Genomic DNA, 566,592 nt, shown 5'->3' on the forward strand with positions numbered 1-566,592 from the left:
TATCATAGTTGACTCCAAAAGACGTCATATTCATTTCAATATGCGACGTCAATATGACGTCTATTACTAGTCAGCAATATGTTGCAAAGTCGTCATTCAGACGTCGTAGATGACTTATAAAGACGTCATAATTACATCAATATGACGTCTGAAACTGGTCAGGAATACGTTACAAAGTTGTCATTAAGACGTCGTAGATGACTTTTAAAGACGTCATAATTACATCAATATGACGTCTAAAACCGGTCAGGAACACGTTGCACGGATGTCATTAAGACGTCGTGGTTGACTTTCGAAGACGTCATAATCACGTCAATACACGACGTCAATCTGACCCTTGATACTGGTCAGGAAAACGTCGTAAAAACGTTGCAAAGACGTCATTAAGACGTCGTAGTCACTCTTGGAGACGTCATAATGACGTCAATATACGACGTCATAATGACGTTATTCGCGGGTGCAAGATCCCGTGATTAAGACGTCATGTTACGACGTCAATATGACGTGAGACTCGTCGTAAAAATGACGTAAATATAACGTCATTTTTACCAGTTTCTGCTATCAGGGTCTATCTTGAAATATTCAAACATTTTCCCAATTGAAATTAATGGAAGTGATTGAGCTGAGACAACCATTTGTAAACCAGAACTGCATTTGCCAGAATTAAAGTAATTCACAGCTAGGGGCCGCCGGCGGAACGGTTTTCAAAGTGGGCGGGGGGGGGGCTGACCATGTAAAAAATCACAATCCTATGGTCATTTTTACGATTTTGTACACGGTTTTGGAAAAAAGTGGGGGGCTGAAGCCCAGCCCCCAGAACCCCCCCCCCCCGCTTCCGCGGCCTCTTATTCATTATACGAAATGTCTAATCACCGAACGCTTCTGTAACTCATGGCCTAATCGCCGGGGCCTAATTGACGGCGACCATGACGGGATGACAATAGATAAATTCGAAGAGAAATTTATTTACATGTCAATGACAGTCACATGTTAGTGAATTCATAAACTTACCGATGAATGTCCAGCTTTCATATAGGTCCATGATCAAATAAATCATAAATACGAGGAGGGAGTTCTAACATCAATCACATTTTTTCTTCGTTTTTTATTTAGGCTTTTTAATATCCGAAATATACCAAAAATATTCCTCTACCGTATACAGTTTTTACGTCAGTTAATTTCTGATCTTTGTATGATAATGTAGATTAACATAATTATAAATGTCTCATTATATAATTATATTGCAGTGTTATATATGCTCTCATTTTTTTTATATTTTTCAATTTATTGAAAATCCATGAAAGCCGTACTATTTGGATAAAATTATTTGATATATTTGTGTTGTATAATTATTTAATGCCAACATTGTATATTATAAAACAAAATGTTCATGTCGTCGAGTGAGTGAAGTTTATCAATAAATTCAAATTCATAATTACAAAAACTGCTCAGAATATATGCTCAATGCCCCCCCCCCCAGTAAATCAATCAATCATAACTTCGAAAAAGCGAAGCGAAAGAGCAAAGATTTCGATCTTTTACCATGTTTAATACAACGAAGTAGATTTTGACAAAATATCTAAAAGAAAAAAATAGTACTGTCATTTACCCCTTTTCTTTTTTCCTTTCTTCCTCACTTTCTTACTTTTGTCCTTAAACTTTTGGCGGGTCCTTGGTCCCCAGTCTGAACACTGGATGGGGGGGGGGGGGGTCATTAAGACTGAAATTTCAAGTACATGTTAGCCTTTCATTTTACAAGAAGACTACAGACCTTCATAAGGTGGAGATCAATAATGCAAGCACGATGCGCGAGCTGATTTATTTTTTAATATATACCTGACCTGAAAATGTCAGTTTTAACACCACAGTTTTTACAGTGTACCTGACCTGAAAATGGGCTATTTCGATTGACTGATTGATTGACAGATTATATTTCTCACGATAAAAATATATATATATACATTCAAACAATAAACACTTATTAATTGAATTAATGACATAGTGTATGAACAGCCATATGAATTTTAAATTGTAAAACTTATAAGAGAAATGTGGGAAAACCATAAAGCTACAAGGGTCTTGAAAGTTGTTACCCCCGTTGCAGAATACGATTGCGGAATACATACATAAATTAAAATAAGTTTGAAGAACTCTTATCGGCTTTCATGTTTCATTAGAAGTTACATTACATTACATTTTTTTGCCTTTTATACCCTCTTTTGGATTGAAATTATCTTTTCCTTTGTTTCTTCTCCACGTTTTTTTTATACATTATGAACCCTCATAATGTGGAGCGTTGTGGCCCAGTGGATTAGTCTTCGGACTTTGAAACAGAGGGTCGTGGGTTCGAATCCCAGCCATGGCGTAATTTCCTTCAGCAAGAAACTGATCCACAATGTGCTGCACTCAACCCAGGTGAGGTAAATGGGTACCGGTAGGAAGTTATTCCTCAAGAAGCTGTGTGCGCTATGAACGCCTAGCTTAGCCGGGTAATATAGGAGCGCCTTGAGCACCTAACAAGGTGGATATGTGCGCAATATAAATACCCTATATTATTATCATTATTATCATAAGAAAGTTTATAATATGAAGTGATATTCCAAAATGAGTTTAAAAACGGGGCACATTTGCACCCCATGTCCCCATGTGCTTCGTTGTGGAGAGGGATAAGAATTGAAAAGAATATGCCATTCATAAAAAACATAAACAAGAACATTTTCATTCTATTTCATCTTGGATTTTCGTTTTTTCTCTCTATTCTTCATTTTCTTACAGTTTCCGAAAGGTATGGTTTCATTCAACGACTAAAAACATAACAAAATTAATGAAAAAGTAATCGAAGGTCATCTTGCGTTTGTACGATAATCATCTCCATGCATCTTGTACTCTATCCTTATTATCATGATCATACTTGTAATATGAATATGAGGTTCTACCGTTGATAATTGGGGTTGATAATACAGGTCACTCCACCTGAATTATTGGGGGAGATATAACTTCATCCACCCCGGGGATCGACACCTAGGCTATGGGATAGTATATTGTCTCCAGAGAAGAGGAGTTTGAGACATTGACTTCACTGGCTGCTGTTTTCATGTTTTCAAAGATAAGATTGGACACGCCTCCTCAAATAACAATGGGGATTTCCCTGCTGTAAAGATGCATTCAAGACGTCTTTTAAACATTTTTCTTCTTTAAATGTTCACTTTCTTTCCTATATACCAAAATAAATATTTCTAGACTATAAAAATATCTTCAGAACAATAGATGATTTGTTATCTAAGCCTCTAATTGATTAATTATTGAGTGATTTATGTTTTTTGTTTGTTTTGTTGTATTTTGTCTGATTTTAATGACTGCCTGTAATCACGATCACAAGACTAGCATAAGGCACGTGATGCTGTGACAATCTACTTCTCGATCTAACTTTTGTTCGTGGATCCCCGGCGGCCTCTTGAACCTTTTCTCTGATCTTTTTGGCGACAAAATGGCTTTGAGTAGTAGTAGTAAAGCGCTTTACAACGTGACCATCCTAGGGGTTGCGTTCTTGTTAGTTTTTACAGCATTTCAAACATGTGGAATGATACAGGTAAGTGAGAAATAAGTTAATTTGTTCGAAACGCGAAAATTTAGCCGACCGGTATTCCTTCACTCCTGGCTCGGAGTCGGACCTGTAATGATAGGTTTGTCGTCGGCTCAAGCCGGCGGTGGCCTATGTCGGATCTCCGCTGCATTGTGAATTGTAGAGATAGAGCTGCGGCGCGGCTAGACCAAAAGCTTCGGTCTCTGTTATGTTGGTTGTTCAGCTGAACTCCGTTGGCTTCACTCACCAAATACAGAGACCGAAGTTCTAGCGCGATCTGTACAGGGGACTCAATGGCCATATGTTTATGTACTTAAGATCGGATAAAACGGGGAAGTGAATTTGCGCGACAGCCGAGGTAAGTCACTGTTTTTGTTCCTTTTAACTTGATTTTTCTCCGTTTTTGGGCAATTAATGCCAAGAGGGAATATTAATTTGCATTTTGGTCGCGTTAATTTTCAAAATTTTTATTCATTAAAGACAAAAATTGAAGAGCCCCGACGGGGGGATTTCGCATTGCAAGTCCCCTAATGGTGGCTGCACGCTAGCGAGCCGTCTGTGTACGAGGAGAATAAAAATAAAAAAAATGTTAAAAAACTCCTCGAAACAGACGGCTGCCAGCTGTCTACGGCGCGGCGAATGCCCACTCATTACTTTAAAACAAGTTTATAACTAAAAGCCAAAGCTAAGCTTAGACAGCTGGCAGCTGTCTGTTTTGAGGATTTTTTAAACATTTTTAAATTTTATTTTTTTTAAATTTCTCCTCGTACACAGACGGCTCGCTATCGTGCAGCCACCATTATGATTAGGGGGTTAACAATGCAAAATCCCCCCGACGGGGCTCATCGATTTTTGTCTTTATATCATAAAAATAACTGTACCAAAATAAAGATTATTATTCCGTTTTGGCCTGAAATGCACCAAAACAGGGAAAAATATACTCAAAAGGGGTATAAAAACAGTGACTTACTTCGGCTGTCGCGCAACTTCACTTCCCTGTTTTGTCCGAAATACATAAACATATGGCCATTGAGTCCCCTGTACAGATCAAGGTAGAACTTTGGTCTCTGTATTTTGGTGAGTGGAGCCAATGGAGTTAACGGAACAACCAACAAAACAGAGACCGAAGCTTTTGGTCTAGGCTAAGCTTAGACAGCTGGCAGCCGTCTGTTTCGAGGAGTTTTTTAACATTTTTTAATTTTTTTAATTTCTCCTCATACACAGACGGCTCGCTATCATGCAGCCACCATTAGGGGACTTACAATGCAAAATCCCCCTGTCGGGGCTCTTCAATTTTTGTCTTTAATGAATCAAACTTTTGAAAATTAACGCGACCGAAATGCAAATTAATATTCCCTCTTGGCATTAATTGCCAAAAAACGGGGAAAATCAAGTTAAAAGAAACAAAAACAGTGACTTACCACGGCTGTCGCGCAACTTCACTGCCCTGTTTTATCCGAACTTAATACACATAAACATATGGCCATTGAGTCCCCTGTACAGATCGCGCTAGAACTTCGGTCTCTGTATTTGGTGAGTGAAGCCAACGGAGTTCAGCTGAACAACCAACATAACAGAGACCGAAGCTTTTGGTCTAGGCTAAGCTTAGCTAACTTATGTTTAACATTTATGCGTTATGGATACAATCATGACAATGCCGATTTGAAATTGATTTACTTTTCAACTGATGCATATCAAGAAGTAGACAGGAATAACCATTGTTTCTGGGGATCACTTATTTCACAATTTCTGACATTTTAACACCAACCCCATTCGCCGGTGGTAGTTAGTTCGTGCGAGCCCGCATGTGTTATCATGTCGCCTAATTCGGGCCTAAAGTGTTTTGTCTAGATTTCTATTTTTTTTTAGGTCTAAATGACATAAAATTATCTTGAACGATGGCCCACTAATTTCGTTAGACTCTAAATGGCGAATTGCGCATGACCCATCCGAATTGGGCGACATGCGGGCTCGCACTAAGGTAGTACTGTCGGTCAATGATAATAATTTAGTAAAATGTCAGAAATTGTTAAATAAATCCCCAGAAACTACGGTTATTCCTGTCTAATCAAGAAGTTGTTAATTGATTTAATTAGATCAGCATTGAGCAATCAGACACTTTTTAACGTAAGTTGAATGAATTATATGCAGTAGAAATAATAGATTTCTAAAAATTCTAACTTGGTCTCAGACTCAGAGTCCAGCCTCTACTCAGCAAGACTTCCATATCTCCCCTCCAGTAAAATTGAAAAAAAATATATGGAAAATGTTTATCAAGTCATAATCTAACCAAGAAGATTCTATGACTGGAGTTCCAACAGTTAACAAATTTATTCAAGCAGCTGTTCATTTCTAAAGAAGCACAAAAGAAAGAACGGCAATTAGGACCCTTTTGATGTCCAGCTTCGAAGCCGCCAGTTTCATTGAAGAAATCCGAGGGGTGAAATTTTACGAATATTCATTTGTATCGATTTTCCATCTTTCATATTAATAACCAAACTGAAATTGAATGCATGACAAAGTATCAATAACCAAGCACTATTATGATGAGATATTTGCCCAGATTATATCAATTAACCTTTAATTAGTGAAAAAAGAAAGAATTTGACCTTTACTGAAACCAGATTTTAACACTTTTCCGATCGTTTGCGGCGAATGAAAATTTCAAATGTGGTCGGTGGAATATTGTTATTCATTACTGTATATGCCAGATTATTGCCCGCACGTGCCCAGTCGAGCAAATTTGAGTCATATTTCAGGACATATTGCATAGTTTATTTTTGCATGCCTCCGAATTATGTACTACACATATAACCAGACCAAGATGCGGCGAAAAAGTAATTATCATCACAAAAGCATATTTCCCTTTCTGTATGACCTATAGCTGCGGAGTCATGCGGGAATCATTTTTCTACACAATTGCAAGAGATGTTGAGCAAAGTGCATGCCTGACATACTTCCTGCTGGCGGCTTTGAAGCTTGTTCAAAGGGATTTTGTTTGCTGTTACTCCATCTCATTTAAACCTTGATCTAACATATATCCTGTATATCTAAGAGAAATATGGCTTTATTCCGTCAAATTATAGAGTGTGCACAATTCCCAATGGCATCGGTTTATTTAGTCAGAAAAATGAATTCCCTGTACTCTTGGAGACTAGACTAGTCGTTATATTGGCTTTTTTTTTTTCTTTCTTTTTTTTGCACTTTCATCCCATACTTTAGTTTTCGGTGTCCCGAAACCTGAAGTTTTATCAGGCCACAAGTCCAGTTTACTTTTGTTATTCTCTATTGCAGCTTACTGTAGCAGAAGAAAATACAACGTGCTGCAAGAAACAGAATGCATAAAAAAAAGAAAAAAAGGAAAATTATTATTTTAAAAGGACAAAAATACAATATGTCTATATAAGAAGAAAAGAAAAGAAGAAAAGAGAAAAAATGAAACAAGAAAAGAAAAAAGAGAACAAAAGAAAAGAAAAAAAAGAAATGAAAAGAAAAAAGAGAAAAGAAAAGAAAAAGAATAGGAAAAAAAGAGAAAAAAGAAAGAAAAAATAAGATGAAAAAAGAAAAAAAAAGAAAAATAACAAGAAAAGAAAAGAAAACAGAAGAAAAGAAAAGAAAAATAACAAGAATAACAAGCTGTTGAAAATGAACAAAAGCTGTGGCAAAAATAGTCAATCCTGACTGGTTGCCAACCAAGGAAAGAAGAAGAAGAAGAAATATCCAACTTGATAGCGCCCTCTGTCGTTGCTCTGCTTGGTGCCAGATGGTCCATGCTAGCGAGTGCTCTTGTGTACACTTGGTTTAGTCAAATTGACTGGTTGCCAAATAAAAAGAAGAACCCCCCCTTATGTGAGCGTTGTGGCATGCGCCTGTAATCCAAGCTATGTGGGAAGTTACAAATTGATGCAAAGGTTGAAGCCCTGGTCACGTCTTTTGGATGGTGACGTTAAAGGTCGGTCTCATACGTAAATAATTACATCTGATTGATACAGGTCTGTAAAAAACTTAAACACACACATTATAATCACTGCGAAACCCATCATGACTTTCAGCAATTCCTGCTGGCTCAGTGATTTTACTTCTTCCAATCAAATTGCTTCTCGGTATTTAGTTTTGTTTGATTAAAGCCAATTTTATGTGTTCATTGTTTTCCCATCATTATTATAAATCTCATCCATTCTTCCACAGACCGTTGTATTACGAGACGATGTTGACTTCCGTGGAAGCGGCTATGACAGTCTGGCCATCATCTATGCAGTCTTTGCTGCAGCCAACTGGATAGCGCCCTCTGTCGTTGCTCTGCTTGGTGCCAGATGGTCCATGCTAGCGAGTGCTGTTGTGTACACAGGGTTTATTGCTAGCTTTCTACATCCGATAGCAGGGGTACTCTACTCTCTATCTGCACTCCTGGGTTTGGCTGCTGCAGGTAAACTTGATGAATCACTTTCTTGAAGGGGAATGAAACCCTGAGGAATAGTTTGTTGTAAAAATACCAGAAAAAAAATAATTCAAAAATATTTGTGGAGGTTTGAGGAAAATCCATCAAAGATTAAGAAAGTTTTTGTTTTGTGATGCTATATGCAATCAATTCAGTTGTAATTTTTTCAAATATTAGATAACTGTAGTTTCTATATTATCATTATTTAGCAATTAGCATCAAACTACAAAGGACCGCTTTAGAATGATAAGTAATAGTTTTCTCAATTTAAAGCATAAGACATCTAGTTTTCATTGTCATTATCATCATTAGGGCATTTCACCACAGATGGACACAGAGGCAAAAAAATCAAGTTGATATTCATGTCAAATGCTTTATGTTTTTTAATAATACAAGACCTGAAGTTTCTGGGACACAATTTTTTTCCCACTCTGGCAGCCATTTTTTATTTCAAAATGGCTGCCAAAGTATGGATCCAAATTAGTGTTGAAAATAGTATATTGATACATATTTCGTGTTGACATATTTTTAAAGAACAGGTTTGATCATGATGTTTTTGCCTGTGATTTAGCTTGCTATTATAACACTTTATAAAATCCCATAGAAAGAAACACCAGTAATTCATTTATCTGATAAAACATATTGATGAAGTATGTGATATGGTATGTAATGTCACTTACCAAAAACATGAACTTTTTTTTCTCATTTCCCGGAAAAGAGGATATATTGTATGTAACTTGGTAGATATCCTCTCTAGGTAACACCCCTCCCTTCTCCACCAAAATGACAGATTACCAATTAACAATCATGCCATAGGGGACCATTGAATATGTGTAACGTCAGTTACCAAGTGGAAAATGTAATGTCAGTTTACCAAGATGTAATGTCAGTTACCATTATAAAATGTTGGTTACCAATAGTGAAATGCAAATGTGTGGTCAATTTTATGGTGAAGAAATATTGTATACTTGTTATTTAAGTCTTTCACTTAGCTTACATGTAAAAGTCACACCAGAAGGAGCTTGCTATTGACTTTTAAAAGGTATACTTCACAAGGAATACTATATAAAATTATGAAGGAAGTTGCATTCCCATCGTGCAAAAAAAAATACACATGCACTTACCAAGTACCTAATTGTTTGTATCAGACAATTTTTGTTTTCGGTTTTCGGGGGGGGGGGGGGGAGGGGGTACTTTTCCTCACCTATTGCCTAAATCTGCAACATTTGATAAGCTTAACATTGCAATGAAGGGGGGTTTCCAGGGCCCCTTTTTTAGTTTCTAGGATTCTTTTGAGCATTGCCGGGTTAAAAGTAAATTCCTCGTTTTTATACCTGTTAGTAGTGTAGATGTGTGATACAATTTTTGTTTTACGAGTATAGATGAAAAGTGAAATTTGACAGTTCTGATCAAAGTTGCATGGATCTACTAAAACTGTTTTTTTCCTTCTAATTTACAAATAGTTCAGATTCAGTTTAGAAGGTGGAGTTTATTGTTTGTTGACAGCTTAAAAAAGAAATTAGCAAAGAGAATGAATAAACAAATTATGAAGAGAATTGAAATCCGACAGATATGAACAAGCATTGCTTGCACTGACCAGAATAGAAATCAATAAAACTGCATGGCTGCATGAGATTCGGGGGAGGGGTACGTGTAGCCTAGGGGAGCAGACCCTTATTCATTTTGCCTTTTTTGAGGGGAGGTTGGAGAAGGAAAAGGTTTAAAAAGTCAATATAAAACTGATGAATATAAATGGGTATATAGTCAGAAAATCCATGTGTACAGTCAATGCAATATTAAATTACTATAGGAATACATCATAACATGTAGTTGCTATGACCTGCCCACCCCCCCCCCCCCCCGAGTAAGTAAAACATAAATTTCTTATCTTTTAATAATTAAAAATGTGAAGTATTATGATTTCAAAAAGCCTTACATGTACATGTAAGTACCAAGAAAATTATGCCTTTGAAAATCATATAGCACTGGTAGATGTTCATGTGTAATGTCAGATACCGACAAGTAATAAAAAAAATGTTCAAATCAAAGAAAATAAATTAAGAAAAAAAAAAATTTAATTGAAATGTTCCTAGAAACTCAGGTATACTTCCACGTCAAGCTCACTTTCATGTGAAGCCCTGCACAGAAGATACAATGCAATGATCCCACACATTTGACTTCCATGTGTTATCTCTATGGCAAATTAAGTGTAATGTCAGTTACTGTAATGTCAGTTACCAGCATGGTCGTGGAAAAATTATCATAGCCCCCAAAAGACAAAAACAAATTAATTAATATTTTGACACATCTTAACCTAGTAATGAAGGTATATTGACATATTCAAATTATTACTCTATCTACTCGGGGACATGAGATATTTCAATTTTACTGAACACCCTGAAATTGCATGTCCTTTTTGTGTAACGTCAGTTACCGACACATTTTTGCTTGCTGATGCGTAGTAAATGTGGTTACATTGAAAAACTTAGTATCAGAGTATACAGCAAGGTTCACTTTATTAACTCTATCAAAAGCAAACTCCCATCATTTGTTGTTTTAGAGATACACACAATGAAAGGTGTTTAAAATTGTGCCGTGTAACGTCAGTTACCGTGAATATGCCCATTATCATTATTATTGCTCTTTTTGTTATTATCATTATGGTTATCATTATCTTAATAATAACCAATATCAGCCTTGTCATGTACATTAATATTCCTCTCACATTAAGTATATATATATATATACATGTATATGCATACCAGTATTTATTTTTGTCTCACCTGAACAAAGTTCAGCAGAGACCTAGTGATCACTATTCCTGTTATATCTCAGTCAAATTTGCTCTATGGCGGCCGTGTGACGAGTCGAAAACAATCGTTTTCTTAATTTTTTTTATTCCAACCACCTATGTAGCTATTACAAAAATGTTAAAATGGCTGTTTTGACATGCTGTATGGCCGCCGTAAAGCAAATGTGACTGAGGTACATGTCTGTTGGTCTGTTAGTCTGTTACAAAATGATAAAGTTTTTTGCTTAACCTCATCTCATTTCTTTATTTCTGCATCGATTGCGTTCATACTTCGTACAAATGATCCTTGGGTAACAAGAAATTAGTGGTGATGAAGATGGTGAGGTCAAAGGTCATCTAGGGGTCTAAAGGTCAAATGATTGGGTCATGTGCAATACTTTCCTTGTTACGAAAATGTTTAAGTATGAGTTTAACTTCCTCTCATTTTTTTCATTTCTGCATCAATTGTCTTTATCCATTCTACAAATGATCCTTGGGTAACCGTAATATCATATTTGTGTGATGAAGATGGTTAGGTCAAAGGTCATCTAGGGGTCAAAAGGTCACATGATGAGAGGCCATGTGCATCCCTTTTCTTTTAACTTAGTCTCATTTCTTTATTTCTGCATCAATTGTGTTCATAATAGTAGTTGGTACAATGATCCTTGATGAATACCATATTTGTGGTGATGAAGTTTGTGAGGTCAAAGGTCATCAAGGCGTAAAAAAAAGTAATTTTGCATGTTTTATTGATCGCGAAATCAAGTGAGACTTGTGGTTTGTGAACCACCTTGTTTTGATATTTTGCAAAAGTTTGCAACATTGTGTACATATATCTGATGTGTACTTACAATACATTTCATCAGTGAGAAGCAATAGGGGACAAGATATGCTCAATTTAACTTATTTGTGTGTGCATACGTAAGTTATAATGTGTGATATATTCTGAATATTACAGTCATATGGACAGCACAGGGGAACTACCTAACAGAGAACTCCAATGAGCAGACGATGGGAAGAAACAGTGGTTTATTCTGGGCAATGCTTCAGTGCAGTCTACTATTTGGAAACCTTTTCTTTTTTCTTGAACTTGAAGGGAAGACATCGATCACCAGTAAGATATCAAAACACTTGATAATTTTTTGTTTAGTTTAAGGCTATCATTAGTCAGCTTGTTATATATGAGGTTTATATTCAGTTGGTTTACAAGCAGTCGGTCTACATGTACTTTTAATTTAATAGTGGGCGCGTCGTGGTCTAGTGGTTCTGACTCTCACTTTTCAAACAGAGGGTTCTGGGTTCAAATCCTAGCCGTGGCGTGTTTTCCTTCAGCAAGAAATTTATCCACACTGTGCTGCACTCAACCCAGGTGAGGTAAATGGGTACCGGCAGGAAATAATTCCTCAAAAGCTGTGTGCACCTGAATCGGTAGCCTAGGTTAGCTGGGTAATAATAATAGCAGGGCCCGCTGGGAGATCAGTTTTCGGAACTGAAGTGGCTACCCTGGGTAAATATGCCGTTATTTTTATTATTAGACAGTCTTCTACTACATGGGCTAAAAAAAAAATCCCATTTGGTCTACTCTTATTTTGGTCTGATTACCATTTGATCCACACTAAACTTGGTCTTATACTGACTGAGTCTAATTCTCATTTAGTCTAATGCCGTATTGGTCTTATTTCCACTTTTAATACTTATTTATTATTGTAGGCCTATTTTTTTCGAAAGAAAATTTAGTTCATACACAGTTCATCTAACTATATAGAATAGGAATCTCAAAGTAGACAAAGTGATAAATGGGCTAAATGACAATAAGACCGAATTATGACGATCTAGGATTAGAACACGTTGGATGAGACTGATCAGAAAGTAGATAAAATCCGAGTAGGAAGTAATCCATAGAATACCTCATAATGAGACAATTACAGGTAGCTATAACTTTGCACAAGCCATTTCTATTTAAGAGGAATGATTTATGAATTTACTCTTTAATCTTTGATCCAATGTGTGAATAAAATATTTATCTCATATTTCTCTCTCGAAGGGTAATGAAACCCTAGGAAATAGCCAATTCTACCCCTGAAAATAACAACTATAATTAAATGGAGGATAGAGTCTTGTAATAAAATGAAAAAGAGAATAGTGAAACATAGTTTTAACCTGTAAACAGCTTTGGTAAAGGATATTTAGTGTGAATTGTTCTTGAATATCATATTTCAATCTTACAAAAGTTTAGTGGCCACAGAATTTTCTCAAACATCTGATTTTTTTAAATGAAAGTTTGAAATTTGATTATTTTATCTAGGGCCTCTATTCGCATACTCAATGTATACATTTGTGAGGGCAAAGTATGTTTTTGACCTTAAAGGAGAATGAAACTCTTGGGGCAAGTTAGCTTTTGTGAAAGCAGAAAAATCAAAGAATAAGATCAACAAAACTTTGAGTAAAATAGGACTAGCAATAAAAGAGTTATGAGCATTTGAATGTCGAGATCACTAATGCTATGGAGATCCTCCCATTGGCAATGCGACCAAGATCTGTGATGTCACACACGTACAACTCTCCCATTTGGACACTGAAAATATACCCCAAAACATCTCTTTTTGCTCATTCTAATCATATGACAAACGATTCATCAATGATATAATGTTGTGAAACCTCTGTACTTGTCATCTCATAAAGAGAACACCTCACCTTGTGATAGACTCTATAAAAGTGAGAATATAAGTGAAATAAGTACTAAAGTAATGAGGGAGTTGTACGTGTGTGATATCACAGATATTGGTCGCATTGCCGTTGGGAGGATCTACATGGCACTAGTGATCTCAATATTCGAATGCTCATAACTTTCTTATTATTCATTCAATCTTCCTCAAACTTTCAACAATATTTTTCTTTGATTTTTCTCTTTGATATGGATTCAGCTGGTTTCAAGGGTTTCATTCTCCTTTAAGTTGAAATTCAGTCATGATTTCATAAAATGTCATTAATACTATTGGATTAAATGTTTTGCACATGATACTCCAGTCTTTCTTATGACCATTTATACTTGAAGAAAAGCTGGATGAAACACCACCCAGACATACTTATAGTTTGTCATTGATCTTGACATTGACCATGACCTTGGCTGTGACCTTCACCCTTTTCTTCATAGCTCACCTGAGGACAATTATCTTTATCGTTCTGACCGTCATCAGTGGAATAGGAGTTCTTACATTTCTCTTTCTCACCAAACCACCTGAGGAATTCAGCTCACTCTCAGTTCAAGAAGGGTAAATTTACTTTTATCATAAATTCCTCATTTCGACGTGTTTGTTATCTATTAATGTTGCATGTAGGTTTGGGAGTGAACCTCAGAACAATTGATGCATTCAATCATTTTACCAACAAACGGCAACCAAACACTACTTTTTACACTAATTGAATTTTTCGCCAGATGTTGATTACTGATTTGCGACATTTAATTATCACATGTAGATGGCTATAATCTGTGATAGTTGACAACAAAGTGCAAGATAACAAATTCATTAAATTCCAAACATTGTAACAACGATTGCCGCGCCGGCGACCATGTGTCATTCATCTGTGTTGATGTGCATGTCATAGTCGACTGAGTCAGCTCACTCATATGCCCGAATTTACAAAGGTGGTTTTGAAAACCCATGGTTTATGCAGATTTCCTGTATAAATTACGCTTAATTTAGTGCGTATCGGGCGCATTTATAAAAAATTTCCAATGCTGATGCGTGCTTTTGTCACAGTGCGCCAAATTGACGTCTGTTACCATGGTGAGATACGCTATTGTATTCATGAGTCCACTGTTTGAAGAGTGGACTCATTAATTCAAAACAGTGGACTCATGAATAAAATAGCGTGGATAACCGCGGCAATAGGTGTCGATTTGGCGCACCTTGACAATAGCGCGCATCAGCATTGGACATTTTTAATATACACGGTAAAATAAGCGTAATTTATACAGGAAATCTGCATAAACCATGGATTCAACCGTGGGTTTTCAAAACCACCTTTGTGAATTTGGGCCATTATGTGTGACCACTTGTTGGTCATGTACATGTATTTGAGTCATTTTTGTGATTTCTGATAATCCAGGAATCTCAATTACCTTGGTGAACAATCGAATGGCAAAAAGGGTATTTGTCCCAGAACTACCTACATGTATAACATAAATTCAACATTTCAAAGTATTTGTATAGTTACATGTATGTGCCTAATGATTCTAATAGAAAATGATTAAGTTAATTAAGATAATAATTTAGGATTTGCAAGGTTGTAATTTAAAATTGAATGTGTAAGTCAAACTCAAATGATAAATTCATTGGTACAAAATCATTAACACTGCATACATGTTATATAGGAATGTTTTTTTTTAATAGAATCACTGTTGGGGAGCTGAGAGCAAGACAAAAGTCAAGTGGGGCTAGCTTTCTGTGCTCATCATATTTTCATCCCTATTTTGAAACTTTTTTTTTCTTATGAACAAACAGAGAAGAAACAAGCGGATTTTTCAAGACAGCAGTAACAGCATTTGGTGAGTTTATACAAAAGAACTTTCAAAGAGAATCCTGTTTCACAAAAAAAGAATGATTATATGAAGTTAAATGATATTCAGCAATGTGATTAGCCCTTGATATGTTTTGTAAATTCAGTATTTATAATCGATTACAAGTTTTCTTGACATAACCCCCTGATACAAGCAATAATAATGTCACTGCCTTGGCAATGATATGTGTGGAGGTGTGAAAGCTTAGTAGGTAGTTTCGGATGGTATCTTGAATTTTTTTTTTCCTCACTATTCTATTTTTTCTCAGAGATATGACAGTATTTTGATGGTTGTCATAACTTTTTTATACGCCGTCCTAGACAGGACGTTTTATGGTAACACGCTCAGTGTCCGTCCGTCTGTCCGTCTGTTAACTTTTCCTTGTAAATGCGATAACTTCAGTTTGACGTAACCTAGGCTCATATAATTTGGTGTGTATGATACAAGCATGTATCCCAGGAAGCCTATCGATTTTGAGGTCAAAAGGTCAAAGTTCAAGGTTACAGTGACATATTTTCATCTTAATACCCTTTTGCAGTCCTTGTAAACGCGATAACTTCAGTTTAACTTAATCTAGGCTCATATAATTTGGTGTGTATGATACTAGCATGGATCCCAGGAAGCCTATCGATTTTGAGGTCAAAAGATCAAAGGTCAAGGTAACAGTGACATGTTTTAATCTTACCCTTCTGAAGTCCTTGTAACGCGATAACTTTAGTTTAACTTAACCTAGGCTTATATAATTTTGTGTGTATGATACTAGCATGGATCCCAGGAAGCCTATCGATTTTGAGGTAAAAAAATCAAAGGTCAAGGTAACAGTGACATGTTTTAATCTTACCCTTCTGAAGTCCTTGTAACGCGATAACTTTAGTTTAACTTAACCTAGGCTTATATAATTTTGTGTGTATGATACTAGCATGAATCCCAGGAAGCCTATCGATTTTGAGGTCAAATGATCAAAGGTCAAGGTAACAGTGACATGTTTTAATCTTACCCTTCTGAAGTCCTTGTAACGCGATAACCTTAGTTTAACTTAACCTAGGCTCATATAATTTGGTGTGTATGATACTAGCATAGATCCCAACAATGCTATTGAATTTGAGGTAAGTCACCACCTTCCACTTTTCTTGCTTGACCAGTAACTCCATTTTACGCGTTACAGGCGGGCGTATTATGTGCTCGCTTGTTTTTTCTAATTAACTTTGTCGGGGACCCTTTTCCGATCATAATACTAAAATAGCATAAAATAAATCCATTTGAACCAACAAAAGTAAAAAATAATCATACATTTATGATTTTTGGTTGAATAACACAATTTGCATTGACTTTGTACATGGAATCACATTTTTGAGCAATTTTTGGGTCCGACACGCACTTACAAAATGTTGCATACATTAATTTCGGATCCGCGCAATTGGTCTCAAATGATGCGCAAGACTTGTAAGTAAAAAGTCAGCGAGCGGCAGCGGTCAAAAATTTCGCGGGACGGCGTAGTGACAAAATTTGTCGAGGGGGGTTCAAATTGTTTAGGGGCCTACAATAGGCCTTTAATAGGCAGTATTGCATAAATTTATTGAAAATTACAACGTTTCAACTTACCCCATTTTCCAACTAACCCCAATCTCCCCTACATGTACACAATTTTGCATAACAATTGCCTCTTTTCAAATTCAAGCTTGAAAGTGCTCTATTTTCTTTGTTTAGGCCATGCGTCTTCAACTTGCCCCATTTGAGTTACGTCGCCCAAATCTAATGATAGCGCACCTGTCCGTATAAAAATAATCATTAATAGTTCTTTGAAAATGTTCACCCTATCCATACAAAAGTATTCTTTTTCTGAAAGGAAATTTCATGAGCATTCCAAAAATGACATTGAAATTGAGGTAGGGTGAACTGCTCACATTTTACAAATGAAAATGTTCAAATTTTTAGGACCCCCAATATACTTTATTTCAGACATCCATATTTATTTTTTCTTCGCCCATACCATTAATTAGTTTACCAGATTCGTATTGCTCAAGAAATTCCCTTTCAAATATTATACAACTATAAGGAGATTCATTTTGTAATTTAAATTTTGATATGCAAATTTATGCTAATTTCAAATATCGAAAATCAACATTTTTAAACGGTTTTTACCTTAAATTCCTAATAGATCACAATTAATTCATAATTGTATGATGTGTATAGAGGTGTATTATTATACCTGTTATATTTAGCTGTAAAATGAGACCAAAATCAAAGGTCTAGCCCCTTGGAATCCAAAGTTACGCATGTGTAATTACTAGCTATACAACAATCCCATAGAGTTGCATGCTAATGTGTACCCCTTCCACCACCCTTCATCTACCCTTGTTTTATTTAATTTATCAAGCAAAATGGCTCAAATTGATATGCATTTGCTTATACTACACCCCTAATACAGCTTATACTCAGCTTTCAAATGCCACCAATTTCATAATGATATGTCTCCATTCTGCCGAAAAATCATGTCATAAATTGTTCCTATGCGAGAAGTTTGGGTGTTTTTTACATAGCATTTTAGGCTTTAAAAAATTGATTGTCGCTAATTAAAATTAATTAATTGGAATGAATTGTAAAGAGTGTTGGATTATTATACTACTACTTCAAGCTTTAAAATGAGACCAAACTTAAATATCTAGCCCCCTGTATACCAAAGTTACATGTATTCATGTTTAAAATATGAAACGTGACTTTCCCATAGACTTTGTACCTTTTACCCCCCCCCTCCTCTTCCCCCCTCAAATACCCTCCCCATTTTTTGTTCTATCAATAGTGGTGTCACGAATTTACGTGCTATTACGCTCATTTTTTTAGACATGATAGAGTACATGTATATATTTAGCTTTGAAATTATACCGATTTCATGACAATATCTCTCTGTTCAACCGAGATATCATATGTTAAACCGAATGAAAATTGAAAAAGCGTAACAAAACCACCTTTTTGTGGGGCGAGTTCAAGACGCATGGTTTTTAGTGCCTCATTTATATGATAATGGTAGACCATGCTCGAAATTTAAGTTTTGAAAATATTTGTTAAAAGTTTTATATCCATATATTGTTAAAACTTCACCCAGCCTGATCACATTTATGTAAATATTATCTTTTCATCACTTTATTAATCGACTATCCATACTATAATAGATTTGTTAAGATTTAATTTTGTGCTTGCATGCTCAAATGAAATAATGAACAATGTGACCACCACCATGCACATAGCTACAAATTATGATCCTTGTAGTTTTCATTACTTACATTTATCTATTATTTGGAATTCCGTCAACTAAATTTGTATCAACATTCAGATTTAAAATGTTGATGTGTATTTTGGATGTTGATGTGTAGAAAATAATCCTTTCATTGTATTTATCTGATTGTCACAGTATTTATATTGTGACTGTACTACACTACTACTACTTCTTCTTCTTCTTCTTCTTCTTCTTCTTCTACTACTCCTACTTCTACTACTACTACTACTACTTCTTCTTCTTCTACTACTACTACTAGTACTACTAATACTACTTCTTCTTCTTCTTCTTCTTCTTCATCTTCTTCTTCTTCTTCTTCTTCTTCTTCTACAACTACTACTACTACTACTACTACTGCTACTACTACTACTACTAATGCTACTAATGCTACTACATGTACTACTACTCCTCCTCCTCCTTCTTCTCCTCCTACTGCTACTACTACTAATGATAATAATTCTGCTACTACAAATACAGTAGTAGCAGCAGAGGCGTCGATCCTGGGGGGGGGGGCGATCGCCCAACCAATGAAAATATTGGGGGGGGGCAAACATATCGTTTTGCCCCCCCAATAATTCCGCATGTGCAAAAAGAAAAAATAAGATTGTACACAACTCGTTCTTTATTTAAAATCGTGCTCAAAATGTCCGCTTTTCAGATTGGAATATCAAAATTTTCAGCTCGCGCTTTGTGCTCGCATCATTTCTGTAGCAAAAACCCATACTTTTCATGATTAAATAGGTGAATAGAATGTCCTGTTTTCAGTTCTAAACCTCAAAAGAACTCCCGTTTCAATTTGCAATAATCTTTTGTTGGATTGGATATATATCTTGTTCTTTATTAAAAACGTCCATTAGATTGTCAATTTTTTCAGATCGAAATATTAAGATTTTCAGCTTACGCATCGCGCTCACATCTATTGTTGTTTTAGATAACCATCTTAATCATTGATACCAAAAATGCTTAGAATATCAAGCTTTCAGGTCAGAATATAAAGAAATTTATTCGGCACTCACATTATCTGTGTAGTGAGATATGTATCCTCCTGAGTTACTACAAACAGTCCTAAACAGGTGCCTCTTTCCGGATTTCAGGTCAGTATACTAAAAAATTTCAGCTCGCGCTTCGCGCTCGCATGAATTTGTTGATTTATTTGTTGGTGAGATATGTGTCTCTTTCTCATGAGTCATATATATATATGTATATGTATATATCTAGGTCTATGTGTGTGTTTGTTTGTTTTGTGTGATCAAGCGCCTTTGGAACGTTGATTCATGATTTTGCCCCCCCCCCCATCTGAAAAATGGATCGACGCCCCTGAGTAGCAGTAGTAGTACATGTAGTAGTAGTAGTAGTAGTAGTAGTAGTAGTAAATCAATAGCAGCAGTAGTAACAATAGAGGTGCTAGAAGTTCAACGAAGTAAAAAATTACCTTGAATATTATTAGATTAGATATAATCAATATCATTATCAATTCATTTGTTTTTTTTATTATTATTTTGATAAGTCAGATACAAAAAGGGAGAGCATTGAAATGAAACCAAGTATTGCAAGTTTGGAAGGTTCCTGCGGTATTGAAGCACAAGATCAAGGAGAAACGCTGTTGTACCACCAGCAGCGTTATGACACTCAGAATACACAATTAGAATCAAAGGGCTCCAAATGTGTAGGTGGGCTGGCCAGTTGCCTCAGAGCAAAATTGTAGTTTGGAAAAATGCAAATGCTTCCCCACATTTTGCCATGCATCCCTTTTCATGCCATCCATAATTTGTAATAAACCCTCAAAAGATCACAATTGCTTTGTAAAAAATGCTCAAATGTCAAATTATGAAATGACAATTGCTCCAATAGCAGCACGTAGACCTGATGTCTAATTTGATTGAGATTCCATACAGATTCAAATTCACACACATACCATTTAATATTGAGATATAGTACATGTATACACGTAGATCTACATGTAATCTATTCAAATTTATAAATGTTTCCTTCATGTGAACATAGTTGTAGGAGGAGGGTATAATGTTTTATTACTGAATTATGAAACTAAAATGCATAGAACTAATATCTGAACTTACTTGTTGCTTTGTAAGGAAATTCTGGCAAGTTTTCAGGTTTTTGAGAACAAACTTTGTGTTGAGCATTGAGATGCAAGTTGAATATGCAGTGGCGGATCCAGCATTTTGAGATAGTTGGGGGCGCATATGTTTTTAGCAAATTCGAAAATAGAAGGGGTGCAGACAACAGTCTTCTTAAATTTAGCTAATCAACGTGTATGTCAACGTGGAGCGTTGTGGCCCAGTGGATTAGTCTTCGAACTTTGAAACAGAGGGTCATGGGTTCGAATCCCAGCCATGGCGTAATTTCCTTCGGCAAGAAATTTATCCACATTGTGCTGCACTCGACCCAGGTGAGGTGAATGGGTACCCGGTAGGATTTATTCCTTTAATGCTTTAGCGCCTATATGGCCGCTCAGCTACAGCCGGGGTCATAATAATATACCAAGTATATTTCAGCGCCTTGAGCACATAATCAATGTGGATTTGGCGCTTTAGAAACACTCTATATTATTATTATTATTATTATGTAAGAGCAATTCTCAAATAAAGAGGGGGATGTATGCCACTTGCATCCCTACCTTGATCCGGCCTTGTTAGTAAACAGGTTTGTTCTTGACAATTTTGAATCCTGTCAGAGGCTTGTCTGTCGCAAAGAAGAGTAATATTATAAGTGCAGACCAGTGTTTATGTAAATGCAGTTGGTTCCTTGACTAATTAATTAATTCATTCATTCATTTATTTATTTATTTATTCATTCATTTATTCACGTTTAATTTCAACAGGGTAGCCCTTCAACTAATTTACAAAGTGGCCCTGCAACACAATAAAAACAACACAGATTAATATTACAACATATACATAAAATATGAAGTAGAAATAGAATGAAGATAATACATACAATAAAATGTACTAGTATGCAAATATGAAAAAAGCTTAAAAAGGAAGAAAAAAAAAGAATTAAAAAAGAGAAAAGAGCCTCCAAACTATTACAAAATGTACACACCCACACACAAATTAAGGATTAATTTTTGTTGTGGATCCTAAGGTAAGATCATCCTTGCACTAAAAGTTACACAGGTCTATTGAATTTTGGGGAGCAATTATCACCAGACCATCAATCACTCTCAGCCAGCTTTGTGTCAACTCCTTGATCATGTGTATTCATCCCCTCATATTTGTCGTGAAACCGGGTCTGTGTTTCATATCTTGCTGTTTTTATACACCTGTCCTAGACGGGATGTATTGTGGTATCACGCTCGGTGTCCGTCTGTCCGTTCGTCTTTTAACATCACGCTCGGTGTCCGTCTGTCCGTCCGTCTTTTAACTTTTCCTTGTAAACACTATAACTTCAGTTCAGCCTAGGCCCATATAATTTGGTGTGTATGATACTTGCATGATTCCCAGGAAGCCTATTGATTTTGAGGTCAAAAGGTCAAGGTCACAGTGACATGTTTTCATCTTACCCTTCTGCAGTCCGTGTAAACGAGATAACTTTAGTTTAACTTTATAACCAAGGCTCATATAATTTGGTGTGTATGATACTAGCATAGATCCCAGAAAGCCTATTAATTTTTGTCTCACCTGCATAGCAGAGTGAGACTATAGGCGCCGCTTTTCCGACGGCGACGGCGGCGGCGGCGGCGGCGGCGGCGGCGGCGGCGGCGGCGGCGGCGGCGGCGACGGCGGCGTCAACACCAAATCTTAACCTGAGGTTAAGTTTTTGAAATGACAGCATAACTTAGAAAGTATATGGACCTAGTTCATGAAACTTGGCCATAAGGTTAATCAAGTATTACTGAACATCCTGCCTGAGTTTCATGTCACATGACCAAGGTCAAAGGTCATTTAGGGTCAATGAACTTAGACCATGTTGGGGGAATCAACATCAAAATCTTAACCTAAGGTTAAGTTTTTGAAATGTCATCATAACTTAGAAAATATATGGACCTAGTTCATGAAACTTATACATAAGGTTAATCAAGTATCACTGAACATCCTGCATGAGTTTCACATCACATGACCAAGGTCAAAGGTCATTTAGGGTCAATGAACTTTGGCCGAATTGGGGGTATCTGTTGAATTACCATCATAACTTTGAAAGTTTATGGATCTGATTCATGAAACTTGGACATAATAGTAATCAAGTATTACTGAACATCCTGTGCAAGTTTCAGGTCACATGATCAAGGTCAAAGGTCATTTAGGGTCAATGAACTTTGGCCAAATTGGGGTATTTGTTGAATTACAGCCATAAATTTGAAAGTGTGTTGGTCTAGTTCATAAAACTTGGACATAATAGTAATCAAGTATCACTGAACATCCTGTGCGAGTTTCAGGTCACATGATCAAGGTCAAAGGTCATGTAAGGTCAAAGAACTTTGGCCACGTTGGGGGTATTTGTTGAATTGCCATCATATCTCTATAAGTGTATTGGTCTAGTTCATAAAACGTGGAAATAAGAGTAACCAAGTATCACTGAACATCTTGTGCGAGTTATAGTAGTTTTCAAAATCAGCACTGCTGCTATATTGAATCGCGTGATGCAGGTGAGACGGCCAGAGGCATTCCACTTGTTAGGTCAAAAGGTCAAAGATCAAGGTCACAGTGACCTCTTACCCTTCTGCAGTCCTTGTAAACACGATAACTTTAACTTAACCTAGTCTCATATAATTTGGTGTGTATGATACTAGCATAGATCCCAGAAAGCCTATTAATTTTTAGGTCAAAAGGTCAAAGATCAAGGTCACAGTGACATGTTTTCCTCTTACCCTTCTGCAGTCCTTGTAAACACGATAACTTTAACTTAACCTAGTCTCATATAATTTGGTGTGTATGATACGAACATGGATCCCAGGAAGCCTAGTGATTTTGAGGTCAAAAGGTCAAGGTCACAGTGACATGTTTTCATCTTACCCTTTTGAAGTCCTTGTAAATGCTATAAATTCAGTTTAACTTAACCTAGGCTCATATAATTTGGTGTGTATGATACTAGCATGGATCCCTGGAATTATATTGATTTTGTGGTCCAAAGGTCAAGTCGCCACCTTCCAATAACTCAATTTTCCACTATAGGCGGACGTATTATGTGCTCACCCAGCGACACTCTTGTTTAATTTGTATTCATGTTATGTATATAACAATCTTTGATTTTAGAATGTTTCTCTTGAATTTTTCTTAATTTAAGGTTACTCATGTTTAGCTTGTATGTTTGCACCTTTATATTCCATTGTCTTTCAACTCTTTTTTTTAAGCAAATCATTGCTTACATTAACCGCTCAGTGGCGTACGCAGGGGGGGGGGGGTTGCAGGGGTTCAAAACCACCCCCTAAGATTTCAACACCCCCCTAAATTTTTTTTGAAAACTTTATTTTTTATTTATTTTTTTGCTTGTCAAATTGTTTTGAGGTAGTAAACGACGTAAACATTTGTGGTGAAGACCTTTTTTTTTTTGCTTGTCAATTTTTTTGGGGGAGTAGAAAACAACCTAAAATTGATTAATGTGAAGACCTTTTTTTTGGGGGGGTTGTCAACATTTCATTCAGCTTGAACCCCCCCCCCCCTTTACAAAATCTGCGTACACTGCTGCAACGGTTACCGCTTATTACATTATTTCACATGCTGTAACACTTAATGCAGAGTTCTGTAAATTGAAGATGTTTTTCATGTAAAATAAGATCTAAGAAAAAAAGGAGAACCAGTTGAACCTGAAGATTTGTATATTTTGTTTGAGAATGTAGGAATTATTGAATTAATGAAAAAAGCTTCCATGTTAACATAAATTTTGTTTGTAAAAATCTAAATATATAAGACTTAATGATAGCACATAGTTAGAATTATGAACCAGATTGAGATCTACGATGGTATAATGACTTTTTCTGGGTTGAAGTAATTATTTGCTGCAAGTGCATGTACTTAGCTTTTATTCAATAGGCAGTTCCAATGCAAACAATGAAGACAATGTACTTGTATACAATTATATCATGATGTGGCTGCTATTGCTTCAAGCAGTTTTGTGCATATAATAGCTGATGGGTGTTTCATAAAGCTCTTCGTAAGTTAAGGGCGACTATAAGAACGACTGGTGATCCTTTCTTGTGGCGAACGGTAAATTCATTGGCGATGGTTTAGCGCGTAGGATAGGATCACCAGTCGTTCTTGAAGTCGCTCTTAACTTATGAACAGCTTTATGAAACGGCCCCCTGATCCTTGTATTTTACCAATAATGCTTTATGTATTATATAGTTATCAGTCAGTATTATCTCTTTGACTGCCACTGCATTCATTTGTCTTTGTTAGTATATGAAGATGTTAATTTATCATTGATTTATGAATAAAATGCAGAAAATCCTGTTAAAAATGAAAATATGAGGGTACCTGAAGAGAAATTATTCCCTGTGATTAATTGTGCAAGATGTATTCTTCCTACTTGTATATAAAAGGCTAGACAGTTACCTGGAAATTAACTCATGATGATTTTTTTTTATCTTGACAGTGCGGTCAGCCAAGTTGATGCTTAAGAAGGAAATGTTAATCATCAGCATTACTAATTTCTATACAGGTATTTATTGTTTCATTATCTATCCCTATGTAATTGATTTAGGACCGGAGAACATATTCTAGTCATGCGTAAAGTCTTACGGAGAGTTATTTGTAACTTTGCTTCATGAAAAAACCAATCGAGATTAGAGATTGAAATTTTGACAATAGCAGGCAGGTTCTTAGCCCATCAGGGAAAATTATTTTACTTTTTCCAGTCAAGGAAAAATCTTGGAATTCAGGGAAAAATGCCTCAAATGAGGGAAAAATCAGGGAATTTTTATCATCCCAAAAGTCGAAAGCACGGTAGTCAGCCAGACTCTGTTATATTTTGTTGCATATCAAAACAACTTCCATTGAAAGACTGGTTATGGTGGTATTTATTAGTTTTACAATATTGTTTTTATACTGAAAATACCTGTAATTTACTGCAACAACTTAGAAAACATGCGAAACTGGGAATGGGTTTAAATAATTATCCGGGAATTTTTAAACTTCATCAGGGAAAAATCAGGGAATTTTGTTTTCTTGAAAAGCTGGGAACCCTGGCAGGTGAGTTTGCCTTCATCAAATTTAATCGGACCCCTGGAAGTTTCCGCAAAGTGAAATTTGATTTACCAGAGGTAAATAAGACACCCAATAGAATGAATTTTCGTTATTTAGACTAAGAATATGGAAGATAGACTTGTACAGAATTAAATGAATAGTTATGCACCGCCATAAACTTCATATTTTTTCTGATTTATTGTTGATACAGGTCTGGAGTTGACTTTTTTCAGCGGTGTATACGGGACTGCAATCAGTAATACCAAAATGTTTGGTGTAGATTCAAACAGTTTCATTGGTATTAGTGGTATGCTTATTGGTGCAGGAGAGATCACTGGTAATTCTTGCTTTTATTGGCATTCCTTTTTATTAGTTCTGATTTTCATCTCTTAATAAGAAGAACCTATGTTATTATTATTATTTGTTTGGTGTCACCTGTGCCTGGGAGGCGAAAAGCGAACTGAATCACTATGACCCGCAGGTCTGTCCTCCCGAAATAACTGATGGGGGAGTGCAGGTGGACCACTACACCGGGGATTCCCCCTACTCTTAAACGAATAGTGCAGTGGGCCCTTAATGCGCAAAGGTGGTGACTCCTCTACATGGGGCCTCCATTTAACATCCTATTCAAAGGATGGAGTTTTTGTCAACTTTTTGCACAGTAACATAGCCTGCATCTATTGAACAGGGGAGAGACGTTTACATACAACGCAGGCTTCATTCATTCGCCTGAGTTCAAATCCTACTTCAGGCGTAAATTTCTTTCAGCAAGAAATTGCTCCGTGTTGTGCTGCACTCAACCCAGGGTAAGGTATATGGGGACCTAGCAGGACTTAGTTCCTTGAAATGCAGTGCGCATAAAAGCTGCTCTTCTCTGCAAGGATAATTATGTTACATTTCTGTAAAGTGCATAGAGACTTCTAATAATGTTTGAATTAAGAGCTTTGTAAGCAAGTTTTTTTTTAATTAATAATTCTGGTTGACTTGACAGTTGCAAAACAAATGGTAACAGAATGAGACAAAACACTTTTGAAACTTTTTTCTTTTGTAAATGTCTGTATTTTTGATACACCAGTTTTCAAAACACTGAATTTCCTGTATAGGGGTGATACTGTTTACAATTCAAATAAATTCAATAAAAAAGAATGCAGTTATCTCAAATAAATCTAAAATGAGAAAAGGGAAATGTAGTAGAAGTGTGGTGGTGGTGGTGATTTTTTTACCTGATTGCTAAGTAAGCATAAATGCTTGTAAGCAAGCAATCAGAGGACCGACGGCTTAAGGTCCTCTCCGAAGGACCTGGTACTGAGGATTAATGCCTTACCAAAGGGCACTAGCGCACCAAGTGGGAATCGAACCCGGGTCACCGGAATACGAATCCCCCGCTCTACCGACTGAGCTACCGCGCCTGTGGGAGCATGCAAGAAGTTGATGTTTTGGGGTGATGCTTATTACACATATAAAACATCTATGGAAGTGTAATCTATGTTATGATTGTTTGTTTTAGGTGGTTTGCTCTTTGGTATTCTTGGCAAGAAAACTATCAAGTTTGGTCGAGATCCCATCATTCTTCTGGGTTATGTGGTCCACATGATTTGCTTCTATCTTATCTTTCTCAACCTACCTGCTGAATCGCCTATACAATCATCACATGAGGGCTCCTACATAGGACCATAGTAAGTGATAGTAGTACTTGAAGTGACTGTGGTAGTAGTAGTGGTAGTAGTAGTAGTAATAGTAGAAGTAGTAGTAGTAGTAGTAGTAGTAGTAGTAGTAGTAGTAGTAGTAGTAGTAGTAGTAGTAGTAGTAGTAGTGAAGTAGTAGTAGTAGTAGTGGTAGTAGTAGCAGTAGTAGTAGTATTAGTAGTAGTAGTAATAGTAGTAGTAGTAGTAGTAGTAGTAGTAGTAGTAGTGGTAGTAGTAGCAGTAGTAGTAGTATTAGTAGTAGTAGTAATAGTAATAAAAGGAGTAGTAATGATTATTATTACCATTATCATCATCATAGTCTCCATCATCAGTAGAAGTAGTAGTACTCGAAGTAGTAATTGATGTTGTAGAAGTTAAACAAGAAGTAGTGTTGTAGTAGAAGTGGTGTCTTGAGCAGCAGCACTCAGAATATTTGTAGTAATTGTAGCACAAGTATTGTTGTTGCTACTTTAGAAGTAGCGGAAGTACATGTACAATGTAGCAGCAATGAGTTAGTAATATAAGTAGCACTATTTTGTGGAGATCAAGTCACACCAGTTATAGAAGCAATGATTTAAATTGGTACATATTAATCATATCTTATTGTCTCTTTCTTTCAGTATTGAATTAGCATTTGCTTGCTCATATATGCTTGGATTTGCTGATGCTTGTTTCAACACACAAATATACTCACTCCTCGGAAGCTACTTTAAGTCAGATAGTGCCTCAGCCTTTGCCCTCTTCAAGTTTATTCAGGTAATTGGATTGGATAACATTAGCCAAATCAATATTATAATGAGCCAAAACTTTTGAGGGACTGAATTTTTCCCCTCATGATATGAAAATCAAACTATTTGATGGATTTAGACAATTTATTTAGAAAATAACACCATATTTCACCCTGTTATTCCTTTCCTTAATTTTCTTTTTTTTTCTTGGGGCAAAACTTTTGTGGGGGCCATAGCCCCTCCATCTGTGCGCTAATGACCCAAATGTCTTAACCCTAATTCTCCCGGGGGGGGGGGGGGGGGGGCCATAATGGCCCCCCCCCTCGACAATTTTCGCGATATATCTGCTGCGCAAATTTTTTTTACCTCGCCGCTCACTGAATTTTTACTTTCAAGTCTCGCGCAAATTTTGAGACCAAATTTGTGACGCCCGGGTACGCGGTTACGACATTACGCAACATTATGTAAGAGCATGTCAGACCAAAAATTGCTCATAAACGTGATTTCATGTACAAATCCAATGCAAATTGTGTATTCAGCCAAAATTCATAAATGTATCATTATTTCTACTTTCGCTGATTAAACTTAATTAATTTTGCCTTGTTTATGATCAGAATTAAGTCTGGAACAATTTCCATTGAAAAAACAATAAAAAAACAAAAAGTTAAAAAAAACAAAGAAATACATAAGAAATTAAAAAACAATAAAATACATAAGAAATCGTTCTTTGTCCCAGAATTTTTTTATTCACAATTGTTAGAAATGCTATAAAGAATATTTTCACCAAAAAATAGCATTCTAGGAGCTTTATTTAGTGAATCAGAGCAAAAAGTATGATTTCATGAATAAATTAGCATAATTAATTCATATAAAATAAAAATATATGAATTCAGTGAAATTTACCAATGCAACTGCATAGATTACGTCATTCTCTACCATCATGCAAATTTTCGTTGTGATCGCGCAATCCGCGGCTGAGATCTTAAGGGGGGCCATAATGGCCCCCCCCCCCCCCCCCCCGGGAATGACAAGAATAAAAATACCCCGGGAGATTTAGGGTTAAAGACCTAATCTCTATCTGTTCTACCTATTCTGCCAGATCCCTCTGTTCACCCTTTTTTTGTAACTTAAATCATGGCCCTGGCATGAAAGCCCAATATGGTGATCGTGTCTTTTCTTTAAGTGCTCATTTGATGCTGAAAAAAAGGGAATAGGCATTACGATGGAAAATTCAAAACCAGTGTTAATCAAGCTAACTTGCAACTTGACCACCAAACACGGTTTCAGTCTGCTCCTATATAAAGTTCAATTAACTTTTATATGAAAAATTTGAAAGATTTATATGGAAAATCTGTGTTGTCAATTTAATGACAAAATTCTGATCAAATTAGCCTGTAAATGTCTCCTGTCTATTCTTAATTTTTCAGTCCGCTGCTGCTGCCATAGCCTTTGCCTATAGTCTTGTGCTCGTACTTCACTGGCAACTCCTAATCCTGGTCGTCTGCGGAACATTTGGGGCGCTGTCATTTTTCTACGTTGAGCACCATCCACCTAGGAACGAGATCTGATATCAAGCGCTCCAGCTTAGTGATATGGAAGATGCCCACTATAGCAACGGAGAGGAAGAGGAAGTGGAGGATAGGGGCATTAACCAGATACCATATAACAACAAAACATGATCTGGATATAAAGTCATCCAGAGTTAGTTTTCAATTCAATTCAATACAACCTGAAGTCAGAAAAATTACTATTTTACTCAAATCTTTGAGAGCTTTATTGATATGTTATAACATAATAACCATTAAAACAGTGTTCATCATCAAATGGTAGATCACTTAAACCATAGATGTTTATATACGTTTTGCCATTGAAGTATATATGTATATATATATATATATATATATATATATATATTCAACAAGACTGAATTTTACATTTTTAAAGAACATTCTACTACGGTAATTGAATCACTAAGTTGGAGATCAGTTTTGAGTATAGACCTAACAGTTGTATTGGCTAAATTTACTATATGTGATGCTGCGTTTTCAAATTTATTTTGTAGATTAGGTTGAAATGGAAACTGAAATTGAAGGGATTTGTAATCAGATTTATCATATTGAATTGAAATATGCATATTGAGAGGAATAGTTTATATTATACCAGGGTCCCGTAACACAAAGGTTGGCGATTAATTGTAGGTGCGAATTTTACGATTGATTGTTCATTGTAGTCAATGCAATCAATCGTAGAAAAATGTTCGCCGATCATCGCCAAGCTTTGTGTTACAGGCCCCAGGACCCATAACTTGAAACTTTGCAATCGATTGCGAGGCTGATTTCTACAATTGATTGCATAATAGGTTATTATGTACGATCAATCGTGAGAATTAGCCCCACGATTGATTGCTAGGCTTTGTGTAACAGGGCCCTAGATAGTATACAAATAATTAATGTTAATGAGTGCAATGGACAGAATACTTCATGAGGTGAAAGATGAAATGATCCAATCTTTCACCAAGTGAAATATTCTGTCCATTGCACGAATGAAGTACATTCATTATTTGGTTTACATGACACCTAAAAATAGATCCTTGTCATTTGAAATTTATGAATTTTGATGCAAAATAAATTATGCCCATGCAGTGCGAGCTCGGTCTGTTGATTGTCGCGTACATAATACACGCACGCTGCAAACACAAGTGTTTTTACTTGTGGTGCCTGGGGTCTTGGTGCGCTCGTGCAATGGACAAAATCGCATGGATCCAAAATTGCACGATGAATGGATCCAAAATTGCATGGTTGATGACGTCATTGTAAATGGGCTGAATGATCAACATCAAACAACCAATCAAATGACAAGGATCTATTTACTAGGTGTCATATACATGTAACGCTTCATGATACCTTTGTAAGTTATGTATGACTCTACCGTGACTTGATAACACGTTTCATAAAGCAAATAGTGATTTTCACCAACTAATTTGTTCTGAGCCAATCAGATGCAAGGATTTCAGTAGCTTATAACAGTTGTCAGTGAAAATCACTATTTGTTTCTTGAAAGGCTCCCCAGTTCTTTGGCGTACAATCATGATTTCCATCAGATGCTCAAGGATGAAATACATTCTTGTTAGAATGGTTTTTCCCCTCTATAATACGAAGCATCTGATTGCAACTCGTAGCGTTGTCTGATTGTAATAAAGGGTCAAAAGACATTTTGTTGTGTCAGTGCAAGAATGCCCTTAGCAAAACGTTTTCGCGCACCACATCAGAGCAGATATGCCCTTACGCAATGCACTTTTGCGCTGCCAAGAGCGTTTTTGCACGCATGCGATGTATGAAAATATGGTGTTAAGCACTTGTCAGACGTTATATCAGCAGATATGCCAATTTTCAGATAATATTCTGAATTCAGACTATATCAACTTATTTTCAGTGATACCATGCGCATTTTCCATGCATGAAATGGCTCATTCTCGATGATTTTCAGACTCATTTTATCATTTCTAAGTGGCATCTGTTTCAAACAAGTCCTGGTGGGTGTTTTGTAAAGCGGTTCGTAAGATACGAATGACTTTACGCATGACTGGTGATCCTTTCTTGTGCTATGTGATATCCCTATGTAAGAGATTTATGACCTAAGAACATGTTCCAGCTTTATGAAACACCCGCCAGATTTATCCAGCATAGGAACAGTACCCATCGGCCAGCCAGAATCAAGGATAGTTGTCAGGTCTGACTTCTTGTCAGAGGACAGATCTTGTGTTGGTGCAAGAACACTCTTACCATAACATGCGATGCCCAAAAGTGTGGTGTTAAGGGCGTTCTTGCACTGACACAACGAAATGCCGATGAGACATTCCATCACCAGTTGTAAAGTCATGCATAAAGTTTAATGATGTATGTAGATTTGTGTGCAATTTACAAAGGGTTTCATGAAACAGCCTCTTGAATGATAAAATAAGGAGTTGGAACAATGCACATGGTTCCAATGTGTTATAAATTTTTATCTATCGGTTGCATGTCAAAGTAGGTGGATTGTATTTTGGTACCGCTGTATGTATCATGAGAGAGATTGAAGGAATATTATATTGGATGGCTTAGAATAGGAAACCAAAAATATTCCAGGAGTTAAGGAATATTGCACATATCATTGATGAATGCAATGCTGCGTATCATGGATGAGTGTAATATTGCCTTAAGAAGCTAAATATTTCTGGTCTCATACGTAAAGACCATTCATTAATCTATAATGATTGTTCATGATATTGTGCAATATAGCCTGAAATTGCACTCCTACCTGTAGTTTTATACATATCACATCTGTATCAGGTTTAAGGCTTATGATATGTTTTATCAGGCTACATGTTAACATGTCAAAAAAAAATTCGAAAAATTATTTTGTTCAACCAATTAAGGGTTTGTACAAAAGTTATAATTGATTGTTAATATCAATTGCATCTCTTATGTTACAACCCCCCCTGAGTCCCATCTCAAAAAGAGATGTGATCAATCTAAAATTCCTATCTCTTAACTACAAAACTTTGATCGATCGCAGTTTGGGTTTGAATTTAATCCATCATAATTCTTTGTAAGACAGGCCCCAGATTAAGAAAGTCACTGGCATAGCCTGTTGTGGTCGAATGTGTGTACAGTATACAAGTCTTTCAAATGAATTCTTTTTTAATAATGGTGTACCTCTGAACGTGCTCTGATTCGCTTGACACATGGCGTAACTTCTGTTTTATGGATAATTGGCAGAAAGTTTAACTTTGGCTTTGGCTAAATTTCGATAGGTGCAAAAGATTCATCAATAAATCTTATGTGTCATGGGTATACAATGTACATTGTGATTTATTATTATATTGTTTTTATTATTATTAATTTTTTTGAGGCGGGGGGGGGGGGGGGGGGCACTAGACTTAATGCACAACATGATGCATATCATTTATCTTTACCAAGTATAAATATATACAACTCTAATCTTTAAACTTGTTTTTGTATGTATGTAACGTTTGTACCGGTATATAATTTATATTTTTTGTATTCATTGTTATGTTTGCTGAGATTTCTTTTGGGATGATTACAGATTACGGTATGCAATCATGTATGGCAATGGTGTTACGATCAGTGTGTATCCAAAAGTGTTCTGTTCTTGCAAGGTATCAAGAATCGATTAAATCGATGGAATATTCCAAGACCGAATGCCAACTTAAAATTCATAATGCAGGTTGTGATTCTCCTTATCGCGTATAGCTTATACTCCGCAATATCAACCATTGGTGTTGAAGAGGGTGTCCTCTGAAAAGTCTTTGAGGTACCTGGATGTGTAGTGAGGGGGTACTTTCCATTCAAACAGCTGATAAGCGTTTTTGTGCATTCGGAACACACGACTGTTGAAAAATCCTTTCAGTTCTTGAACTATCAACCGTTGAAACGATCCATAATTGTGGAAACAAACACTGAAATTGAAATTTTCACAATCAGCTCAGGTTCCTAGCTGTAAATGGTAGCGTTGATCATCAGGGCACCTGTCTTACAAAGAGTTGCGATTGATCCGATCAACCACAACTATGGACGGCCAGCAATGTCAACATCCAAAATGCAAATTTGTTCAATATGTTAATTTGTTCAAAATTTTTTCTAGATATGTATATATTCATTCATTCATCATTCTCTTGAAGATAAATTTCCTGTATAAAAATCATGGTATGAATGGATTTCCATACAGTTGAGATTGATTGGATCGATCGTCACTCTTTGTAAGACGGAGCCCTGCTGAGCTAAATACTACCAGGAAGTGCGTGTCCCAACAAAATTACCCTGGATATTGATATCACGGAGTAACGGCTATACATGTATGCGATAAGGAGAATTTATTTCATCCACTGAGTTAGGTTTGCGTGCAAACTAGTCGGAGTATGCTATCAAAGACAAATGATTGCAACTGCATGCAATTTCATTCCAAGTTACAGAAGAATTCCATCAGTGTATAATTGCATATCAGAGCACCATAGCAATGATTACATTTGCATGGATACTGTTTTTCAAGAACAATAATTTCCTTTTAAGAAATATAAATATTTATCAGGATGTCTTGCCGTTTGAATCTGATTGTGCTCGTATTTGTGAGTTTGTTTTGTTACCAATAATTTGTCTCTAAATGTTTCAGAAAAAATCCTTATCAAACATCAAAGGTCATTTTGTAACATCATAATTGTCAAATGTAATGACATTTTCTCTTGAAATATTACCTGGATGACTGAGTACCATTCCATTAATACTTGGTAACTGTGCCTGTTACCAAATAAGCCTTTCACAGTTGTAACTGTGCATGAGCAGTAAAAGATCATTCGAGATATACCATCAAGATGCATTTCAAATTCGCCGACACAAGCATTTGTGATTTGATAGTTATTCACATATTCGTTTTAAAACATTCTTGTTCATTGCATCCGCTTAAGAGTAACAGTGTTCACAATCATTGGTGTTTGACAGTAGCCCAAATAACAATGTGCCAGAAGCGGCCGTTACCCCAATTTCCAAACTTGGTCACTGAGACGTACTATTCTAGTCACTGGGGTTCTGTAACACAAAGGTTAGCGATTAATCGTACGCTTGATTCTCACCATTGATTGTACATTGTAGTCAATGGAATCATTCGTAGAAAACTATTCTACGATCATTGCTAAGCTTTGTGTTACGGGCCCCTGGTCTTTAAAGGAATTTGAATGCCACAGGATGCTATGTCTAGGAAGCTTAGCATCTTCATTGCTCATTGTTGTAATGAAATATGGAAAAAGTCATTTGAGAAAAGCTGACAATGCGCTAACTGTGAACTGGATTATCAATAACTAATATAACTATTAGTAATGTTTTATGCATCAGTATCCAGAAATGGAATTTTGTGTGATATTATGTGTACATGGTCATTAATATGACCTACATATTAGTGTTCAGATTATTGGTCTTTGATATATATGTAAAAATAAAGGAGAATAAATCAGATGGAATATATTGCTAATTTGTTGTTTTCTGCATTATTATGTAATGTACTCATAATGCTAAGAGAATTAAATGAAAGTATACTTGGTGAAAGATGAGAAATATGGGGGAGTATAATCTTATGGAGAATGGTGTTTTTCACAAAATGGTTGAAAAAATCTGAAAGAACGACATTAAAATAATCTTCAGGGAATAATTTGATATTTTTTTACAATTGTGCTTTCGGTTATCTCAAATGATGGTAATAATAATTACTTTTTATAAAACACTTTTTCAAGTTACAAGAGCTATACAAATGACAAAAACAAATACAACAATGGGAAAAAACTAAAAATAAAACTACATGAAATGAAATACAACTTGCAATATATATAAAAACAAATGAGATATGAGCATCTTCTTGAGCGCACTTATAGAAGGGCACTGTTGAAATTTATCAGGTAATGCATAAACATATTTTGGGGGGCAATTGGAAATGACCTACATGTATCATCTATCGATTTGAATGTTCTTTGGATATGTAATGATGACAGTGTTTACGTGGATTGATATTGCAAAAAGTTTGCTACTGGTAATGTTTGTATCAACAGTGATAAGGAATTCTGATATTCTGACAGGTTACAGAATAAACAAACAGACTTCTAAGTTTATTTTTTTAATAATAATAAAATATGTAAAGCTTACAAATTCATATATTGTACAAAATAACACAATAATCAAAGCACACATTAACTTGGCATTTTGGCAAATAACGTAACATATAAGTAAATTACAATTCCAACAAACACTTGTAATTATTCATTAATATTCTGAGTTGTTCCTCTGCAAATCACAATTAAATAATGGTATATCACCCCTTTAAATGCATCACTTAATTCACTTTCATTATTAAAGAGGGGCTGTTACACAAATGAAGTTTGAATAACTGGTATGATTATAGAAGTGGAATGACTGTAATGGCTATTCCACAGGTATCAGATTTATCTGAAGCAATCAAATATGCCTGGTAAAAACAAACAACAACAACGTAAGTCAGAGCTCTATCACTGGTAGTGGTAACATATTTCAGAAACTGCATGTGAATAAAGGGTGTACATATTAATGTTTCAGCCATGCGAAATTGTAAATATTCCATGACTGACAAAATAAAGGAATCAAATACATTTGCAACATTAAAAAAAAACTGCTTGAATGTTGCATGGATCCAAAACTATGCACAAGTGATCCCATTATAAAATACTGGCATATAGAATATCATAGCTTATTTCTTCGCAACATAAATGAAAGAACAAAACCAGGTTAAATTCAAATATCTTTATCAACCTGATAAAATATTTGCATCATAACGTGTCACTGTACGATGAACCCAGCATGTACAGTACAATGTACATACAAATTTATGTATGTACACTGTTCTTTAGTTGCATCATATTCACAGTTTACACACACACACACATGTGCGCGCAGCAGACATGAGTGCACATATCTTTCATCTATTTGAAGTCAAGCTCACTGAGGTTTTTTTATCCCCCCCCAAAAAAAAAAATATCTGGTAAAGGTAAAAATATATTTTGTACTTGTTTATCCTACCAGCTTTGTTTTGAAAAAAAAAATCATCACTGACAACATTCTTCAGTATGGCTTATTGACTTTGCATAATTTCATATTTTAGGCATGCCAAATGTTTAGATGTCTGTTAACACTTTTTAACACCATCATCTTTACTAAAAAAATAGCTGTATTAAAGAAGAATACAATTGGATAATTTGTATTGGTTTTTTTCAGATTAATGACCCCATTTTCCACTAGTGTTCACTCCATGAACTAATTACTGAGATTTTACTTGTTTTGCTTGGTTTGAGAGTTGGATTGATTCTTTGAAACTTGGGGGAAACCCAAACAGAGAAGAAACATTCAACAAGAACATAGCTTTTGAACAGGTAAATGCAAAATATTCTGACAGTGTTAAATGGGTTTCATCCATTTCAATGGAAAAAGAAGAATACTGGATGTACAATATCCCTGCATACGGGTAGCCTACACTCTACTACCACATTTTCTTATACTTATTCATATAATCAGTCATCAACAATTAGTACAGGATTATCATTTTTCTTTCATATGTAGCAATGATATTTTATATAACACTGCAGGGACTTTGTGATTTCTAAAAATATAATGCCATATCATTGTGTCAAATGGAAGACTATTACATTTTATATGTCTCCATATGTACTTTCATCAAAGAGTTACTTGCGCTCTGCAGTGACAATTTGCATAATCAATACAGAAGACCCATGACATTCCCAAAACATAAGCATAAAAACACCCCATAAACCTATTTTATAAAACCTATTAATGCAAACATATTTGCATTAATAGTCCAGAAATGTACATTCCTAGGATTCCAACAGCTGCAGTGTGAAAAGGGTCCATGTCAGCACCAACTAGCTCTGCAGAGCAGGATCAAACATCTTCCACAGCCTATCAAACTCTTGAACGTATGGATCAACTATCTGCGGATTGTCTGTGATGATCATGTTCTCGTTGTTGGCTGTGGTCGCATGGCTCGTCCAGTTAAAGGATCCGGTGATGACCTTCTTTCTGTCCACCACTACAAACTTGTGATGCATGAGGTAGTTGATGTTTGTTCTCACTTGTATCCCTGAGGAGGAAAATATTGTAGAAATATCATTCTGTAAAATATTTTCAACCCATAGAGATAAAAAGGTTTGGGTTGATTTTGTAGACCTTCAGTATGTTTCAACAGTACAGATTAGTGAATTCAAAGCTGCAACAATCTAAATAATAATAATATAATAGCTTGTGTCATACATCAATTTTTTTCAGAAAGCACAACTACTATTATCCCGACTTAAGCTCAAGCTTCCACTTCATGTACATGTACATTCAAGGAATTAATACCATCGGATACCCATTTACCTCACCTGGGTCAAGTGCAGTACAGTTTGGATCAATTTCTTCCTAAGGAAATTATGCCATGACTGGGATCAAACCCACGATCCTCTGTTTCAAAGTCCTGAGACTAATCCACTGGGCCACAACACTCCACATATTCATGAATCAATACATGTTATTTCATGATTTTCATAATTGTCTCAGTGTAAAATTTTAGAATCATCATTATACAACTTAACACTTTGATGAACATCATGGCCAAATTTTCATTCAAACTGCTAAACATAATAAGTCTTATTAGCATGTAAGTAGAAATTGCATTCAAATTCATAAAGCCACATGGATAAATCTGCTGATAAATAAGGACACCTATATTAAAAATATTCTTTTTAAACCCCCCCCCCCCACAGGAATGCAAATGTACCTCTGGATCTTAATTTGCCGACTTGAGTGCCTGTGTAATTCTGAGCTTCCTGATTGGTGATGACCCTCACAAGAACACCCCTTCCTTTCATGCTGATCACAAAATTGACAAGCTCTGCATCGGTCATGACATAGACGCACACGTCCAGGGTCGTCTCCGCCGAACGAATGTGGGACAGGAACTGGTACATGGAGTTATTGTCATCATGGGAGAACCAGCACCTCTCAACCCGGCACCCGTCTCCCCAGAAGTGAGGCTTGCATGCCCTAACCCTGTCAGGGAATATGAGGACCTTGTAGATGTGAGGATCTTTGAAGGTCTTTGAATCCTCTGCAGGGGTGGCGGTGGTGTCAATCGCTTCGGTCTGGGAATCACTGAACTTGCTGATGAAGTAAGTGCCAAGCCTGGACACCAGCCTGCGTCTCCAAATGTAATAGACGACCTCTGAGGCTAATCCCACGACCAGAGTGAGACCCAGCACTTGTTTAACAGTTACCATGGTAATGTAGCTTTCACCCTGCATCTAATCTTGTTTTTCATAGAACCAGCGTTTTGAGACAGAGATGGGGATGTTCTGCTGATAACAACAAAAATACAAGATGAATCAAGGAGACTTACTTGAGAATTACTTAGAATTGAAGATCAATACGTAATGTTTGATAAAATTTAAACTGTTGACTACAGAAAAATTTGAAAAATTTGAAAAAAAAATAAGGCAGTTATGAATTTTATCTTTTTAAAGTTCTAAAATCAGAAATAGCTATACTTTAGAAGAAAAATGGCGACGTATGTGATGTCATTAATGCAGGGTATACATGTAGATCAAGTCCACATGCTTCAATACACAAAATTAATACGAAGTTTGTAAAAATGTAGTTTGTTTCCTTAAAATTACAGAATCTTATATTCAGACATCAGAAAAATGTTCTTACATAATGACCTGCAACATGCTTGTTATTATGGTCTTCAGGAAAAGGGGTTCCAATGCAACTTCAAATCCTGATTATTAATAACATGACAAATGGAAGAGTTTTACTTGCAACCTGTCACAATCTATTATCTATGCATTTATAATTTTTACATATTTCTTACTTCTACGGATCTAATTTTTCTGAGTAACTTTACAATCCAATAGTCATTAAAAAAATTGATTGAGAGCATGGATACTGTTAGAACGAGGCATCACACATATTCTTGGTGTTCCTCTCATTTTCCTCATTCCAAACATAGTTTATTATAGGTTGGATTCCCCTTTAACATGTTTAACTTAAATTGAAATTGTCATCATGGATGGATATAATCTGTGACAATTTTGTCACAATATGAAATTGATAATATTTATGTTTGTACATTTATCCTACATGATAACTGCAACTGTAGAATAAATGCAAAAAAAGAAATTAAATTAGTAAATTACAGATATTCTACAGATTATACCTGTTCACAGCTAAACTGTAACAGCGCCCTGCGCGCAGGAGCCAGCTGCAGCTAGCAGCAGATCCGAGCATGCCCGCCCCGCCGACACGGCTGGGTCCTCATCAAGATCACACCCTCGCACCCACCCCGCCCCCAGCCTCGTCCTCGAGCTCGCGGACAGTGCTTGCAACAAACAATGTTTTGCCACTGAATTGCAGCCGCCTCACAAAGCCATAGCAGTCAGATTTACACTCACCTGAAATGAAATCGGCAAAAACGATTGAAGTCCTTACATCACCAACAATATTCTTTCAAAGTGAAATTTCCGCAATACGTTGGCGCGGTGGGTACTGGGAAGTGGTAATACGGGTAATACTGTACTAGCGCTAGCACGTGTATTTACAATAGGATGTAAATATAACCTTTGACCTGAAACTGGCGGACGGTTATTGAATGGGTAAAGAATGTGATTAGGCTATTGTATACAGATATAAAATGGTGATGATTTCGTTAGTAATCTCTTTTGAAAGTAATTCTATTCCTTTATGATTACTGTATATAGTTTGAAAAATAGGGTAAAAAGACGTTTGTTGAACTATACTCTGGGGTAATTTAGAACTTATTTTCTTCAGTGTAGATGTATGTTACAACGTTGTGATTTGGCGTTGCCAAGCATTCGCTCAATACGTGTGGTAAGCAAAGCATGGGGAGATGCCAGTTACACGATCTCTGGGAGCGTAGCTGCGACAGCACAGCAAGAGACCTTCACTCGCGGGGAGCGCTGGGCATGATTTCAACAAGGTCACCGTTGCTTACTTGGATTTCAGCTGCTTTTTCCGCGGATTCGTTCCTCTCCATCAACAACTGTTAACAACAAACTAGATTGCATCTGCGATGTTATATCTCTACTGAGAAGAAATCAACAACTATTCAAGTGCAAAAATGGCGACCATGACTGAAATAAATTTTGCAGAATTGATTGATTTGTCGCTGGGAACACCCGAAGTCGTGAATTACAAAGGTTTGCGAGTGCTTCTTGCTGCAATTGTAAGCAAACTGGGAGTGACTAGTGTTAACTTGGAATTAAATGAAGGAGATAAAAAAGAAATAAATGAAGTGAGGGATGCTCAATCTAAAGGCAAAGCAAGAGAACATGATGGGACAACTCCGACAAGGCCTTCCACGGGCACGGGCACCGGGCGATTGGAAACCAATTTTACTGACATTGACAAGAGCAAGAGCATCGCCATTGCGGATTCATCCAGAGACGGAACTGTGCCCAGCAAAGACAAAGTTATTCAGGATATTGAACAAAAAATGTCAAAGATTGAGGGACAGTTGAGTGCACTGAATGCCTTGCCATCAAATCAGAGTTTGATGTCAAGATCAGGAAGCAGCGATGATGGAACGAAGAAGACTCCTGTTTCAGACATGTGGCAACTGATGCAATGTCAGAAGACGGCTGCAGCAAATGAAGAAGGTGTTTCAAAGGTAGATCGGTAGAAATTTTTTGGGGTCTTCAAGCTAACTCAGAGATCCCTTTGCAGTTCAACAATTTTTCTTTCCATTTTCACAGGGGGTCTTTGAGAGAATAAAGAGTTTTTCTGTTAACAAATTTAAAGCTTGGTAAACTTGTAACAAAAACACTTAAGTCTAACATTAGATTTAATAATATATGCACTGTAGATCTACATGTAGTTCATACTTGTATTTAGTATTTGTAGGTCGAAATGTATGTAGAAGACTATGATCAGCCAGAGCTTTGACAGCAGTTGTAGTTTGACTACATTAATTATAATCTGATGAAATTCTTGCCAGGATTGGAAGACCTGTGGATTATTACTGTACGGTAGGGTAACACATAATTCTTTTTTGTAAAACAATGTTTGAAATATATATCTTTTTGCATTGCATTCTCAAACTATTATTGATTGGTATGGTAATAATCAACTCTGATTGTGGGCATCGCCAGTATTAGTGAAGACCACCTTGAGCCGATACCCTATTGTTTTCTTTTTGAAGCGTACAGTGGTGCTAGAAAGTTAGTGAACTCCACCAGAAAACGAACATATTTCATGTGTTTAAGTTCTGTCATGTTTTAAATATTTAATTGAGAAGTCAGGTGATGAATTATTACATTCAATAAAGTTTGTTTCTCTGGGCTCGCCGAACATTGTAGTGTAATTGTCTCCATTCAACACTCGGCATGAAGGAGTGCATTTTCAAGGTGGGGCTCACTAACTTTTGAGCACAACTGTATGTTCTGAGAAAAAAAGCCTAAGTTCCAGTTTGTTTTATTCTTACATTTTTATACAATAAATTCAACTTTCATTTGTACTGGTAATTGATATCACTATGGAAAATCAGGATCATCTCTGACATTCCATAGTACATAATTATAATGGAAAGCTTGAACACCTTCATTGGTAATTTTTCACTAAGTACTAAGGATTGAAAGAAAATACATCCAATCTAGTTATCAAATAGGAAGGGGTGGATGTCCGGACACATGAGCAAAGAAACCTTTGTACTTTTTAACCCTTGTACTGGTATGTATGAGAAAGGTGATTTTCCCTTTAAAATCAAACTCTTGAACTTTCATGTTAAAATGATCTCTATCTCTTAATTCTTACTCATATGACAGAAAGCTATTTAAATATGAAATTAGTTCTATTTTTATTCCTAGAAATTCTATTTCTTCTTGATTTCATAAGGTAATAATGCAACATTGCAAAAGTAAATATTGTTCCCTCCAACCATTTCCTTCCAACTATAATACCCTTGATCAGGGACGGATCCAAGATTTTCAAAAAGGGGGAGGGGCACATTTTCCCCGAGAAAAATTTGAAAAGGAAGAGAAAAAAAGGTCCTCATTTATGAGCGGCATATTCCTTAAAAACATATTGTGATTTCCAAAGCGGGGGGCACAGCCGGATGTGCCCTCCCCCTGGATCCACCAGTGCCCTCGATGTGAATGAATTACAACTTTGGATGGTTATGCTGGATACAATCTTCAGATTAGTATATAGGTCTACTGCATGTGAATGAGAATCTAGTCATTTCAATTTCTGACTGATTTTGGATTTGTAAAATAATTACAGATTATACACTGTACATGTAGGTCTATACTTTTTTCTTTTTTTTTACAAGTTTGGATTCATCAAAAGCAGACTAAGGGCATTCCACTCTTCACCTTTTCCATTCTAGTTTCTTTGTGTATTGTATAAGTGCTTTAAAAAAACAGCAACTGCCTAAGATTGCACCTGCTCTCTCTTTATTGGAATTCCAACAGTTGTGATATTACCTTGACATCAGAGAGTAAATAATAGATGTCATTGCAGTGACATCAGTATCTCGAGCATAGATTTTATAGCCTACACATGATGAAATTTTCAGAATTACTGAGGTCTGAGCAGTCTTCCCGCATGAAGCAATATTTTGTTGAAATATGTCGGGTGGGTCATTTATTTAGTATTTTTATAATTGTTATTATCTCATTATTTATTTATTTATTAGTAATTTATTTATTATTTGTTACTATTTTTTATCTGGGGGTTCTGCTGAAATTTTAGTGAAAAAGTCTTGAATAGTATTTGAATGTACCTACACAGTCATACAAAATTATTTTATGTTCTCATTAATTGGTGTTGTTTTGCACTGAGAATCCTTATTTATTTATATTTCTAAAATTTCATGTACATATACATGTAAGAAAAGCTTAAAGGCTGATATTTAATAATGAATTTGATGAGTTTAATAATATTTCATTAACAATGAATCTTAATAATTTTAGTCAGATATCATTGTACAGTAAACTGCCGATTTGTTTATTGCCAACTTGTCCACTCATCACATAGTCTACCTTCATTTTAAGTCTAATGCCATTCCGTCCATCAACATTTCGTCTAGCAGTCAAGTGGGCATTAGACCAACATAGACAAAGTGATTATTGGACCGAATGACAGTCATTTGGTCCAATAATCACTTCGTCTACATGTATGTTGGTCTAATGCCCACTTTCTTATAATTCATTTTGCCCAATTAACACTTAGTCCAATTTGGTATATGGACTAAATGGCTATTGGACCAACTGGTCATTAGATGAAATGGCAATTAAACCGTGTGGATAGTGGGCGAACTGATGGTAGACCAAATGATAGTAGACGAGTTTGTAATTGGACGAATAGCAATGACCACTGTACATGTACATCTATGGTAATTGTGGGTCTGTAGTCTGTTATTGTAAGGTCTTTATACCAAATGGGAAGATTATCCCTTTTATTTCTTTTTGAGGTGAAATATAAATTTATACTTTTCATAATTAAGAAAGGTCAAGTTTATAATTCACTACTTATTATCTCCATGAAGTACAGACATGTACATGTGTGTCATCATCAAGTTATTGATGGACATTAATACTTGTGGTTTATTTTTCTGTGACAAACCGAACATATGTGACCCTTAGCACCCCTCACAAGCTGTCAGACAATGCCCATTCAATATGCTAATCAATATGAAAGGACATGAATACAAAGTGGATTACAATACCAAGTAATGTCATATAACACTAGGAGCAGACACTTTTTGCCCAAGGCTATACTGTATGTCAATCACTTAACAAAGGACTTTGCTGGTAGGCAAATGGATTCCTTCTCAAACAACAATAACAATGGCTACAAGGAAAGGGTAAAATGGAAACAAAAAGTCTGCAAAGTCCCTTAATAATTTTGCATGCTTGACTTGATAATGAAAAATTATAATCTAAATCGTAATCAATTATGGATGCTGATGAACAACGGGGAGTCTTGCGCAGTCAGTTTGTTACCATGGAAACATGAGATGTATACGTCGTTCAGGTACTTACATATGTACTTGTAGCATCGGAGAATAAAGGGTGAAAATATTAATGCTGTCAATATACATTGACAGTATGTATTTTGAACACGGTGTCATTTTTTTAGGTTTTATGCGACTGTCAATCATTTCATTATTATTACATATATTCTGCCACTGTAGTTCTAATTTGTTTTATTTAAACAGAAAATATTTTAATCTGTATCATAGTTTGAAGTGGCAATTGATTGTGGAAGAATGATATTTGCTTCTTTCTCTGAACTATAGTGAATTATTTATACAGAGTATATTCAAAAGTCAAGTCCAGCTCAGGAAAATGTTGATTTGAATCAATAGAGAAAAATCAGACAAGCATAATGTTGAAAATTTCATCAAAATCGGATGTAAAATAAGAAAGTTATGACATTTTAATGTTTTGCTTATTTTTCACAAAATAGTTATATGCACAATTTAGTCACATGCAAATGAGAGAATCAGTGATATCCCTCACTCACTATTTCTTTTGTTTTTTATTGTTTGAATTATGAATACAATATTTCAATTTTTACAGATTTGACAACAAGGACCAACTTGAATGAACCATAAAAATGTTAAAGTTGAATTAAGAAGGGGGTGGGTTCCATAAATATGGGTTCCACACACAATATATAGTATATGTCAGTTGTTCAAACAGATAGCACGTCACAAAAATCCTCTGCCTTCTCGATATTTTGCTTTGAAAGTTCAGGGAGAAATAAAACTTTGTTTTACAGAACAATGAGGAGAAATTAGAATATTTGATATAATAAAATTAATAAAAAATAGTGAGGGATGTCATCAGTTCCCTCACTTGCATACCAACCGGGATATGCATATTTATAACTGTTGTGAAATTTAGTGAAACTTAAAAATGTCATAACTTTCTTATTTTACATCTGATTTTGATGAAATTTTCAGTGTTATGCTTGTTGGTGTTCTCTTTTTATTCAAGTCAACTTTTTGCTGGGGTGGACTTGTCCTTTAAAGTGAGTAAAATGGTTTTTGTTTCCAATCAACTAGTCTACAATTAACATTAAAGATGATAACATATTCTAAAGGTTATGAAGAATGTTTTCACCACATACACCATACAGTCAAGAATACAGTTTTCTTTTCTATTTTGTTTTACATACTACTTCATGTGAAGATTTTGTTTATTGATATAGATTTACAATGTATCTCCATGATTAGTTTTTACTCAAATATTTTTTTTTCTTGTTCCTTTTTATTTCTTTTTACAGCTTATGAGTATGGTGGAAGATATAATGAGAGAATTATCTAATATGAATCGGCAATTACAAGACCACACCAAAAATCTGTCCAATCTACAGGACAAACACGCCAACCTAGCCAGTGATATTGAAAAGGTAAGTTGAAGTGTTTTTTCCAAATGCCAACTATTCTATACAAAATGTACAAAACAACAAAGCAGACTGATTTTCTCAAGACCTATTTTTTAATTTCTTTCTTTTTATGTGTCTAGATTGTCTACCCTTTTTCTCTCCCTTCTTTTGTCTTTCTTCATTCTTTGCTTCTTTGCTTTCTATCTCTTTTTTTAATTCTATCTTTGTTTCTATCCTGTTTTGCCCCTTTCACTTTTTTTTACTTTCTTTCTTATTAATTTTTCTTTGATTTTTCTTGCTTTTCTTCATTCCTTTTTCCATCTTTCTCTCCAGATTTTTCTTTTGGAATATATATTTATTACTTTTTCCATTTTTTTTCCTTTATAGTACATGTAGTCTATGAAGTGTTCCTGTGAATACCATTTTTTATGAATTTCTTTGAAGCACCATGTTAGAAAGTACATTTATTACAGTTTAATCATTAATAATGAACTATACAAAGTTTTTATTTTGAGCCAATATTACATGTAAGTTTCAGCAGTTATCAGCATATACATGTACTGAACCCTTATTCATTAACCAGCCCATCCATTTTTTCTATATTGATTTGTATTTAACAATATCCTTCACTTGATTTGCATTGTAAATCATATTGTATTTCTTATTTTTGAGAAGTTTATTATCAGTATTAATTGAATCATTCTACATATTGACCCTTTGTATGTAAGTCACATATTTTCTGATAATTTCTTATTCTAGTAATTATGTTTTGACTTTCATATTCAGTGTTTTTTTATCTTCGTAAATGCCTTATACTAAGTTGTCCTTCAATCCTTTGTTCTTTGCGCCTTGAAACCTACATATAAAGTGCTTTATAAATGTTGTGTATTATTATTATTAATTTATTATCTTATAATACCATTTTTGCAACAAATTAATACAGACCCTAATTTTGTTATGCCATTTTGTTCACAGATTAATAAATACAACAAGACTGTAGAAACAAGACTAAGCTCATTAGAAGCTTCATCAGGACAACAGGATAAAATTGATGATCTCAACAAACTCATAGTAAGTTGATATCTAATGTAGATATGTCATTTCATTTGTTAATGATGATAATGATAATGATGATAATAATAACAACAACAATAATAATGATAATGATAATAATAACAATGATAATGATAATAATAGTTATAATGATAATGATAATGATGATGATAATAATAATAGTAATAATAATAATAATGATGATATGATGATGATGATAATAATAATAATGATGATAATAATAATAATGAAAATAACGATAATAATAATATCAATGATATCAATAATAATAATGATAATAAATTGGACTTGTATTGCACCAAATCCACATCATAGAGTGTTCGAGCCACTTTTAAATATGTGATTTTTGAACAGAAATGTTTTTAGGTGTAGTTTGAAAGATTTTGATGTTAATAATTTCATGTTCTTCAGGAAAGGCTGTTCCATAACTTACAAGATGAGTGAACAAATGATCTTTCTTTTTGGAATCTTTGATTAGTTTTGAGTTGGTTTTGTTGGTTTAATTTTAGCATGAAACCTTACTGTAAACCAGGGGAAAATAACAGGAGTGCTTGGGTTGATTTCACCCCCAAAATGCTCAAAAGATCCATGGAAACTTTAAAAGAACCCCTGGAATATCTCCATTCACTGCAATATAAAAGCTTAACCAATGTTTTGCAGAATTAGGCAGTGGGTTATTAAAAGCAGCCCCTGTAAATATGATGTTTTTTAATAGCCTGGTGTAATTGTAACCTGCATAAATATTGTTAAATATAAATCCCGACTGTTTTTATACAACTACAATGTGCTGCTCTGCCATTCAAAATCAAGGATTTCTCTTTTATGATCATTGAAAGATAACTTGTTATTAATTACAAGTGTGCTTAAAAACAATGTTTATTGATTCTTATATCTTGAACCTAAATTTTATGAAATATTTCATATAGTTTGAGATACTCGGTGAATGCATATGACTGTTTATTTTGGGGTATTATTAGTATTAAACCAAGTTAATCCTTGCAATTGAAAAACAGAAATCATGATCTTGAAAAAGGTAGTGTCCATGACATTTCAAACCTTAATATAGGGAATCCATTCTCATGGGGCTCGAGTCTTTAGCTCCAAGGCCTAATTATAATGCATCACTGATTTTTACAAAAGTACATGTACATTAAAAAGCTAGGGTGACCTGGGGGCACTTCATGAAAGGATTTGTCAGATGTTTTATCCAACATTTAGTTAACAGTGCCTTTCAGCCAATCAGAACCAAGGAAAGTTGTCAGAATCTAACAACTTGTCGGACAAAAATGTTGATGAAACGCTCCTCTGAGAATATCAATATCATTACAAAATGGCCATGTATTTTATTAATGTATGATCACTTTGCCTAATTTATAGAGTGAGACGGATGTTCAGAAAGTGAGTGCTTTATACCTCAGTCATATTTGCTCTACGGCGGCTGTACGGCGAGTCGAAAACAGCTGATTTATTAATTTTTATTCAAACCATCTATATGTAGCTATTACAAATAAATGTTGACACTGCTGTTTTCGACTCGCCGTGCTGCCGCCGTAGAGCGATTGTGACTGCATGTATTAATGACTGCGTGTACAGTAGTTTGATATGTTACATTAAGCATTGCCATTTGCATGCATTGACATGTACTGAAAACCTGTTTTGTTACGAACATGATCAGAATTGAATTAAATTGAATTAGAAAACCTTTATTTCTACATTGTATGTGATGCACTTTATCATTTTGATAGCTATGGAAAAGTTGAGAATAACTGTAATATACATGTATACAGCATATCTTAACCACCAACAGTCAACCTTTTCAGTTCATTTTCTGGTTAAGCAACCTCTTCACTCTCTGGTTACATTTCACAAATATTTCATTTTGTTCTTTTTTATCAACTGTTCAAATGAAAAACATATAGTTTAGGATATCGTTAGGGATATCTCCCTACATTAGGTAAATTTACGACATGTAGCCGTATTAACTGTTGTTAGAAAGTCATGTTATCTTGTCCTATGCAACGTGTCATGTACACCTGTCATTTCATCCAAGACAACACACAGTCTTTTGTTTCCTAATATAAACAGCTGGAAATTCGAATGCAGGGGTGCTGATTTTAGCTTTAAAACTGAAAGGATCTTTGCATAAAATAAAAGGACCTTTGTCCATAATCACAAAAGTATCATGTTGCCTTTGAACAGACAATAACCATTGTTCACAAGTTAATATTTATCAGAAAGTGTGTATTCAAGTATCATGTTGCTTTTGAAGTCTAGACAAATAGCTTGAACACAAGTCAATGTTTATCAACAAAGACTATTTGATATTGCTTCTTGTTGAAAGTAATATAAGAGATTTTATTACAATGTCAGGTACGCTTTACAGTAGCCTTGGCCCTAGGTATTAATATAACAGTGCTGCACAAGTTATTTTCAACTTTCATTAGACCTTTAGATGACCCATATCAGTGCATGACTTTTAATGTACAAGTTTAAATCTTCATTGAATTTGACTTCTCAAAGGGCCTTTTCACATGTGAATCTTGAATCATCATTGTAATGATGATTGCAATTCATCTTCAGAATCATCCTACCTTTCACACGGAAAATTTGTACTTTAATTGAGTGAAACTTAAACTGGAATTCACCTCCTGAGTAGAATTTGAATTCGTGATTTTAATAGCGTTCATGATTTTAGCTTGGTTTCAAACGTGCTAAAAATTCGTCATTAGCCTTATTTTTCACTAGAATCATTCAACGTACAATTTTTTTACCCTGTATGTGAAAGGGCGGAATGTCTGTGTACATTGTACTGTACATGGATGTTTTGTTTCAGAATTCCAGACTTTTTATTTATACAGTATGTATCTTGAAAATTCTTGATAGATAGTTACAAAGCCTTTTCTCACCTATCATGTGTAATTATCCGAGCACTGCTTTTCTTTTTAAAAATCTTGTCCACAATAGATTTGCTTAATCACAGATAAGGTAATCTTTACAAATGTATTTACATGTACCGGTAGTCGTATTCTAAATTGACCTTTGTAATGATCCATAGCTATGCATATGGAATTATTTGCACAGCTCACGTACATGTAATTATCAATTTTGATTTTGATATTTGACAAATGAATGCATGTTCTGACTGATCAATTCTTCCAAATTGTATTTCCCTTTTGAGTCATAGAGAGATAACCTTCGACACTGTGTATACACACAGCATATACACAGATTTGAATTATTCAATGTTTTGTTTTAAAAGAAATCTATTCCTAAAGATTTGCACTCTCAAGCTAACATGCACACCGCATTATTTTATCATCATTTGAAGTACATGTACCTGCATGGGAAATACTTCTCTGTATATTAGAAAAAAAATGATTGTCCAAATATTGTAAATTTTTATCATCAATGGTTTTCGGTGAGGGCTTGCATGCCTCTGCACAAAGGTTTTGAATTTTAATAACATTTTGCGAGCCCCGGCCCATGGATGATAACATCCTTTTTTTTCTGTCATACTTTTATGTAATTATTTGAATTATATCTTTGTGCATTGTACAATTTCTTTGTTGAGGAAATAGAAGATAATTCTTAGAATAAATTAACATGACCATCCATTCAAAATAGTGGAATGATTTTCCTTTTTATTAGAGACGTCGGTCTCCATCACTAAATTATATTCAGAAAAGCATTAAAAACCCATTTTTGGTAGTTTGTAGTTCTATAGTCACACAGCCTATATTGGGAAAAATGCAGTATAATAGAAATGATTACTAATAAATGCTTTTGTGTTGAATATTCAATAGGAGGAACTAAGGAACCAGTTAGCATTGTTGCCTCAAGTGGAAGAGATCGTGACATGGCCTGACTTTGAAGCAGCCCTGAAAGGAGCGTATAGAGAACCGATTGATCATTCAGACTCAGCGATGCAAACTGTACCTTCAGATGTAAGTAAAGCCTACAGCAACGAGGCCCTCGGATGGTCAAAACAAAATCCCAGAAGGAAAAACCAGTTCCACTGGACCAGTAAGACCAGTAGAATTTTAACTGGTAACTCTGGAAATTGGAACATCGGTTTACTTGTCTAACTGGTCATACTGGTCCAGTTAAAAATTAAACTGGTCTTGAATTACTGGAATTTTATACTGGTCTTATTTCTGGTGGTTGTTACTGGTCTCACTGGTCTTCATACTGGTCTTCAAGCTGGTCTTCAAGCTGGTCTTTACTGGTATTTTCTACTGATCTGACTGATCCTCGAACTGGTCGAACTGGTCTTACTGGATCTCTTTATTACATGCATTTGGTTTGTTATATACTATGGTAAGTGAAATGTGATGGAAAAGATGGTTAGTAAATTAATCTTTCTGCTGTTATTCTAAATGTGATATATGAAATTACACACTTTCATTGTGAAGTAGTTCACACACTTATTTGGAAAGTTTTTAAACAACTATGAGTGCCATTGCAAGGATATTCCATTCTAAATCCTGATTTTTCTTTTTAAAATAGGAAATATGCAAATGAGGTAAACCACGTGATCAGCATCATCAGAATAACTGGTATTACTGGTCTTGACCAGTTCAATTTCAAACAATGAATTACTTTAGACCAGTTGACTATATCAGAGGAATATATCTTGCATTGATCTTAATCATAATTAAAGGAAATAATTATTTTAATGATAATGTTAATACTTGATAATTATGATAATATTAATAACAATAATTACAATATCGATAACAATGATAACAGTAATAAGAATGATAACAACAATGATCATAATAATCATAATAATAATAATTATGATAATTATAAGAAAAAATGATGATAACAATGATAACGATAGTAACTTTCTCTGAATTGCAAGATTCATTTTCCATAATTCGTCAAATGATTTGACTCGAGATAAAGTCATTATTTATTGGACCAGTAACACCAGTTTGATGAATAACAATTTAACTGGTATTACTACTTTACTTCATTTGGAATGCAATTGTTTGAACTGGTCTAGTTGATTTTTACTGGTCCAGTTAAAAATCAACTGGTCCAGTAAACATATACTGGAAACCAATATAAATCTACTGGAAACCATTTATTGGACCAGAAACACCAGTTTGATGAAAAACAATTTAACTGGTATTACTAATTGAGCTTCAACTGGAATGCAATTGTTGGAACTGGGGGGGCTCCATGCAGTTGATTTTTACTGGTCCAGTTAAAAATCAACTGGCCCAGTAAAAATATACTGGAAACCAGTAAAATTCTACTGGAAACCAGTAAAAATTCTTACTGGTCTTACTGGTTTTTCCTTCTGGGATGGTCTGAATATCAAGCCTACCGGGGGGCTGAATTGAAGTGTGTGTTGTGAGGCAGTGCCACAAGACCCATACAAAACCTCTCTTGATCAATGTGGAATTAAACATGCTTTTCATATTTGCTTTAGAACTTACTGGTACATTTAGTAGGATGGTTTGCCTTTTCTGTTTATTTTTTTTTATTAGAATAACACATTTTTCTAAACATATTCTCAAACAAATTTGCAGAGCCAGTCATTATGACAAATCCCTCACTACTTTATTTGAATTGACTTGTGTATCCTTTTTCTCTATTTGATTATTGCTTTGAGATTGTAAAATTTGTGGTTTTTCATTTTGTTATAGCCTATTTCAAGTTTTGAGGAATCCCACAAAAGTGCATGTGACTTTTCCATTTCATATTATATGAATGCGTATGCCCTAAGGCAAAATGATTGAAAGTTGGATTATACTCTAGTACATGTACTACATGTAAATATTCAAAATTTATCAATTGACCCTTTACCAAATCATAATTAGGCCAGGCTGTAGAATGGTCCATAAGACCTTTCTTGGTTTTTGATACACTGGGCATTGTAATGATTGGCTGTACAACAATAGCACATTTTCATATTTCTGTTTTTTTTTTTCATTTTATAACCTCCATGGAAAGAGAAGATAATATATTCAACAAATATACTGTACTTAGAAATAAATTGATAAATTTTTGGTGATATTATTTTATTACTCAGCCTAGTAGTCTGCAGTCTCATGCATAGCAATTTGCATTATGTTTCATATTGATGCAATCTGTTCAGTGTATATATACCCCAGCAGTGGCGGACCGTGACCCTGAGGAGACAAAGCATTGGAGGGGCACAGCATTGTTCACAAATAATACAGTGCCCCTCCAATGCTTTGTCTCATCCGGGTCACGTTACGCCACTGTACCCCAGATAGATGTGTGTTCTATGATTTTATGTGAATACACATGTATAGGATCTAAATATTCAATGCATATGCAACCCATCACTCATATAGCATAGCGACATTTCTTTCTCGTTATTTCCACCACTCTGTATTTGAATGGTATTGTGTTAAAGAAGAACTGTCCAAGATTTTTAGACCATGTACACATATTTTACAGAAAGTATTTTTGTAGTCATATACTGATGAAACTGGTTTTATTCTATCACATCGTTTTGTTCTTCGAAGAAGATATTTGTGTATTTTGTAGAGCTGTATGGGGTAGCTGAATGTGTCAAGTTATTTGTGTATCACATTGTTTTTGTTCTTCTAGCACTCAAGAGTCCAGACAGCACCTTTAAATCATGCCTCTGCTCAGACCACTGTAAGTTTTTTCCTCTTCGTGTTCTACAAAAATGTGACTTTATTGCTCATCCCCAGAAATGTTTTTAATATTGGATTTGTAAAAGGTCAACAGTCATTGTGGCTTCAAAAATTGAAATTTAAAAATGGTTTGATAGAGTATATCTTCCTCAACCTACTCTTTTAAAAATAAGATGTCATAGAATTCAACCAAGTGTAAGATACACAAGCATCAAGCTTTTCCCACAACTACCGAGAATTTTTTGCAAACTTTGCACATTTTATTCTTCGATGAACCGCAACCTCAGACTATTTTTTTTCCTTCTCCATGTATGAATCTGTCTCTAAAACTTGATAAAAGAAATACATGTACCTGCAGATTTCATTCTGGCTGGTGCCAGTTTTGAGCAAGGAGGGTCACAAATGTAAAAATGTGCTAGTTTTAAAAAGCTATCGCTTAACAAACTGGCACAATATGTCTGTAATTACAAATTTTGTCAACCTCTGTCTTTTACCTTTGTCAAAAGTTTAACAAACAACATGTCATACAGATGACTGTTATCTGTAATTATACTGTAGTATCCCTTAGCAACCAGTATCCCATCGTGCCTTTCAGCTCCCTGCCACCCTAACATCGTCCAATTATCTGTTTGCTTAAGTCTCCCAGCAGAACCATTAATGGCATTTTAACTACTTATCACCACGTTGAGTCCCATGTGGCATGTCAAAGTAAAGTGGCTTTTGACTGTGTCAATATTGGCCTTTTGCTTCATTTTTTTAAATTGTGGAAATGTCATGATCCTTAAAACAGAAGTTCTAAGGAAGATAATTGATTATTCTGTAATGTTGAGTTCCTTTAATTTTTGTTGTTCTTGATTTTTAAAAATATACATATTGATCTGTGTATGTTCAGAAATGATTTCCAGTGTCCTGAATTTGTATTTCCCCAAGGTAACATATTAGGTCCATGCTTCTTTTTTTTCCAGACCCCCATTCCTCCCACACCTTCACCACCGCCCTCCCGTCCAGTATCAAGTAGGTCCATGCGTTCAGCAGTGTCTTCTGCCTCTCTACACCCAACCCAAGAGATCCAGAGGGTCTTGAGACAGCTCGGGGAACTTACCGGAAAACACGATTCCCTTGAAGGAAGGGTCCAAATACTTGAGGTAAGTTCAACTTTAAAAGGTTGTCTAAATGATTGTATGTTTCAGAATTATTGGTTCCTTTTTTTTTGTTGAATAGAATTTGGAGCCTTGTTTTATAGGATGTTCTAGGTTTCTTCTGATCCCATGCATGGAAAATTTACATTGGGGTTTGGGCTATTAGCCCCGAAATGCTCAACAAGAGCCCTGGTAAATCCCCATTCACTTCAATGTTTAATAACTTTTATTCAGTGTTTCAAGTTTAGGCAGTAGGTTGTGAAATGTAGCTCAAAAAAATTTAAAAATGTATATTTTTTGCCTGATACGAAGGCATTATTTTGGCAAGAAATCAAGTTTTGTTTGCTTCACCCTTCTGTCTCTCTCTTTTTTTTAAATACAGGAAAATCAAATTGATAGTACTTAGTAACACTCTTTTTAAAAACTTGTGAAGACTATGTTTTAAATAATGTACATTTAAAAAGTAGAATTTTTCTGGTATTTACACCTAATATAGGCTACTAATTCCTCATCATTTCTTTGCAGACTTACCATTTATCGTCAGGGAATTAATTCACCAAACATGAAAATTGAGTTTCAACAGATGGAATTTTTTTTTTTTCTATAATGTTTATTTTTCTTACCGACATCAACTTCAAATAACTGTATTGCTGTTCCTTAAAAATCTAGGACCTCATGTCCAAGAAGGCTGACATGTCAGAAGTTGAAGCCCTATTATCACAATCAAACGTTCCAGGAGACTTGGCTAATAAGCTGGCTGAATTAGAGGAAGGACTGAACCATCTTAGAGACAGCAAAGCAAAGGTAGGAACACTGCTTGAGGGACTGTCAACTTTTTTTTATTATACAAGCTATTTATGCTTGCTAAAAGTGCTATTGAAAATATGCTGCTATCATCTCACAAAGGATTTATAAACCTATAATCTCGCAAAAAGCAATATGAAGGCCATAACATTTACATTCATTATGACCTTTGAATTAGTTATAAAATCTGTGTCTAGATGGAACTTGTATAGTATTGAATTGGATTTTGAAATCAATTTCTTTGATTAATCAGAACATTTGCCTGATCTCTTCATGGCTTTTATTCTGTGTTATAATCATATTGTTACGCATTTTTCATCTGCTTGTTACAGGAATATTCTGTGTTTCTATATATCAGCAATTTAAAAAATGTGATCAAATGCATTTGATGGGACTTCTCCAGTTGATATTAAAACTGATTAATGTGTGTGACTAATTAGACTTTATTAGATGTAGCTTCTTCACAGAAAAATATCAATATGGTGCTTATAGCAATTCTAATTTTCTTAATAATAATTGCAAATCTTTCTATATATCTCCTAATCCTGAGATTGACCTTGTATCCCCTTAATTAATTTTCAAGATGCACTTAACATTCTTAAAATACTAATCTTGAAAGCAGTCTGATTCTTTACTTCCTAATTAAACTCTAATGATCCCTATATATAAATGTGCTCATTTTGAGATTTAAAAATGTATTTCCTCTAGAAAAAAGTTTTAAAATGACTCCATACTAGGCATAGAAGCACTGCTCTGTTTTCTTTTGAAGTTCTTCATTTAAAGAATTTCGTTAGAGAAATATTAAAGTTCTGGTAATTGCAGAATACATTTAAGAAAAGAAGAAATTAAAAAAAAAATTTGATTAATGACTTGAGTGCCTGAAAATGAAGGGTAATTTATAATTTGATGTGACTTAGCTGGATGCCTTAGAAGAGCGGCTACGAAGCCAAAGCGACAGTTGTGCCGTGACGTTTGAAGATTTGGCAGCTCTGCGTCAAGAATTAGAGCAGGCCATATCGGACCTTGCCGAGGCGCAGGATGCCCTTGCTAGGGATGTCTCCAACATTGGCACAGTCGAACCATCTTCACAGGGGGATAACGGCCGGGTTAGTTTTTTGTTTTAAGAGTGGGCTTTCTATCTGAAAAAGGTTATCGTGTATTTTGACACATTTATATGTTTTTATGAAAACATTCCCTAGAAAAATCAGTATTTGAATTCATTTGTAGATATTCTATCACCATAATACCCTCAAATATTCCACTAGATGATTTTTTTGTGGTTTTGATAGTTTTCACGTTATTTTCCCATGAAAAAAAAAAGTTATTACATCATATTTTTGACAAATTTCAGAAGTTATGACACTACTTTCTGACATGCTATAAAGGCAATGAGGTTGTCTTGTTTTCTTTTGAAATGGTGGTTTTGATATCCGCTTCTTAAATCTGTTTTTATGCACATTGTCAGAATCACAGACAGGCCAAATGAAATTTGTTATTAGTGTGCTGTTCTGTACGTTTGCAGTTCTGTACGGTTGGCTACGAGATGGGACATGATTGTATGCATACATGTATAATGTAGACCCCAGAAAAAAGACGAAAAAAACATGTTTTTAGATTGAGATATCACAGTCAAATATGCTTTGCTTTAATAAATCTAACAAAATTCTATGAAAGAAATATTCTCTTTGATTTGACACCAAATACTCATATTCAGTTATTCACACAAACTACTGAAGAATATGAGAAAAACAATTTGCAGAGCAATTCACATGATAGTGAGATCTAGCAACAAAAACATGACAAGTTTTTCTGCGTAAGTTAATTTTCACCATGAAACTTCATGTCATATTAGGTATCAAAATATAGAAGAAAAGTAGAATTTTATGATGATTCAAATGAAAAAAAAAATTATTATTAACCTATGTTGAATAAAAACGTCCTGGAGCCCATAACACAAAGCTTAGCAATGATTGATTTCATGATTGATTGCAATGACTACAATGTACAATCAATCGTAAAAATCAAGCGTACGATCAATCGTTTTGGAACATTCTGAACTGACAAGGTTTAGAGGGGCAAAACATCATCCACACATAATGGATCATCTCTCCATATTTTTTTCTTATCTTAGAATTTCTGATTCCACTCTGAAGCGATTTCTAATTTCAACCATGTTCGATAATACTTCTTTTTTTCACTCATACAATATTTTATTAATGATCCTTCATTCACACTAGACCCTTTCTCAATCTGTTTACATACATGCAATTGATAAGAGTGAAGTTATACAGATCTTTCAGATATTTTCCCTCTTTATATCAATATAATAATTTGAAATTACAATGGGGTAGTAGTATTGTGTGTTTACCATAGTAAAAAAAAAATTAATCAAGAGACGCTCATACATGTACATTGTGTGAATACTTTAATGTGAATACTTTCTGTATTTGAATCTGTTGCTGTGATACTAATTATTTGTGTGTTACTAACGAGTCGTTCTCATTTCCATTTCTCCTTTTCTCCTCAATTCATTTCCCCTATCTCTCTCCTTCAATGCCTACTCTTCTCCTCTTCATCCTCCAATTTTATTTATGAATTATCTATCATTTTAATTTCCTTATGACCATACCGCCTTTCACATCCTACCTTTTGAAACCTCACAACATACTTCCTGTGCCTTAAACATCCTGCATTTCAAAACTCACCGACATACTTTCATGTCTGCTTCGTAATTTCCTGACAACCCATTGAACGTATCCTAATGAATCTCTCCATAATTTTTAACTGAAAAATATCTGCCACCTGCACCTTTCTTTTACTTTGTTGTTTTTGTTTAAATGTATTTCTTGTTATTGGATTTCTTCTGTAAAATTTCTGCCACCCTCTCCCAATTTTCCCCCCACTTGAAATTAATTTTTGTTCATATTAACGTACATGTACCAATTGAACTTTATCTTATACGCAATTTCTGTTGACGCCTCGCATGTTCTGACCCGTTTCTCTCACACATGCGTGTGTGTGTTATATTGATTTGCTCCTTCATCACACGCAATCTGTGACCCAATTTGCCCGATACCCTACACAATAGTTGCTGGATGAATTAGAGAGTAGACTAGAAACCAGTCTCCAGGGACTGTCTGGTGATGTAAAAGCACAGATAGGTGATATAGGTAGTAGGATCGGCAGCCTGGAAAAGAGTCTAAAGGAGAAGTTTGGGGATTTGGCAGGCATGATGAACTCGCGGCCGACAAAGGTCAAGTCTGCCAAGTCACAGCCAAAGGTCAAAGAAACCTTGGTCATGACATCATCTTTGGTACGATTGTTTAATACTTGTTCCTCTTTAAAGTTGAAAATGCTGCATGCCCGCTTTAAATTTACATCTTTATTTATTCATAGTATCAGTTGAACACAGATTTTGTATTTTTGTTCAAGATTATGTGCAAACAGTGGGGTTACAAGACTACATATATTGCATAAACTGATGAGAATATTAGGATTCAATGAAATGCTTTCATATGGAGTGCCATATGTACGTGTCCTTCATGCAATTTAGTGATTAATGTTAATTGCATGAATCCATAAAGTTCTTCCATTTCTGACATTAAATCTTTGTATTAATGAACTAGTATAGTAAACACAAGATTTTTTTTGTGTTTATATCCAACCATCTTAACAGCATTTTCACTTTTAAGTTCAAAAGTTCTTTATTGCATGCACATCCAATGCAGTGAGATCTATACATTAAATTTTTTTTTGGAACTATCTCCAAATCATTATAGTGAGTTGTTCATTTTTAAATTGCACAGCTTTTCAAATAGATTTACATTAAACTTTAAGGTACTCAAATTTTCCCTTTCACCTTTATAGACACTACATGTAGCTCCTTTAATATTTTGGTTTCACTAATTTTTTTTATCCTTTGTTTTCTATAATTTTTGGAGGTATTTGGACATTACATTTGTATTCATCAATCACACCTTATAACTTTAATATTTTGGAACATTTTTATTGTGTTTTCTTGTTTAATTTTTCTTTTGGTTTGATTTTGACAAATCACTTGGTATGCAAGTTACTTCTTTTTTTCAGTTTGTGTATACATGTACATGTAGGAGGTTGCTCCATGTTGATGTCAATCATTTTCCAATATCGAATTCCACTGGCGTACCTAGGATTTTTCAGAAGGGGGGCAAATTTTTTGGAGGATATTTCGTCTGCGAAAAATTTTGACAAGCAAAAAAAAAAAAAAGGTCTTCAAACCACAAATAAAGGATTTCTTAGCACAAAAAAAATTGACAAGCAAAAAAAAAAAAAAAAGGTCTTCAACCACAAATAAAAAAAGGATTTCTTACCACAAAAAATTTGACAAGCAAAATGATCCCCATTTACAAATCTTACTTCACAATGATTGCTAATGATGTATTCTGCAAAAGATTATCTCTGATTTTGTTTTGATTTCATTATCTCTGAATTTTCTTTTTATTTCATTCAAATTTTGTTAATAGCAAATTGCTGACATTGTGATTTATTATTGATTAATTTTGTTGATTGTCCTGGCCAAATGCAGCCAGTTCTCCGACTAGATTATGTGAGAACCCACTTTAAAATCATAAAAAGCGTGTTGTTTTTAATTATTTCTTTTTTATATTTAATACCATCTCAGAATCTGTACACAGAATAATGCAAGTTTTGAGAATATATTGCCCATTAACTTTATTAATTGCCCAAGTATTGAGGAAAAAACATTACTAAAATTTTAACATCAAAGGTGGCTGCTGGTGATGCTTTATCGTATTCTACTTGAAAGTTATTGACTTAGTTTTGTAGCCGTAAAGACTTTATTTTCATTTTCATTCTATTCTTTCATCATTGCTGTGTCAATATGAAGACCTACAGGTAATTGGCCAAATCAAAGGAAAGAAATTGTAGGAGTTTCAAGAAAATCTAAGTGATTTTGAAATGTTTTGTGATGTTGTAACTTGGCCATGAATTCCTTTGCTAGTTCATGCATATTTAATGCATTTAGAGTGTCATTCTATCACTAGGCTGTTTGATTTTTAATTACAATTATCATCTATTTAAAATTTTAACAATAAGTCCGAATGAGAATCGAACCTCTAAAATCATACAAGGAATCGCATTTGTTAATATGCATTCTCTACCTTTATGTCAGGTGCATTCACACCGGGAACGGTTTACAAACATTGTCCTTTGTCATTGGATATCTTATTTACAGGATAATGAAAGTCATCAGAAACTACAGGACGCCCTCGCACAACTCCAGGCAGAGGTAGTTAAACTCAATACATCCTATATACATCTTGTGGATGAACACAACGTTAAACAGAAACATATTGATGTAAGTAACTTCCTGTTTTTAAAACATAATAAAGATAAAATAATAATAATGGTATTTTATAAAGCCCAGCAACAGTTCCTTTGTTGAAGATTAATACAGTTATGATATTTTCATGTTGTGTCTATGAGAAGAAAAGCTGCAAAACATATGTCATATGATTATGTTTTCCATTTTAGTAAGTGTGAGATCTGTCATATGTTTTTTGTATTGTCAGTGCATATGTACATGCATGACATCTTTGTATAAGTCCTTGTAATTTTAATCTACCCTACATTATTTAAACCATTTATGACTGAATTTTATTCTTGTTTCAGGCTCTTTACACCTTTGTTGATCGTCTGCAAGAAAACAAAGCCGACAAGGAGCATGTTATCATGGAGATTGATGTGGTGAGATAAATATATATAGATGAGTAACTATTATTTGATTAAGCCATGGAGGTGCACAGCTTTCATGAGTTAGTCTGCACTGGATCTCCAAATTGGCAACAATTATTAAATTTCTATTCATTTTCATACTTTGAAAAATAAAACATGGATATGATATCAGTCACAATGTATGGTAATAGCCAAATTTAAACAAAGAGTTGCCCATTTGCAATTTTAAAGAGATATTTTTTTATAGATTGACCATAGAGTTACACAGCTTTCTTTTTAAATCTTCTTTTCTCCTCAAATTGGTAAAAATCGTAAATTTCTGTCCAATTAAAGATATATATATAACATCAGTCACAATGTATGGTAGTAGCAATATTTGAACCAAACATTGCCAATTTGCAATTTCAGACAGTGATTTTTGTTGTTTTCATTGCTCTATGTTAAAACAAGTTTGGCAAAATATTGATATCTGTCATATAACTCTATCACTTCCAGAAAGCGGACAAGCGTGCTTTGGATAACAAGGTGAGCCGGTCTCACTTTGACGGTGCGGTGGATGAGCTTTCGAAAAATCTCAGTGAAGTCATGGACAAACTCAGCGGCCATGTAAGTCTAAATTTCACCTCTAATATTAGTTTCATCCCAATCCTTTGATAAATATTCTTCAGAGAACTCTTGGAGTGGTGGCTCAGTGGTAGAGCATCTGCCTCAGAATTAAAAAGTTGTGGGTTCAATCCAAGGCTTAGTGATGCCAAGGATTTGCATTATTAAACTTTCTGCCTTCTTGGCAGGCAGTCAGTGTACATAAGAATGAAGAGGGTTAATGAAATCATTATGCTAAGCAAGAAGATTAGTTATGAAAAGCTAAAGCGCCCTAACCTGGGTCAAATAAACTTGATATGGAAGTAAAATAAAAAAAATCACAGTAACTGCAGATTTATAAGAATGTGGTTGATGTTGAAGTGCACAGAGATATAGCATTAACAAAAATAGAACTATTCAGAAAAGAAAGGGAACTGACCCAAGTAACGGGAGTGTTGCAGAGACCATGGTGGTTAATTCATGATAATCTGAATGATTTTACAACAACAAAAAATATTGCCCAAAGAGCAAATGTCATTCATAGTTCTTGTCATACAATGTAGAATTTGGTGTTTAATCTTTTTTTATGACATTAATCCTGTAGCTACCATGACTCTTCATAATCTTGTAACGTTTTTCAAACATTATTCTAGCCGAGACTTTATTGCTTGAATGCAGCCAAACCATACTCGTCTTTCATGAAGCATTGTGGAAGCGGAGGGTTGTGGTCCAGTGGATTAGTCCCTGGACTTTGAAACAGAGGGTTGTGGGTTCAAATCCCAGCCAAGGCGTAATTTCCTTCTGCAAGATATTTATCCGCATTGTGCTGCACTCAACCCAAGTCAGGTCATTGTGTACCCTGCAGGAATTTGTTCATTGAAACGCAGTGTGCGTAACAGCTGCTCTGCTAAAGCCAGGTTGATTATGCTGCATTAGAGTGCATAGAGAAAAGATAAATGTTAGACACTATATTTAAGAGCAAGTATGATTATTATTATTTATCATTTCATTTTCTAGAGAACTGCTTGGGACTCTGCTGTTGGTGAGTTGAAACTGGACATCGACAACAAGCTTGACCGGATGGAGCTTGACCCACTCAAGTCGTACCTTGATAACCGCATCAAATCGGTCAGCTCAAAATACGTCAAGAAAGAGGTCGAGACCGGAGAAGATGCTGCCGGCTTCAGGAGGTGAGTTTATTTGAAATTCATTTTCTCCACCACTCCTGGGCCCTGTCTTACAAAGAGTTACGATTGATCCAATCAATTACAACTATGGAAAGCCAGCAACGTCAACATCTAAAATACATGTTTGTTCAAAATATTTTCTAGATATAATGTATATTCATACATTCACTGTTTTCTTGACAATTCAGTGTGCTTCTCTTTGTTTTTTAAGGACATTGTGCAAATTTCCTTAAAAAAATAATTATGACATTGATGGATTTCCAATTAGTTGAGGTTGATCAGATCAATCACAACTCTTTGTAAGACGTGGCCCAGTTATATTATCTTCTTTGTAAGTACATTGGAATACAATTTTGTACATTATTTCCTGTGTTTAAAGAACTCCACTAGTCACTGGTCCAAAAGAGATTTAGAATATTATGATGTTGCTTCATTTAAATCTCCATAAATATCCCGACTCTACACTGTACTTTAAGCTTTTTCACCAGTCCAACAAATTTTAATATTTATAATGATCAAGAACAGATTGTAATTTTTACAGATTCCCCCAAAACCAATGTCAACAAAGTGTAATTTTTCCTGGTTCATGTATATATAAAAATCTTCCCATCAGCATCTGTTTGTGTATTTCAGTGACATCTCTCAAAAAGAATATCAAAACCTTTGATTCCCTTTTAATATCCGAAATGCAGAATTATTTTTTTTTCATTTTATTTTATACACTGTAAAATACTTTGAAAATGATGTGAATGTAAGGTGCTATTTAAAATGCCAAAATGTATGTTTTTTCCTTGTTTCATCACCCCTGCTTCACTCCATGTTATAATGTCGCTGTTTTCTCTCCATTATTACTGGTTCTCATTTCTATTTCTTATCTCACATACCTATACCGCCTTCATCTCTCTCTCTCTTTTTTTGAAGGAGGAAATTATTGCTTGTTTCTCTTAATTTGTCAAAACTGCTCTTTTTCTTCTTTTTCAGGCCTCTTCAAAAGTTTCACTGTATTTCGTGCGACAGGCCGCTTGACATGGCCCCACAGGCGTAAGTATCATTTGGCGGTGGTTTATCATCCAATATAGAAAAATAATGGACTGATATAGACATTGTGATATTGATGCAACAATTGAACTACAGTATATCATCAAATACATATGCAGGGAAATCATGATCAATTGGTAATTTGATAAGATAAACTTTTGAAGTTGACCATTCTACATTCGCTTATTAGACATCAGACTTTGTGGTCCAAAATGACCATGTGAGACATCTAATCCTTTAAGAATTGAATTGAAGTTACTTTCCATCAATTTCATTTTATACTTTGGTGTATTCTTTTTCTTGTTGTAAGCGCTTTGGGCCATTTTGGGAAAAGTGCAGTACATAAATAATAATAGTAATAATTCTAAATTCATCTTTAATGAATTATCTTTGTCAACTGTTATAACTTTGCATACTGTAATTTTGTTTTGGATTATTTACTTTGTAATCAGCTTGTAATACACTAATTAATAAATTGACCGTATTAGCCTGTGCTGTTGGTCAATATTTACATGTATCTATCCATGAATGAATAAATAAATGAATAGATAGTTAGATAGATAGATAGATAGATGATGGATGGATGGATGGATGGATGGGTGGGTGGGTGGATGGATGGGTGGATGGATGGATGTGGATGGATGGATGGATGGATGGAAAGATAGATAGATAGATAGATGATGGATGGATGGGTGGATGGATTGATGGATGGATGGATGGATGGATGGATGGATGGGTGGGTGGATGGATGGATGGAAGATAGATAGATAGATAGACAAGTGTTGAACCAAAAGGTAAACTTTAAAGGATTGTTCTAGGTCTATACAATCTAAATTTATGTAGGAGTGAATTGTCATTACATCAAACTCTTAGTAGAATCACTGCGTATATCTATTTGAATCAATGGAGATCCGGAGACATATTTTGAATGTTGTTGTTGCTATCTCAAACCATAAAGAATGGTGACTCAATTCTCCAATGTTCGTCTCCATGCAGACCTATTGCATCATTACCGGAGGGTAGAGGTCTCCCAAGCAACAGAACAGGACGGCCGTATACAACCTTTGAACTTGAACAGATACGAGCAGCACAGAAAAAGTTAGTAAATCATAACTTCTCGCAAATTATACTTACGGTATATGAAATATTTAATGGATTTCATAATAGAGTATCTTCATCGCAGTGCACGCAATGCTTACAGTTGGATGATATACTCCTGCTTGCCCATTCAAAATTCATTTCTTTCATTCAAAATTATCTCTAACAAATATTTCCCACATTGCTATTTTACTAACCTTAAATACCTTCTGAGCAATATGTGTTTTGCTTTGGTTTTTCTGTCATGTCTTATTTCAACTCTAAGTTTTGAAACTTTCTTAGTTGCATGATAGTCTCATGTGCATTTCTTAATGCTTTTCTATTAAAGTTTCTTTTTCTTCCTAAATCTTTAATTTTCAAAATTGTACTTTTGCCTGTAAGTGAACTTTATTGAAAGCTTTCTAGATAAATTACCTGTTTCCATCAGATTTTTATTTCATCCTCTATATGTTGTATGTGCTTGAACACTACTCTGCTTTTTCCACTACTGTTACATGTACATATTTTTTGCTCTTTTTAATAATTCCTTTTCTATCTCGTTTTGATACATGTCCATTCATTTAACATTTTCATTGTGTTTTAAGTCTTTCTCTTTGTTTCACCAATTGATATCTTCTCTTTCTTCGTTAATCTTTCTCTCTCTCTTTCTTTCTCTCTTATTCTGACTTGGTTTCATTCGGTATTTTCTCCCCCTATTTCTCCACTTTCTCTTTTTCTCTCTTGCTCTCTTTCTTTGTCTCATTTCCGTCTGGCTCACTTTTTTTCTCCTCTATCCCCCTCTCTTTCTCTTTTGCGTTTCTTTGTCTCTCTCATTCTGTCTGGCTCACTGTCTTCTCTTTCTTTTTTTTTCTCTCTCTCTTTCTTTCCCTCTTTATCTCTTTCCTTCTCTTGCTTGTTTGTGCTTGCACCCCTCTCTCTCTCTCTTTCTCTAACCAGCATAAGACCGGGTAAAAATGTGCAGCATTACGAGCGGGCCCTGTTCCGCCAGGAGTTGGCCCGGCGGCGTAGGCACGATATCATGGCCTACCTAGTCCACTTTGACCGGGGGTCCATCCCTCACAGACACACTCTTGGGCCACAAACCCAGACCAAACGGGAAGATATACCTCCATTAAGGAATCTCCAAAATTTGCGATCACATGAGTACAAGATACTGGATAGGTGGGTCTATGCAAGTAAAAATTGGAGCTTGTGCAACTGTGCATGGAATAGGTGGCAATATTAAAAATATTTTTGCATTTCTCTTAAAGATGCACTATTAAGTTACTCCATTGAGTGAAAGAATTTGCAGTCAAAAGTGGTAATTTTGTTCAATTCAGAATATGAAGTATCTGTAGTCACCAAAAATGATCTATATATACATGTAGGCATAGTTAGATCTGACTGCATTTGGTAAAAATATATCAGATCAAACTTTTTTTTTTACAACAAGGTAGATAGATATTTGGAGGATTCACTTTTTTTTAAATTGGTAAGAATTGTATTCTACAATTGCGAAGGTAGACATATTGATGAAATAGTTACCAATGCTTGAACATTTGAAGAAAAAAATATAATTCATGAATGTTTTTTTACACTTTGGAAAGTAATGAATAGATAAGAATAGGCTTCTTGAATTTTGTGATACTTACCCTCTGAACTTGGTTTAAATTACATACAAGACTTATCAGAATAAAATGTGAATGTAGTGATACATACAAATGGGGGGTGAAAGTACAATCTATGGTGCATAAAATAACTACTCAAAAGTGGATAGAAAGGGCTACAGCAATACAAAGAGGTTTTCATACACAAGTGAGTTGCTATTGCAATGCAACATGGTTTATCTTGCTTAGATGTGAACCCATTGCACATTAATCTGTGAGAAATTTATAAAGCAAAAATATGGTATGTAAAATGATTACTCAAAAAATGATAGAACGGGCTACAGCAATACACAGAGGTTTTCACACACAAGTGAGTTGCTATTTCAACGCAACATGGGTTATCTTACTTAGATGTGAACCCATTGCACATTAATCTGTGAGAAATTTATAAAGCAAAAATATGCAATGATAACTCACAAGTGTATACATGTAGATGGGGCTACAGCAATACACAAAGGTTTTCACACAAGTGAAATGCTATTTCAACACAACATGGGTTATCTTACTTCGATGTGAACTTGTAATAATAATAATAATAGCTGGATTTATAAAGCGCTTTTTGCCTGAGGATACAAAGCGCTGCTATTATTACTCCGGCTTTAGCTCGAGCTACCATCACCGGCGCTCAGTGCATTCAAGGAAATAATCCTGCTGGGTACGCATTCACCTCACCTGGGTCGAGTGCAGCAAATTATGGATAAATTCCTTGCTGTAGGAAAACACGCCATGGCTAGGATTCGAACCCACGACCCTCTGTTTGAAAGGCGAGAGTCAGAACCACTAGACCACGGCGCGCCCACAAGAGTTGATAAAAAGAACATTGGGCATTAATATTTGAGTAATTTACAATGCGCAAGTATGTTGTATAAAATGATAACTCAAAAGTGGATAGGTGGGGCTACATTAGTACACAGACGTTTCACACAAGTGAAATTTTATTTCAATGCAACACGGGTTATCTCACTTAGATGTCATTTTTTCTGTGATTTGGGTTAAAAGACAAATGCTCATAATTTGCAAATAATTTATTAAGCCAAATTATGGTACTCAAAATTGGCTAGATGGAGCTACAGCAATACACAAAGAGAATTTCAGATAAGTGAGAGGCTACTTCAACCTTGGTTCAAACGTGGGTTATCTCGCTAAGATGTGAACTTTTCTTGGGGCAATTGCACATTAATATGTGAGTAATTTCTAAAAGAATTGTATGGTATATAAAATGAGTACTCAAAAGTGGATAGATGGGGCTACATAAATACACAGCAATTTTCACATGAGTAAGATGCTGCTTCAACATAATATGGGTTATCTCGGTTAGATGTGAACCCATTTCTTAGAGATGAAAAGACCATTGGGCATCCACATGCGAGTGATCTATAAAGCTATTTATATATATAAGTTAAACATGATTCTATGAATGACTTGAAATGTGAGCCCTTTGTATATCTTGGAATTTATATGGAGAAAAAGAGAAAGACCGTCGGATAAGATCTGCATATTTCAACTTCACATGATTGGTGATTGGTGGTGATTTTTTTATCTGATTGCTAACAAAGCATGAATGCTTGTAAGCAAGCAACCAGAGGACGGACGGCTTAAGGTCCTCTCCGAAGGACCTGGTACTGAGGATTAATGCCTTACCAAAGGGCACTAGCGCACTAAGTGGGAATCGTACCCGTGTCACCGGAATACGAATCCCCCGCTCTACCGACTGAGCTTTCGCGCCTCCTGCAACATTATGTGATTGAAGTGAGATTCCTATTTGCAAGTGGCTACATTTGCTCATAAAGCCATGTGTAACGTGACAAACTGTTTTATGAAATCATGAAGCAAAGTAATCGCCATCATGGTGAAAAAAAATGATGCATTTGCTTCCATTACTATTCTGTCATCACCATTTATTCATTGTGTACTACATTTGTTTTCATACACTTATGCATGATTTTGTTAGGTGTTGGTATCATTTTTCCATTTGAACTTGTCATTTGTAATTGCATGCCTCATTTTTTTTCTTTGTCTTCCATTGTTTTGCATGCTTCATGGCTATTATCATATCTTCATTTCAAACCATTCCTTTCATCTCCTTATTCCCTGCCCCACATTTTCCATTTATTCCACACCCATTTCCTACTCCTGCCCCACCCGAAAAAAAATGAAATTCCATCCTAAAATCACCATCCCCCTATCTAAAAAACTTGTATAAATAATCAATTTAATTAATAATACATCCTAAAATCCCAATTGTATATTATCCTCACCCCCCCCCCCCCATTAAAAAACCCCTTTTCATTGTGTTATTTGGTATATTTTCAAAATTGAAAACAATTAAAAACTTGTTTCTCTAAAAAAATTGTGTAAATTATTTTTTTAATTGTCAATTCTTCTTTATTTTTATTATGGTTAATGAATTCTTGTTCAATCATTGCCCATTTGCAATCTGAAATGTATGCAATCCTTTGCCATCAAAAACATTATTTTCCCATTCGTAATGCCCCCTCCCCCTTACCTACCCCACCCCCCCACCTTCATCCGTCCTTCCACCTGCTACTCCTCCCCCTGTAGAATTGCCTTGTCCATTCCCCCTGAGAATGACCTACCCCTGATTGAGGGGACCCAATCCCTGGTCCCAGGGGAGTTGATGAGATTGAGACACACCCGTCAGATGAGCGAGTATCTTCGGGGGTGCAGTCCCCATGTCCAAAGGTAGCGAGAGTGCCCCACCCACATTTGGAGTGATATATTATTAAAACTCTATTGTCTTTGCTGTGTATTTGTTCTATAAAGTGCATTTTTTACAAGACGCAAAGTTGATATACAGATGTGTCCATATATTGAATTTAATCTGGATTATTTAACCATTTTTGCACAATGCAACAATAATACACATAGTGGGTCTCCATGAAGTACATCATATACATGCTAACACATGTTTTAACTTGTATCCAAAATGGTATTCACACAGATTTGCTAAATTTTGTTTTGATTTGGAAGTGACCATAATTTTTGTCTTAATAGGAGGAAGACAGGAGAGGGAATTGTATTGGAAATTATCATAAATCAACCTGATAATTGAAATTTCATTACTTCATAAAATAAAGTTTTATTGCAAATTGATTTCAGAATAAAGTTTTATCTCTGATTTGCATTAACCACAATTTACAATTTGTCATGATGTACTAGTAAGTAACAATGCATCGAAATTTGAAAAAAAAGATATGCTTTTTCTAGTATTTAACTTGCTAATATATATTAATTTACAAATTTGCTGTGGATTTATTTTTGATATATTGCATATTATTGTAAATAATATTTGTTTTTCTAATTTTGAATATAAGCATCTCATTGCTTTGCACATTTTTACTTTATTTTTGCTTTTGCTAATGTTTTATTAACATATTTTATCTTTTGACGCATGGATATATTTATTTTTTCAAGATGGCGGTAAGTGTATGATTGATGGGTGACGGCAAAAATATCACTCTGATGTGCTTGCATTCTGCTTCGTGCATGCTTTCTTAGTTTCACTGTTTCTCTTCATCATCATTTTGCTTATCATACATCTATATAGGTTTATATATTCATTCATGGGAATGTGAGATATGTTTTTTGTCTCTTCATGGAAAAAAAATTTATTTGAAGTATACCACCTACCAAGCTTACAAGTATGAAATCCATTTTAATGAGCTTTATCCATAACAATGTACTTGATGTTTTTGCGATCATCAACTGAACTTTGGATTGGGATGAAGCATGTATTGATGAGTGTGTACTGGGGCATTGAGTTGTTGGGAAATACCTTACATGTACATGTACAATGAATAGAGAATTTTTCTTATGCTGAAGTATCTCTTTATAGAATTAAGTGTAACTTAAACCCATCAGTTGAATATTACATTTAAGTCATCATTAAAACACAGAGCAAACCATTTTCGAAGTGATTGGTAATAGCACAGCACATTTTTTGTTCTGATTTTTTTTCTATTGACATCAAGCCTATTTTGAAAGTCACATAAAGTGTTTTGTTACCAGTGCACACAGATAAATGCATATCTACAGGTATGTCTGGGAATAATGGAAGGTTATGAAAATTTTTGATAGTTTTTAATTATAAAGTTTGGAAATCTGATGGTACTCCAATTGTGTGTGTGTGTGTGTGTGTGATTTTCATTGCATCTATGGCATATGAACATTACAATTTAGACATCCACCTTCACCTATCCATTATCACTCCTAGATTAATAATTAGATACATTTGTAGATCTACATGTAGGTTTTCCCCTATAGAAACCACGCTACTTGTTAGAAATATATTAGTTAACATATAATAGACTTCATACAGTGTGTTCTTTTTGAGCTAGACTATCAATTTTATAGAATGAGATTGGAAGTGAAATCTGAAATTTCAATTTATAATGCTGTTTATGGAAGCTTAATATTTTTCCGGAAAAACACGCATGTAATACTTAGACATATTGTTTTGTAAACAACCCTCCCCCTTCAACACTCACTCACACACACACACCCTTTGTGAAATGAGTGAAGAAGGAAAAATGAAATAGTATATTTTATTGATTGAAGACTAGAATTATGAATTGCTTTCTTGTAAAATAACACATGCATGTATACAAGATGTTAATAAGTCATAGTAGTTTCCAAACATTCAATTAACTATTTGACAATATCTCTATAAAATTATAATCTCTTTAATTGAAAGCTGCATCTAAACTCCATGAAAGTACCTCAAAAAATTAGATTATCATTCCACTCTTGCCAGGGAATAATTTGCTCCACATTTTTGAAAGACTGCTATGCATGAAGTCTTTTGTATAGCATATTTTTACATAGGACTGTACATTACTTAGTTAAGAGCTTTTCTCTTATGACCAAAAATGCTATTCAAATTTGTGAAGCAAAATTATTCCCTGGTAAGAGTGGAATGATAATCTAATTTTTTGAGGTACTTTCATGGAGTTTAGATGCAGCTTTCAATTAAAGAGATTATAATTGTATAGAGATATTGTCAGATAGTTAATTGAATGTTTGGAAACTACTATGACTTATTAACCTCTTGTATACATGCATGTGTTATTTTACAAGAAAGCAATTCATAATTCTAGTCTTCAATCAATAAAATATGCTATTTCATTTTTCCTTCTTCACTCATTACATACATATATTTAAAGGAAATATTCAAAAGTAATCATGCATGGAGAAGATACATGTACTATTAGGATCATACAGTATATCAAGCATGGACCTTCACTAACCCAATAATGCATGGCAATAGATGGCATAGTATATGCACAAAGGATGTATCATCACCATTTCATGAGTTTCCCAACTGGCCAAATTCGATAAAAACAAATTAAAATCAATAGTATTTCCCTATATATTCCAACCAGAGTGTTGAATGTCTAAAATTTCAGATTCCCATTTTTTTGAGAAATAATTCAATCAAACACATACTTTTCATAGCCACGAATGAAAAGCTAAAGATTTATCTCAAAATTAGCTTTTGCCTGCTGAAATCCTTTAGATATGATTTGTGAAAATAGTGATGATATTATGCATTCCTGATAAAGATGTGTCTACTCATTATATGCTCATTTAGAGTAGATAATATTCTTTATTTCTTAACATATCTACATCAAGATATCAATTGTAATTTTTGTCTCACCTGCATAGCAGAGTGAGACTATAGGCGCCGCTTTTCCGACGGCGGCGGCGACGGTGGCGGCGGCGGCGGCGGCGTCAACACCAAATCTTAACCTGAGGTTAAGTTTTTGAAATGACAGCATAACTTAGAAAGTATATGGACCTAGTTCATGAAACTTGGCCATAAGGTTAATCAAGTATTACTAAACATCCTGCCTGAGTTTCATGTCACATGACCAAGGTCAAAGGTCATTTAGGGTCAATGAACTTAGACCATGTTGGGGGAATCAACATCAAAATCTTAACCTAAGGTTAAGTTTTTGAAATGTCATCATAACTTAGAAAATATATGGACCTAGTTCATGAAACTTATACATAAGGTTAATCAAGTATCACTGAACATCCTGCATGAGTTTCACGTCACATGACCAAGGTCAAAGGTCATTTAGGGTCAATGAACTTTGGCCGAATTGGGGGTATCTGTCGAATTACCATCATAACTTTGAAAGTTTATGGATCTGATTCATGAAACTTGGACATAATAGTAATCAAGTATTACTGAACATCCTGTGCAAGTTTCAGGTCACATGATCAAGGTCAAAGGTCATTTAGGGTCAATGAACTTTGGCCAAATTGGGGTATTTGTTGAATTACAGCCATAAATTTGAAAGTGTGTTGGTCTAGTTCATAAAACTTGGACATAATAGTAATCAAGTATCACTGAACATCCTGTGCGAGTTTCAGGTCACATGATCAAGGTCAAAGGTCATGTAAGGTCAAAGAACTTTGGCCACGTTGGGGGTATTTGTTGAATTGCCATCATACATGTATCTCTATAAGTGTATTGGTCTAGTTCATAAAACGTGGAAATAAGAGTAACCAAGTATCACTGAACATCTTGTGCGAGTTATAGTAGTTTTCAAAATCAGCACTGCTGCTATATTGAATCGCGTGATGCAGGTGAGACGGCCAGAGGCATTCCACTTGTTTAAAAGAAAAATAAAAAAATTAATACACAAAACATTGATTGTGATTTGAATTGCAGTATACATGTTTCTTATATAAATCCTTTCTGCCATAGCATAGCACAGTGTATAGTCAGATCAATATGCTCAGCGATATTACTCATTAGTAATTACACATGGTTACGTAATCACCTGGTGGAGAAAATCTTATGGCTTCTCTTTCTCTTTCTATATCTCTCCCTCTCTCTCTCTCTGTAGTCTTCACTCTCCTTTTTAAATCATAGTCTGGGAGTATATTGAATACAGACTATCCAAATATTGAGATATAACTGCAAAAAAAATATATATACAGTACACACCTGTATATCATATTAAGCAACAGAATTTTTTATGCTTATTTGATAAAATTGGATTTTAGAAATTCAGTTTCTTCTGTTTTGCTGTTCCATTGATTCTGAAATATCACCCCTGCCCCTATTCCCTTGTACTCTTGGAAGAGTTGTCCTCACAGAAGCTTTCCTACAGGGGAGCCATTCCGCCTGATGGTTCTTCCCAAAGATTCAAGTCTGATTAAAAATTGTGCTTCCCCCAAATATGTGTGTGGTGAGGAACAATTTATCACATTGGTCAGATCAAGTTTTACTGCGTATTAATGAGATTGTGTTGAATATGTAATTTGTAATTGAAATTGGTAATAGTATGCAGAAACATTTGTATTAAGCGCCAGATAAATGTTGCATATTTTTATTATTATTTCAGGAGCACATTAGCTTTTTTTTGCACTACACCCCTTCAGAGTTTTTCTCATGCAAATTACATTATGAGGGGTTGCCCTCTAATAGCGGAGTTGTCGGGGGAATTTCAATTAACAAATACATGCACGTGGTGATTTTCACTGACTATTTGTTACAAGCTACTGAAACCCTTGCATCTGATTGGCTCAGAGCAAGTTTGTCGGTGAAAATCACCTAAGAGATGCCTCATGAAACACTACATTAATCAAGATCTCTCTCTTTCTCTTGATTATAGCGGTACTTACCAGGACGTTCCCGATTACTTTGTAGCGAGCCGTAGCTGCGGGGGAAGTCATACAATGACCTTTCCCCATCGGAGAATAACCAGGGTCGCTCAGACAACGTAAGTCACTAATCCCTTGAGCCTTCAATCAATCAACCAGTAGTCACATATACATGTATCTTAGAAAGCATGAATGCTTGTTAGCAAGCAACCAGAGGACCGACGGCTTAAGGTCCTCTCCGTGGACCTTAAGACTTAGTTTATCGTTAAATAACACAGAAAATGGAGTGTTATTCTTCTTGAAGATGATTTTAATGTCATTAAAACATGCATTGTCCATTGACCCTGGTTTGGGTTATTTCGGGCATACTGTAAGACTCAATATACATAACGCTTCCATAGCTCATCATTGAAAGTTTATTTAAAAGTTGCATTTACTTTTTGTTTGAATACTGTAAAAAGTAAATTAGTGTTGATTTCCTCATGACAAGAATTTTTTTCACTTTTTTTAATGCATGATAGAAATCATGATAAATTAAAGATGGCTAAATGAAAAAAAAAGGAGACCTCATTTTTATTCACTGGGAAAGGCGCTAGCCAGCCTATAGCAAGATTCTTGCTAACAGACATGGTACTGACTTTTGTTACAGTGTAATATTTTCTTGGTTTTCAGGATTGTTCTGGTATGGTAACTTAAATTTAATGTCAATTTCTTAATTTGAATGTTTGTTGAACAGGAATATGGTTACAACAACAGAGGATATAGCTCCTGTTATCAATGGAAGGTAAGAAGATAACCAACCAAAATTCATTCTAGTTCAATCCATTTTTTCATTAAAAAGACAGATCAAGTGCATTATTTGTTTTATGAAATAGCGACAGAGTATCACAAATGTTTAAAAGGTATTCATTTTTGTTGCTCTTCTACTCTGTCAGGATAGAGCTGGTCTGCTGAAGCATGCAATGTCAATTTTTGTTTCACACTTGTTTGCACTGCAGTGTAATGCAAGAAATAAGTTGAATATCATGTGATAAGTGTTTTAACCAATCACGATGATACATCTATTGAATAATTTAAGATTGCATGCAAAGAACTAAAAAACTCATAATGAATGATGTCACATTTACCTGAAAAGAGTTCCCCCCCCTTTTTTTTTTAATGCAGGATGGAAGAGTCAATTCAGTGTTTTTTTGTTTTTTTTTAATGTAGGATTGAAGCAGACATACAGGGTCAAGATGGTCATATATACAAAGCTCGGTTGGACACTGGTCACATGACTGAGAGGTTACCAACCCTAACACAATCAAAGGTAAAACATCTAACGACTTTAACAATATTAGTACTGAGGCTTGATTTCGTGTAGACCAAGCCAAAACAGTAATTACTAAGAGAGTACATCGCAGGTGTTGTATAATGAATTCAAATTCATTTATTTCATGCTTGATCTATATACAGTATGTATCCAATATAATCATGCATTGAACCACAAGGTCAGGGGTTTGAATTCAACCGTGGCACCCGCATCTTTTGGCAAGGCGTTTATCTAAATTTGCCACTCTGCACCCAAGGGTACCCGGTAGGAAGGAATTGCTTGTATGCTCGCGCACCTGATCAGTGTAGCTGTGCTAAAGTGGGGGTGATAGTATGCAGAGCTTAGAAACATTGTATTCAAGTGCTATATAATTGTTGCATATTAATATTATTTCCTTCACAGGGGAACATGAGAGCTAAATCACCCCGGGTCAGCAGTGCAAGGGGACGTCGCAGTCACCCACCCTCCAGACAAGCCCCCGAACCCCTAGACACCACCGCCCTCCAACCAAACGGAATAATGGTCCCCCATTCCAGCGCTGCAGCTAGGGCACCCAACCGCCCCACTTCGGCTAGACCAGGATCCGGCAACAAACCCCCCTCTACCTCATCAGGCGGGCGGGGTTCCCCCGTCACCGCCCCCGCAAACACGGAGGTGGAAGCTGGACAGCCACCTCCCCCAACCCCAAGGGATGCCCCACCAGAGACGATCTCCGTCCCCCAACCTATAGAAGCAACGTCAGACCAGTCATAACATTCCTAGGATATCTTTGCCTTCATTTTTAAAAACTTTCCAAGCTCAGTCGAAATTGCATACAGTCTTTCGTTCTACCGTCCAGTTTGGTTCTAGCAGGATTTTAAGACTGTTTTCCGTCCAGGGACTGGCAATAGTTTCAAATTTCTTCTTTATTTATATACTCAATAGGATTGTACATATATTTTGAAAATTTCAGATTGCATTGTTTCATAAAATTTTTTGAAGTACATACAACAAAAACAATCACATTGTATTTGAAACATGGACAATCATGTGGTAAACTCTTGGAAATTAATTTGCACAAGAGGTGATATTGCACTTTGTATTTTTGGATTGCTTTTCTACGCATATCTGAAGTCTTCTTTATTATAAATCATAGATGAGTAACTAGATGTTTTCTTGTCTTTCCAAAGAATAATGTGATTTCGTGTAATAGGGAAAATATATTGTGCAAACGATTGGGGCATTTTACACCTTGTATATAAAAAAAATTATCACAATATGACAAATTTATTATTCTGTCAGCAAATTTAGTACCTTGGTCAGTTTTTAATTTTTCTCTATGATACCGTCCAGTGTATTCCAAGTGTATTTTTTTGTGCCTGTTTTTCACCAAATGCCTATCATGTAAATACAAACTGCCAAATTATATATCTATATATTTTATCAAAAGTATTTTTGATGAAATACCGCAATTCCATCCTTACGCCTTATAGATAGCTATGAGAAAAGAGAGTGAAAGAGAGAGTGAGAGAGATAGGAAGAAAGAGAGAGAGCAAAAGAGAAAATGTAAAAGAGATAGATGTTGAGAGAAAAAGAAAGAGAGGAGAGAGATAAAACTATAGAAACTATAAACAATTATGTGTTTTCAATCGAGTCTTTGTTTTTAAAAAACATCTTAACAGATTCTCTCATCTGGAACAATTTTTTTTAAAGGGTATGAAGTTGATTTTAAAGATTATATACCAACATTTACACATGCAGTAATTTTTCCTTTAATGCATCGCTATATATTTCATAATTGCATCAACTTTTTTCCCCATTGTAATGCAAATTTCCTACCTTTTTATAAACTTGACCATATTTTTTACATTCCAGGGTGTGTGGTGTATTTTCTAGAGATTAATATGTATTTCTTCAAAAGGTGATAGCTTACAACTCTCTGCACATCTCTATCAATTTTTTTAGAAACAAATTTGTTGAATTTACTTCTGATCTCTGAACTCTGCTCAATTTTCGAAGACGTATTGTTAGTAAATAATGAAAATTCTTCAAATTTTTTTTTAATCATTATAAGTATGCTAGTTTACTATAATTACTTCAGATATGGAATCATCAGGCCTACTTTCATAAAATTGATCAAGTACAAATTCTTTTATAAGCTACTGAAAGTAAACAATTTGATTGGCCTAAAGCAACTTTGTCTTGAGAGTTGTAGCATTTTTTAAATATTCCTAACGAGTTCATTAAAACAGGACGTAGAGTCATTCATAAGTCCAGTATGATAAACCGGATTAAAGTTGCACACACTATTGTTGATTCTGCAATGTGTATGTAAGGCAAGCAATTTGTGTTTATCAATTGCAACCCATTAGATATCATTTGTTTGAGAATGCTCTCCATTAGATTCGTACATGAAAACTGCTATTCTTCTAGAATATGTTCTATTCTCACTGTATGTTGACAGCAATGTCCCATAATGCACCATGAGCTATGTGTATGACATGAAATGTTTGATAATTACTGGCTTGTCAGTATCACTTTGAATTAATGCTGGTTTTGAAAGTAGACAAGTTTGAAGTTTAATTCTTGGGAGTGATGTGGAAATATTTCATTTTTTGAAGAACTGTTTTTGTTTTAGAGTTTCATAATCACCTAAATTATGTTTATACTTCATCTGAAGTCATTTTGTGTGTATGATTCATGTCTGTTTTTCAACAACTCTTTTAAGTCACTGTCCATTGATTTCTGATATTGTCAATGCCTCAAGTGGATTTTGAATTTGTGAATTTTTAGTCATGGATATATCAGTAGTCTTGATATCATGCCTGGTGCATCAAATCAATAGATTTACTTTTCTTGCAGTTCTAATGGCAATATATTGCATTTTCTTGGTAGGAAACTCTGATTGGCATATGTTACTTGTTGCTAGAACTGGCAAGCTATCAGAGTATCAAGAACATTTGACAAATTTGCTCACATTTGGACTGTGTTTGATAGTAAACCGATTGATTTAATGATTTTTTCATGTCAGTATGACATTTCCTTTGGACACCAAGGGGCCATGTTTTCATAAATTTTGTTATGATAACAAATTTGCAATAATAGCTTAAAGCGACTGAAATCATTCGATCTGGGGCCCATTACATCAAGGACTTGCAACTGTTGTAACTTTGTCATTATGTCAACTACCATGGTAACAGGTCTCAGCAGCCAATCATAGTCAAGGTTTCCATGGTAGTTGCCATAATGACAAAGTTACAACAGTTGTAAGTCCTTTATGAAACGGGCCCCTGATTGGCTAGTTGTAAATTTGTTATAGATATTGTGCATTTGTTATCATAAGACTTTATGACATGGCACCTAGTATTTGAATTGAATTACATTTATTTATTACCGGTATTGCATATCATGAGTGATGATGTTTTGTGTTCATTTGAGCTTAAATCATGATGACGTACCTTTGATATAATAATAAGATTATTGCATACGGTTCTAAAGATGAATATATTATGTTTCAAAGATTAATTTACTAGGCTGTGATGTGATAGAATCAGCTGCAATTTCAAATCCTACAGGGTTAGTTTTGAAGTGCCTTGAATGTTATTTTCAGATTAAGTGGTTTTGAACCAGTTTATAGAAGACAGCAGCTGTTTTAGTACTTATTCATGCCTTTAATAACCAATGATTCATGCTTATGCTATGAATGTTAACCCATGTTTTAGGGTATGAAATGGTATAGGTCAGCCCAATTTAAAATTTTTGGATATGTGACTATTGTTTTCATACCAAGTTAGGCCGATGGTTTTGTAAAAAAAAAAAGCATAAAATTTGTTGGGTTACACAAACCATCATTGCTAGCAATTACCTACACAGATGATTTAATGACTGATTTATTAATTGTTGTGGTTTTGTTCCATTGTGATCTCACACTTAAATCTATTTTCACAAAGCAAGCATTAATCAATAATTGAACACATAGGTCCCTATATAAGTATGTTAGTTTATTGTAAAGTATATTACATAATTTGAATTGTCTATTATCATGTACTTATTTCTAGTTTTTATAAAAACTAAATCTGAATACTAAAATTGTCATTATTTTCTGTATTACACACCAATGTTTTCTTTATGCGAGCCTGTGCGCGACTTATTTTCATGTTAAAATAAAAAACTTGTCAAGAAAGTAAATGTTTGTGAACCCATACCTTGTCTCCTCTTGTACCAAATGAGCTGATCATTAGCGAAATGGAGTATATCCGGAGGGCCGAAGAGGCCGCGTCCCCTGTTGGTGGTGCAAAAAGGGACAAAAAAGAAGGAAGAAATAAAAGAAGAAAAGGAAGGAAGGGACAAAAAAAAAGAAAATGAAGGAAATATGAAAGGAAGAAGAAAAGTAAAGAAAATGAGAGGAGGGGGGGGGGTGAGAGAGTAAGAACGAACACTTACTGAAGTGGCGAGGTCCCCGGGGCTACATACATGAATCTTGCTTGTCCGTTTGTTTTCCTGGCGTCCAAGAGGCATATTTCTAAAGGCATCCCGTCTTTTATCTTAATTTTTTTTGCTTAGGAAATGAAAGATAATACTATCATTGGCATAAGAAAATCAAATTTTGTGATAGATTTTGTCATAATATTCCAATAAAAGTTATAGATAATGGGCCTTTATCATATTCCTTTTCCTTTTTTTTCTATAACAAGTGCGTATATAGCCAGGGGGTTGTGGGGGTGGTCTCCACCCAAACGTCCCCAAAATGAAAAAAAGAGAGGAGAAAAGGGGTGAGAGCGTAGGAAGAAAACAGAAGAAAGGTACCTTTGTGGGGTTTATTTCTCAAAGAATAAAAACCTAAACGGAACATTTTTTTTCTCTCTCTAAATTCATATATAAACTTTGCTTCCGCGCTTTTAATTGCGAGGAAAATAATATTGATTTTCTCTTTTGTTTCCCTTACTCTACCCCGTTTTCCCCACCTCAGCTATATAATATTGGACTGGTGTGTTTCGTGGCGGAAAGTTTGTAAAAATACATATTCGGGAACGGAATTAGTAAGAAGATTTGGCCATAGTATATGAAGTCGTATTTTTCTCAAATTGATCACACAACATTCCCGATCCTTAGGTCAGGGCGGGTAAACTCTATGCCGTCACTGCCCACATAATTATAGGCTACTTCTTCGCTTTTCAGCTCTTTACAAGTCAATCATAATTTATTTGGGGACCGCGGCCGGCTGGTTCCTCATTCAAAAAGAGACAGTTTTAAAATTCAGGGAGTACTAAATTTATATAAAAAAGGAAGTACAATATTTCTATAAAATTAGATTAAACTTCATGTCATCAATCTCCGATTGTTTTGCGCCATTAATTCAATATTTTGGATGTCACTTAAGTTTATTAATCATTCAAACAGAAGCAAGCGCTTCATATTAATGAGTTCAATGCGTTTTATTTTCCTTGTAATCGAACTTAATATTCTTTTTAAAAAAATAGATCAAATTAGCTAGAGCCTAGAGCGGTGACATGTTATAGAGATATCTGCATTTTTGTTGAAACATTCGCCCTTTGAAACTCCACAATTTCGAGGTTATGCGCAAGAAGGAATATTTTCTCCCGTTATAACCGTTTTCTCCTCCTGTTTTGCGATTGAAATGTTTACAATCAAATTTGATCATAGCGAGGGAGGCATTTAATATGACTCAAAGAATTCCCTTTTCTTTGCCAGTATGACAAAACCTTTCAGCTTCGCGCGGGAAAGGATCATTTAATCACTTTTTTAGCTTTTAAAATTACTTTCGAAAAGAAGGTTCAGAATCACAATAAAGTTAATTGTATTGGAGCTGATAAACTGAGGTACTGGAGATGAGAGAGACATCTTCTTTTGATTTTAATTTCGCCACATACGCTGCACTTACCGCCTCACCAAAATGAAATCCTGGCTATATGGTTGTAAGAGTGAATCTTTTGAGGTTCTTACCTATAGATACCTATGGATGCTTCTGAACGCAGTCTAAGACTCTATATTCAGTTCCAAATTCTGTCTCCTCGGATCATGTCCTGGTGGGTCAGCATCAAACTTGTACTTCACAGGTTCACATCTCCAATACTTATCCAGTCCATTCTCGAAGCTGTGGACACTGGGTGTATTTACTAATTCATTACTTAGGCTCATTGTTCCGAGGTTTCCTCATTCTTATGTAAAAAGAATTCTTACGTTTCTCAGTTACTGACCTCGGAATGTACAATTTTTTATCATGACCTCTGGTAGGCCCATGCACCTGACCCAAATCTGGCACTACCTCTTGGTCATACCTGTGAAATAACTTGGATGTTTCGATCATAATTATCTCCTCGCGCACGGCGATGCTAATGTAGGAAATTTTAGTTGAATCAATCTTTGTTCATAATAAGGTTCTTACTTCAGGTACCAACTTAGTGGCCCTTTCTTTGTACATTTTCTATTGCTTGAATATGTTTCTTTAAGTATGGACTCCATACTGCATGAGCATACTCCAAATGAGGTCTACTTTATGCTTTGTATAGGAGTAAGAAGTTCTCCTTGTGAAGATAATGAATGTTCTCGATCCTAATTAGATTCATTAGCCTATTGGCTTTACTTAGTTTGACTGAAAGTGCTGGTCAAAACTAAGCTTTGTGTCGACAATCACTCCTAAATCCTTACTAGTTTCAACTTGTGATAGATTATGTGAGGCATTATCATGTGTCATTGTATCATAGTCATTGAATTCATCATTCTTGATAATATGAGAACCCATCTCCCATCTGCCCCCCTCCCCAGTGGATTTCACCGGGAAAATATCTTATTTAAAAAACTGGAAAAGGAAAATAATGGAAAAACAGAAAAGGGAAAGAGAGAGAGAAAGAAAGAAAGAAAGAAAGGATTAAGGAAGGAAGAAAGAAAGAAAGAAAGAAAGAAGGAAAGAAAGAATTTCGAATATCGCCAATATTATTATAAAATCCCCTAACCTAAATCCTGAGACCTCACGTTATTCGTAACCCCGGTTCGTAACTAGTATTATCAAAGATTGTCACAAGAGGGCAGCAAATAAAATCCACGAAGACTAGATCGACTGGACTCCCTGTATATTCTAGCAAAGCCAAAGAAGCGAGAGCCGATGCGATGGTAAGGTATTAGATTTTGGCTGTTAAATTACGCTTTTACGATAGACCGTGAGAAAATGTAGTGAGAGAGTGTTCTATGATATTTTCTGCTTAACTTGAGGTATAATTTTCAACATATTTCGTTAAATATGTCTTTTAAATATCTAGGCCTACTAGAATAATCAAAATGTTAAGTCGCCGAAGTTTGGACACCCAAACTCCACTCCTAGTACCAATGAGGTCCAACATTACATGTATGGACCTCATAGGCGACATCAGTAGTATTTTTGGTTAGAAATCTCTGAGAACAGGATATTTATATATTATATCACAAGTACAAGCTATATTCCTGTCTCTTATTTAAATTATAATTTTATAGTGTAAATGCATCGTTAGCAACAAAAAAAATGAAAGAAATGAAGGGGAACTTACATTTTCACGGCTTTTTCCTGATTTTCTGGGCAGCTGCTCTTCTCTTCTGACTCGCGATCGAAGCTGATATGAAGATCACGTGATTCGCGTTCTCGTCAGCTGATCGGTTGGTTATTCTTTTTGTCAGACGTTGATAATATATATTTTATAATGCTAGCATTCATCGCTAATTTAGGTGAAAGAGATTGAAGTTAAACAGCGCCAGGTCGGAATCATAATTATTTTGGAAGAGTTTATTTATACACTCGATCTCATACCTGACGTAGACGGCGCTATTCAACAAATGCACAATCTTCAATATAAAAAATAAAACAGAAAGAACGCCTTGAACACAGGCCAAAATGCCTAACGATTTCTCCGCGGCATTAACAACTATCGTAAAGGGCGCTCCATTTATCAATAAAGATGGATGCTAAGCTGTCTATGGCGACAAAATTTGCCGCAAATATTTACGAAGAATTGTGAGAAATGGTCTGAAAATGCAACAAAAGAACCGGTGAGTACCGATTAAACATTATCAATTTATTTAATAGAACATATTTAATGACTACAATGTAACAATTTCTAGATAATATTGCTTAGTTCTAAGCTAGGGCGGCCCAAATGCGCGTGAGTGGAGTCCCAGTTTATTAGCACGGGTAAGTATTGGGGTGTCGCCTAGAGTGCCCAAACTCAACTAACTAGCCACTAGTCTAGGGAAAATTGTGTCATTTGATTGTTAAAGGTAAAGTCCACCCCAGAAAAATGTTTATTTGTACAAATAGAAAAATCTAACTAGCGCAACTGAAAATTTCATCGGAATCGGATATGAAAAACAGTTTTTAAAGTTTCGCTTATTTTTCACAAAATCAGTGACGCGCGCTAATCTAAAGGGCACTAGTATTCAACCCGTTTGGAGAGTTTCCTCAAATATATAGAAATATATAATTTACCTGAATTTCAGACCCGTCTTATTTCCAAGAGCAAATGCTGGTTATTCTTTTTCCGTTATTTTTTTCTTCAACCAGTTGACTGTGTGCGCGGGCGATCGAATTATACGGCGACGGATTTTGGTACTAGTATTCAACCCGTCGGTACTAGTATTCAACCTAGCGATGAAAGATGGCCCTGTCTCTCAATCTGCCCTTGTCCCATCCGACTATGGACTAGACCATTTGAGATGAGATCATGAGACCAAACAGGGAATTAATCAAAGCCAGAGACTTAGGATGGGGGATCGGGTGTCCGGACACTTTATATTTTTGAAGCCTTCTTTTTTGTCTTAAGATTACACTAAAAATATGAATTCAATAGTTGTAATCATCTTCTATTTTGTTCTCTATAATATTTTCTAAAATTTTGTACTAAAATTTGATGAAACTTCGCTTGTAATTTTTTCCAAATGACTTTCTAAAATTGTTCGTCCGGACACACAACAACTGGGTATACATAGATCTAGATCTAATTTAGCAATCTAAACCCTTTTGAGATTTGCTATCAATCCTCACTAGGTTGAATACTAGTACCATTCAGTGCAAAACGCCATCGCCGCATAATTCGATCCTCCGCGCATACAGTCGACAGATTGACAAAGAAAATATTGACAACAGATTACCCTGGAAATAACAAAGGTATGAAAGTAAGATAAATTCCCTATTTCTAAATATTTTGGGGAATATGTCAAAATCTTTGAATTATGCCGGGTTGAATACTAGTACCCATACGGTAATATGAGACAGTCGACTCTGTCACCTTCAGCACTAGGTCTAGGAGCTATTTCTTTTGTTTTTTATTGTTTCAATTAAGCCTAGATATCTAGGCCTATAGGATGGGGGGTCGGGTGTCCGGATATTTTATATTTTTGAAGCCTTCTTTTTTGTCTTTGGATTAGGGCCTACACTAAAATATTAATTCAAACAATACTTGTAACTTAATCATCTTCTATTTTGTTCTTTATAATATTTCCTAACATTTAATTTGTAGGATGGGGGGTCGGGTGTCCGGACACTTTATATTTCTGAAGCCTTCTTTTTTGTCTTTGGATTACACTAAAATGTGAATTCAATAGTTGTAATCATCTGCTATTTTGTTCTCTATATAGCCTATTTCCTAACATTTTGTACTAAAAATTGATGAAACTTTATTCGCTTGTAATTTTTTCTGAATGAATTTCTAAATTGATCGTCCGGACACACAACAACTGGGTATACTAAAAATTTATGAAACTTCGCTTGTAAATTTTTCAAAATGACCTTCTGAAATTGATCGTCTGGACACACAACCTGCCCGGACACACAACAACTGGGTATACGATATTTATTTTTTTACAGATTTGACAATGAGGACCAACTTGACTGAAATCACTGAACCACAAAGTATCAAACAATAAACTAGTATACCCAGTTGTTGTGTGTCCGGACGATCAATTTTAGAAAGTCATTTGGAAAAATTTACAAGCGAAGTTTCATCAATTTTTAGTACAAAATGTAAGTAAATATTATAGAGAACAAAATGGAAGATGATTACAACTATTGAAATCATATTTTTAGTGTAATCCAAAGACAAAAAAGAAGGCTTCAAAAATATAAAGTGTCCGGACACCCGACCCCCCCATCCTACATGTTAAGAGAGGAATTCATTGATGTTCCACAGAACTTCCACTTAAAAATGAGAATATTTCATTTATCTCTAGGCCTAATGTTAATTAATAAAATACAAAAGAAATAGTGGATGACGTCATCAATCTCATTTGCATACTGACCACTTTGACCAGGATGTTTTGTGAAATTAAACGAAACTTGAAAATATCATAATTTTCTTATTTTCATCCGATTTTGATGAAGTTTTTAGTGCTATGCTTGTTGGATTTTTCCATTTTTATTTAAATCAACTTTCTTTTGGGGTGAACTTGTCCTTTAAAATGTTTTTAGACACTGAAAATGCATGTTTGCCTGTTTTGTAGGCCTGTGAAGCTGTATGGAGCATAAAGGTGGCCCAGCTAGCTAGAGAGAGATGGAAAAAAGATGAAGAACAACGGACAGCGATTTCTACGAAGGCACTTGAAGACAGAGCAGACATGAAATCAGCAGCAATGGGTAAGATTGATTCAGTAATATCAATAAAACTTAATGCAGGATTCTTCTGTTAAAGTGCTGATTTGACTCATTCTGTGTACTGTAAGAACTTTTTACTTATCTGCATAGTCAATATTTTATTGGTAGAAAGGAGCATTTTTGTCTCACCTGCATAGCAGAGTGAGACTATAGGCGCCGCTTTTCCGACGGCGGCGGCGGCGTCAACACCAAATCTTAACCTGAGGTTAAGTTTTTGAAATGACAGCATAACTTATAAAGTATATGGACCTAGTTCATGAAACTTGGTCATAAGGTTAATCAAGTATTACTGAACATCCTGCCCGAGTTTCATGTCACATGACCAAGGTCAAAGGTCATTTACGGTCAATGAACTTAGACCATGTTGGGGAATCAACATCAAAATCTTAACCTAAGGTTAAGTTTTTGAAATGTCATCATAACTTAGAAAATATATGGACCTAGTTCATGAAACTTATACATAAGGTTAATCAAGTATCACTGAACATCCTGCATGAGTTTCACGTCACATGACCAAGGTCAAAGGTCATTTAGGGTCAATGAACTTTGGCCGAATTGGGGGTATCTGTTGAATTACCATCATAACTTTGTATGTTTATGGATCTGATTCATGAAACTTGGTCATAATAGTAATCAATTATTACTGAACATCCTGTGCAAGTTTCAGGTCACATGATCAAGGTCAAAGGTCATTTAGGGTCAATGAACTTTGGCCAAATTGGGGTATTTGTTGAATTACAGCCATAAATTTGAAAGTGTGTTGGTCTAGTTCCTAAAACTTGGACATAAGAGTAATCAAGTATCACTGAACATCCTGTGCACATTTTAGGTCACATGACCAAGGTCAAAGGTCAATGAACTTTGGCCATAATGGGGGTATCTGTTGAATTACCATCATAACTTTGAAAGTTGATGGATCTGACTCTTGAAACTTGGACATAAGACTAATCAAGTATCACTGAACATCCTGTACGAGTTTCAGGTCACATGATCAAGGTCAAAGAACTTTGGCCACGTTGGGGGTATTTGTTGAATTGCCATCATATCTCTATAAGTGTATTGGTCTAGTTCATAACACGTGGAAATAAGAGTAACCAAGTATCACTGAACATCTTGTGCGAGTTATAGTAGTTTTCAAAATCAGCACTGCTGCTATATTGAATCGCGTGATGCAGGTGAGACGGCCAGAGGCATTCCACTTGTTTCAAATACCGGTACTGATGAAAGCAGTGACTAAATTTAAAATCAAAGTTGAAAAGGTTTACTGAGATTTAAATGTGCAGAACTTTTTTTTGCTTTCAGTGACAAAAAGATTTGGCCATGTGTCATGAGGTCACCCAACAAAAATAGTGGTGCTGTTAGTTCCATATCTTGGTTAATTTGTACAGTTATTCCTACATATTTTCAATTTCAAAGGAATTATGCCAGCAAGTTTGGTATCATTTTGAAGCTGAATTCATTGGCTAATAATATAGAAAGTTTCATTGATCTAGGATAAATATAACTTAGTTACGTGTCTTTAAAGACATAGCAACAGGGGTGGTGCCGGAAGCGGTGCCACCTGTACAAAATCAATGGGGATTCTCAATATTTTTTGTTATTTTGGGTAAAACGTTAATATTTTTATGAAAACTTGACTTCCGACTACATATTTGGTATCAAATTAAAGCCCGAACATTCCTTTTTACTGTTAATTAATTGAAAAATAGGTTTGGCAATGTCATTGCCATGTAAAACAAAAAACAAGGTAAAATTATTGAAAGAGAATAGAAATTGTCAAAATTTTTCCCTTTTCACCAATATTCTTCCATATTGACACATATTTTCTTCACAGTTATTCTTAATTTGAATGTAGCTTTTGTGTAAAAACAGAAAATGTGATTTCTAATATTCTTTAGGATGAAAGTGATACTTTGTTTTGTTACAGATCTTAAGGTCAAATGACACAGGCCAGAGGCATTCAGACCAACAATATGTGAAGAATTTGGTCTAATGCTAATTGCAATTTCCTTTAAATTGTTTTATACCTAAATTATTAATCAGATGAACACAGCAGATATACCCACCATGTAATGGTAATGCAGGCAAAATATCACACACAATATATTAATTTCTTTATATTAAAAAAATGCGTTCTGGTTGATTTTTAAGTAACCATAAACCCAATAAAATTATACATTGTTAGAAAGGTTTGACTCTGTACTGTACAGAAATGATATGATTGTTTTGGTCAAAGGGAGACTATACAAATTAATATGATCATAAACATGAGATTTAAAAATATATCAATATGTTTCTAATTAACACAATATAACACTTATGTTTTACACCTAATGCTATTTCTGAGTTCATATTTAGATTTCCTTTCAGACAATATGTACTTTTATATTAGTTTATAGTTTATAGTTAGTTATATAGTTTGAAAGGAAAAATCACTATGTAACACAGAAGTAGGCGACCTCATGACACATGACCATTATTGACAGGTGATATTGATAATTTGCGCTGTTGCTGCCCTCGATGATACTGATATAGATGATGATGTTAATTAATAAGGATGTATACCAGATGATGAAGATGATGATGGATGATAACATGGTGAAATGATGATGATGACGATGATGATGATGATGATGATAATGATGATATTGATGAGATGATGATGGGCTATTCCACGGTTAGTCACGTTACATTTGGAGACACCTTGACTCATACTTGGAGCTGTAACTCCATTATTATTGATAGGAACTAAAGATCTCTTTATCACAATATAGTACGCAGTCTGACTATCCTTTGTATATCATTATGCTCCTGGCAAATCTTTGAAATGTGTCGGTTACTCATGTTACATGATTTGGACATGCATAAAATGAAAAGTGGACATAAGTGAAAAGTGTCCTCATGCAAGGCTTTTATGAAAGTTTATTACATCCATTTCAAAGAAGTATATTAGGGAGACAAATTTGTATATATTTCAAAAAATAAAGAACACATGGTTTTTACTAGGGGTGCAGATAAAGTGGTTACTCACGTTACGGTTCAGATGGGCTATATGTACAAAGACACATTGAGCTCATGTCCACCAACATATGGAATTGCCCTGATGATGATGATGATAATGATGATGATGATGAGATGATGATGGTGATGATGTTGGTGAAGAGAATTATGAAAGTGATGGATGGTGAATTGGTGATGGTAATGATGATGATGGTGATGAAGATGATGATGATGATGATGATAATGATGTTGAATTGGTGATGGTGATGATGATGATGTTGAATTGGTGATGATGATGGTGATAATGATGATGATGATTATGATGAAGATAATGATGAAGGTTATGATGATGATGAAGGTTATGATGATGGTGATGATGATGATAATGGTCGATGCTGATATTGACAATTACTCTAATCTTCCATCCATCTAAATTAATCTCCAGACAATGATGATGATGTGAAAGAGCACGACAAGATCTGGGGCCTGTTTCATAAAAGACTTTCAACTGTTGCAACTTTGCCATTATTGTAACTACCATGGTAACATGGCTCAAAAGCCAATCAACATCGAGGTCTCAGTTACAATAATGGCATGGTTACCATAATTGTAATTCTTTATGAAACGGGACCCATGGAGGAACGCCATCATGACAGTCAGAGGGAGAGGATCTTTTCCAGTACAGCTCCTGATAAACGATCTTGCTTGGAGAAACAGAGAGAACAGGATGTGAGTGAGAAGATTGCTCTTCATCTTCCTAATGCTGAAGGAGGCAGATCAGATATTACAGTTTGATCAGAGGTTATTCAATCTGTCAAAGGTAAGAATCCTTTGAGGGTTGACAAATCAAAGGTCTTAACAGTTATGGTCGATGATTTTTTTATCAGTTGTAACTCAGAGTGATGGCTTTCTGTAAGAAGTGCTTCACAGAGTGTGTGCAATATGAAGTTAAATTGTGTCAATTCTCCAAGGTTTTCAGAATGCGTTTAGCCCGAATTCACAAAGGTGGTTTTGAAAACCCACGGTTGAGTCCATGCTTTATGCAGATTTCCTTTATAAATTACACTTAATTTAGCTCGTATCGGGCGTGTGTATAAAAAAATGTCCAATGCTAATGCGCGCTTTTGTCACAGTGCACCAAATTGACGCCTGTTACCATGGTTAGATACGCTATTATATTCATGAGTCCACTGTTTGAAGAGTGGACTCGTTAATTCAAAACCGTGGACTCATGAATAACATAGCGTGGATAACCACGGTAAGAGGCGTCGATTTGGCGCACTGTGACAAGAGCACGCATCAGCATTGGACATTGTTTGATATACGCGGTAAAATAAGCGTAATTTATACAGGAAATCTGCATAAGCCATGGACTCAACCTTGGGTTTTCAAAACCACCTTTGTGAATTAGGGCCTTTGTGTTTGTTGTGATTTTGGTCATATAGAGAGAGAAAATATAGTTCAATATCACATATGATGTACATACACAATGAAATTCCTGGTATGTACATGTAATATACAGACGAGCGTTAAGGTGTCATTTGAACATATTTAGATCCCTGCTGGTTGAGAAGAACTCTATTGGTTTCAGAGGTCCATCTCTTGAAGGTGCAGGTCAGGTTCGAATTATGAGTTGAATTTGATTAAAGGAGAAATGTATTGAAAATCGTAAAAATGGAGAATCATATATCAAATCAAAGGAGAAAATAAGGAGAACACGGTGGTGTACATCATTTATCATGGAGACCGATGGAACTCAGTTAATTGATAGTTTAAAGTTCTCTCTCTGAATGCTTCAAACACGCAGAATTACGTCCGCGAAATTGGGGATTTTTTATGACGTCACTTTCTGTACGAGAGGCGTGATTGGCTCTCCCACGTGAAGCTCCACTTGCATGCAAAACCTGTTGTGAGGGTACGTTTTCTCCACATTGTCACTGAATACTTCGATCACGAAATGAAAGAAAACCCAGAATTTTAGATTTGGATTTTCAAATTGATGATTTTGAAGATGAAGAGAATGATGATGAAGTGAACAGCAATTAAAGTGACGTAGTTGGGGGTAAATTGGGGGAATCGATGATGAGGAGTCGGACAATTCAACTTGCAACACGATCACATGCCGATTCGCTAACTCATGCAGCTGCTAAGTGCTAGCTACACCGCGCGTGCCAAATTGAATTCACGAAAATGACTTACCACACTGTCCAGACAGAGTCTCTTACTTTTGTGACTATGAAGAAGGAAAATAATGATAAAACTGTACTTACAAATAATTGAATGTAATCCGAACCTGAAGGCAAATCAACTCAACGAATAGCAGCAGACGATATGCACCGATGATAAACTTCATGTGGCTGGGATAGATTGTCACTCGTTCTGTTAGATGTAATTTTTATCTCATTAATTTGACAAAATTACGAAACTCGGGGAATTATTTATCTATATAAAAATATAGTAACATCTCGTATAATTTTTAAATTACGATAAAACGTTTTTTGAAGGAAAACGTTGAGGTAAATTAAAATTAGATGTAAAAGATCCCCAACATGCGTAGCTTGATTGAGAGCTGTGCAACACGTACATAGATCTACTCTCTCAGCCAAGGCGAGCAAGTAATACGGCATGTTTGTGATTTTGATTACGATCACATATACGAGCTTTTAAAAGGTTTTATCGTAATTAAAAAAATAATACGAGATGTTACTATATTTTTATATAGATAAATAATTCCCCGAGTTTCGTAATTTTGTCAAATTAATGAGATAAAAATTACATCTAACAGAACGAGTGACAATCTATCCCAGCCACATGAAGTTTATCGTCGGTGCATATCGTCTGCTGCTATTCGTTGAGTTGCCTTCAGGTTCGGATTACATTCACTTGTTTGTAAGTACAGTTTTATCATTATTTTCCTTCTTCATAGTCACAGAGGTAAGAGACTCTGTCTGGACAGTGTGGTAATTCATTTTCATGAATTCAATTTGGCCCGCGCGGTGTAGCTAGCACTTAGCAGCTGCATGAGTTAAGTAGCGAATCGGCATGTGATCATGTTGCAAGTTGAATTGTCCGACTCATCATCATCGGCGTAATTCCCCCAATTTACCTCCAACTACGTCACTTTAATTGCTGTTCACTTCATCATCATTCTCTTCATCTTCAAAATCATCAATTTGAAAATCCAAATCTAGATAAAATTCTGGGTTTTCTTTCATTTCGTGATCGAAGTATTCAGTGACAGCGTGGAGAAAACGTACCCTCGCAACAGGTTTTGCATGCTAGTGGAGCTTCACGTGGGAGAGCCAATCACGCATCTCGTACAGAAAGTGACGTCATCAAATTCAAGTCAATTCAGAGACCGATGCGAGGCATATTTCGGAGAGGCATTTTGAGCGTTTTTTAATCGGCGATTTTCACCTTATGTATTATTTTCGTTATTTTTGAATGACCCACTGATAATCCCCACATCATTACCTTTCCATTGACATATAATAAGACCACATTCATAATCAATATAGTTCTCCTTTAAGGTCAAAGGTCAATGAACTTTCACACTACTTTGTTCCTCTAGTAACATGAAGTTTATTATTTTATACTTTTTAACACTAACATTTTACTTCAGAACTCAGTACTCTCTATACCTGAACCAGATTTTGTATTTTACTTGTTTATTCTTTAAAAACTGTTGTTATTTATTTAATGAGCTATAGTTCTTGGCACCATTTATAATATTCACACAAATTTGCCAATGGTACAATAGAAAAGCTGTCAAAGTTTCTTAAAGGAGAAATATATTGAAAATCGTAAAAATGGAGAATCATATATCAAATCAAAGGAGAAAATAAGGAGAACACGATGGTGTACATCATTTATCATGGAGACCGATGGAACTCAGTTAATTGATAATTTAAAGTTCTCTCTCTGAATGCTACAAACACGCAGAATTACGTCCGCGAAATTGGGGATTTTTTATGACGTCACTTTCTGTACGAGAGGCGTGATTGGCTCTCCCACGTGAAGCTCCACTTGCATGCAAAACCTGTTGCGAGGGTACGTTTTCTCCACATTGTCACTGAATACATCGATCACGAAATGAAAGAAAACCCAGAATTTTATCTAGATTTGGATTTTCAAATTGATGATTTTGAAGATGAAGAGAATGATGATGAAGTGAATTACAACAAAGTGACGTAGTTGGGGGTAAATTGGGGGAATCGATGATGAGGAGTCGGACAATTCAACTTGCAACACGATCACATGCCGATTCGCTACCAACTCATGCAGCTGCTAAGTGCTAGCTACACCGCGCGTGCCAAATTGAATTCAAGAAAATGACTTACCACACTGTCCAGACAGAATCTCTTACTTCTGTGACTATGAAGAAGGAAAATAATGATAAAACTGTACTTACAAATAAGTGAATGTAATCCGAACCTGAAGGCAAATCAACTCGACGAATAGCAGCAGACGATATGCACCGTGCCGATGATAAACTTCATGTGGCTGGGATAGATTGTCACTCGTTCTGTTAGATGTAATTTTTATCTCATTAATTTGACAAAATTACGAAACTCGGGGAATTATTTATCTATATAAAAATATAGTAACATCTCGTATAATTTTTAAATTACGATAAAACGTTTTTTGAAGGAAAACGTTGAGGTAAATTAAAATTAGATGTAAAAGATCCCCAACATGCGTAGCTTGATTGAGAGCTGTGCAACACGTGCATAGATCTACTCTCTCAGCCAAGGCGAGCAAGCAATATACGGCATGTTTGTGATTTTGATTACGATCACATACACGAGCTTTTAAAGGGATGGTCCGGGCTGAAAATATTTATATCTTAATACATAAAGTAGAATTCACTGAGCAAAATGCCAAAAATTTCATCAAAATCGGATATCAAATAATAAAGTTATTGAAGTTTAAAGTTTAGCAATATTTTGTGAAAACAGTCATCATGAATATTCATTAGGTGGGCTGATGATGTCACATCTCCACTTTCCGTTTTCTTATGTTATTACATAAAATCATAATTTTTTCATTATTCCATACTTGTGTAAATAATATGTCTCCCTTATAATGAAATAAGTTGCAGCAATAAATATCTAATTCACTAAATCAGTTGTCAATCCAATTTTTCTAGTTCTTGGAGGAAAAAATTTGAATAAACCTAATTTCATATAATAAAATACAAAAGAACAAGTGGGGATGTGACATCATCAGCCCACGTAATGAATATTCATGACGACTGTTTTCACAAAATATTGCTAAACTTTAAATTCAATAACTTTGTTATTTGTTATCCGATTTTGATGAAATTTTCAGCATTTTGCTCAGTGAATTCTACTATATTTATTAAGCTATAAATACTTTCAGCCCGGACCATCCCTTTAAAAGGTTTTATCGTAATTTAAAAAATAATACGAGATGTTACTATATTTTTATATAGATAAATAATTCCCCGAGTTTCGTAATTTTGTCAAATTAATGAGATAAAAATTACATCTAACAGAACGAGTGACAATCTATCCCAGCCACATGAAGTTTATCGTCGGTGCATATCGTCTGCTGCTATTCGTTGAGTTGCCTTCAGGTTCGGATTACATTCACTTGTTTGTAAGTACAGTTTTAATCATTATTTTCCTTCTTCATAGTCACAGAGGTAAGATACTCTGTCTGGACAGTGTGGTAATTCATTTTCATGAATTCAATTTGGCCCGCGCGGTGTAGCTAGCACTTAGAAGCTGCATGAGTTAGGTAGCGAATCGGCATGTGATCGTGTTGCAGGTTGAATTGTCCGACTCATCATCATCGGCGTAATTCCCCCAATTTACCTCCAACTACGTCACTTTGTTGTTCATTTCATCATCATTCTCTTCATCTTCAAAATTATCAATTTGAAAATCCAAATCTAGATAAAATTCTGGGTTTTCTTTCATTTCGTGATCGAAGTATTCAGTGACAGTGTGGAGAAAACGTACCCTCGCAACAGGTTTTGCATGCAAGTGGAGCTTCACGTGGGAGAGCCAATCACGCATCTCGTACAGAAAGTGACGTCATCAAATTCAAGTCAATTCAGAGACCGATGCGAGGCATATTTCGGAGAGGCATTTTGAGCGTTTTTTAATCGGCGATTTTCACCTAATGTATTATTTTCGTTATTTTTGAATGACCCACCGATAATCCCCACATCATTACCTTTCCATTGACATATAATAAGACCACATTCATAATCAATATAGTTCTCCTTTAAATGTTACCCTTCAGATTTGACATGCAGTCTCTTCATGACTGCAATATGCAGGCGAGACAACGCTTGGCGTTTGCCTTGTCTTAAATGAAAAAAAAAAGCCAATCACACTGAGTCTTCAAGAGACAATGAATGTATGAATATACATCATATCTAGAAAATATTTTGAAGAAATTTGCATGTTAGATGTTGCTGGTCGTCCATAGCTGTGATTGATCGGATCAGCGCAACTCTTAAGGGCCCTGTTGTAATGTTTTGAGTCTTATTACATCCTTTTATTTGCTTCAATAATAATAACAATTGGCATTTATATACATGTAGCTCTTTATCAATCAACGACCGTTCAAAGCGCTTCACAATTATTATTACCCGGTCACTGGATTCATAGCATTTCAAGCAGCCTGTTAGGTGCACACTTGCTAATCCAACCACAATGACGGTTGTTTCCTACCGGTACCCAATTAGCACCTGGGTGAGAGTGGCAATGTGTGGATTGACGCCTCGCCAAAGGACGCTAGGCCATGGTGGGATTCGAACACACAACCCTCTTATTACAAGGCGAGAGTAAGAACCGCTACACCACTGCGCTTCCACGGCACTACAGACATCGTAATTGATGAATGCCAATTTTAAATTATGCTCATAATATTTGTGATATGATGAACAATCACTTCTATTTTTCTCCATTAGGATTGGGTTGATTTTTGTGACATACCAGAACTATTACTGTATCACTGTGTTTTCAGCAAAAATGGTGTCTGCAAAGATTCACTATAGGTTTTCCTGTCCAATTTCGTCAAAATTTCAACCTATTTAATGATGTAATAATTCAATTTACAACTAATTTGAATGACCTATGAGATCAGCATTTATATTGCCAAATACTTCATTTAATTTTATTCTATTGGCACGCGATTTCATGGTTATCTCATTTAAACATGTATAAAGAACGATCAAATTAAAATAGCTGAAGAAGTGTTTTCAAATTTGCACCGGTACCCTCCTTGCGATTGTTTAGGAATTCCACCCAAGAAAAATGTTGATTTGAATAAATAGAGAAAAATCTAATTAGCAAGACACTACTGTAATTAAACATCATGATGTGTTGCAACTTCAGGCCTGTTAATCTATTGCTGATGATATATGAATGTGATGTCCATGTAATGTTGGTAAAAACGTTGATTTGTACTTCAACAAATCCAGAAATGATTTCAAGATTAAACATGAATTACTATGGTAGGAGACCGTCCTCACATTGACACTACAATCTGAGCCATATCGGAATAAATCTCCATGTAAAATACATGTAGATAGTTGACTTGATACCTACGTTATATGGACATCTTGTAATTTTTTTTACCCAACCTGATGGACTGGGATAAAGTCAATAATAATTTGCTTGCAATTTTCTATGAATAAGCACAGCAAAGTGTTCAATCGCCAACTTTAAAATTTATGTCACATTTATTACATTCCTCTCACGTGGGTATGAAGCCTTTCTGCCAAAAGGAAGAACCCCTTCCCTCGCAATGTATTTTTGGCAATAGGAAACACCCTTTCTAATGAGGGCACCATTACACAAAACTTAGCGACTGATTGTAGGGCTGTTTTCACTCTTGATTCCATTGATCATTATGTGCAATCAAGCATTCAAATCAATTTTTACGAGCGTTCAAATCAACTTTACAAGCGTTCAAATTAACTTTACAAGCGTTTAAATCAACTTAAGATGCGTTCAAATCAACTTTACAATCGATCATAAAGCTTTGTATTACGAGACCCGTGGCTAAGAGGCATTCTTGCTATTTTGGTTAATTAGTGACTGAATATTGTGTAAGTGTTGAGTATATCATTGACTATTAATGATCATTTCACTAATATTACTCTTCATTTTTGTGTCATTTTGCTGTAGCCATTATAACAAGGGAGAGAGAACCTGAGAAGAGTATGGACGGATTCACTTTCCGGTTTGTCTTGTCGAAACTAAAGGACCTATCGACTTTTAAGCGGAGGCTAAGGAGACAGTGAAGGCACTGGTTTAATGTAAGTCAAGAACATGCATCTGGTGACAATACACACTTCCTGCTGTACTGCCAGCTGGTTGATTACCATGCATTCATCTCAATTCTTATATAAATACAGTAAGTCAATATTGTCACCATAAAACCAAAGTATGCTATGATAAAGCTGATGTTCCTTTTTTATGTCATCCAACAGAATTCAGGAAGAAAATACATCTTTTTGTAAAAGTACACATGTCAAAATATCTTATTTTTATCTTGCTTGAAATTAATGTCTGTAAATGATTCAGATGCATACATAAGTTTTTATAGCAGAGTGTCCAAGTTTATTTTAAATTCAAATGCACAGATAAAATGTGATATCATACAAGATATCCAGGTGGTTAATTTCGACATCCATTATTCATTGAAGGAAGGGTTATGGACATTACGTCACCGTTGCATGGATATTACACATTTGTAGCACAAAGACAACGATCCTCAAATGTCTTTGTGTACAGGGAAGGATAAGGGTCAGTTGTGGAACATAGCCAAATCACATCACTGCTACCCACTCCTATGGATAACATAAATCATATCTACAGTACTTCCAAACTGATGTGGGAGCAGAATCAATGACATGTCTGAACAGACTTTTCTAACACTTGTCAAGGTTGCATGTGTACAAGACTGTGTAAATCGCTATAGATGATCCACGCTCTACAAGCAATGCTTTTTAGTGGATCCCCTCATTTCCATACATGCTTAATAGTAAAAAATACTATTTTTTTTATACAAGCTTTTATTATATAATTATGCTGAGGTAAAATTGATCTTGTACTCATACTTTGATTTGTATCTGTATTTGATTTATATTTGTCATGGAAATTAAATAAACTTATTGAATCTTGAATCTAATTACAGCAAACTTTGAAAAGGGAAAGGAACAACATTCACCGGTAGTACATCTGTCCCGATTCAAACTTTGATTAATTTCCTGTGAACATGTGTCACAGTACAATGAATGTTTTCGAAAAGGAAATGTTGTTTATGATATTTTATTCTTTCACTTTACACTTGCAGTCGTGCAACACAGTGTTTGCAGCATGGATACGCCCCTTATCTGGTGTTAAACATCTTCCAAGTATAAAAGAGAGAGATAGTCTACCAGAAACAAGGACGTGACACAAATCTTGAAATCTTCATCTACATGGAATATCTGGTTTGAGAAAATTTGGTGTTTTCGGGAAGTATGACACAAAACAGACAATGGATTTGACACCATACTCTTTGTAGACACCCTTCACCTTGTGTATTATAATCTTAGTATCAAATATGTGACTCGCATATACATGTATATGCATTCACTACTCATAAACCCATTTTTGTTATGTATTTTATGATGATTTTTTATGTAGTGCCAAGGAGCAGGTCCAAGCTGTTATTTCCAGGGGTTTGAGAGTTAAGCTTTTTAGCTGATATTTAGCTTGTTTTCTTTTTGGTTTTGATTATCAGCTAAATGTGAGCTCATTTTACTTTTTTTCTGTACAAAAATGTGGTAGCTCTTTCAAATTCAGCTTATTTTCATTACTTTTCAGATCTTTTTATTTGTCATCACTCAGACCCCTGTATTTCTTTGCTGATAATATACATGTATTTTATATTCGTTTCATTTAAATGCGTGCTTTGTAATATGATATTTAATATATAAAGAATAGTTTCTTGGAATAATTTTGCTTAACCCTAATAAGACTGGCCAGGGTATTTTTGAGATTTCGTCCGGTGATGGCTCAATCACAAAAAAAATTGCATCACCCCATGATGTAATCTACAATTTTATTTTTCAAAATTATTCTAATTTACTTTTAATTCATTTTGCTTATTTATGCATGAAAGTATAATTTGGTCAAGGGAGGCCTTTAATGTCCCCACCCCCAGTCTTTTTAGGGTCAAAGTTGGAAATATTTGCAAGTATTGTGAGGCTTATGCTTCATTAGAAATAAGATGGTGTTGTAATTTTTGGATTTAACTTTGGGCCACCGCACACCTTACGATTGGTACAAATATGTGACCATTCTACCATCCCTATTATAATAAAAGCGAATTGAATAGTGATGACGTCATAGTAACCGTACGATTGTCTACAATTTGAAACCAATTTTGCCTTTACTCCAAAATTACGGCTTGCAATCATCCACAATTGCTTTATTAGTATTCTTACAGTTAAATTGACCCTCAAATAAAATAATCAAAATGCCATTTTTCCAAATTTGGTTTGTGGACCAGTCATAAGATGTGCGGAGGCCTTACAACTTTATCACAATGAAATTTGTATTTTTTTGTGCTGACTATTCTGCAAAAGTGGAACCAAAGGTTTTCCAGAGTTTTTCCCAATTGTGTTTTATCTCTGGTTTTTTACCCTCGATCTACTTGTCGTAGAATTTTCAGCACAAAATCCCCCCCCCCCTCCCCCCGAAATTTGTGTATAATACCTACATGTATATAATGTTTATTTTTCCTTGAAAATTACTATCATTAACAGATTCTGTCCAGTTTTTGGTCAATTATTACATCAAGAACGTTTATAATATGAACATTTTCAATTTCAGTATTATCTATTTCAATTGCTAAATTAGAGAAATGGAGTATCACAGAATACCATGTATTCAGTGTTTGTTTTGGCCGCTCAGCAGCAAACAAAGTTCATTTTAATCCAATTAAATTAAAAACAACAAATAACCAAGTATATTTCCGTACTGGACATGTTAAGGGCAGAAATATGAGGATTTAACATTGATTTGAAAAAAAAGGTAAACTGTTTGCGTTCAAAGAGCTAATTAACCAGTCAAATGCAACACCCCTGTCACCATAGCTCCTGAGCTTGAAAAGTAGTATCACATTTTTAGGGGAATCAAAAGCTTTGCTTTGGTCAACGAATCAATTTTTTTTTCTCAAATTTTCACAGTCCCAGTTATTCATGGTGCCAATCGTGTGAGGGTTTCTTTTATTATAAAAAAAACCCTACTGTATATAGTGTTCAAATAAAATGATTTTAGGTTTATATGTGATCTTAAATTCATGAAAAGTTTATATGACAGTAACATAAATATTCTGGGGAGTGTTTCACAAATGGATTAAAACTAACCATAAACAAAGTCATGCTTCAGTTTTCATACGTGTGCACATGATAGTTGATGGTTAGATTAATTGATTAATACGCCGTAGAGCGCATCTGATCCAACCAATATAGGGATCTGTTTTTGTTTTTTTTTCACATGAAAATGGAAATTTAAGAGCAATTTTTAGTCACACTTAGTCTTTGTGAAACACCCTTCAGATTTCTCTTATATATAAGATGTACTTGTATGTCAGATAGCTTGGACCTGCTCTATTGTGTACGATTGTCTGTACTGTAGTCTGTATACTTGCTTTGATTCATGATTTTATTTTTCTTTCTTGAAAAAAAATGTAAGACCAGCAGTCCAGAAGATTCATTCAAGTTGGAGGACCATAGCAGTTGACCTCTTTGATGGGGTAGGCCCTTGACCCTCACAAACATGGCTTCCAGTCTGGTTTGAGCCGGGATCGTCCTGCCAGAATCACACAATTAGTGACGTCACTACCGAGAGATCTATTTTTCAGTGTGCAGAGAAGGGCACTGGACACTGCTGTGCATAGTATACAACGCTGATAATGTAAGTGCTTTATTCTTGATTTTAATGATATTCTGCGTAGCCAAGAGTATGCGAGACAATGCAATCAGTTATTGGGCAATTATTACTCTGAATTATTGTGGAAATATTGGGGAGCAGTGTCACCCAGACTGATTTTTATCCATATTGTACCTTAATTGCAATTTTTAATTCTTTACACTTTCAACAATCTTAAGAATAAAATTCTTTAAAAAAAATCCATTAAAACAATCCCAATCCCAAGGCAAGTTTGATAAATTTTTAGGGACCTATACAAAATCCTCATTCTGCATACAAAATCCTCACTCTTCAAAATTATTATTTTTTAACAACTGTAGCCCCTGCTTTTTACCATTACTGTTAATTCCTCATTCCTGTTTTCCTCTGTGGGCTATGTGTGTCAATCTGTTTTATCTTTATTGTAGTCTCTCTATTCTCCCTTGTTTCTGGCCGTTCCCTTTCTTATTCCTCAATCCTCTCTCATTCTCATTACTCCACCCTCCTCCCCTCACTTTTCCCTCTTCTCTCACCTCGACAATATTTTAATTATCTGTTGATCCATTCATTGCAGTATCTTCTGTACTTCCCTGTACTATCTGCTCTAGCTGTTGCTCTAAATCATCTTTGTTTCACACCGTTGCAACATGCTATTATCCATGACTGATATAAGAAATGTGCTAAGAAGACACACCAATTTTTTTTAAAGGCAATTATGATATTCACTTACTTTGATCTCATTTTTACATCAATTGCAAAGCCATATGAAAAAGTTAGTATAAATTATTTTGCAATAGTTACTCCCTTTTTCTGTACATGTTTATTTTTTAGACAGACCAATTTGAATTGATATTTAAACTTTACCCTAACTCACTCCCCATTCACCATGAACGCTGAGGTGTATCCATCACATAATCACAGAACTTGTAGAGATTTAACGGCTTGCGGCGGAATGACATACGATACTGTGATGAAGGTAGATTCTCAATATCGGTTTGTCTTCCAAAAAACTGTATTCACTCAAAAGTATAAAGTTTTCATCCATTTTATGAGGATTGTGTGCTTTAATGGTTTTTTCACAATGTGTAAAAAAAAAATGCTCCATCAATCACAGCAATACATGTTAGTCATGAATCTGGTTTCAGAAGTGCAATGTCAAGTTTTATCTCTATCTTGCTGGCAGTTGTCATTTTCTTTTCTAGTCATTTTACAAGAGCCTTGCCATTTAAGTCTTTTTAAGTTGACCCTTATCAGTATTTTTAATGGGCCTTTGCATGTTTGTCAAATTTCTTCAATGGGAGTGGTTTGGCCAAGAAGACTTTGGGGCTTGATGGCATTGATCAAGATCATGCAAGGATTTGTTTGAATGCTGAATAGACCCGGGCTTGTGATAACCATTAGTGTCAAGGAAGGGAATGTTGAGCAGTTTTTGAGGTGACTACTGCCGAGTGCTGATTGATCAGGAAATTTGCTGACTGCATGTGAAATCTTTGTATTTTTGGGGTGCTTGGAAATATTAGTTTAATGTGCTTTCGGTACCTCTGTATACCCTTGTCAGTGATTCAGGAAGAAAGGACCTATGGCTTCCACACGATAGATTCAATTTGATTGTATCTTAGCTGATGCCAAATTTCTAGGTGATTGATTGCTCATTAAGACATTGTCCTCCCATGGAAATGATCCAGTGCGACAACATCTGCATCCCTTGATCTTGTACCGTCTACAGATATTTCATGGGAACTTCTATTTCACCACCTTCCTGATGACATCCAATCCAGAACACATTGCAGACCTTCATAGAATTGGTTCCTTCTTGTTCATGGCCTTTCTGATCATGTCTCGGAGGTATTGGAATTTCTCAACCAAGGTTCCGTTTCATAAAGACTTGTTATGATAACAAATGAACAGTTTCTATACAAAGTTACTATCAGCCAATCAGATTAGAGGATTTCAGTAGCTTTTAACTGTTATTGCAAATGTGTTATTATAACAAGTTTTGTGAAACGGACCCTCTGTCCTTGGCTTTATGTGAGGAGGTAATGGGCCGCTCATCCAACTTCTGATCTATGGGCGGGAGAGTGATCCACCAGATTGTCAACCATCTGAATTCTCTCATGTCCATTTTTACCTTTTTCAATAATTTAGTCATACCCCATGTGAACAAGGATTTCATTTATTCACTTGGCTGAATTTCTGTGAGAGGGATTGCTTTATTTGGGAATGCATCTGATGGAACTTGGCGTATCTGATTTAATAGGTTCATCCAGTTGTCTTTCAAATTCACATTAGCTCTCTTCTGTGGTTAAAAACTTACTTGGTCCATACCTGAGCTGCTTTCATGACATTCACCCACTAAAGTCATAAAGGATGGTGACATGGTCTACGAGGAGGAAATGCCTGTAACTCTTTGAGGAGCCTCATCATCGTCTACACATGGATGGCAGGGACTAAGGGATACTCTGGCCTGTTAATTACCCAGCTTTGACATTTCCTATTTGAAGATAGAGGAGTTTGATTGGATAAATCCTTCTGGTAGATTGTGCCGGTGGCTGAAGAATGGTTTCCTACCTCCAATCTGGAAAGAGTTCTGGAAAGGTTTTTGGGTACTGTCTGTGAAACTTGACATTGCTTCTTAATGACCCTTTGGCTTAAAAAAAATGTTTCCTACATCCCAGTCTTAAAAACATTTCTTTTGGATGCTGTTTGACATTGCTTATTCTGGTGGATTGTTTCAGCCGTCAGTGACCCCTTTGGTTTCTACGTCCCAGTCTGGAACAAGGTTTAGAGATGTTTATGGGGTTGCTGTCTCTTTAAATTTGACATTGCACTTTGTAACTTGGATACATGCATTGTACTGCATTGATTGATGAGCTTTTTTTTTAAATAACCATTGTGGGATATAAAGTGCACTTCCTCAGGACGAGCCTATATTGAGGGTTTAACCTAATTAGATCCAGATTCACATATCTTGTTGTCCCGTCTGATCTGGCCTCATCTCTTAGAGTTTTGTGGAGATAGTGATGGATACATTATGCAAGTCCAAAACATTTGGTGGTGAATAAATAAAATGAAATGGGAAACAAAGAAAACAATAAAAACCAGACATAACAAAACAAAAGTATACTTTTTCCTGTTGGTTTAATTAAAAATATTGACCAACATACTGTTTACATTGAAGTTCTTAGAAATAGGATTGCATCATGTACAGAAAAGGGTGTAATTATTTGCAAAATTGCTTTAATATTAATATTTCCATTTGAAAACTGCATGTTTTTTATCTTGGATATAGGTAAAACCACAATAGGCCAATCAATTATCCCCCCCCAAAAAAAAAGATTGAAAAGCGATTAAATGATCCAAATGCATGCATGAACAAAATTGTAAAAGATAATGAAAGTGATTAAGTAATGATACCAAAAACCTCATACACTGTACAACTCCCCCCCCCCAAAAAAAAAAAAAAAAAAAAAAAACAGGTGCAAGGAAAAATATCAGTCATGGATGATAAATGTTGTATGTGAAATGAAGGAAGATTGGCAGATATTTGGAGCATTTAATGAAGAGCTTTTGTCAGCGATTTTCACAAAATTGCTCTGAGCCAATCAGATGCAAGGATTTACAGTAGCTTATAACATCTGTGTGTGAAAATTACTGACAAAAACCTTCATGAAATGCTTCACATGGTGGATAGTACAGGGAGGTATGGAGAGAGATCGCAAGAAGTGGATTAACTGGTAAGCTAGAGAGGAGAGGGGGAACAGAGGGGGGGGGGGAGGGGTGGTAATGAGGAAGGGAGCAGATTAAAGGTAATAGGGTAGTGGTTTTGTTCAAGGGTGAATAAAGAGACTAGAAAGGAGATTAACAGACTGATTCATATGGTAGCGGAGAAAAAAGGGGGAGGTGTTTGGGTCAATCCTTGGCAACACAATAGCTTGGGAAATCAGTGCATTGTCTGCGTAGTCTTGGCTACACAAAGTATCATTAAACTTGAAAATAAAGCACCTACATTTAAAGACGTGGTATATCATGCATGACAGTGTCCAGTGCCCCGCCCTGCACACTTGAAAATTGGACTTTTGGTAGTGGTGTCACATTGTGTGATTGTGGCAGGAAGACCCTGACTTGGATCAGGCTGGTGGTCATTTTGTGAGGGTTAGGGTTTGCCCCATTGAATCAAGAGATCAGCTGCTGTGGTATCTTCTATACTTGAATGAATCTCCTGGGCTGCTGGTCATTTTTTTTAAATCAATTTTTTTTAAACAAAACAATTACATAATAAATGATCCCTTGGAAAATGAAAAAAAAAATTGATTTTCAGTCATGTTGTGTGCATTGTGTATCTGTATTTGTCCAGAAACAAGACTTGCCCTACCCCTTGTGAGTCTCCAACCACCCCCCCTTACATTTTGCAAGCCAAAAGTGACATTGTTCCTGAAAACCCCTATCTTTATAGATTTGTCATGGGGCAATTCCATAAGATATGTACGTCCAATACCCTAGACGTGGGACATTCCTGATTTTCTGTCCATTTAATTATGAAAATTAGTATAGCTCTCAAACAATAACTATTTTGGTATTATAGGTCGGACGTATGATATATTATGTAATTGCCCCATTGGTATTGTACAATGAAGGAAGCGAAGACACATAGGGAAGACTAGACAGTCAATGGAGCATGAATAGCGCCCACTAGTGTTGGGTAGGTATACATTCGCATATCGTTGTAGGAGGTTGTGTATAAAATATATAGGGGAAATGGTCCAGGGGTGAAGGAGGGGGAGATTTACCCCCATGGGCCATTCCTGTGCCCTCCTCCTCACACCCCCTTTGCCATTCCCCCCATATATTTTGTACACAACCATGCCGACAAATGAAAGTTTTACTCAATGCTGTTGGGCACCCTACCCCCATGAACAAAATTAAAGTGTCCAGTCTTCCCTTTGTAGTGTCTTTGTAGAAGGTAATCCAAATTAAGAGGGCTTATGTGTATGTATTAATGTCCATTTTCGGAGATTGTATATTCAATACCTTTAATAATCAAGTGATTTGTCGCTGAATGACTTCTATATCAATTTATTTAGTGATGCAATTGTAATCAGTAGAAAGCCAACGATTCTTTTTAATTTTTATAAACCCTCATAATTTGGAATACCTTTTTGGCACTGCATAAGCTGAATATTTGAGCACAAAGGTATTTTCAAGACTATAGTAGCAATTGATCGACTTCCAAAATTGGTGAAATGCAAATCCGCGAGGGGGGGTTGAAAGATAACCTAAATGACATTTTTTTTTTCAATTTGATAAAAGGGATAGTGTAGTGTTGTACAACCCTGATATCTTGTTATACACTTCCTTCTATAGTTTTTTTTGCTTCTTGAAAAATAATAGGGGATCCCAAGAGGGGTTGCCCCTACCATGATTATTCAGCTTACAGTGCCCTTTTTGACAATGTCACATTTTGGCTTGCAATGTGTCCGTCCCTCCCCCCCCCCCCCCCCCGTTAACTCCCATCCAGATTCTTTTCCAAGTAAAATGTTGCAAAATGGATTGAAATTGAGGTGAACATTTTTTCCTTTAAAAAAATGACAACTTGTAATACCATGGAAGCCATTACTGCGTTATCCCGTTCCATGAATTCTGAGATGAAATATTCAATATCTTTACAAATAAAAGCAAGATTGGTCAACCCCAAAGTTTATTCATGATGAAAGATGATACAAAAGAATCGTGAAAAGTAAAATGCTTATTTCAGAGTGAATACCTCAATAACAATGCAGTTTGCAACATTCCAGGATGGTATAACTATTCAAAATAACGGGATTTATTTCATCTTGTTATAAGAGTGAACTTCGATAATAATTTTGTTTGAATATAGATTGATTTCGATAACATTTATATTTGTTTAGAGTATTTTCTCTCAATGTGCTTTTCACACATTTTATTTGTATTCTTGAATAGTGATTAAAATAATAGAAGCGACGCAACACATAAAAAACATAATGAAATATTAAGCATAAATATATATTCATAATGGCAATTGCCAAAGGATATTCATCTACGTTGGATAAAGTTTTTTACATTATTAGATGTTTTGGATCCGAGGTTAATAAGATTTGAAGTTTACTTTGTTCTTTTGCGGAAGTAATTTGTAAATCAAATTTGAACATTATTTCACGAAGTCCACTCTATGGCCCTTATTCTGTAGTCAGGTTTAACTTAGACCATGGTCTTACTCTGTGCTAAAATTAAGGAAAGCCAATTATGTCAAAATTTTCCGTACATTGCATGTTTCTTATGCTTACTGTGCTCTTTCCTAACTCGTGAATGGTGAAGAAAATTATCTCATTTATCTTTCCGAAACAGTTAAGAATGATTTGAGCGAAAAATGACCTGATACATTTATATCATATTGTTAGAGATTTATGCAACTATTGGCTGTCCATAGTTAAACCACAACTTTAAACCAGAGCTTAAATTAAACCCAACTTCAGAATACAGGCCTATATGTCCAAGATGTGTAAAAATAGACCAAGGTTGTAGGACGGCATTAAAAGGGCTTTCACGGGTTGTTTGGTCCAGGGATGCTGTTGTCATACTTTTAGAAACTTATTTCTAGCCAGAAAAAACATTTTGTGTACAAAATGGTGCATTCTAGATGATTTTCAGACCTTTTTCACCAATTTTAACTGGCATATCCCTGTTGGTCTGATATAGTCCCATTGTGAAAGCCCCTTCAGATGGCCGTAATCAGAATCACAGAAAGAGAGAGAGAGGGGGGGGGGGGAGATATGGGAGGGAGGGAGAGGGGAGGGGGTGGTGAGAACGGAGAGAGACAGAGGGAAGGAGAGAAAGATACGGTAGATTGATGGGAGACCGAGGGAGAGGCAGATGGAAAGGAAAAGGAGAATAGACAGAAGAAAAGGTGAAAGAGGAATTGATAAAATTAAAAGTTCAAGATAGAGAAAAATAATGACTGGTAAATATTTAAGAAGGTTGAGAGAAGGTCAAAGAAAAAGGGAAAGTTGTAATAGGTCGGAGAAAAAAAGCTTTACAAAAAATAGAAAAATAATAAATGCACATTAGCAGAGACGTAGAAGCAGAAAGAAAAATAGAGAAAGAGAATGTTTGGTTAATGATGGAATATAAGGAAATAAAGAATTACTTAGTTTCTGGTGAAAAAGGGTAATGAAGGGTGGGGGGGGGGGGGGCTAGAGAATGAAGGGTATGAGAATCAATACAAGTAGCCAAAGGAAGGTGCAACAAGATCATTTAATAATGTGTTTCATAAAGCAGTTCGTAAAGTTACGTAAGACTACGCACGATTGGAACATGTTCTTAGGTGCTAAGTCTGCTATATGGAGCTATATCATGTACCTTAAGAAATGATCACTAGCCGTGCGTAAAGTCATTCATAACTTACGAAAAGCTTTATGAAACACTAATCGAATAAAATCACAAATTAAAAAAGTAGCTAGTTTTACTTGCAGAGGAACTTATAGTTCGTATTTTCTAAGCACATTTCCGACAATAGACAAATCATATCTTTGGTTTGTGGAGATGCTAGCAAAAACTGCTCTAGAAAGCATTACAGGCCCTACATTTTACTTTTCAAATTATATGCGTAATTATAATAAAACTCATTTTGACGACTTAAAGCTTATCGAATGATAATAATTACCAACACTGTGGAAGAAGAAATGTAGGCAAACTTGGCTTCAAGCATAGTAATCGATTTCTTAAAGGGAAAGTTCACTTTTAAGAAAGGTTTTTTTTAAAAATAATTAAAAAAATTAATGAAAAATTATTTTCTAAAAAAAGAAAGAAAGAATATGGTTTCATTGTAACTTTGATATATTTTTTAACAGACAAATCATTTTTCACCCGCTCCTGAAAGAAAAAAAAATAGTTACCACAAACCATTATTTCATAGGTGGTGCTGCTTGCTCTGCATGAAGTCCCCAAAACCACATAAAGTTGTAGTAGCTTTTTAATCGTTAATTGATTTTCCTCAAACCTTCACCGATATTTTTACTATTTTTTTCCAAGTATTTTTATTACAAATTTTTCGTCAGGATGAACTTCCCATTTAAGAACAAGTTTAAAAAAGACATTAGTACAGTCACACCAACGATAGGGACTCCATTCTGACCGATGGTATGTTCTTGTATGTGACGTATGTTTTTCCATCTAGATTCAGTAATGTCGATGTGACTGAGGCTTAACTTCGTTCCCAGGAAAGAAATATCCATAAATTTAACTCACTTAGCAAACAGGTTAATTGAAGTCTTGGTCTAATTATCACGTCAATTTCTAACCCGACTTTGCATTAAAAAGGGGAAAGGGATGAGCCCACTTATGTTCCATACTTCTATACATTTTAATTGTAAAGCAACCTTACCGAAATGCATAGTGAATGGTGATAATGATACCTGAACAGTAAATACACTAATGCACTATGTAATATATATTGTTGTATTGGTCTAATAGAGCAATAACTTTATGCTAACCTATAGGCCTATATGATATCAATTCTACATCAATTGATTTGTTTCATTCAGTTATCAATATATTTTTATCTAACTTTATATCTATTATTTCTCTATATCTATCCATCTATCTATCTATATCTCTCTCTCTCTATCTATCTATCTATCTATCTATCTATCTATCTATCTATCTATCTATCTATCTATCTATCTATCTATCTATCTATCTATCTATCTATCCATCCATCCATCCATCCATCTATCTATTTATCAATTCATGTATTTATTTATTCATGCATTCTTACCTTCGTTAATTTTACCTCTGCCATTTTTTATAGCAGGTACTGGTTCCAGTACACATTCTTTGACTAACTGGCTCCCTTTTTGGTCTTTCAGCATCTCCTCTAGTCTGAGAATAATTATTTTTCAGTGGGTGACTCTCTTCAATTCTTGAATCAGTGCCATTTTCTGCCTAAATTGGTACTCCGGGCTGAAAATAATGTATGACGTCATCAGTGTGCTCATTATACATTCATGAAGACATAATGCAAAGTGTCATAATTTTCTTATTCCTTGTCCGATTTTGATAAAACTTTCATTCTTTTGTTTATCTTATCTTACTTTATCTGTTCAAACCGCATTAGTTTCAGCCTGGAGTGCACCTTTAACACAGTGTCACAATGAACATCCCTGTTGTTTGATTCACTGCTCTGTAGTTTGTTATTCTCTGTGCTCTAAATGGGTGTTTAAGCAGCGAGGGGTACGCTCTAGACATCCAGAAATGCTTAGGTGATGGCGACGAACTTCCTGGTTCACACTTGTTGAGTTCTTAAAAGTAGGGCCCACGTATTGGCTGAAGGAAATGGAATCTGCAATCAATTTAATATACATAAGAAGACATTTAAAACAAAGTCAACATTTTTTTCATAAATTTCAAACAAAGAAGAATAAAAAAAAAAATGCAAAAGTCAGTATGTATCTACATTGTCTTAATTTCAATTTCTTGATTAAAAAAATAATTTTAATATCATTCATAAAAAAAACCTTTATCATAAATCAATAACCATCCGGAAAAAAGGAGAGGCCCAAAAAAGTATGTTTTGGGAAGCGGAGTGCTGGAAGATGAGAAAAAAAGAAAATGTAACCAATTTGACATCCATTTTGTTGTGAAAACCTTTTTTCCCACCCTGGGTCCACCCATGTCTCCGCTTCAATTTCTTTATCCAAAAAAAATTGAATATTTATTCATTTATTTTAATTTCTATTTATTTTCAGTTTTATTGTGACAGTCTCGTCTGATTAGCAGATAGGCGCCGCTTTTCTGACGGCGGCGGCCGCGGCGTCAACGTCAAACCGATCGAAGGAGAATTTTTTTTAATGACATCATCATCATAACTTTAAAAGTTTATGGATCTAGTCCATAATACTTGGACATAAGAGTAATCAAGTATCACTGAACATACCGTGCAAAATGGCATTATCTTAAAAAAAGAAAAAAAATACAGTGGCGTAATGGGCCAAATTTTTTTGGGGGGCGTAAAAAGGCAACTTTTTCAAGGCTTCAAAAAGTGTGTGTGGGGGGGGGGCACAGTGCCCCATGCCCCAACCCCCCCCCCCCCCGGATCGCCGCCCCTGGATTTTTGGTTGAGTAATGAGTAATAAGTAGAATTTGAGTAATTTTGCTAAATAAGAATCAACCACGCAATGTTGCACCTCTTGCATTGCAAGGCTTATACATTTTTCATTCGTTATTAATGAATATCATTATAGCAGCTCGATCAACAAGGTATAAAGAGAATTCATGATAAACAGGAAACCATCAGGAAACATAGAAGCAAAAGTTAAGATATCTTTTGAAAGGAATTCTTACCAGTCTGACACTAATAAACCACTGCATAGGATTTCAGGGGCTCTGCTTCGATCGGCATCAAATGTCCACTTACATCAATCTACACATCCTTCCTGGTGATAATTAAAAGGATATATTGTGATGAGTCCACATTTCATCCCACAAATTTTCAGTAATACTCAATTAAGCTATTTTCACCCGTTTCATAAAGACTTGTTATAAAAACAAAATAATGCAAGATTTCTATAACAAATTTATTATCAGTCAGATTGAATGATTTCAGTGGATTATAACTGTTATTGTAAACTTGTTACTGTACAAAAAGTTTTATGATATCAATTTTCATTTGATTATTTATTTCATTTATTTTTCTACTTATTTCATTTCAATGCAAGATGCAACAAACATGACAGATACGAAATAAGATATTGAGTACCAGCCAAGTTCGGCAAGAATCTTCAGGATTTGTTTGTTAGTCTTATTTTCATCTCTGTATCTAAAATCGATGTGGACCCATTGGATCCATAATATACCTCAAAGCCCTTCCATGACATGTGCTCTGCAACATAAGAGGCCGTCGAAATGCAACCCCCTTCAGACAAAATTCGGCGGGGGCTTTGACTGGCGACATGTTCTTAGTGTCAGTATTGCTAAGTTCATAACTACTGTAGATATGTTGTACATACTAGCAGTCTATCGTAAATGTAGGCCTACACCCACCCCCCCTTGAAAAATGCTGGTGATGGTACCGCAGAGACTCCAACCCCCTTCAGACAATTTTTTTTTAAGGCGTCGGCGGGGGGCGGGCGCTTTGAGACTGGCGACATGTTCTTAGGGTGAGTATTGATAAGTTCATAACTACTGTAGATATGTTGTACATACTAGCAGTCTATCGTAAATGTAGGCCTACACCCACCCCCCTTGAAAAATGCTGGTGATGGTACGCAGAGACTCCAACCCCCTTCAGACATTTTTTTTTAAAGCGTCGGCGGGGGGGGGGGGCGCTTTGAGACTGGCTACATGTTCTTAGTGTCAGTATTGCTAAGTTCATAACTACTGTAGATATGTTGTACATACTAGCAGTCTATCGTAAATGTAGGCCTACACCCACCCCCCCTTGAAAAATGCTGGTGATGGTACCGCAGAGACTCCAACCCCCTTCAGACCATGGGTGTCGATCGGTATTCTTGGTTGGGGGGGATGATTGACACAAATATTCTTGTGGATGTGGATCTTTCAATATTACCCCCACTAATATCACAAAATTCAATTTGTGTTACAAGTAAGCCCAGTGGCGTACCGTGGGTCATGGCATTGGGGGGCACCAGCAAAAATATTGAGTCACTTAGTGAGCGCGCGAAGCGCGCTCAGTTGCCAGGTATACTGACCTAATAGACACACTTTAAGGACAGTGCCATATATTAAACAGATATGTATCTCACTGATGAAATAATGCAAGTACGAAGCGCGAGCTTAAAATTTTTGATATTCGGACGTAAAAAGGGACATTATAATCAACTTTTTGTAATCATGATACTTACCTGTCTCGCTAAACAATGCAAGCGCGAAGCGCTAGCTGAAATTTTTGTATATATTGACCCCAAACAGGGAGATTTTAAGGACTATATTTAAGGAATCCACTACATATCTCACCACAGTCATCTAATGCGAGTGCTAAGCGCTTTCTGATTTTGTTAGAATTACACATGAAGCACTTGAAGTCATTGTTATCATGATTATTAACATACGCATCTCAATAATCAAATATTGCGAGCGCGAAGCGCGAGCTGAAAATTTAGGAAATTCAGACCTGAAAAGGGGCATTCTAAAGCTTGTTTGTAGGAATTCACTAAGACCATACGTATTTCATTAACCAAATGATGCGAACGCGAAGCGCGATCTGAAAAGTTTTGATATTGAGATCAGAAAAAGGGACATTTTAAGGACTGATTTTAGGAATTCATGGAGAGCAGACATATCTCACTAATGCGAACATAAGCACGGACAAGAAATGTTTTATATTAAGACCTTAAAATGTGGCAATCACTTTGAGTAGTCATGAAAAGAAGCATACTATTGCACATAAAATAATAATTCGAAGTGCGAGGAAGTATATTGAAAACAGGAGGTTTTAGTGCCACAGGATTATATATCTCGTTAAAGTTAAACAGACAATGTGAGCACCAGGAACAATGAAGACATGGGCCCTAATAAAATTATGTTTCATAAAGTTATGAAAAATGCGTCTTATGTAATATAACAGAATTATAGTATAATCTAACATCATCATGAACAATAATTTCTTCTTTCCCATTACATTCCCTTCCTCTCTCCCTCTTTTTCTCCTTTTCCTCGTTTTTTTTTGTCAGCCGATTGGATGGGCATTGTAAAAATATGATCATATTATATTGAGCTCACTGAACCTCAATATTTTCATGAGAGGTATCTGATGGGGTCAAATGATAAAATGTTTAATATTCAAAAGGGTTGTAGATTAAATGGGACAAACATCATGCACTTGGATGTGGGGAGGGGTAAATCTGAGAAAAGTTTTTTGTACTTTTTCAAGATCTACCCCTCTAGGATTTACGTCCATGAAGGTTTCCCTGTTTATCTTGCCACCCTGTTCCACCCGTTTATTTTTCCACCCTTTTGAATTAATTGATTTCTTAAAAATAATTTATTCACCACTGGTGGGATGGAACACCCAATCAACAAAAGTTTTTTTTCGTCGGGGTCCTTTTATGTCATGTGTTTAAAAAATATAATATACCGGTACATAAACATTTCATTCTTTTTCATCTTGAACCTCCACCCATCTGTTTAAAAGCCCTGGAAAAGAATGTTTTTATTTAATAACAATATTGCGAGGGAAACAAACTGATTGATGGCATACTATAATCATCATTATCAAACTTTTCATTTTTTCATCATCATTATTACAATTTTTCTACCCTGAATTATTGGGGGGATGATAATACAGGCCATCCCCCCCACTTGAAATATTGGGGGGGATATATCCCCCCCATCCCCCCCCCCCCGTGATCGACACCCATGCTTCAGACAATTTTTTTTAAGGCTTCGGCGGGGGGGGGGGCGCTTTGAGACTGGCGACATGTTCTTAGTGTCAGTATTGCTAAGTTCATAACTACTGTAGATATGTTGTACATACTAGCAGTCTATCGTAAATGTAGGCCTACACCCACCCCCCTTGAAAAATGCTGGTGATGGTACCGCAGAGACTCCAACCCTCTTCAGACAATTTTTTTTTTAAAGCGTCGGCGGGGGGGGGGGGCGCTTTGAGACTGGCGACATGTTCTTAGTGTCAGTATTGCTAAGTTCATAACTACTGTAGATATGTTGTACATACTAGCAGTCTATCGTAAATGTAGGCCTACACCCACCCCCCTTGAAAAATGCTGGTGATGGTACCGCAGAGACTCCAACCCTCTTCAGACAATTTTTTTTTTAAAGCGTCGGCGGGGGGGGGGGGGGCGCTTTGAGACTGGCGACATGTTCTTAGTGTCAGTATTGCTAAGTTCATAACTACTGTAGATATGTTGTACATACTAGCAGTCTATCGTAAATGTAGGCCTACACCCACCCCCTTGAAAAATGCTGGTGATGGTACCGCAGAGACTCCAACCCCTAGCACCTTCTGATCTGGAGATTCTCCCGCCTGGATCCCCTAGCAAACTGGAGACTCCAACTTGATTTGCGCGAAGCGCACATCACGAGCGCGAAGTCCCTTGTGGCCGAGGTGTAGGGCCCACTTAAGGGCCCTGGAAGCTCTAGGGTCCTAGATGCTCTACCGAGCTATCTCAGGCTAATTTTCAATTTATGATGGCTCTAAGTAAATAACAATTAAATTTATCAAATCATACATTTTGGTTTTATAAAACTTCTTTTCATATATCATTATTCATGCATGCATATGAAACTGATAAGCATCTATAAAACCATACATTTTTGCGTTATCATTATTCGTATCAACCAGTAAAGACATAATAAATACTACCTCACCTTAAATTGACATTTCCATATCCATCTTGTCTCACCTGGGGCCTGTTTTTTAAGGACTTACATGTAACTTTGCCACAATGGCAACTACCATGGTAAAGGGATCATCCACCAATCATAATCAAGGTTTCCATGGTAGTTGCCATAATCATGATAATGGCAAAGTTACAACAGTTGCAAGTCCTTTATGAAACGGACCCATGATGATGATCTCTGGAGTAAGATTGCTTAAAGTTGGTTATCAGCAATTTTACTGATTCTCTGATTATTTCACTTGGTATTCCTATAAACCAAAATGAAGGAATTTCCTCACTTATTCTAATGATATATAGTCATCAATTCATGTCATGTCATGTTATCAATTCTTTAATTGGTATAATATATGCAACGTAGGAGGGCCTATAGGAGGGATGATGCTATCTAGATAGCTCGCGCCCGCTAAATAACGAGATTGCGCACAGCTTTGACGCTCTAGTTACCTTGAAATCTGCTTGGATATGAACATTCAATTGTAGTTTTTTAAAAGGCGTTTGGGCGGGAGAAAGGTCATTTTTAGGGGAAGAAAATACATCTTAAGCGGGAGAAACAGAGCCTGGGCGGGAGATATTAAATCTCAAGCGGGAGAACGGGAGATTTGGGGAAAATGGGCTTTCGGCGGGAGATCTCCCGCCGAAAGCGGGAGAGTTGGAGTCTCTGGTACCGGTTTGATTGAGTTGGGATTGTAAGAGTTTTTGGTTCAAAATAATGTTTAAGGTTTATTTGGTTGTGGAGGTTAGGTTTTAATTTTGGCCTAACGTGCCGATTTCCCGTCCAAACAATTGTCGCCAGAGCAAATGTCATGGAACCCTTTCAACTAAGTACTCTTGATACATCTTCACATTTAAAGAGTTACTATGGGCTGAAAATAATCATATCTAAATAAATAGAGCATAATTCACAGAGAAAAACGCTGAAAATTTCATCAAAATCTGTGGTGTAGCTGGGATTTACTCAGCAGGGGCATACGGGGGGGGGGGGAGGGCTTGAACTTTTGAAGGGGGCACCTCGATTTTTTTTCTCGGAGGGGGGGGGTACAGACCAAGGGACAGACCAAAGCTAAAGAAAATATGAGATTTATTCTTAAGAACACAATAAGGTATCTCACAAGGTGATCTGATTTTTTTTATTCTCAAAGCGTAAGAAGTTGTTATCTAATTTAAAAGAAAATCAAAATGAAATAAAAAGGACATTTTCTGTTATCAGTTTAGAATATCAAAAATTTTCAGCTCGTGCTTCTCGTTCGCATCCAAAACTGTCAGGATAGGGTGCGTATATGCTCGCTCGTCCCCAGACACCCTCCTGTCTTTCGTTTTTGTTACCTGCTTAAAACTAAGTTTTTATTGTTTGAATTAAGATGTTTATCAATAAGCATCCTTCCACCACCACCACCTTTCAGTGTTTGTATTTTTTTTTACTTCATCTTTTCCTTTTAGTATACATAATATACACAACAAAAAAAGTAAGTCCCCCCTAGATCAAATTGCTGTAACCTTTGAACGGAATTATTTTGAGATATGATATTCTGTAGGTGGTTTTCTACACTCATTAAGCAACTCCTGGAGAAAAATAAGATTGATCGGTTGAGTCATGCATGAGTAATTAAAGATTGAATTAAAAATGACCATTTTTGAAAGTCACAACAGTCGTTTTTCAGATTGTGCAAATACAAAGTTGGGCAAATGTTGTCTTTAGGTGAATTTTATGGTGTTATGGTGTTTTACTATCGATCATTTAGCAACTCCACACACAATTTTGATATCATATGTTCATGGTTGAGTGAGCACAATGTATTGCAGGGGCCGCGGGGGGGGGGGGGGCGGGGCAGAGAGCTTCAGTCCCCCCCACTTTTTTCCAAAAGCATGTACAAAAATGTAAAAATGACCATACGATTGTGATTTTTTGCATGGTCAACCCCCCCCCCACTTTGAAAACCCCTTCCCCGGCCCCTGTATTGTGACGTATCATCATAGGGGTTTATGGTAGTATCCTCTACAACTTGTTAGATCATGTTAAAATTTGAAAATGTTGGTGGTTCCCCCGATTATAGGCCCCTCCCCCATTTTAAAATTCTGGACCCACCACTGATTTGTCCATGAATTAAACTGATCATGTGAAATTGTTAGGAAAAGAATACATTTATGCAGTATAAAGAGTATTCATTCCTAAGTTTTCGAATGTGCTCGCTCAACCATGAAAATGATTAAAGTTCGGAAAATGTGTGGTGATAGAAATGATGGATGATAAAAACAATAGCAATTAAAGTCTTATTTGAAACCGAATTTGCCCCCAATATTCACTTTATTACCCTTTAAAATGAGTCTGTGACATTGAAAATACAAATTTTCCCACTTTGATGCGTGCTCACTCATCCATAAATAAACAAATCGATTTCATTTTTGCACAGAATCATGCCCATAGGTTGATAATCATTACTGCCAAATGACATTGCTAAAGACAGCCGTGAAAAAAGTTCCACCATATTGAATAAGGGGTTACTTATTCTTAAACATGTGCACCCATAATGTACACAAGTCTATGAGAGATAAAGTCAAAATTTTAACAAATATGAAATGAGGGTTTGTTTCATGGACGGTTTTTGTTACTTCTGCCAATAGTTATTTCATGAAACTTCGTACATGGCTTCAGAGTAACACTATCCAAAAGGCGCGCACACCAATATAACCATTCGATACGACACAGAGTGGGGCCAAGGCCTTGAACTTTCTTCTCATTTGCATAATTTTCGAATATTGTGTGCTCACTGATGCATTAAACATCGGGATTTTCATAAAAATCAAATCGAATGAACTATGCAAGGAGGTTTGTGACAGATATCCATAGTAACAAATTGCATTTTTTCCAATAACGTAAAAAAGAGCTAATCGCATTCCACATGTTCATTCAAGCGTGGATATTTAATTAAACGCCTTTGAATCATTGAAGCATGTTAATTGGTCATGAACATAACGAAAAAGTTGAGAAAAGATAATTTTCAGCTCCCAAAATGAACCAATACTTGCCTATGATATTTAAAAAATGTATTTTTTGTTTTCAATAAATGTTCCTTTAACCGTGAAACGATGAATATTGTTGAAGAAACTCTTCCAAAAATAACTGTCATCATATTCTATCATTTTTATTGATATAAATGTGTAAAAAATCCAATTATAGCAAATTTGGACTTGTGTTTATTCAACCGTAAAATTTAGCCAAAAAGGTTGTATCGTCTTTTAGAGAGTACCTTTTACAAGCCTTCTGACTATTTTTTATGATGAGAATGTGGAATAAGTTCCAATAAAATGGAATCAAAGTCATGATATTTGGCTTGTGACTTTTGAAAAGTGACAATTTTTGCCTTCTGACGGTGCTCACTGAAGCATGAAGTGAAATACGTCCATAACGTTTACTCAGAGGGTAGCTTATAAAATTACCTACACGCTCATATAAAAATATATTAAAAACTCGCATTGGTTCGGAAATGATTGATGCTTGTTTAAGGGGGGACTTACTTTTTTTGTTGTGTATATATTAAGTTGCATTATATTTTCGTCATCATTTCAAGTTTGATGTTTTTAAATCTGAACACTCTATGTATATATACACCTGTAAATTGTACGCAATTTAGCTTTTTGTCTGCAAAGTACAATAATTTTAATAAAACCTTTTCAAATTCAATTTCAATTTCAATTAGAATGTCCCATTATGTGGTAAAAAATGACTCGCGCTCGCGCAAACTGTTAATTATCAGTCTCGTAAAAAGTGCTCAGAATGTCCGCTTTTCAGGTCTTGAAATTATAAAGAAAAATAAATCATTTCACCCTTCATTTCAATCTTTTGATCAGATTCCCATTGTCTTTATGGTTACAAAAAGTAGGCCTACTCATAGAACGTCAACTTTTCTAGTCGGAGGATGGAAATTTTCAGCTCGCGCTTCGCGCTCTCATCACTTGTTTAGTTGATACCTATTCTACTGTTCTGCAAATGGTTAAAAAGTGTTAAGAATTTCCAGTTTAAAAGTGGAAAAAAAAAATTCAGTTCGTACTTTTCGCTCGCATTAATTGTTTAGTGAGATAATTATTCTGTTCATAGTTACAAAATGTGCTAAAAAAGTATTAAATTAAAAGTTGGAAAATCAAAGATTTTCAGCTCGCACTTCGCGCTCGCATCAGTTGTTTAGTTAGATACTATTCTGTTCATGGATACAAAAAGCGCTAAAAAGTTGCAGTTTAAAAGTCGGAATATCAAAAATTTAAGCTCGTGCTTCGCGTTTGCATAAATTATTAAGATACCTTGATCCTCTTAATGATTACGAAAAGTACATTTCCGGTTTTCTAGTCGGAAAATGAAAATTTTACGCTCGCGCTTCGCGAGTTCAGTTGTTTAGTTAGATACCCATTTTGTTTATAGTTACAAAAAGAGCTAAAATTTCCTGTTTAAAATTCGGAAAGATTTTCAGCTCGCGTTTCGCGCTCGACTCAGTTGTTTAGTAAAATACTTATTTTGTTCATGGTTACAAAAAGTGCCAACATTTTCGGGTTTAAAAGTCTGAACATCAAAAATTTTAAGCTTGCGCTTTGCGCTCGCATCAATTGTTTAGTGAGATTCCTATTCTTTTCATGTTTACAAAAAGTGCTAAAAAATTTTCAGCTCTCGTATCATTGTTTGGTTAGATACCCATTATGTTCATTTGTCAAAAAAGTGCTTAAATCTGTTATACTTCTCGCACTTCGCGCTCGCGTTATATGATTGGTGACATGTATCATTTTCATGAGTCACTAGAAAGCGTCATTAACAAGGCGCTTTTTAAATAAGTATATTAACATTTTCTGCCCACGCTCCCAATATCCTCTTCATGAATCACTGAAAACTGTCATTACCAGGTCCCGTTCCAGATCAGTTTATTTTTTTTAGCTCGCGCTTCGCGCTCGCATTAACTATTTAGTTACATACGCATCTTGTTCATGATTGTTCATGAAAGTGAAACGCATCAAATGAGGTTAAATATCTAGAAGCTGTTGTAAACCAGCATATTGACTGGTCTCCTCATGTCAACGAAGTTATTAGAAAAATTACATATTCTATCCATTCTATTCGAAGAATTAAACATTGCCTGAATGAAGTATCTTTAAAACAATTGTATTATACATTAATCCTTCCCCACATTGATTATTGCAGTACAGTCTGGACGTCGTCGACCAAGAAAACCCCCTTAAAGGGATACTCCGGGCTAAAGATACTTATATCTAACTAAATTCACAGAGCAAAATGATGAAAATTTCATCAAAATCGGATAACCAATAACAAAGTTATTGCATTTTGAATTATCGTTTTAAATATCGTTAGTAAAATATTCTGTTCAGGATAAAAAAAAATATTTAGCTCTTACTTTGAATTCTCATCATTCATATAATGCAATCCTAGTACCAGTGAGGTCCAAACATTAGATTTTATGAGATACGTATCCTCTTAACAATTGGTAAAAAGTGTTCAAAAGCTTCCCACTTCTGGTCAGTATAAAAGTGTTTCAGCTTGCGTTTGGGGCTCGTATCAAACATTCATTGAGATACACAAAGTGTTCTTATCTAAAATGTCAAATTTTCAGATGGAAATACGAAAAAAAATTCCAGCTCGTATTTACTTGATTCTTGAAATACACAGCTATTTCTTAATTTAAAACATGTTTAAAGTTTCCACTAGTCAGGTTAGAATATAAAATATATTTTCAGCTCGTGCTCGCATCAATTGTTTAGTTATAGTGCACCTAATTTATGACGACGTACATATAACTGTTTTCACAAAATATTACTTAAAGGACAAGTCCAACCAGGCGCGGATCCATGGGGGCCGAAAGGGGCCTTGCCCCCCCCCCCCCCGCCGGCTCAAAATAAGAGAGAGAAAGAGGGGGAAAGAAAGAGAAGGGAAAAAAGAGGGGAAAGGAAGAGAAGATTTAAAAAAAAAGATAGAGGAAGAGGGGGAAAGAAAGAGAAGAAAAAAAAAAGGGGGAGGAAGAGAAGAAAAAAGAGAGAGGAAGAGAAAAAGACAGAGGAAGAGGCGGAAAGGAAGAGAAGAAGAAGAGAGAGAGAGATGAAGAGGGGAAAAGAAAAGATAAAAGAGAGAGAGAGAGAGAGGGGGGGGGGGGAAGGAAGAGAAGCAAAAGAGAGAGAGGAAAATAAAGAGAGAAGGGGAGAAAATGATATTGACCGGGGTACCGATTTGATGTTTGATCTAGGGGGCGCCAAACTGATGTTCAAACTAGGGGCGCCAAATTGATGTTAAACTAGAATGGCACCGAATTGATGTTAGATCGCGAACCAGGGGGGCGGGGGGGCGCCGAATTGATAATTGAACTGGGGGGACGCCAAATTGATGTTCAATCTAGGGGGCGCCGAATAGATGTTCAAACTAGGGGGCGCCGAATAGATGTTCGAAATAGCGGAGCGCCATCAAATTCAAGTTTCAGAGGGGGAAGGCAAATTCATATTTCACATTGGGGCGCCAAATTCATGTTCATCCGACGGCGCCAAATTGACCTTAAACTTATGGGAACGCCATGCAAATTGATGTTCGACCGGGGTGCAAAATTGTTCGTATTGCCTGGTTGTAGTGAGATACATACTCTGCCCTAAAAGGTTAAATGCGGTTGAATTAAAATATCCCTTTTTACAAAAAATATTGTGCTCGCTTTTCAAGTCTGTTTTGGCGAGATAGGTTTTCCTGTTCAGTATTACAAAAAAGGGCTGAATATAAAACCCAGTCCCTAAAATGTTAGTTTTTGTCAGGTCAGTATACAAAGGCAGATCCAGGGGGCAAAGCCACTGCCACCCAGGGGGTTAAAAAACAGGGAAAGAAAAATAAAAAAGAAGAAGAGGAAAAAGGAAAAACAATTAGAAGAGGAATCAGAGTTTAAAAGTGTCCTTCTTTAGTCAGTATATAAAAATTTCTGCTCGCGCTTCGCACTCACACTTATTAATTGTTGGGGGTTACGCAGTGCACATGACCTTTATAGAAAAGACGTCTTTATAAAAAAGAAGTCAAACAGACATCAAAAAGATGTCTTTTTTTTAGATTGGAATATCAAAAATTTTGGCTCGCTCTTCGCGCTCGCCTCATTTATTTAGTGAAGATACCCATCCTTTCAATTGTTACAGAAAAAGTGAACTTGACTATGGGCTAATGATATCATGTCCCCATTTTTCTTTCTCTTATGCCATTACATGAAATCACAATTATTTCATATTCAATAATGATTATCTAAAACGAAAACAATATAAAGCAGTAGTCGATTGGAGGACAAAATTAGAATACAAAATACAAAATGAACAAGTTGGGTATATCATCATCTTGATCAGTGCATGATAATGCAGAACTATTTCACCAAAATAATGCAAAAGTTTAAAATTTTTATAACGTTATTTCTTGGTGGATTTTAATGAAATATAAGTGTTTTGTTTGTCTGATTTTAATATTTTTTGTTCAAATCATATTATTTTTCATTCATATCAATATTTCATTTATTGTTCATAAAAGGAAATTCGTCTTATTTACATGCATGTCGTGCAAAAAACATAATAAAATTGTATAAATTCATGGACATGTAACAAAACAATCTACATTTGATAAATGCCAATAAACATATGCACAATCTTTATATTTACACCAGTATTTTTAAATAACAGAAGGCATTATAGGTAAGAGTTCTATTGCAATGGTAGATTTGAAAAGTAATAAAGAAATGCGTTATTAGATTGAATTATTTATAATGAAAATAGTAAACATGCCCCACCATACAAAAACTTTTCACGGAGTTCCTATATCGTATAAGGTTTAGATTATGATATCATCAATTTGGATTTGCAAATTCAGTCATTATAATTTCTCTAGTTTCAGCAAAGGTTATCATACTTATGTATATAGGTATATCGAATGGAGGACATATTCTGGCGATGTCAATTACGAGGCTATTCAAACATTTATAAACCTTGATAATTACAAGTTCAGATATTTGTAAAGACCAATTAATATACAGTGAAACGCCAACGACATTGAATCGCTGTTTTTTGGAAAGTAAAAAAAAAGCAAAACGGTAAACAAAAATGATATTAATTTCCAGACATCAGTTGCAGCTCGGTCGACCGGTACACTCATTGCTTTATAATTATATTACGTTCGATGCTTATATTGCCTTAGGTTTTAATCTACACGTGCGCATAGTTAACTGATAAAAAAACCCAGAAATTTAAATTGACAAATTCTCTTACCTGTCCATAGTCCGCCTGTAGCTGCATGTATCTTGCATTCTGAAATGTAGACTGCACAGTGCAGACAATAAACATATAATGAGAAAAAAAGAATTTAATATCTGTAGTTTTTATTCCTTTTCAAAGTTTTGTTTACAGGCGAGGGAGTCGTTCTTGACGCATACATGTATAAGCTTTAACATGCTCATTGCTTGTATATAATTATGTTGAACGAAAACACGTGCGAATGTCGCCCATTCATGAGCTGCCTCCATTATTCTGAGGAATTTATTCAGATTTTCCCGCCATTGTGCGCTCGTGTCGCCCCAGTGCGCATTACGTAATCGCCAAGTTCACCTTTCAACGGCACCAACAAACTTGCAAGCCCTGTGAATAAAGGCCTGATTTGGAAAATTTACAGCTTTTAGTAAATTTATGACAAACCATTCATATTTTAGTAGATGTCATATTATTCAATTCACTCTTTATGTTGCTTGCATCTGTATTTTTGCCAGATTTCAAACATAATAGTGGAAAACCGATAAATGTTAAATTACATATATGACATCTGGAAAAAAATGAGTATTTGAAGTGAAATTGGGTGTTGAATATGCAAATAATGTTTTTCATAAGAAATAATTGTTTTCTGAAAATTATTTTTTACTGGCTTGTGGTTTATGTGGTAAAGAATGTGCGCGCTAAATTTCGGTGCAATCACACGAACGGCGGCCGAGATCAGAAGGGGGGGGGGGGGGGCATCATGCCCCTCGTCATCAATACATCTTTAACAGCCCAGTCTTTTAGGGGGTTAGTCCAAGGTGCATTATTTAAGGTGCTTTATTTAAAATTGAACTGAATGAGCAGTGCCTCGATGAATCACGTACATGCTTGAAATTTTATTATAAACAATAACTCTAGTATCTGTCGCAATTGCAAAAACAGTGCTCTCCGCTAGATGCTTGCCGCCCTTTCACACGATAAGAAAACCGTAATTTGAATGATGATTCCAGTGAAAATTAAGGCTAATGACGAATATTTAGCACGTGTGAAACCAAAATAGAACATGATTAGAATCACAGTCACGATTACAATTGCAATCATCATTACAATGGGCCTTTTCACACGTGAATCTTGAATCATCATTGTATAAATGATGATTGCTATTGTAATCGTGACTGTGAATAGCGTTCAGTTATCAATCAAATGATCAATGACTATACCTCTCCCTCTAACTCTTCCTTCTTCTCCCTCTCTTTCTTTATTCCTCCTTTCTTTCTTTCTTTCTTTCTTTCTTTCTTTCTTTCTTTCTTTCTTTCTTTCTTCCTCCCTCCTTTCTTCTTTAATTTCTTCCTTCCTTCCTCCCTCCCTCCCTTGGTCCCGCTCCTGCTCTTTCTCTACTTTCTTTAAAAAAAAATAAATAACGCTACAAATTTTTCCATTCTTTGTTTTTATCATCGCTTTGATGAATATCAATAATTTAATTATATGCATACTTTCAAAAGAAAAATTGGTGCTTTGTGACAAGGTAATCATCATTGAATGAATGTTTCTCTATACACACAGGAATTACATCATATATTGGCAGATAGTTTTAACTATACACATATGTTTTGGCATTTTGTATTACCTCTCCATACCAATCTCTAACATCTACAAATATAATAATTCCTATCATGATTCTCTCTCAAAGTATGAAGTTGCTATTACAAGGTACTTTTCAGATTCTATAAAAATTTGTCTTTCTAAAATCTCTTTGGTGGCACTCTTTCGAACCACAAACCTGCAATATTCTGGCCAATCTGGCAGCCGTGCAACTGCCTGTAGAAGACGACAGTAGTGTAGTAGACGAAATTTCAAGAGGTAAATGCCCAATATGTTCTTGATGACAAAAAGGATTTGAAATTGTAATAATTTTCATAATTCCATACTACTATGGTGCATTAAGCTCATAGGAAACTTGATTTTCAAGTTGTAATTTGATCAGGGCCCCATCTTACAAAGAGTTACGATTGATCCGATCAATCACAACTATGGACGGCCAGCAACGTCAACATCTATTATGCATGTTTGTTCAAATTATTTCCAACTATCATGTATATTCAGACATTCATTGTTTTCTTGAAAATGCCCTGTGCTTCTCTTTGAATACAAAGGACATTGTGCAAATTTTTTGTTGAAAAAATTATGACATTGATGGATTTCCATAGAGGTACGATTGATCGGATCAATCGTAACTCTTTGTAAGACGGGGCCCTGGTATACCACTAGGTGACACGACATTTGCTCCTGCGACATTTGCTCCGATCTTAATATCTCAGAAGGCATAGGGGTAGAGTTAAGATTGTAATAAAAGTTTTTGATTTAGAGCTATGTAGAGATAAGGATTAGTGTATATTTAGGGCCTATTCACACATGAATCTTGAATCATCATTGTAATGGTGATTGCTATTGTAATCGTGACTGTGATTAGCGATCATGATTCTAATCATGTTCTAGTTTGGTTTCACAAGTGCTAAATATTCGTCACTAGCCTTATTTTTCACTGGCATCATCATTCAAATAAAAAAAAAATTGTGAAAGGGTGGTTAGTTTCGGAGGCTAGGTTTCATGTTTGGCATGACGTGCATATTTTCCATAGGAGCAATTGTTACCAGAGCAAATGTCATGGAACCATGTCAATATGACAGTCGAGTAATAGTTCAATCGACCTGATTTGTTATGGTGCGTATGAAGTGCTTAATATAATTATTTTAGGAAAAGAAGTATTCACTCTTAATTCGGTGGATTCACAATATGGTGCCCCATCTATCGGTTGCAGTGAACAGGCCAAATTTCTAACTTCTGGGTTGACATCGTGCGCAGGCAGCGCAGTGCTCGTGTAATGTGATTGTGATGCTTCAAAAATGAAAACGACTGTGATGCTTCAAAAATGAAAACCATATGGCAAGAATAAAGAATTCACCAAAAATGGTCTAAATTTCGCAAAGAAATATGCGGGCAAATTTCTCTCTCATCTCCTGGACCCTAGTGAACAGCATATCTGGTCGAGCCGCGTCGGCCAGCGCTGAATAATCGCATGCATGCACTTTAGTACTGGGGCGTGCCCATAGTATACATCTCTATGGGCGTGCCACAGATGACCTTTTCCCATGAGGCACTGCAAATTTTAGCCTGTCTCGGCTGCAAGCGATAGATGGTGCACTGTATTGTGAATCCATCAAATTCCATTTCATTTCGTGATAAAATCAGCCATCACAATTATAACCGTCATTATATTGTATAAATGATGAGGTAATATTGATTGTATTTACAAGAAAATACTAAATGTGTTAAGAAGAGTTTAAAGGTGTTGTTTTTGTACTACACGTGCATCAAATATTAATTTTGTTCATTTCTTACACTCTTTATCATTCCCTTCTATCATTTCCTTAGTTCACTTTGTACCATGTCTATTTAGTCACTCAAACAACTTAAATAGTTTCTTGAAGTTCATACAAAAACCAGATTAAATTCAAATGATCTCTTAATCTACAGATACTCTGAACCACGTTACATCTATGCAATAGAAAAATAAATGAATTTGCTCTCAGGCTTAAAGGGAAAGTTCACCCTGACAAAAAAGTTTATTGTAAAAATAGCAGAAAAATAATAAAGAATATTGCCAAAGGTTTGAGAAAAATCCATCAAAGAATAAAAAAAGTCATTAGAATTTTAATTATTAGATTTGTAACGTCATATGTGAGCAGCTTTCCTACATTTCGGATGGTAAAAATCAATGAAATGTCATTTTCTAAAAAAATTGATTTTTTTTTTACTCTACCTCCAGTATAACAAAATACAAATCATTTTACACAAATTCCGAAAAAGAAAACAAAAACAAGTCATCACAAACCATTTAAAAAAGTGAAATTTATGCATTTTATATTACATTACTTATGGGGCAGCTGCTCATTCATGACGTCACATATCCAAACTTAAAATTCTAATAACTTTCTTAATCTTTAATGGATTTTAACTAAACCTTCATCAGTAATTTTTATCATTATTCAGCTATTTTTTACATCAAACTTTTTCGTCAGGGTGAACTTCCTCTTTAAATGTAAAAATCTGTACTGTATAGCACTGTAAACAAACATAAATGAAAAAAAAAACACTGAATATCCATGCAGATAGTACAGGAAGCCAGTTTTCATAGATTTTGATATCAAACATCAATGCATGTTTTGCATATAATGTCAATACCTGAAATTCCCTTTTTGACGGGTGCAATAAAAAAGACTATTGCCCACTAACGACTGTAAGGGTGAATAATCATTACTATTACATATAAATCAAGAACTTGGTGCTCTGAAACCCCCCCCCCCCATTTGCTTTATTATTTAGATATTTCTGAACGTAGGAAACATGAGATAGGTATCTTATAACATACAAAGTTATAATCAATCTTAAAATCAATTGCATCATTTTAATGTACAGTTTTCCATGAATTTATGACTGATACTAAATATAATTGATTGTATTTTCTCTGCTACAAGAGGTTGCCTTTAAAAAAAAAATACCTTGTAATGGTTAAACTTACAGACATTTATTCAAACTTTCTAAAACTTTTCGCTGAAATAAACCCCATATTCTTTTGGGAGGTTACAAAATACCTTAAAATTAGACTCACATTCCCTTATACATGTATTAAACGTCCTTACAAATTAAACAACGTCAATATACATGTAGAGGTAATACTGAAAATACAAAATAAGTGCAGCTTTGTACAAGCTACCAAGTAGAAACAACTGTAATTGCTTAAGAAATCTTTGATTGCAATAAAGGATTAAACGAAAGAAAATACTTTCTTGGTCCAGAAAATCATAGAAAGACAAGTGACAGATTAGATTTACAGGATTGTGAAGCAATATGTATACAGAAATGACAAAGCTTAAATAGTCATTTCTTTTATTTTTTGTACAATTTGAAAGGATTTCGACAAGTGTCAACATTGTTAAATTTTTGCAATTTATCAACCACTTGGGCCAGATTACGATAAAATCCTCAAGAACACGCACATAAAATTTCTCTGATTTTTAATATCTTAATAGAGAATCAAATACACATTTAAACATCTTAATTTTCAAATTTACAATTGCTGATTTGTAAGATTATTTATTGAATAACTTAACAACACACACCGAGATTTTAAAGTACTGTTTATTCTTCTTCAAGATTATTTTTTCTTCTTTTACATTACATTCCGTTGAGTCTTCAATGTGAAAAAGATAATCATTCAATCAATTCTTATTCTCATAGATTGATTAATTGATAAAAATTTACATTTCTTTTTTTTTTTTACATTGGCAAGAGGGAATCTGAACTGCACTACAGAGTTTAATACAAAAAGCTAAATGAGTTGCCATGGAAACTGGAATATTCTGTTTCCATGGCAACTTATAGAATGGGAAAACTCTCCAAACACAACAGAGTACTTATGATGGAACAAATAGCAAATGAAATATTTTTTATCTGGAAAAAATGACTAGCAACTAATGGCTAAGATAAATATGGAATCACTATGAAGTAACATGACAAATATTCATCATGAAAAAAAAAATCATATTCAGAACCTTCAAATAAACACATTGTGACATTCTCTTCATTTAACATGTCAGCATGTTATACATAATTGCACTTGGATCATTCATAAAGACATCTACTAGATATAATTTACTGTTTCTATGTTCATTAACATCAAAGAACTAGAAATTATTGAATTAATTTTGATCAACAGCAAAGAAACAGATTTTTTAAAATTTGAATATTGATTCACATCACAATTTCAGAAATAACTTCCAAGCAGCTCAATCAACATTTAAGGCTATCGCACACCTTACAACCCAACTGGTCTGCAACTGATTGAAGGGAAATGTGATGTCATAGCTTTTGTTCAGCTTGAATGTTGCAGACCGGTTAGAGACAAATCCCAAGGAAAATCATAAAGGATTTAACATACTCAGTCCTTACAACTGGATTGCAAGCTTAATCCAACTTCCAGCCAATCAAACAGCAGAGTCGCACTTAAATACTGATGCATACATGATATGCAACGCGCATACGCAGTAGTACGCTTCATTATCTCAGGTGATATGGCAAAAAGCAAAAAGTGCATGCATGAGTCGCAGATTAGCATAGTCAGATTGCAAGGTGTGCGGTGTTGAGGATTATGACTACCTTACGATTTATCCCCCCTCACTCAGTCGCAGATCAGTCATAGATCAGTCAGGTCGTAAGGTGTGCGGTGGCCTTTATGCATATTTTTCTTCAAAATAGGTATTGCCTGATGAACACATAAGCTTGCAAGACATACTTATAATGACAAATAAAATGTCCCAACAATATTGTAGTGCATACATTGTGCGTAGGCATGCAAGTGTCCATAAACTAGGATCATGAAGACTGCCCTAAAGCATATGGGCCCATATGTTAGGATGTCCTATGTGTGATTTCATCTGGAGGCCTGTTCACCTGAAATGGTTAGGACAATATTTCACATTGACAACCCTAAATTTCAGAATATTCAAATGCTTCATTTTGTGGCTATGGGAACTTCTATAAGCAGAATCTACACCTGAATAGATTCATTCTAAATGCATGATATGAAATTGAAAGAGAAAATAAACCGAGGAATTACCATTTTACCACTACAACCCGATCAAATCTAATCTTCAATTACATGACGACTTTGATTCTTCAGAAACACAGACAACAGGGCTGTAAATACACAAAAACTATTGCAAAAATACAATTTCGAATACAAAACCTACATAATTATAATGAAGCAATTAAAGAAACCATTCATTTTCTTGGCTGTGGAATACAATATTGCTTGCACATGTGAACGATATTTAACAATGTATCTTTGGCACAATAAAAAAGAGATGCATTACTTTGAAATTTTGTTCCTTATCTGTAATTACAATCACATACAAATGTCTTTCTCTAGCATTTATCTAACAAAGATTGAATGTTTCTGTAATACTCTCAATTTAAATGTGGCAAGAAATATCCTATGCATTCACAATGATTGATCGATTCTAATAATGGCAGTCATGACCATCTTTTTGGACTTTTACTTCGACATAAGATTAAATTATATAGACCTTATGCATATGACATCATATTGGACTTTTACTTCGACATAAGATTAAAATATATTGACCTTATGCAAATGGCATCATTTTGGACTTTTACTTCGACATAAGATTAAAATATATTGGCCTTATGCAAATGGCATCATTTTGGACTTTTACTTCGACATAAGATTAAAATATATTGACCTTATGCAAATGGCATCATTTTGGACTTTTACTTCGACATAAGATTAAAATATATAGACCTAATGCATATGGCATCATAATTTCATAGCGCCCTCCCTCAGATGATATAGGAATATGCATGAACACAGTTGTCAGAGATGCGCCAGCTGCAGATCACCAATGCATGCAAGGCAATGGCCTCAGCCTCTAAGATGGTGGCGCGATGACATCATGCATATAAGGTCTATTGAGAGTTTAGACTGGCTCTCCGTATTTCCAGCTGGTGTAAAGCCATGCATTACTGCATTGTCATATATCTTTGCATGTTTACAGATCATCCCAACACATACTTTTTCTGCTTGAAATCAATTGTTACATGTATTTAACTGAACAGATAAAATGTGGAACATTTGTCATAGAGGATGACATAGTGATGCCACAACATTTAAAAGGGATACTCTGTGCTGAAAATTATTATATATATATAGTAAAGCAAAGGTCAAACATGTATTAAATGTAAGTTGATTTTTTATCTTTTTTTTCCCTTTATCTGGTCAAATTATATCATTTTTATCCTGGAGAACACCTTAAATCAATGAATGAAACCTGAATAACCCCTGGCTTTATACCACAGTTTCAAAAGCAACTTTGATGGAGGACTGATATGGAAAAAGCTCTGCCCCTCTAATGGAAAGTCTTCAATCCACACACTGCTAACGTGAAGGAAAACCACATAATTAAGTGGCAAAAATCTCCTAATGAACAATAAATCAAACTTGTCTAAATCACATTATCATCCAAATAGTGCAAGATACACATTAATCCTTGTTTGACAAGTGAACTTCCTATTGAAAACCCTTTTATCACAAACCTCATGCCCGATAGATACTACCCTAGCCATGGTAGACAGCATGGATGAGACCCTATGTCATTCACATGATTCAGTGAGTATTGTCACTAGTCATCCAAAGTCTATGTAAAGACTTTTGTCTTGGCATAAAGAGGATGCCATCTTGTTTCTACTTTACACTGAAAACCCCATTATCAAAAACCTTATGCCTGCCCTATGCTAGGCAGATCCTATGCTCATGAAACCCTATGTCATAGACATGATTCAGTGTGCATACTGCCATACTGCCATTGTCACTCTCACTGGTCTCGCATGGTGTATGTAAAGACCTTTATCCTGACATAAAGAGGATGCCATCTTGTTTCTACTTCACTGAAAACCCCATTATCAAAAACCTTATGCCTGCCCTATGCTAGGCAGATCCTATGCTCATGAAACCCTGTGTCATACACATGATTCATTGTGCACACTGTTTTTTTTTAACCCTAACTGGTCTGCCATGGTTTATACAAAGGCCTTTATAAAGAGGATACCATTTGATTTATACACTATTGAAAACCGCATTATCAAAAACCTTATGCCTGATATTTACTGCCCTATGCTAGGCAGATCCTATGCTCATGAAGCCCTACGTCGTAAACATGATTCCATCAGCAAACTGTCATTGTCACTCTTACTAGTGAAGACCAATGTCTTGCCATAGAGAGGATGCAATCTTGTTTCCACTTCATTGAAAAACCCATTATAAAAAACCTTATGTCTGGGGAGCGTTTCATGAAAGGACTTGTCGGACGTTTTATCCGACAGGTCCCATTTTATCCAACAGTTACCATAGTAACAGTACCTCTCAGCCAATCAACATCAGAGAAAGATGTCAGATCTGACTACTTGTCAGATAAAAATGTTGATGAAACACTCCCCTGATACATACTGCCCTATGCTAGACAGATCCTATGCTTATGAAACCCTACGTCATACACATGATTCAGTGAGCACACTGTCATTGTCACTCTCACTGGTCTCCCATGGTTTATGTAAAGCCCTTTGTCTCTGTGGCCCTGCAACGCCTCGGACAAATGGTCTGGAGTTTGTTGAAAAGCCTGCACTCTCATCTACATATATCAAGAGGAAAAAAACATATAACGAGTAAAAATCACAATGGAATAGAGAATGTAAATGTGTTTAGGAGCAAATCAACAAATAAAAAGTATCAATTTAGATATACCAGATGAGAGACATTATCATAGATTCATTCCATCAACATCATTATGTGTTATCTCAGAACAAAATCATGATCTAAAAAAGGAAGGGGAACTCATCTCGTCTTCAGTGGCGACCAAACAGTACACAATGAAGATCATAAAAGTTTTTTAAATACCTTTCACGTAAGCTTCTTGTATACACATGCAAGTTCATATGAAAGGGGTATTAATGGTATTAATTAATGACGGTGTGAACTTAATTATTATTTTTTCCGAGATCTCTTGACTCATGCCATGAGCTTTGACGTGTGATCAGCCCACACTACTGTTCATCCTGATAATGACACTTACTGTTGATAACACATGTTATTACCTAAAGCTAAATCAATGGGAAAAAAATACTGCTTTGGAGTAGCCATCACTTACCATCTTCTAAGAGGTCTCTTGACCCATGCCACGACCTTTGACCTGGGGTCAACCTCCCATTGTTCTTTGCCCTAGTACTGACACTGTCCACAGCTTCCACTCCATTGTGGTTATACCACTCCGGTAGGTCAACCCTCTGAGGGTCTGGCCTGCCTAATTGGCCAGTGGGGGCAGGGTGGGGTGTAGGACCAGATCCCCATGCGCTTGAGGGCGGGGTCTCTGTCATAGGTGAGCTCCCATCGTGGGACGAAGCACCCGATGAGAAGACACTGTCCTGGAGGAGAAAGAAGCAAACAAAGTTCAAGAACATGTGGAATATTTTACTTAACTCATTGACTACTGAATTCTGTCAATTCAGATGTGGTACATGGACCACACACTTCCAGAATGCAATGAATTAAATATTGTTTGCATTTAATAATAACAATGATAATATTAATAATAATAATAATGATGATAATGATAGTAATCATGACAATGATAATAATAACAATGATGACAATAATAATAATAATAAATAATGTAGGATTTGTATAGCGCACATATCCACCTTGCTAGGTGCTCAAGGCACTCCTATATTACCCCGGCTAAGCTAGTCTACCGATTCTGGTGCACAGCTTTTTGAGGAATTACTTCCTGCCAGTACCCATTTACCTCACCTGGGTTGAGTGCAGTACAATGTGGGTAAATTTCTTGCTGAAGGAAAACAAGCCATGGCTTGGAATCGAACCCACGTCCTTCAGATTGAAATACAAGAGTCTTAACCACTTTTAGACCACGACACCTCCACACAATACAGGTAATACTACTGCTGCTACTACTACTTGTACTACGTGTACTACAACTACCACTAATATCAATGATAATGATAATTTATAATGTTTCCTTCATGCGAGGTAGCCACTTCTGTTACTTCCAAGTTTCATGAAATAGGACAAAATTATAAAGGTATGATGATATAAAAACAACTCTAGGTAAAGATTTGAAGTTGACGATGCTACTTCTGTAGCTGCCAACAGCCAAAAGCAGTAAAAAGCAGTGCCTCTCTCACTTTTTCGATGGAGGCAAAACTCGTATACAAGTAAACATGTATTATTCAATACCGAATGTGACACACAAGGCAATTTCTGTTAGTGTGAGCTTTGTTTAATCCAAGGATTCGAATATTCAGGATTACATCTATCAACATAATTGTTCTCCCTATAAATCTGAAGTGAATTAATTGTTTTCCTAATGTAGACAGGGCCAGGAAGTGTTTCACAGAGTTTTAAGTCCGACTAAAAATGCACTTCAATTCCAAGTTCTATGTGGTATACAACAAATCATCTCATCGGTCAGATAAGGAAACTGCTCTATCACATATTAATTTCTGAGATTACAAGTAAAGTATCATGTGCGTGTTGGCACAGTGCCTGGCATAAGTGGGAAGCATGATTTTCAGTCACTTATTCTGAACTCTGGTTTAACTATGGTCTAAAGTTGTGGTTTGTTTATGGGAAGCAAAATGTGGCATCAATCTCAAGAACTGGTTGATCAATTTATCATCACATTTGGCGTCCAAATCATTAACACAATAGTTTTCTACTGTTCTTCCTCATTAAACCATTGGAAGGAACCTAGTAAATACGAGAAGCATTTAAAGTGTTAAGAAATCGCCACTCATAGCTTCTGATAATTTTAGCCCAGACTTAGACCATGGCCTAAGTTAAACCCGACTTCAGAATGAGCGACTTTGTGAGCTCACTACCCCCCCTCTCTCCCTGAAGTTTACCGTTAACCTACCTGTCCTGACGACGTATTACTACACTGTCTGGCGTACGCTGGTAACTTGTAAACCCAATGATCCGAGCTGGTGGACGACATGGAGCAATCTGTGCTGGTACTACCGGTGGTCTGGGTGCGCCGACGGTAGAAGAGCATGTACGCCCCCTTGTTTACCAAGCGTTCTTCCGGTACAGGCACCACCTTGGCATCGTCAAAATGGTACCACTGGCCATCCAGGGAGTTCTTGCAGTATGCTACAAAAATTGTGATGTAGTAAGGAATAGTATGATCAAAGAAGTCTCTACATGTGTTTAATATGCGAAGGATTTTGATTTTTCATTAATAATAATACGAATGACAATATAAGTAATAGGCATTTACATATAGTGACAATTACTCTTGGTTTTATAGATTTTCTCATGAAATTGGTGTTTACTGCAACTATATGAAAGAAGCAATACAAACAAACTTCAAAATTAAATTTTAAAATGAAATTTATACAAGACAAAATTCAGTTGAAGTCAAAATATAAAATTCATGAGTACAAATGCCTGTATCCCATCTAAGCCAATTAAACAAATAAACCAATTAATCAATTTAATCATTCATTGTTGCAAATGTGATCAAGTTAGGGTTTTCATCTTGAAAGGGGGACCTGATAAAAACACACACCTGTATAATGTCCACCTGTTAAACTGCCAGAATGGTTGCACACTGCATAGAGATCATATACATTATCACCCATCAATGTAGATGACCTCCGCCGACCTCCTTGCTGTTTCCATGGTGACCAAGCTGTCAATGAGTTCAGAAGTGCTGCCTAAAAGGGGAAGGATATTGGATTGCCATTGTCAAATATTTGGAATGTGATTTTGAAGATTTAGAAGGGTATTGCTATCTTCATCATCAGGATCACTATAATAACCTCCATCACCACCATGACCACTACCACCACCATCATCATCATCATCATCATCACCATCATCATCATCATCATCATCATCATCATCATCATCACCATCATCATCATCATCATCATCATCATCACCATCATCATCATCATCATCATCATCATCATCATCACCGCCACCACCATCATCATCATCATCATCATCATCATCATCATCATCATCATCATCATCACCGCCACCATCATCATCATCATCATCACCATCATCATCATCATCACCACCACCATCATCATCATCATCATCATCATCATCACCACCATGACCACTACCACCACCACCATCATCATCATCATCATCATCATCATCACCATCACCATCATCATCATCATCATCACCGCCACCATCATCATCATCATCATCATCATCATCATCATCATCATCATCATCATCATCATCATCATCACCACCACCATCATCATCATCCTGCCCAGTGTCATCTTTTTCATAATCATTATCCTCTTCCTTCTTCGTCCTCTCCTCCTCCTCCTATTCTTCACCTACCTCATCATCATCCTCATTGTCATTTTTGTTATCATCATCATCATCATCATCATCACCATCATCATCCCAGTTGGACTTATCAAAATCTTCACCATCAAAATTGTCTTCATTAGCAGCACCACCACTGCCCTCACTACCACTAAATACCATCGACATCATCATAACCCCCACCACCACCACCACCACCACCATCATCATCGTCATCGTCATCGTCATCATCATCATCATCATTACTGACATGCCAACATCATTTATCATTATGGATTGGATTTTGTGACCTACCTGTGAGTTGCCATTGGTTGGTAGACCCTGAGACATTCTCCTATAATCTATATATTGACCCATGTTCAGATTATGAATAGGAAAATCCACCTGAGTTGATAATTTGGTTCTTGCTGCTCCAACCTAAAGAAGAAAAAAAAAATCAATTTCATTTTACATGTAGTTGCTCATAAAAAAATCGATAAATTCAAACAAATGTCATAAGTAAACATATACAAAGAGTCATACTCAGTAAAATATTAACAATAAAATGGACATTGGAAGTACATGGATGAGAGGAACAGCAATATTGGAACAATGTTTGTAATTAGCTGATCCTGTAACATTATACATATAATGCATAATACCCTCCCCCCCCAAAAAAAAAAAGCAACTTAAGAGCAATATGAAAATTGTATCTATGGTGATCAAAATTGATAGAAAATCATGTTTTCTGTATCTCAATAAAAATTTACCAGTCTGATTAAAAAAGGCGGTTCTCAAGAGACATTACACAGATGAACTGCTATGACGAAGAAAAAAAAAAGAAAAGAAAAGAAGGAGGAGTATGTTTGACAGAATCAAGTTGTGTGCTCTCCATTTTCAAGCTACCAAATGGTAAACTCATTATAAAGATGGGGATTTGTAAAAAAAAAATCTGAATTAATAAAAGACCTCAGCCATAATTCACTGACCCTCACTGACTTCTTTGCTATTTTGTTATATGTCTGTATTATGAATACAGACCACATAATCAAAGTGCAAATGCAGTTGATATACAAAATGGGGACCAATTTCTCTGGTTCAAGTATGTTATTTAAACTAGAGTCTACCAAATAAATCCTTCACTAATGACAGTAGTTGCTTGTCAAGGGGAGATTTTTATTGAACATTAATTATTCATCTCTCCTACACATAAGACATTTAAAAAAGCATTAAATACAGTATTTCTACGAGTGCTTCTACCTATTATACCAGCTTTAGCAAGAAATTTCTTCTGACAAGGTACTCGTTTACTACAGCTGTGCAGAGAGTGGCAAATGGAGATAAATGCCTCACCAAATGACATGACCACTGGGTGATTTCAAGTACGGTGTTGGCCTTGGTGTTGAAATTTGGATTGCTTCCCCTAGCTCCGAAACTTATTCAGAGTTTGTAAAACTGATCCAGATCACATTATTGACATCTCAACAACTCGTGAGTGACTTTTCAAGACCATCTTCATTTTACGTTTGGTGTTATAATCGTGTAAAAATTGACCTAACACCAACACCAAAAGGTCAACACCGTACTTGAAATCACCCACTGTGTTGGGTTTTGAACTCTGAACCCTGTGACACGCAGTCCAGAGACTTATCCACTCAACAATAACCCATCTCCATCTTATCAATGCCAGATAAAATATTGATATTACCTGTTTGAATCTCTTGAGATGAAGAATGAGAACCTCCGGTAAAGACCATAGAGTGAGTTTCTTTGTTCCTTGTTGAAGGCGTTTACAATGAGGGCAGTGCCAGGCATTATCCTCACCAAGCTGTATGATACATTGAACAAAAATAATCAGTAATTTACAGAAAAGGATGATGACATGATTGATATCCTAAAAAAAAGAATAATGGTTTGTCAGAACAGAGAGGATATGAACTACTTGCTTTGAAAAATTGATTTCTATCTTAATACTACTACAAATTATGAAATACAAATAAAGTTCTATTTTGGCTTGAAAAGTTGCAAATGTCTGTTTGAATTACCACATTTGGCATTATCACATCATCTTCATCATTGTACATGTACTTGCCATTTCCTTCCTCTACATCACCACCACCAACACCACCAAACTATCACTAATACCATGACCATTACCATCATTGCATCATTAAAAACCACCACAATCGTCATCATCAACATCACCATCATAATCATCATCATCACCACCTCCACCACATATCATCATCATCATCATCAACACACCAGCCACCATAATCATCATCATCATCATTACTATCTTCACCCTCATTATTATTATCAACATCATCATCTTCATCATCATCATCATCATCACTACCATCACTGTCTTCACCATCATCATCATCATTGTCACCGCCACCACCAATACCAACATCATCACGAGAACTAACCCAATATATCCTTACTTTTTCTTCCTGTGTATAGAGGTCGATACAATCAAACAGTGATGCCCTGACCGGCTGCTGATGGGATGTTCTCTCCCTCTGAACGCTCTCATGTTCCTCAATGAAGATACTCATCGCTCTTGGACAAAACCTATCAAAATAAATTTTTGAAAATAAAGAAATAAAAGTAAAAATTAGGGTTATCTCAACAAGCCTATCACTAATTCTTCTTGTATTTTTTGCATAAATCATTGAACTGAATATTTGATTAAGAAGCAGAGAATGTTTAAAATTCAATCATCTATAAATCAAAATTACCTGGTGCTTCTTTCTTTCCTTTTCCTCCTACATACAAGTATATGATATTTGAAGAAATAGATCACTAGAAATCTAACACATTTTGCTCCTTTAATACAATCAAAGCTTTAAAAAAATTCAGATGACACAGGTTTTTTTTTTGCATTTATGAAAATAATCAAAGATAAATAAACCAAACAAAGATAAATAAATCATGTTTTAAATATAGCTTACTATAAAGATCTAGGGCCCATATTACAAAGAGATTTGCTATTGATCTGATCAATCGCAACCATGGATGGCCAGCAACGTCAACATATAAAATGCTTGTTTGTTCAAAAAAATTTCTAGATATGATGTATACTTATAAATTCATTGATTTCTTGACAATATGCTGTGTTCTCCCTTGTTTATAAAGGACATTTTGCAAATTACCTGTAGAAAGTTATGACACTGTTTGATTTCCATAGTTACGATTGATAGGATCAATTGTATCTCTTTGTAAGACTGGGCCCAGGAATCCTGCTATTACTGCAAGGTGCATTGCACCTTTATTTTATAGCAGTTTTTCTGTATTTTGTCTGGGATGAAATTTGACAATTGGTTATGGTTATGAACATCTGCCTGAAGGATTCCTGCGGGAAAGATGTGCCTCTGACTTTTGATAAGGTGCCCACGTTTCCTTTATCATCACTTTTAATTCGCACTAGGGTTAATTGTCATCATAAATGCTTGTGATATCAATTTAAAATGCCTCGAGTCAAAATGAAAAAAAAATGCCAAAGATGATATTATGTTTCTGTAACATAAATGTTATTCAACAGTCAACATAACAGTCACATACATCTCCAGTGAGAAATACCCGTCTCATTCTTAAATAATCTTTAGAAAACGCAAAGTGAAATGACTTCTCGTCTCATCCAAGAGTTGTATTCAGAAATCAATCTTTAGAATTTGATAATCTCATGTCTATCACACCAAGGCCAATAATACTTCCTGATTGACTGCCATTTTCTTTTCATTTCCATCAAGATTTTCCAATGCTTAATGCTGCTATCAATTCATTATTGTGATACACCTGATTTCATTAACCCAGTGAGTGCCGGATAGCAATAACTCTATATGCTAATACTTTACTATTTTCTAGTCTGAACACCTTTCAAAAAATAGTGTCAATACTGTACATGCCAAAACATTACATCAAAATACTTTTGAACTGTGAATTCCTGTACTGTACATACATTATAATACCAAACACAGATTTTCAATATATTAAAAGGACAGGGATTAAGTTTTGTGTCATTTTAAAATATAGCATTACACTTTATCCCAAAATTGTAATTGTTTAAGGAAAAACTATAATTTAGGCTTGTCGTAGAGAAAAACCAACTTTATTTCCAGAATTGTTTAAAGGGCCTTATTATTATGAAAACATACCGAAGGCTGATTCACACTAGCAAATTTCTCTACAGATTTTGTTTCACTTCTGCATATTGTATACAAAATTTCCTTTCATCTGAAGAGGGCATGACATTCACTGGCAGGATAATAAGCAAACAAGAAACCATAAAATACATTTCAATGATATTTCATTTCAATGTCTTTCTCAAGTATCAACAAATGAAGAAATACTTGGAGAGCAAAGCTTGAAGTAAAATGCAGACAAATCATACCTACTAGGCACTCCAATTACTTTGGGATGATGCACATGAATATAACTTTCCAAAGAATGTTTGCAAAGACCATCAAAATTATTTGTGTATAAAATTTTTTCATCCTCTGTGCTCATTTCTATATTTATCGATGCAAGTTTAGAAAAGAAAAGCCTAACTTTCATTCCCATCTTTCCTTCATTAAGGTGAAGTATAAATCTTAATATCTTATTGCTGCAAAACATGATCAAATTATACAGCACTTGTTTGTTTTTATCTAACTTGTATTTAAGCCGTAATTTGTACATAATAAGTTTTGATTACCCTATAAAAAAAGGATGAATATTATAAAATCATATCAGCCATCACAAAATTTATCATTCTCCTCTGCATCTTTCCTCATTTCATCGAAATCACCTTTGTAAAATGCATTTCAATTTCCTCTCTTGGGTTCTCTACCCGGTGCCAAAAAAAATTCAAAAGATTTTTTATTTGAGACTTTAAACACTTGTTTAAAATGTTTAAACAACTACTGTCTGTGCAATTCACATGGTAAACAGCGTTGTTTGAATTATTTTTAACAGTGTATAGATGCAAAACTTTTTATTCATAATATTTTTATAGTATGAGTTAGTGCTACTTGGAAACAAAATCTTTAATACATGTTACTATTTTCAGAATTCTTAATTTAGGTTTGTTTATCAAATCCTATTTACATCTACAATGACCAGTGAAAACTAAAGAAGTAAACCCTTACAACTGAGTGCCATAGCATAGGAATATATACAGAGTATACCTGAAAAAGGAAAATGGGATTCTTAGTCATTTTTCAAAGTTACAGCATAGGCAAATGATTCATAATAATCCATAGATAAAAATAGATTGAAAATAATATAGCTATAAAGTATATATATTTAATTATAAAAAAACCAGCCAATAATATTTTTTTTAAAATATGAAACAACCATTCAGTGAAATAAAGTTCAATCAATCATTGTTCCGTGAATATTCACGACGTATCTCAAGCCTAAAATTACGCTGATAAAAAACACATATATTGTTCTTAGTACTTACTGCAGATTGGTGCTATAATCTGTAGCTCCAACAGATTAGCACAATGTCTCGAAAGATCTACTTGCGACTTTGTTGTTTGTCAAGTGTATTTACAGACACACTCAAGTTTTACCTACATGTAAAGGTAATGACTGCTCAAAGACCTGACTCTTCAGAATGTAGGTTTGTTTTGTTCGCTAATCATACAAATGTTAGAAATGCCATTGCTACCTTAAAAGCTTTCAAAGTAATAACTACAGCATTCTAACTTACATTTTAAGCATATGAAAATTGCCAAAGGTACATTTACTCATACTGTAAAATGCAAAGTCTCTCTTTGTAAAAATGGGATTACGGTCTCAAGAAATTCGACCCAACTTTTTTTTTAAAGATAACATAAATTTTAGGGTTTCTTACTAGCATAAGATCAAGGTCACTAGTGATAACTGTAGCAGAAGCAATACCAACAGTGGTTTACCAAAATTATACATATGATTTAATATGGACAGGACAAGGTGGCACAGTGGTAGAGCACCGGCCCCATGAACAGGAAGTTATAGGTTTGATCCCTGGCTGAGCCATACTAAAAACTTTAAAATGGAACCTTCTACCTTCTAGTCTGGCGCTCAATGGTTTAGAACAGAAAAAAAGTAATACATTATGGCTGTATGTTGTGCAGAGCTCCCTGGGGGAAGAGTCCTGGGGGTGTTTCACAAAGATTTAAGTATGACTTAGAGTCGCACTTAAATGCCTAGTTGCGTGCGGTAAAAACGGCATAACCGCATTGGTCAGATTACGCAAAGAGGACGTGCACTACTGCGCATTGATCAATTAGATTGCGCATTGCATTTCAGATATGCGTCGGCATTTAAGTGCGATTTTAGTCATACTTAAATCTTTGTGAAACACACCCCGGAAGTGGCTACCCCGGGGTAAGTGAGAATTATCATCAATATTACAAATAAATGACTGGATACTTGCATGGATCTGAGATCTCGCTCCCATTCTACGATCGCTTTCACATGAGGGGGTCCTCCTTCTTCGCCGGTTCCTTGTAACATTCTGCGATACAAAGAAAAGCAATAACAACAACAATAGCAATAATAATAATATGCAACATTCGTATAGTGCTTAATACAGCGTTTCTAAGTGCTGCATACTATCACCCTTGCTACCCTGAATGGGCGCTCATGTATTCAAGGAATTCATCCCTTAAAAAACAAAGGAGATGCAAGTAAAACTTTGGAGAACGTGAAAAGTGATAAGTTCATCTTCCTGGATTGATCCATGTGCATAAAAGATTCAACAACCCATGATATTTTAATTTTCACATCCTGACATGAACTGAATAGACAAGACATGGATGGCTTCCAACACATATGCATAATTCATAATATCCAGTTAAAAAAAAAAAAATCTCTCTCCGTGTGCATCTTTGCCAATGTCTATGTCTCCTTCTCAAGTGTTTGTCTCTTTTGCGGTCTTTTCTTCTGTTTGCTTTTCTCTCTCTCTCTCTCTTTCATCTGAAGTAAGGACCTATTTTTCCCAGCAATTTAGCGAATAATTTGTGACACACCATTGAGGTCAGCATCTTTGAATGATTTTTTTTTACAGATAAATGGCGCTATACTTGTACAAATGCTGTGCATCATCATCTTTCTTCTTTCCCCCTCTCTGTCTATCTATCGAAACCTCCCCCTCTCTATATCTAACTCTCTAACCAATTACGCAAAATTTCATCAACAGAAACATTCAAGCCCCAACTGAGAACTTATTTGTTCCTCTCTCATTAACAGATTAATAGTGTGTGTTATTCAGGGGAATTCCAATTTCTATTCTTTTTTGTTTTCCATTTTATTTCAGTTATTGTTTGTGTGTATGTTTAATTTTCTTGAAGCGCCATGGGCACCGAAAGGTGGACCTGTGCGCTTTATCAGAGCTACCACCATTATCATTATTAGTATGTAATATATCAGTCCTTCTTTATCTATCACTTGTCCTCTGTTTGTTCTGTGTTTGTCTTTATTCTTGTATCTCGACCTTACTTCAACCTCTCTTTATTCCACCATCCCTCTCTCTCTCTTTGTCTCTCTAAATACATCTGCTCTCTTTCTGTCTGCCTATCTGCCCCTTTCTCTCTGCCTGTCTGTTTCTTTCTCTATCTTTCTCTCTCTCTATTTATCTGTCTGTCTGCCTATCTATCTATCTATCTATCTATCTATCTATCTATCTATCTATCTATCTATCTATCTATCTATCTATCTATCTATCTATCTATCAATCTCTCTACATGTATCCATCTATCTATCTATCTATCTATCTATCTATCTATCTATCTATCTATCTATCTATCTATCTATCTATCTATCTATCTATCTATCTATCTATCTATCTATCTATCTATCTATCTATCTATCTATCTATCTACATCTATCTATCTATCTATCTATCTATCTATCTATCTATCTATCTATCTATCTATCTATCTATCTATCTATCTATCTATCTATCTATCTATCTATCTATCTATCTATTTATCTATCCCTCTCTCTCTCTGTTTATCTGTCTCTATCTCTCTCTCTCTCTCCATCACCTGACCTCCCTCACCTGGTTATTGATGCATTGTGCATAGGTCTGGCCTCTTCAGCTGGGATGTAATGCCTGCTACCCTTGGCATCTATCACTATACCCAGTTGTAGCACAGGCCCCTGAAACAAAACATAAAAAAAATAAACAACAATGAATCACTACGTGGCATTTAAAATGGAGACCATGAGCAATGAGAGCTAGGGTATAAAATAGCACTTTTAAGTACAATCCATAACTATAGAATGTGGCTGTAACATCAGTCCCTGAAAAAAGGCACAAAAAATATGACAAACTAAATAACATATTTCTTTTAACATGAGAAGGGTGAATAGGAACGAGGCCTAGTATAAAAAACACAGAGATGTTAAAACAATAGAGGGGAAAAGTCAAGGCAAAAGGACAGGATAAAACCCACCTACCTTTTTGTGAGAGGGCAACAGAAAATTGGAGAGGTAACTTTGCCTATTAGGCCAAATCGATTGGGCCACAAAGACATTTTTAACAAAGGAGAAATTTGATTTAGAGATTTGAATAAAGTACATAAAATATATTTTGCATTTTAATCTGGTCTAAACAAAAAATTGCTTCAAATTAAGTGAATATTTGCCTTTATGGAAAGACAACATATGCAAGCTTACCTGTCTTTCCTCCATAACATGTAATACAACAAATTATTAAATATAGGGTTGGCTCAATGTTGATTTTCAAATTTAAACAGCAACATGAACATGATTGAAAACACAATTACAAAACACAGAACACAAGTACGATCAGCAGTGTACTGTTCAGTGTCAAAAATATAAGGCTGATTATATGTCGATCATCTTTAAATTTCCCTCTCTCGTTAGCGCAAGTTACTGCACAGTTTGACCTATCACAAGAAAGGTCAATTCTGAAGCGTGTTTGTGTAGGCTTCACACTGCGAGAGGAAATTTAAAGACGTTTCAAAACTCAATGGTGTTCAGTGTAGCACTTCGCATTTGCGATGCTGAAGGTTGTAATATCAGAGGTGATGTGTTTCCAAATGTACTTTTTTTGGCATTGAAATTTTCCTCCTAATCACAATCTGAGAGACATTCACGTTTATGACCGTGAATGGGGGCATTGAACACACCGTTTATTTCTCCTTTTATCCTCGTTTTATAATTGTGTTTTCAATCATGATTCACGTTGCTGTTCGAAATTGAAAATCAACATTGAACACACCCATAGACACTACATACAAATTGGTGGATCATGAAACTAGACAATCATACATATGAATTATGATACATACAAGAGACATAGTAAGCAACTTTCTTGGAAAAATGATTTAGAGAGAAGATACAGAGAGGGGAAGGGGGGTATACTTGGATGAGATGAGAATTATTACCAGTGCATTTCATTATTGCCTTCCATGAGTCATGCCAAATGTTTACAGAGAAGCACACTAAATGAAAGTGAAATCGGGAACAGTCCCATAATGCTTCAAGGCTTTTCTTGATTGTTTTTCATTTACAAAACTTAGTTTGCTCTTTCCTGATCAGCGTTACACTGAGTGTATACACCGAGGGTAGTCCTGTATTTATAGCTGGTTGGGTTTACTTTAACATCTGCTTTCTGTTCTGTACACTTAATTTCTTGCATTCCATTTCCTTTTTCTTCTTCCTGATACATGCCGCCCTTTCACACGGTAATAAAATCGTAATTTGAATTATGATTCCAGTGAAAAATAAGGCTAATGACGAATTTTTAGCACATGTGAGAACAAACTAGAATCATGAATGCTAATCACAATCACAAATTCGATTTCTACTCTGGAGGTGAATTCCAGTTAAGTTTCACTAAAATTACAGTACGAATTTTATGTGTGAAAGGCTTGACCTCTAAAACATCTTTTGGGGGCGGAGCTTACGTGTCCTTTCAAGCACTTCCGTAGATAATACAATTGTTATGCACTCATCGCATCGATGCAGTGCTTTGACTGACAAGTCACCAAGGACACATACCACCTTCGCTCAGGAATTCGAATTCAAAGCACAGTTTTTGAGCGAGCGTGCGAAAGGTCCGATGATTCTAAAGACCAATTGCAATCATCATTACAATGATGATTTAAGTTTTACATGTGAAAAAGCCCATACATGTAGCAAACTTGAAAGTTTTTAAGCTTAAAAAAAGGGTATGTACTGAGTATTATACTGTAGTATTATTTAGAATACCAGTCTTACAAAAGAAATGTGAGTCTTTGATCAGTCATGGATTATCTAAGAAAATTTGAATTTGTAATTTTTGGTTTTCTAGTGGCACTCGGTAACACTTTTATTTTTGTTTATTACTCCTCTTTGTAATATGATATCAGAAAGCTACAATATAGAAAGGTCTATATAAAATTATTTGTTTAGTGCCTTTTCATAGTAAGAATTACAAGCAAGATTATGTTAGTTTAACCTTTAGTGTATGTCTACCATTAATGTCTTGACCTATCATACAAAACAAATATAAAGCATCTTTCAAAAGTGCAGCATTTCCAAAGATGTGATTTTTTGGGAGTCAAAGGATTCATCCTCCATGTTTTGTGTTGTACTTTAATAATTAATAACGATATTCCGCATTTATATAGCGCTTAACACGTCAGAACGACGTCTCTAAGCACTTTACAGATATATTATTACCCCGGTCATCGATCCTTGCATGCCCGCATACAATGTATGCACCTTCTCCACTCCCTGGGGAGCATTCCAACAAGAGTTCCAAGATTCGATTGCTTGGCATACTACATAGGCTTTCGCATCCTACCAGGTACCCATTTAACACCTGGGTCGAGAGTGGCAAATTGTGGATTGACGCCTTGCCAAAGGATGCTAGGCCATGGTGGGATTCGAACACAAGACCCTCTGATTACAAGGCGAAAGTCAGAACCGCTACACCACGGCATTTCCACTTATGCGTAGTTATGATATCTAGTATGCACCCTAAAATTGAATTTCATCTGAAAGGATGGTACAAAATATGAAATATAGATTTAAAAAATAAAGATCAAGTTTTATCAGATTTAGATTTCAACTTTCCAAATCTAATTTTTATCAATCTGTAATCACAGTTAAAAGCAATTCAAAACAGTACAGGTATATGAATAAAGACAATTATTAAAAGAAAAGGGAATGAACTAAGGAATGTCATTAATGTCTATGTTTGCTTTCAGCATTACTGAATAAAAAATCAAAGCAAGAATCAAATTCAAAACTGATAATAATTTCAGACATTGCTGTATAAACGTATAAACATCAAAATGATATTTAAAATAATTAGTTGCATATCTCTAGATAAATGCTGGTGAAAGCCACCAGAGGCATGCACGCTATCAACTTCTAAGATTTGATTATAATCAAAACAAATTGTGATAAGGAACTTGTATTCCAATCTAATCCAATGGTCATTTAGCATAGCACCTTTTCCTTTCGATTACAAAGCGCTGCACACACACACACGACTCCAAGATAAGATAATATTGAGCTATAAACTTGAATCTTAAACAATTATTTTTCATTTCAAGGAACTTGACTTTAAATCCTTTGGCCCGTATTCTGAAGTCGAGTTTAACTTAAACTCAGGTTTAAAGTCGTGGTTTAAGTATGGGAAGCCAAAAGTATCTACATTTTTATTAAGTTGTATGTTTCTTATGTTTACTGTGCTCTTTCCTGATTCATCGATGGTGAAGACAATCCTCTATTTATACTTCCTAGACAATTATGAATGATTTGAGAGCTAAATGAGCTGAAGTATGATATCTCTACTGTTAGTGATTTATGTAACAATTGGCTTTCCATACTTAAACCACAACTTTAAACCTGAGTTTAAGTTAAACCTGACTTCAGAATACGGGCCTTTGAGATTTAGAATGAATCTTCAGGATTCAAACTAAATCTGGAATCGATTGATCCCTAACTATGTAGTCCACCTGGATATACGTAAAATCCTTATAATTGAGTGTTGATAATGTAGAGTGTATACACTGATATTTCCTAGTGAGAATAGGGGGTGAGTGATGTTAGTGGAAGCAATACCCTTCTTTCAGCATCCATTGTTCAATAATAGAGTGAGATGAATTGGGTAGTGTCCCTACCAATCATACCCTAATCAGGTGTAGAAATCATTCTATCTTAGTGAGCTATGACTCACTACAATCCCAGACCCAAACTTTAAAGGTCACAGACCACACTCCTGGCAAAGGGATTCGCATGGAAAATGAAGGATAAGTCCCAGTCTGCAGTATGATGCCATGTGAGGCTTAGCTCAGACCTGCATTAAGAATTATTAATGGGGTCTGGGGTGAATTCCTCTCTAACCTAGACAAACTTTAAAGGTCACAGACCACACTCCTGGCAAAGGGATTCGCATGGAAAATGAAGAATAAGTCCCAGTCTGCAGTATGATGCCATGTGAGGCTTAGCTCAGACCTGCATGAAAAATTATTATTGGGGTCTGGGGTGAATTCCTCTCTAACCCAGACAAACTTTAAAGGTCACAAACATGCTCCTCGCAAAAGAATTCATCAGAAAAGCAATAAGTATCAAGTCTGCAGACTACATTTAGAGTTCTTCTGATAAGTGTTATGATGCTACATAAGGCTTAGCTAACACCTGCATAAACATATTATTGGGGTCTGGGGTAAATTCCATTCTAACCTAGGCAAACTTTCGAGGTCATAAACAAACTCCTGACAAAAGAATTCACAGGAAAATGAATGATAAGACTTAAGGTAAATGATCTGATGCCATGTAAGGCATAGCTCAGTCCTGCATTAACAGTGTAGGGAGGTAATAATGATAATATTCCCTTTTATACATATAAAGCACTTGACATACTTGGGTGTTGCAATTTTATATTTCATAAAGCTTAATAAAATTTTCTTGCACTTGTAGACACTGAACTTGCTACACTAATTTCACTGTTATTTTACTATTGATGATAGTAAATGCTCTAAAGCGATGGAAATAAGGAGTGAAAAACTTACTGACTGCATAATTCTGTCTGCACTGTTTGATGAACAGCCCATAGCTTTGAGAATGATGAGTGTGAGTTGTTCATGAGAAACATTCCTGTCCACTTCAATTGCCATTGGCTGACCAAACCTAAGACAGGACATCAATTTAAATCAGGCGGGTGTTTCATAAAGCTGTTCGTAAGATAAGAACGACTTTAAGAACGATTGGTGATCCTTTCTTTTGGTAAATGGTATACACCATTGGCGATGGTTTAGCACGTAAGAAAGGATCACCAGTCGTTCTTAAAGTCGCTCTTAACTTACGAACAGCTTTATGAAACGGCCCCCAGGTGTAGGGTAAGAAAAACTTGAGTGGGTTTTTTTTTGCAATTGCAATGGGGTCGGATTCTACAGCACAGTAAATCTATTGAAAATGCCTGTCAAATCTCAATGAACAGCTGAGAGGTCTTTGTCGAAAAATGGTGAACCGGGACAACTGATCGTCGTCAAATTCTGAGCTGATGAAAAATTGCAAATATGTCTTTCATTCAGAGTCGCGGACGACACAGCTGTTTTGATTCACTGACTTTCGACAAAGACTGCTTAATGGTAATGAAGGTCTTTTGACAATAGATTCTCTATGTTCCAGAAAGCATCTGCATAGTGGCTGTAAAACTCCCTAATATCAAGACTCTGTATAGATACTTGCGCTTGCTTGTTTTAGTTGCTATTAAACAACTCTTTCTGTACAAGTTCCCTGGATGAAGAATGGTAAGATGGCTGGTCATAGTTTGGATCAATTTGATAAATCATAAATTTTTGCAGGACTCGGGATCTATCACAGAACTTTTTTTTTTCATAGATCTTTAATTTTTTTTGGCCAAAACTTCACAAAACAGAAATAATAATTTTACATAAAAAAACAAGGAAGAAAACAGACAAACAAATAAAGCAGGTGCACATATATACCTTCTCTAAAAACTTGTTCAATGAATTGAATGATTATGAAACTTTTGAATTTTATGCTGCCCAATATCAATGAGCAATTTAAAATTTTCAACTTCCTTTCAAATTTAAATAATTATTTGATCTGAAATATAATTGTCCACCTTTCAATCAATTAGAGTTTTGGTCTGAAATAAAAATTGAAAATGATTTACAGTTACACGCAACTATTTTTTTTTGTCAGTTGCACTAATGACCTACCTTTTCTAGGTCTACGGTTGAACCCGTAACACATTCAATGAAAATGACCCTGATCGGAGCCTGTATCACGAAGAGTTACAAATATGACAACTTTGACGTTATGGTAACTACCATGGTAATATGAATCAGCAGCATATCACTGTCAAGGTCTCTAGGATGGTATTAAATAATGGCAAAGTTACCTTGAAAGTCTTTAATAATGAAATGGGCCACTGGGAAAAAATAGGGGAAAACCAGTACCTTGTTGCATAAAAGTTACTAGTATAATAACTGCCATGGTAAAAACGCTAATCAGCCAATCAGAATCAAGGATTTCAGGGTAGTTACCATTGGGTAGCAAAGTTACTATACTGGTAACTTTTACGCAATGGAGCCCAGATATATTATAAGAACATGTAAGTAAGCAGTCAAGATTGAGTTCTAAAGAATTAATCAAAATTATATTACATTTCGATGGCTTTACCTCTTTCCTGTTCTTCCCGTGCCTTGTTGGTTGATGATCACCATGGTGATGACCTCTACGGGTCGATTGCAATGGACATGGAGGTAGGGTTTGACCTGACTATTCTGGAGCATGCTGTGTGGATTGTGCGGGGTTTCTACGGCGTAGATACTGTCCCCGTCGTGGATGTCACTCAGAGGTTGCGAATCGCCAAACGATCGGTAGAAACCATCAAAATATACCTCAGTCAAAACGATCTGAAAGATAGAAAAAAAAGTGAGAAAATGACCCATCTATTGTGGAGTGCTGTGGCCGAATGGATTCGTCTCCTGATATTGAAAAACCGGTAGATGATTGTCCATTTGAATCCCTGATATGGCATAATATCCCTCAGCAATAAATTGATCCACAAAGTGCTATCTCAACCCAGGTGAGGTATAAGAGTACTGGCTGGAATTAATTCCTCAAGATGCTGTGAGCACTGAAATCTTAGACGTGGTAATATAGGAGTGCCTTGAGCATCTAACAAGGTGGATATATTCACTTTACAAATACCTTACGTTACTCTTTTTCTTATCTTTATCATTATTGTCATTTATATTGTTGTAAAAAATAATAAAAATTGTACATATATATTGCCCAATTTCTATACGTATATACTCAACTGCACATTACAATAATGTTATTATTACCCCGGCTATAGCGGCCTACAGGCGATATGGCATTCAAGGAATTTCTTCCGAGTTTTTATTTGCACCTGCAGCACAATGTGGGTAAATTTCTTGCTGAAGGTAAAAACATGCCATGCCTTGGAATCGAACCTACGTCCCTTAGATTGAAAGACGAGAGTCATAACCACTAGACCACGATGCCCTCAAATGAATATGCATGCTTATTACTGATAAGTGTTATGAGCATCAGAACCTATCAGATACCAGTATTACCTGTTTATCCTATTATCCTCCAATTATCATATAGTTGGCGTTCCTACGAACAGTCATATCAGATTGTCTTGGGCCAAAATTATTGATTTTGAAATTTTCACAGAAAATGAATGTGAAGGTCTTAGCTTATAGCAAATTTTGAAACTGAATTTCTACCATTGCTTATGGGCAATTCCAAGCAAAAGTGGACATTTTCCAAAAATTCATATTGGCTCTATTTTAAATCTGGATCAAAATTTCCCATCAAAACTCACATGGGATTTCAGAAATATAAAAGGGGAACATAATTAGCCACAATTTTTTTCTTATGCATCTCCTTATAGGAGAATCCAAACCATACAAAAAATTCTATACATGGGACTACATATATTGTTTTTTACTTAATTTCAATTTAACAGAAATCTATTGCTTGTTTTGTAAAATTTTCTTTTGGATAATCTGAAGGTCATCATTTTACATATCAAAAGAAAATTTAAAACATAAGTTCATTTTACGTTGCCTGTGTGTGAATATTTCAGATGTCACTCCGTAACCGGCGCTAAGTAACCGGGTATGGGTTTATGTTTTAAGTTGTAATTAATGAAAAAAATGCACCAATTTTTTAATGTAATGCAGCATATTAAACCTAGAACAACATAGAATCCAATCAATAACTCAACATTGTGATATGTTTTCTTCTCAAATATGCATGTCCATTTTACGTCACTCCGTAACCATGTTTATGAATATTCATATCTCATTAATTCAGTGGATCAAATAACAAATGTTATTATTTTGAAAAGTGTGTTTCAGCAACTACTGTCAGGTACCATTTCTTTGCAAATAACTATTTAGATATGTGTGATATCTTTGTTTGAATGCTAAAAACTTATTTCTGAATGTCACTCCGTAACCGTGGAACCGCCCTTATAGCAAATTTCTATATTGAATTTCTATAACGAACATGGAAGTTCTAGCTTAAAGCAAATTTCTATATTGTATCTTTTTCAAGCTTCCAAGATATGAAAATATTTCCAATGCATGGACAGATAAATCTTGTATGAAGAATTATGTGCTTCTTGCATTGAAAATGACTTCTCATATACTAATCCACATTCAGCTATTAACATTGAATTTGCAGGTACGAGAGTGAATTTTAACATTTCAGGAGCAGCTGGCCTCATAAGACCAAGTAAAACTTAAACAGTAATTCCTCAAAGCATAAACTGATTTTTTATGCACTTCATTACAATTTGAAATGGTGCAATCATAGAGCTATAGCTCTATGGTGCAATACTGCACTCCAATCCAAACAACATGAAATGCTACAAGTCTTTTTAAGACTGTAAATGCCCTTGCAAATTACATGTACCTGCACAAGAGTTGTCACTCAAACACTGTACTTAGCAGCCCTGAAACCTGGGCTGAAATTGGCTATTTACATTTCTTGAATGAGCACACTGCCCTAGCCTTGGACATGAAGGTCTTCATCATAAGCTACTTCTATTTCCATTTATATTACATTTGGCTTCTGCTGATAAAAGATATCCAATAGTATATGGAGTGTGGGTATCGTGTTCAAGCCCAAGGCAACAGAATAGACGAGCGCGATAAATGAACAGCATTTGTTATTACATTTAAGGGAATATTCAAATGATGTCAAATTTATATATCATTACAATTTCTTTCCCCCTTTTTTAAAAGCTATAATCTTGCAATGACCTTTTATGAGCAGTGTGTTTATCTGTTAATTCATAAAATTGAGGAACTATATAAAGCAGAATTGTGTATCTTTCAAAAAAGAATAGCCATTAAGATGGTACACATGAAAATATCATCATCAATTTACTTCTTATCTTTTCTTTCTCCCAAGGATGAGAAATTGTAGCATATTAAGATGCAAAGATCGAAATGAAAATGACATCAGAATTATTTTATGTACATCCTTGCTTGTGTTCTTCATCAGTATGTTACACAAAACCTTAAGAAAGAATAGTCATTGACTTACTGTATGAACAGCAAACTAAGTTTGTGTGAACTTTCTTATAAATAAGTAAACACTCAGAGGGCCTTGGTAGCTCTCTAAGCAGCAATTTGGGCATCAAAGTTTAATGATAACAGAGAAATAGAACAAAAGAAGACCCGAAACGTGTCTTGATGAAGTGACCCTTGTATCAAGTGACAAAGTAACCCTTAGAGGAGTGTTATTCAAAGTTCTTTGGTTTAGGAAGTCAACAGCTGATTTGAAGAACTTTGTATTTATAAGTATAACATAGCAATGCAGTGCTCGTGATCAAAATAAGAAACAAACGGCAGAAAAAGGTAAATCACACATAATACCATATATGGCAAGTTCCCCTGAGTCTGCGCAGTCCCCCTTGTCTGCGCATACGCGTACATGTATCTGCACGATTCTAGATAATACACAACGAACACAAACTTTACACATGCAATACATAGACAGATATTCATTTTTTAAAATTTGACTCAAAATGGTGGAGAAATAATGAATTTTGAGCATTTCATGTGACGGCCTCAAAATGCAGCCTTTTCATCAAAATCCCTGAATAGCATGCAAAGTGAAAGGGTGCGCAGACAAGGTGCAACATTTTTTGTTCAATCTGAAAATGGACGCCCGAGGTTTTTTCCAAGAAAATCATATGTTTCTTTCAAATTTTTATGAGATATATGATACACTTACTCATAATGATATAAGGAACATTATCAACTGAAAGATTTTGTGAAATAAAAAGAAATTCATGTTAAATCTTAACTCAAATCGTTAGGTGCTCAGACTTGGGACCACCATCATAAGTAGAATGATTTTTACATTTCAGTGTGGAGTACATTCTTTTGTCATGAGAAATAACAGCTTTTACATACACAAATTACAAATTAATTTTCAAAGTTGTAATATTCATAGTAGATATCAATTTGGGTGTTGTAGAGTGATATGAAGAGATGCTGGTAAAGCCAGGATATGTTTTTTTTTACTATAAAGACATCTTTTTTTTAAAGGAAAACAAAACCTTTGGAACAAGATAGCTTGTGTGAAAACAGAAAAATCAAAGAAACAGATCAACAAAAGTTCGAAAGAAATCAGACAAATAATGAGAAAGTTATGAGCATTTGAATATTGCGATCATTAAAGCTATGGAGATTCTTCTATTGGCAATGCAACAAAGATGTGTGATGTCACTTGTGAACAACTCTCCTAGTACTTTTGTATATATTTCACTTTAATAGATTGCCTCTTTTATCATATCTATCAGTAGACTGTGTATTCATTCTATAGGAGGGCATGTAATACAAATTTTCAAAGAATAAATTATGGATAAAGAGTTTTTACCACCATAAGAAAGAGCGAAAAGAAACAGTTGAGGGTATTTTATAGTCCACCAAAGGGAAAGTTGTTCACATATGACATCACACATCTTTATTGCATTGCCAATGGGGGGATCTCCATAGCAATAATTATCGCAATATTCAAATGCTCATAATTTTCTCATTATTTGTCTTATTTTTCTGTTCCCACACAAGTCCACATTTTCTAAAGGTTTCATTCCCCTTTAAGTATTCATTGTTAGTTGACATGAAAGATCGTGCCTGAAAGAAACTTTTTTTTTAAGATGAAGTATAAAATCTGAAATGCAAGAGAAGTTGTACTTAAAGTAAAGCAAAATGTGAATCCCAAATAATTAACTTTATCATTTTTGGTACGAAATAATTCATAAGTGCAGGTGGGGAAAAAAAATGTCAAGATCCATTTTTATAGGCCTATATAGTTTTCTTGGCAGACACCAAAAAAGAGGAGAACACATTTAGATGGGCAACGTCAGATTCTGACATGCCACTTTAATGGAATTGAATAGTTTTCAAATATTGAACAAATAAACTGTAATGATATTAAGATGACCTTTACTATGAAATTGATGGCTTCACATTATTTTCAATATTAATGAAAGCCATTGGGTGGGTGTTGACCCCCCCTCCCCCGCACTACTCCTGGGGTTTTACTTTAATGATCTAAGCAGCACTAATAGATTGGTTAGGCCCTCTTTCTAGGGGCAATCTATGATATTTTTCTTAAAATGAGAGAAGCATGGAAGCTGGAAGCAAATCATAATTGAAGCTAATTGGATTTAGTACAAAGCACAATGTTGCCTTCCATTACAGAGTATTTATAGAAGCTTTCTTATTTCTTCAATATTTTCTGAGCAATTACCTTTCAAAACTGCTGATCCTGTAACTATGGGCTACCCTATTCACTGCCTCAAGAGCAATTACATTTTATATTCACAATTTTTCTTTCTATAATTACATTGTACTTGGAGGAAACAAAAACCCATACTCTGTAAATGCAAAGAAGCTAATGTGGTCCCTAATCACTCTCGTCTCAGAGTCAGATGAGGGACCAGTCGTGATGGAGTGAGATTTTGGTCTTTCAAGAGTGAGTTTTCACCTTTTGCATGTAACAAATTAAAGTTGAATATAGCTAAATGCGAATTTGTTCTTATTGGTACCCGAAATCTTATACACAAAGTTGATAATGATATAACTGTATCCTTGAATGGCGAATTGCTAAAAAGAGTTACTAAAACAAAATATCTTGGAGTTGTAATAGATGAATTCCTAGATTGGGGAGCTCATATCAGTCATATGAAATCCAAGATTGCTAAATGTATGTATCTTTTGAAAAGAATTAGACCTTATATATCCCAAAATCATGCCCTAACTTTGTATAAAACTATTATACAATGTCATTTAGACTACTGTGATGGGGTCTGGAGTAATACGGGTAAAGGGTATATAGAACAACTAACTTTGTTACAAAAACGAGCTCTTAAATTATTATTGATGGTATCCAGAAGGTATCCAACAGATGAGAAAGATAATGCTAATTCACAAAATTTTGTATGGAGCTGTTCCAGAATATATAAGTAGACGATTTAACTATCAAATATATTACTATAGAACCCGCAAATCGGATTATAGTCTTTGCATCCCCAAAGTAAAAACAAATTATGGGAAAAGGCGATTAGAATATAGAGGTGCAATTGCCTGGAATAATCTTACAAATGACTTGAAAGGAATAAGGTCCACCTTCAGCTTCAGATCACAACTAAGACTCCATTTAAATGAAGCTACCATTACGAATGTGCTTTGATTAAAGCTTTAATCAGACATATTGATTGAGATTTATATAATGATTTCACTTGGGAAGGGCGGGGAAACACAAGGGGGAATAAGGAATACCGATATGTATATTTTTAGTTGTATACCTAAGTCCAAGAAAACTGAATTTTGATAATTCATATTCAACTTGCACTCTGTAATGTTAATCTATCCACTATAGTTGTTTGTATCTGTGTATTATTGTTATTTTTTAATGAATTACTTTGTTTGCTTAAAAAACTATGATCATTTTGTGTATTGAATATTGTATATTGTATCACGGCCCCTTTGTAAAACAGCTATGCTGAATGGGCTTTTAACCGTGGTGAAATAAATAAATGAAATGAAATGAAATGAAAGTAAAAAACAGATGCACACTTCCACTTGTCCTGATGAAGTGAGATTCCGTCTTTCAAGAGTGAATTTTTACCTCTTTTGGAGTGAAAGTAAAAAACAGATGCACACTTTCACTCCAAAAGAGGTAAAAATTCACTCTTGAAAGACGGAATCTTACTTCATCAGGACTGGTACCTCATCTCCTCTCTAAAGAGGAGCGTGATTTACAGAGTAACACAAACTTAAATGGCATGAATGTGCAAATCTATTATAAGGCGTATTAATTTATTTATTAAACATTATCTGCAACATACTCACTGATTGCATAATAAAACAGTATTTGCCATCAGTACCTTTTTTTAAACAAACATTCCACAAATTAAAGGCAACATTCCACAATCACTTTTGAATAGAATCAGCTCAACTTGTCAACTGCTATTAAAACAGACAATGTTTCCTTAATACAAAGTATGCAATGATTTGATCAAGTAGTCTTATTGTTCTTATCCACTAAAACAGTGCTTCTCAACCTTTGACTCTCAGATTTTTTTTCAAGGCCCATCTACCAAAATTTTAAGAAAACATCCATTTTGATGAGAAACTGTTTCGTGAAATTTGAACACAAAGCTCTGAAGCACATCCGAAACCAACAGTTTGAGAACTAATCTGCATTTGTAAATGTCCGGTAAACACAATGTGCATGCACATGAGGTTCACATTAAAGTTAGCTTGAAACCGTCATAGTGTGCATGTGCAATTGTGCATGCTTTGCAACATGCATGATACATAAGCGTAGACTGATCAGACATACAATTTTGGACAGGTCTGTGAAATATACCATAGTTTTTTTTTCTATTTTTCTGCCTCTGCAGCTTCTCGCAGCCCTCCTAAGAGAGCTTTGCGGCCCACCGTTTGAGAAGCGCTGCACTAAAATAATTATTTTATAACTTATTTTGCGCTTTGCTAATATAATATCCAATACCAAAATATATTGCAATTTAAGCAAACATATTACAGTAAGCATCTAGGCACTGATTTTTTTCTTATAAGGTGCCATAATTCTCATACATGTATATACAATAGTTATCACATTTATTTTAAACAATGGTCAGTAGGATTTTTCATTTATTGTATGAAAGGAAATACGTGCCAAGACTATCATTAAGCACAAGGGTCTATAGCTGGCACCATGTGATCATGTTCCTTGGATGAGAGTTCCGCTTTAAAGAAATTATGGCATCTCGATTGCACGAACATTGCTGTCTGCAAAATGTCTGGACTGCACTCAAGGTAATATTGCTTTCTCTAGATGGCAACAATTCATCAAATGAGGAATGCCTGATTAATAAGAGTTCCAATTTAAACTAGGTTAATTTCATCTATGATCATCACTAAGAAGATTGTCACTTACTTTTTTTTGTTAGGTGTTATAAGCTCCTGAAATCCTTGCATCTGATTGGCTCAGAGCATATTCAGCAGTAAAAAAACTAATGACACTCTGTTCATGAAGCAATATTAAAGGTATTGTTTAACTTTGTGAGCAGCCGATTAAAAAAATTCTCAAACCAAGATGAAACGTGTGTACAAGTGCATGTATTAGAACTAATAAACCCTGAAAACAACCATTATTGAGAATGAAAAGCTAAAACTACAAGGCAAACCCCGATTTTGTAAATAGGCGTCTTATAGACGCCTAAATAGTACACATAAGTGTATGGGATGAAATTTTTGAAGCACTAAATAATTATTTTCGAACGCAATTTTTTCTGGGCTTCATTTTTGTAACATATCACAGACACAGGTGACAAGTGTGACCTTCTAGCTCAGATTTTTTTAAAGTCAAACCAATGTTAACCAATCACTTTAAGGCATATCGTTCGCTTTTACACATATACAATAAACAGTACGATAAGAAGAGAAGCACACAATTTCTACCGTACATATTCATTAAAAAAAAGTCGTATCATTATTATTAAATGGACATCGCATTAGACTAGTTCTCAGATAATTTTGCTCAGAAAAAATTAGGTTAATCAGGAAAGATCCATACACAAAAAAATACACTTAGGATCTATATGAGCCCCATTTCCAAATTAAATAGGCCTACCATCTTAAAAATAGGCTATAGAGAAGATGGTTTCCAATTAGTCAGATATAAATATCCTTGCCACTATATACAATTCATTATATGACCCTGACCGTCTTATTACAATATTTAACGCTGTATCATACAGGGGCTGCGGAAGCGGGGGGACTGGGGGGGCTTCAGCCCCCCCACTTTTTTCCAAAACCATGAACAAAAACGTAAAAATTACCATATGATTGTGATTTTTTGCATGGTCAGCCCCCCCACTTTGAAAACCGTTCCGCGGCCCCTGTCATAAACTGTGAAGTTATAGGCATAGAATTTTTCTTGTGATTTATACCTCATCTAGGCTAATAGCCAAAAAAATATAATATCTACTAGAGAAATTCCATATCTGCAAGTATGAATATTTACAATAAAGTACATTTCAAGGCCAGAGCATGCACTGCTTTGCATGTTTTACTTTGGACAATGGACATTCTACTTCTTAAAATAATAATTCATAATATAATTCATTTAAATATCAGCATCTATCAGAAATATATTTCAAATCCTCATTTATGCTTTTCACATTGCATTTCCTTAACCCCATACTATCCTTAACCCCATACTATCTTTTTTTGGATTCACACTGTCTTTCTTAACCCCATACTATCTGCTCAGCCGGGATTAACGCCTTAACCCCGGACTATCCCACAGCTCATGAATATTGATGATTTTACCATTCAGAGCGTGATTAACGTGCAATTTCGACTTCTGTGATTGGCTATTGCTTAGCCCCATTTTTTCCTTAGCCCAGTTTCGTTTCACACTGCATCTCTTAGCACTTCAATTGTGGTGCTAGCACCACAATAAGCCGGCTAACCCTGCTTTTCTGCAGGGCCATATAGTACTGTATTTACCATGCTAGCCCACTTTGCTAAAACATAGGTTAAGGAAAAAAAGTATAGTGTGAAAAGCATAATTATGTACCTCACATGATGTGAAATCTCCTCAATTTTTTAGAAAAAAATAAAGAAGCACCTAAAATGTCCACTTTTAATACATGTCTTTTCCTATAGGAGACCTAGAATAAAAGGACATCAGACACTGTAATAAACAACTCAAGATAAGAAATCCACTTGTAAAATCTTTTAAAAACAAAAGGCTACAAAGTTTATCAACGAAAGAAGCTCTTCAAATATTGGCTGATGGGATTTCAAAATCATGAATTCAATTCTGAGTTTTTTTCAGAATGACCTTTGTACTACGTGTCATCCTGCATGTACTAAAGTGCCACGCATCATTATAAGTCCAGTCGTATCTATCTGAAAATCAGGTAAAAGTATAACAGAAGCCAAAAATATAGCCACCTGAGTAATTAAAAAAAAACATAAAAGAAATATACATGCCAAATAAATATCATAAAATATGTGTAAATGATGGGAAAATAAAATGGACAATGTAAGCATGTGTCGGATCTTTTTCCACATGTACTGTCTCACTTACCGTATGCTTAATATCTGTGTTGGTTATTATTTCTTCTGCTAGGATATCATGATGCCATCACCTGGTGCTTAATTTGTTTAAATATATTTTATAGACAAGGTTACTTTTTCTGTAAGGCTCATATCTTGTATATCACAGCACAAAAGGAGAAGTTAAAACAGGGTATGAAAAATAACCAAAGCCAATAAGAGGGTCATCCAACACTGTTAGAAAATTTATCCTTAAAATAAAAGGAGTTCCTGCAGCAGAGTCTCGAGAACATCTGTAATCTTACCAGATTGCTTAATCTTACATTATATCATGTAAAATTACAGGAAATTGGTATTTGGTGTATGGAACCTTACAAATTTCCTTAAATAAAACACCATTTCCCCTTTTTAAACAGACCTGTTCTGTTAAATTGTAGAAAAATTCCTGTTTTATGAATTTACAGAATGATTCTGTTATTGCTTTCTGCAAAATCTTGTTTTTTTTTAACAGTGTAGGTCTTTTGATAGCCCTGGGGAGCATTTCATCAACATTTTTCCGTCTGACAAGTTGTCAGATCTGACAACTTTTCTTTGATTTGAATGGCTGAGAAGAACAGCTTCTATGGTAACTGTTTGGACTTAAAACATGACTTATTGGATAGAACATCTGACTTGTCCTTTCGAGAAATGCTCCCCTGGGTTACTTAAGCCCTCTTTCACAGCGATAAAGTTTGGGTAAATATAAAGTGAACTAGATTTTATGTAAATCTAAACTGTAATGTTGATTGATATACATACAGGACCACATCAGTCATTTTACTCCAATGTTAATTTTTTAGTGTCAATTCAACACCTACTAGTGTACATGTACACCATAATGGTAGGCACTTTTACTTTGTGGTATTTAATCTTTAGGGTGTGATTTTAACACCCCAGAGTGTGGTCAAGTTGATTAGAGACACCAACTGACTAAACACCCGAGTTACTACAGTGTCAATTTCATATCTACTCTAGATAGTAAACTCAAATTTCATCAAACACCAAAACTCTTTTTAATGTGTGCTTTCCAAACAAAATAAAGAAATAAGCTTTAAGCATATCTTTTATATTTTTTTAAATAAATCTTTTAAACTTCCCATGAGAGGATCATCCCCTCATTAACTAAAAAATACACCAAAGGGTTTGAACTTAACACTAAAAAGTGTTGAAATAAGAAAGAAAAAGTTATTTTATAATGACACCAATGGGTGGTGAACTAACATAGATAATTCACTACTGGTTTTAAACACTTGATGTGACTCAATTAACACTGATGATATAGTATTAATAATTCCAGTGCAGTGTACACTACAAAAACTGTGGTGTTACAGTTTACATACATGTAGAGGACCACACCAGTCATTTTGCATTGGCGTTCAATTGGTGGTGTTAGATTACCCTCCACAGCGGTATTACAACACCTAATGTTGTTATTCTATTAAACACCCTTTGGTGTAATTTGAAAACTCAAGGGTGTAATTTCAACACTTTTAAGTTGTGGTCATCTCAGGTCACTAACTGGTATCAGATTAACAACCCAAGTTGTTCTTAGACAGTATCTTTAGATGGTGGTATGGGTCTTAATGTAAGTTCCAGTGTATCGACACAAAAAAGGTGTATACATTGATTAATCACCGGTGTTCATTTAACACCAGCCCGGTATCTATATCAGAAAACACCAGAGAAGTGTTGACACAGCACCAGTTTAAAATCGAACCGATGTTGTTTAGCACTGACAGGTGTTGCTTATAAAATTCCTATCTGGAGTTAGCATAAAGCCACACTGATGCAGTTACAACATCTCTCTGATGTTTTATCATATAGATACCGGCATGGTGTTAAATTAACAGCAGCAATTTTGCAGTGTAGACTTAATAGAGAAGTACAAGTTTACATTCTCCCGCCTCTTAGTACACACAATTCAATTATGATGAGATCAGGTTTGCACCAGTTCAACAATTCCTGGGTTTCAATATGAAGATTGTTTGTACAAGAAACTGTACGACCATTATAAGTGACCAACGATTAATGTCAATAGTGTTGAGTTAATTATTGGTTCAAGGGTGGCGATGTGACAATTCAGAATTTAATTTGTGAGATAAACAATTCAACTTAACTTTTTCCGGGGGGAGGGGGTGGGGAGTACATAACATTTTTGGAGAAACTCAGAAGCAAGGGAGCGAAGCGACCGAGCTTGTCATTGGGCACATTGCTTTTTGTAAAATTAAACTGATGGATTTTGTGAACACTTCTGGGAAATTCTGAGAAAATTTTCTGTAAAAATGAAAGTTTTCAAAAAAATTATGGAGGCCAAATGCCCCCCTGGCTGTGTAGGGCCACATGTGGCTTGATATCCAAGGTAAAGACATTACATACCCAATATAATCATATCTCTACTACCTGTTAGTTGAAAGAAGAGACAGGATCGATTGTTTGAATTAATAACCACTCAGATGAAAAGAATTATTCAGGGGGGGGGGGGAGGTTCAGGGAGGGAGGGATCCAATGCTGCCAAACACCATTCTAATCTAAATCTGAATAATTTATCATGTAGTAGAACAATGTATTCATTCAATCAGGAAAAGTAAAAAGATTCAATGAATTAACATTGAATAAATGGCTGACTCCACCTCCAACTCAACAATTCACAACCTCTACATGTATGTATGATTCACCTCGTTGTACATTGTGTCTTGACAAAAAAATGCTAATGGCACTCTAAAAAAATTAATTAATAATTGTAAACTAGCATTTGTATTAACTACACAACTGGCTTCATTTTATGTGATATGATCTTTTGCATACAGAGATATGAGCCTTCTTTCAGCACTCGTCATAAAACTTTTCAAAGGTTTGAAGTAATTAGTTTGAAGTAAAGTTGTGTACTCAGGTTCAGCTAAAAGCATGACAATTTGGGAGAAGGGGGTGGGGGGGGGGGCTTCCTAACATCCATATAAAGGGGGAAGAATCTAATGTCCATTTTTCCTTGAAAGTACTTTGATTTAGTTGGAAACTACAACGAAGACCATTGGAATGTTCCCTTCTTTCTTAAGCCTGAAATCTGTTTGGGGGCATTTCTTCCTCCTTTATCTTCTCCTTTTCTACCTCTTTACCCCCACCATATATGCACCCCTCCCCCTCTCCATCCATAAAGAAATATTACTTCAAGAGCATGATATACATTTAGGATGAAATCCCCACACCACATAATGCGTTTCTTGCTGGTTTCTTTAAATATTAAAAAAACCTAAGAAAAAATCCTTTAAAAATTTTTTTTCTAATCTTTCTTTTATGTTTGATTTTAGTCTGTTAATGGTAAATTTTTATCACTTTCATGCTTGACAGAGAATATCTTCAGTTTAAAACATTGGCATCTGCACTCTTCAATACATGAACAAGGCCAAATAGTTCCATTTGTATTCATGCGATCAAAATGGTAATGGTGCCCGGGTACATTACTGCTTCAAGAAAATCATGTTCCATCCAAACTACGTCACAAGGCCCCGTAGTAGGGCAAACATCTTCCTTAAATAGCATGCCAGTGCTCATTCCTTCCTTGTGGCACATGGATTATTCTTCAATTACAGAAAGAGAAGAACTCGGGCAATTTCACACCCACCCTACCCCCAAAAAATAACTTAATTACGAGATCTTGATCATGTCTCAGACATGATCTCACACAATTTACGCATTCCCACCGACCCAGATCCGACAACACTTAAGTTCATGAGTTATAAGGCACCTTGTCAAAAGTCGGAGCAGGGTACCTTTCCCCGCAGGAATCCAGCAGACAGCTTTTGATTACAAATCATCATAGTAGCCAGAGACAAAATACTGCGACTGTACATGGGAAAGCTGCCATGAAAACACACATAGCATCCTTAAAGGTCAAGTCCACCTCAGAAAAATGGCGATTTGAATCAATAGAAAAAAAATCGGACAAGCATAATGCTGAAAATTTCATCAAAATCGGATGTAAAATAAGAAAGTTATGACATTTTAAAGTTTCGCTTATTTTCCACAAAACAGTAATATATGCACAACTCAGCAATATGCAAATGAGAGAGTCGATGATGTCCCTCACTATTTCTTCTATTTTTTTGTTATTTGAATCATTCAATATTTCATTTTTTTTACAGATTAGACAATAAGGACCAGACTGACTAAACCATAAAATGTTAAAACAATTGTATTTCCCCATGTTCATGGAGAAAGAAAACTTGTTTCACCTTCCAATCGGGAGAAAATGAGAATATTTCATATATTTCATGTAATAAAATACAAAAGAAATAGTGAGTGACGTCATCAGTGCCCTAATTTGCATACCGACCAGGATGTGCATATAACTGTCTTGTGAAATTAAGCAAAACTTTAAAATGTCATAACTTTCCTATTTTACACCTGATTTCGATGAAATTTTCAGTGTTATGCTTGTTTGATTTTTCCCTTTTTATTCAAATCAACTTTTTGTTGGAGTGGACTTGTCCTTTAAGGAGGGGAAACCTCAAAATAGACATGGCAAAGCGAGACTCTTGGCAAGGTGCATAAATTTGATTGTCAACAACATTCCTTTTTGCCTTACATCAAACTTTCTTGGCTTGCACACTATAAATATTCCAATTGTCTTTAACTTAATTCCTAATTGTACCTACTAACTTGTGGGTACTTCCTTTCAGGCATTTATACATGCTTTGCTTTAAAAATTAATGGCAAAATACTTGGTATTTTCTGATCAGGGTAGAACTCCCAATTAAAAAAATACCACATATATTTTGTGCCTGAGCTGGTGTGAAAGCAGATTTCACTGAACATCTTGGGAGGATGGCAAGAATGTGACGCAGGCGAGAACATAAGTTCCCGACAATTTTTAACGATGCTTTCCAGACCACCTTGTCACCGGTATGCATCCCCCATCAGTACCTCCAGCATAATGTAGATCACAAGCAGAATTATGTGACAAAAGATGGTCTAAAGGTCATGTGCATGTATACTTTGAAGGTGGCAAGGGCATTGACTTGGCTTTCACTTCATTTTGACCATGAACAATCAGATCCATAAAACCTACCCGCTTCTGCCTCTTTTTGGTTTACAATTCTTTGGGAAATACAATGTATATCACATAACTGGATGGATAAAATATTAGAATGTAATTAAGAGTTAACTGACATTTTGTGGAGAATACATGTAACACACTTTTGCTAATAGAAACAATTCAGAGCAAAATGCAATAAAATTCCAGCCATTTCATTTGTCAATTATTTCCAATATTTTTCCACAGTGAAAGAATTAAGTTGAGCTTTACTATCACGCATATAAAAAGACACCTACATGTACAAAAACTAGGGTTACAAGATTTCAGACCTACATGTATTGTCTCTTTCAAGAAAATTCCCCAAGGAGCTAATGGACCGATTTTGCCATAAAATTCTCAAAAGAGCTCTGGAAATTAACAAAGAGCTCTAAAAAATCCCCATTCAATAATGCAGATTTAGGCCGTATAGGTTGTGAAAGTAGCTCATCAAAATATGAAATTAACTTTTTGCCTACTTCACTGGTTGCAAATTCAATGAGGTCAAGCATGCCAAATCTTGTTCATTCTACTTTCTAATTCCTGTGTAATAAATCAACTTATTATCAGATCTCTATAAAATGCAAATACTCCCCTTTAACAATCTGAATTGAAAATAAATGAATTGCTTTGAATTGAATTGAACTACAAGTCAAAAGCTCAAAAAAATAACAAAACACACATGTTGCTTATATTCCCTTGAATACTATGGCTACATGTATGCTATGCGAGATGCAAATATTTATTTGAACCTTTCAGAAGTTCACATACTATTGATTGATTGGTGGTGATTTTTTACCTGATTGCTAAGAAAGCATGAATGCTTGTAAGCAAGCAACCAGAGGACCGACGGCTTAAGGTCCTCTCCGAAGGACCTGGTACTGAGGATTAATGCCTTACCAAAGGGCACGAGCGCACCAAGTGAGAATCGAACCCGGTTCACCGGAATACGAGTCCCCCGCTCTACCGACTGAGCTATCGCGCCTCCCTCAGGATATTGCCTCAGGATAAGGTGACAGGCAAACATTTTCCTCTTTCAGCTCCCCTTTCTCCTGTCACTGGAAATCAACCATAGCCCTTACTAACGGGTGCATTGATCTGATGTGTGTAACCTATCAATGGTAAACACATCATAATCATCTCCCAGTTCAACAATGGTATCCTAAAAAAGGGTGAATAAATTTCAAAATATTGGAATTATCCTTTGACCAACGAACTACTGAATTCTGCAATTCCATATGCTTTGTCAGGGATGACTGGATTCGTCTAGCTGGAAGCTTGGTCTGGTTTTCTGTCATTAATCAATTCAAGGGATCTCTTGCGAGTAACTGCGTCAGAGGCAGAAAAAAAAGGTGGTATCACTGGAACTGTAAATTTATATTCGAAGGATATGTACTGTATATATCAAACTTTAAAAAGAAGAGATTATTGTAAGAGTTGCACATAAAAGAGGAAGAAAGGAAATTACATCTACCTGGCAGTATAACTTCAACCCCTCTCCTCCTAATACAAGAATTACTACCTATCTAAACTGGATACCATCTCATCCATGTGTTGTGGATTTATAGACAGATGATGTCATAAACATATTTTTGAATGAGAGGCTTTTATGAGGTTATGAAAAGGCACGCCAATTTGACCCCCTCCCCCCAAAAAAAACTATAATAGATTGCAAAATAACTTGTTTACATGTACATTCTTGTGAGTTCAGTATATTGACACAGAGGAATGTACAGAAACAGCATACCCCACTCAAAACAAAATAATAATTAGATATATTATATACCGGTACTATTTTTTTGGCTGTCATTGACCAACTAATGAGAAAGACTTCATAATATAAAGTTTCATCCCACAACTACATTGCAGGAAAGATCGACTCATATCAGCGGTTTTTATATCAATTTTCTCCCGTCCGAACAGGCTACAGTTTATCAATACAGGAATCATCACGTTCATCACTTCACTGGGGATTTTCAAATCAGCCCCTAAGGCGGGATTAGAAACGTTAAGTGAATGGTTCACAGCCGTTGAAGCCAAAAGCTTGCCAATCCATACCCATTCAGTTGTCATGTTTGCTTCCTACGCACCATCCATCTTAATTTAGTTACGACTCCCCCTGCACACATGCATGCATCGTAAATACCTCCCACTCAGCACAATCCTTTCCCCTGCATCATTCGGGGTACACATACCCGGAAGCCATATCGCCATGAATTGATTTTGCAATTTCCCAACCATGTGCCGGTCCACAGCTGGTGTCGGGGTGAACCGCACACGTATGAAAGCACCCGAGACCAAAGCCAGGTTCCACACCTCATGCATGTTTATTTGTACTCGGGCATACTTCACACATGTTCCTCGCGTCCGGGATTGGTTTTGACGCCCGGCTTTTGTCTCGCTCCAGACGGTTTGCTACTAACGGGAGCTGCATGGTTTGTGTTCATGAAAGATTCATCCTTATGTCAATCATTATGTGTGCATGTTATGACATTGAGATCAAAATTCATCAAGAAAAAACATTCTGTCTTTCTCATTATTTTCCCACAATTAGCTGTGACACCATCAATGGAAATATTGCACATAACAGTGATGAACATACACAAAGCATAATATTTCGCTCACACGTACACTGCAAGACTTCACAAAGTTCGGTGTTACTGTTATGTATTCCAAATATCATTGTGTCAGTGCAAGAACGCCCTTCACGCCACACTTTTGCGCATCGCATGCATGCAAAAATGCCCTTAGCAGCATGTACATGTATAAGTGCATTGTGTAAGGGCGTTCTTGCGCCGACACAACAATACATTGTTCTTGCTTGCTATGTGAATAATTCACTACATGAAATGAAAGAATTCATATTTACAATCTAAAAGAAGAATGAGATACTGATAGCCTATACAAATATACTAAGCTGTGAGGAAATACCAGCCCTATTCAAGGGAATTATAAAATCATTTTTGCAATTAATTTATGATAAGTCATCCGTAATTCTCTGTTTTGTTTTTCTAGGATGCACTGCACAGTGAAACCTATCTATAAGGATGCTTCAAACCACCCTTCAATGCGACTATTTTAAACCCCTTTTGCAACAAACCTGCCTGTCATGCTTAAAGGCTGAATCTATCTTATACTGTGATAATTGTTATCTTTATAAGATATGAAAGTATCCAATTCATTTTATCTTTTTTCTTTATTTTTTCTTTATTTTGAAATGTTTGACCTTAGTTCAGCAAACAACCAATGGTACAGAGACTGAAGTTTTTGGTTTATTGATTACGGAGCAGACAGACGAATCTTGTTTTCATATTTTCATACATGTGAGCCTACAATGTTTTGAAAATTCATTTGAGTTCTTTACCCTGTACTCACAAGAATCCTACAATAGTGAGAAGGTTGTGATTATTTCATCTGACTGCTGAGAATGTATGTATGCTTGTTAGTGTTAAAAAATAGAGTATTTTTAAAACTAATTTTGAGCCTCAAACAGGATTACTCTACTTATCAAAACTTTCCCATTTATATTATACCAAATAATCATTTATCACAAAAGCTAGCCATCCCCAGCTATTAAAATGTTATGCAGCAGGCTTTTCTTTGCCATTCCACCATTCACAGGGTCTTAATTTAATAAATTATGAGGGGAGCAATAAAAAGCTCTCCTAAAACCTTTAAGGGGAGTGGTAGGGGAACTGCACTGCAGAGAGCTCTTCTTTGAAATACAAAGGGAACTTTTTGTCCGATTACAAAAATGGATTGAGGAATGTACACTAAATTACAACCCACAACCAAAAGAGACCAAAAATCAGATGCCCTGAATATATGCAATATTTATCTCATTTTAAATGTGTGTTATTGCTTACAATGTAATTGTGTTTTGTTTGACTGAGAATGAGGTTTTCAAGGTTGGCTATAACAGTTCGATCATTGACTGACACTCATTCTACATTCAGGCTATTAAGTGATGTCAACAGAGATTATGCATGGATGTTAAATGCTGTACAAGCAATACAAAAGAGAATGATGTTGCTTGATTTCTAGTTTTTCTGCATTTCAGCATTTATCATTTTACGTCACAAAAAAAAATCAAATTCGTAGCATAGGCGAGTGATAAATAACTCTGAAATGGATTAAGGCAAGTGGTAGCGAGTGATCACTCTCGCTCCCCTTAAAACTGAGTCCCTGCATTCAATACTTAAAATCTAGACTAAAAAGAACCATACTTGAAATTACACATCTCTCATCCCTCTGTCATCAACAAAATTCCTCCTGGCAATCTACAACCCTTCCACATTTTCATAACCTACAATACTGTCATATTTAGAAATCTTATCCTAAGCCATCTATATTTGATTGGTTGCATGATCGCCGTAGCCTCAGGGATCGCTTTGGTTATCCATGCCATGGGAGGCAATCATGGGAATTGCCGAGGTCTGATCTGCATACAGAAGAGGTTCAGATCATATATGAACTATGCACTTCAAGCGACGTAGGATTAAATTGGGAACGGGAGGTAATGGTAACAGTTACAAGAAAATATTGTTGTTATTGATACATCATATAGGCACGTGAAAAGACTTGCTGATAACAATTTGACGGGCTGAAGTTGTATTCTGGGATGCAGAATTAGAACATTGTGGTCTTGGCGTTTTGATTCTAGTTTTTCATAAAGAGGGTTTATATGGGTTCTAAAACCCCACCATGGTCATCATTTCCAATGAAAGTTATCCAAATTGGTGCAAAGAATGGAGCCCCCCCCCCCCCCATCTAAGTACTCAGATTTTATTTTAAGAAAATTAAAAACATAACCTCCATTGAATTTTAAACATCTGGACAAGTAAACTTTTTACCAGCCATATCTATGACTCAAATAGAAATTTCATAAAACACTCCGCTTTTTTTCATAGCAATTTGAGTTTATATTAAAGTCAGCCCCCTTTTTTGCAACATAACTGTACCCTCGCATTGGTTTGTCTCTCTTTTCTACTTGTAATAAATTCAACTCTGGCTTCAATATACATGTATAGTATTTCCCTTTAATTCCTACAGGCCCAGGATAGAGCTCTAGTCTGCAGGCACAGACCCTTGGTTTTCGCAATTCGCATAGTGCATAATGCAGTCTGAAGTAGTGAGACTAGATTCACTATGTACTGTGGCTGGCTACAGAGAATTTGGAGTTAAAGGGGAATCCAGCCTTGTCCATAACATGTTGTGTTGGGAAGGAGAAAAATAAATAAAACAGAATGGTGAAAGTTTGAAAGAAATCGGACAAGCAATAAGAAAGTTATAGCTGTTTTAAAATTGAGATCACTAATACTACAGTGTATGTAGATTTCAAATTGGCAACTGGGTAAGTAAATTATGACAAGGGGCAAGGACAACTTTCCCATAGGCCATGTACTTTATTATCGGGGATTTGTGGTTTTCTCCTAAGTACCCATTCCCCTGGGGCAGTAATCTAAATATAACCCAGGTACAATGTATTATATTGTTCTATGTCCTCATGAAAGAAAAATATAATTTCAAATAAAACTTTTGGGAAAAATGAAATTTTAGCCATAATATGTATTGGAGTACATGGAAGAGTAGTCCTTGCCTTACATCACTATGTCATCCCATTTCCGGCCAATTTGAAGTCTCCATGGGTATAGTGATTACCGATATTTACAACTTTAAAAATTCATAACTTTTTTGTTGTTTGTCCAATATTGTTCAAACTTTCACCTATCAACTTGTCTGATTTTTCTTTCCCTTATAAAAACAAGTTTTTATTTGGGTTGGATTCCCCTTTAAGTCTCCACTCCAGACATTGTATCATTGGTTAAAGTGTCAAATATGAGTCTGTGCTTCTAGACTACTGGATAGCCAATTCTTGAAAGTGACACTAATTATCTGCAAGATTGAAAACACTGCATTTGACATTTAACAAGTAAAATATTCCCTAATTCACAAATACTGCTTCACAACACTCTTGAGACTGATTATCTAAAAGTCACTGGGCGTAATTGTGTGTCATTCTCACTTTATTGCTAATAATTTACATTTACTGGGCTGCGAGAAGTGGGTCATATGTGTATTCATGACTATTTCATCTTCTTCAGCGTTAGATCAAATGTAAATGCCAGTTGTGTTATAATAACAATCTCAAAATGGGTTTGAATGGATCCAATATTACAAAATGACCACCCAAAATATGATTCTGGAAGAAATTTGATAATTGCTGATAAATTTTTAAAGAAAATGAGCATGTCATTCCTGGTGGGTGACTCTTTTTTCGCAATGATAATAATAAGTGGTTCTTCAAGTGCCATTTGTGCTGGCAATTTTCTGTGCATTCGCATTTAAGCTGAGCTTTCATAATTTCACAAAGTAAAGTAAATGTACAGATGTACACTGTAGATTATCATAATTAGATCTGTATTTTCAAAGAAATAGCAGCAATTGATCTTGAATTTAAAGACATCTTCATGAAAATCATTATTTTCTGTGACTATTTGAGTTAAACAAATGTTATAAAAGGCCATTCAGGTGTATAACAAGAAAGAAATCATTTATATGAGAGTACTTCCTTTGAGATTTCACTGAATGTGCCCATGCTTGAAAACTCTTAAATGCATTTACGAACAGCTATCAGACCCTATACTTGTACTAGTATTCTATACTGGCACACATTTCACAGCTAGTCTGAGATTTTCCAATCTAATCAGCTGAAATCAGGGCAACTATTGCCTTATTCTGATTAAAAATCCAAACTCTTGTTTTTAAAAAAAATTTGTGTGAGTTTCCCTTTGATATTTTTCCTGTTGTTCAACTTAATTTTCTTGTGCTCTTTCAATGTTTCCTAAAGAAATATGCCATAGAGGCCGTTCTCATTACGCTTTCTAAAACTAGTTTACTGGAAACCGATTCAGGAAACCAGTTTGGAAGATCGCTTTGCTAGCGTTCCCACTTGATCACACGAAAGTGGTTTTCAAAATCACTTCACGTAAAGCGCTCTTGTTGCTATGGAAACGCTCTCATAGGGGTGACATGTTTCGCACGAAATTCGAAACCGCAGCATAGGCATTCTACACCTGTCGTGTGGAGTAGCGCGCTCAAAATGTGCGAAGATCGCTTCCCGAAGAACGGTTGTGTCCTCACTTACGCTAAAACCAGTTTAACGAGGCAAAGCGATCTTGAAAACTACATCGCGAGGTGGTTTTCCAAACTGGTTTGCAAGATCGCTTCCAAGACCGCTTTGACCGTTCTCACTACGCGTTAAACTAGTTTCCACTAAACTAATTTCCAGTAAACTAGTTTTAGGAACGTAGTGAGAACAGCCTCATATATATAAACATAAGGCCTTGGATTGCTTGGTTGCCAGATTTTACCATGTATGTACAATAAAACCAAGTGACTTGCTGTAGCTCTAAATTAAAACACGTTTAAAACACATTTTATTAATCCGAATTATACTACAGCAATATCAAATCACTTTGAAGTTTGAACATTTCAAATTTTCTATGAAAAAAATAGTACACGTATATCCTTATACAGATCCTTAATTGCAAAATGATGACTTAAGGCTTTCATTTGTTTGCATCCATCTTAAGAAATGGTCGAAATATCTTTATCTCAAAACCAATGAAATAATCCAAACAAAACGTGAAAGCCCTACAATTTTTTTATCAATTGCATAAATCATCCCATTGACTTTGATTAGTTATTAAACCATAACACACATGTCACAGTTTATCAGCTCATTAAAGATAATAATAAAATGTGCGAATACAAATTAACCACTAAAATACGCAATATTGATCAAATACGAAAGGTAATCAAATACACATTGATATCGCCTGATCTCCACTTGATACCTGAATATCACGTTCTGTATTGATTCAAAGTTCATCGCGGATCCATCATTGTTATACGTCAATAACCAAGTCATGGGTGTCATATTGCTCTATTGAAGCATGATTTGTTTGACATTGGACTTTGAGTTTTTGGTACAATTTGAAAAACAAACTGACATGAATGTTACAGTTGTGACGCAAGGTTGGGATTGTGTAAACCACCCCCCCCCCTACTTTTTTTGAAGGCTTTTTTTTTTTTGGTCAACATTTCATTCAGCTTGAACCCCCCCCCTTAAAAAAATCCTGTGTACATACGCTACTGAAAGTAGCTGATGGCATGAAGCAGTTTGTGTCTGCATCCCTTTATGCATACAAATTACAATACGGGAAGGGGGTGTTTCACAAAGAAAGCTTGAATATGTTTAAAGGTAAAAATATGTAGTTGCAGCAAACAGTTATTCCTTGAAAAAGTCTTTAAAATCAAGGTTAATTGTCACTCTATCATCATAGATCTAGATCTGGTACATTAACATAAAATTATCTGTATAAAATTATATACATCACGGTCACCCCCCCCCCCAAATTAAACAAAAATCAAATGGGAATTCAATCTATATTGCTGCTGGCATATCAACCAGAATCGATATATATTTTTAAGCCTTTTTTAATCTTTCTGGTCACGCATACTTTTATGCACACTTGTAATTTCCTCTCTTTCATCTGGATTATCATAATGATGACACAACATGTGCTCCTGTCTTAAAGGAGAATGAAACCCTTGAAACCAGCTGAATCCATATCAAAGAGAAAAATCAAAGGAACACATTGTTGAAAGTTTGAGGAAGATTGAATGAATAATAAGAAAGTTATGAGCATTTGAATATTGAGATCACTAGTGCCATGTAGATCCTCCCATCGGCAATGCGACCAAGATCTGTGATATCACACACGTACAACTCCCTCATTACTTTAGTACTTATTTCACTTATATTCTCACTTTTATAGAGTCTATCACAAGGTGAGGTGTTCTCTTTATGAGATGACAAGTACAGAGGTTTCACAACATTATATCATTGATGAATCGTTTGTCATATGATTAGAATGAGCAAAAAGAAATGTTTTGGGGTATATTTTCAGTGTCCAAATGGGAGAGTTGTACGTGTGTGACATCACAGATCTTGGTCGCATTGCCAATGGGAGGATCTACATGGCACTAGTGATCTCAATATTCAAATGCTCATAACTTTCTTATTATTCATTCAATCTTCCTCAAACTTTCAACAATGTGTTCCTTTGATTTTTCTCTTTGATAAGGATTCAGCTGGTTTCAAGGGTTTCATTCTCCTTTAAGTATCTCAGAGGGCATAGGGTAAGAGTTTGGATTGTAATGGAGTTTTTGGTTCAGAATAATGTAAAGATAAGGATATGAAAGGGTTTATTTAAATTTGGAAGTTAGGTTTTAAATTTGGCTTCACATACAGATTTTTCATCTGAGCAAATGTTATGGAACCATAATGATGAGTTGAAACATGCATTCAAGAAAATGGAAGGAAATTGTTTCTGTTAAGTTCAGTTCAGTTATCTAAATATTCCATATACATGTAAAACTAACACAAATTTACATGTCAAGAAAGGTAGGGCTCACATTTATACATGTACATGGTATATACAATAATACAAATAATAAATTTTAATATGAATAATAATGGAATTTAGGGAAAAGCCCCATAAAGATGGATGACTCGTCAAGTCGGCTACCTTAGTGGGGGAAATAAAAGATTATTATCAATATCAAAATAAAGCCAGATACAAAACTATATCAAAATTAACTTAAGAGAAGAACAGTATGTACAGATACATGTACCACATAAACTATACAAATATTAGATAAGAAAACAGAATGCTACTAAAACATTCAATATGTCAGCAAATACTATTACTAAAAGTTTCTTTTTGAATTTATAAATGAAGTATTTTACATGATCAAATTTCAACCGAAAGACAATTCCAGATTAATGGTACACAATATCGAGAGGATTGAAGTATACATTTTTTAGTTACAGGGTATAAGTGATAGTTTCCCTTAGTTCTAGTATTAATAATAATAAAATAAAATTAATAAAAATTACCAGATCAAATATGAGAACGGTTAAAGCAGGGAAGAGGAAGGTTGGTAAATTTTCTCACTAATTTCTTCAGATGCAATCGCAAGTTCGAGAAAGTCATTTCCTGTCAGACGCAATGGCTTTGAAGCAATGCAGCCGTTTAGCAACGCTTCAACCCTCTCTACTTCCGTGAGGTCTCAATCCTTTGCGCCTGCTTTCTCACTAAATGTCTTTTTTTCAGTAGAATGAATCAAATTACCTCTATCCCTAGTAGAGGCTACACGTAGGCATGCTTGCTAGGGAATGATTTTACAGAAGGAAAGTGATAAAATTAGCTATTGCTACAGACGATGGGGAAATAGCATGAAGACTTTCAAGGATACTTGAGATATGGAAGACAGAGCCGCGGTTTTAAAGATATAGAAAAGAAAGCGGCTACCACATAATTTCTTAGTTCTGAAGCTTGATGGATTTTTTGGCTTTTGTTCATACTTTTCATTATCAAACTTTTCTTGCAATAGAGGTATCTATATATATATACACATGGTACATGTAGTTTGCGAAAACCATTTTTAGCTGAGGTAAGAGGCCTGCATATCCAGACTAAAGACCTTGACTGGACCTTGTGTGTGGAAAGCCTCTATCAAAATGTCTTCCTTGCTTGGCTTTATGATGGCAACCAGTAAGAATTTTTTTTTTTTCTGCAACTCTTTGGAAAATTATTTTTTAAATGATAACATAATAGCTCAGTCGGTAGAGCGGGGGTTTCGGATTCCGGTGACCCGGGTTCGAATCCCAAGTGGTGCGCTAGTGCCCTTTGGTAAGGCATTTATCCTCATTACCACGTCCCTCGGAGAGGACCTTAAGCCATTGGTCCCCTGGTTGCTTGCTCACAGGCATTCGTGCTTTCTAAGCAGTCAGGTAAAAACCTCAGTATTACAATAAGTTCTTTCATATAAATTACAACAAAGTTGTATTTGTGCTAGTCTTGTTTCAAGATCCACTTGTTGATTTGAGTATTGAAGTAAGCTGAAGGGAAATGTGGTCAAAGATTCCCTCACCACATATTTACCTTGACAGCAGCCTACTGATAGAGAGGGAGAGAGAGACATACATGTAGATATAGAATGAGAAAGAGGGAGAGAGAGAGAGGGAGAAGTGAAAAATAACACAGGAGCTATTTGTGGATTTACCCTTAAAATGCCCAAAAGAGCCCTGGAAAATTCACTTAGTAGGATGTAAAGAGTAGCCCCCAAAATAAAAATAAAATGCCTGAAAGAGAAGAATAGGGAGAAAGAGAGAGATGGGGTCTCATATGCTTGTTTAAGATTGCATGCTGAGGCTCACATTTATAGTCTAGCAGCATCTCACTCGCCCATCCCTCTATAAACAACTAACTACAAATTGACAATTCCCGTATAATTGCAGAAATAACTAGCTGCAATCAAATCTTTCCATCTTCCTGTAGGGAGGTGATCATTGTGATGTACATTGTATTTTCAATGAGAATCAGGAAATGCAATCAAGAACTCGCTTATTTTTCCATGGATGCACTCGCTAATGATGATCCAATTAGATTGTGACATTGGGTCTGAAATGGATTCAGAATTGTTTAGGGTAAACTGAGCAAATTAACTACTGAATAATCATCAATGCTTGTATATTTGCATCAATCATACCTTTTTTTAATGAAATTTGCTTTGTAAAGAGATCTACATTTAATAAGGAGGCAGGAAAATGGACTTATTTATAAATTTATTACTACATTTTTCAATACAATGGATACAAAAGGTGTCGAATATAGAATAAACCTCCGAAGTTGAATACCTGACAAAAACAGAACAGATGATTTTTAGAGACTGGCAGGCTTTGTACATTGTACAGATGGTTGAGTTAAAAGGAGTACGGTATTGTTGAAGTCTGCAGACAAGACTAGATAGACGGCAGAATTATGGTTCCAAATGTGCATGTATGAGCCAATAAATTTAGCATTACAATATTATGTGTAGCTTGGAAAAATGCTGTACATGTACGTATGTTCATGCCAGCCTGATTAGCATGTCTGAAGCTTAACTTTTCCCATCAAGCGATTAATTTGAGTTTATTGTACTTATGGTGCAAATGGCTTGTGGTACCCACTACCTTTGAAGTTTTTAGTGTACCTTCTAGACACCTGGGACCCATTCTAAAGGGACTAACGCTATCGACGTTGCCATGAACAGTAGTACATTTTACCACTGATCATGACTTTGAATGGCTGCTGAGCCAATAATTAGTTATGGTTATTGTTTTGAAAATGCCAAAGTTTTCTTTGTAAATTCTTTGTGAAAGCGGCCTTTGATTATGAAGAAAAAAGGATTTAGATAGTAATCTTCTTACCCTTGTGACTGCTATACTGCAGTTACTAGCAATGTTGGACCTCAGATCGGCTACACTCCCGGAGGTCTCCAGGACAATGCCAAACCTGACCACCCTGGGATCCCTATCAGCATAGATGACGACTACAATGACCACTCTGGTTGTCCTCTGCGGAATGGGCAGTGACACACACAGAAAGGGGTCAAAGGTATTGCTCTGCCTGCCACAGTGAGGGCAGGTCAAGGAGGACCGATACTGCGCCTGGAAGAGATCCTGGACGAAGCTGTTGTTGCGCCTCATGTGGTTGGCCAGGGATTCCGCTGCCATCAGCTCGTCACTTTTGTTCTGTCCATTCTGGTGGTGAAAAGGAATAAGAATTTAGTTCATTGAAAAGTATTTCTTAGATAAAGGTACCACTTTGCAGTTTAACAGATTTTCATGATTTGATCGTAGTAACAGCTTTGCAGCGCACTATTGTAGAACTCTATCCCTCACACATTTTAAATGAAGAACAGTAAAGACATGTATTTCTTGCAACTGTGCATATCAATAGCTCAGTCACATTTGCTCTACGACGGCTCTGCGGCGAGTCGAAAACAGCTGTTTTATTCATTTTTATTCAAACAACCTACATGTAGCTGTTACAAAAAATGTTAAAACGAGCAAATGGGACTGAGGTATTAAGCACAAACGGACTTCGTGTGAAATCCATCTACCATTTGTTTATAAAAATATGAATATTTCTTTTGTTTTATCTTATAACTGTACAAAAGCAATATGACGGTGCAGAATATCACTAATATGTGAATTTGTTGTCAATAACATAATAATAGTAATGATATTATTGTTCTTATTTTCCCAGCTAGATGCTATGTAGGCCGCACATGTATCTTTGTTACTCTTCTAGCCAGCCCTACATTATTATTACCCCCTCTCCATTCTAATACACCTAGCACCTGGCAGGGAGGAATAAGGTTCCGTTATCAAAGTCTTTGGTATGACTTGGTCAGGGATCAAACCCACACACCCCTTTCATGAGGCAGGTGTACTACCATCGAGCCCTCATGCCCAGTTTCATGTGATAATGCATTATGCCATGTTATTCAAGTGCTCAGAATTATACATAGTCTTTGGTATGACTCAGCCAGGGATCGAACCCGCAACCCTTTCCATGAGGCAGACCCTCATCCACTGAGCCACCATGCCCACTTCCTTGTGATAATACAACTGCATACATGTATGTCATATTGTTATCCCAGTACTCAGAATATTGAATTATACATGTATACAGCTCTCCTCAGCATTTATTATGGAGTTATTATGAATAACTTCTTGTATTTCTCTCAATACCTGGCCACAACTTGACAATTCACCTTCAAATTGCTTTGACATGCTGTCAGAGGAGAGATAAAGAATGGAAAAATCCCCAGGGGCTTCTTGGCAGTGAAAAGAAAAGGAAATACTCTTTTCTACAAAGGTGAACAAAGATAATACCTTCCATCTTTTAATAGCAGACACATAATTAGTCTGCCTGCGCAGACTCTGATTGGCATGCTTATTGTATTAACAAGCAGGTCTTGGAAAAAGTCTCAAACAAGTTCTAACTTCTTGCGCTGTCAAGTCAGCCTACATGGTACAAACTTCCATATAACCTGCAGTAGGCTTAAAATTCATACCAAATTCATATCTTTTTTAAAAAAATCGGGGGCTTGTGCCTATGAGCTAGACAACGATGATGGAGGATCTAATTGAAAACCACTCTATGATGAATGATTCAAAGAAGTTAATTCACCATGAACTGACACAAAAAGAAATGGCAATTTTCCAGCAAGGATTGCTCTAATACCAAATGCAACCTTGCAAAAAAATAATATTTTTTCCCTTCAAATAATATGATTGATAATTCTTTATTTCTGGTCCAAAGTACAATCAAAAGAAGCAGAAATGAAAAGAAAACAGTTCAATATTTTCATAGCGCACAAATAAAATATACTACTAATTTCTCTAAAAAATATGTAGTGCAGATACATGTAGCTCATAGAACTCTTTCCTTTGCCATTATAAACGAATTAGAGTAAAATGTAAAATTTGACTCCACTAGCTGTACATGTAAGTACCGTATATAGCTAAATGCAGGTAAAGATATATAGAGAGCAATAATTTTTAGGAATGTCTTTCAAATAAAGGTTAACTTCTACCATCATCATATAGATAAAAAAAATCTTTGACATACTTTAAAACCAATGTTGAGGAATTAAATCAAGCCCCCCCCCATTCTCTTCAAACTACTGATATCACAATAATATCAATTCTATATTGGTTTATTGGGAGAGCTGCATCCAGCCAAAAAACACTCCTGATTGGTCAGTTACATGATTGCCCCCTCCCGTGGCTGATCTTTTGTACTTCAAAAACAATCAATAGCCCCTACATTATACCCATGTAGTTGCCTTTGACCTTCACACATTTAGCTATAGATGCTATACAATGGAACACCATCCACTCTGGCGTACTCACACCTTCAAGTATTAAAGCTAAATGAACGTAGTTGCAGTAAAACACTGATTTCGTGAGAAAGTCTGTAAAACCAAGGTAAAGTGTTGATATATCATCGTGGATCTAGATCTGGTACAGTTACATAAACTGAACTTTGTGAAATCATAATATCTAGCTAAAAAACGATCACACTGAAGATCGCCAACACAGATAGGCACACGTGGGACAGTGTATTATTATTGCTGGAATAAAGACCCGACGTAAGTGACCGAATCCGCGCTTATTTTGCTTATTTCTCAGCAATTAAACAATTTCTTCCAGAATGCTTTGGCACATATTTTTTATTCATACAAACAGACACTTTGGTGATCATTATATTAAATTCTGTAAAATGTCATTTTGAGATCGTTCCCACAACTGGAATTTATCTTTACCTATCAGATGAAAATTAACAGATGGGTGTATGACCTTGAAGTAAAGGATTCTCGTACGCTATTGGTATGATTAAGATTGGACATCATGGGCATACTGTATCCATGTATTGACTTTCCCAGGTACATATAGTGTGTACATGTAATTATTATTATTTGACGACCAGAGGGCAAGGAGGAATATTCTTAATTAAAAATAAAATGCAACCTCAATTTCATTTTGTTATCAAATACAATGTACAAGCACCTGTATATCTCTGTTAAAGCAGGGAACGATTTCCCTAGGATTGCCATTTTAAAAGAATGCTACACAAAAGTCTTTGTGTTAAGACCCCTGTTACATCTGGAAATCGGTGGCCTGGGGCCGGCTCAAGTCCAGTTCCAACCTTGATGAGAAAGTGGATTAGCTTCGCGAACGGACCAGGTGGGTGTTTCATAAAGCTGTTCGTAAAGTTACGAACAGCTTTACGCACCACTGGAACATGTTCTTAGGTCATAAATCAATTACATAGGGATATCACATAGCACAAGAAAGGATCACCAGTCTTGCATAAAGTCATTCGTATCTTTTGAACAGCTTTATGAAACACCCACCAGGTCTGTAAATGTGCCTGTTTTACATCACAGCATCTCTACGCATCGCGGATGGACGGACGGGTCGAGCTACATATTTTTATCAGTTTATTGTCTTCTCTCAAATCAAATGTTAAATTACAATAAGTCTCCTATAAAGCAAATGATAAAATCACTCATTTAGCATTTTGGATTATTGTACAGAACTAAATTTTATGCCTTTAATGCAATATTATCTTATTCAAGATACTTTGTATTCCACTACCAATTCTTCTCTTTCCTCTTTTTCTTCCTTTTCTTCTTCTCCTCCTGCTTCTCCTTCTTCTTCTCTTATATTCATCTTCTTCTCCTTCTTCTTCCTTTTCTTCTCCTCCTCCTGCTTCTCCTTTCTCTTCCATTTTTTTCTTCTTCTTCTCGCTCTTCACACTTTCCCTCTCTCCTTTATCTGAAAATTTGCGCGCTATGACATAATTTGCGACAGCTGGCAAACAGACCAAGACAGGGTCGAGGTAGGTTTGCGTTTACATCTGCGATTCGATGGACCTGGGCCTGCCCGAGACTACCTCTTGAGGTGGTCTCAGGTAGGTCCGCTAAAAGGTATCCCTAGGTTGGTTTGGGATGTTTACATCTGATTTCTTTCTTACCCGAGGTAACTGATTTTCTAGATGTAACAGGGGTCTAATAGGACTGTACTAGAGCCTTCCTCTTCTTAGGTAAAAGGAAAATTATTCCTTTGCCAAGACATTTTTTTTCTCTCCATACCTTAAGAATATTATATGATTCTAGATTCTAAAAGCATACTCCCTTTCTAGTCTGAGAGTTTATATTTGACACTTCAACCAATAACAGGTCTAGAGTGAAGACTAGATTCCAAAGACTCTGAGTCAGCCAGACACAGTAGTGAATCTACTCTGTAAATTGCAAAGGAGCTAATATGGTCCCTAAATCACGCTCCTCTCAGACTGAGATGAGGGACCAGTCGTGATGGAGTGAGATTTCGGTCTTTCAAGAGTGAGTTTTCACCTTATTAGGAGTGAAAGTATACATCTGTTTTTCACTTTCACTCCAAAAGAGGTGAAAATTCAATATTGAAAGACGGAAATCTCACTCCATCAGGACTCGTACCTCATCTCACTCTGAGCATGGACTAGTAGGTCCATGCTCTAAAAGGGACCACATTAGCTCCTTTGCATTTACAGAGTAGTCTCACTAATTCAGACTCTGCATTATGCACTGTACAAATTGTGAAAACCAAGGTTCTGTGCCTGCAAACTACTCCCTTTCTATCATCCATTCTTTCCCTTTCGTGCTCTACAGTGTACATGCTCTATTTCTTCATCTCTTGCTCCCTCTCTCTCCTTTTATTAATCCCATTTCTCTCTCTCTCTCTCTCCCTTTTTCTCCCTCTCTCAAAAAATACTAATCAAACTGACCTCATGGTTACACTTATCAAGTTTTAAGCATACCTTCTGTACACCTCACACAGACCAAGAAGCGAGTGTGTGTAATTTAGTTTTTTTCCAGATGTGTATCACTCAGATATGATTATTTACATCTTTAATGTCACCATAAGAAAGATGTGAACCTCAAACCTCTGAATCAAGAGGTGGTTTCAGTTCCAGGTATTTTCTGATCAGAAAATACGAGGTTATTTCTACAAAATTGAATCAACTGTAACATAGCAGTAGATGGGATTTTCGGAGGCTCTTTTTTTATTTTCGGAGACAAAATCCCCCCCCCCCAAAAAAAAAAACCCTGTGGTTTAAATCTATTATAATTTTTTTCCCTGTAAAAAAAATGTACATGCAGAGTAATTTCATGTAAAATATGAAGACTATGTTTCCATTTCTGACAGTATACTACAAAATCTCTTTTTAAAGAGAACACTTTCACACAACTCCACTTACAGCATCCTATTCAATATTTATTCAATAGACTGGGTAATAGTATTCCATAAATGCTCTCAATCCATCCATGCGACTGTCCATAATCGCATAATAAAAATGTATCACAATGCATTGGAACGGATCAATGCAGATTTCCCATCGACTATGGTGCTCCACCGCTTCCGAGAGAAGTTCAATGGGGGAAAATTCAATTTTGTCCAAATCACTAATGGATTTCACTGATGAAGAATCTATCTATTATTCATTGATAAAATCCCCCATATTTTCACTTCAAGCATGTAGTAGTCGTTTCATTCAGAACCTTGTATCAATAATTCCTAGTCGTTTCATTCAAACCTTGTATCAATGATTCCTACTAATAGTGTAAACAAAAATTACATTAAAATGTTTTACCTATTTATAAACCAGACAGGGGATAAAAAAAAAATCTTCCCCAAAACTACAATGAAATTTAAGTACAATATTGTAGTCCCACATGAAGACTTTCATGTACATGTAAAGTAGACTGGGTGTGACATCAACTGAAAATGATCTTTCAAAGTCTAGAAAAAAAAAGAAGTCATTTTGCCTCCGACGAAGATTCTGCTAGGATCGAAAGCTTAGGCCCCTTTTTGACTTTCTAAAGTCTAGAAAAGTCAAAATGGGACTATTCTTCATTTTCTTGATACTTTCAAACTATTATCAAAACAATAAAAAAGGAAAGTTTTGTAGGAAAATAGATGGGAAATCTTTGTTATCATGTGAGCATGTGGAATGTGAAATTTGAGCATCTTTTTGAGGTTTTTATTTTCCCCAATAAGGTCAAATAGTTTGGGTTGTCAAAATAGAAAATGTTTTCTTTTTAATTTTTTTCAAAACAAGAAAAACTGGTCTTTTAATGGAGCACAAAAACTATCCACCAATTAATCAAATACATGTACAATGTAGATGTAGATGTGCTCTTAATTTCACTTGAAATTATGCGAGTATTTTTCATCCAAGAAGAGAACACTGAGTGTGTCCACATCTACTCTAGATGTACAATGTATTGACCATGCATCATTACAGGAAATCAGGGCCCTGTCTTACAAAGTGTTGCGATTGATGCAAACAACAAAGTTTAATTTGTAATATTTAGTTGTCAATAAATTCAGCACTTTTGTTTAAACTGTTGAACAACTACTGTCAGGTTCGTATTGTAACAGCAGTGTATAAAATTTTAATAACATTTTACTGGGTATCTAATATGGTAGCACTCACTATAATATTTCCCTTCAGACTCAATTGCTCAAAAATGACATTTGAAAAAAAAATCACAAGAAAGGAGTATTAATGACAATTTGAACAATTTGGTTGATCATAAAATTGGGGTATTAAAACCAACACTACGTGTAGTTGGTCTTCCTAAAGCTCCACCCTGAGGTGTTAAAATTTACCCCCTAGAGATTGAACACAACACCATAGAGTGTAAAAGTAACAATCAAAATGTGTTGTAACCTTAAAATTACACCCATGGTGTTGTACAATCTAACACTGTAAATTGAAGATTGAAATAAAATGACTTGTATTGTCCTCTACATAGGAAAAGCATTGTTTAAAACTTTATACAACGCTGTTTAACTATGTGAATCTTACAGCAGTTGTTTAACAGTAACCTTCCTTAAAGGTCAAGTCCACCCCAGAAAAATGTTGATTTGAATTAATAGAGAAAAATCAAACTAGCATAACGCTCAAAATTTCATCAAAATCCGATGTAAAATAAGAAAATTATGGCATTTTAAAGTTTCACTTATTTTTCACAAAACAGTGATATGCACAACTCAGTGACATGCAAATGAAACTGTTGATGATGTCCTTCACTCACTATTTCTTTTGTTTTTTATTGTTTGAACTAAAATACAATATTTCATTTTTTACAGATTTGACGATAGGGACCAACTTGACGGAATCATATTGTATCAAGCAATGCTAATTCCACATGTTCATGGAGGAATCAATCATTGTTTTACTTCACTGTAAAAACTGTGGTGTTAAAACTGACACCAATGGGTGTTAATAGAGGACCACACCCTCTGGTGTTAAAATTACACCCTAGAGATTGAATATAACACCAAAGAGTGTACATGTAACAACCAAAGGTGTTGCAATAACACCTATAGGTGCTAAGCTAAACTAACAGTCAATTTAACACCGGTGTAAAATCACTGGTGTGGTCCTCTATGTACACCGGTTAACACCGCAGTTTTTTGCTGTGTTGACAATGAGGAGAAAATTAGAATATTCATATTTTATGTAATAAATACAAAAGAAACAGTGAGTAGATGACGTCATCAGTCTCCTCATTTGCATACCAACCAGGATATGCATAATACTGTTTTATGAAATTAAGCAAAACTTTAAAATGTCATAACTTTCTTATTTTACATCCGATTTTGATGAAATTTTAAAGTGTTTTGCTTGTTGGATTTTTCTCTTTTTATTCAAGTCAACTTTTTGTTGGGGTGGACTTGTCCTTTAATATTAAAAAATCAAATATGAATAATTAAGCTTTGATGTTTAAAGGTTTTAAACCCTTTTTAAAACTGTTTAAACAACTGTTGTAGCCTAAGGTTCAAACATTAAACAGAATTGTATAAATGTTTTAAACACTGTTTACATGTATTTGTACATCAGTTAAACCACAGTTTTAATATCTTTTTTTCATCATTTTTATGGGGGGGAGGGAAACATTGCACAGGGGCTAGGGGCGATTTAGCTTTAGCCCCCGAAATGTTCAAAAGAGCCTTGAAACTCAAAAAGGAGCCCTGGAAAATCCCATTTTTCATTGCAATGTTAAAAGCTAATCCAATGTTAAGAACAAAAGTTGTGAAAAGTAGTCCCTGAATATATATAATTTTTTTTTTGGGGGCTGCTTCAGAACCATCATCTATACTACTGCATCAGAAAAAAATACAAGAAAGGTATGTGGGCTGAGGGCGATGTAGCCCTCCCTCCCCTCCCCCCCTAAATAAAATCTGTGATGGCATGCTCACTGTACATGCCGCTCTCCCACCGTGCCTGAGATATTGGACTGTTAGGATTCTCAGGATGGGTTTGCCTATCTCATCGAGGGTCAACAAGAAATGATGTGGATGGGTGGATGGCAAACTTAAGGGGTATTGGTTACATTGCAATAAAGACGTGTGGTAATCTCAATATAGGCGATGGAAGAGAGGGGCCATTGGGTAGGTTGTGTCTAATGCTGCTCAGTGCAAATTGTATACGGATGACTTTATAAACTGAAAACTACTGAATATTCTGTTATTGTGTGCAAATCCCAAGAATTTAAGTGTTCTGAACTTCTGGCCAGCATACAGTTGTGTATATTGTAAATTTATAAGCATATAAATCATTGGGTCCAGTGAAGAAAGTTCAACTTGTTGAGTTTTCATTTAAAACGAAAGATATTTTCAATGTACGAGAATGCAGCCTTGTAATCACTAAATACATGTACGTGTTAAATACTAAAAAAATACGCAAAAAGGTTAATACTTGCTTGAACACAAGTTTACAGTACATAATAATGGGCATTTATATAGCGCCATCTATCTAGAAATATTCTATTCCGAGGTGCGTTGTCAGAATTATTATTACCCCGGCTTTAGCTCGAGCTGCCTTTCAGTGCTCATGCATTCAAGGAATTAATCCTGCCGGTCACCCATTCACCTCACCTGGGTTGAGTGCAACACAATGTGGATAAAATTTTTGCTGAAGGAACTTATGCCATGGCTGGGATTCAAGTACATTTAGTACATGTAGTCCAGGGTCCCATCTTACAGAGGGATGTGATTGATCCAATCAGCATCAACTATATGGATGTCTGTAATTGCCATAATTTTTCCTAGAGGAAATTTCCACAATGTCCTTAAACAAAGAGGAGCACAATGAATTGTCAAGACAAGGATGTCAATGTATGAGTATACATCATATCTTGAAAATGGTTAAAAGAAACATGCATTTTAGATGTTGACATTGCTGGCTTTCCATAGTTGTGAAATTAAGATTTAATTCACCCTTAGTAAACCCTAACCAACTACTGTAAGGTTCATATACCGGTAGTTTACTGCATTGTATAAAAAAAATTAAAAAGCATTTTTTTTCAAACTGTGTACAGGTTTTGTTAGCATCAGAATCATGTTGCAACCACTTCATAACAGGCAAGGGAGGCTGTAATATCGGCAGGGAAACATGGTAATTTTATTGAGTTATCCCTATACCATCCGTGTCAAGTTCGCAAATGAAATGAGCGCTACCTGCTGCTGCTCTGTCACTGCACATTGCTAAATCATCCGTGTATTCCCTACTGCTGTGTCTTGTCAGATAAATCCTGTCCCTAGGACACCGTTCTCATTACAATCCTAATAAACTAGTTTACTGAAAACCGGTCCAGGAAAGGAAACCGGTTTGGAAGATTGCTTTGCTAGCATTTCCATTTGATCACCCCAAAAGTGGTTTTCAAAACCACTTTACGGCTACTACACAGAAATCGATCTTGTTGCTATGGGTACGCTCTCCGTTTCGCGCGAAATTTGAAACCGCAGCGTAGGCATTCTGCACACAACATGTGCGAAGATCGCTTCCCGAAGAACGGTTGTGTCCTCACTTGCGCTTAAACCAGTTTCATGATGCAAAGCGATCTTGAAAACTACATCGTGAGGTGGTTTTCTGAACCGGTTTGGAAGATCGCTTCCAAGATCGCTTCGACTGTTCTCACTACACATTAAACTAGTTTTAGGAAGGTAGTGAGAACGGTGTCTTGTTTAAGGTCGATAATGAGAACGTGGTCTTACACTCATCTCTTCTAGGGCTTGTATGTTGGGAGTTCAGCACTCTCAAAACAAATCAGTCAAAATGATTAGTTTATCAGGTCAGATGGGTGCAACTGCTATTCTAGTCATATTTACTAGAACAGAAATATTTCTGACTAGAATATATGTCAGAAATGTGACTAGACATTGCACCCAGCTGACTATGGATCTGGTCAATTTGACTGATTTGTTTTGAGAGTGTGGAAAAAGTAAGGTGGGCAGATCCAAGATTTAACAGAAGGGGGCACTTTAAAAATTAATTGGCAAGCAATAGAACTGATATCACCTCTTACAGAGAGAATTTCCCATTTAATTAAGAAAAAAAGACAAGCAAGAAAGTGGGGCATTCACGCTTTGCCTCATGGATACATGCCTGATAATGGAGGGGGCTTTTGTTATTTTCTGACATACAAACTGTAGCTAGAAGGTAGAAGAGAATGTGCTATACTGAAATGTTGTAATACCATGATTCTGTACAGGTAAAAAACAATAACTACTGGCAATGATGAAATGTGTACATAGCTCTAGTCTGTATCCACAATAATGTTTTTAAATCCATCTCTCATCTATTGTATCTATTCACTCTTGACTTTTTCTACATATATTTCTATATTTGCTGCTGTTATTTGTTTGGTTGTTATTGTAAATTTACGTAACTACATTGTTTGATTATAAACATACTCAGTTCAGTTCCTTGGACCTTGGAAAATGGAATCATATATTGAAAATTCATGTTTTTAAACCAAATGTAAATAAAATATGCATTTTATATTAAAGTGGTATGGGATTTCTTTTTTATTTCCAGTCTTTAAATACCTTTGTTTATCACATTTTTATTGTATTTGTTGTTTTCCACTTAAGCAGGAACATGTTTCTCATCTTTTTATCAAATACTATCTAGTTCAACATTGTTTCTCTCTCCAAATCAAGCAAAAAGTGTTGACCTAATACTAAAAAAGAGCCCGAGAAATTAAAAAAGGGCCCTAAAAACCCACATTCACTGCAATGTTATAGCTTATTCAATATAGAACATTTATATAGGCAGAGGGTTTCAAAAAGTAGCCCCCCCCAAAAAAAAAAAAAAAAGGAGAAATATGCCTCATCCACATAGGCCTGCACAATATTATTTTTTCTTATCTGAAGAGGTCACAGCTCTAGTTTTTTTTTCATGATACAGCAAACTAGCGATGGATGGCCATGAATCCAACGGCCTCTTCATAGAAGGTCAGTGAGGCTGTTCTCACTACGTTCCTAAAACTAGTTTACTGGGAACCGGTTCAGAAAGCCAGTTTGGAAGATCGCTTTGCTAGCGTTCTCACTTGATCACACGAAAGTGGTTTTCAAAATCACTTCACGTATAGCGCTCTTGTTGCTATGGAAACGCTCTCAGTGGGGAGACACGTTTCGCGCGAAATTCGAAACCGCAGCATAGGCATTCTACACCTGTCGTGTGGAGTAGCGCGCTCAAAATGTGCGAAGATCGCTTCCCGAAGAACGGTTGTGTCCTCACTGACGCTAAAACCACTTTTCCGATGCGAAGCGATCTTGAAAACTACATCGCGAGGTGGTCTTCCAAACTGGTTTGGAAGAGCGCTTCCAAGAGCGCTTCGACCGTTCTCACTTAGCGTTAAACTAGTTTCCACTAAACTAGTTTCCACTAAACTAGTTTAAGGAACTGAGTGAGAACAGCCTCAGTGATACAGGTAGTATCTTGCATGCACCACACACACAGGTGTCGTAGATTATAAGTCTATGAATATTCCTAGTCAGGACCTGATGGTCCTTCGCATGTGTTTATTTTCATTAAATGTGGATGGTGAGGTTTGTGGCATAAAGGCAATTATCAAAACCAGAATTCAAAAAAGGAAAATGAATGTTGCATTTTTGGGGAATACATGTATATGGAGATAAAGAGTAAACCCAATACATATAAAATTGATATGGACATTTTTATCAGACAAAACAATAAAGCATTAAAGGATTTATTTATAGCAGGTAGATTTTTCCCTGACCTATTATTAAACACTTTTATGCCAATGACCTACATATATAGAGCTGAAAGATCGCTCTACATACATGTAGATCAGGGCCCCGTCTTACAAAGAGTTACGATTAATCCAATCAATCGTAACTCTATGGAAATCCATCGGTGTCATAATTTTTTCTATAAAATTTGCACAATATCCTTTGTAAACAAAGAGAAGCACAGTGACTTTTCAAGAAAAAAATGAATGAATGAATATACATCATAGTTAGTAAATTTTCTGAACAAACATGAATAATGCATGTTGACGTTGCTGGCCGTCCATAGTTGCGATTGATCAGATCAATTGTAAGTCTTTGTAAGACGGGGGCCCTGGGCCCTGCCTTACAAAGAGTTACGATTGATCCGATCAACCTAAACTATATGTACATGCATATGGAAATCCAACAATGACATTAAAAAGAATTTCCAGGAAATTTGCACAATGTCCTTTGTAAGCAAAAAAAAAAAGCACACTGAATTTCCAAGAAAACGATGAATGTATTACTCAACATCATATCTAGAAAATATTTTTTGAACAAACATGCATTTTGGATGTTGACATTGCTGGCCATAGTTGTGACTGATTGGATCAATCGTGACTCCTTGTATGACATGGCACAGGAGCTTACCCACTTTACTCACTGGCAATTGTGTATTATTACCTCCGCTGACACAAAATAGGAAGTAATTTAAATTCACGAGGAGATGTAGTGAGCAATAATTTCCCAAGAGAGGCTTTAAAATCATGGTCAAAATCTACTATACCACCATCCAACAGACTGCAAAATGCGAAAAAACAGAGTCATTACCAGTATTTTTTACAATGACCTACAAATAACTAATCATTATGTGGTCTGCCATAATGTATGCAGATCACCTATTATTTTGGGTGGTATTTTTAAGAGTGCACATCTAGTATGGTGGTGGATTGTATAGCTACAAGCGTACAAAACACTTTTCATAAAATCAAATCATATCAAACACAGTATTTTCTGACAATTCATCAAACTTCCACAAATATCCCTACAAAAATAATGATCTAACATATTTGCAGAGATCCAATTTCTTTTTCTAGATATCAGCTTTGGATCGCACCCCTCTCAACAGCACTGTTTTTGGTAACTTTACAATGGCACTATAATACTGAATATGTCTTTTCTGTGTGAAAAGTGCGAAAATTTACAATGATTGGCTATTTTTACCATATTTTTTTGTATTTTGAGAAAATAAAGACTTAGAAAATGTGTTCTTGACCCTTTCTCATCATCGTTCTAATCGAAATTCCTTTGGAAGGATGTTGCGAAGTACTATCAGGCGTATGGAATTATTTTGTGGTGTTTGAATGCACGCTTTGGCAACTGCTGGTCAGTATTAATATTCAATTCAAACAAACATTTCATTACATTTTTCGTAAACATTAATACATGTTGGGTTTAATAAAGAAGAAGGCGTATACCCTAAAAGCTGAGGCTTGTGGCAGGAATGCCTATAAGGCCTTATCCACTGAAATAACAAAAATAAACATTTATAATGATGTAAGATAATTTTGATTGGCACATATACAGTATTTATTCATTTGAATAAGAGCACTGTTAAAAACTAATTCAACAACAATGTAGGAGAGATAATTTATTTTCTACAGTAATGCTTGTTTTTGGCAGACAGGGTCATAAAACAAGTTGACAACCGAGGTCACTCCAGGACAACATAAACAATTCGTCAACCGAGGTCAATCCAGGACAACTTCCTCATGAATGCCTGATACAACAAAGATGTACATCCTAAGCCACACATATGTCAGACCCTAGTCCTGTGCATAGAGTCCGCCCCAGAAAAAAAAAAGTTGAATTCAATCAATAGAGAAAATCCAACAAACAAACTAAACTGACAACATCAAAATCGGATCATGTGACATGCAAATTAAGAGAGAGTTGATGATGTCACTCTCTCACTTTCTATGTTTCTTTTGTTTGAATTATACAATATTGCAATTACAGATTTGATAATAAACCACTACATGTATCTTACATTTTACACTGCATGGATGTTGTATTTGTAGTATAGGGCCTATTAAGTACAAGTACAGTATGTAAATTCCAGACCTTCACTACTCGGTTTAAGCTCTTTAATTGCAGCAGATAATTTTCATTTTTCAATATTCCATTTATTCCATAATTTTTTTAAATGTACATTTCACTTCCATGCAGGCAGCGTGTAGCAATGTGAGAGGTTCACTGCCAACCAGCACCTGGCACATTTGTAGTCTGTACACAAAGACCCTTTAAAACACTAAACAATGGACACACTTTCATTAATAGCCTTTGAATTAAATCGAGTGACTGATGCATACATGTACATGTAGCTAAGTACAGCTTCAACATTTGGCAGCAGCTGACATTTCAGATTCAGATATTTACATAAATGTATGTAGAAACACATAAATTTTCATTTTGCATTGTTATTGTATTGTTTTAAAGGGATGGATTGACTGTGTTGAAAGAAAAAATAATGTCTTCTGACAGCATAGGAGTTGGTAATGGGTATACATTTTTAAATAGCCTAATTCATGAAAGTAAAAGTAACAAATAATTAAAGGGGATGTTCACCCAGACGATAGTTTGGTTTCAATAAAAAAAGTGATGAAAAATAATGGTGAGGTTTAATGAATATCCATTAAAGAATATTAAAGAGTTATGAATTTAACTTTATTTTATTGTTGTTTTTATGTACCGGTACTGTGTGAAATACATGTACTTGTTTGGTTTAACTAAATTTACAATATTAGCAGTTTCAGATTATTTTCAATTTGCTTTCTTCATATATTGTTTATGGTTCCATGTTGTTATTTTTGTCTTGCTATATTATTGAATTGATATTGAAGGCACTTACAATGATGAATAATTGCAATCAGCAATAATGACCACTGCATTGGATATCAGCCAAATGCTATTCATTATCCTAATGACGAAAAACCCCTGAAAAGTTTGTTATTGTCAAAAGAGAGTTCTACATTTATCTGAAAGATATATGGAATTATTTTGCGACATTTCTATGTTTACATGCCTACATGTATGTAGACAGTCAAGACATTTTCATTTTACTTCTATTGGTCAATCAAAATGAATAGGCCTATCAACCTCATGACATTTCCATAAATCCACTCATAATTTTCATTAAATATATCAAGTTAAATTTTTGTTAGTAATTCATTTGCAAAAGCTGACAAAGATACAAAAAGTGCATGACTTTCATTCAATGTAATTAATACTGTATAGCCTTTCTGCAGTCGATCTGATACTGAATCTCACACAGCTTCAAGCAAGTATGAATGAAAGCAATATTGTGCAATATCAAAATAACGCAGGTGTAATATTACAGATTTTTTATTATTACACTCCCAGCCATATCTCATTCGCAATCTAGTTCACATCACAATGATGCACCCCACGCACAGGGCGCTCGGTGCTGCCGTCGTCGGCTTGGCACGCAAGGTGTCACTCTCCTCACGTTTCTCATATTAGCACCTTTTCTCTGTTGTGAAAGTGTCACATGATCATGTCACCTGAGAATGAGCATGTATCGTGATAACATTCTTGTCTGATTAAGCACGGTTTTCTGAAGACACATGAGTAGAACCTGCCCAACATACATGTACAATAGAAATACATCATGTGATCACATTTGAACTGTGTACGAGTAATGTGTGAGATTGCTTGTGCTGTCCTTCCGTCATCAATGAGTTCTACCGGTATACAGTGTAAACTACTGTTATGCATACATGTATATGAGTAGCTTAAAAATAATCTTTACGGCCAACATAGAGAGAGACAAGTTCAACCCACATGTGTTTCATTTTTAAAAGAAGCAATTCACATCTATATGTTTCTGTTATTTCACCCCAACAAAAAGTGGTTTTGAATAAAAAGAGAATAATCAAGCAGGTATACATGTAATTGATGCTAAAAATTTCATTGTTAATTGGATATTAAAAAAGAAAGTAAATTTTAAATTTTCGCCACAAAGTTTGCACAAAACAGAACTTAAAAGCAAAACAAATTCCAGAGTCGATGATGTCACTCACTTAAAATTAAATATGCAATTTTTCATTTTTTACAGAAATAAGGAAGTGTTCTTTTTATGATTACCAATAGGTTGCAACAATGGCAACTATATTCATGGAGAAATCAAACATTGTTTCATATTACATGTATACAAGGAAAACTTATTGTACATTTGTATAACAATTTTGTATTAATAGTGAGTGGATTACAGCGTTGGGCTCAATTACTTTCTTCAATTACAATTACGTAATTGAAGAAATGTTCAATAACAATTACTTTTCAATCAAATTCCTTTTTTTTCAATTACAAATATCAATTACTTTCGTCAGCTACAATTTCAATTACTTTCTACAAAAGTAATAAATGAAATATATTTGTATTTTGTATGTACTAAGGTTAGTACTTATTTCAACATAATTCTAAGTTACAGAGAAACTGACAAAATGAAGGTTTATATTAAAGAGCACGGATTCTGCCTATTACACTCTTTGAAGCTGAAGCAGTTGACATGAAAAAGTCATGAAATTAAATCATAAATTAAGTAAGTTTGTAAATTAATTGAATGTAATCAAATTAATTGACAGTAAGTAAATTACATTTTTTCAATTACAATTACAATTACTTTCCCTTTCAAAATTTTAAATACAATTACAATTACTAAAAAAAAAAATAATTAATTACATAATTGATCAATTACCTTGTAACTGAGCCTAACCCTGGTGGATATCATGGGTTTCCTCATTTGCATACTGACTAGGATGTGTGTGTAACTTTCTTGCACAATGAAGCAAAAGTTTAAAACATCACAAGATCATTATTTCACATTTGACTTTGATGAAAATTTTAGCATACTAGTTTGATTTTTCCTCTTTATTACATGTATGTAGAATCAACTTTATACTAGGGTGGACTTGCCCTTTCACAATTAAAGGAAGACTGTCCATTCATTTCTGAAATAAAAATGCAGATTCTACCATTCTACTATAGTCTTCATGCAGAGCTCTAGTGACTTCTAGTCTCAATACGTCAGAATACACAGAATAACATTTTAGGTTGTTTGTTTCCATAATTAATAATGCATTGCTCATGAATCAGTTTTGACATACAAGGTGCTGTCAAAATGAAAATTTTAGCATAGTATGCCAAAATGAAAATTTTAGCATACTAGTTTGATTTTTCCTCTTTATTACATGTATGTAGAATCAACTTTATACTAGGGTGGACTTGCCCTTTCACAATTAAAGGAAGACTGTCCATTTATTTCTGAAATAAAAATGCAGATTCTACCATTCTACTATAGTCTTCATGCAGAGCTCTAGTGACTTCTAGTCTCAATACGTCAGAATACACAGAATAACATTTTAGGTTGTTTCCATAATTAATAATGCATTGCTCATGAATCAGTTTTGACATACAAGGTGCTGTCAAAATGAAACTTGATTCTAAGAGTAGCCTACATTCTAAATTTACTATGACTCCATTCTCATCTTAATCCTATAACTACTATATAGTGAAAACCAGTTCAGTTGGAAACTAGTTTTAACATACTGTACATACATGTACAACATGTAATGGGGATGCTTAAAGCAGTCTTCATGTACATGTAGGAAGCGATCTTGAGTGGGCTTTCAATAGAAAATTACTTCTTTATAAATGCTGTATTTTTTTCTTCAAGTTGTAAAGTTGGATAAAAGACAAATAAAAGAGTGTCTTAAAAAGGGATGCTCAGGGCTGAACATTTTTATTTTAAACAATTACTAAGTAGAGTAAATTTAACAGCAAAATGCTGAAAATTTAATCAAAATCTTATATTAAACAATTATTGAATATTAAAGTTTAGCAATATATTGTGAAAACAGTTATATGCAAGTCGTCTTGAACATTCATTAGATGGGCTGATGATGTCACATCCCACTTTCCATTTTCTTATGTTATTACATGAAGTCATAATTGTTTCATTTTTTTCATGTGTGAATGATTGTCTCCCTTGTAATGATTGCAGCAATGAATATCAAATGCACTTTAATAATCAGTTGTTATTCCAATATTTTTTATTCTTTAAGGAAATGTTTGTATAAACCTAATTCCATATAATAAAATACAAAAGAACAAAAGAGGGTGTGATTATTTTCAGCTTGGAGTACCATTTTAACACTATAGTTTGTGGACTGCTTGGAAATTTCATGGAGATTACACAGTGTGCACATCTCATGCTTGAGTGAACCCCAACTTTAAATCCTTTTTTTTCACTGCATTTTTTTAAGCTTGTCCAGAATTCTTCCGAATTCAATTGAGTACTTGTGTGTGGGTATTGTTGATAAATTTTAAGAATTTAAATATCAAAGCTTAGAATGTGCATTTTCAATCTCATTACAAATCTCCAAATTAATTTTTGGCAACTTACTGTTTGTTTGGGGGGATGGCTGGTTACGTATTTTCTCTTGAAAGTGTGATATGATGTAAAACATTGCAAGAAGGGTTTCAGTTTGTTATCAAAGGACAATATCTTTATAATTGTATGTTGCATGTTTCTTCCCCGTTTCATTATCTGTTCATCTCTTCATGTCTCAGAGTTTTGCAGCACAGCACTTACGATTTGATTGCAAGAATTTCAAACAGCATCATGTCACACTCTGTGACCTGCCCCCACACCCCACCCCCACCCCCATCAATTCTAAAGACAAGAACATTTCAAGCCATCGCTATTTGAGCATTTACATGTATGTGCATATTTGGGTCAGAAAAAGTGACATGACCTCCAAATTATATACAATGTATAAAATATTGATGGCTAATTTCTTTCGATTCTTTCAGTAACATAGCACAACTATGTACTGATGATGACTATCAAAAATGTACATAAAGACTTTTCCCCAGAGACCTTTTTTTCTCATGTCAGTCTGCCAGTAGGTGGTACAATGGTATTAAGCATGAATACAGAAGAAGTATGAAGATCTATCATAGAGAAATTAAAGCACCAGGTGGTCTTTAATAAATGTCCACATCTGAATGCATTCCATCTCTATAATAGGCTCCATGGGAATATGTGGCCTTGAACATTAAAGCTTTTTGTTACTTGGGTGTGGGTTGAGAAGCTAAAATTGTATCACTTTGACTCAGTAATACTGATGACTGATGAGTAGGCCTAATTATGATGGTGAAGAAGGTGACGATGATGACGACAATGATGGTTGTAGGCCTAATGATGATGTATAGGAGGAGGAAGATGATAATGATGATGGTAATAATGATGAGGATGATATGGTAATGATGATGATGATGATTGTGGTCATGATAATGAAGATAGTGGTGATGATGATGATTGTCATGAATGATGATGATGAAGATGATGGTGATGATGGTGGTGGTGCGTTGTGGTGGTGGTGGTGATGATGATGATTGTGATTGTGGTAATGATGAAGATGATGATGATGATGATGATGATCATCATCATCATTCATGGTAATGAGCACCATGAATATGATGAAAAGTACAAAATAATCTTAACAAAAATCATGAAAACAAAATTTAACAAAAATGATGTTGGTAACATAATTGATGGTGAAACATTCATAAGTATCCAATCCATAAACAAGCATTGTGGTGTTGGAGGTTGTGGTTGTGGTGGTGGAGGAGATAATGATGATGAAGATGAAGATAAAGATGATGAAGATAATGATGATGAAGATAATGATGATGATGATGAATGATATCTGATGATGGCAATGCTGCTCAAAAACATTAAGGATAACTCTGTTTTAATTACATGTATACAAGCCAATCATGATACACCAATACCGGTAATCAATACAAATAATGAAAATTATAGCAATATAGGAATATTGATGATAAAGAATTAGGCCTACTCCCAAGATGAAAACAAATTTTTAATCAAAGATATGAACAAGGATGAAAATATCAAAAAAGCATTCTCATGCCGTATTCCATACCTTTAGTTGTTTGTATTTCTTCTTTGCACTGTTGAGGTCTTCATGGACTTTGTCAAGAAGCCAAATAAGAAATTCTTGTGCATCATGCTGGTCATTTCCTCTGTACTGACTGCCATGTCGCGCCACTATTCGCTTGAATTCCGTAGTATGATGAGGTGAATATTTGCAACTCCAGATAGCTTTCAGGAGAACGGCCAACTGCTCTGTCACTTCTCCTTTGGTTCCAAACTTTTTGCTTAGTTTCTTGGAATGTGAGAGATCCCCTCTATATTGCTCCAACACAAAGTATTCTGCCAGAACGTCCGTATTGCTCAGACATTGGACAATGGCATTCATGAAACAAGTGTTGCCATGGTTACGGAGACCAGACAGCCCCGGGACGCGTCCATGGAGAAGGACTGGGCTGCAAGGTGGGGAAGTAGGATGATGGCCATCAGTGTTCCCATTCACGATGCTGCTTCCCGACGATCCATCTTGAATGTTGGGCCCTTTTCCTTCTTCCATACTCCCGATCTGCCGCACCATCTTTTGGATAAGCGAACCAAATGCTTTAAAAGAAGGCTTTCGGGACAGTTTCTTTTTACCAGGACTTCCAACTGATGAGGAGAAAGAAGTATTCTGGCTCTGATCCCCAGCATCATTACCTACGCCCACCTTATGCGTGCTGCCATGGGAGTTTGCGCGTCGGATGTTTGGACGAGGACTCGATCCCCTCGAACCCACACTGTAGCCTCGAAACCTCTCATCATCCACAGGACTATTGCTACGGTGCACTGACGTGCCTCTACTTTCTGTCTGCAATGTCCTTGACTTTGAATTTGATGCAATAGTTTGTGAACGTTGGACATTCATGTTTGCACGATAAGCATAATCAATATCAGATCCGAACTGAAAACTTGATGCTCTAACAACAGAATGATGAGCGTCAGTTCTTTGATTCTGACACAAGTAGATATCTTCCCTAGATTTATGACTATAATGAAGGCTATCTCCTGCACTGTTTTGACGATTGTACGCTGGTCTTGATGAATATCCATCTCCCTTATCACTCGGTGAATGAAATGTACCCCTCTGCTGCTTTCCTTTTGATCGTGGCAAACTGGCAGTTTTACGTTTCCAAAGTTCTTCATCAAGGTTTGATTCCCTACTGACCTGGCCTCTAGCTTGACGTCTTGTGGTATTCCTTGGTAATGTATAATCCTCACGATATTGATGCTGATGCTCAAATCTCGATGACCCATTCTGATAAAGAAACTCCTCTCCGCTCCTGCTGATCCTCGTCGACCCGGGCTCTCTACTTGCCTCAGCGTAGGCTGCCCGCATAGCAGCCGGTACGCTCCCGTTACTCCTGCTGTTGAAGCCGGGTCCATTCTGAGATTCGGTGATGGAGAAGTTCAGCGCTGCATCAGAAGAAGATCGGCCATAGATTGGCCTGTGACTGTATGCCATTTTGCAGATAGTCTTTCAGTCACTGGATCATATTCTCTAATTCTGGTTTAATAGCCTTTAATAGCAGGAGTTCATCTCCGTCCAACTTCGATCTCATTGACCATCAATAGCTGCAGTCGTCCTTTCAAATTGAACTAACAATTTAATAGCGAATCTGTGGACCTGCGCTGTCAATGCACGTAGATGGTGCTGTTTCTGTTTTCCAAGTCAAGGAAGTAAATTTTGAAAGGAGATTGCTAATAGTTTCATGCAGGCCATTACTATTTCTTCCTACTCTTGCTCCTGTTGTTTATTTTATTTTTGTTTCACCACGATCACTCTTTAATCCCAAAATGATTAATATAATTTGTTTTAACAAAAAATAACACGATTCTCATCAACTTAAAATCATATACTTAATATACTTTTTTAGAATAAAATTATATTCAATGAGAGTGAAACCATATAAACCACAAGTAGAATAGAACAGAACAGTCACAGAACAGAACATAACAGAACATAATAGAATAGAATAAAATGAAATGGAATGGAATGAAATAGTATAGAATAAAGTACAATAGAACAGAACAGAATAGAATGGAATATGGAATGGAATAGAGTGAAATGGAATGGAATGAAATAGTATAGAATAGAGTAGAATAGAACAGAATAGAATAGAATAGAACAGAATAGAATAGAATAGAATGGAATGGAATATGGAATGGAATGGAATGAAATAGTATAGAATAGAGTACAACAGAATAGAATAGAATAGAATGGAATGGAATACGGAATGGAATGGAATGAAATAGTATAGAATATAGTAGATTCGAATTATTAGTGCATTGTAGAATAGAATAAAATATAATTATTAGTGCATTGTAGAATAGAAGAGAATAACTTTCTTTATTGTCCATAAAAAATAATTTTCAAACAAACAGATATACAAAATTACAAAAACATAATGATGGTGACATGGCAACAGAAATTATTTAATCCCAGGTTAACATGGTTTACATAAAACATACAATTACAGAATTAGAATTACCAGTCGCAACGCACTGATAAATATTAATTTTGCTTTAGTGCTTTCTATAAGAATTATTTATAATAGGCCTATATCCAGCCCATTGTTGTTGGTTGTGGTGGTCGGCCAAGAGCTTATAATGGAGTTAAAGCTGATATATATGCAAGTGCGATTGCAGTTGACAGTCATTAGGAATGTGCATAGCGTGGTGTTATTGTTTGAGAGAGATCAGTGAGTGTATAGGTCAAGATGTTTGTGTGCTGGGGGTGTATGTGTGTGTTTCGAAATTAGTGAGCCTCTAATAAATATAATTAATCAGAGGTCATTAACAATAATTATTATCAAACAGTTAGAAGTGAACCTGTTATGATATATATATATATAGTCGGAATTTATACATGATAAATACTTAACAATTAACAATTATATAAAGCAAAAAAAATCTAAGAAACAGAGTGAAAGTTTGATTTTTTTATAGTGAGAAATCTATGAGCATTTGAATGTTGAGGAAAAATTATTTTTATGGAGACCCCTTGTTGACAATGCGACCAAAAAGATATGTGATGCCAAAGACTTCTACATTACTTACATTTCACTTAAAGGACAAGTCCACCCCAAAAAAATTATTTGAATAAAAAGAGAAAAATCCAATATGACACTGAAAATCTCATCAAAATCGGATGTAAAATAAGAAAGTTTCGCTTAATTTCACAAAACAGTTATGTACATCCTGGTCGGAGGAGACTGATGACGTCATCCACTTGCTATTTCTTTTGTATTTTATTATATGAAATATTCTAATTTTCTTCTCATGGTCAAGTGAACAACGATTAATTTCTCCCTGAACATGTGGAATTAGCATTGTTTAATGCTATGGTTCAGTCAACTTAATTGGTCCTTATTGTCAAATCTGTAAAAATGAAATATTGTAAAATTCAAACGATAAAAACAAAAGAAATAATGAGTGATGGACATCATAGACTGTCTCATTTGCATGTCACTGAATTGTGCATATCAGTGTTTTGTGAAAAATAAGCGAAACTTTAAAATGTCATAACTTTCTTATGTTACATCCGATTTTGATGAAATTTTCAGCGTTATCCTAGCTTGATTTCTCTTATTCAAATTAATACTGTATTTTTCTGGGATGGACTTGGCCTTTAAATTCACTGGCGTGCAAATGGAAGGGGTACTTGTGGCCATGGACCATGCCCCTTCCAAACCAAAACAAGAAAGTTCCAAGACCAAGACAAGACTAAAGGATTAGGAGAGGGATAAAATATTATGTTACTTTCTGAATAAATTATCGTGTTAAAATATATCACACTATGAATTTGATGTTCATTTTGAAGGTCAAAATTTATGCTGGCCCTCTTTGCTTACTAGGGTGATTTACCTAAGTTTGCGACATGCACCATGTTGTTTCCCCCCATTTTTGGGGGGGTTTACTACTCAAAAGGGTACTCCATGATGAATTCTATAAATAGAGTAAAATCCACATATCAAAACGCTAAAAAATTTCACATATAAAGCTTTGTTATCCCTTTTGATGAAACTGTAAGTGCTCTTTAATTGTCTGATTTTAATAAAAACGTCCCACACTCTATTCAGTTTTCAGGAACTTTATTCATCAATTTTTTTCTGTGTACTTTACAATGAACCCCCCCCCCCCCAAAAAGCAAATTATATGTGGGTATATCAGTGTTCGAATCATATTATTTTCAGTCTGGAGGTCAGGTGTTCTTCTTTTGAGAGAAAATGACTTAAAAAAAGTTTCATAAATATTATATAAAATTGATAAATTTAGAATATGAAATAGACATGTTAGATGACGTACATTTAATTGTTTAAAAAAGTCGAAATATAAGTTTATATTTTTCATCTTGGGGTTTCTTTTTAGGCCAACCCCTTATAAAAAAGTACCATGGTTTTACCATAGAACTATGGTAAAAACATGGTAAATTGACAGGTGAAGGCAGTACATTTACCATGGTAAATCCATCGTTAAAAACACATGGTAATACCATAGTATTAGTATGGTTGTACCATAGTCTTACCATGCTGGTACTTCCATGTCATGGGTCATGAGTACCATATTATTTCATGATCGGCCTGGGTTGGCCCCCGGGGGGGCACTCGACCAAAAAAGTGGTAGGGGTGTGCCGCGGGCGAGGCAAAAAACGGGGGCCTTGGAGCGGGCTTATTGTAAAAAGGAGGGTCCTCGGAACGGGCTTCGGAACTACAAATGTTTGTGAAAACGGGGGTCCTCGGAACGGATCTCCGTATCTCTGTGAGTGCGTATATGCATCCCTATGGAACGGGCAATCATTGCAACTCCTTGTAGCAAATCAATGCGACCGGAACGGCGTAACGAAAAATATGCAAAGCTTTGGAACGGATTTCTTTCTTCTTTTTTCTCGATAAGAAGGAAATGCAATGCCTTGGAGCGGCTTTCTTTGTTCTTTTTCTCAAAAAGACAAAAATGCTATGCCTTGGAACGGAAATTTGAGTGTAAAAATGGGGGTCCCCTCCGCGGCACATACCCACTATGCATTATATACTGAGTGCCCCCCCCCCCCCCCCCCGGGGGTTGGCCTTCTGGGTTCTATGTGGGTTCATTAAAAAATAATTATCATTTAGTGTCAAGGCCATTGAAGCACATTATTTACAACCCCATATTCTAAGCCATATATCATCTTATCCTATCCTATGATCCTACATAATCCTAAATCCTAATCCTATCCGACACCTATATATCCACAGAGACCTGTCATTGACTTCTATATATTGAGCGAGTTCACAAAACTTGAAAATTATGGTTACCAATTTTCCATATTTAAACCTAAAACATTCTTCCAAAATTAACTGTCATGATTATGAATAATAATTATGATGTAATATAAACCACACATTTTTCTATAACTTTTCGCGTTCCAAGGAATCATTGCATAAACACAAACACACTGTGTTACAGCTATATTAGCTAAAAAAAATTGACATTAATTGTTGTAATGAATATTTATGAGTGAAGTCCAGATCAAGGGATACCATAGTAATACCATGGTTACTTTGGTAATACCATATTAATACCATGGCACTTTTTGACAAGGGGTTACGCAGTACCATATGCCAGTCAAACAAGTACCATACATTACCGTAGAAGTACCATAAATAATATTGTGAAAGTACCACAAAGTGCAATTAAAGTATCCAAGAGAACTAAAGTACCATATATATAGAGTAAATGAAAATGAAAGTATCACAGAGAACCATGAAAGTACTATATTAGGGAGTACCATGAAACTATCATGTGTGAGAATGGCACTCTGTTCAGTATATTATAACAAATTAAATGTAAATTCATTGTAATACCGTAACATCTGTGGTACATTAATACAATTATATGGTACTTCTGTATTTTCAATTTGATTAGTACTTAAATATTCCGTATTTACAAGGGACATATTATTTAAGAGCCTAGTAAACAATAAATGGGTACAGATGGGAGAGGGGGCGTGGAAGCCGGTGCCCGGGGGGGGGGGGGGGGGTCGAATGTATTGCAATACACATGCGTGATCAAATTATTTCCAAACACCCCTTTAACGAGTTTTTCTCTGTGTCGCCATATTATGACCCCAATACTTGCTAACAATAAGCTTAAAAATTATATTCATGGGTATTGCATACCCCCATGCAGTGCAGTTAGGGTTAAAATACCAGTTACACTTCGTACTTCCGAAGGTTCGTAATTCCGAAACACGTGAATTGCCTATCTTCTCAATGTTCGTTAATCCGAAAAAAAAAGAAAAAGTGTTCGTTAATCCGAACATTCGAGGCGTCATTCCTATCAAGGTTTGTTAATCCGAATAGGGTTCATCATTCCGAAGGTTTGTTAGTTCGAAAACGAAATGAGGTTCGTTATTCCGAGGGTTTGTTAATCCGAAAACGAAATAAATTCCGAAGTATCGTTTAATAGTCCGTAAAAGAAATAAGGTTCGTTGGAAGGCATGCAGGTGCGCGGCCGAATGTATTTTCCTGGGGGGGGGGGGGGGGGGGGGAGCAAAGCCAAAATGTAGCACTTATATGAATGGGCCTTTTGGTGATAACATTTTCACCAGAAGATTATCATCTGTATAATTTATGATGTCCTTATATGTTTTGTAGTAGGAGCAAAGCCTTTTTTGATAATTTTGTTATTATTATTATATATTTAGACTTTTTACGCGATTTGGAAAAAAATCCAAATCTGAAGTTATAAGACTCGCTTTTTGGTCAATTATGGGGCTAAAAATTAGGCCATATACTGTTAATATTGTAGGCCCGCGCGAGATGTTGCGAGCACTAATGGCTAATCGCAAGCTCAAACTATTGGACATTTCAATAAGAAATGAAAATTCAACATTCCGAGCAGTTCTCGTTTTCATGAAAAAGATGTTTATCCAACCAAAGAATTAACGCGAGCACGAAGCGCGAACTTAAAAATTTATGATATTCCAACCATAAAAATGAAAATTCTTAGCAATTTTATAACCGGAAAATTGAGGCGAGCCAAAAAAAAAGCGATTTTCTAACCTGAAATGTATTATGTTAAAAAATAGTATCATTTTGAAAAGGGGCATAATTCATTTTGAAAAAAAGGCATTTTCCCCTTTGAAAGGACATTTTTTACCTACGGGGATTTTTTTTAAATCATAACCAGCAGAAGCTGTTAAAAATGACACCCCTCCCTAAAAAAATCCCCTTATCTTGAGATCACATGTGACCAACACATTCCCCAACATTCTTAACCCATTATACGTGTAGCTCGATCAGGCAATCGAGCAATTGCTCAGAGAAAATGAAAATTAAGATGTTTGATCCAAGAACTGATGCAATACATGCTTGGACCATATACATGCATCCTCCGTTGAAACTATAATTGCATAATATCCTGTTATTTTTTTAATTACAACACCGTTTTTGTTACAAAAATGACCTAATTTCGGAAAAAACGAACCTTATTTAATTTTCGGACGAACGAACCTTCGGATTAACAAACCTTATTTCGTTTTCACACTAACGAACCTTCAGAGTAACGAACCTTATTTCGTTTTCAGACTAACGAACCTTATTTCATTTTTTTAAAACGAACCTTCGGATTAACGAACCTTATTTAATTTTCGCTGACTAACGAACCAGACTAACGAACCTTCGGAGTTACAAACGTTATTTTGTTTTAGAATTAACGAACCTTCGGAATATTCAGACCTTCCGCGGAATAACGAACCTTTGGAATTACGAATGTCACCCAAACTACCATTATGTTAACACTGTAAATAAGTGTCATCCGTAATTCATCAGGTAATAATCTAAAAAGCCCCGGTGAACAAGCTTGGGGGTGAAACATACCCTAAACAGGTTTGGCTTGTCTAAAAAAAAGCTTTGGAAAAAAAACATATACCCTAAATACGTTTGACCCCTTGATTGACCATTGTCTTTAACCACCTTTTTTTTTAAATCGGTGTTTTTGATACCCTCAACGAGTGCATGCGCGGCCCGCGACCAAAAGTGAAAAATACGTCTTTTTAAACCCCCTTTTTGGGTCACGCATGTGTACAGCAATATATTTGACTGGCCCATCCCCCCAATAAATTCCACATCCAAAATTTAAAACAAAGGAGGAAAGATAGAAAAGGGAAGGGAAAGGTCATTCTATAAATAATAGGTAAAAATGAATCACAAAATTATATTTTTGCATTGTAAAGGTTAAGCTTTATAGAAATTTTGTTCCAGCCCCCTCAAACTTTGTGGCTCCTAACGCTAAATTTCATGGAGATACTTTCTGTAAGCCTTGCATTTGTATTTTCAAAGCTTTACGATTTGGTAGAAAACTTTGTAATTGCGACATCATTTTTCCTGGTCGCTTTCGCTTTGTTTGAAAGAACAATCCTTAGAAAACAACAACGAAAACATAACAAAGCATATAGGTATAGCAGGTATACTCATAAAGTACTTGGGTGATGATGTGTTGTGCAATACCCTGACTTTTCAACAATTCGGCTTTATTCTAGCGCCCTCTTCCATCTGGGTGCCAATTAATCGTCTTGGGTTAGTTCATTCTAAAATGGGTGTAACATGGGTCACAGTGAACATATATTTATAATTATCATCTCAAAAGACATAAATATAAAAAATAACTCTATTGTATTATCGTTGAATTATAAAATTGAATTAATTCGATATTAATTTCTCTACTTAAATTGATTTGTTAAAATATTTACTTCATATTGAATACATTATATTTGTTCTGCCTCCTATTCTATGAATTAGAATAGCCTGTACACATGCGCAAGATCTCTCTATCGACGATCGAGGCTAGTAGTTTAGCCAGCTCGAAAGACAGGGTACAGCTGCCCCGAATCTCCAAAATACGCCTATTTTCAACGATGTTCAAAGGATTTCCTGTTATCCAGCGTATATGTCTGAAATTTCGATGAGTTTCATCATCTGCTGGTCGAGCATAAGAACACTCCCATCGATGGTTCGAGGAAAGAAAATGCGTTTACCAAGAGCGAGATTATCAAGAACTTGTCTCGGACCGCAAGTCGCATGTAAAGTGACATTACGTGGTTTATGTGCATAACAAACGAGAGTTTCTTCTGTTGTGAAGACCGAAGTGTGTGTTGGTGAATGTGAAATCTTACCCGGTGGAGTCGGCTTACATAACACTGCACTGAACAGTCTGCGTCGCGTTGCCGTTGCGTTGGTCTCGATTCTTTCGACTTTTAATTTTATTCAGCCAATCCCCACCCAGGGCCTCTACCTTGACTCTGTACTCCTGAGGTAGAATTCTCACTTGAAAAAATATTTGTCAATTTACTTGCCCTCAGCTCCGGCCTCCACTCAAATTGTCTATTCTATAATTTCTAGTTTTTAAAAACGATCTGCTAATTTTTATTCATGAATTTTTACCCGATTCTTTTTTACAAACTGATTGTGGATGTGATTTTGTTGATTCATCTGTATTCTGTGCAATAGAATGTTAGGTATGCAGGCCTAAAAACATTTTTAGTTTCGGCCTAACATTACGCAACGAACGATCCTTCCTTGAATGATAGTTGATTGGAGACTTGTGATAATTGATGACTTATTTTGTTCGTGAACTGAGAGAAAAACTTTACAATAACAATCCATAATTTGTGTTTCTGGATCTAACTAAAGTAAAGTTACATGTATCTACATGTATTTAGCTGCTAGAAATTATAAGTGCAGAATTACCTGAATTTCTTGTGTGTTCCTAACTGAAATCTACTCTTAAACCAGGAATTAGCATCATTTTCAAAGAGAAAGAACAATAATTGTTGGTAAAATGGCAGCCATTGTGACAAACTTCCTACCGGATTCCCCAAGTCAGGACAACCTGAAATCTCCGACGACACCTACTACTCCAAGCTCCGTCTTCCCTGGGCCTGGTATGGGAGAATGCAACCTCTTTTCACCCGAAGATACGACCAATGGAGACGATCCGCTGATGGGAGAACTTAATGCTAAGGTGATTTCTGGAATTGGAAATGCAAAATATTCCATTTTTTTTCATTTAGACCATATTAATTGTAAAAAAATATTGTAAGACTTGACTACATACATGTATGTAGTTTCTTCAGATTCCTGTGTTACTGTACAAGTAGGTGCACAATGAATTTTGCTGTAAAAGGTATGCATATATGCATATTAATTGCTCAGCGACCATGTTGTTTTTAGGCATATTTGTAATGATCTACTTTTAACTTGTAAATTAAAGAATCGCTCTAACAATAGTTTTGTATCTCAATGAAATTTAAACATCCATGCACGGTCTTCTTTTAATTTCAACTACTATATGGCCTGTATATTTCAATAGAACAAAATCCAAGTTACATGTGCTTTAATTGAAAACTTAAAAGGAAAATATGCTTTTACAGCTGTATATCACAATTAATGCAGTTGGAAAATGCACGTTATAACCAATACACTATTCGTCAAAGAGTATGGTGTTCACCCAGTGTATTCCACCTGCCTGTCCCGGCAAAATTCAGGTCAAGTCGATCTTGACGTTCATATACCATAATAATCAATATAATGATTGTGGGCATTAACAGAAAGACAAGACAATCATTTCCTTTTGTTATTTTTTGTGAACATGGAAATTAATGAACATTAAGGCCTACATGTAATTTATTGTACTGTGAGATATCCAGATTTGATTGATCTGCATATAAGAAAGAAACAATGTAAACTTTTTTTTTGGTATTTGAGAAAATCTGAAAAAAAAATGAAACGCAACTTAATTTGTTTTAAATGTCTTAATCATGCTAGGACAAGCTGGTGTGTCCATCTGATACTGTCTATGAAGCTATTCTGAAGCAGCTGGAAGAAAGACTGGAGGAAGGTCAAGGAGAAACAATCTATACTGTTGGGCAAGGAGGTAAAACAACCAAATCTTTTATTTCAGATGAATCAATGCTAAACTCAAATATTGTTTTAGGATAAATCTACGGTACTGAGTTTACATCAAAAAATTAATTTGATAACGTGTCTGATCAAAATGTATTCTTTGTCTTGTTTATAACACACTCTCAAGCATGGAATAGGCTAAAAATTTCAGGATATGAATGATCTTGTCAGTAGCTTTCTAATATCAAAGTAAGTGCTGAAAGTGAAATGCCTATTTTAAATAACATTGAAAAAAATTACCAAACGGCCAAAAAAATACAACATCTATAATCTTTGGTTAAAATGCATTATTATGCTTTTGTAATATTGTAATGTTCAGTCATCTGACCCTTAACCAAAGCTTTCTTAAGACAGTCTTTAATGGCTTTCAAAAGGTATTTTTTCTTCAAATTTTCAAATTAGGGAGATTTATCTTATGATGTTCATCTACAGTATTCTTGTACAATGTATGAAAATAAAAAAAGAGTCGAGTTCATTTCTCATATAAAGTCATGTTTAAAAAAAAATCAAACATGCAAAGTTATTAAAGCAAGCTAGGACGGTACATGAATTGAATCATCTCGATTACATTATAGTTCAGATAAATAATTTTTATCCACTTTTATTATTATGGTACTGAGTTGTCACTAGGCGCTGTATAGCAAAGTTTGTTGTTATTGGTAAGAGTGGTATTGCACAATCTTGCACCAGCCCACTCAGCTGACAGCTTCCTGTTTAAATCATACTGTGAAAGATTATTAGTCACGTGACTTGTGAGTCAAGGACAAAGAAACTTGATTGTTTGTAAGCTTGATATTGCACAATATTACAGCAGCCAAAAGAGATCTTTCAGATGTTAGACTTAATGCCATTGTCACTTGTCAAAAAAAATGCTTGTTGCCAGTTTTCATCCTGATCTCTCGAGTGTGATATACATAGATAATGAAAAACTTAAATGACTAATAATTATGACAAGGCTCGACACTAACTTTTTTTCATGGTGGCCTGATCAGTCCACAATATCCATCAATTTCATATTTTTGGTGGCCCGCAAAGCAAATATGGTGGCCCTAAATCAAATAGAAAACATTACAATTTATCAAAACTTTGGTAGTCAAACTGGGCCACCAAATGTGGGCTTTTACAGAAGTTTTACTGCTAATGTCGAGCCCTGATTATGAAACTAAATTTGCCAAGAAACTTTGATGCTTTTAATACTTCATGTAATATTCATATATTTCTATTTAATACACCATGTGAAGTAATGCATGACATTGGTAAGATAAAGTTAATGATCATGAACTTTTGTTTTTCTGCATTTATTGAAACCAACATTATAAAGTCAGGATGAACTTCCCATCTAAACCAGAGAAGTGCATGGAATATTTTTCCTTGTATTGCATTGCAATTTGCTCCACATAAAATCTTTTGTGTAGCAGATTTTTACAAAAGACTGTACAGTGTACAGGTTGAGAGCTCATCTCTTTTGACCAAAAATGCGGATCACATTTGGTATTTGTAAGCATATTATTCCATGGGTCACATTTTGAATGAAACCTCTATGAACATATACATGACGGTTTTAAGAAATGCTAGAATACACGGAGGGGCCATACAATTTTCAAATGAGACTAAAGGTTGCAGTACGTATATCCTTTCTTTATTTTGACATGCTATTTTTTCCCCCTCTGCTCTGTTATCTGTAAGGTGATGGGACCAAGAGTGGATTGAGTCCTGATGAGGTGGCCGCATCGGCAGCAACCCTGGAACGGATGGCACAAAGTATAGAGGCTGATGTGGTGCTGTTGCGAGAAAGGGACGTTGAGAACGGAACAGTGGCTGATTACCTGGTGAGAAGAAGAGCAGATGATGAAGACTTCTATGAAGTCAGGTACGTGCTGTCTAGCCTAAATCTGAACCATAAAGTCCAGGGTTCAAACACTTTTCCTACTTTTCACCCAGGTGTACTGAATAATGTGATTCAATTTTGATTCAGTTCACTTTATTGACACCTACATACTTCTCTTTTGGATTCTTATCTGGATTTCTAATAGTCTTAACAGAAAAGTGACATTATGCGTGGTGAAAGGACTTATAGGAGATAAAAGATTAGTGAGAAGGTTGGATGCAGAATGTCTTTCGCATGAAAGAAGTATAAAAAGAAAGAGGATAATATTTGATTAAGTTGGACGGGTAACTTTAAGAAATTTTGTATTGGGGAAATCTGACCTACATGTACACCTGTTTGATGTTTACTTGATAATTGTTATAAGCTACCAGTAGAGTTAATATGTCTAAGTATTTGAATTTGTGGTCCCTTGGGATCTGCCAATTGTCAAAACATTTCAGGTGCCAGCGGATTGTTGTGCAGTGGACACAGGTTCCAGCAGTATTTCTCTACTAAAATCATATACCACAGGTACTTTACCCTTTAATTTCATTCATGACAGGGTTGCAGTAGTGGGCAATGTGGATGCGGGGAAGAGTACTCTGCTTGGTGTATTAACCCACGGTGAACTGGACAACGGTAGGGGATTTGCAAGACAGAAACTCTTCAGGCATAAACATGAGATGGAATCGGGAAGGACAAGCAGCGTAGGAAATGACATATTGGGATTCGACAGCAAAGGAGAAGTAGTCAACAAGCCAGATTCCCATGGTAAGCTTATATATAAGGGAGGTGTAATGTGTTTTATAAAGCCGTTTGTAAGTTATGCAAGGAACATCAATTATATAATTTCTTCTTTCATTTTTTGTCTCACCTGCATATCAGAGTGAGACTATAGGCGCCGCTTTTCCGACGGCGGCGTCAACACCAAATCTTAACCTGAGGTTAAGTTTTTGAAATGACAGCATAACTTAGAAAGTATATGGACCTAGTTCATGAAACTTGGCCATAAGGTTAATCAAGTATTACTGAACATACTGTCTGAGTTTCATGTCATATGACCAAGGTCAAAGGTCATTTAGGGTCAATGAACTTAGACCATGTTGGGGGAATCAACATCAAAATCTTAACCTAAGGTTAAGTTTTTGAAATGTCATCATAACTTAGAAAATATATGGACCTAGTTCATGAAACTTATACATAAGGTTAATCAAGTATCACTGAACATCCTGCATGAGTTTCACATCACATGACCAAGGTCAAAGGTCATTTAGGGTCAATGAACTTAGACCATGTTGGGGGAATCAACATCAAAATCTTAACCTAAGGTTAAGTTTTTGAAATGTCATCATAACTTAGAAAATATATGGACCTAGTTCATGAAACTTATACATAAGGTTAATCAAGTATCACTGAACATCCTGCATGAGTTTCACATCACATGACCAAGGTCAAAGGTCATTTAGGGTCAATGAACTTTGGCCGAATTGGGGGTATCTGTTGAATTACCATCATAACTTTGAAAGTTTATGGATCTGATTCATGAAACTTGGACATAATAGTAATCAAGTATTACTGAACATCCTGTGCAAGTTTCAGGTCACATGATCAAGGTCAAAGGTCATTTAGGGTCAATGAACTTTGGCCAAATTGGGGTATTTGTTGAATTACAGCCATAAATTTGAAAGTGTGTTGGTCTAGTTCATAAAACTTGGACATAATAGTAATCAAGTATCACTGAACATCCTGTGCGAGTTTCAGGTCACATGATCAAGGTCAAAGGTCATGTAAGGTCAAAGAACTTTGGCCACGTTGGGGGTATTTGTTGAATTGCCATCATATCTCTATAAGTGTATTGGTCTAGTTCATAAAACGTGGAAATAAGAGTAACCAAGTATCACTGAACATCTTGTGCGAGTTATAGTAGTTTTCAAAATCAGCACTGCTGCTATATTGAATCGCGTGATGCAGGTGAGACGGCCAGAGGCATTCCACTTGTTTGCCTCTTATGACACTTTGTGTAAAATGTTTATGAGTTGGATACCCTAAAGTAACTTAGGCCTGTACAAGTGTACATATGATATAGAAAGATATAGGTGAGATATGGGCTATCTGCTCATATTTAACAAGAATCCAAGGTCATAAAATAAATAATTTAGAAAGGCCATTCTGTGATAGTGTGAACCTATGGCGATATTGATCCGATTTGAAAGTCTATAGAGAGATGACAGTGGTTAGAATTAGTTTGACAGGTAATGACAGCAGTCAGGTCCCAAAAAAGTGGCTTCTTTCATCCAAGTGATATTCATGACTCAAGAAGTTTTGCATATTTAATGAGCTTGATGCGGACCAAAACATTTTTTTTAATTCGGTCATTGCTGCTCTAAATACACATCAAGTTTCATGATTTTGGTATCATTGTAAAGAGGAAGAATCATTCTTTCAGGTCATGTGTTTGAATTTGAAGGAGAATGAAACCTTTGGAACAAGATAGGTTGTGTGAAAACAGAATAATCAAAGAAACAGATCAACGAAAGTTTGAGAAAAATTGGACAAATAATGAGAAAGTTATGAGCATTTGAATATTGCGATCACTAATGCTATGGAGATCCTCACATTGGCAATGCAACAAAGATGTGTGATGTCACTTGTGAACAACTCTCCCCATCAACTTAGTATATATTTCCCTTAAACTGCCTCTTTTATCACATCTATCAGTAGATCATGTGTTCTTTCTATAGGAGGGCATGTAATACAGATTTTTAAAGAATACATCATGGATAAAGAGTTTGTATCACCATTAGTAAAAGCAAAAAGAGACATTTTGGGGGTATTTTATAGTCCATCAAAGGGAAAGTTGTTCACATGTGACATCACACATCCTTGTCGCATTGCCAACAGGAGGATCTCCATAGCATTAGTGATCGCGATATTCAAATGCTCATAACTTTCTCATTATTTGTCTGATTTTTCTCAAACTTTCGTTGATTTGTTTCTTTGATTATTCTGTTTTCACACAACCTATCTTGTTCCAAAGGTTTCATTCCCCTTTAAAGATTTTGTTATATAGGTGAAACTTTTGATCTTAAATATATATGCTAAATAATAATTATTTTCATGTGACAAAAGTTGTAATTTTAACACTTTATTTTTGTTTGAGCCCAAATAATTTTTTGATCATGATAAAGTTGAATATCTATGCTTTAAAATGGTATAGGTTTCAAAACAAGAATTCGTTTAATCTTGTCAAGATCACACTTTTCATTGGCCAAGTACATTAAGCAGCTTGAAAACAAGAATACTGCACTATGATTGGTCAAAGAGACCACACTCTCACCCAAATTCCAACGGCTCCAGTGCTGGTTTCACGGCAAGGTCACACTCCCCATGTGGTAATCTCCTCAAATTACCAGCGCTTGTTGATTTGGAGCCTTATCCAGCCAATCAGAACTCTAGATTTCATGCTACTCCAAAATTTTAGAAATCTCGTCTTTACCTTGGTTGGATAAGTGATCTTGACTCGATTAAAAGGTGCCGCATATAAAGAGTGACATTATGAGAAAGTACAGCAATTCAGCTTTATGGTGATATAGATATCTCCGAGGCTCAAAATGAAAAGTTTTGCACAATTTGCAAAAGAAAACAGAGGAAGAAAATTTAGTTTTGATGCACATTTTCAGGCCTGAAATTCACTTATTGATCAAAATATTTTATACTGTAAAATAAATTACCAATATGAAAAAGAAACATGTACTCTGTCTAATTGTGCAAAGATATCTAATTTGAGTTTAGGATGAAGTAGGAAAAAAAATCACAAGATTTTGCAGGGAGGAGGATTCAGCCATGAGAGGATTTGGATGAATCTGTCCTATTTGCTCATTAGCTTAGGGACATGTGGCCTGACTGGACAGTGCACAATAAAAAGTGAAGTCGAACTAAAAGCTATGCCTCAAGTGTCAATATGCAAATTATATTTAATGCATGATCTGACCAATGTGATGATGTAATAATTTCTAAGCAGGAATTTAAGTGCAGATTTTAGTCACACTTGAATCTCACTCCCCCAGAATAATATAAGATATCACATTATAACAACATTTCCTTAAAGTATGTAACATACGGAAGTGTTCTAAATATAGGGAATGATTATGTTGGATTACAACAAAATGTTTTTTTTTTCTTTTTTGCTATACCAGGTGGGAGTCTTGACTGGGTAAGGATCTGTGAGAATTCATCCAAAGTGATCACCTTCATTGACTTGGCTGGCCATGAAAAATACCTGAAAACGACTGTCTTTGGCATGACAGGTCATGCACCAGACTTTGGCATGCTCATGGTAAGGAATACAATGTCATTCCTGACTATTCTTAAATCTCTAGAAACTTGAGTCAAATGCACTAGGGATAGGTTGATGAGGGCCCAATGAACAAAAACTAGATAGTTTAAAGTTTAAAGATAGTTTAAATCGTCCATCATCCCTGCCATGGATTTACTAGTAGGTTAGTGCCTGGCTTGCAATGAATATAGACTCTGCCTAGTCTTTCATCAAGGTATTGTCTCCTTACATGCCCGATCACTCCTTGATTTTGATTGGCTGAGGAGTCTGGCCCCATTTCATATAAGTTACTATGGTAGCAAGTCTTGCTGGAATGTCAACTACCATGGCAACAGTGGAACTTCTGTGTTTTGATTGGCTCTTCCAAAGAAAGGTGATAGTCCAGTAAGAGTTGCTATTATAGCAACTTTTTATGAAGTGGGGACCCAGGTGTCTAACTGAACTATCGGATATGTCTTTCAGTGAAATAAATGCTCCCAAAGTTTCAAAGTGATTGATCTACTGTATATACTCTGATTTACAGGTTGGCAGCAATGCTGGAGTGATCGGTATGACCAAGGAGCACCTGGGTCTTGCCCTGGCCCTGAGCGTCCCTGTCTTTGTGGTGGTCACCAAGATCGACATGTGCCCTCCCAATGTCCTGCAGGATACCCTGAAACTCCTGCAGAGGATACTGAAGTCTCCTGGCTGCAGGAAGATACCCGTCCTTGTAAACAGCAAGGAGGATGTCGTCATGATGGCTACAAACTTCAGCTCGGAGAGGTACTTAATCTTGAGTGTAATGGTACAACTGAGGAATCCACCATGTATTTACCTCATCCTTTGCCCACTGGAATCCGTTTTTTTTTTACAAAGTATATTTGGTAGCTCAAAACGGACTCAATAAATTAATAGATGATCAATACATATCTTTAAGAAAGGGTTGTTCTTTACTTTCCTCTTTTTAGGATATTGAATAAGATATATTGATAATCAGCTAAGCATGTTTGGGCACTTGTAGGAAAATGACTCATTAAGATATTAATCTCAAGGTGTGGTCCCCTGCCTGCTTTAAGTGTACGCATGTGGGTAATATGTGTTTGAGTGTGTCTATTTGATTGCACTTTTATACACAGTGCGATACATTTTCATATTTTAGCACACTGAATGGTGTTTATCGTGACTCAAGGGATCAAAGTTGATAAAGAAAGAGATAAACAAAATAGAACATAACCTTGTGCTTGATAGTAAATTCTTTAACTTTTCATGTGATTATTTTTATATAGGAGCATTGCAAGTAACTTGTAATCAATTGAAATTTTATTTTTTTGTCCTAAAATCAATCACTTGTCTTGCAATTAATTGGAAATTTGCACTTGATTGCTCCTTTGCTTTTTACAGGAGTATAAATTAATGTGCTTTTGTTACAATTGATCTATCAGTTAGAAAATTACAACAGAAATTTGCAATTGATTGCATTTTCTTTTTTTTTCTTGCAACACCCCCTAAGTCTGTAGAATGTTCTCTTCTCTTTCAGAGTGTGCCCAATCTTCCAGGTGTCCAATGTGACCGGTGAGAACCTAGGCCTACTCAAGATGTTCCTCAACCTGCTGACCACTAGGACAATGTTTGATGAGAATGAACCAGCAGAGTTCCAAATTGATGAGACATACTCTGTACCGGTAAGTCAGGGGAGTCAGGGGGAAAAAATACATAGGGGGGGGGGGGCTCTCAAGTGATTTTGCCGCCGAGATGCTCCAAAGAGCCCTGGCAAGTGAAAAAATAAAATAAAAAAGGGCCCTGGAAAATCTCTGAAAGCTTATCCAATGTTGCATATTTAGGAAGTAGGTTGTGAAACGTAGCCCATGATTTTTTTTTTGCCTGATATGTGTTATTCAAGGGGGGACACAGTTCATCACCCCCCCTCTCCTTTGAGTAAAATAGGTTTGCTGCATAAATCTACACCAGTGCTAATCATAGGGTGATCAAATCATATCATGTCTTATCCATTCTACTCCTCCATCCCAGAGATAGTTATCATACTAGTAATCCAAAGTAGGCTGTGCTGCTTTGGTAAATCATAGTTTAAAGCCCCAACCCCCACCCTTCCACTAGGGTTGGAGTTAAGCCCCCTTCTTCAAAACCACTGAAACGCAGAAAGGTGGCATTGGATATCCAAACTACTCATTCATGTAAAGATTAATTCATGATGCTTAGTTGCTTACATTATTGACCAGGAAATGGTTTTGTGGTCATTGACAATTTGAATGAAAAGGATCTAATAATCCTGCCATGAAAAGGGATAATGGCTATTCATGCATCTCCACACTGTCACTGAACAGTGGATGAATAACATCTGAATTAAGAGAATCTGCTGGAGTCTTGAAAGCTTGCTTAATTCATTCAGAATATTAAAAACATAAATTGTCTGTTTTATTACCCCAGACCAATAGAAATTTTTCTAGAACTGCCCTTATTTTAACACAAATTCATAACCCCTATATTTTTATATCCAATTTCTTTTGAATGAGGAAGTGTTAACCAAGTTATGTAAGTTTTGTGACATTTATATCTCAATTTCTATATATATATATATATATATCTCTCAATCAGGAAGTAATTAAAAAAAAAAATTATGTCATGATTTTGTGTCATATTTTTCTGTTGGAATTGAATAAATTTGAATTTGGAAATTGCTTTAATATACTGGGTTGAGCTTTGAAACTGCTCTTTTTGCAGGCCCCGCTAATAATATATTGTAAGTATTACCCCGTTCCAGTCTAAATGCCATCTGGTCAACTCAAGGTTGAACCAGAGACCTCTTGTTCAAGGTTCAAGGTTTATTCATATCAACATTTCAAAAATCAATAACTCAATACAAACAATAATACATGATACAAATTTTCATAGATAAGCATAAAATAATATTGTAAATATGAAATAACAAAAAAGTACTAGAAAGTATTCTTGTAATTGGTTCTAGAATAATGACAAAGAAATAAAATGGGAGATGTAGATATGAGGGAGCCTAAAGTAAATACAAAGCTTGTTGGTTGAAAGCTCCTTTGAATATGCAGTGAGAGTCCCATAAAAATATCAATATGACAAGAGAGAGTACTATTAAGTACACAAAAAAGTAAACAAAACGTGTTTGATCACGAGGCAGGCTCTCTGCTACTGAGCCACCATGTCATGGCCCTCTCGACGTATCAAATTCTTTCATTTCAGGAGCCAAAATTACCTTTGATCGCAATTTAGCATTTACACATATAAGATCATGAAGTCTTCAACTTCTCTTCCTTTCTACAGGGAGTTGGAACAGTAGTGTCAGGGACGACGTTAAAGGGAACGGTCAGAATAAATGATGTCCTGGCCCTTGGTCCTGATTCTCATGGTCACTTCCAGCAGGTCATCATCAAGAGTATTCACAGAAAACGTATGCCGGTCAAGATGGTTCGAGGTGGACAAACGGCATCTTTTGCTCTGAAGAAGGTGAGCTGATAAATACACAGGGGTAGAACCAAGATTTATCCGGGGGGGGGGGGGGGGCAATAAAGAAAAATAAAATGACAAGAAAAAAAATGGTCATCACAACTCCCAGAAGAGTAATGAGAGTCACAAAGTGAACATTTATGTTGTCCTTGATTCCATTATTGATTATTTCATTTTAATGCTTCATTGTTTACGGATATACCTTGTGGAAACTGAAGCCCTTTTATACAAACCTTTTTGAGCATGTATTGTCAGTATCATATGTTTCTATTTTCATGATTATAGACTTATTCAGCATAACACCAAGTTCTTCTACTTCATAAGTTGAAACAGCTATATGCAAAGATGAGATTTCTTCTTGTTAATTTCTGATGATTTAACTATTTCATATTCCATGTTTTGCGTATTCACCTTAAACCCCCACTTTGTCTTTTGTGTAAGCCAGAAGTGATGTAACTGGATTTATATACTGTAGGTGCCTAGGTGGTAATTTACTTTGCATGCTCTTTTCAATTTGATAGTATAATCATTCGAAATGAGGAGTGATGATTTCTGTGGATAATAATCATCTGTTTCTCCTTCTGTTTACAGCAAATCAAACGCTCCCAAGTTCGGAAAGGAATGGTAATGGTTTCGCCTGAAATCAATCCTGTTGCATGCTGGGAGTTTGAGGGTGAAATCCTGGTCCTCCATCACCCAACAACGATAAGCACTCGTTATCAAGCCATGGGTAAGATATCAGTTATTTTCATTTATGAAAATAGTGTAACCACGAGGGGGGGGGGGGGGGTGTTTCATGAAAGATATCAGGGGCCTGTTGCAAAAAGAGTTGCGTTTGAACGCAAGTCAAAATATCAAGCGCAAGTTCCGAATACGGGTGCATCATTGGCTGAAAATCAAGTTGCGCATGATTTTTTGAGTTGCGTATGACTTTTTGAGTTGCGTTTGATCACAACTCTTTCTGCAACAAGCCCCTGCAATGACTAAATTGTCAGCTCTGGCAATTTCAGTGAAGTCCTTGGTTTTGATTGGCTGAGAGGCACTGGCCTCTAACTGTTGCTATAGTAACTGTCGGAGAAAGGCAACTTGTCTGTGCTGACAACTTTCATGAAATTGTCCCCTGTTGATATAGACCACTTGAGAGAGACAAGAAAGATGATGTTATGCGGAGTTGGTTTTAAAGAGCAGGTCCCATTTATACGTGTTTCAAAGGGGGGGAGGGGGGATATTATTTCTAGAGAAAACCCATATATGTGGTCTACATAAACAAGTGTTCTGTATCAAAAGGGGGTTGGTACGAGGAATATGTAAAGGGCAGTTCCATGAAATAATCAACCTCTTTGTATGTTTGACCCCCATTTTCCCAAATTTTTACTTAACTTCATGAACTACATGTACTCAAGTGGTGATAATTTGAGAGCATTGCACCTTTTCAAATGTAGCTCACAGCGATGACAAATCATTCAGGAAAGTGCTGCAATACGGGGTCTGATGTACAGTTAATGGGGTTGCCATGAAATATGTTGCAGCTAGTTTATAGATAATTCATTCAGTCATGAAGATTAGAGAATGCACCAGAATATTTCATATTAGAATATTTTCTATCCAAAACATTTCTCTTTTCATTCAATCAGTTCACGTAGGGAGTACACGCCAGACTGCCTCTATTATCTCTATGAGTGTTGATCACTTACGGACGGGAGACAAGGCAACAGTACGCTTCAGATTCATCAAGAACCCAGAGTATCTCAAGGCTGATTGCAGAATGGTTTTCAGGTAGGAAAAGCGACTTTGATATGATTTCATATACCATCATTAATTAAACATGAAGTCAGAACCAAGTTTCAACAGACATTGGTTCTGTGTAATTTACCCAATGTAGGACTGCATCTTGTTGCTCCTCATACAGACTTTCTTGTAGTAGATCTAGCATGATATCAACTGAAAACGATCTTTCAGAGTCAAGAGGGGAGGGAATATTCATTCTCTTGATACTTTCAAGGAGTTATGGAAAATAGATGGCCAATTTATGGATGTAAAGATGTGAAATTTCAACAAATTTTTGGAAAGTTTTTTTTTACGGTCAAGCAGTTGTCAAAATAGGAATGTTTTAACAGTTGTTTGAACACCATATAAAAATTTTGGTATAAGATGCGTACAATTCACCATATGGGTAGTCTCGAGGACTGTTAGGACGATAAATGAAAAGAAGTTGACGAGAAATAAAAATGAAAGAAGTTATGGGAATCACCAAATGATTAGAAATTAAGCTTGTGGTCTGTTGAGAGTCACATGCACTACATACAGAAATACATATATGGGACCACACACAAAGGGTTAACCTTATTCATATTAGCTGGTTTGGTCATAGTGTTCCCTTAGTTTACCTATTAATTCTTAATAAATAAAACAGTCCTTGAAAGCTCACAAGTTTTGTTCTTTCCCTTTTCCCACAGCATGAGTTTCCCTTTGAAGAATTTAATAATTTGATATGGATTGGTTTTGAGGAATACTTTAGGTACAAATGTTCTTCTCATTGTCCCAACAGGGAAGTTTTGTTCTTCCCTTTTTCCACAACAAGAGTTTCCCTTTGAAGAATTTGATAATTTGATATGGATTGGTTTTGAGGTACAAACGTTCTTCTCATTGTCCCAACAGGGAAGGCAGAACGAAAGCAGTTGGCAAGATCACCAAGATACTTCCCCATGCGCCTGCCACTGAAAACAAACAGAAGCACAAGATCGGCAAAGGAAGAGGGCATCACCACACGGGGCTTAAGCCTTCAGACCATGCTACAGCCGGTGCAGGAAGGGGTACTGGACGTAGGGGGCGTCATAAAGGAAGGGGCGCTGGGGATCTCGGAGCCACACCGTCTTCTAAAACAACCCTCGTTGGGGCATCGTAATGCTACCTTCAGTCTTCATACATACAGCATGGGAAGGATTTAGTTTATCGTTTAAGAAGCAGCCCACCTTTTGAGGGCAGTGCTTGTTAAGTTTTCTGCATACCGTCATATGCATTGATATATTGTTATTGTGTAAGGCAACCCTTTCCAGACTGCATCCTTGTAAACTCAGAATTTCACTGCATAGCGTTACTTCAGGCAATTAGTGATTATGCTTACAACTACAATTTTGGAAAACTTTGAGTTCAAATATAATTGTGAATCACTATTATTATTTTCAATGTCATGTGATGTTGCAATTGTGATGAAACTCTCCTAAAAAGGCAGAAATTTACACTTTCATATAACACCGAGAGCTGATTATGGCAAAATCTTCTTTTCAGCTTAGGTACATGTATATGTGACAATTGTAATTAACCCTGTGCTGTAATAAAAATCTCATTGGTAAAGGTTTTGCAGACTTGGGCAGCCGCAATCATATCAACTTTATATATGCAAGGACCTCTGTTAAATGTAATATCATTGAATACTTTGAAGACAAGTAAAGCATGGAGGGCCGACGACCAGATGGATTGATTGATCGTGTCAAATCCTTGGATGATCTACATAAAATTACATTAGTTTGAGAGTACCGTAATATTCCCATCTACATGATAGTGTATAAAAATTTATCTTCGAGCCATCTTGTCACCGTTATATGGAATTTGAGCTTATTATACCAAGAAGTTTTATGCATGAAGATTGGTCTAGTTGAGTGAAGTCATAATCCTTGATGATACATACAATTAAACATCAAGTGGAACAAAATAGAGATCTAATAAGAGGACCATTAACCAGGATGGGTATGTAGGGAGACAAAATAATTAGGATGTATTAAGCACTCGAATAGGGGGGGGGGGGTGGGTAAGTCAATGAAATCAAGTGAAGATATCGAGCAGAAGTTGAGACAAAGTTCTCTTTTTAAATTGCAGTGTAGATAGTACATTTGTAGATATTCTCATAACAGATTTTCATTTTTATGCATTTTTTTTTCTTCTGTAATATTGTTTCTTCCAGTTTGAAGTTTTTTGTTTTTTTAAAACTACATAGGAGTGCTCTTGTGTAGCTCTTTTTTTGCCTGGACATGTACTCTGCAATTCTCATGACTATCATCATACAAGTTCTTTTTTCCTTTTTTACCCCTCTGACTACAGGAATTTTGGCCTTGCCTTGCATAGTTTTCTCATAAACCAAGGAGCATGCTGGTTGATCAAAACAATGACCTATGCACAAGTGTTAATTATGTTATTGGCAAAAATTCAACAAATGCAGTCATTTTGATTGCATATTTGAGCAGGTGTAAGTAAATTATCGGTATTTTGCTTCCCCCGATTTTAGTGCTTATTGTGTCTGTGTTTATAATACCTGTCATTCAAACTACCACAATATTGCATTTGGTGTTTTGAACTGGATCAAGTTAAAAAGAGAATGCTCGGGACTGAAGTTTTTAAGTGAGGCAGCTCATGGTTTTATAATTAATTGGAACAATTGGTACTCTTTGCAAGGTGGGGCCTTGTTCTTTTTCAATCAAATCTATGGGGCTCAAATATTTGGTAGTCGGAGGGTAAATATCGGGAATGAATGCGGCTAGGCGAAACTGCGCAACCGTGAGAAGTGTTGGCAATGCGGTATTTTTCAGTAAAACAAGATATTGCAGCTGTGTACAAAATACCATGAAGTTGGCTTGTAGATCAAGACAGGAATTAACACGAATAACATGGTCAAATGTATTTTTTTCTCAGACTTAATTACTGTTTAGAGGTACAAAATGTATTTTTAACAGATACTTTTAATATACGCATCTGTTAAATTCAATTATATACCCACATGTAGTACAAGAGTTCAACATTCATATGAATCAACATCTCTGTAATTGAGCCTTTTTTTCATTTTATTATTCATGAATAGGTTTGTTGCTTATTATGCACTTTAGACTTACATTTTTGCTATAATTCTGTATTTTCATCTTTTAATTCATTTTCCTTTTATTAGGGTTGTTTACATGAGAACATTCACTGATATTCTGACAAGCAGGCCTTACTTTGGGAAAGGGCAAACATGTTTACTGGCTACTATGAAATTAATAACAAGAAACATGTCATGCAGTGGCTTACGCAGCTGCCATAAGATTAATATGAATCGCACTGAAATCTAAATTATTATAGAATGAAAACAAACCTTAATGAAGAAATACAAGTTTTTAAGAATATTGCAGTCTACCAAATCAGTGAAATATTTGGAAACAATCAATTGAATTCATATCAGATAGAGAAACAAAGAGGGGAAAAGAATGTGTGGGAAGATATGAAGCAATTAGTTTATGCCAAAATAAATGTTAATTGTATTATTAGAACAAATGTTTGTATTTCTCAAATTCATTTCACTTCTGAAATCCTGAATGAGAGGGAAGAAAGAGAGAAACAGTTATTGAAAGGAAGGGGACAAGAGAGAGAAGGGGAAAGGGATAGAGGGGGACAGAAAAACTTGACTTGGGCAGTTTCACCAATTCATTAAAGTACAGCAGGCTCTCTCAATCGTCAGCGTCTTGAGCATTTTTTTTTCAGGCCATATGTATAACGTGTTCATTAATCTTAAGCCCAGCATGCACTAGGCGATGCAATTGCACTAAGATCTGATTACAACAAGTTGTCAATTGCATCTCCATGCAATTGCATTGCAGGCGCCAGCGCACGTATAACAACAGCTCTGCATCTCCATGGCACCTCTTTCCACGCTTACTTTGCACTGCAGCAGCGCATCAAAGGACAGATCTGATTGGCCCATATTATTAAAATCGCACCAAGATTTGATGTCCAATGTCTGAGATTTCGTCTGATTCTTCTGCAAAAAATTGGATCTCGGTTGCAGTCCGTTGCAGGTTGGTGCACATTGCGATTTGTTGCAATTGGATCTCGGTGCAATCGCGTCGCACAGTGCGCTGGGCTCAAGTCAACATTAATATTAGTCAAACAGACTTCTGTGGTCCCAAGAGATTTGACTTGGGCAGATTCAACTATACAGTACATTCAGACTTGCCAACCATTGGGAATGAAAAATTGTATTCTGTGATAAAAACTGTATTTCCCCCCAATATACTGTATTTCATAATAAAATAGGCACTGCTATGCAGATAGCAGGCCTGCCAACATTTTGAAAATGAAAAAGGAGTCCCAATTGCGGCGCTTAAGCTGCATGCAAGCTAAATTGCGCACTGCTCTTGCAGATGGAAAAAAAAACAAATTACCTGAAATTGCATTCATCAAATAACCATATTTGTATAAGTTTAAGGAAATTGAGACATATAGAGATGATTTTTTTTCAATAAATTACGATTTTGTTTTAAAAAATGTGTACAAAATCATAGACTTATAAGAAAAAACGTACTGTTGTATTTTGGTTGCGAAAACGTACTAAATAACCAAAAAACGTACTGGTTGGCAGCTCTGTACATTGTCCTCTCTGGCCCATATTCTTAACTCTGAATTAATTTAAAATCAGGTTTAAATTGTGGTTTAACTATGGATAGCCAATTGTGACATATATCTCTTAACAGTAGAGGTTCAACCATCAGGTGATTTGACTCTAATCATTGTAAACTGTCTGGGAATGATAAGTAAGATGGTTGTCTTCACCATTAAAGAATTAGGGATAAAGACAGTAAACATGCAAAACATACATGTAAATAAAATTTTGACATTTATGGCTTCCTATAATTCTAGTGAAGATTTAAACCATGAATTCAGAATATGTGCCTCTGAATCCAATATTTCCTGCTTCTATGGCCTGTATTCTTAACTCTGGTCTAAAGTTGTGGTTTAACTATGGATAGCCAATTGTGACCTATATTTCTAACTGTAGAGGCTCATATAATACAAATATACCAGGTTTGAGAAAGTATAGTGGAAATATTTTTATCCGAGTTTGGTTCGGCAATTACTATTAACATTGCCGGACAAACTGAGGATAAAATATTTCCACTACACTTTCAAAAGAAATGCCTGGTATATTTGTTTTATATCCCTTCCATATTAAAGTTTGAACGAAAATTGTTAGTAATCTAGTCTTAATTGACCTATCTCCATGATCTGGACAAAATCTAGATCGCCTTAGCTTTAATTTAAGCAAAACTGGCTCATCATTGGCTAGTCGGTTATATACTGCGCGCGGTTTGGTTTGTTGTTGCGCAGCGGCAGTACTGAGATCGATCTAATAATTCCACTTACCGGTTGTGAACTAATCCTACTGATCTAAAATCAAGCAGCCCGAATCATTCGATGATCGAATGATGGCCATCATTAATATTATTTTCAGAATACAGATTAATTATAAACAAGCAAGACGTGATTTCATATTGACATTTACTTATCGGAGAGTTTGTGATTCAGCTCGCATTGCATTTTTAACTGTATTGATTGCACTGAGCTCAGCGGACCACTGATAAGCGTCTGCGCCGTTGCATCACGGAACTGTGCCCGAGAGATCGTGTGGTTTTCAGTCAGACGCAAAATAGTAAATAGTGACTCTGACGTCACAAACTATTTTGATCACGTATGAATTTCATTTTTCTGGTGAAATTATGATTAGTCATGTGAAGGGCTCTCAACAAATCAAATAGCAACACATTTTCAGTAAGGGATATAATATCATCTCATTTGACTCTCAAATCATTGTTAATTGTCTGGGAAGTATAACTAAGATAATTGTCTCCACTATTGATTAATTAGGAAAGAGCATTCTAAACATAAGAAACATACCATGTGAACAAATTTTGACATCTTTGGCTTCCAATAATTTCAGCACAGAGTTAGACCATGGTCTAATTCAAACCAGAGTTCAGAATACGGGCGTATGGGTCTGGCACTATCAAATTCAGATTGGGCAATGTTAATATACATAACAAAGTACACAACAATGCCCTATTCATAACTTTTCAACAAAATAACTTGTCTGGAATTTTACATTCATTGATTTATTTCACTCATCCACTCAGTCATGCACGTGTGAGCACATATCAACAGCCAAAAATTCACTCAGAAGTCAAGAGGTCCATTTTTGGGATTAGTAACACATAATTTTGAAAAATGTCTCTGGTCAATGAGCGCCATTAACCCACTTTTTGATCACCACCTGACCAAGTGGTGAAATAGCCTAAGAAAACATCCACTGAAAATAATCAACATACATGTATATTCAAAATGTATTGAAGCTTTATTCACTTTAAACAAAACGAAATACAAAAAGTCAATTTCTCAAAATTTTGGCTGACCTTGCAGTGAAGTTTTCACAATAACACAGTAATGGTGAAATAAAGAAAAGTAAAAAAAAAATGTTCTGCAATTCAGGATGAATAAAATTGTCACACTGCTTGCACAAGAATCCCCAACTGAAGTTGGGTTCCATTCAAGCCCTGAGGAAAGTTATTATAGAAAAATAATTTCTATATTTTCCATCAATAGAGGGCTTCACAAAAATGTGCCTAAAATATTACAGATATTTGATCACTCTCATGAACAAAAATAATATACTCCTAGCTTGGAGGCTCCTAGAGAGTAAAAATCATTCACTGACGTGAGCTTACTCTCCACGGAGCCAGGGATTGCGACCCATTCATGTGTGTGTACCCTGAAAAAATTGAATTTTTGCCCGAGATTTCTACTTTCCTTCTAATAGATCTAGACCTAAATCATATAAATCGGATACAACTTCATTTCCGACATATCAAAGATAAACGCGTCTTGTCGCTTAGCGAAAAACAATGAAAACAAGATGGTGACTTAAACATCGTCTTTTCATATTTTCCCCTTTTTTAAAAATGAATTCTTGTTTAAAAATGAAATTAATATTGTAGAAATGTCGAAAATGAAGTTGTATCCCATTTACATGATTTAGGGCTAGACTTTTTAGAAGTAGAAATCTTGTGGGTGAAAATTTCAGTTTTTTTTGCGGTACACGCACATGAATGGGACGTAATCTCTGGCTCCGTGGAGAGTAAGCACACGTCAGTGAATGATTTTTACTCTCTAGGAGCCTCCTGGCTAGGAGTACTGGCCTTGGCCACTCATCCAACGTACATGGTTATGACATGGACATCAGAGCAGAGGATTATCTAGGGGACACAATAGATGTCCCCCCCCCATGAACAAAGGATAATCCTCAGCACCGACGCCCATGGGTTGTGATATCATGATGTCCTAAGACAGGACCCCCTGTGTGGTGAAATAGGGTTGGCAATGTTTGGCTTACTTTCTCTTGTTTTGGGGATGTATGTTTGATTTTTCTTTTTTTACACTGACAGTTTCCATTCCAGCTAGTTATCATATAACTTGGCTCTAAAGTAAATCGAATTATTTTCATTCTTCTTTTTTTTTTAATTAAAAAGATTGTTTTGTACCCATTCAGACCAACTTTATAGGTACTTTCCGCCATTAGAAGGCCATTAGAAGATTTTCAGTGCTCTGGTGAATAACAAATATAATCCCAAAGTTAATAATAAAAAAAAATCACAACTGAATGGAACTGAGTATTTTGGGTTACAAAAAGTAATATTTTAAAGAATTTCTTAAATGTATGTTGTATATTGCATACATCAACATGTAGATTACCACAGACAGGATGGTTGCACTGTACAAGCTAAATGGTAATTTTCAAAAGAATAACTCACTTATAGATTGCTTCCCTTTTTCTGCTTGAACCATCTCCATAATAAAGTAACTTGCTCTTTCAATGCTCAAATGGTGTGACAGTCCAAAATCTGCCAGGAGGCCACTGCTATTACCGGTGCCCCAGATTTCTTGTGCACACAGGTGAATAGGCAATAACACAGATCCATGATACACGTATACAAACTGCACATGAAATAAATCACCAACTCCAGCACATCATCGGTAGTGCAATAAGTGACGGTGCATAATACCTATCCTTATTGGCAGCAATCATCAATACAGACAGTGCATGAACATGCTCTTGTTGATTCATTGTTCCCTAACAAAATAGACCAGGAAAGCATTTCATGGACCAAATAGTGAGTGATTTTCCCTGACAATTGTTATAAGCTACTGCAAATCCTTGCATTTGATTGGCTGGGAGAAAATAAGTCACTGAATAAACTTTTCATGAAACACTACCCAGCTTACTCAACTGTGCAAACTCTTCAATTCCTTTTTGCTTGGCGGGGACTTAGTAACGAAGAATTCCATTCACATGTTATTCATGGATGAACTACAATACTTGGAATCCAGTTGCATTGCTTCATGATCAGTCAGGAAATTCTCTCGAAGTGGTGGCAACAACTTTTGTTAATTAATGCATAGGATTTGAAAGTGGTATCATGGTCAAGCAGTCTATAGACCAATTCAGTTGGATGCTGTTTTTTTATGGTAATTTCTATTACGTGGGGGGCTTAAAGGATACCTTACAAAAAGATCATGTCTGCACTGACATAGCAATGCACCTGGCTCATTGCATAACCCATTGAAAAGTGTTTTTATTTTTCTTTGGAAACCCCATGTTATAATGGCTGCCATAAATTGCAGTGATATGAAATAAAATTCTTCTATAGATGAAGCCAACTTCACAGCACTGCGAATGCTGCCTATAACTGGATGGGCTTCCAAAATTTTTTTTTACATAGCAACATACAAGGCTCATGCATAACTCATAACCCATTGGGTTATGCATGAATCATGTGTGCTGCTATGTTACTGAATAAATTACCCATTGTTAATAGACATAATTAACAGTCCCCAGTTATAAATTGATCAGTACTCGTTTCTCTGCTCACAGCATTTAATGAATCCCTTCATGCTAGTAACCCATTTCTGCATGGGTGAAAAATGACATATCTAGTTGACTGTCTGACCAGAAGACATTTGTGCTCCAAGATAAGGCCTATAAAAATGTTGTTGCCATCATTATAACAATAATAATAGGCGGCATTTATATAGCGCCATCTATCTAGAGATAATCTATGTATTCTGAGGCATATTTTTATTTTTATCATTATTACCCTGGCTTTAGCTCAAGCTTTATTTCAGCACTCAGCAGTCAGTCCGCAAGCCCCTGTGTTAATGAGCAAATGAGCAAGATTTATCCAAGTCCTCTCGTGGCTGAATTCATGTCCCTGCAAAATATCGTGAATTGTGAGACTTTCTTTCTCAAAGAATTTAACCACTTTTTCCTTGAGTAATATTGATTATTTTTGTACCATGGGCAAGAGTAAATGTTACTCTTTTATATTGGTAATTTCTTTTGAATGAAATATTTTGATAAATAAGTGAATTTTTTACCTGAAAAGATGCATCAAACAGAATTTTCTTCCTCTGTTTTCACTTGCAAATTGTGCAACAATTTGTGTTTTAGGCACCAACATTATTTATATCATCAGAAAGCTCAAACTCTATACTTTCTTACAATGTCACTCTTGATATGTGGCATCTTTTAGATGGGTCAGCAGCCAGCTTTGTCCACCAAGATGCAAGACGAGATTTCTGAAATTTCTGAGTAACATAAAATCCAGAGTTCTGATTGGCTGAATACTGTTTTCAAAACAAACAGGCGCGGGTAATTTGAAGAGATTACCACATGGTGAGTGTGACCTTGCAGAGGCCCAGTGTGGGGAACATTGGAATTTGCGTGGCTGTGTGGTCTCTATGACCAATCAGAGCGCAGTATTCTTGTTTTTGAGCTGCAAAATGTACTTGGCCTATGAAAAGCTGGCTGCTGACCCATCTAAAATACATCTTCTTGTAAAAATAATATCATATCAAAGCTTAGATCTTCAGCTTTATCATGATCTAAATATCATTTGTGCCCAAACAGAAATTAAGTGTGAAAACAACAACCTTTGTTACATGAAAAAAATATTTTGTTTCATGTTTTAGATCAAAAGTTTTTCCTATATTACAACATTCTTTTAAAATTCCAAACACATGACCTGAAAGAACGATTCTTCTTCTTTACAAAGATACCAAAAACATGAAATTTGGTCAATATTTAGAGCAGCAATGGCCGAATAAAAAGAGGTGTTTTGGTTCGCACCAAGCTCATTAACTATGCAAAAACCCTCTAGTCATGAATATCACTTGGATAAAAGAAGCTACTTTTTCAGGGCTTGCGGACTGACTGTCAGTACATGCATTCAAGGAGTTAATCCTGCTGGGTACCCATTCACCTCACCTGGGTTGAGTGCAGCACAATGTGGGTAAATTTCTTGCTGAAGGAAAACACGCCATGGCTGGGATTCGAACCCAAGACCCTCTGTTTCAAAGTCCGAATACTAATCCACTGGGCCACAATGCTCCACATAAACAAATGCAAACCCAAATAAACAAATGCAATGTTTTTGTGAGATTTGCTCGAATTTATATTCAGTGGCTTAAAAAGCACTTAAATATTCATGAGGTTTGACTGCATAAATAAATCATCCTATGTGTGCAGTGCAACAGCAAAGGTAACTAAAAAAAATTGACCAACCCAACTTTCCTATTTTGGAGGTATAGGGGCAACATAACTTTTGCAGGCCAAAGATTCAAACAAGATCCATGGGCTGACAGATCTTTGACCTCTTGACTTCAACACGCTAGAGTCCCATTCCATCACAGGTGTCCATACAACACTGTTGAATAAAGGTGTCTTGCAGAACATCTAGCATCTGCATCGACATCATCACCAAAGACGTTGCCATTTCCACTTTCCATCATATCTTCCCTTTCAGTTCCTATGAATATAAATGATAATAAAGGTTGGGTTGCAAATCATTTATTTTCATAAGTGATGACATTTGACAGATATAAATTTAGAGTTGTATAAAAATTTATTCACCATTAGCATTTTATTCCATCAAAAAGCAAAGAGGGAAGGACAGTATGGGCTCCAATATATAATGAAGATATAACAGTGTTTATTTTAATAGTGCGACACATGAATATTGATGGGCACGCGAAATGTATGGATATAGCACCTCAGCTCGATTGGTTTTTTGCGCAATCAGTAAGCTAACAGAAGTCAAGGCCACTGACACAGGTTTGAGTCTAGTCTTGAACGATTTCTCAAATTTTTTTAAAATCAAAAGTTGAAGCAAGAATCTGCAAAAAATACAAGTCCAAAATTTGTATATGAATATTTATGTCAATCGTGTTGGTAACAAATTGGAGCCAGAATAGTCATTCTCAAGCATAGACAAACAAACTCACACTGGTAATGTACCAGTGATAAATGAGGGCTTGGAACAAGGGTGAAATAGGCTGGACTAATTAATTTAAATAATAATTGGGACCAATAGTATAAAGATTCTAGGTCTATATTCATAAAACCTTAACAAGACTAGAAATCACCCAATTGTGTACTGTTGCCTATATAATTAGGTGAAAATTAGACTTATTCAGGTAATATGAATATGGGCCACGGTGATTACTTGTTATATCATACATATATTTTCATAATTGTATATTGTGATCAATAACATGAATCATGAAAATCATAAAATAAGTTGGTTTTTTGTGTCAAGGGTTCCTTCCTCATCATATAATATTTTTGTGTATCCCAGTGAGCCCAGGAATCTGTTTACAGTAAGCAAAGGCTTTGAAATATACAATTATCTGCCTAGTATCTCTTTCAAAGTTTCGGCTTACTTTCGACTCAAGCGAAAGACGGCTGATATATTAGTTTCATATTGCAACTGGGCAATATGACAGCATATTGCATTTATTCATAACCCTATTATTTACATTCATGAATATTCATGAGGACTAGTTATTGGCTAAATAAACAAATATCATAATGTAACTTGCACAGACCTTTGGCTTACTAGGTTACAAACAAAGAGGGATCCAGGTTAATATTTCTTTGAAAAAAAGGTTTACCTTGCTAACAGTTGAATCAATGACCAGAAGAGTCTGACCAGCGAGAGCCTTGCATTCAGGCTCAGGATCTTTCTCCAAAATATCTGAGAAATAAAATAAAATCATGAAAAGAGGTCAGATGTAATTTTCTCAATCATGGTGTTCTTCTGTAATCCTCAATTGCATATCGATATGCCGTTACTCATTCATTTCATGTTTATGTGAATAGTATCTATAAAATCTGTAAAATTAACGATTCCAGCTTTCAAGCTGCATATTCCTTTTTTAAATTGTAAATCGAATTGAATTGAGTTTCCTCAGAGGATTCAGGGCCAGTGTGTTGTCTTAACATGACACCTAGGGACCATTTCATCATAAATATTGTCAGTATAACAACTGTTATAAGCTACTGAAATCCTTGCATCTGATTGGCTCAGATCAAATAAGTCAATGAAAGTCACTGACTGTTAGTATTTTCTTCATGGAACAATCTCCCTTATATCAAAGTTTAGGAAACAGTATTTTTTCATTCCAAGATCTGTAACTATTGGAAGCCGCATGTGGATTTTACAGCAACTACTAGCATTACTTTCATGTAAACTGCACAGTAAATTGTGGGGGCATCGTGGTCTAGTGGTTATGACTCTTGTGGGACGTGGGACCGATTCCCAGCCATAGCGTGTTTTCCTTCAGGCAGGAATTTACCAATATTGTGCTGCACTCAACCCAGGTGAGGTGAATGGGTACCCAGTAGGAAGAAATTCCTTAAATGCTTGAGCGCCTATATCTGCAGTGAAGCTAAAGCAGGGGTAATAATAGCAGTGCTTTGTATCTTCAGGCAAAGAGCTCTATATAAGTCTAGCTATTATTATTATTATCTATGCAATCTATTGCAAATCTTTGTATTACAGGGATTCAAAACGACATCATCTCATACATTTTTAGACACTATGGTCTAAAAGGAATTATTTTGATTGAAAAGGCTTTAGAACCAAACAGACTGGGTTATTTTGAAGCCCTTTGTTTACCTTGTAACCAATGACGACATTCCAAAATATCACTCTGGAGATCAGTCACAAGTAGGTGGGCAGGAACACTGAGTGTAACCATGGAAACAGCAAACATCAGAGACTGCCTTACATATCTTCATTAAAAAAAATGAATAAAATAATCATATAAGACAGGTTTTTACCAGGGAATACAGAATATATTCTTTGATTCTTTTCGGAATGAATTCCTTTGTTAGCTTGAGATATCTGCTAATTATGTTATAAGTGTAAAACAGAGTCTGGTGCTATTGAAAATGGTGTAAACATAAGTAACATACTGTACATGATAATATTAAATATGGCTCTTTCTACCAAGTTACTTAATAGCCATATTGAAATAAAAAATAATTCTCAAGATATTTTGTTAACCAATTGCACGATACCAATTATCAAGTTGATGATGAGGATCACTTTGAAACATGTTCCGTTCTTTCATCAAAATGAAAGTCATTTTTTCCTGAAAATATTCTGAGGGTTCAAGAAACATGCATGTTTCAACAACAAAAAAATTCTAAAGCTCTTGTGTCACTTATATGAGCAGCTTTTTTTGCTTTGCCCAGAGATGCCAACGTGAACTAAACATTTCAGTTTTTTAAAAGCTGGAAATCATTATTTAGGTGTGTAAAAAGTGATTTTGTGCATCTTGAAAAATACCATTACCTTTAGAAATCAGTGTTTTGCATGAAACTACCAGTATTATTCTTATTTTTCAGTACTAAAGTAATTACTGAAAATCAGTACTACCTGGCAGCTCTGTTTGCCCATAGGATTTATGCTCTCAGAGGCAAATAGATTGAAAAAAAAATGCTCCAAATGGAGGAAAAAAAATGCACATACTATTATTTAACAGGAAAATTTTGTTTCTACTGTGATTGAAATAAAAAAATAAAGGTGGGGGGGGGGGGGGGGGGGTTAATTCTCTGATATTCAAACTTATACTTACTGTTCAGAATGGTACCTCAAGGACCAAATAAAGTCCAACAGGCTAACAGCCATCTGACGACATATCTAGACAAAAATATCAAATGAAATATCAAACCTAGTACATGTAAGTAATTTTGAATAAACAAAAGCACAAAAATACTAGTAATTGCTGCTCAGCTTCCCTCCTCCCTACATTCAAAACAATGTATGCAGTACTTAAAATCTTAACTTATCTTAGCTTCGCTTCTTATTTGGATGGTATTTCTAGATGAAATTCACTGTAATTTGACCAAGAATGCATATATAGCATTTCCATGTATTTGAATGCAAGGTAAAAGACCACTGTCGATTCAATGCCTTGCTCAAGGGCATAGGTGCCATGGCCAGGGATCGAACCCCGGACTTTCAAATGCCTAGTCAGGCGCCTTACACAGTGAGCCAGACTAGTTTGGGTGACTCACCGTTTTTTCGCTGTTTTTTCTCTCTTTTTTCTCCCTTTTTCCCCACAGGAAACTGCTAGAAAAGGGCGAGAAAATGGCTAAAAAACGGCGACAAAAAAAGTGTACCGACTATGGAAAGCTAACTGTATGCAACAATGATTTTCATCAGAATAAATTGGCGAATACCTCCCTTGGGGAAAACGGCTACAAAACAACTAATAAAGGGCAAATACCTCCCTCATGGAAAACGGCTAATAAATGGCGAATACCTTCCTTGTGGAAAACGGCTAAAAAACGGATAATAAAGGGCTAATACCTCCCTTGTGGAAAACGGCTAATAAATGGCGAATACCTTCCTTGTGGAAAACGGCTACAAAATGGCTAAAGGGCTAATATCTCCCTTGCGGAAACGGTAAAACGGCTAATATAAGTGTGATACCTCCCTTGGGGAAAAAGCCTTCAAAACTGCTAATAAATGGCGAAAGGCACAAAGTAATAATAAATAGGACTAACAAGTGCAAATCAGCAAATAATGTACCACACAAGCGGGTGAGTGTACAATTGTGACAACTTGGAATAACATTGACACTGCCGTAATGTATGGTGATATATAATACCAAACAATCTTCATTTTTTTCAATCATATAAAACCTTTTCTTAAAATTCATCAAACTTCCACCATAAAGTAATCACAAATACCTACAAAATATGAAGATTTAAAAATGGCTGAAATCAATCGGCCTATATCTAAAAAAAAACTTATCAGCTTCCGATTGCGCCCCTCTTCGCATGTGAAATGATTTTCACTTGTGGTTCGTATACCAAACATGTGTTTGGTACATGTATATTAACAAAAATCTATAATTAACTAATTTTCACCATATTTTGTTATTTTTAGAAAATAGATACTTCATAAATATGATTTTTTTTTCATCATCTTTTTCTTTTGGAAAGGTGTTGCAAAGTGCTAAATGTATGCAATATACTGTACTGTACTGTATTATTTTCTTTATCTTCTTGGGCTTGTTACCACAAAAGACCACAAATAGTAGACGGGGATTTGATATTATGCCCCCCTTTCCAAAAATTGAGGGACGCGTCCCCCTCAGGTTCCCGCCCATGAAGAAGGGAAAATAAGAGTAAAGAATAAAGTATTCAATGAAGTTTCAATCAAATTCAATTAAATTTTATTTTTTTCTGATTGACATTTTATCAAATTTCAAATGAAATATAAAAAAATATTGATATAAAACAATGAATGTAGGCCTATACAATATGGAAATTAGATTTATGAAAGAAGGCGTAACCCCCCCCCCCCCACAGAAAGCAGGTATGTTATGCGCAGGGCAGGATGGGAGTATAGTAACGTTCATAAGAGCTGAAGTGGCTTCCCCGGGTAAAATAACAATATTTTTATATGTATGGAATGAGAATTATTACTAAATATTACCCATGAAAACGAGAGCTTATTTCCAAAATGAGTTCTTAAGAAAATCTTAAGTTTATAGAAATGTTGAAAATATATATTCTACGTTTTCTATAGTCGCTTTTTCCCATTTTATGGAATGCATATCACACATTTTCACAATTTTTTAGCCATTTTATGCAATGCACGTCGTACTACCCATTCGCCCTTTTTTTTTTTCTAACCCTTTTTTTCTCCATTTCATGCTCTCACCTCTTACTACCCATCCGCCCTTTCTGTTTTATTCGCCCTTTTCTCTCAGTTTTCTCTCCATTTTATGCACTGCACGCCTTACTACCCATTCGCCCTTTTCTCTCCGCTTTATGCAATGCACGCCTTACTACCCATTCGCCCTTTTGTCTCCGTTTTCTTTCCCTTTTGTCTCCGTTTATTAGCCGTTTTCTTTCAGTATCTTCACTCCTCTAACAGGATCCTCGGCCTTAACATTCGCCGTTTTCATGGGGAAATAAATAGCTCCGCTTATATTGCACAATGATGGCACTCCATAATAATTCAAGATTTACGTAGGAAACCTAATGTAGCCGTTTTTTCTCCAAAAATTCTCCCTTTTCTAGCCGTTTTCAAAACGGCGAAAAAACTGCAACTTTGAATTTCCCATAGGTTATAACACACAAAACGGCTAAAAGAGGGCGAAAAAACTGCAGTGGCTCACTGTGTTAGACCACTCGGCCATGGCACCTCCATGCAGAAATCAATGGAAAATCAAACAATTGTAGATATATACATGTATAGCTATACTAAAATGAAATAGAAATAGTCTGCTTCGGCATAGTAGAATGCCGTAGAAAATGAAATAATAGATTTCAAGAGGAGCATAGCTCTAAAAAATAAAAGGTTAAGTCACACTCTTTGTCAGTGCCCATGGTGTGAAAAAAAAAAGAATTCAAAATCCGTACTTACTGTCGAGTGTACACAATGTCACAAACTGTTATTCTTTAATAATACTTCTTAAGGACGTTCCACAGTTATGTTTGTGCGCATTATGATCTGCGCATAGTTTACACGCTGCGCGCTGACGTCACAATGGATGAACAGGTGATTAATTAGCTGCGGGTATGTGCTGATTTTTCTCATCTTCTGCACTTTAACTGCAGATCGGTTGCGTTATTTCATGAAGCTAAAAAATTGAATTATTCCATGGACCATTAAAAAAAAAGATTCTCTACAATTTCAAAATACTTTACTCTGCAGTGCTGCCAAGAATCACGAATATTACCCCGAGTTTGAATAAATGGTAGAGTGGTTTTGATTTTTTCTTCACATAGATACAAAGCCTTCGGCGCATTTTTGGTGTTTTAAAAAGCACATTTGCTCTAATAAAAATACTGATAGTTTAAAAACAAGCACATGAACCCCTATTTTTTAATGTTTGTTCCTCTTAGGTATACCTTCCTCTACAACTCTACAAATTTTGGTGAAAATGACATGGATTTTGAATAAAGTGCAGCATTTATTGTACTTTTGTAGTTTGTTACCGAAATTTCACATTTTTTTGATTGGGATTTTGTTATCTTTTACGCCATTTTTAAGAACTGACAGTGCTGTTAAACTTAAAATTGCAAACAAATAGCACTATAAATATATTCTCCATTCTAACGATACAATTATTAACTCTCTTGCGAAATATGATGACTTTTTCATGTATTTTGACTGAGTAATACAGGTTTAAACTCATTGTAGTAATCTTGGGCGGTCTAAAAATGCCAAATTCTTTTGAATGCGCAATTCTTAAGAACATCAATTTGGGTGAACTTTGAAGTTCTATAGCAAAAAATCAAGCACATGGACCTATGTTAATTTTTGCATATTTCGAATATTAAGGTTCTAAAGTATCTATGTGCAAAGTATGGTGAAAATGACATGGATTTCACTTTAACCATGTTAACTGTGGAACGTCCTTAATTCACTTGGTAATATAAAAATTCAGCCACATACTTTAGCCCTCCAAGGGAGCAACAAAAAGAGAGCTAAACTTTAAATACCTTTAACAACTCCCTCTCTTTCTCCTTTTCCTTTTTTGTTCTGTGGCAAATTCATAAATCTGATGAGTAGGTATTTGGGATATCTCTTATTGCAGATGAACTTACTGGTGTGTTTTGTGCAGCATACATGGTGATTCCCAGAGTATACATCAGCCTTCCTAAGAGAAGGAAGTCGTTACCAAGCAAGTCCATCGTGTTCAACTTACTGGAGTAAAAAAAAAATGAAAAAAAAGTAGACAGTAAAAACTATGATTGCATGTCACAAAGGCTTTTTTCTCACTTTACCTGAGAGATCATCTTTCGAAGCATTGCGGTCAGTTGTCAGCTCGCATGTGCAAGACGCCCTTAATTTGGGCTGAATTTGTCATATTTTCGAGAAATTGACCATGTTTCTCATGCCCCAGCGCCATGACCCACGTGGATTATGTCTTTTTCGATAATTGCAGACGATAAATGCGTACGTAAAGCGAGCGGCACGTACTGCATGCAGAGGTAAATGCAATCAGACAAGAGGGATCCATGCATCTTTCCAAATCCTTTTCTCGCCTACCCCAACTGTCGCACACCAATTTTGATGTCTTGCTCAGTAACCTTACCGATGCTCAGATATGGTGCTGTAGTTGGTACATTTCACTCAGGCAAAGTATCGGGCTGGGGTGGAGATATCGAGTGTGCAGTGGGCGACTGTCACGTTACATTTTTTTGGCTGCACTGATATCAAGTACGCAAAACCCTGGCCCCTGACCAAACTTTCCACTCCTTTTCTTCATTGTTCACCTTTAAAAAAATCTCTTTGTGTTTTAAAGAACAGTTAAGTAGTCGCAAGATATTTTTGCAGTGAGTTTTCTAAGGTCACAGGTGAGTGCAGCACGATATGGATCAAATTATTGCTGAAAGAAATTAGGCCGTGGCTGGGATTCGAAACCCACAACCCTCTGTATCAAAGTCCTGAGACTGATCCACAATGCTGTCACAGAAGACTACACGAATAGGAAAGTGAATGGACAAATGAAGAAATTATAAATGTTTTGTTTTACCTGTCATATGACTTCAAAAGAGGGAAGAAGAAATGACCAGCCACAGGAGCAAAACGATTGATGGCAGGATTCGGAGCTGGTTTGCTTGGACCCTGTGTGAAGAGCAAGACATTTGGAATTTTTTAAATAATGAACCAGGTTCTAATATTTGCAATTTCATTGTGCTACTGTCGTGGAGCAAATAAACAGAATGATGACAATGTGAAATACAGTAATAATACAGTAGGTAACTCATGAATATTTGACATGATTGAGAGATCACACATCCTGGCATTGGTTGGTGCATTGTAATGGTTAATGGGCAACTCCGGTCATTGATATTTTGCTTTGAAAAATTTATCGGTCTCTTTGCTTTGTGGTTATACCAAGCTTCAATCAGCATCTGAACTATTTTCAGAATTTAAAGTCATTTTGTTCTGGTTGAAAAAATATTTTTTTTCCAACCTGCAGTATTTTGGGCAGGGACATCACAACATTGGCGAGTCACAAGGTTTTATATTTGCACCTTGTTTGTTCATAATGTGTAATTACACCTCGGTCTCATGATCTGATCTGTAGTTCATTTCAAGAATAGGTTGAATGAATAGCAAGACATGACCTGTTCAAAATGCACTTTCATTTATTTCATATGTATCAGGGTCTATTGTTTTTAATACTAATATGATAAATAAAAAGGGAGAATTTTGAAGACAAGACTCCACCTTTGCGAATCTCCTCGTCTTGCTCTCTATCCTCTTCTGCACAATATCTCTCCAATTCTCTTCTTGACTTTCTTTAGCTTTGTGTTCCTGTGGGTTTACCATCCCCGAACTCTTTGAGGCAGGACCTGGGTCTTCGGATGGTTTGGAGAGGTCCTGAGCAGCTGCAGCTAATACCTACATTAGGAGATATCAAGTTCAGTGTTGACCTATTGGTGTTGGTGTTAAGACAATTTTCACATCAGCAGAGCACCTTCAAATTAAGAATTCAACAATATACGTGTAGACATGTTTTACTACCGTACTTTTATTACTCTTCTTTAGCTTATCTTTTATCCGACAAAAACAAAATAGACCCCAAAAGCAAAGATTAACTATGACTTTATTAATCACCCATCTTCAAGTTACCCAATGATTATACACTGTACATGTAAAATGTATGTTGTGGCTGGGCTGATAGAACCTTTTGAGGTTTTGAGGGCAGCTTAGAAAAGGCTGTATTTAAAAAATATAGCAATGGTGGCAGTCTCATATTGTCTGAAAACAGTCTCCTGATAGTGATAATAATAATAGTAATAGCGGTATATTTACCCAGGGTAGCCACTTCAGTTCCTAAAACTCCCAGCCGGCCCTGCTATTATTATCCCGGCTTTAGCTGGGCTGCTAGGCGCTCAAGCATTCAAGAAATTAATTCTGCTGGGTACCCATTCACCTCACCTGGGTCGAGTGCAGCACAGTGGGGATAAATTTCTTGCTGAAGGAAAACACGCCATGGCTAGGATTCAAACCGACGACCCTCTGTTTGAAAGGAAACAGTCAGAACCACTAGACCAAGACGCCTGATACCTGTGAAGGACTCTTTTGAGGCAAAAACAAGGTTGCTACACATGTTATAACTCTAAAATTAAGCTCATTCTGACCTGTCATCAACATTTGATCATATTAAATTTTGAGGTATGAGGTTTATCAGCCCAGCCACAATGTATTGTTTTATATACCTCTAAGATATCCATCCTTTGTCTGATGTTGTAGTTTCTATTGTAGAACTCTCCAGTTAAATACTTTGATGTCTAAATTTAAAGAAGAAAGAAACATGTCAACGTCATCAGCAACATTATAAAAATAAACACCATCAAAATTACAATTACAAATGCACCAATGCTTACAGGCATTGTGGTGTGCACCTGTAATTCAAGCTACGAGGGGGAAGTTACAAACGGATGCAGAAGTTTTAGCCCTGGTCACGTCTTTCGGATGGTGATGTTAAAGGTTGGGCCCAGATGTAAATAATCTTATCTGATTGATATATTTCTATAGAATCTCAATTACATTAACACTCACACACTATCATTTTATATAATCAGAAGATCAAATACAACCCCCCCAAAAAAAAAAACCAACAACATAATTTTATCAATGTCAAGAAGTTCCCCCCTTGCAAAAACTAATATCTCACTGATAATAAATGATTCAATAATCTTAAAATCAGAATGATCATTATTGATGTAATCAACATTATCAGCATCAAGGTAACAGTAAATTACATGCAAAGCAGGCAAAAAATTATAATTTGTTTTTTTCTTTCATCAGTTTCTTTTAAAAATTACAATCAATATCAATTTCAAGGTCTAAAAGAATGTTACGCTGCCCTAATCCGATAGAACATAAAATGCGAAAAAAAAAACCACATACCTGTAGATGCAATTTTTAATCTTTTACTTCGGAGATAAAAAATATACAAAATGCAATGTTTTTGTGAGAAAATATCAGACTTGGGCAAAGAATTTGCTCATACTTCTATTCAACTGATTTATAAAAAAATACTTATATATGCATTTCAACTGCATATATAAACCATCCCATGCATGATTTCCTTTTTGCAGAGCAGAATCAAAGATACATGTAAAAAGAACAAGTGGAGCACCTCTGGTAGTCTCGCCTGCATTACGCGATTCAATATAGCAACAGTGCTGACTTTGAAAATGACTTTAAAATAATCATTCACAAAAAACACAATTCATATGATGATAAAATACTATGTTCATTGACCCTAAATGACATTTGACCTTGATCGTGTGACCGAAGACTTGTGCAAGACAATCAGTGATACTTGATTACCCTTACATGTATGTCCACATTTCATGAACTAGATCCATAAACTTTCAAAGTTATGATGGCAATTCAACAAATACCCCAAACACGGCCAAAGTTCATTGATGTTGGTCATGTGACCTTAAACATGTGCAAGATGTTCACTGATGCTTAATTACTCTTACATGTATGTCCAAATTTAATGAACTAGATCCATATACTTTCAGATTTATGACATTAAGAAAACTTAACCTTGTTAAGATTTTGTTTCTATTTCCCCAATATAATCTAAGTTCATTGACCCAAAATGACCTTTGACCCAGGCCATGACATCTGAAACTCACAAAGGATGCTCAGTGATACTTGATTACTATTATGTCGAAGTTTCATGAACCAGATCTATAAACTTTCAAAGTTATGATAGAAATCACCTAATACCCCCAACATGGCCAAAATTCATTGACCCTAAATGACCTTTGACCTTGATCATGTGACCTGTAAATCAGGCAGGATGTTCAGTAAATCTTGATTACCCTTATGTTCAAGTTTTGTGAACTAGGTCCACATACTTTCTAAGTTATGGTGAAATTTCAAAAACTTAACCTTCGCTTAAGATTTTGATGTCGATTCCCCTAACATGGTCTAAGTTCATTGACCCTAAATGACCTTTGACCTTGGTCACGTGACCTCAAACTCCGGCAGGATGTTCAGTAATACTTGGTAATTATCATACCAGGTTTCATGAGCTAGGTCCATTTCCTTCCCCAAGTTATGATGGTATTTCAAAAACTTGACCTTTGGTTAAGATTTGATGTTGACGCCGCCGCTGCTGTCGGAAAAGCGGTGCCTATAGTCTCGCTGTGCTGTGGAGGCAAGACAAAAATAAAATATCGACTGACCAACCCAGTTTCTGATTTTTGGCTAATGAGGGGAAACAAAACAATTTGATTTATGCTTAAAGTTGAACTGATTTTCTGAACGTAAATTGTTCATACCTCAATAGGGCAGTTTACTGCTAATGCCACCATAGCCGAGTGTCTGAGAAATCTAAAGTTTTCTGTGTTGTATTGGTCCTCCAGATGAAGCAAGATGGCCACAAACTGACTACAAACCTGCATGGAAATCAGTACAGAACAAAAAAGAACAATATACAGTTATACTGCGATAATATATCATGATGATGAAGATTATGATGATCTTGATGAATAGCATTTGCATAGTGCCATTTATTTTTCAGAAAAATTAAAAAGCACTGCATCCCCGTTCCACAGTATGACACATATTAATCATAAAGATGCTAGAAAACGTACATATTTATTTCAAAATTCGAAAGTCTCGAGGTTGGTACAAAAAAAGAAAGATTGGCTCTGATCACCTGAACATTCATCTTGTGCCAACATACATACAGAAACTAAAGAAGGCGTCTCCAGTTTCTAGGCAACGGTATGACTGGTCAGATGATGCAACGGAGCGCCTACCAGCCTGCATAGATTGTATGAACTGGGACGTTCTGTTCAATTCCACGGCTACGCTTGATGAGGCAACGGAGGTCATCAGTGCCTACGTCAACTTTTATATTGACTCGAACATTCCGCATAAAACATCAAAGGTTTATCAGAACAATAAACCATGGGTTTCCAAAGAATTGAGGGAATTGCTAAAAGCCAAAAATCAGGCACTCATCGCTGGGGATCGCATAGAAGTAAAAACTGTGCAGAAGTGTATTGAACTTGCGGAATCTTTCACGGAGTGAAATATTCTTAAATAAAATGCCCAATGAAGGGGCTTAAATCTATATTAAGTCCAACTTGATCTTCTACTTTCTTTTTATAAGTTTTAATTATCTAATACCAAAATAAAATAATGAGTTTACAGATGACATCAATTTGACCATGGGTACATGGAAATTAGACTTTTGAAGTGTTTTACATGAGTGAGCAACTATTTACATATAATTTCCATATTAATGAACCAAGAATTAAAGTCTGATTCTCTTACATCTTTTAAATCATCTGGCTTTGCTCTGATGAGCTTCTCTGCAACCTTAAGACTAGCTTCGGTCAGCTCAGGGGCATCTCTTGAAGTCAAACCTGTTCAATGGAATAAGAGAGGGAAAGCATTCATAAAACTTGACTAAAACCAATATAGGTTTGATGAATTCAGAATCTGTAGTTTTTCAAGTAACCTGTACATGTATGTACTAAAGAAAGTTAAGATTTAATCTGGGATTTTTTTTCTTCAATTACTGCTAGAAAAATTGGTACAGGCGGAAGGGAAGATCATGTATACAGCAATCAACCATGGTGAAAGGAGGCATAAACAGCTCTGAATGTTCAAGTTGGAAGTCAGAATGTGCAAAGGCATCATGTTTAAGAACTGGGTAATTCCATATATGAGAAATATCTTTTTTCTCCATCGCTACTACTCAAGCCATGATAAATTGAAAGCATAACAGCTTTTCACCTGAAGCAATAACTGGAAGCAAAAAAAAAAAAAATGATTTCAGGAAGTTCCAGCTAATGGGCAACGGTATTGTCCTATAAACAAACGTGGTAGGTTTGAGTCAACCTTGTCAACCATTGTGCATTGTAAATGATAGAGCTACAAAAATCTGAAGGGGAAGTTACAAATTTAATCTGGAAAATTTGTAATAAAAAAAAAATCAATATTCTATGAGAAAAAAAATTACTTTTGGTATATTGGATGGTATACATTGAGGACGCCGAACCTAATAATTCTGACCCCCCACCCCCCAAAAAAAGAAAACAGACAAAGAAAAAAGTGGATAGGAAATCAAAATGATTTTAAATAACATTACCAATATTTTCATGGAAATTAAACAAGGAGTGGGCAAAAACAAACACATAATTCTCTGTTCCATTACCATCAATACAGTCCCGAACGTAAACAGGTACTTTGACCTTCGTGACCTTGGTGTCATGTGACATGTCGCAGGGTTCAAACTCATCATCACTGTAAAGTAAGAGGAAGTAAAAGGGTCACTGAAAGATGAATGAAGCTGTGAATCAAAACATGCTGTATGAACTATGTAAATGCACGGCGGGCAAAAGATTAAGAAATATGTTTGCATTTACATAGTTTGAATAATAAAAAAAAAAAAAGCAAAAAAAGAGAAAACAAAATGACAGAAGGATCAAATGAAACATGGATGGGAAATAGATTCCCTGGGGGGGGGGGGGGGTAGTCAAATATATTGCTGTATACATGCGTGATAAAAAAATGTGTTAAAAGGGGTGTGTTTTCAGTTTTGGACGTGGGCCACGTGTGCACTCGTTAAGGGTATCAAAAACACTGATTTTCAAGAAAAAGGGTTTTTAAAGACAGGTCAATGGTCAATCACTGGGTCAAACATATTTAGGGTATGATTTTTGAAAGACTAGCCAAACGTGTTTAGGGTATGTTTTTTCCCCAAACATTTTCCCAAGGGCTTTTTCCTACTTGTTTCTGAAAATTGCTCGGGTTCTTCCCGATAGTATACAAAACCTGTTTAGGGGTCATATTCTGGCGACAACTTGTTTAGGGGTCAAAATGTGTAAATAAAGCCTGCGAAAAACTTGTTTAGGGGGTTATTATGCACACAGACAAAAACTTGTTTAGGGGTGTTTGGAAGTAATTTGGTCATGCATGTGTACAGCGATACATTTGACTGGCTCCCCAGATAGATTCATTTTGAATTAAAGAATAAGAAAGTTCTTTATGAAAATTCAACTAGAAGGAAAAAATAAAAATTTCAAGTCTGTAAAGAAACATAAACAGCAAAAAAATCTGTGTGCATGGAAAAAGAGACAATATATTTTCAGACAGTGTGGTCATTGATATTGAATGGGCGACTGCTATGCATGGTGTTGAGCTAAGCTGACAAGAGGAAAACCAGTTAACCCGTTGTTTACAGAGTTCTGTGATTCCCATTGACTTTGTATAGGGAACATTCAGTTCATCATGACAATAGGTTAACAGTTAATAAACAGGTTTTAAAAGGCAAATCTAATTACCTGTCAAATTCTTCCTCTCTCCCCTGTTCTTGGTTTGGTGCATCACTGACTCTACACCCTACTTGGTCTTCAGTACCATTGGACTTTTCCATATCAGACTCTATAGCAACTTGATCAATCCCCCTAGGAAAAAATAAATGAATAAGTACATGTAATAAACAAATACTATTAATAAAATAAACTATCAATAAAAATATCACTAATGTTAATACTACTACTACTACTACTGTACTACTACTACTACTACTACTACTACTACTTTTACTACTACTACTACTACTTTTACTACTACTTCTACTACTACTACTACTACTACTACTACTACTACTACTACTACTACTACTACTACTCCTACTACTACTACTACTACTACTACTACTACTACTACTACTACTACTACTACTACTACTACTACAACTACTACTACAACTACTACTACTACTACTACTAATACTACTACTACTAATACTACTACTACTACTACTACAGCCACCACTACTACTACCACCACTACTACAACTACTTCTCCAACTACCACCACCAACTACCACCACTAACACCACCACACTACTACTACATGTACAACTAATAATATCAAAAATAACAATAATAATGAAAATAATAAAGACAATAACAACCTGCCATTAAATGCTACTATAGGGACAATCAACACTAAGGAAAACCCCTGGGAGATCAATAGGTTTATTCCATCTACAGTATGGATGGAAGAATTAACCAAGTTTTTTTGGTAAAAAAAAAAGGACTAACTTAATCAGGGAATCCAGACCAGGATCTTCAGGCGGATTGACCAATGACCAAAGCAATTGACTCTCCTCGTCCTCTTTGTATTCAAACGCCAGCTTAGGACCGTTGGGGTCAAGGGTCTTTGCCATGATCTCTGCCGTCGCCATGCCCAGCCTTCTGACCCTTTGAATGGGACTCTCAAGATGGGCCTGCACCCCGCCCATCAACATGGTGGTCAGATCTGAAAAGCAGAATAAGAACGAGAGGAATAGCGTTTGAAGGGTGACACGACATATGCTTCTGCGATATTTGCTTCGGTCTTAATATCTCAGAGGGCATAGGGTTAGAGTTAGGATTCTAATATAGTTGTTGGTTCAGAATAATGTAAAGATTAAGATTAGGTTTTATTCAGTTTTGGAGGTTATGTTTTATGGGTGGCTTAACATGCAGAATGCTCTTGACTTGGTCCGTTTGATGCAAATTCCTTTGTTATTTTGCCATCGAGAAACATGACACTTACACGTTCAGTTCGAAGGTCTGCTGATGAAAAAGACAGATTATGTTCTACTAAAAAGCACACATACACACAATCAAAACAGTGTTTTACACAATACAGCACATGTAGCACACGTAGTTGGAATTCAGAAAAATCCTTTTAAACAATCCTCAGAAAATTTTTTATTAACATAAATCATACTTTTTAGGCAAAAATTGTACAAAATGATTGTATCTTACCTCCCTTGTGTTTTGCTTTCTCCTCTTCATTAAGATGTCCGACAGAAATAACAATGACCATGGTCAGATAGGCATGCTGGCTGTGTGATGTATGTTTTACGGCTGAACGGTCGCCCCATGTATTCAACACGCTCTTTAAAACCTGAAGAATGGAGAGATTTCTAACATCGTTTTTATTTTTGAGGGTCTATTTTTAACCTTTTACATTGGGGCGATTGCTGAAATTTTGGTGCCATTTCATTTCAAGGATTACTTTTTGCACAATGAGCAAAAATGATGTCAATACCATTATTCAGCATGTAGAATATAGTTTTGAAAAGTATTCTAGAAAACTATTTGTGATGATCTTGTTGACTCTAGAAAAGGTGGTCACCCAAAAGAATGCCATTAGGAGCATTTTACCCCATTCAGATTAATTTTGGCTGACATGAGGGCAAAATTGCCAGTCATCCTGCTGTATTTCCTACACCGGTATCCTTGCCTGAGGTTTCACAGGCATAGGGTCCAATGAGTTAAAATAATAGCACACAGGATTTGCATAGCTCTCTTTTGTCGTTATCTAGATTGTTCAAGGTGCGTGAGTATGTAAAGGACAAGTTTCGAAAACTATATTGTGCACAAACATAAATAATGCCAACCCCCCCAAAAAAAAAAAGTGAAAAGAGAGGAATTTCAGGGGAAATAGTCCACAATATCGCCACTGCAGTGACATGACATTTGATCCTGTGACAATGGGTCTGGGCTTGATTTTATCTAAGATGTAGGATTAGGGTTGCAATAGGGTTTTATGTTAGGTTTATGTTAGGGTATAATGTTAAACCCAGGGTTGGAGTTGGTCATTTGATTAGTGGGTGGAATTAAGAGCAGAGCAATTGTCGGCGGAGCTCATGTCATGGAACTGCCATTGTGTTCCCATTTACAGAAATGTATTTGAAACTACATGTACTCACTTCATGAATATTTATTGGAAGAATGGGATTTACCTTCACGATCAAATGCCTTCGGGAGGGAGAAGAAGCCAGATAGCCAATCAGATTCTGAGGAACGATAACATCCGCAAAGTGACGCAGGAGCAAGAACTTGTTGGTGAGGAGGAAGTTGATCTTGGCATTAGTAAGTACAGCATCACTCAAGAGTCTAGCGACATAACCAGACCTGAAAGGATAACAAGGAGGCAACATGGAGAAAGGGATACAGAGTACCAAACTCACAACGTCACAATTTTTTTCTACACCATACCAGTGGCAAGGAATAATGAAAAACACCTCCAACACCCACCCCAAATCAATCCCCAATAACAATAACACCAAAGTTCACTGAACTAAGCAATAAAACTATATAATGTATAAAAGAAAACAGTAATGAATGGTGAACAAGAGTGTCGCTAAGGCGAGCACATAATATGTCCACCTGTAACGTGGAAAATGGAGTTATGGTCAAGCAAGAAAAGTGGAAGGTGGCGACTTCACCTTTGACCTTCTGACCTCAAAATCAATAGAATTGCTGGGATCTATGCTAGTATCATACACACCAAATCATATGAGCCTAGGTTAAGTTAAACTAAAGTTATCGCATTTACACGGACTTTAGAAGGGCAAGATGAAAGCATGTCACTGTGACCTTGAACTTTGACCTTTTCACCTCAAAATCATTAGAATTTCTGGGGTTCACGCTTGTGGCATACACACCAAATTATATGAGCCTAGATTAAGTAAAACTGAAGTTATCGCGTTTACAAGGACTTCAGAAGGGTAAGATGAAAACATATCACTGTGACCTTGACTTTTGACCTTAAGACATCAAAATCAATTGGCTTCCTGAGATCTATGCTAGTATCATACACACCAAATTATATGAGTCTAGGTTAAGTTAAATTGAAGTTATCGCGGGAAAAGTTGACTGATGGACGGACAGACAGGCGGATGGACACCGAGTGTGATACCATAATACGTCCGGTAGGACGGGCGTATAAAAAACAAGTACATTGAGAAAAATATCAAGCAAAATGGTAAAAAACAGATTAAAAAAAAAATGATTACCATGGGCAATGTCTGAGTAAGTATTCAAGAATGACTTCCAGACTCCTGTCTGGAGCTCCTGCCAGGATTCGATTAGCAATGCGACACCAGATGAAATTAGAGGAAGTCAACTTCAGTAGCTGTGGAAGCAGTATGCCAAAAAGTCTCTCTGCGCACAAGGAGGAAAAATAATTATTCTGTTTAAATTCAATTTATTTCCACTAAAAAAACCAATACAAATCAACACAATACAATAGTTGATATACATCAATACTAGTACTGGCTCATAAAAAAATGAACTCTTACAGCATGTAAGAGATCATTTCAATACTGTAGTTAGTTATGTTGTTATAATAATCATCATACTTGACAGAATATTGCACACCAATTTCTTCATCAGAGGCCAGATGAGTGCTATCTTCAACTTGCCCTCTATCACCTTGTACTTACTAAGAAATGTAGACTATTTGAATACAATTTTTTCCTGAAGTTAAGTATTTCTCAAGGATTAAGATACAGGGTAACTACTCACATGAGAATTCTAAGTATATGACTCTGTACATTCATTCATATATCTCATGATAAATTAAAAAAGCCAGCCTCTGGAAGAAAACGCTAATTATATATTTGCACAGTTACAATTGACACATCTTAAATCTCAAAATACCTTGTACAAAGTAGACAGCCCCCCCCCCCAAAAAAAAAAATACATCTTACCGGTGTAACCTTGAATGCATAATCGACCAATCAGCTCACTCACAAACTGCAGGGAAGCATTTTCAGACTCTGGAAATAACAAATGTTGGATAAATAACATTAACAATACTCTACAGTGCATTCCACAATAAAGGAAACCGTATTCCCAGTTATTTTTTTTAACACAGCCAAACACTTCTATGGTCTTTTATTGATATTATCATAACATTCAGCTTGTCATCTTTATTTAAATTCAAATATGATATGAACATGCAATGTAAACAGCAAGTTGGGCAGAAAGATGGTTTGAGATTTGTTATCAAGGATGCGATGACCTTGGGTAAGAACAAGATGGCTCATTAGCATATCTTTTGTTTAGTTTCTTTAACTAAATTCACATGCAAGTGTTTGCACACGTCGTTTCTGACATGCTCTGGACATTATTTGTTTTTTACTCATCAATGCATGAACAATACACTTAAGTATTTGGTAAAAAATCAAAGAGATTCACTTTTTTACTATCACTTTAAATCTATGATTGAAACATATTCAAATTAATATTTATCTCAAAGACAGCTTTCCCTTATATTTGTGGGATGCAATTAATTAGGTCTATTTTTTGCAAATTTAGAGAAGTATGATCAGAAGGAAAGAAAATCTCTGATCATTATAACAAGAGGAAACATGGAAGTAATCAGACAACCTCCTTAATATTAATGTACAAAAAATGCTTGTATATTCTTACTTTAGCCAATAACCTGATGAAGACAGATATCTAAGAGACTTTTCCCGGAAAATTGAGATTGTAAATATTATATGGAACTCACTTGATAGTTTCTCATGGACGTAGTGTAATGTTTTCAAAATCTCTTTCGCTACCATTGGAATGAAATGATCAGGGTAGAAGAAGTAACTGCCAACAGAACAAATGAGATCGAAGGAACAAATTACAGTAAGATTCAATTTTATTTTGCCATCAAACAAATCAAGTCATACAAATATCTTGAGCATTTCTTAATTTACTTCATTTTAGATCATTATCATATTTAACTTCATCTCTTCAATTATTTGTTCATAAATTCATTCATTACTAAATCAAACATATCTTTTAGTCAATATAAATTATGTCTGCATTAATTTAATTAATATTTCCATTTATCTCTTTTGGGAGGGTGGCAAAAAAAAAAGAGTTTCAATGAATCTGAATTGCCTCAAGAAACAAACAAATTACTAAAAGTTCATCATGTACACTTTAAGAAATGAATCTCAATTTTTACAGTTTACCTAATCTCTAAAAGTCTTGTGATTATTGTATGTTTAATCGAGAATAAAACAATAAATAGATCATAGGTTCTTTCAACTGATGCTTGGATTACCTGCAGTCCTTTTTCATTGCATTGGCAATCCGGTCAGGTAGAGTCACCAGAACAGTCATGACCTGTGACCTTTGACCATCCAGTGCCGACCTGGAAGAACAAGGCGAGGTCGACAGAAAGGTCGCTGAACCTGGGGAGACATCACACATGGAACAGAGCATTGTCTGGAGTTGGTGCTGATTAAAGAACTCTTCAAGGAGCAAGACACATTTCTTCTGTTTGAAGCTTGGACTGCCAGAGGAAAATTTGAGTTGGAGATACAGATGAAAAATGAAAGAGATAAAAAATAAAGAAGATGAGAGATTGCAGAGTAGGCTGTGGTGTAGAGGTACTGACTCTCACCTTGTAACTAACCAGAGGGTCATGTGTTTGAATCCCACCATGACCTAGCATCCTTTAGCAAGGCATCAATCCACACTTTACAACTCTCCACCCAGGTGTTAAAAGAATACCTGGTAGGATGTGATGCCTATGTAGTATACCTTGTAGTTGAGTCTTGAAGTTCTTGTTAAAATGCTCCCCAGGGAGTGGAGAATGTGCATAATATATCTGTAAAGTAAGCACTTAGAGACATTGCTCTGATATAAATGTATTAAGAGCTATATATGTGGATTATCATTATTATCATTTCCATAAAATTATGTATCCCCTGATTAAAGTTGAGAAAATAAAGGTTTGATCAATGATAAATTGAAAAAAATAGGTCTCTAAGAATTTTTTCAATATATTTTATAACACAAATAAATGTAACATACACTTTTAAGCATACGTTCATTTCCTCATATTCTACCCTGAAACTATGTCATAATCGTCCATAAATAAATAATATCAGAATAATCTACCGTATAAATAAAGTCAAAGTATACTTTGCAGATGGTTTGCATGGTTTTCAATCAATCCATATGGAATAGGATAATTGATTCTCATTAAAGGTCAAGTCCACCTTAGAAAAATGTTGATTTGAATCAATAGAGAAAAATCAGACAAGCATAATGCTGAAAATTTCATCAAAATCGGATGTAAAATAAAAAAATTATGACATTTTAAAGTTTTGCTTATTTTTCACAAAAAAGATATGCACAATTTAGTCACGGTCTGCTCTTTTTTTTATTGTTTGAATTATACAATATTTCATTTTTTTACAGATTTGACAAAGAGGACCAACTTGACTGAACCATATAATGTTAAACAATGGTAATTTCACAAGTTCAGGGCAAAATAAAACTTGGTTTCAAGGGACAATGAGGAGAAAATTAGAATATTTCATATTTCACTTAATAACAGACAAAAAAAATAGTGAGTGATGTCATCAGCTCCCTCATTTGCATAATGACCTGGATACGCATATAACTATTTTGTGAAATTAAGCAAAAATAAAAAATGTCATAACTTTCTTATAAAATTTTACATCCGATTTTGATGAAATTTTCAGTGTTGTGCTTGTTTGATTTTTCTCTTTTTATTTAAATCAACTTTTTGTTAGGGTGGACTTGTCGTTCAATCATAGCAATGTTCAAGTCCCACCACCTGTTGAAAAAAAAAATTGATGCAAAATATGTTTGATTTAATTCATTTACCAATAAAGGAACATAAATTTGATTCTCGCAAGAGATGAACAAAAACTAGGCCTGTTGACATAATAATGACAGTTAATACATGGTGTCATACTATGATATTTATTGGTGACCTTTTATTTTGATGAATGAAATTAAAATAAAACAAATTCAGCTTGGTATTTTGAATTGGGAAGTGTAGCAAACTGACCAAAATATGACCTTATTTGTCTATTTCACTACAAACCTGCTATTCTGAATAACACTGCATAGTACAAGCAGAGCGTCTTCAGGTAGACCTTTCAGGAAAAAGCTGTTGAACAATCGGTTGCCTTCTTGACTTCGCCCAAAATTGCTGTACCATTCAAAGTTCAATATATTACACAAGTAATTAAGGAAATGCACATAGTGGCTTTCACGAATCTGTCTTTGGGCTAAATCCATATCATGATCAGGTAAATCGGTAGTTTTCAGTAAATCCTTAAAGTCTGAGGAGTCACCAGATTGCAGCAGGAGACTTCCAATTTTTTGAAGAGCTGCGCACATTTCCCTCTCGCTTTTTGATCTGGAAAGCACATTCCTTGCATCAGTCACAACATTTTGTGCCAGTGTCTTAATTTCTGATAAGCTGGTCATCGTTGCTCACATTAAATCGTTCAACAAACAATTTGGAGAAAGAATGACCAAACTCCAAATCCAAAGATTGTTCCGTTCCCAACATTAACTAATGAAAACCACCAAGGGAAAGGTCAAGGACAATGTGATGTGCTCTTCATTGTTCAAGTTCAATTCAAGGAAACTCATTTCCAAATTCCTTATTCCCTCAGTAACAAGACCATGATGGCATGAAGACACTCACCCGAACAGCAAGCTACATTGGATTCACTCACACTAATACGAGGTTAGCTATACCGGTACTGCGCATTCGTTACAGAATCATAGCAAGGTTCAATTTGCACGGTTCAATTATAGGACACTACGCTGCTACGCACATGACGCAGCGGAGAGCATTGACTGTAGTGAAAGCTCAGCGGGCTGGCTCCGGCTAAGTTACGGCGCGGCGTCTGCTCTGGTAAGACAGCTATCCCCTGGCTCGTCTTTTCATCCTGTCTGTTTCCAGCAAGTGAAAACAAATTTGTTACGGTGCTCTCCTTGATTCAGAGAAAACTCATTTCCATGTCGAGTAATAAGAGACGCTTTATAACCTGCTGGAAATAACTTTAAGAATCCTTTTCACCAACAGAAGTTGCAAGCTTCTTCAAAAAATCAAAGTTCAACTTCAGTCTTTACGTGACGCTTACCATACTATCGATTTATGGAGTGCTTGCTGTGTGCATGGGTATATGCATATCACGCACATGAGAACAAAATATGAAAATTTCTTGGTTTTCTAAATATGCTTATTTGTGCAATTTGAGCATGGTCCTGGGAAAGAGGGGGGGGGGGGCATCCCTATACCACTAGCCTTTGTTTACCAAATTACATCCCTATCTCTTTTTTTTGGGGGGGGGGGGTTTGACGGCTCGGTGTAAAAATGGCTGAGGTAAAAATGGCAGAGGTAAAAATGGCAAAGGTAAAATTGGCAGAGGTAAAATGGCAAAGGTAAAAATGGCAAAGGTAAAAATGGCAAAGGTAAAAATGGCAGAGGTAAAAATGGCAAAGGTAAAAATGGCACAGGTAATAATGGCAAAGGTAAAAATGATAGAGGCATAAATGGTCAGTTTTAAACCCCCATGCCAAAAAACCCAAAAGCCCCTCCATGCACAGTAGATTAAATATGAAAGGTTCTGAGAAGAAATTTGGAATTATAATGTTTGACTAATGGAAAGGGTAACATTTTCAAATGATGCTGTAGATCTTCTGCACCAAATTGATAACACTTGAGTTGGTATTTCTTATTTTTTCCTGGACTTACGCGGTCTTCTCATGTCAAATCGCTCTTTTAATATTCAAATTTGAAGCACACTTTGGATCCCAAGTATTATACTTCATTCATTACAGGGGAAATTCACACTGACATAAAGATTATTGTAGAAAGAGCAGAAAATAATTAAAATGATACTGGTGGGGGTTTTAGGGAATCCATATCAAAGATTTAAAAAGCTGTTAGAATTTTACATTTTAACGGTGACGTCATTTGCGAGCAGTTTTTCCCGCATATGGTGTAATAAAAAATACCAATGAAATGTCAATTTAAAAAAAAATGAAAATGGCTTTTATTGTAACATACAAATCATTTCACATCCGCACCTGAAAGTTTTTTTTAGCAATCATGAACCACTGATTAAAATATTGAAAAGTATACATTTTGGTGCATTAAATACGGGGCAGCTGCTAGTATATGACGTCACAGATCATAAAAACTCAAACTTCTAATAACTATCTTAATCTTTGATGGGCTTGCCGCAAACTTTCACCAATATATTTTTCTGCTAATTTTACAGTAAACCATTTGTCAGGGTGAATTTCCCCTTCAAAACAGGTCGATAGAATGGTACCTAAGAAACACCTAAAAATTCAAATCCCTAAATTCGCTACACATTTCAAAATTAATGCGGTAACCGTTACCATAGAAACTAGGTTAGGAACCTGACATCCACTTGGACTAGGTGCAATGAGCCTGAGGTATTGCTCTGAAAAACTGAACACTAGTTGCTATCATTATATCATTTACATTAAACTATATACGTATCATATCAATATCTATTCGGATCCATTATGATGTTGAAATATGAAAAATTGCTTTTATTACAGAACGTTTTGTTATTTTTCTGTTATCCAAGTATTATGCCAGTGGTTCAAAGAAATCCCGAACTTGTCTATTTCAGTGTGTTAATGGTAGCGCACATTGGTCTTTATACATTAAAATTTGTTGGTTATGTATGGGATGAAGTACGTGCTGTTCTACTATACGAACTGGCCAAGATAAATACTTTCATCAATCACTAATTGAAATTATTTTGGCATGAAATAGTTTGAGTTTGATCATATCAACGATAAATTATAGACCTAAAATGATGACAGAAAAATCCATATAATATCTAATCAGTTCATAATACTCCTTTCGTCGAGAGGAGTCCATTCAAGTTCAATAACTATGACTGATATTAACCAAAAAGGTTCTGTTTTTTTCCTTGTTGATGTATAGCATATCATGATCTTTACCTCTGCCATTTTTACCTCTGCCATATTTACCTCTGCCATTATTACCTCTGCCATTTTTACCTCTACCATTTTTACCTCTGCCATTTTTACCTCTGCCATTTTTACCTCTGCCATTTTTACCTCTGCCATTATTACCTCTGCCATTTTTACCTCTGCCATTTTTACCTCTGCCATTATTACCTCTGCCATTTTTACCCGGCACCGGTTCGACAAACTCCCCTTTATTCGGGAGTTTTTTATTGTCAAATTTATAACCAAAATCACCTTTGTTGGAAGTGATGACCTTCTTTCAATAAAAAAAAATTGCTTGTCGTTTTTTCATTGACAAACCAAGCACCAGAAAATCGTTCCCAGACACAGGGCTACCACGTGAGTAAAAAATAAAAAATGAAATAATAATAATAATAAAAAATCACCTCGCAAATCCCCAATTTAATAATAAAAAACAAATGTTATGGAGACATAATCATTATACATGGACTGAAAGAATATGTTCTCCCAATCTATGTGCAGGCGTGAATCCAGGGGGGGGGGGGGGGGGGCACGTGCCCCCTCTTTTGAGAAGCAAAATTAAAATTTGTAATGTAAAAATGCTGAGGTGTTTTTTTTTTGCTTGTCGAATTTTATCGGGTACGAATTTATATCCTTTATTTGTGGTTGAAAACCTGTCTATGTGGTATATTGTGTTAACACTTGGATTATTAGGAGGTGTTCTTTGCAGTGGTGTAAATTTTGATTTGTACACCAAAGGCACTGCAATGTCGACTGACAATCCTACAAGGGTTGCATTTATATTGCAAAACAAGTTTTCAATGATTTATGTCATAATTGTTTCATAAACACTTTTTAGTAATGATTATTAAGTTAATTTCATTGAAAATGGATTCGAAAATATACCTTAGTCATTGGCATCTGTAGTTGGCAATCATGCCATTTGGCGCAAATAAAATTTATATCACTGCAAATACACAGGGCTGCCAACTCCCACTCCTTAAGAGTGAAACTACCGGTAAATCGATTGGGGGAAAGTATTCCCAACAATATCCACCATTTCACTGAAATAATGTAAAACAGTGTAGGCCTATGTCATAACTTTGTCATCCTTTGTCCGATTTTGATGAAATTTCAGTGTTTTGTTGGTCAGCCTTGAGTACCCCTTTATAAGCACAACGATGTACATGAGAAATCGTGAAGGTGATATATATATTTCTCATTAAATATGATAAATCATTGTAAAATCTTGTTGTCCTTTTAATGGGATACACTATATTGGCCTATACCATTGTGTGTGACCTTCGCATGACTGGTGTCCTATAGCTGCTCTTGATGCCTAATCAGGGGCCTGTTTCATAAAGACTTAAAGGGGTAATCCAGTCTGAAGTTGATATGGTTTAAACAGATAAAGAAAATTCAGACAAACAAAACACTGAAAATTTGATCAAAATCGGACAAGGAATAACAAAGTTATGACATTTTAAAGATTTGCATTTTCTGGTGTAACAGTTCTAGGCATGTCTTCATGAATATTTAATGGACAAATTGATGATGTCATATCCCCACCTGTTCTTTGTATTTCATTATATGAAATTGGGTTTATTCAAGTTTTTCCTCCAAAAACTAAAAAATTGGATCGACAACTGATTTAGTGCATTATATATTCATTGCTGCAGCTTGTTTCATTATATGGGAGACATATTATTCACACATGTATGAAATAATGAAAAAATTATGATTTCGTGTAATAGCATAAGAAAAAGGAAAGTGGAGATGTGACATCATCAGCCCACCTGATGTGTATATAACTGTTGTCACAAAATATTGTTAAACTTTAAAATTCAATAACTTTGTTATTTGTTATCCGATTTTGATGAAATTTTTGGCATTTTGCTTTGTGAATTTTACGCTATTTATTCAGATATAAACATTTTCAGCCCGGAGTATCCCTTTAATAATTTTACTATCAGCCAATCAAACTGAATGATTTCAGTAGCTTTAAATCGTTATTGAAAATGGGACCCAGATCATTTTGATTCCCAGTAGCTAAAGCAAATCTTTGTTGAATATAATATAATTCACGTTGAACCATGCGAATGAAAAGTTTGTTAAAATTTCTGTAGGTTTTAAGAAATTTAGTCTTAGAGTATTGAAACACCAAGGGAAACAATATTAGGTAGTATCTCATAACCCAAGCACAAGAGCTGGTCACCACACTGCAAAAACTTTGGTGTTGATTTAACACCAGCTCGGAATCTATATATGTCCACACCAGAGAAGTGTTAAACAACACCAGTTTCGTTTTGGTCTAACACCAGAAAGGTGTCTATTCAATAATAATAATAATAATAAACAGTTCTTGTATAGCGCATATCATGATTATGAATAATGTCTCTATGCGCTTCCAAAGGACTTGGATATTATTACCCCAGCTGTAGCTTGGCAGCCGTAATTACTACAACACCAATTAGTATTAAAACAACATCGGTTTGATTCCAAACTGGTGTTGTTTCAATACTTCTCTGATGTGGACATATATAGATTCCGGGCTGGTGTTAAATCAACATCGGAGTTTTTGCAGTGCAGTCATGAATTGAATTGGGGGAAATTGAAAACTACACTATGAAAAATCATCCTAAGTAGACACTTATTTCTACTATCTACGATAAGTATTAGTGAGCCGCCTTCAAAAACGTTCTGCTCATAAAAATACTTTGTTAGAACTTTGAATATGATGCATATAATTTAGCAACGGTTTACCTTATTATATCAAGCAAGTAACTAAGTACAATCGATGAGAGAAATGGGATTCGACCATTGTATATCTCACTATATTGAGCAAATAACTACTGTTTTGAATAATAATTATGATGCAAAGAATTTAAACAGGGTATATCTCGATCATTATGTTAATCAAAAGTAACTAAGTACTGTTTTGAATAATATGATGTATGAAATTTAAACATGGTATATCTCATTGTATCAATCAAGTACAGTTGATTAGAGTAATGGGAATTGACCATGGTATATCTCATTGTATCAATTAAGTACAGTTGATTAGAGTAATGGGATTTGACCATTGTATATCTAATCAATGAAGTAACTAAGTACTGTTGATAAGAGTGATGGAATTTGATCATGGCATATCTCATTGTATCAATCAAGTACAGTTGATTAGAGTAATGGGATTTGACCGTTGTATATCTCACCAATCAAGTAACTAAGTACTGTTGATGAGAGTTATTGGATTTGACCATTGTATTCTCATTGTATCAATCAAGTACAGTTGATTAGAGTAATGGGAATTGACCATGGTATATCTCATTGTATCAATCAAGTACAGTTGATTAGAGTAATGGGATTTGACCATTGTATATCTAATCAATCAAGTAACTAAGTACTGTTGATAAGAGTGATGGAATTTGATCATGGCATATCTCATTGTATCAATCAAGTACAGTTGATTAGAGTAATGGGATTTGACCGTTGTATATCTCATCAATCAAGTAACTAATACTGTTGATAAGAGTTATTGGATTTGACCATTGTATATATCATTGTATCAATCAAGTACAGTTGATTAGAGCAATGGTATTTGACCGTTGTATATCTCATCATTCAAGTAACTAAGTACTGTTGATAAGAGTTATTGGATTTGATCATGTCATATCTCATATTGTATCAATCAAGTACAGTTGATTAGAGTAATGAGATTTGACCGTTGTACATCTCATCAATCAAGTAACTAAGTACTGTTGATAAGAGCGATGGGATTTGACCATCTAGCAAGGAACTAAGTACTGTTGATGAGAGTAAATGGATTTGACCATTGTATATCTCATTATATCAATCAAGTACTGTTGATGAGAATGATTGGATTTGACCATTGTTTATCTCATTATATCAATCAAATAACTAAGTACTGTATTGGATTTGACCATGCATATATCTCATTATATCAATCAAATAACTAAGTATTGGATTGGACCATGGTATATTATTATAATTATATCAATCAAGGAACTGAATACTGTTGATGAGAGTGATGGGACTTGACCATGGCATATCTCATTTTATCAATCAAGTACTGTTGATTAGAGTAATGGGATTTGACCGTTGTATATCTCATCAATCAAGTTACTAAGTACTGTTGATAATACCTTGGTCGCATTTGCTTTACGGCGGCCGTACGGCGAGTCGAAAACAGCCGTTTTAACATTTTTTCCCAAACTACATATAGGTGGTTTGAATTGAAATTAATAAAACGGCTGTTTCGACTCGCCATACTGCCGCCGTAGAGCAAATATGACCAAGGTATGAGTGATGGGATTTGACCATCTAGCAAGGAACTAAGTACTGTTGATGAGAGTGATTGGATTTGACCATTGTATATCTCATTATATCAATCAAATAAATAAGTATTGTATTGGACCATGGTATATTTAATCAATCAAGGAACTAAATACTGTTGATGAGAGTGATGGGACTTGACCATTGTATATCTCATTATATCAATCAAGTAACTAAGTATTGTTGATGAGAGTGATGGGACTTGACCATTGTATATCTCATATCAATCAAATAACTAAGTACTGTATTGGATTTGACCATGGTATATCTCATTATATCAATCAAGTAAGTACTGTTGATGAAAGTGATGGGAATTGACCATTGTATATCTCATTATATCAATCAAATAACTAAGTACTGTAATGGATTTGACCATGGTATATCTCATTATATCAATCAAGGTACTAAATACTGTTGATAAAAGTGATGGGAATTGACCATTGTATATCTCATTATATCAATCAAATAACTAAGTACTGTTGATGAGAGTGATGGGAATTGACCATTGTATATCTCATTATATCAATCAAATAACTAAGTACTGTTGATGAGAGTGATGGGAATTGACCATTGTATATCTCATTATATCAATCAAATAACTAAGTACCGTTGATGAGAATGATGGGAAATGACCATTGTATATAACATTACATGTATACCAATCAAGTGAGTACTGTTGATGAGAGTGATGGGAAATGACCATTTTATATCTGATTATATCAATCAAGTAAGTAAGTACTGTTGATGAGAGTGATGGGAAATGAGCATTGTATATCTCATTATATAAATCAAGTAAGTAAGTACTGTTGATGAAAGTGATGGGAAATGACCATTGTATATCTCATTATATCAATCAAGTAAGTAAGTACTGTTGATGAGAGTGATGGGAAATGAGCATTGTATATCTCATTATATCAATCAAGTAAGTAAGTACTGTTGATGAGAGTGATGGGAAATGACCATGGTATATCTCATTACATGTATATCAATCAAGTAAGTACTGTTGATGAGAGTGATTGGAATTGACCATGGTATATCTCATTACATGTATATCAATCAAGTAAGTACTGTTGATGAGAGTGATGGGAATTGACCATGGTATATCTCATTACATGTATATCAATCAAGTAAGTACTGTTGATGAGAGTGATGGGAAATGAGCATTGTATATCTCATTATATCAATCAAGTAAGTAAGTACTGTTGATGAGAGTGATGGGAAATGACCATTGTATATCTCATTATATCAATCAAGTAATAAATATTGTTGATTAATGGGATTTAACCATGGCATATACTGTATCTTATTATATCTAACAAGTATCCAACTAAGTACCGTTTTTAATCATATAATGTAATGTATAGGATTTAAACAGGGTGTATTTCATAATATTAATCCTGCAAGTAAATACTGTTGATGAGATTGATTTGATCATGGTAATGAGAGTGAAGGAAGGCAGTAGCGTAAGCAGGATTTTTTTTAAAGGGGGGGGGGGTTCAAGCTGAATGAAATGTTGACAACCTCCCCCCCAAAAAAAAGGTCTTCACTATCAATTTGAGGTCGTTTCCTCCCCAAAAAAGAATTGACAAGCAAAAAAAAAAAAAATAAATAAAGGTCTTCAATTTTTTTTTTGGGGGGTAACCACCCCCTGCGTATACTACTGAAGGAAGATTACAATTTTTTAGGTGATTAGGGTATAGATATGTTTCTATACTCTGTTCACATTGATATCGCCTCGACAGGAGTAAGACACAGTCTAATATTGGAACAATATTCAATAATGCGAGCCTAAAGCTTTTAAAAATTCTATGCAAGTGTTCCAAGACTTAAACTCTTAAATCACAACAGATCAGATAGAAAAGATTGAATCTTTGTGAAAATGATATAGATACATTTTATTCTCACTATATAATGCAAACACTACATTAATAATAATAATAGGCATTTATATAGCGCCATCTATCTAGAAATATTCTATTCCCAGGCGCGTTGTTATTATTATTATCACCCCGGCTTTAGCTTAAATTAAAAATGAAAAGAATAATAAATGAAAGACCCATGATAACTATTATACACCAATGCACATTTTAATGGAAGACATTTTGTTAAGAAAATGCAATTTTACCCCTTCTACTACAGATATGTGTTAGAATAAACTTAGGAAAACATTAGAATCATTTAAGCTTTTAATTCCTTTAATAGTCTGCAGGCACAGACCCTTGGTTTTCACAATTTGCTTTAACAGTGCATGATGCAGAGTCTGAAGTAGTGAGACTAGATTCACTATGTACTGTGGCTGCCTAAAACAGACAGAGACTTAGTCTTCACACTACACGTGGTTTTGGTTAGAGTGTCAAATTTGAGTCTGCGCTTGCAGACTAGTGATTCCAGCCATTCATAATTCATGCCCATCAATGTTAATTGACAGGCCTCCCTTTCCTTGTGAGTTGACATATTTTTCCTAGATAGCAAATTCTGCGAGTGAGAAATTAAGAGATGAAGAAAGACTTCTCTGAATCCTTAGGGAAAATGGAGTAAAGAGTAAAAAACAAGAGTGATCCAAGGAAGACTATAAGTGTTTATTAATAAGATTCATAATTGCTTTGAAAGAGCAATATTGGGATTACTGCATGGTGTCAAGTAAACTGTTGTCAATCCATCACTCAAGATTAACACAAAAAAGTGACCTCACAAAAAAGGTGTGACCGGAGTGCATGTATTATGAAATGCACAAATTACTTGTTAGGCAAATCATTTTCTTAAGTAAAAGTCACATTATGTAGACTATAATAAAAAAAAGAAGATAATGTGCAGAGTAATAATGAGCACCTGTATATATGTGATATCAATCACCTAATTTCATTACTCTACAAAACATGAATTATAAGTGCAATCCTCCAACATATGATCTTAGGAACAAAACAATATTTTTTTTAAGAAGCTAGAGGAAGTGTAAAGTGCATTTTGGTGAAAAAAAAATTCTAAAATAATCTTCAAGAGATGCAAGTTTTCGATATACTTGTAAATGGGGTTTCTCCATTCTTTACAATAATCGACATCTCATAATAACTGAGTACATGGACAATAACAATTACAAATTGGGTATAGCCTTAGAAAAAATGGTTCAAGCTTCTTCCTGGATCAATCATTGAATTTCGTTTTTGTGAATATTTTTTATATTTCATATCATTCGTCACCTTTATTTCTTTAATTACTTGTGCACCACAGAAAGGCAATCCAGGCAAAAGCCATGATATCACAACAGTGCCTTGGGCAATCATTCATGTGCCCGTTCTCTTTCCATTGCATGTTTACAAATATTATTCATGTTTCTTGAATATAAAGGTTATATAAAATCTACATACAAGTTCATAACAATTGTTAAGTATAATATATAATATTCCATTACATATATTTTTTTGTATCATGTACATGGATGTGTACAATATGATTGTCTTACAAACTTAAAAGAAATTACACATTTAAAGAGCTATCTAGATCATGTATTCATTAAGATAATACATTTGAAAACATTTTAACACATTACTAATTAAACAATATGCATTCTTTCTAAATTTTTCCTTGGTATATTTAGACAAGTTTTGTATCATTTATTAATGCAGAAGAAAAAATAACAAACATTATTCGACCATTACTCACCCATACATAGAAAATAAGCTATAAAGTTTTAATTGCAAACTTAAAAGAAATTACACATCCAAAGAGCTATCTAGTTCATGTATTCATTAAGATAATACATTTGAAAACATTTTAACACATTACTAATTAAACAATATGCATTCTTTCTAAATTTTTCCTTGGTATATTTAGACAAGTTTTGTATCATTTATTAATGCAGAAGAAAAAATAACAAACATTATTCGACCATTACTCACCCATACATAGAAAATAAGCTATAAAGTTTTAATTGCAAATTGCACCGAAAAACATCAAATACAACTATTTTACGAATGAGAACTTACTCAGAATACCAGAATACTACAGTAGCAGGGTTCATAAACAAAATAAAAATGGAAATCTTCTGACTTCTTTTTAGATGTACACATAAAATGCTGATACACTAACTCAACATGTGCATTGCAGTAGTTTGGTTGTTATGCTATCATTTTGTTTAATTTCGTACAAAAATACTCTACCTTATTTGTAGAGGAGGAAGCACATTAATTGTAATATTGTGGCATTCTGGCTAACAATTCTTGGCAGCAAAATTGCAGAATAGTGATTGATGCACATATAAATGGGGAATTGTGGAAATTGTTTTTTTCAATACTATAATCATATTACTTATTTGAACCAACAGCAGTACTGCCGTATCACTCGGGTGGCACAGTTGGGTTTGTAGTTGGTAAAGGGGGAGGCAGAGTTGGATAGGTAGGTGGTTGAGATGAATTTGTTGGTGGTTGAAATGGACTGGTAGGTGGTTGAGATGATTGGTTGGTGGTTGAGATGGACTGGTAGGTGGTTGAGATGGACTGGTAGGTGGTTGAGATGGACTGGTAGGTGGTTGAGATGATTGGTTGGTGGTTGAGATGGACTGGTAGGTGGTTGAGATGAATTGGTTGGTAGTTGAGATGATTGGTTGGTGGTTGAGATGATTGGTTGGTGGTTGAGATGAATTGGTTGGTAGTTGAGATGATTGGTTGGTGGTTGAGATGGACAGATTGGTAGTTGAGATGAATTGGTTGGTAGTCGAGATGAATTGGTTGGTAGTTGGGATGGACTGGTAGGTGGTTGGGATGGACTGGTTGGTAGTTGAGATGGACTGATGGGTGGTTGAGATGAATTGGTTGTTGTTGTTTGAGATTGACTGGTATAGGTGACTAGGATGGATCGGGAAACCGATTCTCTCGAATAGTTTTGTAGATGAAATCAATGTAACTCGAAACTCTGGTTTTCCCTGATGGCGTATATGCGCTGCCACAATCACGTAGTCCCCAGCTGTTTATTCCATAGATTACCCACTGACCATTCTTTTCTTGAACTATTCCACCTCCACTATCACCCTATGATTGCAGAAAATATGAAAGGGGAAAAAGTGTTATCAAATAAATCAAATCAAATCAAATCATTTATTTCCACAATAATATAAAAACATTGCAAATATGTACAAAAATAGGAAACAAACAAACATAACTGAAAAAAGGAAAGTGAACCGAGTTGTTTAAAAGTAATACAAAGAAATGTATATTACTGTGGGGGAGCCAAAGAAGACAAGATAAAGTCTTAAAATCAGGCACCCAACATAAAATAAACAGATAAGTGCTATTAAAATAGACATTTCTTAACAATATGTAGCATGTAAATATGGCTCTCATTCATAACTTTCAAGATAATAGTTAAGAAAAATTAACACATTCATAAAACAAAATCAAATAACGTTACGTATGGGAAAAGAATTTAGAATAATAACTTTGATAATGACATAAACAATACAAAAAAAGAAAGGATAAGTTTGATTTTTAAGCTCTACTGTTATTTTTTAAATTTGTATCAATCAGGTACTTTTTGAAATTACGTTTAAAGGAATGGAGTGATACTGAGTTTTTTATTTCTTTTGGTAAGGAACTCCACAGTTTAGGGCCAGTGAATAAAAGAGTGGATTTAGCATATGATGTTCGAACCTTTGGAAAATGAAAGTCATTGGCAGAACGGGTTTCATAAGAATGTAAATCTAGATTAAGGGGAAATAAATCAGAGATATGAGGAGGGTGTAGACGATGTTTGCATTTATACATAAAAATTCCGATTTGTAAATTCTTGATATCATATACAGTTAATAGTTTGAGTTTATGAAATATTGGAGCAGAGTGGGAATAATATGAAGAATTGGAAATAAGGCGAACCGCTCTTTTTTGCAATTTGAATACTCTATCAGATAGATATTTTGGACAACAAGCCCAGATAATGTTACAATATGAGATATGTGGGAGAAACAAGGTATTATAAATGGAAAGAAGTATTTTAGGCGGGAGAACGTGACGTAAGCGATACAATACACCGACAACTTGAGATATTTTAACACAGACATCTTCGATATGATATTTCCATGACATGAGTTCATCAATATGGATACCTAGAAATTTTGAATGATTTGTATGTAATAATTCAGATCCATTCATGTGTAATTTAATATCCTTAATATCATAATTAATGTTACTAAATACCATAAAATTAGTTTTAGACATATTTATAACTAATTTATTACATTTTAACCAATTGCTTAAATTTTGAAGTTCATTGTTTAAAGTATAGGTTATAAAGGAAATATCATTATGAGTAAAAAAAATACTAGTATCATCTGCAAATTGTATAAAATTTAAAATATTTGAGGAGCATTGAATATCATTTATGTAAATAAGAAATAACAATGGGCCCAATATGGATCCTTGTGGAATCCCACAAACAATATTTAACATAACTGAATTAATTGAATCAACAGAGACAAATTGTTTTCTATTTGTTAGATAATTCACAATCCACTGGTAGGGCGTTCCCCGTATACCACAGTGATAAAGTTTTTGTTTTAGAATATGATGATCTATGGTGTCGAATGCTTTGGACAAGTCGATGAAAATTCCTACGGTTGTTTTTTTATTTTCAATGGAATTTGTAATATCTTTAGTAAATTTATTTAGAGCCAATGACGTTGAGAGACCCTCCCTAAATCCATATTGTGTACTATTGAGAATGTTATGAGACGATAAAAAATGGGATACCCTGGTATATACACATTTTTCAATTATTTTTGAGAAGACAGTAAGAACAGATATTGGTCTATAATTCGTTACAGTTTCTTTTGATCCTGACTTGAATACAGGTATCACTTTTGCTATCTTAAGTTTATCAGGTACGATTCCTGTAGAAATTGATTCATTAAAAATATAGCATAGTTGTTTACATATAAATGGAATAACTTTCTTAATAACTTTTATGTCTACGTTGTCGAACCCAGAAGAAGTATTATGTTTCAATTTATCTACAACAGATATGATTTCACTTTCAGATATTGGTTGAAAATATATTGAAAAAGGACATCGATTTAAAAGGTATTTTGAAGGAGGTTCGTTAGTTACATCACTTGTGTTTTTTATTTCTTCCTGCACATTTGGACCAATAGAAGTAAAAAAGTTATTGAATTCGTTGGCTATTTCTTTTTGATCCGTAATAATGTTATTATTGTCGACAATTTTTGAAATTTTATTATGATTCTTTTTTCTGTTTAGTACAAAATTTATTTCTTTCCATGTTGCTTTGGTATTCCCTTTTAAAGAAGTAAATTTAGAATAAAAATATTGCTGTTTAGTTTTTTTAATGGCCTTAGTACATTTATTACGGAAAATTTTATAATTTCTTTCATTAACTGCTGTTCTGTTAACAATATACTTTTTATAAAGATTTTGTCTCTTTCTGCACATTTTTTTAAGGTCTTGTGTGAACCAGTTATTTTTTAACTTAGGTTTTATTTTTATACTTTTGAGAGGGAAACAACTATTATATAACTCTAAGAACTTATCAAAAAAGTTATTGAACATATCATTTACATTAGTTTCATGAAAGTCCCAGTCAAAATCTATTAAAGCTCTGCAAAATTCACAGATATTATCTTCATTAATTAATCGTTTACTTATATAAACTGGAGGAGAATATGAAGTCAAATAAGAAGAGGAGATGATACAGAAAATAGGTAAATGATCGCTGACATCTCCATAGAGGATACCACATTCCCTAACTGTTTCGAATCTATTAGTGAATATATTATCTATCAGTGTACTTGAGTGCGAAGTGATGCGCGTGGGCTTGTTTATAAGTGGATAAAAAGAAAATGAGGAATATGTGTCCGTGAAGCTATTACTAAGAAGACTACCGTCTAATGATATAAGATTTATGTTATAATCTCCGAGCAGGTAACATGGCTTAGAATTTGGAATAAGCAGAAGGGTGTTTTGTAAAATATTCAGAAAATAATCAATGGGTTGACCAGGTGGTCTATATATGCAACCAATTATTATACTTTTATTTATTTCTACAAAAATTGCCTCACAGTTTTCGTTACTGATATAAAAATCATTTTTTGTTTCATACTCTAAAGAATCTGAAATGTAAAACCCAACGCCACCACCACGTTTATTTTCTCTCTCTTGTCCTATAAAGGAATAATTATTGAGGTTACATAGATTTGGATGGGATTTTTTCAACCATGTTTCAGATAAAGCAATAACACTGAACTGTTTTTCGAAGTTATCTAGATATAAAGATAGACTTTCAAAATTCTTAGTTAAGCTACGACAATTTAAATGCATTATTGATATAAGTTTAGTGCTGTCAATATTTGAATTAAGTTTATTATATTTTCCTACTGTGAAGTATGACGTCTCTCCAAAGACATTGTTATTAGACATATTATATCATTAAGTACACACAGTTTCCAAACTAGTAATAAATATGGTAGAGTAAAGTGAATCAAGAACAATAATTTGCATCGACAGAAAAATCATGCATAAGTTACACAAAACAGGCAAAAAACATAAATTTATATATATATGTAAACAAAGTAAATGATTAAAAGGAAACAACAACAATCATAGGGTAAGTCTGGAATGCATAAAAATAAATTAGGAATGATTATAAGGAATATTTTTTAATGCATCACAATATCATAATCTCGATTGATTATTTTAATTAAAAAATGAATATAATAAACAATAATACCAATGCACTTTTTGTTCTGTATGTAAAAAAACTTTTTTTTCCTTTAATTCTTAATCAGTAAATTGTATGCAATGTTCAATGAACAATGAAAAAAAAGGGGAAGTTTGATATGAAAATCTGTAAGATGTATGCTTAAAGTAATGAAATGTTCGTAAATGAGTCTTCCAAAACCGTTATACACTCGGGAATGTATACAATGAATTAACCATTTCATAAAGAATAATAAGAACATTATCTGTAAAATCCTAGTTTTTTTTTAAAGCAACGAAATGTTCCTACATAATTATGCTTTCCAATACAAATATGCGTTGGAGCATTTAATGCATGGCAAAGAGTTTATATTATATCCAAGTCCTCTCTACATGTAATAAAGAATCATAAAGAATAATCCCAAATACACGTTTTTTATATGTACAAAACTCTTGTTTTTTTGTTATTCTTAATCAATGAATAAATGAACAGTGAGAACAAATCACACAGGTAAAGAAAAAGAAAGTGGGAGTATGCCAAACAATGCAATGATATGTTCCTATATAAGCCTTCCAAAACAAGTCATGCATTCGGGAATGCATAAAATGGAATAAACAATGATATAAGGGATAATAAGAAAACTGCATGTATGGAAAATAATAACATGCACTACAATCTATGATAATGTCGATTCAGTTGATCAAAATGAATGAAATGAACAATAATCTAAAAACACATTTTTTTGCATGTGCACAAAACTCTTTCTTTTTTGTATATAGTTCTTTTCTAATAACTTGTGTGCAATATTTCATGACCAGTCCAAAAAAAAAAAAAAAAAAAAAAAAAAAATTGCAAACTTGGAAGTCTGATTTAAAAATCTGTGAATTATATAATACGTTTTAAAAATAGCATATACATATACATATGCCCTCCGAAACAAAAATGCATTGGGGAATTTAATGCATGACAAAGAGTTCATATCATGTCCAAGTCTTCTGTACATGTAATAACTTTTTTAACTGTCCGACCACCAGTCGCAGGCAATAGGGCAATTACCCTACCGTCTGATGTCCAGGCTGAAAGGACCTTAGAATATGCTTTAGTTTCACGCAAGAGGGCAGCATTTGTTTTTGTTAGGTCTTCATCTATACCCATCTTACTTCCTTTCAACTCACGACGTTTTGAGATAATTGCCTTTCTCATCCGATAGCTGACAAGTTTTACAATTATGGGACGCGGGGTATCTTTATTCGCTGTTCGCGATGCTGATCGGGTCTTCACTCCTTGATTGTTGGACCCATCCCTTTTCTTGGAGATTCGATGAGAGCGTTCAATGTCGGCTTTGTTGATGGGTATTTTCAATTTGTTGGTGACAATATCCTGGATTAAATCATCAGTGTTTTCATTCATAGATTCTTGTACACCGTAGAATCTGAGGCAATTACGCCTCGAATATTGTTCTTGTGTGTTCAACTCTCTTTTAAGTTCTGAGACTGTGCTTTCTCTATGATCAATGTTGCGTTTTAGTTGAACAATATCTAAAGAGAGTGCATCTACCTTGATCAAACATACACATTGACATACATATTTTAACAAGCAGATGTTTTAATTGCCTTCTAGAGCCTACATGTAGCTGTTCAATCAAAATAGTTCTTATGGTTAACAATATGAGGCAAAATGAGGAGAGATGTTGGTAAAGTGGTGGTTTTATTATCTGGTGACCCAGGTTCCCTAAACCCTGGTTGAGATGACCTGGGTTCAGTAGTGCCCTTTGACCTGGGTTCTAGTGTCCTCGGTTCAATAATGCCCTTTGACTCAAGTTCAAATGACCTGGGTTTACCAGTGCCACTTGAACCGAAGTGCTCTTTAATCAGAGTGGAACTTGGGCTGTTGGCTTTCTGGTAACCTACTTACAAGCATTCATGTTTTATGAGCAATCAGAAAAAAAAAAAATTACTACCACAACCATTACCACAACCAACTTTTCTTTCTCTCGAGCACTGCCACTGTGGTAGTTACCATATTCTATAGCAAAGTTACCACAGTATTCTTATGTAAGTTCTCTTAATATTGAATGGAAGAGAGAATTGCAAGTGCCATGGCAAAATAAGTTCCATCTAAACACAAAATTAAACTAGATGGATTTTCAACTGCACAGCTAGTTGAAATTTATGTTAATTGTCAGGTCAAGAATATTTTACATACATGACTTATAAAATTCAAATAATGACCTTTATGATAATTGAACTTGAGACAAAAAACAGATCCTCGCTATTATGCATACATATAAAATGAGCCAAGTTTAATGATGATCCAACAAAGCTACTTTAGTTGTTGCGAGGAAGAAATATTGTCAGGGAAAAAATAATTATGTGAATGTTAGATTGTATCAGATTGTATCATTGTAATTTCTTCTATATTTGCACCAAGTTTGGAATTGATCTGTCAAACGATTCTGTACTTATCGTGAATCGAATTGTGAGAACAAAAACACGATTGAAAGATGGATAGATGACCCCAAAATTTAATGCCTCCTAAAACATCGGTCTATCTGACAGAATGCCACCCTTACTTCTAGGTAATTACTCATTTTATCCTGGATCATTTAGTACATTTTTCAATAATAATAATAAACAAGAATAATAATATGCAACATTTCCACAGTGCTAAATACAATGTCTCTAAGCGCTGCATATTATTACCCAGGCTTTAGCATGGCTACTCTGATCAAGTGCTCGAGCATTCAAGGAATTCCTCCCTACTGGGTACCCATTTTCTACACCTGGGTGGAGAGTGGCAAATGCTTATTCAAAGAATAAATGATTGGGCGGCCATCTTGTCAATTTTTTTTTCATGTTAGTTCTCATGATGGTAATAACATTCAACCATGTCTGAACTACTATTAAAATGTTCCCTGGCTCTGCTGCTTATGTTATAATCAAGGCTTATGTGAAAAAAAAGATAGGAAAGTGTGACAGTTGGATTGGTCAAATAAAATAATACTTACAGAACATGTATCTTGCAATCCAGTGTCGTACATCGTGCAGAACATTAATGGCTGTGGAATGGGGAAGGTGACATGTCTTTGACATATGTAGGTTGGTATCACAGGTGCTCTGGCAGTCTGCAAGATTTGTGGAATGGCACCTTTAGCAATAAATGAGAAAAAAAACATGTTTGCAAGTAAATTATTCATTTACTGAGTAGGCCTGGGAGTAAACATCGATATATCAAATGGTTCGAATGGCTTGCTGCCGATCACCAATCGATTAGCAAAGTTTTTAATAATCGAATGTTCAGCAGATCCCGATTAGAGATTTGGGATAACTCGAATATTGAAGTACCGGTAGTAAAAAAGACAAGATAACAATGATAACTAGATTTAATTCGTCATATGGACGAAATAGGTGGTCTGTCGTATAGATATACACAACAAAAAAAGTAAGTCCCTCCTAAATCAAATTGCTGTAACTTTTGAACGGAGTTAATTTGAGATATGATACTTCGTAGGTGGTTTTCTACACTCATTAAGCAACTCCTAGGGAAAAATAAGATTGATCGCTTGGGTCATGCATGAGTAATTACAGATTGAATTAAAAATGACCATTTTTGAAAGTCACAAAAGTCGTTTTTCAGATTGTGCAAATACAAAGTTGGGCAAATGTTGTTTTTAGGTGAATTTTATGGTGTTAAGCTGTTTTACTATCCATCATTAACCACTCCACACACAATTTTGATATCGTATGTTCATGGTTGAATGAGCACAAAATCGCAGGGGCCGCAAAAGCGGGGTGGGGGGCCCACTTATTTTCCAAAGGCATGTACAGAAATGTAAAAATGACCATACGATTGTGATTTTTGCATGGGTCAGCCCCTCCCCCACACTTTGGAAACCGTTCCGCAGCCCCTGTATTGTGACGTATCATCATAGGAGTTTTTGGTAGTATCCTCTATAACTTGTTAGGTCATATTAAAATTTGAGAATGTTGGTGGCTCCCCAGATTATAGGCCCCTCCCCCATTTTTAAATTCTGGATCCACCACTGATTTGTCCATGAATTAAACTGATCATGAGAAATTGTAAGAAAAGAATACATTTATGCAGTATAAAGAGTATTCATTTCTAAGTTTTCGAATGTGCTCGCTCAACCATGAAAATGTTTAAGTTCGGAAAGCGTGTCGTGATAGAAATGATGGATGATAAAAACAACAGCAATTAGAGTGACATTTGAAACCGAACTTGCCCCAAATATTCACCTTATTACCATTTAAAATGAGTCTGTGACATTGAAAATACCCATTTTCCCACTTTGATGCGTGCTCACTCATCCGTAAAGAAACAAATCGATTTCATTTTTGCACAGAATTCTGCCCATAGGTTGATAAAAATTACTGCCAAATGAAATTGCTAAAGACAGCCTTGACAAAAAGTTCCACCATATTGAATAAGGCGTTACTTATTCTTAAACATAATGCACCCATAATGTACACAAGTCTATGAGAGAGGAAGTCAAAATTTTAACAAATATGAAATAAGGGGTTTGTTTCATGGACGGTTTTTGTTCCTTCTGCCAACAGTTATTTCATGAAACTTCGCACATGGCTTCAGAGTAACACTATCCAAAAGGCGCGCACACCAAAATAACAATTCAATACAGCACAAAGTGGGGCCAAGGCCTTGAAATTTCTTCTCATTTGCATAATTTTCGAATATTGTGTGCTCACTGATGCATTTAACATCGGGATTTTCATAAAAATCAAATCAAGTGAACCATGCAAGGAGGTTTATGACAGATATCCATAATTACAAATTGCATTTTTTCCAATAACGTAAAAAAGAGCTAATCACGTTCCACATGTTCATTCAAGCATGAATGTTTAATTAAACGCCTTTGAATCATTGAAGCATATTAATTGGTCATGAACATAATGAAAAAGTTGATAAAAGATCAGTTTCAGTTACCAAAATGAAACAATACTTGCCTATGATATTTGAAAATCGTATTTTTTGTTTTCAATAAATGTTCATTGAACCGTGAAACGATGAATATTGTTGAAGATACTCTTCCCAAAAATAACTGTCATCATATTCTATCATTTTTATTGATGAAAATGTGCAAGTAATCCAATTATAGCAAATTTGGACTTGTGTTTATTCAACCGTGAAATTTAGCCAAAAAAATGTATCGGCTTTTAGAAAGTACCTTTTACAAGCCCTCTGACTAATTTTCATGATGAGAATGTGGAATCAGTTCCAATAAAAAGGGAATCAAAGTCATGATTTTTGGCTTGTGACTTTTGAAAAGTGACATTTTTACCTTCTGACGGTTATCACTGAAGCATGACGTAAAAATACGTCCATAACATTTACTCAGAGGGTAGCTTATAAAATTACCTACACGCTCATGTAAAAATATATCAAAAACTCGCATTGGTTCGGAAATTATTGATGTTTGTTCAAGGGGGGACTTACTTTTTTTGTTGTGTATAGATAAACAGAAAAAATATTTAAACAAATATTACATTGAAAGATAGATAGAGAAACAGACATACATATTGAAACAGATAAATATAGGATAGATAATTATATATATAGATGGATGGATGTAGAGATAAATGATAGTTGGTTATATTAATAAGACATAGATAGACAGATATATAGATAAATAGATAGAGAGAGAGAGAGATGAGACAGACAGACAGATAGATGGATATAGAAAGATAGAATATTCAAACAGATGGATATATATTAGATAAATAGATAGATAGATAGATGAATAGGTAGATAGACATATTTAAACAGATATATATACGCAACAAAAAAAGTAAGTCCCCCCCTTGAACAAACATCAATAATTTCCGAACCAGTGCGAGTTTTTGATATATTTTTACATGAGCGTGTAAGTAATTTTATAAGCTACCATCTGAGTAAACGTTATGGATGTATATCATGCTTCGGTGAGCACCGTCAGAAGGCAAAAATTTCACTTTTCAAAAGTCACAAGCCAAATATCATGACTTTGATTCCATTTTATTGGAACTGATTCCACATTCTCTTCACGAAAAATAGTCAGAAGGCTTGTAAAAGGTACTTTCTAAAAGACGATTCAACTTTTTTGGCTAAATTTCACGGTTGAATAAACATAAGTCCAAATTTGCTATAATTGGATTCTGTACACTTTTTTTATTAATAAAAATGATAAAATATGATGACAGTTTTTTTTGGAAGAGTATCTTCAACATTATTCATCGTTTCACGGTTCAATGAACATTTATTGAAAACAAAAAATACGATTTTCAAATATCATAGGCAAGTATTGTTTCATTTTGGTAACTGAAACTGATCTTTTATCAACTTTTTCATTATGTTCATGACCAATTTACATGCTTCAATTGATTCAAAGGCGTTTAATTAAACATTCACGCTTGAATGAACATGTGGAATGTGATTAGCTCTTTTTACGTTATTGGAAACAATGCAATTTGTAACTATGGATATCTGTCACAAACCTCCTTGCATGGTTCATTTGATTTGATTTTTATGAAAATCCCGATGTTTAATGCATCAGTGAGCACACAATATTAAAAAATTATGCAAATGAGAAGAAAGTTCAAGGCCTTGGCCCCACTCTGTGCCGTATCGAATTCTTATTTTGGTGTGCGCGCCTTTTGGAAAGTGTTACTCTGAAGCCATGTGCGAAGTTTCATTGAATTAACTGTTGGCAGAAGTAACAAAAACCGTGCATGAAACAAACCTTGTTTCATATTTTGTTAAAATTTTGACTTCCTCTCTCATAGACTTGTGTACATTATGGGTGCATACGTTTAAGAATAAGTAACCCCTTATTCAATATGGTGGAACTTTTTTTCAAGGCTGTCTTTAGCAATGTCATTTGACAGTAATGTTTATCAACCTATGGGCAGAATTCTGTGCAAAAATGAAATCGATTTGTTTATTCATGGATGAGTGAGCTCGCATCAAAGTGGGGAAATTGGTATTTTCAATGTCACAGACTCATTTTAAAGGGTAATAAGGTGAATATTGGGGGCAAATTCGGTTTCAAATGTGACTTTAATTGTTGTTGTTTTTATCATCCATCATTTCTATCACCACACACTTTCCGAACTTTTAACATTTTCATGGTTGAGCGAGCAAATTAGAAAACTTAGGAATGAATACTCCTTATACTGCATAAATGTACAGTATTCTTTTCCTAACAATTTTTCACGATCAGTTTAATTTATGGACAAATCAGAGGTGGATCTAGAATTTAAAAATAGGGAAGGGGCCTATAATGGGGGAGCCACCAACATTTTCAAATTTTAATATGACCTAAAAAGTTGTAGAAGATACTACCAAAAAAACCCTATGATGATACGTCACAATACAGGGGCCGCGGAACGGTTTTCACAGTGTGGGGGAGGGGCTTAGCCAAAAGTGGGGGGGGGGGGGGGCTGACCATGCGAAAAATCACAATCGCATGATAATTTTTACATTTTTGTACATGCTTTGGGAAAAAAGTGGGGACCCCCAGCCCCCCCTTTCCCACCCTGTTTCTGCGGCCCCTGCAATATTGTGCTCACTCAACCATGAACATACCATATCAAAATTGTGTGTGGAGTGGCTAAATGATGGATAGTAAAACAGCATTAACACCTTAAAATTCACCTAACAACAACTTTTGCACAACTTTGTATTTGCACAATCTGAAAAACGACTCTCGTGACTTTCAAAAATTGTCATTTTTAATTCAATCTTTAATTACTCATGCATGACTCAACCGATCAATCTAATTTTTCCCTAGGAGTTGCTTAATGAGTGTTGAAAACCACCTACGAAATATCATATCTCAAAATAATTCTGTTCAAAAGTTACAGCAATTTGATTTAGGGGGGACTTACTTTTTTGTTGTGTATATATAGATAGATAGACAAATAGATATAGTAGGGGAGAGAGATAGGGTTCCCATGCACCCGAATGATATATTTTTTTAACCTACATTTTTGTAATCCTTAAGATGTCTAGACAATGAAATTTGATGTTCCCAAAACAAAATATTTTCTCATGGGGTTCATATCCAAGATGGCGTCCAAAATGGCCGCCATATTCATGGAATTTGGATTTTCGTACATAGATTCCGACACAAACATTTATTTGCAACAAAATTAGTGTCATATGAAAGATAAATAAATTTTCTACAAGTTGATACTATTCATGGGTGATGAAAAGGTAATTCGGCTGAGATTTTAATAAGAAAAGTGAAATTTTGAGATTTTTTTCCAAAAAATTGAAAATTTGTTAAATACATGATTTACCATAAATCTAAAGAAAATGGGGGGATTGCTTCGAAAATTTCTAGAAAACTTTCACAATATACAACAATTCAGTGGATGAAATTCCAAATTGATATCATTTTTAGTCACAAACTTATAATGTCTCAAACTTGAAAATTCAATTGTCAGAAAATTAGCTTTTTACTGCATATCAGAGACTTGGATATACTTATGCATGCTGTCACATTTTTAACCCAGAAAATGGAAATAGGCCTTAATAAAATGCAAAATCATTTATTATTTTGTTGGTAGAATTAACTACAATCCCTTTATTCTTCAATTTAAAGTCAGTTGATATAGTTTTGGAAAGAATTCAGACTTTTGGCCAAAATTTGTATGTTTTTGGTAAAAAAATGCACATGCACTGTTATAATCAGATTTATTATGAATAGCAGAAATAAAAGCACAATCTCAACATTTTGATATGAAAGAGGATGTATCAACAAGAATATTGGTGGGCTTCGTGCCACCATAAGTATCTTCATATGCTTCAGATAAAAGGAAAATATGCTGAATGCATTAACGAAGATAGTAAGAAATTCTATAAATATATAACTAGTAGCCGATTGGATAGCTGGTGTGCCCTTTTCCACGAACAATCATTCAGCACACGCGATATTTAATTTCTCTATTTGGATTAAAGGGTTATTCCTCGAAGATATTTAATCTTGTAGGACCTTCTAATAAAATAGGTGGATGGGTGACTAATCTACATTAATATGTCATATAATTGTCACCAATGGTTTGACGTCGTATGGATCTCCTTTGCCGACGACGTCCTACTTACGAAAGCGACTGGCGCGTATAATCTGGAGAGATTGAAGAGTGCCATCATATTCAACAACAACAACAACAACAATTACCATAACTTGTTTTAATTTCTTTTGGTGTCATATTTTTAGGGTTTGCCAATTGTATCATTTCACATAATCCAACTGCGTTTTACGCATCAGTGACCATTCCTTTATGAAATAGCGCTCTCTAATATTTTGAATTTGTATCTCCTTCTGTTTCTTGCCCTCTGTTAAATCACAGGCGTCAATGCATGCACATCGTTCTAATAGTAATACAATTGCAGTTCTAGTTGTTATTATTATCATTCTGAGTTGGGAATAAGGGATATTTTAAGTAGCTTAAAGAATTTAGCTGATGACATATTATAAATGCACTGTATCAAGCCTTCCAGAAACATTGTTAACTCTACCCATGCATTAATACAGGCCTTGTCGCAACTGGTTATGTCGAGGCAATACCTCATATGTTATTTACATCTTGGAATAATGTTTGACATCACAGTCCAAAAGATGAGCACTGTTACTTTTCTGTGTGGCCGGTATAGGGCTTTCAAATGATATGAAAACATTCCTACCTTGATAAGTGGTAAAGCTTCCCCACCCTGTGAAAGTGGCGAAAGAACCAACTTCCGGAAGATCATCCCTTACAGCAGGCAAACATACTGGCTGCACAGCATCAGTGAAAGTGAGGGGAGTAGACAGCTTGATGAGAGCAATATCGTTATCAAACTTCGTCGGAAGATACAACGGGTGGATGTACGTCTGGGCTGCCTCACGCACTTGGCCGTTAGGATCCATGTCAAACCCGTAGGTGAGAGTGCCAGCTTGGATATGAAATGGAGGATCAAGTCCATACCTACAGCAAGACAAACAATCACATTCCCAAGGATTTTTTGAAAATAATTCTAGAATTGAAACGTAATTCAAAGGCCATGTTTACACTAATATTGGATAGATCTGCATGCACAGTAGAAATGCTGTCTAAGGTTTTTATACAACACTGTTTCCTACATGAACCTTACAGTAGTTGTTTAAATAGTTTTAAGAAGGTGTGAAAAAATCTTAAACAAAGTTTAATTTTGATATTAAATTCTCAATATATTATGCATGGTTGTTTAACTGTTAAAAAACTATACTGTAATATTCAAATAGTAAACAGCCTTGTATAAAATTTTGATAAAAGTTTTTTTTTACCGTGTACAAAGTGTATAATTAATGAAGTATTATGGTGAGAATTTCACAAGAATACATATGGGTCATTTCCAGCTATCACATTTCTTTCAGTTGCCAATAAAGTGCCCAAAGAAGGGAAAGAAATGTATACCGGTATACTTGGAGTACAGCATAATTTACAAATGGGCAATTCCATAAAATGATAAACGTACTTTATGTACGTCCAACCCCCATTTTTCTCAAGTCTTTCTTTACTTTATAAACTGATCAAGTCATAGTAATTTGAGAACATTACAGACTGTCAAAAGAACAAGAAATCAGAGACAGAAAATTTTATGAAGGTCCCACATATAGGGGGTCTGAAGTACATATCTTATATTTTTCACGACTTTTGAGACCAAATTTGGGATGCCCGGGTACGCGTTTGCGAAATTAAGCATCATTATGTAAGTGCATGTCAGACCAAAAACTGCTAAAAAACGTGAATTCATGTACTAATGCTAATTGTATATTTAGCCAAAATTCATAAATGCATCATTTTTTTCTACTTTTACTGATTAAAATTAATTAATTTTGTCTTGTTTATGATCAGAATTAAGTCTCCAACAATTTCCACAAAAAACAGTAAAAAAGTAAAAAAAAAAAAAAAATACATAGGAAATTAAAAAAACCATAAAATACATAAGAAAAAATTGTGATACCAATTTTTTTCTGAAGTACATTTGATCAGGATGTGATAAGCAGTTTTGGGGCTGTATGATAGTTGATTAGAGCACAAGTTTTATTTCATGCATTAATTAGCATAATTCATTAAATGAAAAATCTTATTATTAAAAAAATTAACCATACAACTTGTATATTTTATCGCATACTGCCACTGTGCAAAGGGGGGGGGGGGGCGGAATCCTCCCCCCAGCTGTGAGAGGGGTCTAAATAACCCGGCTCTTTTAGGGTTAAACTAGAGCTACATGTAATGGCTCATTTACCAATTTACTCAATGCCAAAATCACTAATTTGGCAATGAGATGACAGCAACAGTAAAATCACTCTTTAAATAAAAATTGGCAACTTTTGGTTGCTACTATTCTAGATCTTAATTGTGTCTTTTTTTTAAAATATCATATTGATTAAAAAAAAAAAAAATTATGGTGATAGAGAATTCAAGATTGTTGCCAATTGAGGAGAAAATTAAAAGTTGACCTTATGCAGGTTGTGTACACATCATTTTCACTTACCATTGACGATAACTAATGTTGCTAATAAATCTATTTTTTTCAAAGGTCCAATCATTTGGAATAACCTTCCTTTATATATAAAAGATAGCCCTTCCCTTCCCGTTTTCAAAAGGAGACTAAAATCATATTTAACTGACAACTACACTACTTAATTCATTTTCTATATTACAGGCTTTATCGTTGCTTTGTTTATGTTACATATTCAAGTTTTTTAGGTGTTGTATATTGTAAGTTTTTTTGTATTAATTTGTATTTTGTTCTATTGGTGGCAGATACATGTAGCACCCATAAGGCTTCTAAGCTGTCTCCTCATTTCATGAATTATTTCTTGTATATTCCAATATGTTTTGTAAATGTTATTTTTAATATATGAACGAAATAAATGCATATGAATGAATGAATGTATTGGTAAAATGCAATTCTGACTTACAAGCAGTGTGCTGCAGTGAGGATCCAGTCCTTGGCAATAATACTCCCACCACATGCAAATGTACCATTGCTGATGTACAATGCTACGTGCCAGGGGTACTCCCCCAGGATGCTAACCTCTGCACCATGAGTGACACGATGGACATCCAAAGCAGGTCGCAATCCGCAATCATCAGGAAGAACTATTCATAGAACAAAACAATGGAATATAAAAATAAATAAAAGCAGTTGTAGTAAACACCGGTTTCAGGAGCATGTTTGTAAGGTAAATTGTCAATAGAGCATCGTGGATCTAAATCTGGTACAATTCCATAAACAAAATACTGAAATCATGATATCCTAACCTGAAAAACAATCACACTGTAGATCGTTAACACAGATAAGAACAACAACTTTTAACTAGCTGGAATCCCATATTTTTTATTTTGCTTATTTTTCAGCAATTAAAACAATTTCTCCTAGAATCCTTAGAAGCATACTTTTTAATTATGCAAACAGACACAGGGGGGGGGGGGGAGGGGGTCATTTGATTGATTTTGAAATCATTACAACCGGCATTAATCTTTAAGCCAGTGAATACCAAATTCTCTAATCTCATATGGGAAGCCGGTTGGATATGAAAGCCAATGCAGTTTGACACTGTAGTGAATTATATTGGAGTCATAAATTTGGAGTCATAAATTGAGGATATAAAATTGAAATTGATGAAGAAATGACATAAAAGCATTTTTTGTGATCTATGAATAAATTTCATATAAATTAAGCATAAATAATTTTCTAGTCAAACTTTCTAAACTCTGTGTAGAACCTTGGTGAACCTCATGTAGCTCTCAGATGGAACAAAAATAATCAAAATCAATCAACAAATAAATATTTGTTGTGAGTTTTAAAAATATATGAATAAATTAGCATATTTAATGATTTTCAAAATTCTGTGATGAAATTTTGTATCACCACCTCGAGCTATCATATATATCAAACAAAATTGAAGTTGATCAACAAATGAAGAAGAAAAAGCATTTTTTGTGATTTATGAATAAATTTTGCATAAATAATTTTCTAGACAAAATTTCAAAATTTTGTGTACAAATTTGGTGAACCTCATGCAGCTCTAGCAGATGGAAGAAAAAACAAATAAAAATCGGTCAACAAATAAAGAATAGGCATTTTTCTGTGATTTGTGAATAAATTTCACATAAATTAGCATAAATAATTTTCTACTGAAAATTTCTAAATTCTGTGTAAAAGTTTGGTGAACCTCATGAAGTTCTACCAGATGGAAGAAAAAAAAATCAAAATCGGTCAACAATTGAAGAAGAAGCATTTTATGTAAATTTATAAAAATACGCATAAATATGAGTTCCAAAATTCTGTGTAGAATTTTTGAATCCCCCACCTAATGCTATCATATAAAGCAAACAGAATTGGTATCAGACATGAAATGACGAAGAAGAAGCATTTTGAAATTCAGTCAACAAATAAAGGAGGCATTTTCTGTGATTTATGAATTTCTCATAAATTACCATAAATAATTTTCTACACCAAATGTAAAAATTCTGTGTAGAAGTTTGGTGAACCTCATGAAGCTCTACCAGATGGAAGGAAAAAAAAATCAAAATCGGTCAACAAATAAAGAAGAAGCATTTTTTGTGAATTTTGAAAAATGCGCATAAATTAGCATATTTAATGAGTTTCAAAATTCTGTGTAGAAGTTTTGAATCCCCTACCTCGTGCTATCATATAAAGCAAATAGAATTGAAATCGGACTTGAAATGGCAAAGAAGAAGCATTTTGAAATTGTGGACGGACGACGGATGCCACGCCACGGCATAAGCTCATCTGGCCCTTTGGGCTGGATGAGCTAAAAAAGTGGAACAAATTGCAATGCGATACCAGGAAAATCATTCCCTGCAATACCAAACCCTGCAAGTCACCACTAGGAAATTACCACAATCAATAAAAATTCAAAAAATTATTTCAACTCTTTTTCAACTACTCTGGATGCAATGTAAATCATCTTTTATGAAAGTACACATTAAACTTAATGTAGGATTAAAATGTGCCATGGTAATTTTGACTTACGAGGATCGTTGCAATTCTTTTCATCATTGCGATCAACGCATTGAACTTGTCCATCACAGACACCATTGCTGCTGATGTTTACATGGCCTTGGCTGCAAAGCAATGGGCCTCCTGTCATGCAAACATGAAAGAATTGTCATGAGAACACTTTTAAAACACTATCAAAATTTAGTGCATAAATACAATATATAGGACTTTTTGCAATTAAGATGTTTATTTTTTGTGACTTTGTTCACATCTTTTTCGGATAAAATTAAAGCTGCATTGATACACAGAACGATTATGAATCATTCACTATCCACTTTCTTATTCTGAAATAAAAAGAAATTATTAGGGGTGTATTCATTGATTTTTTAAAAAGTTCATAACCATGTGAAAAGGCATAAAATACTTGAAAACAAAGACAGATTGAAGCGTATATTATGAGGAATTCCACACAAGTTGTTTTCAATAGAAAGACTGAAAACATGAAAGTGAAACAGTTCAAAATTCCATCAAAATCAGATGAGAATTAAAAAAGTGAAGCTTTTGATGTATTATTTTGTGAAAAAAGATATGCAAAAAATATTTGCATGTTCAATTCACTGCTAAAAGGATAGATGACATACTTTGATTTGTAATAGAGTGTGTAAGGTCATCAGAACTTTAACTTCAAACAAGGGAGAGCTTGTCTGTTCAAAAACATTCACAGAAGTATATGAATAAACTTGCTCATGACATTACCAAATACCAACTCAAATATTTGTTTTTCAAACTATAATTTCATATATACATGTACAGTGCATCCCCAAAAAACTATACACTTTTGAAATGGCTGCCAAATAAAAAATATATCACTTTTTAGGGAAAGACATTTAAATGGAAAGCAAATAAAGTCAACTTTCAAATGACACCAAAAGTTGGAAAGCATGAAAGCATGAATAATGCTTGAGTGAACACTGCCCACTTAAACAAAGGGTATGAAAATGAGGCTAGGCAGGAAAAAGCCTTCCAATTTCTTTCGTCTTTTTTTTAACTTGCCAACTTGAGGGTTTTTGATGAATTAATGATCAATTGTGATCAGTTTGTTGCTTGAGAAAATTTCATGAGTTATTAAATTGAATGCATGAGTGATCATTTCAGTGCAGTATTTTGACTTTGTGGATCTCAGCAATGTGTTCATGTCAGTCAGGAGAATAGGGGGTAAGATAGGACTTAAGTCGGTGAAGTAGGTTGACTGGATAAAGGTCAATAGAACATTTAGCCACCCTCCCTCCATCTCTACCCCTCCCCCTAATTCTCTTCTCCTGGCTAGGCTGGGCAGGAATTAGCCTTCCAGTTTTTTGAAAGGTTAGTCCTTTGGAACTTGCAAAGCAAAGGTTGTTATGCTAAATTAATGAGTGAGATAAGTTTTGGTTTCTTAGGCAAATTTCACAAGTTAATAAATTGAAATTTAATGCATGAGTGAACAGGAATTGTGATTTAAGTGTAGCATTTTAAGTTTAAAGGTCAAGTCCACCTCAGAAAATTTTTGATTTTAATCAATATAAAAAAATCAGACAAGCAATATGCTGAAAATTTCATCAAAATCTGATGTGAAATAAAAAAAGTTATGACATTTTAAAGTTTCGCTTATTTTTCACAAAATAGTTATCTGCACAATTTAGTCACATGCAAATGAGACAATTGATGATGTCCCTCACTCACTATTTCTTTTGTTTTTTATTGTTTGAATTATACATTATTTCAATTTGTACAGATTTAACAATAAGGACAAACTTGACTGACCCATAAATGTTAAACAATGGTAATTTCACATGTTCAGGTAGAAATAAAACATTGTTTCACAGGACAATAGGGAGAAAATTAGAATATTTATTTCCTATAATTAGGGGGGGGGGGCAAATAAAACCTTATTTGGGAAAATTAAATTTCAAACGAGTGGATTCTGTTGCAATTTTGGCTGGTGAACACAAATCTGATAAGTATTTTTGTTTTAGAACACGTCTGATATTGGTTCCGAGCGATTTTAAATATCTATACAAATAAGGCTTGCAACATATCTAACTATATGTTTTCATGGTCACTGAGCACAAAAGTACATGAATTGGATAAGTAGGTCATTCAAAATGACATTTTTGGGTGAAAATCAGCATTTTTGGGTCATATTTGGTAAAAACTGCCCTCAAATCACAATTTTTGTACATAAAACCTTAATAATTCATTCATCTGTAGTTTGTTACATGTCTAACTAAATGTTTTCATGGTCACTGAGCACAAAAATACATGAATCGGATAAGTTGGGTCATTCAAAATAACGTTTTGGAGTGAAAAACAGCACTTTTGGTCATTTTTTGTATAAATTGCCCTCAAACCTGCAATTTTTGTACTTAAAACCTTAATTATTCATTCATCTGTAGTTTATTACATGTCTAAATAAATGTCTTCATGGCCACTGAATCCAACAATCGATAAATAAAATCTGTTCCACCATTTTTTTTTTGGGGGGGGAAATCTGCATCTTTTTAAAATCTTGGGGTGATAAATGGGCACAAATCTGCAGTTTGCGTTCATAAAAATCCAATAGGCATGCAGCTGTACCTATTGTATGAATTTATATTTATGTGTTCATGCTATTTATTAGAAAGCTGTTTTCTGTGAGACTTGCTAACATGTCTAGGTTGTTTAGAGTCAGTGGGCCATTATGGTCTTTGAATCTTTCTAAGATTGTTAGAGTTTTACTAGCTTTCTTCTTCTTTAACTCCTCATTATGCAGTGTAAGTTTCTTTGCAGATTCAACAGTTGCAATAAAGTCTGCTTCGAGCTTCTATACTGTGTTCACCTCTTCAGAATAACGAGCCCACTTCCACCTTTCCTTCCTTTCAAATTCAGGGTGTACCAGAAGACCATCAGATGCCAGCGGATTTTTTTTCGGAGTATGGACAGAAGAACTTCCACCAGAAACTTTGATTCTGTGCTCTAGCTTTGAAAATTCAGACTCACATCCTAAGTTGGTAAAAGGAGCATACATCATGCCATCATCGTCATCACCATACATTTTTTTAAATGAAGTAATTGGTCTTGGACATCTGGCTCTTCACTGTATTAATAACTTCCTCAATCACAGCAGCAACCAGCCTATCCCTTTCAGATCCTGTTTCTTCTCTCTTGCCCGCCATAATTTTTTCTTACCCGTCTAGTTTTTCCTCAAAGAAGCTCCTGCCATGTTCTATCCCCAGCATTCTACTCACCCATCTAGTCGATGCCCAGCAGTTCTTTCATCGGGGAGATGATAAGATAACCCATCACTGTGTAAATTTCTCAACAGCATGTGAACCACTCATTCTAAATGAATGTAGCCATTTCAAGAACAAGTTTGTTGTTGTTGGTGTCCACAACTGCATTGAAGAAAGCTAGGATGGATTCATGCCATGACAGATACTCCTTATTAAGTTCTGCGATTCTACCAAATCTATTGGCTCTAAATCCTTTGAATCCTTGGCACTGAATATTGTTATCTTCCATCCAAGATTTAAAGTCATTGTAGAGGGATATTAATTGCTGAGCATGGCTAGGATACAATAACTTGGAGATTGCGATCAACCCTAGTGTATGGATTGAAGATCCTGGAGATAAAAAGATCCTCTCCCCTGCTGATACCTCCAGTAACTGGTGGATGCCAGTCTTCTGTTCTATGTTCCTCAGCACTGTATATATTGCATGATCTATACCCAATATTATATGAGCACAGCATTTTAGGATTTTAGTAGGGTCTACTCCAAAAGTCTGAAGAACCACTTCAGTCAGCAGCTCGATTTGTCATCCAAAAGTCTATTTCTGATTTCAATTCATCAACTGTGCAGTTGGCAAGAATGGCTATAAAACACTTGAGCCTGAACTCATAAGCTTCGATCAGCCCCATCCTGACCATTATTAATCAAATTTCCCACATAACCTGTAGTCAAGGATGTCCTTTTACCTGAAGGTCCAGTTATGGTGATGTGGTCTGCTTTCAGATTATTCATATCAACTGTAGGTCTATGTATTTTCAACATTAGTTCATTAAAGCAGCTGGTCGGCAGATAATTAAATCTTTGATTATTTTTTGTTCATAACTATAATAATGAATTTACTAACCATATGAAATTCACTATTTGTATTTATGTTTTCTTACAGTGTTGATCTTACCATTTCTCACCATGCCTGTACCTCAATGTCTTAAGAATGCATATATTTCAACTCAGCACCTTCAAAAACATAGAGACATATTATCACACACCACTTTTATGCTGTTTAATGTAAAAATATGGCCATTTCCCGCCATTTTTTTTTAAATGGCGGGAAAATAATAATTTTTCACCATGCCCATACATCCAATATGGCCTATGTATATGCAGATATTCAAATATACTCAGCACCGTCAAAAACATAACATATCACACACCCCTTTTATGCTGTTTAATGTTAAGAAATATGGCAAAATAGCCATTTCTCACCATGCCTATACATCCAATGACTTATATATTGAGATACTTGAACTCAGCACCCATTATACGCCATTATATATAAAAATATGGCAAAAAGGCAATTTTTTTGAAAAATGGCGGGAACCAATAATCAAACCTCGTGTTCAGCGGCAAAAATGGCCATAGAATCCACCCGTAAAAAAAATTGTCATTTGCCCACCCCTACTATAATAAAATACAAAAGAAATAGTGAGTGATGTTCAGTTCCCTCATTTGCATACTGACCAGGATGTGCATAGAACTGTTTTGTGAAATTAAGTGAAACTTAAAAATGTCATAACTTTCTTATTTTACATCCGATTTTGATGAAATTTTCAGCATTATGCTTGTTGGATTTTTTTCTTTTTATTCAAATCAACTTTTTGTTGGGGTGGACTTGTCCTTTAACTTGTGGACCTCAGCAGTGTGTTCATGAGAGTCAGAGTAATGTGATGGTACCTGTTACAAGCAAGAGGGCGAGATATGGTAAGACTTGGTTAAAAGGGCATTCCTCTTCTTAGTGTCCATTTACAGGTCATATGTACCCCCTCCACCTCCCTTTCCCCGGCTCCCTCTCTCTCTCTCTGTCTTACTTCCTGGATGGTAGCTTTTTCAAAACTTAACTGCCAAGTAACGGGTGGCTGATGGTCAGTTTTTTTTTCATTGAATGATTACCAAGAAATGTACCGATGATCAGTGGCGTAACTACGGGGGGGGGGGGGGGGGGGGGGGGGGGGGCACGTGCCCCCCCAATCGGCTGGCCCCCAAAAAAACAAAAAAACGGGGAGACAGAGAAAAAGAGGGAGAAAGTGAGAGAAACGTAGTGGGAAGGAAGAACTTATTAATTATGTTATATTATATTATAATTATGTTATGTTATATTACATTAAACTAAAAAAAAATCATAACTTTATGAAACATAATTTGCTCAGGGCCTATGGTCTTCATTGTTCCTGATGCTCGCATTGTCTGTTTAACGAGATATATAATCCTGTTGTACTAAAACCTCCCGTTTTCAAGTCAATATACACCAAATATATTTCCTCGCACTTCGAATTATTATTGTTTTATGTAGTAAAATATCATTTTAAGGTCTTAATATAAAACATTTCCCGTCCGTGCTTCCGTTCGCATTAGTGGATTAGTGAGATATGTCTGCTCTTCATGAATTCCTAAAATCAGTCCTTAAAATGTCCCTTTTTCTGATCTGCATATCAAAAATTACAGCGTGCGCTCACATCATTTGGTTAGTGAAATACGCATGGTCTACTTGAATTCCTACAAACAAGCCTTAGAATGCCACTCTTCAGGTGTGAATTTCCTATATTTGACTATTGAGATGCGCATGATAATCATGACTACAATTACTACAAAAAGTATGTCTTTAGGTGTAATTCTAACAAAATCAGCATGCACTTGGCACTCGCATTAGATGACTATGGTGAGATATGTGTACTCTTAATGGATTCTTTTAAAAAATAGTCCTTAAAATATCCATGTTTGGGGTCAATATATACAAAAATTTCAGCTCGCGCTTCGCGCTTGCTTCATTTGGTTAATGAAAATTTGTATGGTCTTCGTGAATTCCTACAAAAAAGCCTTAAAATGTCCCTATTCAGGTCTGAATTTCCTAAATTTTCATCTCGCAATATTTGATTAGTGAGATGCGCATGTTAATCATGATTACAATGACTACACGTGCTTTATGTGTTTGGATGCATATAATTCTAACAAAATCAGCAAGCGCTTGGCACTCGCATTAGATACTATGGTGAGATATGTATACTCTTAATAGATTCCTAAAATATAGTCCCTAAAATGTCCGTTTGGGGTCAATATATACAAAAATTTCAGCTTGCGCTTCGCGCTCGCATTGTTTGTTTAGCGAGACAGGTACACATCATGATTACAAAAATTTTCTTATCATGTCCCTTTTTTAGGTCTGAATATCAAAATTTTCAGCTCGCGCTTCGCGCTCGCATTATGTGATCAGTGACATACATATCCGTTTAATGACACTGTCCTTAACATGTCTCTATTAGGTTAGCATACCTAGCAACTGAGCGTGCGAAGCGCGCTCACTAGGTGACTCAAAATTTTTGCTGGTGCCCCCCCAATGCCGTGACCCACGGTACGCCACTGCTGATGATGATTATTTATGAATTTTTTTGTTGAACAAACTGTTTGATTGATCACATTGCACATTGATTGAGTCGATTTATTGATAAATTGTTGATTAAATGATTGATACATGTAGGTAAAAGTTGATGCCCCAGTTTTCAGAATTTATCATTAAATCCACATTCTGTTCTGGACTTCATGCCTAGGCCCTACATGTAATAGCAATCAGTCTCTCAACAGGAGGGGGGGGGGGCCTAAATGTTCTGTTGACCCTTATTCCATCAACCTACTTCTCCCACTAAGTCCAATCTCACCCCCTATCCTCCAGACTCCCATAAACACATTGCTGAGATCCACATAATAAAGTTAAAATGCTGTCCGAAAAATTGCAATTTGTGTTCACTCATGCATTAAGTTCAATTCAACAATTTATAATTAAACAACCAACAAGTGGAATGCCTCTGGCGGTCTCACCTGCATCACGCGATTCAATATAGCAGCAGTGCTGACTTTGACAACTACTACAACTCGCACAAGATGTTCAGTGATACTTGGTTACTCTTATGTCCACATTTTATGAATTATATGATGGTAATTCAACAAATACCCCTAACATGGCCAAAGTTCATTGACCTTACATGACCTTTGACCTTGATCATGTGACCTGAAACTCGCACAGGATGTTCAGTGATACTTGATTACTCTTATGTCTAAGTTTCACGAACTAGACCAATATATATACTTTCAAATTTATGATGGTAATTCAACAGATACCCCCATTAAGGCCAAAGTTCATTGACCTTTGACCTTGGTCATGTGACCTGAAATGCGCACAGGATGTTCAGTGATACTTGATTACTCTTATGTCCAAGTTTTATGAACTAGACCAATATACTTTCAAAGTTATGATGGTAATTCAACAAATACCCCCAATTTGGCCAAAGTTCATTGACCCTAAATGACCTTTGACATTAATCATGTGACCTGAAACTTGCAAAGGATGTTCAGTGATACTTGATTACTCTTATGTCCAAGTTTCATGAATCAGATCCATAAGCTTTCAAAGTTATGATGGTAATTCAACAGATAACCCCATTATGGCCAAAGTTCATTGACCTTTGACCTTGGTCATGTGACCTGAAATGCGCAAAGGATGTTCAGTGATACTTGATTACTCTTATTTCCAAGTTTTATGAACTAGACCAATATACTTTCAAAGTTATGATGGTAATTTAACAAATACCCCCAATTTGGCCAAAGTTCATTGACCCTAAATGACCTTGACCTTAGTCATGTGACGTAAAACTCATGCAGGATGTTCAGTGATACTTGATTACTCTTATGTCCAAGTTTTATGAACTAGACCAATATACTTTCAAAGTTATGATGGTAATTCAACAAATACCCCCAATTTGGCCAAAGTTCATTGACCCTAAATGACCTTTGACATTAATCATGTGACCTGAAACTTGCAAAGGATGTTCAGTGATACTTGATTACTCTTATGTCCAAGTTTCATGAATCAGATCCATAAGCTTTCAAAGTTATGATGGTAATTCAACAGATAACCCCATTATGGCCAAAGTTCATTGACCTTTGACCTTGGTCATGTGACCTGAAATGCGCAAAGGATGTTCAGTGATACTTGATTACTCTTATTTCCAAGTTTTATGAACTAGACCAATATACTTTCAAAGTTATGATGGTAATTTAACAAATACCCCCAATTTGGCCAAAGTTCATTGACCCTAAATGACCTTGACCTTAGTCATGTGACGTAAAACTCATGCAGGATGTTCAGTGATACTTGATTAACCTTATATCCAAGTTTCATGAACTAGGTCTATATATTTTCTAAGTTATGATGACATTTTCAAAAACTTAACCTTGGGTTAAGATTTTAATGTTGATTCCCCCAACATGGTCAAAGTTCATTGATCCTAAATGACCTTTGACCTTAGTCATGTGACATGAAACTCAGGCAGGATGTTCAGTAGTACTTCATTAACCTTATGGCAAAGTTTCATGAATTAGGTCCATATACTTTCTACGTTATGTTATTTCAAAAACTTAACCTTTGGTTAAGATTTGGTGTTGACGCCGCCGCCGTCAGAAAAGCGGCGCCTATACTCTGCTATGCAGGTGAGACAAAAACTGTTTACGATTGATCATTAATTAATTACAACACCCTTAACTTTGCAAGTTCCAAAGGATTTGCCTCTCAAAATCTGACAGAAATTGGAAGGCTAATTCATGCCCAGCCTTATTTTCATACCCTTTGTTTAAAGGTCAAGTCCACCCCAGGAAAATGCTGACTTTAATAAATAGAAAAAATCAAACTAGCATAGTGCTGAAAATTTCATCAAAATCGGATGTAAAATAAGAAAGTTATGACATTTTAAAGTTTCGCTTATTTTTCACAAAACAGTGATATGCACAACTAGGTGAGTCAGTCGATGATGTCCACCACTCACTATTTCTTTTGTTTTTTATTGTTTGAATTATACAATATTTCATTTTTTATAGATTTGACAATAAGGACCAACTTGACTGAACCATATAGTATTAAACAATGCTAATTCCACATGTTCAAAGAGGAATTAATCGTTGTATCACTTGACAATGAGAAGAAAATTAGAATATTTCATATTTCATAAAATAAAATACAAAAGAAATAGTGAGTGGATGACATCATAGTCTCCTCATTTGCATACCAGCCAGGATGTGCATATAACTGTTTTGTAAAATTAAGCGAAACTTTAAAATGTCATAACTTTCTTATTTTACATCCGATTTTGATGAAATTTTCATTGTTATGCTTGTTGGATTTTTCTCTTTTTATTCAAATCAACTTTTTGTTGAGGTGGACTTGTCCTTTAAGTGGGTAGTGCTCACTCAAGCATGAATAGTTTTCCAACTTTTGGTGCCATTTAAAAGTTGACTTTATTGGCTTTCATATATGTAGGTGTTTTCCCCAAAGTGATATATTCTTTAATTGGCAGCCATTTCAAGAATGCACAGTTTTTCTGGACGCACTGTATATATGATTATTACTTGATAAAGACAGTTTGTACTAATCAAGATTTGTGGACTTGAATAGATTTTGTTGGAAAAGGCGTGAAAGTTTCAACCCGACTCTCCATTTCTTTGTCTGTCTCTCTCTCCGTCTATCATTCTCTCACTCTCTCTCTCCCTTTCTTGATATAAATATATATAAATATATATATATATATATATATATATATATATATATGTATTTACAGTGCGTATCAATGAAAAGTCCTGGGAATTAAAAAGTATACAACATAGGATAATTTCTTCACATATATTCTTGGGTTTGGGTCTCATCTATCAAATGAAAGTAAACATTTGACAGAATGTTACACTTGAGTGAGCACTGTCCATTTTTGTAAAGCTCGCAGAAATCAGTTTGCGCAGAAATGCTCATTTTCACGTTTTGTCAAGGAAGAAAGGAGAAAAACTGTGTGGTACATTTCTCATACATTTCTTTTGCATTTTTAGCAAATTGAAAAAAAAAAAATATAACTTTATACAGACCTCTTGGAATTTTCACTAAGATTGTATAATGTGCATGTCTCATGCTTGATTGAACCCAAAACTTTTTTTTACTTGATTTTATGAAGTTCTCACTGAACTTCTGCATTCAATCAAGTACATGTGTCGGTTTTTGTTGACAAGTAATGCGTCATTTAAAAGCTTAGGATGTTGTTCTTTTTCAACCTCATTAAAAATCTTAAAATGCATTGTGGGAGACCTATTGTTGGGGTCGCAATTCACATATATGTATAACTACATCATATACCAAAATCAAAAGATTTAATGATTTTCCATTAGTGATTTTCATGTCTATCTTGTTCTTATTTCATGCTAAAATTCTTAATACTCTTACACATACCTGTTACATTGAAAGGTTGAACCTGGAAGACGAAGCCAGCATAAGTATATGCATTAATTTGCAGGCGAACCCATAAAACATCTGAGTCGAAGACTAAATCCAACCCCTGGGGAGAGTTATGAGATAAGACCACAGCCTTTGTTGCATCTTGGGTAGCATCTGACCCGAGCCCTATGACTAAAGAGCTATTCTCACTCAACAGCAACTGTATACCACTAATCTTGAAGCCACCGTAACCAATTGTATTTGTGATGCGCCAGACAGTCACTGCCTTGTCATCTGGGTAATTTTCCCACTGAAGTTGGTCCACAGAATCTGACGATAGTTCAAATTCTACAAAAAAAAACAAAAAACAGCAAAAACTATGATGATAATATTCAAACAAGGAGGGAAGGATGTCTTTGTCCTATGCAGCGGCGGATCCAAGTCGGGGCACATCCAGTCCAAGATTCCCCCTTTTGGGTGTCATACCAAATATTTAAAAGGGAGATATGTCTTGCTCATACTTACTCAAGTGAGGACCTTTTTTTTGCTGGTCAATTTTTCCTGGAACACAATGACCTCCATTTTGTAGAGAATTTGGTGATTTTTTTTTGCTTGTCAAATTTTTCCTGCAACGAAATAACCTCTATTTAGTAGTGAATACCCCCTTCTTTCCCTCGTCAAATTATTCCTGACAAAAATCACCTAAATTTTTTTTTTTTGGGGGGGATGTTGTTGATTTTTCCTGTACAAAAACGCTCCCCCTCTTTATGAAAATTCTGGATCCGCCCCTGCTTTGACCAAATGGCAGGTTGGCAAGGTTATATTAAATAATGATCTTGGGTTTTTTGTTTACCTGGATTTTCACTACCTTTCCTTCACATTTTTTTACTGAAATAATTGTTTTTGCAATCTGCATTCAAACTGATCTCAAGAGATGCAAAGGATCAAATTCTTCTCTTTTTTAATATGTAAATTCTTCTTTATTTTTGTTTAGATAATGATACATCATATCACATGGACCATTCCGCAACTGACTTTTAGCCAAAACAATCATCAGGATAGTCCTGAAACTGTATAAAATCCCACGATCAAAATAAACTTTTACAAATGTAAATAGATTATCACTATAAAGCATGTTTAACATCTGATAATATATATGTTCACTGAAGAAAGACAAGTTTTGGACAACTTTGCACTGTCATGGTGTACGTAAACATTTTTGGATTGAATAACTTCAGGTGATAGAACAGACATACTTTCCAAGCACAGGATAGTTAAACGAAGGCAAGATACAAAACACCCCCACAGTATATGGTATAGAACACTGAAATGATAAATTGTGTGCGTGTTTTCACCAATGAAACTTAGCAATTTGAACCTAAATTTAGGGAGCAAGAACATTTGTAATAAAGATAGGACACTACAATAAAAACCCTTTTGTATGTTTTCAGTGAAACTAAGCATTCTCCCAATGATGTATACAATAAAGCCATTCCAGTGGATGTGATGTCCACAAGGCAGTATAGTGACTGAGGAACAAACTTGCTGAAAGTGCACACACACACAAAACAAAACACATTGCAGGATAAGGCAGGAAGAAATTAAGGGCATGTAATGAAATAAATACACAGGGAATCAATATATTCACCCCCAAAAAAACAATAGAATAAAAAACAAAATTAAACAGTGATTAAAAATTAAAATCTGGAAAGTTTGGGGCTATTTTCATGTTATCATCTAATAAATTTGCATTTCTTTCATTTACTACACTACAAGATCAAACAAACCCAAGTTATTTATTGGAAATCTGTCAGACAAAATGCTATGCCCTGGCGCAAATCCAAGTGGTGAGCCTATTATTCGGGGGGGGGGGGGGGGGGAGTTGGCATATTGTTTCATCCCCCACTTGAATAGTACATTGTATGACATCACAGATTTACACCAATGATGCTATGGACAAGAAAACGTAATACAAATCATGCATTAATATAATATATTCATAAAAACCCATTTACAGCAATATGACCACAATGCCAAATTCCATGCAAAAAGAGAATGCCATTAAAAAACGTGGAATTTACCAATATAACAGCCGGCTTCATCATTTCCTGTTGGGCAGTCACGAATGAAATCACATGTCTTATTTGCTGGAATAACCAATGTGTCTGAACACTCAAACACTTCACCTATTGAATAGAGAAGCACATTAAAATACAGAATTCAAAGAATTTAAATCAAATATTTCCCACAATCAAGATCAATGAAATATGAATGCAAAATGCTTGATTTCTACCGTACACCAAAATAAGATCATAGATACCAAAGTTACTCTCTGCAAAATTTGGTGAAAATGACATGGACTTCACTTTAACTGTGGAACGTCCTTAAAAACAAACTGTCTGCTCTCTATTAGACAAATATGTTACCAACCATTAAACAACAATATTTCAACAATTAAAACTTAAATTTATTTCATATTTGAATTGGAATAATGCTATGTATTTTCATCATTATGATGGATGTTTGTTTGTAATGGGTGGATGGATGTTTGTTTGCTAAAGCATAACTTGATTATACAGTCCGACCTCTCTTCTCCGGACACGTTGGGACCAGCACCAATCCGGATTTATCTGGATCTGGAAGACCCAATATTAAATACACGCAGCTGCTGCCTCGATCCTGCAACGTCGGTAGCTACACGTATCTATTGTACTATGTAGTACTATGTAGTGGGCGTACAGACAGTATTCACTGCAGTGTCAGTGCAAATTATAGGCAGTATTTTTACGGAAATGAAATCGAACGATGGCCAAAACTGTTGGATAATTTACCTGCTAAAATGATTGAGGTATAAATTGAGCATATACCTCGAAAGAAAGAGAATGAATGACTCGATGAATCTAAGTTTTAAAACTAGAGATGCTCGGCGGGTCGCGCGGCCGAGCACATGTATCCCCCGAACCCACCGTGTCATCCGTCATTGCGATATTTAGAGCTTACACAGATATTTGACAAATAAATATAATTGTCATGGCGACAATGACCCTGCCCACATTTTGCCTGTGGGTACCAAATTTGATGGCAATAATATGACGTAGCAGCATGACTGTGCAGAACCTAAAATATTGTCAAATATCACCTGTTGGGGAATACAATTATAGAGTAATCTGGATATATTTTATAAACCTAACCCTAAGACCCCCCGACAAAAATGATAGGCATCTTTGCTTCACCTTCTAATATTGCTTCTGTGTGCCAACTGTTATGACAAACTGGAAAAAAAGCAGAAGTTACAGGTTTTACCAAATTTTCCACAAAAACATGGTTACCATGGCAACCATGTCTCCACCCACTTCAAAATCATTAGGCGGCTTTGCTTTACCATAATGGACCTTCATGACAAATCAGAAGATAATTGGAGAAGAAATGCAGCCAGTAGAGCACTCACAAGGAAATCTCTGCTATTTCCACAAAAACTCTTGTTACCATGGCAACAATGTCTCCGCCCACACCAAAATCAATTGGCGACTTTGCTCTAACATAATGGACCTTCATGCCACATTTGAAGATGATCGGAGAAGAAATGCAGCTGGTAGAGCACTCACAAGGACATCTCTGCTATTTCCACAAAAACTTGTTACCATGGCAACGATGTCTCCACCCACACCAAAATCGATAGGCGGCTTTGCTATACCACACTCAACCTTTATGCCACATTTGAAGATGATCGGAGAAGAAATGCAGCTGGTAGAGCGCTCACAAGGACATCTCTGCTATTTCCACAAAAACTCTTGTTACCATGGCAACGATGTCTCCGCCCACACCAAAATCGATAGGCTTCTTTGCTATACCATACTCAACCTTCATGCCAAATTTGAAGATGATTGAAGAAGAAATGCAGCTGATAGAGTGCTCACAAGGAAATCTCTGCGGCGGACGCGGCGGCGCGACGAGGCCAAATCCATAGTATCCTCCGAACTCTGTTTGATGGATACAATTAGATCACCGCGGCAGGTATCGCAGCTTCGCAATGTCAGCCATTGTTATACTGATTGTAGGCTCAAACATGATAGATGGCGCTGTCCGTATTGAGGCCTAGCATTAGCTAGTGAGACATGTGTTGTTTTTTCCAGGAAACAAAGAGAGAATGCGAAGAAATGTTTGCACTGCGCCCCGATTTACTGGAAAATTATCCTGCCTAAGTTCTTTGGGTGATTTGAGTGAGATATTTTCCTGAAAAATAATGTTGCTTTAGGCATACTACATTGGAAAATGTATGAAATCAAAGTGAGTTTGCGTATAGGATTGAGTTTAGATTGCAATCTGATTTCCTCCCGTACTAGATTGAACTGAAAAAAAAAATCTCGGCAAGTGTGCGTCCGGATAATAGAGAGATCCGGATAAGGTGAGGCCGGGTAAGAGAGGTCGGACTGCACTTGTATACTTCTGTTATTGAAATGTGGAAATGAAAAGAAATAAAATAATGGATTTACATACCTTCAAAGTCTGTAGAGATAAGCTGTAAGACAAAGCCATCATCGGTAGCACTATTGTCTGTCATCATTTGTAGCCAGATCTCTGTACTCTTGAAGTGGATTACATAAGGAAACCTTTCTCCATCATAGTAAGATGTGGAGTTACTGCAGAAACCAGAATCCATGCTATGTGGTCGTGGATTCCGAAATGCTTCAGAGTAGCTCCCACCAGGATAAGCTAAGCCAAAGTTATTAATAGCGTCAGTCCCTGTGAGTCGATACTTGTATATTCCATCGTAACTGCCCGATCCGAAGTACAAGTAATCATACCTATATTCTAAACGGAAGGCAATGAATTTTATGCTTAAACCAGAGTAACCCTCTGCAGCCGTTACAGTCCAGATATAGTTTAACAGGTTGTCATAGCCAGGATAAGAAGGTGATGATAGATTGAAGCACTCTCCTGGGTTGAGGACTACCAAATCTGCATAGATATATTGCATACAAAAAATAATACACAGTTTGTCAAAAGAGATTGATCATGGACACTCTAATTGTTAGTAAACCTTACTCCAAGACAGTGAAGACAATTTTTAACAATTTCAATTCCAATGTCTTCTATAAAAGACGGAGTAAAAATAAATATTAATTCCCATTGAGTTTTTATATTGAATAAAAGTGTGTTCTTTTAAAGATGAATAAACTAAACAAATCTAGTAGTCTACATTGTTGTATTCCTTGTTGTTGAAGTTGTAGAGACTTGAAAGTTTTCTTCATTCATCAAGTCACAACTTGTTTCAACATTGCAGATACGTTTTAGACATTCTTCATTGCATCATTTATTTCATCTGTGGAGACAGCCAACAACAGTGTTTTTCTTAGTTACTCCAATCACGGAACATCTTATTGTTTTCGCGAGCCAATCACAGGCATTTAATCGCACATGGAAAAACCTAGCAAAACCTTCACTTTACACATGTGCTCCTGAGTTTTCCATCTCGCAGCCATGTTACTTTTTGGATGATATTTTGGATACAATTTTCACTATTTTACATAAACTTTTACTGAGCGTAAGTCCTACAGCTTTTTGGAAATTCGCACCTTTTGTTCAGTGTTCATCTACATCATACCACAAGTTATTATTACAACGGGAAAGTGCAATCTTTTATTGAACTAAGGACTTTGTGATTCGCGATTCTGGCTAACTAGTTCGTCTACCCGATATCCTCACACGTTTGTGTGTTGAACTACATTTCGAGTAGTTCGCTCCACTTCGAAGCATTTCTTTGCATCGCGTGTGTGTATCTTGGAAGTCTGATTAGTGATTTTGATTTTTGGATTGGATCAAACAAGATTTCAACTCCTTTCCCCAGTTACCTCGGCAAGATCGGTAAGAATTGACACATCATTATTTCTTACAACGTGTATATAAACTTTCTTTCACAATTCATAAGTAGAGAAATTGGCATTTCTTGAAGCATACATATCAGCACCCTTCTACTCATCAACCAACAAATGCCAAAAGATAGTAAGCAAATAATCACCGTGGGTGAAGGTGATGGACAAACTATCACTTTTTCGGCAAGCTGGATGTACTCGGTATCTTTCCTCAGCTTTGCTTTGGAAATATAGCTACATCCAGCTTGCCTCGTCACCTGAAATCAATAGGTGATTATATGCTTTATGTTCTACATCTAGAACCATTATAATATATTATAAAATGAAATAAAATATTATAAAATGAAATAAAATATTCACACTTCTCTACAATAAGGAAGTTTGAATAAAAAAATTCCTGGGGGTGCTTCGTGTGTTATTCTCCATAGGCAGCACCCCTGGAATTATGTAAGGTGTGCAAAAATAGAGAAATATAACCAATATGATCTATATTTTGTTTTGGCTTGTCAAATTTCTTCAGACTAGAATGACCTTAATTTTGTATTGAACCCCCCCTCCTTTTTTTGGCTTGTCAAATTGAAATCAGCACCTCCTGTAAAAAATTGTGCCCAGGGCCCTGGTTAGGCAAGACTTTATGCATGTCTGGAATTTTCCAATCAGTTCAAGTTGAAATAAGAGAAGAAGATTGAATTTCTCATTTTAAAAAAGCATTGGAATGCAAGTTACATGTATGTTGCTTGTAGAAATTTGATTAGCATTTTAGGAAATTTACTCCTACTACATTGAAAACAGGAAAACTCTAGTGAAGCACAAGAACAGGGAGTGCATAATGAGCCAAAAATTTGGAGGGGGCCAGTTATGATGTATTGGTCAAAATTTATTTTAAAAAATGCCTTTTTGATTACAAAAATCAAATTTTGCGATAAATTTTTACATAATATTCAGAAAATAATATCATACGACACCCTTCTCTCTTTCCTTTTCTTATTTGTTCTTGGTCGTGAACCCCCCTCCATTTTACTACTGAGAACAGGGGAGCATTCATCAACATTTTTGTCCGACAAGTTGTCAGATCCGACAACTTTCCTTGATGCTGATTGGCTATGAAGCAGTGTTACTATGGTAACTGTCGGATCAAACGGGACTTGTCGGATAAAATGTCTGACAACTCCTTTCATGAAATGCTCCCCTGGAGTTATTAATTTATTAATAGTTTATGAAGTGGCCCTCATTTGTGATGTACTTAATCATGAAAAATTTGTGGTGTCCTCAAAAGTACCATTTAGCTTGGGGCTATAATAAACATATAACATAATGCTGATTAATCATTTTAAGTAAAACGTTTGAAAAAGAAAACATTTAAGAAATTTTTCCTAGTGGATCAAACAGAAAATCTGTCCATGCATCATATATGGCATCACAAATGTGGTAAATATATCCTCATAGGTATATTGTTTACAACATTTCTTTCATTTGGGTGGGATATCCTTTTAAATAAAATGTACAAACCCGATGGAATCCCGGGGCAGAATAGTTCATCACTTGCATCTCGGCAATCTACGAAGCCATCACACACGTCACTACGGCTGAGACATGCAGTGAAGTCTTTGCACTGAAAGTAATTACCGCCACAATCTACACATGAAAAAGAAACATGAGTGCACAGGAAAAAAAATCAAATCACTACCACCTAGGGTAGTGCACAGAGTTAATATTCTTTATTTACTATAGACAAATTCATGGCCTATTTACAATGGTAAATGTCTCTCTCTGCAGTAGCACGACATTTACTCTTGCCACATTTGCTCCAGTCTTAATATTTCAGAGGGCTTATCCTAGGACTAGAGTTTGGATTGTGATAGAGTTTTTGGTTCAGAATAATGTAATGCTAAGGATTAGGGTTTATTTAGTTTTGGAGGTTAGATTTTATGTCTGGCTTGACATGCAGATTTTCAATCAGAGCAATTGTCGCTAGAGTAAATGTCATGGAAACCTCTCTGCAATGCAGGGACTAAGATGTTACTTATATAATTACTCTCTAGCTCACTAATGACACATGCATAGAAGAAATTCTCTGTAGAAAAGGTAATTATCTGTTAATCAGGGAGATGATATTATTAATATATATATATCATCTAGAATGTTGACACGTCTGTGACTGTTACTACGGCAACTGTTTGATAATGACATACTGTAAGTGCTGACAGCTTTCATTAAAAAAAGGAAATCGCAAAAACAGTTTGAAGTGGACTTAATTTAAAGTCACAGTGATGTCTCTGCTATATCATGTCTCAACAAAACAAAAATTCATGCAGATATGATGCCGCAAAGTCAAACAACATTTTTCTACAGGATGGAGTCAAACATTACGGAGCTTATTGCCAATAAATGCATATCATATGCTTCAAGTCTAAATATGGTCCATAGTTGAGTAGATCTATTAAACTCCTAACAAGATAATGATTTTAATGAAGACTCACATTATCTTTTATTACATGTACATCATTAGTCGTTGAAAAGATACAAACTTGTTCAGGAAAATCTGGACAGATTATCCGCTTTATGACAACTTGATTTAATTTACCCTAACTTTTAAAAAGAATTTCCTTGGTCCGAATATGAAGTATTAATGATATAATATTGACTGGCCTTGAGGGAAACATCAAATATATTTTCTGCAAAAGAATCATATTGGCCCGTGTCTTTAGACATGCAATATGGTTCTTTTACGGGCAAGATGTTCCCGAAAGAAGAGCCAGTCAACATTTTTATTATCATCTAAATCAGATATCTAGAGCAAAAGTCATGAAAATGGAGATATTTCTTTTAAGAATAGAGTTCTATTTTGTCATGTTTTTAGTAGGGTCTAGCCTCTGCAGTTTACCATTATAACATACTTGTAAGCTCTTGGATCCAGTGTTGTCTTTATTATGACAAATATTGTTAGTGGGGGAATCATTATGAAGCGTATCTCTTTATACTCATCCTCAAATGCCCGGATGTGAGACCCGCGATAATACAAAGGTATATTTTGCGTCTTCTCTGCATGCAAAGTCAATATGCGCACAGAGACAGAGCAAAATACAAACAATATACCCGTCCCTTCCTGATATTCAGAAAATCTAGGGCAATACGGTTTTGTAAATGACCAGCTCAGATGTCTGATACATGCAGTAATTGCCTATATATGAAATATTTCTCTTGAATAATTGAAACTTACATCGACTGTTCTCTTCAAGCTCATCAGAACCGTCATTACATTGTGATGTCCCATCGGATAGTTGCCAGTAATATACACATTCTCCACTCCCACACTCGAATTCAATGCTACGGCATGCTATTGAAATAAGGAAAACAAAACCTGAATTATTAAATCGCGTAACAAAGGAAACACCTGACAATAATGATCGCAAAAGTGCCAGTATTTTAGTATGGCTATTGCTTACAAAGAAAACATCATTAGCAAACCTATATACTTCCACATTATGCTATGAATGGTGATGGATCTTGGAATGTGATGATCTATACATGTATTGTTAAAAAGTAAATTCATTAGATTTAATAGATTGATCCTACTTAGTGACGCTCATGTGTAGGCACTTGAGCCACAATGCTCCTTGTGGAGCGTTGTGGCCAAGTGGATTAGTCTTCTGACTTTGAAACAGAGGGTCATGGGTTCAAATCCCAGCCATGGCGTAATTTCCTTCAGCAAGAAATTCATCCACATTGTGCTGCACTCATCCCAGGTGAGGTGAATGGGTACCCGGCAGGATTAATACCTTGAACGCATGAGCGCTGAAAGGCAGCTCGAGCTAAAGCCGGGGTAATGATAATAATAACATCGTGCCTCGGAAAAGAATATTTCTAGATAGATGGCGCTATATAAATGCCTATTATTATTATTATACTCTTCTACTCTTATGCAAATAGTGCAATGGTGAAGACTTCCCTCTACACGGGGGGGGGGGGGGGTCCATTTATTGTTCTATTCAAGTAATCAGTATACAAATAATGCATGCACATGTTCATTATGCGATCTATCCTCACTCGAGTTGAACATAGCCTCGACAAGAGTGGATAGGTAGCATAATGGACAAATGAAGACATGTATCATTTGGTTTATACAAGTCTTCTAGATCGTGTTATTTGACAAAATAGAAAGGAAAAAAAGGATGGAATTAGATTATAGGCCCAGCAACTTTTTTTCGCTGATAACATGAAAACATTTCCCCATGTATGAAAGCAGTTGTTTTCATTCTTTTGTGACGCTCTTGGATTCATGAATCTAAGGGTGCACAGTCAACCTTGTTGATGCACTTTACTTCCATGCACACAAACACACACACATGCTAAGTGGTACACACTGAGAGAGAGCTCACAGTGCAATGGAAAAATAAAATATGCACGGTCGCCGTGAAATAATAAATAAAATTTGCATGCAGCATAAAGTAGATCAAATATTGAATGACATTCAACCAATCAAATAATAAGAATCTTTGTATGAGTTGTATAAATCAATATCACTTCCATATGTACTTGAATCAAGTTTGAAGTTCATATGTCAAACTTTAGTCATTGGAAAAATCCAAGGGGGGGGGAGCGCTTCCATTGATGAGTGGATACCATGCCTGACCATGGGCTCTCGAAAAGCACCCTAAACAAGTATTTTCCATGTTCTGAAAATGCACCCCTTAACAAGTATTGGCATGTGAAACCCTACCCTTAACAAGTATTAGAAATAAAACGATACTCTTGGCAAGTAATCCCTGAATTGAACCCCCAAACAAGTACAGCGATATTTCAATTGTTATATGTCACGGATTTCGGTTGTCAGTTTGACCTTTACCTACATCATTGGGTTTAGTACGGCCCCACCTCCCACACCTCGTGCAAATCGGACTCTAAACATGTAGTTTTGACTGTTGGGGAAAAAGTACATCCTTTATAAAATATTTCAATCTTTTTTATACCCTCATAAATTTGACCCTGAACACGTAGCTTTGTTAGCGAAATAGATACCCCTCTTTTTATTTTAGTGTTTTTGACACCCATATTACGTTATGTACTTAACGTGCCCATCTTGAAATAGACATCCTTTTTTCTTGTCGTTGTTTGTCGAGCATGGTATCCACACGTCAATGTAAGTTGCCCACCCCCCCCCCCCCCCGGGAAAAAAAATCAAAGTGGGACAAACAAATGGACAGCCCCAAAACGTGATGCCTCTGGCAACCACATATGATGGAGAGGCATAGAAAAATCATTGTGACCCAAGTACACTTCATAAAAGTACCTGCAGAAAAACATGACAGAACTAAATGCTCAGATGCAAAACTTCAACAAATGCCCATGTGGTTACGGATGAGGGTGCATGCATATGGGCATGTGGTGAAGTTTTGCGTTTGAGCGTCATCAAAAGTGCGTACATGTACTGGGATTTATGGGAATATGGAAAACTTGCAACTGTCCCTCAGGGTTCATTTTATAGAATATTCCAATGAACAGAATCTACATAATTGTCTTGAAAACTGAGAGATGTTTCTCTACTTACTGCAGTTTGCTTCATCTCTTCTATCAGCACAGTCATATACTTCATCGCAGACATAGTTTTGGGGTATGCATTTCTCTCCACAGTCAAATTCATGGGAAGCACATCCTAAAAGATAAGGATACACGTTTCAATGCCATTTCTTCTTTCTAAAGATGCTTAGATTCATGGAGACCATTCCCTTTATAAGCTTGCTTGTTGAATCCCGAGGAACCATAGTGCCATTCATATGATTTAGAGGAGGCATGATAGCTCAGTCTGTAGAGCAGTGGCTTCTTCATCCGGTGACCCGGGTTCACTCCCACTCGGTGTGAAAGTACCTTTTGCAAAGGCATTTATCCTTCCTACCAGGCCCCTCAGAGAGGATTTTAAGCTTTCAGTCCTCTGCTTGCTTGCCATCAAGCATTCATGCTATCTTACAATCAGGTCATAATCACAAACATTCACAATTACTGAAGTAACTTACTATCTGTATTCATGATAGTACGAGTCATAAAATATTGCCTAAGTTAGGTTACCATAGCTTCTTAGTGGTATGTAAGTACAGTGAATCGGCTGTGACCAATAAAGGCAATGACATAGTATCCGAATAACCTCCATTATTGTGAGTTGTGATATCCAATCAACCGCAACTGTATGAATGTCATAATTATTCCTACATGAAATTTGCACAATTCCCTTTTGTAAACAAAGAGCACGAAACTGAATTATCAAGACAATGATGCATGCATGAATATTCATCATATCAAGAAAACATTATGAAAAATCCAGCCAGTTTAAATATTGCTGGCTTTCCATAGTTGTGGTTCATCGGATCAATCACAACTCTTTGTAAGATGGGGTCCTAGTAGTATTTTCCTTATTTATGGTGGCAGCAGTGGGAATATATGCCACAAGATAAAAAAAACAACACAATTCTGCTATCCAATTCAAAGCTATCTTGTATTGTTTGAAAAATATGCAACTAAATCCTGCTGATTTCATGTGATGGTCATTAACTTTTCAGAAACTAAGAATTTTTTAAAAAGAATGTATATTCTGGTAAAAAGCTCTTAATGATTGTACCTAAGGAGATAAATTTAAGGTTAGAGACTACTAGCTTTAAACCCCTTAAAAGACTGGGGTCTGCCCCTAAACATGTTTCTGTATTAACACGAGAAGCTCTCTCTGATAGCTTTATTTCTTTTTTCTTGAAGTGTCATGCATATTTTGAGGCTAAATTTACAATGCCAGTGGTTTTACATGCTTGACAGGTCAAGAATACTAACAAGTGATTTAAAAATAAATTTTAATTTCAAACAAAATTCACAAAGTCATCGATTATTTCTCTTACATTGATAAACATCAAGTTTTGTGCTTTTTCTAGTTGTAATATAGTCAGCGACAAATTGTGATATAAACAAATGTAAAAGGATTTATATGAATGAAAATAAATGACGTGAGAAAAAAAACAATACGTTACTTAAAATAAAACATTGACATTGCAATTCTAAAAGCAGATTTATTAAAAATAATAGCAAATCTCAATCATTATTTAGTGACTTACAGTCCTAAATCAGATCATAAGCAAAAAATAAGCAAAACAAGCATAATTCAGGCATTGAAAAAATAATGATTGAGTCTTAAAGATTACATCATAGGATTACCAATTCTCATTGTATTCATGTGGTCAAGGGGCGGAATTAAGCCCCAGCCTTTTTAGGCATCAACAGTCTAACCTTTAAGGGCTATAAAGGCAGTCATAAATGACTAAGAGAGATGAGACATAAAGTGCCAAGTCTGTATAATTTTCAATCTTGAAGGAAAGAAGCCCATTAAATGATTCAATTCACGATAAACTGTCAGTATAAGCAGCATTTACAATGAATGAATCAATTTATTTACCATTGCAGTTGTAGCGTTCATCTGTCCGGTCACCACAGTCATTGAATCCATCACACACAAGGTCCATGTGAGTAAACCGCCCATTTTCACAGCCAAATGCTATAAAACGTGACAAGGTGAAAAAAGATCATTTACTCAGTTGAGCAACATAAATTCACTGATTCGATAGGCTTAGTATGTGAGAAATCAAATATGTTGAGCTTTTGAGCTCCACGCTACATGTATGTCTGAACATCATAAAATACAGTAAACTAAAATGAAAATCTGACTCATTTTTTTAATGATTACATCGGCCAACTTGTACAAAAATTTTAAACATCCCAACACCGACCTTGTCATGTAGGCTTAGTGCTACAGGGCCCGCCTCATGCAAACAAGGTTGTGGGTTCAATGCCTGAGTCACACCAGAGATTCAGAATATGGGACCTTCATCTTCTTGACAGGCGATCAATTTTTGAGAATGGTGAAGGGTAATTAAAGGGATGGTCCAGGCTGAGGATATTTATATCTCAATAAATATAGCAACATTCATTGAGCAAAATACTGAAAATTTGATCAAGATCGGATGACAAATAACAAAATTATTGAATTTTAAAGATTTGCATTATTCTGGTGAAATAGTTCTCGGCATGTCTTCATGAATATTCATTAGGTGGGCTGATGATGCCATATCCCCACTTGTATTTTATTATATGAAATTAGGTTAATTTAAAATTGTTCTACAAGGAACTAATTGACAAGTGCATTAGTAATTTATTGCCGCTATTATTTCATCATAAATGGAGACACAACACTTACACATGTATGCAAAAAATAAAACATTTATGATATAATGTAATAACATAAAGGAAAGTGGTGGTGTGACATCATCAGACCACCTAATGAATATTCATGACAATGTGCATACAACTGTTTTCACAACATATTGATAAAATCTAAAATTCAATAACTTTGTTTGTTATCTGATTTTGATGACATTTTCAGCATTTTTCTCTGTGAATTTTACTCTATTTATTTAGACATAAATATTTTCAGCCCGGACCATCCCTTTAATAACATAATACAGGATAATCAGTTTGAGTAAATAAGATTTATTATTATTCATATTCTGTTTCTGTCTTTGATGCTTGATTAAATAAAATCTTTATGAGTGTCACAGTACACCAAACTGTGATTTACCAACCAGAATGACTAACATGACCACATTCCTGCAGTACATTTACATGATCAGAAAATTGCACATATATGCACATACAATATAATGGTATATAATACTGCTACTTACTGCAAGTTTCACCCTGGCAAAGGTTATAGCGACTGACACATCGTCCATTTTCACGCCGCACTTCGTAATTGTAAGGACATTCTTAAAGAGAAAAAAAACAATCAAGTCAAGAAGAAGTATTTTATGTGAATTTTGAAAAATACGCATAAATTAATTTTGCATAAAAATTTTTCTGCTCAAAATTTGAAAATTCTGTGTAGAACTTTGGTAAATCTCATGAAGTTCTACCAGATGGAACCAAAAAATCAAAATCGGTCAACAAATAAAGGAGAAGCATTTTTGTGAATTTCGAAAAATGTGCATAAATTAGCATATTCCAGGAGTTTCAAAATTCTGTGTACATGTTTTGAATCCCCCACCTAGTGCTATCATATAAGGCAAACAGAATTGAAACCGGGCTTGAAATGACAAAGAAGCATTTTGAGATTATGGACAGACAACATCCATGTATAATCCATTTCCAATATTGAGTTAGTGCTAGTAAGGCCATTTTTGTGACTGACCTTTGAGAAAAAAATGCAGTCAAGTCATTTATAATTAATAATGCATACATGTTGGAGTTGTTCTATCTTGTGGTTTTTAAAGACCCAGACAGGACAAAACGAAGAATAGACAAGTGAAAATTCTATAAGCTACAAAGCACAACCAACAATGCAACTTTCATGCATATTAAGCACTTGCCTAATGCCAGCTGAGTATTTTGCTTAAGGAAAACCTTAAATTTGTGTTTTGAAAATAGGCTTGATTGTGCTTAATGGCCCAAATTATGTGATATCATAGTGCATCAGTATGACTGTGAATGCATAGGTATATAATTATGTTGAAACATGATAATTTTCTTGATTTCCAGTTTATGACAAGGAATGTTTCTTTTACAATCTGCAGCGGAAAATGACCCAGACAATAAATCAGTGCTCAATTAGATTGAGACCTGCAGCTTTTGTGATTTCTTCATTTGGTTTTCTTTGGCCTAGATTGCTATGTCAGGAAAAGCTGTTACTCATAAATTGGAATGGAGATAAAAATGGAAAGCTGAACCAAATAAGAGGGAAATAAAACATGGCCATAAATAGCCCAAAGCTGTAAGTTTTGTAAATCTAAACATGAAGGAAAAGCTATTTATGATTATATATGTGACAGAAGTAAAGAAGTGAAGCAAAATGCAAACAATTCGTAAATCTTGCATTGCTGTGTTTTGTAGTTTATAAAACTTCAAGTTGTAATAATAAAATGAATTTCACTTTTAGGTCTGGTCAGGGTCTCTAGTTACCCCGAGAACAAACTAATTTATTTTACTCATAGTTTTCTGTGACCTTGAGCATGTGGCAATAAAATAAAATACCCCAACATTCCCAAAGTTCATTGACCTTAAATGACCTTTGATCTAAGTCATGTGACATGCAACTCAGGCAGGAAGTTCAATAATATTTCATTAATCATATGTGTAAGTTTTATGAACTAGGTTCATATACTTTCAAAGTTATGATGACATTTCAAAAACTTACACTTAGGGAAAGATTTCGATATTGATTCCCCCAACATGGTCTAAGTTAATTGACCCTAAATTACCTTTGACCTTGGTCATGTGACCTGAAACCAAGGCAGGATGCTCACTAATATTTGATTACCCCTATGCCAAAGTTGCATGAACGAGGTCCATATACTTTCTAAGTTATGATGTCATTTCAAAAACTTAACCTTAGCTTCATCATCGGAAAAGCGGTGCCTATAGTCTCGCTCTGCTATGCAGGCAAGACCAAAACGAAATCAATCCCTAGCCATTTTATGTGAATTAAAGCTCAGTGTAAAGCAGATATCTTCACAAAGGTCTTGATATGTGGTGTGAAGGGGGGGGGGGGGCGGGCGCTATGGCACTCTATGAATTGTTTTGCGAAAGGAAACAAGTTAAAGAGGTAAATATATCTTTAAATCAATCTTCTTAGATGAAGTCCATGTATTCTTCATGATTAACATCTACTGTTATTCATATAACCATTTCCAAGTTCTGTGCAAATCATTTTCATGAACATTTCAAAAATAAGTGGTGCTCACTCAAGCAGAAAGATTTTTTTACGGTTATATCATCATTTGCTTAAAGAGATCTGTACCAATGTTTAAATGTGGAAAAAGCTTCAGGATTATTTATGAAGCCTACATACAATTTCACTGTAACACGTTTTCCATAAACTCTTGCCCACACATATAATGGCCCCGAGGGGGGGGGGGGACTTGCATTGAGGGGTGGATATTATGCGTGACAAAATAACACGTAAAAGGATGTCTTTTTCAAGATAGGGCACGTTATGTAGGTAATATAATAAGAGTGTCAAAACACTAAAATAATGAAAAAAAGGGTATCAAATTCGGTAGAAAAGCTACGTTTAGGGTCAAATTTGCAAGAGTATAAAAAAGACTGAAATGTTTTATAAAGGATGTACCTTTTGCCCCAACAGTCAACACTACGTGTTTAGATTCTGATTAGCGCGAGGTGTGGGAGGTGGGGTCGTACTAAACCCAATGATGTAGGTAAAACATACGGCCAAAATCTGTGACATATAACAATTAAAATATCGCTGAACTTGTTTAGGAATTAAATTGTTAAGGGGTTAAATTCAGAGAAAACTTGCCATACCAATACCTGTTAAGGGTAGGGTTTCTCACGCCAATACTTGTTAAGGGGTGCATTTTCAGAATATGGAAAATACTTGTTTAGGGTGCTTTTTTCAAGACCCCATGGTCTCGCATGGTATCCACTCTTCAATGAAAGTGCCCCCCCCCCCCGGTGAGGGCTCAGTCCCCAAAGGTTTAATATAAGTGAAAATGTGCAGCAGGATAGAAGGAATGAAAGTGATGGTGATTAATGCTGATCAACTTATACATACCACAGACTTCATCATTCCCATCCACGCAGTCAACAACTCCATCACAGATGTAATCAGAGTCAATACATTCAAAGAACAAGCCTCCACATTGTACTTCATTATCACCACATTCCACTTGAAAATATAAGCATGAAACAAAAAGGAGTTAGAACTTCTTTTACGTACTTAAGCTCCATCATATATCAAACTTGGTTATCATTTAGTGGTCAAATCAAGGAAATCGAGAAAGAAAAAAAAATATCATGCTTAATATCAAAACAGGAAAAATTATGTTTCTCGCACTACATTGAATAAGGAAGTTTTATCTACTACATAAGGTCAGAATTTATCTGAACTTGAATTCATGACTAGTCTAAAAATACCACATTAGGAATAAATTCTGCAGTTCAGTTAATTCATATCCATTATATTTCAGTGACTTCATAATCTTTGAAGTCATGTTCTGTCCAAATTCCACTTTCCATTTGAAATAATGATGCAAATGGAATAGCATCTCATTTGATAAAGGCAGCCAAATTAATGCTCCTAAAACTTGATTGGTTTGGTTATCCCAAAAGTGATATGCATTTGTTGATATACACAATACAAACACAATGCAAATTCATCTCCCTATTTTGTGACACACGAAACCTTTTACTGTGGGAAGTAATTACATACATATGCCATAATCCTAATACAACCTAAATAAGTAAGAAGTGAAAATTATTTTTTGATCTCACAGCCTTTGTGATCAGGTAACATTTAATTGAAAAGGTAATGTCAACAGAGCGCCTACGTACAACAAAATAACATACATGTAGGATGCATATGGAAATTTAGGGATATTATTATACGTTATATAAGATAGTCATGTGGATCCTTGCTATTTGTTAACTCATCATCTCAAAACTATGACTCTGTTATAGAACAAGTAATTGGTAACAGTCATTAGCATTTTCTTTTCTGTTAGCTAAAATAAATGACTGATCATGTGACAGATTTCATCCAATCATTTGATTAGGATCCATATGACCATTCTCTATGCTTACAATCTGTTTCATCAACAGCCGTCACGGCGAATACAAAAGAAGATGGCTGATCATCATGTCTCCCTGTAGTTCTGACGTACGTGATCCACAGTGAAGGTCCTGGAGGCGTGATCAGTGGCAGGCTGCTTATGTCGATTTCCTGGAGTTCATCGAAGGTTAACTAAAAACAAAAGTGAAAATAAGTAATATTATGCAATTAAAACACATCCTAGAGAGCATTTTAGAAATAATTACATGCATAAGATACCATTGGAACGGTTCTAACAGTTTAGACTGCTTCAGAGGTAACAACGTGTTTTCATTTATTCTAATACCCAAGCAAAATGACACACATTATATGTTATATAAATTGTGATGTGGATGCTTGTTTGAGGCCATTATCATCTAGAAACCACGGGTGGTGCATTACCATACACCCAGTCATTAGCATATTTTCATGCTAGCTAAAATAAATGTCAGATCAGAGGATAGAATATAGCTGATCATCTGATTAAGATCCATAATACTATTTCAAATTTACTCATGTCATTTTGCAGACTGCACTTCAAACAAAAGGTAGAGAAGAACAATAATGAAATGTGAAATAAATAATTGAATATATATTCTAATAGATTACTATTTTGCCTCTAACACACTTAAAAGGAGTCTTAGTGTGATGATCTCTAGCAGAGACAGACTTTGAGCTGTTTTAAGCAACAAAAACTTCCAAGATGCCCCAAGTGGCCATAAATTTGTTCCTCACCTCCTTCCTAGACAATATCAACTGTATGTCTATAAGTGGGACTGCACCAACATCATTCCGGTACAGTATGACAAAATGCTACATTGCATCTAAACAGTATCATTAAAAAAAAAGCGAATCCCTTGATACAGTACCTCGTAGAGTATGTCTTGGCCTGATCCTAGTGTGAATCTATCCAAACTCGACATCTCTAGATGGATGATATGCAGCTGTAGCCGCTCATCGTTTACTGCTCTGAACAACCACATCTTAAACACTGGTCTGATTAGGGGTGTGGAGGGTGGATATTCATCCGAATAGATTGTAGCATTTCCACCAAGATTTATATCAAAGACATGAGTGGGTTCTGTGACAAGAGAAGTAATGCATAAATGCCAAATCACACATGGTTCCACTGGCTTTCCCTATTTGTTTGCATTTTCCAGAGTATCATGTTCAAATGTATACAGAGGAGTTTTTAATTTTACTTAAAAAAATATTACTTCTATTAATCAAACGCTACTTCTACTACTGCACCTACTGTAAACCTTCTACTACTTTTTACTTTAAAATACATCAGAACAAAATCTCTAACTTTACAAGATATGTTCTTTCTCTGCTTCCTGGGTAACATTGTAGCAAAAATTTCCAAACCCAACTGCTAAGCATACTATAGTGGCTTAGCATTCTATCTGGTGCCCATTTATAACATTGTTGGAGAGTGGCAAGTTGAGTTGAAAATTGTGGATTCCCAACTTGCCAAAGGACGAAAGGCAACAGTGTGATAAAAGCAGGAGCCTTTCATTACAGGGCGAGATTCAATACCAATACAACACAATACTTCCATGACGTCTTCACTTTACACTTTAATAGGTTTTGTATTAGGAATGGATTCATTCCAAAATATCAATGACAAATTTATACTATATATCAAAAAAAGTAAGAAGAAACTCTTTCAATTGTCATCTATACATTGATTTTGCATTGCATTTCCATATAAATTGAGAGGTCCCTGCCTAAAAGACTCAACAAATTGATCAAATTTAATAAATGAATATTACCAGTTCTTAGTTAAATAAGAAACTGCTTCAAGATAATGTCCAGAAATCAGTTATTATATTGTGTCCTGATTTTAAGTTTTCATAATCTGCATGTTACAGATAAACATGATTTTCTATTCACTTTTCAACTTCAACAGAAGGAAAGAAACATAAAAAATATAATCAAATCATAATAGAATCAAACCTGAGATAAAGCGAACAATAATTCAGTATTCCTAAAGTGAAATACACATTGACAAAATTATGAAAATGTAGGGGACTGCAGAAAATCCAAGTGTTTGAAATCTTACCACAATCATCACGTTCATCACTTAAGTCAGGGCAGTCTACAATTCCACTACAGTTGTTTTCAGGAAGCAGGATCTTATCACCCGCTGCACATAAGGAGATATCTAAAATGATAAAGCATGTTCACCAGTTGAGTCTTAAATTCTGTAATTCAGACTTGCTAACATTTGAAATGCAGAAAACTGAACCCAATATTGCGAGGGAGTGGAGCAACTGAGGGGGGGGGGGTATAGAATGGGGTGTCCCCCCTCAAACGGGTTGGGGCTTTTGCATTTTTTGAACTATCAATTGTACAATTTAGTGCATACCTTGAGAGAAAATTCAGCCGCAAGAATTACTGTACCTGGGTGTGTTATGATTTGCTCAACCAGAATACAGAAATGGATAATGGGATATATTAGAAAAAAATAATAACATTATCAATGATTCATACAGACAGAAAAATTGAAATGGAAAGATGAGAAAAGATGAAAATAAGAAATACTTCTATTTTTCTATCATCCTTTCTCATCTTTCCATTTCAATATTTTTGTCTGTATTTCTTTTCCCTTCTTCATATTACACATGGGGACCCGTAAACCTTCTCCATGTAAACTTAAGAATTGTCTCTAAACAGTTTTCCTAAATAAGCCACCATAAGAGTTCATTCTGGTGATGATGACAGCTATAGTTTGCATTAAAAAAAAAAGAAAAGGGGGATGCACGAATACATTAAGAAATACCTTCCAGTGGGAGTGCTAGTATGCTGAGAACAAACGATCCTCCATGTTGGCCGTGGAACTCTATGACTAGATCTCCCTTTGGGAAGACCTTGTCTCCAACTTCACTCCAAGCAAGGTCTTCATATTCTGGAAACATCCATTCGATCCCTTCTTGTCCACTTGAAGTTTCAATGACGTTACGTATTACGAGCGAGTCACCTTTCAATTGGACAAAGTCGATCATGACTATGAGAGCATCTGCACTATCTTGCGATGAAACATGCCAGCTTGAACGGGTGTATTCATATCCAGCGTAGTAATATGGAGGATAACTGTATGGCTCAAAGACAACCTTTTCCCCTGTTGCCACAGTAACAGCTGATGGAAAGAAGACAGAAATTAAAAATAAGAAATACATGTATATAACATAATTCAAATAAAAATAATGGGTCGCATTCTGATAGCCAGGATTGAGTTAAACCTAGGTTAACTTAGACCACACTTTTATGGAGTGCCAGTTGTCAACTTATTCATCAATTAATGTGTTTCTTATTCTGCTGCAAAAAAGATGTCAACAAAAAAATCATTGAGTCATGAAATGGAAAGAATGCGAAAATACAAAAATATTATGAATTTCACTAATTTGATTGAAACATTATAATTGCCACAAATATGGAAGAAATGTTATGAAGCCCAGCACACCATACAAGTGTGGTTTAAAATTCTAGTTTAGACCAGGGTTAAACCTAGGTTAAATAATCAGCGTACCACCCATTATCTATTAACCTATAGGAGAGTGGCTGATTGTGCTACAACCATTCATTTGAACACTAGATCCCAGCCTGTCTCCAAAGGGCTAATACAATGATGGATATCGCAATCAACAAGTGACTGCAAAGACGTTTTGACATAAATGCAACAAAATAACAAACAATGTATGGCGTTGGCTCCATCTCCAGCTTTTTGATATGATATCAGATATCAGTCTCAACAGATATTTTCAAAGGCTTGTATACTGGTGTGTTGGCTCACTTGGTAGAGCATCCGTCTCACTACCAGGAGGTTTAGTGTCCAAACCCAGGCCGCGTCAGACTAAAAGATGTTTGAAGATGGGAGTTGCTGCTACCCTGTTTGGCATTCAACAATTTAGGGAATAGAGGAACGCTGATCTGGTGCTGCTTCGTGGCTGCAGGGCCCGCGATCAATTAGGCAAAATGTATTTTCTGTCTATTTCTGATCTCTATTTTGAACAATAAAACATGGATTATTTTTATCATTAAAATTCTAAACAAAGGTACAGTACGACAATACACCAGACGGCGGACTGTACTGTTTCCAGAAGAAGAAGAACTCTATTTGTGTGCCAATACGTGGGCTAGTTCTCCCCAGGTTAATATACGGACAGACATCAGACTCAACAAATGATGTCAATGGTTTTTACACTTAAGACAAAACTCAAATTAAAACAAAGTCATATTTAATAATAAGATGCCAGATCTTTAACAGTGCATGGCTGTAGTGGGGGGAAGGAAGGAGACCAAGATGTGTTACATCATCTTATCCTCACAATTGAAAGCAGATGCAAGTAGTTTCTCCATCCACAGAATTCAGATGCTTTGTGTCTTTTCACTGTGTCTTTTCACTGTGTCTTTCCAGCATTCCCCAATATATTGTCTATGATGGAGTATCGGTACAGAAAAGCCACTTGCAGAATTCCTGCGGGGAAGAAGCAGCGCTGGCTTTCAACAAGGTCCCTTTATTAGGAAAGGACCAAAGAACCTGTTAAGTGAGATACTTACAGCAGTTTGTTTCATCAGAACCGTCTCTGCAGTCAACCTTGTGATTACATACATCCTCTGTGCTGATGAAATCCACACTACTCCCAGAACTGCAAACATATCGCCCTAGGATGCAAAGAACAGAAACTGATATTCATGGCAAAGATCAAGCAAACTATTACTTCCAAGACGATCTTGACAAAGCAAAACCAAGTAAAGATAGCTGAAACATCCAGGGTCCTATTGTTAAAGTCTTACTATGATGGTATCTACTGGCCATGGAGTCCTTTAATTTGGTTGGCATTTGAGCTCTGTTCACAATTATACATATAGTGCATGCTAAGGAGTTCAATGTACCATAACATGAGTGTCCATAGATTTCAAATTTTTTGTGTGCATTTATATTCCAACGAGGCCGCAGGCTGAGTTGAAATATAAACGCACAAGAGAAATTCGAAATTTATGTATACAAATGATATAGTATATTGCACGACAACTAGCATGTACTATGTGTTATGGGAACACTTCTGACTTGAAATTGTATCAAAATATATCTGAACATACCTGAACTAAAAAATGTACCATTGCACAGCTTCAGGAAGTGATGTCCCAATGCGATTCAATTCATTGCGCTCAGTAAAAAATGAAGGTGTATACGCGTGTGTGGCCTGCTGGCTAGCTGCACACTGCAGCTGCCCTAAATATCATGCGCATTAGCAGGATTTTGCTTTTCGCTTTCAATATCTTCTGCTCCTTTTTCATACATTAATGCAGGGAAAAACTTGATTTTTTTCGGATTTTCGCTTAATTCCGAAGTGTTGTACAACACAAATAGCGAATATTTATTGTAATGAAAAAATATTGCAGAATCGTTTTCTTCAAGGTATCGATCGATACATCACCCTATGAGGTTTTGTACACAAGCTACCGTGCAGAATTTGCTGGTATGTGCCATGATCATGGCCATATACCGGATTTACGTAATTGCAAAAGAGGGCAATCGACCAATCAGAAGCCTTCTCTCATACAACCCATCTTATATACATGTATGTCTTAATATCATGATAGTCTTTCATGCCATGGTGCCCAAATAATGACGATTACTTGATTCCTATTCCGCATCTGAAATTATTTTATAAATACAAAGGAACTGATATATACTTATTTATGGTATTAAAAAAGATAAACATCAATGCTAATGACTATAAAAATGGAAAATGAAATAAAAGGTATTATTGTGACATATGGTAACAGCCTTTATTCAGCTTGCAAAAATGCTTTTTCTTCAAGCAAATGCATGAACAAATCATTATTTTTATGCATATTGAGTCAGGGAAATCTAACCACTGAAAACCCCTCCAGTAGGCTATGCAAACTTTCATGTAGTGTGCATTAAACAAATTTCCTGACCAATCGTGACTCTATGAACTGCAGGAAAAAACATCAAATCAAACAAAGATGTCACTCAAGTCAGAAATGTTTTTCGTAAAGGTCAAGTCTAGCCCACCTCAATGTCTGCTGAAACAGTGGAGAAAATTGAAAAAAACAACAACATAGCACTGACAATTTTATCAAAGAAGAATATAAAATAAGAAAGTTATGACATATCAAAATTTTGCTGATCGAAACAGTTATGCACACAACATGAAATCTATGCAAATAAAAGGACTATCTATGTCACAAGCAAATTTTCATTGGATTTTGTTTAATAAAGCAAATAAGAATATTTATTTTTTTACAGATTTTTATGGCAATAGTCCTCACACATAACATAGAACCATATATACATGTACTAAATGTAGCAAGTGTTATTTGTAAATTTTCGTTTGTACATTTTAATTTTTGTTTTGACTACAGTACTTAATTCAATATAAAATTCAGGAGATTAAAAAACTTATGTAAGATATTAACACAACATTAACATTCTAAAAAAGAAATAAATCTGAATAACTGACACAGTCCATTACAGCATATTTTGCGGGTGAAGTGCATATTGACTTTATTTTGTAGCAATTTAATATCCAATCACCCTCCGAAATCTGTAGGGAAGGGAGGGAGGGGGAGGAAAATACGCTCCCCCTTAAGGCCATCGCACAACTTGCGACCCAAATGGTCTGCGACTGAGTGAGGGGAAATGAATTGCGAGGTAGTCATAAGCCTCGACACTGCACACCTTGCGATCCGACTTCCATGCTGCTTGCGACTCACGCATGCGCTTTTGCTTTTTGCTATAGCAACTGAGAAAATTACACTTACTACTGCGTATGCGCGTTGCATATCATGTACGCTTCGGTATTCTGCTGTCTGATCGGCTGGAAGATGGATTGAGCTTGCAATCCAGTTGTAAGGATTGGACATGTCAAATACTTACGATTTTCCTTGTGATTTGTCTCTGACCGGTCTGTGACTCTCAAGCTGACAAGAGCTGTGACGTCACATCTCCCCTCACTCAGTCGCAAGCCAGTCGTAGACTAGTCGGGTCTTTGTGTGCGGTGGTCTTTAGTTATACAATTTCAAAATAAGCCAGGCTGTGTAGGGTTAAGGACAACTACATGTACTTTAAAGCAATTCATCAATTTCGCAAAATCAACCACATAATGGGAAAAACAGCATGTAATATTTACCTGAAATGTTCTGTACGCTGAGTTCAAGGGAGAAACCAGGTGCTCCAAACCCTCCATCAGCATCAAACTCAATGAATATATCACCTGCATCCACGGTCAGATCGCCTATCGATCCCCCAATGTCATCAGCATAGAGTACGACATTGGACGAGTTCCCTGGATCAGAGCCGTATCCAATCCTCAAGAAATCGTTGGCTCGGAGAACAATCTCCTGGAACCTTATGATGTAGATTATACTCTCTCTGTCTAATAGTGGATCATACTGGAATCTCCATATTACATAGGCATCATCAGGATAGTAATCAGGATAGTTATGAGAAGAAAGAAGTATGCTCATCCCAAGGCTCAACTCAAAGACTGCATTAAAAGAGTGGAAAGGAATTCTTCCCTGTGTAAATATCCATATCATGCCATAATCATAATTGCAAAGGTTACCCACAATAAAATGTTGACATGAAACAACCATAGAATACATTTAACACATTTAAATTTATAGCCATTTGGTGTTCTGAATGAGAAAATATTATTCAAAAAGTCTTATGAGACAAATACAATTTTACTTGATTATATCATAAAGTAAGTCATCTTATAATCATACACAACTTCTCAGTAAATATTCAAATAATGTATGATCAGGTTAGGGTTAGTTTTTTTTTTTTTCTTTTCCCCCCCCCCCCTTTTATGTTTATGTCTGGTATTCAGTATTTATTACATCATGTATTTTACAATATCATATATATATATTCAGTTTCCAGATTTTGTAAAGGTGGCAGCGCTAATAAGGCTTTCCCTTTCTAGTTGCCTCCTCATTCATTTATAAATCATGTACTTTATTTAACTGTTTCCCAGATTTTATCATTGTAATATCTGCAATTTTCCCATGTAATTTATGTAAACTTTGTATGTGCCTTGTTTTTGTTTTTATGATGAATGGAATAAATGCTATCAAATCAAAAAAATATAGTTCATCAAGGTGTTTAAAATAATTTGAATCATTTAAACTCAGCGAAGTGAGACAGGAAGCATATGGTGCAATGATTATACATGTAGCAATAGTGAAAAGATTTTCTTTCACACCAATGCTGTAGCCATGAATATAAAATCAAGTATCAAATTGATAAGAATGCTAATAATCTAATATACTATATATATATCACTTAAGATATTGATGGCATTTCGAAGACCATTACAGTGGTTTGACAGCCACATAACAATATATGTAACCTCTAACGAGGGTGTTATATTGATCAATTAGTTACAGCAATAGAAGGAATAGTCTGTATTCCAAACAGAAATATATAATCCGTTTCATTTCTTTAATATCGGCCTTACTGTAACCAATATCACTGTTGACAGCACTGCTGTTACCATTTCTCTTTTAGGATGACATTATAATGATTACGTAATTATGTTATCATCATTAAAGGAGAATGAAACAGATAACGAAAGAAACAGATAACGAAAGTTTGAGAAAAATCGGACAAATTATGAGAAAGTTATGAGCATTTGAATGTTGCAATCACTAATGCTATGGATATCCTAAAATTGGCAATGCGACAAAGATGTGTGATGTCACTTGTGAACAACTTTCCCCATTACTTTAGTATATATTTCACTTTAATTGCCTCTTTTATCACATCTATCAGTAGATCATGTGTTCTTTCTATAGGAGGGCATGTAATACAGATTTTTAAAGAATACATCATGGATAAAGAGTTTGTATCACCACAAGAAAAAGCAGAAATAGACATTTTGAGGGTATTTTATAGTCCATCAAATGGAAAGTTGTTCACATGTGACATCACACATTCTTGTTGCATTGCCAATGGGAGGATCTCCATAGCATTAGTGATTGCAATATTCAAATGCTCATAACCTTCCCATTATTTGTCCGATTTTTCTCAAACTTTCTTTGTTCTTATTCTTTGATTTGTCTGTTTCAACACAAGCCTACTTATTTCAAAGGTTTCATTCCCCTTTAATATCATCATAATAATAATTGTCATGTAATTATGTTATCATATTTGCTATCTTTGGTGTTCTAAGCACTAAAGTCTGCATATTTCAATAACAAGTACATAACCTTTCGAGGAGAAATGTAAATAGTGGAAATCGTCTATCATATAAATATGCACTGTATGCTGATGAACTTGATGAACACATGCCTACCACTTCATATAGGTTTGATCAACAGATTTTCCAAAGATGCAAGGCTTTGTTGTATTGGATTTGTTTTGATTTTTATAGTTTTCACTCCATCTTTTGTAATTCAAATTTCTTCCATGACATGCTGTGTCCTTCCCCCATTTCTCTAATTTATTTCTATTTTCTGTATCGCAGAAATCTGGTGATTTTATTGTAATCAAATGATTTCAACAATGATCAACGCACCACAGTCCTGTTCATCCCCACCGTCAACACAGTCTGGTGTGAAGTCACATTGAGCGCTGCTTTTGATCCCCCGACCATCGCCGCAGAAGGCTAGTCCTGTAGGAGAGTCATGCAACAAATTGCAAAGACAATATACAAATAGTGAATAGGCATGAGTGCCAGATTTCGCATGAGGTGAAAGAAAGATGCTCTGTTCAATGAGGCGTTAGCGGAGTTGAATAGAGTGTCTCTTTCTTTCACCAAATGCGAAATGTGATAATGATCAATGTAATCAAGGGTAATGATAGCCCTACAATCAAGCAATAAAATCTCTGTATTATGAAACCTTGAGGTCTCTCTAGAGTCTACACAACAATCTTCACATGAATTAAATTTCTATGCATGTCGGCAAGTTACAATATGATGAATGAATATTCCATTTACAAATAATGACCATGGGCAGTTTGCACATTACATTTTGGACTTAACATGGTTTATTTCACAGAAATGAACATTGGTTATGAGTTCACGTGTCTCTCTTTGAATTGTTTGAAATTAGAAGAAAAAATAATTTATTTTCATAACTCCTGTTAACTACATGACAACTGACCTCAGGATATAAACATCTTCAGAAGTTTTATCTTTCTAAGCAACTAAAACGAAATAAATAATAATGAATAATAAACAATTTATTCTGAGGCACACACTATTTTTACCCTGGTGATGATAACTTGCATTTCTGGTATTGTAAACACTAGTATCAGCCTGTCATCGCTAGGTGTTTCAGATCACAATATTTACCTGATGCGTTGAAAACTGTGATGTTAATAAGAAATCCATATCTCTCTGTGAAGGAGTCTGATTTGAACTCGACAAAGAAGTTATTAGCTGTGATGTAGCGGTTTTCTGGACGACCGTAGTAAAAACCGTAAAAAGAGGCAATCACATGCCCTGATGAATTTGTAGAGTCCCAGTCACGTCCAATTTTCAGAGTGTCTCCATAATTAGCAAGGTAGACAATTCCGAAGGATAACTCAGAAAAAATGTCACCCGAGTCTACGCCTGCTTTGAAAGTCCACAGTATGTAGGAATTTGGTTGATAGTACTCGTACGGATAGTTGAAAGTTGAAAGCTGAACATGCGAATCCACATCCAAGATATATTCTTGAAAAAAAGAAGGAGACAACAATTATAAAATGTTTACCTCCATTCTTGGCTTCAGTGAGGGATATTAGACAAATAATTAATGATATAATATTATCTCAGGTAAATTATTTACAAATACAAAATATTATCCTCAATAATTGATTGAACCATTTAAAATGCAAACTTACTATATCTCAATGATATTGCGTCATTTTTACTGCACGAAATTTGAGCTCTTACTGACTTATAGATTTCAACTGAACATGCGAATCCACATCCAAGATATATTCTTGAAAAAAGGAGACAACAATTATAAAGCATTTACCTTCATTCGTGGCTGCAAAAAATTTGAGCATTTACTGACTTATAGATTTCATGGATGGAAACAAATGAAAAATGGAAAGTGTCACTAGACTTTCTCATTTAATCAGACAATTTGCATGCAATAACAAATGCTGGTATAATTAAATTTCTAGTCAAAGACAGGTGCCGTGATTTTTAGTAGTTTCACATACCATTATCATTCATATAATGCATTGGTATCCACTACTAAAAGATGCTCATGGCACAGTCAAGATAAAGAAAAGGAAATGAAAACAGCAGCTCAGGATTCTTTTATATTGACAAGAAGTTTCTGATCAAAGGTTTTTGCTCATGTGCAATTGTGAAATGACAAGGAAAAACCATCCACGTTCGATTCCCAAATACCTGTAATATTTGTTGTTTTTCTATTCAACTGGCTTTTAAGATACTAGCTCAATGTTTTACGTATACAGACACCTATTTCCGAGCAGTTGTAACTGTATAATATACTTTCATCATACACCTGCATTTGATATCAATAATAAGATTTATCATATACATGTATAGGGGAAGGCGGGGTAAGTTGAGCATAGGGGCAAGTTGAGCCACCGCCCCCAGGCCAATAATAAATTAGTTAGACATTATGGTGGTGTCATGTATTGATGACCCATTACATAACCCTTAACCCCACCACATTGTTTTCAACTTTGAAACAAAAAGTACCTTTTTAGAGGGAAAAATACAAATTTCAGCCAAAAAAGTAAAAAAGGGTGTGAAATAGATAAGTGTTTTTTACACACACACTTCTTTACATATAATAAAGCATATGAACAACATTGTCAGTCCAGGTATGGATCTTCATTCTCGTCACAGTTTTTTACATGATGGATACATAAGAAATGTGTGGATGCGAAATTATCGCATTAAGTTCGGACTGGGGTAAGTTGAGCCAGCAAACATGGGGCAAGTTGAGCCATGGTAATTCTTATGGTAATGTAAATAAAAACACAATCAAACCTTAATAAGTCATCGATATGCAGGCAGAAAAGAGCAAATTCACATGACAGTTCTTTTACTTTTAGAGAATGTTAGTATTTTTAGAGAATTAGCAAGTGAAAAGACTTTAAATAAAATATTGACATGCTGGTTCTTCCCGCATACATTTTGTACATAGTTTTTGTGGCTCAACTTACCCCCGAAGGTGGCACAACTTACCCCACAGATGGGGCAAGTTGTGCCACTTGACATCGTTTTTTCAAAGGTCACAACGACTTTCAGTGTGGGGGTAGAAAGTTGAATATAGGTGAAAAAGATTTCCCAATAATCATATTTAAAGGCAAGGTACTTATTTCTACAATATCATTAGTCATATCAATTCTATCATGCAAAATGCAAAAAGTGTCACAACTTACCCCGCCTTCCCCTATTCATTCTAAAAAAGGGTACTCAAGATTTTGACTGAAAATTTTTTTAGAAAGCGCTTCTCAGTATGACTCCTCTGCATGATAATCTTATCTTCGGGCGTTCATTTATAACTTTTATAATAATAATTGGCATTTATATAGCGCTTTATCAATCTACGACTGTTCAAAGCGCTTCACAATTATTATTACCCGGTCACTGGATTCATAGCATTTCAACTTTATATCTGAACAGAAAAAAATAAAAATCTTGAAACTTACCACAATCATACTCATCACTTCCATCTACACAACTAGGAATCAAGTCACATACATCACCTTGATGCAAAAGCTTCTCACCATCATTGCAAACAAAGACGTCTAGAAGGAAATGAAAGAATGGTATAAATGCTCAATATGCATAGGTAGAGGTGTTGTGGCTCAGTGGATAAGTCTCTGTACTTTGAACCACAAGGTCCGGAGTTCGAATCCCACCGCAGTACTCGCGTCCTTTGGCAAGGCATTTATCTACATTGCCCCTCTTCACCCAAGTGAAGACCTTCATCGATGAATATTCAAAGTAATATTCTAATCATTCTCAACCTGGGTTGAGTGCAGGACAATGTGGGTAAATTTCTAACTGAAGGAAAACACGCGATGGCTGGGATTCGAACCCACGTCCCTCTGATCGAAAGAGCAGAGTCGTACATGTAAGACCACATTTCCCCCACACCAACGATGCCCCCACAATTATATCACAAATCTTCAACTGGTTAATATAGATTTGCTCTGTTGTGATTCATTTAGTTTACGTTATATTTATTGAACAACTTAATGAACTAATTTCATTAATTTATGCACTTTATATCGATATATTTTATATCTATTTACATATCAATTATTTAATTCATTTATTATCTATTTTCTATTTTTAAGGGAGGATCATTATTATTATGGGTGAAGGCTATTTAAGAGATGAATTGTTTGAAATTGGAAGAAAAACGAATTTTCATAACTCCTGTTAACTACACGACAACTGACCTCATGATATAAACATCTTTAGAAGCTTATCTTTCTAAGCAACTAAAACGAAATAAATAATAATGAATAATAAACAATTTATTCTGAGGCATACAATATTTTTACCCTGGTAGTGATAACTTTCATTTCTATTGAGAGAATAATTCTGGTATTGTAAACACTAGTATCAGCCTGTCATCGCTAGGTGTTTCAGATCACAATATTTACCTGATGCATTGAAAACTGTGATGTTAATAAGAAATCCATATCTCTCTGAGAAGGAATCTGATTTGAACTCGACAAAGAAGTTATTAGCTGTGATGTAGCGGTTTTCTGGACGATTGTAGTAAAAACCGTAAAAAGAGGCAATCACATGCCCTGATGAATTTGTAGAGTCCCAGTCACGTCCAATTTTCAGAGTGTCTCCATAATTAGCAAGGTCGACCGTTCCGAAGGATAACTCACAAACAATGTCACCCGAGTCTACGCCTGCTTTGAAAGTCCACAGCATGTAGTAATTTGGTTGATAGTACTCGTACGGATAGTTGAAAGTTGAAAGCTGAACATGCGAATCCACATCCAAGATATATTCTTGAAAAAAGGAGACAACAATAATAAAGCATTTACCTTCATTCGTGGCTGCAAAAAAATTTGAGCTCTTACTGACTTAAAGATTTCAAGGAAGGAAACAAATGAAAAATGGAAAGAGTGACTAGACTTTCTCCTTTAATTAGACTTACATGAAATAACAAAATCTGGTATAATCACATTTTTAGCCAAAGCCCCATGATTTCTAGTAGCTTCCCATAAAATTATCATTCATATAATGCATTGGTATCCACTATTAGAAGATGCTCATGGCTAACTCAAGATAAAGAAAAGGAAATGAAAACATAGCAGCTCAGGATTCTTTTATATTGACAAGAAGTTTCAGATATAAAGCTATTGATCACGTGCAATCGTGAAATGACAAGGAAAACCCGTCCATCTTTAATTTTCCAAATACCTGTAATATATGTTTTTTGTTGTTGTAATCGATGCATCTATTCAACTGACTTTTAAGATACTAGCTTTCTTCGTTACACATAGATCGATCAACTGTTTAATATACTTGTAACATACACCTGAATTTGATATCAATAATAAGCTTCCTTATATATCGATTAAAAAAAAGGTACTTGTCTTGTCTTGTACTGTAACGTTATATCTGAACAGAAAATTTTAAAAAACGCATCAAAGAGGCTATAGACGTGCAGGCCATTCATGCAATCACTGCCGCTATATTCTTCTTTTAATTAGCATGTTTTTGCTCAATTGTTTCTTAAATGCAGCTAGACTGGGTGCATTTTTAGTAGTGGGAGAAAGTGAATTTCACTCTACAATTGTATGGGGGTAGAGGGAATAATTGTAGCAATAATTATTTGCTCTGATTTTATTGAAGTTTAAATCTGGTTATTCTGGTTGATGGCCTGGAAGAAGCTTTGGAAGTGATTTGATTAATATTATACATGGAGTCATATTGTGCATTTCTTTAAACAAAAATATAAGCTGGCTACTTGTTCTCCTGTCCTGGAGAGTATCCCATTTTAATACTAAATACTTAAGATTTTGATCGAAAATTTTTTGAGAAAGCGCATCCCACTATGACTCCTCTGCAAGATAATCTTATCTTCAGGTGTTCATTTATAACTTTATATCTCAACAGAAAATTTAAAAAAATCTTGAGACTTACCACAATCATACTCATCACTTCCATCTACACAACTAGGAATCAAGTCACATACATCACCTTGATGCAAAAGCTTCTTACCATCATCGCAAACAAAGACGTCTAGAAGGAAATGAAAGAACAGTATTATACTTATGATAAAAGCTCTATATATTTTCCTATGTAGGTTTTTGGGGTTGTAAAATCATAGAAAAAAGATACATGTATTTTTAAGAAAATTAATCAGATATTATTTTGAAGTGTTGCCTGTCTAGCCTTGGATTACAGCATATGATATGTCTCTTACATTAATCTTGTCTTTCCATCAATGCCCACAATCATTATATTGATTATTATGGCATATGAACGTCAAGATTGACTTGACCTGATGCAGGTGCAATACACCGGGTAAATGCCCTACTCTTTGACAAATAGTGTATTGGTTTTAACGTGCAGAGGTTGTGACTCTCCTATACACGGGACCAACATTTGCATCCTTTCCGATGGATGGAGTGTTTTCCAACTGCATTCACACCCGCGCTGAAGACAGTGGTGAGGCATGCTTACACACAATACTATAGCATCAGATTTTTTGTTAAATGCGTTTCGTCATGAGTTGGACTCGAGCCCCTCAAGTTGAGATCTACGATCTTATCCGAAACATGCACTCTAAGCGAGCGAGCTACGCTGCTTCTTCCTTGAGAAATATTCAAAATAATATCTTAATAATTCTAAGTACAGAGCAAGTAAAGAGAATATATATCAAACAGAATATTTAAAAGGAGACTGCTATTTCTGGATCTTAACTAATTACAACATTTATCTAGTCTCTATATTTAGATATTTAGCAAATTGTAAAAACTAATGCTGCTGGAAGAATACCTGTACGATTATTTGAGAATTGTGAGTCCATGTGAGTAATTAAGATATTTTTTCTGAAAAAAGTGTTAATATGTTCACTAAAGATGACAGCAATTGTCTGTATCAGCAATAAGTAAAATTAATACTAGTACTAAATTTGATGTATAATATTGATAATACTTTGATTTAGTTCAAATTATTGTTTAAACTATAACATCATTTGTGGCTAAATTTGATTAGCATCTTGCTACTATGTTAGCTCCAATTAACCAAATATTTTCGTTCATACGTGATGTACTATTTCAGGTATTGTACCTGACAGTGAGATTTGGTAATAAATTCAATTCAAATTTGTGACGCCCGGGTACGCGGTTACAACATCACGCAACATTATGTAAGTGCATGTCAGACCCCAAATTGCTCATAAACGTGATTTCATGTACAAATCCAATGCAGATTGTGTATTAGCCAAAATTCATAAATGTATCATTATTTCTACTTTTACTGATTAAACTTAATTAATTTTGCCTTGTTTTTTATCGATTTTAACGATTTCCATCGAAAAAACAATAAAAAAACAAAAAGTAAAAAAAACAAAGAAATACATAATGAATTAAAAAACAACAAAATACATAAGAAATCGGTCTTGGTACCAGAATTCACAATTGTTAGGAATGCTATAAGGAATATTTTCACCAAAAAATAGCATTTTAGGAGCTTTTATTTAGTGAATCAGAGCAAAAAGTATGATTTTATGAATAAATTAGCATAATTCATATAAAATGAAAATATATGAATTCAGTGAAATTTACCAATGCATCTGCGTAGAGTATATCATTCTCTACCATCATGCAAATTTTCGTTGTGATCACGCAATCCGCGGCTGAGATCTTAAGGGGGGCCATAATGCCCCCCCCCCCTCGGGAATGACAAGAATCAAAATACCCCGGGAGATTTAGGGTTAAAGGTCTCTTGGTCTGATTGTGACTGTTGCAGCATCACATTCAAGTGCTCTGCTCTATATTAAGTGCAAATCATTTTCTATATTCTTTTGTATTATTCTTGGTATCCCCTTTTCAAGCCTTAGAGACTTTTTGGGACACGTTTTTCCTTCTTTTATTTAACACTATTATAGAATATCTTAATGTCTCATCTATTTGTATACTATAATGTTCAAAACTATTATATTTGTATGTTTTTAATCGTACATACACTCTAAATTCCAAGGATTTAAAGTAAATGCAGATGGGCTGTGAAAAGTGACCAGCCGAATATTAGATATAGATTTAAACCTTGATGATTTAAATATAAATCTAAAAGATTTGAGTTTAAATCTTTTGAGATTTAAAAGTTATGATTTAACATAAATTCAAAATTCGGCTGGTCACTATTCACAGCTGATCTGGATTTATTTTAGATACTTGGAATTTAATAATAATAAGAGTAAATGTGATTTGAAATGCGCCAAATCCGCTCTGCAGAGTGCCCAAGAGTTTACTGAATTAAATAAATGATAGTCTTTTCACCCTCTCTTGGACTTCAAAACATCAAATGTGATTTTAATAAAAAATGAATTCACTTTACCTTCTTCTCGATAGAGTCCAACCTCTATTCTAAAATATCCTGAAACATAATAGTCATTGTAGTCATCAGATGTAAACTGAATAAAGAGCTGGTCTCCTTCAATGGCAATGCTATCATCATAACGGTGTTCATAGCCAGTGAAATTAGCCACAGCAATTCCATTTGGATCAGCACCACGTCCTATCCTCAAAGTATCATAGCTGTCAAGGTATAACCCATGGATCCTCACAACAAAAGTATAGTTGCCTTCTACCGATGAATTTGCCTCAAAGCGCCATAAGATAGTAATGTTGGTTGAATATTCATGTGGGTAATTTGGTGAAAGAACGTCCAGATGCTGGCCACTATTCATCACATGAACTGTGTAGGATAATACAAACCAAAGAAGATTAAAACAAGAGTGTCGCCAAGGCGAGCACATAATACGCCTGCCTGTAACGCAGACAAGTGGAATGCTTCTGGCGGTCTCACCTCCATCACGCGATTCAATATAGCAGCAGTGCTGACTTTGAAAACTACTATAAAATAATTATTCACAAAAAACACCATTCATATGATACAATACTACGTTCATTGACATTTGACCTTGATCATGTAACCTAAAACTTGTCAGTGATACTTGATTACCCCTATATCCACATTTTATACACTATATCTATAAACTTTGAAAGTTATGACAGCAATCTAATAATTACCTCTAAAATGGCCAAAGTTCAATGACCTTAAATGACCTTTGACTTTGGTCATGTTACCTGAATCTCGCATGAGATATTCAATAATACTTGACGACTCTTATGTCCAAGTTTTATGAACTCGACCAATATACTTACAGAGTTATGATGGTAATTCAACAAATACCCCCAACGTGGCCAATGTCCATTGACCTTTGACCTTGGTCATGTGACCTGAAACTGGCACAAGATGTTCAGTGATACTTGGTTACTCTTATGTCCATGTTTTATGAACTAGACCAATACACTTACAGAGATATGATAGTAATTCATCAAATACCCACAACATGGTTCATTGACCTTACATGACCTTTGACCTTGATCATGTGACCTGAAACTCGCACAGGATGTTCAGTGATACTTGATTACTCTTATGTCTAAGTTTCATGAGTCAGATCCATAAACTTTCGAAGTTATGATGGTAATTCAACAGATATCCCCATTATGGCCAAAGTTCATTGACCTTTAACCTTAATCATGTGACCTGAAACTTGCACAGGATGTTCAGTGATTGATACTTGATTACTATTATGTCCAAGATTCATGAATCAGATCCATAAAATTTCAAAGTTATGATGGCAATTCAACAGATACCCCCAATTTGGCCAAGGTTCATTGACCCTAAATGACCTTGGTCATGTGACGTGAAACTTATGCAGGATGTTCAGTAATACTTGATTAACCTTATGTCTAAGTTCCATGAACTAGGTCCATATATTTTCAAAGTTATGATGACATTTGAAAAACTTAACCTTAGGTTAAGATTTTGATATTGATTACCCCAACATGTCTAAGTTCATTGACCCTAAATGACCTTTCACCTTGATCATGTGACATAAAACTTAGGCAGGATGTTGAGTAATACTTGATTAACTTTATGGCTAAGTTTCATGAACTAGGTCCATATACTTTCTAAGTTATACAGTCATTTAAAAAACTTAACCTTCGGTTAAGATTTGGTGTTGACGCCGCTGCCACCGCCGTCGCAAAAGCGGCGCCTATAGTCTCACTCTGCTATGCAGGTGAGACAAACATGGAGTTATTGGTCACGCAAGAAAAGTGGAAGGTGGCGACTTCACCTTTGAACTTCTGACCTCAAAATCAATAGAATTGCTGGGATCTATGCTAGTATCATACACACCAAATTATATAAGCCTAGGTTAAGTTCAACTGAAGTTATCGCGTTAACAAGGACTTCAGAAGGGTAAGATGAAAACATGTCACTGTTATCTTGACCTTTTGACCTCAAAATCAATAGGCCTCCTGGGATCCATGTTAGTATCATTCACACCAAATTTTATGAGCCTAGGTTAAGTTAAACTAAAATTATCGCGTTTACAAGGACTTTGAAAGGTTAAGATGAAACATGTCAGTGTGATCTTGACCTTTGATCTTTGGACCTCAAAATCAAAAGGCTTCCTGGGATCTCAGCTAGTATCATACACACCAAATTATATGAGCCTAAATTAAATCAAACTGAAGTTATTATGTTTACAAGGACTGCAGAAGGGTAAGATGAAAATATGTCAGTGTGAGCTTGACCTTTTGACCTCAAAATCAATAGACTTCCTAAGATCTATGATAGTATTATACACACCAAATTATATGAGCCTAAGTTAAGTCGAACTGAAGTTATCACATTTACAAGGAAAAGTTAATGGACAGACAGACGGACGGACAAGCGTGATACCATTATACGTCCCGTCTAGGACGGGCGTATATAAATTGACCAATTATTTAAACCTAAGAGGGATGAGCGCATTAGCATTTGCACATGCTTCATGCTTGCTCTCCAATATTTTCTTCTATATTTCTTGTCATTTGTAGAAATTTGTATTTCTAATGTTACCATGATCTTGTATTAGTAACCTGGAAACTACTAGACAATTTGGAGTTCTTGAAGTGTTTTATTTATGTTGTATTCTGATGTATCATTTTTTGGGGATATGATTGTATCTGCGGTATCTGGTGGCCATATCCCATACGTCTAATTCTATGTGAGTACCATTAGCTATTATACATGTCTGTTAGGTTGTACTTGTAGGTAGGGATTACAAGTTGAATACAATGAGGTATATTCATCTTAGTGTGTTTGTTGTACTGTACTTAAGTGCCTCTCTGAATGGCCTTGTGCACTGCAGTGAACAGTTCTTTGTGCAGTCAATCCATCATGGTGCATTCATCAGAAAGAACTTTCTAAAGGGGAGAATCTCTTACTATCCAAACTGCTCAGCTTCGTTCCAAATAGAACTATTGCATGCTGGAGATGTTCATCCACATCCAGGACCGGACAGGGGTAAAGATGACTCACTCTCCTCTTCACCTAGACCTGATCATCATCTTCATCATCTTCAACATACAATTAGGTATTCCCCATCAGAACTCTTGCAGTGGAGACATCCAAGCATACAGCTTCCACATAATGTTCAACGCGCCATTCAGTCACTCGGAATTCATCGAAGGAGAACACGTAGAGGAACACGAGGTGGCAAATGAAAGAACAGTACTAGTATCACACAGAAGAGTCAAGATCGTCCATCTTCTAACTTCCGGCTATGCTCAGATACGTCAGATACATCTGTACATGCAAACCATGATGAACTTAATTTCTGTGTGCTTAATGCTCGCTCACTCAGAAATAAATCAACAGACTTTCAAGACTTTGTTGCTGACAAGCACCTTGACATTGTATGTGTATGTGAGACTTGGCTAACTACATGTGACGATGCGGTGATTGCTGATCTCTGTCCGGATGGTTTCACCTTCAAGCATCGACCTAGGGTCGGAAGACGTGGCGGAGGCATCGGACTTCTTTATTGCAATCAACCCGATGTAGTTATTAAACTGCATGTAGTCTATGAGAGCTTCGAGATGATGTCAGCTACTGTGACTTCGAAAGGCATTAGTACTGACATTGTCACCATCTACAGGCCTCCTGGGACTCAGTCTGCTCTCACACAGTTCCTTGATGAGTTCACATCCATGCTTGATGATAGACTCCTTCGAGCGACACCTCTACTGATATGCGGCGATTTGAATATCCACTTGGACAATCTGACTTCTTCTAACACCAAGAGATTCACTGAATTGTTGTCCAGTCATGGTCTTCTACAAGTAGTCGATGAAGCGACCCATGAGAAAGGACATATTCTTGATGTGTTGATATTCCGCAAATTTGAGAGTCATTTTCATTCCAATGTTCAAGTCACACCAGGCATATCTGATCATTCTGCCATCACTTGCAAACTCCATGTTGGTAAACCTCACCAGATCAGCAGTTGTAAAGTTGTGCGAAATATTAAAGTGATAGACAGAAATGAATTTGCAGCTGATGTTCTTCATGCTTTTACGTCAGTTTCCACCATAGACATACAGAGTGCTGTCGACAACTACAACTCTCAGCTATGTAGCATCCTTGATGTTGTTGCACCTGCTAAGACACGCTGCAGGCGAGATCACTCTGTCAGCCCGTGGTACAACCATGAAATTGCCCTCGCAAAGCGTAGCTGTCGACAAGCTGAACGGAAATGGCGATCACAAGGCAAGTTGGAAATTGATCGGCAGCTGTATTGCAATCAAAGAAAGGTTGTCAACTCCCTTGTTCAAAAAGCAAAGTGTAATTACTATGTTAGTCTCATCGAAGACTGTGGAACGGACTCTAAACGACTATTCAGTGTGGCCAATCATCTTCTAGGTCGCAAGAAGTCATCACCTCTTCCAGCTCATGTTGATGGTGAAAGTTTAGCCCAGCTCTTCATGCAGTTCTTTCAGTCAAAGACAAATAAGATATGTAGCAGCATGTCCACAGACGTCACGCGGTCTTCATCTGTGCAAACATCTGCATCTCTGCTATCTTTTGAATCTACGACACCAGCTGAGATTGAGAGACTTCTTCGCAATATGCCACCGAAGTCCTGCGACTTGGATCCGATTCCTACTCCCTTAGTGAAAGATTGTGCTCAGGTTTTTGCGCCTATCATAGCCAGCATTGTCAACCAGAGTATTCAGCAGGCATCGGTTCCGAGTTCACTGAAGTTAGCTTACATCCACCCAGTCTTAAAGAAGCCATCTCTTGATGCTGAAGCTCTTCAGAATTATCGACCTGTGTCAAACCTTCCTTTTTTGTCCAAGATCCTTGAGCGTGTGGTCTTTTCAAGGCTATCAGAATATCTACAGGAGAACGATCTCTTGGACAATCGCCAGTCAGCATATCGAGTGCATCATAGCGTTAAGACTTTGCTTGTCAATCTATCTAATGACATCTTGAAAGACATGGATAACGGAAAAATTACTGTTCTCTTACTTCTTGACTTATCTTCAGCGTTTGACACTGTCAATCATACAATCATGCTAAATACTCTGAGATCCCTTGGGGTTGATGGGATAGCTCTAGAGTGGTTTAAGTCATACTTATCTGAAAGGTTTCAAGTAGTCTGTATTAACAATTCAAAGAGTGATCCTGCTGAACTAGTTCATGGTGTACCGCAGGGATCAGTCGGAGGCCCGACCCTTTTTTCATTGTACTTGGGTGGCCTTAAACAGATTTTAAGAAGCCATTGTTTTAATTATCATTGTTATGCAGACGATATTCAACTGTACACATCATTCCTACCTAACCAGACCAATGGCATTGATGCTGTAAAAAATCTTGAGGCTTGTGTTCACGATATCAATAGGTGGATGAGCTGCAATTCTTTAAAATTAAATTAAGATAAATCTGAGCTGCTGTTTATTGGCTCTAAAGCTGCACTAGATAAGATAAGACTTCCCTCTTTGAGAATTGGTAATGTTAATGTTATGCCATCCAAATCATGCAGGGATCTTGGAGTTTTGTTTGATTCAACAATGTCTATGTCTGCCCAGATCACTTCCGTGTGTAAATCAGTCAGATATCAATTGCGTAATTTAGGCATCATTCGCAAGTATTTAACCCGATCCGCTACAGAAAAGATTATACATGCTCTGATATCATCTCGACTTGATTTTGGCAATTCTCTTTTGTTTCACCTTCCACAATCCCAACTCTCACGCTTACAAAAATTACAGAATTCTGCAGCCCGTATTGTTACCCTTATCAGACGCTCTACTCACATAACTCCAGTTCTGTCCTCACTGCATTAGTTACCCATCGAGTACCGTATTGTATTTAAGTTATTATTGTTAGTTTTTCACTGTATCCATGGATCTGCCCCAGAATATAATGTTAATTTGTTGATGCCATACAATCCTCCTCAACGTTTAAGATCTTCTGATTCCAAATTGCTTACAGTTCCTAAATCCAAGAAATCATGGGGGGATCGGACATTTGCACATGCTGGGCCATCCTTATGGAATCAGTTGCCATATTCCATTCGTAGTATTTCAAATATCGATAATTTCAAAATTACTCTAAAAACCCATTTGTTTAAAATTGCCTTCCAGCAGTTTCCTTTCATTGTCATGACTGTCATTCTTTTTATCTTTGTCCCTTCCTGTACCGTGTAATTTTTCTATTATTTCCTTTTCGCAGCGCCTTGAGCACATAATCAATGTGGATTTGGCGCTTTAGAAATACTCTCTATTATTATCCTGCAGATATAATTTTAGCTGAAAAATTGCATTTAATTTTCATTTGCGTGTATTATATATTCCATCATCATAATAGTCAGATCATGTTCACAGGACACGTTCTCCCACATTTTAATATATTAAATTATGCTCTAAATGCATCTACTATTCCTGCTTTGAATTCATAGTCAGACTTAAATTAATCCACCCCCAAAATATCAAAGACAACCATCCAAACTCTCCTATTCTTCCATCACACTGACCAACCCCCATACAACTAAAAGACCCACCTTTAACACCCCCCTAATCTTTTACCACACCGACCCACCTCACACAACTCCCACAACCACTTCCCACACTCTTCTCTCGCAATGATCCATCCCCACTTTCCTACTCTTCTTTCAAACTGACCCACCCAACATAACAGAAAGACTTAACTTTCCACACTCTCATACTCTTCTCTGTCATTGATCCACTACAACTGAAAGACCAACTTTCCACACTCCCTTATTCTACTCTTCCAATGATCCACCCCCGACAACTAAAAGACCCACTTTCCACACTGTCCTACCTCCACACAACGGAAAGACCAACTTTCAACAAATTCCTACTCTTCTACCCCACTGACCTACCCACAGAATGGAAAGACCCACCTTCCACACTTTCTCACTCATTCTAACAAGTGACCATGGTCGTTACACATCGTTCAGAACAAGAAGACTCAAGTGGTAATCCAACTGCACACATAGGGCTCGACTCAGGCAAGCCATAGGGTCTCAGCAAGAGGGCACAACAAAAGGCAACCACTAAACCCCACAGAATTGATGAAATTCATTTTATTGTGAAGGCTATTGTTCAAGCATTCAGCGACAGGCGACTGGTAGAGGAACGATTGGATCCCGTTCTGGGACATGTGCTGGCCCCTGCATTGCATAGCTGTTTCAAGATGGAAACGATAGAAAAAGATAGAAACCAAAATTCAGCAATTGGCATTGAAATTATTGAAAGCAGAAGCCTGTGTAAAAGACCTTGAGCATGCAGCAGTCTAGAAGAAACTGCCTTGTCATTCATAGAATCAAAGAGAATGTCAACAAGGATACCGACTAAATCATCAACAAACTTGCTAAGGAGAAACTTGATGTCGATATCACCCCAGACAGCATCAACCGATCACATCGAATACGATTCAATGGAAGAGTTAATCGGAATGAACTTCCAATCCATCGACCCATCATGCAAGTTCACAACTAATGGACCATGATCGCGTATCTATAAGGTAAGATTGAAGCTAATATCAACCAGTATCTACATCCAGGATGATTGATCTTCACATTTACAACGTACTACTCATGTGATTTTCCCTAATAAAAAAAAAAAAAAATTGAATTGCATTGAATTTTTTTTTTCTACAGTCCCCTACTCTTTTATCACACTGACCCACCCAAACGCAATGGAAAAAACCCACATCCCACGCTTTCTCACTCCTTTTTCACAATGATCCATCCCACACAACAGAAATACCAACTTCACACACTCAACAACCCTCCTCCCACAATCCCCCTTCTCTTCTTTCACACCAACCCATCCCGCATAATGGACGGACTCAACTTTCCACACTCCCCCACTCTCCTCTGAAAATGATCCACCTCCACACACAACTAAAAGATTCAAACTCAAACTCATCCTCACACAATGGAAACATCCACTTCCCACACCCTCCCTATTTTTATTTTCCAAATGATTATGATGCAACTAGAAGATCCAATTTCCACACTCCCCTACTCTTCTCACACAATGACCCATCCCCATATACGACCCACTATCGACACTCCAGTACCCTCCTCCCACAATGATCCACCCACACAACTGAAAAACCCACTTTCCACACTCCACTACTCTCCTCCCACAATGATCCACCCACACAACTGAAAAACCCACTTTCCACACTCCACTACTCTCCTCCCACAATGATCCACCCACACAACTGAAAGACTTACTTTCCACACTCCCCTACTCTTCTCCCAATATGATCCACCCACACAACTGAAAGACCCACTTTCCACACTCCACTAACCTCCTCCCACAATGATCCACCCACACAACTGAAAGACCTACTTTCCACACTCAACTACCCTCCTCCCACAATGATCCACCAACACAACCGAAAGACCTACTTTCGACACTCCACTACTCTCCTCCCTTAATGATCCACCCACACAACTGAAAGACCCACTTTCCACACTCCACTACTCTCCTCCCACAATGATCAACCCACAAAACTGAATGACCCACTTTCCACGCTCCACTACTCTCCTCCCATAATGATCCACCCACACAACTGAAAGACCTACTTTCCACACTCCCCTACTCTTCTCCCACAATGATCCACCCACACAACTGAAAGACCCACTTTCCACACTCCACTACTCTCCTCCCACAATGATCAACCCACAAAACTGAATGACCCACTTTCCACACTCCACTACTCTCCTCCCATAATGATCCACCCACACAACTGAAAGACTTACTTTCCACACTCCCCTACTCTTCTCCCACAATGATCCACCCACACAACTGAAAGACCCACTTTCCACACTCCACTACCCTCCTCCCACAGAACTGAAAGACCCACTTTCCACACTCCACTACCCTCCTCCCACAATGATCAACCCACACAACTGAAAGACCCACTTTCCACACTCCACTACCCTCCTCCCACAGAACTGAAAGACCCACTTTCCACTACTCTCCTCCCACAATGATCCACCCACACAACTAAAAGACCCACTTTCCACACTCCACTACTCTGCTCCCACAATGATCCAACCACACAACTGAAAGACCCACTTTCCACACTCCACTACTCCGCTCCCACAATGATCCAACCACACAACTGAAAGACTTTCCACATTCCACTACTCTCCTCCCACAATGATCAACCCACACAACTGAAAGACCCACTTTCCACACTCCACTACTCGTCTCCCACAATGATCCACCGACACAACTGAAAAACCCACTTTCCACACTCCACTACCCTCCTCCCACAATGATCCACCCACACAACTGAAAGACCCACTTTCCACACTCCACTACTCCCATAATGATCTACCCACACAACTAAAAGACCCACTTTCCACACTCCACTACTCTCCTCCCACAATGATCCAACCACACAACTGAAAGACCCACTTTCCACACTCCACTACTCTCCTCCCACAATGATCAACCCACACAACTGAAAGACCCACTTTCCACACTCCACTACTCTTCTCCCACAATGATCCACCGACACAACTAAAAAACCCACTTTCCACACTCCACTACCCTCCTCCGACAATGATCAACCCACACAACTGAAAAACCCACTTTCCACACTCCCCTACTCTTCTCCCACAATGATCTACCCACACAACTGAAAGACCTACTTTCCACACTCCACTACTCTCCTCCCTTAATGATCCACCCACACAACTGAAAGACCCACTTTCCACACTCCACTACTCTTCTCCCACAATGATCCACCCACACAACTGAAAGACCCACTTTCCACACTCCACTACCCTCCTCCCACAATGATCCACCCACACAACTGAAAGACCCACTTTCCCATTCATTTTATCACTACCCTCCTCCCACAATGATCCACCCACACAACTGAAAGACCCACTTTCCACACTCCACTACTCTCCACCCACAAATATCCACCCACACAGCCAAAAGACTCACTTTCCCATTCATTTTATCACATTTCTTTCATAATGATCCACCCGCTCAACCGAAAAACCCACTTTCCACACTACCTTACTCTTTTCTCACAATGATCCACCCACACAACCGAACGACCCACTTTCCCACTCATTTTTTCACATTTTTCTTCCACTATGATCCATCCCCACATACAACTAAAAGACCCACTTTCCATACACCCTACTGTTCTCACACAATGACAAACCCCCAAATACAACTAAAAGACCCACTTTCAACAATGAAAGACAAAGATTCCACTGATCCCAATACAATACCCAATAATATACCTCGAATAATCACCCATGAAGCTGCAACGCACCTTCCATTTATTAAGCAATTTATTCATCCTACCCAACCCCAAAAACAGCCATATGAAAAATTCTTAGCTTATGATTTCCTACTAGATATTATGGGAACAAGATTCAAATTAATTCTGATTCGATTCATTCAGCAAAATCAAACCAACAAAACTTACCACATGATTCTTCATCGCTACCATCTTCACAATCCAGTATTACGTCACATTTTGCAGATCCATCAACTGACCAGGGGACTTTCTTGCATGAGAAGGGATCTGCATTTTACAAGGAAATTAAGATTATGAAAGGTACCTTTCAAAATTCACGATATTTATTTCAAGGATTTCACCCCCCCCAAAAAAAAAAGAAATCATGATCAGATTCTAAGAGGTTTTCAAATATAAAGAATTATTTTTGTTTCTTACTTGCAATTTCAATTAAATCAATGATAAAACAGTTATTCTTGCAAATTTATTTGTTTTTTAGATAGAACCCCTCATATTTACCAGAAAGATAGACCACTGATATATCTATTTTGAAGGTCCCATATTCAGAGTATGGTGTTGAGGTGAATTCAATGAACATCTCTGATGCAGCTAACATGTGTTGTGTTACATAGTTTTCGAGGCCTCCACGGTAGAATGCAGAATCATTGTTGGGTACAAGACCAGGTCCTATCCGTATGGTATCACCATAGGAAAGATACACGATGTTAAGGGTGATGTTGAATGCTACTGCCATGGAGTTGGTGGGGGCAGTACCACTTGTATTAAAGAGCCACAAAGCATGTTCGTTACTTCCATAGTAATAAGGGTACCCAGGACTGTAAAACTCTATTGTGTCTGTAAGATTTAAGGTGTGGACTGAAAGAGAAAAAAACATTGCTTGTTGAAAGTTAATAACAATAATACTACTACTAGAAGAACAAAATAATAATGATATTTGATGATTTTTGTAGTAATTGTAATACTTATACTAATAATCTATAGGAATTACTAGAAATAAATTTAAAATCAATGTTCCTTTCTTTCAGGAATAGGAAATGGGCTGCGATAACAAAAATGATGAAAATGAAATAATTGTCTGGGAAGTTTAATTTACAAAAGGCAATTACATTTTTTTATTAATTTTAAAGATATCAACATAATGTAACAACTTTTGTGTCAATCTTGATATAGATTAGATGTATATTAAGATAAGGAATTTGCAAAAAGGAGCCTCTCCATCAAATAATGTTGAATACATATTTGAGCAAACTCAACCAAATAATGTCATATTTCAATTACATAATTATGCAATAATTGCTGTCATAAATAAGAAAATGAATGTGAAGTTACCACAGCTGTTTTCATCACTAGAATCTGGACAGTCGATGTTGACATCACACAAAGAAGATTTGTTGAAAGCGTAGGATTCGTCATTACATACAAAGAGACCTAAACATAAAGTTATGAACTAGTAAATAATGAGGACCATGAATAAGTTGAGAAACTTAAGATGACTCAATGCTTTACTTTCAAAGTATTCCAAACCGAACAAGTGGAACGTTTATGGCTGTCTCGCCTGCATTAAGCAATTCAATATAGCAGCAGTGCTAATTTTGAAAACAGCTATGAATGCTTCACAAAAGAAAACATTCATATGATACTAAACTACATGTATGTCCACTGACCCAACATGGCCGTTGACCATGTCACTTAAAAATGTGCAAAACAATCATTCACACTCGATTACCCTTACATGTATGTCTACGTTTCATGATCTACATACTTTTTAAGTTATGATGCCAATTCAACAAATACCCTCAACATGTGCAAAGTTCATTGGCCTTAAATGACCTTTGATCTTGGTCATGTGACCTGAAACAAGCACAGGATATTCATGGATACATGGTCATTCTTATGTCCAAGTTTCATTAACTAGATGTATAAACTGTTAAACTTATGACAATTCTACAAATACCCCCACCATTATCAAAGTTCATTGACCCTAAATGACATTTGACCTTGGTCATGTGACCTGAAACTCACACAGGATGTTTACGGATACTGAATTGCTCTTGTGTCTAAGTTTCATGAAATAGATCAATAAAATTATGACGACATTTTGAAAACTTAACCTTGGTTAAGATTTAGATATTGATTCCCCCAATATGGTCTAAGTTCATTGACCCTAAATGACCTTTGACCTTAGTCAAGTGACCAGAACCTCAGGCAGGATGTTAAGTTTTACTTGATTACCTTTATGTTCACGTTTGTTCACGTTATGTTCAACTAGGTCTATATACTTTCTAAGTTATGATGACATTTCAAAAACTAAACCTTAGTTAAGATTTCAATGTTGACGACACCGCCGCCGTAAAAGCAGCGACGATGGTCTCGCTCTGCTATACAGGCGAGACAAATATGAAAAAGTACTATAACAAGAGCCCTACAAATAGTAATATCATTATTGAGCAAATTATTTATACTTAGCTACTTAGTCTGTTTGCTCTTGGTAATGGTAAAGTAACATAATCAATTATGATAATGTGAGGATATCACAGATTACAGATCACTACTCTCTTTAAAATTTGAATGACTTTTTTTCTTGATTGATAAACCAACTATAATATATATTTCAACCTCCCGAAATCATCTTTTCTATATGATTGCCATGCCATTCCTGTGATTACAAAGGGAAGCATGCTGGTGAATTAAAAGTAGGTAAAAATTATTTCACTTGCTGATGTTGGCTTTTTAGCTTAAAAAATAGCACAGAGCCATAAAGATCTATATTTATAGAATATAAAAATATAAACGATAGCACTCAACAGAAATGACAGACACAAAAAGGAGTTTGTTGATTTTTAATCCGAAGTTACACTACCTGTCTGTAAACCTAATAGCTTAACATAATGCAATCATTTCCAGTTTGAGAACTTGTAGTTTAGACTGATTACAAGGGAAAGCTTAGGACCTGTCTGTAAAAAATAGGTTGACATAACGCAATGGACCTACCTTCTGTTGAACGGGGTGTAATCTCCATGTAGAAATAAGAATAGTAAGAGTAAGATCTAATGAGCTCCACATGCATCTCTGATGACTGAATAAGCCTTCTTGACCCATCATGATAATAACCACCGGAGAAGTTGATTTCTGTGTCATTCCTGGGGACAAGCCCAGAGCCAATGCGAAGTATGCCACCATATGGTATATAAATATTATAAATGTACACAAAGAAGGCGAGACTGGGTGCACTGCTTGGAGAATCGATTTTGAATAACCATAACCTATTAGTATTGTATCCATAGTATGGGTCATAGAATGACAAGTAGAAGGTTTCTCCAACACTGATCAGGTATTCTGAAAGTTAAACAATAAAATATGAACAATTCAATACGGCATCTCAGGCTTCTGGTAATTGCCCTATGTATTTCTAGATCTTATTTTATTGCACATGACCATGTAACTATTCAGGAAGGAACATTTAAACTTTTCTTATATTGCCAATCCAAATTAAGAAGCCCATTCAAAATTCAGAACCTTGAATTTCTTACCTGATAGAAATTTCTTCCTCAACAGAGAATCACTTTATTGGCAGATATGCTAAAGCTGGGGTAATAATATGCAGTGCTTATAAACATTTGTATAAAGCAGTACATGACTAATGCACATGACAATTATTGTTGCATAGCATTTTATATATCATGAGACAGCACAGAAATGTTGTGTCACAAGTTGTTTTGAACGTGACCCGTTGCCTATGGGAACCGGGTGGGCCATGTACAAAGTCTATGGGGATTTCATTATTCTCATGGAGAATGGGTTGAGGAGGAGGGGGGAAATAACTCACCACACCCGTTTTCATCAGCTCCATCTCTACAATGATCAACACCATCACACCGAGAAGGAGAATTGAAAAATTTGCCATCAGAACAAACAAAGAGGTCTGTAAATGGTAATTGAGCAAAGATACAACAAAGCAATATATCAATAGTGAAAAATAGTACACTTATAATTCTGGGGTGAATATGTATCACTTGAAATCTTCACATCGGAATAAAACTTGAACATTAACATGTTCTCTTTCAAATAATAACACCAAATATATATTGTTCCTAAAGAAGTATATAAAAACAAGTGGAACGCCTCTGGCAGTCTCGCCTGCAAAGCAGCAATGCTGACTTTGAAAACAGCTATTGAATAATTATTCACAAAAGGAAACATTCATATGCTAATAGAATATTTATCCATTGACCCAAATTGACCTTTGACTATGATCATGTGATCTAAGATGTGTGCAAAACAATCATTTATACTTGATTACCCTAATTTCTATGTTTTATGAACTAGATCCATAACTATCAAAGTTATGATGCAAATTCAACAAATACCCCCAACATGGCCAAAGTTCATTGACCCTAAATGACCTTTGACCTTGATCCTGTGACCTGAAACTAGCACACAATATTTAATAATACTTCATTACCCTTATGTGCAAGTTTCATGAACTAGGGCCATATACTTTCTAAGTTATAATGACATTTCAAAAACTTAACCTTAGATTAAGATTTCGATATTGATTCCCCCAACATGGTCTAAGTTCATTGACCCTAAATTACCTTTGACCTTGGTCATGTGACCTGACACTCTGGCAGGATGTTCAGTAATACTTGATTACCCTTATGTCCAAGTTTCATGAACTACCTCCATATACTTTCTAAGTTATGATGTTATTTCAAAAACTTAACCTTAGGTTAAGATTTGACGTTGATGCCGCCGCCGTCGGAAAAGCGGACGCCTATAATCTCGCTTTACATTATACTGTGGTACAGATTTTCAGGACATGAAAGTGATAATCTTGAAACCCATAATTGGCCTGGATTTATATTACACAAGTTTAAAACCATTTATAAAGATTTATGAAAATGTTAATCATATCTATCAAATAAGCTGTTACTTGAAAAAAAATAACAGTAAGTTTTCTTATTTATTTATTTCAGCTTTCTTTTACCAGGGTAGCCCCTTCAATTATGTAAACTGATTTACAAGAGAGCCCAAATGTGTCTTATAACACATTTAACACACTGTGCATTCACACTCTATAAGCGATGTTGTGTCTCGCCCACTTGTGATAGTAACCAGAAATATTGTGATTTGCAAGGGCATGCAACAGAATTGTATCAAAAGTTCATTGTAAAACAACTGAGATGGAATAACATTTGTTATAAGAGTCTCGCACATAAACTTTAATGTTGACCTCAAAATGAACTTTGACCTTACCATGTGACCTCTGAACACAATAACATGCAGGTCTCCTATAAGTACAGCTACAACCCAAAATTAGTTCAAAAGTGACTTACAGTTGCCGAGTTATGTCATAACAATGACCTCAAAATGACCTTTGAAATTACCATGTGACCTCTGACTGCGCCATAATATGCAGGTCTCCTCAGTATATCTACAACCCAAGTTTGGTTGAAAAGTGACTTATGGTTGCAGAGTTATAAGTCATAAGAGAGTCTTGCATGTCAACTTTAACGTTAACCTGAAAATGACCTTTGACCTTACCATGTGACCTCCAACTGCAGCATGACATGCAGGTCCCCTCAGTACATAAAACCCAAGTTTGGGTTAAAAGTGACTTTCGGTTGCGGAGTTGTAGGTTAGAGAGTCTTGCATGTAAACTTTAATGTTGACCTGAAAATGACCTTTGACCTTACCATGTAACCTCCAACTGCAGCATTACATGCAGGTTCCCTAAGTACATCTACCATCTAAGTTTGGTTGAAAAGTGACTTACGGTTGCGGATTTATGTGTTATAAGAAATTCTTGCACGTAAACTCTAACATTGACCTGTAAATGACCTCTGACCTTATTATGTGACCTCCAACTGCAGCATTACATGCAGGTCCCATAAATACATCTACCAAGTTTTTTTGAAAAGTGACTACTGGTTGCGGAGTTATTTGTCATAATGTTTGTGACGGACGGACGACATTTGGATCCCTTAGTCTCGCCTTCACCCTGGTGGGCAAGACAGAAATGATAATATACTATCATCGTTATAATCAACCCCACTTCAGTGAGGTCTAGACTCTTACCAGATGTATTAATGCTCTGAATGAGCACACCAAACACCCTTTCTGTGAGGTAATCATAGTAATCATAGGGGTCCGCATCACTTGACGAAGAAATCAGCCTTATCCACATTGATGAGGATGCAATGACATAACTCCCTTTGACACTATAGTTATAGTGATTAAAGCTGAACGTTGGTGGTGTGTTGAAAAATGGATCAGCACCAGGACCAAAACTAAGGATGTCTCCGTACCCAAGTGAGATGTTCTGGGGTACGATTCGGAATCCAGATGCATTGGTTTGGAGGACGTATGTGAAGAACAATGAATCCTCAAAGTTTTCTGGGTAGGCTGGAGACGTTACTGTTATGTTCTCTTCCTCTTGCAGGTACTGAACTTGACTGGGTTCTATGAAAAAAGTATTGTAAATCTATGACATGAGCATTGAAAAATATATTCAAGAAGCATTGTAAAATAAATTTTTATTTATTAAAGAAAAGATGATTTCAGTGTTGCTTAAATTTCCTACTTTGGAATCGTCCTTTTCATAAGGTTCATAAGGTAGTATTTATTGTCCAAATAAATAAATAAGTGGAAATTTGCATTTTTCATGGTATTGAACATAAATAACATAGCATGGAGAATGAACATATTTACAGAAAAATCAAACAATCACATATAGACAATTATGATATACACGTGCGTAGCATTTGACACAATGTTGACATTAAAATTAAGATTGAAATGGAAATTGGAACTGAAAGTAAGATATCGGATATTGAAATGAAATTGACATTAGAATTAAAATAAAAATCCGTAATACAAATCTTCACAGCATTGTCCACTTGTAATTGTTATTGTTATCAGTATTTACATATTATTTTTAATTTTCAATATTGTTGTTGTTTTAAAGAATTAACATATTTATTCGTATAATTATCTTTCTCATTTAGGACTTTATATTGACTATTCAAGCCGTTAATTATATAAAAGAACTTGTACTTTATTGTTCAGTGTATGTATATACCATTACCCCCATGACTACCGTTTACCTACTTTGAACATCGTCTGCACCAACTACCCGACAAGGTAAATTTACATTATTAGGCATATCATCATTTTTACATAATCCTTTCCTCATTCAGCATCTGGATTGAGCTTGGCACGAATGAGTTTAAGAACCTATTTGTTCGACAACGTGCTGACCGTAGTCTATTACCAGACCTCATCCATTCGTAATTTACATTCAATGGGTGATCATTATTGTGTATTATTTCTTTTGCCTTTTTAAGTATTCTGTTTCGACATACATCAATGAGGTTTAAGTTGTGTCCTGTTATTTTTTCTGCTTGTCTGACCATTCTACTGAGTATATTCAGATCTTTCTTGTGACCTGTCTGTAAAAAATAGGTTGACATAACCAAACCACACAATCAAATATGATGATGCTTTCAATGAGTGATCTATAGAATAAACCATTATGGTGCGGTCAACATGGAATGACTTCAATTTTCTTATGAAATACATCCGTTGCATTGCCTTCTTGTGAATTGAATTGCACTGATCTCCCCACTTTAAACCATTGTCAATAATGATGGTACCTAGGTATTTAAACTTATGAACTATTTCAATTTCCTCTTCATTGATTCTAACATGACAATCACTTGGTTCTACTTGTTTATTATTTCTAAAGTCAAATATCATTTCTTTTGTTTTTGTTGCATTAAGATCTAAGAAATTGTCATTACACCAGTCGGTAAACCAATTTACACAGTTTAGATACTCAAGTTCACATTCCTTAATTAGACCAACTATAACTGTGTCATCGGCGTATTTGAGGATGGAGACATTTTGGGAAAGGTAACGACAGTCATTGGTATATAGAACAGATAGGATTGCAGAGATCACACAGCCCTGAGGTGAACCTATATTCGTTACTATGGGATCGCTCAAAGCATCTTGGACGCGGACGCGCTGGATTCTATTCCGAAGAAAGTCAGGTAGCCACAAAATTAGGGACGGTTTCACATCCAGACATTTTTCATCTGTGTGCTTGCAGAGAAGAAGTGTCAAATAAAGGACCGCATCTTGAACGGACTTCTTCGGCTGATAGGCGTACTGATGGGGGTCAACCAGGTGCTTTATGGGTTGGAGAATATACTTCAGTATAATTCGTTCTAGGCACTTCATCGCTATTGAAGTCAATGCTACCGGACGATAGTCGTTGTGTTCAGAGGGGCTGGGCTTTTTTACTACAGGGATAACAATAGAGGACTTCCAGCAAAGGAAGCCAAACTTTCTCACGAGAGAAGGACGGTATGCGGTATGTAAGAAATTCTTACCTCCAATCTACAGGCCCGCCTAGGGGGTAGAATGGAGAGAGTTACCGCTGAAAGAGCCGTCGCCGTAAGTGAAACTTGACGTAGAGGGCAAATTGGGGAGTACCTGCATATTATTGGGGGATACCCATGCAGGTGAACTCGCCGACGGCTCCCCGGGGTGCGGGTTGGCGGGAGAAATCTCAATCCGCTCAATACCCGACACCGGCAATTAGACCAACAAAAAACAGCAAAGCGGCTTCAGCGTCCAACCAGCGATTTCGGGAGCTTGCCGACTTACTGGGTGAGACCCATACGTCAGCAGCACCTATACATATCGAGAATTCACCCATGTGGGTGAAAGGGCCGGCAATTTCATAAAAAAGAGCCGGCGGTTGGTGCGAGGCTGCTGATAAAGCTCAGCCATCGCGTAGCGGCGGTCTTATAATGACGGAGAACACGAGGGTAAGAACCCGTAATGCTCGGGGACGTATAGATGCAACCTGTACGGATGCAACGTCCAGCCGTCGGTCACCAAGAGCTTGCCGACATGTTGATGCTTGAAAGCCGTATGTCGGAAGCACCTGCATAGAAACGGGGGTCACCGTGTAGGTGAATAGCGTTTCAATAAATGCCCGGCGTGAGAGGGCAGGTGACTGCTTTAACCGCACAGTGCTTAGCACGGCGGCTGAAGCTGATATGAAGCGTGGGGGAATTACCCGCACTGCTCGTGGGTGTGTGAAGCAACATGAGAGTTGCGACGCCTGACCCACAATTATCGGGAGTCTGGTGACATAATGGGGGGCTACGCCCGTATGTCGATAACACCTGTGTATTAGCGGGGATTTCCCTTGCAGGTGCGTGAGCCGGCGAATCATGATATTGCCGGTGACTCTCCGAGGTGTGAGATGGCGAATGTCTGCTTGACCTGCCCGGTGCTCGACACGGCGGTTTTAGCTGACAGGGAGCATGAGGATAAAGATCCGTGATACTCGAGGGCGTTCTGTTGTAACATGAAGTTACGACGCCTGGCCATCGGCACAAGAATCAGAAAGAAAGGTCTGCTCGCAAAGCGGGATTAGCGACCTAGAATTTCTTCTTCTTCCTCTTCTGTGCGGCCCCCGCCGGGGGGGGGGGGGGGGGGGAAGAGGGCACAAGAGACGGGGAGGGGGACGTGATATCTCGCATGAGAAAAGTCACCCAAATCTGATCAAGCCGTTCAAGCACATGAACGCAATTTCATTGTTCCACCTTTAAGGGCGCTTGGACGCGATTCCACGGTTCCACCCTGATCAGTTAATCGTGAGATTGACGGGGTCGAGCTCACGTGTCTCTAGCGACTAGGGGCTGGTAGCCCTTTGCTAATGCTCCCTGACAGAGACTGACAAAGCATCGAGCCTAGTCTGTGCCGGGAAAAAAACTCCCACGCTCTTAACCCGGACTTGTCGGACCCGATAGCCGGTGGGTCAGGCAGCCCTGGAATGGTGAGGTTTTCTATACTAGTACAACACTCCCCAAATAGGTTCAGGTCCCGTCGAGGGAGCCTTGGCTATCACCTTTCAGGCACGTGGACGCCGCGCCACGGTTCCACCCTAAAACGCTCGGACACGTGGGCGCGGTTCCACCCTCTTGGGCACGTGGACGCGACTCCAAGGTTCCACCCTTCTTTTTCCAGGGCACGTGGACGCAAACCACGGTTCCACCCTATATAAAGCCCTATGCAAAGGGTCTCACTCTCTTGCCCTCATACTCACCGCCGCTGATCACAGGGACAATACCATGTCTGGTTCTCTCCCAGCGGCAGGTTGGAGTCATCAAGAGATGAGTCGAAAAGCTCATCTACCTGGTAAGTTCTTAACCTGAAAGAACAAGTAGGGGCGAAAACAGAGAGGGGGTGGAGGGGTGGCTGGGCAAGAAAGGTGACAAAACAAGATCCCTTCCAGAAATTATTAATACTAAAATTAATAAGTCAGGTAATTAACAGGACCACCTTCTCAACATGAGTTATGAGAACAAAGTTAAGAAGCTCAAGTGAGAAAAAAAAACCAAAGTTTTGTTTTGTTTTTTTTAAAATTAATTACACGAGCGGGCAGGGATCGACATGACGTTAATTAATTAAAAACAGAAAACGTCTAAGTCCAAGACGAAGAGCAGGATCAGCTAAGAAAAAAAAACACAAGGATTTTTTTTTTTTGGTTCTTTTTGACAAAGGTCGAAAAAGAAAACAAGTAATAGGCGGCAAAAAAGACGCCCCAAGCTGATCTGAAAGGAAGAAGTAAGGGCTTACTTCCTTTAAACTGGAAGCCGAAAACTAATTAGCGAAAACAAAGACGCTATTAAAAAAAGAACAGGAGGGCTTCCCAAAAATTTAAGAAAAAAGTCAAAAAAAAAAATTCAATACAAAATAATTATTAAAATTAATTAATAATTAAACAATTAACCAAAAGGTTAATTAAACAATTGATCAATTAATCAATTAATTAAGAACAAAAGATTGATTGAAACATAAGAGAACAATCAACCGACTCAAAACAAGAACAACAACAAGTTGAAAACAAGTTTGAGAACAAACAAAGGGCGACGCTCCTACCTGTCCAGCATAGCCTAAGCTGTGGAGAGGGAATAAAAATCAATTCAATTCAAGACGAGGCGAAGGAGCAAGTCAAGAATTAAAAGAATCATAAGGAATTATAAAGAAAGGTTAAGCGTTGCATTAATGCCCGCGGCACGCAGTAGAGCGTGGAGCTATGGGAAAGGGAAGCAGAGCAACCCGTCTGTGAGCAAAACGAAACTGACGGTTCGGAACTCACACAATTTAATTAAAGAAAACGTGAATAAATAACACGAAAGCTCCACGCAGAGTAGATATAAATGAAATCAATCAGAAGCCGAAGGGCAAAGGATTGAAAGAGGTAGTAAAAATATAGATAAATATGTCAACAACGGACACTTTAAAAGGGGCAAAGTGGGAGTGTACTTAGCTATACGTCTGATCACGGCGGCAGGCAAAAGTAAAAGAGGGAATGGACGCCTATTTGCGTGATGATCTTGGGATAGTGCGTGCGTAGGGAGATGCTGCGCGCGTGCAGGAAAAACTGTGTACTTTTATTCGGCGTGCAAGTTAATCGAAATGAACTAGCAAATCAAATGAGTATATCCCAGTTATTGATAGTAAATAAATGAACTTGGGGAAATTCTCTGGGCAAGTAGAATGGGCGAAGTGACACACATAGCATTTCCAGATTTTCTTTGCATGTAGAATTTTTAATCGTAAAGTTCGTACACCATCTATCATTTACATAAAGACATATCCCACCTCCGCGTCTTTTCTTGGTTTGTTGAAATGAACGATCCAATCTCGCTACATTAAAACCATCTATTCGTATACAATCGTCATCAATGTCAGGGTTTAGCCATGTCTCTGTAAAACACATTATACTCGAATTCTGAAAATCTTTAATGTACCTTGTTAGGGCTTGAATCTCATCGACTTTATTGTACAGTGAACGGACGTTGCTCATGGGGGTCTGTTTCCCCTTTTCCGAATTCTGTTGCAGATCCCTCCGTGTTTCCCTCTCTGCTTTTGCCGCATTACGAAAATACCCCGTTTGAGGTTTCACCGCACTTGGGATCGCAAACTGCGGTATTAGACCCCATTTTTCGTTTGAAACTCTCATTTCTCATTTGAACATTTCCAAGCCCCGATAAACCCATCTTGGCCAGGTAATCCCCGTTGTCTCAATTTCACCTCCACAGGCCAGTAAAGCCAAGGACGAAATGATAAACAACAGCTGTGCTATTACGTAAGACTTCTCTGCCTGTAGAAGGAACTTCGGAATGAAATTATTGTCTTCGATATTTAATCACGTTTTCAAAGGCATATTGTATTCAGACATCCAATATTAGTCCTTTTTCAATTTCGAACGAAGAAAATCGACCTCGAAATAAGGAAAATAAGCGAATAAAAATTAGGGTATGGTTTGCATGCAGGGACTGCCCGCAGCGCTGCGATGCATTCCATAGTTTCTGTCCATCCAGCAAGAAAATATGGGATGCATGCCGTTCACTCGCGCATTGATAAAACAGCCAGACAGAAAGAAAGAAGGAAAGAAAGAAAGAAAGAAAGAAAGAAAGAAAGAAAGAAAGAAAGAAAGGAAGGAAGGAAGAAAGAAAGGAAGAAAGAAGAAAAAAGTTGCACTTCACTGCGTGTATACACGGAACTCCATAGCAGGCTCTTATACACACGTTGCAATCCGTCGTGTGTGGCCCCCTGCTGTGTGTGCTGGACTGTCGTGTTATCTTTGGACCGAGGTCAAGAAACAGGTGTTTTGATACTTAGGGCTTATAGTGCTTGGAGAAGAGAATTGGTGAAAAAGAAACGGGGGTATAGTCTTCTCAAACGGGGGTTTTTCGTCATGCGAGGTATGCCATTATCATCCTCACGGGTCGGTGTCCATTCTGGGAGATTCAATGGGCTAGTCTTGGATGTTGTGTAGTCGGCTAGGTAATACAAATATTCTCGCGAATACTTGATAGTAGTAGTTTCTCCAGGTGATGCATTTACATGACTATTTTGTGGTAAAACGATTACGAATAGTAACACAAAACATACCCGTAGTACAGCGCCCTCTCCGTAGTACAGCGCCCTCTTTAATTGCGATTGGTACCGAATATTTGTCAAATATTCATACTATCTAGCTCCTTAGAAATTACTGGAAAAATCTTTAGCAAAGTCCTATTATAACATAATTTCATGACACTTACCACAGGTGCTGTGAGTTTCATCATCATAAGATGCACAAAAATATTTGCCATCGCACAGCTCGTCACTTGGGGCAACCAGGGGGAAATGTGAACATATCAATGAATCTGAAACAAATTGAAAATAGTTAAATAGTTAAAATAGTTAAACTTGAGTTAAACTGGGAGAGGAGTACATGTAGTAACACTGAAAAAGTTACAACGGTTGTAAAATGTTTATTGGTGTTAATAAGTAAACATGAAATTATGACCAAAAATTGTTAATCTAATATTCTGTACTTAAATATACCATAATGCAGGTATCCTTGGCGAAAATACTTCTTCAGTGGGTATACATTACTTACTTAAATATTGTTATTTTTATTTAATTAATAATGAAATCTATAACTCACCTCCTGTTAGAACAGCAGATATTTCAACCACAGCAAAACTATAATGATCTCCAAAGAAATTCCCATGGCTTGGATGTAGGACTGCAAACTGTGTCCCAATTTCAAAGGAGGACATGTTGATAGTAAATGTGATGTTTGGTTGATCAAAACTGCTTGGATATGATGCGTTGCTGTATGGAACAAGGCCAGGGGTGACTGTAAACCGAGGTAAAACTTGTGATGAATTGGTCACGTCAAACTTCAAGTGATATCCAGGGTAGGTGCGTACATCAAGATAAGGTACTTTGTTTCCATGAATAACTATGCTGTTTGGTGGCGAGTCTGGTTCAATGACTAGAGTAGAATCTTTGTTAAAGAAGACATTGAGAAATTCATAACTCTGGGCCTACATTCTCTTCCTGAACAAAAATTTATCCAAATCGTACATATATAATTCGTAAATTATACAAATAGTATGAAGTATAATTAGAATTCTATTAGTAATAATGAAGTATAAGTCGAGGAGGATAGTATTTCCCAGGTGTTAGGCAGTGAAATTCACACAATGCAATTCAAAGCAATCAAAATTCCACACAGGGCCAGTTCTGTATAAAAGGCCCTTACCAATGAATAGGAACCATCTTTTCAAAGACGGCTAAGGTCATACAAAACAAAAAGATCTTGTATGTAAACAACTAAAAACAGGATTGCTTTCCAATCCACTTAAGTAATTTTTCAAGATGTACACACCAAATAATCATTTGGTTCGTATAAATTTGTTGTATGTGTTTTAATAGGGCGCCGTGGTCTAGTGGTTACGACTCTCGTCTTTCAATCAGACGGACGTGGGTTCGAATTCCAGGTATGATGTGTTTTCCTTCTGCAATAAATATACCTACCATGTGCTGCACTCAACCCAGTTGAGGTGAATGGGTACCCGACAGGATCAACTCCTTGATTGCAGTGAGCGCTAAAAGGCAGCTCGTGCTTAAGTCGGGGATAATAATAATAACAATGTGCATCGGAATAGATTATTTCTAGATAGATGGCGCTGTATTCCCACAAAATAAGGTCTGCATCTCAAAATTGACTTCTGTATAATCGGGAGGGAATAAAATTGTTTTGATGCAGGGTGGGATCCTCCTCGACTTATACTTTATTATTACTAATAGAATTCTAATTATACTTCATACTATTTGTATAATTTACGAATTCTATTACGTAACATTCGTATAAGTCTTCAGAGGATAGCATGTTCAAAGCCACATATCAGAAGTCAATTTCAAACAATTTGAAAGTTATCTCCCATAATGATCTCGTAAAGATCATATCTCAACATGGACATACGATGTTGCCACTTGCCAAATTAGAAAGATTTATAACACTTCAGAATGAATTGACATTATGAAAATGTAATGAAGGAACACTGAATCAGCCAATGATTATATATATAATTATTAATCAATTGTATCTCAATGAACAATCCGAGGAAATTAATCATTGAAATATTCCTCATCGATTCATCTTGCAAATTATCTCCAATCAAGTACATATCATACTTCTATATAATCCATTGATATAAATGTGAAATATTTTCAAATAATTTTATATCATTTTAAGGCTTTCAACATCAGCAGTAGAGGCGAAAATGGTCTCACTGGAAGAGCCATATATCATAATCGACGTTAAGATAAGAATAACTAATGTTGGAAGATTCATCGTAGGATGAAAATAATAATATCTTGCTTCAGATATCAAAAGTCAAAATATTTCTCTATGATCAAATCAAAAGGTTAAGTGGTGAAGGAGGTAATTAATTATTGAGGAAACGAGGTACAATTACTGAGGCATCATGGTCAGATGGTGTAAAGTGTAAAAACTGTAATTCAGTTTTTAATCTGAGACAAGGTTACTAGATGTTTTTAGGGGGTTCCAATTGGTGAATACTAGAAAGTACTCTTTGTGCACCTTTAACCTGAGAAGAGTAGTTTAGAAAAAGCAACCAACAAAAATGAATTCATACTTGAAGGGAACAAAGTAGTGATGTTCAAATACTTTCTCATCGTACAAATTTCATGTTTTCAAATTTTGTTCGATCAATAAATTTTATCATTACAATTGATAAAGAGTTCTATTTCTGTCAAACACTGTAACTGAGACAAGGAGCTCAAAAAGGATTTGTAGGCAGTAAATTGCCTTAATTCAATAATCATGATAATACTTGATTATCAGCATAGTGGTGGTCGAGGTCGGGGATGTAGTTTACAGCACAGCTTGCAAAGATACATTGGAGTTTATTCTTCTAATCAAACTTACGTATCAATTTGAATAGTTAATGATATTAGTATTCATTTGTTTGTGAAAAACAAACATGTTTTAAAAATTTATTGTTCTAGGGCATAGGTGCCGTGCAAGAAATCGATTCCTAAACATTTATGTTGGTAGTTGGCAGGTTGGATACCTTACAAAACATGATCGCGACACCTATTACCATGCTAACAATATTAGCAGTGATTGAGATTAATCATAGGTTGTGGAGTATCCGGTTGGAGTATATGCATAGTTGACTGGCAAAATAATAAGTAATAATAAGTAATGAATCTTAATGTTGATAATTGTCAGAAATCAATTTGAGATACGAGTCCAAAATTATGACACTTCGATCTCCAATTTTTGATACATGACATAACATTGTCGTCTGATTGAATAATAAAATGTAAACAATAAAAGAACCAACCAGGTTAGGTCCTAGATGTGCCAAGTCAGGTATTTTAAACTTTCCCCCTGTAAAACAGACCTTTTTTTTTTTTTTTGTATTTCCCTCGTGATCGAGGAGTTAGTAATGAAAAAAATAAATTTCAGCGATACAAAATGTACAAATCAAAGCAGCATCCTCTAGGGATCATAATGGCTTATACAATATTTTTTATATCAGATGACTGATTGTTAACATTCAGTAATAAGTTCTCTTGAGAATCCATGTATTATATAAAGTTACTTCAAATATAGTTAAGTCTTCTTGGTAGCATATTGTATAACTTTTCCCTGGCACAAGGATGATGGTTGATAGACTTGTACAAGATGAGTACAGGGTGGAAGAAATTTCAACTTTGATTAGACTAACAATGGATCTCTGTCCAGTGTTTTTACCAAATACCCAAAGTGTCGGAATGCATGTCTGCATACATTCTGAACTTTTGACAGGTTAAAATGTTACTTAATCCAACTTGTTGTACACTTCGGGAATTTGGAATACTCTAAGTATCAACGGCTTGCGTTGGAAAGGATAATTAGGTGCTTTGTCAAGCTAGAAAATCCAATCTGTTTAAATTGTGTTTCTTCTTTGTTCAATGAATAGATAACAAGAATACATGTACATGTATATAGGTCCATGGTCTGACAAATCTTCAATGTAGGTTGTCAAGGACAACGTGAATGAATGGGAAGGTCTATCAGCAAAAGAATGTTCATGCTTGGGCATGTAGCCTATTTACAAAGTCTAGTGAAAATATACTAGCTACCTCTTTTAATGTAAGAATAATAATGAGCTATTCATTTAAGCGCCTTGCACGGATGAACTACTCATTGGAACAATTTTGCGTGTATTCTCTATTGTCTGGTAAACCTCAGACAAGATTTACATCTTGGCAATTAGAATTTTTCATTTCAACATGAAGTGATCCTTCCAGATCCATAATCATTTAACATGTTTTAATGAAGCATTTTTTATCAGGCTTTTTTCCTTTGAAGAATGTAAAGCTTAATATTACAAGCAAAAAATTGATGATAGTCGAATTTCGCGTCAAAACTTGGCTTTTCCAAGATTAACAGCAAACTATATCAAATGACTGTGAATTGGCCACTAACCAATCGGGTTATGCCAAAATGTAAAATGGCACAGTAGGAAGTCTAAGCATTATCCACGCAAGCTGTGAGATATCTAGCGATAATATCGCTGTTGTGAAGCTCCTGGTACAACTTAACTTGTTTAAAATTTAACACAAGAGCATATCGATCATCGTTTTTATAAGCAGTGAAGAAGATTCCCTGCGTTGTGCAAAATTCCTTTTGTGTACAATGGACTCTAGGTTATAAAGAGAGGCCTGCGCAAGTCCATGTTATAGCGATGTCAGTACTCCAAATCGATACTTTTTAAACATGTTTTAACGAAAGTGGTTCTTGTAAAAGATTCCCTATGAGGGATAATTCAAAATGTAGGCATAACAATTTTTATACATCGATACACATGTTCATAATATATCCGGGAATGTCACCCATTATTATATGGCAAAAGATTCATGCCATTCTATGGCAAAGGAATGGTAGCATCTATAGAGTAAAAAACTCTCCATCTTTGGGATGGTGAAAACAAAATCGACTTTCAGAGCATATTAACTAATAAAAGTTAATCCAATACACAGTTGGCCATGACCATCATTATCGGTGCTCCGGGGTCGTATTTCTTCTGTACACAATCCGATTGGAATATAGGCGTAGCAATTACTAGACAACAAATTGAACAAGGGTTAAATTAAATCCCTTGGTCCAGCACATTTGCTGTTATTGGTTGGTATACTAACCATGCATTAGAGCGATCGAGTATTGTAGAAAATTTGGCAATGCCAAGTAAGAAAAGTTGGAAGCAATTACTCGGATGAATTGAAGTCAAAATAAGGCTGTAATAAGGGTAAGGCTTGCAATCCAAATCAATGACATGGTTCGATGTCATATCAGCATACGGCTTAATTTGATAAACCGAAGAGTTTACAGACTAATTATTGTAATCATTGAAAATGATGTGAAGGTGTGCTGAATCAGCGAATTTCTAGTAGATAAGATAGGGCAGCGCCCTAATGAAGAAACAGTGTAGGGCAGCGCCCTGATGTAGAAAGGTATGGCTCACATACCAAAAATATGGGTGGAGGAGCCCTCCTGCCCAAATCAGCATGACTCGATCGCATGCCTTAAAATATCACAGACTGCCATGATAGCTGCCGCTTTTACTCAACTCCAGGCGGCTTTCCATGCCTCTAGCTCCCCAACGGAGAGCAGGGCTGAAGGAGACCGTAGGCTCACGTCTCCTCAATACTCACCATGAAGATAAAGATGTGTAGTCACTGCCGTCACACTTGAAAAAGATGGTTCCTATTCATTGGTAAGGGCCTTTTATACAGAACTGGCCCTGTGTGGAATTTTGATTGCTTTGAATTGCATTGTGTGAATTTCACTGCCTAACACCTGGGAAATGCTATCCTCTGAAGACTTATACGAATGTTACGTAATAGAATTCCCATTACGTCAAGCCCTCGTTGGAGAGGCGACCGCACTAGCTCAGGGCTTTGCTGCTGTCGTATCGGCCCCGAAATAAGGTAACTATTAAAGAGAAATAAAAATGATTGCATGCGCTGGTGGGCTGCAGAGTTTGATTGAATCACCACACTGCATATGCAATAGAGAAAGAATTAGAGAAAGATAGAAGCCAAAGGAAGGAAGGAAGAAAGAAACAATAACATTTAAAGAAACAAAAATAAACATAAAAGAAAAGAGGAACTGAAAGGAGAAGTAAAACGTAAAAGGATAGGGAGCAAGACAGAAAGAGAGAGGACCCATGATATTTCATTTCCAAGTGCTATCAACCCTGTATCGCCCGATAATCCCTCTTATGTAACATTTCTCCTCCGTAGGCATGCATTCCCGAGGGTTAGACCACAAACAAGAGCTGATGTTACGTAAGAGCAGCTCTGCCTGTAGTAGGCCTTTCGGAATTAAACTATTGCATTCCATATTTAATAAAGTTTTCATAGGCAAATTGTATTTTGAAATGCAATGCGGTACAATGTCATCACAAAGTAAGAATCAATATTGCAAATCCGCGTCCCGGTTTAATGGGAATAATACATATTGAGCCTATGGGATAAAAGCCCTTACATTATCAATCCGCACACATTGTAGATCACTATAGTACGCCATAGATTCTGCCTAACTATAAGGCTCAAACCCACTAACAACACCTGTGCTGAACAGCGCTTTCTGTGCGTTCATTCTGCTCATGGTGTTAGTGGCTTATTTGTTAGTGACTTGTTAGCGCTAACAACACCTTCACTAACAGCGTTTCTGTGCAGTCGCTACTGAAGTACTGCATGCAGTTGAGATTTATGCCACCACCATTACCAGGAACAAAAATATACTATACAACTACTTCTAAAATGTTCAAATATTGACCTCTGTGACCATTGAATTTTAACTTGTAAGCCCAACATCTATCCAGATCATGCTCAATCACATATGCAAACATGAGCTAGTTAAGACTCAAACTGATGCCTCAAATGGCCCTTTGATTTTAATGAAAAAGATATTTTCAGAGATATGACCATTGCGACCTTTGACCTTATGACCATCAATACACTCAAATCATTGTCATTCCAATATGCATACATGATCCAAGATTGATTCTTCAATTATCACAATAACAAGTTTTCCATCATAATTTATCAAATGATCTGTGACCTTTGACCTCATAAAAAAATATGCATATGTGAGCCAAGTTTGAAGTTGAATTCTCAAAAAAATTAGTTATCATAAAAACAAGAAATTTTGGGGTATATAATGACTTCTGTACGTTTTTAAGCTTTGACCTAATAACTCCAAAATTTAATGAGATTCTTGTTACTCCTGTATGTACTTACGGGCCAAGTGTGAAGTTCAATCACCCAAAAGTCCTTTAGTTATCACAAGAATTAGCTATTTTTGGGGTGCACAATGATGTGAACTTTGGCCTAGATAACCCCCCGAACTAATGGAATCATCATTACTACAAGCACTCCTAATTAAAGCATGAAATCAGACAAAACAATTTTTTAGTTATTGAGAGAACAAAATTGGTATGAAGGGACGGACAACCCGAAAATTTATTGCTTCCAGCAACCACCTATGGGGCCCGTTTCATAAAGCTTGTTATAAAAACAAATTTGCAATAACAGTTAAGAGCTGTTGAAATCATTCAATCTGATTGGCTAATGGTAAACTTGTTATAGAAATGGCGTATTTGTTATTATCAGAAGTCTTTATGAAACATGGAAACAAAAATGGAATAGGCCTTCTAGGAAAAATTGATCATGAACTGACTGTGAATTGGATTATTAAACAAAAACGGTGACCAATTAACAGTTAAAACATCACAAATGTGGATATTCTGTAGAATTCATTGATGGAAAGAAAATCAAAATGCAAAAAAATCTTACATCCCTCACAGAAGAGTTAATTATATCAAAGATGCATTGCAGATGCTGTAGATACTTTATATCATATCTGTAATAAAACATTGCAAAGAATTGATTATATTCTTACCTGTGCTACAAGACATAATTCCTATATCATCTATAGCAATGAATTCATAGCCATCGTAGTAATAGTAGTCAGAGATCCCTTCAAGAATAGCAGTTCCAGATGGGAGGCCAAACAGGTTGACTTCAGCATATGCCCAACTATTAAAATTTGTTAATATAAAAGAAAGAAGATGTGGAATAATAAAGGATGGTATAAGATTCAATTTTTGTTTATGCTAGCCACCATATCAGAGCTTGAATATCAAGTGATGTTTCATTCATATCAATATGGCATTCGAAGCATCCACCAAGTTTTGCTTATCGGAATCCATATATTTTAACCCGTTAATCTGTGGTTTGTCATGAATGGTAACTAATTAAAATTGTTTAAAGAAAAAAAAAGCTCAGGATTGGCAATGTATAGTTTTTTTCTCGTTGGCAATGACATATCTAGTGACCTATAAAACAACCCTAACCCAAAAATAGAGTATTAATATAGTAATAAATATTATAAGAGCTTTAGATGTGTCATTCCTACATGACAAGCGTTGTACATAAAGAAGAAAATCATTATGATAATCATCAAGAGAACTTAATAAATGTTCCATTCATTCGTTCATTCATTCAATTATTGCAAGTGGCATTCAATTATAATACAATTGAATTTTGTAATCATATTTCAGCACGGGTCACTATATTATTGGCAATTATGAAATAATTTTTATTTATATGAAAAGCACATGAATAAGAAATGACAGTTATTCAAGCGAATGTTCCATACAATGTATTTAAAAAAAATATTTGACTGAAATACTAACTCGTCTTCTTCCGGACCCTGGTTCATCCAAAGCAAGAAATAATCAGCCTCTGATCCATTAGTTTTGTAAGAGATTCTGAGATGAAGACTACCGGTAATTATGTACCAAAATGATAAACATTGATCAGCAAGGGGATCAGACCTCAATACTTCCATTTCCAAAGTGTAGTCTTCGTAGTAGTGATAGGAGGGCGACATCAATAAGTAGAGGCCATCTGTTTCATAGTCACATATTAAATAAACACAACAAAAAAAGTAAGTCCCCCCTAAATTGAATTGCTGTAACTTTTGAGCGAAATAATTTTAAAACATGAAATTTAGTAGGTGGTTTTCTACACTCATTAAGCGACTCCTGGAGAAAAATGAGATTCATTGATTGAGTCATGCATGAGTAATCAAAGATTGAATTAAAAATGACAATTTTTGAAAGTCACAAGAGTCGTTTTTCAGATTGTGTAAATACAAAGTTGGGCAAAGATTGTTTTTAGGTGAATTTTATGGTGTTAATGCTGTTTTACTATCCATCATTTAGCCACTTCACGCAAAATGTTGATATCGTATGTTTATGGTTGAGTGAGCACAATGTTTTGTGACGTATCATCATAGGGGTTTATGGCAGTATCCCCTATACAACTATACAAATGTTGGTGGCTCCCCCAATTACTCGGCCCCTCCCCATTTTAAAATTCTGGATCCACCACTAATTCGTCTATAAATTCAACTGATCCTGAAAAATTGTTAGGAAAATAATACAGTATAATTTATGCAGTATAAAGAGTATTCATTCCCAAGTTTTCGAATGTGCTCGCTCAACCATGAAAATGTAAAAAGTTCGGAAAGTGTATAGTGATAATACTGATGGATGATGAAAACAACAGCAATTAAGTCACATTTGAAACCAAATTTGCCCCATTATTCACTTAATTCCCCCTCAAAATGAGTCTGTGACATTGCAAATGCCTCTTTTCCCACTTTGATGCACGCTCACTCATCCATGAATCAACATATCGATTACATTTTTGCACAGAATTCTGCCCATAGGTTGAAAAACATAACTGCCAAATGACATAGCTAAAGACAGCCTTGAAAAAAAGTTCCACCATATTGAATAAGGGGTCACTTATTCTTAAACATATGCATTCCTAGTGTACACAATATCTATTACAGAGGAAGTAAAAATTTTAACAAAAATGAAATGAGGGTTTGTTTCACGGACGGTTTTTTGTTACTTCTGCCAACAATTTTTTAATGAAACTTCGCACATAGCTTTAGATTTACACTATCCAAAAGGCACGCACACCAAAATAATCATTCGATATAGCACAGAGTGGGGCCAAGGCCTTAAACTTTCTTCTCATTTGCACAATTTTCGAATATTGTGTGCTCACTGAAGCATTAGACATCCGGATTTTCATAAAAATCAAATCAAATGAACTATGCAAGGAGGTTTGTGACAGATATCCATAGTTAGCAATTGCATTTTTTCCAATAACGTAAAAAAGAGCTAATCGCATTCCACATGTTCATTCAATCGTGAATGTTTAATTAAACTCATTTGAATCATTGAAGCATGTTAATTGGTCATGAACATAACAAAAAAAGTTGAGAAAAGACCATTTCAGTTACCAAAATGAAACAATACTTGCCTATATTTGAAATTCGTATTTTTTGCTTTCATTAAATGTTCATTGATCCGTGAAACGATGAATATTGTTGAAGATACTCTTCCTAAAAATAATTGTCATCATATTCGATCAATTTTATCGATAGAAATGTGTAAAAAATCCAATTATAGCAAATTTTATCTTGTGTTTATTCAACCGTGAAAATCAGCAAAAACATTGTATCGTATTTTAGAAAGTACCTTTTACAAGCCTTCTGACTATTTTTCATGATGAGAATGTGGAATTCTTTCCAATAAAGTGGAATCAAAATCATGATATTTGGCTTGTGACTTTTGAAAAGTGACAATTTTGCCTTCTGGCGGTGCTCACTGAAGCACGACATAAAATTACCTACACGCTCATGTAAAAATATATTCAAAACTCGCATTGGTTTGGAAATTATGGATGTTTGTTTAAGGGGGGACTTACTGTTTTTGTTGTGTATAGTTTAGAAATTATCAATGGAAATAGATCTTGAATGGAAAAGCATGGTGGCACTTGTGGAGGTATAGACAACCCTCAGCGATGCTAGAGGACAGTTTTCTTATTCATTTTGTGGTCTTATTAAGACTAAGGTCACAATACCCAAAAGTATTTTTGATAAGTATTCATTTTAAATCATATGTGCTCACAAAATTTAAATGAAATTCTTTAATATTCATCTTGGCCTTTTAATACAAAGGTTAGCAATTAATCTTACGCTTGATTTTTACAATCAATTATACATTGTAGTAAATGCAATCAATCGCAGAAAAAATATTCTACAATGTTTGGTAAGCTGTGTGTTGCAGGCCCCTGGACTATAGTACCGTGTCACCACAAAAAAGAGAAGATAAATATTGCATGAACAAGAATAAGCAAACACCTAAACACACTACCACACAATAACATTACAGATTGTTCAAAAATTCAAAGTCAGAAGATGGATATTTTTATGAATTTACCTGTTGAATTACTAGTATGGTCAAGTTCCTGATACTGAAAGTAAGATTCGTTGCCTGAGGTAACAGCCCAAGGTCCTCTGTAATATCCTGTTGAACCATTTGTTGGTTTCCAGTAACAGAAAGAACCAAGTTCAAAGTCACAGAAATCATCAGCTGCAATAAGGAAAAAAAAATAGGTGTGGAAACACTTTATGCTTTTCAAGATCCAAAATGATATCTTCAAAGTACATTTTAATATAAACTTCCCATCATGCTTTTCCTCTAAATCAAAAGGTGCGTCATGCTTCCTTTGGAAGTTTCACTTGATGATAATGCCCAGTTGACACTTGCACACATTGTGGTGCCCGCATTGCCCCGCATTGGTGCATGCCAGTGCGGGACATTTTATGGCATGACTTAATTGACTGTATCAGTGCACACTTTGTCCCGACATGTTCACAACATACTTGCGACATGTTTCCGCATTGCTTGCGCATATCTGTCCTGACATGCTTTCAGCAAATATTCTTGACACCCTATCCTGTAATGTATCTAGCGCAAATTTAAATATTCCAACGTTACGGAGTTCGCCCTCTACATTACTTGCTCAGGACCACTTACACTGATCACGTGATCTGCACGCACGATTTTGCACATATCATTCGCGAACTATGCATGAAGTATCCCCTTAATTAACTATGTACCTTTTAAAAACTTTAAAGGTTACTTATAACAAATCCACAGTTTGGTATATACACACCCACACAAAGACAAGTGAAACAAGACATGAAAGGGACGCTGTTAATTTCATCAAACATGTACTAAAAACGAACACTACGTATCTTCCACCAACTATTTGTGACTTAATAATTAGAATGGCATACAGGTTCATTTCCCTTCCTTTATATGCATTTACAAAAAGATGCTTTAGTCATAACCATAATGAGTAAATCTCAGAAAAGTTAACGTACTTATATTCCCATTTCGGATGATCAGTGAGAAGTAAGATCCAATAAGAGTCCCTGTTTTGAAGACAATCCAGCCATCATTTGTTGTTGTCTCAACGTATCTGTAATTTTCATAATAATAGTTGTAGCCATCTGTTGCATTGAAGAGAACTCTTCCTCCAGATAGCAGGCCTTCTCCTATTTGAAGCATATCTTCTCCAGTGTAATCACTCACATAATAATCCCTAAGGATAAAAACCAGCACTCCAGATTCTGCATGAACTGTCCATATGATATGAAGGTTTGGTCTGAGCTCAGAGTATGACATGATACCAACTGTAACATTACTGTTTTCTGAATCAGCAGTGAAGTTTATCTGCCGTGGAGCTATGAACAACAATGTAAAAAAATAGGGAAAAAAAAATCATAAATATTAATAATGTATCAGTGCAATATACATGCATGAACTAAATGCTAAATTTCATGAATTTCATGAGTTTTCTGTACTTTCGTTCTGCACAAAAACTGAAGCTTCAGTCTCACAATGCCACATGCAATAGACAATGTTTTTTTAATCAAATTACTTCATGGATGTTATGCAAATTTAAAAGATAAGAATAGAAAGAAAAATATTATATTGAAAAGGGATCTACTCTCCCCAAAGCATAAGCAATCATGTGAGAACCAAAGTCATTATAGTTGCAAGGAAAGTCACATCTGTTTCATTCATGAAATGTCTGAATATAAAATTAGACTTACGACAACCAGTTTCATCTTCACGTTCCGGACATACAGCTGCTCCGTCACATGATTGGTTCACATGGTAGAACAAGTGAGTGCTATCACCACAGGGTTTATAGTCTGTTGGAAAAAAAATCAGAATAAGATCATGAGAACAATAAAAATATTGGTTCATTATTTTGGGTGCTTGCTAACTCGACACTTTGGAAAACCTCGCCCCCCCATGTAAGGTGCCGAGTTGCAGAAATATTGTGGAAAGGATCACTATTTTTTGTTTGTATTAAGGATGTTCCACAGTACATACACTGTAGGCCTGGGAGTAAACATCGAATGGTTTGAATGGCTTGCTGCCAATTGCTTATCGAATAGCAAAGTTTGCACTGTTCGAATGGTCAGCAGATCCCAATTATGACACTTGGGATAACTCAAATACTCAAGTAATAGTAACAAAATGACAAGATAACAATTGTTTTTGAATGCTTGATACAGGTTTAAAATGATGTTACCGAGGTTAATTTGTCCAAAATGAACAATGATTGTATCACATCAACAGTGAAACTCCAACACAATATATGTCATCTGCATGCTCAAAATGAAAAGTATACACAACAAGCTCATTTGAGCTGATTGGACCTTTGATCGCCAATTAAACTTTTGGGGAAACAAAGAAGAAGAAGCCCCTTGCTCCCCTTATCATGAAAGGTCATGACTTCAGAAACAAATTGAACACTCCCCATCTGTGTGTGAGAGATAGAGAGATAGGGGATGGGAGCCGGACAATTCCTTTCATGTTTCAAAACAACGCAACCTTTCTTATACCTCCCCTCCCCTCACACAATCAAAATAACATTTCAACCCCCCCCTCACCAATAAGTAATTCATTCTGTTGACTAGTCTCCCAAAATAGACCCAGTTATAGCATGCAAAATAACAGTATTAATTTTCCTTGGAACAATAAACTGCAAGTTTTAATCTCATTTCATACCGTCTCTTGAAATAGAAATCAAAGAGAAGGGGGAAAAGGCCGGGTAACATTCGTAATTCGGAAGCTTGTTATTCCGAAGGTTTATCATTCCAAAGGTTCCTTAATTTCGAAAACAAAATAAGGTTAGTTAATCCTAAAATGAAATAAGGATCGTTTTCCTGAAAATGAAATTGACTTATTTTAGGGACAAAGGCGGTGATGTAATAAAAAAAAAAAAGGATATTATGCAGTAATAGTTTGTAATAGTAATAGGATGATTGTGTATGGTATGGTAAAAGCATGTATTGTATCAATAGTTGGCGCTTAGATCAAAGATCTTAAATTTCATTTTCTCTGAGCTATTGCTGCCTGGATGGATTTAGAATGTTGGGGACTTTGTGTTGGTCACATGTGAATAACCTCCAGATAAGGGGATTTCTTTTTAATGGGAGGGGTGTCACTTTTAAGAGCTTCTGCTGGTTATGAAAAAAAAAATCCCTGTAGGGAAAAATATGCCCTTTCAAAAGGAAAAACACCTTTTTATCCAAATGAAATGAAATACTTTTTTTGAAGTACAACATAATACATTTCAGGTTAGAAAATCACTTTTTTTGGCTCCCGCTTCGCACTCACCTAAGTTATTATTTAGTAAGTTAGTACTCACCCTTTTTCTGGTTATAAAATGCTTAGAATGTCCAGTTTTCAGGTTGGAATATCATAAATTTTCAGCTTGCGTTTCGTGCTCTCGTTAATTCTTTAGTTAGATACACATCTCTTTCATGATTATGAGAACTGCTCGGAATGTTTTATTTGAATTTCTTATTGATATGTCTAATAGTTTGAGCTTGCGATTAAAAGCAAGTTTCAGAACTTCACATTTGAAAACTTTTTCAAAACGTGTAAAAAAGCCTAAATATATAATAATAATCAGATATCATTTCAAAAAGGCTTTGCTCAACTTAATTACTACAAAACACGCAACGACATCACACAGATGAAAATATCATGTTAAAAATATCACCCAAAAGGCCCATTTTGACTTATTAAGTGCCCCTTTTGGCCTTTGCCCCCCCAAAGGAAAATACATTCCACCGCGCCCTGCCTTCCATTATCATAACAATTGAAAATGGAACGGTGTTTCTAACCACACTTGCCCTTCTGGTTTTCCCGCCTTCACCACAGATTATTCAATTTTTCGGATTAACGAACCTTTGGGATAACAAACCTTATTTCTTTTTTGGATTAATAAACCTTATTTCGTTTTTGGACTAACCAACCATATTTCAGTTTTTTGACTACCGAACCTTCTAAATAACGAACCGTATTTTGCTTTCGGCTTAACGAACCTTTGGAATGACAAACTCTATTTTGTTTTTGGATTAACGAATCTTCGGAATAACGAACCTTCGAGATAACACCACAAATGTTCGGATTAACGAACCCTTTTTCGTTTTCGGATTAACTAACATCGAGGTATAGGCACTTTACATGTTTCGGAATTACAAACCTACAGAATTACGAAGTGTAGTCAAAAGTTCTACCTTCATTTATGACAAACAGACAATACTGTTTACCCTAGATATTTAAAAAATGAAATGCTATATGTCTTAATTTGTAACATGCAACTTTGATGATGAATTTCTGCATTCGGGAGGTCACCATTAAGTAGGTAAACTATTGTGACTTCCCAGAAGGAAAAACCAGTTCCACTGGACCAGTAGAATTATAACGGGTAACTCTGGAAATTGGAACATCGGTTTACTGGTCATACTGGTCATACTGGTCCAGTTAAAATTTTACTGGTCCAGTTAAAAATTAAACTGGTCTTGAATTACTGGAATTTTATACTGGTTTTGTTTCTGGTGGTTGTTAATGGTCTTCACAGCTGGTCTTCTACTGGTCTTCGAACAGGTCGAACTGGTCCTCGTACTGGTCTTACTGGATCAATTTATTACTCTCATTTGGTTTGTTATATACCATGGTCAGTGAAATGTGATGGAAAAGATGGTTAGTAAATTAATCTTTCTGCTGTTATTTTAAATGTGATATGAAATTACACATTTCCATTGTGAATTAGTTCACACACTTGGAATGTTTTTAAACAACAATGAGTGCCATTGCAAGGATATTCCATTCTAAATCCTGATTTTTCTTTTTAAAATAGGAAATATGCAAATGAGGTAAACCACGTGATCAGCATCATCAGAATTACTGGTATTACTGGTCTTGACCAGTTCAATTTCAAACAATGAATTACTTTAGACCAGTTGACTATATCAGAGGAATATATCTTGCTTTGATCTTTATCATAATTAAAGGAAATAATTATTTTAATGATAATGTTAATACTTGATAATTATGATAATATTAATAATAATAATTACAATATCGATAACAATGATAAAAGTAATAAGAATGATAACAACACTTATCATAATAATCATAATAATAATAATTATGATAATTATAAGAAGAATGATGATAACAATGATAACGATAATAACTTTCTCTGAATTGCAAGATTAATTTTCCATAATTCGTCAAATGATCTGACTTGAAATAAAGTCATTATTTATTGGACCAGTAACACCAGTTTGATGAAAAACAATTTAACTGGTATTACTACTTTGCTTCAACTGGAATGCAATTGTTTGAATTGGTCTCCAGTTGATTTTTACTGGTCCAGTAAACATATACTGGAAACCATTTATTGGACCAGTAACACCAGTTTGATGAGAAACAATTTAACTGGTATTACTACTTTGCTTTAACTGGAATGCAATTGTTTGAACTGGTCTCCAGTTGATTTTTATTGGTCCAGTTAAAAATCAACTGGCCCAGTAAAAATATACTGGAAACCAGTAAAATTCTACTGGAAACCAGTAAAAATTCTTACTGGTCTTACTGGTTTTTCCTTCTGGGTTAAGAAAGACATGATTCCAGACGAACAATTGAATCATTCCATTGTTCTTTCAGGAAATAATTGAATGGTAAAAATTGCATTTGTCCCAGGCCTATTCCACAGTTATGTTTGTGCGCATCATTATCTGCACTCTAACTGCAGATCCGATGTGTTATATTATGATGCTAATAAATTGGAATTATTCCATGGACCATAAAAAAAAACCTTTACAATTTCGAAATACTTTACTCTTCAGTGCTGCAAAGTATGACGAATATGACCCGAGTTTGAATAAATGGTAGAGTGGTTTGGAATTTTTCCTCACAGATACAAAGCATTTGGCGCACTTTTGGTGTTTTAAAAAGCATATTTGTTCTAATAAAAGTGCTGATATTTTGAAAACAAGCACATGAACCCCTATTTTTTATGTTTGCATTTCTTAGATATACCTTCCTTTACAACTTTGCAAAGTTTGGTGAAAATGACATGGATTTCACTTTAAATGAGGAACGTCCTTAAATGCAGATTAATTACTTTGTTTTCAATTCTCATTCAAATGCTTTGTTAGGTTTTAATATCAAATCTTTTTTTTGCAAAGGAAAAGTGCAAGAAAATGAAAAAAATCAACGATTTTGAAATTGTGTCTGGAACCATGCAACGATTACACTGGAATTTAGCATTTTCATGCTGTAGTCTATGGAAAACGTCTGGTAATACGTTTGATATTGACAATTTGCACTGCTAAAACTTTTTATTGCTCGAAACATGTATACAATGCATTTTTTATGCTCGATTCACACTTCATCTGACAACTCAGCACCTAATTTTTAGCTAGGCCAAGCCGTTCAAAGTTCTACTGGACCTGTTTCATTACCAAGTTGAATGTGTTGGTGATTTACTAAAGATTTACAGTATAAAGACACCCAAGTAAACATTTCATGCAAATTTTTAGCACTAAAAAAGTAACCTTCACTGACAGCTCATGTAAAAAGTGACCAGTATTTCTCAAGCCATCCAAACCCGTGAAAAATTGTCATCACATGGTGCCTACATTTCTTTTGTTCGAAAAAAAATGTTATTGGATAAAAAAGTACTGACCATCTACTTCTGATGCGGCTGAAGCAAGGATTTGGAATGCACTTCGTTCATAATCAGATGTTGAGTTAAACCCTACCCAAAGACTGCTTGAGGTGGGACCAGTCACAATGCTGGCATAGACATTGTTAGTTTCATTTTCCCAGTAATACCAATAGCCCAGACTATTGAATACTGAAATGCAGCTAATGATGGATGAATCATTTAGAGCATCATTTCCTCGTCCTACACACAACGTATCATTTGGAGCGATGGCAAGGATTGTGAAATGGAGCACAAGATAGGTATCATCAGGGGCAATCAAGGACCAAGTTACAGATGTTGCCTGATATCCGGAGTAATATATACTTCTGTATGACTGAAGAGTCAAGACATCTCCTTGGGATACTTCAAATGGATCTGAAAATGCAATAAATAAGACAGGAAATTCAAAGTGTTGGCTAGACACCTAATTTAACATCCTATGGTGCGATTTCAGCCCACACTTTTTACAATATTAACACTCTTTGTTGTTCACTTTTTTTTAAATACCTGAAGATCTGGTCCTCTCGAAACACTTACTGGGATCGCTCTAATGTCCACCATAGTTTAAATTAACTGGGAGATCAGTATATGGACTGATGCATTAAATTGGTTACATGTGTTTCAGAAATTCTTTTAGTGAATAAAATAAGCAATCATTGTTGGATGGTTTATATTATGATGGTATTTATTATTATCATTATTATTACTATTATTATTATCAATATCATTATTATCATTATCACCATTGTCAATAATGATAATTACATTAGTAATGAAACAGATTATAATAATAACATGTTGCGGATCTAGCCACACAGGAGCATAATCATCTTAACAAGAGTGTCGCTAAGGCGAGCACATAATACGCCCGTCTGTGACATGGAAAACTGAGTTATTGGTCAAGCGAGAAAAGTGGAAGGTGGCGATTTCACCTTTGACCTTCTGACGTCAAAATCGTTAGAATCATTACGAAACTTTGTGTTTAAAAATGGATCTCCTCTGACACCCCAATTTCAAATTCCAAGCTACTTTCACTCGCCCCCCCCCATCCCAATATCAACAAGGAATGGCTATCCTTAAGTAAACAACCACGCACTCTCCCAGCTAATCCACCTTCCCCCAAGGAGAAGTGACCTTCATAAGGCCTGGCAGAGAGGGAGAGAGAGAGCAAGAGAGGGAGAGAGAGGGAGTTAACTGGGGGTGATTTTTTAAAAACTTATTGTTATTTCGGCAATTGTGGGTCATTTTGCATCGTTGAAAATTTCAGTTCGATCTCCATCTAAATTTTGAATCTTTTTTAGACATGCTAATGTCCTAAAACAAATAGAATACAAATATATTCTTTCAAGATTACTGTCAGCCAGGAAGCTCTGAAGAGTTTGTTTATACTATTACGTAACAAGGACAGCTGCAATCCCACTCCATGCCGTTCATCAGCCTGATGTGGTGGCATGCACAGTGTTTTATCAGCTCTTATCAGCAGCTGCAGTCACTAAATCGACCCCACCCCAGTTTAAACGAGAGAAATGAAACTTTCCCAAAAACTCAAAGTGGGGTGTCAATACCCCACTTGAGCTCCCATTGACTAACACGCAAGACATTATCAACAGTCAGATGAACCCCACCCCAGTTTAAACGAGAGAAATGAAGCTCTCCCAAAATCTGAAATTGGGGTTTCAAATACCCCACCTGAGCTCCTATTGACACAACACGCAAGGCAATGGAGTTCCTGTGTTATAAGCTGGTGGGGTATTTTTTAAACACAGGATTCTCGTAATGATTGATGGAAACTATGCTAGTATCATACACACCAAATTATATGAGCCTAGGTAAAGTTATAGTGTTAACAAGGTCTTCAGAAAGGTAAGATGAAAACATGTCACTGTGATCTTGACCTTTGACCTCAAAATCCATAGGCTTCCTGGGATCCATGCTAGTATCATAAACACCAAATTATATGAGCCTAGGTTAAGTTAAACTGAAGTTATCGAGTTTACAAGGACTTCAGAAGGGTAAGATGAAAACATGTCACTATGACCTTGACCTCTGACCTTTTGACCTCAAAATCGATAGGCTTCCTGGGATCTATGCCAGTGTTATACACACCAAATTATATGAACCTAGGTTAAGTTAAACTGAAGTTATCGCGTTTACAAGGAAAAGTTAACGGACAGACGCAAAGCGTGACACCATAATACGTCCCATCTAGGACGGGCGTATAACAACAAAACAGTAAAACTTCTTTTTTTCTGCAACAACCATATACACAAAATAAAAGTGCTTTTTGTTGCACTTGTTTGATTGCTCAACTCCTGTCATCACACTTCCCTCACCAAAGAGTGTCAAAATGGGTTGTAATAACACCAAAGGATATTATTGATGGAATATGTAGCATCAATCATGCTTCTTGTCCAAGTACATGTAAGTTGTAGCCAACTTGATAATGTCATAATGTCATATAATATATATTTAGTTTAATCCTGTTTCTGTCTTGTATGTTTGTGAGGATCATTTCCAACACGCCATTCCTGTGCTTTTTATGATCTTCTCACCGATAGATATTTGTATTACCTTTTTTTTTTTTGGGGGGGGGGGGGGTATTTATATGTAATATGTGAAATGTTTTTATCTTGAAGTGGAAAATAATAAAATGAAAAAATATACAATGCTCATGTATCAGATTTTAACTGATTACTTTTCTGTTTTGATACAATGGGAACTATGAATTCGTCCTTACCACACATATACTCATCATTGCCATTCTTGCACTCTATTATTCCATTGCACAGGGATTCTGTTTTGACAGCTTCAGTACTTGGCTCAATGTCACAGTATTCAAAGTCTGCGTAAGAGATAATACATGAATTAAAAAAATGAGCTGAATGCACAATAGAAATCTACAGCTGATAAGTCAAACTTCATATACTTTTGTTCCCAATATCGACGTTTATCAGCAGATATCCTCGATTCATTTAAATTGGAAATGTCAGGAAACTATATCAAACGTGTTACCTCAACCAAATTCTTGGGTATTACTATTGACGAAAATTTATCTTGGAAAACTCATATAGCCCAAATTAACAAAACAATATCTAGAAATGTTGGTGTCATCAGCAAACTTCGCCATGTCTTGCCTCAATCCGTTTTGCTAATGTTATACAATACTCTTATTTTACCGTATCTCAGTTACTGTAATATTGTTTGGGCAAATACTCATCCAACCAAACTCAAATGTTTATACCTCCTGCAAAAGAGGGTTGTCAGAATAATTACACTTTCTCATTATCAAGCCCATTCTAGCCCACTATTTAAACAACTCAATATATTAGATGTATACCAGTTAAATGACTATATGTGTGCAATTCTCATATTTAAACATGTAAACACTCAACTTCTAAATACATATTGGATATGTTTGTAAAGAACAGTTTAATTCATACTTATAATACTAGAAACAGGAATCAATACCACAGATGGAATGTGAATACAGAATTTGCTTTTTATTCATGTAGGCATCATGCTCCTACAATCTGGAATTCACTCCCTACATTTATAACCTCTATTTCATTTTATAACAGATTTAAGCACAATGTAAAGCTATATTTGATCAAACGTGACTCTCGTTGAATTTTAAATGATTTTTGTCTTCTTTCCTTTCAATCCCCCCCCCTCTGCTTTTCATTCTCTCCTACCCTTTTCATGTATGTTTGTTCTGGGTTAGTCTTGGTGCAAGATGCAATTCATTTTTATTTACTGAATATTTACTGAATTTGTTCTCCGCTTTTATCAATTGATCAAATCTTATGCAAGTAAGGGAGCTGTCTTGACAAGACCTTTACGGTCTTTTACAGCTATACCTAATTTCAATACTTTTCTATTCAATATGCATGTACATACCATTCATATACTTTATTTTATTTTGAATTGCATTTTTTTATCAAATTTGTTGTTATAAAATGTTTTTTAATATTGGAATTGAATAAAGTTGAACTTGAACTTGAACTTGAGCTTAAACGATATATAAGCATCACGTTATCAATAAAGCAACGTTTTGTTTTTTAACAAGGAGTTTTGTTTGTTCTCAAATATTTTAAAGGTCAAGTGCTCCCAAGAAAAATGTAGATTTGGATCAATAGAGAAAAATAAAATGACCATAATGCTGAAAATTCCATAAAAATCATATATAAAATAAGAAAGTGATGACAAATTTAAAGTTTCACTTCGTTTCTTCAAAACAGTTTATAAGCACAACTCAGTGATATGCAAATGAGAGAGTCGATGATGTCCATCACTCACTATATCTTCATAGGCGCACATACCTGCTACGCCTAGAAAGCGGGTGTAATCGCTTCATGGGTTGTCTTCTTCCGATCCTTGAAAATTTGGAGACTAGAACCATTCCACAACAAATTTATACCGCTGACCCATTTTATAAAACAAATAATGCACATTTTAAATTTGCAATGTTTGCAAAGATGTAGGCAACTGGGGTATCCACGATAACATGCAAGAGCACTTGGCGCAGAAGACTCATGATTTTGCATATTGCAAATACCCTTGGATGCGCTGCATTGCCACTCATAAATGTGCATTATTTGTATATTATCCTGCTTGAATGGCACAAAATATCCTTTTCAATGATACATACCTCCACCATCTACAGAAGTGATTTGGAACCTGAAGTCATCATAACTATAATACGAGTACACATATTCTATAAACATTTGCGAATTGTTCATCAAGTGGAACTGAGCCGACTCTGGAAAGATGATAGAATAGGAATAATCGTAGTAGTCTATAGTCCACGTCCTGGTGCCATTGATGTTTGGGTCATGTCCATAACCAAAGGTCAGGTATGAGCCAGAACTTAGATAAGGATACGATGGTTCGATCAGAAAAGCCCGGTTTGACGTACTGAACTTCCATAGCACATAGCCACCTTTTGAATGATAGTCTGATGTTATATTCACTGATTCACCAACTGCTAATTCAATATCTAAAAACACACATTAAAGAAAATAAGTTTGATGAAATTAATACCCATACAGATAGGAAGAAAATTATATATAACAGTTGAAACAGTTAGGCTATCAAGATCTACTGAGTGAAGTTTGTTTTATCTGTTCCATTGTTTATGAAAACTCTTCCAATTATTAGAGAATGGAAATCTTGAAACCAGTTGACTTTATATTGAAGAGAAAAAAAAAGATAGATCAATGAAATTTTGAGGAAGATTGAATGAATAAGATTTTTATGAGCATTTGAATATCGAGATCATTAATGCAATGTCGATCCTCCCATTGGAAATGCGACCAAGATCTGTGATGTCATAGATGTACAACTTTCCAAATACTTTAATACATAATTATATCACCTAAATTTCTCTTTAATATTTTCTGCTGCAAGATCACGTGTTCCCTTTTATAAGAGGACATGTAATACAAATTGCACAACAATGTATCAAGGGTAAATTATTTGTTCTATCATTAGAATGAGCAAAAAATACAGATGTTTTTTGACATTTTCAGTGTCCAAAGGGGATAGTTGTACTCGCGTGACATCACAGATCTTGTTCACATTGCCAATGGAAGGATCTCCATATTATTAGTCTTCTTGACATTGAAAATTTCATAACTTTCTTATCTTTTGTCCAATGCTACTCTTACTTCCACTGATATGTTACTCTTTCATTTCCTTTCAAGGCAAACATATATGTTACACCCCAAGCTTGACTAAACATAAACTACAGAAGTGTCCCCTAATTGAGAAAAAGACTGTACAATACCAAGTAACACAGCATACAATAATAGGCATAAACCTGCAATTTCTCTCTCATTTTAGGAGTTAATATGGAAGTTTACAGAAATGCATGCATCATTTTTTAATTGGAATACTAGTACTACAATCAAGATATTCATATTATAATTACCGCATCCATTTTCATCTGTCCCATCATCACAGTCAATATTCAAGTCACATTGCACTGATGGGTTGTGCCACGCACTCCCATCGCAGAAGAAATAACCTGTAAAAAATGTATATGTCGATCAAACTGGATTCAATTTTCCAGTCTAAAAGATCCGTTTTGCTTTATATGATTAGGCATGCCTTAACCCTTTGAACCCAATAGTGAATGCACATATACCTGATAAGCCAGTATGGCCTGAAGCCATGTGACTTGAAAAACATTGTCTCTATTATCTTTAACAAGTGGAGCGCCTCTGGCAGTCTCACCTGCATCACGCGATTCAATATAGCAGCAGTGCTGACTACTATAAAACTACTATAAAATAATTATTCACAAAAAAAAACACCATTCATATAATGATACAATACTACGTTCATTGACAGTGATACTTGATTACTCTTATATCCAAGTTTTATGAACTAGACCAATAAACTTTTAAAGTTATGATCATAATTCAACAAATACTCCCAACTTGGCCAACGTTCATTGACCTTAAATGACCCTTGACCTTGATCATGTGACCTGAAACTCGCACAGGATGTTCAATGATACTTGATTACTCTTATGTTCAAGTTTCATGAATCAGAGCCATAAACTTTCAGTTATGATGCTAATTCAACAGGTACCCCCAACTTGGCCAAAGTTCATTGACCCTAAATGACCTTTGACCTTAGTCATGTGATTTGAAACTCAGGCAGGATGTTCAGTAATACTTGATTAACTTTATGTCGAAGTTTCATGAACTAGGTCCATATTTTTTAAAGTTATGATGACATTTAAAAAAATTAACCTTAGGTTAAGATTTGGATGTTGATTCCCCCAACATGGTCTAGGTTCATTGACCCTAAATGACCTTTGACCTTGGTCATGTGACCTGAAACTCAGCACAGGATGTTCAGTGATACTTGATTACTCTTATTTCCAAGTTTTATGAACTAAACAAATAAACTTTTATCGTAATTCAACAAATACTCCCAACTTGGCCAAAGTTCATTGACCTTACATGACCCTTGACCTTGATCATGTGACCTGAAACTCGCACAGGATGTTCAGTGATACTTGAATACTCTTATGTCCAAGTTTCATGAATCAAAACCATAAACTTTTAGTTATGATGCTAATTCAACAGATACCCCCAACTTGGCCAAAGTTCATTGACCCTAAATGACCTTTGCCCTTGGTCATGTGACTTGAAACTCAGGCAGGATATTTAGTAATACTTGATTAACCTTATGTCGAAGTTTCATGAACTAGGTTCATATATTTTTTAAGTTATGACGACATTTCAAAAACTTAACCTTAAGTTAAGATTTGGATGTTAATTCCCCCAACATGGTCTAAGTTCATTGACCCTAAGTGACCTTTGACCTTGGTCATGTGACCTGAAACTCAGGTAGGATGTTTAGTAATACTTGTTTAACCTTATGGCTAAGTTTCATGAACTAAGTTCATATGCTTGCCAAGTTATGCTGTCATTTCAAAAACTAAATCCTCGGTTAAGATTTGGTGTAGACGCTGCTGTCGCTGCCGTCGGAAAAGCGGCGCCTATAGTCTCAATCTGCTTCGCAGGTGAGACAAAAAATGACATCACCTTTCTAGTACGTGAAGAGATACTTAGTTGTAACTTCAGTCAAGATTGGTATTGATTTCGGAAGATTATAGCATACACAACGCATAAGCAATTTTGTGTCTTGCCCACTTACATGTATGAAAATAAGAAATATCAGGATTTGCGAGGGCACGCAACAGAATTGTATTGAAACTTCATTGTGAAATGACCGGGATGGAATAACACTTGTAATAAAAGTTTTGCATGTAAACTTTAATGTTGACCTCAAAATGAACTTTGACCATACCATGTGACCTCAGACTGCAGCATAACATGCAAGTCCCCTAAGTACATCTACCATCCAAGTTTGGTTGAAAAGTGATTTACGGTTGCAGAGTTAAGTGTCATAGGAGAGTCTTGCATGTAAACTTGAACGTTGACCTGAAAATGACCTTTGACAATAAGATGTGACCTCCGACTGCAGCATAACATGCAGGTCCCCCAAGTCCATCTACAATCCAAGTTTGGGTAAAAAGTGACTTGCGGTTGCGGAGTTAGGTGTCATAAGATAATCTTGCATGTAAACATTAATGTTGACCAGGTTAGGGTTACATTCATCACAATAACAACAGTTTCTGGCACAATTGTTCCAGTTACCTTTTATTGCACACCAACAATCTTAAGTAATTAATTTGTGCTAAATAGAGAGAATGGCCATTGCAGGCCAATGATGAAGCAGACCATAGCATAACAATTGACCTTTTTTTAGACAAAATTAGCCCTATTCTGAAGTCTGGTTTAACTTAGATCATTGCCTAACTCTGTGCTGAAATTATGAGATACTGAAAATGTCAAAAGTTTGTTTTCATTGTTTATTCTTATTTATTTGCTATTTCCTCATGCAATGATGGTGAATGAAACAATTTTTTAGTTATTTCTTGTTAATTATAAACGGAGTGCCAAATGAACACTTTTCAAGTGGATTTCGGGTATTCTAAAATGTACATTCATCCATCAACTCTTTCAACTCTGTGCTCTCTACCTGGATTTCAATACACACTTTTCTACATTTATGTTTGGATTCCCTTGGTATACTGAGTAAAGTTTCTGAATTTTCTTTTCATAATAGATGAGGTCAGAGACAGAAATTGAATCATCTGCATTCTGCATTTTCCTGGAAAATGGAGAGATTCCGGAAAAAAAGTAATTCCATTCAGAAGAGGTTCTAGCTTCTACACAACTGAGTGAACATACCTGATGTGTTCAGTAAGGATATTTCAAGTCTGAATCCTGTATCACCATAGTATGCATCCGATGAGAAAAGAACAATCAGTTCTGAATCATTAACCAGGAATGTGTTCTCATAATTATATGAGTAGTAACCTCTGTAGAAAATGTTGGTTGTGGTGTTCGTTTCTGGGTTATCTGCTGTTGCCACAAGATAGTCATAGGAATTTAAGGACAATTCCAAGATGGTGATGTAAAAAGGCAAGTCTTCATTGTCCTTGGTGAAGAACCAGCGATATTGAACGTTTGGTGGGTAGTTACCAGGGAAGTTTGGAGACATTATTTGGATGCTAGCACCTTCGCTTACTTCGTGATAGAAATCTGGGTTGAAGTTAGAATAAGAATGTTCAACAATTTTACCTTCATCAACTATACATCTGATGCTAATTACAATACACTACAGGGGACCATCGTACAAAGAGTTGTGTTTTATCCGATCAACCTCATCTTTATGGAAATCCAATGATGTCATAATTTATTCTACAAAAAATTGCACAACATCCTCGAAAATATTTCGAGCAAACATGCATTTTAGGTGTTGATGTTGCTGGCTTTCCATAGTTATGGTTGATTGGATCAATTGCAGCTCTATGTAAGACAGGAACTTGATCAGTTAACTGCAAATTATCATGTAATTTTATGGAAGACTTGACTCCATTTGGATATAGATCATTCAAAGTAGAATGGGATTTAGTTACCAGCAGATGCTATGTCATAACATTGGAAATTGCCTTATAAAGTGGTTTCAAACAGCATCGATTACAAGATATTCCCTGTTACAATACAAGAAAATTTTCAGGTTAAAAAATACTTAACAATTATTTTCGCATTCACATCGCCCCAAAACATACTCTTCTGAGAAATATTTTTCAGTAACGGGCATGCGCAGTATGGTCTGATAAGCAGGCAAGGTGCGGGATTCAAAATCGCTAGCTGAGCATCCAACCACGGTGCCCACGCCCAAATACACGCTGGGCTAAGAAAGTTCCTGTATTTTGCTTTCACATTGCCTACTATTTAGCGGGCATTTTCTTTTGGGGATATTATGCAAATTTGCTTTCACATTGGAAAAATTACCTGGTACTTTCTGATCGGGGTAGATCGGGGCAAATTTCCCAATCAGAAAATACCTGGAACTTTGAGGCAGTATTGTGCAATAATAGTTTTCAATTCCTGTTTTTTATAGTAAATTTGAAATTGTGGGAAATGCTGCACCACTGAAATACCTGTCGATGAGGGAGCAGTCTCTGTATTACCTGCAATAATAAAAAGGAAAAAAAATGAAAGAGAAAAAATGTAGTAAATTACATAAAACAATTGACAAATCAAAATATACAAAATCATTAGCTTTATTCTTTATCTTATGTTAGACTATTGTCAAGATCTAGATGTGTGTCTAATATCTATTCAAGAACTACTTCATGTTAATTCAGGAAGTACATTTACTTATGATCTAGAATTCTTAATTTAAGGCGATTGCGGTTCATCCCATGTATCACATTTCCAGTCCAAATAAAGAAAAATATTGAATACAATTAATTATTAAATAACCCAGTGGATTACCTTCCTCCATTTTGGACATGATTCTGACAGGCATAACAAGTTAGTCAATTCATTAACTAAAATTTTGCATATCAAACAGTCTTCATTTATACACACCACTTAGAAGAGCCCAGTTCATAATTTTTTTAATTCCATAAAGTGTGCGGGATACTTTTCTCCACAAAGCAGCTTCACAATATCCTTCTTCGATTAGTGTGAGAGGTTCACTACATTCTTCACCCACAATTTAATGCAGCCACCCCATTCAAACAAGGGGAACTATGTGAAGTCTTCAATACATTTCTTAAAATATCAAAATCTTGAACATACTTTCCACAGTGCTGAGGATGAAAGGCAATAGCTTAGAGACCCTTGCATAAACGCCTGGAAAACCTTGTCTTGCACATCCCCTTCCAAAGCTGGTTACGCCAACCAAATGCCATCTGCCGTCTTCGCCTTCACACACCAACGGGCCGCCACTGTCACCCTTCAAGGAAAATGTAAAGAATAAAAGATCATACTAATGATAACTAGACTGGTAACCCGCCATAAAGACAAATTATGACCAACTACCCCAAAACCAACAATTACTCACTTAAAATGAATATTTAGATTTTAATTGAGCTTGGAAAAGCTTTAAAATGCAGTGAAAATTCAGGGAGAGCTTAAAAAACCCAAGGTTTGAAGGTCAGGGTTCACTCAAGCATGAGATGTGCTCACTGTACAATCTCTGTGAAACTTCCAAGGAGTCTGATAAAAAGGTATAAACAAAGCGGAGTTCCTCTGGCAGTCTCGCCTGCATTATGTGATTGAATATTAGCAGTGCTGACTTTGAAACATACTATAAAATAGTCATACACAAAAAACAAAATTCGTAAAATGATATACAGTAATACTATGTTCACTGACCCTAAATGACATTTGACCTTGAACATGTGACCTTGTCGGTGATGTTTGATTACCCCTATGGACACATTTCATAAACTATATCCATAAACGTTCAAAGTATGATGGCAATTCAACAATTACCCCCAACATGGCCAAAGTTCATTTACCTTGGTCATGTGACCTGAAACTCCTACAGGATGTACAGTGATACTTGATTACTCCTATGTCCACAAGTTTTATGAACTAGATCCATAAACTTTCAGAGTTATGATGGTAATTAAAAAAAATTCCGCCAACATGGCCAAAGTTCATTGACATTAAATGACCGTTGATCTTGGTCATGTGACCTGAAACTCACAAGGGATGTTCAGTGATACATGATTACTCTTATGAAATAGCTCCATAAACTGTTAAAGTTATGAAGGTACATGTATTTAAACAAATACCCCCAACTTGGCCAAAGTTCATTGACCCTAAGTGACCATTGACCTTAGTCATGTGACCTGAAACTCAGATAGAGTGTTTAGTTATACTTGATTAACTTTATGTCGAAGTTTCATGAACTAGGTCCATATACTTTCTAAGTTATTATGTCATTTCAAAAACCTTGAGATTTCAATGATGGCGCTGCCAACGTCAGACAAGCGGGGCCTGTAGTCTCGCTCTGCTATGAAAGCGAGACAAAAAAACCCTTGTATCTATTTTTTTATTCAATTTTACAACTTCAATTTCTTTTTATACAGTGTGGAGAAGAATTACGAGACAAAAAAACCCTTGTATCTATTCTTTTATTCAATTTTACAACTTCAATTTCTTTTTATACAGTGTGGAGAAGAATTACTTTTTCAGATTAGCTAGTTTTCTAATTTTTGTTTTTTGAATACCAAATTTGTATTTCATGGTCAAGTGGCCTAAGCTGTGGAGAGGAAGAATAAAAATGAATAAAATTCAAGACGTAGCAAATAGGAGCAAGTCAAGAATTATCAGGAATTATAAAGAATAAAGGAAGCATCGGACCAACGCCCGCAGCACGCAGGAGAGCGCGGAGCTGCGAGGAAGGGAAGCGGACGCGACCCGTCTGTTAGGAAACGATTCTGACGGTTCAGAACTCAAAATTATTATTAGAAGAAAAGCGTGAAAAAAATTATGAAGGCTCCGCGCAGAGAGATAAAAAAGGAAATCAATCTAAGACTGAAAAGAAAAAGATTGAAATAAGTAAGAAATGCAAAGATAATGCCAAAAGAACACGTTATAATTTCAAATTTGGGAGTGTACTTAGCTAACGTCTGATCACGACGGCAGGCAAAAGTAAGAGGAAATGGACGCCAATTTGCGCAATGATCTTGGGATAGTGCGTATGTAGGGAGACGCAGCGCGCGCAGGAAAAAAACCCTCGTATCTTTTCTTTTATTCATTTTACAACTTCAATTTCTTTTTTTTACAGTGTGGAGAACTACTTTTTCAGATTAGCTTGTTTTCGAATTTTTGCTTTTTGAATCCCAAATTTCTATTTCATGGTGATTTATTGTTGGATTGGGGGTAGCTGGCTGCAATTAAAGGGACTGTTTCACTTTCTGAGAGGCTGATTTAAAAAATATTCTCAACCTAAGATGAAACATGTGTATGAGTACTTGTATTTGTCCTCTAAAACACACATTTATACAATGAAAAACAATATACACACAAATACATGTAGTGATTAATTAGCCTGATTGGCATAGCCACCTCTGAGCCATATTTAGCTCATGAACAATTTTCTCAAATTCAAAAAGTCTGTTGGCTGTATTGACTGTCCTTTGTTGGGTGTAACCCCTACAAAAAGAGTGTACATGTAGCTAGACTGTACACAGTACATAGGTCACATGCTGGGTTCGTGTGCTACATTAGTCTAGTCCACACTATATTGTGGTCATTGAAATGAACCTTCATTCACTTTCAGACTCTGGTTAACAAGTAACTCTGATTTAAAATAGTTCCTGTAGATCTGATACCTTGAAACTTTTTTAACACCATAAATCTTGTTTTCAGCCCATTTCCAAGAATAAAAATAGGAATTTTTAAAACCAGAACAAAATGAAATTAAACCTTTAAAATATCTGAATATTTGAGTAAATAGGCCTTCGATTACCGACATAAAATCAAGAGGAATAATGATAATTTCCAAGAATAAAAATAGGAATTTTTAAAACCAGAACAAAGTGAAATTATACCTTTAAAATATCTGAATGTTTGAGTAAATAGGCCTTCGATTACCGACATAAAATCAAAGAGGAATAATGATAATTTCCAAAAATTAAATAGGAATTTTTAAAACCAGAACAAAGTGAAATTATACCTTTAAAATATCTGAATGTTTGAGTAAATAGGCCTTCGATTACTGACATAAAATCAAGAGAAATAATGATAATATACTGTGAAGATTGTACTCACAAATATTCTCATAATTACGTCAAGTTGAATAACGTTATTATTTATTTATCGTTCTGTGACACATGATTTGTGTAAGAATAAACATTATCTAAAATAATAATACAGTCATAAGTTCCTATCGAGCAATGTAAGCAGTAACAGTGCATTCCAGAATAAAGAAAATCAGGATTTCCAGTAGTTTTTTCTTCTTCCAAATTTAGCAATTTGTATAAATGTCATTCAGGCATTATAGGAACCCCCCCCCCTTCGTTGTAGTTTAGTGATTTTTTTCTATCTTTGTTATTGAAGTCTTTGTATAATTATTATGCTATAGGGTCAGCTAATCACAAGGCTTGTTCCTTTTTTGCTGTCCCTCTCATATTCAATCCAATGTTTATTTCTATTTGTTGTTGTTTTTTCTATTTTGTGAATATGATACTTTGTATATGTATGTTTTTGTATGGATTTTTATAAGCAAATAAATTGATATTGAATTGAATTGAAATTATACATCATCTTACAATTTTTTCCTTTTCTTTTAGTTCCCATATTAAAAGCTCACGCACATAAATGAGCAAGAAGAGTTTAAAATTTTAATTTTGAAATTAAATCACGCAGAAAAATGGGCGAAGATTTTTTAAGGGTACGAGGGCCTGGCATCAGAAAGGGGCGCCTCATTATCATGTATTTTGTATTCTTACTCATGTTTATTTAAATTAATCTTGTATAAGTTTAGATTTAGATTTACATATTCATATCTAACATTCATTGTGTTTTATCTTCCAAGTGCAAACTATTTATTATTTTATTTGGTCTCAGATCATTCTAACTAATTTGTAAATAAAACATTTTAATGATTATGAAATTGAAATTAATAACTAAAATCAGGTTTTCCTTTTCTGTGGGATGCACTTATCTTATTCATGAATTCTTGACATGCTATTATTTAATATCATTTAATTGAAATACTCACATCACAGGTATCTATCTCTCCCCTTTCATATCCTGCACACAGCATATTCTCATTAATGGTGTCATTTCCGTAAAAACTCCTACATTCGTCAACTTCAAACAAATTTACAACTGCCTTCTGCAAGTGTTCTGGATAATTACCTGTGGGTTCATAATTCAGAAATTGAACAAGCTAAAGGTATGGCAAATCCAGACACATGTTAAACAATTACAACAGAAATAAAAAGTATCATCAAAATAAATATTGAGACATTTCATGAAACTATGAGAATAGAACAAATGACGAAGTGATACTTCAGAATGAATGGCCAAAGTAGTAAGCATGACCTCTACACATTGACCTCCCAAATCTCACAAAGCTTGCATCACAAAATGAAATTCTATATCTATCATAATTATAATCTTCACAAAACAAAGAAGTAATCATCGACACATGATTGATTAGCGGGTCATGTGGTCTAGTGGTTAGAGCATTGCACTCATAATTGCAAGGTTGTGAGTTCAAATCCCCACTCTGCTATTGTCTCCACTTTGATAAAAAAAGGCCCAAGAGTAATATCTGTCGTCTATAAGGTCAGCCGCTATGCCTGATTAACCTAGACGTAAAATGTTTCCTAGGTAATTGATTATATACCAGCTTGGCTGTACCAGCAAAAAGCTGTTCTACTAGGTTCCCATGGGAGTTACCATAAACAGAAACAAAAAAAAAGGAAAAAAAATTACAATAAAAATTAGGTTGTGTATGGTGTTAGAATAGAAGATCAACGGTGAATGGTGTTTCAAAAGAAGGCCAATGGCAAACGGGCGTTACCAAAATTTGCATAATTACCATTGGTTGAACGGCACCTCATACATTTTATGCAAATTAGGTCTTCAAAGGCAGCTAATATTTATACCATTAGAGAACCATTAATGTACCACTGGTGCACCTTTCATTGACCATTAAAATGCAAATGGAAACTACCACTTGTCTGAAGAAATGCAAATTAAGTTGAATGACACTTTTGAATGGTGTATGAATAATAGCCAATGGTGTTTGGTATTTTCTATGGTATTATAAACAGTATTTTTAATGGTACTTCCGAATGGTATTCCAATGCTATCTCACTTATTTGTTTTGGTTTTATTGTAGTGGTATATCCCAACAAGAAACTTCAGAATAAAGCCTTAATATATTCATACCATCTCCGTCATTCCCCCATCCAGCAATCAAGCACGGGCTGTATAGGGAGCTTTCTTTAGATGAATCTGCAAGACATGCGGGTCTGATGAAATCGGTGAAATTGACTGGTATGGATAGCTCGATGAGTGCTATGTCCGCATTGTACTGCATACCAATACTGTAGTCAGGATGAAGGAATATTCCACTGGGTTCAATTCTTTGCTGATATTCAGAAGGGCTTTCGCTGTTAAGAGCTCCAAGGACAACAGCATCTACTTTTTTACCATCTTCACTAAAGAGACAAGATTTCAAATGTGACAATGAAATATTATTGTAAGGAAATCAAGAAAATGATGTAAATGTTAAACTTAACAAAGATCATCAAACATACATCCCTGAAAATTACTTTAAAAACCTCACAAAACAACTACAAACTCTAAAATATTTAAATATAAATTTAGCTATATCCTTTAATATTGATAAGTTTTGATATTTTTGCTCTATAAATAGTGTATTAGAAGGTCTGCAACACCCTTGAACTATATGTACTTATTGTGACAAAAACAATGTCACTTCTGACATTGCCTACTAACTTTAACGACCAAAGGGCTAAATGGTCATCATTTGTAATTGTACAACGCCTAATGTACTTAGCTTGTTGTACGCGAGCAAATGGGAGGCTGAATGTCAAACATTCGTACCGTTGCACACACGACGTACCATCCAAAATGTACCGTTGCATGGCATAAGGAGGTGACGTCACGATACGATTTGATTCATTGCGCTCAGTAAAAATGAAGGTGCAATACGCGTATAGCCTGCTGGCTAAATGCGCAATGCTGCCCAAGGTCATGTGCGCTTGTGGGATTTTGCTTTTCACTTCAATATTTTTGCTCCTTTTTCATAGATTACTGCAAGGAAAAACTCTTGTTTTGTTCATATTTTCGCTAGATTCTGAGGCGTTGTACAACACAAATAGCGAATATCCTTATTCGTGCAATGAAGCGAGATTTCGCAATCGGTGAAAGAGACGCTCTATTCGACTCGGCTAACGCCTCGTTGAATAGAGCATCTATCTTTCACCTCATGCAAAATTTCGCACCATCTCACTCATGCCTATTCGCTATTTGTATACAGTTAATTGAAAAATGAATTGAATTAAAAGAAAGACAACACAAAAATGTACAAATTTTATCTCATTACGAAAATCTCCCGTTAAAAGCTCTCCGAGTTAGCCCTGGCAAACTCGGAATTGAAACATTGACTTCTCTGCAGCACCCACAAGAAACCATATCTTCCCCCATACCGCAGAATGCCCTCGGGTGCAATAAGGGCTTGATAACCACAGAATATACAACTACTGAATTCCGACTGAGCTGCATGGTTGAATGAAACTCTCCTGTAACAAAAGTTGTCTCTTATAAATGGAAAAGTTATTAACAAGAATTGGTATCCCAGAATAAGCTTTAAAGCATGAAAATTGAACTGGTAATAGATGAAATATACTCAAGAACACTCTAAACACAGACATGATCAACTTGCATTTCGAAGGGAGTAGCCAAAATATGTTATTTACACAATAGTCATAGCCCATCACTGGTTCTTGGCTGTGGTTTTTAGTTTTACCGCAAGTGCAGATAAATCTGACTGGCTTGAATTTCTGGACATCATGATTCTTTTTCTTGTTAGTTATTTCATCTTCATTTTATGAATAGGACTTCTTAAATTGATAGCTATCCCAGATATAACTTTGAATGGCTGAAAAGGACCGAGTATAAGCCAAGATATGTTATATTCAGTGTATGTGTCTCTCTGCTGAACATGCTGTCAACGCTTTTCATGTGTCCGTATTGAACGGACGCGTTTGGCCTCGTTTAAATTGAAACATTGACTTCCGAGTTTCCCATGTAGGCAATCTTCGGGAACTCGGAAGTCAGTGTTTCAATCTGAAAGACAGCAAACTCGTTATCATTGACTAGTATAATTCATAGACCAGTATACTGTTCTATAAATGTATTTTTGGTTTCTTATGTAAATGAGAGTGGTGTAAATCACTTCACAGCTTTTAATTAAATGATGGAATTATGAGGTTTAGCGTGGCAATGATAATACTCCTGATAAATAATATTTCTTATGAATGAAGTATGAATAATGAGATCGCAATAGATATCAATGAGTGAGTAAGCACTCATTAATTGCACAGATGGAAATTGGAGTCGATAGTGAAACAGATAGGAGAATGAGGAAGAAGGGGGAAGGAGGATCTGAGTCAGAAGGGAAGAAGAATTAAGAGAGAGCAAAGAGAGAGCTAGATGATAAATCGCGCCTACAAAATGTTTGAGTACAAGACTATCAAATGGGTTTCATTGATGCGGTTAACTGTTGCCCACAAGGGACTACTTGTGTTTACTTTCTTGATAAGCTTCTTGGAGTTGGAACTCTCCCCTCTTCCAAAGGCAATGACTCAAAGTTTAAACGAGAGGGTTTCGTCATGTCTTTCAAATCAAATGATATTCTGTGCATGTGTACATTATAGCAAAGATTTTACATTGTGTCATTTTGGACAGAGGTGTTATGTCTGTATACCATTACTTTAAAGCTAACCCAATGTACATTTGATACTGCAAACTTGTACAGCCAAAAAATAGAAACAAATCACTTATAAATTACCAGAAATGGGGGCATTCTTCAATCTCATATTCAACACTCCAGAAAAAGTGTTTACAAAAATATGACCAAGCAGGTTAAAATAACAGTTTAATTTTTCCCCAATGGGGATATTCTCCTATTTCATAGAACAACTTGGCAAGTATTTTTTTTTTTTTATCTGGGGGATCAACACACATTATCAAAGGCGATGAAGATAGAGAAATTTTTATTCATTTTTTCTTTATTCAGCAGGTATATGGTCTATGATTTATTAAATGACACTCGTGACCCAAAATTTGGTTAAAAAGATATTAGCGTCATAATTTATTAATATTGTATAGCTCCTAAAACAGCAAATAAATCTCTAATTCATTACTTACACACAGTGGGCTGCAGTCACTACCCATTTAGAGGTAATCAAAGTACCTCCACAGAATAAATCATCGTCACTTTCCAAATAGACTATCCATGGAATTTCGGCAGAGAATGCATTTACACCACCTACTATCTCTGCAAACTCCTGCTCCTTTCTAAATCCTGGTCTTGTACCACAGATATCAGTTTGAAACAGATCTGTCAATGAAAACATAATTGTATTAATGTTTTTTAATTCATTCTCATTCTCTCCCCGTCTCGCTCTCTATCTCTATATATGATTATATACACATTCATCATCTTATGAATATTAAACTCTGCTAAGATGAGGTACATCCCACTAAAACGATACCCATAAGACAGACTGACAATGCCAAAACAGGCCCAAAGACACACTCTTTGACACAGAGTATGGACCTACAATGTGGTGATGGAATATTAAAGCAAACCTTCCTCTGATGAAATTATGGTCAGTTATCTGAATATTGCATCTTAATGAGAACATGGACAATAAAGTATCTCTACTGAGGAAAAAAAGAAAAAAGAAAAAAATATAAATGAGAACATACATCTACGAGTGTTTTGACAATAGCATTTGCAAAAGGAACAGGTTTCCTAGTCTTGGTTTTATGTCGGCTGATGTCCTGATTAAGGATATGCCTTTCAATCAACATACTTCAGATTTGGACATAGCAAAATTGAGAAGCAGATGATTTTGTGATGTAAAATAATTTATCATTCCATCCTCAAACTTCTGCACACACATGATGACCTCAATAACATTGAGATACAAAACCTTTATACTCTATGTGCCATGTAAATCTGGAATATACGGGAGAAAAAAATGGAATTATAATTGATTGACAGTTCAATCACATGTTACTCTGTATCTTGAAGTATGAATACATTTTCCCAAATAAAACATATGGAACTAAGTTGACCAATTGTAGTAGAAAACTGGACATTGACTTTTCTTTGTCCTAAATGATCTTTTTATCTTTCACACAGTTTGTGCAATATCATGTTGAATCACTGACTAGTTATTTCAACCCATGACTTAATTGATAGTGACCATAATTAAATCAAAGTAGACAAATATAAAGAGAATGTTATTTACAGTAAGATGACAGTCACATGTTAGTGAATTCATTGACTTTAACACTGGTGAATGGGTGACACGACATATGCCACTGCGACATTTGCTACGGTCCTAATACCTCAGAGGGCATAGGGTTAGGATTGTAATAAAGAGTTTTTGGTTCAGATTAATTTAAGGGCTAGGATTAGGGTTTATTTAGTTTTGGGGGTTAGTTTTAATATTCGGCTTAGCATGCTGCCTTTCCATCCGAGCAAATGTCGCTAGAAAAAATGTAAGGGAACAGATGAATGGCCACCTCTTTTATAGATCCATGCCCAAAGTTCCCACACAAATTCAACTCAGCATGCCAACATGCCAACACATGGCTGGCAACTCTATTTCACTGCCCTTTCCTCTGATGGTTTCAACGCTTCCCACACAGGCTCCGTGCAAGGACAATCTCCGGTAGATATCCTGCCCCATGATGAATCTCCTGCTCCTGTCTTAAGGCCACCGCACACCTTACGACTGGTCTGCGACCCGATTTCAGAATAAAATGTAATAGAATTTGATGCTAATATTGAGACTTGGAATATCTTACTGTGTAATGTTCTAAATCATCGTACGAATACCTATGATAAATTTCGTGACTATGCTGTCATCCTTCTTAGAATAAAAGCGAATTTAATATCTAGTCGTAATGACGTCATAGCAGTCGTACGATTGGCTACGATTTGAAACTAATTTGGACTTTACTCCAAAATAAGGACTTGCAATCTTTCAAAATTGTTATAATATTATTATTTCAATTAATTTTAACCTCAAATGAAATGATATGTTCCATTCACATCTTCAGAAAATGAGCAAAATGCGATTTGTTCCAAAATCGGGTCGCAGACCAGTCGTAAGGTGTGCGGTCGCCTTTAGAGTCCGGTATCCAAATTACGTCACATGACATGGATGAGGCTATCAAGCACCTCAGGATGGGCAAGGCTGCTGGTGCCGACAATGTTTCTCCCGAACATCTTAAGCATCTAGACACAGCTCGTCATTTCCTACTTGCCCTGTACAACACATTCTTACATCATGCTCACTGTCCAAAAATATTCAAGCAAGCTCTTATTCTCCCTCTCCACAAGGGTAAAGGGAAGGACCCACATGATCCAAGGAACTACAGAGGCATTACCCTGACATCTGTCTTATGCAAACTCTTTGAACTCTGCCTCAAACCGCACCTGGTACGTCAGCTTTACATCAGCGACACCCCTGATGAGCTCCAATTTGGTTTCAGAAAGGGTTTTTCATGCGCCCTCACATCTATTTCACTTGAGTTAATCATCGAACTGAACACTGCAACCCCCTACATACCTTGCTCTTTTGGATGCAGAGAAGGCTTTTGACACGGTGTGGCATAGAGTGTTTTTTGATAAGCTTAAGTCATCCCAGCTATACTCCTGCATTCAGGACATGTTGGAATCCATGTACCATGGGATCGAAAGCATGGCCTTTTTGAAGGGTGTGGCCAGTAACTCAATCCCCATCACCCAAGGCAAATGTCATGTTGGGGTCCTGTCTCCTTTACTGTACACCGCATTTGTTGACGGATTGATCAAGGAACTGCGAGGGAAGAACCTTGGAAGCTCAATAGATGGCCGTTTGTCTGGCGTTGTTGTTCTTGCCGACAATGTCACACTTATAGCTAACTCTTCAGACGAGCTTCGGTTGATGCTTGACGTCACATTCAGCTATGCAAAGTTCTGGCACTACAAAATCAACCCTTCTAAAAGTGCAGTGATTGCCATTAATAACACCAAACATCCTGCAAAATCTTCCAGGACAGTCAATGGAAGCATCGTTGAAGAAAAAATCAGTCACTAACATCTTGGAATCTGGTTCTCAAAACCTGGTTCACGGTACAATCCGATTGACAGCATCATCGGAACTGGCCCCATACTTTCTACTCCCTGTCTGGCTCTAGGGCATATACTGGTGGTCTCATCCCCATGCTGGTCACACACCTTTGGTGGACTTTCTGTATCCCAAGGATGCTGCTTCAATTACCAAATTCACCAAATCCAAAGCGGCTGATTACCATGTACTGTTGACTACACCTGAACTTGAATCAATGAGCATTGCTCTACTTCAGATTGAACTGGAATATTAAATAAAGCCTTTCCTACTTGAAATAGATTTAATACCATTCCGGTCCGGTATATTGTGAGATGATGTTATAATATAGAACATATTGCATTACTTATTCTGTCGCGGACTACACTTGGAGTTTATTTACATTTCACTCCCATTTTACATGTTGTTGTAAAGATTTCACATGTGGTGGTAAATAATGTTATTCTGCTAGCTGAATATTATGTTAATAAACATGTACTTTAATTTAATGCAATAGTTTCATCCCATTTATTTTGTGTGCAAGCATTTTCCTGACAGTCTCCCACCCATACTTGCCCTCTCTGTGACTCTTACGATGAGACAGTTGAACACTTTGTCGGATGTTGCCCTTCTCTTGGTCTTCTCTGCCAGGACTTCATACGCAGAGTCAGGGAGTGTCTTCCTGACCACCAGGAGTACCTAGACTTGTATGCAGTTGATGATCCACACCGATTTTCTTGTGCTACCTTATTAATTCATCAATCTGGTCTCCTATCTGAAGTGAATAATAGTCTACTTCTCAAATCTCTCTTCTTTCTTCATAAAATTTATGACTACCGCTCCAACTTTGTGCTAAATCTCTAACTCTCCGGACTTGGATTTGTTCTATTCGATTCTAGGAGTCTCCAAAACAGTGAAGGGATCACCTAAGAGAGACTAGACAATGAAGGCTCTTGAGCCCGACACAATATTCACTCTAATATGCGTCATTACTGTTCAGTGCAGTTGGGAGTTTTATCAAACAATTTGTAAGTTATGAATGACTAAATACTCGAAGGAAAGAAAGATCACCAGACATTCACGTTGTGTGAAATGTATGAACAGCTTGATGAAATGGCCCCCTGAGGTCATGTGTTGATAACATAGTGACAGGATCCAATGCTCTTATTGCCTATATAGTCTTGGACCCACAGGCTTTCAATCTCAGGGGTTTTCTGTCCCATGTGTGACTTTGTATTGGTGGCCCCTTAGGATGTGGGCTTGGTAATGCATTAGATAATTTCAAGTTCTCTTTTGAACTTATGGTGTTGACGTTGGGGCAGCGTTTGCATTAGTAGAGCACCAAATTAGAGTAAAACAAGTCTTAGACCAAGCAATTTGACTATTTTCCCCAAATCAAGTTATATAGTTATATTCAAGTTTATTTCCGACTTGTCTAATTGCCAGCTTGTCTATCATTTGGTCTACCATCAGTTTGTTAACTATCCACACGGTCTAATTGAAAATTTGTCCACTCTCCATTTTTGTCTAATAACCAGTTGGTCCAATATGCCATTTAGTCCACATACTATTCGGTCAAATTGGACTAAGTGTTAATTGTGCAAAATGAACGAAAATGAAATGGATATTAGACCAGCTGGTTATGAGATGAAATGGTCATAGACGGAATGGTGATTAGACAAAATGATTGAACCAAATGATTATTGGACCAAATGGTTGTTAGACAAATTGTTGGACGGTGCGTCATTAGACTTAATGAAAGTAGACCATGTGGCAGAAGACGAATACTGTAATATTTACCTGTTGATGTTCCCCGGCAGTATCCAGTAGGTATTTGCTCTGCGTCTGAGAAGTCTCCACAATCCACAGGCCAAGGTTCACCGGAAGATTCATACATGTCTTTACAATGCAGTGTCACATTCACACAATCTTTGTAGCATGGTCGGATGGTTGGGCCATGATGAGTACACTCCGGGAACAGGATATTACAAGCAAAGTCTGACATCCTTGGATGACAAGTTCCAATACCGTTTACCTGAAATAGCTATGTTCATGGTCCATAACATAAAAAGTTGACTGTTAATGATAGGTTATATCAAAGCTAAAAGGGAAAGAAGCATTTAATGTCAATAGCAAATATAGCAGTTCGAGTAATTTATTGCTATAGTTACCCATCCATGATAAGAAAACTCAGTTCCATTCCTTAAAATATTGGATATATTGGATAATCTCAACTCCAATGTGCAACTAACAATTTTGCAGGACCCTTTAACTTGTTGACGATGGAAATTAGAAGTCCCAGCATGTACAATGCCTATCTATAATAAACCTTTGATTCATAACCACCAACCAACACAAATCCTAGTTATGATGCTCAACTTCTAATCTATGACAAGTACCGGTTTCAAAGTAATCATGGGGGAATGGGCATTGCTAATGTGGAGCCAACCCTGCAGAATTTTCTCCCAAAGAGTTTGAAAACCCACACGTAAGTGACCACCATCAGGGGCAACCGGAAGACACACCTGGATAACCTTACATTTTGACAGAACATTTATGTATTCATTGTAAAGTTTGAACCTGTACGGTCTTTTTTCTTCTCGTTTGCTCTAAAGCACTTTCAGCATCTAATTAAGATAGAAAGTGCGCAACATAAATCATTTGTAATATCAATATTATTTATTCCACTGGAATTTGTGAAATCAGAAGCCAACATATTAAAATATTAGCAATCAAAAGCTGTTTATCTTCAAGTTGACTAATATCAGGGGAGTGGCCTGTATAGTGGAGGCAGATGCCTCTGAGCAACAACTCGATATGAATTTCACTTTTGTGCCCCCTGACCCACTTGCCACTCCTGTATTTCTTTGCATGTTTGTGTAATTGTAATTGTTTTTCTGATGTAATGTATTTGTAATTTTTATATTGGTCAAATGAATAATGAAAATATTAATAATAACGTCCATGGGATCAAATCGAGCAAAAGAATGTCAGTTATCACCTTTGAGGGTATAATTAAATTTGCTGAGCTGCAAAGAACCGATGTGTATTGCCCATCACAAATCTGGTATCAGCTAACAGTAACCACTTCACATGACATTTCAAGAGTGACTCCAACAAAACATATACATAGTCTTGTTATATATACAGCATTCTATCTTAACTTTGTGATACCATCTTCCTATGGTTATTCAATTTTTACAATTGTTACATTTTTCTCTGTATCTTGCTATTTATTTATATTTCGATACTGTGCATATCTAGCACACATGAGTAAAGTTTGAAGTCAAATGAGTGAATGTTTTTTCTTCAGTTATCGCGAGAGCAGGATATTTTCAGATATATAATGACCACTGTGACTTTTGAACTACATAAAAAAAATTACCAGAATATTGTCACTGCTAAATGTATACTTTTTAAAATTATTTTACAACAAGACACAAAAATGGGATGGACAGAGGATCAGAGAACGTACCCCCAAACATAAATGCCCTGGCAACCACCCATGGTCGAGACAAAAAAAGTAAATCAGGTAGAAAAAGATCTGCGACCACAAAGGTTATCCCAATAGTCACCTGTGGTGTGTAACCTGGGGGGTGTTTCACAAAGATTTAAGTATGACTTAAGTCGCACTTAAATGCTGACGCGTACATGATATGCAACGCGCGACCTTATTGATAGATAGGCATTAGTGCGTGTCCTCATGACACGATCTGACCAATGCGGTCGAGCCTTTCATACTGTTCGCAACTCGGTATTTAAGCGCGACTCTAATTTGTACTTAAATCTTTGTGAAACACCCCCCAGAATACATAAGATAAATACTCACAAAATCGTAATAAGCAACTGCATCTTCAGAGGTCTCAAACAGGCGGTTCGGAAAGTATGTCAAGTTGTATGGCAATTGTCCACACACAGAACTTGGAATAGGAACACATGAAGCTGTTGAAAATAAGATTTTATGCACAACAAGAAAAAGGATATTACAGGGGTGTTGACATCTACCTGTTTGAGTCTAGGCTTGTATAGACATATTTAACAAAGATCAGCATCAAAATATATTAGTGTTCACACAAATCTTCAAATTCTTGAACACAAAATGCACCCAGCAACCCTAATACATAATTGTTTGTCTCCAAAAGGAATGCAAATAAAATCATATTGAACATTAACTTTTTATTGCTAAGAGGCAACTGAAGCCAGAAGAAGAAAACTTTTCTTGACATTATGGGCCATATTCTGAAGTCAGGTTTAACTTAGACCATGGTCTAACTCTGTGCTAAAATTATGGGAAGCCAAACATTTCAAAATTTTGTTTACAGTGAATGCTTCTCATGTTTACTGTGCTCTTTACTAATTCTTTAATGGTGAAGACAACTGTCATACTTTATCCTTCCCAGGCAATTTATAATGTTTTGGGAGTGAAATGAGCTGATACATTGAACCTCTACTGTTAACAGGCTTTCCATATTTAAACCACAACTTAAAACCAGAGTTTAAATTAAACCCAACTTCAGAATGTGGGCCTATGTAATAACTTTTTTAAATGTAAGGAAAATTATGCCACTTAATGCTAAATTTAATGTTGAACTGAACAGATCATCAGGTACAACTTACAATTCAAATGAGAGACAAGTGATTTTCAACTTTCCATATCCAGAAGGTTAGTATGAGTAGAGGGATCTATTGGATTTTTGCTGTTTTCAAATCTATTTCAAAGGGTGCATTGATGATATGATCCTTGGAGATCTTGACTGCCAATCACATGAGCACCACAAAAAAATGCAAGATGTTACAACCAAATGTAATGTACAATGGTTGCAATTGTGTGTTTAAATCAATCAGGATATTTCGTGTAAACATATCTCGAAATTCGTGAGATTACAGGGGTCAAAGAAACCTAGTATATTTTGTGATATGAGCTGTGTAAAAGCTATCATTATTATCGTTCTTCTTATCATTAAAAAGTAAGATGTGTTCTTACGACAATATTCCTCATCAGAAAAGTCTCCGCAGTCATCCCGGCCATCACAGGTCACGGTATCATTCAACAGGCAATTCTTGTTGTTACATCTGAAAGAGCCACTGCCACAATCTGGTTAACATTAAAGCAGATAAAATAATGAGCTAATATTGTACACATCATGCCTTAATACATTATATATATTGGATTTTATTGCAATAAAAACTATCAAAATACAATCACAAGCAGTCAAAGACTGAAATGTGTGACTGTTTACATGTACAAATAGAAACATAACAAAATATAAAGTAAACATTGTAATAAATATCTAAATACAACACAAATTCATACTGATGAAAAAGAAATGTATCATAAGTAAATGCCAAAAGCCATGATATAATTACTACAAGGTGTCACCAATGAAGAATAGGGGGGAGTGAAAGATTAGGAAGAAAGAGGAGGAGAGGAAAAGGATGACAAAAGGGAAAGAAAAAAGGAAAGTCAAAAGAAAAGGGAAAGCAAGAGGTGAAAACTGGAAAGACAACAAGAGGCAACCTTAAGAAAAAAAAAACTCATTATACAATACAAGACATTTAACAATGGTCACTAAAATGTAAGTTAAGTAGTAAATGAAGTGAGCAAAAAAAGGTAGAGATTACATTATATTGTAAGTGGAGTGAATAAGGAGCACTTAGTACACATCCTGCCTTGATACATTAGGTAATATTGTAACGTGGAGTGAATAAGGAGCACTTAGTACACCACCTGCCTTAATACTTTAGGTAATATTGTAAGTGGAGTGAATAAGGAGCACTCAGTACACATCATGCCTTGATACATTAGGCAATATTTAACATGGAGTGAATAAGGAGCACTTAGTACACATCATGCCTTGATACATTAGGTAATATTGTAACGTGGAGTGAATAAGGAGAACTTAGTACACATCCTGCCTAAATACATTAGGTAATATTTAACATGGAGTGAATAAGGAGCACTTAGTACACATCCTGCCTTAATACATTAGGTAATATTTAACATGGAGTGAATAAGGAGCACTTAGTACACATCCTGCCTTGATACATTAGGTAATATTGTAACGTGGAGTGAATAAGGAGCACTTAGTACACATCCTGCCTTAATACATTAGGTAATATTTAACATGGAGTGAATAAGGAGCACTTAGTACACATCCTGCCTTGATACATTAGGTAATATTGTAACGTGGAGTGAATAAGGAGCACTTAGTACACATCCTGCCTTAATACATTAGGTAATATTTAACATGGAGTGAATAAGGAGCACTTAGTACACATCCTGCCTTGATACATTAGGTAATATTGTAACATGGAGTGAATAAGGAGCACTTAGTACACATCCTGCCTTAAAGGTCAAGTCCACCCCAGAAAATTGTTGATTTCAATCAACAGAGAAAAATGAAAGAAGAATAATGTTGAAAATTTCATTAAAATCGGATGTAAAATATGAAAGTTATGACATTTTAAAGTTTCGCTTATTTTTCACAAAAAAAAAGTTATATGCACAACTCGGCAACACGCAAATGAGAGTCGATGATGTCCCTTACTCTCTATTTCTTTTGATTTTTATTGTTTGAATTATACAATATTTCAATTTTTACAGATTTAACAATAAGGACCAGTTTTACAGAACCATAAAATGTTAGAACAATTTTAATTCCCTATGTTCACGGAGGAAGAAAACTTATTTCACCTTCCAATGAGGAGAAAATTACAATATATCATATTTCATATAATAGAATACAAAAGGAATAGTGAGTGACGCCATCAGTCCTCTCGTTTGCATATCGATCAGGATGTGCATATAACTTTTTTGTGAAATTTAGCAAAACTTTAAAATGTCATAACTTTCCTATTTTACATCCGATTTTGATGAAATTTTCAGTCTTATGCTTCTTGGATTTTTCTGTATTTGTACAAATCAACTTTTTGTTGGGGTGGACTTGTCCTTTAATACATTAGGTAATATTGTAACGTGGAGTGAATACGGTGCACTTAGTACACATCCTGCCTTAATACATTAGCACTAACTACACCAAATGACACATTTTGCCCCATATATACAGTGTCTCCAAGAATTATTTGTACACTACATACAACAATGCAATATGAAAAGATGAACTATGTTGAAACCAAAAAAAATCCCAACTTGGCCATCATAAATGAATTATATATCATATAAAAGAGGTAAGTACATGATAGCCATTTTTTTGTACCTAGTTGCAAATTGTGGTCAATCACACATGAATCAATATGAACCATAACATGCAATAATGGATATTTTCAGACCTTCCTGTGATCATTGAAGCATAGCATGCAATGCTTCAATGATGATTTATTTTCTAGTTTTCCAAAAACATGAGATGATATGCTTTCATTTAATATGCAATATTTGTATTTCAATCCATATAACGTTTTATGCAAACTATTGTAAAGAAACCCTATCTGAGTGCTGTTGCCTCAGTGACTTTTGTAAAGGGGTGCAAATAGATTCATTTAACAGTTACACTTTGTAGTTCTGAAGGTTCGTAATTCTTAAGGTTCTTTATTCCGAAGGTTCGTAATTCCGAAACACATAAATTGCCTATACCTCGATGTTCGTTAATCCGAAAACGTAAAAGGGTTCGTTAATCCAAACATTTGTGGCGTTATTCCAAACGTTCGTTTGTCCAAAAACGAAATTACGTTATTTAATCATTTCGTTTTCGGACTAACGAACCTTCGGAATTATGAACCTCTTTTCGTTTTCGGATTAATGAACCTTTGGAATTACGAACCTCACTTCGTTTTCGGACTAACGAACCTTTGGAATTACGAACCTCATTTCGTTTTCGGACTAAAGAACCGTCGGAATTATGAACCTTCGGAAATACAAACCTTCGGAATAACGAATCTTCGGAATTACGAATGTATGCGCATTTAACATACTCTGTACATGTATCTCATTTTTTTGGTCAAAATGAATATGAAAAATGAAAAAGAGAAGTATGGCCTTTATTTCCAAATTGTGATCAGTAATGCATGAACGATAATGACTCCTTATATGCTACAAAGCATACTTTAAGACCTTGAGATTATTGAAGCGTAGCGTGCAACGCGTCACTGGTCATGACTTGTTTCATACATTTTCCGAGAGATGAGATGATACACTTTCATTTGATATGTAATTCCCAATATTTCAGTTGGCATTATGCATTTTGCAAAAAAAAAATTAAACGAACGGATACCTGACTGGCGTTGCCCCACTGAATTTTGTACAGGGGTGTAATTAGAATCAATTTTCATATTTCATTTCCTCCCAAAATAAATGAAAACGATGAGGATAAGAATTTTCATGTAAAATTGGAGCATATCATCTCAACTCTCAGAAAAAATAAGAAATAAGTCATGATCATTGAAGCATTGCAAGATACACTTCAATGATCACAGAAAGGTATGAATATATGCACTATCACACTCCATGAATTATAATCATTCATGCATGACTGATCACAATTTGCGATTAGGTGGAACATAAAGACTATTCTTTTCTCTTAGATATAATACATAATTCATTAGATTTTATAAAAGCCAAGTTATGCATTTTTTTTTACTTTCAGCATCTAGATAATTCATTTATCTTAATTGTTTTTAATGTACAGTTTACAAATAATTCCTGGTTACTCCATTTGTAGTACATCGATTTATGATATCTCAATTAGCGTGTGAATGAAATTCTATTATCATTTCTATACTTGCATGAAAAAAATATGACTGCTCATATCCACTGCAACAATAGTCTGAATAACATGATTTTCAATTTGATATCAATATTGTGAAAGTATCCATCACTATACAGTGCATATAAAAGCAGATGCCCTACTGTGGCATAAGCTATTATGTCTACTTGGTAAGGACAAGCTAAAAACCAAATATGTGATCCCTACCTGTAGACTCAGAAACCACTTCCAGCTCTAGTAGAAATCCCTCATATGTTTCTGAACTGTCACTGGTGAACACCATCCAAAACTCAGAACCACTGAACCTGTAGATATAAAGATGAAATTGTTCAGTGGATACATCAACTTCTACATGAAGCACACGTGATGACGGTCTTGAGTCAAAAAGCTTAGAATCATAATAAGGATTATGGTTTACAGCCTGGAATTCATGGCATTCAATTATCAGATTACAGATTTTTAATAAAACCCATTATTATTTACACAACAAAAAAGGATGTCCCCCCTAAAATCAAAATGCTGAAACTTTTGAACAGAATAATTTTGAGATATATTTCGGAGGTGGTTGTCTTCACTCGTTACGCAACTCCTGAGCTTGATCGGTTGAGTGATGCATGAGTAATCATAGATTGAATTAACAAGTGGAATGCCTCTGGCGGTCTCACCTGCATCACGCGATTCAATACAGCAGCAGTGCTGATTTTTAAAACTACTATAACTCACACAAGATGTTCAGTGATACTTGGTTACTCTTATTTCCACGATTTATGAACTAGACCAATTCACTTACAGAGATATGATGGTAATTCAACAAATACCCCCAACATGGCCAAAGTTCATTGACCTTACATGACCTTTGACCTTGATCATGTGACCTGAAACTCGCACAGGATGTTCAGTGTTACTTGATTACTCTTATGTCAAAGTTTCAAGAGTCAGATCCATAAACTTTCAAAGTTATGATGGTAATTCAACAGATACCCCCATTATGGCCAAAATTCATTGACCTTTGACCTTGGTCATGTGACCTAACATGCGCACATGATGTTCAGTGATACTTGATTACTCTTATGTCCAAGTTTTATGAACTAGACCAACACACTTTCAAAGTTATGGTGGTAATTCAACAAATACCCCAATTTGGCCAAAGTTCATTGACCCTAAATGACATTTGACCTTGATCATGTGACCTGAAACTTGCACAGGATGTTCAGTAATACTTGATTACTATTATGTCCAAGTTTCATGAATCAGATCCATAAACTTTCAGAGTTATGATGGTAATTCAACAGATACCCCCAATTCGGTCAAAGTTCATTGACCCTAAATGACCTTTCACCTTGGTCATGTGACGAGAAACTCATGCAGGATGTTTAATGATACTTGATTAACCTTATGTATAAGTTTCATGAACTAGGTCCATATATTTTCTAAGTTATGATGACATTTCAAAAACTTAACCTTAGGTTAAGATTTTGATGTTGATTCCCCAAACATGGTCTAAGTTCATTGACCCTAAATGACCTTTGACCTTGGTCATGTGACATGAAACTCAGGCAGGATGTTTAGTAATACTTGATTAACCTTATGGCCCAGTTTCATGAACTAGGTCGATATACTTTCTAAGTTATGCTGTCATTTCAAAAATTTAACCTCAGGTTAAGATTTGGTGTTGACGCCGCCGCCGCTGTCGGAAAAGCGGCGCCTACAGTCTGGTGAGACAAAAATGACCATTTTTGAAAGTCACAAGAGTAGTTTTTCAGATTGTGTAAATCTTGTGTAAATCAAATCATTGGGGTGAATTTTATGGTGCTAATGCTGTTTTAATATCCATCATTAAGCCACTCCACACAAAATTATAATAACGTATGTTCATAGTTGAGTGAGCACAATTTTTTTGGATGTATCATCTTTGGGTTAATGGTAGTATCCTCTATAAGCTTAAAAAAACATGTTAAAATTGGAAAATGTTAGTGGCTCCCCTCCCCCAATTTTTTGCCCCCCTCCCCATTTTCAAATTCTGGATCCACCACTGATTGTCTATAAATTCAACTGATCCTGAGACATCGTATGGAAATGAAAGAAATTTAGGCAATATAAAGAGTATCCATTCCCAAGTTTTCAAGTGTGCTTGTTCAACCATGTAAGTGTAAAAGGTTCGCAAAGTGTGTGGAAAAGAAAATGATGGATGATGAAAAACAACAGCAATAACATCACATTTGAAACTGAATTTGACCCATTATTCACTTTTAACCCCTCAAAATGAGTCTGTGACATTGAAAATGTCATTTTTCTCCCTTTGATGCGTGCTCACTTATCCATAAATAAACAAATTGATTTCATTTTTGCACAGAATTCTGCCCATAGGTTGATAAGCATTACTGCTAAAGACAGTTTTGAAAAAAGCTCCACGTACCACATTGAATAGGGGGTTACTTATTCTTCAACATATGCACCCATAGTGTACACAATGTCTATGAGAGAGGAAATCAAAGTTTTGACGAAAGTGAAATGGTTTGTTTCATGGACACTTGGTTACTTCTGCCAACACATATTTCATGAAACTTTGCACATGGCTTCAGAGTGACACTAAAATAATCATTCGATACAGCACAGAGTGGGTCCAAGGCCTTGAACTTTCTTCTCATTTGCATAATTTTTGAATATTGCATGCTCACTAAAGCATTAGCCATTGTGATTTTTATAAAAATCAAATCAAATGAATTATGCCCGAAGATTTGTAACAGATATCCATAGTTGGCAATGGCATTTTTTCCAATTATTTAAAAAAGAGCTATTCACATTCCACATGTTCATTCAAGCATGAATGTTTATTTCAATGCCTTCGAATGATTGAAGCACGTTAATTGGTCATGAACATAACAAACAAAAAGTTGATAATGATAATTTCTGTTCCTCAAAGTGAAACAATACTTGTCTATGATATTGGAAAATCATATTTGAAATGAAATGATGAAAATTGTTGAAGATACTCTTCCCCACATTAACTGTCATCATATTCAATATTTTTTTTATAGAAAGTGTAAAAAATCAAAATATAGTAAATTTTGACTTGTGTTTCTTCAACTGTGAAATCTAGCAAAAAAAAGTTGTATCGTCTTTTAGAAAGTACCCTTTTACAAGCCTTCTGACGATTTTTCATTTGATGAGAATGTAGAATTATAGTTCCAATCAGGGTAGCCATGCTAAGGTTGGGGTAATAACATGCAGTGCTATTTGTATTATAAAGCGCTATGTAAATGTTGCATATTATCATTATTATTATACACTGTACTAAACAATCAGTATTATTAATCTACACATACCTGATAGGGGAAAATAATTCTAATCCAGTAAGACGCTTCCACAGCATACTCCCTGCTGTATGACCTTTCCCTATGCTTAGACCGTCAAATCCTGGTTCCAGATTGAATACAAGGAATGTGATTTCCAAGGTGTAGTCTGAAGGTGTTGTGATGTACCAGGTAGTCATTGCATTGTTTTGGTAGAAGTCAGGATAACCTGGGGACCGGATCTCGTGGGATTCTCCGACATCGAGGTTGACTTTAAGAGAGTAGTGAGAAAAGATAAGGAACATGTGGTTTATCTTCGATTAGTAATAATAATCCTTATGTATCAAGGGAAGCCACTTCGGCTATTATGAAATGTTCTCCCAGCGGGACTCCGGGGGTGGGGGGGGGGGGCAATCAGTATATATTGCATGGTGGGTATGTGCAGCTGAGGGACCCCCATTTTTACACTTAATTTTCTGTTCCAAGGCATAGCATTTTTATCTTATTGAGAAAAAGAACAAAGAAAACCGTTCCAAAGCATAGCATTTTCTTCTTATCAAGAAAAGAGAAGAAATCTGTTCCAAAGCTTCACATATTTTTGTTATGCCGTTCTGGCCGCCAGGCTAGCTGCATGCACGTTTGCCCGTTTCTGCACGAGCAGAAAAAGGTCATTGGAGACAACCATGAAAGTGGCTTTCAAATTCACTGACATAGGCATTTGTGATTTGATGATTATTAATGTATTCCTTTCAAAATATTTATCACATCCAAGCTGAAGAGTAATAAATAGAGCCTTCATAATCACTGGTATTTGACAGTAGCCTAAACAATAGTCAAATGTGCCAAAGGCAGGCAATTTCCAAACTTTATCCCTGATGTACTATTCTAGTCACCTGGTCTACAATGCCTTTTGTTCTTAGAATTTGAATACTCTACCGCAACATCTACATTTGAAAATGATAGTGCTTATCCTAATGAAAAATCACAAAGGTCATTTGAGAAAAGTTGATCATGAGCTAACCGTGAACTGGCTTATTAGTCAAGTCTACAAGCAGTTGGTCGACATCTCACACTGTCTACTCTAATTTGGTTTACTAGCCACTTGATCTACACTTCAATGGGTCTAATATCCACTCATTCTAATGCCCAGTTGGTCTAAAATCCACTCGTTCTAATGCCCAGTTGGTCTAAAATCCACTCATTCTAGTGCCCAGTTGGTCTAAAATCCACTCGTTCTAATGCCCAGTTGGTCTAAAATCCACTCGTTCTAATGCCCACTTGGTCTAATATCCACTCATTCTAGTGCCCAGTTGGTCTAAAATCCACTCATTCTAATGCCCAGTTGGTCTAAAATCCACTCGTTCTAATGCCCAGTTGGTCTAAAATCCACTCATTCTAGTGCCCAGTTGGTCTAATATCCACTCATTCTAATGCCCAGTTGGTCTAAAATCCACTCGTTCTAATGCCCAGTTGGTCTAAAATCCACTCATTCTAATGCCCAGTTGGTCTAAAATCCACTCATTCTAGTGTCCAGTTGGTCTAATATCCACTCATTCTAGTGCCCAGTTGTTCTAATATCCACTCATTCTAATGCCCAGTTGGTCTAAAATCCACTTGTTCTAATGCCCAGTTGGTCTAAAATCCACTCATTCTAATGCCCAGTTGGTCTAAAATCCACTCATTCTAATGCCCAGTTGGTCTAATATCCATTTCATCTTATTATCTTTACCTTGTTAAAAGAAAATTTGATTAAAAAACAGTTCACCAAAGACTATTAAAACTAGTGTAAGACCAAGTGGATATATACAGAAAGGTTAAAACTAAAACAGGAATAAAACAAACATGATGGTAATTAGAATAATTGGCAATTAGACTTATATGTTATAGATGAAGCGGTTGAAGACGGAATGGGATCAGACAAAATTGCAGGAAAGTATGCCAATCAGCTATTAACAAAACAAATAATGTGCTCATTCATTTGTTTTATCAATAATCATGGTACTGGTCATAATAATTGAAGCAGTTGAGTTCCTAGCAATGAGAGGGGTCTAGCTGCTTTTCTTTCACCACATGCTTAGTAACTAATCTGCATTTGTTAACCAGCTGGTTAGATAATAGAATTCATGGTGAAGTTTTTAAAACTCCCGCATCTGAACATCGTATCTTGGACACTTTTTGCTGTCCCTGATTTCTCATCAATGGTCATGTGCTATGCGTTACTACTTTCAAATGTAAATACAATAAACATGCAGAAACATGCACAAGCAAAGTACATTACATGTATCAAAATAAATGTTGTTAGTCAGTGATTAAATGGCAGGCCATTAAAATGTCAACAAATAACTTTCAATCACTCAAATATTGCATTTTTGAAAGAACCTACAAGTAATTCTCCTTTGAATGGCTCTGATAAAAAAAATCATGAGATGGGCATAGTGCTAAATTTGAGAAATGTTTCAGTGTCCTATTTCTCAAGGCCACTGCACACCTTATGATTGGCATGAAACCCGATTTTGGAATAAAACATAGAATTTGATGCTTATGTTGAGACATGGAATATCTTTACTGTGTAATGTTCTTAATCATTGCATGAATACTTATGTTTACATCTGTTATCATTTTATTGTCATAATAACAATTCAGATTCATTTATTTCACACCTCTTTAAAATACAAAAATACATAAATACAAATAAAAATCTTATACGACAGAACAGATATTGACAAGTATAAAGTATAAGTAGTCATAAACAATAATAATATAGCATTTAGAATGAGCCTTCAATCTAGTTTCTTATTCAGAGGTACAGAGGGAATCATTATTATTATAATTAATACATTCAATAACATAATTTGAATCCTTTGCAAAGATATAATTTTTGATAAAAATTAAGTCATCACTTATATACATACTCACATTATGCAGAGTATAATAATTTAGATAACACTTAAAAAAATAATAATAGTTACATTTATATCCTACATAAATTAAATCCTGTATGCTGATTGGTTTAAATAGCATCATGTGATCAAACATATTCTTACTATTTTGCGACGATGTCGAAAATGAAACGCCCACCGAAGAAAATGTGCTATTCCGTGACGTCAACGATGGAATAGTCGACTATTCCATCATTGACGTCACAGATCATGATGGCGCAAGCACTAATACGCGTTCCGCGCACTTAGCGCGTAGCTAAGCGCTTCAGGAAAAGTAGGTCAGTCAGCGCAGCTGGTTTGATTCAGATAAAAAAAAGGATGAACTTAGAGTACAAGAACTAGATTATCAAGATCTATTTCTATAACTTACTAAAGTAGGATATAAAACAAATATACCATGCCTTTATTTCGAAAGTATAGAGGGAATTATTCATCCTCGGCTGTACTGGCATAATCACTATTACTATAGTAATGCCAGTCCAACCTCGGATGAATAATTCCCGCTATACTTACTCAAAGCCTGGTATATTTGTATATTATATAGCATTTCACACATTTTTGTTTCTAAGTGCTGTAAATATTATTGTAAGTACATTGTAGGTATTATTACCCCGGTCATAGGATCCATCACTGTTCTACACATAAAGTGATCACCTCCACTCCCTGGGGAGTATCCTGGCAAGGAAACCATTTATCGGTGCACACATGCCAATCTAATCATATTGACTTTCACATTCTATTGGGTACCCATTTAACACCTGGGTGGAAAGTGACAAACGTGGATAAGTGCCTTGCCAAAGGACATTAGCGCCGGATGTTTTTTGAACCCTTGACCATAGGTTTAAGAGTCAAGTGACTGAACCACTATACCATGACACCTCCACAAATACATTCTAGTAGTCTGAAAAATAAAGAAATCACAGATTTTATTAATGAGCAGTTGTCTTGGTACTTACTTGAAATATCCATAGTTGTATTAGGAAGACCTATGGAAATAAAAGAATGGAGCATACATTTCAATTCGATTCAATATATTTCATTTTCATTTTCAGATAATAAACATAACAACAAACACATACATACATAATATACAATGCAGAATAAATGTCATAATAGGTACTTCAGTTACAAATGATACTACACAGAAGTGATCGGTAAATAGTCAGAGTTTCAAACACATTTTTGATGATGAAATATTTGAAAATTACAGGTCAAAATGAAAATGAGGGACTTATTTATAAAGCAAAGCTTGTATTGATAAGCCCTTCTGGAAATAAATAGTGATTTTAACCACAGGCAATTAAAAGTAAGGTAGGGTAAATATGATCAATTTTAAAGAAGAACATTATGGGTTTTTGATAACAAAGAAGAGAGGGACAAAAGAAAACATAAAAAAAAAACAGGTCAAGATAAAAAAAAAAGTAACATCACAAATTAAAAAGGAAGAAAGAGGTTAAATTAATGGAAACAAGAATCGTGTTCATCCTAGAATGGGAAATAGGAAAGGGATCGAGAGTTAAAGTATTGTCCCAGATAGAGAATTTGCATGTGTTATGGAAGGTATTCTTAAATAAATGAAAGTTTAAGGTGTGTTTTTAATGTGTGTACGTTGTTATTATGTTTAAGGCTTTGGTGGATACCATTCCAGTATTTGGGACGTCTGTAAAAATCATAGTTTTTAGTGCAAGTAAATAAATTTAATAGAAATTCATTCTCAATTTCATAGTTTCACTTTTTAAACAGGTATTCACTGAAAACATAAAGGAAAGATATCACATGTGTGAATAAATTTTTGATACAAAGTGTATTTTAACACCAAAGATTTAATGGAAACTACATGTAATGCTGTACCAACACTGGAATGAAGTTGTTAAATTTTAAAGTTTATGTTGTGCCTATAATACAATGATCATAACAATCAATTCCATATTAGCCAAGGGGGCACAGAGGGTTATGGCCCTACAGTTCATCGGTAAGCAGCCCCCCCCCCCCCGAAAATATTAATTCATAATGAAAACTAGGTACTCCCACGGAAACTAGATGTGCTTTCGTGCATGTGCACAAATAGTCAAAGCAGATTGTTTACTTATGTCCATTGGCATCTTCACATTTAATGGCAGCTGAGCTGATTGTCTATCAAAGTGACATGTAGCCTAGCTAGTGCCTATTTTTAGCAACTATAGCAAACAGTTATTAGTATACAGTGCGCATACATGCACTTCCAGCACATTTTATGGAGTATTTAAGTCTTATTTTACACTATTTAGGATTTTTTTTTGTAAGTTTTGAGCAATGTCTGTGATAATAATGCTAATGAATTATATTTAAAGATAATGCTTTTTAGTAGTTTGCTGTTTAAATTTTTGGTGGGGTGCCTATAAAACAAATAACAAAATTCAAATCTACCTTGAGGCTAGACTTTAAACAGTCAGTATACATCTCTGCCAGTTATAATATATTACACACCTAACTTCTAAAATACTCAAATAATAACCTCAATGACATTTGATCTCTTCCCTTGTGACTCTGGAATCTAATAAGATTATCAAATTTCCTAAATGTATAAATAAGAAATAGACCACTTATAATTTCCTTGTTATCTGGAAATTGCAACCTGTGTAACCTTTGACCTTCAAATTGGTGTGCAAAACAAGTCAAAGCAGATAATAATAACTAACATTGACATACATGGGTCAAGCTTGAAAATGATTCCTCAAACACATCTTCAGTTATTGCGATAAAAAGACATTCCAATGTCAGGGTTCCCAGCTTTTCTAGAAAACAAAATTCCCTGATTTTTTCCTGATTTGAGGTATCTTTTATCAAATTCCCTGATTATTTCCTGACTGGAAAAAAGTAAAATAATTTTCCCTGATTTCCCTGATGGGCTGGGAACCCTGAATGTATATAATTACCTCTGAACTTGGACCATATGACCCCAAAATTGAAACAGCTTCAAATGGTCATCGGATCAACATTATTACTATATGGATACTTACACAAAGTTTATTCATTAAACCGTTAAGGCCTATATAATTATGGCAAGACTGAAAACGGGATGAGCAAAAGCCAAAGAAATTATCAGGTTTTGGAAATATGCTTTATTTTTCTTCTTCAAAACCTGAATCCCATGGTGTCATACTGTGTTAGGAAAGTTGTGATTGCATGGGTTTCTACATAAAAAAGATTGACAATTTTCTTTATTTCAAGATTAGGAATTCTTTTTTTTCCTACTGTATTTACAGAGAAAAAAAAAATTATGATATATGAATATGATAGAAGTGAAGAAAAACAAATCTTCTCTATGAAATCATGACGATTCTGACACAAAATTCAATCCTGCATTACTTGGAGCTTTTCTCCAGCAAAATATTCAGCTGAGAAGCAATATAAATGTATAAACCTTTAATAAATTGCTTTGTTTTTGTAGTTTATAAGCTTTTGATTGGCAAATAATTTGTCAATTTCACTTTCAGGTCTGATCGGGGTATTTTTGTGTAAATTTCTGTTTTCCAATGTTGGTAGTAATATCAAGGTAATTTCCACCATGGCATGTATTGTACAGCCAAACTGAAGATAAGTTATGAGTTGCATAGTGGTAGATGATTCCAAACATACCTGTTGTTGACTCTGCTGGGGGTGGTTGTGTTGGCAATTGTGGTGTTGGTAAAGAGAAGCCACTGATATTTCCTATAAAACAAACATATAAAACAGAGTTGTATGCAGGTCATTTTCATGCAAATCAAGTCCCAACCTATTTGTTGCAATTCTAAGTCAAGTCCCAAGTGTTTTGGCAAGAGGACAAGCTATGTCCCAAGTCATTTGGCCATAGCGCCAAGTCCAAGTCAAACCCCAAGTCATTTTGACTTTGGTCAATTTTTTGTAGTAATATATTAATAGGGGTGTATTTACACAATGAATTAGGAAGGGATTTTTTTTATTGAACTTATGGTACATGATTGATTTGAAATATTTTAATCAGGTACATTTCATTAACATACAGTATCAAGAATAATTTTTCACACTGAATATGGCCACACTTGAATGATTAAGAACAAAATGCTGCAAGAAAGATAGTTTCCCCCCAAAAAAATCAATGATTCTTGTGAATGGGATATATGGCAAGTGAGGAGGGTTCACCTCCAGAAAGTGTGATACACTGCAGATTTGACCTTCATTGTCCAGCTTATTGTTTCCCAGCTCCATAATTATTTTCTTTCACAGATTATCAATCATACAAGGCATAAGCCATGTTGTGTCTCGCCCACTTATGAAAGTACCCAGAAATATTGTGATTTGCAAGGGCACGCAACAGAATTGTATCAAAAGTTCATTGTAAAATAACTGGGATGGAATGACAATTGTCTTGCACATAAACTTAAATGTTGACCTCAAAATGACCTTCGACCTTACCATGTGACCTCTGAACACAATGATATGCAGGTCTCCTAAGTACAGCTACAATCCAAGTTTGGTTCAAAAGTGACTTACAGTTGCGGAGTTATGTCATCATAATGACCTCAGAATGCCCTTTGACCATATGTGACCTCTGACTGCGCCATGATATGCAAGTCTCCTAAGTTCTTCTACAACCCAGGTTTGGGTGAAAAATGAATTATGGTTGCGGAGTTATGTGTCATAAGAGAGTCTAGCTTTCACATAAACTTAAACGTTGACCTGAAAATGACATTTGACCTTACCATGTGACCTGTGACTGCACCATGACATGCAGGTCTCCTAAGTTCATCTACAACCCAAGTTTGGGTGAAAAGTGACTTGCGATTATGGAGTTGTGAGTCATAAGAGAGTCTTGCATGTAAACTTTAACGTTGACTTCAAAATGGCCTTTGACCGTACCATGTGACCTCTGACTTAAATATTACATGCAGGTCCTAAAGTACATCTACCATCCAAGTGTGGTTAAAAGTGACGGTTGCGGAGTTATGTGTCATAATGTTTGTGATGGACGCACGGATGGACGGCGGGCGGACAACATTTGGATCCCTTAGTCTCGCCTTCTCCTCTGGTGGACGAGACAAAAATGAATATTTCTTAGTCGTCTCATCATGCCAACGTTTGTGATTTGATAAGCCTGGTCAGATCAGGGAAATGTCCCTGATTAGATACTGGATGTTCAAATAATGGTTGACATGCAAAAGACAGTGCAGAAATACAACAAAGTTGCAAACTTGGAATGGGCTGATAAGGACCACTTTACATTAAAAAATGTGTACTGGTATTAAAAAATGTTGAAGTGAGGACAATGATTTTTTTTATAGAAGAATATGAAATGAGCTTACTGCAGATCTGTATATTTAATTGAGAATAATACAGGTGTACCTGATTTTAGAATTAATTCAGCCATATGTCAGAGGGACATTTTTAGGGATGTGCTGTATGAATAATATTCCAAACTTACCTATATAAACATGAATTCCCCGTGGAGAGGAGAACACGTCCAGTGCAGTGTCCATAACAACACCACTGCCATTAGCATATGTCCAAGCATGTGATAGTGCTGACCCGAACTCAGTCCAAAGAATGTTTGACTTGAATACAGCAATATCATAAGGTCCTACATTTTCCAATTGAAGAATGGTTCTTCTGTTTGCACCCCATAGATCAACAACTTCAACCTTATCATTAAAGTTATCTATCCAATACAGTAAAGTGCCTGGAAAGGGGAAAATAAAACAAAATAAAAAACAAAAGAAATCTTAAAACAAGATTTATAGATTATTAAATCACAACATACATGTAGTAGTTCCTTGATTAAAACTGATTCTAGCTAACTATAGGTGTAGGCATTCCTGGGGCCGCATTCTGAAAATTGTCTTAGAGAAACATTCTTGTATCTTCAGAGTTACAATAAAATCTGTATTCTGAAAATTCTTGTATCTTTTCTTGGAAATTTCCTTGTAACTTTTGCTGGGCGCTTGTCAGAGCTAGAATTATGCGTAAAGCTAAAAATGGCGCATAAATATCTCTGTGCGCAAGACAACTTATCAAGATAAAAGGTATTCTGAAAATTCTCTTATCTTTGCGTTCTGTTAACTTCCTTGCAAAATACAAGAAAATTTTTAAGAGGTAGGAGGCTATTGTAACTTAATGTTACATGTGATATTTGTCCATCTGCAATACTAATTTCTTGCTGCCTCCCGCAAGGACATCAGGTTTTACAAAAGGACACTTTCCAAAGACATTATAACCCATTGGTAGACTTTTCAGCTATTAAAAATTGGTATTCGAGATGATGAATCTTTTCATAGAAAAATATGTCTTTGAGAACAGCCACATGTATTTTTAGCATAGAAGCGCACAAGCATTAGCGTTATTAGCCATATCAACAATACGCTCAATCATTTTTCAGAAGAGACACTTCTATTGGTTGAGCTAAGCATATAAAAAGTTTATTGAATGGTTGATGAAACATTGGGCATATCAGAGATAAAATAGGGGACATCCTTACAGAGATAAGACATCTTTCAGAATACCGTTTTGAGACAATTTTAGCGAGCTGTTATCTTTTCCATTTGATGAGACTTTTGCAGTCTTTCAACTTATACTTCAAAAAAATATTGTGAATATGAGCACAACCTTTTTGTACTTTAATTATCAAAAGCAGTGATTCTGGAATAATAGGTTCCATAGCTTTTGGTATTACATATTTATTGAAACCAAATTGAATGGCGTTGCGCAGGCCAAAATATTGAAGGAAATTGACGGGTAAATTGTGTTAGCATTGAAAATCAAAATATGAGAGAAATTTTCCACCTGTTCCCAAAAGATCAGTTTTTAAGTCTTTAATAATTGCATATACTGATTACTCCACGCTAAAGTATTTGCACAGGGTCATGAATATGCAATGAGTGTGCTGCCTAGATGTCACGTTCCCACTTTCTCCCTCCCCCTTTCATTGTGATATAAAACCCCCATAATTTTATGACATACATTCGTGGACAAGATGTATCCTAATTCGGATAAATAAAAGTTTCGCCAATGATTATCTTACATATTGAATCAGCAGTTAACCCTATATATTTGTAAGATAGGGAAGTTAAGAAAGTATCTTGATAAATCATCTACTGAACGTATAGTACATGCCTTTGTATCATCCCATTTGGATTATTGTAATGCTTTACTTGCTGGTTTACCTCAATCTAGTATATCCCCCCTTCAAAGAATTCAAAATACTGCAGCTAGACTGGTAACCCTCACAAAGAAATTTGAACATATCACCCCTATTCTCTACTCCCTCCATTGGCTTCAGGTTCAAAATAGAATTATTTTCAAGCTCCTTCTCCTTGTCTATAAAATCATCCATGGTCTCGCCCCATCCTACCTTCAAAATCTTATCTCTCTTTGTCCCTCATCCTCTGCAACTCAACGTCTCCGATCTTCTTCTACTGCTCACCTTCGACTTTCTCTAGGACCCCGCACTTTTACCCGTTACGGCGATCGTGCCTTTTCTGCTCTTGCCCCTAAACTCTGGAACAATCTCCCCATCTCCATCCGTAATGCATCCACTGTCGAATCTTTCAAAACACTCCTCAAATCTTACCTCATTAAGCAGTCCTCTTAATTCCATATCCTGTTCTCTCTCACTGTATTTTGTTACTTCTTTTTTTTTTCTCTCTTTCCAATGCGCTTAGAAACTGTTGTATTAAGCGCTATATAAATGTTAATTATTATTATTTATTATTATTATATGTGGGTAAATTTGTGGCGTTATTTCGAAGGTAAGTTTTTTCGAAAGTTTGTTAGTTCAAAGGTTAGTTAGTCCGAAAATGTAAAAAAAAACACTCTTGTTTATTTTTGGATTAATACTGTCAAAATAGCATACCTTCGAAATAACGCCACAAATGTTTGGGTTAACAAAACCTTTAACATTTTGGGACTAACAAACTTCAAGGTATTTGGAATTTACATGTTTTGGAATAACGAATCTTTGGGATAACGAGCTGTGCCTTATGCCTTCATCAGGCGCTTGATGTAATAGAACAAAGGAGGATAATTACAACTGTATGTTATGCAGGACCCACTGGATGAACAGTTTATAAGAGCTGAAGTGGGTTCCTGGGTAAATTATTATTATTATTGTTGCTGCTTTTATTATTTATTGTAAACTAAAGGCTTAGAATATCTGACATCATGGCCATCATTCAACTTTTAACATTTCTATTTTTTCCTTTTGAATTTGACAGCTGCCAGAATTTGGTTAGATGTCGATCTGTTTTATATTTTTAATGAAATAAGCAATCGTAATTCCACCAGGCATATCCATATTGTACATTATTTGAATGTTGTATATTTGTTTTATTTGGTAAATAGAATAAAATGAAATCGTATGTAGCATCGGGTTATTTTTTCCCTGCGATATAGAGGACCTCTTAGGTAATTATTAATTTCATCATCATGCCCGTCTCTATGATTTATCCAGCAAGGGCAAAGAACTATGGTTGATAATAAGGCAAACGCCAAGCGTTGTCTCACCTGCATATTGCAGTCATGAAGAGACTGCATGTCAAAACTATGCTATATGACTAAGATGGACCTCTGTTACGAGTTTGGCGATCCCACCTCGAAGATATAAAAAGTTATTATGTGTACAACACAGCACAGTGCCAGTCATGAAAAGTTCATTGACCTTTGACCTTAATCAAATTCAACTCACATTCGAACTTGACCTGCACCTTCAAGAGATGGACCTCTTGTATGAATTTGGCAATCCTACCTCAAAGATATAAAAAGTTATTATGTGTACAACACAGCACAGTGCCAGTCATGAAAAGTTCATTGACCTTTGACCTTAATCAAATTCAACTAACATTCGAACTTGACCTGCACCTTCAAGAGATGGACCTCTTGTATGAATTTGGCAATCCTACCTCGAAGATATAAAAAGTTATTATGTGTACAACACAGCACAGTGTCAGTCATGGAAAGTTCATTGACCTTTGACCTTAATCAAATTCAACTCACATTTGAACTTGACCTGCACCTTCAAGAGATGGACCTCTGTCATGAATTTGGTGATCTCACCTCGAAGCTATAGAAAGTTATTGTGTGTACAACACAGCACAGTGCCAGTCATGGAAAGTTCATTGACCTTTGACCTTATTCAAATTCGACTCATATTCGAACTTGACCTGTGCCTTCAGGAGATGGACCTCTGGTATGAATTTGGTGATCCCATCTCGAAGATATAGAAAGTTATTATGTGTACAACACAGCACAGTGCCAGTCATGGAAAGTTCATTGACCTTTGACCTTATTCAAATTCGACTCATATTCAAACTTGACCTGTGCCTTCAAGAGATGGACCTCTGGTATGAATTTGGTGATCCCACCTCAAAGCTATAGAAAGTTATTGGGTGTACAACACAATTGTTGACGATGACGACGCCGCCGGAAATAGTGATACCTATGTCTCGCTCCGCTACGCAGGCGAGACAAAAACAAAATTCACTCTAAAAAATATTGGGTAAAAGTGCTCCATGAGGGTAATTATGTGTCCAACCAACATTGGTCATTTCTTTTGGGCATTTTTGTTTATCTAGTGTGATGAAAATGCTGCCCACTCTAAAGTAATTTCTGCTTATTAACCTTACTGGACAAAATGCTTCCCGCATTGGGTAAAATACTGCCACAAAATTGGTTGGACACGTAACTACCCTTGTGGTGGTAAAAAAAAAATATATATATTTTTACAGTGAAAAAAATAATACACAATGAGGGAATCATGAATCTGATGTATACACTTTGCGTCTGAGTACTGCCCAAATCTATTTGGCGTGGTGTATTTCATTATTTTTTTTCTTCACTGTTTGGGAAGATACTGAAGAAGTTTATGACAAGTTTGAGGTAAGGCAATAAGCATGCATAGATTACCAAGCGCTATATAAACGAAAGATCTTGTCATTGACAAATCCATATAAGGAGATAATGAAATATGCTAACAATTCCCTTTGTTGAATAAACTCTTAGAAATCTCTCTCCGCTTAGCGAATTGAATAAATTAAGGAAAAAGTGGTAAATGATGTATCTTGAATTGATAAATCGATTAGAATTGTCCTTTTTTTGTTTACTTGCAGTAATGTGAAATGAGAATATGTACCGTAATCGTATAATGCATGGAGCTACAGGGGGGCTGTTAGCACAAGACATGCACTTGTGTGGCGTCGCGCGAAAACCAGACTATTGGTGAGAGACAATAAATGCGCTAGGACGTCATTTAATTACGCGTGTCATCAAACTTTTGTCTGGTGTGTGTCGCGAGGAAGAACAAAACACACAACCCGCGGAAAAGAAAAAACATAGTGAGGCGCACTGTCATTTTTCAGAACTGTGGATATCGGCTCGATATATTTGATGGCCTGCAGGCTTGGATATATGTCGATTGGACCTAATTCCCCTGGGCATGGCCCAAATCCATGAAGGTGAGTTAAATTATGTTACAGATTGAGTTGTTTGGTTAAATTCATTGATAATTGCGATGCGAGGAGCATAGCAACTAAACACGTGAATGTGAATTTGTGTTGCGTGTTAATGTGGATCGAGCGAGATCTTTTTAGGAACGACTTCAAACTTCATGCTACTTCTGCAGCGATTTGCGGTATTTGTCCGGGCCTTTGACGGCCTAGTTGGCACTGTATATGAATTGCAACTTAATCATAGAGGTCTATACGTTAAGACAATTTCAGAAACAACTTATCGTTCTTCGTATGAATTGCAATTGCTATCGTAAGCTTTCCTATTTTCCAAGCTATATTGTGAGGCAACAAAGCTTCGTACACCATGATAGTGATAGTACTTAATTCATTATTCATACATGCAAAATTAATGTAAATTGACAGGTAATTCCATGTAGGTAACTCCCTGTAATAGAACCAAATGAAAATGTACATTGAGAGGTAATTTCATGGAGGTAACTCCCTCTAATAGAACCATGCAACTGTATTTGCCTGCAGATTTTCATCTCATCGAAAGCACGTACCAAATGACATTGTTTAAAACTTTTACGATCATGGTCCTGTTTATACTTCCCCAGAAACCCTGATTCTGGTCAAACAACGTTTAGAAACGCACCTTATTGGAAGTAACGATCGGCATTCTGAAATGTTGTTTAAATGAAAGTAAGCATGGACGAAACCATGTTTTGGACTATAAATTGCGTATGAAAATGCGGATTCTGGCCTGAAAAGTGGAAGCATAAACATGCCCTCAGATGCACATATATTTAATATTTGTTATTTATTTGTTATTTATTCATGTGACTCTATTTGCAGTGGAACCCGGCAAGAATATCACTTAATCCCTTGGCTCCTCACAACCAATGACTCTCTCTCCCTTATAATATTACTGGATGGATTGTGTTATAGATTCAAGGCACCACTGTGCAATTTCTACGAGCCAATGGCATCTTAATGATTGAAAACTGTCAACAACTACAGGGTTTTTTTTTTCAGAAATAACTCAACATGTGTAGGTACTTCTCATAAAGAGGTATATATGACGGCAGTTTATAATCACTCGCGTCGCGTGCGGGTTCGTAATCACTCGCGTTTTGAATTTTTGGCGATTTTTTTATTTCGGTGCGATTTTTTTTTTAACGGTGTCTTCAATGGGACAGACATGCAGGGAAAATAAAATGAAATTGAAATTCGAGTTTCGTTTTAATCCGGCAATTAAGTGCCTTAAAATAAAATGTACTCGACTACTGTTTTAAGATAACAAACAAGCAAATCAGCCATGTGGCTCAACTAACTTAGAATAGATCCGGACTTCTACTGTGTCTTATACGAGGACTCCTAGTCGGAACTTGCCATATCTGCCACATCGATATTACATCGTATCATTCCCATATGCGGACATGCCTGCATGCAATGGCCCCAAGGCGGCCGGACCCGGCCGCGGTCGGACACGACGTGCATCGGTAGCATGGAGCAAGCTAACGTGAGTCGAGCTGAGTTAGATCCCACGTTATATATGAGGCGCCGATTGTACCAATATTATATAGAACAATTATTTGTTATATAATCATTATTCATTAAATAATAACTATTATTTATATATAATTTACATTCTATTTGTAAATAATTACTATTATATAAAATAACATTTCTAATTATTTATATATAAATATCGTATAAGACACAGTAGAAGTCCGGATCTATTCTAAGTTAGTTGAGCCACATGGCTGATTTGCTTGTTTGTTATGTTAAAACAGTAGTCGAGTACATCTTATTTAAGGCACTTGCCGGCTTAAAACGAAACTCGAATTTCAATTTCATTTTATTTTCCCAGCGTGTTTGTCCCATTGAAGACACCGTTAGAAAAAAAATCGCACCGAAATGAAAAAAAAAATCGCCAAAAATAAAAAACGCGTGTGATTACCAACGCGACGCGAGTGATTACGAACGCGAGTGAATATAATAAGCCATATATGACTGAGTGTTTCAGATTACTTGGGTTTCCATAGGCTCTTTATTCTGACATTGGTGTGAAAAACAACTTGGAAAAAAGAAAAAAAATTGTGAATTACTTACCATCGTCATTGAGAGAAATCCCATTTGGCCATCCACATGTGCCGATACAATCCACAATGATTGTTCTATTGGATCCATCTAAATTAGCTCGCTCAATCTTTGGTCGACTGCCCCAGTCTGTCCAAAACATCACTCTAAAACATTACAAATAAAACAATTGAATAAAAGAATGAAAGTGCCATCTAAATCAGCTCAGTGAGCTCACACAACCTTTGGCCAATTATACCCCCAGCCTTTCAAAAATATTTGAAAATATTAAAATGAAAATAAAAGATTCAATCGTAGCACAAATATTTATGTGCAGTAAAATTTTCCATTCTTGTTTTCATACATCTTCAAATCATTTATATGCAGGCAAGACAGCAAATAGAGAAACATTCATTTGAGGAGGAAATGTTCTTTAATTCACAATCACAAAGTTGACCTGTATTTAGTAAGCTTACGCTTGAATAGGATTGTACATGGAGGAGGGAGGGTATCTCCTTAGTCTCTATTCCCGTTGGGGTTTGGTTCTGCCCCAATGTGGATAGCCTCAGGTATTTATCTGGTAGACTTGTCGTTGCGAGCAAGTATTGAATTTTCCTTCCAATTGAAGGAGTGGTTAGTTAAGGAAACATAGTCAGTGATAGCAGACTTTTCTGCTACGAAGATGCCAGTTTTTTCCTTGTTCTTGTGAAAAGTGAAGGACTACTATCTGCTTGTAATTGATGTTGACTTTTTCTGGTTCCAAACTTGCTGCCCGTTTCAACTATCACAGTCATTGCAAGGAATTTGTAAATCATGCCGGTACAGTCCTCAATTTTCCGTTTGTCCTTGGGATGTACTAGAAGGGCACAAAGCTTAGTGTGAAACCCGGGTGTGAGGTCTCAAGGCAGTAGATGTATTGAATATGCAGTACACCCTCTACAGTGCTCCCGAGGTCCATTTGACATAAGCAGGCATGTGAGTGAGGTAGAAAAAAAAGAGGAAAATATTTTGCTGCAACAATCGAGGGAGCGGAGCGACTGAGTGGGGGTGTCCCCCCCTCCCACGCCGTGACGCTTTTTGAATTTCGTATGTCAAATGGTGCAATTTGAAGCATACTTTTGGTGACATTTCTAGATACTTTTTGAGTTGGCAAACTGTACAAAAAAAAGAATACAGTTCTGTAGTTATTAGATGACATACTTACATGTCTATTACTTTCTTTTTCCAGCCCCCTTCACCTTTAATGCTTTTCCAGTTCCTTTCATATTATTTGATATTATGAACAGTCTCACAGTTAAAATAATTCAAAAAGCGATCCGCATCCATATAGCGGGCCTCAGCAATCAACTCTGTGGCTTATGTCCCGTACACTCCCGTACAATTCCAGCTCTAGTCATATTTGCTTCTTTCCGTGACAAAGTCATTGATTAGTGAATCACTCCACTTTCAAAAATCAGTTCAAATTTAGTGCGCCACTATGAACATATAAGTACTTCATGACTGTAAAAATTATTTGTATCCTGAGCTAAGAATGTAAAATTTGAATCGGATATAAATCCAATATAATTCTGAAACGATGAGATCATACGCGAGCACTCCGATCAACAAGAAAAACTGAAGCAGCAGGACTTCGGCAAAATGAGCAGGCTGTCAGCAAACACTAGCGGGATAGGGTGCCGGTACTACTACGGCGCTGTCCCGTTGCACATCACCGACACATGCAATAAAAACCAGCTCATACCAGTTTTGCTAGACTATTTCAACAGTCGTTTTTACAAGTAATATCGCCTCAATTATGTATATTTCTACATAAAATTACGCATGTATATTTTAATGTCTGTTTTGCAAGGCTGACAATCAAACGAAACAGGAGAACAAAAGAGGAAAAAATAGCAGAAAAGAGCAAAGAAGCGCGGAAATGAATTTTTAAAAATGCGGAAATTCACGGAAACGTGGAAGTCTCACATGCCTGCATAAGGAACTGTGACTATCATGACTAGGGTTTTTAACATTCTTGTTTGGTTGCTGTTTTGGGTGAGTGTCGTTGGTCTTTTTGAACGTCCAGTATGGGCAACTACAATCTTCTCAGAGAAGTCTGGATGTCTTCTTTCTCTGCAATTCCTTAGTGATGTTAAATCTAGCTCGATACATAAGGGTGCCGATAGCATCCAACTTTTGGTGGAGAGGAGGAGGTGGGACTAGAAATTGAGGTACTGGCCAGTGTGCATGGGTAGCTTTCCTATAGTTGACGTGTTTGGTTGTACAGTACGGTTCTTTGCAAATTCTAGTGTCTATTCTAGTGTCTAGGAAGGAGATGCAGTTTTCCTGTTCAAATTTGTGAGTGGATTTGATACTGCTGGTGTCCTCTACTTGGTTAAGATGAGAAGGAAATACTGTTTTTCATCCACAATGGCAAGGACATCATTTACGTAGCACTTCCAGAGTCTGGGTTTGATGTCATCTGGAGCAGTAGTGATGTTGGTCACAATGAGTGACACTGCACTATCCATGGCTGCTCCAAACCTTTGTTGATGTATGACACTACCGAACTGGAAGTGGTGGTCAGGATGAAACAGAGTAGCCTTATATAATGTCAGTGAATGTAGGGTTAGTTCTGTTCTTTAAATGTGCATCGTGATTGAGCTTGTCTTCAACAATGGCAACGGATTGCTCTATGGGGTTGTTGGTGAATTGACTTATAATATCAAAGGAAACCATCTCTCCCCCTCGAAGGTTATATCTTTGAAATCCGGGCAAGTTCTATGCAGTTGGAGACACAATGATCTGTCTTTCACTGTCTTTCCGACAAGCAGAGACAAAATATTGGGGCCAAAGATCCTATAGAAAAGTCCTATAGATCTTGTATAACTGGTGATAGGATGAAGATGAAATCCTTTGTTGATTTTAGGCATGCAGTAGAAATAAGGAATATTTTCCCCTGAAGAGTAAAGATATTCATACTGCTTAGCTGATATTTTCTGTTCATCTTTGAGGGGTTTAATTAAGCTAGCAACTTCCGTTTATAAAGAGGTAGGATCAGAAGAAGAATCTCATAAGTTTTAAAGCATGTTACTGACCTTTTAATCTTGTGTGTTTTAGTCTACTGTGGCTTTACCCTTGTCAGCAGGCAGAATTGTAATGATATTGCTTCTCTTTCTTCTGAAGTCATGTTTGGTTGAAGAAGCTTAGTATTTTTAGAATGCATGCTAAATCATTCCTAAGACGGTTAGCCTTGATATTGTTGAGATTGCAAGCAGCTTGTTCTGCCGCTACTATAAAGTCTTCAGCACTTAGATCCTTAGGTGTGACACTGAAACCAAGACCCTATTCAAGTACAGTGGATTCAACTTGTGTGAGCTTGTGGTGCAACACAACAACCACGCACATTTTAAATTGAGTTCCACAAAAAACCAAGCCATCTTCTTTTCGGTCTTGTACTTTTTTTCAGAAGCCTTTGAACTTTGCTTTGTTGTCTTAAGTTTACAGACAGAGAATTATTTTTCCGATGACCGTTCAATGACAAGTTCAACAGCTTCAAGTTTATGTGGAGTTAAAGCTTGAAAAATAACATCTTTCTGACCTGCAAGAAAAAGGTGTCGATCTTGTTGGTGGCTAATCTAATCATTTTGCATTGTAAACCTTGCTCTTGTAACAATGTTTTCTGCTCTTTACCTGTGTTTCACTTTCCGACTTTTCAAATCCAAGCTGACCAGGATTACCCCATTAACACACTTTCCAGATAATTGGCTGTCCAAACTTACTCCTCAGATCACTGAAAATGTTCATCTGATTGGTGTGTAGACATAAGAAAACGTTCTTTACTCCACAATCACAAAAATTTACCTATTCTTGGTAAGATTTCGCTTGCAAGGCTGCATGCTTTGTAGACCTTTGTCGAAGCTGGCGCTGTTACTGGAGCAGCACCAGCTAGTACGAATGTCTGACAAAGTTTAGAGCCTCACAAGCTAAAGCTTACTAAAAGAGGTAAATATTTGTGATTCTGGAATAAAGAACATTTTCTTATGTCTACACACCAATGAGATAAACCTGTTCAGTGACTTATATGTTTTGGCTACAAATAGAATTTGGTTGAATACGTACATGTACATATCATCATGTTTGTAAGCAATTATTGGTCTTGAATAATACTTACCTGATTACCATGATATTTAGGATCATTAGCCATTCCATTTGACTCTAGGTTACCATAGAAATTACCATAATGGCAAGTTTCCAAATCAATAGTCATTATGAAATGGAGTCCAGATTGGAATTAAATGCATATCTCTTATCACTAATACAATAATCAAAACTAATACATTACCTTAATTCTTGTTGTATGACAATCGCTCTAGGTATATCCAAATCTGTGTTAATAATGATTTGTTTCATTGTGCCATTGTAAGATATAGAGTTGATTTCATCTAAGGCTGCATCCGTCCAATACACCGTCTGATGCATCAAATCAAGTGCTAAACCATCTGGACCTTCAATTGACAAAAAAATCAATAAAAACAATTATATGATAAAAAAAAACAGTATTATTTTTTAAAAGTTATAATACATAAAAGTTGAGATCAGCAGGTCTACATGACATTTTGCTTCTCACGTGTCAACATTTCATTTAGGAATGACAGGTAAAACTGTTGCAAGAAATTTGAATATGTACATGCACATGCATTGATTTCTTAAGGAGCACACATTTCCTTAGACCCCACCCTGCATGCATATAGGTCTACTTTACAAAAAAGTTAATTAATAGCTGCATTAAATGAGATGTTGACTTGTTTCAAACAGGTTTCTCTTGTCTTCCATTCCCCCTTCTAGGGTCCATTTCATAAAGTACTTGCAACTGTTGTAACTTTGCCATTATGGCAACTGCCATGGAAACCTTGATTCCGATTGGCTGTTGAGCCATGTTACCATGGTAGTTGCCATAATGGCAAAGTTACATCAGTTGCAAGTCCTTTATGAAACGGGCCCCTAGTCTGCAGCACAACCTTCCCATTTCAATCATAGTTCTTTTCTAAAGGCTGGGTAGGTAATTGTTCTAACGACTGGCCTTGTATTACCAAACGTGAATGTCATACATATCTGAAAATAATTTCATACGCTTAGAACTTTGCTACATCTTTCCAAAGGGAATTTAAAAGATAGCTGATGATGAAAAATATTCAAAACCAAACAATTTTTAAGTCTTTTAACACAATATGGTAACCTACACTTGATATAGCATGCACATTTACTTGTTAAGTCAGGTGGCTTAATAATCGAGGTACATTCCAATAATTTGTTTTCCTGTTTCAAAAACCGGAAAAGGAAAAACAGAAAATTTAGCAAAAGCTGTTTCTATTTTCATCATTTTAAACAGAAAAACAGTTGTATTTCAACGATTTATATCAGGAAAAATAATTTTCAAAATTAAAAATAAGAAAAACAAACTATTTTCTGTTTTACCAGTTTTTTGTTTTCTCTTCTTCTATTCATAAATTTAAATATAATGCATAACTCATTCAGTTTTTCTGATTTAAAAATGCAAAAATGAAAATTAAACATGATACTCATGAAGTTTTCCTGTTTTAAAAATGCAAAATTGAATATCAAACACTGTTCTTATTTCTCTTTTCCATTTTTGCTTTAACAAACGGAGAGTTTAACACAGTTTCTGATTTCCTTTTTCTATTTTTGCTTTTGCAAATTGAAAATCAGAAAATTGAAAACTGCCCTCAATGCCCAAAGCAAATATTAGTTTAGATACGAGTTTTTAATAAGCAGGAAAGGGGGGAAATTTCTTTCAACTATAATGCAGATATTTTTCTGTATTATTTTTTTATTTACCGTTAACAAAATGTAATGTGACAGTTGACACGTGATCATTATAATAATAAGTTGATTTCAAATTTTTTCTTAAATTGTGGCTTTAATTGGACATAGCCTATCTTTTCTGCCGGCGAGCGCAAATATGATTTTGTCAGCAAATACTGCATAGTGCATTAACTCACGTTATTGAACAGCTGCACGTAACCTCAAACACATACTCTGTCATAGCTTAAGCTCAGCATGCAGTATGCTATGGTACCATATTCAGATACTATAGCGGTAATTGTAGGTCTACACATGTAGTGTGCAGCACTATCTGCTTTTAAATGTGAGGGCAGTCTTCAATTTTCCAATTTTCAATTTGCAAAAGCAAAACGGAAAAAAAGGAAATCAGAAACTGTGTTCAATCTCCTGTTTGTAAAAGCAAAAATGAAAAAAACAAAATCAGAACTGTGTTTGATTTTCAATTTTGCATTTATAAAACAGGAAAATTAAATGAGTAACATGTTTAATTTTCAATTTTTGCATTTTTAAAACAGGAAAACTAAATGAGTAACATGTTTAATTTTCAATTTTTGCATTTTTAAACAGGAAAAATAAATGAGTAACATGTTTAATTTTCAATTTTGCATTTTTATAACAGGAAAATAGAATGAGTTACATGTTTAATTGTCAACTTATGAATAGAAGAAGGGAAAAAAGAAACTGATAAAGCAGAAAAACAGTTTGTTTTTCCAATTATCTATTTTCAAAATTATTTTCCCCGATTCAAATCACTAAAACACAACCGTTTTTTCTATTTAAAATGATGAAAATAGAAACGGTTTTTGCTCAATTTTCTGTTTTTCCTTTTCCCGTTTTGAAAACAGAGAAACAAATTATCCGAATGTACCTTGATTCTTAATATCTCAGATTCTTAATATCTCAAATTGTTACTACGCTACTCAGTGTCCACTAAATGTGACATTTCCCAATGCTACATGAACACTGACAATTCTTCAAATTTTCTTTATCTTTTGAAACTATGCATAGCAAATCTGAGGTGTTAAGCTACCTGACTTAACAAGTAAATGTGCATATTATATCAAGTGTAGATCAACCTAATTGCCATAATTTGACTTTTATGACCAAATGTAAATATCGCAATGCTACACGGACACCGTGTCCATGTAACAGTGTTATTTTGCTAAATAAGTTATTAAAAAATTAAGCTAAATGACCCCAAAGTCCCAGTAAAATGTATGATCTTAATACAAATGTGAAGCCTACAAACAATAAATGTATAGTGTAATTAGTACTGAGTTATGCTGAAATGCCACAATTTATGCCCCCACTTCATGGAAAGACTCAATACCAAATCAAATATGAGAAGGGCTATTTCCTGAAATGCTAATCCCTTTCACTTTCCCCTGCACCTACACCACCTTTTTAATATCAATGACATTATTGCATAATATTTCTAATGTATAAAGGTGTGTTTCTCTGTGCAGTATAGCTGAGGGCTGTAGAAGACAAGGTGTCATGAGGAGCTTATTATTTATTTAAAAAAATTATGAGGAAAGTGTTTTCGAAGAAATGTTAGTGAGTAAAATTTAGGGAAAATGAAAATTCAACATTTTGAAAACAACTTTAAAATATAAAATCAAATGACCTACATGTACAGCGGCACCATGCAGGTTCCCTTGGTGCATACAACACAAGTTTAGTTGACAAAATGACATTCGGTTGCAAAGTTAATGTGTCATATGATAATCTTGCATGTAAAATTTTAACGTTTGGCCTGAAATTACCATGTGACCTCCGACTGCACCATACAGGTCCCCAAGTGCACCTACAACCCAAGTTTAGTTGAAGAGTGACTCAGGGTTGTTAGATTATCTATCATAAATTTTGACGGACAGATAGATGAATGACATTTGAATCCCTTCAAGTTAGTCTCACCTTCACCTCCAGTGGGTGAGACAAAAATTATAGTTTTAATTTCAGTGATTTTTTCCCACAGAAAACGCAGTCTGCAATAAGATTTTTAAGTGTCCAAAACATTTCATTTGTGAAGAGGGATGCAATCCAAAGATGAAATTGTCAACAAGAAATTTGATCTTGGCAAAATTGTTACATCTTTATTTTTTGTAGACATTTGTGTATTTATGGTGCAGATATGATTTTGTTTGATATGATTGAATACTAAAGTATGAAAAATGTTCAGAAATACGATCCACTACCATACAAAACATCAAACTTACGATATGTATTGGAATATAGAGTATACTGATTTGATCCATCAAGGCTCCCTCGCAGGATACCATTGTATTGGTCAGTCCAGAACACAGTCTCAATATATGGATCAAAGTCAACAGCTAGAGGATAACTTCCATCGGATTGTGCAAAGGAGGTGAAGTTCAAAGAGAACACATCAAAATCATCAAAAGCTGCTACCTGAATATTGTCAAAACCAGGGTTTGCGACAAACACGAGACCTGAAACTGGCTCTGGAATTAAGACAAAGTTGAGAAATGGTAGCATTGAGATACAACTCGTCAGATTTCACCTACTCTATATATAGTTATATTTCTCCGCACCAATTTAGTTCAATTTATGAAATATGAGAGGATTTTCAAGGTGATGCAATACCCTTGTTTTATATAATATGTGCTAATCCCATTAGAAACATGTACTGTAGCAAAGTAAACAAAAACTGCCTGCACCTAATATGCAATGTGTTCAGGAAACCATCATGTCTGCATGCATTGAACATTGCAGGTAAAAGAGCGATATGACGGTTTGCTAATCACGTGTGTTGAAAATGTGGTCAGCAGTGTTGTAATTCCTATACGTTTTTGTACTCGCTCTAACCAAAATAAAAGCTTGTAGCTATTTTGCGGTATTTTGTCTGATTTCATGTTCTGCGTACAATAAAGCACTTTTCTTGATCTTTCCTACCATGTATTTTTTTAAGGCTTGGGACAAAAAATTTGGAGTTGATTTTCTCTGAAATGGGTTTCGCGCTGTCCTCTTGTAATACAACGGTTTGGATGACTGCAAACAAAATAATTGATATAAGGAGTTTCAAATTAAACAAAAATATGACATTATAAGGCTCATATAAAAGAACACACTATTTATGCCATGTTCTTCCAGTTAAATATATTTACAGGAATATAGTTTAATCAAGCAGCAGAAATACCTGAATATATTCAACAATTCTGACAAACTAGACAAAATCTCTCGAACCATTTCTTTCCCATGCCTGTAGAGCTGCTATAGCTTTGGTGTTATCGCATCACATATGGAGATTACATGCATGCTGTATGTCAGGTACCCTTGTCTTCCTCACTGACATTCTTTTCATATAACTCCCCCACAATTATCGCAACTTTATGCTACAATTTTACTACAAAAGTAAAAATTTCCTTATCACCTATATATGTTTCATTATGAACAATTTGAAAGATGTAGAGTCCTACATTTACACATATGATCAATACAGCTATTAGGCTTTGAGTTATACATTAGAGCCTTCACACTGCCTATGTGGATTACTGAAATCAGCAGACAACTGACCAAAGCCCATCGCCTTCTGGAACCCTGTGATCACTGTACAATTATGCTTATGATGCAAATTACATGATAAAGTAATCAACAGGTTAACCCATTTACTACTGGAACCATTGCCTTTTGGATGTGGGCAATCCCTTAACAAGATCTGTATGAGTCACAGTACTTCATTGGTTAGCATTAATAAAGCATGTTGTACAAACCTGGATCATCATACGTAACCAAGAGTGTCAAGTTGAACCCATTTCTCCCAACGCTCCCATCAGAACTAAACGCAATATAGATATCACCTGCTGGTATTGTCAGGTCTGGTGCCAGCCCAAAATAAGGGCTGCCATATCTCCGGAGGATTTCTGAACCAGATCCAACTGTAAGGTAGTCACCCCAATCGAGTGCAATGTTTCCAAATCGTATGACATATACAATGTTGGTATCATCTACTCCTTCTGCATACTGGAAAGTCCGATTAACATTGGAATTCGGAGGGTAATACCCTGGGTAGTTAGGTGAAGCCAAGCTGATAACCATGCCGGATTCTAACTGGTAATCTGTATCAAAATAAAAATGTCATTTAGAAACAAAGCTTTGTAATCCAATTTGATGAATGGGTTGAAGAAACATATGTATCACATTGAATTCTGAAACGTAGCCAATATGTTTTGTTCTTTGGTTCCTTTTGGGAAAAAGGAGGGGAGTAGTTACAAGGAGCATAAACATGTGCCTTTCAAACAATGAATTATTACAGGCAGTTGGTAATTCTATCTTGGATGTAAAATCAAATCATTCCTCTAAGTACTATTGAAATTATAATTGCAATTCCTTGGGTCAGATAGGAAGCTTTATCAAGATATTTTTTTACTTTTTTAAATCGAAATAACAAAATTCAGGTCTCAATAGTGTACATGAATACCATTAAGAATTCTTCTAATAGACCTCGATCTTTGAACCACACTGTCCTGTCACAAATGCTCTAGGAATTTTAACCCTTTGGCAGTTCATATGGTCGGGGGGGGGGGGCCTCCCCCTTGATATCTCAGCCGCTGACCATGCGATCGCGTCGAAAATTGGCATGCAGGTAGTCTGGGACATAATCTACAAAATTGTATAGTAATTTATTTCATGCAAATTGACATTAAGTGATTATGCTAATTTATGCGTAATTAGTATGCAAAGTCATACTTTTCCCTCTAACTCCCTAAAAGCTCCAAATGTTCTAATTTTTGGTTTAAAAACTCTTTGTGGTGTTCTTAGCAAGTGTACATGAAAGAAATTGTGATATCAGATCAATTTCTTATGTAATATACTGTTTTTTGTAATTTCTTATGTCATTCTTTGTTTTATCTTTTGTTTTTCATTATATTTTCAATGAAATTTGTTTGGGACTCTTCTGATATCATAAATAGCATAAAATAAATACATTTAGACTAGCAAAACTGAAGATAATCATACATTTTAAAAAAAAAACACAATTTGCATTTACTTTGTACACAAAATCACGTTTTTGAGCAATTTTTGGTTCAACATGCACTATAATGTTGCATAATTTCGGGACCGTGTACCCGGGTAACAAAAAACTGGTCTCAAAAGTTGCTCAAGACTTGAAAGTAAGAAGTCAGTGAGTGGCGTGGTCAAAAAAATTTGCGTGGCGAAAATATTGCACGAATCGTTAAAGGGGAGCCTCCAAGGCCCCCCCTGGCCTGGATAGGATTAAGACACGATGAAATCTTACCTACAATTAACTGTTGTAAAAAAATTACGATTAAAGAATTCTCATTTTTAGATGATTTTTTTTTCAACTCTCCATTACGTCACAATTCATTCCTTATTAGAGAAACTGACTCATGTTTCAGACATTTGATTTACGAGAATACCTGCTGAATATCTTTTCTATTATCTTGGATTATTTGTTTTTTCATTTATAAAATTCAAATGAAAATTCTGTGATATAAAAATTTAAAAATTGTATAATAGCCTTAAAATGGATATCCTTAAGCTTATCAACAAGCACTCATTGGAGCATGAATGAACGGAACGCTAGAACGAAACAATAAACATGTATAATAACACCTAAAAAGACAATGAACGCTCAACAACGAAATGTATGCCCATTTTTAAGGCTATTTTATGATTTTGTGGTACCAAACACTTATTTAATTTAGAAATTTTATATACTGTTCTTGCAAACCTCTCAGTAGGTGGTTTCAGACCGCCTCGAAGTTCGCCAGTTCCAGGTATTCTCTGATCGGGAAATTTACCCCGATCAGAAAATACCAGGTATTTTGGCGGTGTGAAAGCAAACTACGCGTAATATCCCCGAAAGAAAATACCCGATAAATAGTAGGTACTTGGCGAAATTACGAGAACTTTCGCGGGGATTTTTCCAAGGTCGTGGGTATTTTGGCGGTCTAAAAGCAAATTACGGAAACTTTTAGCCCAGCGTGTCGTTGGGTGCGGCGCCGTGCATGGGTTGCTGCTGGGCTAGTGATTTTGAATTTCGCGCCTTGCTGCTTATCAGACCATACTGCGCATGCTGGTAACTTCAGGAACTTATCCCGAAGGGTATGTTTCAGGGCGGTGTGAATGCAGGAATAATTAATGGGTATTTTTCAGCCTAAAAAAGTTCTCGTAATTTAACGGGGATTCTTGTGATCGAGGCGGTTTGAAACCACCTAGTGAAAACCATCTCTAAAAGTTACAGTTATGTACTTAATTATTTTCTAAATTGAATAACGGAAGTAGATTATTCAGATCTCTTTAAGGATCTCATTTCCAATTAATAGGTCATTGACTTTATCACTAATAGCAACCGCTTGATATAGTTATTATTATTCTGTGTTACTGGCAAGTAAAAAAAAAACCTAATTATTTTCTGTTACTGGCAAGTAAAAAAGAATTACCTTATTAAAGAAAAATTCAGATGGAATGGTTCAGTCAAGTTACTTTGACAGGCAAGAGACTTACCACATTGATTTTCATCAGATAGATCATCGCAGTCGGGGAAGATATCACACTGTGACATTTGATCTACGATGTTACTAAGATCTTCACATAAATGTAAATCTATAAAGGAAAATAGTAGGACAAGATTATAACAAACTTATCATTGTAATCGTAAAAAAAATCAAAAAGCTGAATTTAACTTTCTTTTTACCTGGGCTAAATTAGATCCTTACCTTTATAAGATACAAATCTAGAATGAGATATAAAAAAAAAACAATTAGGGGAATTTTGATAAAATGTTTGACCAATCATTTGAATAATGGAAAGAGGGTAAAAAGGTGAGACCACTCACTTCTGCAAAGATCAGCCTTAACCTCTAGATCAATAGATTTCAGATTCAAGACATATTTAATTCAATTTAGCAGACTTGAAGGTTGAATTGCCGACTCGAAGGCTGAATTGCCAATGAATTCACAAGAAAAAAACATAAATTGCACATGAGTGGGGATAATTACAATTACATTAGCTGAACAAAAAGGGTGAAGTCAACATACTTTGTTTACCACTTTGCACTGACTTACGATATAACTAAACAATTATAATCTTTTCAATTCATGTAAAATATCAGTGGCTGACAAATATCTGACCCTGAAATTTGTCTATTGATTTCCTAATTACTTTTTAGAAAGTAATGAACTGAAAAAATTACTTTCTGACCCATGCCCTTCAGTTTTAACTTTTTCCGTGACTCCCACATATTTTGATGCTTTATATAACTCACAATTTTGAAACCCTGTCAAAAAAGAGATTCTTCAAATTTTATTTAGAAAATCAAACTAATAAGTAATAATATAGGATTTGTATAGTCCACATATCCACCTTGTTAGGTGCTCAAGGCGCTCCTATATTACCTCGGCTCAGCTGCCGATTCCGGCGATCACAGCTTTTTGAGGGATTACTTCCTGCCCGTACCCATTTACCTCACCTGGGTCGAGTAAAGCACAATGTGGGTAAATTCCTTGCTGAAGGAAAACACACCATGGTGGGGAATTGAACCAGCATCCCTCAGATTGAAAGACAAGAGTCTTAACCACTGGTCCACAACGCCCCCACAGATCAAATTATCATATTTTACGTATTTCCATACATTAGGCTTATTATAATATGAGAAATCTAAATGTATTTTCATCATATATTTATAATAGTATAAGAAAATGTACAAATATACCCCCTAAAATTCTAACATGGTGTTGAATTAATGTTTACCAGTTTTCATTAAATTTGGGACCCATTCTATACAGAGTTACAACTTTTGTAACTTTGCTAGTGAGGCAACTACCATGGAAACATGGCTCAGCAGCCAATCGCAATAAAGGTTTCTATAGTAATTAAAATAAAGGCAACGTTACAGTAGTGATAATTATAATAATGTTTTATTTACCAAGAGTAGCCACTTCAGTTTAGGAAACTGCTCTAGAGGCAGGTCCTGCATGATATAATATGTTTTTATTACCCTTCTCCAATCTTAATGCTGAGAGCCTAGCAAGAAGTCTGTGGTATGACTCGGCCTGCGGTATGACTCGGCCCCACGACCTCCCGTTCATGAGGCAAATGTTCTACCACTGAGCCACCATGCCCAGTGGAAACACCCCCTTGATCAATCTACAACTATCAATTGCCCCATCCCCTCAATTAAGAAGAAAAATAAGAAAGAACATTGCCAAGAAGCGTCTTTATGGAAAAGTATAACCATTAAGCTCATCACACCAACTTTTTTTCTAAGAAAAATACCCCACATAAACATACATTACAGTCAGATAAAGGTTGATTGATACCTATTGAGGATGCAGGAATCAATATAAGTTGTAGCTGAAATCCTTGAGCTTGTATCGAACCGTCGCTTTTGAATCGTATCCAACTCGTAGAGCTGTTCAATCTATGCAAAGTAATAAAATTGTAGTATTTGTTATTTTTCACATGTGGGATAAATAATTAATAATTTTCTTTGTATGGATTTAATCTGTTATGAGATTGCATCAAGTAAAAGTTGTGTATTTTCTTTGGGGAAAATAATCAAATTCAAATTTGAAATCAATGTTTAATCATTTACTAAAAACAAAAATGACCTCGCAAACAGTCAAACTGTTTTCCATTTGCGAACTGATAATCAAGCCACAAATAATTTATACTAAAGTTATAAAAATTATTAAATGATTACAATAAAACAAGAACAAGGCATTGTACAGTTGGCATCAATACAATTACCAGACAAAATAAAGATATCTATTACATCTGTCTTTCCAAGTTCATGAAGCATCATAACACACTTGTAAACACATATATTTACAAGTAAACAACACATTATGGCAAAAAAATACAAAATAATTAACAAGGGGGGCAGAGCAACCAAATATGAACAAGTCTTAAGCTTGAACAAATGGGATAAAGATTCTTTTCTAAGTTCAAGGGTGACAGACATGTTTGTAGACATGTTTTTTTTTTCAAATCAGGTAATACTTGCAGTAATCTTGAATAGAATCATGAATAACTAAGTAAAATGAAGGAGCATGATTTTCAACATTTTATTTTGCAAATAGTTAGTTTGCATTGTACTAGAACCCACATTGCAATTAGGAAAATTATGGATATATAACCATACCTTGTATATACAGGCACGTCTTCTCCAGTGACATTCTTTACGAGCTCATTTCCAGGTGTGTCACCATATCCTATGCTCAAGAAATCAAAGTCTTCCAGGTTGAAAGCAACATATAAGATGATTACAGAGTAGTTTGACGGTGCAGTGATGTACCATGTAATATCAGTATTCGGTGGATAATCAGAAGGATGATTGGGCGATGATATCACCTCTGTATCATACAGGTAGACATAATGATGTTCAGGTCCAGGTTCTAAGTTTTGTAAAATGAAGAAAATATGTCTCATAATAAATCTTTATCCTGATTATTAAAAAACAACCAGGAGTTCAAACCCCGGCTGCATCAGACCAAAAGACGTTGGGAGTTGCTGCTACCCTGTTTGGCGTTCAACGATTAAAGGGATAGAGCCTCGCCAATCTGGTGCTGCACAGCAGCTGCCGGGCACACAATCAATTGTGCAAAGCAAATTTTCGGAGTATTTCATTTTGTCTGTTTCGAACAATAAAATATGGATTTTTTTTATAGCCCAGAAAAAGACTTAATTTGAATCAACTGAGTAAAATCAAACAAGCGTTAAACTGGAAATTTCAACAGACAAACATCGTCTGTGACATATTAAAGTTGCGACATTTTAAGATTCACTTCTTTATCACAAAATAGTTCTCGCTGCGTCAAAGAAAAATGGCCATGACGCAGTGGGAACTGCAATGTCGTACTGATTTTCTGTCTGTTCTACTTTGAACATGGCAAGCATTTAGCGGGAGTGCCGTCTGAACAGTAGCAATGATGCAGTAAGGACAGACTAATAACTCCATCAACATAGCATAGACGTAGAGGACACGGGAAGAAAGTGGCAACTGCTACTATGCGCGGCCACCACGCACACCCAGTTGGTACAAATACACGAAGGTACAACAAGTTGTGCAATCTGCTGGATGTAGTCAAAACGTAGCAGGAACCATTTTGACGCAGCATAGACCACTTCTGCGCTCAAACTAACCTAGTGGGAACAACACAAGGACGTGGTGTGGACATAGCATGCATTGACATTATCACATTTTTTGAGAAAATCAAATGAAGTCGTGTGGCATCCGAGGTTTTCTTCTGAATTTCAATGACATAGGGGAACTTCATCTCGTGTATAGGACGTAGCGACAACTGAATATGCACAGCAGCTGCGCAGTAGACATGGACAGAGTTGTTGCTCGTTCTTTCCATTCCTTTTTGTTGGGGTGGACTTGTCCTTTAAAATATAAGCAATAAAGTTTTTACAAAGTTTACAATACAAACTTGTAGTAAACATCTGGCTCTACATGCATGCTTATTTTTGTGGCAATCACACAATCAGCGGCTGAGATCTGAAAGTGAGGGGTCAAATCTACCGCAGTATATCAAGGGTCTGAAAGAGCCCAGTTAAATAGGGAATGACAATGCATTTTATCATGTGAAGTTGAACCTCCTAACTGTTCTTTAGTTATCACAAGAAAAATGTACTTCAAAAATTCTATGACCTATGACTTTGAAACCCTAAACTAATAAAGATTTAAAATCCATTATGCATTCAGAGCCCAATTAAGATTAAAGCTAAGAATTAAGGACATTCCACAGTTATGTTTGTGCACATCATGATCTGCACATATTTTACACTCTGCGCACTGAAGTCACAATGGATGAACAGGTGATTAATCAGTTGTAGGTATGAGTTGATTTTTCTCCTTATCTTCACTAACTGCAGATCCGATATGTTATTTTATGAAGCTAATAAACTGGAATTATATCATGGACCATTTTTTCAAATTCCTCTACAATTTCAAAATACTTTACCCTACAGTGCTGCAAAGTATGATGAATATGATCCCGAGTTTGAATAAATGGTGGAGTGGTTTGGAATTTTTCCCACTAAGATACAAAGCTTTTGGTGTGTTATAGGCGTTTTAAAAAGCACATTTGCTCTAAGTAAAGCGCTGATAGTTTGAAAACAAGCACATGAACCTATATTTTTCAATGTTTGCACCTCTTAGGTATACCTTCCTCTACAACTTTGCAAAGTTTGGTGAAATGACATGGGTTTGGAATAAAGTGCAGCATTTCTTGTACTTCTCAAGTTTGTTATTGAAATTTCAAATTTTTGAGGTTGAGTTTTTGTTATCTTTTGCGCAATTTTTAAGAACTGAGAGTGCTGTTAGACTTAAAAGAGCAAAAAATCTAAAGGATACAATAATTATATTGCAAAATTTGATTAAATTTTCATGGATTTTGACTGAGTAATAGAGCTTTAAACTCATGCCAAATTCTTTTGAATGCGCAATTCTTAAGAACATCCATTTGGGTAAACTTTGAGGCTCTATAGCAAAAAATCAAGCAAATGGACCCATGTTAATTCTTGCATTTTTTTAAATATTCAGGTGCTTAAATATCTAACTGCAAAGTATGATGAAAATGACATGGATTTTTAATGTTTGAGAGCTAGACTAGGGAAATATTCGCATTTTAGATGGTATAAATCAGACTTTGGCTTTTTTGGGGGTGAATTTTGGGCTGTTTCAAGCCAACTGGCAATACTTGAGACACTGATAATTTTAACGTCTTCAGAAGATGCTCCTGTACAATTCTAGAGAGTATGATGAAAATGACATGGATTTTGAATGTTTGGGGCAGAACTAAGGAACCATTCGTATTTTAGACATTTTGGACGGTAATAGACTTTTGCCTGTTTTAGGCGCATTTTAGACTGTTTCAAGCCAACTCGCAACACTTTGTGGACACTGATAGTTTAAAAACGAGCAGATATGGACCCCATATTTTTAATATTGTAACGTCTTCAGAATATATTCCTCTGCAAATCTAGAGAGCATGAGGAAAATGACATGGATTTTGAATGTTTGGGAGCAGAACTACTAAACCATTTGCAATTTAGACAGTATTATTAGACTTTAACATGTTTTTGGCGCATTTTAGGCAATTTTCAAGCCAACTTGCAACACTTTGGACACTAATATAGTTTAAAAACGAGCACATGGACCCCATATTTTTAACTTCCCTACACCTTTGCAGTGCATTTCTCTACAATTTTGCAGAATTTGATGAAGATGACATAGATTTTGAATATAGTGCGGCTTAAACTACACTTTTCTAATTTTAGAGAATATTCATGTCTTTTGAACATAAAATATATATGTATACAATAAGTTAACATTTTAAACAACAGAGGAAATAGGGAAATTATAAAAGCCCCAAAATAGAGTTTGTCTAGATAACCTCCCCTAAAGGAATTAGACAGAATATAATTGAAAAAGTAAGATATAAGAAACTTATTTGATCACAATTAAACACAAGATCAAACAATAAAGAGGACCAACAAAAACAAACCAATCAAACCCTACACAAAGGTAAAAGGTGGAAAATAAATCTACACAAGTTGAAGATTGATTAAATGCTCCTTTATACTTATTTTAAATTCATTATAATTATTTATTGATGTTATATTACTTGGCAGGTCGTTCCAAACTGTTGGTGCTTTGTGACAGAATGAAAATAGCAGATAGGATTTTTCGACTGCCCATAAATGATATTTATTTTTATTCCTTGAATTATAGTTACGTACTGACGTATTTAATGAAAGCATATTATTGAGTAAACAAGGTAAAAAAAATAATTTATGTTTGAACAATAAAATCAAGATGCAATATCTACAGTATTCAACTGATAAATGTCAAGAATTTTGAGTGATTTGAACAGAGGCCTAATATGGGCATAATATGAATTCAAAGAACATATTCTAACAGTAATAAAAGAAGGGACTTCAACTTAGATTTGTAAGTGTTTGCCCAAACAGCATTACAGTAAGTCAAAAATGGTAAAATAAATGTACTGTAAAGCAATCTCAGTATATTTTTAGATAATACTGTTTGCAGTTTACCAATGATAACAACACCCTATGACACTTTGTTTGCAACATACATAATGTGATCAGTCCATGACATGTTTTCCTTTAAAAAAATACCTAAAAATTTAACAGATTGGACTCTCTGGATAATCTTGCTGTCCATTGATATCTTTAGTTGTTCAGAAATATTTTTATGAAATTGAGATTTTTTACTATAGAAATAGATTAAATTAGACTTTTCAGCATTCAATGATAATCTGTTGATTAAACCAGTATGAAACATTGATTAATTTATCATTTAAATTGTTGTTGATTAATTTTTAGTTGAGTAAAGAATTTTGGTATCATCGGCAAACAAAATAAATTTCAACTCATCAGAGCAATTAGGAAGATCGTTAATAAATAGTAAAAACAACAGGGGGCCGAGGATTGAGCCATGCGGCACGCCACATGAATCGGATGTGTTTTGATACAGAACGTGTTGACTTCTACCATACAGATAATTCTCAAACCAAGATAAAGATAATCCTCTGATTCCATAGAACTTAAGCTTGTGTAATAAAATTGAAAAATTAATAGAGTCAAAGGCCTTTGTTAAATCCAAGAATGCTAGTATGCTCTTTTTTACTACAAGAATGGGTAACGAAATCATATAAATCAACTAGAGATACTCGGCGGGGGTCGCGCAGCTGAGCACATGTATCCCCGAACCCACCACATCATCCGTCAGAAATTTGACAAATAAATACAATTATCATGGCGACAATGACCCAGCCCACATTTTGCCTGTGGGTACCAAATTTGATGACAATAATATGACGCAGCAGCGTGACTCTGCAGAACTTAAAGTATTGTCCAGTATCACATGTTGTGGAATACAATTATACAGTGCGTCCCAGAAAAAACGAAACCAAGATTAAGCGATGATTTATCATTACTTAATCACAAATACAATAGATAAATGACCTACAAGTGTAAAGCTTACAATCTCCTCTTTCATCTGATATTACTTAGATTGTTCCCCATTCACGCTTGAGTGAGCATAAACAGTTTGAAGAAAGGATACCAAAAACTCATTTGGCGGGGGTATCTGAATTTCAAAAAGAAAATCACATGCCTAAAAAGTTCAATATCTGCTCTTTTATTTGATACCTTAATCACAAAAAATGGTCAAGAAGTAAACAAGTTATGTTCCCTCGAAACAATGCTTGTATTTCCATAATTTCATTAAATAAACGTGTTTTCACCGGTTACCCACAGAAGCTATTGCATGGTTAACAAAAGACTTAATGCACGGCTGATCGTCAACAAAACATAATGTCAAGTGAGTTTGAACGCTAGCCTGTAGAACCTCTTAATTTTATGAAATTCAAGCCTTACTTCAAATAACCAGAACTTTGTTATTTCTTGACCATTTTCTGTAATTGAGGTATCAAATTAAAGAACAGATATTGAACTTTTTAAAAATGTGGTTTTCTTTTTGAAACCCAGATACAGCCTGCCAAATGACTTTTTGGTATCCCCTATTCAAATTGTTTTTGGTCACTCATGCGTGAATGAGAAATAGTCTAAGGAATTTCAGATGAAAGAGGAGATTCTAAGCTTTACAACGGTAGGTCATTTGTCTATTGTATTTGTGATTAAATTATGATAAATCATCGATAAATCTCGGTTTCGTTTTTTGTGAGACGCACTGTAGAGTAATCTGGATATATTTTGTAAACCTATCCCTAAGACCCACCCCCACCAAAAATGATGGCATCTTCGCTCACCTTCTAGTATTGCTTCTGTGTGCCAACTGTTATGACAAACTGGAAATAAGCAGAAGTTACAGGTTTTACCAAATTTCCCACAAAATATGGTTACCATGGCAACCATGTCTCCACCCACTCCAAAGTCATTAGGCGGCTTTGCTTTACCATAATGGACCTTCATGACAAATTTGAAGATAATTGGAGAAGAAATGCAGCCAGTAGAGCACTCACACGGAAATCTCTGCTATTTCCACAAAAACTCGTTACCATGGCAATGATGTCTCCGCCCACACCAAAATCATTAGGCGGCTTTGCTTTACCATAATGGACCTTCATGCCACATTTGAAGATGATCAGAGAAGAAATGCAGCTGGTAGAGCGCTCACAAGGACATCTCTGCTATTCCACATAAACTCTTGTTACCATGGCAACGATGTCTCCGCCCACACCAAAATCAATAGGCAGCTTTGCTACACCATACTCAACCTTCATGCCAAATTTGAAGATGATCGGAGAAGAAATGCAGCTGATAGAGCGCTCACAAGGAAATCTCTGCGGCGGCAGACGCGGCGAGGCCAAATCCATATTATCCTCCGAACTCTGTTCGGGGGATACAATTAATGCCATTTCAGGAGAAAGATGCTTCAAGAAACCATATTGACAATGAGTAAACAGTGACTGAGAGGAAATAAAATCATATGTCCTGTTATAGACAATTTTTCCAAGATTTTTGAGAGGGGAGAATTGATATTGGTCGGTAATTTGCTATATTATGAATATCATTTTTCTTATGTATGGGCACCACTTTAGCTATTTTCAATTTCCATGGAAAAACACCAAATATCAAATAGGAGTTAAAAATATGACATAGTGGTTTTGAAATTACATGAATAACATTTTTAATACTCTTGGTCTTGGATTCTTATTATTTATTCCACCACTATTGGTAGCCTTTAACTTTTTTACAATATCTACAATTTCACTCTCAGTAACCGGCTTGAAATAAAGAGATTTTGAACAGGGTATCAGCAAGAATTTGGCAAAGTCATTATCAGTATTGGGTAACGACTTACTTATTTCCTATCCAATATTTACAAAAAAATTATCAAAGTGGTTAGAAATAGTTTTGGGATCATGATTTCTTGACCATTGAATGAAATATATAAAGGAAGTCTCTTCTTAGACTTGTCAAGGACATCCTTTATTACTTCCCATGTCTTTTTTTAATGTTTCCTTGAGCAATTGTAAATTTAAATCTATAATAATTCTTTTTGGCTCAATTCAAAATGCTGTTAACTCTATTTCGTACTTTATATTTTCTTTTGTTAAAGTTATTACGATTCTTAACATATTGCTTAAAAAGTCAGTTTCTCTTGTCAATTTGATGCAAAATACTACAAGTAATCCAAGGTTTTTTAATTTTTCTTTTCCTTGGTTTATTCTTTTTCATTATAAAAGCTTCATCATACAATGATATAAACAAATCTGAAAATCTATTGTAAGCTTCATCAGTATGGGAACAATCAATCACCTCAGCCCAGTTAACACTACATAATGATTTCTTAAAAGACTCGATAGCCACATCATTAATAATCCGGCTGTTGCATAAAGGTTCAACTTCAATACAATTTTTTTGTTTGGAGATTTGGAATACTGGGAAATGATCGGAAATATCACTCTATATTAAGCCAGAAGAAATGTTTGTATCAAAATGGTTAGTAAAAATATTATCTATCAATGAGAAAGATGTAGGCGTAATTCTTGTAGGTTTGTCGATAAGAGGAATCATATAACTAGCATGCATAACACTCAAGAAATTATTAACTAAATTATTATAATTTTTCATAATATTCACATTAAAATCACCCGTGATATAATTTATTTTGTTCTCACAATTCATTTTATCCAAACGTTTATCAATTTCTTCAGTAAATTTCTTAATGTTAGATTGAGGTTTCCTGTATATAATTCCAACTAAAATGTTTTTTTGTTTTTGACACAAGAATTCAATGAATAGAGACTCATAGTTTGCAGTAGAATAAAATAGATCAGTTCGCATTTTAAAATTATACACGTTAGATATCAAAAGACCAACTCCACCACCTCGACCTTGAATTCGATCAGAATGTATGAATGTATACCCATCTACGGTAAATAACATAGGGGTATCATTATGTAACCTTTCATAAAAAGTCACAGAATGCCATCTTGTGCAAAACATTCCATGTACAGTGCATCAAAATGGGAAATGTGAATAAAAGATCAGGAAAATATGATATAGCACAACATACCTTCACAGGAAACACCTGCATCTTCATAACGGCCACAGTCGTGATTATTCCAACCATTGCTGCCACATTCAGCCAAACTAGATTCACTTCCGTCACAAACAACGTTATCAAGGTGTATCGGACCAGTTCCTGGAGAATATTCATAATCCCAATAATACAAGGCTTCGCCTGCACCCTCTGGGTATCCAAGCTGTCGACATACAACCCCGGCATCAACATCATCCCATGAATCATCGCAGACGGTCCCCCACTGACCATTGTAGTAGATCTCAACCCGACCTCGGTGTGAATCGCTACCACCGACCAGGCGGACATCTCCATCATATAAAACTTGAAAAGAAAAAGATCATACATATATTGAGCCTGGTCAAAACTTGTCAATGTTTGTCACAATTGTGGCTTCAAAATAATTCCGGCCAAAATTGGTAGATTATATACCACTTTTTTCAAATTCAAGTGAGTCATTTTACCTCGAAATTATTCAGCATACAGATTTCATGTGTAAACTTTATTTAATATACTGCACATAGAGACAGATTCAAGAAATGAGTGTGAAAGAGCAAAAATTCATACATGTTGCTATGGATTTTCCCATTGTTATCAATCAAGTTTTATACTCAATCCATAGCAACAGAACTGTAATAATCATTACCAGGTGAATGCAATCAGGATCACATTTATTTACAATCAATCTCTGTGTAGGGATCGTATATTTTCTGATATCATGTTCAATCTCTCACCACAAGCTGGCACTGTTTAACTTATGATGACAGGCAGCATCGTAACATCATTACGACAAGTGTAAATCTTTAAACCCTATCACAAAAGTAAGCATTCATGGACCCTTTCTAATAACACTCTTGAATAAGAAAAGTAAATACATTAATTCAGAAAAATCTGTGGTTCACACAACAGTGCATGTCGTATCAAGTGCAATATAACAAACCCTTCTTCTATGCATACATGAGACTAGTTTCAATCTGAAAATATTATATAAGTTATCCCTTTACAGCCATTTTCAGGTAAATAATGACCCTTGTGACCTTGGATCTTCATACTTATACCTGTTAAATTATGCAGATCATTGTTGCTCCTTTATGCAAAAATGAGCCAAGTTTGATGTTGAACACAAATCCCAAAATATAATGCCTCGGGCAAATATTTCAGGTGCATGTACCTTGTCAAACGTCTGTGCCAAAACTTTTAGTATGAATCCCACTATAAAGGTACTATGCATCTTTTCATAGCAGCTTTCCTGCACTTCCCTCTGCTTTGTCTGTGATGAAGTGTGCCGATAATCAAAAGCCGCCTGTGGGGGATTCTCGCATAAAAGACTGGGTTCTGAATTTGAGAAGGTAACTAAGGTGGGCACCAGCATAAAAATGTGTATTCTTATGTCACGATTTGTACTAAGTCAAGGACATATGATAGAGCACAACATACCTACACAGGAAACACCCGCATCTTCATTATGGTCACAGTTGTGATCATTCCAACCACTGCTGCCACATTCCACCAAAATAGATTCATTTCCGTCACAAACAACGTCATCAAGGTGTATCGGACCATTTCCTGGAGAATAATCACCATACCAAGCATACAAGGCTTCACCTACACCCTCTGGGTATCCAAGCTGTCGACATACAACCCTGGCATCACGATCATCCCACAAATCACCGCAGATGGTCCCCCACTGACTATTGTAGTAGATCTCAACCCGACCTTGGTCTGCAGTGGACCCATTGGCAAGGCGGACATCTCCCTCTCTCATCGCTTAAAAAAAATGAACATATACTATACATTAATTGTTATTGATTCTGGAGGATGATAATTTCTAAGAAATAAAAAGTGTGTTTGAATACCCCCATTACTAGTGTTGTGTCCAAGGCAGGCTTGTCCTAAGCCAAGGCGTAGGCCGGATCACCCCAAGGACAAAGACAAATTGCCTGAGGATAGGACCAAGGCGGGAAGGGCGGTGGCCAGCCTTGAGGCCAAATATAGCAATATAAGGCGGGCCAAGCCTAGAGAGCAAGAAAAAGGCCAACCAAGGCCGAATATTTTGATATTATTTGGTGGCAAATCTCAGAGAGACCATACCTGCCACTTCTTTGCCTAGTGATACTCTTTGCTTTGGTAATGCATTATTTTTCCACACCTCCATAAATAATTTATACACACGTACACTTGTATATTCCATATACACACACACCCACCCACTTACCATATTATTAACCATTGGATGACGACTATATCTTTTTTTTTTACTTTACCTCAGGGTTTTTGCTTTTAAAAATAGTTTTGGAGTCTTATTGCAAAACAATCTAAAAGCCTGAGGCAAAGTAAGTTTTCACTTGACAGTCAATTTTCTCCCCCCCCCCCCTCTCTCTATCTCTCTCTTTCTCTGTTACTTTCAATATTTAATTTTGAGAAACTGACAATATTCAGCATTTGCAATTCCTAAAATTCTCCTGGCCTCAACCTGATGATTGTGTCCGAGACCGAGGACAAGGATGACGATAAACCCCAAGCCTCAAGGCCGGCCTCGAGACCCTAAACACTGCCCATTACGCCATCATCTCCATGCACTTCTTGCTATGTCAAAGAAACATGGCTATGGCACAGAGGGGAACTATGACAGCATACTGAGAGAATAGTGAGGACCATTATCGATAATGCATACACTACGTGATCTCTAAAGATCCATTTTCCACTACATAGACGTAGAACATGATCAAATGTAGCGGGAGCGCCGTCTGAACAGTGCATATAGTAGTGCATTAGTATGTTTGTACAATAAACCTAGTCCAAGTACTCTGGACTATTATTCACATGAATGTTCACATTTACACCATCTAAAACATAGCTTGATTGTTTATGGAATTAATAAAAGCTTACCACAATTCCATTCATCACTACTGTCTGGGCAATCATTACGTCTATTACACAGAGAGGACAACGAAACAGCGCTGATACTATCATTGCATCTGAAATATTCTGTAGATAACAAATGGGATCAATGATTAAACTCATTAAAAATTAAATCAAATAAACACTATGGCCTACATGTATCTACATTAATTACTATTACCATGTAGCTCTTAAGCCTCCTAATGATAATAATATCCCATGTATAGCGATTTCAATGTAATGTCCCTATGCACTATTCAAAAGGAATTGGAATTTAATACCCTGCCTCTTACCCTGCAGCCTTCAACAGCACAGAAGCATTTTAAGGAAATAAATTCCTGTCAGGAACCCATTTACTTCAGCTGGGCTGAATGCAGAATGTTGATCACATATTATTCATTACCTAAAAATGTTTTCAATGTTACTATTTATGGATTTAGATAGGGTGCCTTATACCTTACTTTATTCGCAGCATGGCCCAGATGCAAATCAGACTCATCTGTTTTTTTTTATGTGAAAATAAAATTCATCTATCAACCTAATTTATAGCTGAAGGAAATTATGCCACGGGTGGATTTGAACTAAAGACCCTCTGGTTCAAAGTAAAAATACGAATCCAAATTTCCACAATGTTCCACACTAATCCGCTGGGCCACTGCTCGCACATTTTGGTAGAGTCTGCCAGCACGACAAATTCTCCAGGCACCCAAGCGGACTATAAGGGTAGGAGAATCCTACAAAATATGCCTGTTTTTCCAATCATTGACCGAGCCAAAAAAAAAAATCTCCGTGCCAATATCCCAATCGATCCTTTTTAATTTGTTGAAAAAATAAAATTAATAACTTAAGATTTTTGTACTGAAATACAGAATTTATATAAGCTTTTGAGTTGACTATTGTGCGGAGGTTGAGACTGTCCATAATCATTTTTCATATAGTATATGATTTGAATATCATTTTCTAAGTAATAATGATTTGTTTTTTCCACTTGCTTCTCTCTGTCCATCCCTTCAATTGAAATGAATTTCCACTCTGCATTTTACTTCTTTTCATCTGGTACAATTTGACAGGGTTACCAAATCTTACATTATGTTTATATTTTCATTAAATTGATGCATATAATTGAGGCTTGATAGCTTCATCAGAAGAGCGGTGGTCTCACAATCCAGTGACATACATGTAGGTTAGAAGCATTTATCCCCTTTACCAGGTCTCTTTGAGAGGACCTTTAGCCTTCAGTCCTTGCTTGCTTACAAGCATTCATGCTCTTAGCAATTATTCGGGTAAAAACAATCAACATCACCATCACCTCTACAATAATAATAAGATAACAAAATAATACTTCAAACTAAATTGAGATTATAAGTACCCGAGTCTTCCAGTGCTCTTAGAGCAATAACAAAACCAGCATCTCTGAAAGTGTAGTCAGTGTGAAATGCAACCCAGGAGAGCGTTCCCGTTACAATTTTTGGCTCATGGTTGCTGCCGGGAGCCGAGATGATCCTAATTATACTCTCATTTTCATTTGGGTTATGCCCTACTCCAAAAACCAGGGTGTCGAAGACAGGCTCAATATCCAACATGACGAAGTTGAATCCAGTTCCATAGCCCTCCGGAGCAGTAATCAACCAGGTTTGATCAAACAGATTGGGATACAGATCAGGGTAGTTGGGAGAGAGCAGGAAGAAAGTCATATCTGGCACAAGAAAGATGTCACCTTCTCCATCTACTGTAAATAATAAACATTTTCATTTAAATATTTTAGTGTTAAAAGCAGGCCGATTGATACATTATCACTATCACACTAAACTGGGGCAAAAAGGTTTAGTGATTGTTAAATACCTCTCAGTTTATGTTGTGAAAAGAAATTTAATTCATGATTTGAAAATATAAGGTACAGTACAAGAATGGGTGCAGTCAATTTATGTGCCACTGCCATACCTCAAAGATTCAAATTCTTAAACTTTCCAATACTATTCAGATTATCAACCTCTGTGTCATTGAACATTGACCCTATAAGAAACAAAGCTGATTTGATGTTGATCATGGCAAACATGAGCAAAGTGTGCACTTTATTTTGGTTCTTTAGTAGTCATGAGAACGGTCAATTTTATTTGTTCATTACTCTGACAACCAGATAAATGTTCTTCAGTAATCAATAAAAAAAAACACAAGTGCACACCTAATTACCAAGAATGCATATGGCATTTCCATTTATTTGAATGTAAGATGAAAGAGGACTGTTGATTAAACAACTTGCTCACAATCATAGGTGCTGTGGCCGGGGATCAAATCCCTGATTTATAGTCAGGTGCCTTAGATCACTTGTGCCACGGCATCTCCATGGCACCTTCTTCAGTAATTTTGATAAAAAGAAATTTCCTTATATTCAATGACCTATGTGATATTGGGCTTTAACATGTAACATCCCACAACTGATGATATCAGAGCCCATCTTCAGTTTTAGAAAAGGGTCAGTAATGTGAACAAGACACAGGTGTAGCAGTTTTTTAATGTGTTTTTAGGCATTAGAAATTGAATTTGGACTTTTTCATCAATTAGGGTTTCAATTTGGCATCTAATATCCTCTCTCGCCAAAATGATCTTGTTTTCATTGAAAAGAACCCTTTAACTACATAAACTACAGATTTAGCAACTGGATAATAGACAAGTGGAGCACCTCTGGCAGTCTCACCTGAATTAGGCAATCAATATAGCAGCAGTGCTGACTTTGAAAACTACTATAAAATAATTATTCACAAAAAACACCATTAATATAATGATACAATACTACCTTCATTGACCCTAAATGACATTTGACCTTGATCATAAGTAATCATCAGTAATACTTGCATGATTACCCCTATGTCCACATTTCATTAACTATATCCATAAACTTTGAAAGATATGAAAGCAATTGAATAATTACCTGTTACATGGCCAAAGTTCATTGACCTTAAATGACCTTTGACTTTGGTCATGTGACCTGAAAATTGGAACGATGTGTTCAGTAATACTAGATTACTCTTATGTCCTTGTTTTATGAACAAGATCCATACACTTTCAGAGTTATGATAGCAATTCAACAAATACCCCAAACTTGGTGAAAGTTCACTGACCTTAAATGACCTTTGACCTTGGTCATGTGACATAAAACTCGCACAGGATGTTCAATGTTACTTGATTGCTCTTATGTCAAGTTATATGAATCAGATCCATAAGCTTTCAAAGTTATGAATACCCCTAACTTGGCCAAAGTTCATTGACCCTAAATGATATTTGACCTTAATCATGTGACCTGAAACTCAGGTAGGATGTTTAGTAATACTTGATTGACTTTATGTCTAAGTTTCATGAACTAGATTCATATACTTTCTAAGTTATGCTGTCATTAAAAAAAATTAACCTACGGTTAAGATTTGATGTTGATGCCGCTGCCGTCGGAAAAGCAGCGCCTATAGTCTAACTCTGCTATGCAGGTGAGACAAAAACTACTGACATTATCCTGAAATTTACAGCCCAATCTATGCTTGAGAAGTGTACTTCTATACATAAGCCATTGACCCTAAGCTGCCATAGCTCTGTAAATTGATCAATATAGCTGTGTCAAATGCACGAATAGTAGCCTAACATGTTCATTCACGCATACTAAGTACCCCTGCAATAAACCTGGCACAGAGGAAATATGTTACTGGAACAATAAGGGTTAATAAACAGATATTTATTTTGATCAAGCATCTAATTAAGTTTGAAGTCAAATCGGTAAATTTATCCTACAAATACATTTTTAATTTATATCCTCCAAACAATAACAAATTGCACATGTATCAATACAACATAGTAAGGAATTAAAATAGTGATATGCACTTTGGGGATCTACCAAAACTAAAAATAGGATTAAATGACAGATGGGTAACCTAGAAACACATCCGTTTTACCTCCTGCAAACACTTACGGTGGGTGGAGTTACCTGATTTATTGCAGCTGGACAAATTAATCTGGTTGACTGTCACACGAGTGTTGCCCGCTTCGCCTTGGAAACCTTCAAACAATAGCCATCCAGACCCAGGGACAGAGAGATCAACTAGACCAAACCTCTCTTGGTCAAAGCCAACGTCACCCTTGAAATCAGATAAAAGTTCTTTCTGACGGGTATCTTGTGGAATAAAACTGACCACAAGTTCCCCATCCAAAGCAGAAAGCAGATAAGTGAAGGTGAAACAAAGGGTCTTGTCACTGTCATCCTCTGACCGGGTAAGCAAGGGGCTGATGAGACCAGTATACTTGATGGGTGAATTTGCACAAAAGGAAAGCTCCAAACTGGAATCACCTGTAGAAGTTTTAAAATAAAAGCAAAGAGATAAAGAGATATAAGAAATAATGAACTTGGACCTTTTCCTGATAGGGAGCAGTTAGTAAAACACAAACGTTAGTATCCTATTAAACATTTAAAACTTAGACAACAGGAACCAACGGAATAAAGTTACAATTCTTGATCATTTTGCCTGTCAAGACCAATTTGGATATGTGTCAAAATTTATATTAAAATAATTTGGGCCAATTTAGGCCAATTTCTAGTTCAGTGGTTTTGATGTGATAGTAAACAATTTTATAGATTTAATTAATAATTCTTGAAAGAACAATGCAAAAAAATACATGAAAAGTCAGGTGACTTGTGTCACACGAATAGGCAATGTTAACATGTGGACTCTCAGGAGCAGGCCTCAGACCATGTGTAACGGGATATAATGATCTCAAGTCAGCTTCAAATTGCAAGGCAGCTCAAAAGCCAGGGCCGGCTTCAAAACAGATGCATATGTAAGAGGGGCCTAAGTTGCTATCCTTCAGGTCATTCAGAACTGGTCGGGGACAAGTGGTCTGCTAATAATTAAGATACCAATGTCACGATAACTAGGGAATGGCCATACTACTACAAATTCTTCTGGAAGCTTGTCTCTGCACGTTGCAAGCACCTTTGATTGGCAACCCAGTTCGACCGTCCACTGCATGCTCTAACACAATGGCAAACTGTGTCAGCTTCGAAATATGTGAATTATTTGCCACTTATAATTACACAGTCTCCATCACTTGCAATTTTATACTAGCATTAAAAGCACATCCCTTTCGTATGTTGTAGTTTTAAGACGATCTAATTCCATGTAACTAACTCATTGTAAGCGCTTTTGGATAGACTCAGTATAAGTAATAAGTAATATTTTATAATGATAGCAAAAATTATGATATCAATAATATGCCACCTTTTCAGATGGTGAATAACTTGCATTTCATCCAAAAAATCCAGGTATTTTCAAAATACGCTAGGAAGAGATACAGCATAGCTCCTATTCTGTCAGAAGCATATTTTTCTATTTTCAACAAAGCTCATTCATCAATTTAATAAACAGAAGTATAATGTTCCTCCCGTGAAGCCCCCCATGGAGTGGATTTAGTGTATATAAAAAAAGAAACAACCCCAAAATGACCAAATACTTGTGTGTTCAGTGTACACTGTGTTTGTAAAAGCCAGAATCTGATGACCAGGCTAATAATATATCTTTTTAAGTGCTTAGGTATCTTGAAGCAGAATCCAACTTAAATAAAAACTTGTTTTTAGAGAAAAATCTAAAAACAGACAAGTTGATAGGTGACACTTTGAACAATATCGGACAAACAATAAGAAAGCTATGAATATTTAAAAGAAAATTGGTAATCATCATATCCATGGAGACTTAAAATTGGCCGCATAAGTGATGTCGTAGTGATGTACGGCGAGGACTACTCTTTCATGTACTCCAATACATAGAATGGCTAAAATGTAATAAAAAAAAAGAAGTTTTACTTCACATTTTATTTTTCTTTCATGAGGATATAAACCAATGTACTACCTGGGATATAATCAAACTACTGCCCCAGGGGAATGGGTACTTGGGAGAAAACCACAAATCCCTAATAATTAAGTACATGGCCTATGGGAAAGTTGTCCTCGCCCTTGTCATAATTTACTTACCCAGTTGCCAATTTGAAATTTACAGTCTTATAGGGATCTCAATTTTAACGCAGCCATAGCTTTCTTATTGCTTGTCCAATTTCTCTCAAACTTTCACAATTCTGTTTTAATAATTTTTCTCCTTTTCAACACAAGATTCATGACCAAGGCTGGATTCCCCTTTAAAAGTATGTGCTGTCTCTTTGAGCAGGAATCCCACCATAAAGATACCATTCCTCTTTTCACTCCCCGTTGTTCTGTCCATGATGAAGTGTGAGAATTGGTAAAGACAGGCCGCCTGAGGGATTCCTGCGCAAAAGGCTGGCTCTGACTTTTGACAAGATACCTTACATCCCATGCCGCGATGCATTAAGCGCTATAAATAAGCAGGATATTACTATTATTATCAAAACTCACTGAGATACCAATCGCAGTTATCACGGGGTTTTTCCACTTGTTCCCATCCGCACTGGACATCTTCAAATCTGCACTGCAGCTCAGGAACATCACTGTAGTATCTTGAAATATCTGAAATGCAGCCAAAACAAATATGTCTATTGATAAATAATTAACTCATTGCCTACTCAACCCGGTTGGTCCCTCTTCAATGCCTATGTGAACAAACAGAATTCAGTAGTCAACAGGTTAAACATGAGGATTAATGATGAAAAGGCACCTGCAGGATTTCTGCTGAAAATGGAAAGTGTTTGAACAGAAACTGTGATAATGTATTCCATTATGTATTTATGAAAGCATGAGTAAAATTAGCAATATCTTAAAGTGCTGAATAATTGAAGAATCATAGAAAAGGGTCATACAGTATCTCATAGGATTGGAATATAATCAATCAATTGAATATGAAGGCCTAATGCCCTAAATATTACTTGGAAGAGTCCACCCCCCCCTTATTTTCTTCTTCAACATATCATAGATGATGAAAATTAAAGGTTATTTTTAAACACCTTTGAAGGGTTGATTGTAAAGCCCCGTACACACTATACAATCTTTTTGCAATCTGAGTTTGAAAAAAGTGTTATAGCAGTTGATATTATAACTTTCCAACCAGTTAAATCAACAGTCCAAATAGGGCTATTATTGATCAGTGATTGGTCCTAAATGATTTACTTTATATCTCCAACCTGTTAAAAATATCATTGAAGAGCATGGGTTTCAGTACCAAATGTATGCTAAATTCAACATAAATGAGGCAGATGTGACTCTCTGCCGACTATCTGACTGTTTGAGGGATATCCATAATTGGTTGCAAATCAATAAGCTACACATTAATTGTGAGAAAACGGACTTCATCATATTTTTGTCACCAATGCATTATCGTACTCTTCAAAACGCCTCTTTTAGCATTGATGAACATACCTTCTCTCCATCAGACTCTATTTGTATTCTTGGTTGTGTTCTAGATAAACATATGACAATGTCAGATCAAGTTACGAGCGTGTCTAAGTCAGTTAACTATCACCTTCAAGATATTAATAGAATCAGAAAGTTTATTGACGATGACACATGTCATACTGCTGTTAGGTTGCTGGTTACATCTAGATTAGATTATTGTAATTCTCTGTATAATGGTGTCACCTCTCAGAACCTAGATCGTCTACAGAATTTACAGAATAAAGCAGCAAAGGTCATTTACTGTCAACCATCCTATACACAGACAACCCCCCCTGATAAGAGAATTACACTGGCTGAAAGTAACAAATTGAATTAAGCATAAGTCTCTGACTATCACATTACAAAGCTCCACCATACCTGTCAGACCTCCTAACAGTTTGCCAATCAATGTACAACACTTGGTCATCATCACATATCCCTTTTCACATCCCCCGGACATTCAAATCAGTAGTTTTCTGTGTTTGCCCCAAAATATTGGAATAGATTACCCCCAAAACTTAGACAGTGTCCTTCTATTGATGCTTAAATTTCATTTGTTTTAATACATTGCAAGAAGTGTTTCATTTTGTGCAGTTTTATTTTAAGTTTTTACCGATTGTATATATTTGTTTTGTCATTTTTACAGCACTTTGTCACTTTTCAAAAAGCGCTTAATAAGAAGTAATTTTCACTATTCATTATTACCACAACGCCAGTATGTTGTACTATGATGATTCGATGTTGCAACCGCAAATTGTAAGCGCGCCATCTAGTGTTGGTCTCTTGGCCATGGTCATTAAAGACAGTCACACGTAACCTCAAAATTGTCTAGTTTATTTACTTAAGTCTTATCTTATTAACCCTTGGCGTGGTGGCAGCTGGATTCTATCCACCCATCGAAAATAAATAAGCCATCCTAAGTTAATTTCACCCTGTAAATTGGGGCTAGGCACACCGTGTTTTATATTATCGGTGGTAGACGAGAGGTTGGGTTACTTCCCGAAGTCGGAAGATAAATTTGTGTAGTCCCACATATACCGTACCATGGCCAGGGCCGCGTTGACCGCCGCGGCAGCCGTTCACGATGCGGCTAGCAGGTCGTCGCAACCATCAGGGTTGCGCCAGTTTTCTGCTAGCAGGCAGATATTAAATAAACCTTGTTTTTGTGCCCGCACAATTGATAATTCGCGGATTAATGTTGAATTGAAGAGCGGATCACAGCTCAATTTAATCACTGAATCTGTAGCAGATGATATTGGTGTCCAGATTCTTGTTGATGATTTTGGTTTTGATGAATACATTGTTGATGATGTGTCCATTGTTAGTCTCGTCGATCAGACCCACATTGTGGGTGTGACTCAGTTCACATTATTCTATGATGGTTGTGAACTTTGGTTTGATGGTGTGGTAGTCCATGATGACTACTTGCGTGGTTCTCACAGTATTGTTGCTGGGGCTCCATTTATGGAGCAGAACGATATTTCGGTTCGCCCCTCCAAGCAGTTGATCATGTTTGGAGACAGTGCTACTTTTTGCTATGCTTCGTCATCTCAAGCAGCTCCGCCATGTTTTTGTGATGTTGATTAGATTAGGTACAGATTCATTAGATTAGGTACAGATTCCAGGCGGTTGATAGGGCGTACAATCCAATAGAGCTCCCTATTTTCCTCACTTTTTCTCATATTTTCATTTTCTTTTCGCAATTATATGATTTTATTTGCTCATAGTTTATTTTGCTTTCATTTGGATCCATGAACTTACTCTTTTTGTTGGATATTCACATCACCATTTCATTCACAAAATATGCGGGAAGCTCAGTCAGATTCTACACTGTCCCACCTATGGATATCCATGTCAGCTCTGTTCACATCTACTGCCCCTGCATGGTAACGCCGGTCGCCTAAGCCAAGCCCAAGGCTAGCAAAGCATCGGTCAGCATTGACACATACACTGGGCCTTTTTACAAGCTCATTTGCAGTTGGACTTGGAGGCATCATTACTATGGTCTTCTCTCTATCCTGAGCTGATGGTATTGTATAGAATTTGCGTAATAATTGTGTTGTTACATCAGTCATCAGTCCTGTACAGTGCATGCAATTGTGTCAGTGAGTCAGCTATATTTCTACTGTTACTACCTCTCTGTCAGTGTCAATGTTTTGACTCTGTTAAATTGTATGTAACTATAAAGTAAGACAGAATTACTACTGTGCTGTTAATGTTAGCTGTACCCTACCTGTGATCCTGTGTCTGTATTTGGAGCCCCTTGATGTAGTGACTCACTCTGTGAAGTAAAAAGCATCAATGACCTTTTGTACCCCTGCATGCTACATGTTCTTCCCTGCTTCGTCACCCTGTGCATTGTGATGTAGATCTACATGTAATGTTAATGTTATTATTGTGACACTGCGTGTTACCGGATCAGAGTATTACATTTTATAAACTGTGCTACATGTATATAGACATCTTCCTATATTATTTATTCTGTGGAGCCCGTCAATCCCTTGTTGCCTGCTACATGTCTTTCCGTACATGTCGTCTCCCTGTGAATGTGATGTACATGTGAAGTCCAGTAGTACCTGTTGTGTGATACTGAAACTAATAACTGATGAACTGTGCTAGATCAATGTCATTCAGTATCTCTGTCTTTCGCCCGTCTATGCCAGAAATTTTTTGTGCAGCAGAAGCAAATTTCAGACTGACATAGATTGTGTATTAACTTTTCTTCACTTCAGTACTATAGCTGCTTTTTTGTGTGCAACAGGACATCAGTAACCTGGGAGTTACTACTCACACTACCTCTCATTTAATTCCTTACAAGCACTAGCCAGTTATTACCTGTCATTCATTTGCCTGAGCTACTTGTAGGTGTGCATCTTTGTATCAATAAACCAGGAAATCTCTGACCTTTATTTATGCAAGCTATATCCACATACTGTACGTACATGTAAAGCAGATGCTTTGAGGTCACCATTGTCAGAGGCTCCGAGATAAACATTCTGTGTGCTACTGTATACATCTCGAGTATATTATAAATAATCATGGCTTCACTAACAAGTACTATTTCTGCCTGCTCATCCCCATGTCTGGATTCAACCGTGGGTGTGAGTGAAGATGTTGCGACTACTCGAAATTACTCTCTCAATGAGACAAAAGCCATCAGGAAAAAGATGGATTCATGTCATAAGGAAACAATATTCCAACTTAAAGACAATGGAAAACAATTAGTTGTCACATGTAGCACAGCAATGTATGAAGCTCTTAAACTTTGTATGTTCACTTATTTTAAGGATCTAGAAGGCAGAAATACACAAATAGCTGTTGAGATAAAAGATATCAAAGACAAGAAAGGCTTTCAAGTGGAGCACACTATTCGCATCACTAATCGGCTTGCTAGAACAGGAAACCCTGGTCTGCGCACCAAGTATGTGATCAACCTTTATAATACTTCAAGTCGTATCCTTGCTAATGGAGGTTGCCTTAGTCTATTTCTCAAAGACCATCTCCCTCATATCCTGAAGGAGATTGCTGATAAGGGCAGCCGCTCTATTTCTGAGGAGAACGCACATCTTCATGAACTTCTTCAAAAGGCAGTTGCTTCCTCAGGACATAGTGAGTCAAAGATTCCACTGAGGGCAATATCGGCTTCTTCGTCAAAAAGTAGGGTGTCCTCCAATAGTGCTGGGATAGATGTTACAAAGACAAAGGGAAGGAACCCAGATGAGACAAGAGCGTCCACTTTAGATGTTGAAGAGGAATGTCCTTGCTTGGAAGATGACCGTAAGCTTCTCTGTCCGGCCTGCCTGACACATTCCTGCCTAGATACTATTGAGTGTGAACTCTGTAACTCCTGGTATCATTTCCAATGTTCACATCTCTCTGAAACTGAATTAGCCAAGCATTCTGCCAACAAATCATTATCCTATGTCTGTTCAGCTTGCTCTAATCTGGACCAAAATCCTACTCTTGGAAAGGTATCCCGGAGCTCCTCACCTCCTCCTGTTGTACATGTATGTGACTCTCCAAGTGGGAACTCTGACAATGTCAGCTCTGTTATTAATATAAGTGATTCGGTCTCTAATTCCAAGGAGTCCACTTTTCAAGATAGCAGTGCCACTGTGTGTCAGTCACCGAAAGACCCAAAGGTAACAATTATGCAGGTTTTAAGGACTTTGGAAGAAGCTTCTACTCCTGGAACATGTAAGTCCTGTAATGTTGGACCTTCCTCAACCTTGGGTAGCCTGTCTGAGCATAAGTCCACACAAACAACCTCAAACATAATGGAAAGATCCCCTAGACTACATGTAGCTGATGCGTTTACGCAGGTACATGTATCTTCAAATTTAAAGGAAAGGTGTGTACTGGTGGATGCATCCACTCAGTCTTCTTCTCCTCCCCCTGCCTGTAGAGTGTGCCCTAAACTGGAAGGTATTGCCAACAACCGGCAACAAGAAATTAAGGTGATTCGAACTGTCAATGAGAACTTGCAGAAAGATAATGAAGCTTTGTTGAGCTCTGTTAAGTTTTTAAAGAAGGAGCTAGCTCAGGCAGAGGATAATCTTACCACAGTTAGGCGTCAGCTGAGTCAGCTCAGTGAAGGTAATCGGGCTCTTATCCATAGTAATCAGCAACTGAGACTTACCTTAGAATCTCTTCAATGTCGTTGTGACCATCTGACTGCTTTGTGCCTTAACAATGGCCTTGAGGTACTTGGTGAAGAACAGACTACAGCAGATCCGTATGTAAAGAAGACTTACGACAAATACTCAGTTCCCACTACCACAAGTAATAGGTTTGGAGCCCTCTGGGATGAAGCTTCTGATCTCTCTGGTGATGACTGTAATGCGGAGCCGACTCAGATGAGGAGCCAAAGAACTGGTGCAAAACGAAGGCGTAGAAAATCCCATGAAGGGGGTTACCCCTCTCCGCCACAACCAACAAGGAAGTGTACTACACCAAAGAACCAAAGAACTCGGTTGAATACTCAGAGACCCACAGGTTCAGGAGCCCATTTAAGAGTTACACCTCCATCTAGACCTGGTCATCACAACCCCCAGAACAACAGAAACAGGACCTCGCATACGTTAAGACCAGAAATATCAAGATCACAACCCTCATTCGCATCACAGCAGCCCTCACCTCCAACCCAGACCAACAGGAACAGGACGTCACATACAGTACAGGAAAAAAGACCAGAGGTGCCAAGACCGCAACCCTCATTGGCACCAGAGCAGCCCTCACCTCCGACTATTTCACAGGAACACTACCCCCTCTACTCAACCGTGTTGAACAGGAACAAGGTATACTCTAATCACTCCATACCCACACAAAGGAGAGATAGCAGTGTAATTGGCAACAAGTTTTGTGCAGATGATAACTCAATGTCTCCTCCATCGAACCAGGTTTTTCGGCACGGTCGGAACACTCAAATAGCTGCACCGATAATTCTCCGAGCAGCGTCAGCTGCCCTAAATCTTGTCCTGTCAGACCCAACTATTCCACAAGTCAACAGCCTCCTTATACAGAGTCACCTACAGGTCATTCTACATCATGCCCTTCTTCTGAATCAAGAATCTCGCCCCACCAGTCTCACAACTCCTCCCAGCAGCCATCAACACAATCCCCTCCACGTATAAGAATTTTGTCGTTCAACATGAGAGGTTTTGAACCAAATAAGTTCTACCTTTTTAAACTATTAGAATCAGTTGATATTGTAGCAGTACAGGAGCATTGGCTGCAGAGCTTCTCAGAACACAAACTTACTGAGCTTAAAGACACCCATATTGTTTATGCCAAATCTTTTGATAACGGATTGTCCAGCCCATCACTCACTCGTCGTGGAAAAGGTCGTGTAGCCCTTTTCCTTCATCGCCGTTTTCAAGCAGCCTGTGCCATTGTAGATACCACATCCAACAGATTGCTGTGTGCACATATTTGTGATAAGGACTGTTCTGGGAGTTTACTATTTGTGAATGTATATATGCCCTCTGGAAGTAGTGCAGCTGACCAGGCTGAATATGCTGATATCCTGACAGAAATTTCGTCCCTAATTGGTCAGTACCCTAGTGCTAAAGTAATACTTATGGGAGACTTTAATGCTGATATCACAGGACTGCCTTCTTCTTGGAACAGGAAAGCCCAACTATTGCAGCATTATCTCACAGAGAATAGTTTGGTTAGTATGATGACGATCTACCAAAATTCCAGTGATTACACCTACATGAGTGATGACGGATCAAAGAAATCCTACATTGACCACATCATTACTCACTCTGCTAATGTAGGCTCATTCTTCGAGTACATGGTGGTTCCTGAAGACCCTCTCAATACCTCAGATCACCTGCCAATACAAGCTTCATTCATGTCCCACTTGCACCCATGTAAGGAGGCGAGACAGGAGATTAACATGACAAACCACAAGTATAACCATATTCGTATCAAGTGGAACCAGGCCTCTTCGCAAGAGATTCAGGAGGTATACTCAACAGCTATTGACGACATATGTGACCAGCTTTTGTCCAGCCTACCTGATGAAGCCTCCTTGACAGGAAAACATGCTGAGTACATGCTTAATACATTATCTCAAGCGATGTTGAATGTGAGCATGAGAAATCTGCCATATGCCTCTGGTAAGAAGCGTAAGCGTCAGAAACCTGAATGGAGCACATCAGTTGACTCAACATACAAGGCCATGAAACTCTCTTGGAAGAAGTGGAAGCTAGGTGGCAAAAATAGATCACAAGCAAACCCTTTGTGGATAAGATATAGATCGGACAAGGCAGCTTTTCGTAAGCAGCTCAGGAAACAAAGGCATAACCTAGAGAGCAGCCGGCTTCTACAAATTGAGAGAGCCAAGAAAGGGGACGACAGGCTGTTTTATAAGTTAATCAAGGAAAGAAGATCTCGTGCAGATGCCTCTCCTGTGGACACACTCATAGTCAATGGTAAGAGCTACACAGGAAAGGCTACCATTCAAGGTTTTGAAGAGTACTTCAAGATGCTATCCATGCCCAACCCTGGTAATAATTATCAATCAACCATTACTGATACAGTGGAGAAACTGGCTAATGTAATCAGTACATGTACTCCGAACCAAAGACCTTTCACAAGAACAGACTTAGATAAAGCCATAGGACAGCTTAAGAAGAACAAGGCTGCTGGAGCTGACCAGATATCGGCTGAGCATGTGCTCTTTGGTGGTGAAAAGGCAAGAAATCTTCTCTTAGTCATTATGAACACCTTTGTTGCTCACAGCTTCATTCCAGATGCCTTTAAATATGGAATTATTCTACCACTACACAAGGGGAATGGTAAGCCTCTCACTGATCCCTCTTGTTACAGAGGAATAACCCTGTCATCTACTTTCTGCAAAGTATTGGAGTTGCTTATAAAACCCAAACTTCTAGAACAGCTTCATCTTCTTCTTCTTCTTCTTCTTATTCTTCCTCCGCTTTTTTCGGAGATCAGCACCAAGATGCAGTAAGGCGTAATCCATTCGTCCATCCAGTACATTGCATTTGAAGGTTAATTTACATAATCAATTCATTGAGGACAGGAAAGAGATACGTTTCATATGAATTTTATATAAAAATAGCAGAGTATCTGTTACAAGCTGACAGCAAACTGAAGGAGGAAGATTAAGAGAGCTTGGTAAAAGTACCACTCTACTATAATGGTTGTTCTTGAAGGGGTCATATAGACATAATATTTCATCTTGCATATGCCTTCTTTTTAGTTTTGCAAGAAGGTCTTCCCTGTGAGATAGTAAATAGTCACAGGATCCAACAAAATGATCTGCATCTTCATCTTCCTTGTTACAAAGCTGGCACGTGGCTGTATTAGACTTTTTAATAGTTAGAAGTCTTGCCTGCACAGGGTAAGTTTGGCACAGCAGTTGGGATCTGATCATTACAGCTTGTCGCAGGAAGTTGGAACTGCTATTGCGTGGATATAGATGATTTGGAGGGGGGATGCTGATGCTCCTCCAGAAAGAGAGTGTGGATTTTAATTGAACTGCCTCTGATGTTTTGCAGACTACCATACTATTAACAGAAGACTTCACAAGCTTTTTCCATTGACTGTATGGTACAGGGTGCAGGATGAGAGAGTGGAGGTCTGGAAGCTTGTATCTACTGAGAGTATCTTGCCAGGCTTTGATAGAGGAGGTTTGACTGGAGAGAGCATGCAGGAACGTCCGGTATTCAAATCGTTCATGGGGTAGATTAAGCAGCTGCCCTATTAGAAGGAGCTTCTCTTGATCCACTTGAGTGCTCAGTGGAATGAGGCCGGTCAGTAGATATACAGATTCATCAGCAGCAGTTTTGGGGATGCCCAGGATTTGCTTGAATAACTGTTGCTGTGCTTGATCAAGCCTTCTCTTCATTCCTTTGGTGAGGGTCATGATCGCTGCTCCATACAGCATTCTGGGAATGCAGTAGACCTTCCAGAGAATGGCACTGTGGTTTGGAAGCAGACCCCCAGTATAAGCTCCAGATCCAGTTAGTGCATAGAATGTCTTTAGCCCTTTTGCGATGATGTCTTCAGTTGGGTCTCGCCTGATGCTGGACTTTATGATACCGAGGTGAGGATGCAAAGAGGCTGTCTGCACCACAATATCTCCGAGATGCCAGGCAGGATGCTGAGGAGCAGTTTTCCCTTCATTGAATATGACAATACAGCTCTTGGAAGGATTAATTCTATACCGCCATTCCTCTGCATATTTACTAGTCTGATCTAGCATGCACTGGAGTTCACTCGGAGATGAGCTAAGAAGGGCCACATCATCTGCCAGAACAAGGAGTCCAGAGTATCGCCCCAGAAGGCTACATCCAATGTTCTTGTCACGAAGAAGTTTGATGAGACCATCGATGAAAGTAATATAAAGGAGAGGTGAAAGGACACCCCCTTGTCTAACTCCTTGAAGAATAGGAAAGGGCGCACTGACTTTACCATCCCATAGCACTTGACTGCGCAGGTCATTGTACAAGGAGATAATCATGTTGCGATGGAGGGGATGGATGCTTGTGTCCTCTAACTTCTGGAAGAGTCCTTTATGCCACACCCTATCGAATGCCTTCTCTGCATCAAGGAGGGCAACATAAGTAGGCTTCCTGCTAAGAGTGTTGAGTTCGAGGACCAGCTCAAGGCAGCATGAGGTAAGGAGACAGGAATGTCCTTTCTGAAACCCAAACTGGAGCTCATCAGGAATATCGCATTGTAACAGAGAACTCTCAATACGAGGTTTAAGGACAAGTTCTAGCAGTTTACAGAGTGTTGAAGTGAGGGTGATACCCCTATAGTTCTTTGGATCACGGGGATTCTTCCCTTTTCCCTTGTGAAGGGGCAGAACAAGGCCATCCTTTAGACTCTGCGGGGTGTATGAAGCAGCCAGGAATGAGTTGTATATCAAGACAATCAGCCGCCTGGCTGTTTCTCCGAGGTAGAGAAGGTGTTCAGGGCTGATATCATCTGGGCCACTTGCTTTTCCCCTCTTAAGGCTAAAGATGGCATTGTCAAGTTCCTTAGAAGTGATCAGTGCTGTTTCCAGAATAGAGCTGGTGTTGGTCTTGAGTTCAGCAGATGGCTTTGATGGTTCTTCACAGTCATAACTGGGCGCCAGTGGTATTGCCAGGTCTGTGAAGTATTGCTTCCATCCATCTGATATGAGAGATCCCTGATATGTTCTATCTTTGTATTCTAGAGTGTCCGTTTGGGGTTTAGAGCCATTCCCAGATCTCTGTTTCTTTATCAGATAATGAAACAGTTTGGAGTTTGACAGAGAAGCATCTTCTATATTTGTCAAGTGCTTCCTGTGTTCTTGTGCCCTTGACTGTCGAAGATTCCTCCTGAACTCTTTCTTATGATGAAGATACCTATTGTGCAGGCGTACTCCCTTAGGTTTTCCAGCTTTTTTCCATGACTTCCAGACATGCTTTGCTTCTTGGTAGGAGCTAGAAACATTTGCGTTCCATTCCGGTTTCCCACGACTCTTGCGATTCGGTTTACTGTATGGAAATTCTTTTGATTGAGCAAGCATTTTCTGTGAGAGAAGTAGGAGAGCCCACTCTGCCTCTGAAGGAGGGAGTTCACTCACATTTATTTTTGTGAATATATCCACCGCTACAAGTTCAATGGGCACTGTGTAACACTCACGAATAGTACTTCTGGAAACCTCATCCCATTTGATTTTTATCCTTGCTGTTGGTTTTGCTTTATTGGCTGTATGAAGTGAGGATCTTACCTGAACCTGGTGTGCTAAGGGCATCACTGGACTCCAAATCATTGTGACCAGGTAATGATCAGATGTATTCAAAGGTATGTCCTCACTTATGGACAAGTCACTATACTGTGATAGATCAACTGATTGTACCAGAAAACCATCAATACTTGACCTTTTCTTTCCATCATCAGTCTGGAAGGTGAACTGACCTGGAGTACAATGTTGCTCTGTCATGCTTGACAGGTGAGAAGATAACATGAAGCTCCTCATGTATTCAAGTGTTTTCTTGGAGTTCTTATGCACTAGGTCCACATTAAAGTCTCCTGCGATAACTATTGGAAGTCCATTTTCCTGGTGGTTATCCATTAGGTGTGTTATCTCTGCAAGGCAGGTTTGATACTCTACTTGGTCAGAAGAGGCAGTGCCACAAGGGAGGTAACAATTTATAAGCAGCAGTCTTGCTCTGGGGTTATCACTTAATATGATCTTGGTAGCCAATATCCGTGATGACTGACATGGCACTTCAGTGTACTCCTTAATGTTCTTTTTACGAAGGTAAGTTGCTACACCTCCTTTTCCTCTGCCGCCACTGATGATATTCAAGTTTGTCAAACTTTCTGAAGACTTACTGACAGTATGATGTTCAGAGCTTGCCTTCTGAAGGAAGTCAAGGTTGTGGTCCTGGAGCCAGTGCTCCTGTATGCATAATAAGTCAATTTTTGGTAAGATGTAAGATAGTATGTCCTCAGAGCTTTTGAAACCTCTAACATTGAAGGTTCCCATTACTATTGAGGGTGTGACTGTAGAGGTAGTAGTAGATTGAGACTTGACTGAGTAAGATTCATGACTTGTTGGTGTTGACTGATTAGTATTTGCAGAGATGGAGGATGGCTTGTCACATTTGGAAGGGACAGGAGTTGTGCTGTACTCAAAAGAAAGTGATGAGCTGCTTCCAGCAGTGCTAAGTGAGTGCCTGTCGAGGCCCGACCCGCATGAAAAACCTGCTTGGAAGTAGGAGTAATTCTTGGAGCAGCTGAAGAAGAGGCATTCGTTATTGGATCCCTTGGCTGCACTGGCTTTGATGGGTATTGGGACGTTTGGAACTGGTGTTGCACTGCAGCAGGATGCTCAATGCGCACTGTTTGCTGAGGTTGGTTGCTAAGTATTTTCTCAGGCCCAAAGAGGGATCCCTGATGAGCTACAGAGTGGTTTCCAAGAAGAGCACTCCTGTTCCTTAACAGCAGCCTCTCTCAACCTCATCATCGAAGCTAATACTAAACATGGTAGAACAACGTATGCATCATTCCTCGACGCTGCCAAGGCATTTGACACAGTGTGGCACGATGGTCTTCTTTACAAGCTCTATCATGATGGGGTGACAGGTTATCTGTGGAACATCCTTTTTCAGCTGTATCAAGGTCTTCTTGGAGCTGTTGCATGGAAGGACAGACAGAGCAACTGGTTTCCTATCCGACAAGGTGTACGTCAAGGAGGAATCCTCTCTCCCCTTCTTTATTTGATCTACATCGATGGACTCATACAGAAGCTGAGGAAGAGTGGCATAGGCTGTAAAGTACTTTCCAGATACACAGGAACTCTTGTGCTTGCTGATGACGTAGTACTCCTCGCCAACCTCCCTGAAGATCTACAGCGTATGCTTGATATTGTCTTGGAGTACACCAAACAGTGGCACTACACCATCAATCCCTCCAAAAGTGCTGTAGTGATTTTCAACCTAGGACGTAACTCTGCAGATTTCCAATGGCACTTTGGTTCAGACATCATTCCTGTTCAGGCCTGCCATCCTCACCTTGGTGTCTTGCGCTCCTCTAATAAACTGAATCGCACCCATGAGATCTTTCAAAAGGGTAATAAGGCCCTGTACAGCTTGACAGGTACTGGTGCTTACCGGAGTGGTTTGTCCCCTGTCATTGTTTCCTCACTGTGGAAAACATTCTGTACGCCCAGAATGTTGTACGGAACTGAGGCTCTTAACCTACCGGATAAAGATAAGAGGGCCTTGGATGTGATGCAGAGCCACCTTTTCAAAAAGCTACTTGGTCTTCCAAGGACAACTGCACAGGAGGCTGTTCCTTTGCTTACAGGGATTCCCCTTCTATCTGACTCAATTAATCTCCTACATCTGCGTCTTTTGGGAAAGATTATCTCTCTACCTCAGGACAGAATTGAGCACAGGATCTTTTCGAGTGTTGTCTGCCAGGAGCCTACTATTCCTACCATTAAAGTCCTCAAGGTTCTTCTAGAGAAGTACAATCTTCCATCTCTACCGGATCTCCTGCAGCAAGGTTGCTCGTATCTGACATGGAAGAAGAGAGTAACAAATGCAGTGGAAAGTAAAGTCCTTGCATCCCTCTCCGAAGAAACCTCCCTTAAGTCGTCCCTTCTTCTGTTCCATGATATTGACTTGGTGCTTCCCTATCATGTATTCCCGTCCGTCATTCACCCTGCACATCTCCGGATAGCCATCAATATGAAAGCTCAGCTTCTTACCAGCACCTATCTCACCCAAAGTCGACTGTGCAAGATCTCCAGACTAGTTTCCGACCCAAGTTGTCCTGCTTGCCATGCACCTGCGGAAACTGTCTTTCACTTTGTTAGTGAATGCATAGCCTATACCCATCTTAGAAATAATCTTCTGAATCATTTTCCAGAGGATGCCATTAAAGTGCTCTCAAGCTTTTCAAATACAGACTCCTATCTTCATGTTGCAAGAACCAGACTTATCCTCCTTGGTGTCATTGGCAATGTCTCGTATCAGTTTCCTGACTTTCATCCTGTTACTCTTCAATTTGTGTTTGATATACATTTCTCAAGACAGCGCCTTGTTGATCAAGCGGCTGCAAACAGTGACTAATAGCTCATTATTTTTACCATGCTGTACTGCAACTAAAGGCTTGCAGTTCTCCGGTGAACGGAGGAATTCAACACAGAAGAAGAAGATCTCGCTGGCATACATTCAATTACAACGCACACTCTCATTGATCGGGAACATGTGAAGAATGAGAGTAAAATGAATGATAGTCATGAAATTAATAATCATGTTACATTAGGGACCACGGTCACACCAGTAAACACTAACATACACAAAGAAGATGTTGGATACGAGACAAGTGATAGGGAGATGAATGAATCTAAAAGTAATAGTTGTAAATCTCGGAATGAAGACCGAAGAGATGAGACTAGTGATGGTGAGGTGCATGAAACTAACAAAGGTGAAATGAAACCATGCAATGTAGATGATGGTTATGAGAGTAGTGATGGTGGAGGTCATGACTCTAACATAGTTGATGTGAAACAATGTAATGCAGATGATGGATACCTGACTAGTGATGGTGAGGTGCATGAAACTAACAAAGGTGAAATGAAACCATGCAATGTAGATGATGGTTATGAGAGTAGTGATGGTGGAGGTAATGAATCTAACATTGTTAATGTGAAACAATGTAATGCAGATTATGGATACACGACTAGTGATGGTGAGGTGTATATAACAAACAGTGCTGACATGAAAGGATGGAATAAAGAGGTTGAGTATGCAACTAGTGATTGTCTGGTTTATGAAAGTGACCAGTGTGATGTGAAACAATGGAATGAGGAAAATAGACATGATGCTAATGTTGGTGTGGTAAATAAAGCTAATGTAGATGATGTGATTATTGGTCACATGAGAGACGTAAAAGAAACAAGGAAAGATAATGTAGGGTCTAATGTGAGTAATGTAATTGGTCTGGATACCAATGCCAGTGTGCCCTCATTGTTCCGAGAGTGTACAGTTAAAGACACTCATGAAAGCAGTTCGTGTTCTCCAGTTTCATGTTTGAGTGATTTAAGAACCTCTTCACTTCATTGCATTGATTGTTGGCATGGCAATGTTGCCTCTCCTACTCCGTGTGGATTGAGTTGCTCTCCACTGTCTGCCGATGATTTTCAGGCTTTGTTACTTTGGGATTGTTGCCAATCCAACGTGATCTACAGTTTCACAGATTCCCTTGATTTGGATCTTAGTCGGAACTATGTTTCTCACTCTTCGTCTGATGTGACATTTTTGTCTAACTTGACTTTGCCGGATGTGACAGTTTCGCCTACCTTGACATTGTCTGATTTGACAGTTTCCCCTATCATGACTTTGTCTGATGTGACAGTTATGCCTACCTTGACTTTGCCCGATGTGACAACTTTGTCTGACGTGACGGTATTGCCTAACATGTCGCCTGATATGCTACTGGATCGCTGCATTGGTAGCAACCGTGTCGTTGACCGTGGAGGTACCGTGCTGCCTCTTGATCATAGGTTTGACACTCCCAGTAGTGTTGATACCGTGTCCGTTACACCATCGGCCGATTCGGTGTTACCTTTCGACGCTAGTCACAGCCACGGAGCAAGCACCGGGGTAACCGCTATGCCTCTGTGCCCGGCTAACGTCAGCAGCAGTAGCTCTACTTCGCAAGCTATCTATCTGGCACGGGTACCGTTTGTCGCGGATGGGTTGATTTCGCAGAACTTTCGGTCGTTCACCCTGCAAGCGTCGCCTTCAACTGAATGTCTGTACTCGGCTAGCGTCTCAATTGCTAATAAGCACGTTCATTCCATCTGGACTGATGTCGCTTGCCATAGTCGCCCTCCAGATCAGCCCCTTGCTGCCTTAGAGCTTGGCCCTGCTGATCTGTCCACTCCTGAAGGATGTCATCAGGCTCGTCCGCCAGATCAGCCCCATGCTATTCCAGGGCATGGTCCTGCTGATCTGTCTGTCCCTGAAGGATGTCCTGCTCGTCCGCCAGATCAGCCCCATGCTAGTCCAGGGCATGGTCCTGCTGGTCTTTCTCCCTTGGTTCCTGGAGGTTGTCGTTGCACTCGTCCGCCAGACCGGCCCCATGCTCACCCAGGGCATGGTCCTGCTGGTCTGTCTCCCCTAGTGGAAGAGCTTCGCGGTTTAGGCCATTTTCGCTTGAATATCGACGGTACAGAGACTTGTTACTTTAGTCCATTTCCGCTCGGCTAGCCTTCCCAAGAATTGACGGAGTCATGTGTTGGATAGTGACCATTGCAGATGTGAATGTTTCTATTATGATTGGACTTTTAATTTTATCATATGATTATGAGGAACGGACTAAAACAGTGGTTTCATCGCTTGATTAGGATATGTCCTTTGAGTTATTTATTAACCGATGCCTAATTGATTTCATATACCAATTACCATGATGATTTGTTTTATGTTTATTTGCAGGTATATTTTGCTTTAATTGACATGCTTTAAAGTGCCTTGTTTATATTATTGATAGTGATTTTGATTGTGATTTTATGTTGGGATGTTTCATTATATTCCTTTGCAGGTATTTTTATGTTACAGGATTGCATTTTGATATGTGATTTTGGTTGATCACTATAAACAGTTTCATGATGTTTGTCATTAATTTTTGTGATGTATTTTGGGTGAGTGATTTTGCCAGTTATGTGTGTTGTTGATTTTATGGATGTGGTATGTTTTTATGATGTCATACTGGTGATGTTTATCTAATATTTACTCGTCCTTTAATATATGCCTACTGTGATGTTTGGGAAATGATTTCTGTTTTGTTCTGATATTAATTAGAATTATTGTGTTTTGAATAATGCTGTATATGCCCTTGTTTTCAGTCATTGTATGTTCATGTATATCATGCATTATGCCTAGTGATATTGAGTCCGCGTGTCAACTTCATGTAGTTAAATAGTCATAAGTTTTTGGTACATGGCTGTTTTTTGTCTTTTATCCATTTCCCTTTTTGCAAGTATTTTGTGATTTCATTGGAATGGTGTGGAACTGCTTATGATTCAGTACTTTTTGTGCCGTTCTGTTTTATGATACACAGACATTTGCTATTTAGGATGAGGCTGTCAAACTGTGTTTAGTTTATTTGTTATGTGGATACTTTGCACTGAGAGATTATTGGTTTTTTTTTTTCATTATTTGAATCATTTGCCCATATGCGTTTTTTCCTTTTTCATGCGAGTTTATGGTTGTTTAATTTGTGTCGGGAATTGATTTTTAGTTCATAGCATTAATTGAGCCTTGTATTTTGGAGTAGAGTGGGTCAACATTTTACTTTTGATAATTTGATGCCTAGATAGGGATAATGATTTGTTGTTTACACCTTTTTAAGCCCACAAATGTGGTTTTCCCATTTCTTGATGATGGAGGGAGATGGGAAGTGGTGATGCCATTTGATGTTATTTGAATTGTGACCTTTGTTGTATTAATATATTAGTTTAATATTTAACTCGTTATGATACATTGGTGTTTAGATTTATTAGAGTTTTACACCAACGGAGGTCTAACCCTTTTTATTTAATAGTGAGCTAGTTACGAATCATCATGATTTTGTTATACAGATTATATTGTAAAAGAGGAGAGAAAAGTAAAAGGCAGTCACGCCAGTATGTTGTATTATGATGATTCGATGTTGCAACCGCAAATTGTAAGCGCGCCATCTAGTGTTGGTCTCTTGGCCATGGTCATTAAAGACAGTCACACGTAACCTCAAAATTGTCTAGTTTATTTACTTAAGTCTTATCTTATTAACCCTTGGCGCAAGAATGAAAGCCAAGCAGAATATTGGTTTTTAGTATACCTAGTATTATTCTGATTTTCAAATGAGACAACTTTACTTATTTGAACTCTGAAAGTTGATGCAAAATTCACATTCGGATCGAACGGTGTGCGACAGACTCAGGAGACAAAAGTATGGAGATTAATTATGCAGACTTACGAGAATGAAGATGGGACAAACACATATCTATTAACCCTGTTGTATCATCTTATAAATGAATGATGAGTGCTGATACAACTGGACATGAGTGAAAGACAGAATTCAAACTACAGTCCGACATCTCTTATTCGGCCTCCCCTTATCAGAACGCACACTTGCCAAGAGTTTGTTTTTGTTTTTCAACCTAGTACGTGGGGAAATGAGATTTCAATCTAAACTCAAAATTCCTACGCAAACTCACTTTGTTTACATACATTTTCCAATATAGTCTACCTACAACCACATCTGTTTTTAAGAAAATATCTTACCCATATCACCAAAAAACTAAGATAATTTTCCAGTAAATCAGGGTGCAGCACAACCATTTTATCACGTTCTCTTTTTTTTCCGGGAAAAAACAACACATGTCTCACTAGCCAGCGCTAGGCCTTGATACAGACAGTACCATCTATCATGTTTGACCCTACAGTCATTCCAATGGCTGATTTTTCGAAGCTCCAGTGGTCATCGCGCTGATCCAATTTTTAAACATAATTTCATTGAGTCATACTCTTTCTTTCAAGGTATGCTCAATGTATACCTCAATCATTTCAGCAGGTAAATTATCCAAAAGTTTTGATAACTAATCGATTTCATTTCTGTAAAAAATGCCTATAATTTGCTCTGACACAGCAGTGAATACTGCCTGTGTACGCCCACTACCATAGGGGAGGCAGCTGGGTGTATTTAATATTGGGTCTGGATAATTCCCTTATCCGGATTGGTGCTGGTCCCAATGTGTCCGGATAAGAGAGGTTGGACTGTATTCCATTTATTAACCCTAACAGAACTAGGGGACCATCATGCCCCCCCCCCCTCAATGCGTCGCAGGATAATTCCAGAACAGACAAAGATAGCACCACAAAACTTTTGAGAACATTTTTTGTAACATACAGGTATAGTGTCCTTTTTATCCTTTGTCCTTTTTATGAGCCAATGTAATGCCAAAAATAGCTCATTTTTATACTTTGTGTACAAAGTCAATGGAAGATGAAATTCATAAAAGGGTGGCTCCTTTTCATTCTAATTGGTCTGCCTAATTTAGGATTAAATTTAGTTGTTAAAGAAAAAAAGATCTGGAAAAAATAATTTCTTTAGTGCTAATGGGTGATAAAAATGCAAAATATTTTTCATCAACAAATTTGCATATTTCATTCATAATATTTGAAAATTTATTATATTCAATTTTAAATACTTGCTTGTAGTTTATTTTGAAAGGAATATGACTGCCAAATTTTGACCCGCTTACTTGATCGGCGGCCAAGATCAGAAGGGGGGGGGGTCATCATGACCCCAGTCATCAATACATCTAAAATAGCCCAGTCCTTTTAGGGTTAACCCAAGGGGGGTTGTCATAAAGCTGTTTGTATAAAGTTAAGAGTGACTTTAAGAACGACTGGTGATCCTTTCTTGTGGTAAATGATATTCACTATTAATTGTTCATTGGTGATTATTTAAAGCCTAGGAAATGTTCACCAGTTGTTCTTGAAGTTGCTTTTTACTTACGAATAGCTTTATGAAATACCCATCTGTTGTCTGAAGGACAGAATTCAAATTATTTCATATCCCTCCTCATCTAGGCCGACAAGCATTTGTAGGAAATGGATATAAAATTGCAGTATATTTGATAAGCTTAGTTAATATTCTTACCGTGGCAGTCAGTGAAAGGCCTTTCTTCCAAGCAGGTGCATGAGTAACCAGAGTCAAATTCATCACAAATATTTGAATCACCACACGGTCCATTTATACACGCAACTGAAGCTGAAAGAAATTAAAATTGTAATTAAATGCTTTCCTCAATTACAAGCCATTATACAATTAGATCAATTGAATCATTTCAGAAAATAGTTACCACAAGTATAATTACACGGCTGGTAACATGCATGCTGATTTTCATACCAATCAGTGATTAAAGCTGAAGTCCATCCTAACATCGAGTCAGTTTTGATAAAAGCAGAAAAAAGAAAGATATGTATTGAGAAAGGTTTGGCAAAAAACCCTCTTTAAGAAGAACAGAGATGCAGATTTTTCAATATTAAATTTGGTGATGATGCATTCAAATTCCATGCAACATAAATAAAGAAAAATAAAATGTCTTGAGGGTTCAAAATGACTGAATTATTTTGATATTGTGAAATCATTTTCAATTTATAATAAAATGTCATTTTATATAATTTATATCCCATGATATATGGGAGAGCTGCTTGAATGTGACCTTACAAAATCAAAATTTAAGTGAGGTCGATTCTTGACTATACACAGATGAAATTAATGACTCAATTGACAAATGTGAAACATGATGGGGACAATACCTATCTAAAATGTCTTTGGATCTGCCCTCCCCACCATATTTTAAGTTCATTTTAGGTTCACTTTAACTTTTATTCCCACATGTACAGGCACTGCTCAGCCACGTATAATTTATAGATCCACAATATATAATTTCATATCAGGTAATAATGAACATTTAAGATTATATCTGAGATAAAAACTGATCTCAAAATACCAACTTCATTTGAAATCAACTTCATTTTAAAAATCAAATACAAAAAAGTAGAGATAAAATGGACCTCAAACTACTGCCTCAGCCCAACAAGGTCTTTATTAATAATGACTATTTGAAGATCTCTGTGAGACACTGATTGAGAGTAAGTACAAAAATGTCATGTAATGGCAATTTCATTGCTTGTCTTTTTTATTTATTTACTCAGTTATTTATTTATTCATAAGTCTTTTTTTAAGTATGGTAATTGGCATACTGTTGTCCTTGGAGGCCCTACAACAAAAGTACAAAATACAAACATAATTGTAAATAAATGAAAAGCATACAATGTGAAGTTAGAAAAACTGATATGAAGAGAACATAAAACAACACAAAGGGCCATTTTAGAAAAAAATTAACAAATCAACTAATCATAATTCAAACAACACCTCGCATGTAATGAGGTAAAACCTAACCTAGCATTGAAGCTGCCTCAACAGTAGCCCTGAAACCATTTTCTTCATAGACTGGCACTGCATCAGATGAATACTTCAACCAGATACTCTGTCCCTGGATGTGGTAGAAATGAGCAATGGATGTATCCCAATCGGCAATGATTGTAGACTCATCAGAGGCGTCCTCACCAAGGCCGATGATCAGTCGATCAAATACCCTCTCCAGATTGACGGACTCAAAGGTGATGTTCAAGGTAGGTGCATCAGAGGTTGTTACGTACCACGTCTTTTCAGGTTCATTGAATAGGATTCCTCCAATCTCCACGGAGTCCCAAAGCTTTAGAACGATTGAAGTAACATCTGCCATTTTGAAAAAGCAAAGATTAAAGTACAGGTGTCAGGTCATTATCATGCATGATTACATCCATGGAAATGACCATTACTGGATATATTAAACGAATATGTTACAGAAAAAAATATTCATTTTTGTTGCATAAATAGAATATACATTTCATATAAGATGTCATGTACACCAAGTTCTATTTACTTTTTATGATACCTTTTTCTTGCATTTGTAGGAGATGCTCACATGTGAATTCACAAAATTTGAAATAATAAAAATTGCATTACTTTGACAATTGACACCCAGATGGACTATCCTTTGACACACTGAGGTTTGGCATCTGTGACTCTTGTACTGTCCTTTTTAAACAATCTCACACAAACAGACACTTTCACACGGAGACCTCTAATTCTGCTAAGATGATTAAGATTACTACCTCCTCCCATTTCCTCTGGTTCTCCGTTTTCGATGAAGTCCAAGTATTCAAACGCTCGGGTGTATACCCCAGGATAGTTTTCCTTTCCACAGCCGTATCCAAAGCTGGTGATCCCTACCAGATACATCCGACCAGTTTCATCTTCACACTGTAGAGGGCCCCCTGTATCCCCCTGTGAAATTAAGAATAGTTCAAAATAACATAACAGATAAGACAAATGTTGCTAATTCCAGGAGTTCTTGAAAGTGAACACTAAAAGCAATGTTAAGCTAAATCCACGTAACTTACACTGCTTGGGTTAACAGGAGGAATAGACTTAGACCAAGACTTTAATTCCAGCTACCTGCAGATCAACACCTAGCAGCTGGGACTACCCTGTATTTATTGCAATTTTTATTTACTGTATCCCCTTTTCCTGATCTACTGCGCTAGCTTAATATGCATTTAAGTGATATAATAAGTGATATAAGTTTATTCAAAACAATCAAGTGATATAATACAAATATTTAGTACAATTAACTCTTTGTCCGCCGTGCACGGAATCCCCTATTGCCGGATTAATTATGTGGACACCGCAAATGGGTGCTCTGGATTTGCATGCGTAGTTTACATGGCTGTAACTTTTTATGCTTTTTACTACAGAAAAATGTTCTACAGTAAAATTGTAGAGTATGAAATTAGCTTTCACTTGATGTATATTTCATAAATATTTACTCATGTTAAGAAGATATATCTCTGATCAATGGAAACCTTCAAGTTTCAATTGGCAAACTATAAGTGTACAGGCTATCATTCCCAGATTTTTACAAAATATGAGAACAAGCTACTTATAACCCCTTTGTCAAAGAATAATAGTACAGGCCCAATACTCTAAGCCTAAGCTATTTTTTTTCAATGGCAAGGCAGGAAGTGCAGCTTAGGGAGCTTAGCTTTTGTGATTGATATCATTGTTTTAATCAATGTAATCGGATTGTCGGCGAAGCAGCAAGTGTGCCAATCGGCGAACTTGGCGGACAAAGAGTTAAAGGTTGGCAAAGAGAATATAACATGAAAGGTTTGGGACCCCATAGAAACAGAGCTTGTGAAAGGGGCCCCTTGATGAAATTAAAATAGCATGAAGAAGAGCCAAAGCTTTTTGCTGTGCACTCTTCACAGCATAACACACAAATGAATGGAAGCAAACACAACAAAACAATATAACAAAAAGGCGTGTAATCAGACTGGCGTGAAATAGGGAGCACTGATTGGCTATTTAAGGCCTAGTGGTAAATTAGTTTTGCCCCCAGTCTGATGGAAAAAAAATCAGAATAGAGCAAGTGTGCGCACGAAATCATTTTGGTGGCACAGTATAGGGTCTGTAAATCTAATGTAAGATGCTTCTAGCATCTGCAAATGAATAGCACTTCTTGCTCTGCTGACCACGGTAAACTAAAAGGGGCTGAAATGCTCAGCACAGGAATAGTTAGCCAACAAGTGTTGGGCAATCGCTGAACCATTGTTAGTGTCCGTACCTGAGAATTCAGTGGTACGTTTGCATTGGCGTGCAGGTTGTGCACGATCAGACATTTGATGTTTGCAGATCTGTGTACATGTAGATACATGCTGTTTCAATCAGTCAGCTAGTTGCTATGCATTTACTATGGAAGCTCTTAAATACTGTTGAATACTTGATTAATTATCATACATTTCAAGATGGTGATTACCAACTTCATGAAGTTATCAGGTTGTCATCTGGTTCACAATTTTTTTCATAATTTTAGTCACAGATTTCAGGACTTTCTGTATGGAGGTTCAAAATTGTTGGTCGCAAATTTCAGGACTTTTGTGCAATCATCAAATTAGGGGTCATAACTTAACAATTTTGTAAAATCTGCAACAATCGGATGCAAATTCAAAGCAGCAAATAATGTGACCCACTATAGATCAGGCCCACTAGAATTTAGCGATGCAGTACCCACATTTTGTTTTTAAATGATGCCTGATTTTTACATTATTCACATTATCTTTCAATAATGAATCAAACCTTTTCCAGATCTAGCGAGGTAATTTAAACAGCTGTTACAGGAACTGGAACTAAAGTGGAGTGAAACTGTTTTCAAATTGCCCTATTTCTCCTGGACATAATAGTAATAGATGAGAGACTTTAAGATTTTTCTTTCTCAAAAAAGGTTCACAACTTCACATCTGCAGTTTCATTTGTCAGAATTATAATCTTTGAAGTCTGAATCTGTTACCCCACCACTTCAAAGTTCAATATTATCTATTTAGATTGTCAAAATTATTTTTGCTTCATGTCAAAATCTGGGGGGAAAAGAAACTTTATTGAGAATAAGTGAAAGGAGTTGTATACCTGACATGTATCCATGTCCCCTGAGACACGACCAGCACAGATCATACCAGAAGTGATATTTCTATCTTGGTAGAAGCTTTCACACTCCTCCTGACTAAACAGTTCGACTTCAGCCTCTTGCATGGTGTCTGATATGTGTCCTAATATATTATCCATATAAAAATAAAACACAATTCTTCTTTCAAAATATAAAATGGCATCACTGACAGAGATATTGTTCTGTTTTTTACGGCCTGAAGAGTGATAGCAATATCAATTGATGATAATAATATAACAATGATGATGAAAATAATAATAATAACAAAAACAATTTTTTAAATTTAGTACAATAATTTGAAATAGTAATGCTAATCATAAAAAAGTGATAAAAATAAAATTATGATGGTGATGACAACACTTACAAACCAAATGATAATTGATATATACAGTGACAAACTTCATCAATGCTCCAAAAACATGGAATGTAGTGTTGAAGTCTGGCATTGCAAACCAAAATGATAAACAGATCAATATCAAAGACAAATATGGACCTTCTGCTTTAATAATCAAGATTATTTTATATATTATATCATTTTCAGGGTGGAAGAAAAACTGAACAGATAATGGCCAGCAGGGGTCTCATAATCCAAAAACCTACATTACAAAGTTAGACACCGTTCTTACTCCTGTCCTAAAACTAGTTTACTAGAAACTAGTTAAGTGGAAACTAGTTTAAACGTGCAATGCGAACGGTCAAAGCGGTCTTGGAAGCGATCTTCCAAACCGGTTCAGAAAACCATCTCGCAAAGTAGTTTTGAAGATCGATTTGCCTCATTAAACTGGTTTAAGCTTGAGGATGCAACCATTCTTCTGGAAGCAATCTTTGCACATTTGAGCATGCTACTCAACACACTGTATTTAGAATGTCTACGCTGCGGTTTCAAATTCCACGCAAAACATGTCATAGCAACAAGGCCACTTTATGTGAAGTGGATCTCAAAGCGATCTTCCAAACTAGTTTCCTGAACCTATTTCCAGTAAACTAGTTTTAGAAAGTATAATGAGAACGGTGTCTTAGAAACCAAGTTGATATTCTACCAGGGAAGGCACTTGGATATTTTGATAGGAGGGGGGATTTAAGGTGACATCATTTAAAAAAAAAAAGGTTAACACCTCTGGTAGTCTCTAATGCATTGTTCAACATGATATATAAATACATGTATATCTTTAGAAGCAAAATTAATTTCAATCATATGAAGAATAAACAAGCATTTTAATTAAAAATAATGATAATAATATTGATATTATTACAATAAAACAAGATAGTAATAATGTTGATCATGATAATGACAATAATGGTAAAACAGTTTAATGCATCAATAATTATGAAATTTTATGTGACTCAATGTGCATATTTTAAAAAGGAAAATTAACTAAGTTTGAAATGCTACATTATCAAAATTTAGAAATAGATATGATATCAATGCAAATTTGATGCCCAATACAAAATAATGGACTATTAAAATCATCTTACCTTCGCTTGTTAGCCCCCAACCAGACACATAACACTTTGTGTAGTTCGATGGATCTTCTTTCTCAGATAAACATATTGGTCTTGTGTAATTGTTGTCAAATTCAAGGGGATCATCAAAGAAAATCAGAGCAATGTCATTAGTAATTAGCTCGCCGTCATATTCTGGATGGATGATAGTCTGCACCTCAACTTCCAAGTGATACTCAGAAGGGATTGACAGCTTCAAGTCACCAAGTACAGCAGTTTCAAATTTATCCCTGAAAAATTGAAAAATTGGAAATTTGCAAAATATATCATAAAACAGGTATTTCTATTTACTTATGGAATTAATTATTGAAACATGGTGGCAGCCCGGACCCCTCCCCATGAATAGTGAGGAAGATATAAAGGAGACTGAGACAAAAAGATCATCAAGTGACATTCCAGGCACAGCTAGGTCTCTGCTGATGGTTCGTTTATCAGTAGACATTTCTAGAGTATGGTACATGACGGCACTCAAAGAAAAATATAAAAACAAGTTTAAGAATATATCTACTAACCAATGGTGAGTAAATATGCAAGACACATGTAGATCTGCATGCTTTACTTACTTTTTCTTAAAACTTAAAACATATTATTGAAGAGAACAACCATAATATAAACAAATTAATTGACTAGGCCACGCCTAGCCCAAGTAGTCCGGGTTATAATTGAGCAAGGTGCCACACGGAAAAGGAGAAATTTTCACATAGTGCTCCTAGACCAGTTTTTTACGCTGAATATGAATATATGAGGTAACCAGGCTGTATCCTGAAGATTAACCCGTGAGGGCGCTTTTTTCAAAATGGCCGCCATATTTTCAGAAAATTCAAATATTCGTACATAGAGTTTGAAATAAGCATTCAATTGCCACAAAATTAGTGTCATATGAAAGATAAATAAATTTGCTACAATTTGATACTATTTATATGGGATAAATAGGTCATTTGGCTGAGATTTTTGGTAGAAAACTTCATTTTTTTACATTTTTTTCCAAAAATTGAAAATTTTCAAAATACTTGATTTTCCATAAATCTCAGAAAAATAAAATAATTGCCACGAAACGTTCCAGAAAACTTTACTGATATACAATTATTATGTGTACAAATTTCTAAGTGGATACCATTATTAGTTGTAAACTTATAGGGTCTTAAACTTGAAAACTCTAATGTCAGAAATGTCGCATTTTGTACACTGTAGAGTCCATATGCATTTTCGAATACTAATACATGTACATAATGTATATGGGTTAATTGAGCGAGGTGTCACTCGGAGAAGGCGAACTTTTTATGAGCTTCTCCTAGACCAGTTTTGTACGCTGAATCAGAATAAACTAGGTAAACAGGCTGTATCCTGAACCTTAACCCATGAAGGCGCTCTTTTCAATATGGCCGCCAATTTTTCAGAAAAATGATTCTGTGGGTTACATAAGTAAACAAGATGCATATTTGATCACTTCTTGAATAAATATGTATTTAAGTGAACTCAATACAATCTACAATCATATTCCTGACTCTATATAAGAGTGGTAAAAAATGGTAAAAAAGATAACAAGTGAGGGCGCTCTTCAAAATGGCTGCAAATTTGTTTAAAAAGTATTTATATTTGATCATAAACATTTGAATTGGGGCAAATTTAACAACTCTTTTCATTAAATATGAGATGAGTTATTTACGATATTGATATTTATTTCTACAGGCGCTTTTGATCATTCCCTTTCGCCCAGCCCCCCAGAACTCAAATAAATGGGGAGGTGATCAATCTAAAAAAAAAAAAAAAATATGCAACTGTGATAACATGTACTTAATTAAGTGCATGTTAATAGAGCATATCTGCAATAGATCGGTATGCTTTGTAATGTTTTTAATCCTTAAACAATCAGTTGCGGAAATAATTCAAATGAGAGTAATTATTTTGTTACTTTGTTTTTACTGCATAATTATAGAAAAACTTGCATAAGTGTCTATTATTTAATTATTCTTTTAACAGTTTGTATCTTCGTGTAGACTTTTCAAGATAAAATAGCTGAGATATTTGCAGAAGTTAAGGTATTTTGAACTATTTCATCGCAAACGTTTTCAAGTTCCATCAAAGCATGATTTAAAATTTGTTAAAAAGTGGTTTGAATCTATTTGTTTTCATTTGTTGAATGTTTTACTTATTCAACTATTGTTTGTTTTGTTTCAATATTTTCATTAAAGCCAAACCTGAGTTAATTTGTTAACATTAATGTTTCAAATAACACTTTATTTAAGTTTATTCCTGGATTTTGTAAATGGTGATTTTTTTTCACCTGATTGCTAGGGAAGCATGAATGCGTGTAAGCAAGCAACCAGAGGACCGACGGCTTAAGGTCCTCTATGAGGCACCTGGTAATGAGGATAGATGCCTTGCCAAAGGGCACTAAAGCGCACCAAGTGGGAATCGAACCCGGGTCACCGGAATCCGAAACCCCTGCTCTACCGATTGAGCTCTTGCGCCTCCTTACTTTGTCTTGAGTGGATTTTTTTTGGTGAGTGTATTCACATATATTTTTACTTTACAACTAACCATATTTTTATGTTACACTGATAGAGCGATATACGGCATGCAGTATTGTTCTATTAGCTTTGATTCATTTAATGAATTGTTTTCTTAATTAAAATATATAATTTTTCAATTTTTTTTACTTCTTCTTTAATTGTACTTTATAACGAAGGTTATATCAATTCAAAAAATAGTTATGAAGAATTTGTTTGGAAAACAAACACGATTATATTTAGTAAATACCTAAGAAAGTTAGGTATTTACAATTGTTTTTTATATATATATAAATGTGAGAAATTATAAACGTACAACAGCTTCGGCAACTCTTGTATTTAAATATTTCTTTCACAATATATATGTGTATGTTTGTGTTGTGAAAGAAATGAATGAATGCTTTTGACATGACGAATTTTAAATGTTTAAATATGATAGCAGATTTAATATTCAAAGGTATCAAATTTTCTTTTCCAACAAACTCTTCATATGCTATAGACAAAGTAGTGTTCATTTTTTCACACAGGTATTTACCAAATGAGGAAATGGAAGCCCCACAACAATGCTTAGAGTGTGTTGTCCACTACCAATCAGACACAAAGTATAGCACCACAGTACCCTTGACTGAAAAAACATTTGCCAGAATAACTGAAGCAAAGAAACTAAGAGAGAAATGGAAAGGCGAGAATTGGCATGAAGAACAATGCTCCACTATCCCCAATGAAATCCAGCCTGGCATTTCTGGTGTCCATATGACTCCATGCTACAAGAAGTTTACCGTCTTTATTTCAAAGTCGAAGAAGAAAAAAGAAGAAAATGAAGGAAATGAAGTTGAGCAAAGGCCTCGTCGACAGAGTAAAGAAAATTCAAGGTCAATATTTCCTAAAAACTGTTTCTTTTGTAAATGTGTCAACAAGAGAGTAAAAGGGAAAATGACTCCATGTCGATTGCTCAGGACAAAAGCAGCCGAAACAAATATCAAATGCCAAGCTGAAAGAATAAACGACAAAGATATGTTGTTTCATGTTAGTGATGTTGATTTAATCGCAAAAGAATTTCAAATGCATGACATATGTTATAGGGAGTATATGAATGTAAGAGAAGGAAATGATGAAATCTTAGATACAGGTGAAGAAATCCTTGGCGATTTTGAATCTGCTAAAGCATTTGTCCAAGAAACGGTAATTGAACTTAATCAGGCAGTATCCATGGCAAAGGTACATGAAATATATAGCGATGGTCATGAGGGTGACACCAGGTATAGGAATAGACTTAAGCAGAAAGTACAAGGGTGGTTTGGAGATGATGTTATCAAATTTGTAGCAATTGATCGCATAAATCCTGAAATCATAATCAACGCAAAGGGGCTGAGTGAAACAACAACAATAAAAAACAAAGATATCATTATCAATCTTGCAGCTAAATTTCTTAGAGAAGACATTCAGAGTTATGCAAATCAGCTACCTGATCTGTCTTGGCCACCATCTGTAGATGAACTTGAACAACAAGAGGAAGGTATGCCAATTCAAGTAAGGACATTTCTAGAGACCCTTTTGTGCTCACCTAGACATCCTAATCAAGAAAGGGTCAACTTGCTTGTGCGTTCTTATTCAAATGATCTCATCCACGGAGTGACAAAAGGCAAAGTTATCACACTGAAACACTTTCTTGTTGGAATGGGAATGCATAACCTGACTGGCCAAAAGACACCCATTCAGATTCTTTCACATCTAGGCCACTCTTTGGACTATAACGTTGTCTGTAGTATTGAAACCGCAGAAGCAAGAGCAGCTCAAGAAATGTCAATCCAAGGGGTCTCTTTGCCCATCAAACCAGTGAATGATGACCCAGTACTTACCATTTTCTGGGCAGATAATTTCAACATGCATCGGGATACGATTTCTAAGAAGGCTGTACTCGATATTACAAACATTGTTGCCTTTCAAGAAGAGAAACCTGTTCACATTGTTCAAACAATAAGAACAAGCGTCACCAAAGATATCAAGCAAAGATCTCTAATCATTGACCAACCCTTACAAGCAGAAAAGCCAAGAGTCGATTCCAAGAAAGAACCAGCACTGTTTCAGAACATGATTAGTCAAAGAATTGATGAAAGTGAAGTTGGGAAAGTCAATAAGACGATGTTAGTGTGGAGTATCTTGAGGCTGGTAGCATCCAGAGACCAAACACTACCAATGTTCTCCGGCTGGCTGATGAAAATGAGAAATATGGTTTCTGACATCTTGGTACAAAGGACATGCGAAACATATCTCCCACCGATGACCACACCAATAACTGATTATGGAACAATTTACAGGTTGTTTTTGTTCCTTCAGCAACTGTGTACTGAGGTCAACATGCCTTATGTGAATGTCACCATGGATGTCGGAGCTGCAATGACTGCCTACAAGCTCTTGTGGAATTTCCCGATGAAATTCAAGAATGTGATGCTGCACCTTGGTGATTTCCACTTCATGAAGGAGAACTTTGCAGTGATTGGAAGTCTGATTGCTGGATCTGGCTTTGAAGACATAGTTTTTCAAGCAGATATATGCTCCTCTGGTTGTCTGAATGGAATTATAAGTGGAACACACTACAACCGCTGCTGGGCAATTCACAATTTGTTCCATGCAGCTCTGGAGAGATTGCTTCTAAAAGCATTCCTCGGCCACTCGAATGCTCGTATTCCTGATTCCTTGACGAGTGTGAACGATGACAAGACTTTGAATGATATACTTCATGATGAGGAGAACCAGCAATTTCTTAAAGATTACGAGAACTTCAGGTCAGCTGTGCGTGAAGGAGCTCATGGAAGAACAGCTCAGTTTTGGTTAATGTATTACCTAGACCTTATGAAATGTCAGCACCTACATCACACCGCAGTTCAAGAGAACAAGTATGGCCTCAGAAGGTATGGATGGGAGTTCATGTTGCCATTCTTCTTTGGTCTCAATAAGACCAACTATGCTCGGTATGGAAGCTACTATACAAAGTGCATGGAAAATATTGAGTCTCTATACCCTGGTAATCGTCAGTTGATTGAAGTGAAAGGGCTATCAGTACAAGGGCAAGGTAGATATGCATTGCGAACAGCAGTAGATCAACGTGGAGAACAGACCATCAACAGAGATGCCAAAGTTGCAGGTGGTATAAAGTCATTTTCTACAGATGATAGGTCAATCCTGAAGTGGACACTTAACCGAGCACACCAAGCAGAAAATACAGCATCTTTACGAGCATTTTCCAAAGCTGAACCTGAGGGAGATACATACAAGCAAGCACGACCATCTTATATCCTCTCATCGGAAATGAAGGTGCAGAAGCTAGTTGATGTCATGACCACTGAATACATGAACCCATTTGATCTTAGCATAGATAAAGAAGAAATATACAATCTCAGCTCTGGAACGCCTGTCAGCAAGGTCATTGCTGATGCAATATTGCAAGTTCTTCCAAACGGCAGGTTAGCACATGAAACATTTGTAAAAGACAGGCTCAAGACAGACAAAGTGAAGTTTCATGAACCTATCAAACGCAACAAGCTTACTCTGTTTTCTAATAGTGGAAAGAAAGTTCATCTGCAGGCACAGGGGAAGGTCAAAGTAATTGAAGCTAATCGAGATGTATTAGGAAAGCTTCTTGCAACTTCAACAAAGCACGGCAGAATTGTTGACTTCAAGAAAGCTCTAGAGTATCCTCTAACTCCTGTTCCACTAAGTCTTGGGAATGCCGATGGAACAAGGCGAGTGACACAGAAAAGTGCGCTGATGGACATTCTTGTTGAGAACAACGCAAGAGATACAATGGAACCTGAGAGTATTTTGCCAGCGAAAGAACACGCTATTGCTTACGTCGTTGACCTGATGGCCCTTATCAGGACTTTCACATCATATCCTGACACATATGAAGATCTTGCCAGAAAAATATTCGCAAGTATCCCCAAAGGGTACAAGCGAATAGATATCGTTGCCGATTCATACTTGCCACAGAGTATCAAGACCACCGAAAGAAACAAGAGAGGAATGGCTCCTAAGGTCATCGTTAGCTCCAAGCATTCCAAGCTGCCACGGGACTTTAACAAATTTCTATCTAATGGCGAAAACAAGACTAGAATGATCGAAATTGTTCATGATGTGCTGATAGAACATAAAGAGGGCATACTTCATGACCTAGGATGTGAAGGTATCTACTATTCATCCTATAAAGAGTGCATCCTTGTAACTAAAGATGATGTTGTTTTGGTTCCAGATCTTAGCAGCAGTCAGGAAGAAGCAGACACAAAGGTAGTATTGCATGCAGACCACGCCCTGAGGAGAAATGATGAAGGGATAGCAATAATTAGATCACATTCTGGCGACACAGACATTGCTATCATTGCCCTCTCATATTTTGATAAGAATGGGGACAGGGTCATCCTTGACTCAAACACTGGAAAACACAGAAAAGCATTCAAACTCAGTGACATTGATCTGACAGCATCTCAAAAGTTATGTCTTGTAGGGTTTCATGCCTTTACAGGCAATGACTACAACTCTGCTTTCTTTCGCAAGGGCAAGAAGATGTGTTGGAAGTTGTTGGAGAACAAACCCAGGTTTGTTGAAATGTTCTGCCTTCTTGGAGCGTCAGAAGATCTCACATCACAGGTGTCACAGGAACTTGATGAATACGTATCACTGCTATACGGGGTAAAGACCCACAACGTCAATGAAGCAAGGCATGTCATTTTCGACCGAAAGTTGACGAGGGAGCAAAAAGTAATAGATATAGCATTGCTACCACCCTGTCTCCAAACATTGCAATTACACAAACTAAGAGCGCATTTCATAGCTAGAGAATGGCGTTCAGCAGGCAAAGCAGATTACGAAGGCACAGATGCTTGTGCTAATGGTTGGAATGAAGAGATGGAACCTAAGTGGATACAGACAATAATGCCTGAAGATGTGGAGGAACTTTTCATTGAAAATGAAGGCGAGGACTTTTCAGAGTGCAGTGATCTGAGCGATTGTGAAGATTAATGATGGTACATATGAATTAATGGTCTTAACGGGAAATTACCAAGAACGATTTAGTCGGAAACTAAAACTATCAAAAGCACTGCTCTTCGACTTTTGTGGAAAACTCCCTCAAGGATCTCCCAAGCATACTTTCATTGCATATAATACAAAACAACTCAACACATTAGAACTTATAATCTGATTAGGTTTTGATTGTTTTTAGCTCGATTTTTAGCTGGATTGAATTGGATTGTGGCATCTATTTTGAAGATCGCCCTCATTTTTTTGCCCCTAAACACATTATTTGTAATGCTGCATATATTGTTTTAAAATAACTTCACACGAAATTGAAACAAAAGGTTGTCAAATAGCCTCGTTAATGTTTCTTTACAAAAATGAACAGGCTCATCTACATCATTTGACATATTAGCGGACATTTTGAAGTGCGCATTACATTTTAACGGCACATAATACATTTCTTGAACAACTTTCATCACAATCAATTTCAAAAAATGTCAAATTTACACCCATTTCAAAATGAGCAAATATATAATGTTAACCAACAAATTTTGCAGTCATTTTGAAGAGCCCCCTCAGTTTTCACAACCACCCCCTTTTTACTACTTGTTTAGAGTCTGGATTATAATTGTCCATCCACTTTAATGCAGATGAAAAAAGTGATTAATATGCGTCTTTCGTACTTATCTAACTCACAGGATCAATTGTTCTTAAATTCTGGCTGCCACATCACTTAGATCTAAAGTATGTTATTGTTGGCGGACAGTTTGAAGAGTGCCTTCACCTTTTAATGCTAAATAAAATGAATAGATCATATATCTTGTGAATAACCCTCATCGTATTTTACAAAAAAATTGTCAAATTCACAACCATTTAAAAGTTTATGACTAAATACGTATATAAATATACAGTGATACTAGCAACATTTGCAGTCATTTTGAAGAGCGCCTCACTGCTTACATACTTATAATTCCTTTTACCACTATTCTAGAGTCTGTGATGTAACTGTAAATTGTATGTAGTTCACTCTAATAAATATTCATGCAAAAAGATTATCAAATATGCCTAATTTTTATTTATTTAACCCACAGAATTAGTTTTCTGAAAATTTGGCGGCCATTTTGAAAAGAGCGCCCTCATGGGTTAAGGTCCAGGATACAGCCTGTTTACCTAGTATATTCTTATTAAGCGTACAAAACTGGTTTAGAAGAACCTCATAAGAATTTCGCCTCTCCGAGTGACACCTCGCTCAATTAAAACCAAGATACGTTATGTACATGTAGTCTATTAGTATACGAAAATTCATATGGACTCTACAGTGTACAAAATGCGACATTTCTGACATTAGAGTTTTCAAGTTTAAGACCCTATAAGTTTACAACTAATAATGGTATCCACTTAGAAATTTGTACACATAGTAATTGTATATCAGTAAAGTTTTCTGGAACGTTTCGTGGCAATTATTTCATTTTTCTGAGATTTATGGAAAATCAAGTATTTTGAAAATTTTCAATTTTTGGAAAAAAATGTAAAAAAATGAAGTTTTCTACCAAAAATCTCAGCCAAATGACCTATTTATCCCATATAAATAGTATCAAATTGTAGCAAATTTATTTATCTTTCATATGACACTAATTTTGTGGCAATTGAATGCTTATTTCAAACTCTATGTACGAATATTTGAATTTTCTGAAAATATGGCGGCCATTTTGAAAAAAGCGCCCTCACGGGTTAATCTTCAGGATACAGCCTGGTTACCTCATATATTCATATTCAGCGTAAAAAACTGGTCTAGGAGCACTATGTGAAAATTTCTCCTTTTCCGTGTGGCACCTTGCTCAATTATAACCCGGACTAAAGTAGATATGAAGCAGGACAGAAGAAGAAAATTTAAAAGAGAAACAAAGACAAGAACAATTAACAAATTGGGAGTACTTTTAAAATATGCACTTACACACAGTGGGCTGCTGTGACAGCGACTTCTCTGCTAACGACCACGGCTGCACATCGATGATTATTATCGCTGTCCCGTAGAGAAATCATCCACGGCCAATCCCCCCATTGGGTATACGTTCCACCGATGATTCTCGGGCTGGTAGAAGGGCTTGCTGGTCGATAGCCGCATTCTACTTGGTCTGATTTTATACGAGAATGGTTGAAAATCAAGAAATGCAGGCATTCATTCTTTGATATATTACTTCGATATAACATGCATCAACTTTGTATACTAAAAAATCACCAGAACATGAGTGCACTTTGAGTTGACCGTCTGACGTCTGCTACACCGGTATCACGTACATCTATGATCTGCGCGCGGGCCCTGTGCCGATATTCATTGGCCTTGCTGGCCTCTGCCTTGGTCGTCTGAGTTGCATACAATGTAGTTCGTGCGATCCATAGATGCACAGGAGGATCCTATTAGATTAATTTGTTCGTATTCTCTTCTTACTTATCCCTCCTTACTTTTCCTCTTCTCAATTTCCGTCTTCATACCGCTTGCGTGTTCTTTTCCCTTTTCTAATTTAGTTTACTTGCTTTTCCATCTAGGCCTATACTTATGGTACACCCAGGGAAAACCTCCCATATTCCTGCTTTTTTTTTTCTTCAAAGAAAGACTTTTAAAATTCACTTTTTCTCCACAAATTATATAACCAAATACAAAATGCATTTTATACTGAAGGGCAAAGAGTCCACCCCAGAAATAATATAGAAAAATCAACCAAGCACAGCACTGAAATCTCATAAAAAATCGGATGTGAAATAAGGAATGACAATTTTGCTTATTTTTTACAAAACAGTTATGCACCAGTCCTGCAGTGACATGCAAATGAGATAGTCGATGATGTATATCGACCCACTCACATTTTCTTTTGTTTTTTGTTTGAATTACACAATATTTCATTTTTTCCCCTAGATTTGGCAACAATGACCAACTTGAACCTATATGTAAAGACAATGGTAATTCCATATGTTCAGGGAGGAATGAATCTTTTCACATGACAATGAGGAAGAAACTGCCCCCGCCGTATGGCCATGCATGTTAGCTCATGCCAGCTTTTACCAACGTGGTCCCTATATGTTCGTATGATTATACTTTCAGTGCGACCAACCACTATTTCTGGAAGTTATTTTTAAAATGAAATAAGTTTGTACATTTTTTTTGCAACTCAGTCCTCGCCAGATTTTTAAGGTACACCGCAGCACAACACGTGTGATATGTGAATGAGAGACCCAAAGATAATCATATGGCTGGTATAAGTTTAAAGTTGAGATGATTTGGTAACAGAATTTATCGATTCAGTAATGGAGGCTACACATGTTCGAGGTAGACCTGGACCCCGTCGTACAAAGAGTTATGATTGATCCGATCAACCTCAAGTGTATGGAAATCTTCAGCAAGTCTGCATATGCCGACTTAACCCAAGACAAGACAAGACAAGACAATGTCACTATAAGTTTTTCATCAGGAAATTAGCACAATATCCTTTGTAAACAAAGAGAAGCACACTATAAATTTTCAAGATACCAATGAATGTATGGTTATACATCATATCTAGAATATATTTTGAACAAACACGAATTTAGATGTTGACGTTTCTGACTTTCCATAGTTGGTGGTTGATCGGATCAATCGTAACTCTTGGTTAGACGGGACCCTGAACCATCCATCGCCTTATAAGTAATTGGAAATTTTGATTTTTTTTTTGCTGGGGTAGACTTGACCTTAAGAGTAATCAATTGCAGCTGATCATTTTTCATGAGTTTCAGGCCACATAATCAAATTAAACTGTAGTTTACATCAAACTAAAGTTTACAGCATATACAGTTCATAAAACAAACTGAACCAAAGTAATGTGAATTTTCAACTTGAGACAAGATTGAAAATATAACTATTCCATAAAGCTTCATACACTGGTTATCAAGTATCGTCCACGAGATGGGTATCATTTTGCCTTACTAGGCTGAGGTCGAAGTAATTTGGAGTCATAAACTGGTGACGAATTGAAATATTAACAAAATGTTAATTACTAAATATGTGGTGTCATATATATCCCGTTATCTTTAATTACTTTGAAAACAAAAGGATTTGCCAAAGATATCATGAGATGAAATACATATCATTCTCACACTTTTTCCCCTCGTATCCATCTGCACAGATGCATTTATAGGTAGTATTTTGGTTCACACAAGTTGCCCCATTCATGCAGGGATTATCAGTGGTGCAACGCTCTAAAAAATAAATTGCAAAATTTTTATATTTGGTACTATTATTCAATAATTCTGATATACCAAACACGTCGATAATATAGACAGGATCATGAATAAAAAATTAAAGAATTCTGCAGAGAACGACTGAAAATGACCAAAAGTAGGATAAATATTCATTCCCAGCATACATACCGTGTTCACAGTGTATTCCAAGGAATCCTGCGGGACAATCGCATTCATAGGTTCCATTTTGGTTGATACAAGTCGCTCCATTCATACAAGGGTTATCCGTCTCACATTCATTAGTTTCTAGGCATAATAAAAAAAACAATGAAGGACGGTATTAGAAAAAAAAATATTATGCAATTAAAAAAAAAAGCTGACATACGTGTACGTGTACATATCTTACTTTTTCAAATACATGCAATTCCATGTAATATCGACTTAATATTTTATATTCAAAAGAATATTAAGTTCCACAGACCCGCCCTTTGAATATTTGCGAAACACCCCCTTTCTTTATACTAATCGTCGGCTTCAAAACAATATAATTCAATACCGAGTTTAAGGTATCAATCCCTCGAAGCATGTGGTACTCGGTGGAACCATTTGGCGTGCATTCACCAGCAAATCAGCGCTTTCTTTACCACATACGCAGGTACAAATCATTCGGAAAAGAACATATTTGTTTCAGTAATGGTTGCTAGGGTCATTGACTGGTATTGATCAGTGGATGGCACTTGCAATCTATCATTCATTTTCTCCCGCCTGCATAGCAGAATCGAGATATAGGGACCACGGTGTCCGCATCGCCAACATTAAATCTTAATTAAAACTATTTTTCTTAATATCATATTGAATTGTGAAAACATATTCATTGACATTTCAACATAAGGGTAATCAATTGCAGCTGAACATTCTTCATGATCTTCAGGCCACATAATGAAATTGAAAATAACTTCTATCATTTGTTATATAAACATAAAAAACTAAATCAAGTTAATATGAATTTTCAAGATAACCCTGAAAATGTAACTCTCTATTCCATAAAGCTTCATACACTGGTTATCAAATATCGTCCACGAGATGGGTATCATTTCGTCTTACTAGTCTGAAGTCGAATTAATTTGGGGTCATTAAACTGGTGAAAACTTGAAACATAAAAAAAATGTTAATTGCTCAATATGTGGTGGCATATCATCCGGTTATCTTTAATTACTTTGAAAACAAAAGTATACGCCAAATATATCATGAGATAAAATACATACCATTCTCACACTTTTTCCCCTCGTATCCATCTGCACAGATGCATTTATAGGTAGTATTTTGGTTCACACAAGTTGCTCCATTCATGCAGGGATTATCTGAAGTGCATCCCTCTGAAAAACGTAGCGAAAATCACTCACATTTGATACTTCTATTAAATAGTTCTAAAGACCAAAATATCAAAATTATATACAAACACATTTCTCATCAAAGAATTTTACATGAAACGACTAAAATTTAAAGAAAGATAAGATCTTTTGTTGCATCCATACCATGTTTACAATTCATTCCAACAAATCCCGGTGGACAGTCGCATTCATAGGTTCCCTGTTGGTTAATACAAGTTGCTCCATTCAGACACGGGTTATCCGTCTCGCATTCATCAGTATCTAAGCAGAAAAAACCCAAATATTAATTATATTTTTTCTCATCCATTTTTTGTAAGAATATCACTTGCGAAAAAATTTAATCGGGCGTTGATCATAAGCTTGACTTGGTCTTCCCTAAATACCATTTTTGTTATATTAACGCTAAAAGAAAGCAAACAAATATTTCACGAGAAAAAAATCTTTGAAATCAAGCTTAATTGTCACCATATTCTCATAGATCTAGATCTGATACATTGAGGTAAATTTGTCTTTGTGATACAATGATATCTTAGCTGAAAACAGGTAATTATAGTAATTATAAAATAATAGTAATAATAATTATTAGTATTATCATTATTATTATTATTATAACAATGATAATTACGATAATGATAATATAATGTGATACATACCATTTTCACAATCCATGCCTTCATATCCTTCTGTACAGGTACATTCATAGGTTCCATTTTGGTTGATACAAGTCGCTCCATTTAAACAAGGGCTCTCAGGCATGCATTCATCTATATCTATACATAAAAACACAATAACAAAAACAATACTATTAAAAACACAGTTCACCCATATCACATCATGGTATTACATCCTTATTCACTTCGAAGGATAACGTTCAAAATTTTGCTGCTATAGTCTTGAAGTCTCTCAATCACCAAAGTCTGAATTATATTGATAACATTCTAATTCGTTGTTCTCAAGTCCATAATACATAGGTGAATCCAGGGGGCCGAGGAGCCCGGCCCCCTAAAAAACTTTGAAAAAATTAAAAAGGGGAAAAAAAGAAGAAAAAAAAAGGAATAGAAGAGAAAAGAGAGGAGTAAAAAAGAGGAAGACGAAAAATAAAACAAGATGAGGGGAGACTTGAAAATAAATCTTTCATATCACTACAAAAAAAAAACTTTGGTCGGGCTTCGCGCTCGCATCGCATGTTCGATGAGGAACATATCTTGCTCAATAGGCCGATATGGAGTTTATAATATCAAATATTGAAGTCAATATACAAAACATATTTCAGTTCAGACATCGAGCTTTCAGTATTTTGTTTGATTTACAAATTGATTTTCAAAAAGTTCTCTGTAAAATGTCCGTTTCATTGTCTGAGTATCAACATTTTCAGCTCAGATTTTTCCTATATACACAGTGCTTGAAATTGTGCTTAAATTGATTTTTTTCAGTCTAAATCTAAAATACGTGCATGCATGTATATTGAGATATGCAACTGGTTCTTTATTAAAGACATGCTTAAATTATCCAGTTTCAGATCAGAATAAAAAAATTCAGCTAGCTGTACGCGCTCGCATTATTAATGCGGGAAGATACCCAATTGCCCATCCGTTTCATGCTATGCAAAACATGAATAGAGTGTTCAGTTAAATCTCATTTTTTTCGCTCGCGCTTAGCGGTCGCATTATTTCGTTATATATCTATACTGTTCATGATTATAAAAAGTGCTTCGAATATCCTTTTTTTAGGTCGGAATGTCAACATTTTTCAGCTTGCGCTTCGCGCCTGCATTATTTGATTGGTGAAATACGTATCGTCTTCATGGCTAACTGCAAACAGTCCTTAATAGGTCCCTTTTCGATCAGGCCCGAAGCTATATTAAAAAAATCTGCTCGCGCTTCGCACTCGCAGTAATTATAGGCCTATAGTTACATACACATCTTGTTTAGGATCACTAACATTCCTCAGAATGTTCAATTTTCAGGACAAAATACATGCAGTTTTCAAAACGTGCAGCTCGCGATTCACGCTCGCACTATTTAAATAAGGCTTATGATATTCTAATTTATTTATGTTGTTTTATAAGAATATAGCTTACAAGTGACTGTTAGGACTACCCCTTCAAACAATCTAACAAAAATCAACTTTAAGATTTCAATCGGGGAAGATATGGGTGAAAAAACTTTCTGCCCCCTTTGCCCTATTGGCGAAAGCTGGATCCTCCCCTGGTAATGCTCATTCATCGTCGTCAATCTTGCTCACTCAGTACCTTTCCAAGAAACGTGCTGTTGCTGTTTAAATCCCATCTATTTGGCTAAGAGGACAACGGATTTCATGGGCTAAACTGATAATTATGAGGTGTTGAATTGTTTTAGTTGCCCAAACATGGAGTAGTGTATGTGCATTGCTTTGTAAACAAAAGGAAAAGGCGCTCTATTGGATTGGATTCGAAAGGACCTGAATTATTATAATCGTCATGGGATACATACCGTTTTCGCAATTAGTTCCTTCATATCCTTTTGTGCAATTGCAGTCAAAGGATCCATCTTGGTTGATACAAGTCGCTCCATTCATGCAGGGATTATCAGTGATACACTCGTCTATGTCTAAATTAAACGAAAGCAAGTAACCAAATCGCTTTATTCTGTTAATGATGGGGAAATCATCGCTTCCGCCCCCTTCCGTACATATGTTTATGTCTAAACAAAATCAAATATTATTAGAAATTTCAATTATGTATGTATATGTAACGTTTTCCGTGTATGTAACACCAGAAAAAAAATACGCCTAAATGTAATATTAATAAAGATAATAAGACCAATAACTATAATAATAATACTAGTAATAATAATGATAATGATAATAATTGTTACAGGGGGCCGAGGAGACGACCCCCTAAAAAACTTTCATAAAATTAAAAAGGAGAAAGAAAGGAAAAAGGGAAAGAAGAGAAAAGAGAGGAGAAATAAAAAGAAGAGGAAGACGAAGAATAAAACAAGATGAGGGGAAGACTTGAAAATAAATCTTTCATATCACTACAAATAAACTCTGCTCGGGCTTCGCACTCGCATTGCATGTTCGATGAGACACATATCTTGCTCAATAGGCTGATATGGAGCTTAAAATATCAAATATTGAAGTCAATATACAAACCATATTTCAGTTCAGACATCGAGCTTTCAGTATTTTGTTTGATTTACAAATTGAGTTTCAAAAAGTTCTCTGTAAAATGTCCGTTTCATTGTCTGAGTATCAACATTTTCAGCTCAGACGTTTCCTACACAGTGCATGAAATTGTGCTTAAATTAATCCTTTTTCAGATCGGACATCAAATATTTTCAATTATTAATTTTCATGATAGAAAATGTATTTACATTGCCTAGATTTTTAGGTCTAAATCTAAAACACGCGCATGCATGTTTAACATTGCTCAGAATATTTAATTTTCAGGACAAAATGCATGCAATTTTCAAAACTTTGGCTAAGAAGACAACGGATTTCAAGGACTAAGCTAATCATTCTGAGGTGTTGAATTGTTTTAGTTGCCCAAACATGGAGTAGTGTATGTGCATCGCTTTGTAACCAAAAGGAAGAGGCGCTCTATTGGAATTGATTCGAAAGGACCTGAATTATTATAATCGTCATGGGATACATACCGTTTTCGCAATTAGTTCCCTCATATCCTTTTGTGCAATTACAGTCAAAGGTTCCATCTTGGTTGATACAAGTCGCTCCATTCATGCAGGGATTATCAGAGATACACTCGTCTATGTCTAAAATTAAACGAAAGCAAGTAATAAAATCGCTTTATTCTGTTAATGATGGGGAAATCATCGCTTCCGCCCCCTTCCGTACATTTGTTTATCTCTAAACCAAATTAGATATTATTAGAAATTTCAATTATCAAATGTGGATGTGACGTATTCCGTGTATATAACCCCAACAAAAAATACACTACAATGTAATATTAATAAAGAAAATAAGACCAATAACTATAATAATAATAGAATTAATAATACTAGTAATAATAATGATAATTATAATAGTTATTATCAATTCTTTAATTGTTAATATCATTATTATTATTATCATTATAACAAAGATAATAACAACAACAATAATGATAAAGTTTTTGTATAACACGTATCACATTAAGATATAACGCCGTTATGCACTACGGAAGGACTTAAATATACCATTATGGGATGCATACCAATTTCACAATCCATTCCTTCATAACCTTCTGTACAGGTACATTCATAGGTTCCATTTTGGTTGATGCAGGTCGCTCCATTCATGCAAGGGCTAACAGGCATGCATTCATCTATATCTATACATAAAAACATAACCTCAAAAAAAATAATGTTTAAATACACAGTTCACTCATATCACATCCTGGTATTACGTTTTTTATGCAATTCGAAGGATAACGATTAAAATGTGACCGCTAGTCTTCAAGTCTCTCAATCACCAAAGTCTGAATTATATTGATAACAATCTAATTCGTTGTTCTCAAGTACATAATACATAGGCGAATCCATGGGGCCGAGGAGCCCGGCCCCCTAAAAAACTTTCATAAAATTAAAAAGGAGAAAGAAAGAAAAAAGGGAAAGAAGAGAAAAGAGAGGAGAAAAAAAAGAAGAGGAAGACGAAGAATAAAACAAGATGAGGGGAGACTTGAAAATAAATCTTTCATATCACTACAAAAAAACTCTGCTCGGGCTTCGCACTCGCATTGCATGTTCGATGAGACACATATCTTGCTCAATAGGCTGATATGGAGCTTAAAATATCAAATATTGAAGTCAATATACAAACCATATTTCAGTTCAGACATCGAGCTTTCAGTATTTTGTTTGATTTACAAATTGAGTTTCAAAAAGTTCTCTGTAAAATGTCCGTTTCATTGTCTGAGTATCAACATTTTCAGCTCAGACGTTTCCTACACAGTGCATGAAATTGTGCTTAAGGACGTTCCACAGTTATGTTTGTGCACATTATGATCTGCGCAGAGTTTACACTCTGCGCGCTGACGTCACAATGGATGAACAGGTGATTAATTAGCTGCGGGTATGAGCTGATTTTTCTCATCTTCTGCCCTTTAACTGCAGATCCGATGTGTTATTTCATGAAGCTAAAAAGTGGAATTATTCCATGGACGATTAAAAAAAATTCTCTACAATTTCAAAATACTTTACTCTGCAGTGCTGCCAAGAATCACGAATATTACCCCGAGTTTGAATAAATGGGAGAGTGGTTTTGATTTTTTCTTCACATATATAGATACAAAGTATTCGGCGCATTTTTGGTGTTTTAAAAAGACATTTGCTCTAATAAAAATGCTGATAGTTTAAAAACAAGCACATGAACCCCTATTTTTTAATGTTTGTACCTCTTAGGTATACCTTCCTTTACAACTCTGCAAATTTTGGTGAAAATGACATGGATTTTGGATAAAGTGCAGCATTTATTGTACGTTGTAGTTTGTTACTGAAATTTCACATTTTTTAGATTGGTATTTTGTTATCTTTTACGCCATTTTTAAGAACTGGCAGTGCTGTCAAACTTAAATTTGCAAACAAATAGCACTATAAATAGATTCTCCATTCTAACGATACAATTATTAACTCTCTTGCGAAATTTGATGACTTTTTCATGTATTTTGACTGAGTAATAAAGGTTTAAACTCATTGTAGTAATCTTGGGCGGTCTAAAAATGCCAAATTCTTTTGAATGCGCAATTTTTAAGAACATCAATTTAGGTGAACTTTGAAGCTCTATAGCAAAAAAATCAAGCACATGGACCTATGTTAATTTTTGCATATTTCAAATATTAAGGTTCTAAAGTATCTATGTGCAAAGTTTGGTGAAAATGACATGGATTTCACTTTAACTGTGGAACGTCCTTAAATTAATCCTTTTTCAGATCGGATTTCAAATATTTTCAATTATTAATTTTCATGATAGAAAATGTATTTACATTGCCTAGATTTTTAGGTCTAAATCTAAAACACGCGCATGCATGTTTAACATTGCTCAGAATATTTAATTTTCAGGACAAAATGCATGCAATTTTCAAAACTTTGGCTAAGAGGACAACGGATTTCAAGGACTAAGCTAATCATTCTGAGGTGTTGAATTGTTTTAGTTGCCCAAGCATGGAGTAGTGTATGTGCATCGCTTTGTAACCAAAAGGAAAAGGCGCTCTATTGGATTGGATTCGAAAGGACCTGAATTATTATAATCGTCATGGGATACATACCGTTTTCGCAATTAGTTCCCTCATATCCTTTTGTGCAATTACAGTCAAAGGTTCCATCTTGGTTGATACAAGTCGCTCCATTCATGCAGGGATTATCAGAGATACACTCGTCTATGTCTAAAATTAAACGAAAGCAAGTAATAAAATCGCTTTATTCTGTTAATGATCGGGAAATCATCGCTTCCGCCCCCTTCCGTACATTTGTTTATCTCTAAACCAAATTAGATATTATTAGAAATTTCAATTATCAAATGTAGATGTGACGTATTCCGTGTATATAACCCCAACAAAAAATACACTACAATGTAATATTGATAAAGATAATTAGACCAACAACTATAATAATTATAGTAGTATTAATATTAGTAATAATAATGATTATTACTATTATCAATTTAATAATTGTTTATATCATTATTATTGGTATTATTATAGCAATGATAATAACAACAACAATTATGTTGAAGTTTTTGTATAACACGTATCACATTATGATATAACGCCGTTATGCACTACGAAAGGACTTAAATATACCATTATGGGATGCATACCAATTTCACAATCCATTCCTTCATAACCTTCTGTACAGGTACATTCATAGGTTCCATTTTGGTTGATGCAGGTCGCTCCATTCATGCAAGGGCTAACAGGCATGCATTCATCTATATCTATACATAAAAACATAACCTCAAAAAAATAATGTTTAAATACACAGTTCACTCATATCACATCCTGTTATTCGAAGGATAACGATTAAAATGTGACCGCTAGTCTTCAAATCTCTTAATCACCGAAGTGATTATTATATTGAATAAATTCTTATTCGTCGGTCTCAAATCTGTGATACTAGTTTATCGTCACCAATCTGGCTTATTCAGCACCTTTCCAAGAAACGTGCTGGTGAAATCTCCTTCCCTGTGGTCGCTGTAAAAGTATGGAATCATCTACGTGCTGCTGTCAACACGGCGTCCTCTGTTGACCAGTTCAAGAAAACCAATAAATCCCATTTATTTTGACAAGAGGACAATGGATTGCATAGACTAAGTTGATCATTCTGAGGTGTTAAATTTTGTTTGAGTGGCCCAAAAATGAAGTAGTGTACGTGTGCAGCGCTTTGTAACTTACAGGAAAAGATGCTATATATGAAATGTCTATTAATTGGATTGGATTTAAAAGGACCTATATTACACAATTTTTGGGGGTACATACCGTTTTCACAATTAGTTCCTTCATATCCGTTTGTGCAATTGCATTCATAGATTCCATCTTGATTAATACAAGTCGCTCCATTCATGCAGGGATTAGCAGTACTACACTCGTTTATGTCTGAAAAAAAAAACATGTAAATCAAATCGCTTATTCCGTTGATGGGAAATCATCGCCTCCGCCCCTCCTTCCGTCCATTCGTCTATGTCTAAATATTAATAGAAATTTCAGTTATCAAATTTGGGTGTGACGTTCTCCTTGTAAGTAAAAAAATACACCTCAATGATAATATTGATAAATATAACAATAATAGTAATAACATTCATTATTATTACTACTATTATCATTGTAAATGTTGTTGTTGTTGTTAACATTAAAGTAATGATAATAAAGTTCTTGTATAACGTATATGACATTATGATATAACGCCGGTATGCACTACAGAAGGACTTAAATATACCATAATGGGATGCATACCATTTTCACAATCCTTTCCTTCATATCCTTCTGTACAGGTACATTCATAGGTTCCATTTTGGTTGATACAGGTCGCTCCATTTAAACAAGGGCTCTCAGACATGCATTCATCTATATCTATACACAAAAAAAACACAATAAAATGGTAAATGTTGGCAATACCGACAAACAAAGTAAGAAAAGGAAAGAGCATCAAATTCAGGAAACAAGTGAGAAAATGTGCGTATTCCGAATTATGGATTCAGAATTTGGGGGATATGAATATACGAATTCTCGAATGTTAAAGTTGGCGAGTTTCCCAAAGTTGCATTTTTTTTTATTTATAAGAGTGTAGAAAAACCAGAGACCCAAACAACTTTTACGTATATACATGCGACGTAGGTGTTTACCTGTTTCACACAGTTCCCCATCCCATCCAGAGAGACAGGCGCAGGTAAAAGTGTCTATACGGTCCTCACAGGTGCCTCCATTAGCACAAGTCTGTCCTTCGCAGTCATCGATATCTGCCGAAAGAAGAAAAGATCGATGTAAATCTAACCAGTGTTAGGGCAACTGAGAGATAAATAATACGATAGAGGTAAAATTTAATGTTCACATCCAGTACTAAAGGCAAAATTAATATTGATCTGAAAGTATGTGCCATATTATTTTCCTTTGTATATTGATTTCCTTGTTGCTGAGGAAAACAACTTTTCATCATGCAATTACTGCCTGAAAAAGAGAAACTCGATGATAAAACGATTTCCGATGCTAATTAAAGCTCTAATAGGATTTTAAGCAGTTGAACGTTTTAGTACCAAGTTAAAGTGTTCAACAGGTTGCTTTAATGAGGCGACCGTTCTTCTAATCAAACCCACGATTATATTTCTGAGCAAACCGCAGTTATTATGTGCAAACATGCCAGGTATAAAACAAATGCAATCCTTTCCAGAAATAGACGGGTATAGGGGAGTAAAACTGATGGACATCATTGTTCTTTCAAACAATAATATTGAATACATTCGCTGCAAAGACAACAAAGAAAATACGAACAATTTGCACAGATACATGACACATAGTATAAAGGTTCTTCGTTATGCCTAGTTCTTATAGTGGCGTGTAAATAAGTGATCATGGCCGATATCACATGTATATATAATCCTCAAGTTAATTTTTGCTGTTATAAGATGTCATTTGGCATTTGCATCTTTAGCATTGCTTACTTATTGAACAAGTTGTTCCTGTGAATCCAGCGACGCAGGAACAAGTGAAGTTCAAGAAGTCGTCAGTGTCAGTGCAATTAGCTCCATTCTTGCACGGTTCATTTATGCAATAACCTGAAGACATGACAGAAATGAAAAATATTAATGGTAATCAAGGAAATGATGAAGATGATGATGTTGTTGTTGTTAATGAAGTTGTTGTGCTGCTGAAATTGGAAATTGGATATACGCAGGCCTATAGACTTTGTGATATTGAATTATCAACAGTTTTCATTCTTTTTTTTCAATCTGATAATCGAAGGCCATGCAGGGGCAATTTTGTGGATGCCCTGTTTAAGGAGTAACGAAATTTATGGATTATGATATATACTAAAGAAATTATAAAAATGTCAGGTTTCTAACTTGTTGACTTTGATCAAATTACCTAAAATGTTAGTCACATTTCTGATACTTGATACTCCTTATATAAAATCTTGTTGGAGTATGGAAAAAATGTAGACTAACTTTATACACACAAGAAAAAAAATAATGTAATAACAAGACCCAAGATTTATTGACCTAAAATTAGCTTTGACCCTGAATTGCAAACACCTTATTTCTTTGTTTGATATCATTTCTAATATCCAAAACCTATCTCACACTATACTTATTTAATTAGATTAAATACATGTTTAATAATGAACGAATGGCTCTTTAGGCAATCGCCAAATATATTTATGTCTCAAAAACTTAATCTTTTCCCCATTCCGAATCTTTGCACCGTTCCCAAAATGATAAATGACCTTTGACCTTGATAAAGTGACCTAAAATTATACTCATATTATCTGAGAACACCTGATAACTATTACATCAGGATTTTGAAATGAAATGAATGAAAATATTTGGCTTCCAATTTTTTAATGTAAATTAAAAATGTTAAGCTTTGGTTAATATGATAAGTTGATACGATTTTATTGACCCGATTACTTTTGACATTGGCTTAGTGATCTAAAATTACATTAATCTATTTGCTGATACTTACTATCATGATATACGTTTTACGGAACAGGAACTTATAGTCTTGAACATTTAAAATCTTAAACTTTTCTAAGGTTTGTTTATATCTTGATAACACATCGTAGTCAAATTTCATTATTCCCAACTGACTTTTAACCATAATCATGCGCTGAATCACCCTTTTTATCCCTATCTATGCTTGATAACTGGTTTTACATCGAAAAGAAAGAAATGAATGCTTACTTCTACTTCGGGCAGGACTCCGACCCAAATATTTTTGTTTATGTTAAATCGCAAAAGAAATTGACTGAAAATGGTTTAATCTCCAATCATCCACATTATAACAGTTTTATAGCAGGCACGATCAAATGCAGTCTCTCATAACTGGAACAGTAAAAGACGGTCTAGAGGTGTACGAGTAAACTTGAATTGTCATTGCTCTGTGCGCCATAATATAGAGATATAGGGTAGTTTATAGCACGCGACGTTAATTCAAACTTTGCAAAAGAAAATGTATGACTCTGGAAAGGGCAGGGAAATAAAGCTTGATGTCTATGCGATTGTCTTTTAATAGGAAAAATCTTACATCCTCTTCCGCGGTGGAGTACAGGAAATTGAGGAATCTACGCTCTTCCATCTCCCTCATATCTGTTCTTTTTACCATGAAAACTGAACAAAATAAAGCGTTCATAACATATAATGTGAATCTCATTTCTATATGCCCTTTAAGAACGAAAATATCATTGAGGAGAAATGCACATCCCCAAAAGCACCTTACATGACACCCGCATGTGTGTGGATAGACTTTTCATATTATGAATCTATGGCATTGTACTGTGTGAGAGACTATAACGGGGAACGTAATATATTATACATATCGACTCTTTTCTAATTAACCGTACATGTCTACTACAGTTTAACCGAAGCCACCCCAATAATTTATTATTTAGTATAAAAAACGTAAACATGTTCCTCTCATTGTGATTTTTTTGGTTCATGCTCACCCCCACTTGCGACTTCTGCAGTTAGAAAAGAAGTAGATTGATAATGCACATTTTTTAAAACAATATAATGAAACTTATTATATGTTCATAATATGTTTGATGGTCGATACTGGAAGTCAATGCTACAATTTAACTTTGAAAAAGTTAACTATCAAAGCACAATATTTTCTTGATTGATTTTCTTGTTGAATAGGAATAGGTTTTAACAGTACCAATAAGACAGGAAGAATAATGTGACATGAGTGGGAATAATTTTTAGCAATTCAAAGTCATTGTTTAATCTTCGCGTGATGAATCATAGACATTACAGTCAATATTTTCGAACCCGCCTTGGCTAAGCAATTACTTTAGGAGTAGGGGGCAAAATATACCAGGCTTTGCTATGAGCATGTGCCTAATTCAAATTACAAGTTCGACCGCAACCATATCCTGATATAATTTTGAATAGCGCAGCGGCCTAAAACTTAATTTTTGAAGCAAGGTGATACTTTCGGTCACAGATACGAGCTAATTGGGACCGTTTCATAAAGCTGTTCGAAGAGTGACTTTAAAGGTCAAGTCTACCTCAGAAAATTGAGGATTTTAATCAATAGAAAAGAATCAGAAAAGCAATATGCTGAAAATGTCATCAAAATTGGATGTGAAATAAGAAAGTTATGACATTTTAAAGTTTTGCTTATTTTTCACAAAATAGTTATGTGTACGATTTAGTCACATGCAAATGAGAGAATCGATGATGTCCCTCACTCACTATTTCTTTTGTTTTTTATTTTTTGAATTATTTATTATTTCAATTTTTACAGATTTGACAATAAGGACAAACTTGATTGACCCATAAAATGTTAAACAATGGTAATTCCACATGTTCAGGGAAAAATAACACTTTGTTTCACAGGACAATGGGGAGAAAATTAGAATATTTCATATTTCCTATAATATATAAAATACAAAAGAAATAGTGAGTGATGTCATCAGTTCCCTCATTTGTATACCGACCGGGATGTGCATAGAACAGTTTTGTGAAATTAAGCGAAACTTAAAAATGTCATAACTTTCTTATTTTACATCCGATTTTGATGAAATTTTCAGCATTATGCTTGTTGGATTTTTTTCTTTTTATTCAAATCAACTTTTTGTTTGGGTGGACTTGTCCTTTAAAAACGACTGGTGATCCTTTCTTGTGGTAATTGATATTCACCATTAAATGTTCATTTGTGATTATTTAGTGCATAAAAAAAGGTTCACCTGTCGTTCTTAAAGTCGCTCTTAACTTACGAACAGTTTATGAAACACCAACCAGGTCATTCTTTTACAATAGCATTTCTCATGAATAAGACGTGGATTTGTTGACCTGATGTCAGTTGTGTAGATGAAGAGTCGGTCGAAATCGTAGATACGGCTTCGTCAACTTCATTCTGAACGGTGTTTAATAATTCAAATAACTCTAAAAGAAACCGCACAATTCTTATAATGTAGAGGATCCTGAATCGAACATCCCAGCTTCCCGGCCTTTAAAGACAGGATAAAAAAAGCAAATGATAAAAAGCAATAGTGATAATGATAAACTTAATCTCAAAATAACTATTTATCGTATATAAACATGACGACAAAAATAGCTAAGTTAATAATGATAATAACTCTTATTTACCAAGGGTAACTACTTATGCTGTAAGCTGTTCTTCCAGGGTCGCCTGCATAACATAACATGTTTATCATTACCCTTCTCATACCTCAAATGCCTGACAAGAAGGCGGAAGGTCCCATTTTTAAAGTCTTTGGTATGACTCCGCCGAGGATCGAATTCACGACCTCCCGTTCTTGAAGCGGGCACTCTACCATTGAGCTACCATAGTAATGCCAATAATGGTGATAAGGCCTCAATATAATACGCCCATTTAATTCGATATTTTCACTACCAATGATTAAACAACATGTTAATAAATTGGTGTAAATTGAAAAGGGTATTCGTTAGAGAAATAACTGCTAAAATTATGCATTCTGGTTTGTCTTGATCAAAACTAGTCCTTCATATTTCAACTCATTCTCTTATGATGTTTCATTGTTTCATTCTGGTTAACACCTTATAAGTATTTTTGACGTTTGTATTTTCAGATAATGAAAAATTGTACACTAATAGTACCTCCAAAAGAAAAGCAATACCTTCATTCTAGCCAGAGCTTTTGCAGATTTTTTTTTCGGAGACCAAAATGAAATAGTCAACGAGATATTACATCGAAATACATATTTATTCGCAATGTAAATTATGTAAGAAATTAATTTCCCTTCGTCTTACCGAATCTCTAGGATCTCGACACCTGCAAAATTCGAATCGTTGGCGTAATGAAGAGCAATCTGTTTATAGTGAGCAAAATCAAATACATCAATTTTTATGTTTTTTCTTTGTAGTTTCTTTTCTTTTTCAAATCTATTCCAGTGGATTTGTCAATTACTTACCAATTACAGCTGTTAGCCCCCTCCGGGAATATATTCAATACTGGGAAGTAATTGCTTCTTCCCCATTTACCTATTTCAGGCTCTCCGAGTTGTTTGCACATTTAACTATTAACATATATTTTCAAAAGACAAGAATCTTCAACTCTGATATAATAACAAATTTAATTTGATCGTACTCATATGGATCTATTGATTGATACAGACTATGTGATGTTCCTATCGTCCAACACATTGTTAGCACTTTACATTATCGGCCAATAATATATATGTGTTTCGAAAAACTGGTCCTTGCATTAGACCTGAAAATGTCATAATCGTTGATTTAGAATTAGGCACCAGCAAACCTGGACATAAAACAGAATGAATATTCATGTTTCTAATGTTCAGGGACGTAAATAAATACTTAAACATACGCCCATTCCAATCACAAAAAAAAAATCCAAAGCGCTTGTAAATGCTTCCCCCCCTCTCTCTCTCCTTTTCTCTCTGATACTGATATTCGTCTAGTAGTGATAATATGATTATATAACCAATCTTAATTTTAAATTATCGAAGAACAAAAATCGCCTTCAGAAATATTGATCAACTAATTTTAAAACGCTCTTCTTACAGCTGAAGAGATATTGTACTGAGCTTCCATAAACTCCATTGACGTGTTGTCTCTGAGCGCCTCTGAGAAGTTCCTGTCATTGAGGGAAATCTGTAGATTTACAGAAGCCATAGTCTCAGTTTCTGTGGAAATGAAATGATAAATTAATCTGTGAATATTGCAAGGGCGGGAGGATCTCATAGATTAACAATTTGAAACAACTAGTACAAAGGAAAAAATAATTATTCCTCCTTCGCATGAAATATTACTCGTAAGTCTGTGAGTGACCATATCCAGGCAACTGTCTATTCGCTTATGTGTACCGGTTTAACTGCTTTGTCCCTTGATGGTGCTAGGTTGCAAATTCTTTGACGTTTTCTCCTGTGTCATACAGTTAAAACTTTTAATTTGCAAACATGAATGAACACGTAAATCAAAACAGAAGTCTCTTAATAGCTTTTTTATTAATTATGCAGAGATGTTTATACAAAGCAAACGAGCAGGAAATATTAGTAGCTATTGCTTCATAATGTACTATTTTGCATCAATCTATCCCAACATTTAAATAATGTGTATTGATCAAAATTATCAATCAGTTAATTTTGTTTGAACATCAAATAGAAACCAACAAATATAATGCATAAACAATAAATAATATATTTACAAGCAACCTTTAAAAACTTGCAAAAACAAAATAACTCTAAACCTCAACATCGTATATGAATGCAAAGAAATTGATAAACATTAAATGGTTACAACAGCCATTATGTTTAACCCTATCTAACTTGGGCTATTTCGGACCAGAATTGCACTGTTTGTCTGGTTTTCCTTTCCCTTTCCTTTTGAGGCCTTTATCGATTTCAAGCTCTAAGCTTAAGATGGAGGTCTCCCACATTTCAAAATGTATTATGTCGATATATGCATGGACCTACTAGAGTAGGTCCATGATATATGTATATATATTTTTTTTATGCTATTTGTTTCAATAATTACAAAAAAGAAATTTATCAGGAATAAATATATTTCAATTAGATTGTTAGGATGTATATGCGCATATTTTATTCATTATGTCATTTGCTTATTGTTATGTTATACTAAGAAAAAATTATCACTCTTGTATATACTTTTGTTATTGGAATGTGGAAATAAATTAATCAAATCAAATAAAAAAAATCAGATCTCCGCCGCTGATTGCGCGATCGCCGCGAAAATTTGCACGCGCGTAGAGCCGGATGTAAACTACAAGGATGTATGGTAACATTTTCAAAAAAATAATTGTATATACTTTTTATTAATTAGCCAAATAAGCGTATGAAATTTGCCCTAAATTTGTTTTTTGTGTATTTTTTTCCCTTTAACTCAAGTTATAAAGCTAGTAGAATTTTTGGTGGGAGTATCAATTATTACATTTCTAACAAATATCTACAAAGAAATTGCAAAAATATAATTAATTTCCTATGCATTTTATTGTTTTTAAAATTCTTATATATTTCTTTGTTTTTTCAAACCTTTGTTTTTAATGTTTTTCCGATGAACTTTGTCGGGGACCCTTTTGCGATCATAAATCAAAAAAATTTGCGCGGCGGCGTAGTGACGAAATTTGTTGAGGGGCTTATTAAGGGTTAATCCAATTAATTTCATTGTTTAACTATAGCAACGTCTATAATAATGCTAACAATTGTGTAATACATACCATTTTCACAATGGGTTCCTTCATGTCCTTCATCGCAAACACATTCATAGGTTCCATTTTTGTTGATACAAGTCGCTCCATTCATACAAGGGTTATCAATGGAACATTCATCTATATCTATATCAAACAATGGGAGGAAAGGGAAATTATTGCAGTATATGTATTTTTTGATTGAGAGGTGACTTTGGGATCTTATTGACATCGCATTTCCGATAGCCCAGAGTGCAAAGTTAACAATAAGTGTATCGCTGTATAATATTCTCTATTCCCTTTTTTAATGTTACTTTCCATTGCTATTTACACGTAGTTATTTTTGTCTAGTTATTTTTTTGACTGCCTCATGATACTTTGTGTTTAGTTCTAGTTTCTGTTTTTTATTTATTTTTATTGGTATGCGCTGTTCCTTCTAAATGTAAATATCTTACAAAACCTTCTTTAAGAGCAAAACTTTTTATATTTTTAAATCAAGTTTAAGGTTATACATGCACTTAGGGATTTATTTCAGTAACAGATCAAAGGTGAGCAACGTGTTTCATTTTGACATACAGTATATCTAGAAAACGTAAGAAAAACACATACAACTTCAAGTACAAATGATAAAATGTGTAATTCATTTATGTTAAGATGAATTTCAAAATAATATGAGAAAAATGAATTCGTGGAGAACGTACCGTTTTCACAATTAGTTCCATTAAACCCTGTGGTGCAAGTGCATTCATAGGTACCGTTTTGATTCAGACAGGTCGCTCCGTTCACACAAGGGTTTTGCGATGTGCATTCGTCTATGTCTACAGAAAAGAATAGGAATTTGGAATATAGTTTCATTACAGACCAAGACCGGCGCTTAAAGGGAAATTGAGAAATGGAGACTCAAGAAGACGATGAAAGCTTTATGCTTGTCCACCTTTTGCCACTTAGCGTAGTTTTTGCTTAAGACAAACTCAAATTTACGGATTTCGACAACAGTTTAATTCAAAGGTCTGAATTACGTGACGCCACATTGGGCCCGGAGGGTTGTGATGACACGGTTTCGTACACAGTTTTTTTCATCATCAATTTATTCAATATTCAAAATCAAACAAATTAACATAGGTGTAAACATAAAAAAGGAAATAAGCCCAGGTCACGAACTAGTTAATTACAAGAAGGGCAACGAATGTAAATTACAGAGAAAACATATAAACTAGAAAGTCAAAAAGGGGGCGTAATCTTTCGATCCTAGCAGAATCTTCGTCGGAGGCAAAATGACAAACATATAAAGTAGAACAACCATAATATAGACCACAAACAAGCTACAGCAACACTAGAAACAAGGAGACAAAAGGGGCATTAGTGAGTAGAGAAGACCAATCAGGTTAGTGAAGGGGATGAAAGAAAAGGAGTAGGCAGACACAAAGGGAAGTATAAACAACGTTAAAAAGCCATAGTAACAAAAATATAAAGGATCCGGTTTGGGCATAAAAACTTGATTTGAATAAAATTATAAAGAAATTATAGTGTGCGTAGAAGAGTCATGCATGTTATTATAGTTTCATATGATGGTCTCATTTAGGCTGGTCAACTGGATCGAAAATTAAAATTATCGTATGTTTGACGTAAATCAGGAAACATTACTGAATTTGTAGATTTAAACACGCTATGTAGTTAATGAGTTGTATATTATAGAGAGAACCGAAGCGATGTCGTAACATAAACAACTTCCGCAATCCAGCACCTACGACAGCACATTCTGGCAGAGCGCGACGAACATACCACAACCCAAACCCACTGGCAACCGATCCCCATTCAGATGCCCCGCGAACACCCTATCAGCCCCACCAAAGTCAATGTACATTATCACTTGCCTGGTTTATAAAATCTAGAGCCAGTTCAATTGCACACCGACCCCAATGAGGTCAACCAAGCATTCACTAGGCCACATCCCTGTCCCCAATGGCCCGACCCCCACCAAACCCGGGCAGCGGGGGAATCTCACCTCGGTCAATCGAGACACAGAAGTGGGAAACCGTTGACGTCACACTTCGGAACTTTATATTCTTTGGTCAAAAAAAATCGCAGTGGTATTTGTTTAACTAGTACTATTCATTGTTTAGCTCTAGCAACGTCTAAAATAATGCGAACAATTGCGTAATACATACCATTTTCACAATGGGTTCCTTCATATCCTTCATCGCAAACACATACATAGGTTCCATTTTTGTTGATACAAGTCGCTCCATTCTCACAAGGGTTATCAATGGAACATTCGTCAATATCTAAATAAACAATAGGAGAAAAGGGAAATTAAAGAAGTATATATATTTTTTTTATTGAAAGTAGACTTTGAGATCATCTTATTGACAACGTACTCCCAATACTCCAGAAGTATAAAGTAAACAATCATTATCACTATTGTTTCATGTATCATTCACTATTCCCTTTTTCGTTTTTTCTTTCATTAAATTTTGAGTATTTTTTCTAGTTATTTCTTTTGTTGACTGCCTAATGATACTTTGTGTTTAGTTCTCGCTTCAGTTTTTTTTATTTATTTTTATTGGTATGCGCTGTTCCTTCTAAATTTAAACATCTTACAAAGCCTTCTTTAAGAGCAAAACTTTTCATATTTGTTAAATCATGATTAAGGTTATACATGCACTTAGGGGATTTATGTCAGTAACAGATCAAAGGTAAGCAACGTGTTTCATATTGACATACAGTATATCTAGAAAACGTAAGAAAAACACATACAACTTCAAGTACAAATGATAAAATGTGTAATTCATTTCTGTTAAGATGAAATTTCAAAATAATATGAGAAAAATGAATTCGTGGAGAGCGTACCGTTTTCACAATTAGTTCCATTAAACCCTGTGGTGCAAGTGCATTCATAGGTACCGTTTTGATTCAGACAGGTCGCTCCGTTCACACAAGGGTTTTGCGATGTGCATTCGTCTATGTCTACAGAAAAGAATAGGAATTTGGAATATAGTTTCATTACAGACCAAGACCGGCGCTTAAAGGGAAATCGAGAAATGGAGACTCAAGAAGATAATGAAAGCTTTATGCTTGTCCACCTTTTGCCACTTAGCATAGTTTTTGCTTAAGACAAACTCAAATTTACGGATTTCGACAACAGTTTAATTCAAAGGTCTGAATTACGTGACGCCACATTGGGTCCGGAGGGTTGCGATTACACAGTTTCATACGTAGAGTTTTTTTCATCATCAATGTATTCAATATTCAAAATCAAACAAATTAACATAAGTGTATACATAAAAAAGGAAATGAGCCCAGGTCATGAACTAGTTAATTACACGAAGGGCAACGAATGTAAATTACAGAGAAAACATATAAACAACGTTAAAATGTCATAGTAACAAAAATATAAAGGATCAGCTTTGGGCATTAAAACATGATTTAAATAAAATTATAAAGACATTATAGTGTGCGTAGAAGAGTCATGCATGTTATTAAAGTTTCAGATAATGGTCTCATTTAGGCTGGTCAACTGGATCGAAATTGAAATTATCGTATGTTTGACGTAAATCAGGAAACATTACTGAACTTGTAGATTTAAACACGCTATGTAGTTTATGAGTTGTATATTATAGAGAGAAGCGAAGCGATGCCGTAACATAAACCACTTCCGCAATCCAGCACCTACGAAAGCACATTCTGGCAGAGCGCGACGAACACCCCAAAACCCAAACCCACTGGCAACCGATCCCCATTCAGATGCCCCGCGAACACTCTATCAGCCCCACCAAAGTCAATGTACATTATCACTTGCCTGGTTCATAAAATCTAGAGCCAGTCCAATTACACACCGACCCCAATGAGGTCAACCAAGCATTCACTAGGCCACATCCCTGTCCCCCATGGCCCGACCCCCACCAAACCCGGGCAGCGGGGGAATCTCACCTCGGTCAATCGAGACACAGAAGTGGGAAACCGTTGACGTCACACTTCGGAACTTTATATTCCTGGTCAAAAAAAAATCGCAGTGGTATTTGTTTAACTACTACTATTCATTGTTTAGCTCTAGCAACGTCTAAAATAATGCGAACAATTGCGTAATACATACCATTTTCACAATGGGTTCCTTCATATCCTTCATCGCAAACACATACATAGGTTCCATTTTTGTTGATACAAGTCGCTCCATTCTCACAAGGGTTATCAATAGAACATTCGTCAATATCTAAATAAACAATAGGAGAAAAGGGAAATTAAAGCAGTATATATATTTTTTTATTGAAAGTAGACTTTGAGATCATCTTATTGACATCGTACTCCCAATACTCCAGAAGTATAAAGTAAACAATCATTATCACTATTGTTTCATGTATCATTCACTATTCCCTTTTTCGCTTTTTCTTTGATCAAATTTTTAGTATTTTTCTAGTTATTTCTCTTGTTGACTGCCTATTGATACTTTGTGTGCTGCTTAGTTTTCATTTCTGTTTTTTTGTTTTATTTTTTCTTTCTGTGCTCTCTTTATTATAAATCTAAACATCTTACAAAGCCTTCTTTACAACCCACTTTTCTTTAGAACGCTCCATATTTGTGTATTCATTTTAAAAGTTATACATGTACATGAAAGCAACGTGGGTCATATTGACTAAAATCAGACATACATCTAGAAAATGTAAGAAAAAGTACAAATTATAAAATGTGCAGTTAATTTTCTGCTAAAATGCAATTTCAAAATAAGATTATAAAAATGAATTTGTGGAGAACGTACCGTTTTCACAATTAGTTCCATTAAACCCTGTGGTGCAAGTGCATTCATAGGTCCCGATTTGATTCCGACAGGTCGCTCCGTTCACACAAGGGTTTTGCGATGTGCATTCGTTTATGTCTACAGAAATGATTAGAAGCTTATTGTAGAATATTGTTTCATTAAAGATCGATACCGGAGCTTAAAAGGGAAAATGATGGATGGAGACTCAAAAAAGACAATGCAAGCTTTATGCATATTCATCTCTTGCCAGCTGAGCCTTTTTTCTCTAAAGAAAAACTCAAAATAACGGGTACGCTACTGATCTCGCCACGTTCCACAGAAACATAGTATCACAAATGCCGAAACACAGACTTGGGAAAGTGTCAACGTGACACATCGACATTCTATATCCCTTGTCAAGAAATGTCTTTATTTAGCTATTCCTGCAATAAAATCTAAAGTAAATGACCTTGAATTGCCATTTGTAGTGTGAGAGAATCCCTTAAATGTATATATATATATATATATATAGGTGTGGGCACTTTCAATGGAGCGCTTCCTTGGCTTTTTATATCACAAGGGAAGACACGATTGTGATTTTAGTTAACTCCCTTCTGAAAGCTTTGGGTAGAGATTGGCAATTTACAAAACGTCAATACTTTGAGCCTTGCGAACTTGTCATTCAAAGAAAAGGGCCATGTGAACTAACTGAAAGAAAAACACGTCAGGCATTTTTTCTTTCGAAATTATTTTTTCCAAATTATGTACTCGATTATAGTTTTAATATCAAGGCCAGTGAAAAGCACAATGAATCTTATTTTCAAAGCTCAATAATTGCAGCTAATCTTAGGCACAAAACTTGGCTGGCAAGCGGTAAATTTGCATAAACCCTATATTGCCGTATTTTGTAAATAATAAGCTTTCAAATGGTATATGATATGTCGATTACATTTTGTTCCGGTGTGAGGTCTTTAAAAAGACCGTGGACCTATAGGTCCATGAAAAGACTTGGCATGAATAAAACATGCATGCGAGAAAATGTTAGGTACAATACATACCGTTTTCACACTTTTTCCCAGCATATCCATTCATGCAGGTGCATTCATAGGTTCCATTTTGGTTGTTACAAGTAGCTCCATTCATGCACGGATTGGCTGTGGCACACTCGTCTATGTCTGTACAAAACAATGGGAGGAAAGGGAAAATGTAACAGTGTATACTTTTTTAAACTGAAAGTCGACTTGGGATCATCGCATTCCCAATACTCCAGAGTATATATAACTGACACTAGTTTTATCACCACTGCGTCATATATCATTTATCTGGGAGAATTCGGGTTTGGTGTGACCCTGGCTTTACTGATGCCACGTGTTGTTTAGTTTTCGTTTTTTATTTTCATTTTTGCGCATTGTGTTTAACTGTTAATGTTAACATCATATAAAGCCTTGTTGCTGACTTTTCTTTGAAACGTTTTATATTTGTTTAATCATGTTTAAGATTATGCTAACAATTGGGGATTTGTTTTAGTTAGGGATATATCAAAATGTAAGCAACGTGTTTCATATTGACAGAGATCTGACACATATCTGGAAAATGTAGGAAAAACATTCCATTTATGAAATACCAAAATGATATGAGAAAAATGAATTCGAGGAGAACGTACCGTTTTCACAATTAGATCCATTAAACCCTGTGGTGCAAGTGCATTCATAGGTCCCGATTTGATTCCGACAGGTCGCTCCGTTCACACAAGGGCTCTGCAATATGCATTCGTTCATGTCTACAGAAAAGGATAGGAATTTAGAATATAGTTTCAATAAAGACCCATAGAGGAGCTAAAAGTAAAATTAAGAGATGGAAGCTCTGTAAGCTACACAGAAAGACACGTTTCATGCATATTCACATTCTTGTCAGCTTAGTATTTTGCTTAAGAAAAACTAAAATTAACGGGTTTCGACAAAATGCTTTATTGAGCTTCTTAACGGGCTGAATTACGTGACGTCACGTTGGGTCAGGAGGGTTGTGATGAGATAGGCTTATACGTAGAAAAGATATGCCTGAAGATAACGTTCATCTGAGGTATGACGAATACGTACCATTTTCACAATCCATGCCTTCATATCCTTCTGTACAGGTACATTCATATGTTCCATTTTGGTTGATACAAGTCGCTCCATTCATACAAGGGTCGTTGGTTGTGCATTCGTTTATGTCTATAATATTGATCGAAAGAAAATAAGTTTGGAAGCTTATCTTATCAAATAAAATATGCATTGCGTGATATTTAAAATAAAGATGGTCAATACAGCTAATGGGTAGGTAAGTGGGGTATAACTTTTCAAGAGCTGGGGCCCATTTCATAATTTGCAAATGAAAATTAAAAGCTTCTTAAATCCATTCATCTAATTTGCTTAGAGTAAATCTGTATTAGGAGCTGTTCATTTGTTATTATAACAAGTCCCTATGAAACGGGACCCCGATCAGGTGATCTTTGACCATCAGGGACCTGTTTTTATAAAAGTTGTTATAATAAAATATATGCAATAACAGTTAAAAATAGGGTAATCCTTATATGTGATTGGCTAATGGTAAATTTGTAATAGACATTTTGTATTATTTTGTTACTATAACAAATCTTTATGAAACGAGACCCTGGTGTCGTTACCATGTGGATGCCCGAACTTTTCCGAGTCTCTGGATAATCTTAATTCATGGGCATGTATAGTGTACAACCTGGCTGCATCTAAAAGGATTGTATCTGGGGTGAACTGGCCAGCAACCCTTTCAATCTTTAATCTAGTTTTCTTGATACAGCGAGCTATTGGTAAGGCCAAATATAATTTAACTAAATTTTACTACCGTTTAGGAGAATCAAGCTATAAATAAATGACCGGTAAAGTTTGAGTGACAAGAGGTATAAAAATGAAGCATAAATGACATGTATGAACCTAATCAGAGGTTTTCATTTTTTACGATCAAGAACTAGCCTGTTTATGTGACTGTATTGCTTTTCTTAAATTTTCATTTCAACAATGGAATAAAGGTAACAGAAAGACCCCATATGAAGAAAAACGTACCATTTTCACAATTATCCCCATCATATCCAATGCAGAGACATTCGTAACTTCCAGTTTGGTTGATACAAGTACCTCCGTTCACACAAGGACTGTCGGAGGTGCATCCCTCTGTATCAATGAAAATCATTTATACAAACGACATTTACATGATATAAAGTATGGGTCATTGAAAAATATATACAAGGCCAAGAGTAGGTTGGGAACAGAAATCAGATATACAAATAAGAAATAATGACTATTCATGATTGCGATGGACAGAATACTTCATGAGATGAATGGATCATTCATTTCACCTCTCATCGAATAAAGTATTCTGTCCATTGCACAAATGAAATTAATATTCATTATTTGTTTTATATGACACCTAAAAATAGATTCTTGTCATCTGGCATTTATGAATTTGAATGCATTCACTGCGAACGCGGTGTGTTGATTGTTGCATAGGCCTAATTAAAAACACAGGTACTGTAAACACAAGTGTTTTACTGCCGGTGGTCTTGGCGCGCGAGCAATGGACAAAATCGTATGGATCCAAAATTGCACGGATGATGACGTCATCATAACATCTAACATCAAATCAAACGACAAGGATATATTATCTAGGTGTCTTAAAATGTAATACAATTGTTTTGTTTGTATCTTTCCGCAATGTTGAATTCGCACCATGTTAGAGTTGTCAAAACAAACAACGTTCTAGTAATCTATGTTGCATTTAACTTCCTTTTGGAAAGGGGAAAAAAAGAAGAAATATATTTCAACGTGTGGCATTTATGTGACAGATTAAATGTTCACTTCGTTGCACAAAACGACGATTCTCTACGAAATATCAGATTATCAGAGTAAACATATATTGATATGTGATACTGAGCATGACCCTGGGAAGCGGGGATGATGTGGGTATTATTCTCCATAGGCAGCACCCCCTGGAATTCTGGTAGATGTGGAAAAATTGAAAATGTAACCAAAATTACATACTTTTTTCAGGGAAACTTTTTTTCTTTTCTGGTCAAATTTCTCTGGACCAAATTACATTTGTATTGGTGTGAAACCCCCCATCTTTTTTTTGCTTTTCAAATTTGCATCAGCATCCCCAGTAAAAAAAAATGGCCCTGATACTGAGTGATAAATCTTCATTTTATACGACAGTTCAACAGAGCATGAGAAGATAATGCATACATACCAAACTGACAATTCATGCCAACGTAGCCTCCTGAACAATCACATTCATAGGTTCCGTTTTGGTTGATACAAGTCGCTCCATTCATACAAGGGTCTCCGGATATACACTCGTCTATATCTAAATTAAGAAGACATTTTAGAAAAAAAAACTTAATTATCTTATCAAGAGATTATATTAAGGGTTGCAAAAAAAACAAAATATTTGGTAGGCATATTAAAAGCAACACTAACCATTTTCACAATTAGTTCCTTCGTATTCTTTTGTGCAATTGCATTCGTAAGTTCCATCTGTGTTGATACAAGTTGCTCCGTTCATGCAGGGGTTATCCGTGGTACACTCGTCTATGTCTACATAGAAAAGATGAATAATAGTAGTATTGGATAACAAAATGAATAGTGTAATTCTATTTAGACTTTTGGGTTAAATTTAAGCTGTTGCAAAGTTGCAAAGCGCAAGTCATAATATCCTTAAAATTATATTGATTTCATTTGAAATAAAAAAGGGCCTATTTTCAATGCAGAAATGACATTGTTCTTAACTAAATTATACTAAAAATTGATTACTACAATACCTAAATAGTGGGTTCTCGTATAGTGATCAGGTTTGTTCGATAAACCTGGACCTTAATTTTTTTATAAGAGACTGCAGATTTTACAGACAATAAGATAACAGTATAAGGCAAAATTACTCGTAATTAAGCAAGGAGAATTTTGCTCCCAAACAAAGTCCGTTTGGATAAATGTTGTGAGGGGGATATTTAAACAATTCTCATGTTTTCATATCGGATATTAAGACATTTACGAACACTTAGAATGGTATTTGTATGTAATGCTTGCAGTACATAATTGTTACAGGGGAAGGCATAAAATGGTATTTCGTCGAATGGTCTTCCTCGTAGACACAAGTACTAGTAGTTTACCATAACAAATATATCCCCATTTTTAATGACTTCGCAATTTCCGTAGTTGATATAATTATTCGTTCGCTAAGCAACATTCGGAGGATGCAGGAACAGAGTAAATGTATTGGATTTTTTTTTAAAGGACCGTCAAATGATAGAAAAGGTCTTTGTCAAAAATTAGTGAACCGGAACAGCAGTTTTGTCCTAAGGTTCAAAGCTTAGGCCAAAATTCCAAATATCTCGTTTGTCCATAATCAAGGACTAAACAGCTGTGTTGATTTGCCCATTTTTATAGGTTAATTCTACCCATGACAAATGTTGATTTGAATCAATAGAGAAAAATCAAGCAAGTATAATGTTGAAGTTTAATCAAAATCGGATGTAAAACAAGAAAGTTATGAATTTTCAGGTTTCGCTTATTTTTCAACAAAAAAACAGTTACATGCACAGCCCAGTTTCATACAAATGAGAGAGTCGATGATGTCCCTCATTCACTATTCCTTTTGTTTTTTAACGTTTGAATCATACAATATTTGAATTTTTACAGATTTGACAATAGGGACCAATTTGACTGAATCATAAAATTTTAAAACAAAGGTAATTCCACACGTTCAAGGAAACAAAATTGTTTCACATGACAATAAGGAAAAAAGTAGAATGTTTCATATTTTATGAATATAAAAAAAGAAATAGTGAGTGGGTGACGTCAACACAAGTCACTACATCAGTCCCCTCATTTGCATACCGACCAGGATGTACATATAACTCATTTGTGAAATTAAACATCAGTTCAAAATGTCAAAATTTTCTTATTTTACATCCGACTTTGATATTTTCATTGTTATGCTTATTGGATATTTCTCTTTTCATTCAAATCACATTTCTGTTGGGTTGGACTTGTCCTTTAACAAAAACTCATTTGTCGTTTTTTGTCATGACGAGTAATTGACAGTACTATTTCTTGTTGTTGAATCCTCTGTACATTGCTTAGCGAAAACTTCCTGTAAAGTTACCAAATGGGCTTCCATAGATTAATACACCTGTATAAGATTAAATTTTGTTAATGCTTTGTCGCAGGTTCAGTCATTAACACTTAATAAAAAGTGAAATCGTCAGCAACATACCATTCTCACAGTCTTTCCCGTCATATCCTCTGGTGCAAGTACATTCATAGGTTCCATTTTGGTTGAAACAAGTCGCTCCATTCATACAAGGATTATCAGAAATACACTCGTCTATGTCTGTTAAAAGTAAATGAAGAAATAGGTAACAAATAATGTTTAATTACTTTACAAGTTAACCAAATATTTTTGGAAAAAAAAGACGAAAAGAAATATAACTTACATCAAGAATGAAACGAAAATTTACATGCATTACATCACAACACATTACATTATGAACTTGAAGGGTTTTCTATCATGAATTCATCTATGTCTAAAGTAAAAATAAAATAAAAATATATTGCTTTCACTTTTTCTATCCTCTATAAATAATTCGTAGGATAAAAACCATTAGGATACATTTTGTTCCCATATATCGTTTATACGTTCCATTCTGGTTGGTACAAATCGCTCCATTCATAGATGGTTTAAAGGGGGAAGTTCACCCTGACGAAAACTTTATTGTAAAATTATCAGAAAATATATTAACAAATATTTGTAAAGATTAGAACAGAATCCATCAAAGACTGAACCAAAATTATTAGAATTTTAATATTTTAATTTTTTTGCCAACATATGCAAGAAGCGTCCCCATATATCATGTAATAAAAACAGTCAATGAAACGTTCTTTTCTCTAACTGAAAATGTCTTTTTTTATTGTTTGTTTGTTTGTTTTATTTTTATCTCTGCGTTCACAATACATTATCATAAATATTTATATTGTTTGTAATATACAAAATAATTCATAATGCATACAATATAAACATAGTACATAATTTGAAGGAAAAAAAATGGTGTGGGCATATACTTCACATTTTGATAATAAAAAAGGAACATTAACAAAATTTAATGAACGCAGGAGACCGCCATCGTGAGCGGTTAAGCTTGTAATTGATGGCGGCCTCATAAAAAGGGTTCGTGACTATGATTGGTATAATTACTGAACAAGTGGGTGCAATGCAGGTGCAGGTGCGGGTGCAGAAGATAGCTGTAGAATTTATATTTTTTATCTAATTTATAGTGGTAAATGAGGATTAATTTGAAGGTTGGGATGAATAAGATCGAATGATATTTCTTTTAACAGTTGATTTTAAAGAGTATAAAGTGGAACAAGATTTAATATTTTCTGCAAGATTATTCCAAATGTCTGGACCATGATGTCGAATTGATTTAGAGGTAATTAACAGTCTGGGGTTTGTGAGATGAAAGTTTCCAGATGTACGAGTTGGGTAGGTATGGACAGAACTATTGAACTTAAACATATCATCAAAAGACGAAGGGAGTAGGTTATTAATATACTTAAACATAATGATAGCTACTTGAAGAGTATACAAGTCGGCAACTTTTAGTGTTTTCTGTTTGAAAAATAATGGATCAGTGTGAGCCAAGTAATGAGATCCTGTACAAATGCGAATAACTCTCTTTTGTAATTTGAAAATAGAAGTCAGCTTTGTTGAGCCACAATTAGCCCAAACAACGTTACAATAAGTAATATACGGGAGTACTAAGGAATTGTACAATAGGAATAAAGTTTTAAGAGGCAAAATAAATTTTAACTTAGAAATAATTCCAATGCTTCTCGAAATACACATTGTAATATGGTGCAGATGCTCATTCCAAGATAAAGCTTCATCTATGATTTGATTTGTATCTTCAGTATATCAATAGACAAATCATTTTACACCCACTCAGGAATTAGAAAAATCCAGATCAGTCATCAGGAACCCTTAAAAGTAAAATATATGCATTTTGGATTACAAAACAATTCGCATACGACGTCACAGATCATAAACTTAAAATTCTGACTTTCTTAATCTTTGACAGATTGTTTTTTTTAAGAGAATAAACTTTTTGTCAGGATGAACTTCTCCTTGAATTGATGTACATTAATTTATGTCTAAAAAAATAAAGATCATGTTGGAAATGAGCAATAAATCTTAAAGATTAATTTTTTCGGAAAACAGATAAATGATGGGAAAATATCGTATCGCCATGTTATACGTACCATTTTCACAATCGCTTCCCTCGTATCCATTTTCACATGTGCATTCATAGGTTCCATTTTGATTGGTACAAGTTGCTCCATTCACACAAGGGTTATCAGTTGTGCATTCGTCTATGTCTAAAAGAAATAAATGTTATGGTGTACCGCAGAATGAAAAGGTATGGGAAAGAAGAAACAATTTACATCATTATTGAAAACGGACCACTTTCACAGTCCTTCCCCTCATATCCTTCTTTGCAGGTATATTCATAATTCCTATTTTGATTCACACAAGTTTCGTTGTTCATACAGGGAAGCGTTTCATCGACATTGTCCGACAAATTGTCAGATCTGATAACTTTCCTTGATTCTGATTGGATGAGGGCAATTGTTACTATGAAAACTGTCGGATAAAACAGGACTTGTCGGATAAAACGTCCGACATGTCCTTTCATGAAACGCTCCCCAGGGATTATGATACTTCACAATTCTCCTTAAAAACAAAATTGGTGAAAATTTCACATCATCGTATAATACATACCATCTTCACAATGGTTTCCTTCGTACCCTGATACACAGGTGCATTCGTAGGTTCCCTCTTGGTTCACACACGTCGCTCCATTTAAGCAAGGGTTATCTGCCGTGCATTCGTCTATGTCTATTATTGATAGAAAAAATATGGTCATTTTAGTTCGTCATTTATGGTACATTTATTTCATCACAAAGTTTGTAAAATATAAGTGTAAGGTAAGAAGAAATAAGACAGTCGCATGGAATACATACCATTTTGACAATTTACCCCCTCATATCCTTCAATACAGGTACATTCATAGCCTCCTTCTTGATTGACACAAGTCGCTCCATTCATGCAAGGGTTGTTAGTTGTACATTCATCAATGTCTAGAAAAAGAAATAAAAAATCAAAGACAAACATCAATTATTTTCATTTCAATTTAACTGTCACAAATATAAAAAATAACAAGTGGAACGCCTCTGGCAGTCCCGCCTGCATTACGCAAGTGAAGTGCTGACTTTGAAAACAGCTCTTAAATGTAATTATTCAGAAAGGACATATGATAATAAAATACTATGTCTATTGACCCAAAATTACCTTTGACCATGATCATGTGACTTAAGATGTGTGCAAAACAATCATTTATACTATGATTACTCTTATATCTATCTTTCAATATGCCAAACACGGCCAAATTTCATTGACCTTAAATGACCTTTGTTCTAAATCATGTGACCTGAAATGCGCACAGGATATTTAGGCATACATGGTTGTCCCTATGTATAAGTTTCATGAACTAGGTTTATATACTTTCTAAGTTACGATGCCATTTCAAAAAATTAACCTTAGGTTAAGATTTTGATGTTGATACCACCAACATGGTCTAAGTTCATTGACCCTAAATTACCTTTAACTTTAGTCACGTGACCTGGAAGTCATGCAGGATATTTGATAATACTTGATTAATCTTATGGCCAAGTTTCATGGACTAGGTCTATATACATTCTAAATTATGATGTTATTTCAAAAACTTAACCTTCGGTGAAGATTTGATGTTGACGCCGCCGCCGTCGTCGCAGCCACCGCCGTCGGAAAAGCGGGGCCTATAATCTCGCTCTGCTATGCAGGCGAGACAAAAGTGGTGAAAATTTCACACCATCGTATAATACATACCATTTTCGCAATGGTTTCCTTCGTACCCTGATACGCAGGTGCATTCGTAGGTTCCCTCTTGGTTCACACACGTCGCTCCATTTAAGCAAGGGTTATCTGCCGTGCATTCGTCTATGTCTATTATTGATAGAAAAAAGATGGTCATTCAGTTCTTTCATTGATAGTACATATATTTCATCACAAAGTCTGTAAAATATAAATGTAAAGTAGGAAGAAATAAGACAATCACATAGAATACATACCATTTTGACAATTTACCCCCTCATATCCTTCAATACAGGTACATTCATAGCCGCCATCTTGATTGGCACAAGTCGCTCCATTCATGCAAGGGTCGTTAGTTGTACATTCATCAATGTCTAGAGAAAGATTCCAAATCAAAGACAAACATCAGTTTTTATCACTTCAATGTCATTGTCACAAATCTCAAGAACAAAAATCGTGGAAATCTCACACCATCGTATAATACATACCATTTTCACAATGGTTTCCTTCGTACCCTGATACACAGGTGCATCCGTAGGTTCCCTCTTGGTTCACACACGTCGCTCCATTTAAGCAAGGGTTATCTGCCGTGCATTCGTCTATGTCTATTATTGATAGAGAAAATATGGCCATTTCAGTTCTTTCATTGATGGTACATTTATTTCATCACAAAGTTTGTAAAATATAAATGTAAATAAGAAGAGATAAGACAGTCGCATGGAAATATGGAATACATACCATTTTGACAATTTACCCCCTCATATCCTTCAATACAGGTACATTCATAGCCTCCTTCTTGATTGACACAAGTCGCTCCATTCATGCATGGGTTGTTAGTTGTACATTCATCAATGTCTAGAAAAAGAAATAAAAAATCAAAGACAAAGTTTTTATCATTTCAATGTAATTCTTATAAATCTCAAAAAACAAAAATGGTGAAAATCTCACACCATCGTATAATACATACCATCTTCGCAATGGATTCCTTCGTACCCTGATACGCAGGTGCATTCGTAGGTTCCCTCTTGGTTCACACACGTCGCTCCATTTAAGCAAGGGTTATCTGCCGTGCATTCGTCTATGTCTGTAATGAATAAACAAAATATCGATCGTTATTCCACTTATTCAATTGATGGACAAACTACCATTGCAATGAAAATTGAGCATTATTCACGACTATTATTATTTGCTTATTTTTTGGAGAATATCACCGCTGGTAATTAATTTATAACAATCTGTTCCGCCCTGTCGTTCACCCGGCTTAAATGGTAGTGTGTGAGAGCTTCTAGAAAATATTCACATTGCTTGTTTCATTCGATTGTAATCTACATGGCCATTTTGAGCTCTGAAAATAATCACTAAAACGATGGTGATCGATATATATTTGTGAGGATACAAAACTTGAACATAGGTACATCCTGACGAAGAGCAAAGCTTGTGTGCTCGAAATGTAGAGAATAACATTTTTTCAGAGCTTCTATCAAAAAGATAAACCAACATCCCTTTTCAGGACTAACCTACATGGTGTTACCGCAAAACTCTCCATTCTGAAACTTGAACATTTCCAAAGTGTATCAATAAGTGATTTAATATGAGGAATTCAATCGACGCTATGAAGTTTATACGACGAAGGTGGGAAGGTGAGGGGCTTGTACTGGATCCCGATATTAAAAAACAATAAGAAAATTTTTCGAAAACTGATAAATAGAAGATAGGTACTAGCTTTTGGTAAAATTATAGGTAAACAATTATATATCAAGTCATGGGTTATGGTATATTTCGGCCAATAACAGCTATTATACAGTGCGTATCAAAAAAAAGTTTACACTTAAAAAAATCCTGTAAAACTATACAATTGTAGTATCCTGAAGATTTTTCCACATTTTAACATTGGTACAGATCCATTTAAGCAAATGACGATATAACTGTCGAAAAATAGTTCCGCTTGAGTGAGCACCACTTACTTTTGAAAAGTTAGTGAAAAATGAATTGCGCAGAACTTTGAAATAGTTATGGGAATCAAAGTAGACCTTAATCATGAAGAACACGTGGAATTTAGCTAGTAAAATTGATTTGAAGATATCTTTTACCTTTTTTAACTTGTTTACTTGTCCAAAACACTTCGAAGAGTGCATTGCGCCCCACTCCACTCCCCCACATAACGAGAACATCGTGACGATATTTGCTTTACACTGAGCTGTGATTTACATGAAATGGCCTAGGCTTGATTTTCATTTTGTTAATCATGGTCAAGCTTGGGAAAAATGTGGAGAAACAAGTATTAAATGAAAAATGAAATGTAAACCCACTTTAAATGATAAAAACTTCGTAAAAAAATGCTGGAGATGTCTGATCTAAACTGTTGTTCAGATTCAGTTATGTCCTCAGATCCAGCTGGCACAAAAAGGGTAAATGCTGTGCTTACTAAGTGTAGAAATATCAATTTGGGTGTCAAAACTGTTGCAAAATGCTTGAATGCATCCGTTTTATTTCAATTGACTAAAAGTGCAAGGGAAATGTATGAGAAATGTTTCGCAGGGTAAGTTTGACATTCGCCCTTTTCCCTTGACACAGCGTGAAAACGGGCATTTCTGCGAAAACAGGTTTTTGCGAGCTTTACAAAAATAGACAGTGCTCACTCAAGTGTAACATTACGTCAAAACCTTTACTTTCATTGGATAGATGAGACCCAAACCAAAGATTATATGTGAAAAAATTACCCACATGTTGCATTTTTTTATTCTCAGGGCCTTTTCAACGTGTAAATTTTTTTTATACGCACTGTATAAGAAAATATTGGCAATTCATATCACTCTTAAGATAATTTTAATGCAAAATCTAGATGCAAATAATTTTTTGTACTGTTGTATAGTTGATGTTTCAAATTTTGTATTATTTCATTGTTATTGTATCAAATGTCGTTTTGTTGTATCACTGATGAAATCGTTCAAGGAATCACATAGGGTAAAACGATGGGTGCACACGAAATGGGAGCCGGGGAGCAGAGAACTGTCCTCATCAAACTCAACGAAAGTGGGGGAGGACATACATGTAGCTGTATATATTTACTTTTAAATCTTGAATTTCCATGTTTTATTATCTATCAAAAAAAGTTCAGTAGGAGTTGATTTGTGGCTTTTTTTCTCAAGCGCAAATATTGTTAATTGCTAATTCACAAATTTCCTGTAATTACCTCATTTTACAAACATTTTTTTCAAAAAATTTAAAACTTTTTAAATAATAATATTTATGATATTAAAAACAATAATTATAATAATAACACATGGGATTTCTACAGCAAATTTTCAATCTTAAATACACACTAAGGAATAGGGGTGCAAGAAAGGTGCAACGTTGCGGGGAAATGTGCAGAGCGAGTATTCGAGCATAGTTGAACCTGGGGTGCAAATATGAACCTCGCGTGTAGTCTAGGTTCCTGTCATACTTCATCCTTATCAAAATGCTCGCAAATTTGTCTGCGTCTTGTAAACGTGAAGACAATAAAATTTACTTGCGAAATTGTTCCTGATCAATGTCGTATAGAGTTTATAGGGTATGGGAACAATCTACGTAGAAATTTTACGTGTTGAGGGGTGTGTGAATTAACAAAGTAATTGCATAATTCGAATATTATGAACACGTTACGCTTGTCATTTTGGAAAAGTAATTGTGAGAACAGTGCGCTAAGCATGTTTTTTTTTAGTTTTATTTGAGGGGAATCAGGTCATTTGGCAACGATAGTCATTTTAGTAACTCTTTCAATAAGCTTTTTGTAAATCGTTACAAAATTGTGCGGCGAACCAAACGCTGCAATTATAGGTGTGTTACCCCATACACACGATCCACCATTTCTTTCCTGTTTGTGAAAAATAATTATTGCGGAATCAAAGGTAGAGTTAGAATCACTAACTCTGATTATGTGCATCACAAAAGAATTCCGTAACCACCTGAAAATTTGGCCAACAGATGAAGTGGACGGCCAGGCACGGTGGCATCCTCATAGGAAAACTGAGGCAAGTTGTCCCGTGGCCGTCTTAATAGGTTCAACCTTCAAAGGTGCAGTCTAAATGTCACACTGGGAGCACCTTTACAGTGCAACTTTGTATCTTTTTTGGAAAGGAACAACTTTGTACTTCTCCTGAAGGTGCAAATAAGAACCTTTAGGGTGCAATTCTGCACCTTATATGTGCAACTTTGCACCTTTCAGAGAGGTGCAAAGCTGCCCCTTAAAGGTGCTCCAAGTGTGAAATCTGGTCTGCACCTTTAAAGCTGCAAAGTTGAATTAATTTTTCTTAGTGTGTAGATGCTCAAGGCGGTTCAGAGCTTTTAAACCCAAATCGCTGGAATGTATGAAATGACTGCCTTTCTTAATTGCATTTATTTAATCACCTCAAAGTTTGCCCCAATATATCAATGTGCGTGCAAAACTGATTATTGTAATTCTTATTCTTTTTTTCTAAATAATAATTATGATAAATAGAAATGCAAAAGCGCAGACATTATTATCACTTCAGCCTCAACGCACCATACATGAGGGGGTAGATAAATAGAAAAATAAACTGATGAATGAAATGTAATAATATATGATTAGATGTATGACAAAATACCATTTTCGCAATTCATTCCCTCGAATCCTGATGCACAGGTACATTCATAGGATCCACTTAGACTGGTACAAGTCGCTCCATTCAGACAAGGATTGTTTGATGTGCATTCGTTTATTTCTGTATGAAACCAAAGGCATAAGACAGAATTTTGCTAGTGAGAAGTTTTTCTATAATTTGTTGATACTTTGCTAATTTTACGAAGAGGTACGCGCAAATTCAGGTTAGCGAAATCCCTATTTTGTTTTGTGATAGTATTTATTAATATCATTGAGTTTAAATTATACAATCATACATTGCAAAATGTTACAATATAAATCAACATAAACACTGTTCACAAAGACACGTAATTATTCATAATGCAGAAAATTGTATAAAAATCATAATATTTGAACACATTCATAAAGGCGGCTAATTTTCGTAACGAGAATGTAAATATTAGTCATTTATAACCAATAAATAACCAACTTGTTATTGTAGTGCACGGTTACGATTTCATCTGTTTAATCTAACCCAATTTCGTCAGTTATCAAGATAACCTGTATGATTAAAGCACTAAATAGAAGGCCACATATTTACTCTCATTGCCCATGTAATAGCATTCTCAAACTCAGTTCAAATATCAGCAAAATCATTCTTAAAAACGATTTTTTTTTTTACTGGAAATGTTGCTTACGCATTTTAAGAACCTTTGGCGTGGAAATCGCGTGGAAAATAACTTTTGAGCAACAACTCCCCCCCCCAAAAAAAAAAAAAATCTGCACTACTTTTCGGTGCGTACCAAAAATGTGTGACATTGAGATGCCTAGACAAGAGCCTTTTAAGAAAAATAGCGAGCGCTCTGTCAGATGGTTTTGTATTTTAATTATCTCTACTAATTACAAGGGAATGGACTCAACTTTCTTGTGAAATGAATGACCATGGCAATAGAACAAGAAACTATCAAAATCCTTCCAAATATGGGAATAGCAGTTTTTGGCACGTAAAATATGTAACAAGATGGAAAAGGTTGATCATTATACATACCGTTTTCACAATTGGTCCCCTCATATCCCGAAATACATGTGCATTCATAGGTTCCAGCTAAGTTGTTACAGGTGGCTCCATTCAGACAAGGGTTGTTAGATGCACATTCGTCTATGTCTTTAATTGAATAAACAAAACATGATTTGTACTTTTAGCAATTTCATCAGCAGTGTATGTTGACGAACAGCACAGCACAGTTTGAAAGCAAAATTTCAAATCTCCACTCTTTGATAGATTCCTATAGCATAGTAACTTATTTTAGGCTGATCTTGTGAAGGAATTTTACTATCAAATTTGAGAATTTGAGTGATCCGTGGGTCATTTCATATAACTGTTCTTAAGTTAGGAGTGATATCAAGAACAACTGGTAAATCTTTCTTGTGGAAAATGATATTTACCATTAAATGTTCAATGGTCATTATTTAACGCGTAAGAAAGGTTTACTAGTCGTTCTTAATGTCGCTCTTAACTTACGAACTGCTTTATGAAACACGAGCCAGAAATGGAAGAACCGAAGAAAGACATTGTTTTTTTTTACCATTTTCACATAGAGGTCCTGTGTGTCCGGTGAATCTACAATCACACGTAAAAGAACCGTCGTTGTTGATACAGACACCTGAATTCTGGCATGGACTTGTGTCGCATTCGTTGACATCTATCGAAAAAAATAATTGCATACATAATGGCTTATCAAAATATCCATTGCAATTAAACATCACCCTACAGAAAAGATGCAACTTCGCTTCTAACCTTTATTAGCGTACAAGTGAAACTTCCGTATTATTTTCTTTGGTCAAGCTCAAGTGGATTCACAATCCTAAAAGGTATAAATCTAGCGGCATACTTACCTTATGTATGTATGAGCAGGTGTGCTCAAAAGTTAGTGAACCCCACCACAAAATGCACTCCTTTATGCTGAGTGTTGAATAAAGACAACAACACTACAGTGTTCAGCGATGCCAGAAAAATAAACTTTATTGAATGTTATATTTTATCACCTGACTTCACAATTGCATATCTTAAACATGACAGAACATTTTAAACACGTAAAACTTGCTGGTTTTTGTGTTGGGGGTTACTAACTTTTGAGCACCACTCTACATATTACGGGGCACCTTACTACGTTACTCCTCGATAACCCTAACACAGGTAATTCTCCTGAGAAATGGATTTGTTCAGGTTTTCATTTGATAAAAATTATAATCTTTTCGGGGATGAAAATAATGAACAAATAAATAATTGACTAAACAAACAAATTGGTTTGAAGATACCCATTTTCATTTCTTCCGACATCCTCATGATAAAAACAAAACACAATTAAAAATGAAATTGTTTTTCAAATGCAGTAGTATAGAGTACATTCGGAACCTAAAGGCTCCGAAATAAGCAATACATAGGATGAAAAAAATACAAGGTACAAGATTGAATAAAGTATTAACAATCATTTTCAATATGTATGGCTTAAAAACATTTTAATTCCTTATTACTGTTTGTTACTTCGCGGATTTCAGTGTATTCATGAAAACATCTATAGGGTTACGAATGTCATCTCATGGCCCTGTTAATGGGGATCGATACCTACTCGAAAAAGGAACGTAACCTGTACAAAAATAAAAACTGAACATGCAACCTTCACTAATGGGCTGTAATACATCCAAGAGCATATCAATGTGTTTTCAATTAGCATAAAATACGAGAAGGTTAAGAAAATAACACCTATTGGAAATGAATAAAGGAAATGGACTAAAATATAAATGTTTAATATTTGATCTGCTTTAATTTTCCAAGAAAGTGCTCGAGAATCTAAGAGGGCCAGACAGATAGAGAGAAAGACAAAGATATAGCCATATGACCTGCTTCACAATCCTGGCCTTCCCATCCTGTAATGCAATGGCATGTGTAGGAGCCTTCAACATTCTGGCAGGTTCCCCCGTTCTGACAAGGATCAATGGCACATTCATCAACATCTAGTAGTTAAAATAACACATAAACATGTTTAGTATTGGTAAATCTGAAGAACATTAACTTTAAATGTTGTGCCCCCCCCCCCCGGAAACTAAGATGATCATAGACTCGTCCAGCCAAAAATAAAAATAAAAACAAATCCGGAATTAGCTGCCTAAATGTTTTGTCATATTTGGGGGAAAACATTAAATTATTCTAATATCATGGTCGGAGGGTGAGGCTGTTATCGGGATTAATTGTCAACTGCTAAAATTCAACTAAATACAATTTTGAAATATATCTCCTGTGAAGTTTGAAAAGTATTCAATGTACATATCATGTGTGCTTCTTGATGCATAACCTGATGGATGATTTTTCAAACAGAAGTCAATAACGGTAGAAAAGCTCATCACAAGTTATTCAGCTCAAAAGCACTTCATAAAAAGTAAATATTTTTATTTCGGAGAAATTAAGCTTAGTGAATTACGTTAAGATACATTATTCCACAGGAAAAATTACCGGCATCACATACGGGACCTTCGTAACCAGAGATACAGTTGCAGGTGAAGGATCCTTCAGTGTTGACACATGTTCCTTGGCTACCACATGGGTTGTTCTGACATTCATTCGCATCTATACCAATATATTATGAGTGTATTTCATTGTTAGCCTTAGTTATAGATATATTAATGAGTATAAGAAGGATTGTCTCAATTTACTGGTGTTTGGCAGATCGAGAAACTTGTTACTAGGTCACGATCAATATCCAAGACGCATTAAACCAAGAGTTTTGGGCCTATCATTGCAGCGCAGTGGAAACTTAATAAAAAAATATCTCTCTATAACATGCAAAATCTATTACTAACACCTTTTTGCTATGTTGACAGGGTCTGCAAAGATATATTAATATAACTTTATAATCTGTCATTTATACTTAAAATTTGTATATCTTCCAAACATGATTTTCATATTAGACTTAGTATAAAATGATAAGAAAAAGTGATAATCTATTTTATGTCCACGTTGCTCTTAAAATAATCTATAGCATGCAAAATGTTCCAGTGATATTACTAGAGTTGTTATAACTTTCAAATTTTCATAACTTGATTATTGTGATAACCATACAGTTATATTTGATATATTAATCAAATTCTACTTAAAAATATCGATTTGCATGGATGTTACTACTGCTAAGTCTATAACCATTTGCGTCGTTGAGTTGAAATGAAATATACCGGAATTTTATGTTTTTTACCTGTATCACATAGATTGCCTTCCCATCCAGATGGACAGGTACAAGTGAAACCATTTAAACCGTCCTGACAGGTTCCATCATTAGCACAAGGCCCTCCTGCGCAGTCATCAATGTCTGTTAAAAGGGGAACCATACAAGATCATACCACTTCAAATAAAATTCAACCATAAAATATTGAATTGAATAGAGAAGAAGAAACCAGAGAGGGAGAGAGAGAGAAAGTTGTTGAGGTGAAGATAAGGGCTTATGCCATCGTACCCATCAATATTTTACAAAATATTATGCAACATAATATCATCCTTTTGAGGTAAGAATCAATCCTCAAGGTATTGATTAACTAGGAACTTACTTCATTACAAAGGTTATTGAAGATTTCATGGCAAATGGATGAACCAAAATATTTCCAAAGATATTGATCCATGTCAGTTCGAAAACCAAAAAAGTTTTGTTTTCACCTCACATCGACTAATAAGCCTTTGTCACCATGAAGAATTTATAGGCATTATGGACACATACGGAGCTAGGTGTAAAACAAGTTCCAGATCCTATCCGTTTGCATAATAAGAAACCTTTTCTGGAATTTGAATATTGAGCCATAAAACATTCTGCATTGTATAATAACGTTTTAATGTTATCGCCCATAACTTGACCGTTCTCTTATATACGCTGCAATTTCGTATTTTACCATTATCTTACATAATAAATCATAAACGTGTAGTGTAAATTAACGAACCATTTCACGTAATTATTTTTGCTGAGGCCATTCTTCTCCCATTTATCATTCTATCCCAGTTTCTTTCTTCTTATATGCAACATTATAAAGTACGTCTCATGTTCTTCCATTCCTTCATTCTCGTAATCATTTTTATTCTGTTCTTTTGATCATGTCAACATATAGATATGCAAGTGCGGAAATTTATTATTTAATTATTTCATACAAAGAACAATAATATATCATTTCAAAAGGTATATAGGATAATTCAATTCATTGGAGTATTGGAATGTACTCAATACCGTGGGGTAGAGCAAGTAGAATGTTGAACGTACCTTCGATTCACTATCCGGGGTTTTACGCGTAGAGCGATCTTCAGGCGGTCTGTACAGTTGTCCAGTTGTTCTTGTGGCATACTACGGTTCGTTTTCTACGGTCGAATGGTCCTGAGTGCCTGCATTTAGTAATGAGCTCCGATCTTTTGTTGAGTGTGTGTTTGTTCGTGAAGATGAAGCATTTTTCCTCAAGGCAAAAGTTACAAATGCCACGCTTCCTTTAAGCTACGTTTGATTTTTTTTTTACCTGGCTAATCGACCGTGGAAACGAACAGCAGCACGCCACATGAGAAGAAAGTCATCACTTGGACAACAGACCGCCTGAAGATCGCTTTACGCGTGAAACACAGGGTAGCGGATCCAAGGTACGTTCATTATATATATATATATATATATATATATATATGTATGTATATATGTATATATATGTATATTCAGTGTTTACTTCCCGATTTTTTTATTAACACGGTTTATCTCGTAAGAAAACATTTGTATATATATATGTATATATATATATATATATATATATATATATATATATATATATATATATATATATATATAATATATATTTATATATATATATATATATATATATATATATATATATATATATATATATATATATATATATATGTTATATATATATATATATATATATATATTATACATGTATGTATGTGTATCTGTCAAGTATTATAATGCAGCATAAGAATCTCTATAGAATTTCTGAGACAGTACTCCTTTCAATCCCATCTTACATGTTCTGTTTATTTCTTACTTGAACAGGTTCTGCCTGTGAATCCGACGGCGCAGGAACACGTGAAATTAGAATTGTTTTCCGTATCAGTGCAGGTACCTCCGTTCTGACAAGGGTCGTTATCACAGACACCTGGGATGAAGAAAAAAATCAGTTTATACGAAAGTGATCAATACTTACAATCATGATGGTTATTATGAAAAATAGAATAATCTACTACTTTCTCTTCATATTATGACATTGTGAGCATGCATGGACAAATAAATAAATGAACAGACAAATAAACACATAAATACTATACTACGTCGACTACTACTACTTCTTCTTTTACTGCTACTGCTAGCTCTACTACTTCTTCTACTACCGCTACTCTGTTGAAAGTTCTCAATTTCTTACCTGAAGTAAATGTTACCGGTGAATTGTCGTTTGAAATCGTATTAGCGGATTGGGTTATTCTCTCAATTATTCTATCAAGTACATTCACCAGCTCATCAGGACCTCCAGTCAAAAGTCTGAAAAATATCCTAAGGAATACTCGCCAACTGCCTTGTCTTAAAAAGATCAAATGGGATATAAGATTCAATGTCAAACTGTCGCAAATTATATATAAATAAGCATTACTTTGTTTTATATATCATAATTCATCAAAGCTATTCTAGAACTCTGAAAGGTTCATTCAATTTGTGCGATGAAATGGGAAAATGTTCTTTATCCCCTTTTTTAAAATTTCACCTGCGAGGCTGCAATCTTCAAAAGACCTTTGGGATAGTTGCTGCTGCAGCCCCGGCTGCAGCACGACAAGGTAAAATTTCACGATCGTGAAAAAAAAATCCAGAATCTTTTCTCACACCTTAGTAATTTTGGAGCGAACATCAAATTGGTTCAAATTAATTCGAAGTGAGTAAAAAATATCCTTATTCAATTTGCTTTTCATTTTATTATGTAATTAAAGGACAAGTCCACCCCAACAAAAACTTGATTTGAATAAAAAGAGAAAAATTCAACAAGCATAACACTGAAAATTTCATCAAAATCGGATGTAAAATAAGAAAGTTATGGCATTTTAAAGTTTCGCTTCATTTCACAAAACAGTTATATGCACATCTCGGTCGATATGCAAATGAGGAACTGATGACATCACTCACTCACTATTTCTTTTGTATTTTATTATATGAAATATGAAATATTTTTATTTTCTCGTCATTGTCATGTGAAATGAAGTTTCATTCCTCCCTGAACACGTGGATTTCCATTATTTTAACATTTTGTGCTTCAGGCAAGGAGGTCCTAATCGTCAAATTCGTAAAAATTGAAATATTTTCTAATTCAAACAATAAAAAACAAAAGAAATAGTGAGTGAGTGACATCATCGACTCTCTAATTTTGGATGTAACTGGCTCGTTCATATAAATATTTTGTTAAAAATAAGCGAAACTTTGAAATGTCATATAACTTTCTTATTTTACATCCGATTTTGATGAAATTTTCAGCATTGTGCTTGTCTGATTTTTCTCTATTGATTCAAATCAACATTTTTCTGAGGTGGACTTGACCTTTAACAATTATGAGCATGAAATCACAAGAAAGTGAATTACAACTTATCGGTGTGCGTGTTGGGTGTATGTGGATATATGAAGGTGGGTCTGGGTATGTAAGAGATGTGGAGGTGGGTATTGTTAAGAGGGGGTGTACGCGTATGTTAGAAAAGAAAAGACAGTCAAATGAACCTTCGTGTTCATCTTACCGAATATCAAGAACCTCAACACCAACATAGTTCGGATCGTTGGCATACTGAGCATTGATCTGTTCAAAGATATAATACATAATACTAGACGTTTTAAGAGTTGACAATGGAATTTGATTGTTGTGCTTTAAAAAAATATTATTATAGCAGTAATAATAATATAAGACAATAGTATCGCGCGCATATCCATTTTGTTAGGTGCTCAAGGCTAGCCTCCACAGTATCCATGACTGAACTAGGCAACTAATTCCGGTGCACACATCCTTCAGAGGTATTGTTGCCTGTTGGTACTTGCCGGTACTACATTGGATTTTTCTTTCCTTTTTATTTGAAAGAACAATAAGAACTTTAGTTTATAATATGAAAAAAAATAGTCACAAATAAAATTATTTCATACAATGCTGAAAGAGATTTCGTCATTGCTGAGGGCTTAGAACCCACGACTCTCGGTTCTTAAAGATAAGAATCAGATCCACGCTCCTATTTATTCTATAAATTTGAGTCCCGGGGGCAGTCAAATATATAGCTGTACACATGCATGACCAAAAAAGAGGTTTAAAGAGGTGTTTTTTTTTTCAGTTTTGGTTATGGACGCGGGCCGCGCGTGCACTCGTCAGCACACATTTTTTTTTTAAAAGGTAGCTTTGAAAGACTGGTTAATCGCGGGGTCAAACATATTTAGGGTATGTTTTTTTCCAAAGTTTTTTTAAAGACAAGCCAAACGTGTTTTGGGTACGTTTTTACCCCGGGGCTTTTTCCTCCTCGTTTCTGTAAAGTGTTCGGGTTCTTCCCGGTTGTGGTATTTAACCCTAACTGCATGCAATGGAGGGCAGGCGATACTCATGAATATAGTTATGTCTACTTAAGCTTATTGTTAGCAAGTAGACAAAGGTGTTTAGGGGTCATATTATGGCGACAGCTTGTTTAGAGGCCATAATGTGTAAAGAAGCCCTCGAAAAACTTGTTTAGGGGGTTATTTTGCATACAGAGAAAAACTTGTTTAGGGGTGTTTGGAAATAATTTGGTGACGCGTGTGTACAGCAAGACATTTGACTCCCCCTCCCCGAATTCGAGTAATTTATTATATCTTTAAAAAAAAAATCTTTACAATCATTGTGGATGTTCTCCTCATCAAGACCTAGCAAGTTCCGGTGTAGTCCCTGCTGACGTGACCGAGGACAAGGCTATGAGCGCTCTCATCCTTATTAACAAATGACAAAAGGACACAAATTATACTTTACTTACAGCTCCTGTTATTTCGTTGACTGCTTCCATATATTCCGTTGACGATGTATCTCTGAGCGCCTCCGTGAACTCCTTATCATTTAGTGTTACCTCTAGATTGAAGGTAACGTCACTGTCGCTCGGTTGAACACCTACAAAAGGGACGTTATTCGGGTATAGAAAGTTTTACAAATGACGGCAGTAGATGTGAGTTATCGTTATACACTGCGTCCCAGAAAAAAACGAAACCGAGATTAAGCGATGATTTATCATAACTTAATCACAAATACAATAGACAAATGACCTACCAATGTAAAGCGTAAAATCTCCTCTTTTATCTGACATTACTTAGATTATTCCTCATTCACGCATGAATGAGCAAAAACAATTTGAAGAAAGGATACCATAAACTCATTTGGCGGGGGATATCTGAATTTCAAAAAGAAAATCACATGCCTAAAATGTTCAATATCTGCTCTTTTATTTGATACCTTAAACAAGCCCTGCTTTTCAGGAGACCCCTCCATTTTCTCAACTTTTATTTAAATAGTAAAGATGAATAAAAGAAGTTATATACAAAATGCTTTATCATAAACATTCTACAGTTATTATTATCATGATTATGTAGTTATTATCTAATTCATTGTAAATATCACTATTAATATGACAATCATATTGTTTAGTGTCTATTGTAATTGTTTATCTATCGATGCCATACTGTATATATTTGCATATTCATTTATCTATTTGTAATGATTTCTTTAATAGCTAAATTGACTTGAGTTGAAATGAAAATAAACCAAATTGAAAACTGAAAACGAAATATCCAAATATTTATTTCAACTTACCCAGACAATACAGGATGTTACATGAAATTGCATATTATTGTTTAAAAGTTGTTATGGAGACTCTGGACATACTCCATATCTCCTGATTGGGGTATAATACTCTATGTAACGATATAATTTCAATTTGTAACTATATCGGGTTCATCCCTACCATTTGAGATCCTTTATCTATAATTCATGACCAAATGTAATACCTGTTGTCATTGTTGTTATGGGAGATGTCTGTGATGGCCCCGCAGTCACATCCACAGAGGTATCTGGATTTAGGAAGGGAAGGACATGACTGTTTATATCATATTTAACAACAACCGATAATTATAGGATATATGGAACCAATCAAGAGTTTCAAAGTTCAAAGCCGAGCTATCGCGGAATAAGATTTCTCAATGAAAATCATCGAGGAATGATAATAATGATAATGGTGATAATAATAATATTGATAATAATCATAACAGGAATAAATTTGACTTATATGGCGCAGAAACAACTCTGTAGAGTGCTGAAGCCTCAAGGCAAATAACATCATTTAAAAATGATTTTGACATCATTTATCAACAAAATCTCTAATACTGAAATAGCGTAATTCGCTGACAGAAAAGAACAAGGTAGAGATCTGCACCAAATGCATCGGTTAGCTAGTAGTTCTTTCGAATATTTTTTCCGGAAGGAGAACTCCCTGGTAATTATAGGTGTCCACAGCAGAGGTATCGTCCAAAAGAGAATGTCTTCCGGGGGAAATAGACCTCAGGGAGCTTCCCGCCGAGGAAGTTCCTGGGAGGGGGCATTAACAAGTGTGAATCGTATATTTGGCAGGGGTGTCATTCAGCTGCTACCTATTCTACTGATTACTGCTACTAGAAACAAATCATTGGCAATATCATAAAATAAATTCAAACTACCCCTTTCCTAAGATAATAAAAAAAAAACTGTTTAAAAAATCACAGCCGCAACTGTTAGTCTATCTTCTCGAATATACCCTTCTGCAGTGGCGTAACTACGGGGGGGGGGGGGGCATGGGGGGGCACGTGCCCCCCCCCCCCAATCGGCTGGCCCAAAAAAAAAAAAACGGGGAAAAAGAGAAAAAGAGGGAGAAACTGAGAGCAACGTAGTGGGAAGGAAGAAATTATTGTTAATTATGTTATATTATATTATAATTATGTTATGTTATATTAAATAGAAATGAAACAAATATCATAACTTTATGAAACATAATTTGCTCAGGGCCTATGTCTTCATTGTCCCTGATGCTCGCATCGTCTGTTTAACGAGATATGTTATTATTATTATTATATGTAATCCTGTTGTACTAAAACCTCCCGTTTTCAAGTCAATACACCAAATATATTTCCTCGCACTTCGATTTATAATTGTTTTATGTAGTGACATATCATTTTAAGATTTTAATATAAAACATTTCCCGTCCGTGCTTATGTTCGCATTAGTGGATTCGTGAGATATGTCTGCTCTTCATGAATTCCTAAAATCAGTCCTAAAAATTTCCCTTTTTCTGATCTGAATATCAAAAATTTCAGCTTGCGCTCGCTTCATTTGGTTAGTGAAATACTATGGTGAGATATATGTACTCTTAATGGATTCTTTTTAAAAATAGACCTTAAAATATCCATGTTTGGGGTCAATATATAAAAAAATGTCAGCTCGCGCTTCGCGCTCGCTTCATTTGCTTAGTGAAATACGTATGGTCTTCGTGAATTCCTACAAACAAGCCTTAAAATGACCCTCTTCAGGTCTGAATTTCCTAAATTTTCAGCTCGCGCTCGCAATATTTGATTAGTGAGATGCGCATGTTAGTCATGATTACAATGACTACAATTTATTTATGTGTTTGGATGCATAAAATTCTAACAAAATCAGCAAGCGATTGGCACTCGCATTAGATTACTATATGGTGAGATATGTATACTCTTAATAGATTCCTAAAATATAGTCCCTAAAATGTCCGTTTGGGGTCAATGTATAAAAATTTCAGCTCGCGCTTCGCGCTCGCATTGTTTGTTTAGCGAGACAGGTACATATCATGATTACAAAAAATTGCTTATAATGTCCCTTTTTAGGTCTGAATATCAAAAATTTTCAGCTCGCGCTTCGCGCTCGCATTATGTGACCAGTGACATACATATCTGTTTAATGACACTTTCCTTAAAATGTCTCTATTAGGTCAGCATACCTAGCAACTGAGCGCGCTTCGCGCGCTCACCGTCTAAGTGACTCAAAATTTTTGCTAGTGCCCCCCCCCCCAATGCCATGACCCACGGTACGCCACTGCCCTTCTGTGTGCATTGATTTGAACTTGAGCAATGTTCAACCGAATGTCGGCGAAAACTTCAGTCGCTGTACCATCGTTTGTTCCACTGAACTACGTTGGCTTCACCTGCAACACGAATTAGTCTGGGGATGGTCACCAGATGTCAGAATTTGTGAATTTATCTCTAGTAAAGACTCTATTTCTGTCTTGTCCGAATGATAACAAATCAAACTTATTAGACAACTGATGGAAAAAAATAATTGTGTTTGGAGGTTTTCATAAGAAGCTAGTATGATTTCAGCCCACGAGCTTGTGTATAAGGCAATGACAAGGTTTTTGTAAATGTGGTGCCATAGTATTTGAAGCTTTCCAAGTGAGAAGAAGTATTCTATATGCTTCCAAATTGGCAAACCAATGTAACTTTTCAAGAACTGGAGAAATGCGTTGATATTTAGATGTTCTAGTTAAAACCCTGACAGTCGACATGGAAGTCTATGATATTATATTAGGTAAAATTAATAAGATATGAGATTGTTGTTCCATCTACCGTCTGAGGTCAGAAGTATTCCAACGATCAGTCCGACCACGCCAGCCAAGATGAGGAAACAGACCACAGCAATGAGACACAATACGACCAGGGCTCTTCCTCGTTTTACCCTCGACTTGTTCTCATATCCCTGAAGATACCCGTCGGTCCCTGATGAATTTGATTCATCCACGATGTATCGCCCGTCGAATCTACCGGGAGAGGCAACGGCAGCGACACGTGGGTTGTATTGCCTGGAGCCAGCATCGGGGGAATCTGGGGACTCAAACCCACCATTGTAGCGCTCTCCCTGCAAAAGTAATGGAATAGAAAGGAATAGAAAATAGTGCCTTTTATCAATGGTATTATCCATTTGTCATAATCATAGTAAAACAATACGTCAAAACAGATATATTGATTGATTGAACTTCCCGTAAAGTATAGCTTATTAATAAAGGTCACTTTGATAAACGAATACGTGACTCAACAAAGTAAAAACTCCAAATTATGTTCCATCAAACTCCAAGCAAAAGATCAGATCCCTATCACTGGTATTCATTTAGTTGAATTATGTATGATTAAGCAACTTGTCTGTTGATTTTGTTTTTAATAATAAGCAAGTAAAGTGGGATGAAGGTGGTACAAGAAGTGGTGCAAAAAAAAGTGAAAGGGGTCAAAGCTGTTACCCTAACGCGCAGGTAAGAAAAAAGATAGCCGCCTTATACTTCATATTACTAAAGAACTTGATTTACTATAATATACTTATTTTGAGAGCCCAAATCTGGGGAGGAGATGGTTGTATAAAATTATACGTACAGGGATGGATCATGAAAAGGTAAGAAAATTAATTATCGGTTCAATTTTGCCTCATAATTCAGAAAGAATTCGGCATGTATACTTCACTTTTTTTTCCTGTAATTTAAGTTACCTTAGTTATTTTGGAGGGGGCGGTAAATGCACGCAAAGCGTGGCAACACTTACAGAGCGCGCGCCCCCTAGGGGGTGGGTGCAGGGAGGGGGAGTTTCCCCCTCCCGCGCGAAGCACGAAGCTTTCGGTGTTTCTGAAATTAAAATGAAAAGAAGCACGAAGCTTTCGGTGTTTCTGAAATTAAAATGAAAAGGACTCTCTTGTCTCTAGTACCTATATCAGCTCTAATTCAGTTGACTATATTTTGATTTTGAACCTTGTTTTTAAAAGTGATTGTGAACGCACAAAAAGGGATAAAATGGAGGAAATTAAAATGTTTTATCAAGTTTTTCTAAAGAAAAGGGTCCCGAGATAATTGAGGGTATTCCCTAAGTTATGTTGAATGCTTCCCTTGGAAAGATCAGATTTGGTTGCAAACAATTTAGTGGCAGTGCATATCTTTAACTCGCAAAACAAGAAGGGTATATGCCGGGAGGAAGATATTTCTCCCCGTGCAGAGCAATGAAGCTCTGAAATTTCAAAGGGCGGACGTTTCGTCAAATGCAGATATCTCTACCCCATCGGCTCTAATTTAATTGATTTTCTAAGATTATTGAACTTCATTACAAGGAAAATAGTGCTCAAAAAGTTGAAACGTCTGTGATTTATTGAAATTATATAAAAAAGGACGATGTATAATCTTTTTGTTTTATCCTGAAGCGCTTAATTTTGAATGATAAAGAAACTTAAGTGTCATTCAAAATTTCAAACTGAGGGCGCAAAACAGGACAGGAAATGAATGTGCAGAGAAATTTTAATAGAATTTGATTTAAAAAATAATACTTTTTTTTATTTAATACGACACGAATTTTTTACCTTCCTCTATTGAAATTAGGAACCTATTTGCCCCCAGAATATGGTTGTTTATAGTAGTAATGAGCTGAAAAGCGGGAGAAGTTGCCTGTATGGTTACAGACAATCTATATATGTGTGATGAATATTGTTTTCCTTTTAAATACAGAAAGACCTGTCGGCATTTTTCTATTAAATAACAGAAATGTCGTATTTCAGGTAAAATAGATGAAAAATTATCTGAAAACCAGTTGTTTCATTCGTCTATGACCTTTTTTTAAACAACAAATTGCTGTTTGTATATTGGATAGATTGGATCATATTCAAATTCAAATTTATTTATTTCTCTTCCATCAAACAAAAACAAATTGTATACCATATATAAACATAAAATATTTGTATCCGTTGCAAAACAAAATTAATGATACATATGTTGTGAAAAAACATTTAGACAATTTGGGCAACACATTGTAGGTTTTAAATATGTATACTATTTTTCAATAGAAATTAAATTAAGATGGAAATAGAGGGACCCACTAAAAAGCAATGCTTGTACAATGTGGGCCCCTCAAAAAATAGATAGATAACACAACAAATAACAAAGTATAAATACCGATAATCAAATGAGAACAAAATAAATAAATGAGAGGGAAATACTCACAAAATAGATACAAAGTTATGAAAAATATATAGTTTGATAAAGGACAAAACAACCCGTCCTAAAATATATCCACCCTTCCCCACCCCACCCCCCCCCCAAGAAAAAGAGAAGAAAAAAGGGGAGAATGCCCTGAGAAGATGGATGGGTGCTGCTGTACGTAGATAGAACACATGCCGTCGTGGACTCAAGCAAACTGGATTCAATGATGTGTATAAAAGGAGAAAAATATATAAAATAACCTGGAAAGAATAATGCACGGAAAATAATACATTAGCAAGCAGTCAAAGACTGAAATGTGTGACTGTTTACATGTACGAATAGAAACATAACGAAATATAAAGTAAAAATTATAAATAAATATTCAAATACAATACAGATTCAAACAAATGAACAAGAAATGTATCATAACTATATGCCAAAAGCCATAACATAATTTCTACAAGGTGTCACCAACGAAGAAAAGGAGGAGTATAAGATTAAGGATGAAAGAGGAGAAAAGGAGAGGAAAAGGATGAGAAAAGGGAAAGAAATAGGGATAATTCAAAAGAAAAGGGAAAGAGAGGTGGAAACTGGAAAGAGAATTAAGAGGCAATCTTAAGAATGAAAACTCATTATACAATACAAGACATGTTAAAATGGTCATTATAATGTAAGTTAAGTAGTAATTGAAGCAAGCACAAAAAGGGAAAGTAGAGATGAGGATACAGACTCGCTGGAAACTGACAAATACTTAAAATTGTCATTATTATTACCTTTATTATTGTCTGTTTAGTAAACTATTGAGAAAGAAAACAGTTTCGTTGTGTGATGTTTACTTGGTGAAAAAAACATCTGTAATACTCTGTAAAACAGCGGTGTTGATTTAACACCAGCCCGGAATCTATATCGGTCCACAACAGAGAAGCGTTGAAACAAAACACGTTAAGAATCACCGATTGGGTGTTGCTTAAATGCCAAATTGGTGTTAGCCTAAGGCCAAACCGTGATATCAATGCCGAGCTGGTGTTGAAGTAACACCGGGGCCTCATGGTTTAGTTTCAAAGGCTCTCGCCTTTCAATCTGAGGGACGTGGGTTCGATTCCCAGCCGTGGCGTGTGTTCCTTCAGAAAGAAATTTACCCACATTGTGCTGCACTCAACCCAGGAGAGGCAAATGGGTACCAACAGGAAGGAATTCCTCAAAAGGCTGTGAGCACCAGAATCGGTAGACTAGCTTATGCAGGGGTAATATAAGAGCGCCTCGAGCATCTAACAAGGTGGATACTTGCGCTATGTAAATCCTATATTATTTCAATATATCATCAATCTTCAAGCCTACGAAATCATATACTCCAAATTTTTCTGTTCATATATGCTTGCAATCATATATGTAAACATTAAACATTAATACAGATGGGATATGAATAAGACCTGCATCTTGTCATATATATCATACCCCCTCCCTCATTATACGAAGTTTTGAGGAAACAAACATTTCTAAACATAATTTTATCGACAATTTATTGCGTATAATTTGATACATAAGTAACAAAATCTGAATTTTACGAGAATCAAACTTGAAATATCGGGTGTCCTTGCCCTTTTTGATCTCGATGACGTCACTTTAGGATATAAATCACTATAATATTCTAAGCCTGGAATGTCGATTTTTTTAATCATAAATTTGTAATGAATAAATATACGCGCGAATTACTAGACCATGAAACGATAATCGGATATACGTCTCACACCAAAGAATCGGTAGCCCATAAATCCATTCTGTGAAATAGACGAGAAAAAAAAACACATTATGTTGTGTAATCTAAGTGCTTCCCAAAACAAAGAACATAACATGTGTCGGTGTTATGTATTTAATGATTTGTCAATATGTCTACTTATTTGTAAAGAGGTGATATTTCACTTGCTATATGTATTTTCGTTTCATTTGCTTTTTGTCAAGAATTGAAGTTATCAACTAAAAACCACTAAACACTCACACAAAAAAACAATAAAAAGAAAAATAATCGTTCTCTTCAGCCAGCAGTCGATTTGATGTGCGTTACTTGGTTGCGTGGCATGTTAACGAGGGATCGAAATATGAGTAATTTCTGGCACTGTAAACTAAATAGGGTCCTTCCAAAATGGGATTGTTTGAAAAGAAGAAATAGGCCCTAATCTTAGAAGCATACGTGAAAGTTCTAACAATATCGCATCCTATTTACTTTTTATATACCGATGTATTTTTTCTATTATCTTTTTTTCTTTCAAAATGTTACCATCTTGTATTTCTGTTGTACAAATAAATTTCTTACCAATGTTTCATACCCCTTTTAGTTGAGTAAGGTCGGTAAATCAAATTCATTAGTACACTCTAAAGATGAAGTGTTGGAGGAGTGACAACATTGTCTAAATGTTGCATTTACCACCTTAAATGGTTCGACCCAACAATTAAACTGTTGGATTCAGCTTTATGCAAGGTCGGATGTAACATTAGGGACAGGGTGTCACTCCTAGGAGGCTTCAACCTTTCAAATGTTCATTTAACATTTCATGTTTAGAGTGCATAGTGGGAAGTGCAATCTTAAAATACTGTGGACATACCTCCTCAAAAAAGTATCAACTCCCTCTCTTTGTTTTACTTTAATTGACTTGAAATATGACTCTCTCTGTTTAACATAAATTGCTTCCATGGTCCTTTCGTGTTCTTAAAGGTCAAGTCCACCTCAGAAAAATGTTGATTTTAATCAATAGAGAAAAATCAGACAAGCACAATGCTGAAAATTTCATCAAAATCGGATGTAAAATAAGAAAGTTATGAAATTTCAAAGTTTTGCTTATTTTTAACAAAATAGTTATATGAACGAGCCAGTTACATCCAAATGAGAGAGTCGATGATGTCACTCACTCACTATTTCTTTAGTTTTTTATTGTTTGAATTAAACAATATTTCAATTTTTACGAATTGGATGATTAGGACCTCCTTGCCTGAAGCACAAAATTTTAAAATAATGGAATTCCACGTGTTCAGGGAGAAATGAAACTTCATTTCACATGACAATGACGAGAAAATACAAATATTTCACATTTCATATAATAAAATACAAAAGAAAAAGTGAGAGAGTGATGTCATCAGTTCCCTCATTTGCATACCGACCGAGATGTGCATATATATAACTGTTTTGTGAAATAAAGCGAAACTTTAAAATGTCATAACTTTCTTATTTTACATCCGACTTTGATGAAATTTTCAGTGTTATGCTTGTTGAGTTTTTCTCTTTTTATTCAAATCAAGTTTTTGTTGGGGTGGAATTGTCCTTTAATATAAATTCTTCATCACTATTGAACTTTTTCCTGATGGATCACGATGCCTTCGTTAACAATAGTTTATAACACTGAATAAAAGAAGCCCATATGGCATAGGCAGATGCAGGGGGCGACCCCCCCCCCCCCCTATTGCGGAGCAAAACAAAGAAAAAGGGAAAAAGGGAAAAGAGAGGAAAAAAGAAGAGGGAAATGATGAGAAGGACGAGTGAATAACATTAGGTGAGAGGAAGGCTTGAAAACATAATTTTTTTATTTTTCAAGTCACTATAAAATTTTCGCTCGCGCTTCGCCCTCGCATTGCATGTTTGATGAGATACATATCTTGCTCAATAAATAGGCTGATATAGAGCTTAATATATCAAGCTTTAAAGTCAATATACAAAACACATTTCAGCTCGGACATCGAGCTTTCATTATTTGGATTGATTACAAATTGATTTTCAAAAAGTGTTCTGTAAAATGTCAGTTTTTTGATATATCAACCTTTGTAGCTCGCGCAGTGCGCTCACATTATTTGATTTGTCAAGAACATCTTTTTTTGTGTGTATTTCATAAAGTTCTCAAAATGCGCACTCGTATTTTGATTGGTGGGTAATACCTCTATAGTAATTTTATAACAAACTATTTAAATTCCCTTTTTATTACGGTTTATCAAAAATTTCGGCTCGCGGTTTGCGCTTGTATTAATTGTTAAATATATATATTAACCCATGCATCCTATTCATAGTTACAAAGGTGATTAAAATGTTCATTTTTCAATTCATCAATAAAGATATATATATATATATATTGTATATGGATGAAGAAATGGATGAAGAGAACAATGGTAGGCGTAGCTTAAATCAAGGTTCCCCAGAGCTATCTACCCTTTGGAAAAATTGGTGATGCCGAAAAAAATTCTCTGCCGGGAATCGAACCCGGGCCCCCAGCTTTGAACGCCGGTGCCTTAACCACTAGACCACAGAGACGGGTTAGTGGCTAGGGCGACCCCGATCCGATTGACCGTCAGATAGACAGATTTTTCGGCATCACCAATTTTTCCAAAGGGTAGATAGCTCTGGGGAACCTTGATTTAAGCTACGCCTACCATTGTTCTCTTCATCCATTTCTTTCACACAATATTTAAATAAAAGAGTTGCCAAAGCTGTTGTACATGTATAACTTCACACATTTATATATATATATATATATATATATATATATATTTATACAATACAATGATCAGGAATTTTTTATGATTAAATTGTCTTTTTTAGAAGGAGATATCGATAAGTATTATCTCGCGCTTAGGAAGGGGAATAGGAAGAAAGTCATCACATTTTCAGCACGCGCTTCGCGCTCGTATTATTGATTCTCATGATAAAAAATTATTCAAAATGCCCAGATTCTATATCTAAATCTAAGACACGCGGACGCATGTTCATTGAGATTTGCAGCTCGTTCTTTATTTAAAACATGCTTAAATTATCCAGTTTCAGATAAGACCATCAACAATTTTCTGCTCGCCTTAGCATTATTAATGTAAGAAGATACCAAATTGCCCATCCTTATGATTTACAGAACATGAATAAAGTGTCCCGCTTTTGGCTCTCTTTTTTTTTGCGCTCGCGCGTCTGGCTCGCATTGTTTAGTTACATACCTATCCTGTTCATGATTGCAAAAAGTGCTTATTAAGTCGGAATGTCAAAAATTTTCAACTCGCGCTCGCATTATTTGATTTCCGAAATATGTATGTATCGTCTTAATGGCTAACTGCAAAGAGTGCTTTACAGGTCCCTTTTCGATCAGACCAGAGCGTAAATTAAAAATTTCTGCTGGCGCTCGAAGTAAGTATAAAGCTACATACGCATCTTGTTAAGGATCACAAACATTGCCCAGAATGTTCAATTTTCAGGACAATATACCTGAAATATCCAAAATATTTAGCTCGTGCTTCGCGCTCGCACTATTTGAATAGGGCTTATGAGATTATTATATATTTATGTTGTTTTATATAGCTTAGAAGTGACTGTTAGGACTACCAATTCAACAAACAACAAGAGGAACGCCTCTTGCAGTCTCGCCTGCATTACGCGATTTGATATACCAGCAGTGCTGACTTTGAAAACAGCTATTAAATGATTATTCATAAACGAAAACACTCATATGACAATAAAATACTATGTCCATTTACCCAACATGACCTTTGACCATGATCATGTGACCTCAAACATGTGCAAAACATCTATGTTTCATGAACTACATGTATAGATCCAAAAACTTTCTAAGTTATGATGCCAATTCAACAAATACCCCCAACACAGCCAAAGTTCATTAACCCTAAATGACCTTTGATTTTGGTCATGTGACCTGAAACAAGCAAAAGATATTCAGGGATACATGGTTACTCTTATGTCTCAAGTTTCCATGAACTAGATCTATAAACTTTTAAAGTTATGATGACAATTCCACAAATACCCCCATAATTATCAAAGTTCGTTGACCCTAAATGACCTTTGACCTTGGTCATGTGACCTGAAAATCGCAAAGGATATTTAGGGATACATAATTGCTCTTATGTCCAAGTTTCATCAACTAGATCCATAAAATTTCAAAGTTATGATGACGATTCCACAAATACCCCCAACATGGTCAAAGTTCGTTGACCCTAAGTGACCTTTGACCTTGGTCATGTGACCTGAAACTTAGGTAGGACCTTCAATGATACACTATCACCCTTATGTCCAAGTTTCATGAACTAGGTATATATACTCTTGAAGTTATGACGACATTTAAAAAACTTAACCTTGGTTAAGATTTCGATATTGATTCCCCCAACATAGTCTAAGTTCATTGACCCTAAATGACCTTTGACCTTGGTCACGTGACCTGAAACTCAGGCAGAATGTTCAGTATTTATTTATTTATTTATTCATTTCAATATATTTAACCAGGGTAGCCCACTCAGCAATAAACTGGTCTCCCGTGGGGCCCTGGAATACATGATAAGAACAAGTATAAAAACATTTAAATACATATGAAATATACACAGAAATATTCTAAATAACTTAACTCATATCATAACAGAAAACAGAGTAGCAAGCATACGGCATCCTTAAAAACATGATACTAATTAACAAATTACATACAAAGCAATACATATAGATAAAATAAATTAGATAGACATAGAAAAGTTGATTTCAAATTAAAAGGCAATAATAAAATTTTAAATTTTAAAAGATGCACTTTCAGTTTCTGTTTAAAGATTGATAGAGATTTTGACTGTTTCAAATTAAATGGCAAGTTGTTCCAAAGTAAAATCGCTGAGTAAGATAAAGAGTGTTTAAAAATTTTGGTATGAGTTTTTGGGGTGATCAAATTATCTTTTGCTGCATATCTAGTGTTAAAACAATGAGAATCACTTGCAAAAGTAAACACATTACGATAGAATTTCGATGACAGACCATTGATACATCTATACATAAAAATACACTTGAAATAGGTAACGCGAACGTTGAAGGGGAGCCATTGGAGTTCACGAAACATTTCTTTTGAGGGGGTATAAAAATTACATTTTAGGATTAATCTAGCCGCTCTTTTTTTGAAGTTTGATTATACGATCTGTGTGCATATTGAAACGCAACCCCCAGATTTCACAGCAATAATCAAGGTGTGATTGGACTAAACATAGGTATAGAGTCTTGAGGGTATTTTGGTCAACATAAGGCCTAACCCTTCTTAGCATACTTAGGCTGGCATACACCTTTTTACATACATTATCAACTTGGTATGACCAAGATAGGTGTTGATCAATTATGACTCCAAGACATTTTATCGTTGTACACCGTTCTATAACATCTCCATTAAATTTGATAATTACATTTTCCATAGAAATATTAGATAGCTTTTAGGGTGTCCCTATTAACATAAACTTTGTTTTATCCGTGTTAAGTTTTAGTTTATTTACGTTTAACCATTCTTTTAAGGAACTCATATCATCTTGAAGCTTATATTGAATATCTTGTGCAGACGTACTGTGAACATATAATGTGGTGTCGTCTGCGTACATGGTAATACTACAATATTTCAGGGTATGAACCAAATCGTCGATGTATATTAAGAAAAGGAGCGGCCCAAGGACGGACCCTTGTGGTACTCCTAGCGAAACAGATTGCTCATCTGAGATAGTGCCTCGTACAGCTACTCTTTGGGTTCTATCATTGAGATAAGAATTAAACCACGTAATAACTTTATCTGAACATCCAATACGACGTAATTTGACCAACATTACCTGAGTGTCGACAGTGTCAATACTTGATTACCCCTATGTCAAAGTTTCATGAACTAGGTTCATATACTTTTTAAGTTATGATGACATTTCAAAAACTTAACCTTGGTTAAGATTTCAATTTTGACGACGCCGCCGCCGTTGTCACCGTCAGAAAAGCGGCGCATATAGTCTCGCTCTGCTATGCAGGCGAGACAAAAATCGACTTTGAGCGGCCGATCTGGGAAAATATGGGTGAAAAAAAAATCGTCCCCCCCCCCCTCTATTTGCAAGAGCTGGATCTACCCCTGCATATGGGTCGCATATTATCTCGGTGAGCTGCAAAACATGAGAAAATCTCCTTTCTAATTGGTATTTCTATTGAAGAGAGTCATTGCTAATATTCTATTCATTTTTTTAGGCCTACATATTTCCAGTCTACTCTATTGTCGACGCTTTTGTACTGATCCCAGCTTTGGACTGCGGTTTTTCCAAAGAGGGGAGTTTTATAATGGAAATTCAACCATGCATGTTCAGACGCATATAATAGCATTTCTAAAACCTGTGTTTACTCCGACGTCAGCATCGGCATGAAAAATCAACAAAAGGCGGGGTCATTTGATATCACCTATATGGATTCAAGATGAATGCCTAGATGTCGTCGTACATGGGGCGGGATGAGGCTGAAGATCCACAGAAAGCAAGCGTTTTAGAAGTTTTTTGCTAAAACCTCGAGATATAAATATCAACCTCATTATATTTCTTTGAATCTCCAATCAATACGCTTATTCCCCACCCCCTTTCTACACGTGTAAATAGACAAAACTACTTTAAAAATATATCATAGAATTGATAGAGTTTGCTCTCTCGTCTCTCTCACTTGCTCAAAAATCTTACACTGTAACGAAACGATTGTTTCCCCTTATTTCAGGGGCACATAATCAGGAGCAGAGGGGGGGGGGGGTAAATAAAGACAAGTGTTCTCATGGTAAAATTTTTCCCGACGTATTAGCCAAACAAAGGAACGAAATGCCATCTGAGGAATTCACTGTAATGTTACGGTTAGTTGGTTATTTTCGCTTAATGCTAAAATATTTCAAACACTTTTATAGTATACAAATATACCAGGCGCTGAGTAATTATACCGGGAATTATTCGTCCGAGGTTGGATTGGCATTACTTTTGTTCCCGAGGGGCAGATAGTAATTCTGCCAGTACAGCCGAGGAAGAATGATTGCCTCTACGCTTTCGAAATAAAGGCTTTAATAAGTGGGAGCAACAGATCTTGATAATCTAGTTTTTTGTACTCGTAGTTCATCCTTTTAAAAATCCGAATCAAATATAGATAACCCGCTGCCGACTGACATGCTTTTCCCGAATCGACACCCTCAGCTCGCGTAATGAACGTCATGAACGTCAATTATTAAATAGTACACTATTCCATCACTGACGTCACGGAATAGTAAATTTTCTTCAGTGGGTGTTTCATTTTCAACATCATCGAAAAATAGTGAAAATATGTTTGGTCACATGATGCTATTTAAACCAATCAGCATACATTTAATTTATGTAGGGTATATTTATAAATAGTGTACAATCTATTGTGCAAATATACTGGATGATATGTCCGACAAATATATTAGGCTTTAAAAAAGTATAGTGGGAATTATTTATCCGAGGTTGGACTGGCAATTACTATTTTTCCCGAGGGAAAAATAGTTACATTGCTATTCCAACCAAGGTTTAATAATTCACACTACTAGTCCGATGATTTTGCCCAAAATTTGACCAAACTTGGAACAAGTTGCAACAGATTTTTTCCATCACAATCCATTTCTGTGAGGTCCCTAATAAAACATACTAAAAGTCCCAAACTATCCGAATGGGGGAAAGGCATCTAATTTGCATAAATCCAAGATGGCTGCCAAATTAATTGATATGCCTTATCCTTAATATTTTTTTGCACAGGCAATAGAAAAATCTTGAATTAATACGCAATTCACTATGATTCAGACATTAGAAATCGATTGCAATCGTTTTCGGGACTGTCCGGTTAATGTGTTTTTTTAATGTGAGAATTTATGCCGAAATTTCCATGTTTTCGGTCAAATATTTGCATGTGCATTGATATCTTTCTGTTTTATTATTAACATCAACAACTAATGCAAAATATCAGCATCCGACAAAAAGGGGATATATCAACGAGAATATTGATATGCTTCACAACAGTATTAATGTCTTAACTTGCTTAGATAAACCGCAAATACGTCCGAATGTATTACCCGATATTGCAATAAAATGACACCAAAAACCAACCTCCGTGTCTTAAGGGGTGTTGCAAGAAACTTGCAATCAATTGCAAGTTTTTTTTTTGGTCCCTAAATCAATAATATGTCTTGCAGTTAATTGTAAACTCTGATCTACACCTTGAAAAAAGGAGTGTAATCCGATCTGGAACAGCTAAACTTGATCTATCAATTGTAAAATTGGAACAGAATATTTGCAATTGATCGCAAATATTTTCTTGCAACACCCCCTTAGTCACACTTTTAATATCGGCTACAACGCGATCGCTGGCATGCCTTTAAAGCAAGTACAATAAATTAAATCGGCCTTGTATTGGTGTGGCTATTAAACGGAGAGATGATGAAACTCAATGAACTTTTTATCACCATTTTAAAAAAAACTCTTTGCACTGGGGGGGGGGGGGTAGTAATGACAATTGTTTCCATGTTATTTTTATTTTATTCAAGATTTCCATATTGCACTATTGATACATATTATCACATCAATGTTGTCCAAAAACTATTGCCTTTTATTGGCTAATCTAATTTGAATTTTAGGGGAGAAAACTAATCATTACTATTGTTGAATTTAATTGTACGAATGTGCAAGATTGCAACATCAGCGCGCAAAGGGTTAAGCATAAGTAAGGTCTTGTTAAGTATAAGATTTTAAGAATAATGTTTTGGCTAAGTATAAGGTTGTTAAGCATAAGGTTTTGGTCAAGCGGTTTAAGTTATCAAGCATAAGGTTTTGGTCAAGCAGTTTAGGTTAAGTATAAGGTTTAAAAAACATAAGGTTGTGGTTAAGTGTAAGTTTTTTAAGCACAAGGATTGTTCAAGCATAAGGTTTTTAAGCTTAAGGTTTGGTCAAGCGTAAGGTTTTTAAGCATAAGGTTTTGGTTAAGTATAAGGTTTTTGAGCGTAAGGTTTTGGTGAAGCATAAGGTTTTTAGACAAAGTTTGGTCAAGGATAAGGTTATATACAGAGTTTTGGGCAAGGGTAAAGTTATAAGCATTAGGTTTTGGTCAAGCATAATGTTTTGGTTAGGTATAAGGTTTTTCACCATAAGGGTTTTTAGCATAAGGTTTAGGTTAAGTATAAGATTGTTAAGCATAAGGTGTTTGTCAAGCATAAGGTTTTTAAGGATAAGGTTATGGTCAAGCATAAGGTTTTTTAGCATAAGTTTTGGCAAAGGATAAGATTTTGGTCAAGCATAAGGTGTTTAAGTATAAGGTTTTTGGTCAAGCATAAGGTTTTTTAATCATAAGGTTTGTGTTAAGCATAAGGTTTTGGTCAAGCATAAGGCCTTGGTTAAGTTTAAGGTTTTTAAAGCATAATGATCCGTCAAGCATAAGATTTTGGCAAGGTATAAGGTTTTTTTAAGCATGATTTTTTTTAAAGCAATGTTTTGGTTAAGTACAAGGTTTTTGAGAGTGAGGTTTTTTGTCAAACAGAAGGTTAATAGACAATTTTTTCAAGGATGAGGTTTAAGACAATGTTTTGGACAAGGATAAGGTTTTTAAGCATAAGGTTTTGGTCATGCATAAGGTTTCAGTTAGGTATAAGGTTTTTAAGCATAAGGGGTTTTTAGCATAAGGTTTTGATTAAGTATAAGATGTTTAAGCATAAGGTTTGTGTCAAGCATAAGGTTTTTTAGCATAAATGTTTGGTTTAGTATAAGGTTTTTGAGCATAGGGTTATGGTCAATTATAAGGATTTTAACAATGTCTTGGTCAATGATACGGTTACTTAGCATAAGGATTTGATCCAGTATAAGGTTTTTAAGCCAATGGTTTTCGTTAACGCATCAAGTTTTTCATCATGGGATTTTTTAGCATAAGGTTTTAAACATAAGTTTTTTAGCATGAGGTTGTTGTTTATGCAAGGTCGTTAATACATTAGGTTTTACTGAAACAGTAGGTTTCAGTGAATTGCAAGGTTTTCAGCAAAGGGCTAGAAATGTGGTAGGAATCTTAGAGAAAGAATTAAGTAAGAATGAAACATTAAATATGCATTAACGAAATCATAGAATATTAAACATTGTACCTACCTTAATTGAACATTCTGAAAGAGGTGGGTATTTGATAACATAACATTTAATACCCAATTTTGGTAATAATGTATTTGGGGGGAGAAAATTCCAATGTGCTAATGCATCTTTCTGGAACGCCCGATTCCCATATGTTTTGGTCTTGACAGGAATTTCAGATAGAAGACTTTATGAAGCAGAACGGAGATTACGTTTGGTTTTATGAATGGCTCGGTGTAAAAAATGGCAGAGGTAAAGATGGCAGAGGTAAAAATGGCAAAGGTAAAAATGGCAGAGGTAAAAATGGCAAAGGTAAAAATGGCAGAGGTAAAAATGGCAAAAGTAAAAATGGCAGATGTAAAAATGGCAAAGGTAAACATGGCAAAGGTAATATGGCAGAGGTAAACATGACAGAGGTAAATGGCAAATGTAAAAATTGCAGAGGTATAAATGGCAGCGGTAATAATGGCAGAGGTATAATGGCAGAGGTAAAAATGACAGAGGTATAAATGGCCAGTCTTAAGCCCCCATGCCAAAAATCCAAAAAGCCCCTCCATGTACAGTATATTAACTAAGAAAGAAGAAAATTGGAATCATAATGGTGGACTGATGGAAAGGGTAACATTTTTAAATGATACTGTAGATCTTCTGCACCAAATTGATAACATTTGAGGGTTTTTTTCTGGACTTACATGCACGGCATTCTCATGTCAAATCGCTCTTCTAATATTCAATTATGAAGCACACTTTTGATCCCAAGTATTGTACTAAATTCATAACAGGGAAAATTCACACTGACATAAAGTTTACTGTAGAAATTACAGAAAATGATTAAAATGATATTGGTGAGGGTTTATGGAGTCCAAGATTTAGAAAGCTATTAGAATTTTATATTTTAATGGTGACGTCATTTGCGAGCAGTTTTTCCCATATATTGTGTAATAAAAAATGAAATGTCATTTTCTAAAAGGAAAATGAAAATGGTTTTTATTGTACCTTAAGTATATCAACAAACAAATCATTTCACATCCGCTCCTGAAAGATTTTTTTTAGCAATCATGAACCATAGATCAAAAACTCAAACTTCTAATTACTTTCTTAATCTTTGATGGATTTTCCGCAAACCTTTACCAATATATTTTTCTGCTAATTTTACAGTAAACCATTTGCCAGGGTGAATTTCTCCTTCAAAACAGGTCGATAGAATGGTACCTAAGAAACGCCTATAAATTCGAATCCCTGATTCGCTATACATTCCAAAATTTATGCGGTAACCGTTACCATAGAAACAAGTTTAGGACCCTGACATCTACTTTTGACAAGCTGTAATGAGGTATTTGATTTGATTTATTCTTTATTTATTTTATTTAAACACGGTAAAAAGCCCTCGATCAGCCAATGGCTGGTTTTCAGAGAGGCCGTGCAATATACAAACAATATACAGAGTTGCTCTGAAAAAAACTGAACACTAGTTGTTATTATTATATCATTTACATTAATCTATTCGGATACATTATGATGTTGAAATGTGAAAATATATGGTGTAATAAAAATATCAATGAATGTCATTTTCTGAAGAAAAAAATGAAAATGGTTTTTATTGTACCTTAACAAACAAACATTTCACATCCGCTCCTAAAATATTTTTTTAGCAATCATGAACCACTGATTAAAACTGGAAAAGTATACATTTTGGTGCATAAAATATGGGGCAGCTGCTAGTATATGACGTCACAGATCAAAAACTCAAACTTCTAATATCTTTCATAATCTTTGATGGATTTTCCGCAAACATTCACCAATATATTTTTCTGCTAATTTTACAGTAAACCATTTGTCAGGGTTAATTTCTACTTCAAAACAGGTCGATATATATGTTGTTGAAATATGAAAAAATAATTTTAATACAGAACGTTTTGTTATTTTTCTGTTATCCAAGTTATGCAAGTGGTTCAAAGAAATCCCGAACTTTTCTATCTCAGACAGTTAATGGTAGCGCACATTGGTGTTTACATTAAAATGCGTTTGGTATGTATGTAATAAAGTGCTGTTCTATTATACGAACTGGCCAAGATAAATCCTTTCATCACTCACTAATAGAAATTATTTTGGTATGAACATGTTTGAGTTTAATCATATTAACGATAAAGTATAATCCTAAAATTATGAAATAAAAATCTAAATAATATCTGATCAGTTCATAATACTCATTTCGTCGATAGGAGTCCATTCAAGGTCAATAATTATGACTGATATTATTGATGTAGCATGTAATGATCTTTAACATGTTTAACTCTGTCATTTTTGCCTCTGCCATTTTTACCCTTGCCATTTTTACCTCTGCCATTTTTACCTTAGCCATTTTTACCTTTGCCATTTTTACCCGGCACCTTATAAATTTGGATCTTTTTTTTCCGAAAACCGTGTACAAAAACGTAAAAATTGCCATGTTATTAAGATTTGTTGCATGGTCAGCCCCCCTTCCCCGCTTTGGGCTCAGCCCCCCTCCCCACTTAAAAAGAACCGTTTTACGGCCCCTGATGTCATATTTTGAATGTTAATACGAGACGTTTATATTCGATCTTTGATCGAATATGAAGCATAATGTTCCTAAGCGTAAGGTTATGACAAATCCAGCTTAGGTAGTATGTACCCAAACATCCTTGTCACATCAGATGTGATGACAAAAACTTTAGCCACATTAAATTTCTTTAACTTGCAAAACAGAGTAGAAGTTGGGTATATTATGCAGGGATGAAATATTCCTTACCGCGAATGGCATTGAAGCTCTGAAGTTGAGAAATTTCACTGAAACTTTGACCTGCCCTACTTTTGATATTTCTTAGATTATATAACTCGATTACGAAGAAAAAAAAAATCAAAATGTGAAAGGGATGATACAAGCTAGAAGAGGGACTTTTTCTTTTCCATGCACGCGAAGCACGAAAATCTCTGTGATTTATTTGGGAAGAAAAAAAAATTGTGTAATTTGTCTCATTATTAAGCGCTTCCTTTTGTGTGATTAAGAAAATTCAGTGTTATTCAAAATTTCAAATCAATGGCACAAAACAAGACAGGAGATGGATGTAGAGCGATATAGAATAAAGTTTCATCGTACATACTTTTGCATAAGCACAGCACGAATTTACCGCCTGAATCCCCCTTTGAGCAGATGCTTTGCCAAATATTGATTGCTGACAAGCGAAGAAATAGCATTTGGGGACTCGGGGAGTGACGGTAGTGTTTACCCGCTCCGAACAGAAGAGCCAAAATTTTGTGTCAATGAAAAAAAAAAAATACTTTTCATAGTTTTTGCACTCATGTATAGTTTACGATTTCTGGCAAAAATATACGATTCCCATGATAGCGGGGAATGGGGAAAAACGGAGTAGAAAAAAGGTGTGGGGAAACAAAAGGGAAAGGCAATTTTGAAACTTTTTCCGCGCGGAGCACGGAAGCAATATTTTGAAGAGAGAGAGGAACTTCTGGTTTAGGTTTTTATTATTTTGAGAAAAACAAAAACAAAAAAGCAGTTATGCTATACCCTTCTTCCCTTTTTTTCCTTCACTTTTTCTTTTTCTCCTTCCCCCTTTTTTTCTTTTTGGGGCGTTTTTGGGGGCGACCGCCCCCAAAGACCCACCCAGGTACGCGCCTGCGGTCGACCTAAGTGTTCTATAGTTGGTGTATAAATTCAGAGTCAAATAGCCTACTCTAGAGTCTCTTTATCCAGTGTTATGTAGACAATCAAAAGGAATTTTAATATAATTCCCTGTTTCCAATGATGCCAGTGAAGTGAATTAATGAGTGTTGCAATGGCAAGAATGAATATCTTATATCCTACAGCTGGACGTACCAAAATTGCGTGCCCATATATATATCGTATATGGGTCCCACAAGCTATTGATCATAATCCTACCCAGAATGGCATACCCATGCATGTACAGGCGCGAAGGTGGGGCCCAAATTTGACCTGATTTTGGCGCCCCTGTTTACTTTTTTTTTAATGGGGCCCGCTCCCTCCCTTCCAGGCAAACATAAGTGCCTACTTAAAAAAAACCTTTTCCATGACAGTTTATTAAAATTTTCGGCTCGAGATTTGCGCTCGCATCGATTGTTAAAAATATATTAACCCATGCATCCTATTCATAGTTATAAAAGTGCTTAAAATGTCAAATTTTTAGGCCTTGATATAAACAAATTTCGCCCTCTCATTAGGCTCATCAGATTAATAAATAAGATAATAATATATCCACAAATTCCTAATAATCAAATTGTTCCTTTTTTCAGATCGGAATATCGACAAGTTTCATCTTGAGCTTAGGAGGAGGAATAGGAAGATAATCAACATTTTCATATATGATGACATTATGTCTTTTAAATATCCCTGTCCTAGATCAAAATAACACTAATAAAATATCAGCTCGCGCCTCGCGCTCGCACCATCTATTCATTGCGATCCATATCCATTTCACAGTTTCCCTACACAGTGCTAGAAATAGTGCATAAATTGACTCTTCTTCAGATTGGTATATCTTATTTTCAGCTAGCGCTTCGCGCTCGCATAATTGACTTTCATAATAAAAATGTATTTAGAATGCACAGAATCCAGATAGTATTATTAATGTAGGAAGATACTCAATTATCCATCCTTTTTATGATTTCCAAGACATTAATAGAGTGTCATTTTTTTAGGTCTATCATTTTTTCCCTCTCGCGCTTCGTGCTTTCATCAATTATTTAGTTCATATTACGTATCTTGTTCATGATTACAAAAAAGTGCCTAGCATTTCCAGTTTTAGGTCGGAAGGATACACATTTTTTGCTCTCACTTCGCGCTCACATTATTGGATTGTTGAATTATTTTTTTTTGTATCTTCATGAGTAACTCCAAACAGTCCTTAACATGTCCCTTTTCAGGCCCAGAACGTTTATTAAAAAAAATGCTTGCGCTTGGGGCTCAGAGTAATTATCTATTTACATACGCATCTTGCTCAGAATGGTCAATGTTTATATATATATATATAATATGTGTGTTTGAGTTTGTTTGTTTTGTGCGATCGAGCGCCTTTGTAATGTTGATTCATAACTCATGATTTGCCCCCCCCCCATCTGAAAAAAATGCAAAATACTCATTTTCTTTACTGTGATCACAATGATATAATGAATGACTTCCTTTCAAAAATCACTCTCAAAATGCAGGTTTTTGTAGTTTTTTTAGTTCTATTTTATTGATTCCCCTTATTATGCAATAAGGATACACTTAAAAAAGAGATAAAACCGTTACTCCCTGCTTGTTCTTGCGAAATACGGGAAATACCTACGTTCTGGTTCTATAGGCCTAGAATATGGAACCAGAACGTAGACATTTCCCGTATTACGTTTTCATATATAATGACATTGTGTCTTTAAAATATCTAGATAAAAATAACACTAATAATATATCAGCTCGCCGCGCTCGCACAATTTATTCATCGTTATCCATACCCATTTCACAATTCCCCTACACAGAACTTGAAATAGTGCATAAATTGAGCCTTCGTCAAATTGGATTTTTTTTCAGCTCGCGCTTCGCGCTCGCTTTATTGACTTTCATAATAAAAAACGTGTATTTAGAATGCCCAGAATCCAGGTCGCATTATTAAAGTAGGAAGATACTCAATTACCCATCCTTTTCATGATTTACAAGACATGAGTGTCCAATTTTTAGGCCTATCATTTTTTTTCCCTATAGCGCTTCGTGCTCGCATCAATTATTTAGTTATATAGTATCTTGTTCATTATTACAAAAAGTGCGTAGCATTTCCAGTTTTTAGGCCGGAATGACAAAAAATTTCTGCTCGGAGGCCTCATGGAATATGGAGCCAGAACGTAGACATTTCCCATATTACGTGAACAAGCAGGGTTTAACTAATAATACCAATGGGAAATAGAGAATCATGCTACAATCACCAAACTATATATTTTAGTTTGACAAAGTTAAACTTTTATAATGTTGGACCGGCAAATGGTAAAAATATGAAGGTTACTTTCGAAAAAGCTTACCCCGCTTTCTTCTCGCCATGCCCGAGACATCGTAATTACAGCTCAGCTGCAATTCCGAATGCCGAGTCCCTTCCCAATCAAGTATGATATTGTCGACGATATCAATTGAGTCCTAAAGGTAAAAGAATCTCCAAGAGATAGGCTAGAGAAGCGATCAATTTGCCCCTGTCGTCGATCACATGAGGCAGTAAGTGATGACATTGGCATTGAGTTTAGCACTATATGAATCTGCGTGCATGATCCTGTGCTGGCGCCGATTTATCCAGCTCATCCATGCATGTCTTGGATTCATCTTTTCAAAGCTACACAATCATGACAATAGAAAAAAAAATTGCGGTCGAGATGACATTCTATATTTTTCTTTTGCTGCACAAATTTCAACACTGCACAATGAGTATTGATGGAACAAATTGCACGTAGCTGTAAACCATGCCTGTACTATAATATGGAATATGATTAATTGGGGCTGTAAATGTACAGGTGTCCCCTAAGGGGTCTACTCGGCACGTGAGAGACGTGGCATTTTCCCTTGAATACTGATAATTCTTATTGGTCACACGAAAATTTCATAATAGAGAGGGGTTTTTTTCTCGGTGGCAAAATTTAGCCACATTGACTGGCAGTATTGTTTCAGCGACGTAATCTTTGACACATGCATTGAGGAGAAAGAGGAGGATCGAGAAGAAGAAGGAGAAGAATGAGAAAAACGAACAGTTTTAAACTTTATAATATCCCCGGCCTGTTTCTTATTGAGAAATAAATTACATCACTTTAGGTCCTGTACGCGACGTAACTACTGGGGCACGGCGATGCCGAGAAGAAGAAGGAGAAGAAGAAGAAAAAGAAGAAGAAAAAGAAGAAGAAAAAGAAGAAGAAAATGAGAAAGTGTCTTTAGAATTTCATTTTATCACACTTGTTTGCAAGGAGCAAAAAAATGAAATATGAACGGCGCTAAAAGCTTAACACTCACAAAATCTGCAAGATTAACAGCGCATTAATTTTGAACAAAAAACACCACTAACTATTTTTCAATATGCTCATGTGTTAAAAAAATGAGATTTGATAAAATCACTAAAAATAGGAGTGGGCTATACATGGGTCAAAAATACCTTTTTTGTAATTTCAATATGACAACAGTTTTTTTTTATTCCTTGTAATGTATCTCAACATGAAATGACAATATTTTTTGTCTCGGGTCCGAGAAAAAAGTGTGCCGGGCAAAAATCCAAAATGGCCGCCAAAACCCCCAAAATCACAGTTTTGGCCACAACTTTTTTATTTGGTGGTCAATTTCTCCGGTTTTGGTGTCTATTCATATATTTTTTTTTGGGGGGCAGGCAATTTGTTTTTTCCTATAATTAGTACTTTTAAACCATTATTTGTAGAGTTAAAAGGTAATTATACCTAAATTTTCCCATTTTTGTAGCCTTTTTTCAGCCAAAAAGTAGGTTTTATCATCCTGGGGTTCTGGGATTTTAGATGGTACGAGGTCAACAATAGCAAGCAGCTTCATATAGCTATTTTGCTTTTATTCCTCCACCTTGGGTTTTACGGATATTTGTGAAATATATCTTATTAAATAAAAAAAATGTCAATTATCCATTGGGGCTATACACTATACAATGTATTGTACATACATACTACACTGCATAAATGCATTGGCCACCATGACAGATAGCAAGGCTTGTATAAACTATAATGTCATAGAAATGAGCTCTCAGGTTTAGAATTAGATGCCTCAGAAATTGAAGATATGTTTTGTCTCAGAAATTGAGGACATGTTTTGTCAAATATGCTAATTCAGGGGGCGGAGAGCAGGAAATTTACACTGTAGCTATTCTGGGCCCCGTTGCATAAAAATTAACCATTATGTTAACTTAACTTAATGGTAACTTGCATGCAATCCTTGATTCTGATTGGCTGTTGATCAGCATTACCATGATACTAGTGGAACTACCTGACCCCATAAACTTAGGCCAGTTAGACACCAGAACCAGGTAAAAAAAGCCTCCAAATGAAGAAGATATGGCTAAAAATGTGATGTATGTGATATAAGTGCAATTTACATTGCTGGTTTCATCATGTACATCAGCTGACAAGGAATCAAATTCACAATCTAATTCTAAACCTTTGAAGCTCATTTCTATGACACTATAGTTTATATACAGGCCTTGACATATGCCATGGTGGTCAAAGCATGGATATATGCAGTGTAGTATGTACAGTGCATTGTACACCGTATAGCCGCTATGGATAAATGACATTTTCTTTTATTTGATAAGTTTATTTCACAAATATCCGTAAAACCCAAGGTGGAGGAATAAAAGCAATATAGCTATATGAAGCTGCTTGCTATTGTTGACCTTGTACCATCTAATATCCCAGAACCCCAGGATGATTAAACCCACTTTTGGCTGAAAAAAGGCTACAAAAATGGGAAAATTTAGGGAAAATGTAGGTATAATTACCTTTTAACTCTACAAATAATGGTTTAAAAGTACTAATTATATGAAAAACAAATTGCCTGCCCCCCCCCCAAACATATGAATAGACACCAAAACCAGAGGAATTGACCATCAAATAAAAAAGTTGTGGCCAAAACTGTGATTTTGGGGGGTTTTGGCGGACATTTTGGATTTTGGCCCGGCACACTTTTCTCTCGGACCCGAGACAAAAAATATTGTCATTTAATGTTGAGATAAGGTAAAAGGAACACAAAAAAACTGTTCCCACAGTAAAACCAAAAATCACCCATTTATAGCCCACTCCTACTAAAAATAAGTTTTAATAATGACACAGTTCATATTTTTGTCATCATCATCAAATATTCTTCATTTTCTGAGAATATGAAGATATGGATTTCAGCATTCTTTTCTCAGTACGGGGTCCTTAACCTCGAATACTCTTAAACTTAGCTGCTTCAACAGTGATGATAGGTATTCTTGGGCAACCAATAAAGACCCCACAAAACAATAGAAATTACCAAAATAAAAATCAATGGACTTACTTGAGGCAGATGTAGTCCGAATTCATGTTGATGAGATAAAAAGATGTCAGATGTGCATCAGTGAATTTGTATATTTTATTTCTATGTATGACGTCATTTTACGGGCCAGGGGGAATTCCCAGATGTGACCAGTTCCTGTCAGTCATTGGTGTACGACCTTCAGAGTGCTATATCGTGCAGCCAATACAAAACAGGTCAAAATATGCACACATTTTACATTGTCTGCAACTGTTTGCACCCTAAAGTATTCAACTTTTCAATTTATGGGTGTAGAATTGTTTGCAAACAAAATGATGCAAATTTGAATCTTCCCTAAATGGCACAACTCTGCACAGATATGATAGGGAAATATGCTTAATTATGTTTAGATAAAAATCTGAACAACCGCTATACACAAACATTGTTGCTCAGGAAGTAACTCAGAGATCGGAGAATGTTTGCAATCGGAGAAAATTCGGGATTTCGCCAGGGTTCATGAATTGTTGCAAGAAATTTTGTAAACAGTTTTTATGGTCCAAAACAAGCCTGTTTACGAATTTACTTACAATCACAAACAAACCCAGGCGAAATCTAAATTCGCTAAGTTCGCAATCAGTTGTTTTTGGCACAATCGCATTTTGCACGCTATCTTTTTTTCATTTTACCTCCACCAAAGATAGAAAAGAATTAAAAGCAAAGAATTTTCTTCAGATGTAGAATAATAGAAAGTCGAATTTTACCACACGTTCCGTTCTATTAAAATCAGACTACTATTCATATAATAACGCTCATTTTCTCATAAGCCTGATTCAAGCTTTTTTTTAATTTTTTTTACTGCTTTTATTTGTCTTGTCTTAATTCATTACTCTCACGTACTGCATTTGTCATGCATGACTGAATATGATCGTGTGCAAACATTGATTTTCGGTGTGTTTCAGAAATATAAACTGGAAATATGTTCACTTACATTCAACTTTACATGCAGAGAACTTCACAAAATGTATTCCCAGAAGTAGGTAAACTAAGGTGATTTTATTATGTACAATGTTGTGCATTATTTAACCAAAAGATCTTTATTCACCCCGAATGGACTCATTACATTCATTTGATATGAAAATTTGGGGCCTGGGAACAATTTTTTGTTTACATGGGGTGCTGAATTAAATTTGGCAAGCCAAAAAAAAAGGGGTTTTGGATAGAAAATTAAGATGATCTTGGTTCATTTTGGTTTACCAGGGAGTGCTGTCTATGGTGAATAATACACACAGCACCCACGCTTCCCAAGGCCATGTACTTTTGGAGGCTTCCCCGTGTCACAAAATACTTTCCAAGGGTATGAAGTTACTAGAGAGCTATAGAGGAACTGCATTGTAAGAAAGTACCTTATCACAATCAATTCTTAGTTGGTGCCTTAATTGAGAGGATTTGGGAACGTTAATTACAAAACTGATGAATCTTTTACCTCTAAAACATTTTTTTTACTGGAATGTGTCATGCATAGGCAATTGGGGACCTTTTTTTTGCTTGACAATTTTTTCCTTGAACAAATGACCGCGTTTCTGCAGTGAAAATCTTTTTTCCTTTTTTTTAGGTTTTAAAACTTTTCCTGAACAAAATGCCCCCCCTTGGAAAACCCTGGATCCGCCCTTTGGATTTGCATAGTAAAGTTGAAAAGAACAAAAGAGAAGACAGTAAACATTAATGAAAATGCCCACACAATCAGCTTTGTCAAATGAAAAGGACGAATATAGAATTTTCCCTAACACCTTTGTAAACGAACCGCAAAACCCTTTGCAAAAAATGCAAAAATGAGTTTTTATGATGAAAACTAAGGAAATTGTGGAAAGTCAAATTTGGGCTAAACAAATATCTAATTCCGCCACATTGCATGACAATTCTAATTTTATTATAAATTTGTTTATGCATTTACATAATAGATACAGATGCCATGCAAAACAAAGGAATTACACATCATTAATTTGAACTCTCAAAAATGAAATTGGTTGCTCAAGCAATCCTATCTGTCATTGTGGATTAAATTGAATGCACAATCATGAAAGGTGTACCTACGCTCGGATACGCGCTCTGCACCTTTCCCACAAAGTTGCACCTTTCTTGCGCCCCTATTCCTTTGTGTAGAAACGGGAAATATGCCAATAAACTAAGCAAATATTTTTTTTCCGTATGGATCGGTGATAGTTAATTGGTTTGTTTGAATTCAATAAGCTTGCTTTTTTCATCACAATCACTGTGTATTAAAAAGAGAAAAAGTATTGACCTTTTCAGATTGCTGCCATTCCACTGTTAGAAAATCATTCAAAGAGACTCGGCTGATATGGAGAACCATATCTCTAGCAATGGACACAGACGTATACAGAAAAATTAGAAAAAAAAGTTCATAAAATTTGGACATTTTCCTAAAAATCTCTTTACCTTAATATACAGTAGACATGATAGATATCGCGTATGGAAGTAAAATAATCTCGATTTGCGAAATATACAGTATTTTGGGG

General features: G+C 35.7%; 11 protein-coding genes and 2 long non-coding RNA genes across 19 annotated transcripts; 5 read left to right on the top strand and 8 right to left on the bottom strand.

Annotated features, from left to right (window-relative positions):
• Positions 1 to 3,413: 3,413 nt before the first annotated feature.
• Positions 3,414 to 29,965, top strand: LOC129270243 (UNC93-like protein MFSD11). Its single transcript, XM_064105437.1, has 10 exons — positions 3,414 to 3,589; positions 7,772 to 8,009; positions 11,771 to 11,926; positions 13,967 to 14,084; positions 15,318 to 15,361; positions 25,200 to 25,265; positions 26,001 to 26,126; positions 27,297 to 27,465; positions 28,095 to 28,230; positions 29,630 to 29,965. Exons 1-10 carry the CDS (start codon positions 3,488 to 3,490, stop codon positions 29,768 to 29,770), a joined length of 1,296 nt encoding a protein of 431 aa, XP_063961507.1. The 5' UTR covers positions 3,414 to 3,487; the 3' UTR covers positions 29,771 to 29,965.
• Positions 29,966 to 35,842: 5,877 nt separating this feature from the next.
• LOC129269899 (uncharacterized) lies at positions 35,843 to 40,368 on the bottom strand. Of its 2 annotated transcripts, none has more exons than XM_054907355.2 (3): positions 40,219 to 40,368; positions 38,547 to 39,120; positions 35,843 to 37,868 (listed from the first exon to the last, which is right to left on the bottom strand). In XM_054907355.2, the coding sequence occupies exons 2-3, from the start codon at positions 39,067 to 39,069 to the stop codon at positions 37,651 to 37,653; spliced, it is 741 nt and encodes a 246-aa protein (XP_054763330.2). In that variant the 5' UTR covers positions 39,070 to 39,120; positions 40,219 to 40,368; the 3' UTR covers positions 35,843 to 37,650. The 2 variants fall into 2 exon arrangements, with proteins under 2 accessions (XP_054763330.2, XP_054763329.2); XM_054907354.2 differs by having other exon boundaries at positions 38,547 to 39,123.
• A 53-nt stretch (positions 40,369 to 40,421) lies between these two features.
• Positions 40,422 to 80,250, top strand: LOC129269173 (glutamine-rich protein 2-like). 4 transcript variants are annotated; one of them, XM_064105433.1, is made up of 19 exons: positions 40,422 to 41,453; positions 46,076 to 46,201; positions 47,153 to 47,248; positions 51,055 to 51,195; positions 53,843 to 53,893; positions 54,858 to 55,037; positions 55,701 to 55,835; positions 56,753 to 56,941; positions 61,069 to 61,191; positions 61,506 to 61,580; positions 62,064 to 62,174; positions 63,168 to 63,340; positions 64,319 to 64,378; positions 65,372 to 65,473; positions 69,682 to 69,822; positions 74,769 to 74,876; positions 75,494 to 75,541; positions 75,967 to 76,066; positions 76,472 to 80,250. In XM_064105433.1, exons 1-19 carry the CDS (start codon positions 40,905 to 40,907, stop codon positions 76,820 to 76,822), a joined length of 2,859 nt encoding a protein of 952 aa, XP_063961503.1. In that variant the 5' UTR covers positions 40,422 to 40,904; the 3' UTR covers positions 76,823 to 80,250. The 4 variants fall into 4 exon arrangements, with proteins under 4 accessions (XP_063961503.1, XP_063961504.1, XP_063961505.1 ...); XM_064105434.1 differs by lacking the exon at positions 69,682 to 69,822; XM_064105435.1 differs by lacking the exon at positions 56,753 to 56,941.
• A 2,855-nt stretch (positions 80,251 to 83,105) lies between these two features.
• LOC135155662 (uncharacterized) lies at positions 83,106 to 102,313 on the top strand. Of its 2 annotated transcripts, none has more exons than XR_010294827.1 (5): positions 83,106 to 83,179; positions 86,531 to 86,663; positions 90,127 to 90,501; positions 97,850 to 97,980; positions 99,021 to 102,313. It is a non-coding gene; the product is annotated as an uncharacterized LOC135155662 (long non-coding RNA). The 2 variants fall into 2 exon arrangements; XR_010294828.1 differs by having other exon boundaries at positions 83,132 to 83,184.
• Positions 102,314 to 107,330: 5,017 nt separating this feature from the next.
• Positions 107,331 to 112,071, bottom strand: LOC129269174 (uncharacterized). Its single transcript, XR_008585372.2, has 2 exons — positions 111,983 to 112,071; positions 107,331 to 110,981 (listed from the first exon to the last, which is right to left on the bottom strand). It is a non-coding gene; the product is annotated as an uncharacterized LOC129269174 (long non-coding RNA).
• Positions 112,072 to 129,530: 17,459 nt separating this feature from the next.
• LOC129270246 (ubiquitin carboxyl-terminal hydrolase 31-like) lies at positions 129,531 to 180,644 on the bottom strand. The gene is made up of 13 exons (XM_064106036.1): positions 180,603 to 180,644; positions 179,274 to 179,606; positions 151,889 to 152,124; positions 150,250 to 150,367; positions 145,275 to 145,375; positions 143,649 to 143,729; positions 139,687 to 139,816; positions 138,948 to 139,067; positions 137,555 to 137,677; positions 136,473 to 136,620; positions 135,819 to 136,054; positions 134,037 to 134,310; positions 129,531 to 133,520 (listed from the first exon to the last, which is right to left on the bottom strand). Exons 1-13 carry the CDS (start codon positions 180,642 to 180,644, stop codon positions 133,381 to 133,383), a joined length of 2,082 nt encoding a protein of 693 aa, XP_063962106.1. The 3' UTR covers positions 129,531 to 133,380.
• Positions 180,645 to 197,543: 16,899 nt separating this feature from the next.
• Positions 197,544 to 201,117, bottom strand: LOC129270247 (uncharacterized). Its single transcript, XM_054907647.2, has one exon. It carries the CDS (start codon positions 200,969 to 200,971, stop codon positions 199,505 to 199,507), a length of 1,467 nt encoding a protein of 488 aa, XP_054763622.2. The 5' UTR covers positions 200,972 to 201,117; the 3' UTR covers positions 197,544 to 199,504.
• Positions 201,118 to 208,296: 7,179 nt separating this feature from the next.
• LOC129269176 (GTP-binding protein 1-like) lies at positions 208,297 to 225,424 on the top strand. The gene is made up of 12 exons (XM_064105438.1): positions 208,297 to 208,799; positions 209,280 to 209,508; positions 210,312 to 210,420; positions 212,136 to 212,319; positions 212,879 to 213,087; positions 216,513 to 216,652; positions 217,176 to 217,414; positions 218,169 to 218,313; positions 219,941 to 220,123; positions 220,715 to 220,853; positions 221,758 to 221,899; positions 222,782 to 225,424. Exons 2-12 carry the CDS (start codon positions 209,326 to 209,328, stop codon positions 223,026 to 223,028), a joined length of 1,920 nt encoding a protein of 639 aa, XP_063961508.1. The 5' UTR covers positions 208,297 to 208,799; positions 209,280 to 209,325; the 3' UTR covers positions 223,029 to 225,424.
• A 3,928-nt stretch (positions 225,425 to 229,352) lies between these two features.
• LOC129269177 (telomere length regulation protein TEL2 homolog) lies at positions 229,353 to 256,054 on the bottom strand. 2 transcript variants are annotated; one of them, XR_010294830.1, is made up of 21 exons: positions 254,995 to 256,054; positions 253,195 to 253,425; positions 252,646 to 252,731; positions 251,840 to 251,908; positions 251,144 to 251,291; positions 250,088 to 250,259; positions 249,105 to 249,246; positions 248,394 to 248,610; positions 247,626 to 247,748; positions 246,497 to 246,585; positions 245,611 to 245,702; positions 244,608 to 244,724; positions 242,520 to 242,591; positions 241,525 to 241,698; positions 240,824 to 240,915; positions 239,892 to 239,991; positions 235,898 to 235,962; positions 234,934 to 235,049; positions 233,927 to 234,009; positions 232,198 to 232,782; positions 229,353 to 231,125 (listed from the first exon to the last, which is right to left on the bottom strand). XR_010294830.1 is itself a non-coding variant. In XM_064105439.1 (20 exons), exons 1-20 carry the CDS (start codon positions 255,381 to 255,383, stop codon positions 232,762 to 232,764), a joined length of 2,598 nt encoding a protein of 865 aa, XP_063961509.1. In that variant the 5' UTR covers positions 255,384 to 256,054; the 3' UTR covers positions 232,191 to 232,761. The 2 variants fall into 2 exon arrangements, 1 of the variants encoding a protein (XP_063961509.1); XM_064105439.1 differs by lacking the exon at positions 229,353 to 231,125 and having other exon boundaries at positions 232,191 to 232,782.
• An 8,070-nt stretch (positions 256,055 to 264,124) lies between these two features.
• Positions 264,125 to 332,317, bottom strand: LOC129270248 (uncharacterized). Its single transcript, XM_064106037.1, has 27 exons — positions 332,266 to 332,317; positions 331,571 to 331,930; positions 329,150 to 329,248; positions 327,646 to 328,008; positions 326,680 to 326,778; positions 324,350 to 324,712; positions 323,570 to 323,665; positions 321,179 to 321,535; positions 318,576 to 318,680; positions 316,798 to 317,154; positions 316,078 to 316,179; positions 314,882 to 315,093; positions 314,006 to 314,165; positions 312,978 to 313,091; positions 310,096 to 310,176; positions 308,811 to 308,909; positions 306,930 to 307,034; positions 304,602 to 304,718; positions 302,891 to 303,016; positions 300,006 to 300,467; positions 297,590 to 297,694; positions 295,524 to 295,856; positions 285,003 to 285,113; positions 282,922 to 283,102; positions 280,659 to 280,939; positions 273,964 to 274,103; positions 264,125 to 267,280 (listed from the first exon to the last, which is right to left on the bottom strand). The coding sequence occupies exons 1-27, from the start codon at positions 332,315 to 332,317 to the stop codon at positions 267,098 to 267,100; spliced, it is 5,163 nt and encodes a 1,720-aa protein (XP_063962107.1). The 3' UTR covers positions 264,125 to 267,097.
• A 6,288-nt stretch (positions 332,318 to 338,605) lies between these two features.
• Positions 338,606 to 455,659, bottom strand: LOC129270250 (uncharacterized). Its single transcript, XM_064106038.1, has 46 exons — positions 455,611 to 455,659; positions 454,261 to 454,371; positions 451,828 to 452,187; positions 449,227 to 449,586; positions 447,846 to 447,944; positions 446,394 to 446,723; positions 444,951 to 445,280; positions 437,019 to 437,271; positions 436,195 to 436,295; positions 434,381 to 434,479; positions 431,623 to 431,967; positions 430,108 to 430,353; positions 426,369 to 426,531; positions 422,078 to 422,211; positions 414,949 to 415,203; positions 413,148 to 413,219; positions 410,486 to 410,515; positions 406,624 to 406,861; positions 403,505 to 403,602; positions 399,562 to 399,672; positions 398,407 to 398,519; positions 396,378 to 396,621; positions 391,618 to 391,810; positions 388,609 to 388,880; positions 387,428 to 387,567; positions 383,488 to 383,644; positions 382,842 to 382,871; positions 381,583 to 381,936; positions 378,741 to 378,836; positions 377,460 to 377,807; positions 375,549 to 375,653; positions 372,791 to 373,186; positions 367,845 to 367,946; positions 367,110 to 367,472; positions 366,160 to 366,312; positions 363,553 to 363,766; positions 362,757 to 362,893; positions 355,431 to 355,775; positions 355,042 to 355,146; positions 347,984 to 348,367; positions 345,732 to 345,827; positions 344,897 to 345,241; positions 343,235 to 343,333; positions 342,404 to 342,760; positions 342,074 to 342,172; positions 338,606 to 338,784 (listed from the first exon to the last, which is right to left on the bottom strand). Exons 1-46 carry the CDS (start codon positions 455,657 to 455,659, stop codon positions 338,606 to 338,608), a joined length of 9,210 nt encoding a protein of 3,069 aa, XP_063962108.1.
• Positions 455,660 to 460,882: 5,223 nt separating this feature from the next.
• On the top strand, positions 460,883 to 462,712 carry LOC135155796 (uncharacterized). Its single transcript, XM_064106039.1, has one exon. It carries the CDS (start codon positions 460,883 to 460,885, stop codon positions 462,710 to 462,712), a length of 1,830 nt encoding a protein of 609 aa, XP_063962109.1.
• Positions 462,713 to 473,887: 11,175 nt separating this feature from the next.
• Positions 473,888 to 541,074, bottom strand: LOC129270253 (neurogenic locus notch homolog protein 1-like). Its single transcript, XM_064106040.1, has 55 exons — positions 540,791 to 541,074; positions 538,175 to 538,237; positions 537,154 to 537,284; positions 535,909 to 535,967; positions 534,561 to 534,715; positions 534,186 to 534,296; positions 532,358 to 532,471; positions 531,622 to 531,735; positions 531,012 to 531,125; positions 529,697 to 529,813; positions 529,159 to 529,275; positions 528,136 to 528,252; positions 524,496 to 524,612; positions 524,267 to 524,383; positions 524,017 to 524,133; positions 523,786 to 523,902; positions 523,544 to 523,660; positions 522,640 to 522,756; positions 522,398 to 522,514; positions 521,878 to 521,994; positions 519,836 to 519,952; positions 518,041 to 518,157; positions 517,811 to 517,927; positions 516,631 to 516,738; positions 515,650 to 515,766; positions 515,217 to 515,333; positions 514,612 to 514,728; positions 513,575 to 513,691; positions 512,915 to 513,031; positions 511,672 to 511,788; positions 510,990 to 511,106; positions 509,523 to 509,639; positions 508,852 to 508,968; positions 507,180 to 507,301; positions 506,409 to 506,467; positions 505,467 to 505,624; positions 502,116 to 502,229; positions 501,303 to 501,416; positions 500,914 to 501,030; positions 500,440 to 500,556; positions 499,782 to 499,898; positions 499,231 to 499,347; positions 497,182 to 497,298; positions 496,625 to 496,741; positions 495,458 to 495,574; positions 493,640 to 493,756; positions 493,131 to 493,247; positions 492,861 to 492,971; positions 491,785 to 491,901; positions 489,338 to 489,518; positions 479,834 to 480,090; positions 478,321 to 478,460; positions 475,971 to 476,142; positions 475,213 to 475,551; positions 473,888 to 474,015 (listed from the first exon to the last, which is right to left on the bottom strand). The coding sequence occupies exons 2-55, from the start codon at positions 538,182 to 538,184 to the stop codon at positions 473,888 to 473,890; spliced, it is 6,672 nt and encodes a 2,223-aa protein (XP_063962110.1). The 5' UTR covers positions 538,185 to 538,237; positions 540,791 to 541,074.
• Between the last annotated feature and the right edge of the window lie 25,518 nt (positions 541,075 to 566,592).

The sequence above is a fragment of the Lytechinus pictus genome, chromosome 10 (assembly GCF_037042905.1).
Source record: "Lytechinus pictus isolate F3 Inbred chromosome 10, Lp3.0, whole genome shotgun sequence".
NCBI lineage: Eukaryota > Metazoa > Echinodermata > Echinoidea > Temnopleuroida > Toxopneustidae > Lytechinus > Lytechinus pictus.

Coding starts and splice junctions, on each gene's coding strand:
- LOC129270243 (XM_064105437.1), top strand. CDS start 3,488: ATGGCTTTGAGTAGTAGTAGTAAAGCGCTTTACAACGTGACCATCCTA. Junction 11,927..13,966: donor AGGGAAGACATCGATCACCA/GTAAGATATCAA, acceptor TTTTCTTCATAG/CTCACCTGAGGACAATTATC. Junction 14,085..15,317: donor TCACTCTCAGTTCAAGAAGG/GTAAATTTACTT, acceptor ATGAACAAACAG/AGAAGAAACAAGCGGATTTT.
- LOC129269899 (XM_054907355.2), bottom strand. CDS start 39,069: ATGCAGGGTGAAAGCTACATTACCATGGTAACTGTTAAACAAGTGCTG. Junction 37,869..38,546: donor CGGCAAATTAAGATCCAGAG/GTACATTTGCAT, acceptor TTTCCTCCTCAG/GGATACAAGTGAGAACAAAC.
- LOC129269173 (XM_064105433.1), top strand. CDS start 40,905: ATGGCGACCATGACTGAAATAAATTTTGCAGAATTGATTGATTTGTCG. Junction 75,542..75,966: donor GCTCCTGTTATCAATGGAAG/GTAAGAAGATAA, acceptor TTTTTAATGTAG/GATTGAAGCAGACATACAGG. Junction 76,067..76,471: donor CAACCCTAACACAATCAAAG/GTAAAACATCTA, acceptor TTTCCTTCACAG/GGGAACATGAGAGCTAAATC.
- LOC129270246 (XM_064106036.1), bottom strand. CDS start 180,644: ATGTCAAAGCAATTTGAAGGTGAATTGTCAAGTTGTGGCCAG. Junction 152,125..179,273: donor GCAGTATAGCAGTCACAAGG/GTAAGAAGATTA, acceptor TCTATCTTTCAG/ATCGTTTTGACTGAGGTATA. Junction 136,621..137,554: donor CAACCAATGGCAACTCACAG/GTAGGTCACAAA, acceptor TTCCCCTTTTAG/GCAGCACTTCTGAACTCATT.
- LOC129270247 (XM_054907647.2), bottom strand. CDS start 200,971: ATGGCATACAGTCACAGGCCAATCTATGGCCGATCTTCTTCTGATGCA.
- LOC129269176 (XM_064105438.1), top strand. CDS start 209,326: ATGGCAGCCATTGTGACAAACTTCCTACCGGATTCCCCAAGTCAGGAC. Junction 210,421..212,135: donor CTATACTGTTGGGCAAGGAG/GTAAAACAACCA, acceptor GTTATCTGTAAG/GTGATGGGACCAAGAGTGGA. Junction 218,314..219,940: donor ATGAGACATACTCTGTACCG/GTAAGTCAGGGG, acceptor TCCTTTCTACAG/GGAGTTGGAACAGTAGTGTC.
- LOC129269177 (XM_064105439.1), bottom strand. CDS start 255,383: ATGACCAGCTTATCAGAAATTAAGACACTGGCACAAAATGTTGTGACT. Junction 249,247..250,087: donor GAAGGCATTTGATCGTGAAG/GTAAATCCCATT, acceptor TCCATTCTTCAG/GTTTTAAAGAGCGTGTTGAA. Junction 235,963..239,891: donor ATGCTGCACAAAACACACCA/GTAAGTTCATCT, acceptor ATTTTTGTCTAG/ATATGTCGTCAGATGGCTGT.
- LOC129270248 (XM_064106037.1), bottom strand. CDS start 332,317: ATGACCAAAGTCAAAGGTCATTTAAGGTCATTGAACTTTGGCCATTTT. Junction 321,536..323,569: donor TGGGGATGAACAGGACTGTG/GTGCGTTGATCA, acceptor CTTTTAATGCAG/TCTTTGAGTTGAGCCTTGGG. Junction 283,103..285,002: donor AAAGAATTGCAACGATCCTC/GTAAGTCAAAAT, acceptor TTCTATGAATAG/TTCTTCCTGATGATTGCGGA.
- LOC129270250 (XM_064106038.1), bottom strand. CDS start 455,659: ATGACCAAGTGTTGTACATTGATTGGCAAACTGTTAGGAGGTCTGACA. Junction 362,894..363,552: donor CAGGGTCCGGAAGAAGACGA/GTTAGTATTTCA, acceptor AAATTTTAATAG/TTGGGCATATGCTGAAGTCA. Junction 342,761..343,234: donor TAGTGATGAAAACAGCTGTG/GTAACTTCACAT, acceptor TTTCTCTTTCAG/TCCACACCTTAAATCTTACA.
- LOC135155796 (XM_064106039.1), top strand. CDS start 460,883: ATGAGAGGTTTTGAACCAAATAAGTTCTACCTTTTTAAACTATTAGAA.
- LOC129270253 (XM_064106040.1), bottom strand. Junction 519,953..521,877: donor GGGAAGCGATTGTGAAAATG/GTACGTATAACA, acceptor TACTTTTAACAG/ACATAGACGAGTGTATTTCT. Junction 496,742..497,181: donor AGGAATGGATTGTGAAATTG/GTATGCATCCCA, acceptor GTTTAATTTTAG/ACATAGACGAGTGTATCTCT.